The 576,716-nt window shown below is 46.0% G+C and overlaps 2 protein-coding genes and 1 pseudogene across 8 annotated transcripts; 1 reads left to right on the top strand and 2 right to left on the bottom strand.

Moving 5' to 3' along the window:
* Positions 1 to 187,610: 187,610 nt before the first annotated feature.
* KCTD7 (potassium channel tetramerization domain containing 7) lies at positions 187,611 to 241,660 on the bottom strand. Of its 2 annotated transcripts, none has more exons than XM_063957156.1 (4): positions 241,211 to 241,660; positions 224,327 to 224,496; positions 204,626 to 204,804; positions 187,611 to 188,578 (listed from the first exon to the last, which is right to left on the bottom strand). In XM_063957156.1, the coding sequence occupies exons 1-4, from the start codon at positions 241,358 to 241,360 to the stop codon at positions 188,202 to 188,204; spliced, it is 876 nt and encodes a 291-aa protein (XP_063813226.1). In that variant the 5' UTR covers positions 241,361 to 241,660; the 3' UTR covers positions 187,611 to 188,201. The 2 variants fall into 2 exon arrangements, with proteins under 2 accessions (XP_063813226.1, XP_063813227.1); XM_063957157.1 differs by lacking the exon at positions 241,211 to 241,660 and adding an exon at positions 232,075 to 232,183.
* A 69,717-nt stretch (positions 241,661 to 311,377) lies between these two features.
* Positions 311,378 to 560,299, bottom strand: TPST1 (tyrosylprotein sulfotransferase 1). 6 transcript variants are annotated; one of them, XM_063953851.1, is made up of 7 exons: positions 560,126 to 560,294; positions 474,337 to 475,281; positions 394,785 to 394,983; positions 325,957 to 326,007; positions 324,936 to 324,966; positions 316,679 to 316,718; positions 311,378 to 312,602 (listed from the first exon to the last, which is right to left on the bottom strand). In XM_063953851.1, exons 2-5 carry the CDS (start codon positions 475,173 to 475,175, stop codon positions 324,937 to 324,939), a joined length of 1,119 nt encoding a protein of 372 aa, XP_063809921.1. In that variant the 5' UTR covers positions 475,176 to 475,281; positions 560,126 to 560,294; the 3' UTR covers positions 311,378 to 312,602; positions 316,679 to 316,718; position 324,936. The 6 variants fall into 6 exon arrangements, with proteins under 6 accessions (XP_063809921.1, XP_063809927.1, XP_063809918.1 ...); XM_063953857.1 differs by lacking the exon at positions 324,936 to 324,966; XM_063953848.1 differs by lacking the exons at positions 311,378 to 312,602; positions 324,936 to 324,966 and adding an exon at positions 327,798 to 327,873 and having other exon boundaries at positions 560,126 to 560,299.
* On the top strand, positions 494,635 to 494,753 carry LOC135051359 (5S ribosomal RNA; annotated as a pseudogene).
* Positions 560,300 to 576,716: the final 16,417 nt, after the last annotated feature.

Below are 576,716 nucleotides of genomic sequence, written 5' to 3'. Positions count from 1 at the left end.
TTTTAAGTATTGCGTCTCTCATTGTAGGATAGCTTTGTAGAAAAAGTGGAAATCATTCCTTTGAGAGAATTAACCCACTCCGGGTCAGCCCCGCTAGCTTGTGAACTCTGAGTACCCAGTAGTGAGCCCCTGGTGAAGAGGAACACTCCGCTGTACAAGAAACACACTCTTTGCCTGACATAATGCAAATGTGACAGCACATAAACACAGGAAAATGTTAAGCACAATTAACCCACAAAGAGCCCTTCAGGGAGACACAGAGTTGTTTGGAGCCAGCCCCCACAGACTAAGTACCCTGATAGGGGACTTAGTACACTAATAGTCGCTCACCCCCTGCTATGACCCCCTGGTACCGCTGAGGGAATCTGGAGTCACACCGGAGGAGCTGCACGTCCCTGTCCTGTCTGTGTCTGTGTCCACTGCAGAGGAAAAATGGCGCTGGTAAGCTGCTGGATCCTCTCATAGTGAAGCTTCGCCCCTTCAATGGCACGCAGTCTTCCCGCTTTTTTTATACTGGCTGAGGAATCTGGTGCTTAAAATAGAAAGAAACCGTTTTAAGGTTGCGTTGCCATTCTGGGTACTGTGGGCCTAATTCTGAGTTGATCGCAGCAGCAAATTTGTTAGCAGTTGGGCAAAACCATGTGCACTGCAGGGGGGACAGATATAACATGTGCTGAGAGAATTAAATTTGGGTGGGGTGTATTCAAACTGAAATCTAAATTGCAGTGTAAAAATAAAGCAGCCAGTATTTACCCCGCACAGAAACAAAATAACCTACCCAAATCTAACTCTCTCTGCAAATGTTATATCTGCCCCCCCTGCAGTGCACATGGTTTGGCCCATTTGCTAACAAACTTGCTGCTGCGATCAACTCAGAATTACCCCCTGTGTACAGTGTACTGAGACGCAGTTGTGTACTGTCTGGAGACGCATTCTGCCCCATTTAGAAGCCATGCGTCTCCATACCCTCATGCCGCCATAATGGCCGGCGCCCCGGTAACCGGGATGACGGCTCAGTACTCACCACTCTTCATTCTTCTCGCTCTGTTAGGGGTGGCGGCATGCTGCGGGAATGTACGCTCGCCGTGGTGTCAGCAGGGAACGGGACCATTAACCCTTCAAGAGGTTGGGCCGTTCTCCCCCCAAGTCCCATGAAGCAGGCAGGCTGGTGCCAACCAGCCCTGCCTGAAAATAAAGATAGAAAATAAATGCAGAAAACTCTTCAGGAGCTTTCTTAAATGTGACTGGCTCCTCTGAGCACATTTTCTAAACTGAGTCTGGTAGGAGTGGCATAGAGGGAGGAGCCAGCCCACACTATCAAATTCTTAAAGTGCCCATGGCTTCTAGTGGACCCGTCTATACCCCCATGGTACTAAATGGACCCCAGTATCCACTATGACATAAGAGAAAATAGGATTTATCGAACTCTGCAGAATAGGCTTCAGTTTCAGAGATGATCTCCTCGTTCAATGCGAATCTCTTTCCGCCGAGCCATTTTTTCATGTTTGGAAACAGGAAGAAGTCGCAGGGGGCCAAATCTGGAGAATACACTGGATGCGGCAGCAATTCGTAGCCCAATTCCACCAATTTTGCTGTGGCGATGTAGGGCGAGTGTGCCAGCGCATTGTCATGATGGAACAGCATTTTTTTTCATCGCCAAGTGGGGCTGTTTTCTCTTCCATGCGTCGTCGAATCTGCCCAATAATTGAGTATAATACTGCCCTGTGATCTTCTTCCCTTTTCCAAATAGTCGATGAAGATTATGCCTTTCGAATCCCAGAAAACGGTGGCCAAGACCTTTCCGACCGTTGGAACTGTCTTTGCCTTCTTTGGAGCATGTTCGCCGGGTAAAGTCCACTGTATTGACTGTTCCTTAATTTCTGGTGTGTAGTGATGGATCCTTGTTTTATCAACAGTCAAGAAATGGTGCAGAAACTCCTTCGGATTGTGCTTAAACAGGTCCAAACACTGCTTCGAAGTGGTCATTCGATTCCACTTGTTGTCCACAGTGAGCTTTGTCATACCCAAGTGTTCATGTAGGATATTCTGCACATGTTGAAATTAGATGCTTATGATCTCAACAATCTCTCTGATCTTCACTCGCCGGTCTGCCAATACAATGTAATGGATTTTGTTGATCATTTCATCCGTAGTCACCTCAATTGGGCGACCTGGACGCTCTTCATCGAGGACGGATGTACGACCATGCTTGAATTCATTGAACCAATATCTGATGGTTGTCATCGAAGGTGAAAGGTCTCCATAAATGTCTTCTCATTCTATGCAATAGATAGCACCTTTCCTTGTGTACACATGCCTATTTCCCTATAGATTGTAAGCTTGCGAGCAGGGCCTTCCTACCTCTATGACTGTTTGTTATCACCCAGTTTGTTATTGTTATTTCAAATTGTAAAGCGCAACGGAATTTGCTGCGCTATATAAGAAACTGTTAATAAATAAATAAATAAATGGCTTCCAACTTTTTTTTTATTTCCTCACATGTCTTCCCATCCAAAAACAAGAATCTAATCACCGATTGGTACTGCACTTTCTCCATAGTTAGATAAAACTCAAACTTGGTCACTTCCAACAACTACCAAAACAAAAGCACATGAATTTATCTGAAATTCTGACACTCGTTGTTTGACAGATGACACTAAACGTTGATATACAGGTTTGACGTCAGTGGCGCCATCTGTCTTCAAACACGGGTAGGTACATATATATATATATATATATATATACACTGCTCAAAAAACTAAAGGGAACACTAAAATAACACATACTAGATCTGAATGAATGAAATATTCTTATTAAATGCTTTGTTCTTTACATAGTTGAATGTGCTGGCAACAAAATCACACAAAAATTATCAATGGAAATCAAATTTATTAACCCATAGAGGTCTGGATTTGGAGTCACCCTCAAAATTAAAGTGGAAAAACACACTACAGGCTGATCCAACTTTGATGTAATGTCCTTAAAACAAGTCAAAATGAGGCTCAGTAGTGTGTGTGGCCGCCACGTGCCTGTATGACCTCCCTACAACACCTGGGCATGCTCCTGATGAGGTGGCGGATGGTCTCCTGAGGGATCTCCTCACAGACCTGGACTAAAGCATCCGCCAACTCCTAGACAGTCTGTGGTGCAACGTGGCATTGGTGGATGGAGCGAGACATGATGTCCCAGATGTGCTCAATTGGATTCAGGTCTGGGGAATGGGCAGGCCAGTCCATAGCATCAATGCCTTTGTCTTGCAGGGACTGCTGACACATTCCAGCCACATGAGGTCTAGCATTGTCTTGCATTAGGAGGAACCCAGGGCCAACTGCACCAGCATATGGTCTCAAAAGGGGTCTGAGGATCTCATCTCGGTACCTAATGGCAGTCAGGCTACCTCTGGCGAGCACATGGAGGGCTGTGCGGCCCCCCAAAGAAATGCCACCCCACACCATTACTGACCCACTGCCAAACCGGTCATGCTGGAGGATGTTGCAGGCAGCAGAACGTTCTCCTTGGCGTCTCCAGACTCTGTCACATCTGTCACATGTGCTCAGTGAGAAACTGCTTTCATCTGTGAAGAGCACAGGGTGCCAGTGGCTAATTTGCCAATCTTGGTGTTCTCTGGCAAATGCCAAACGTCCTGCACGGGGTTGGGCTGTAAGCACAACCCCCACCTGTGGGCGTCGGGCCCTTATACCACCCTCATGGAGTCTGTTTCTGATCGTTTGAGTAGACACATGCACATTTGTGGCTTGCTGGAGGTCATTTTGCAGGGCTCTGGCAGTGCTTCTCCTGTTCCTCCTTGCACAAAGGCGGAGGTAGCGGTCCTGATGCTGGGTTGTTGCCCTCCTACAGCCTCCTCCACGTCTCCTGATGTACTGGCCTGTCTCCTGGTAGCGCCTCCATGCTCTGGACACTACGCTGACAGACACAGCAAACCTTCTTGCCACAGCTCGCATTGATGTGCCATCCTGGATGAGCTGCACTACCTGAGCCACTTGTGTGGGTTGTAGGGAGGTCATACAGGGACGTGGAGGCCACACACACTACTGAGCCTCATTTTGACTTGCTTTAAGGACATTACATCAAAGTTGGATCAGCCTGTAGTGTGTTTTTCCACTTTAATTTTGAGGGTGACTCCAAATCCAGACCTCCATGGGTTAATAAATTTGATTTCCATTGATAATTTTTGTGTGATTTGGTTATCAGCACATTCAACTATGTAAAGAACAAAGTATTTAATAAGAATATTTCATTCATTCAGATCTAGGATGTGTTATTTTAGTGTTCCCTTTATTTTTTTGAGCAGTGTATATATATATATATATATATATATATATATATATATATATATATATAAGTACCCGTGTTTGAAGACAGATGGCGCCACTGACGTCAAACCTGTATATCAACGTTTAGTGTCATCTGTCAAACAACGAGTGTATACACACATATATAAGTTTCAAAAAAGGAATGGCACTCTGAGACAAGCAAAAATGCAAATAGCTGGAACTTTGTGATTATACAGTATGATTTTCTTTTTATGAAACATATGCTGTGTGTATATTACTGGTGGTCTGAAGGATGTCTGGAGTATTCTCTCTCTCCCCTCTTCCATCTCTTTCCTCTCTCCCATTTCTCTCACCTCTCTCTCCTTTCTTACCCTCCCTCTGTCTCTCCCCCTCTCATCCCTGTGGGGGGTACTACTGTGCAGCGTAATGAGAATAAGCTTGCACCACTGTGTGGCGTAGTTTGAATTATATTTATTTATTGTTATTTTTTATGTATTTATTTTTGTGGGGGTGGGGGTGCTAAATTACTGCCTTGCCTCGGGTGCCAGAAATCCTAGTGCCTGGTGACACGCTAAAAAAATTCTCCCTAGAGGAAAAGACAAATGGAATAGGCAATAGGAAACTGTGCTAATACAGTAGTATTGGGTTTTATATGGCTAACTAACCAAACAAGACACAAAGATAGCAAATATATACAATTTTAATAGATTATAAAAAAAATATATAAACACATCAAATTGTAATCAATATATTGGTATATATACTTTAGTTGTGCATAACTGTCTAAATTCAAAAATTAAAATAATAACTGTAACAGTTTTTGAGGATGAAAAAAGACAATTTGTCCATCGAGTTCAACCTATTTGTGGACTCCTACGCTGTATTATTTTTAGGACTAAAGTTATTTGTTGTGAATGTCGGCCATTGTGTTTAATCCTCTTTTGTTAACTATAGTGCGTGATCTACCCACCATAACCCTGTTTATTCTTATCCATTAGGAATTTATCTAGCCCATTACTACTCTCTCAGGCCGGGAATTCCAATCACGTATTTAGTGTTCACTCTAGAATCCGGGCCGGGCAGGTCGCCGGTTCCAGAGGGGCACTAGCGTGCGGCTTCGCCGCGCGCATGCCGAAAAGGGGGGGTGGACATACAAAATAGGGGGTGGGGTCATCACGGGTATTAAAAGGGGGCGTGGGCGGCCAGCGGTGTCACTGTTGGGGGCGTGCCCAGCACCTATGGAGGTGCTGGGCTTCCCCCAAGCGCTCTCTCAGCGTGAATGGATTACATGCTGTGAGGGCAGGAAGCAGGCGGCAGTTTTAGCAGGGCGCCGCAGAAAGGGCAGGGCGGGTTTTGCCCTTAAAAAAATCGGGCAGGGCGCGGCGCCCTGCTAAGACTGCCTAGCGTGAACACTACGTATTGTCCTTACTGTGAAGAAACTTTTTCGCCTCTGTGTGCGAAATCTCCTCTTCTCTAACCTAAGCGTGTGTCCATGTGTCCTCTGTGTTGATCTAATCAAAAACAGATCCTCTGCAAGCTCTGTATATTGTCCCCTTATATATTTGTAAATATTAATCATATCCCCTCTTAATCTCTTTTCCAAAGTAAACATGCCTAGCCTAGCAAGCTTTTCCTCGTATTCCAGCCTATCCATCCCCTTAACCAATTTGGTCGCTCGCTTCTGAACCTTTCCTAGCTCCAGGGTATCATTTTTATAGTATGGTGCCCAAAATTGTGCACAGTATTCAAGATGTGGCCTCATGAGGGATTTATATAGGGATTTATATAATGGGAGTATAATAGGCCCTACACACTGGCCGATTTGTTTGAAAGATATGAACGATCTCGTTCATAAATGAACGAGAACTCGTTCATATCTTTCAGTGTGGAGGCTCCAGCGATGAACGATGCGCGGCCCCGCGCTCGTTCATCGCTGGTCCCCCGTCGGCTGTGCATGCAGGCCAATATGGACGATCTCGTCCATATTTGCCTGCACTTCAATGGAGCCGCGTGACGGGGGGAGTGAAGAATCTTCACTCCCCCCGTCACTGCCCCCCCGCCGCCGGGTCGCTCGTCGGTCGTATCCGCCGTCGGGCAGCTCGGCGGCAGATCGGCCAGTGTGTAGGGCCCTTAACACTCTCATCCCTTGCATCAATTCCTCTCTTTATGCATGCTAATACCTTATTTGGCTTTTTTGCTGCAATCTTACTTTGGGCTGCTAAGTTTGTTATCTATGTGAACTCCTAAGTCCTTTTCCAATACAAAATCCCCTAATTTTACCCCATTAAGTGTGTAGGTGGTATTTTTATCCTTGCTACCAAAGTGCATTACCTTACACTTGTCTGTGTTAAACCTCATTCTCCATTTTGCTGCCCATGCTTTCAGTTTAACTAAATTGTTCTGAAGAGACTCAGCATTCCCCACCGAATTTATAACCTTACACAATGGGGGTCATTCCGAGTTGTTCGCTCTGTAATTTTTTTCGCATCGCAGCGATTTTCCGCTTATTGCGCATGCGCAATGTTCGCGCTGCGACTGCGCCAAGTAAATTATGCAGTTAGGAATTTTACTCACGGCATTACAAGGTTTTTTCTTCGTTCTGGTGATCGTAATGTGATTGACAGGAAGTGGGTGTTTCTGGGCGGAAACTGGCCGTTTTATGGGAGTGTGTGAAAAAACGCTCCGTTTCTGGGAAAAACGCGGGAGTGGCTGGAGAAACGGAGGATTGTCTGGGCGAACACTGGGTTTGTTTGTTACGTCAAACCAGGAACGACAAGCACTGAACTGATCGCACTGGAAGAGTAAGTCCCGAGCTACTCAGAAACTGCAAAGAAATTTCTATTCGCAATTTTGAGAACCTTTTGTTCGCAATTTTGATAAGCTAAGATTCACTCCCAGTAGGCGGCGGCTTAGCGTGTGCAATGCTGCTAAAAGCAGCTTGCGAGCGAACAACTCGGAATGAGGGCCAATGTGGTATAATCTACAAAAATTTATAACATGCTCTCTAGACCTACTGCTTGATCATTTATGAAAATGTTGAACAATAGTGGTCCAAGTATAGACCCTTGAGGTACACCACTAAGTACTTCAGTCCAATTTCCAAAATGTCCAAAAGTTCCATTTACCACAACTTGCTGCTCCCTTTTATCTAACTAATTTCTAACCCAAGTGCATATTGTGCTACCTAGCCCCAGTTCTTGTAACTTATAGATAAGTCTTATGTGCGGTACGGTGTTGAAAACTTTTGTAAAGTCTAAAAAGATTACATCTACCTTCTTACCCTGACCTAGGTTCGAGCTTACTGTTTCATAAAAGCCTAGTAAGTTTATTTGACATGACCTATCCTTCAGAAATCAATGTTGGTTTCTATTAATAACCTTATTGGCTTCAAGGAACTTCAGTATACTATCCCTTAAAATATCTTCCAGTACTTTCCCCACTATAGATTTAAGACTAACTGGTCTATAGTTACCTGGTTCAGATTTACTTCCCTTCTTGAATAACGGCACTACTTCTGCCATACGCCAATCTTTGGAAACCATGCCTGATGTACTGTAAGTCAATGGAAAGCAAATATAGGGGTCTTGCTAATTCGGAGTGTAGCTCCATGAGAACCCTTGGGTGAATTCCGTCGGGACCAGGTGATTTGTTAATCTCAATTTTTTTTAATCGGTCACTGACTACTTCCTCACTTAAATAAGCACTTATTAGTGGGACATTATCGTTGCTGAGGTTATGTGATGATCCCGCCATCTGGTCTTCTATTGTAAATACTGATGAGAAAAACTAATTTAGTTTTTCCGCTATGTCATTATCGTCTTTTATTAAGACGCCCACCTTGTCCTTTAAAGGGCCTATACTCTCCTTCTTTAATCTTTTGCTGTTGATGTATTTAAATTTTTGGGGGGGTTTGATTTACTTTCCTTTGCTACTAGCTTTTCAGTTTCTATTTTAGCTGCTCTTATTTCTTTTTTGCTTATTTTGTTACAATCCTTATAGTACTGAAATGACTCTGCTTTCCCGACTGATTTATATTTTTTGATTGCTCGCCTCTTTTTGCCCATTAGTTCCTTAATCTTTTTTGTTAAGCCACATTGGTTTGGAATTGTTACTCCTTTTTTTGCTGTCCAAGGGAATATATTTACGAGTATAATTATCGAGCAGTGTTTTTAATACCTCCCATTTCTCTAGTATTTTTATCTTGAAACAATATTTCCCATTCAGTGTCCCTTAAAGCTTCCTTCATCATATCAAAGTTGGCTTTGGTAAAGTTTACAGTCCTAGTTGAGCCTATATAGGACTGTTTATAAAAATTTATATTGAATATGACCATATTGTGGTCGCTGTTTCCCATGGGCTCCCCTACTATAATATTTGAAACCAATTCCCCATTGTTTAATACCAGGTCTACGATTGCATTGTACCTAGTAGGTCCCTCGATTAGTTGATGTAAGTTATCGTTTAGCATGTTTAAAAACCTATTACCCCTAGCCGTATCACATGAATCATTTGTCTAATTAATCTCCAGATAGTTAAAATCATCCATCACTATTACTTCATCTAATACTGACGCTTTTTCAATTTGCTTCAGTAACAATTCCTCATCAAACATATTAATACTAGGCGGCTTGTAGCATAGTCCTAATACTATCTTTTTTTGTTCCCTTGCCCCAGCATGCACTTTCTACCCATAACGTCTCAACAGTATTTACAGTCCCCTCATGAATATCTTCCCGTATATCAGGTTTTAAATACGGCTTTATATAAAGACATACCCCTCCACCCCGTTTATTTAGTCTGTCTCTCCTGAACAGCGTATAACCCTCCAGACTGACAGTCCAATCATGAGATTAGTCCCACCAAGTTTCAGTAATGCCTATGATATCATACTGTTTGCTTGCTGCAAGGACTTCTTAGTTCCCCCTTTTTCCATGTAAGGCGTCTAGCATTTACATACATACAATTACGATAAGAATTCCTCCTTGTGCTAGGGACATAATTTTCTATATGCAGTACTGATGACCCATAATCGTCATTAGTTAGTGTTTTGCCAACACCCTTGGTAATACCATCGTTAGTACCCTTGCCGGCTGCTCTTTCCCTCCCCTCTTCTCCACCCCCATTTAGTTTACTGCCTCAATCCTTTTCTCACTGCATGAATTGTAGTTTCTAGCTAAACACCCCCCCCAGACATCTAGTTTAAAATCTCCAACAACCTTCTAACCATCCTTCCCCCCAGCACTGCTGCCCCCTCCTCATTCAGGTGCAGTCATTTGCAACAAAAAAGATGGCACCTGACTGAGAAGTCCGCCCAGTGTTCCAGGAACACAAACCCCTCTTTCCTACACAAGTCTCTAAGCCACACATTTTCCTCCCTAATCTCCCTCTGCCTCCTTAGGCTAGCGCGTGGCACAGGTAATATTTCTGAGAATATCACCTTAGATATCCTTGCCTTTAGATTCTGGCCTAAGTCCTTATAATCTTTCTTAAGGACATCCCACCTACCACTAACTTTGTCGTTGGTGCCAACATGCACCAAGACCGCCGGGTTGTTCCCAACCCCTCCCAACAATCCTTTTACCTGGTCCGCGATGTGCCATGCCTGAGCATCTGGGAGACAACAGACTGTATGGCGATCACGGTCCCAGTAGCAGATTGCCCTATCTGTCTTCCTGATAATAGAATCCCCTACCACCACAATCTGAGTGGGTACTTCACTTTCTTTTGTCCCATCAGTGCCGGACGGACCGCTCCTTTGGTTGCTAGAGGGAACAGTCTCCTCCAGCTCCGTCATTTCTTCACTACCATCCACCGAATCTTCATCTAATCGGGCGAATTTGTTGGGGTTTGGTAGTTCAGAGATGTCGTGCCTACCCCTCTTTTTCTTCCTGCTGTGACCAAGCTGGCTACATGGTTGTCCTCGTCTACCGGTGTTACCCCCTGCAACTTCTCCACCATTCTATCTAAACTTTGCTCGAGATTGTGAATATCCCTCAGTCGAGGTATGGTTTGCTGGGCTTCCAGGGCAACCGTTTGCACACACCTTGTGCAGATGTATTCACACTGGGATGGTTGCTCCAGGTGCGCATACATCATGCACGGAATGCATTCAGTGAGATTCTCAATCACGGCACCACCCATTTCGATTATAAAGTCTTACTCCCTGTTACCTTTAGATAAACATTACATCTACGCAATACAATATGGTACTAGCCTAGCTGTGGAGAGAAACAATATTTAATAACAGAACAGAAATTTAAATTACAATCAAAAGAATGTGTAAAAGTGGAGAGAAACAATGTTCACAACAGAACAATAATTGGTAATACAATCAGTACAATCAAAGGAATGTGTAATGGTGTATAACAGTGGAATGTGTTGAATGTGCAACAGTGAGATACTTGTGTGTCCGGAGAGTGCCTGGTCCCCATGCAGCAGCACCCACTCACAGGTCACATCTACCAGCTCCTTTCTCCAGCTCCTGGCACCGTTCCTGGCAATGCACCTGCACTTGCTCACACTGCACTTGCTCACTCATTCAGCTCCGGCACCTTGCACCCTGCTCTCAGGGTTACGCACCCTGCTCCGGCACCTTGCGCCCGCTCCCTGTCTCCTTGTTACCAGCCTCGGCTTCCGCTCGTATGTCCGCATGTGCCGTGTGCACGATCCCGAATCACTTCCGCTATGCTTCACTTCCACTCTCCAATGCTCACGTTAAATACATTTTAATTTTAATTATAGAGGTGAATAAAGAAGCATGCAGCTATTCAGGCATAGCTAGCTGCTGTTTCAGTCGAATAGCTGATTTATATGTCTAATATAATAGTTCTTATATGTCTGCAGACACTTGTAGAAACACCAAAACCTATCCAAAGTAAATTACCAGTTAATTATCTGAAGTTGCTCTCACACTCCTCAGGTAAGTGTAGTGTTAGTGCAGACTGTATGCGTCTCTTTTAGGTGCTATAACATCCATACTTTGCTTAGTGAGTGTACCACCATGAGGTCAATTCAGTTAGCCACTTGGGGGGGGGGGCAACTTGCCGCTGTAGTGGCACGGAAGTGCTGCCAGTGGCACCTCATCTCCCGAACTCATGGATTTTTGCATGTCCTATGGGGCTGTAAACATAAATCTGAGATTCTGGAGGTTCAGCCAATGCTGCATATAGCCGCACTTACTCGCACCAAGAGAGGACTCACGGTTAATTGAATTGACCCATACATATACACAGGTATTCATATTACCAAAGGATCTATTCAAGAGCAACAAACTCACATAGCTCTCTCATATGGTTGGTGTTTAAATATTGGACTGTGCTGCAGCCCCATATCTGTAGGCGCCACTGATTTTTAGATAAGTCACAAAACCATTAGTCATAGTCCTCTTTTGTAGAAAATGCATTGCCAATATAGAGGGTGAGCAAGCCATGGCACAACTGGAGGCATACCAGGTCACCAGAGCCATCTGCTGCATCAGTATTTTTAGACTTCATGGCCAAATATTGCAATCGGGTGATCCCCTGCTGAGCTGCTGTGGCCTCCATCATGTCCTCTAATTTTACTTGTATTATTAAATCCCTAGGTTATAGTTAGGTAATAGAATAATTTTTTTTGTGTTATAAACCCTGACCACTATTACTCCCCCCCCCACACACACACACACACACACACATACATCTGCAGAATACTGTAATTTAAGGTTAAAAATGAGATTTATGGTAAGAACTTACCGTTGTTAAATCTCTTTCTGCGAGGTACACTGGGCTCCACAGGGAATGACATTGGGGTGTAGAGTAGGATCTTGATCTGAGGCACCAACAGGCTTAAAGCTTTGACCTTCTTCCCAGAATGCCTAGTGCCGCCTCCTCTATAACCCCGCCTCCGTACACAGAAGCTCAGTTTTTGTTAACCAGTCCAATGCAGTAGCAGGCAAAAGAGACGACAACTGTTAGTAGCCACATATACCACACACTCACCACAGGAGAAAGTGTCAGTGGCTAATGCCATACCAATCCAAAGAAGCTAAGTGAGTCAGGGTGGGTGCCCTGTGGAGCCCAGTGTACCTCGCAGAAAGAGATTTAGCAATGGTAAGTTCTTACCACAAATCTCGTTTTCTGCTGTGGGGTACACTGGGCTCCACAGGGAATGACATTGGGGATGTCCTAAAGTAGTTCCCTATGGGAGGGGACACACTGTTGCGGGAACAAGAACCTGGCGTCCAAAGGAAGCATCCTGGGAGGCGGAAGTATCAAAGGCATAGAACCTTATGAACGTGTTCACTGAGGACCACATAGCCGCCTTGCACAATTGTTCAAGGGTCGCACCACGGCGGGTTGCACAAGAAGTTCCGACAGACCGAGTAGAATGGGCCTTGATGGTAGCAGGAGCTGGAAGGCCAGCCTGTACATAAGCATGTGCAATCACCATTCTAATCCATCTGGCTAGGGTCTGCTTGTGAGCAGGCCAGCTACGTTTGTGAAAACCAATCAGAACAAAGAGAGAATCCAACTTCCTAATGGAGGCAGTTCTCTTCACATAGATACAAAGAGCCCGTACCACATCCAAAGACCGCTCTTTGGAAGACAATTCAGGAGAGGCAAAGGCCGGAACCACAATCTCCTGATTAAGGTGGAAAGAAGACACCATCTTAGGTAAATACCCGACGTGTTCTAAGAACCGCCCGATCACGGTGAAAAATCAGATATGGTGACCTACAAGATAAGGCACCCAAATCCGACACCCGTCTAGCAGAGGCAATAGCCAACAGAAACAAAACCTTAAGAGAAAGCCACTTAAGGTCTGCAGATTCAAGGGGCTCAAACAGAGACTCTGGTAACGCCTCTAGAACCACCGACAAGCCCCAAGGAGCCACAGGTGGGACATAAGGAGGTTGAATCCGCAACACACCCTGAGTGAACATATGTACATCAGGTAAAGTCGCAATTTTTGTCTGGAACCAAACCGACAAGGCAGGAACCTTGATGCAGGCCAGACGAAGGCCCAAGTCCAGGCCCTGGACTTGAAAGGCCAAAAGTTTGGCCGTACTAAACTTGTAAGCATCATGATTGTTAGATGCACACCAAGCAAAGTAAGAATTCCAGACCCCATGGTAAATCCGAGCAGAAGCCGGTTTCCGGGCCTTCAACATGGTTTGAATGACCTCCTCAGAAAATCTTTTGGCCCTCAAGACGGAAGCTTCAAGAGCCATGCCGTCAAAGCCAACCGGGCTAAATCCTGATATACACAGGGGCCCTGAACAAGGAGATCTGGGTGCTGTGGAAGTAGAAGGGGACGCTTTATCGAGAGACCCTGAAGGTCTGAGAACCAATGCTGTCTTGGCCACGCGGGAGCGATCAGAAGCAGGAGTCCTCCTTCTTGCTTGAACATCCTTATTACTCTGGGCAGGAGTGACACCGGAGGGAACACGTATGGCAGCTGAAAGTTCCATGGAATTGCCAGTGTGTCCATGAACGCTGCTAGAGGATCCGTTGTGATTGTGTCGAGACGCCATCAGGTCCACATCTGGAAGGTCCCACCTGTCCACGCAGAGTTGAAACACTTCTGGATGGAGGCTCCACTCTCCGGCGTGTACGTTCTGACGATTGAGAAAGTCCGCTTCCCAACTTAGGACCCCCGGAATGAATACTGCCGATATGGCTGGCAGACGGCGTTCTGCCCACTGAAGAATCCTTGATACTTCCCTCATTGCCATGCGGCTTTGAGATGCGGCCTTTATGATTGATGTATGCCACTGTGGTGGCGTTGTCCGACTGTACTTGAACAGGTCTGTTCTGTATTAAATGCTGGGCCAAGTTCAGAGCATTGAACACTGCCCGCAGTTCCAGAATGTTTATCGGGAGGAGAGACTCCTCTTTGGTCCACCGACCCTGAAGGGAGTGTTGCTCCAACACTGTGCCCCAACCTCTCAGACTGGCATCCGTCATCATAAGGACCCAGTTGGAGATCCAGAAGGGACGACCCCTGCTCAATTGTTGGTCCTGAAGCCACCAACTCAGTGACAGACGGACCTCCGGAGACAAGGTGATCATTTAAGACCTGATCCGGTGAGGCAGGCTGTCCCATTTGGCAAGAATCAACTTCTGCAGAGGGCGGGAATGGAATTGAGCGTACTGTACCATGTCGAAAGCAGACACTACGAGACCTAGCACTTGCATTGCCGAATGAATCAACACTTGCGGGCGAGATAGGAAGAATCCTGTCCTGAAGGTTCAGGACTTTCTCCTGAGACAAGAACAACCGCTGGTTGTGAGTATCCAACAACACCCCCAGGTGCACCATGCTCTGAGCAGGTACCAGGGAATATTTCTTCCAGTTGATGAGCCACCCGTGGGCTTGCAGAAACTGGATAGTCAGATCCAGATGGTGTCGGAGAATTTCTGGGGAATTTGCCAGGATCAACAAGTCGTCCAGGTATGGTAGGATCCTGACCCCTTGACGGCGGAGTACAGCCGTCATTACCACCATGACCTTGGTGAAGACTTTCGGAGCCGTGGTCAAACCAAAAGGTAATGCCCGAAATTGGTAATGGAGGTATCCAACCGCAAACCTCAGGTACTGCTGATGCGACACTGCGATGGGAATATGCAGATAAGCATCCTGTATGTCCAGGGAGACCATATAATCCCCAGGTTCCAAGGCCAGAACAATAGAGCGAAGAGTTTCCATATGAAACTTGGAGACCCTCACAAATTTGTTCAAGGACTTGAGGTTGAGAATGGGTCGGTAGGACCCATTCGGTTTCGGGACTAGGAACAGCAATGTATAGAACTGCTTGCCTCTCTGAGCCAGAGGCACCTGTACTACCACTCCTGTGGACACTGTACCACCGAATGAAGAGTTTTTGCCTTCACCTGATCCAAAGGGACGTCTCTCAGGCAAAATCGATGAAGGGGACGATTCTTGAAGGATACATCGTAACCTCGAGTGACGACTTCCCGTACCCAGGCATCGGAAGTGGTCCTCAACCATTCCTGGGTATATCCTAGAAGTCGGCCCCCGACCCTGGGATCTCCCAGAGGGAGGCCCGCCCCATCATGCGGCAGGCTTGTCAGTTTTGGAAGCAGGCTGACGGGCAGCCCAGGCCCTTTTGGGTTTGTGCTTACTGGGTTTGGAAGTGCGAACCTGTTTCAGGTACGCCTGACCTTTTGCTTTCCCTGAAGGACGAAAGGAGCAAAATGTAGTACTTTTAGCCTTCGGCACCGAAGGAGCAGTACTAGGTAGACATGCTGTTTCAGCAGAGGCTAAGTCAGCCACTATCTTGTTGAGGTCTTCTCCAAAAAGAATGTCGCCCTTAAAAGTCTTAAAAGGAATGTCTCCCTCCAGGGTTTTCTTAGAGTCCAGATCCACAGACCAGGACCGTAACCAGAGAATCCGGCGAGCCAAAATGGACGTAGTAGAAGCCTTGGCCCCCAGAATACCGGCATCAGAAGCCGCCTCCTTAATGTAATGAAAAGCTGTGACAATATAAGACAGACACTGTCTAGCATGATCAGAAGCATTGGAAGGCAACTCTGCCTCCAGCTCCTGAGCCCACACTTCAACAGTCTCTGCAGCCCATGTTGCTGCAATGGTGGGCCTATGCGCAGCACCTGCTAGGGTGTAAATCGCCTTTAAACAACCCTCCACCCGCTTATTTGTCGGTTCTTTCAGAGATGTGACGGTAGTTACCGGCAGAGCTGAGGATACCACCAGCCGCGCCACCTGCGAATCCACTGGCGAGGGTGTCTCCCAATTTTTACTTAGCGCCGCATCGAGGGGGTAACGACCCAGCATCTTCTTGTGAGGCGTGAATTTCTTTCCTGGATTGTCCCAGGACTCCTGACGTATGTCAACCAAATGGTCAGAATGAGGTAAAACTTGTTTAACCACTTTCTGACGTTTAAACCTGTCCAGTTTCTTAGGGGCAGCATGAGGCTACGGGTCATCAATAATTTGAAGAATGAGCCTGATAGCCTCCAACAAATTAGGAACATCCACCTGTGAAACAGATTCCCCATCAGAAGCGTCGGGATCAGAATCTGTGGAGTCAGTATAAACGCCATCCTCATCAGATGAGGTGTCTGGGACGTTGGTGGATTGTGAGGAAGTAATGGCTCGCTTAGAGGACCCCTTGGTCTTAGGCGGGCGAGGGTTAGACTTCTGAGTTGTCAGTGATTGGTTCAATTGCTGTAACTGAGTGGACAGTTGATCTGCCCATGGCGGGTTAACCGCATGGACCATAAGTGGTTGCATCGGCACAGGCGGTCCGTATAGGGGGCATTAGTCTAGTTACCAGAGTATTCAATAGCGTGGAGAAGGTAGCCCAATGTGGGTTATTATGAACCCCCGTTGCTGCAGTCCCACTTGGGGGTAAGGATCCCCCAGAACCTGAACCCTCAGCTGCTATGTTTTCCCCAAATGTGTCTGCAGCATCACCACCACGCAATGTGGGATCAGCTCCAGCACCATTGCCCTTTGTAGCTGACATATTCAAAAGCTCAATGCAGGGCAACCCAGTACAATATCAGCAGCACGATACCTGACTAGAACCCCCTATGCAGTGTAAAATGCACAGCGCTGACATGCAGGCGGCTTTACAGAGGAGGATTTGCCGAAACAGTCCCAGGATGAGCTCTGCTTGTCGTAATGGCGCCCAAACGCTGACAGAGAGTGAGGGAGACAGAGAGATGCAGCTCCAGGGTGGGAACATTTACTCTAAATGGCCCCCCTGGGGCTGGGGGAGGGGCTACAGGTCAAAGCCTTATCCCCCTGCTTGACCTCACCACCGGGTACTGTGTGCTTATATAAACGGTTTATGAAAGAAAACCGACCCATGCCCTTGCCCTGGTGGTCTAGTGGGGTCCCTGTACTACTACAGTGTCCACGCCAGCACGCGTGGCCCGCCTCCCACCGGCCGTGCGGGATCGCGATTTACAGCGGGTCCCACTTACCTCCTCCCTGAGTGCTGCCACGCGATCTAGGAGAACAGCGGTCATATGTGTGACTAACTGGATGAAAACCAGAGCCTCTGCTGTAGGTTCCCGGCAACCAGGGCACGGGAGTGTACAGCGCCGCTGGGGGAGGTGATGGAGCTGCAGCAGGAGATGTCTGACTGACATCTAACACAGTCAGTGTCTCTGCTGCAGCCCTTGAAGTCTTCATTTTTCTTTTAAAAGCTTCTCAGGGCTGCTGGAGCAGCCCCCGTTATGTGCCTGCTGTCACGATCCGGGTATCTGGACGCCATTACTTGCCTTTTTGATGCCTTCTGAGGCTGGCTCAGCGTTCCAGGGCTGGATCTCATCTGTGTTACTGATGTCCACATTCTGCATATCCCTCCTGTCACTCTGAGACGCTGTCACAGCGGCGCCATGTTTGAATCTAGCATGGCGTCTCCCGTCCTCCGCGGCCTCCGCCGCCGCTCCTGTGTTCCAGTATGCAGGTTGTCAGAGTGGTGCCCCATGCCTGCCGCGGCCTCCGCTGTCATCCATGTGTCTCAGTATGCAGTTGTCAGTTTGGCGTCTCCTGCCCTCCGCGGCCGGCGCCGCCATTGCTGCTGTGTTTTCACATGGTTTTCCAAACCAACTTTCCCTCCAAGTACTAACATGGGCGCAGCCATGTTTGTTCCAGTCACATGTTCAGTCTCCACCAATCCGCTGCACTGTGAACCTGCATGATTGGCCAGCCAATGCCTGCCCTGCAGCAGGTATAAGTATCCTGTGCCTGAACCAGGAAATGGTCAGTGCTTTGAACGTCAAACCTTGTTCCAGTCTCTCTCTCCTGTGGTTGTTTCTCCAGGTTCCAGCTCCTGTCTCCAGCATCCACTACGAGACCCGCACCTGCCTACCATCCTGCGGTGCAGCCTGACTCTGCAGCCCTCCGTGGCTATTCCAGCTTCCAGCTATTAACCCATCTGCTTCCAGCGGTCAGCTTCCAGCAGTATCCAGTTTCTTTAAAGTGCCGGTGTTATTCCAGCGGATCCCTACTTACCAGCAGTATCCACTACCACCGGTAACCTCTTTTCAACTCTTCTGTTTCCACGCTCCCTAGCATCTTACAGTATACTCCGTGTCTTCATCACCTGTCTGGTTCCATCCAGCATCCACTCCGTGTCTTCATCACCTGTCTGGTTCCATCCAGCATCCACTCCGTGTCTTCATCACCTGTCTGGTTCCATCCAGCATCCACTCCGTGTCTTCATCACCTGGCTGATTCCATTCAGCATCCACTCCGTGTCTCTACCACCTGGCTGGTTCCATCCAGTATCTACAACAGTCTGTTCAAGTTACCAACTACATCTATACTTCTACTGGCGTGTTCCTCGGCTATCTTCACTACTACAGCCAGGCCTGGTAAGGTTAATCCATCAAAGGACTTTAACATCCATTCCTCAACCTACCAGTGCTCTGTGATACCTCCCATGGTTATAGTGATCCAGGAACTGTATTATTTGCCATTTGCTTTTATCAACTGTGAATACTGTTGTTTATACACGGAGTCTGTTAATAAAACCTTTTATTGACTTTTAACCTGGTTGTCATGGTCACACCTTCGGGTAATCCTTCTACACTTACATGTCCAGGGGTCTGATTAAACCTTCCAAGTTTAATTTCATTTCAGCCCCTACAACTGAGGCTTCCTCCTGTCAGCCTAAACCCTCAGTTGTGACAGTAAGCACTGACCATACGAATCCAGTCGGAGACCAGGATCAAGCGGCCAGGCCGATGCAAGAACTGGGAGCCAGACTCGAACATCAGGAGGCTGCACAAGGCCACATCATCCACTGTCTCCAGGATCTCTCTACCCGACTTGATGGGATTCAAACGACCCTCTGTGGACCTGGCACGTCCGGTGCGTCCACAACAGTGACACCAGCTGTAACCCCACCCACCTTACCCATTTCTACTCCACGTCTTCATCTTCCAACGCCAGCGAAATTTGACGGATCTCCAAGATTCTGCAGGGGATTTCTCAACCAATGTGAAATCCATTTTGAGCTACAACCTGGCAATTTCCCCAGTGACCGTACTAAAATTGCCTATATTATTTCTCTTCTCAGTGGCTCAGCCCTTGACTGGGCATCACCTTTATGGGAGAAGTCTGATACCCTGTTGTCTTCCTATACTGATTTTATAGCTACATTCAAGCGCATCTTCGACGAGCCAGGCCGGGTAACCTCTGCTTCATCTGAGATTCTCCGTTTACGCCAGGGAACACGTGCTGTGGGACAGTATCTCATACAGTTCAAAATCCTGGCATCCGAACTGGCATGGAACGACGAGGCCCTGTATGCTGCATTCTGGCATGGCTTATCAGAACGCATCAAGGATGAATTAGCTACCAGAGACTTGCCTTCTAAGTTGGATGAGCTAATTTCACTATGCACAAAGGTTGATCTTCGTTTTAGAGAAAGAGCAATTGAGCGAGGAAGATCATCTATTCCAAAGTCTTCTGCTCCTCCTCCTCGTCAACCGTCTCCATCCAAAGATGAGCCCATGCAAACTGGCCGTTCCCGTCTATCTCCCGCTGAGCGCCGAAGAGTCTCTCTGTCTCTACTGTGCAGCTCCGTCTCACGCTATCAATGCCTGTCCCAAACGTCCGGGAAACTCCAAATCCTAGCTCGCCAAGGAGAGGGCCAGCTAGGAGTAATGATCTCCTCTCCATCTCCTCATGATTGTAATCTCCCAGTCTCGCTTCAAATTGCTCAACGTTATAGGAACGTCATTGCCCTCCTTGATTCCGGAGCATCTGGGAATTTCATAACCGAAGCTTATGTTAAACGGTGGTCCCTACCCACCGAGAGACTTCCTACGTCTATTTCCTTGACTGCCGTGGATGGCAGTAAGATTTTTGACGCAGTTATTTCTTTAAGGACTCTACCAGTTCGTCTAAGAGTAGGAGTTCTTCATTCAGAATTTATTTCCTTTCTAGTGATTCCAAGAGCCACACATCCAGTGGTTTTGGGCCTTCCATGGCTCCGTCTTCACAACCCATCGATTGACTGGACGACTACGCAGATACTAGCATGGGGTCCCTCCTGTGCTGAGACCTGTTTGTCCAAAGTGCTTCCTGTTTGTTCTTCATCCCCCAGGTCGTCTGATGTTCCACCTCCTCCATATCAAAACTACACAGATGTGTTCAGTAAAGCCTCCGCTGATATCCTTCCTCCTCATAGAGAATGGGACTGTCCAATTGATCTCATCCCAGGGAAGGTTCCACCTCGAGGCCGAACTTATCCGTTGTCCCTTCCAGAGACGCATTCCATGGAGGAGTACATCAAAGAGAACCTGGCGAAGGGTTTTATTCGACCTTCCTCTTCTCCAGCTGGCGCAGGCTTCTTTTTCGTTAAAAAGAAGGACGGTGGCCTGCGGCCGTGCATTGACTACAGAGGTTTGAACGACATTACCGTTAAGAACCGTTATCCTTTACCCTTGATTACAGAGCTCTTCGATAGAGTTAGCGGAGCAACCATCTTTACAAAGTTGGATTTGAGGGGTGCCTACAATCTCATCCGGATCCGTGAGGGTGACGAGTGGAAGACCGCCTTTAACACCCGGGATGGACACTATGAGTACCTCGTCATGCCCTTCGGATTGAGCAACGCTCCAGCTGTTTTCCAGCATTTCGTAAATGAAATCTTCAGAGACATCCTGTACCGCCATGTTGTGGTTTATCTAGATGATATCCTTATCTTTGCCAATAATCTACAGGAACATCGCTTCTGGGTAAAGGAGGTTCTGTCCCGTCTCCGTGTCAATCATCTCTATTGCAAATTAGAGAAATGTGTTTTTGAAGTCAAATCCATTCCGTTTCTAGGTTACATTGTGTCCGGTTCCGGACTAGAGATGGATCCTGAGAAACTACAAGCAATCCAGAATTGGCCGATTCCCCTAACCCTCAAAGGGGTCCAGAGGTTCTTAGGGTTCGCCAATTACTACAGAAAGTTTATACGAGACTTTTCCACCATTGTGGCGCCTATCACTGCTTTTACCAAGAAGGAACTTTGTGGTCAGCGGTTGACCGAAAGTAACCTCACCGCTGACCACAAAGTTCCCACCATTGGTTACAATGGAGCGCATAGGCGCTACATTGTAACATTGCCGTGTGCTGCCTGTCATACAGTACAGGAGCACATAGCCAATCAGGAGGGTGCCACAATGTGGCGCTCCCTGATTGGCTGATGGAACCCTCTTAGACATAAGTCAGAGGGGGTTTCTGGCATTCGGGGAAAGGGGTCCCATGTGAAAACATGGGGCCCCTTTCAGTGCGAGGTCGGGTATCCGTTTTTTGTTTTTTTTGCCAAGTACCTGGATTACAAATGGATTACAAGAAGAGCCTTCTACACTGGATTTTGTGAGTATAATTTTTTCCACAGGTACACCATGGATTCTACATGGAGAAGAGTACCGACCCTCATGTGAACATAGGTAAGTATGTGTATATGGAGGTGTGGATGTATGCATTAAAGTTTTACTTTCACGGTGTGTGTCTTATGTTTTTATTGGGGTATTTTTTTAGTAGTAGTACTACAGGTACCAGCGGGCCCGGTTTTCCACTGCATGCTGGTACTTGTGGTTCTCCAAGTACCAGCTTGCGGGGGAGGCTTGCTGGGACTTGTAGTACTGCTACTAAAAACCATATTCATTTTTTTACAAAACGGCTATCAGCCTCCCATCCGCAGCCCTTGGATGGGGGGGACAGCCTCGGGCTTCACCCCTGGTCCTTGGGTGGCTGGAGGGGGGGGACCCCTTGATTGAAGGGGTCCCCACTCCTCCAGGGTACCCTGGCCAGGGGTGACTAGTTGGTTATGTAATGCCAGGGCCGCCGGGACCTATATAAAAGTGTCCCCCGGCTGTGGCATTATGTATCTGGCTAGTGGAGCCCGGTGCTGGTTTCAGAAATACGGGGGACCCCTACGCTTTTTGTCCCCCGTATTTTTGGAACCAGGACCAGGCGCAGAGCCCGGTGCTGGTTGTTTAAATATGGGGGAACCCCTGACATTTTTTTTCCCATATTTTTGCAACCAGGACCGGCTCAAAGCCTGAGGCTGGTTTTGCTTAGGAGGGGGGACCCCACGCATTTTTTTTTTCAAAAAAATAACACTTTCCCATCCCCTTCCTACTGATAAACATGCACGGATCTCATGGATCCGTGCATGCCTATCCAAACACGGGATAAAAAAGCAGGTCTGTTTTTTTTTAGCACTTTTTCACGAATTGTATTTCAGCACGGCAGTGTTTGGCTATTGTCGGCAGTGTTTGTGATTTGCACTTTTTAGTAAATTACCGATTTCTACCAAATTGCAGGCGTATTTGACCGATGGAGTATTGATTCGTAATTTTTTCCTAGGACTTCCAAAATATTATGAATGCCCTCATCACTGCCGAGATTTTTGCTTAGTAAATTCCCGACATGACACTTTGAAGAAAAAACGTCATCTCGGTCAAAATCGGGACCTTAGTAAATATACCCCATAGTGTCAAGTGTTCTTCACATATATCTCCACAGTGTATGTAAGTGGATCATCTCTCACTTATAGTGTCAGATGTACCAAGTGATAATTAGAGCAACAAGTCACCTCTCAGGTGTCCTTAATATGTATTTCCTCAGTACGTATTAATGAATCATCTCTCACCTATAGTGTCAGATGTGCAGTACTTCTACCTCTCACATATAGTATCAGATATTGCTGGATTGGTGGGTATTTTAATATATGATAGTGTCACCAATAAATGTTATTAATTTGCTAGCCTCAAATTCTTTTACATAATCTGAGACTGATATTTCCCTTATATATTTGATCTAATTATTTTAGGTCTCTCACTCATCTGTGTCAGACCTCAATATATATCATAATATAGGAGGGAATTATTGTGTGATCTTCCCTTTCACCTTCAAAAATATCCTCCTACTGTTATAGGTAGTAATTCTATCTTCTAATAGATATTATATGGCTTGCTCATCCCCTCCATCCGGAAAATATGTTGTATATAATGGAGCCTCCCTATTTGAACCTTATATCTCGACAGGAGTTATTTGACAATAATAAGTTAAATGTGCATCCAGTTGTAAACATTAAAAGTGCCAGATAATCAAATTGTGCTCTCTGAGGTACGTCATGCTCGTGTCATGCATAGTGTGATCGCCTTTATTAGACAGGCATATGTATGTCTGTGTACTATCTTAATTCAATGGAAATTCTAATATATATATATATATATATAGAAAAAATGTATAGACTCGTGCGCTTCTTTAGGGATCGACAGTACAAAGAATTATTTGTCTGAACAATATAATAAATTTGCTAATGGAGTAGCCACAACTGGCTGATATCGCGGTTTTGTAGGCTTCAATAAGTCTTTGTCAGCACCTTCCACTCTTCAGGGTGGCAGCTCAGTTCCTCAGTGTACCAAAGGTATATGGCATAAATTCTGTAGCAAAAGAGGATGGAGAAGAACAAGCGCCTATGGTGCAGTAAGTTCTTTAAAGTGTTATAATGACACTTGAGAAAATATAAATGCGTACCAGATGAAATCTTTAAACCACGCCTAATAGTAAGATGCCAGTCAGGATATTTCTCACCAACAACACCATCTATAAATCAGAGAAGACGGAATCGCCGCATAGCGTAATACTTCTGGATTAACAATAATATCCCCACAAACACCCAGTTGAGCGTACCGGATTAAGATGAAAAGTCAGCATAGACATTTAGGGGTCTTGTATCCAGAAATCTCTCATCAATAAATTCTGTAGCAAAAAAGGATGGAGAAGAACAAGCGCCTATGGTGCAGTAAGTTCTTTAAAGTGTTATAATGACACTTGAGAAAATATAAATGCGTACCAGATGAAATCTTTAAACCACGCCTAATAGTAAGATGCCAGTCAGGATATTTCTCACCAACAACACCATCTATAAATCAGAGAAGACGGAATCGCCGCATAGCGTAATACTTCTGGATTAACAATGATATCCCCACAAACACCCAGTTGAGCGTACCAGATTATGATGAAAAGTCAGCATAGACATTTAGGGGTCTTGTATCCAGAAATCTCTCATCAATAAATTCATCAGCTTCTGGTTACCAGAGTGTTTAGCAGTAACACCGTGACTATAGTAACAGATGTAATATGTGTGAGAAATACTGAGCGGTTACATCGGAGACAATGTGGCGATGAAGCTGATGAATTTATTGATGAGAGATTTCTGGATACAAGACCCCTAAATGTCTATGCTGACTTTTCATCTTAATCTGGTACGCTCAACTGGGTGTTTGTGGGGATATCATTGTTAATCCAGAAGTATTACGCTATGCGGCGATTCCGTCTTCTCTGATTTATAGATGGTGTTGTTGGTGAGAAATATCCTGACTGGCATCTTACTATTAGGCGTGGTTTAAAGATTTCATCTGGTACGCATTTATATTTTCTCAAGTGTCATTATAACACTTTAAAGAACTTACTGCACCATAGGCGCTTGTTCTTCTCCATCCTCTTTTGCTACAGAATTTATTGATGAGAGATTTCTGGATACAAGACCCCTAAATGTCTATGCTGACTTTTCATCTTAATCCGGTACGCTCAACTGGGTGTTTGTGGGGATATTATTGTTAATCCAGAAGTATTACGCTATGCGGCGATTCCGTCTTCTCTGATTTATAGATGGTGTTGTTGGTGAGAAATATCCTGACTGGCATCTTACTATTAGGCGTGGTTTAAAGATTTCATCTGGTACGCATTTATATTTTCTCAAGTGTCATTATAACACTTTAAAGAACTTACTGCACCATAGGCGCTTGTTCTTCTCCATCCTCTTTTGATATATATATATATATATATATATATATATATATATATCATGCATGGTAAATGAAACAAAATACCCTATGTTCTATTTAATTAAATTTAACATGTAGATGACCATATATATGTCTACCCTTTTAACATGACATTCCACTAAACATCAATCGTGATCTGAGGGCAGCCCCTATAAGTGTAACCTCTGAGGGGTAGCTAGATGTTACATATGCTGTTAGATACAAGGTGGGGATACAGTTTGAGTATTATCCAATTTATTGTGTAAGTGTGGTATATACATCCATTCAAGTGGATTAACGTCTGATCTATAGTCCCCTCTTATATTTGTATAGGCAGACACGGAAGGTATTTAATATGAAAGCACGTACATAATCCAATTGTGCACATACTATGCATAAGATATAGTCTGAACCTAATATCAATCTTTATAGTGAACGAAACATTATCCCCGGGCACTGTATATTCGTACAGCTCCCGATATGTCAGGTAAACACTAATATGTATTTGCAGGCTCAGAGAGCTGATAGCCAGTTTTTATAATGATCAACACATTATCCACGGGCACTGTATATTCGTACAACTCCTGCTATGACAGATAAACAGTTACATATATAAGCAGGCTCTAAGAGCTAATTAGTCTATTTCTACAGTGATCGGCACACTATCCGCGGGCACTATATATTAGTACAGCTCCCGTTATATCAGGTAACCGCTTATATATATTTGCAGGCACAGAGAGCTGATAGTCAGTTTTTATGGTGATCGGCACGCTATCCACGGGCACTATATAGTTGTACAGCTCACGCTATGTCAAGTAAACATTTATAGTTAATTGCAGGCTCAGACAGCTGATGGTGAGACAAATCACTTATTTCTAATCTCAAATCTACTGTCAAGACAGCTATGCACAGTCTTAAATCTTAAATAGTGTGGAGGGTACAGGGCTGCCCCTGTGTTGGCCGCGATGGCCCTTATTCATCTGAATTCCACTGTGCCGCACAGTTATAGTGTATTACTGGAAGGCTACACAATCTCTACTAATGAAAGAATATGATTCATTCGGTGTGTACAGTATAAAAGGGCATGAGAGACAGATACGTAGGACGCTCAGGTCCTACGTACGTTTCGCATTCACTTCGTCAGGGTAATCTGAGCCTTCTGAGGCAGGGGTGAGGTAACCTTTTATTCTGTCCGCTTCCAATCAATTGACGGCGCGGGTCTTTCAAATCTAGTGACGTATTCAAATCAGTTGGGGCTGCTCGTATCTCTACATCATCACTTGCAGACCCGCGTATCTCCATATCTTTGAAGTATATCACCTGCATTTTTAGGTTGATCAATGAGCAATCAATTATATTGCCGCATTGGCAATCTGCTATTGTAATGGTTATTTCCCATTATACATAAATACGCTTTTTTGAGACCAAATTATGTTATATTTTATTTTGTGTTGTATAGTATTTTATTATTGATGTATGAAGTTATTAAAATACAGTTATGCAATATTCTCTCATTTGTCATTTATTGTAAATTCAGCATGATAAATACAGTAACTTTAAGGGTGTAAGTAGTGGGGATGTCCTACATAATTCCATACCATGAACATAAGAGAGATTATGTTAATGAGGAGTTGTTAAGTATTATATATTATTCAATGCCTTATACCAAGTGTATCTAATTTGAAAGCTATAATAATATATATTTTTTTATATTATTCAACTATGATTCTGTATGATTAAATAGTAAAGGTTGTCCCATTTTCATCTGAGAACTATGGTTGTAAATAACAGTGTTTGTTTAGTTCAATATTATTTCTAATATTAATAATTTCATATCATAGCATAATATTGATATATGTGTTCATATCATACCATCGTGTTGGGAATATGTGTATAAAATATAAAAATTAAAGTAAAAAGGGATTAATAACATGTATGATACCATGAAGAATGTGTAAATAATAAATGTAAATAATATCTATACAGTGTTATATAAATATGATAATTAAATATATTAAAATAAAAGTGGAGATGTGTATAAAAATAAAGGTGAGAAATAATAGTGAGAAATAAAAAAGAAAATAAATATGAAAATAAAAAATATATAGGAAGCATTCGTATGTGTAAATATAGTAATTTACCTTATACTAAATTATGTGTACCCTAACTGCTTGCATAGGATGATTGTGTCTTTGTGCATGTAATGAATTTATGAATTCTATTAAACTATACAGTGGCAGGGTGATTGAATACAATATTTGACAATACTCTACTAAGTTGTGAATAACAAATCGTGTAAACAATCATCCAAAACATACTATTTGAGTGATAGTGAGATATGGTGACAAAAAGAAATAGAAAGCAGAATATTTGTTACAGTGTATATACATATATATATATATATATATATATGGATGATAATCATACTTCTTTACACCTGTATAGTATGTAACATCCTTTCAGCTCTAAAAACTGTAAAGGATTACAATTTTAAAATGATAATTGTGTTACAGTCCATTACTACTTAAATTCTTATCCAAGTCCATAAATGGGTTATATAGTCCTATAGTACAGTGCTAACAGTCTACATTGTGCTTACTATTCCTCTGTTGGTAATAATCTCAATTTGTCTTTATGGACTCAGTATATATAAATTGTTAGTTCTTATCAATAGTGACTGAAGAACATTTGTATAGCCTAATTGTCCATGTATAGAGTCCTCATGGATGGATAAATTATGACGTAGAGGTAAGTATTTGGTCTGTTTGATTTTTTATTTTTTATTATTTTTTATGTTTTTTATTATTTATCTTTTTTATTTTTTATTTTTTTGTATATTGTTGGTATAGTCAACTGCTTTAGTTCACTATCTACTGATTATGCATGTAGTCAGACTGGGTAATAAACAATAAAATATATTCAAAAGAGGTGAGTGTTACATTCTTTTACCCCTCGGCTTAATCTGACAGATATTTTTATTTTCATTATGATCTGTTATCTTGTAGGCTACGTATACCAATGATTATATGAGATTATAGTTTATCCCAAAGAGGTAAGTAGAGATTTTAACATACATTAAATAATGACACGTCTCAAAAAATAACAGAAGATGAATATCTCACGGCTACTAGTGCGAGGAGCTGCAGGAGAACTATTTCTACATAAATTTATAAGCTCATGACTATATATCGTCTCAGTTGTATCTTCGAATCGGAGGAGGTTCTAACACTGAGGATTACAATAAATTATGGTTGTTCCACCAATATGAGAAAGAAAAGGAGTCCTCAATACATGATAAATAGTGACATCTACTGGGTAAAAAGGACTGGATGTCTAATGTGTGTCTAAGAATGTTACTGCTCTAAGAAGTATGAAAGAAGTATATTTTTACAAGATACACTAAGAGCACAGTGATATCTTGTTAGATCTTAAAGCCTAAAGAAGATGTTCACAGAAAAGGTTGGTAACTATTATTTTCATTAATTCCTTTTGGTGTCATACTATCTAGAAGGAAAATCCATCTAGTTTCTTTCTTTAGCAGTTAACTATCTAGGTCTCCTCCCCTTATGCTCAGAGTAACTTTCTCTAAGGCAAATGCTTTGAGACCTTTGGGGGAGCCATCATGAAATCTCAAGAAATGCTTAGCGACAGGTGTCAGTATTTTAAAGTTTGCTTGATCTTTCTTGGCATTCCTTACCGACCCCACGTGTTCCAAGATCCTTTGTTTAAGAGGTCTGATGGTTTTGCCTATATATCCTTTGCCACAAGGGCATTCAAGTCGATATATGACTCCCGAAGTTCGACAATCCACATAATTCTTAATGTAGCAGGTCTTTTTGAATTTATCCTGAAATGATTTGTTTTCCACCATATACTGGCAGGCCTTGCAGTTTTTGCATTTGTAAGAACCTTCTGAATTGTATAGGCTTTTAGTAATAGGTGGTAGATGACTTCTAACTAGTGATGTTCACCGGACATTTTTCGGGTTTTGTGTTTTGGTTTTGGAATCGGTTCCGCGGCCGTGTTTTGGATTCGGACGCGTTTTGGCAAAACCTCACCGAAAATTTTTTGTCGGATTCGGGTGTGTTTTGGATTCGGGTGTTTTTTACAAAAAAACCTAAAAAACAGCTTAAATCATAGAATTTGGGGGTCATTTTGATCCCATAGTTTTATTAACCTCAATAACCATAATTTCCAATCATTTCCAGTCTATTCTGAACACTTCACACCTCACAATATTATTTTTAGTCCTAAAATTTGCACCGAGGTCGCTGAATGGCTAAGGTAAGCGACACAAGTGGCCGACACAAACACCTGGCCCATCTAGGAGTGGCACTGCAGTGTCAGGCAGGATGGCACTTCAAAAAAATAGTCCCCAAACAGCACATGATGCAAAGAAAAAAAGAGGTGCACCAAGGTCGCTGTGTGACTAAGCTAAGCGACACAAGTGGCCGACACAAACACCTGGCCCATCTAGGAGTGGCACTGCAGTGTCAGGCAGGATGGCACTTCAAAAAAATTGTCCCCAAACAGCACATGATGCAAAGAAAAAAGAGGCGCACCAAGGTCGCTGTGTGACTAAGCTAAGCGACACAAGTGGCCGACACAAACACCTGGCCCATCTAGGAGTGGCACTGCAGTGTCAGGCAGGATGGCACTTCAAAAAAATTGTCCCCAACAGCACATGATGCAAAGAAAAATTAAAGAAAAAAGAGGTGCAAGATGGAATTGTCCTTGGGCCCTTCCACCCACCCTTATGTTGTATAAACAGGACATGCACACTTTAACCAACCCATCATTTCAGCGACAGGGTCTGCCACACGACTGTGACTGAAATGACTGGTTGGTTTGGGCCCCCACCAAAAAAAGAAGCAATCAATCTCTCCTTGCACAAACTGGCTCTACAGAGGCAAGATGTCCACCTCATCATCATCCTCCGATTCCTCACCCCTTTCACTGTGTACATCCCCCTCCTCACAGATTATTAATTCGTCCCCACTGGAATCCACCATCTCAGGTCCCTGTGTACTTTGTGGAGGCAATTACTGCTGGTGAATGTCTCCATGGAGGAATTGATTATAATTAATTTTGATGAACATCTTCTCCACATTTTCTGGAAGTAACCTCGTACGCCGATTGCTGACAAGGTGAGCAGCTGCACTAAACACTCTTTCGGAGTACACACTGGAGGGAGGGCAACTTAGGTAGAATAAAGCCAGTTTGTGCAAGGGCCTCCAAATTGCCTCTTTTTCCTGCCAGTATACGTACGGACTGTCTGACGTGCCTACTTGGATGCGGTCACTCATATAATCCTCCACCATTCTTTCAATGGTGAGAGAATCATATGAAGTGACAGTAGACGACATGTCAGTAATCGTTGGCAGGTCCTTCAGTCCGGACCAGATGTCAGCACTCACTCCAGACTGCCCTGCATCACCGCCAGCGGGTGGGCTCGGAATTCTTAGCCTTTTCCACGCACCCCCAGTTGCGGGAGAATGTGAAGGAGGAGATGTTGACGGGTCACGTTCCGCTTGACTTGACAATTTTCTCACCAGCAGGTCTTTGAACCTCTGCAGACTTGTGTCTGCCGGAAAGAGAGATACAACGTAGGTTTTAAATCTAGGATCGAGCACGGTGGCCAAAATGTAGTGCTCTGATTTCAACAGATTGACCACCCGTGAATCCTGGTTAAGCGAATTAAGGGCTCCATCCACAAGTCCCACATGCCTAGCGGAATCGTTTTTTTTTTTGTTTCTCCTTCAATGTCTCCAGCTTCTTCTGCAAAAGCCTGATGAGGGGAATGACCTGACTCAGGCTGGCAGTGTCTGAACTGACTTCACGTGTGGCAAGTTCAAAGGGTTGCAGAACCTTGCACAACGTTGAAATCATTCTCCACTGCGCTTGAGTCAGGTGCATTCCCCCTCCTTTGCCTATGTCGTGGGCAGATGTATAGGCTTGAATGGCCTTTTGCTGCTCCTCCATCCTCTGAAGCATATAGAGGGTTGAATTCCACCTCGTTACCACCTCTTGCCTCAGGTGATGGCAGGGCAGGTTCAGGAATGTTTGGTGGTGCTCCAGTCTTCTGTACGCGGTGGCTGAATGCCGAAAGTGGCCCGCAATTCTTCGGGCCACCGACAGCATCTCTTGCACGCCCCTGTCGTTTTTTAAATAATTCTGCACCACCAAATTCAATGTATGTGCAAAACATGGGACGTGCTGGAATTTGCCCACATGTAATGCACGCACAATATTGCTGGCGTTGTCCGATGTCACAAATCCCCAGGAAAGTCCAGTTGGGGTGAGCCATTCTGCGATGATCTTCCTCAGTTTCCGTAAGAGGTTGTCAGCTGTGTGCCTCTTCTGGAAAGCGGTGATACAAAGCGTAGCCTGCCTAGGAATGAGTTGGCGTTTGCGAGATGCTGCTACTGGTGCCGCCACTGCTGTTCTTGCTGCGGGAGGCAATACATCTACCCAGTGGGCTGTCACAGTCATATAGTCCTGAGTCTGCCCTGCTCCACTTGTCCACATGTCCGTTGTTAAGTGGACATTGGGTTCAACTGCATTTTTTAGGACACTGGTGAGTCTTTTTCTGAGGTCTGTGTACATTTTCGGTATTGCCTGCCTAGAGAAATGGAACCTAGATGGTATTTGGTACCGGAAACACAGTACCTCAATCAAGTCTCTAGTTGCCTCTGAATTAACGATGGATACCGGAACCACGTTTCTCACCGCCCAGGCTGCCAAGGCCTGAGTTATCTGCTTTGCAGCAGGATGACTGCTGTGATATTTAATCTTCCTCGCAAAGGACTGTTGGACAGTCAATTGCTTACTGGAAGTAGTACAAGTGGTCTTCCGACTTCCCCTCTGGGATGACGATCGACTCCCAGCAGCTACAACAGCAGCGCCAGCAGCAGTAGGCGTTACACTCAAGGATGCATTGGAGGAATCCCAGGCAGGAGAGGACTCGTCAGACTTGCCAGTGACATGGCCTGCAGGACTATTGGCTTTCCTGGGTAAGGAGGAAATTGACACTGAGGGAGTTGGTGCTGTGGTTTGCAGAAGCTTGGTTACAAGAGGAAGGGATTTAGTGGTCAGTGGACTGCTTCCGCTGTCACCCAAAGTTTTTGAACTTGTCACTGACTTATGATGAATGCGCTGCAGGTGACGTATAAGGGAGGATGTTCCGAGGTGGTTAACGTCCTTACCCCTACTTATTACAGCTTGACAAAGGCAACACACGGCTTGACACCTGTTGTCCGCATTTGTGTTGAAATAATTCCACACCGAAGAGCTGATTTTTTTTTTGTATTTTGACCAGGCATGTCAATGGCCATATTCGTCCCACGGACAACAGGTGTCTCCCCGGGTGCCTGACTTAAACAAACCACCTCACCATCAGAATCCTCCTTGTCAATTTCCTCCCCAGCGCCAGCAACACCCATATCCTCATCCTGATGTACTTCAACAGTGACATCTTCAATTTGACTATCAGGAACTGGACTGCGGGTGCTCCTTCCAGCACTTGCAGGGGGCGTGCAAATGGTGGAAGGCGCAAGCTCTTCCCGTCCAGTGTTGGGAAGGTCAGGCATCGCAACCGACACAATTGGACTCTCCTTGGGTATTTGGGATTTAGAAGAACGCACAGTTCTTTGCTGTGCTTTTGCCAGCTTAAGTCTTTTCATTTTTCTAGCGAGAGGATGAGTGCTTCCATCCTCATATGAAGCTGAACCACTAGCCATGAACATAGGCCAGGGCCTCAGCCGTTCCTTGCCACTCCGTGTCGTAAATGGCATATTGGCAAGTTTACGCTTCTCCTCAGACGCTTTTAATTTTGATTTTTGGGTCATTTTACTGAACTTTTGTTTTTTGGATTTTACATGCTCTCTACTATGACATTGGGCATCGGCCTTGGCAGATGACGTTGATGGCATTTCATCGTCTCGGCCATGACTAGTGGCAGCAGCTTCAGCACGAGGTGGAAGTGGATCTTGATCTTTCCCTATTTTAACCTCCACATTTTTGTTCTCCATTTTTTAATGTGTGGATTTATATGCCAGTAACTTCAACAGTGACATCTTCAATTTGACTATCAGGAACTGGACTGCGGGTGCTCCTTCCAGCACTTGCAGGGGGTGTGCAAATGGTGGAAGGCGCAAGCTCTTCCCGTCCAGTGTTGGGAAGGTCAGGCATCGCAACCGACACAATTGGACTCTCCTTGGGTATTTGTGATTTAGAAGAACGCACAGTTCTTTGCTGTGCTTTTGCCAGCTTAAGTCTTTTCATTTTTCTAGCGAGAGGATGAGTGCTTCCATCCTCATGTGAAGCTGAACCACTAGCCATGAACATAGGCCAGGGCCTCAGCCGTTCCTTGCCACTCCGTGTTGTAAATGGCATATTGGCAAGTTTACGCTTCTCCTCAGACGCTTTTAATTTTGATTCTTGGGTCATTTTACTGAACTTTTGTTTTTTGGATTTTACATGCTCTCTACTATGACATTGAGCATCGGCCTTGGCAGATGACGTTGATGGCATTTCATCGTCTCGGCCATGACTAGTGGCAGCAGCTACAGCACGAGGTGGAAGTGGATCTTGATCTTTCCCTATTTTAACCTCCACATTTTTGTTCTCCATTTTTTAATGTGTGGAATTATATGCCAGTAACTATCAATAGCAATGGCCTACTACTATATATACTGCGCACAACTGAAATGCACCACAGGTATGGATGGATAGTATACTTGACGACACAGAGGTAGGTAGAGCAGTGGCCTTCCGTACCGTACTGCTATATATACTGGTGGTCACTGTCAGCAATCTGCAAAATTAAAATGCACCACAGGTATAGAATGTAGATGGATAGTATACTTAATGACGACACAGAGGTAGGTACAGCAGTGGCCTTCCGTACCGTACTGCTATATATAGTATACTGGTGGTCACTGTGTCAGCAAACTGCAAAACTAAAATGCACCACAGGTATAGAATGTAGATGAATAGTATACTTAATGACGACACAGAGGTAGGTACAGCAGTGGCCTTCCGTACCGTACTGCTATATATAGTATACTGGTGGTCACTGTGTCAGCAAACTGCAAAACTAAAATGCACCACAGGTATGGAATGTAGATGGATAGTATACTTAATGATGACACAGAGGTAGGTAGAGCAGTGGCCTTCCGTACCGTACTGCTATATATAGTATACTGGTGGTCACTGTATCAGCAAACTGCAAAACTAAAATGCACCACAGGTATAGAATGTAGATGGATAGTATACTTAATGACGACACAGAGGTAGGTACAGCAGTGGCCTTCCGTACCGTACTGCTATATATAGTATACTGGTGGTCACTGTGTCAGCAAACTGCAAAACTAAAATGCACCACAGGTAAAGAATGTAGATGGATAGTATACTTAATGACGACACAGAGGTAGGTACAGCAGTGGCCTTCCGTACTGCTATATATAGTATACTGGTGGTCACTGTGTCAGCAAACTGCAAAACTAAAATGCACCACAGGTATAGAATGTAGATGGATAGTATACTTAATGACGACACAGAGGTAGGTACAGCAGTGGCCTTCCGTACCGTACTGCTATATATAGTATACTGGTGGTCACTGTGTCAGCAAACTGCAAAACTAAAATGCACCACAGTTATAGAATGTAGATGGATAGTATACTTAATGACGACACAGAGGTAGGCACAGCAGTGGCCTTCCGTACCGTACTGCTATATATAGTATACTGGTGGTCACTGTGTCAGCAAACTGCAAAACTAAAATGCACCACAGGTATAGAATGTAGATGGATAGTATACTTAATGACGACACAGAGGTAGGTACAGCAGTGGCCTTCCGTACCGTACTGCTATATATATACTGGTGGTCACTGTGTCAGCAAACTGCACAACTGAAATGCACCACAGGTATAGAATCTAGATGGATAGTATACTTAATGACGACACAGAGCTAGGTACAGCAGTGGCCTACTGTACCGTAATGCTATATATTATATACTGGTGGTCACTGGTCAGCAAAACTCTGCACTGTACTCCTCCTATATAATATTATACTGGTGGTCCCCAGTCCCTACAATAAAGCAGCACACTGAGCACAGATATGGAGTGTTTTTCAGGCAGACAACGTATACTGGTGGTCACTGTCAGCAAAACTCTGCACTGTACTCCTGCTATATAATACAGCTGCTCCCCAGTCCCCACAATTAAGCAGTGTGAGCACAGATATATGCAGCACACTGAGCACAGATATGGAGCGTTTTTTTTCAGGCAGAGAACGGATAACTGGTGGTCACTGATCAGCAAAACTCTGCACTGTACTCCTCCTATATTATACAGCTGCTCCCCAGCCCTCCCCACAATTAAGCAATAGTGCACAATCAAGTTCAACAATAACGGAGAGGACGCCAGCCACGTCCTCTCCCTAACATTTCCAATGCACGAGTGAAAATGGCGGCGACGCGCGGCTGCTTATATAGAATCCGAATCTTGCGAGAATCCGACAGCGGGATGATGACGTTCGGGCGCGCTCGGGTTAACCGAGCCATACGGGAGAATCCGAGTATGGCTTGGACCCGTGTAAAAAGGGTGAAGTTCGGGGGGGTTCGGTTTCTGAGAAACCGAACCCGCTCATCACTACTTCTAACCAGAGTGTCCTTAAGACTTATATATAAATCTCTGATAAACTAGAGACAAACATAAGGAGCGCTGGTTTAAAATTCAATTCATAAATTTAATATCAATTTAAACACACATAGTATAGTAAAAACTCAATTGAGTATCTATATAAGCTGACGCTTCAATAAGCTCATAAAAGTGCACATAACTGTATTTAAAAGTTCAAAGATAGATTCCAATCATGATCTACAGCAACAGAAATCAGCTGGTAATTGTCGGTCAAAGCTTAATTAGCAATCCAGGGTTCCTTTTATCTGCCTTTCAGTTGTAATTATGTCCTCCAAGTGCGCAGATGATTAGAGAGCATAGAATGGTTTTATGATAATTCAGATTAGACCTCTATAGCAGTTCAATTATCCGTTTAGTATAATCACACAGACAATGCAGAAGATGGAATTACCAGACCAGGCTGTCACGGAAATTTCTCCACCAAATTGCTAGTATTTTTCAAGCTGACACTGCATGGATACTTAACGGTGTTGGACCCAGCGGTCAGGATGTCCCGGGAGGGCTTGCCGGATATGGCGGTCACGGCGTTCGGTCCTCACAACTGGTAGACGCACTGAAAGGTTTGCACACGGAGGAAACGAGTGGCAGGGAACCAGGCTGACTGTAGCATACACGGTGCCCAATGGAGCGTCCTCTACGCGTTTCTCCGCTCTAGTGGTAAGCGGTTTCCTCAGGAGAAATTTCCGTGACAGCCTGGTCTGGTAATTCCATCTTCTGCATTGTCTGTGTGATTATACTAAACGGATAATTGAACTGCTATAGAGGTCTAATCTGAATTATCATAAAACCATTCTATGCTCTCTAATCATCTGCGCACTTGGAGGACATAATTACAACTGAAAGGCAGATAAAAGGAACCCTGGATTGCTAATTAAGCTTTGACCGACAATTACCAGCTGATTTCTGTTGCTGTAGATCATGATTGGAATCTATCTTTGAACTTTTAAATACAGTTATGTGCACTTTTATGAGCTTATTGAAGCGTCAGCTTATATAGATACTCAATTGAGTTTTTACTATACTATGTGTGTTTAAATTGATATTAAATTTATGAATTGAATTTTAAACCAGCGCTCCTTATGTTTGTCTCTAGTTTATCAGAGATTTATATATTTATCTTATCTTGACATCCAGTTGTCCCATAGGAGCTGCTATTGGAAGCTATTTATTATATGTATTGACAAAAGATAAAACCTTTTTTCCGTGTGTATACAGGTAGATATATTTGCTTTTGTGCGCCCGATCAAATATTCATATACACTCAAGTAACGTTGAGTGTATATTGAAAATTATATTTGTCCTTAAGACTTATTGATCTCCTCCAGCTGGCTTGGACCTTTTGAGGTAATATTTCACGGAGATCTGTGTCCGTCATTAGAACAGGCCAATGCCTTTGTAGACTTTGTAGAATAAGTCTCCATTCTGTGTTAAATGTACCTATAAATCTAAGGCACTCATTGTCCTGTTTTGATGTTCTATCCGAGTTGGGAACAAATAAGGAGTCTCTCGTTCTTTTATGTGTCTCCTTTTTAGCAGTTCGTATGATTTCCCTACTATACCCTCTGGTTTTGAATCTGCTAGCCAGTTCATGAGATCTTTTCTTGTAAGTCTGAGGGTTGGAGCAATTCCTTTTAGTCCTCAGGAATTCCCCTTTAGGTACCCCTCTGATGGTAGCAAGTAAGTGTGAGCTGCTTGCATGCAAGATGCTATTTGTAGCAGTCTCCTTACGGTAAAGGTCCGTAGATAGAGTACCATCTAACTCCATTCTGTTTCTTAAATCCAAGAAGTGTATTTCTTCCTGGCTTATTTCAGTAGATAATTTCAGGTTCAATGAGTTGTTATTAAGTTTAGCGATAAATTCCAGAAGGATGTTCTTACATCCTTCCCACATGACCAGGATATCGTCTATGTAACGGAGCAGATGATAATGTGCTCCGTGTACATATCGTTATCTTCTGTGAATACGCATTCTTTCTCCCACCATCCCAGGTAGATGATTGCATAAGTGGGGTGCACACATGGTCCCCATTGCAATACTTCGTACCTGGAGATAGTAGGCCTCATTGCAGACAAAATAATTTTTGGTAAGGACAAATTGTAGAAGAGTCAGGATAAAGTTATTCAGATCATGCTCTGCATTTGTGTTAAGAAAATATATTGATGCCTGTATCCCTGCCTCATGGTATATGCTGGTATATAGACTCTCGACATCACAACTAACCAGCCAAGCGTTGGCTAGTAGTGTGATATCCTGTATCTTCATGAGTACGTCTAAGGTGTCTCTAACATATGAGGGCAGGGATACCACGTTTTCTGAGATGATGGTCCACAAATATGCTGGCCTTTTCTGTCAGACCTCCTATTCCCGACACTATTGGCCTACCAGGAGGCTTGTGTTGATTTTTGTGTATCTTCGGGAGTAATTAAAACGTAGGGGTCTTTGGATTGTCTACTCTGAGAAATTCTTTATCTTGGTTTGTTATGGTCCCACTTTTATGGGCGTCCATTATGATGTTGTCATAGAGGTTTTTATAGTTGCTGGTGGGATTAAATATCAGGTGTTTATAGCATTGTTGATCTTGTAATTGTCTTAATACCTCTGTCATGTACATCTCGCGAGGCCATAACACAATATTCCCCCCCTTATCCGAGGGTTTTATGATTATGTCTTGCCATTGCTCCATTTCCTTCAGAGCATGTCTTTCTACTTCAGTGAGATTGTCATTATAATTGTCTGAAATTCCTGATTCTTTCAAATTATCCAGGTCTTTGAAAACAAGATCTAGGAAGACCTTGACCAGGGGGGCATATTGAGAAGTCTGGGAAGAATGAGGATTTCTTCTTGAGTTTCGAGGTTGTTATAGTCTCTGTTATTTCTGGATTTGATGTCTCTTCCAATTGTAGTTCTTCTAATATAGAAAATTGCTAGTTGTTCATCTTCAGAAAGGCCCAAATCCATTTGATTACCTACAAGGGGCTTGATGTTATTACTTACTTTTTGTTTGTTATTTTTTTCAAAGAATTACTTTAGAAGTATTTTGCATGTGAAAAGATGGAGGTCCTTTTCGCATTCAAAATGATCAAACTTTCTATGAGGTGAAAAGGATAGACCTTTACTGAGGAGCCTAATTTGGCCAGGGGTGAGAGTCCTTGTAGATAAATTTACTATCCTCAAGGAATCAGTGGTGCATGTTTCTATTTCCTATAGTGTATCCTCTCTCGTGGCTCTTCCCTCCAGTCCCATTCCTACCTTTTTCTTCTTGTTCCCCTTCCCCCTCCTTGTCCTCTTGTATTGGAATTGAACCTGGAGTGCCTGGGTGTTTGCCCTAAAAAAAGCCCTCTCTTTTTGAAAGCTAGTGGTACTTGTTCCTTCCCCTTCTGATGAGTCCATGTCAGATGTTGTGTAGTTCAATTGTCAGATTCTGGTTTGGATGGTCTTAGTCTCCATTTAAAAACTCTATTGTTAGAGTAATCATTCTTGTCCCTCTGCATTTTGTTCCTTTTTCTGTCCATGATAATTTTTTCATATTGGTCAATTTCTTTTTTATACTTCTCATAGACCTGTTGGAACTTATCCAAACTCTCATGCTTTTTCAGTTTATCTCCTAAAGTTGAGATCTCATGATTATATTTTATTAATGTTAATTCATCATGTTTCACAAAAATCCCAATCAAATCCAAGGAGCATTGTGTCAGGACTTTTTCCCAAGCTTCTTTTAATGTGTCATTTGCTAGCTCATATGAGGGAAAAATTCTAGGTCTTAAGCCCCTTGGAATAATATTCAGTTTTAAATAGTTCTCAAAGGTGGCCTTGTTCCACCATGTTCTTGTTTGTTTCATGAGAGTTTGCTTCAAAGTATAAAGATAATTCTGCCAATCCTAAACATTAGACACCACGACCCTCTGTTGACACAACTTTTGTATTGCATCCTTTATCACCTCTCTTTCGGGAAGAGAAGTTGGCAAGGCCGACACAAAAAAATGGTTGGGGGGCATCTCATGAAACTCCAGTCTGTACCCTTGGGACACTATGTCTAAGACCCAAGGATCCAGAGCCGAACGAACCCAGACCTGACTGAAGAATCGGAGATGGCCCCCCACCGGTAGGGACTCCCCAGGGGAGCCCCAGCATTATGCGGTGGACTTGGTAGAGGCAGGGGAGGACTTTTGTTCCTGGGTGCCTGACACTGCAGGCGACTTCCGTCCCCTACCTCTACCCTTTGAAGCGAGGAAGGATGAGCCCTTACCTCTTTTGTATTTATTAGGCCGAAAGGACTGCATCTGCTGATGGGATGCCTTCTTCTGTTGTGTGGGAATAGGGAAGAAAAGATGACTTACCCGCCGTAGCGGTCGACACCAGGTCAGCCAGGCCGTCACCGAACAAGACACTACCTTTAAAGGGAGAGCTTCCATATTCTTCTTGGAGTCGGCATCAGCATTCCATTGGTGAACCCACAGCGCCCTCCTGGCCGAAATCGCCATGGCATTGGCTCTCGATCCCAAGAGGCCAACATCCCTCGCCGCATCCTTTAGGTAATCTGCAACGTCCTTGATATAACCAAGAGTCAAAAGAATATTATCTTTATCAAGAGCATCCATATCAGAAGCCAAATTTTCAGCCCACTTTGCAATAGCACTACTCACCCATACCGACGCCACAGCAGGTCTGAACAATGCACCAGTATTGACGAAAATGGACCTCAATGTCGTCTCCAGCTTGCGACCCGCCGGATCCTTGAGAGCAGCCGTGTCAGGAGACGGAAGCGCCACCTTCTTGGACAATCGCGAGAGAGCTTTGTCCACATTTGGAGACGACTCCCATTTTTTCCTATCGTCAGAGGGAAAAGGATATGCCATCAAAATTCGCTTGGGAATCTGCCACCGTTTTTCAGCAACTCCCAAGCCTTTTCACAAAGCTCATTCATTTCATGAGAGGGGGGAAATTTTACTTCAGGTCTTTTCCCTTTAAATAAACAAACTGTTGTGTCAGGAACGGCAGGTTCCTCAGATATACGTAAAACATCTTTAATGGCTATAATCATGTACTGAATACTTTTGACAACCTGTGGATGCAAAGAAGCCTCATTCAAATCGACATCGGAGTCAGAGTCCATGTCGGTACCTGTATCTGCCATCTGGTTAAAAGTAGTGATGAGCGGGTTCGGTTTCCGAGAAACCGAACCCCCCCGAGCTTTACCTTTTTTACACGGGTCCGAGCAGACTCGGATCCTCCCGCCTTGCTCGGTTAACCCGAGCGTGCCCGAACGTCATCATCCCGCTGTCGGATTCTCGCGAGATTCGGATTCTATAAGCAGCCGCGCGTCACCGCCATTTTCACACGTGCATTGGAGATGATAGGGAGAGGACGTGGCTGGCGTCCTCTCCGTTTAGTAGAAGACAGTTGATTTGATTGCTTGTGCTTGTTTATTACTATAATTGTGGGGAGGTTTGGGGAGCAGCTGTTAGGAGGAGTACAGTGCAGAGTTTAGTTTTTATCCGTCCTCTGCCTGAAAAAAATGCTCCATACCATATCTGTGCTCAGTGTGCTGCATGATATATCTGTGCTGAGTGCTCACACTGCTTAATTGTGGGGACTGGGGAGCAGCTATAGCAGGAGTACATTGCAGAGTTTTGCTGACAGTGACCACCAGTATACGTTTGTCTGCCTGAAAAACACTCCATATCTGTGCTCACAGTGTGCTGCTTTATTGTGGGGACTGGGGACCACCAGTATAATTAATATTATATAGGAGGAGTACAGTGCAGAGTGCACTGCTGTACCTACCTCTGTGTCGTCATCCATTAAGTATACTATCCATCTACATTCCTATACCTGTGGTGCATTTTAGTTTAGCAGTTTGCTGACAGTGTCCACCAGGTCCAGTATACTATATACAGCAGTACGGTAGGCCACTGCTGTACCTACTTCTGTGTCGTCACTCGTCATCCATTAAGTATACTATCCATCCATCTACATTGTATACCTGTGGTGCCTTTTTTTTAGACTAGTTTAGCAGTTTGCTGACACTGTCCACCAGGTCCAGTATGCTGTATATAGCAGTACGGTAGGCCACTGCTGTGTACCTACCTCTGTGTCGTCACTCGTCATCCATTAAGTATACTATCCATCCATCTACATTGTATACCTGTGGTGCCTTTTTTTTAGACTAGTTTAGCAGTTTGCTGACAGTGTCCACCAGGTCCAGTATACTGTATATAGCAGTACGGTAGGCCACTGCTGTGTACCTACCTCTGTGTTGTCACTCGTCATCCATTAAGTATACTATCCATCCATCTACATTGTATACCTGTGGTGCCTTTTTTTTAGACTAGTTTAGCAGTTTGCTGACACTGTCCACCTGGTCCAGTATACTGTATATAGCAGTACGGTAGGCCACTGCTGTGTACCTACCTCTGTGTCGTCACTCGTCATCCATTAAGTATACTATCCATCCATCTACATTGTATACCTGTGGTGCCTTTTTTTTAGACTAGTTTAGCAGTTTGCTGACAGTGTCCACCAGGTCCAGTATACTGTATATAGCAGTACGGTAGGCCACTGCTGTGTACCTACCTCTGTGTCGTTACTCGTCATCCATTAAGTATACTAGCCATCCATCTACATTGTATACCTGTGGTGCCTTTTTTTTAGACTAGTTTAGCAGTTTGCTGACAGTGTCCACCAGGTCCAGTATACTGTATATAGCAGTACGGTAGGCCACTGCTGTGTACCTACCTCTGTGTCGTCACTCGTCATCCATTAAGTATACTATCCATCCATCTACATTGTATACCTGTGGTGCCTTTTTTTTAGACTAGTTTAGCAGTTTGCTGACAGTGTCCACCAGGTCCAGTATACTGTATATAGCAGTACGGTAGGCCACTGCTGTGTACCTACCTCTGTGTCGTCACTCATCATCCATTAAGTATACTATCCATCCATCTACATTGTATACCTGTGGTGCCTTTTTTTTAGACTAGTTTAGCAGTTTGCTGACAGTGTCCACCAGGTCCAGTATACTGTATATAGCAGTACGGTAGGCCACTGCTGTGTACCTACCTCTGTGTCGTCACTCGTCATCCATTAAGTATACTATCCATCCATCTACATTGTATACCCGTGGTGCCTTTTTTTTAGACTAGTTTAGCAGTTTGCCGACACTGTCCACCAGGTCCAGTATACTGTATATAGCAGTACGGTAGGCCACTGCTGTGTACCTACCTCTGTGTCGTCACTCGTCATCCATTAAGTATACTATCCATCCATCTACATTGTATACCTGTGGTGCCTTTTTTTTAGACTAGTTTAGCAGTTTGCTGACAGTGTCCACCTGGTCCAGTATACTGTATATAGCAGTACGGTAGGCCACTGCTGTGTACCTACCTCTGTGCTGTCACTCATCATCCATTAAGTATACTATCCATCCATCTACATTGTATACCTGTGGTGCCTTTTAGTTGTGCGCAGTAAATATAGTAGTAGGCCATTGCTATTGATACTGGCATATAATTCCACACATTAAAAAATGGAGAACAAAAATGTGGAGGTTAAAGGGAAAGATCAAGATCCACTTCCACCTCGTGCTGAAGCTGCTACCACTAGTCATGGCCGAGATGATGAAATGCCATCAACGTCGTCTGCCAAGGCCGATGCCCAATGTCATAGTAGAGAGCATGTAAAATCCAAAACACAAAAGTTCAGTAAAATGACCCAAAAATCAAAATTAAAAGCGTCTGAGGAGAAGCGTAAACTTGCCAATATGCCATTTACGACACGGAGTGGCAAGGAACGGCTGAGGCCCTGGCCTATGTTCATGGCTAGTAGTTCAGCTTCAAATGAGGATGGAAGCACTCATCCTCTCGCTAGAAAAAAGAAAAGACTTAAGCTGGCAAAAGCACAGCAAAGAACTGTGCGTTCTTCAAAATCACAAATCTCCAAAGAGAGTCCAATTGTGTCGGTTGCGATGCCTGACCTTCCCAACACTGGACGGGAAGGGCTTGCGCCTTCCACCATTTGCACGCCCCCTGCAAGTGCTGGAAGGAGCACCCGCAGTCCAGTTCCTGATAGTCAAATTGAAGATGTCACTGTTGAAGTACACCAGGATGAGGATATGGGTGTTGCTGGCGCTAGGGAGGAAATTGACAAGGAGGATTCTGATGGTGAGGTGGTTTGTTTAAGTCAGGCACCCGGGGAGACACCTGTTGTCCGTGGGAGGAATATGGCCATTGACATGCCTGGTCAAAATGCAAAAAAAATCAGCTCTTCGGTGTGGAATTATTTCAACACAAATTAACAGGTGTCAAGCCGTGTGTTGCCTTTGTCAAGCTGTAATAAGTAGGGGTAAGGACGTTAACCACCTCGGAACATCCTCCCTTATACGTCACCTGCAGCGCATTCATCATAAGTCAGTGACAAGTTCAAAAACTTTGGGTGACAGCGGAAGCAGTCCACTGACCACTAAATCCCTTCCTCTTGTAACCAAGCTCCTGCAAACCACACCACCAACTCCCTCAGTGTCAATTTCCTCCTTACCCAGGAAAGCCAATAGTCCTGCAGGCCATGTCACTGGCAAGTCTGACGAGTCCTCTCCTGCCTGGGATTCCTCCGATGCATCCTTGAGTGTAACACCTACTGCTGCTGGCGCTGCTGTTGTTGCTGCTGGGAGTCGATCGCCATCCCAGAGGGGAAGTCGGAAGACCACTTGTACTACTTCCAGTAAGCAATTGACTGTCCAACAGTCCTTTGCGAGGAAGATGAAATATCACAGCAGTCATCCTGCTGCAAAGCGGATAACTGAGGCCTTGGCAGCCTGGGCGGTGAGAAACGTGGTTCCGGTATCCATCGTTAATTCAGAGCCAACTAGAGACTTGATTGAGGTACTGTGTCCCCGGTACCAAATACCATCTAGGTTCCATTTCTCTAGGCAGGCGATACCGAAAATGTACACAGACCTCAGAAAAAGACTCACCAGTGTCCTAAAAAATGCAGTTGTACCCAATGTCCACTTAATCACGGACATGTGGACAAGTGGAGCAGGGCAGACTCAGGACTATATGACTGTGACAGCCCACTGGGTAGATGTATTGCCTCCCGCAGCAAGAACAGCAGCGGCGGCACCAGTAGCAGCATCTCGCAAATGCCAACTCGTTAATAGGCAGGCTACGCTTTGTATCACCGCTTTCCAGAATAGCCACACAGCTGAAAACCTCTTACGGCAACTGAGGAAGATCATCGCAGAATGGCTTACCCCAATTGGACTCTCCTGGGGATTTGTGACATCGGACAACGCCAGCAATATTGTGCGTGCATTACATCTGGGCAAATTCCATCACGTCCCATGTTTTGCACATACCTTGAATTTGGTGGTGCAGAATTATTTAAAAAACGACAGGGGCGTGCAAGAGATGCTGTCGGTGGCCCGAAGAATTGCGGGCCACTTTCGGCGTTCAGCCACCGCGTACCGAAGACTGGAGCACCACCAAACATTCCTGAACCTGCCCTGCCATCATCTGAAGCAAGAGGTGGTAGCGAGGTGGAATTCAACCCTCTATATGCTTCAGAGGATGGAGGAGCAGCAAAAGGCCATTCAAGCCTATACATCTGCCCACGATATAGGCAAAGGAGGTGGAATGCACCTGACTCAAGCGCAGTGGAGAATGATTTCAACGTTGTGCAAGGTTCTGCAACCCTTTGAACTTGCCACACGTGAAGTCAGTTCAGACACTGCCAGCCTGAGTCAGGTCATTCCCCTCATCAGGCTTTTGCAGAAGAAGCTGGAGACATTGAAGGAGGAGCTAAAACAGAGCGATTCCGCTAGGCATGTGGGACTTGTGGATGGAGCCCTTAATTCGCTTAACCAGGATTCACGGGTGGTCAATCTGTTGAAATCAGAGCACTACATTTTGGCCACCGTGCTCGATCCTAGATTTAAAACCTACGTTGTATCTCTCTTTCCGGCAGACACAAGTCTGCAGAGGTTCAAAGACCTGCTGGTGAGAAAATTGTCAAGTCAAGCGGAACGTGACCCGTCACCATCTCCTCCTTCACATTCTCCCGCAACTGGGGGTGCGAGGAAAAGGCTAAGAATTCCGAGCCCACCCGCTGGCGGTGATGCAGGGCAGTCTGGAGCGAGTGCTGACATCTGGTCCGGACTGAAGGACCTGCCAACGATTACTGACATGTCGTCTACTGTCACTGCATATGATTCTCTCACCATTGAAAGAATGGTGGAGGATTATATGAGTGACCGCATCCAAGTAGGCACGTCAGACAGTCCGTACGTATACTGGCAGGAAAAAGAGGCAATTTGGAGGCCCTTGCACAAACTGGTTTTATTCTACCTAAGTTACCCTCCCTCCAGTGTGTACTCCGAAAGAGTGTTTAGTGCAGCCGCTCACCTTGTCAGCAATCGGCGTATGAGGTTACTTCCAGAAAATGTGGAGAAGATGATGTTCATTAAAATGAATTATAATCAATTCCTCCGTGGAGACATTCACCAGCAGCAATTGCCTCCAGAAAGTACACGGGGACCTGAGATGGTGGATTCCAGTGGGGACGAATTAATAATCTGTGAGGAGGGGGATGTACACAGTGAAAGGGGTGAGGAATCGGAGGATGATGATGAGGTGGACATCTTGCCTCTGTAGAGCCAGTTTGTGCAAGGAGAGATTGATTGCTTCTTTTTTGGTGGGGGCCCAAACCAACCAGTCATTTTAGTCACAGTCGTGTGGCAGACCCTGTCGCTGAAATGATGGGTTCGTTAAAGTGTGCATGTCCTGTTTATACAACATAAGGGTGGGTGGAAGGGCCCAAGGACAATTCCATCTTGCACCTCTTTTTTCTTTCATTTTTCTTTGCATCATGTGCTGTTTGGGGACAATTTTTTGGAAGGGCCATCCTGTCTTGATTGACACTGCAGTGCCACTCCTAGATGGGCCAGGTGTTTGTGTCGGCCACTTGGGTCGCTTAGCTTAGTCACACAGCGACCTTGGTGCGCCTCTTTTTTTCTTTGCATCATGTGCTGTTTGGGGACTATTTTTTTGAAGTGCCATCCTGTCTGACACTGCAGTGCCACTCCTAGATGGGCCAGGTGTTTGTGTCGGCCACTTGGGTCGCTTAGCTTAGTCACACAGCTACCTCATTGCGCCTCTTTTTTTTCTTTGCATCATGTGCTGTTTGGGGACTATTTTTTTGAAGTGCCATCCTGTCTGACACTGCAGTGCCACTCCTAGATGGGCCAGGTGTTTGTGTCGGCCTCTTGGGTCGCTTAGCTTAGTCACACAGCGACCTTGGTGCGCCTCTTTTTTTTCTTTGCATCATGTGCTGTTTAGGGAGTATTTTTTGGAAGGGCCATCCTATCTTGATTGACACTGCAGTGCCACTCCTAGATGGGCCAGGTGTTTGTGTCGGCCACTTGGGTTGCTTAGCTTAGCCATCCAGCGACCTCGGGGCAAATTTTAGGACTAAAAATAATAGTGTGAGGTGTTCCGAATAGACTGAAAATGAGTGGAAATTATGGTTATTGAGGTTAATAATACTATGGGATCAAAATGACCCCCAAATTCTATGATTTAAGCTGTTTTTGAGGGTTTTTTGAAAAAAACACCCGAATCCAAAACACACCCGAATCCGACTAAAAATTTTCGGTAAGGTTTTGCCAAAACGCGTCCGAATCCAAAACACGGCCGCGGAACCGAACCCAAAACCAAAACACAAAACCCGAAAAATTTCCGGTTCACATCACTAGTTAAAAGCACGCTTCTGTGACCCTGAGACTGTCTGTACCTGAGACAAAGCGTCCTCCACTTACTGTCTCCATGTTTGTGTCTGAGAATCAGATTTATCCAGTCTCTTAGACAATAAAGCCACATTCGCATTCAGTGTACTCAGCATAGTCATCCAATCAGCAGTCGGCTGTGCCGACAGAGACATACCTAAATCCTTTTCTGCAGCCCCCATAACTTCCACCGTGGAGGAACACCCAGGCTCAGACATGTCGACACCTTGTGCCGACACACCCACACTCACACAGTCCACAAGCCCGGGGACAGACCCACAGAGAAGCCCTTAGGGAGAAACACAGAGGGAGTATGCCAGCTCACACCCCAGCGCCCATACACTAAAAAAAACCTAGTAATATGATCAGCGCTGGTAACATAAATGAAAACACCAAATTTATGGGGGCCTCCTCGTTTTTCCTCCCTGTGTACTTGCGGGAGCGTGGAGGTCCGGGCCAGCGTCTCTGCAGCACTGTAGAGATACGAGAAAATGGCGCTGGTGAGCAATGTGCGGCTAAGCCCCGCCCCCTTCCCGACGCGCTGTAGCCTGCTAAAATTCGAATCTGCACGCTGGCGGAGGTAAGCTATACCGTGTCTGGACACCGTATATTCCTTTTATTGCCAGCCATAAACCCCAGTAACTGCTGCCCAGGGCGCTCCCCCCTAGCGCCCTGCACCCTGCGCGTGCCGTTGGTGATGTGAGTGGGAGCATGGAGTGCAGCGCTACTGCTGCGCTGTACCTCATTACTGAAGTCCTCTGCCGTCACTGAAGTCTTCGGTTCTTCTAATACTCACCCGGCTTCTTTCTTCTGGCTTCTGTGAGGGGGGTGACGGCGCGGCTCCGGGAACAAGCAGCTAGGCGAACCAAGTGATCGAACCCTCTGGAGCTAATGGTGTCCAGTAGCCTAAGAAGCAGAGCCTTTGAACTCTTAAGAAGTAGGTCTGCTTCTCTCCCCTCACTCCCACGATGCAGGGAGCCTGTAGCCAGCAGGTCTCCCTGAAAATAAAAAACCTAACAAAAGTCTTTCTAGAGAAACTCTGTAGAGCTCCCCTAGTGTGTGTCCAGTCACTCCTGGGCACAAAGTCTAACTGAGGTCTGGAGGAGGGGCATAGAGGGAGGAGCCAGTTCACACCCAGTCAAAGTCTTTTTAGTGTGCCCAAGCTCCTGCGGATCCCATCTATAACCCATGGTCCTTTTGGAGTCCCCAGCATCCTCTAGGACGTAAGAGAAATATATATATATATAGTGACTATAAATCACAAAGAAAAATACACAGCAAGTATATCTTGTGAAATACCTATATTAGTCAGAAAACCTGGAACACTTAGCCCCCTCAGCTTACAGAATATAGGAGTAGCACACTGAGTGAAATACCTGAGATGGCAGCCACGCAGCAGCTACATGCACACACACATATATAGTCACAAGCGTACCATGCTGGAATTATACAACCATAAAACTGCACTGGACTAGCAATACAAAGTAATACTCAGTATAGCTATATATGTAAACAGCAGATATAACAAAACACAGTAGATACTGGATGTATATCACAGGGCGTTTGTACCACACAGCCATGAATGTATGCACTCTTTCTTAACTAACACTGTCCCTTGACAGGTAGAATACTTAAGTGTCCTGTAAAATGCACAGCGCTGGCGAGAAGGCGGCTTTACAGAGGAGGATTTGCCCCAGCAGTCCCAGTAACAGCGCAGCTCTGTGTGATGGCGGCTGACAGGGAGTGAGGGAAAGATATTCAGCTCCAGGATGGGAACATTTACCCAAATGGTGCCCTGGGGCTGGGGGAGAGGCAACAGGTCAGGCCTTATCCCCCTGCTGGATTCCCAACCGGGCGCTGCGGGCTGTTAAAAACTAGAGATGAGCGCCTGAAATTTTTCGGGTTTTGTGTTTTGGTTTTGGGTTCGGTTCCGCGGCCGTGTTTTGGGTTCGAACGCGTTTTGGCAAAACCTCACCGAATTTTTTTTGTCGGATTCGGGTGTGTTTTGGATTCGGGTGTTTTTTTCCAAAAACACTAAAAAACAGCTTAAATCATAGAATTTGGGGGTCATTTTGATCCCAAAGTATTATTAACCTCAAAAACCATAATTTACACTCATTTTCAGTCTATTCTGAATACCTCACACCTCACAATATTATTTTTAGTCCTAAAATTTGCACCGAGGTCGCTGTGTGAGTAAGATAAGCGACCCTAGTGGCCGACACAAACACCGGGCCCATCTAGGAGTGGCACTGCAGTGTCACGCAGGATGTCCCTTCCAAAAAACCCTCCCCAAACAGCACATGACGCAAAGAAAAAAAGAGGCGCAATGAGGTAGCTGTGTGAGTAAGATTAGCGACCCTAGTGGCCGACACAAACACCGGGCCCATCTAGGAGTGGCATTTTTGTTCTCCATATTTTAATAGGCACAACTAAAAGGCACCTCAGGTAAACAATGGAGATGGATGGATTGGATACTAGTATACAATTATGGACGGGCTGCCGAGTGCCGACACAGAGGTAGCCACAGCCGTGAACTACCGCACTGTACTGTGTCTGCTGCTAATATATAGACTGGTTGATAAAGAGATAGTATACTCGTAACTAGTATGTATGTATAAAGAAAGAAAAAAAAAACACGGTTAGGTGGTATATACAATTATGGACGGGCTGCCGAGTGCCGACACAGAGGTAGCCACAGCCGTGAACTACCGCACTGTACTGTGTCTGCTGCTAATATATAGACTGGTTGATAAAGAGATAGTATACTCGTAACTAGTATGTATTGTGACAAGAACACTGGGATAGTGTTTGAGGGCAGGTATATTTGTCCCAGGTTCTTGTCTTACATGTTTTAGAAAATGTTAACTTCTAGGAAAAATGCTTTTTGTTTTGTCTGAACCTTTTCAGTTTGCTGTAAAAGCTGGGTAAAGGCTCTGAGAGAGAGATAAGGCGAGTTCTAGACATTGGGCCCAGTTCGGGTCTTTGGCCTCACAGAGGGCTAATCAGGGTTTCAGCTGTGTAAGAGTGTTATAGTGCTTCTAACCTGATTAGTATGGGCAGACTGCCTGGGAAGGCTGGAGGATCTGTGTGTGAGAGACACGCTTTCTGATGCAAGTAAGCTATACAGTATGTACTGAAGAACTCTGTGTTTTGTTTAGTGACAGTTAGGAATATCTTATGTTTAGTTAGTGCCGGACAGGCAAGGTATTTTTATTTTTGGGTTTTGTTTTATTTTCTGTTTCAATAAAACTGGCCGGGGTCAGTTGTACCAGAAACTGGACTTGTGTTGTTCCTCAGCTGCTGCGTGCGGCCATATTCCCCAGGAAAAGGCGCCTTGCACCCCTACAGTGTTACAACTTGGTGGAGAATGCGAGCACACCGTTCTGCGCATAAGTGAAAGCAGCAGCTTTGTGAGGCCTGCAGAAAACGGTGGTTTATGCAGATACAGCCCAGTGTGAAGTTACTGAGACTCACCCCTGAGGGTTTGATATGTCCTGGGTGAAAGCAGCTACAAAGCCGCCTGAAAAATCTGTCGACATGGAGGATCTGCTTAAAGCCTTGCTGCAAGCTACAGCGGCTCAGCAGGAGGCCAACCGACAGCAGCAGGTGGCAATGGAAGAAAATTGGAGACTACAGCAGGAGGCCAACAGACAGCAGCAGGTGGCAATGGAGGAAAATATAAGACAGCAGCAGGTGGCAATGGAGGAAAATAAGAGACAACAGCAGGCAGTTGTTGATGAACTTTACAGGCAACAGCGTCAGGATAGACAGGCCTTAACAGAAGTGGTGCAGAGCCTTGCAGCCCGGATTGGAGATGTGGCCGTCAGTGCTCCGACCAGCTCTAGTTCTATACGGGCCAGTCACTTCCTGCAGAAAATGACAGAGGCTGATGATGTGGAGGCCTACTTGACCACGTTTGAAAGGACTGCAGAGCGTGAGAACTGGCCAAAAGCACAGTGGGCCAGTCTGCTGGCACCTTTCCTGTCAGGTGAGCCCCAAAAAGCTTACTTTGATTTAAGCCCTGCTGAGGCTCGGGACTATGATAAACTAAAGACTGAGATCCTGACCCGCCTGGGAGTCACGCTGTCAGTACGAGCACAACGGGTGCACCGTTGGCTGTACGCCATGGAGAAGCCTCCGCGCTCCCAGATGCACGACCTTATTCAGCTAACAAAAAAATGGCTACAGCCAGAGACATTAACTGGTCCCCAGATGGTGGAAAGAGTCGTCATGGACCGCTACTTGAGATCTTTGCCCATGGTCCTGCGCAAGTGGGTGAGCCATGGAAACCCGGGTACTGCTGACCAATTAGTGGACATGGTAGAGAGGTATTTGGCAGCAGAGGAACTACTGATGACCACCCAGCAACCCATAGATCCTCGACAGCGCCCTTCAGTAAAGACTGGTAAGACTGTTCTGTGGGAAAACGTTGCTGGGCGGTTAAGAGAACGCAGGGCTGGAGAGACTGTAAACACTGGCCCTGGAGACAGGCCAATGGGGCTAGAACGGTCTATGCTGCCCAAACGGGTTGATAATCGTGTGGTTAAATGTTTTAGGTGTGGTATGCCAGGTCATGTTATTGCCAATTGCCCAGTCACGCAAGAACCCATGCAATGTGATGCTGCCTTTGAATGTCGCAGAATGTCTTTCTTTGCTAGGTTAGCCTGTACTGTGGTACCTTCACCTGAGCTGGAAAAACAAATGTGTGATGTGTTCTTAGAGGGTAACCGGGTAGAGGCCTTGCTAGATTCAGGAAGTTTAGTTACCCTCGTGAAAGCTGGGTTAGTGAACCCCTTAAAGGTCCAACAAATACCTATTGGGGTAACTTGCATACATGGGGATACCCAACATTATGCCACTGCTGAGGTGAATATAGAAACTTGTTGTGGGTCAGCAATGGTTAAAGTGGGACTGGTCCCTACCTTGGTGCATGAGGCCATAATAGGGAGGGATTTTCCTCATTTTTGGAAACTGTGGGAATCACGGTTATCAACAGATGTGAGAAGTAAAAAGCCAGTTGATAATACCGGTGATTTTATGGATGTACGTGGGTCTTCGGAACTTTCTGGCCCTTTGCCTTTTGCTAGTTTGGCTGGGGAAGTGACAGATGGGGAGTCCAGTGAGGACCCTCTTGCCGGGAACAGAGACATAGTAGTTAGAACTGAAAGCGTGCCTGACCTGGAGGTAAAGAAGGATCTGTTTGCGTCTGAACAGTTAAAGGATCCTACCTTAATAAAGGCTAGAGAGAATGTTAAGATTGTTAATGGGGAACCTGTGGTACCAGGTGACAGGGTTACGTATCCCCACATGGCCATCTGTAATGAGCTCTTGTACCACATTGTCAAAAGGGGTGAGGATGTGGTGGAACAGCTGGTAGTTCCCCAGCCTTATCGGAGAACGGTACTAGATTTAGCTCATAGTCACGTTACCGCAGGACATTTAGGGGCAGAAAAAACCACTGAAAGAGTTTTACAAAGGTTCTTTTGGCCAGGGGTTTATAAAGAAGTGTCTGAATATTGTTCTTCCTGTCCTGAATGCCAGTATCATGCCCCTAGACCCCATTTCAGGAGCCCACTAGTTCCCATGCCTATTATAGAGGTCCCGTTTGACAGAATAGCCATGGATCTCGTGGGGCCCTTGTTAAAGTCTGCTCGGGGCCATCAGTATATCCTGGTAATTATGGACTATGCCACTCGATATCCTGAGGCTGTCCCTTTACGCACTATCACAACCAAGGCGATAGCTAGGGAGCTGGTGTAGGTATTTAGTAGAGTGGGAATACCAAAAGAAATTTTGACTGACCAAGGTACTCCATTTATGTCAAGGATCATGAAAGAGTTGTGCAAGTTATTTAAGGTCACTCACCTCAGGACGTCCATCTACCATCCCCAAACTGACGGGTTGGTGGAAAGGTTTAATAAAACATTAAAAAGTATGTTAAAAAAGGTTGTTGAGAGAGATGGGAAAAACTGGGATTGTTTGTTGCCCTACTTGTTAATGGCCATCAGAGAAGTTCCTCAGTCCTCTACGGGGTTTTCTCCATTTGATTTGTTGTATGGTAGACACCCCAGAGGGCTGTTGGATATTGCCAAAGAGACGTGGGAAGGACAGCCCACTCCTTATAGAAGCGTTATTGAGCATGTAACACAAATGCAGGATAGGATTGCAGCCGTGGTACCTGTTGTCAGAGAGCACATGGAACAGGCCCAAAGTGCTCAACAGAGGGTCTATAACCGGAGTGCCAAGATACGGGAATTTGCTCCTGGTGATAGAGTTCTTGTTTTGGTACCCACTGTGGAAAGCAAATTCCTAGCTAAATGGCAGGGTCCATTTGAGATTAGGGAAAAAGTGAATGAGGTTAATTACAAAGTATACCAGCCGGGAAAGAGAAAACCCGAACAGATCTACCATGTTAACTTAATCAAACCCTGGAAAGATAGGTTGTCTCTGTCAGCGGAGCCTTGCCCTTCGGTGTCTTCACCCCGGTTGCTTCCCGCAGTGAAGGTGTCAGAGACATTATCAGCTGATCAGAACAATCAGGTTAAAGAATTTCTCATCCAAAATAGGGAGGTATTTTCAGAGCTGCCTGGCCGAACGACCATAATAAAACATGACATTGTCACAGAACCAGGGGTCAGGGTTCATTTAAAGCCATATAGGATTCCTGAAGCTCAGCGAGAAGCTATTTCTAAGGAAGTTAAAACCATGTTAGAACTGGGAGTCATAGAGGAGTCTAACAGTGAGTGGTCCAGTCCCATAGTGCTCATCCCGAAGCCCGACGGTAGCATACGCTTCTGTAATGACTTTCGGAAGTTAAATGAGGTGTCCAAGTTTGACGCATACCCCATGCCCCGTGTGGATGAGCTTGTAGAAAGGCTGGGAACAGCCAGGTTTCTCACCACATTGGACCTGACCAAAGGTTACTGGCAAATACCTTTATCTGATAGCGCCAAAGAAAAAACAGCCTTTTCGGTTCCGGAGGGGCTGTACCAGTATAAGATGTTACCCTTTGGGTTGCATGGGGCTCCAGCAACCTTTCAACGGGCGATGGATAAAATTTTGAGGCCCCATAGAAAATATGCAGCTGCCTATTTGGATGATGTGGTAATTCACAGTACAGACTGGGGGTCCCATTTGGTTAAAGTACAAGCAGTACTGGACTCAATCAGAGAGGCAGGGTTAACTGCTAACCCAAAGAAGTGCTGCCTCGCAATGGAGGAGGTCAAATACTTGGGCTTCACCATAGGCAGAGGTCTGATTAGGCCCCAATTGAATAAAGTTGATGCTATTCAAAACTGGCCTCGTCCAGTGAATAAAAAACAGGTAAGGGCTTTTTTGGGAATTACTGGGTACTATAGACGGTTTATTCCTAATTTTGCGACCACAGCGGTGCCGTTGTCAGACCTTACCAAAGGGAAGCAGTCAAATGTGGTGAAATGGAACCCTGATGCAGAAAAGGCGTTCCAAGCGTTAAAAGTGGCTTTGTGTTCACAACCGGTGTTGATAACACCAGATTTTTCAAAAGAATTTGTGGTACAGACAGATGCCTCAGAGGTAGGGATAGGTGCTGTGCTGTCCCAAACCAGAGATGGGGACGAACACCCTATCATTTATTTGAGTAGGAAACTCAATGAGCATGAAAAAAGGTATGCCATTGTGGAAAAGGAGGCTTTGGCCATTAAGTGGGCACTAGATACCTTGAGGTATTACCTCTTGGGTAGACAATTCAGACTAGTGACAGACCATGCCCCTTTAAAATGGATGTATGTAAATAGAGGCAAGAATGCTCGTGTAACTAGATGGTTTCTAGCGTTGCAGGACTTTAAGTTTACTGTCGAACATAGACCGGGAACACAATTGGCCAACGCAGATGCATTGTCTCGCATCTTCTGTTTGGGGGCTACAAGTGTTCCGGCCCCTAGGTCGAAACAGGGGAGGGGGATATGTGACAAGAACACTGGGATAGTGTTTGAGGGCAGGTATATTTGTCCCAGGTTCTTGTCTTACATGTTTTAGAAAATGTTAACTTCTAGGAAAAATGCTTTTTGTTTTGTCTGAACCTTTTCAGTTTGCTGTAAAAGCTGGGTAAAGGCTCTGAGAGAGAGATAAGGCGAGTTCTAGACATTGGGCCCAGTTCGGGTCTTTGGCCTCACAGAGGGCTAATCAGGGTTTCAGCTGTGTAAGAGTGTTATAGTGCTTCTAACCTGATTAGTATGGGCAGACTGCCTGGGAAGGCTGGAGGATCTGTGTGTGAGAGACACGCTTTCTGATGCAAGTAAGCTATACAGTATGTACTGAAGAACTCTGTGTTTTGTTTAGTGACAGTTAGGAATATCTTATGTTTAGTTAGTGCCGGACAGGCAAGGTATTTTTATTTTTGGGTTTTGTTTTATTTTCTGTTTCAATAAAACTGGCCGGGGTCAGTTGTACCAGAAACTGGACTTGTGTTGTTCCTCAGCTGCTGCGTGCGGCCATATTCCCCAGGAAAAGGCGCCTTGCACCCCTACAGTGTTACAGTATGTATAAAGAAAGAAAAAAAAACCACGGTTAGGTGGTATATACAATTATGGACGGGCTGTCGAGTGCCGACACAGAGGTAGCCACAGCCGTGAACTACCGCACTGTACTGTGTCTGCTGCTAATATATAGACTGGTTGATAAAGAGATAGTATACTCGTAACTAGTATGTATGTATAAAGAAAGAAAAAAAAACCACGGTTAGGTGGTATATACAATTATGGACGGGCTGCCGAGTGCCGACACAGAGGTAGCCACAGCCGTGAACTACCGCACTGTACTGTGTCTGCTGCTAATATATAGACTGGTTGATAAAGAGATAGTATACTCGTAACTAGTATGTATGTATAAAGAAAGAAAAAAAAACCACGGTTAGGTCACTGGTATATACAATTATGGACGGGCTGCCGAGTGCCGACACAGAGGTAGCCACAGCCGTGAACTACCGCACTGTACTGTGTCTGCTGCTAATATAGACTGGTTGATAAAGAGATAGTATACTACTAATATTATATACTGGTGGTCAGGTCACTGGTCACTAGTCACACTGGCAGTGGCACTCCTGCAGCAAAAGTGTGCACTGTTTAATTTTAATATAATATTATGTACTCCTGGCTCCTGCTATAACCTATAACTGGCACTGCAGTAGTGCTCCCCAGTCTCCCCCACAATTATAAGCTGTGTGAGCTGAGCAGTCAGACAGATATATAATATATATAGATGATGCAGCACACTGGCCTGAGCCTGAGCAGTGCACACAGATATGGTATGTGACTGAGTCACTGTGTGCTGTGTATCGCTTTTTTCAGGCAGAGAACGGATTATAAATAAAAGTGGTGGTCACTGGTCACTATCAGCAAAACTCTGCACTGTACACTACTGAGTACTCCTAATGCTCCCCAAAATTAGTAAATCAAGTGTCTAAACGGAGAGGACGCCAGCCACGTCCTCTCCCTATCAATCTCAATGCACGTGTGAAAATGGCGGCGACGCGCGGCTCCTTATATAGAATCCGAGTCTCGCGATAGAATCCGAGCCTCGCGAGAATCCGACAGCGTCATGATGACGTTCGGGCGCGCTCGGGTTAACCGAGCAAGGCGGGAAGATCCGAGTCGCTCGGACCCGTGAAAAAAAACATGAAGTTCTGGCGGGTTCGGATTCAGAGAAACCGAACCCGCTCATCTCTATTAAAAACGGGTTTTTATAAGAGAAAAACCCCCACCTGTGCCCTTGGTCCCGGTGACTAGTGGAGTAGCTGCCCTTTACAGTGTCCACACCAGCGCGCGCGGCCCGCCTCCCACGGCCGTGCTGGATCGCGGTAATAGCGGGCCAAAGAGACCCCTTACCTCCCCTTGTACCTGCGGCCACACAATCCTGTAGGTCACCGGCGAGTGTGTGTGACTAACAGAAGAACACCGGAGCCACCGCTCTAGCTACCCGGCAACCAGGGCGCGGGAGTATACTCATTATACAGAGACTTGGCTGTCAGCACTGCTCTACTGGAGGGTCTACCACGTGTTCTAAATTGGTTAGACATTATACCCATTTGAATTGCCTTCACTCCTGAGTCTCTGAGTGTCAGGTTCAAGCTGCTGACCGACGAGGTTCCTTATGCTTGTGAACCAGTTAGATTCTATACACATATGAATCTTCCCCATATTCGAATATCTGAATGTCAGACTCAAGCTGATGATATATGAGGTATGGTCCTTGCTGTATCAATCAAGTCCCATTGAAATATTGAAACGTTGTTCATACATCTTTGAATGACCTTTTATGTGCTGACAATATGTTCTGAAATGAAGAGATTTTACCCCTGATGAAGTCTTGGAACAAGACGAAAAGCGTTGGGTTATTTATCTATCTATTATCTGATGTTACCTCCGAATCTACAATAAGGAGAAGGAGGAAATTGTAGTGATATATCTACGCTTTTTCCTCATCACTACAAACTGATTGTTAAAATTGTGCGACAAATGTAAATGTATCAACTCTGTATACTTATGAACATTTGTGTCGGGTTTATATGTTGTTTTAATACATTTTTATGTTAGTATTTGTTATCTGATGTAATTTATCCGGAGAGTACTGTAAGGGTACGTTTTTAGGTAGGGCGTTGATATAACTCCCTTGGCGCCATCTCCTCTATTTCGTTTCATATTTTCACACATTTAGTTCCTCCTAACAGGGAACTTAGAGGATACAGGCAGCCATATAATTAATTAATTTTAGTGTTTTATTTGAAATAGCGCAGTGGGAGAGTAATTCTTGTCATATATATATATATATATATATATATATATATATATATATATTTATTTTTATTTTTTTAATATATATATACGAAACGGGGGGATAGGGGTACCGGCAACAAGTGTGGCTAAAAACACTGTTTTTATATGCTTTAAAAACGCCAAAAGATGTTATAAAATTATAAATGTAAGTTTTTAATATATACGAGAGTAAAAACAGTTTCAAAAAATTATTTTTAAAATACAAGAATAAATTCTTCCCAAATAAAACTACCGAGAAATAAAAGGATAGGAATTCAAACTTAACTTGAGAACAGTGGGTGGTCAGTATACCTCTCCAAATAAAGGCACTCAGGAGACTTCATATATGAATAAAGCAGCTTGTATTGGCAGAAAGTGGTCAAACGTTTTCGGGGTCACAGCCCCTTCCTCAGGACAACACGAACATACACAGTAACCTTTACTACACACTTATATACCCCCCAGGTGATCATACTCACCCGTAAAAGCTGAGGCCAGTACACTCCCTGTTTGAACAGCGGCGCCCAGCGCTACTTCCGGCAGACGGAGCCGATCACCATGGAAACGGCTATGCGTTCCACATGGCTCAGCTTCCGCGTTCCACCCGGAGCAGTGCTCGCCGCAGCGACATAGAAGACGTCAGGACTAGCTGTACGGGGAGAACATTATCCACTGCACCAAAACATACAAATCAGAATATACAAATAAACACGGAAATTATGTCACACGCTTCAATCCGTTGAGACAGCCTTTTCAACAGCACCTGAGGGTAACTATACATGCAACCAACTGTTGCATATTAAATAGCCCCCCTTTTGTGTACACATTACTCAGGACCTAGCCATCAAACAGGTAAAGCGGGTGGCATAAAATAAAATATCACAAAAACACAATAATAATACTTCCATTATAGAGACAAAATAAGCAACAATGATAAACAACATACTGTAAGTCAACCATAATTAGAGAATACATTGAAATACAGGAAGACTTGCAATATTATAGCGTATTCCAGTTAATTTTCTCATTTAAACCATTAGGAAAAATGGTTCCCAATCTCATAATCCATCTGGATTCTTTTATGAGTAACATTTTAGCTCTGTCTCCACCCATAACAGGGGGAGGGACATGATCGATCATAAAGTGTTTGAAAGAAGACAGTGGGTGATTACATTTTTTTAAATGCTTTGCTACAGGTTGATTAATATCATGACCTAAAAGGGTCAAATGGATGGCAGATCTATGTGCTGCCATCCTTTCACTAAATTTACGAGTGGTCTGCCCTACATAGTATAACCCACAAGGGCAGACCACTACGTTAACCACAAACGAGGAACTGCATGATAATACAAATCGTATATCATATGTCCTATCTACATGGGGGTGTCGGAAAGATTTACAAGGGATCATATGACTGCAAGTAGTGCATTGGGTGCACTTATAGCAACCAGGTGCCTTAACATAAACATTACTCAATTTGGGCATATTTCTACCCGTGATGTCAGTCCTAACCAGTCTGTCAGTAAATTACGTCCCCTCCGGAAAGCAGTAACTGGTTTCAACTCCCTAAAACACTGTAGCTCCGGGTCAGATTTCATAATGGGCCAAAAAGCCCTAGTGGCTCTTTTAACGATAGGGCTAGCAGTTGAAAAGTCGGACGCCCAAGGTAAAATCTTATCATTACTTCTTACAGACGGTTGTAAGAGACTATGTCTAGGCAGACTTAATACCTCCTCCTTCTGTTTCCTAAGAGTATTCAAGTCATAGCCTCTAACTACAAACTTCTCAATGAGGCTATCTAAAAGAGGTGATAATTTCACTGGATCACTCATGATACGAGCATACCGCATCATCTGTGATCTCGGGAAACCTTTCTTAAGGGCTTTAGGATGATGGCTAGAAGCCATGAGTAAGGTATTTCTGTCTGTTGGTTTATGATGGACAGTAGTTTCAAATACGCCATTCAAAAATGAGATATTAACATCCAAAAATACTGCTTCAAATGAATCACACCTGTAAGTGAACTTAATGGGGGAGTCAAGAGCATTGACCTCCTCCATCAAGCTCACAAATCTATCCTTCTCTCCAGTCCAAAGCAAAAAAATGTCATCTATATATCTGGTATACCAGAATATATAGTCACTGGCATTAGCATTATGCAAAAACATACATTCTTCCTGTTGAAACATAAATATATTTGCATACGAGGGGGCTATGGAAGACCCCATTGCACACCCCCGTAGCTGTAAAAAGAACTGACCATCAAACAGGAAGAAATTGCTGTTCAATGTCAATTCCAACAAATGCAAAAACAACTCATGATCAAAAGAGGAGCACAGGAGGAATTGCAACAAAAATTCCTTCATGGCCATCAACCGTCCTTCGTGAGGAATAGACGTGTATAAACTTACTACGTCTAGACAACACAGAAAGGTATCTGGAGGGACATCTTTTAAATCCGTTAATTGGTTCAAAAAAGAAGTTGTATCTTTCAGAAACGACTTCTTGCACAACAAAGGTTGAACAATACAATTAAGTAACTGTGACACAGGCTGAAATAAAGAATTGCGTGCAGAGATGATAGGTCGACCCGGAGGGCACAGAGGGTTCTTATGTAATTTCGGCAATGTATATAATATCGGTGTCACCAGATGCGTGACCATAAGTGCATCATATACTTTATTGGGGATTAACCCCTTCTCAACAGCTGATTTCAGAATACCCTGCAATTCTCTCTGGTATTTAACTGTAGGGACACCATCTAGTTTTTTATAGACCTCTGTGTCCCCCAATTGCGAAATAATGTCTGCAAGATACATATCTATATCTTGAATTACAATTGCCCCGCTTTTATCGGCCGGACGAATTATAATATCCTCATATGAAGATAGGTTTTTTAATGCATTGGTTTCTGCTCTAGATAAATTATACTTAATCTTGCCTGGCGCAGCAGTAAACCTATGGACAGAATCATCCAATAGCCTATTAAATGTTCTAAGAGATGCATTACCCGATGTTGGGTCAAACCTAGACCTTGAGGCAGACTTAATAAATGAATCAAAGACATTAGACATAACATTCACTTGTTGTTTATCCTGAAAATATTCCTTCAACCGCAATTTTCTAGCAAAATTATGAGTCACGTGTCCAATTATAGACATCAAAGCAATTCGTAGGCACAAAGCTTAACCCTTTATTGAGAATCACTAATTCAAGAGGCTCCAACCCCCTTTTTGATAAATTAAATACTAAGTCTTGTTTTTGTTCACCACTTTTCGGCTTCCTCTGGTTTTGGCCCCCCTGCGGGTGGGAGTTCTGCGGAAGCTGCAGTAACGGCCATCAGTGCTTGATAGCCATTTGTATACACGGTTATCCTCATAATCATTGTCCACAGTATACTTCTTTCCTTTCTTCAACTTTACCAAATTACGTTTGTACTGTTCACATTGTGTCTCAATTTTGTTAAACCAGTCCTGGCTATTCTCTTCTTCTAACGTTTTCAAATGATCTCTTTCAAATGTTGCAATTTTTTGTCTCACAAGGGATAATTCACGGTTAGATTCTTCAATCACCGCAATCATAAGATCAAATGCACATTTATTTAAAATGGCTATCCATCTAGTTACAAATTTAGGGTTATTACGCCCAATAGTTGGTGCATTCTGTACTCAAACCACGTGTGATTTTTCGTTCCCTAAAATACTCTGACAACGATACTCCATGTAAATAAATAATAGTCTATCTCACGGCGCTTCAATTTCATTAATTGAAAGTACAGATCTTCAGAATTCAACAGAGGATCAGCCACAGACAACACATCAGAGACCAGTATGCTTTCAATTTGCCCTGCAGTATAACTAAAGATCTCACCAGGTTTTGGCATTGTAATGTTTCTATAGCCAGCAGCATCATGCACGGTGGACTCCATCCTAGACTACTAACAAACAACCACCTCCAATACTATCAACACTTTTCAAAGGTGGTACTTGTCGCTTAAAATTGTAGTCCAAAGTAACACAGCAGGTTAAACGACCAGCATACACAGTCTCACAAGAATGGTGTAGATAATAAGTGGTAAAAGTCCTTGAATTAGACACAACTCCACTAAGAATTTTAGGTGCCCTACAACAGGTAAAGCAATACCTCATATATAAAGTCCAAGGCAGTCGGCACTCTAATAAACAGGCAGCGGCTCCGGGTGCACTTCCTCTATAACAGATACCTCTCCAAATAAACGCACTCAGGAGACTTTATAAATGAATAAAGCAGCTTGTATTGGCAGAAAGTGGTCAAACATTTTCGGGGTCACAGCCCCTTCCTCAGGACAACACCAACATACACAGTAACCTTTACTACACACTTATATATCCCCCAGGTGATCATACTCACCCGTAACAGCTGAGGCCAGTTAGTGATGAGCGGGTTCGGATCCTCGGGATCCGAACCCCCCCGAACTTCACCCATTTTACACGGGTCCGAGGCAGACTCGGATCCTCCCGCCTAACTCGGTTAACCCGAGCACGCCCGAACGTCATCATCCCGCGGTCAGATTCTCGCGAGATTCGTATTCTATATAAGGAGCAGCGCGTCGCCGCCATTTTTCACTCGTGCATTGGAGATGATCGTGAGAGGACGTGGCTGGCGTCCTCTCAGTTTCTATGTTCAGTGGGCTGCAAATTGTGCTGCAAATATCTGTGCTCAGTGTGCTGCAAATATCTGTGCTCAGTGTGCTGCAAGTGCAAATATCTACGTTCTCTGCCTGAAAAACGCTCCATATCTGACTGTGCTCAGTGTGCTGCAAATATCTGTGCTCAGTGTGCTAATTGCTTTATTGTGGGGACCAGCAGTATTATTTAGTAGGAGGACAGTGCAGAGTTTTGCTGACCAGTGACCAGTGACCACCAGTATTATACGTTCTCTGCCTGAAAAACGCTCCATATCTGTGCTGCATTGTAGTATATAGTAGGAGGACAGTGCAGAATTTTGCTGACCACCAGTATAACTATATATATAGCAGTACGGTACAGTAGTCCACTGCTCTACCTACCTCTGTGTCGTCAAGTATACTATCCATCCATACCTGTGGTGCATTTCAGTTTTGCAGTTTGCTGACCACCAGTATATAATATATAGCAGTACGGTACAGTAGGCCACTGCTCTACCTACCTCTGTGTCGTCAAGTATACTATCCATCCATACCTGTGGTGCATTTCAGTTTTGCACAGTTTGCTGACCACCAGTATATAATATATAGCAGTACGGTACAGTAGGCCACTGCTCTACCTACCTCTGTGTCGTCAAGTATACTATCCATCCATACCTGTGGTGCATTTCAGTTTTGCACAGTTTGCTGACCACCAGTATATAATATATAGCAGTACGGTACAGTAGGCCACTGCTCTACCTACCTCTGTGTCGTCAAGTAAACTATCCATCCATACCTGTGGTGCATTTCAGTTGTGAGCAGTATATATAGTAGTAGGCCATTGCTATTGATATATTACTGGCATATAATTCCACACATTAAAAAATGGAGAACAAAAATGTGGAGGGTAAAATAGGGAAAGATCAAGATCCACTTCCACCTCGTGCTGAATCTGCTGCCACTAGTCATGGCCGAGACGATGAAATGCCATCAACGTCGTCAAGGCCGATGCCCAGTGTCATAGTAGAAAGCATGTAAAATCCAAAAAAATAAAGCTCAGTAAAATGACCCAAAAATCTAAATCAAAATCGTCTGAGGAGAAGCGTAAACTTGCCAATGTGCCATTTACGACACGGAGTGGCAAGGAACGGCTGAGGGCCTGGCCTATGTTCAAGGCTAGTGGTTCAGCTTCACATGAGGATGGAAGCACTCATCCTCCTGCTAGAAAACTTAAAAGAGTTAAGATGGCAAAAGCACAGCAAAGAACTGTGCGTTCTTCTAAATCACAAATCCCCAAGGAGAGTCCAATTGTGTCGGTTGCGATGCCTGCACCTCTTTTTTCTTTCATTTTTCTTTGCATCATGTGCTGTTTGGGGACTATTTTTGGAAGTGCCATCCTGTCTGACACTGCAGTGCCACTCCTAGATGGGCCAGGTGTTTGTGTCGGCCACTTGTGTCGCTTAGCTTAGTCACACAGCTACCTCATTGCGCCTCTTTTTTCTTTGCATCATGTGCTGTTTGTGGACTATTTTTTTGAAGTTCCATCCTGTCTGACACTGCAGTGCCACTCCTAGATGTGCCAGGTGTTTGTGTCGGCAACTTGGGTCGCTTAGCTTAGTCACACAGCTACCTCATTGCGCCTCTTTTTTTCTTTGCATCATGTGCTGTTTGGGGACTATTTTTTGGAAGTGCCATCCTGTCTGACACTGCAGTGCCACTCTTAGATGGGCCAGGTGTTTGTGTCGGCCACTTGTGTCGCTTAGCTTAGTCACACAGCTTCCATCTTGCACCTCTTTTTTTCTTTGCATCATGTGCTGTTTGGGGACTATTTTTTTAATCTGCCATCCTGTCTGACACTGCAGTGCCACTCCTAGATGGGCCAGGTGTTTGTGTCGGCCACTTGGGTCGCTTAGCTTAGTCACACAGCTACCTCATTGCGCCTCTTTTTTTCTTTGCATCATGTGCTGTTTGGGGACTATTTTTTGGAAGTGCCATCCTGTCTGACACTGCAGTGCCACTCTTAGATGGGCCAGGTGTTTGTGTCGGCCACTTGTGTCGCTTAGCTTAGTCACACAGCTTCCATCTTGCACCTCTTTTTTTCTTTGCATCATGTGCTGTTTGGGGACTATTTTTTTAATCTGCCATCCTGTCTGACACTGCAGTGCCACTCCTAGATGGGCCAGGTGTTTGTGTTGGCCACTTGGGTCGCTTAGTTTAGCCATTCAGCGACCTTGGTGCACCTCTTTTTTTCTTTGCATCATGTGCTGTTTGGGGACTATTTTTTAAATCTGCCATCCTGTCTGACACTGCAGTGCCACTCCTAGATGGGCCAGGTGTTTGTGTCGGCCACTTGGGTCGCTTAGTTTAGCCATCCAGCGACCTTGGTGCACCTCTTTTTTTCTTTGCATCATGTGCTGTTTGGGGACTATTTTTTAAATCTGCCATCCTGTCTGACACTGCAGTGCCACTCCTAGATGGGCCAGGTGTTTGTGTCGACCACTTGGGTCGCTTAGCTTAGTCACACAGCTACCTCATTGCGCCTCTTTTTTTCTTTGCTTCATGTGCTGTTTGGGGACTATTTTTTAAATCTGCCATCCTGTCTGACACTGCAGTGCCACTCCTAGATGGGCCAGGTGTTTGTGTCGGCCACTTGGGTCGCTTAGCTTAGTCACACAGCTACCTCATTGCGCCTCTTTTTTTCTTTGCATCATGTGCTGTTTGGGGACTATTTTTTTGAAGTGCCATCCTGTCTGACACTGCAGTGTCACTCCTAGATGGGCCAGGTGTTTGTGTCGGCCACTTGGGTCGCTTAGCTAAGTCATCCAGCGACCTCGGTGCAAATTTTAGGACTAAAAATAATATTGTGAGGTGTGAGGAGTTCAGAATAGACTGAAAATGAGTGGAAATTATGGTTATTGAAGTTAATAATACTATGGGATCAAAATGACCCCCAAATTCTATGATTTAAGCTGTTTTTGAGGGTTTTTTGTAAAAAAACACTCGAATCCAAAACACACCCGAATCCGACAAAAAATTTTCAGGGAGGTTTTGCCAAAACGCGTCCGAATCCAAAACACGGCCGCGGAACCAAAACCAAAACACAAAACCCGAAAAATTTCCGGTGCACATCACTAAGGCCAGTACACTCCCTGTTCGAACAGTGGCGCCCAGCGCTACTTCCGGTGGACGGAGCCGATCACCATGGAAACGGCTATGCGTTCCACATGGCTCAGCTTCCGCGTTCCACCCGGAGCAGCGCTCGCCGCAGCGACATGGGAGACGTCAGGACTAGCTGTACGGGGAGAACATTATCCACTGCACCAAAACATACAAAACAGAATATACAAATAAACACGTAAATTATGTCACACGCTTCAATCTGTCGAGACAGCCTTTTCAACAGCACCTGAGGGTAACTATACATGCAACCAACTGTTGAATATTAAATAGCCCCCCTTTTGTGTGCACATTACTCAGGACCTAGCCATAAAACAGGTAAAGCGGCTGGCATAAAATAAAATATCACAAAAACACAATAATAATACTTCCATTATAGAGATAAAATAAGCAACAATGATAAACAACATAAGTCAACCATAATTAGAGAATACATTGAAATACAGGAAGACTTGCAATATTATAGCGTATTCCAGTTGATTTTCTCATTTAAACCATTAGGAAAAATGGTTCCCAATCTCATAATCCATCTGGATTCTTTTATGAGTAACATTTTAGCTCTGTCTCCACCCCTAACAGGTGGAGGGACATGATCGATCATAAAGTGTTTGAAAGAAGACAGTGGGTGATTACATTTATTTAAAATGCTCGCGGTCACCATGGATACCGGAGGACGTCACTTCCTGGTAACCGGAGGACGTCACTTCCTGGTATCCACAACCATGGACTTCCGGGAGCCCGGCCCCACGCCAGCGCCCGCTGTCCGACGCTGCGGTCTTACAGGTGTGTGTACACATAAAGGTAAGGTGTTTTACACTGTGGTTTTGTTCTTTGCACAGCATACAGCCTTGACAAAAGCGTCCTGCGCGGCGCTGAAACCGTTGGCAAAGCTATGCCACTTTGAGATGTGATTTCTTCACTAAACTTGGATACTTTTTTGCATTAAGTCCCCTGATTGCCGCCTGGTTCTTTTTCGGTTTGGGGGAGTGCCATCTCTCCCTAGGAACCACAGTGATTATATGATTTATATAGGAGGGCACCGGGGCAGTTGACTTTGATAACACGGAGTGCCGACCTATCGGAATTTTTATATATATATATATATATATATATATATAAAAAGTTGGTTGAGGGCACTTGAATAATTATTATAGAGAAATCAATTTTACTAGCATCACCTAGCTTCATTAATCCTATTTGTATTCATCATATGGCAAGCATATTAAGGGCCTAATTCAGTAAGGATTGCAAATTCTGCTACTGTAATTAGCAGAATTTGCAATCCTTTTCCTAGCATGCTGACCACCGCCTCCCCCCTTTATGAAGCAAAAATTGCGTTCGCCTCGCAATTTCTGCTTCATTGTAGAAATTAGTGAAGCCTCCTGCCGGCGCAGCCGCCGTGATCATGTCCCTGACATGCCCCCGTTTGTCCGCTCCGCACCCCCGTTCACACCGCCCCCGCACGGCTCTGTCTCCTCCCTGGAAACTAAATTTTAGGGCCCCCCTGTCTAATGTACTCCAGGGCCCCCGAAGCCTTAATCCAGCTCTGTGGCAGGGGGGTGCCCCCTTTGGGATCCCGGCGTCTGTATTGTGACCACCACGAACCCGACGATCGGTATGCTGACCGCATACCATATTTTATATATATATATATATATATATATATCCCATTTGTGTGTGCACACACATACAGAGCCTAGGGAGATATGAAAGGGACAGAGAGGGAGAGAGGAATGGAGAGAGAAGGGGGGCTTGGGGAAGGAGAAAGTGGGGGAGCACGGGGAGAGAAGAGAGGAAGAGGACTGTAAGGAGGAGAGAGAGAGGCATGGAGAGATAGAGGGTCATGGGGAGAAACAGAAGGGGGAAATAATGAGAGAGGGGGAACATGGGCAAGGAGAGGGGATTTGGGAAGAGAGAGGGTGGGACTTTGAGAGAGATGTCAGAGAAAGATACGGGTGAGAGGGGGCATTGGGAGACAGAGAGAGGGCCATGGGAAGAAAGAGGCATGGGGAAAGAGGGGCATGGGAAGAGGCATGAGGGAGGGAGAGAGGGACGAAGGGGCTTGGGGGGAGAGAGATTTCAGCAGCAGCCAGCAGCACAATGATAAGAGGTGCCCGTGGAGCAGTTACATTTTACCTGCAGGTCGGGAGGAAGCCCCATGGTCCCACAAGCTGGTCCCCCGGGATGTGCAGTGTTCTGGAGGGCTACCAGTCTCCGCAGCCCGGCAACATTTAGGTGGCTGTGGAAGGATATCAGATAAGCGGGAGAGGCAGAGATGTGGGACAGGCAGAGGCACGGAAGGAGAGGAGGAGGAGACGTGGGAGGCAAGAGGAGGAGACGCGGGATGAGGAGGAGTATAGGCAGAGATGCCGCAGCCGCTGCTGGTGTGAGCTAGGAGGAGCACACTTGCGTTTGTACTGCTCAATTCCCTAACCCATTTATTCTGAGGTTGCTGCATTACAAGCACAGCCTGCTTTAGATCCGCTGTCTAAATAAATGATCAATCAGCTGTGCCGATTGATTGGCTGGCAGGGGGGGTTTCCAGGTACTCGGAAACCCCCCCTGCGTGCGCGTATGCAGCCTCATGAAATTGGGGCATCTCAGTCATTACTGTTTGGTACACTAGATGAGTGACATTTATACCAGTCAATATTTCTGGTCATTGAAACAATCACTTTGAAATCTGTTTTATTGGCAGTATCTAGTTAAAGCTAGAGATGAGCGCCTGAAATTTTTCGGGTTTTGTGTTTTGGTTTTGGGTTCGGTTCCGCGGCCGTGTTTTGGGTTCGAACGCGTTTTGGCAAAACCTCACCGAATTATTTTTGTCGGATTCGGGTGTGTTTTGGATTCGGGTGTTTTTTTCAAAAAACACTAAAAAACAGCTTAAATCATAGAATTTGGGGGTCATTTTGATCCCAAAGTATTATTAACCTCAAAAACCATAATTTACACTCATTTTCAGTCTATTCTGAATACCTCACACCTCACAATATTATTTTTAGTCCTAAAATTTGCACCGAGGTCGCTGTGTGAGTAAGATAAGCGACCCTAGTGGCCGACACAAACACCGGGCCCATCTAGGAGTGGCACTGCAGTGTCACGCAGGATGTCCCTTCCAAAAAACCCTCCCCAAACAGCACATGACGCAAAGAAAAAAAGAGGCGCAATGAGGTAGCTGTGTGAGTAAGATTAGCGACCCTAGTGGCCGACACAAACACCGGGCCCATCTAGGAGTGGCACTGCAGTGTCACGCAGGATGGCCCTTCCAAAAAACCCTCCCCAAACAGCACATGACGCAAAGAAAAAAAGAGGCGCAATGAGGTAGCTGTGTGAGTAAGATTAGCGACCCTAGTGGCCGACACAAACATCGGGCCCATCTAGGAGTGGCACTGCAGTGTCACGCAGGATGTCCCTTCCAAAAAACCCTCCCCAAACAGCACATGACGCAAAGAAAAAAAGAGGCGCAATGAGGTAGCTGTGTGAGTAAGATTAGCGACCCTAGTGGCCGACACAAACACTGGGCCCATCTAGGAGTGGCACTGCAGTGTCACGCAGGATGTCCCTTCCAAAAAACCCTCCCCAAACAGCACATGACGCAAAGAAAAAAAGAGGCGCAATGAGGTAGCTGTGTGAGTAAGATTAGCGACCCTAGTGGCCGACACAAACACCGGGCCCATCTAGGAGTGGCACTGCAGTGTCACGCAGGATGTCCCTTCCAAAAAACCCTCCCCAAACAGCACATGACGCAAAGAAAAAAAGAGGCGCAATGAGGTAGCTGACTGTGTGAGTAAGATTAGCGACCCTAGTGGCCGACACAAACACCGGGCCCATCTAGGAGTGGCACTGCAGTGTCACGCAGGATGTCCCTTCCAAAAAACCCTCCCCAATCAGCACATGATGCAAAGAAAAAGAAAAGAAAAAAGAGGTGCAAGATGGAATTGTCCTTGGGCCCTCCCACCCACCCTTATGTTGTATAAACAAAACAGGACATGCACACTTTAACCAACCCATCATTTCAGTGACAGGGTCTGCCACACGACTGTGACTGATATGACGGGTTGGTTTGGACCCCCCCCCCAAAAAAGAAGCAATTAATCTCTCCTTGCACAAACTGGCTCTACAGAGGCAAGATGTCCACCTCATCTTCACCCTCCGATATATCACCGTGTACATCCCCCTCCTCACAGATTATCAATTCGTCCCCACTGGAATCCACCATCTCAGCTCCCTGTGTACTTTGTGGAGGCAATTGCTGCTGGTCAATGTCTCCGCGGAGGAATTGATTATAATTCATTTTAATGAACATCATCTTCTCCACATTTTCTGGATGTAACCTCGTACGCCGATTGCTGACAAGGTGAGCGGCGGCACTAAACACTCTTTCGGAGTACACACTTGTGGGAGGGCAACTTGGGTAGAATAAAGCCAGTTTGTGCAAGGGCCTCCAAATTGCCTCTTTTTCCTGCCAGTATAAGTACGGACTGTGTGACGTGCCTACTTGGATGCGGTCACTCATATAATCCTCCACCATTCTATCAATGTTGAGAGAATCATATGCAGTGACAGTAGACGACATGTCCGTAATCGTTGTCAGGTCCTTCAGTCCGGACCAGATGTCAGCATCAGCAGTCGCTCCAGACTGCCCTGCATCACCGCCAGCGGGTGGGCTCGGAATTCTGAGCCTTTTCCTCGCACCCCCAGTTGCGGGAGAATGTGAAGGAGGAGATGTTGACAGGTCGCGTTCCGCTTGACTTGACAATTTTGTCACCAGCAGGTCTTTCAACCCCAGCAGACCTGTGTCTGCCGGAAAGAGAGATCCAAGGTAGGCTTTAAATCTAGGATCGAGCACGGTGGCCAAAATGTAGTGCTCTGATTTCAACAGATTGACCACCCGTGAATCCTTGTTAAGCGAATTAAGGGCTGCATCCACAAGTCCCACATGCCTAGCGGAATCGCTCCGTGTTAGCTCCTCCTTCAATGCCTCCAGCTTCTTCTGCAAAAGCCTGATGAGGGGAATGACCTGACTCAGGCTGGCAGTGTCTGAACTGACTTCACGTGTGGCAAGTTCAAAGGGCATCAGAACCTTGCACAACGTTGAAATCATTCTCCACTGCACTTGAGACAGGTGCATTCCACCTACTATATCGTGCTCAATTGTATAGGCTTGAATGGCCTTTTGCTGCTCCTCCAACCTCTGAAGCATATAGAGGGTTGAATTCCACCTCGTTACCACTTCTTGCTTCAGATGATGGCAGGGCAGGTTCAGTAGTTTTTGGTGGTGCTCCAGTTTTCTGTACGTGGTGCCTGTACGCCGAAAGTGTCCCGCAATTCTTCTGGCCACCGACAGCATCTCTTGCACGCCCCTGTCGTTTTTTAAAAAATTCTGCACCACCAAATTCAAGGTATGTGCAAAACATGGGACGTGCTGGAATTGGCCCAGATTTAATGCACACACAATATTGCTGGCGTTGTCCGATGCCACAAATCCACAGGAGAGTCCAATTGGGGTAAGCCATTCCGCGATGATCTTCCTCAGTTGCCGTAAGAGGTTTTCAGCTGTGTGCGTATTCTGGAAAGCGGTGATACAAAGCGTAGCCTGCCTAGGAAAGAGTTGGCGTTTGCGAGATGCTGCTACTGGTGCCGCCGCTGCTGTTCTTGCGGCGGGAGTCCATACATCTACCCAGTGGGCTGTCACAGTCATATAGTCCTGACCCTGCCCTGCTCCACTTGTCCACATGTCCGTGGTTAAGTGGACATTGGGTACAGCTGCATTTTTTAGGACACTGGTGACTCTTTTTCTGAGGTCTGTGTACATTTTCGGTATCGCCTGCCTAGAGAAATGGAACCTAGATGGTATTTGGTACCGGGGACACAGTACCTCCAACAAGTGTCTAGTTGGCTCTGCAGTAATGATGGATACCGGAACCACGTTTCTCACCACCCAGGATGCCAAGGCCTCAGTTATCCGCTTTGCAGTAGGATGACTGCTGTGATATTTCATCTTCCTCGCAAAGGACTGTTGAACAGTCAATTGCTTACTGGAAGTAGTACAAGTGGGCTTACGACTTCCCCTCTGGGATGACCATCGACTCCCAGCGGCAACAACAGCAGCGCCAGCAGCAGTAGGCGTTACACGCAAGGATGCATCGGAGGAATCCCAGGCAGGAGAGGACTCGTCAGACTTGCCAGTGACATGGCCTGCAGGACTATTGGCATTCCTGGGGAAGGAGGAAATTGACACTGAGGGAGTTGGTGGGGTGGTTTGCGTGAGCTTGGTTACAAGAGGAAGGGATTTACTGGTCAGTGGACTGCTTCCGCTGTCACCCAAAGTTTTTGAACTTGTCACTGACTTATTATGAATGCGCTGCAGGTGACGTATAAGGGAGGATGTTCCGAGGTGGTTAACGTCCTTACCCCTACTTATTACAGCTTGACAAAGGGAACACACGGCTTGACACCTGTTGTCCGCATTTCTGGTGAAATACCTCCACACCGAAGAGCTGATTTTTTTGGTATTTTCACCTGGCATGTCAACGGCCATATTCCTCCCACGGACAACAGGTGTCTCCCCGGGTGCCTGACTTAAACAAACCACCTCACCATCAGAATCCTCCTGGTCAATTTCCTCCCCAGCGCCAGCAACACCCATATCCTCCTCATCCTGGTGTACTTCAACACTGACATCTTCAATCTGACTATCAGGAACTGGACTGCGGGTGCTCCTTCCAGCACTTGCAGGGGGCGTGCAAATGGTGGAAGGCGCATGCTCTTCACGTCCAGTGTTGGGAAGGTCAGGCATCGCAACCGACACAATTGGACTCTCCTTGTGGATTTGGGATTTCAAAGAACGCACAGTTCTTTGCGGTGCTTTTGCCAGCTTGAGTCTTTTCAGTTTTCTAGCGAGAGGCTGAGTGCTTCCATCCTCATGTGAAGCTGAACCACTAGCCATGAACATAGGCCAGGGCCTCAGTCGTTCCTTGCCACTCCGTGTGGTAAATGGCATATTGGCAAGTTTACGCTTCTCCTCCGACAATTTTATTTTAGGTTTTGGAGTCCTTTTTTTACTGATATTTGGTGTTTTGGTTTTGACATGCTCTGTACTATGCCATTGGGCATCGGCCTTGGCAGACGACGTTGCTGGCATTTCATCGTCTCGGCCATGACTAGTGGCAGCAGCTTCAGCACGAGGTGGAAGTGGATCTTGATCTTTCCCTAATTTTGGAACCTCAACATTTTTGTTCTCCATATTTTAATAGGCACAACTAAAAGGCACCTCAGGTAAACAATGGAGATGGATGGATTGGATACTAGTATACAATTATGGACGGGCTGCCGAGTGCCGACACAGAGGTAGCCACAGCCGTGAACTACCGCACTGTACTGTGTCTGCTGCTAATATATAGACTGGTTGATAAAGAGATAGTATACTCGTAACTAGTATGCATGTATAAAGAAAGAAAAAAAAACCACGGTTAGGTGGTATATACAATTATGGACGGGCTGCCGAGTGCCGACACAGAGGTAGCCACAGCCGTGAACTACCGCACTGTACTGTGTCTGCTGCTAATATATAGACTGGTTGATAAAGAGATAGTATACTCGTAACTAGTATGTATGTATAAAGAAAGAAAAAAAAACCACGGTTAGGTGGTATATACAATTATGGACGGGCTGCCGAGTGCCGACACAGAGGTAGCCACAGCCGTGAACTACCGCACTGTACTGTGTCTGCTGCTAATATATAGACTGGTTGATAAAGAGATAGTATACTCGTAACTAGTATGTATGTATAAAGAAAGAAAAAAAAACCACGGTTAGGTGGTATATACAATTATGGACGGGCTGCCGAGTGCCGACACAGAGGTAGCCACAGCCGTGAACTACCGCACTGTACTGTGTCTGCTGCTAATATATAGACTGGTTGATAAAGAGATAGTATACTCGTAACTAGTATGTATGTATAAAGAAAGAAAAAAAAACCACGGTTAGGTGGTATATACAATTATGGACGGGCTGCCGAGTGCCGACACAGAGGTAGCCACAGCCGTGAACTACCGCACTGTACTGTGTCTGCTGCTAATATATAGACTGGTTGATAAAGAGATAGTATACTCGTAACTAGTATGTATGTATAAAGAAAGAAAAAAAAACCACGGTTAGGTGGTATATACAATTATGGACGGGCTGCCGAGTGCCGACACAGAGGTAGCCACAGCCGTGAACTACCGCACTGTACTGTGTCTGCTGCTAATATATAGACTGGTTGATAAAGAGATAGTATACTCGTAACTAGTATGTATGTATAAAGAAAGAAAAAAAAACCACGGTTAGGTGGTATATACAATTATGGACGGGCTGCCGAGTGCCGACACAGAGGTAGCCACAGCCGTGAACTACCGCACTGTACTGTGTCTGCTGCTAATATATAGACTGGTTGATAAAGAGATAGTATACTCGTAACTAGTATGTATGTATGTATAAAGAAAGAAAAAAAAACCACGGTTAGGTGGTATATACAATTATGGACGGGCTGCCGAGTGCCGACACAGAGGTAGCCACAGCCGTGAACTACCGCACTGTACTGTGTCTGCTGCTAATATATAGACTGGTTGATAAAGAGATAGTATACTCGTAACTAGTATGTATGTATAAAGAAAGAAAAAAAAGCCACGGTTAGGTGGTATATACAATTATGGACGGGCTGCCGAGTGCCGACACAGAGGTAGCCACAGCCGTGAACTACCGCACTGTACTGTGTCTGCTGCTAATATATAGACTGGTTGATAAAGAGATAGTATACTCGTAACTAGTATGTATGTATAAAGAAAGAAAAAAAAACCACGGTTAGGTCACTGGTATATACAATTATGGACGGGCTGCCGAGTGCCGACACAGAGGTAGCCACAGCCGTGAACTACCGCACTGTACTGTGTCTGCTGCTAATATAGACTGGTTGATAAAGAGATAGTATACTACTAATATTATATACTGGTGGTCAGGTCACTGGTCACTAGTCACACTGGCAGTGGCACTCCTGCAGCAAAAGTGTGCACTGTTTAATTTTAATATAATATTATGTACTCCTGGCTCCTGCTATAACCTATAACTGGCACTGCAGTAGTGCTCCCCAGTCTCCCCCACAATTATAAGCTGTGTGAGCTGAGCAGTCAGACAGATATATAATATATATAGATGATGCAGCACACTGGCCTGAGCCTGAGCAGTGCACACAGATATGGTATGTATGTGACTGAGTCACTGTGTGCTGTGTATCGCTTTTTTCAGGCAGAGAACGGATTATAAATAAAAGTGGTGGTCACTGGTCACTATCAGCAAAACTCTGCACTGTACACTACTGAGTACTCCTAATGCTCCCCAAAATTAGTAAATCAAGTGTCTAAACGGAGAGGACGCCAGCCACGTCCTCTCCCTATCAATCTCAATGCACGTGTGAAAATGGCGGCGACGCGCGGCTCCTTATATAGAATCCGAGTCTCGCGATAGAATCCGAGCCTCGCGAGAATCCGACAGCGTCATGATGACGTTCGGGCGCGCTCGGGTTAACCGAGCAAGGCGGGAAGATCCGAGTCGCTCGGACCCGTGAAAAAAAACATGAAGTTCTGGCGGGTTCGGATTCAGAGAAACCGAACCCGCTCATCTCTAGTTAAAGCCATAGCCAAAGTGCATAGATGTGCTTTGTCAGACAGCTCTGTAGAACTTCACTAAGGAAGTTATACACAATTACTTGCATTCTGTTATATGACTGGACCGTTTACCTGTAAGAGTTGTGCTACTGAAACTTGTTAGAATTTACAGATACTACAAGGTTGTAATCTTAGGCTTGGTAGTTGGAGATCTGATGAATATAAGTCTAGGATTTCTTTTTGCCATACAGGAATGGGTCACTACCTAGCCTCTACTTTTCGATTTGTAGTTCTGTTATCCAACAAATGTTTAGATTGAGACTATTCTCTGTACAGATGGAGACTGCATATAGCCACTGCATGTTTATTAAATAGTCTGTCAGTTTATAGCATAGAATAAGTTACGCATTATTTATCTCTTGGAATCAGCAAATCACTTCCTTGCATGCTTTGATTGCACATTTTGTAACTTTGCCAGTAGATGCCACCGCCTTGTCTACAGCTTTAATGACACCAACAGCCATCGCCTGGCGCATGTCACAGACTGCAAAACTGCCTACAAATGGAATATAGCAGTAAATGTCAGTTGTCAGAAAGAAACCTTTACACAGCGAGTATTGCAATTACTCATTGCTTTAGTACTGTTAGTGACATTGGGGGTCATTCCGAGTTGTTCGCTCGTTGCCGATTTTCGCTATGCTGCGATTTGTTGCAAATTGCGCATGCGCAAGGCACGCAGGGCGCATGCGCTTAGTTATTTAACACAAAATTTAGCAGTTTTGCTGTGGCTTCTGCAGCGCTTTTCAGTCGCACTGCCGATCGGTATATGATTGACAGGAAAGGGGCGTTTCTGGGCGGCAACTCAGCATTTTCCAGGCGTTTGCAAAAAAACACAGGCGTGTCAGGGAAAAACGCGGGAGTGTCTGTAGAAACGGGGGAGTGGCTGACCGAACGCAGGGCGTGTTTGTGACGTCAAACCGGGAACTAAACGGACCGAGCTGATCGCAATCTAGGAGTAGGTCTGGAGCTACTCAGAAACTGCAAAGAATTATTTAGTAGCAATTCTGCTAATCTTTCGTTCGCTATTCTGCTAAACTAAGATACACTCCCAGAGGGCGGCGGCCTAGCGTGTGCAATGCTGCTAAAAGCAGCTAGCGAGCGAACAACTCGGAATGACCCCCATTGTTACTTATGTTCATGCAGTATGACTGAGGGTGGGATGTATTAAAATACATTGCTGCCCCTCGCCACCTACCGCAGCGATGTTGATCGCATATGTACTAACATATGCGATCAACATCGCAATGCGGTGACGGAGGCCCCCGATACCTGTGAGGTGGTGTGCGGGGGGTCTCCGTCACCTCCCAGGGGTCTCCACACTGCCCGCATGCCGGGAAGCAGCAGGCAGGCTGCCCCCGGTGCCGCCTCCTCCCTCCTGCACCCGGAAGGACCTCCGGCTGCGTTGCCAGGAGGAGGAGGAAATTACCTTCCGGGACCAGGGCTGCCTGGAGGAAGGTATGCCGGGGGAGGGGGGGGGGGACGTCTGCGGTGGGGGCAGTGCAGGCGGTGGGTTGCAGCGGCCGGCGATAAGAAGCCCATAGGCTTCTATAGGGTATCGCCATCCAGAGATGGCGATACCCTGGGTGGCGAAAAACCGGCGGTGAGGTCTTAGTACATTTGAAAATGCGGTAAAACCCCTGAAAATGGGGGCTTTACCGGATTTTTCCATTAATACATCCAGCCCCCGTTCATGGACTTAGCTTGACCAGCAATTCAAGGTCAGAAGGTCTACAAACTGACCAACATCAGAGGTTCTCAAACGTGGCCCTCAATGTACCCCAAAGGTCAAGATTTTTCGTTTATCCATGCTGGGCCACAAGTAACTTAATTAGCACCTCAGTTAACATAATTTAACCATATGTTCTGAGTCAAGGATATACCTAAAACCTGGACCATTGGGGTGCCTTGAGGATTGCGTTTGAGAACCTCTGACCAACATGCTAGTTTCAACAAAGAACTTCACCAACACTATGCAATATTAAACATGAGAAAGCCTTTAACTTTGCAAGTCAGTGTTGGTCTCCGGTATATAAAGGACATTGGGGGTAATTCCAAGTTGATCGCAGCAGGAAATTTTTTAGCAGTTGGGCAAAACCATGTGCACTGCAGGGGAGGCAGATATAACATTTGCAGATAGAGTTAGATTTGGGTGGGTTATTTTGTTTCTGTGCAGGGTAAATACTGGCTGCTTTATTTTTACACTGCAATTTAGATTGCAGATTGAACACACCACACCCAAATCTAACTCTCTCTGCACATGTTACATCTTCCTCCCCTGCAGTGCACATGGTTTTGCCCAACTGCTAAAAAAATTCCTCCTGCGATCAACTCAGAATTACCCCCACTGTCAGTAACTAGCTCAGTAAGGTATGCAATATTTAACACAACAGGGGGACACTTACGTGACCATTCCCTGTTGAAATTTATACCAAGACTCCCAACATAGCATGACATCTTTTAGTAGCCACTAGCCATAGCAGTTTTGTTTCTGTAGTGATAGTTGCTAACTACTACAGCCTCACATTTGACTGCACATGAAGTAACTAACTAACTAGTCTGGCCACCACAGCAACAACAGCATAAGATTAAAGTTAGCTACAGTTTGCCAAGAGACAAAGCTTGCCGTTTTAGCCTGACATTGATGCTGTAGCCACACCTTACAGGAGAGTCAGATTTTACTGTAGCATGAAGTAGAGTATTCCCATGCATAGTTTGCATTGTCATATTAGGGAATCACTGATATGGTGTAGAACAGTGTATTTGAGAATGTCAGATCAGTGGAAGCTTGTATTACTGTGTGTAACTAAACAAGTGTTTACAGGCCCTTTATGTGCAAGTATTGCATTGTTATACAGGCCCTGTTACTCCATGTCTCATGGGCTGATAATAATGATAGATCCTCATCCAGCCACTTACCTAGGGGAGGGTAACTGGAGAATGGGCCTAATTCAGACCTGGTCGCAAGCAGGCGTTTTTTGCACTGCTGCGACCAGGTAGTTACCGCCTACAGGGGGAGGGGGTAATCGCTGTGCAGGGGTGCAAATGCATGTGCAGAGAGCTGCACAAACAAAAGTTTGTGCAGTCTCTGCACAGCTCAGGACTTACTCAGTCGCTGCGATGATCCGGCCTGGAGCTGACATCAGGAACCCTCCCTTAAAACGGCTGGACACGCCTGCGCTTCTTTGGACACTCCCTGGAAACGTTCAGTTGACACCCACAAACGGCTCCTTCTGTCAATCTTCTTGCGATCGTCGATGCGATTGCTTTCTTCGGTAAGTCCATCGCTCTATGACGATCCCAGTCGCCAGGGGGCAATGCACCTGCGCATTGCGGAGCATACGCATGCGCAGTTCTTACCTGATTGCAGCACTGCTAAAAAACGTAGTGTGCAATCAGGTCTCCACAATGGCAGTATCACCAGATTTTTGGGATGGTTTTACAGCATTTTGCCAGATCTACGGGCAATTTTCTCTTTCAATCCTGCAAATTTACAGGCTACGTGAGCAGTTTCACAGTCCAGCACTGGAATGTAGCCATCATTAATCTGTCCTGTGTGATAAAGGATTATTACCTGCAGGGTATACAGTTGACTATATTGAATATTTATACCTCCAGATGTTAGATACATAGTTATGCGTATTGAGCTGTGTAGCTAATTAATGTTTCCAACACACTGCAGAAGGAGTTACCTGTGCTGTGACACTGCCAGTCTCCATTGGTGGGTCACTCTTGCCATCTCTAGCCACATTGACTCTCTTCATATCTTTTACAGATATGTATGGCTAAAGCACAAACCCCAAGGGTTACCACCAGCAGCAGCAAAAGCAACTGCCGCGTAGTAGTCTTAGCACCTACTGAACTGGGAGCCCCAGCTAACTAGTTGCTAGACTGGAGCACTCTGTCAACATGGAGAGAATGTTGACATATTAAATGTCAACATTGTGACAATGTCAATGTTAGCATTAGGGTTATGTTTAGGGGTTAGGATTAAGGGGTAGCCATCGGAGTTAGGGTCACCGTTAGAGGTAATATTATGATTAGGCTTAGGGTAAAGCATACATTAAACATTGTCAACATTCAGAACATGTTGACATTTCATCAGTATCAGCATAATATACCAAATCCACATTAATTATACACATCAAAACGTATAATTGTGTGTTATTAGTTTAAGCAGGCTGTTTGTCCATTCTTGTGACTCAGATGAAAATGATAAAACATTATGACCAATCTATGCAGAAATCCAGGTTTTGCAATTCAAAAGGGATCCAGGGCCACTAGTTACATCTTTTACAAATTGTCCGTAGATGCCTTTAAATTCATACCAGCAAATGTATTGAGAATAATAGTATACATGTAATATATATCCTAATCAGGAAAGAAATTAAATGATGTAGTTAGGAAAAGCCCATTTTAGTACATATGCATAATAATAACAATATCAGTTTACTTTACGCTACTCTTGTACTGTACACCTCATAGGCACCTGATAGAAACAAGGTTTGCGTAGTAAAAGGTTGGTATTAGAAATAAGAGTAAATTAATAAGTAAAAATGTAATCCTGGTACAGAGGAACATAAATTCAGTCTGACACTTCCCACACTATCTTTAGTGAATTCCCCAAGATTAATGTATAAATAAAGTTCCATCTTCACACTAGAAAATATGGTCAAATTTGAAACTTTGAAATTACAAGATCTTATCATTAGTTTTCCTTCCTGAATCTTATCTTTAAAATTACATGTTGGTTTTAGCAAAAGTCAGACTGATGAGTCACAGGAAGACATCTATTAATAACAAACCATTTATAGATGTGTTCATAATATATTTTTTCGTGGTAATAATCATCTTTTGCTTCACACTCATTTTCAAAGATCTGTTTTGTATTTACCCCTCCCTGTAATTTGAGCTTCAGGGGCTGTTCCGTACCTATCAAAATATAGATGCGGAGACATAGATGGGTAGACGCATCGTTGCTCATACACAAATGGCATCTTTATGTTCTGTAGTATATTATACCAGACCATTAAGATTTTGGGTGTTACACAGTTAAAGTTGCACATTTAGGATGTACTACCATTAACATACAAGTTTTTAGGAATATGCTCCACTAACCAGATGAAACGAGGCTGCTTCATGCAGCATCAGCACCCCCACACCCCAAATCCCTACACACAACATATATATGGTGCTTCTTTCATACATGTCTAAACTCCTGACTATATGCAGTTATAAACTTAGAATGTAATGCTGTTTTACAGTTATACTATTAGAGTTACCCCCTGTCCCAGTGTATCCTATGCAACTGCCTAATTGATTGCCCCCATATGCCCAAGCTGTATTCTATAGACCGGTTACCGCGCTATTCATTTTCGAATTGTCCCTCCACCAAATTAGCTGGAGTTCCCCTTAGTGACTGGAATATTACTTGCACCAGATGTATGAAACTCTATGTCAGGCATGTCCAACTGCGGCCTTCCAGCTGTTGAGAAACTACACATCCCAGCATGCCCTGACACAGCTTTAGCATTCCCTGACAGCAAAACTGTGTCAGGGCATGCTGGGATATGTAGTTTCACAACAGCTGGAAGGCCGCAGTTTGGACATGTCTTCTCTATGTAGTGTAATAACAATTAGATGATTTAACAAATATAGAGATAAGGTGAAAATAATACATAAATGAATTAAATGAGCTGGATAAGAAGATAATACAATACTAAAGACTGGGGGTTCTAGACCAGGAGATCAGGGTGCAGTATTCATGTCATGTTATTTACATAGTCGAGTCACAATATTATGACCACCTCCTACATTTGACGTCAGTAGTGCATAGCCCATGATGTATGTCACGTGTCGTGCACTGGCTTGGTGGGTATAAAAGGTCTGTTGTAGGTCGTCTGCACACATATCACTCATTGTGCTCATGGGTAAAAGGGGCAATTTATCTGAGTTGCAAAAAAGGGATGATTATTGGCTTTCGGGCCTAGGGTGGCAGTATTTCTGAAACAGCGCAGTTTGTGCCAATCTACCAGCACTTTATTGAGTCACTCCCAGCCCGTCTAGCTGCTGTCCATGCTGCACAGGGCAGTTACTCTGGCTATTAGCTGGTGGTCATAATAATGTGACTCAACTGTGTGTATATGTATATAATTTATCATTTACACAATGAGCTTAGTGTCTATATTTAGGCGTATGGGGATTTATGGTGAGATGCCAGTGAATTGGGCAGTATTGGACCTGAGTAGCTGTGTGCAGTGGCATCACTTGGGTGGGTGTCACCCAGTTTGCCTTACTTACCCTGGCGCCTCCATCTCTGGATCCACACAGGTGCCATAGAGAGAGTGGCCTTAAGTCCACAAAGCCACGCCCCCTGATCCATGACATTTTACAGGCATGGCTGTATGTCACACCCCCTTTTCTCGTAATGCAGGGGGATTTCCCAGTTCTCCAGTCATATTAATGAGTGATCATTTTCACTGTGAGTGATAAATTGCACCAGCCAATTAGCTCCTAACTGTCATTTTTCAAACACAGACTGTGACATGGCAGTTAGGAGCTGATTGGCTGGTGCAATTTATCACTCACAGTGAAATTTATCACTCATTGATAAAAAAAATGGCATAGATTTACTAATGTGCCTCTCCCTATAATTGTTGCTTCAGGGGCTGTCCTGTGCCGTTCAAAATATACTGTAGCTCAAACGCCCAATAATCATCTAGTGTACAGTATACCCAGCCTAAGGTGCCTGACTGCAATGAGGAGGAAACTACAAGTGAAACTGATTAAAACAGACAATTGACAGCACCACCAGACTAGCGGCAGCGGCGGAACTTGTAGAACCAACCTAGTTACATATATTTGTGTATGTGCAATCTCTGATTTTCTTTTCACATTTTAAGGTTTATATTGGTTTATATTGGTAAATATGACCCAATAGTCACATAATCAAGACTGGTTCATAGCTCTGCCATTGCTGTCTTAACAGCAGTGTAGGCCCCTGAGAAAAGCAATGCACTGGGGCCCCTAACCACCCTGCAGAGGTAGGGGTGGGAGGTACTATCAGCGGCAGCTTTGATGTTCCGGGGATGGTAGGGGGTGTTCTATCTTCTGCTCAGCATGTAGGACCTGGAGCAGTAATTTCTGCTAATTACTCTTTTACTGCACAGATGATGGGAGATGGGGTGGGAGATGGGGTGGGAGGGAGAACGCTGTAGAAGGGGCATTGGGCTGAATGAAGGGGCCCCGGTACATGACTTACAGGGTGCTAAGGCAGGGTTTAATACACAGGGCAGGGGTGGATAATGGAGTGGGCTTAATATTCATCATTTTTTGGTGGGAGGGCAGCCTGCTTGATTACAGATATCTCCAGTTCCTGGAAATAGATTTCTTAGCTTTTATGGGGTAAAACACTAGAGAGTCCCACATTTCAGGAGATACTGGAGACTTGGGGATCAGAGTTCAAAAGCCAGAGCGATCCATCAACAAAAAAATAAAACTGCATACCAGGCATGTGGAGATGGAGCAGGGACCAGCTGCTGGAAGGCTGATATCTCTGGTTCCGGGCATAGTAGAGACAAGCTGCCAGTGTCCACCGAAAGGGGAGAGTCCCAGCTTTTAGAGTATGGCCTCACAAAAACTCTAAGTAAGACAGAACCCAAGATATCTGGCTGGGAAGAGCAATTAACAGGCTCAAAGGGGGCCACTGCTTTAATGTCAGATATCTCTAGTTCCCCAGGTCCGATTTTTAAATATCTGGTACCCCTGGAAAAAAGGGTCGCTCAGCTATCAGCCTAGGGCCCTTAGACTCCTGGGGCCCTTGGGCAAGTGCCCATTGAGCCCATATGAAAAGACAGCCCTGAGCTCTGCCCCTCTCAGCTTTAGTACCCCATGATCAGGCCATCTCATGCATCCCTTCTTTTACCATGGCCTACAATACCAGGCTAGTCAATATGAACAGATGCCTGCTACACAATTAGAAGGGCATGGTCTTTTGCATGAATTGAATAAAAATCCAAAATGATCCAACCGTTGACACCCTTCCATCTTCTGTGCCTCCCTAGAACATGATTGCTAATTGCATTAATGCTCATTTACACACATACTTCCCTGTTACCTGTGTGAAGAGGAAGAAACTCACAATTATGAGACTAAGAAGTAGATTTACTAAATCTTCTACAAATTAAAAGAGGTGGTGTTGCCCATAGCAACCAATCACATTCTAGCTTTCATTTATCTATTGTATCTTAGAAAATTATCTTAGAAATAATCTGATTGGTTGCTATGGGCAACATAACCTAATCTGATTGGTTGCTATGCGCAACATCACCAACATTTATTTTTAGAAGTATTAGTAAATCTACCTCTAATAGCTACTTAGTGTAGTCAGGCAGTAAATCATCTTATTCACTACGATTTTCTAACCTCCATGTGACAGGATGTGCCGGTGGCTGATGTGCAAAGTGGGACAGGAAAACTGAACAGACATCCTACTCTCGTATTTCTACCTCATAGCCCCAGGCCACTAAAAATCTATCCTTTCCCCAAATGACTATGGGGGTTATTCAGTTAGGTCCGTTATTTTGCCTAGGCGAAAAAAAGTGACTTTTTGCTATTTTTAGGGCGAATGGGGATTCGCCCTATTCAGTAGCAGGACCTTTTTTTCGTCTAGGTGAAAAATTCAGCAGGAGCGGAAAAACATGTGGATCGGCAAATCACCTATTCCAGCCAAAATAAGTGCCGTTTTTGCAGATTTTGAGGCATTTTTCACCAATACCTTTTCACAAAAGAAAGGGTGAAAAGCACTGGCGATCATGTCTTAAAAATGGGCAAAAACGGCCCACAATTGAATAGGCAGGGGGACGAATTCAACAACTCTGAGATTACCAGAGATAATTGAATACCCCTATAGCTTATGTGTGGCAAAATTCAGGAGATGGTGAAGTATCTTTTTTAGATCCCCTCTACTGTTGCTCATGACTGTGATTAAAGGTGCATATCTGCAAATATGAAAACTCACCACAAGGAACTGGCCAGATTCCATAGGGCTAACAATATGGTGTGGCGAGTACATGCACCAGAGGCCTTGTTTATACCTCCCTGGTATGGTCACATGACCAAACAATCCTAATTGGCACAATCATTAATTCAGGGGGGGGGGAAACATGTATCTAATACATAAACCTTCTGTTCTACGAGGACATCATGAATATGGGTTACAATCTTAAACATTGCACACACTGAAATCACATTAAAAACTTATTGCAGTGATGATGTCATCAAGGGCAGTACTTATATTCCAAAAACTATGTTCATAACATACAATCACATTCTCAGCACCCTTTTCAACATAATAATATCCTTTTCATATTTCCATGGCAGTGAACTGTCCTTGTTGTAAAAAGGCATAAATAGGCCACTAAGTCTTAACAATATATTGTTTGCCACAAGAGAAATCTAATAGGTAAATACAATTTCTGCTGTGACATCTAATAAAATCATTGATTTTGTGGCCTGGCTGGCATCGAGAGAGGTCGGGTTCCTGCAGAGCTCCGGCCAGCAGTACATTAAAACAAATCCCTGAGCTGATTTTGGGGGCCCACCTGCAAGGAAACAGTCCCCTAAGCCCTGCTACATCACCCTGCACCCGGAGGTCGAGGCTGCGGAATCGGGGGGCCCTGCGTTGCCCCCTGCGGATTGCGGCCTAGCTCCGCCCCAGAAGCCGGGGCCTCAATTTTGGAGAGGAGCCGTTGATCCGTTGGACCCGGTGCAGCGACTCTGTGGACTCCCTCCCCCACCTGAGCGGCGCTCCCTGGCACCTGAGAACTCACCCATCAGACACTGGCCCTCACGGGAGACCGGTGACCGGACGATCTGCGGGAGGTGGAGGCCGGGACGCGTGTGACTGGTGACCGGCAGCCATCTTGTGGTTGGCGCCGCCCGGACTTTAGGTTCTGCTTTGCCGATCCCCGGCCTCTCCGGGCGCCTGCCCCCCGACCCCCGCCTCACACATCCTCGCATGAAAGATCTCCCTCACTGGCGGGGATTAACGACCGGGGGACCTCCGGAGGATCCGTGTCTCACTGACAGGCGGCGGCCATCTTATGACTGGCACAACACTCTTCTCACTCCATGGCTAGAAATGGCTGTAACTCTAGCTCCCTCTTGTGGCGACTTCTAGATTAGACAACTCACAGCCACTATACATATATTCCTATAATTCTGCCTATTCTCATGTCTCCTGTTTGGCGGCCGGAGGGGAGTCATTATATCACGCCTTGAAACAACAGGTGCGAACTTTAACAGCCCTGCCGCCATCTGCTGAGCCTGGAAGCTACGGACTCGTCGCTGTGGATGCCTGGCTCCCGCTACCTCACCCCGAGCCTTTTGACATATACATCACGCTGCTGTGGCGTTCTGGAGTGTCACACTGTGACACCTCTAACACGTTGTTTCTGGCAAATCTGACCCGCAACGTCCTGACACGCCTGCTATCTTCATAGCAATGTAACTTTCCAATACCCTCCCGACGCTGATGTGACCCTCATTAAACTACTCACTGCGCCCTACATGGCTTCTACTCTACATATCTATTTCTAGCGACCTCATATGGAGAAATTCCTGGTATCCACTCCAATGTCCTCGACTGGTCCTATTTCAGGCGCACGCGAGGACACGTCCCACAGAAATTCTTCTGACTCCGATTGCTCCACCACCCGATCTCGATCCCAAAGAAAACATACTAACGCTACAACTACTAAACCGCCTAAAATGAAACCCACCGACATTGCTGCGGTTCTTGGACCTCTCTTAGACGAAAAACTGGCGGGCATTAAAGAAGCTATTGATTCCACCTTAGCCCAGCTGACTCAACACAGTAGCCGTTTGGATGAAGTCGAGCAGAGGGTTTCAACATTGGAGGATGATCTACAAGCAGCACAGTCTACTATAAAGACCCAGACCACAGAAATCAAAGGCCTCACGGAAAAACTCGACGACTTGGAGAATCGGAGCCGTCGAAACAACCTGAGGGTGGTGGGCATCCCGGAGTCGGTGAGGGGCCACGCGCTGCTAGACCTTCTATCCAACTGGCTGCCCGACAAATTAGGTATGGACCTTCAGGGCTCACCTTTGGCCATTGAAAGGGCACACAGGATTGGCCCTGAACGCAGAGAATCCGCGGGACGCCCTAGACCTGTTATCCTACGGATTCTAAACTACGCGGGTAAAGCCAGGCTCTTAGACCACTACCGAAAGTCAGAGAACCTCCTCTATAAGGGAGAAAGGCTGCTCATTTTCCAGGACTTCTCCACTCATGTCGCCAACAAGCGCAGAGAGTTCGCTCCGATATGCAAGCGACTGTTTGAAGACAACGTCAAGTTCTCACTGTTATACCCTGCCCGTCTTCGGGTCTTTGTCAATGGAAAACCATGCTTCTTTGATGATCCGATGGCGGCAAAGACCCATTTTGCACACCCTGACACTTGACTGTCCACCCTCACTTAAAGCTTGCATATCTTTACAACTGCTTTAATCAATAGGTCACACAATGTTCGGGATATGCCTTAGGCATGCTATTTGCGCATGCTGGAGGCTCTGCCTCCCATTGTTTCATGTCTGTTAGTTTGATATTCTTATCTGTTTGTTTGTCTGTTTGTTCTGCATGCTGGGATAATGTGTCTCGATCCTCCATAGGTTGGCCCCTCCTTGCTCATTGGGATGGGGGGGGGGGCACCGCTTCACCTATATGATTTTGATATTCTATTTTCCATCTACGGGGGTAGGATAGCATGGCTGACCATGCTGTTTCTCAGACCTCAACCCCGGTGACAACCCCACTTTTAGATTTTAATATAGTTTCTTGGAATGTGGAGGGTCTCAATAGCCCCATTAAACGCAAGAAGGTAGCTGCTCATCTCTCTCGCTTATCCCCTCAAGTTGTGCTTCTACAAGAGACACACTGGGTGCATAATTCTCCTATGTCATTGAGAGCCCCTTGGATTGGGGAATGCGTATCTGCCCCTTACACCAATAAAACCAGAGGTGTTGCCATCCTCTTTCATAAGAATCTCCAATTCTCCATCCTTAAAAAATATATCGACCCTGAGGGCAGATTTATCTTTCTAGATGTCTCTATTGACAATGTGATATACACCTTTCTGAATTTATATGCACCTACTGGTTCTAACAATCTCTTTTTTGCAGATATCCTTCAGAGAGTTTTGTCCTGGGGCGGCCAGAACTTAATCCTAGGGGGAGATTTTAACACGGTCGTTGATCCATCCATGGATAGGTCGGGGGTAAGTACCATAAGACCCGGGCCCTCCTCTACTCTGCTTTCCTCTCTTTGTTCTCAACTTACCCTATTAGACCCTTGGCGTATACATAATCCCCTTCAGCGAGATTATTCTTTCTATTCACACCCACACTCTAGTCACTCCCGCATTGACTATCTATTTTTATCCAAACACCTCTTTTTTAAAGTTACCCACACCTCAATTAAGGACATCATTATTTCGGACCACGCCCCCATTATCTTGTCTCTACATTTATCCCTGCCCCAGAACATATCTAAATATTGGAGATTCCCAGCATATCTCACACACTCGGAAGATTTCTTATTACATCTTAAACACACCTGGCATAATTATACTACTGACAACCTGGACCAAGAATCTAACACTCCACTTTTTTTGGGGGCCTCTAAGGCAGTCCTGCGTGGCCATATTATTTCCTATGTCAATTCTAAGCGCAAGAAGTTTAACACAAAATTGCAGGAACTCAGTGCGGCTCTCACACTTGCATATCGCACATACAAACAAAGCGATAGCCCTACTCATAAAGAGACGTACCTCATGGCAAAACAAATTTATGATACCTTTCTCACTGAACAGGCCCAGATCAGTTACGATTACGGCAGGAACAGATTTCACAGGTGGGGGAATAAGTCCGGTAAGCTCCTGGCCAACTTGGTTAGGGGGCCCCGAAACAAAACATGGGTTGACTCGTTGCACAGCTCTGGAGGTGTTCTTTCTGATCCCACTGACATCTGCTTGGCTTTTATGCGTTTCTATAAGTCCCTATATACTGCCGACAGTGATAACGCAACTGATGGTCAATTATTCCTTGATGAGGCGCAGTTACCGAAGCTGGAGTCAGAAGAGAGTGACTCGTTGGATGCTCCCATAACTGATGAGGAGGTGTGGGCCACCATTAAGTCCCTCCCCAATGGCAAGAGCCCTGGCCCTGACGGCTTTAGCGCTGAATTTTATAAGGTGCTAGATACCGATATTCTCCCCATATTAACACGTTTATATAACCATATCCTAACAACAGGGGAGACTCCCCTCCGTTTTAACGAAGCCAAGCTTATAGTACTAGCAAAACCTGGTAAAGATCCTACCCAGGTGGGGTCATACCGCCCCATTTCACTCCTCAATCAAGACTTTAAAATCTTGACTAAAATCATAGCTAATAGGTTGCAAGCAAACTTACCCCATCTTATCTCACCCGCACAGATGGGATTTGTCAAGGGTAGACAATCCACACAGGGAGTGCGGGCGGCCCTAACTGCGATATCTTACACCCGCTTTAGCCAGGCTAAAAATAACATCATTATAAATTTAGACGCAGAGAAGGCATTTGATAAAATTGCCTGGCCTCACCTATCTCGAGTGCTCGCCCATCAGGGGTTTGGCACAGCGTTTTGCAACTTGGTACAGACCTTATATACCAACCCAGTGGCGCAGGTCTTAGTCAACAATGTGACATCTCCATCCTTTGCGTTGGAAAGAGGCACTAGGCAAGGATGCCCCTTATCTCCCCTCCTTTTTGATTTGGCACTGGAACCCCTTATACGCCATATTCTGTTACACAAGAACTATAAGGGCATTGCTGTGGGAACACAGGAATTAAAGGTAGTGGCATTCGCAGACGACCTCCTCCTTTTTATGTCAGATCCTCACCGTACAATCCCGCAGCTAATTGCCGTGACTGATCGTTTCTCCTCTTTCGCAGGGTTTACCATTAATTATAGTAAGTCGGAGGCGTTGGCCATATATGGACAGGCAAGACTGGGTTGGGGGACCACCTTTCCCTTTAAATGGGCGAATACACATATTACCTTTCTAGGCGTTGCACTCCCTGCTCATCCCTGCCACCTATATAGGCTTAATATCACTCCGGTCCTACATAAGATTAGAACTGAACTTGGCCTCTGGCAATCCCTCCCCCTTAATATACTAGGGAGATGTAACCTATTTAAGATGGCCAGCTTCCCAAAGCTCCTCTATGTTTTACAGATGACCCCCCTATTATTATCTAAGTCGGACTTATCTTCTCTGAATACCTCTATCTCCAAATACATCTGGGCTGGTAAACGCCCAAGGATTAGCATGAAAAAATTATCCCAGACGGTACCTAGAGGGGGAATCAATCTACCTGATATTAAGCAATACAATCTTGCGTGCCTCTTACGCATTGCTATGGATTGGCTTGGAAACAATAATTATTACACAGATTCCAGCCTAGATTCTCAACTATGTGCTCCCTTATCTCTCAGTTATCTTCTCCATGCCAAGCCCTCCAAATTGGCCTTACATATTACCACTAATTTATTACTACTCCCCATAATACAGGCGTGGAAAATGGCGAGGAAATCGCTCAAACTTCAATATTTATACTCACTTTCACTGCCCCTTATCGGCAACCTAGAGTTTCAGGAGGGGGGGGCTCTACAGCCTTTCACTACCTGGCACTCTCTTGGCATCCGCAACCTACGCAACCTGCTTAACTCCTCTCGCGCCCCGCTGTCTTTCACGGAGGCGTGAGAGAAATACGGCCTGCCTCCTCACCACGAGTTTGCCTATTTCCAGGCAATACACTATCTTAAAACTGTACTATCTAAATTGACAGGGATCGACTTTCTTAGCTCTCTAGACACACTACTCCAATCAACCTGCTACTCTATATCAACCATTTATACACGTATCCGTCTTGAACTTATCCCAGACGTGGACCTTCCGGAGCTGTCCCAATGGTCCTCCCACATCCCAACGGTCACCCCTGAATCCCTCTTAAATCACTTTCAACTGACCTTGAAGCTTATTCCTGCAAGCTCCTACCAAGAAATGGCCTATAAAATGCTCCATAGGGCATACATCTCACCTAAACGCCGATCTTTGATGGGCATCTCAGAAGACAGTAAATGCACCAAATGCCTAATGGAGGGGGCCGACCTCTTCCATTGCTTCTGGGATTGCGCTCTGGTGTCACAGTTTTGGCATGAGGTGCATCACTATGGAACTACGTCCTTAGGCATATCCTTTAGTTGCACTACCTCCTGGGCACTGTTCGGATGTTTGACTGACCAGCCTGACATCCCCAGATCTAACAAAAAACTGCTTATGATACTATCAGCAGCTGGCAGGAAGGCAATCTTACAACAGTGGATCCACAACATACCTCCTAATATATCGATGGTGACCTCTAGACTATTTTTTTTATTCACCATGGACTGGCTGGAGACCTCTATCCATAAGGAGAGGCTCACCCCTGCCTTGTTCCAATGTTGGAACACTTACATTTTGACACTCCCCTTACATACTAAACAGGCCATTGACAAATGCTTTCAATCTACCTCATGGTACCTCCTCCACGCTATAGACCACCCTAACCCCTTGAACATCTAACTTACCCTTTCTCTTCTTCTCTGGACCCCTCTCCACTCCCTTCTATATTCAATTGTGTACCGGGTTGATTGGAAATATAGACCCCCGATTTGGGAAGATTGTACTGTGGATGGATCGACGGCTCGTGTCCCATAGTAGGCATTACATGTTAGTTTATTTTCTTATGTTTTAGGTATTTTATATAAGTTTAGGGATTTTTGGGATAATTTGTCTTTACTAATGGAGAATCGATAATTGATCCATCCCTTTTCATTTATAATCTACTCCGCTTTGGTAATTAAAACACACTATAAATTCCCTGATATCACTAGTTATACACATGTTCCCTTTCTTGGAAGGGTATAAAAGTTTTTATATGAGGAAAAGTTTGAAAATATGTTTTGATCTCTACCTGGTATTATATGAGACTGAATAATGTGTAACTCCCTGTCTCCTGTTAGGAGGATTTTGTATAATGTATATTATATTGTACAATGTTAACTATATACTTTATTTCATGTCTCGAAATGCTGCTTACTTATTCTGTACGATGTGAGATTGTAATAAAAATAGTCTGAAAAAAAAAAAATCATTGATTTTACTTGTCTGATTTACAGTCAACAATTTTGGTAGTGGTGTTCTTAGACACTTTATACTACAAGTGCCACACTGATAAAAAAAAAAAAACCTTTGAGGTAATCGTTTTAAATGGTTCAGATCGCGGAACACACTTAACCAGACTATTCTTCATATTTTTTGCTGTATAAATAAAACATGGTTGATCTTTAATATTTCCTTTTAAAATGGGGGCCATTAGTAAGCACATTCCAATGGTTTTTTTAATCCCTTTTACCTGTTTATATTGGCTGTTGTATCCAATAATGAGGGAAATACTAAGAGGCCCATTTATCACCATTGCGGATGTGGTGTGATAAAATTAGCCCGAATCCGTACTGCGATAATTGATTACACCGTACGGATGTATCAATTATCGCATGCAGGGACAGAGCTTTTTAGAAAAAATAAATACCCCGATGTCCTGCTGCATGCGCCCCCCCACACACACACACCACCATGACTACCCCCCGCACACCGCGGATCTCCCCCCCCCCCCCCCCCCCCCCGTTACGTACTTGTCCAGGGAGTCGGTGATCGCTGCTCCTGCAGGACTGCCGGGCGCCAGATCCTGTGCGCTGCTGTGATCCCCGGTGCTATAAAGTGAGCTGTCATTTTGCAGCGTCACTTTACTGCACCGGGGTTCACAGCATAGCACATGTAAGACCCGCCAGCCAGCACCTGAGCACCGATCACCAGCTCCTAGGTCTGGTAAGTATGTTTTTGGGTTGTTTTACTTTTTTCTTTGTTTTAAACAGTCATCAGCTTGTGTGTCATAGCTGATCACAGGAGCCCAGTCCCCGCACAGCTTTCTCTGCCAGGGGGCAGAGAACGCTGGGCAAAGGCTGCATATCGGAGTGCAAAATTATCACAGGGCACACTGCAACTATTTTTTTACATTATTCAGTTTTCCAAATGCACTTTAATAAATTGGAGTGATACTAAAATAATGTGCAAACGGTGTGAAAACACCCTTTTTCAAATTATTTTAGAAAAAAAATGTGTGATGCCGGTCACAATACCTCCCCCTACATCCCACTCCCTTAGAATCCCGACAGTCGGGATGCTGACTAGCAGCAGGGCCGAAACTAGGATTTTTGTCACCCGGGGCAAGGTGGTCATTTGACACCCCCCCCCCCCCCCCCCCCGCAAAAAAAAAAAAAATATTTGACAATAAATAAATAAAAATAATAAAATAAAATAAAAAAAATAAAAAATAAATGAATAAAAATATTATATATATATATATATATATATATATATCTCTTTCAGAACTTTTTTACCTGAGAAACTGCCTTTTCTAACATAAATTTCATATCCAGGAAAAAGTGTAGTGTCCCCATTTTATACAGTACGACAGGCAAGTGTCCCCATTCCCCATTTTACACATTGCGGCAGACAGGTGTCCCCATTTTACACATTGCGGCAGGAAAAAGTGTCCCCATTTTACACATTGCGGCAGGAAAAAGTGTCCCCATTTTACACAGTACGCTGGCAAGTGTCCCCATTTTACACATAGCGGCAGGCACAGGTCCCCATTTTACACAGTACGCTGGCAAGTGTCCCCATTTTACACATTGCGGCAGGCACAGGTCCCCATTTTACACATTGCGGCAGGCACAGGTCCCCATTTTACACAGTACGCTGGCAAGTGTCCCCATTTTACACATAGCGGCAGGCACAGGTCCCCATTTTACACAGTACGCTGGCAAGTGTCCCCATTTTACACATAGCGGCAGGCACAGGTCCCCATTTTACACAGTACGCTGGCAAGTGTCCCCATTTTACACATTGCGGCAGGCACAGGTCCCCATTTTACACAGTACGCTGGCAAGTGTCCCCATTTTACACATAGCGGCAGGCACAGGTCCCCATTTTACACAGTACGCTGGCAAGTGTCCCCATTTTACACATTGCGGCAGGCACAGGTCCCCATTTTACACAGTACGCTGGCAAGTGTCCCCATTTTACACATAGCGGCAGGCACAGGTCCCCATTTTACACAGTACGCTGGCAAGTGTCCCCATTTTACACATTGCGGCAGGCACAGGTCCCCATTTTACACATTGCGGCAGGCACAGGTCCCCATTTTACACAGTACGCTGGCAATTGTCCCCATTTTACACATAGCGGCAGGCACAGGTCCCCATTTTACACAGTACGCTGGCAAGTGTCCCCATTTTACACATTGCGGCAGGCACAGGTCCCCATTTTACACAGTACGCTGGCAAGTGTCCCCATTTTACACATAGCGGCAGGCACAGGTCCCCATTTTACACAGTACGCTGGCAAGTGTCCCCATTTTACACATTGCGGCAGGCACAGGTCCCCATTTTACACAGTACGCTGGCAAGTGTCCCCATTTTACACATAGCGGCAGGCACAGGTCCCCATTTTACACAGTACGCTGGCAAGTGTCCCCATTTTACACATTGCGGCAGGCACAGGTCCCCATTTTACACATTGCGGCAGGCACAGGTCCCCATTTTACACAGTACGCTGGCAAGTGTCCCCATTTTACACATAGCGGCAGGCACAGGTCCCCATTTTACACATTGCGGCAGGCACAGGTCCCCATTTTACACATTGCGGCAGGCACAGATCCCCATTTTACACAGTACGCTGGCAAGTGTCCCCATTTTACACATAGCGGCAGGCACAGGTCCCCATTTTACACAGTACGCTGGCAAGTGTCCCCATTTTACACATAGCGGCAGGCACAGGTCCCCATTTTACACATAGCGGCAGGCACAGGTCCCCATTTTACACATAGCGGCAGGCACAGGTCCCCATTGTACACATTGCGGCAGGTGGTGGAGGGAGAGAGAGAGAGAGGAAGGGAGAGGGGCTGACTTACATTTGAAGCGGTTCTCGACGCTCTTCAGCCACCTCTCCCTCCTCGTCTGCGCGGCTCCGGGCTCCCCCTTCTCCCTCCTCCGGCGGGGTTACGTGGAATGACGCGTTTGCGCCGTGACGTCACGACGCAATCGCGTCATTCCGCGAAACCCCGCCCCCCGAGCTGGGCACTCGGGAGAAGGGGGTTTAAAAGTAAGTGCCGCGGCGGGTGTTAGGGGGTCTCGGCGCCCCCTCCAATCTGGCGCCCAGGTCGCTTGCCCCCCTAGCCCCCCCCTAGTTTCGGCCCTGCTTAGTGAGACACCTTTTATAGGCCGTCAGTTCGAACTGAACCAGATTACTGTATATTAATTTGCACTGACACATACTAACTTGATTTATGGACCTCTATGGTTTGATTTCTTTGCATGTGTGGATTGCATGGGTTGTTGCTGACATTTGGTGAAAATGTCATCACAATAGCCTCATTACAAATATATTTACTGAGAAAAATGTTGATGTGTTCAATACTTATTTTACCTACTGTGGGGTATATTCAATAAGAGTCGGAAACTGCCGCCTTGTCGGAAAGACGGCAGTTTCCGACTGATTTAGGTCGGAAGAGGTCCCAACCTATTCAATAGGGGCAGTTTTTTCCACCAAGTCGGGAATGTCCGACTTGTCGGAAAACACGTGGATCGGCAGAATAACCGCCGATCCGCGTGCTTCTGTCGGAAACGGGGCCAAATCTGACAGGTTTTGTCCCTATTTCCGACCATCTCAATCCGACTTTAAAAAAAGTTGGATTGAGGTGAGGGAGCTGAGAGGAGAAGACGGGGGAGAGCAGTGGGGAGACGTGTTAGAGCATCGGGGAGACGGGGGAGAGCAGTGGCTACAGCAGCATAGCAGGAGGATTTGGCCATTCATGGAATAGCCCTTGTCGGATCCATTCTGATAAATGCATGGCGGAATGGATCCGGCTTTAATTGCATATACCCCCAAATCTTCATCTAAAGGGTATATTCAATTACAGTCGGATCCTCTCCGACGGTGAGGATCCATCACGTAAGTATTCAATAGCGTGCCGTTTCTGCACGTTTCCCCTCCCATTCTCACCATTCGTATCCTCCTTCTCTTATGGGCTAAAATTAATGGTCAAAAATGGGCCGTTTTCGACAGCGTCGAGGCCGAAAACACATGGATTCGCTCATCGATGTGTTTTTCGACTTGTCGGACTCTCCGACATGGATTCAAGTGTTGGAAAGGTCCGATTATCCGCGGAAAGTGCCGTCTTTCCGTCCTGTCGGAACTTCCGACTATAATTGAATATACCCCTATATAACCTTATAACTCTAATATAAATATATTTGTCTGAACTTTAAAACAATGTAGTTCCTATGTTATATGTTAGTTATTTTATAGTTATGTTATTCGTTAGGGCAGATACCATGGGCATATCTTTAATGGGTGTCTATCATATATTATCACTGTATTATGGCAGTCTGTACAGTTACTGTGTATCCTGTAATATTTTCTATTTATCCTGTAATATTTTTAATATGGGAACAATTAACCTTTCTGACTTAAGTAACCAACATTTTACATATTTCCTCTTGTATCCACTTGTTGGCCCTATTTCCTATGCATCATACATTTAACCTATAACACTACCTACATATGGGAATTCCACAGTTAAATATAGTTGACTTGGAAGCTTCCTCACACCCTCCTCCAGTATGCAGTAGGGGTATAATTGTTTCCTTATATATGTGTCACATGTTTTACACACATCCCCCAGCTTTAGGAAAAGTATAAAATCTGAGGTAAAGATTACCAAAGAATCCATTGCCTTCCCGGTCATTGCAATATTCATCATGAGAGCTGCGTGTCTGATTATCCTTATGGCACTAGAGATGGAGGTTCTGTGCAAATCTATATGTAAGTGTCTCTCTATAGTAACCATGTATAATGCTATTACGGACCAGTAGTGTATTTGGGTGCACACACAACTGTAAGGCGCTACAGAGTATGCTGGTGCTATATAAATAAATTATAATAATAATGTCTGTCATAGTGTTGGGATTTTTAAATATATATTTGGTATGTGATGCATTTTCATGTAGGATAAATATATTATCATACATACATTTTTATGGCTATTTTAGTAACACTTACAGTATATATTGGTGTCACATGGATTAATGTATACCTTTTCAGCCTGCCAAAGCAAATTTTATTCCTGGTGTCTGGCAAAGATAGGGCTTCCAATTGGAAGAACATTGTAACAACATTATTTTCTAAAATAGCCAAAAATATGAAAAAAAAAAACCCCACCTTCCCATGACTCTCACTTAGGGCGGGATGTATTAAGATACATCGCCGCCCATCGCCGCTTACCGCAGCGATGTTGATCGCATATGTACTAACATATGCGATCAATATCGCAATGCGGTGACGGAGGCCCCCCGCTATACCTGTTAGGTGGTCTGCGGGGGGTCTCTCCGTCACATCCCCGGGATCTTTACACTGGCTAAACGCCGGGAAGCAGCAGCAGGCGGGTTGCGGCAGTTGGCGATAAGAAGCCCATATGCTTCTATAGGGTATCGCCATCCAAAGATGGTGATACCCTGGACGGCGAAAAAGCGGCGGTAGGGTCTTAGTAAATTTGAAAATGCGGTAAAACCCCCATTTTCGGTGGTTTTACCGCATTTTTCCTTTAGTACATCCCGCCCTGAATATACTGGTAGGTCATTGGCGCAAACTACTGTACCTAACACTCTTGAGAATACAGATAACGTAGATGTGTATTTGTACAAGGTCTGTTGGGTTGGAAAACAGCAGACACAAATTAAGGAGTCTTTTTTTGTAGGTTTGGTACTGTCTGCATTCTGCATGACATTGATACTTTAGTGTCACAGAGAACATTTGGCGGTTGGAAAAGGGGAAGCAGGAAACATGTTTTTTGTTTACTTGCTCTCACCTTCCATTTACATATCTGTCCTCGGACAGTTTGCATGCCAACACAGAAGAAGAACTGTTTCCTGCAGTGAGATATAGGGGGAGATGTACTAAGGGGATGCGGTCAATATCCCGCCGGACGGTATCCCGGCGATCGGAATACCGACACCGGGATCCCGACCGGCACAATCCCGACATATTCTTCCTCTGTGGGTGTCCACGACACTCATAGAGGGAGAATAAATTAATGTGCCGAGCGTAGTGAGGCACCGTGCCTGCAGCGTTGTGAGCGCAGTGAGCCCGCAAGGGGCTGCGTTGCGCTCGCCCCCCTGTTGGGATTGTGCCTGCCGGGATCCCGGTGTCGGTATTCCGACCGCCGGGATCCTGTCCAGCGGGATCTCGTCCTGATTCCGTACTAAGCCTTGGATGGAAATAAAGTATCAGCCAGTTGGCTCCTAACTGTCCTTTTTCAAACACATCCTGTGACATGGCAGTTAGGAGCTGATTGGCTGGTACCTTATCTCCGTCCACTTTATCTCCATCCAAGGCTTAGTAAATAGAACCCATAGTGTTGTAAGCACTATGTACCCATTGATTGGGTGCTCATGACTCAAATCAATCATTTATACATGGCACAGGAGGTTATTCAGCATTGCTAGCAAACCAAAAAAGTTATCAATTGGGCAAAACCATGTTGGCATAGTTTTCACTGCAGATGGGGCAGATGTAATATGCGCAGAGAGATTAGATTTGTGTGGGTTATATTGTTTCTGTGCAGGGTAAATACTGGCTGCTTTATTTTTACACTGCAATTTAGATTTCAGTTTAAACACATCTCACCTAAATCTAACTCTCTCTGCACATGTTATATCTGCCTCCCCTGCAGTGCAACATGGTTTTGCCCAATTGTTACCTTTTTTGGTTTGCTAACAAATTAGAATAACCCCCACAGTACGATGACCATCTTGCCAGGGACAACAATTTTGTCTCCAAAATGATATAATCTATCATTGTGGAATTTATATGAGCCAGTACATACTGTATTACCTATTTACTGTTTCCATATACATAAGTTGATGCAGAGATTGAACCATTAGCAAGCTCCACAGCCAAGCCGAATAAATATGCAGCTTTCTCACATGTACTGTTTTATAATATGTCCACAGGTGATGCTCTATGCCAGTACTGTATGTTCAGCAGTGTTGCTCGTATGACACCATACATTGGCTGTCCTGTACCTATTCTTATTGGTCTCTTCTTCCATGCATACAGGGAGGTGATATATTATACATACATACAATATTTACATAAATATATTAGAACATTGCTGTCCAATTGCATTCTTGTAAATGGATAAATGCCCATACTGTATTTATGTTATAATGATTATGTTATGTACAGTACTTGTGTGCTTACTGCTGTGAAAAGAAAAAAAAATGAAGTAAAGAAAAAAATAAAGTAATGCAGTCTACACAATCTGTTGGGGAAGGAGGGAAGGCAGCAGCCACAAACAGTCTTGGAGGTTCATGAAGTGGGTGCAGTGATGATCACTGTACTATAATTTTGTGCCGCTCTTAGTGAATGACACCGCTAATGTTGCCGTTACTATATTTTAATGACATAATATAGTACAGTGAGACAATTAATATTGACATACAGTAACTAAACTTGGCTGATCTGCCCCTGTGGTTAACCTTCAGTATAGAATGATAATTAAATTATTATTTTAAAAAAGTGCCTCAAAAAGTGAAAAGGCAAATAATAATTCGGATACTCACTTTTCAGTTCTTCATTCTAACAAACCAAAAACAAACTAAAAATAATGCATGTTAAACCTAACTTCCTGTTGTGTTCTGTTTGTCAGAAAGAACCAATAAATACGCATTGCTTACTGTAGCATATTTTTCTGAACACACTTATTTATATAACATTTCAGCTGCAACAACATGCAGTACATAGATATATAATAAAGCAAGATATTTAGTTTCACATTCAGATAACTATGCAGTAATGATCCTTAGTACTAGGTTACTTTCCAAACAAAAACTATTTAAAACTATTCTTGCTTCTGCATGCAGTAGGATCTACTTGTCTATCTGGCCACAATGTAAAATGCATAAGAAAAAATTCCAATAAAGACTATAAATGATGTATAGAGATGGTGCTACAGGTAAGAATGCCGGGAAGCCATGCACAATCCGTATGTGTCAAGGAAGTACCACGCTTGAAATAGAAACATTTTTTTAAATTAATTTATCCTATTGTATTTTTTTTTATTTCAGTTGCAAAAAATGATTTAAGACACTGTTGTACACCAAATGTGTCTTGTTTGAAAAGCAAAAACATTGTCAGCTATGAAAACAGTTCTGAAATATGTCCTCACAAGGCCTATGTGTAAGTATTACCTTACATTACTTCTCAGCTTCCATGATTCATTTTTCTGCATAGACCTTTTTCCTACAGCAGTATTTTGGTCACGGTGCTTCTACTAACCAAGGTCCATAACAATCTCAGTCTCAGGGGGAAATGATCAAAGATTGGAGAAAGTGCAGAGACATAAAGTATAAATCAGTCAGCTTCTAAATGTAATTTTACAGACTGTGCTTCAGTGTTTGATATATGACAGTAGCTGATTGGTTGGTACTTTATCTCTCTCCACTCTATCTCCAAGCTTTGCTAAATTCCCCCCCACTCCACCCACCAAGCAGGGCAGTATAGAGTCTGGCTGGGCCCAGGTACTTTTCAGGGATGGTGGCCCAATCACAGGAGGCGTGGTTATATATACACCCTTAGAAGAAAAACAGCATTTTTTTAAATTTATTTTTAAGTGCCTCCATGGCCACATTGCAGCCCAGCATTAAGCAGCATGTGCTGGGATGAAAAGAAGAGCTGCAGCTGCTGCTGCCAGGTAATGGGGAGGGGGTCCGGGACCCCACTGGGCACCTCCATTAGAACTGGGCCCGATAATTTATACCCCACCTCCCTCTCTCGACACCACTGCCCCCTAGTACCCAAGTACATCTAGAAAGGGCATCTGATTTCTACACTCCTCCAATCAAGAACCAGCTTTCTTTTCCAGCTATATGTAGGCAGAGATTATTACAGGGGAGAAGGTCACTACAATACCAGTGTGTAGAAAGTGTGGGATAAAAAAAATTCTTAAATATCATCCCAATCTTTGTATTTCACATGATTTATATATGCAGCACAGATCTTCCTATGGCACCACATACTGTATTCATCATACCATTTACATTTAAGCCCACCAGCACCTCACTGCCATTTTAATGGAAATAAGAGGGGATATAGTGCAGGACATGGATCAGGACCACTAATAAAGGTCAAACCCACTTGGGACCCCATTTTTTCCCAGGTTACTAAAGGGCTACAGCCCTGGACTTACTGTATGTGAACACAATGTTTTAGTTGACATGACACTGCTTGACTGCTATCTTGGGTGTGTGCATCTGCTTAAAATATAAATGTAAAAGCACTTCATTAGAATCAACTTACAGAAACCATAGCAGAATATAAGCCTTTCCCTCCAGATCTAATAGAGTCCAGCATGGCAGGGGGACACTAGAGAAGGCAGGACAGACAGGTCTATTCATGAAGCAGTGAAAAGTGTGGAGAAGTGAGCCAATGGAGAAGTTGCCCATGGCAACCAATCAGTGCTTAGATAATATTTAGAAAGTGCCTTCTATAAAGTTTTACGGAGCAGCTGATTGGTTCCCATGGGCAACTTCTCCTCTGGCTCACTTCTCCACACTTTTCACTGCTTCATAAATAGACCCCATAGCATCTGGGAAATGCCCTAGTGATTAGTGCACCCAATACTCTTCCTTAGCTGAGAGTCTAGTCCACACTGGGAGTACAATGGGAAATGTTTGAAAGCACTGGCCCAGAAGACACAGAGAGACTTTTTCAAGGGATCCTTGCTCTGCATTGTGATTCTCATCAAGCCAGGATCTGTAGTGCTAGTGAGAGCCCCTGGTAAGCATAGTGGTGTTCAGTGAGAGGATACGTTTATCAGAGCATGCCAGCCAAACACAGGGAGTCTTTGGTACTTAATCACTGCCAATGTTTGGAGTCTTGTATCACTAAAACTGCAATCCTTTAATGTTACTCTATGTTTTTCATTTGAATCAGTTAGTTCAGGACTGTGTGGTTGGCAATTATGCAAAAAAAAAAAAAAACTTGTGTACAGTAATTATGTGATTAGTACCTGCAACTACTATATATACCCAAGTGCCCTATTTCATATTCCTAAGGAAGCGGTCTGGCCTGGGTGCACTATTCAGTTGCACACAGACATGTATATCCACATAGGGAGAACTAAGGACAATACTTTTACTTGGGTGTTGATACAGGATGGGTATATTACACTTCATTCTTGCAAGCCAATTATTATTATTATTGTTAACCTTTATTTATATGGCGCCACAAGGGATCCGCAGCAGCCAGTTACAGAGTACGTGAATAAAATAAGCAAAACAAGAAAACAGCGACGTACAGTTCAAGACCATAATGGACAAGTACAGGGTATATAACTAACCATAGCTGCATCAGCAGATGTCACTCAAATAAGTATCAGGGTGGCAGAGAATTGAGGGATTAGGTGCAGTCGAAGGGAGTATGGAGTAGAAGATAGTTTAGGTAAGAGAAGGAAAAGCACATGCAGGAAGAGGGCCCTGCTCGTGAGAGCTTACATTCTAAAGGATTCTAAAGCCAATAGCACTTAACAAGTCCCTAGATCATGCCTGCAGTTTAAAAGAAATGTACTTCATTTGTATCAAAGTTTATGTATTAATTGGGAAAGTTTTAAGTACCTTTATATGAGAAAGTTTTGAAGTTGTGTGTACACAGCCCCTCTCAGCCCCTCTGAGAGTCGGTACCGCTGCTGTCTCTCTGCATCCTCCTGGCCCGGGCACCACTAGAACGGTGTTGTGGGCTTCCAGCCCCCCAGTGTGGAGCGTGAGTGCCTCAGGGAGACGTGCCTGGGCTTCCACTGAGTGATGTGAGCCTCTACTGCAGAGGGGAAGAAAACAGCAGCTAGAGGTTAGAAAGCAGTTAACTTGATGCCAGGGTCCAGGGTTCAAACCCAGGTTTAAAATATGTATATTTTATTTTAAAAAAAAATTATATTTCTAGACATATTTTATTTTTTTATAGTTTAAACTTAATAAAATAAATATTACTTTTGGAGGCATATTAAATTAAGTGTAGAATTTTTGCAAACCTCACGTCTAAGTTATAATTACCCGCATTCATTGAAAAAAAGTGGTCACAAAGTTTTTGGAGGAAAGGATTTTTTTTTTTTTTTAATAATCAGCCCGCAGGCTGCCGATGCTGTGTGTGGGGAGGTAGTGCAGGGTTAGGGGTAGTGTATTGTAGTGTGAGCAGGAAGTGGGTATAGGGTTAGGGGTAGTGTAGTGTAATGTAGTGTAATGTAGTGTAGTGTGTGGGTGTAGGTGAGTAGTGCAGTGTAGTGCAAGGTAAAGCCCTGTTATCTGAGATGCTGGAGAAAATACGTTTTAGAAAGCGGAGGAGGAGGAGAACAGTGCTGCAGAAGTAGTACTTACGAACTAATTGGAAACTTCCACTTGCCTAATTAGTCATTAGGGGGGTGTCCAAAGGGATTTTTTTTTTAAATATGTTCCCAATTGAATATGCTCCTTGATGTCAGAGCTGGAGATGGAGGAGGAGCAGGCTGTGGCAAGCCATCACTGCTGGGCTGCCCATTTCAGCCTGGAATCCCTGGTAGCGGAGCGGCAGGAGGATCATTGCTGGTGCCGGAGCAGATCTGCTGCTGCATTCAATCTCTCTCTCTCGTACCCAGCCTCATCGTGCAGCTGCTGGCAGAGAGCCCACACCGATCACTCCCCCATTTACCTGCACCTTGCCAACTCCTGCACTTACCTGATGCAGCTTGGGTAGCACAGGCCCCAGTTACTTAAGTGACCGTCACAATGTTGACATTTTAACTTAAAACTTAAAATGTGATGGTAAAGTATTATATTTAAAATTATAATATCAACACGGTTAAAATGCTTTAAATAACATTACTACCATGGGGAAGATTCAGAGATGGGCGCAGCTGCATGTCTATATACAGCGGCCGTGTCCATCTGGTCTGAGCATGCGCACTGGCTGCAGTGCATGTGCCCGACTATTCTCCTTGGGATGCGGCCGCAAGGTGATTGACAGCAGTGGGCATTTGGGGGGTGACGTTTTGGCATTGCAGAGGTGCGGCGGGCCAAACAGGGGCATTTCATGGTGTTTCCAGGGCGGCTGCGTGGCGTCACATGCAGATGCTCTGATAAAAAAATGTAATTGGACCGTCTGCCAGCACAGGGGTCAACCTTAAATCAATGCGTCCGCAATTTATTTGTGGACGCAGCATGAGGTGGCGTCATACATGCTTGGCGGTCTTGCCCTGTGTTGGACGGCCCCCAGCATGTGAGGCGATGGACGCAGGAAGTAAGATCTGCGTCCATCTCTGAAGAACCCACCATGTCAGCATTTTCTTGTCGACATTATATTCTGACAGTGGGGACACATCATGTCAAAGCCCTTATAAATACATGTCCTCATTTAATGTTAAACTTTCAGAACATGTTACTTACCGCACAAAAATAAATGACATCTTGCTTTCTTTTAGTGTGACAACAAAAGGGAACAAATGTTGTGCTAATGCTACAGCTGTGGATGTAAGAAATGCTATCCAGTGTTTTGATGAAAAGAAAAACGGCAAGCTGTCAAATATGTGCAAAAGTGAACCCATAAGAAGATGCCCAACAACAACAAATAAAGACAAAAAAAAAACAAGCAAAAAATCTTAATTGTCAAAGTACTTTAGTTACTGAATATGTTGTTTTGTTTTCCCACGCTTGTGTAACATTGCTCCAGTCATTTCATTAAATATGATTTGAGAACATAAGAAACGTGTACAAACAATCAAGTGTACTGTTACAGAATACAATATGTTGTTTTATTAATACGTAATAAAAATAATAATAGAAAGATAAATATGGTTTGCAACAATTTATTTTTGTAAACTTATACTTTTTGCCATATGGCAATATTATTCCTATCAGAAATACCAAATGTTGACTTGATATTAAAATTTTCTCCACTTTTATTATTTTGTGTACTCATATGAATTTTCAGTTTTTCTTATAAGGTTCTGATAAATATTGGCAAATATATAGATATATATATAAACAGGAGTAGCGTCCGGCACTCTCACCAATACTGCATGACAACTGGCCTGAGTGCCCCTCTAGATGCAATGGTAGAAGAAATGTGATAGATGGCACTCCAGGACTGAATGAAATAAATGCAGGCAAAAGACCAGCGGTGTAATATAAATATAATTTTTTATTTATTTAAAAAAAAAAATAATTGTGGATTTATTATCAATACTGTTATTAAATGGCCAGATACGAACACTTAAAGCTATATACTCCTGGGTAAGATGCAAAATCACCTAAATGAAATCAATTCAATCCGTATACCTAAGGAGGATATATTATATACAGTACAGTTACTGCTGGGGATCAATCTGGGACATCTCCATTGTAGTTTGTTGGAAAAAAAAGGGGAAAAGAATCTACCGAAAGAGCTAATAGTGTAGTATTTTAAACCATCAAATAGAAAAATTTGTAAGTAACACTGCAAACTTTAGTGTCATCTACAATAGGCCTTGATTCTACAATAGGCCTTGAGTGCAAGTTTCTACAGATACGGAAAACAAAAAGGCTGAGTGGAAGCCAGGCCCGCCATCAGGGGGGTGCTGCGGGCAAAGCTGCCCCGGACCGCCCTCTCTAACAGAGAGGGGAGGGCCTGGGCCGCTCCAGCATCCGTCCCCATCTGCCCGCAGGCTCTTTCGAAAATATCCCTCTCAAGATGGGCACCGCCTCAGAAGAGACAGTAGTATCTTTTAATAGTTTTTTTACTTGAAGTGGCGGAATAGTCCGCTGCATCTGTAGTGGCAGCAGGGAGGTGGGGGGGAGGAATACACTGACAATTAGCAGAACCCATGACATCGAGCAGGTACTGCATATTATGGTGACAAGGGCATTAATGTGGGCATTACTGTGTGGGGCATAATAGGGTGATAGTGATATTACTGTGGAGGCATAGGAATTTTATTTTATATATATATATATATATATATATATATATATATATATAGTTATATTGTTATATTTTTTTGGGGGAAAGGGGCTGCCTATTTTGAGCCGCTGATGGCAGCCCTGGTGGAAGCACATGTAGAGTGTAAAGCAACACTTATTTGCGCCAACTTCACTCTGTCCATTCCACAGCCCATGTGGAATGAGAATTCCTTACTATATGTCTTCTTTGTCAATTCCTGTCTTAATATTTGGTCTCAGATTTGTGTCTTGTTTGTTTCTTTATTCTCCTAGTTATGTAAATTACAAAGAGTGAGTCTCTGTTAATTAGAACATACCTCCCAACTGACCCGCATTCAGCAGGACAGTCCCGTTTTTCTGGGGCTGTCCCATTGTCCCACCCACAGCAGGCAGCATCCCACAGCATGGGGGAAATGCAGGAGATCAGGAGAATAGATGCCGTGCGCATGCACGTGGCATCTATTCACAGTGCCAGGGGGAGCATTGGTGCAGCCCAGCATCGCAGAGAGTGCTGGGCATGCCCCCACAGTGGCCCGATCGGGGGACCTTGCGAGGCACCACCCCTTTTTATAAACCCTGTCCCTTTTTATATAGCTCGGACCCTTTTGGGAGGGTCCCGCTTAGCCGAGTCAATAGTTAAAAAAGGTATGTAGTAGAGGGAAATGTATCAAGTCTTTGAGAGAAAGTGGAGAGAGATAAAACAATCAGCCTCTGTCAACAATTAGAAGCTGATTGGTTGGTACTTTATCTCTCCCCACTTTATCTCTCTGAGGCTTGATACATCTCCCCGTTTATGAGAAAACAGTTTGTACATTCCCGCAATTTGTAGATTTCAAATGACTTTGTGTAAGGATTGCACATAGTGATCATCTGTAAAAATATGACATTGCATTGAGTGAAGATTTGGGCAACTCTGACTTGCACAGTGCATTTTCTCTTTTACAGTCAAATGAGAAATTGTGTGTAATATATGCAGGGCCGGCAACAGCGGGGGGTCCAAGGGACACCTGTACCAGGCCCCAAATATCAGAGGGGCCCCAAGGATAAGCCACTTAGTCCCCGGCAGGGATGTGAGCTGTCTTGTCCAAATAGGGCAGCAAGCTATAGGTGGTGTGGGCGCAGACTCAGAGTGACAGGCGCCTGCCACACACAGTGACTGGAGCCGCACAGTGTGCACTCGCTCATCTGGGTCCAGCTCTGTTGCATGGCAGAAGCTCTGCTGGACAGGATTCCCGTTCCGTGCACCGGCCTCTTCTGATGGGGTGTGAGGGCCACATGGTAGGGTGCAGCGGTGCAAGTGGGCGAGTACGGGTGGGTATGGCGTACCCTTAAGAATTTAGCCGTGGGTACGCCGTACCCACCGCAGACGAGCCGCCGCTCCCTCCCTCACTCCGCTGCTGCTCACCGCCGCTGCTGCGAAGGGAGGAGAGCACAGCATGCGCTTCTCCTGCACCTCAGTGTCTACCTTCAATTCAGCGCCTGCCCATGAGCCAATCAGAGCTTGTGGACCGGCAGCCAAAGCTCCTTATTGGCTGCCGGACCACGAGCTTTGATTGGCTCACGGATCAGCACTGAATTGAAGGTAGACACCCGCACCGCCGCCGGAGACTGAGGGCAGTAGAGGCGCACGCTGCGCTCTCCTCCCATCACAAACAGGAACAGGACAGCAGCAGCGGTGAGCAGCAGGGGAAGGGGGGGGGGCTTGTGTACCTTGCACTGGGGGCATATCTGGCCTGTGGGGGCATTTCTGTATCTGGCACTGGGGGCATATCTGGCACTGGGGGGACATGTGTATCTGGCACTGGGGGCATATCTGGCACTGTGGGGGCATTTCTGTATCTGGCACTGGGGGCATATCTGGCACTGTGGGTGCATTTCTGTATCTGGCACTGGACTCATATCTGGCACTGCGGGGACATGTGTATCTGGCACTGGGGGCATATCTGGCACTGCGGGACATGTGTAACTGGCACTGGGGGCATATCTGGCACTGTGGGGGCATTTCTGTATCTGGCACTGCGGGGAGCATATCTGGCACTGTGGGGGCATTTCTGTATCTAGCACTGGGGGCATATCTGGCACTGGGGGGACATGTGTATCTGGCACTGGGGGCATTTCTGTATCTGGCACTGGGGGCATATCTGGCACTGTGGGGGCATTTCTGTATTTGGCACTATGGGGCAATATGTATCTGGCACTGTGAGGCAATGTATATCTGGCACTCGGGGCATTTGTGTATCTGGCACTATGGGGCAATATGTATCTGGCACTGTGAGGCAATGTATATCTGGCACAGTGAGGCAATGTGTATCTGGCACTGTGGGGCAATGTATATCTGGCACTGTGGGGCAACGTGTATCTGGCACTATTGGGGTCATATGTGTATCTGCCCCTCCCACATACGTATATCACGCCCCCATTTCCATTGTCCATGCCGTATGTGGCATTTGGTCACACCTATTTTTTTGGCGCATGTACGCAGTACCTGTCAGACATTTTTTCTAGTTGCACCACTGGTGGGGTGTGAGGGCCACATGGTACCTGCTGTGCATTGTTCGGGAGTGCAGCGGATTTGTGAGGGGACACATGGCTTTGGGATGGTGTCCGGGTGCTAGGAATGCAGCATGCAGTAATTGGGTAGAGACAGACTGTGGGGTGTGTGGGAGGAAGGAAAGATATACATAATTATATATGTGCATAGATAAATGAATATATATATTTCTCTTACGTCCTAGAGGATGCTGGGGACTCTGTAAGGACCATGGGGAATAGACGGGCTCCGCAGGAGACATGGGCACTAAAAAGAACTTTAGTTATGGGTGTACACTGGCTCCTCCCTCTATGCCCCTCCTCCAGACCTCAGTTTGATACTGTGCCCAGAGGAGACTGGGTGCACTACAGGGAGCTCTCCTGAGTTTCCTGAAAGAAAGAATTTTGTTAGGTTTTTTTTTATTTTCAGGGAGCCTGCTGGCAACAGGAGAGAGACTGAGGAGAGAGAAGCAGACCTACTTAAATGCTAGGCTCTGCTTCTTAGGCTACTGGACACCATTAGCTCCAGAGGGAGTCGGAACGCAGGTCTCTCCTCGCTGTTCGTCCCGGAGCCGCGCCGCCATCCTCCTAACAGAGCCGGAAGATAGAAGCCGGGTGAGTATAAGAAGATAAGAAGACTTCAGAGGCGGCAGAAGACATCAGATCTTCACTGAGGTAACGCGCAGCGGTAACGCTGCGCGCCATTGCTCCCACACAGAACACACACGGCAGGCACTGATGGGTGCAGGGCACAGGGGGGGGGGGGGGGGGGCACACTGGGCAGCAATTTACACCTCTAGGACTGGTAAAAATAGATATATTGGCTCTGTGGGCTGTATATGGGTATCCCCTGCCAGTTTTTGAATGGATTCGAGCGGGACCGAAGCCCGCCGCTGAGGGGGCGGAGCTTGTTCTCTCAGCACTAACCAGCGCCATTTTGTCCACAGCACACGCTGAGAAGCTGGCTCCCCGGACTCTCCCCTGCTGAACATGGTGACAGAGGGTTTTAAAGAAGGGGGGGGGCACATAATTTGGCGCAATCAATATATATATATATATATATATATATATATATATAAAGCGCTATATCTATCTGGGAATTTTTTTCAAAGTCATTGGCGCTGGGTGTGTGCTGGCATACTCTCTCTCTGTCTCTCCTAAGGGCCTTGTGGGGGAACTGTCTCCAGGTTAGAGATTTACCTGAGTGTGTGGGGTGTCGGTACGCGTGTGTCGGCATGTCTGAAGCGGAAGGCTCTTCTAGTGAGGAGGTAGAGCAAATGAGTGTGGTGTCTCCGTTGTCAACGCCGACACCTGACTGGTTGGATATGTGGAATGTTTTAAATGCAAATGTGAATTTATTACACAAAAGGTTGGAGAGTCCAGGGAATGTACAGGGAGACGAGCCCTGCCTTTCACTATGTCGCAGGGACCTTCTGGGTCTCAAAAGCGCCCACTATCCCAAGTAGAAGACACGGATACCGACACGGATTCTGACTCCAGTGTCGACTATGATGATGCGAAGTTGCAGCCAAAATTGGCTAAAAGTATTAATTATATGATTATTGCAATAAAAGATGTGTTGCATATCACAGATGACCCCTCTGTACCTGACACGAGGGTCCACATGTTTAAAGAAAAGAAGCCTGAGGTTACTTTTCCCACTTCACATGAGCTAAATGAGTTTTTTGAAAAGGCTTGGGAAACTCCAGACAAGAAACTGCAGATTTCCAAAAGGATTCTTATGGCGTATCCTTTCCCGGCTAAGGACAGGATACGGTGGGAATCCTCCCCAAGGGTGGACAAAGCGTTGACACGCTTATCCAAAAAGGTAGCGCTGCCATCTCAAGATACCGCAACCCTCAAGGATCCTGCTGATCGCAGGCAGGAGACGACCTTGAAGTCAATTTACACACATACTGGTACATTACTCAGACTGGCGATAGCGTCGGCTTGGGTTTGTAGCGCTGTAGCAGCGTGGACAGATACCTTATCTGCTGATATAGATACGCTGGATAAGGAAACCATTTTATTGACCCTGGGTCATATTAAGGATGCTGTCCTATATATGAGAGATGCTCAGAGAGACGTTGGCCTACTGGGTTCCAGAGCCAACGCTATGGCGATTTCTGTTAGACGAGCCCTATGGACCCGACAATGGACGGGTGATGCCGACTCGAAGAGGCATATGGAGGTTTTGCCTTACAAGGGTGAGGAATTGTTTGGGGAAGGTCTCACGGACCTAGTTTCCACAGCTACTGCAGGTAAATCAACTTTTTTGCCTTATGTTTCCTCACAGCCTAAGAAAACGCCAAATTATCAGATGCAGTCTTTTCGGTCGCATAAATCCAAGAGAGTACGGGGATCTTCTTTTCTTACCAGAGGTAAGGGCAGGGGGAAAAAGCTGCCAACTACAGCTAGTTCCCAGGAGCAGAAGTCCTCCCCGGCTTCTACAAAATCCACCGCATGACGCTGGGGCTCCGCTGAGGGAGTCCGCCCCAGTGGGGGCATGTCTTCGACTTTTCAGCCACGTCTGGGTTCACTCACAGGCGGATCTCTGGGCAATAGGCATTGTTTCCCAGGGTTACAAGCTGGAATTCGAAGAGGTGCCTCCTCGCCGGTTTTTCAAATCGGCCCTACCGGCTTCTTCCCCAGAGAGGGAGATAGTTTTAAATGCAATTCAAAAATTGTGTCTTCAACAAGTGGTGGTCAAAGTTCCCCTGCTTCAGCAGGGGATGGGGTATTACTCAACCCTGTTTGTGGTCCCGAAACCGTACGGTTCGGTCAGAACCATTTTAAATTTAAAATCCTTAAACCTATACTTAAAAAGGTTCAAGTTCAAGATGGAATCGCTCAGAGCGGTCATCGCCAGCCTGGAAGGGGGGGATTATATGGTGTCCCTGGACATAAAGGATGCATACCTTCATGTCCCCATATATCCGCCTCATCAGGCGTTCCTGAGATTTGCTGTACAGGATTGTCATTACCAATTTCAGACGTTGCCGTTTGGGCTTTCCACGGCCCCGAGGATTTTCACCAAGGTAATGGCGGAAATGATAGTGCTCCTGCGCAAGCAGGGTGTCACAATTATCCCGTACTTGGACGATCTAATAAAAGCGAGATCAAGAGAGCAGTTGTTGAACAGCGTATCACTTTCCCTGAGGGTGTTGCAGCAGCACGGCTGGGTTCTCAATATCCCGAAGTCACAGTTGGTTCCGACGACCCGTTTGCATTTCTTAGGCATGATTCTGGATACAGACCAGAAAAGGGTTTATCTCCCGATGGAAAAGGCCCAAGAACTCATGAATTTGGTCAGGGACCTCTTGAAGCCAAAAAGGGTGTCGGTGCATCACTGCACTCGAGTTCTGGGAAAGATGGTGGCGTCTTACGAGGCCATTCCATTTGGCAGGTTCCATGCAAGGACTTTTCAGTGGGACCTTCTGGACAAGTGGTCCGGGTCACATCTACAGATTCATCAGATGATCAGCCTGTCCCCCAGGGTCAAGGTATCTCTCCTGTGGTGGCTGCAGAGTGCTCACCTTCTAGAGGGTCGCAGGTTCGGCATTCAGGACTGGGTTCTGGCAACCACGGACGCGTGCCTCCGTGATTGGGGAGCAGTCACACAGGGAAGAAACTTCCAAGGTCTCTGGTCAAGCCAGGAGGCTTGTCTACACATCAACGTACTGGAATTAAGGGCCATATACAATGGCCTTCGTCAAGCGGAGAATTTGCTTCGCGACCTACCGGTTCTGATTCAGTCAGACAACATCACCGCAGTGGCTCATGTAAACCGTCAAGGCAGAACAAAGAGCAGAGTGGCAATGGCAGAAGCCACCAGGATTCTTCGTTGGGCGGAAATTCATGTAAGCGCTCTGACAGCAGTCTTCATTCCGGGAGTGGATAACTGGGAAGCGGACTTCCTCAGCAGACACAATCTACATTCAGGACAGTGGGGACTTCATCAGGAAGTCTTCGCAGAGATTGCAAGTCAGTGGGGACTGCCTCAGATAGACATGATGGCGTCACGCCTCAACAAGAAACTACCGAGGTATTGCGCCAGGTCAAGGGACCCTCAGGCGGTAGCAGTGGACGCCCTGGTGACACCGTGGGTGTTCCAGTCGGTCTATGTGTTTCCTCCTCTTCCTCTCATCTCCAAGATATTGAGAATCATAAGACGAAGAGGAGTACAGACAATTCTCATTGTTCCAGATTGGCCTCGAAGGGCCTGGTATCCGGATCTGCAGGAAATGCTCACAGAAGATCCGTGGCCTCTTCCTCTCAGAGAGGACCTGTTGCAACAGGGGCCCTGTCTGTTCCAACACTTACCGCGGTTGCGTTTGATGGCATGGCAGTTGAACGCCAGATCCCAGCGGAAAAGGGCATTCTGGATGAGGTCATTCCTACTCTGATAAAGGCTAGTAAGGACGTGACAGCAAAACATTATCACCGTATATGGAGGAAGTATGTATCTTGGTGTGAGTCCAGGAATGCTCCTCCGGAAGAATGCCATCTGGGCCGTTTCCTTCACTTCCTACAGACTGGAGTGAATTTGGGCCTAAAATTAGGCTCCATTAAGGTTCAGATTTCGGCCCTATCCATTTTCTTTCAGAAGGAATTGGCTTCTCTCCCAGAAGTACAGACTTTTGTGAAGGGAGTGCTGCATATCCAACCTCCTTTTGTGCCTCCAGTGGCACCCTGGGACCTTAACGTGGTGTTACGGTTCCTTAAGTCTCACTGGTTTGAGCCTCTTCAAACGGTGGAATTAAAGTATCTCATCGGCAAGGCGAGTGTCGGAGTTGGCAGCTTTATCTCACAAAAGCCCCTATCTGATTTTCCATGTGGATAGAGCGGAGTTGCGGACTCGTCCTCAATTTTTGCCTAAAGTGGTTTCATCTTTTCATATGAACCAACCTATTGTGGTGCATGTGGCTACGCGGGACTTGGAGGATTCCGAGTCCCTTGATGTGGTCAGGGCATTGAAAATTTATGTGGCCAGAACGGCTCGGGTTAGGAAAACAAAGGCACTGTTTGTCCTGTATGCAGCCGACAAGGTTGGCGCTCCTGCTTCTAAGCAGACTATTGCTCGCTGGATCTGTAACACGTTGCAGGCTCATTCTACGGCTGGATTGCCGTTACCAAATTCTGTAAAGGCCCATTCCACTAGGAAGGTGGGCTCTTCTTGGGCGGCTGCCCGAGGTGTCTCGGCATTACAGCTTTGCCGAGCAGCTACTTGGTCGGGTTCAAACACCTTTGCAAAGTTCTACAAGTTTGATACCCTGGCTGATGAGGACCTCATGTTTGCTCAATCGGTGCTGCAGAGTCATCAGCACTCTTCCGCCCGTTTTGGAGCTTTGGTATAATCCCCATGGTCCTTACGGAGTCCCCAGCATCCTCTAGGACGTAAGAGAACGTCCTAGAGGATGCTGAGAGGACGTAAGAGAAAATAAGATTTTAAACCTACCGGTAAATCTTTTTCTCCTAGTTCGTAGAGGATGCTGGGCGCCCGTCCCAGTGCGGACTAAATTCTGCAAGACTTGTATATAGTTTTTGCTTACATAAGGGTTATGTTACAGTTTTAATCAGTCTAGGGCTGATGCTGTTTTCTTTCATGCTGTTAACTGGTTCGTATATTCCATGTTATACGGTGTGGATGGTGTGGGCTGGTATGAATCTTGCCCTTAGATTAACAAAAATCCTTTCCTCGTACTGTCCGTCTCCTCTGGGCACAGTTTCTCTAACTGAGGTCTGGAGGAGGGGCATAGAGGGAGGAGCCAGTGCACACCCATATCTAAAGTTCTTTTTAGTGCCCATGTCTCCTGCGGAGCCCGTCTATTCTCCATGGTCCTTACGGAGTCCCCAGCATCCTTTACGGACTAGGAGAAAAAGATTTACCGGTAGGTTTAAAATCTTATATATATATATATATATATATATATATAGTATATCCAATTGTCCGGCACTCCCTTACGGATAGTTCATATACTTGCTGCGGTGCCATCTTAAGCTCAGTCAAGCTATTTGTAATGGATGCAAGTAAGCGGCACTCACCAGGCTTCATATATAAAGTAAAACGGTCCTTTATTAGATCCTACATTTCGGGGACGGACCCCCTCGTCAGGGACAGCATAAACATATACCAAGTGTGCAAAGACATACATATATACCCAACCCCAATCACAATCAAGCAGCCTTACCTGTCCCATCTGGAGGATGCCAGCCGCCCGTAGCACAGACCTTCCCGCCGGTCACGAATCGTCACTCAGCCGGACGGAGCCCATGACGTCATCCGGCGGCGCCTTCCGGCGCATACAGCGCGCTCTGCGTGGTTGCTAAGCAACATATAAACAATGAATTAAAAAACACGTTAACGCAGCAAATTACACTTTTCAATATAGACTATTTCTGTTAACCATATTTTACATGCTGACAACAATCTTGTATATAGTATCCTAATTAACCACCACACGAGTACCCACTAAATGCAAGATAGAAGTTAATACTGGATTTAGAGAAAGCACTGTAAGCCAAGGGTCTCATTTAACCCCCGAGGTGCAATGGTATCTAAAACAAAAATCCACCTACATTCCTTCTGAAGTAAAACCTTCGCTCTGTCCCCCCCCCCCCCCCTGCATTTTAAGAGGGACATGGTCTATGAAAATAGCTCTCATACTAGCTATACTGTGTCTAGCTTCAACACAGTGTCTGGTAACGGGCTGATCACTACTACCTGATTCCAAGGCATGTCTAATGGCTGTCCTGTGTTGCGCCATACGCTCCTTGAATTGGCGCTGCGTTTTGCCAATATATGCCAACCCACACAGGCAGGTCAGCATATTAATGACAAACGTGGTACTGCATGTAACAGGAAATTTTATGGAAAATCTCTTCCCTGTGTGGGGATGACCAAACGTGTTACCTGCTAATAAGGCTCCGCAGGTTACACACCCCAAACATTTATAGCAGCCATTTCTCCTACTAAGAAAATGTTGAGGGTTCTTTTTATCCATGCCTGTGATGTTGAGTTTAACCAAACGGTCCTTTAAATTCCTACCCCTAGTATAACTGGGGTGTAATCTAGCTTGCTGCAATGAGGGCAAATCTGTATCGCTATTCACCATGGACCACCACTTTTTGGCCTGCTTGGTCAGAGAAGGACTTTTATCTGTGTATTGACTCACCCAAGGGACTATTTCTTTGGCCCTATGTTGTTGACTATAAGCTTGATACTTAAGGGTGTCTGCCAGTGGGATGTTCAAGACCCTATTCTTAGTACTCTCTAGGAGTTTCCTATCATAGCCTCTTTCTAAGAATTTATCCACCATTTTATCCAAAGTGGAATCAATCATAGTTGAATCTGATGTAATACGTCTAGCCCTCAACATTTGCGAATAAGGGAGACTGTTGCGGAGAGGAAGTGGGTGGAAACTATCATTCCTTAATATGGTTTTTCTATCAGTACTCTTTACAAACAGTGAAGTGCACAACTCATGTTCACCCACCGAGATATTGACATCCAAATAATGTACTGCCTCTGTGCTAATATCATATGACAGTTTCACCACACTATCAGATAAATAGTGTTCGTCCAATATATTACGTAGATGTGTTACAGTACCCGACCAGACTATCAGCAAGTCATCTATATATCTGACATATAGATCAATGTTGGGAAATAATATGCCATTACTCCAAAACAATTTTTGTTCAATGGCATACATATATGCATTCACGTATGATGGGGCCACTGAGGACCCCATTGCACAGCCTGCCTTCTGTAAGTAAAACCTGCCGTCATGTATAAAGTAATTTCGGGTCAAAACCATATGTAACATCAGAAAAAATTCCACAGGTGGTCCTACATAAACTGGATTATCAACTATGAGAGCCACGGAAGAGGGGACAGCAGCAACAGCCAGCAAGAGTGGGGTCAGAGGCTGAATTAAGAGAGGAGGGTCCTGGAGTACTTAACCCCTGTGCCCCCCTATTAATCTGGCTCTGGGTGGGGCAAATCTGGAAAAAGTAGCACAGAGCTGGTGTCTGACTGGCCGATGTCCGGCACCGCACTACAGTTAAGCAGCTCTACCATAAATCTGGCCCCTTGCTACCGTTAGAGCTGGGGGCCACTTTGCAAGGAATTTTATATTATTTTATTTTTTATACTTTTTTTTTTTATGTAAAAACGTGTCCAATGCTCTGAGTTGCCTGTTTAGTGCTCTCAGTGGCATGTTGGGGAATGTTAGAGCATAAGTGTGGTGTTTAAGTACTTGTGGGAGTACTGGCAGCAGTTATACTGTATCATGGCTCTGTAGTGCAAAAAATGATTAATATTGTGTTGGTGGTAGAGGTAAATGGTAGAAGAAGATGAGGGGTACACAGCCACAGAAAAGGGAGTTACAGAGACAGATAGAAGACATATGGGCACATACAAATTTAGAGACAAACACAAAGAAAGAAAAAGAAAGGCCAAGACACGTACATGTACCCACCAGAGCCGTAACTAGATATTTTGGTGCCCTGTGCCAGAAAGATAATTGGTGCCTCCTCACATTAAAAGTAGGGACAGTGCTAAACATATAGGCGTGTGGCTTCATGGCAAAGGGCATGGCCACAGAATAGTAGCAGTTTACTTTACACCACACAGTAGCGTCCGTTAGTCACATTACCCCGCACAGTAGTACGTATTATACACGTTACGCCAAATAGTAGAGCCCCTTATACACATTACGCCACAAAGTATATTATTTTAGAAACATAGAAACACCGAATTTGACAGCAGGTAAGAACCATAATATTATTAATAATAATAATAATAATAATAATAATAATGTGTTTCCAAAAAAAAACAATATGCAGACATATAAGAAATCTACACGAGAAAAATAGATATGAATAACTCATAAGAAAAGGAACACTTATATACCTAAACATTCAGCTTGATTAAAAAAAAAATACTTGCTAAAAAAAAAAAATCAGCTTCAGATAATAACAGCTTTATAATGCTGGCTACAAAGGGGAAAGTAAGTCCACACCTGTATTAATATTCTCATTATTAAGCTACTCAAAAAAGCCCCATTACACTGACAGCAGCACTGTCAGTAGGACACAACCCATCACCTACCTGGCAGCCACCAACTCCCTGTGACACTAGTGATACCCCACAGCCAGCTGGCAGCTCCCCCCTACATGTACCACACACTGCCTCTGTTCTTACCCACACTGACAGGAGACATGCACTATTCCCAGGCACACACTGTTACACCATCACAAATGTACACAGCTATGACAGTATCCCGGGGTCCACTCCCGCGGAGGCTCTTCTCAACTTCTACCCGGCTCCTCTGTCTGTGTGTGACAAGACAAGTCAAGCACATAGGCAGCACAATCCAGTGGACAGCAGGAGGGGAGGACACAGCGGCACGGTGGCACCCAGCAATTGTCCATGAGCAGCGGTGCATCTGGCATTACAACGGGGATGGGGAGCCCAGCAGGGCGCATACATAGGCGGGTGAATGTGGACGGTGCGCTGAACACCGTCTGCCCACCCCTACTTACTGCCCTGGTACCCACAGAGAGGGATGACTAGCCCTGCAGGTGACAACAACTGTTACTGAAGCTGGTGAGTGTCCGGTGGCACAGCGACGCCCTACAGTGAAGAAACTAAGTAAACTACAGCTCCCAGCAGCCCTTACTGCTAGGAGCTCCCGGCAGTAAGGGCTGCTGGGAGCTGTAGTTTATTTAGCGTTTCTTCACTATAGTGCGGGCTGTGCCGCCGGACTTCAGTAACAGTTGTTGTCGCATGCAGGGCTAGTCTCAGGACCAAAAGGGCACACAGGTACTGCTTGTATTATCTCATTCTACCCTCTGGCCGCGGATGACACTGCTAGGAGGCGCCCCTCCTCTGCTGGCGCCCCTGGCGAGTGCCATCCTGGCCAAAGGATAGATACGCCCCTGCTTACCCTTAAAGTCTTACACTTTTTTTTACCATATTTGTACCTCAAACCTTATCTGATCCTTATTTCTTTGTAAGGATATCCTTATGTCTATCCCATGCATGTTTATATTGCTCTACTGTCTTAGCCTCTACCACCTCTGATGGGAGGCTATTCCACTTGTCCACTACCCTTTCTGTGAAGTCATTTTTCCTCAAATTTCGCCTTAATCTACCTCCCCCCAGTCTCAGTGTATGTCCTTGTGTCCTATTGCTTCTCTTCATTTGAAGAATGATACCCTCCTAAACTTTGTTAAAACACTTGATCTATTTGAAAGTTTCTATCACGTTCCCCCCCCCCCCCCCCCTTTCCCTTCTCTGCTCCAAACTATACATATTGAGATTTTTTAGTCTTTCCGGGTAAGTTCTGTGATGTAGGCCATGTACCATTTTAATTGCCCTTCTTTGTACAGTATCTAATTTATTAATATTCTTTTTTTATTAATGTATTTAATGCCACTTTACTTTTTATACGTTACTCCACATACTATTGCCTCTTATACACACTTTACATCACACTGAATTGCTCCTTATTCACATTACACCAGACCATATTGCTCTTTATTCACATTAGACCACACAGTAGTTCCCTTTTTATACGTTACGCCACACAAAAGGGCACCTTATACGCATAATGCCACACTTTAGTAATGCATACACATAATACCACACAATAATGCCCCTTACACATATGACACACTTTATCAATGTCCTTATAAACATAATGTCCCTTACACATATGACGCACATTATTAATGCCCTTATATACATAATGTCCCTTACACATATGCCGCACATTATTAATGCCCTTATACACATAATGACACACATAATGGGGGTCATTCCGAGTTGTTCGCTCATTGCCGATTTTCGCTATACTGCGATTAGTCGCTTACTGCGCATGCGCAAGGTACGCAGAGCGCATGCGCTTAGTTATTTTACACAAAAGTTAGGTATTTTACTCACGGCATAACGAAGCTTTTCCATCGCTGTGCTGATCGTAGTGTGATTGACAGGAAGTGGGTGTTACTGGTCGGAAACTGGACGTTTTATGGGAGTGTGCAGAAAAACGCAGGCGTGGTAGTTGAAAACGCAGGAGTGTCTGGAGAAACGGGGGAGTGGCTGGGCGAACGCTTGGTGTGTTTGTGACGTCAAACCAGGAATGAAAAGGACTGAGCTGGTCGCAATGGCAGAGTAAGTCTGGAGCTACTCAGAAACTGCGGGGTAATCGTTACGAGAAAATTAGCGAAGCTTTCGTTAGCAATTCTGCTATGCTAAGATACACTCCCAGTAGGCGGCGGCTTAGCGTGTGCAATGCTGCTAAAAGCAGCTAGCGAGTGAACAACTCGGAATCACCCCCAATGTCCCTTACACATTTGCCGCACATTATTAATGCATTTATACACATGACACACATAGTGCCCCTTACACATATGCCGAACACTATTGCATAACCAACCCACCTGCACACAGCACTCACACAGCCACAAATACTGTGACATCTGCCTCTGTTTGGATACAGAGGTGTCCTCATACATCTTGCCTCACTACGCCATACAACAGGAGATGCATTTTTTGCAGAAAAGTCGGGTGCCTTTTTTGTCAAAAATGAATCTTATTTGCTATGCTATATGGCTAGAATGCACAAGCAGCTTCTGCTGATTAAAATGATAAGCAGCAGCCTATGTGTGCGACTGTGGCTCTATCTGCATACGAAATGCTACGTTACAGTGATTTCCAGGAATACACTATAACCTAGCATTTCATATGCAGATACAGTCACAGTCACACATAGAAAATAGGCATGCCAGATATCATTTTAATCAGCAGAAGCTGCTTGTGCCCGTAGGCATTCCAAATGCCATAGGCATTTGCCTATGCCTGGGGCCAACTCTGCACACCAGCTTCATTGCAGCCAGTTTACACAGGTAAAGGCTGTGGGCTCACTGCAAGTGCCTCGATTGTGAGCCACACCCCTGTTTTTGTCACTATGGAGGCATAGCCACCGCTCAGTGAGCTGCCAGCCATGCTCCCTGTCCCCCTCTGTCAGGGAATAGATGCTGTGTGCATGCGCACAGCATCTATTCACCACTGCTCTACTCAGCGCAGCAAGTAACAAGGGGGAATCTTCCAACTGCCCCTCACCGCCACCATGGGACACTGTGACCCGCGGGTGGGACAGCAGGACAGGCCGTGAAAAATGGGACTGTCCCACCAAAATCGTGACAGTAGGGAGGTATGCACACAGGCAGGGTCAGACTGGCCCACAGCGGTACAGGGGAACCCCCTGGTTGCCCCATTGATTGGGGGGGGGGCTCCCACAGTGCCCCCTCATCTAAGCATCAGGTTCCAGATTGTGCACTTGAATTATACATTATGCATAATATGTTACATTAAACAGCACAGGTGTATTTTCTACAGTGCATAACTGTTATTAATCTAGCACATTATCATGTATGCACTAGCACTGTTTACTATACTGTATAAATGTATCCAGGGACCTAGACCATGCACTAATGGTCTACCACTGCATTTCCCCAGTGGGTGCTTCATGCCCCAGTCCGACACTGCACACAGACCATTAGCTGTCACTTTCTGACTGCAATTAACAACCCATTTGCTGTGGCCCTAATTTAATTTTATTGGATAATTAGCAAACATTGAGGCTGTTTTGGTCATATTATTAGATTTGCTGAATATCACCTAAAGTGAGTGAATTATTCAAATAACTTTCACTTTTCTCATGTCTGGCTTATTTCAGTTTCCTTCATTCATGTTATTTTCATTCATTCATTTACTTCTTGTGTGATGCATAACTGCACTCACCCACACAAGCTGAACACCATTCCATATAAAGGCACAGCTATATCAAATGAAGAGACATTAAATAAATTAATAAGATGTCAAAAGCACATCTGCAATTTCCATTGTGGTATCCAGAGGCGGATTTAGACCTCACAGGGCCCTAACCAAGACACCAATTTGGGACCTCCCTTCCTCAAACAATCAATAGCACTATATTTTTGTTCCTGATTTATGCCCCTTACATTATTTGTTGTTATTTCTCGGGGGGGTGTAATAAAATAGTGCAATTCTAAAGTGCAATAGAATATGCTGGCACTGTAAAAGTAATGGGACATAGGACCTGCTAATAGAGGATGGGGAACAGTTTAAAAATGTTTTAATGAATTAAGGTTTAAACTTTTTTTTTTTTTTTTTTCAAATACAATTTTATTCAATAAAAGCTGGAGACATGGAAAGGGAACAGAGTCATATGGTAGAGTGCAATCAGGGTGATTAAAAACACAACTTGTGAATACCGAAGAGGTAATGTACGTCCAGTGTAGAAACATTTTTACATCTTAATTGAATCCGTTGAATAATGTGACATTAGACTAATAAAGAATTATAAGAAAAGACATTTGATATGTCTACTTCTGCTTGATAAAAGGTCTACTAACGTACACAGACAACCCAGTAGCCGTAACCACAACAATGTCTGTTCCGAATAAACATCCTCTGTCATTATAGAGAAATAAAAGATATGTAGTATCATCTCATGAAATGACTCATTGGTAATTATAAAGAAAAATATCAAAATACAATAGAAGTAAAAAGGGGGGGGGGGGGGAATGGAGGAGTGAAGGGGGGGGAGTGGACACTAAAACAAGATCTAAAACACACAGACAGAACAAGTGTTAGGTCAAGAGGTGCCATAGAGACGACACAAAGGTATAATGGAGAAGAAATTGTCACATAAAGCTTTAGCTGGCAATTTGTCATAAAAGGAACCACGTTGTGGTTTAAAAAATCTATTGCACTCTAGACTTGGTCGCCTCGTCTAGACTGGATATAAAAAAGTTAAATTTTTTATAAAATGTTGGGCCTCCCTTCTCCACATCAGGTAACGTGGCTCGTCTTTCTAAGAATAATGTTTTCAATAACAAATTTTCAACTCAATTATTGTAAGGGAGTGTCTATAAATCCAAAGATATAAGCTTCTTATAATAGTGGTATGACCAATCTTTTTTGTGGACCTAAGTCCCAAACCTGAAAAAATAGAAATAGACACGTAGCTGGATGTTTCTTCAGTCATAGGGAGAATAAAGAATTGATATAATTAAGCAATCTATCCCAGTGGACACGGATTTTACCACACTCAGAAATTATGGTAGAAACTTGCATTGAACACTGTACATTTGGGACATGGGGGGGGTCATTCCGAGTTGTTCGCTCGCTAGCTGATTGTAGCAGCATTGAACACGCTAGGCCGCCGCCCTCTGGGAGTGAATCTTAGCTTAGCAGAATTGCGAACGAAAGATTAGCAGAATTGGGAATAGAAAATTCTTAGCAGTTTCTGAGTAGCTTGAGACTTACTCCTACACTGCGATCAGCTCAGGCCGTTTCGTTCCTGGTTTGACGTCACAAACACGCCCTGCTTTCGGCCTGCCACTCCCCCGTTTCTCCAGACACTCCTCGCATTTTTCCCTGACACGCCTGCGTTTTTTAGCCAATGCCGGGAAAACGCTGAGTTACCACCCAGAAACGCCCCTTTCCTGTCAATCATTTACCGAACACCAGTGCGATTGAAAAGCGCCGCAGAAGCCACAGCAAAACAGCTAAGTTTTTAGTAAAATAACTAAGCGCATGCGCTCTGCGTACCATGCGCATGCGCAGTAAGCGACTAATCGCAGTATAGCGAAAATCGGCAACGAGAGAACAACTCAGAATGACCCCCATTGACCAGTGTCAAGGCATTTGACTTAGCCACATGGGATCACCTATTTGAAACTATGGGGCGATTTGGCCTTCCTGAGGAGTTCACTCATGTAATCAAAATTTTATACCTAGATTACTCATCACATATACTATCTAATAGTTTCCTTTCCTCTTCAGTACAAATTTACAGAGGCACAAGGCAGGGCTGCCCCATCTACTGTTTGCCCTAGCCTTAGAACCCTTAGCGATTTCACAACGCACTTCGTCCCTCTAGACAGGTATTAGTATTTGTTCATATGAAACAAAACTTAGCTTATTTGCTACGACATGCTCTTATTTATTTTTAACCCTGTCTCATCAATACCAGTAATTAGTTACTCAGGTAATTGATAATTTTGGGTCCTTCTCAGATTTTAAAGTGAATTATGACAAGTCCCGTATTCTCCCGTTATTTACCACTTTAGATTATTTCACAAATTCTCCTACCTTGTCGCGATTCACTCTCAGTAAAACCCCTCTTAAATATTTTAGGATTATGATCCCAACAAACTTAAATGATTTATATTCTGTAAATTTCTCTCCTATTTATGTGTCTGTAGAGAAGTAATTACTTGGCTGGCTTTAATAAGTTTGATAACAGTTTACTGGAGTGATTACCAAATTTATGGAAGCGGGATTGCGACATAAGGGTTACTTAGGATTCAATTTGGGAAATTAGGAAATCAAAAAGTATATTTTGCTTATTATAGGAGACCCTTATCTCCAAAGAGGGGTGTTGGTTAAAGGTCTGATATGCTTCTGTTAGTTTAGATTGGGTGTCTAGACATAAAGTTTGGTCATCCTTACGATGTTTGGAGGTATAGGATATGATAGAGCCTCTTAAAACAGGTTTTGAGGCTTGCCAAAACAGTAATCGGGAGTCATCCTCAGTAAGTAGAGTATTATGTTTGTAATCCATCCAAGTGAACTCGAGCATGTTCCACAGAATTAGAAAGATGCGACGGAAAATGCCACTGCTGATTGGGCACTTTACCTGTAAAAGTAGCAAGAGTGGCCCAGCAGACCGCGTGGCTTGACAAAGAAATTGGTTCAATGCTGGAGGCATGTATCCGACCAAATAGTGATGTTAACATTAGATATAATCGATCCGTGACAGGGTGCCATGGGCAGGTATAATCACGTTCAATCGGGTGACAATCTCCAGACATTGACCAAATGTACTTGGGTTAACAAATAAGGAATGCCATATTTCAGGGTGGTGTGCCTTGAAGACACACTAGTGTTTCTATCAAGGATACAAGAAACAGTGGCATTAAAATCTCCCACCAGGATGATATTCTCATGTGAGTGTGGATATAATTTAGTCATGATATTGCGAAAAAATTATTGTGGGTTTGTATTAGGGGCATAAATATTGCATAGAAAGAAGCGCATGTTCCTAATTGTGACATCAATCAGTAAAAATCTACCCTAAGGGTCTATTTGAGAAGAATGAATCTCAACAATAATCTGCTTTCTACTTAGAATAATTACTCCCCGTGCTTCACTGTTATACGGGGCAGCGGACAGTACGGCCCACCCTAATGTACTGAGCTTCAGTATTTCCGAGGGGACAAGATGGGATTCCTGTAAAAGGACTAAGTCAATGTCTAGCCATGACAGGTAGATCAGAATTTTTTTACGTTTCGCAGGTGTATGGAAGCCACCCACATTATAAGTGCTAATTTTTAAACTAGACATAACAAGTATTTTAAGTGGTTATACTCACAAATATGAAATTTTAGCCAGAACATAATGTGGTCTCACACACAAAAGACAAGACACATGATGGAAAAAACAAGAGAAGAGGAAAGGGTAGAAAACATGTGCAGTATGTTCAGCAAAAGAACATAATCTGCACAGTATAATAACTAAATGAAACTTTCAGTACATATATGGTAATACAGTAATTCTCCTAAGAATTCGGTGAGAGTTCCAGGCTTGCCCCAGCCTTGGATATAAATCACTTGAATAAACATGGAAAAAATGACCATGAACAATAATAAACTCTGCAATTGAATAAGGCAATGTTGCCGTAAATACTAGGTAAATAGTCAATTAGAAAACCGAGGGGAATCCCAGCTAGGAATGATCCCCCATGTAATTGAACCATAAAGTATGAACCATACACTTAATGCAATCCAAAACAATAAACAGTGGCATGGTATCATGTATGAAGCATAGCAATATTATGTAAAGACCCTAAAGGTATATTCAAAAATGTCAAGGCACAGCATCTTGGGTAAACATCAGCTGCGAGGATTACTCCTCATCTCTCTGTCAGAGAGGATTCCGCATCAGAAGGAGTAGAAAAGTCCTTAAAGGATGACCCAGAAAACACCCATAGGCAAGCAGGGTACATAAGGGCAACTTTGTTTCCAGACTTCGCTAAGCAAGAGCAGATAGGGGTGTATTATTTCCGCACTCTCACCACCTCAGCTGAATAATCCTGAAAAATGTAAAGTTTAATGACATTTCAGGGTCTCTGCTGTGTCTGGACGCTGACCATATGGTGACTTTATGAATATAATTAAGTGAGCGAAAGATGACAGCCCGTGGTCTGCCAGCAGAGGAATCTCTCAAGGGGCCAATTCTATGTGCTCTATCTACAACCATCCCATCACACAATTCTTGAATATCAAGCAGGTCAGGAAGAGTAGACTGTATCAATGTATAAAGAACAGGGCCCTTTAAAGATTTAGGTAGTCCCACTATCCTGAGGTTATTTTGCCTCAAGCGATTCTCTAGGTTGTCAAGCTTGTTATTATTCTTATTATTATTATTATCATCCTTTATTTATATGTTTAAAACCTGTAAATGTGCTTTTTGCACTGTGGCAAGGATATCATGGCCATTTTAGTGAGGCCACACCCCCTTTCCGGAAAAGCGTGCAATTAAAAAAATATTATATCTAGGATGGGGGCGTTTGTTTTTTTTCCGTGCAGCAGCCGATCAGATCTGAACCGATGGCTGTGTTAGACCTGTGATCGCCTCTGCCTGATTGATGACATGAACTGGCAGACCAGGCTTCTCGGCATGAACAGGAGCTAGGACTAAGACACCAGGCAATGCAGATAGTTCAGGAAGGAAAATAGTATAATATCACCAACGTGGGAGAACTCAGCTAGCTGGTTTATAACAGCCACACTAACCAATGAACAAAGCAAGGATGGGAGTGTTAACTCTAATTACAAACCCTGTGCACCTACAGAGCTGCATGTACACAGAGCCTAAGGCACAGAAAACACTGATGTCAGCTGACACCAGGTGAATACTGAATAATTAGTCAGCTGACTCCAGGTGCATTCAGAACAGAGGTAATACATGCACCAACAGAATCATAACAACACCACACCATGAGGCTAATTCAGACCTGATCACTGCTGTGCGTGTTTGCACAGCAGCGATCAGGTCTGAAGTGAGCATACACCGACGCAACAGTGCACCAGTGCATGGCAGACAGCTGATGGCTGTCTTAGCCCTGCAATCGCCTCTGCCTGATTGACAGGCAGAGGCAGTCGCTGGGTGGGAGGGGGCGAGCCGGTGGCATTTGGCCGCTGTTTATAGGGAGCGGTCCAGGCAATGCAGGCATACCCAGACTGTTGAGGGGGCAGGCCACAGTGGCTGCATGATGTCACACGCAGCCGCTGCGACCCGGGCAGCGCAGAGTAGCTCCCTGCCAGCGCGCAGGACCTGCGCTGGCTGGGAGCTACTCCTACAGTACAAAAGCATCACCGCTGTGCAATGCTTTTGTACTTGTACAACGGGGTAGGTACTGACATGCGGAGCGGACTATCCCTGTGCTGGGCGTCCCCCCGCATTTCAGGGAAGCTGATCGTAGATGTGCTAAATTTAGCACATCTTCGATCAGGTCTGAGTCACCCCCATATTGTTCTTTATTCACATTAGACCACACAGTAGTTCCCTTTCTGTACATTACGCAACACAATAGAGCACCTTATACGCATAAAGCCACGCATTAGTAATGCATTTATAGACATAATACCACACAATAATGCCCCTTACACATATGCCGCACATTATTAATGCCCTTATACACATAATGACACACATAATGTCTCTTACACATTTGCTGCACATTATTAATGCATTTATACACATGGCAAACATAGTGGCCCTTACACATATGCAGAATACTATTGCACCACAGGGTGGTCTTCAGTATGCCGCCTGTCGGGATCCCGACACACAGTATACCGATGCGGGAATCCCAACAGCCGGCATACCGGCAGTTATTCTTCATCGTGGGGAGTCCACGACCCCCCCTGGAGGGACAATAAAATAACGTGGTGCGCGTAGTGCGCCACCGTGCCCGCAGCGTGGCGAGCGCAGCGAGCCCACAAGGGGCTCATTTGCACTCGCCACACTGTCGTAAGCCGGCGGTCGGGCTCCCGGCGCCGGTATGCTGGTCGCCGGGAGCCCGACCGCCGGCAGACCGTACCACACCCGCACCACCAACCCACCTGCAATCAGCACTCACACAGCCTCTAATAATGTGACATCTGCCTCTGTTTGGATACAGAGGTTTCCTCATACATCTTACCTCACTACGCCATGCAGCAGGAGATGCCTTTTTTGCAGAAAAGTCGGTGCCGTTTTTGTAAAAAATTAATCTTATTTGCTTTGCTATATGGCTAGAATGCACAAGCAGCTTCTGCTGATTAAAATAATATGCAGCATGCCTATATTCTGTGTGCAACTGTGGCTCGATCTGCATACAAAATGCTACGTTACAGTGATTTCCAGAATACACTATAACATAGCATTTCATATGCAGATACAGTCACAGTTACACACAGAATATAGGCATGAAACATATACTTTTAATCAGCAGAAGCTGCTTGTGCCCCTAGGCATTCCAAATGCCCTAGGATTTGCATATGCCTAGAGCCGACTCTGCACAACAGGTTCATTGCAGCCAGTTTATGCAGGCAAGATGAACACACACGCAGCATACCGCCCAACTCATGTGTTTGGTGAAGATGGCAAGTAACGCCTGAAATTGGTGGCGCGGCCTCACAGCAAGGGACGTGACCTCAAGGTAAGAGGCATGGCCTCAAGGTATGGGGCGTGGGCTCGTTGCAAGTACCGCTATTGCGGAGCACGCCTCTGATTTTGTCACTATGGAGGCATAGCCAGCTCTCAGTGAGCTGCCAGCCATGCTCCCTGTCCCTCTCTGTCGGGGAATAGAAGCTGTGCATCTATTCACCACTGCTCTGCTTAGCGAGTGACAAAGGGGATCTTCCAACTGCCCTCCACCCCACCGTGGGACACTATGACCCGCGGGTGGTACAGCAGGACAGACTGAGAAAAACAGGACTGTCCCACCAAAATCGTGACAGTTGGGAGGTATGCACACATGCAGGGTCAAACTGGCCCACAGCGGTACAGGGGAACCCCCAGGTGGCCCCATTGATTATAGGGGAGCGCACTGACAGCTGGATCAGGTTCCAGATTGTGCACTTGAATTATACATTATGCATAATATGTACATTAAACTGCACAGGTGTATTTTCTACAGTGCATAACTGTTATTAATCTAGCACATTATCATGTATGCACTAGCACTGTTTACTATACTGTATAAATATATCCAGGGACCTAGACCATGCACTAATGGTCTACAACTGCATTTCCCCAGTGGGTGCTTCATGCCCCAGTCCGACACTGCACACATACCATTAGCTGTCACTTTCTGACTGCAATTAACAACCTGTTTGCTGTGGTCCTAATTTAATTTTATTGGATAATTAGCAAACATTGAGGCTGTTTTGGAATCTATAGGTGGCCATATTATTAGATTTGCTGAATATCACCTACAGTGAGTGAATTCTTCAAATAACATTCACTTTTCTCATGTCTGGCTTATTTCAGTTTCCTTCATTCATGTTATTTTCATTCATTCATTCATTTACTTCTGTTAGGTTCCTGGTGCTCAGAACATGGGAGATGTTATGAAGTGAGTCCAGAGCACCAGGACGTAATGCTGGGAAAGGGGGAATGGAAAGGGAATAGCCCCATGCGCCCTATCTCCGTTGTCTCGCCCGTGCTGTCAGTACACTCTTGCGAGACTATGGTTGCTTGAGCCCATGGCAGCCGCGTTTGAAGGGCGGATTACGTCTGCCCAACTTCGATGCCCCCTCAGGTCTTAATGAGAGACAAAGAGTGTACCGAGATAGGGTGATAACAAGGGGCCTTCTACCTGAAACAACCAAAGCCAGGGGCTACTAACTAGCCTAAAACTAAATGTATGTGCGGCTTGAAGCCAAAGGAAAAGAACAACAAAGGAAATGCTGACCACACGCCGACACAATACTCTTGTGTTCCGGCGGTGACAGCATAAGCAGAACCCTCTGCAAAACACCAGTGACAGAAATAATAACAGAATACAGCGGCCTAGGCCGACGGACGCGGCAGAGCCGCTACTCACGGAACCGGTACGAATACTGGCAAATGGACAGGAACCCTTCACGGCAGGACACGGGATCAGACACAGGAATCGACACAGGGACTGACACAGGAATCGACACAGGAAGCAGTTCGACAGACACTGCTACACAGGAGCTCAGGAATTGGCAGGAACAAGCTCAGAACTCAAGCAGACTGGAAACCAAGAAATATCACCAGCGTCTGTGAATTGCACTGAGCCAGCATATAACAGAGAGGCCTAATTAATAATATCATGCAGCTGCCCTGTTGCATGACTCCAAACTGACAAGATGCAATTAGCAGCCAGGTGAGGATGAACACATGGGAACAAGCTGCAATTACACAGACTAACCAGCGGCAGCAACCAAGAGTATTCTTAAACAGAGCAACGGGAAATCCTGGCCTGCAAGACTACTAATAAACATAAAATAGGAATGAACCACTACCTGTGGTTCATAACAGTATCCCCTCCTTAAGGGTGAGCTCCGAGCACCCCATGACACCCACGGGGAACATGAACAGAAGAATAACATAAAACACTTAACTGACATGCAAAACAGGAATGAGCCACAGCCGTGGCTCATAACAACTTCTTGTGTGATGCATAACTGCACTCACCCACACAAGTTGAACACCATTCCATATAAAGGCACAGCTATATCAAATGAAGAGACATTAAATAAATTAATAAGATGTCAAAAGCACATCTGCAATTTCCATTGTGGTATCCAGAGGCGGATTTAGACCTCATAGGGCCCTAATCAAGACACCAATTTGGGACCTCCCTTCCTCAAACAATCAATAGCACTATATTTTTGTTCCTGATTTATGCCCCTTACATTATTTGTTGTTATTTCTCAGGGGTGTGTAATAAAATAGTGCAATTCTAAAGTGCAATAGAATATGCTGGCACTGTAAAAGTAATGGGACATAGGACCTGCTAATAGAGGATGGGGAACAGTTTAAAAATGTTTTAATGAATTAAGGTTTAAACTTTTTTTTTTTTTTTTTTTTCAAATACAATTTTAATCAATAAAATCTGGAGACATGGAAAGGGAACAGAGTCATATGGTACAGTGCAATCAGGGTGATTAAAAACACAACTTCTGAATACCGAAGAGGTAATGTACGTCCAGTGTAGAAACATTTTTACATCTTAATTGAATCCGTTGAATAATGTGACATTAGACTAATAAAGAATTATATGAAAAGACATTTGATATGTCTACTTCTGCTTGATAAAAGGTCTACTAACGTACACAGACAACCCAGTAGCCGTAACCACAACAATGTCTGTTCCGAATAAACATCCTCTGTCATTATAGAGAAATAAAAGATATGTAGTATCATCTCATGAAATGACTCATTGGTAATTATAAAGAAAAATATCAAAATACAATAGAAGTAAAAAGGGGGGGGGAATGGGGGAGTGAAGGGGGGGGAGTGGACACTAAAACAAGATCTAAAACACACAGACAGAACAAGTGTTAGGTCAAGAGGTGCCATAGAGACGACACAAAGGTATAATGGAGAAGAAATTGTCACATAAAGCTTTAGCTGGCAATTTGTCATAAAAGGAACCACGTTGTGGTTTAAAAAATCTATTGCACTCTAGACTTGGTCGCCTCGTCTAGACTGGATATGAAAAAGTTAAATTTTTTATAAAATTTTGGGCCTCCCTTCTCCACATCAGGTAACGTGGCTCGTCTTTCTAAGAATAATGTTTTCAATAACAAATTTTCAACTCAATTATTGTAAGGGAGTGTCTATAAATCCAAAGAGTCAATATAAGCTTCTTATAATAGTGGTATGACCAATCTTTTTTGTGGACCTAAGTCCCAAACCTGAAAAAATAGAAATAGACACGTAGCTGGATGTTTCTTCAGTCATAGGGAGAATAAAGAATTGATATAATTAAGCAATCTATCCCAGTAGACACGGATTTTACCACACTCAGAAATTATGGAAGAAACTTGCATTGAACACTGTACATTTGGGACATGGGGGGGGGGGTCATTCCGAGTTGTTCGCTCGCTAGCTGATTTTAGCAGCATTGAACACGCTAGGCCGCCGCCCTCTGGGAGTGAATCTTAGCTTAGCAGAATTGCGAACGAAAGATTAGCAGAATTGGGAATAGAAAATTCTTAGCAGTTTCTGAGTAGCTTGAGACTTACTCCTACACTGCGATCAGCTCAGGCCGTTTCGTTCCTGGATTGACGTCACAAACACGCCCTGCTTCCGGCCAGCCACTCTCCCGTTTCTCCAGACACTCCCGCGTTTTTCCCTGACACGCCTGCATTTTTTAGCCAACGCCGGGAAAACGCTGAGTTACCACCCAGAAACGCCCCTTTCCTGTCAATCATTTACCGAACACCAGTGCGATTGAAAAGCGCCGCAGAAGCCACAGCAAAACAGCTAAGTTTTTAGTAAAATAACTAAGCGCATGCGCTCTGCGTACCATGCGCATGCGCAGTAAGCGACTAATCGCAGTATAGCGAAAATCGGCAACGAGAGAACAACTCAGAATGACCCCCATTGACCAGTGTCAAGGCATTTGACTTAGCCACATGGGATCACCTATTTGAAACTATGGGGCGATTTGGCCTTCCTGATGAGTTCACTCGTGTAATCAAAACTTTATACCTAGATTACTCATCACATATACTATCTAATAGTTTCCTTTCCTCTTCAGTACAAATTTACAGAGGCACAAGGCAGGGCTGCCCCATCTACTGTTTGCCCTAGCCTTAGAACCCTTAGCGATTTCACGACGCACTTCGTCCCTCTACACAGGTATTAGTATTTGTTCATATGAAACAAAACTTAGCTTATTTGCTACGACATGCTCTTACTTATTTTTAACCCTGTCTCATCAATACCAGTAATTACTCAGATAATTGATAATTTTGGGTCCTTCTCAGATTTTAAAGTGAATTATGACAAGTCCCGTATTCTCCCGTTATTTACCACTTTAGATTATTTCACAAATTCTCCTACCTTGTCGCGATTCACTCTCAGTAAAACCCCTCTTAAATATTTTAGGATTATGATCCCAACAAACTTAAATTATTTATATTCTGTAAATTTCTCTCCTATTTATGTGTCTGTAGAGAAGTTATTACTTGGCTGGCTTTAATAAATTTGATAACAGTTTACTGGAGTGATTACCAAATTTATGGAAGCGGGATTGCGACATAAGGGTTACTTAGGATTCAATTTGGGAAATGAGGAAATCAAAAAGTATATTTTGCTTATTATAGGAGACCCTTGTCTCCAAAGAGGGGTGTTGGTTAAAGGTCTGATATGCTTCTGTTAGTTTAGATTCGGCGTCTAGACATAACGTTTGGTCATCCTTACGATGTTTGGAGGTATAGGATATGATAGAGCCTCTTAAAACAGGTTTTGAGGCTTGCCAAAACAGTAATCGGGAGTCATCCTCAGTAAGTAGAGTATTATGTTTGTAATCCATCCAAGTGAACTCGAGCATGTTCCACAGAATTAGAAAGATGTGACGTAAAATGCCACTGCTGATTGGGCACTTTACCTGTAAAAAGTAGCAAGAGTGGCCCAGCAGACCGCGTGGCTTGACAAAGAAATTGGTTCAATGCTGGAGGCATGTATCCGACCAAATAGTGATGTTAACATTAGATATAATCGATCTGTGACAGGGTGCCATGGGCAGGTAGAATCACGTTCAATCGGGTGACATCCTCCAGACATTGACCAAATATAATTGGGTTAACAAATAAGGAATGCCATATTTCAGGGTGGTGTGCCTTGAAGACACACTAGTGTTTCTATCAAGGATACAAGAAGCAGTGGCATTAAAATCTCCCACCAGGATGATATTCTCATGTGAGTGTGGATATAATTTAGTCATGATATTGAGAAAAAATTATTGTGGGTTTGTATTAGGGGCATAAATATTGCATAGAAAGAAGCGCGTGTTCCTAATTGTGACATCGATCAGTAAAAATCTACCCTAAGGGTCTATTTGAGAAGAATGAATCTCAACAATAATCTGCTTTCTACTTAGAATAATTACTCCCCGTGCTTTACTGTTATACGGGGCAGCGGACAGTACGGCCCACCCTAATGTACTGAGCTTCAGTATTTCCGAGGGGACAAGATGGGATTCCTGTAAAAGGACTAAGTCAATGTCTAGCCATGACAGGTAGATCAGAATTTTTTTACGTTTCGCAGGTGTAAGAAAGCCACCCACATTATAAGTGCTAATTTTTAAACTAGACATAACAAGTATTTAAAGTGGTTATACTCACAAATATGAAATTTTAGCCAGAACATAATGTTGTCTCGCACACAAAAGACAAGACACATGATGGAAAAAACAAGAGAAGAGGAAAGGGTAGAAAACATGTGCAGTATGTTCAGCAAAAGAACATAATCTGCACAGTACAATAACTAAATGAAACTTTCAGTACATATATGGTAATACAGTAATTCTCCTAAGAATTCGGTGAGAGTTCCAGGCTTGCCCCAGCCTTGGATATAAATCACTTGAATAAACATGGAAAAAATGACCATGAACAATAATAAACTCTGCAATTGAATAAGGCAATGTTGCCGTAAATACTAGGTAAATAGTCAATTAGAAAACCGAGGGGAATCCCAGCTAGGAATGATCCTCCATGTAATTAAACCATAAAGTATGAACCATACACTTAATGCAATCCAAAACAATAAACAGTGGCATGGTATCATGTATGAAGCATAGCAATACTATGTAAAGACCCTAAAGGTATATTCAAAAATGTCAAGGCACAGCATCTTGGGTAAACATCAGCTGCGAGGATTACTCCTCATCTCTCTGTCAGATAGGATTCCGCATCAGAGGGAGTAGAAAAGTCCTTAAAGGATGACCCAGAAAACACCCATAGGCAAGCAGGGTACATAAGGGCAACTTTGTTTCCAGACTTCGCTAGGCAAGAGCAGATAGGGGTGTATTATTTCCGCACTCTCACCACCTCAGCTGAATAATCCTGAAAAATGTAAAGTTTAATGCCATTCCAGTGTCTCTGCTGTGTCTGGACGCTGACCATATGGTGACTTTATGAATATAATTAAGTGAGCGAAAGATGACAGCCCGTGGTCTGCCAGCAGAGGAATCTCTCAAGGGGCCAATTCTATGTGCTCTATCTACAACCATCCCATCACACAATTCTTGAATATCAAGCAGGTCAGGAAGAGTAGACTGTATCAATGTATAAAGAACAGGGCCCTTTAAAGATTCAGGTAGTCCCACTATCCTGAGGTTATTTCGCCTCAAGCGATTCTCTAGGTTGTCAAGCTTGTTATTATTATTATTATTATTATTATTATTATTATTATCATCCTTTATTTATATGTTTAAAACCTGTAAATGTGCTTTTTGCACTGTGGCAAGGATATCATGGCCATTTTAGTGAGGCCACACACCCTTTCCGGAAAAGCGTGCAAATAAAAAAATATTATATCTAGGATGGGGGCGTTTGTTTTTTTTCTGTGCAGCAGCCGATCAGATCTGAACTGATGGCTGTCTTAGACCTGTGATCGCCTCTGCCTGATTGATGACATGAACTGGCAGACCAGGCTTCTCGGCATGAACAGGAGCTAGGACTAAGACACCAGGCAATGCAGATAATTCAGGAAGGAAAATAGTATAATATCACCAACGTGGGAGAACTCAGCTAGCTGGTTTATAACAGCCACACTAACCAATGAACAAAGCAAGGATGGGAGTGTTAACTCTAATTACTAACCCTGTGCACCTACAGAGCTGCATGTACACAGAGCCTAAGGCACAGAAAACACTGATGTCAGCTGACACCAGGTGAATACTGAATAATTAGTCAGCTGACTCCAGGTGCATTCAGAACAGAGGTAATACATGCACCAACAGAATCATAACAACACCACACCATGAGGCTAATTCAGACCTGATCACTGCTGTGCGTGTTTGCACAGCAGCGATCAGGTCTGAAGTGAGCATACACCGACGCAACAGTGCACCAGTGCATGGCAGACAGCTGATGGCTGTCTTAGCCCTGCAATCGCCTCTGCCTGATTGACAGGCAGAGGCAGTCGCTGGGTGGGAGGGGGCGAGCCGGTGGCGTTTAGCCGCTGTTTATAGGGAGCGGTCCAGGCAATGCAGGCATACCCAGACTGTTGAGGGGGCAGGCCACAGTGGCTGCATGATGTCACACGCAGCTGCTGCGACCCGGGCAGCGCCGAGTAGCTCCCTGCCAGCGCGCAGGACCTGCGCTGGCTGGGAGCTACTCCTACAGTACAAAAGCATCGCCGCTGTGCAATGCTTTTGTACTTGTACAACGGGGTAGGTACTGACATGCGGAGCGGACTATCCCTGTGCTGGGCGTCCCCCCGCATGTCAGGGAAGCTGATCGAAGATGTGCTAAATTTAGCACATCTACGATCAGGCCTGAGTCACCCCCCATATTGTTCTTTATTCACATTAGACCACACAGTAGTTCCCTTTCTGTACATTACGCCACACAATAGAGCACCTTACACATATGCCGCACATTATTAATGCCCTTATACACATAATGACACACATAATGTCTCTTACACATTTGCCGCACATTATTAATGCATTTATACACATGGCACACATAGTGGCCCTTATACATATGCAGAACACTATTGCACCACAGGGTGGTCTTCAATATGCCGCCTGTCGGGATCCCGATGCACAGTATACCGGTGCGGGAATCCCAACAGCCGGCATACCGGCAGTTATTCTTCCTCGTGGGGAGTCCATGACCCCCCTGGAGGGAGAATAAAATAGCGTAGCGCGCATAGCGCACATAGCGCGCCACCGTGCCCGCAGCGTGGCGAGCGCAGCGAGCCCACAAGGTGCTCATTTGCGCTCGCCACACTGTCGTAAGCCGGCGGTCGGGCTCCCGGCGCCGGTATGCTGGTCGCCGGGAGCCCGACCGCCGGCAGACCGTACCACACCCGCACCACCAACCCACCTGCAATCAGCACTCACACAGCCTCTAATAATGTGACATCTGCCTCTGTTTGGATACAGAGGTTTCCTCATACATCTTACCTCACTACGCCATGTAGCAGGAGATGCCTTTTTTGCAGAAAAGTCAGTGCCGTTTTTGTAAAACATTAATCTTATTTGCTTTGCTATATGGCTAGAATGCACAAGCAGCTTCTGCTGATTAAAATAATATGCAGCATGCCTATATTCTGTGTGCAACTGTGGCTCGATCTGCATACAAAATGCTACGTTACAGTGATTTCCAGAATACACTATAACATAGCATTTCATATGCAGATACAGTCACAGTTACACACAGAATATAGGCATGAAACATATACTTTTAATCAGCAGAAGCTGCTTGTGCCCCTAGGCATTCCAAATGCCCTAGGATTTGCATATGCCTAGAGCCGACTCTGCACAACAGGTTCATTGCAGCCAGTTTATGCAGGCAAGATGAACACACACGCAGCATACCGCCCAACTTATGTGTTTGGTGAAGACGGCAAGTAACGCCTGAAATTGGCGGCGCGGCCTCACAGCAAGGGACGTGACCTCAAGGTAAGAGGCGTGGCCTCAAGGTATGGGGCGTGGGCTCGTTGCAAGTACCGCTATTGCGGAGCACGCCTCTGATTTTGTCACTATGGAAGCATAGCCAGCTCTCAGTGAGCTGCCAGCCATGCTCCTTGTCCCTCTCTGTCGGGGAATAGAAGCTGTGCATCTATTCACCACTGCTCTGCTTAGCGAGTGACAAATGGGATCTTCCAACTGCCCTCCACCCCACCGTGGGACTCTGTGACCCGCGGGTGGTACAGCAGGACAGACTGAGAAAAACAGGACTGTCCCACCAAAATCGTGATAGTTGGGAGGTATGCACACATGCAGGGTCAAACTGGCCCACAGCGGTACAGGGGAACCCCCAGGTGGCCCCATTGATTATAGGGGAGCGCACTGACAGCTGGATCAGGTTCCAGATTGTGCACTTGAATTATACATTATGCATAATAAGTACATTAAACTGCACAGGTGTATTTTCTACAGTGCATAACTGTTATTAATCTAGCACATTATCATGTATGCACTAGCACTGTTTACTTTACTGTATAAATGTATCCAGGGACCTAGACCATGCACTAATGGTCTACCACTGCATTTCCCCAGTGGGTGCTTCATGCCCCAGTCCGACACTGCACACAGACCATTAGCTGTCACTTTCTGACTGCAATTAACAACCTGTTTGCTGTGGTCCTAATTTAATTTTATTGGATAATTAGCAAACATTGAGGCTGTTTTGGAATCTATAGGTGGCCATATTATTAGATTTGCTGAATATCACCTACAGTGAGTGAATTCTTCAAATAACATTCACTTTTCTCATGTCTGGCTTATTTCAGTTTCCTTCATTCATGTTATTTTCATTCATTCATTCATTTACTTCTTGTGTGATGCATAACTGCACTCACCCACACAAGCTGAACACCATTCCATATAAAGGCACAGCTATATCAAATGAAGAGACATTAAATAAATTAATAAGATGTCAAAAGCACATCTGCAATTTCCATTGTGGTATCCAGAGGCGGATTTAGACCTCATAGGGCCCTAACCAAGACACCAATTTGGGACCCCCCTTCCTCAAACAATCAATAGCACTATATTTTTGTTCCTTATTTATGCCCCTTACATTATTGGTTGTTATTTCTCAGGGGTGTGTAATAAAATAGTGCAATTCTAAAGTGCAATAGAATATGCTGGCACTGTAGAAGTAATGGGACATGGGACCTGCTAATAGAGGATGGGGAACAGTTTAAAAATGTTTTAATGAATTAAGGTTTAAACTTTTTTTTTTTTTTTCAAATACAATTTTATTCAATAAAAGCTGGAGACATGGAAAGGGAACAGAGTCATATGGTAGAGTGCAATGGTTCCGGTATGAATGGTCGACTATGTTATGGTCGACAGTCATAAGGTCGACCACTATTGGTCGACATTGACATGGTCGACATGGACACATGGTCGACACGTGAGAATGGTCGACACGTGAAAGGTCGACACATGAAAAGGTCGACGTGAGTTTTTTCACTTTTTTTGGTGTTGTTTTTTGCGTAAAGTGACTGGGAACCCCAATTAGTGCACCGCGTACGCTCGCCATGCTTCGGGCATGGTGCCTTCGCTCCGCTGCCGCTTCGCTCGGCACAGAGTACCGTTCCAATCGTAGTCCACGTGGATCGTAAAGTATGGAAAAGTTCCCCAAAAGAAAAAAAAGAAAAAAAACCTCATGTCGACCTTTTCATGTGTCGACCTTTCATGTGTCGACCATGTGTCCATGTCGACCATGTCAATGTCGACCAATAGTGGTCGACCTAATGACTGTCGACCATAACATGGTCGACCATGTGAACGGATACCGAGTGCAATCAGGCTGATTAAAAACACAACTTGTGAATACCGAAGATGTAATGTACGTCCAGTGTAGAAAAATTGTTTAGATCTTAATTGAATCCGTTGAATAATGTGACATTAGAATAATAAAGAATTATATGAAAAGACATTTGATATGTCTACTTCTGCTTGATAAAAGGTCTACTAACGTACACAGACAACCCAGTAGCCGTAACCACAACAATGTCTGTTCCGAATAAACATCCTCTGTCATTATAGAGAAATAAAAGACATGTAGGATCATCTCATAAAATGACTAATCTCTAATTATAAAGAATCACATAAAAATACAATAGAAGTAAAAATAGGATTTTGGTTACCTACCGGTAAATCCTTTTCTCGTAGTCCGTAGAGGATGCTGGGGTCCACATTAGTACGATGGGGTATAGACGGGTCCACCAGGAGCCATTGGCACTTTAAGAGTTTAAGAGTGTGGGCTGGCTCCTCCCTCTATGCCCCTCCTACCAGACTCAGTCTAGGAAGCTGTGCCCGAGGTGACGACATACTTCGAGAAGGACTTAACACAGATAGTGGTGAGATTCATACCAGCTCACACAAACAAGTCACGTCAAGAAAACTAGCTTGAACTATTCAGCAACGGCTGAAACATTACTTACCAAGTAACAATGCAGTACTCCACTAAACAAAGTGGTACTGAACCAAATAACAACAGAAGGAAACAAAGCGCTGGGCGGGCGCCCAGCATCCTCTACGGACTACAAGAAAAGGATTTACAAACAAAATCTTATTTTCTCTTACGTCCTAGAGGATGCTGGGGTCCACATTAGTACCATGGGTATGTACCAAAGCTCCCAGAACGGGAGGGAGAGCACGGAGGCTCCTGCAGAACTGATTGACTGAACTTCAGATCATCAGAGGCCAAAGTATCGAACTTATAGAACTTTGCAAACGTGTTCGACCCCGACCAAGTTGCCACTCGGCAAAGTTGTAGTGCCGAGACACCCCGGGCAGCCATCCAGGAAGACCCCACCTTCCAAGTAGAGTGGGTCTTAACAGATTTTGGACACGGCAGTCCTGCCGTAGAATTGGCGTGCTGGATAGTGAACCTAATCCAGCAAGAAATAGACTGCTTAGTAGCAGGACACCCAATTTTCTTTGGATCGTATAGGACAAACAGAGAGTCCGACTTTCTGTGACGAGATGTTCTCTTCAGACAAATCTTCAGAGCCCTCACGACATCCAAGGACTTTGAAGTAATCGAGGAGTCAGTAGCCCCTGGCACCACGATAGGTTGGTTGATATGAAATGCCGACACAACCTTTGGAAGGAACTGCTGATGAGTCCGGAGCTCAGCGCTATCCTCATGGAAGATCAAGTAAGGGCTTTTGCATGACAAAGCCCTCAGCTTGGAGACACGCCTAGCAGAAACTAAGGACAACAAAGTAACCGCCTTCCATGTAAAAAATTTGAGCTCCACCTCCTGTAGAGGCTCAAACCAATCCGACTGGAGAAACTACAACACCACATTAAGGTCCCATGGCGCTGCAGGTGGTACAAAGGGAGGGCAGCTAATTGCTTCTGAAAGAAAATGGACAGGACTGAAATCTGGACCTTCTCAGAACCCAACCTTAGCCCCATATCCACTCCTGCCTGCAGGAAGAGGAGGAAATGTCCCAGTTGAAATTCCACCGCAGGAAACTTCTCAGACTCATACCAAGAAACATATTTCTTCCAAATATGATGGTTGTTTTGACGTTACCCCTTTCCTAGCCTGTATGAGGGTAGGAATCACTTCTTTCGGAATACCCTTCCGAGCAAGAATCAGGCGCTCAACTACCATGCCGTCAAACGTAGCCACGGTAATCCTTGATAGGCGAACGGCCCCTGCTACAACAGGTCCTCCCGAAGAGGAAGAGGCCTTGGCTTTTCTTGCAGTAGATTCAGACTGTCCATGTACCAAGCCCTTCTTGGCCAGTCTGGGGCAATGAGAATCGCTTGAACCCTTGTTCTCCTTATGAGCTTTAGGATTCTTGGGAACAGTGGGAGAGGTGGAAACACGTACACTGACTGGAACACCCACGGAGACACCAGGGCATCCACCGCCACTGCCTGTGGGTCTCTCGACCCAAAACAATAACACCGAAGCTACTTGTTGAGACGAGAGGCCATCATGTCTATTTGGGGTAGCCCCCAAAGATCTGTTACCTCCTTGAACACCTCCGGATGGAGACTCCACTCTCCTGGATGGAGATTGTGTCTGCTGAGGAAGTCTGCTTCACAGTTGTCTACTCCCGAAATGAAGATGGCTGACAACGCGTGCTTTTCCATCCAGAGGAGCATTCTTGTGACCTCTGACATTGCTGCTCTGCTCTTCGTTCTGCCCTGTCGGTTTATGTAAGCCACTGTTGTTACGTTGTCTGACTGTACTTGAATGGCCCTGTTTCTTAGAAGAGGGGCCGCCTGAAGACGGCTCTTAGTTCCAGAATATTGATGGGCAGGCCGGCTTCCAGGCTTGACCATCGTCCTTGGAAGGTCACCCCTTAAGTGACTGCTCCCCAGCCCCGGAGGCTCGCATCCGTTGTTAGCAGGACCCAGTCCTGAATTCCGAACCTGCGGCCTTCCAGGAGGTGAGGCAATTGGAGCCACCAGAGGAGTGAAATCCTTGCCCTTGGTGACAGACAAATTCTCTGATGCATGTGGAGGTGAGATCCCGACCACTTGTCCAGTTGTCCAGTTGGAAGGTCCGAGCATGAAACCTCCCATACTGGAGAGCCTCGTAGAAGGCCACCATCCTTCCCAATAGGCGAATGCATTGATGGACCGACACCCGGGGTGGCTTCAAGACATCCCGGACCATGGATTGGATCACCAACTCCTTGTCCCGTGGAAGAAACACCCGCTGCACTTCTGTATCCAGGATCATTCCCAGAAATGACAATCTCTGGGTTGGTTCCAAATGTGACTTTGGAAAATTCAGAATCCACCGGTGACTCTGAAGCAGCCGTGTTGTGAGAACAATGGACTGCAACAGCTTCTCCCTGGATGATGCCTTTATCAGAAGATCGTCCAGATAAGGAATGATGTTCACACCCTGCTTGCGGAGTAGCATCATCATTTCCGCCATCACCTTGGTAAACACCCTCTGTGCTGTTGAGAGGCCGAATGGCAGGGCCTGGAACTGAAAATGACAATCCAGCAATGCGAAGCGGAGATAAGCCTGATGCGGCAGCCAGATCGGAATGTGAAGGTATGCATCCTTGATATACAGGGATACCAGGAATTCCCCCTGTTCAAGACCTGATATCGCCGCCCTGAGAGACTCCATCTTGAACTTGAACTCCTTTACAAAGTTGTTCAATGATTTTAATTTCAGGATGGGCCTGACCGAACCATCCGGTTGCGGTACCACGAAAAGGTTCGAATAGTAACCCTTTGTCAGCATGTGCGGTGGTACCGGCACAATGACTTGTGCCTCCACCAGCTTTTGGAAGGCGTCTTGAAGCACTGTGCTGTCCTCCAACAGAGTTGGTAAGCCCGACTTGAAAAAAACGATGAGGAAGGAGACTTTAAAATTCCAGCCTGTATCCCTGAAATACAATATCTACCATCCAGGGATCCAGGCCGGACGAGATCCAGACATGACTGAAATGTCTGAGTCTCGCTCTTACAGGTCCCACCTCCGGTCCTTCCTGTCCACCGTCATGCGGAGGACTTTGGGGTACTCGAAGCAGTCTTTTGTTCTTGGGAACCTGCAGCGGCAGGTTTCTTGGACTTAACCTTACCTCTCCTGAAGAAGGTATTGGATGATCTGGCCTTTCTGGTCTTGTTAGGCCGAAAGGACTGCTGCGCAGCTGAGGAGAAGGATTTCTTCAGAGCAGGTGCTGCTGAGGGAAGATACGGAGACTTACCTGCTGTAGCGGTAGATGTCCACGCGTCCAGAGCTTCCCCATAGAGAGCCTGACCAGTATAGGGTAGCAACTCCACACTTCTTCTGGATTCCGCGTCGGCCGACCACTGGCGGAGCCACAGGCCCCGACGAGCTGAAACAGACATGGAAGAAATTCCTGCAGCCATGGAACCCAGGTCTTTCATGGATTCTACCATAAAACCTGCAGAATCATGAATGTTGCGCAAATACAATGCAACGTCATCCCTATCCATCGTATCCAAATCCTCCATTAAGGCAGCCGACCACTTCACTATAGCCTTTGCAATCCATGCACTAGCAATAGTGGGACGTAATATGGCCCCCGAAGAAGTGTACATTGATTTCAGAGTATTATCAATTTTCCTATCTGCCGGCTCCTTTAAGGCGGTAGATCCCGGTACAGGTAAAACCACCTTTTTTGAGAGTCTGGATACAGATGCATCAACAATCAGCTGGTTTTCCCACTTTTTCCTATCTTCCTCAGGAAAAGGAAAAGCTACCAGAATCTTCTTTGGGATCTGAAACTTCTTTTCAGGGTACACCCATGCCTTTTCAAATATAGCATTCAGCTCTTTTGATGCAGGGAAGGTTAGCGAGGCTTTCTTGTTTTCAGTAAAAAAAAGCCTCCTCAACCTGCTCAGGTGTGGTATCATTTACATTTAACACATCCCTGAGAGCAGGGCCCTCTTCCCTCATGTGCTTATCCTTTCTTACTTTAATAATCTTCAACTGCATCAACTCCAGCAGTCTTCTGCCACCTGATACTTATTCCAGTGTCATCTGCTGATGTAACTATGTTTATTTACCCTGTACTTGTCCTATACTGTCATCAACTGTAAGTTGCTCTTTTCCTGTTTGATTATTCATGTACTCTGTAATTGGGCGCTGCGGAACCCTTGTGGCGCCATATAAATAAAGGATAATAATAATAAATAATAACAGCCTCTATCAACAATTGCACCCCCCTTGCAAGAGATGCGTACCCCCGCAATACATCCCCATCACCATCTGTAGTGTTAGAATCGGTATCCATGTCATCTTACCTGCACAAGCACACGTTTGTGGGGGTATATAGTGTGACCCGAGGTACCTGACAAGGGCCATACAGCCATAGAGGACTGCAATACCTGGGTTGCAGATTCATTACTGACAACCCTATCAGAAATTTGAGAAATCCAAGTCTTGATACAGGAAAACCACTCTGGTTCCCTTGCTGGAATCTGTGCTAAACCAGTGCTAACCTGATTACTTGGAATGGGATCATCCTGGGAGGATAAATCCTCTGCAGCATATGACACCACACAGGTTGGGGTAAGACAGAGTTTCCCCCCCCAACAATGGCAAGAGAGAGACAGAGATTTGAGCCAACCCACACCAGCGCATTTTTTACAGGGAGAAACCCCTTATCTGCGCTGACTTGTGCTCCTTAATAGGACACACAGTCAATATATATGCCTCCCCTCCCTTCTACAACCTCCTGGTACCGTTATACAGTAATCTGGAGCTGCTGTGGCGGGACCAGACTCTTCCTTCAGCTACTGCATGCAGGAAAATGGCGGTGGAACACTGCAGGGTCCGCTCTGAGGAAGCTCTGCCCCTTTCATGGCGCTGTCTTCACGCTCTTCTGAAGTTTAAACTGAGCAAGAAAAAAGGAATTGGATTCCCCAGCACCCTGGATGATAACAGTAACCAGATATAAATCCCACATGATAATAGAATTCAGAGATCTTCGTTACACATATTTGCGCAAATGTGTGGTTAAGCCCCAAAGCCGCATCAAGGCCTCTCTGTATATTTGGGGTCCCTAGCGCTATATCTAGGTGCAGGGTGTGGCACCCCAAAACACCAGAATGAGCCAGAAAGCCCAGCGTGGCATACCAGTGTAAAAAACTATAGTGTTAATAAATTAGTATTCTGGTGTTTTGGGGTGCCACACCCTGCACCTAGATATAGCGCTAGGGACCCCAAATATACAGAGAGGCCTTGATGCGGCTTTGGGGCTTAACCACACATTTGCGCAAATATGTGTAACCAAGATCTCTGAATTCTATTATCATGTGGGATTTATATCTGGTTACTGTTATCATCCAGGGTGCTGGGGAATCCAATTCCTTTTTTCTTGCTCAGAAATACCCCTTCCTTTCGAGCACCTGAATGATATCACTAAGCTAATTGAGCATTTACCAATCTATATGTCTGTTGTGAGAGGCAGAGAGGTCCTGCATTAGGAGGAGGTGCAGGCCCTGACATGCCACATGGAGCATTATGGGGTTGCTCCAAGGTAGGTAGCTCTTAGCTTAGACATATTTTAGTAAGGAGCCATTACCATGTGGCTCCTTGCTGGTTAATATTAGACCCAGAATGGGGTAATTGAGGTGTGAGGTGTGGTACCTCTGGACTGGCTGAGCTGGATGGCTTTAGTGTGGCATACCTTTACATTCTATTAACACTTTTCACTTATTAATTTTCTAACACTATTTCTCTATTTTAATTACATTTCATGTTTGTATCACTCTCTCTATAGCTTCGGCTTCCTAAATACTAATTTATTAACACTATAGTTTTTTACACTGGTATGCCACGCTGGGCTTTCTGGCTCATTCTGGTGTTTTGGGGGTGCCACACCCTGCACCTAGATATAGCGCTAGGGACCCCAAATATACAGAGAGGCCTTGATGCGGCTTTGGGGCTTAACCACACATTTGCGCAAATATGTGTAACGAAGATCTCTGAATTCTATTATCATGTGGGATTTATATCTGGTTACTGTTATCATCCAGGGTGCTGGGGAATCCAATTCCTTTTTTCTTGCTCAGAAATACCCCTTCCTTTCGAGCACCTGAATGATATCACTAAGCTAATTGAGCATTTACCAATCTATATGTCTGTTGTGAGAGGCAGAGAGGTCCTGCATTAGGAGGAGGTGCAGGCCCTGACATGCCACATGGAGCATTATGGGGTTGCTCCAAGGTAGGTAGCTCTTAGCTTAGACATATTTTAGTAAGGAGCCATTATCATGTGGCTCCTTGCTGGTTAATATTAGACCCAGAATGGGGTAATTGAGGTGTGAGGTGTGGTACCTCTGGACTGGCTGAGCTGGATGGCTTTAGTGTGGCATACCTTTACATTCTATTAACACTTTTCACTTATTAATTTTCTAACACTATTTCTCTATTTTAATTACATTTCATGTTTGTATCACTCTCTCTATAGCTTCGGCTTCCTAAATACTAATTTATTAACACTATAGTTTTTTACACTGGTATGCCACGCTGGGCTTTCTGGCTCATTCTGGTGTTTTGGGGGTGCCACACCCTGCACCTAGATATAGCGCTAGGGACCCCAAATATACAGAGAGGCCTTGATGCGGCTTTGGGGCTTAACCACACATTTGCGCAAATATGTGTAACGAAGATCTCTGAATTCTATTATCATGTGGGATTTATATCTGGTTACTGTTATCATCCAGGGTGCTGGGGAATCCAATTCCTTTTTTCTTGCTCAGAAATACCCCTTCCTTTCGAGCACCTGAATGATATCACTAAGCTAATTGAGCATTTACCAATCTATATGTCTGAAGTTTAAACTGGCCAGAGGAATTGTGCTGGCTGAGATCCCTGGACCCCGACAGGCTTGCTGAACAGTGTGAGGGGTAAGCGCTGGCCAAGGGCGCCCCTCACAGCGCCGCACAGTGTGCCTCTGGTACCGTCCAGGAGCGCGGTTAATACTGCACTCCATCCCCTGTAGCCGCCATCTTCACACTGGCCCCCCGCTTGCTAGGGGGGGTCGGTGACTAACTCACCACTTGCTTCAGCTCTGTAAGGGGTCGGTGGCATGCTGCTGGGTCGAGCGGTTCCCCTGTGGTGGAGACCGATCAGACCCCTCTGGAGCTCAGTGTCCAGGCAGCGGAGTCAGTGGCTCAGACCCGCAGGGCGGACACTGCTCCCCCCCTTAGTCCCACGCTGCTGGGAGGCTGTTGTCAGCAGCCTCCCTGTAAAATAATTGAAAAGGGAAAGGGGATATTGTTGCACAGGAGACTAAATTTAAGTAGATTCTACTATTAGTTGCAAGTATTGATTGTTTATCAGAAAAAAACCCTAATGTCAATTTATATAGTATACAAATACATTGATAGGGGGTGCTACCACAGATCATTTAATAACTGTAAGAGGAGAAGAAGAGAAAGAAAAGGATCTGTTTCCGGTGCACCGGAAACAGATCCTTTTCTTTCTCTTCTTCTCCTCTCCCTGTAAAATAATAAACTCTAATCTAAACTTTTTTTAGGAAAGCTCAGGAGAGCTCCCCTAGCTGTGACCGGCTCCTCCGGGCACATTTTCTAAACTAAGTCTGGTAGGAGGGGCATAGAGGGAGGAGCCAGCCCACACTCTTAAAGTGCCAATGGCTCCTGGTGGACCCGTCTATAGTTACCCCATGGTACTAATGTGGACCCCAGCATCCTCTAGGACGTAAGAGAAAGGGGAGGGGGATGGAGGAGTGAAGAGGGGGGGGAGAGTGGACACTAAAACAAGATCTCAAATACAAAGAACAAGTGTTAGGTCAAGAGATGGCATATAGACACAAAGTTATGAAACTGGTTACTCCCATTAATGAAGTATCATGCAATAGATTCCCATGAATAATGGTGAAGAAAATGTCACATAAAGCTTTAGCTGGCAATTTGATGTAAAAGGAACCATGTTGTGGTTTCGATAATCTTTTGCACTCTAGACTGGGTTGCCTCGTCTAGACTGGATTTATTTTTTATAAATTTTGGTCTTCCCTTCTCCACATCAGGTAACGTGGCTAGTCTTTCTAAGAATAATGTTTTCAATAACAAATTATTCAACTTCATTATTGTAGGGGAGTGTCTATAAATCCAATGAGTCAATATAAGCTTCTTTGCTATTACTAAAATAAGGGATAACAGTGGTATGACCAATCTTTTTTGTGGACCTCAGTCCCAAACCTGAAAAATAAGATTTTAAACCTACCGGTAAATCTTTTTCTCCTAGTCCGTAGAGGATGCTGGGGACTCCGCAAGGACCATGGGGTATAGACGGGCTCCGCAGGAGACATGGGCACTCTAAAGACTTTAGAATGGGTGTGCACTGGCTCCTCCCTCTATGCCCCTCCTCCAGACCTCAGTTAGAGAAACTGTGCCCAGAGGAGACGGACAGTACGAGGAAAGGATTTTTGTTAATCTAAGGGCAAGATTCATACCAGCCCACACCATCCACACCGTATAACCTGGAATATACGCAACCAGTTAACAGCATGAACAAAACCGCATCAGCGAAAGACTGATCTTAACTGTAACATAACCCTTATGTAAGCAACAACTATATACAAGTCTTGCAGAAATATGTCCGCACTGGGACGGGCACCCAGCATCCTCTACGGACTAGGAGAAAAAGATTTACCGGTAGGTTTAAAATCTTATTTTCTCTTACGTCCTAGAGGATGCTGGGGATTCCGTAAGGACCATGGGGATTATACCAAAGCTCCAAACCGGGCGGGAGAGTGCGGAAGACTCTGCAGCACCGATTGAGCAAACATGAGGTCCTCATCAGCCAGGGTATAAAACTTGTAGAATAATACAAAGGTGTTTGAACCCGACCAAGTAGCTGCTCGGCAAAGCTGTAAAGCCAAGACGCCTCGGGCAGTCACCCAAGAAGAGCCCACCTTCCTAGTGGAATGGGCCTTTACAGAATTTGGTAACGGCAATCCAGCCGTAGAATGAGCCTGCTGAATCGTGTTACAGATCCAGCGAGCAATAGTCTGCCTAGAAGCAGGAGCGCCAACCTTGTTGGCTGCATACAGGACAAACAGTTTTCCTAACCCGAGCCGTCCTGGCTACGTAAATATTGAAGGCCCTGACTACATCCAGGGACTTGGAACCCTCCAAGTCTCCCGTAGCCACCGGCATCACCATAGGTTGGTTCATATGAAACGATGAAACCACCTTAGGCAAAAATTGAGGACGAGTCCTCAACTCTGCTCTATCCACATGGAAAATCAGATAGGGACTTATGTGAGACCAAGTCGCCAATTCGGACACCCGCCTTGCAGATGCCAAGGCCAACAACATGACCACCTTCCAAGTGAGAAATTTTAATTCAACTGTTTGAAGAGGCTCAAACCAGTGAGATTTTAGGAACTGTAACACCACGTTAAAGTCCCATGGTGCCACAGGGGCACAAAAAGAGGCTAGATGTGCAGCACTCTCTTTACAAAAGTCTGGACTTCTGGGAGAGAAGCCAATTCCTTCTGAAAGAATATAGATAGGGCCGAAATCTGTGCCTTAATGGAGCCTAACTTCAGGCCCATATCCACTCCTGTCTGTAGAAAGTGGAGAAAACGTCCCAAGTGGAAATCCTCCGTAGGAGCATTCTTGGCTTCACACCAAGATACATACTTCCTCCAGATACGGTGATAATGTTTCGCCGTCACCTCCTTCCTAGCCTTTATCAGAGTAGGGATGACTTCCTCCGGAATACCTTTCCCAGCTAGGATTCGGTGTTCAACCGCCATGCCGTCAAACGTAACCGCTGTAAGTCTTGGAACACGCAGGGCCCCTGCTGCAACAGGACCTCCCTGAGAGGAAGAGGCCATGGATCTTCTGTGAGCATCTCCTGAAGATCTGAATACCAGGCCCTTCGAGGCCGATCTGGAACAATGAGTATTGTCTGCACTCTGTTTTGTCTTATGATTCTCAATATTTTTGAGATGAGAGGAAGAGGAGGGAACACATAGACCGACTGAAAACACCCATGGTGTCACCAGGGCGACTACCGCTACTGCCTGAGGGTCCCTTGACCTGGCAAATACCTCCGAAGCTTCTTGTTGAGGCGTGACGCCATCATGTCTATTTGAGGAAGTCCCCAAAGACTTGTTATCTCTGCAAAAACTTCTTGATGAAGTCCACACTCTCCTGGATGGAGATCGTGTCTGCTGAGGAAGTCTGCTTCCCAGTTGTCCACTCCCGGAATGAAGACTGCTGGCAAAGCGCTTACGTGATTTTCCGCCCAGCGAAGAATCCTGGTGGCTTCCGCCATTGCCACTCTGCTCTTTGTCCCGCCTTGGCGGTTTACATGAGCCACGGCTGTGACGTTGTCTGATTGAATCAGAACCGGTAGGTCGCGAAGAAGATTCCCCGTTTGTCGTAGGCCGTTGTATATGGCCCTTAATTCTAGAATGTGGATGTGTAGACAAGCCTCCTGGCTTGACCATAGTCCCTGAAAATTTCTTCCTTGTGTGACTGCTCCCCATCCTCGGAGGCTCGCGTCCGTGGTTACCAGAACCCAGTCTTGAATGCCGAACCTGTGACCCTCTAGAAGGTGAGCACTCTGCAGCCACCACAGGAGAGACACCCTGGCCCTGGGGGACAGGCTTATTTTCTGATGAATTTGAAGATGGGACCCGGACCACCTGTCCAGAAGGCCCCCGCTGAAATGTCCTCGCATGAAATCTGCATAAGGGATGGCCTCGAAGGTCGTCATCATTTTTTTTTTTTCCAGTACTCGAGTGCATTGATGGACTGACACTCATTTAGGCTTTAACAGTTCTTTGATCATGTTCTGGAGTTCCTGGGCTCTTTACTACCCCTCTGTTTTTCTGTATCAAGAATCATGCCTCCAAAAAAATACAACCAAGTTGTCGGAACCCACTGCGACTTTGGCAGATTTAGAATCCAGCTGTGCTGTTGTAGAACTCTCAGGGAGAGAGATACTGTTTTTAATAACTGCTCCCCTAAACTCGCTTTTATCAGGAAATCGTCCAAGTATGCGATACTTGTGACCCCTTGTTTGCGCAGGAGAACCATTATTTCCGCCATTACCTTGGTGAAAATCTCGGGCCCGTAGAAAGCGCAAACGGCAACGTCTGAAACTGGTAATGACAAACCTGTACAGCGAACCTTAGGTACGCCCGATGAGGAGGATATATGGGGACCTGAAGGTATGCATCCTTTATGTCTAGTGACACCCTAAAATCCCCCCCTTTCCAGGCTGGATATCCTTGCCTTGAGAGATTCCATCTTGAATCTGAACCTCTTTAAATGTAGGTTTAGGAATTTTAGATTCAGAATCGGTCTGACCGAGCCATCCGGCTCTGGGACCACAAATAGGGCTGAATAAGACCCTTTTCCCTGTTGCTCTAGGGGAACCATGGTAAACACTTGCTGTTGACCCAGCTTTAGTATGGCAGCCAAAATTATTTTCCTCTCCGGGGAAGTAGCTGGCAAGGCCGATTCAAAAATTGGTGTGGAAGCACCTCTTTGATGGATGTGGTAGAGGCCGGGGAGGACACTTTTCCTGTGAACTGGACATAGCCGGTGATCTTTTCCCTCTACATCTACCTCAGGCGAGGAAATAAAGCCATGCCCTTTCCGAACTTACGCGACCACAAGGACTGCATCTGTTATTAAGGTGTTTCCTTTTGCTGCGGGGGAACATAAGGCAAAAAGACAACTTACCCGCGGTAGCTGTGAAAACCAGGTCCGCGAGGCCCTCCCCAAATAAAACTTCACCCTTGCAAGGTAAATCTTCCATATGACTCTCCGAGTCAGCATCACCTGTCCACTGACGGGTCCGCAGGGACCTACTAGCAAAACCTGCTATGGCCTTAGCCCCTTAACCCAAACACCCAATATCTCTCGCAGCCTCTCTCATATATAGTGCTGCGTCCTTGATGTGACCTAAGGTCAACACCATACTATCTTTGTCTAGGGTGTCAATGTTAGACGACAAGTTATCAGCCCAAGCCGTAATTGCGCTACCTACCCATGCCGACGCTACTGCAGGTCGAAATAGGGCTCTGGCAGTCGCATAAAATTTATTTTAAGGTAGATTCCTGCCTACTTTCTGCAGGATCCTATAGGGCCGCCGTATCATGGGACGGTAATGCTACCTTCTTGGACCAGGGCGTTAAGGCCTTGTCCAGCGCGGGCGAGAATTCCCACCGTAACCTGTCCTTTGAGGGGAAAGGATACGCCATAATAATACTCTTGGGAACTTGCAGTCTAATGTCAGGAGTCTCCCAAGCTTTTTTAAATAAAACGGTCAGCTCATGAGATCTGCTCTGCAACCTCCCAAGACAAACCTTCCGCTTCAGACATGTTGACACACACGTACTGACACCCCACACACACACTGGGATAAATAAATATGGGGACTGACCCACAATAAGGCCCTTTGGAGAGACAGAGAGAGAGAATGCCAGCACACACCCAGCGCCACAATATGCTGAAACCACGGTCCCAGCCTAAATAGTGCTTTATATATAAATATATGTACAAACTGCACCAAATAAATGTGCCCCCTCTCGTTTTTGTCCCCTGTTATTGTTCAGCAGGGGAGAGTCAGGGAGCACTTCTCTGCAACATGCTGTGTAGAAAAATGGCGCTGGTTAGTGCTGAAGGATCAAGCCCCGCCCCCTCAATGGCAGGCTTCGGTCCCGCTCAATTTCTTTATACTGGCGGGGGTTTTATATTATATTGCCTCAGCAGTATCTAATATCGATGCCAGTGCTGTTTATGAGGTAAAAATTGCTGCCCAGGGCGCCTTCCCTGTGCCCTGCACCCGTACAGTGCCGTGTGTGTGTGTGTGTGTGTGTGTGTGTGTGTGTGTGTGTGTGTGTGTGTGTTGGGAGCAATGGCGTGCAGCGTTACCGCTGCGCTGTACCTCAGTGAAGATCTGAAGTCTTCTGCCACCTTTGAAGTCTTCTTTCTTCTCATACTCACCCGGCTTCTATCTTCTGGCTCTGTGAGGGGGACGAATGACGAGGATGAGACCTGTGTTCCGACCCTCTGGAGCTAATGGTGTCCAGTAGCCTAAGAAGAAGGGCCTATCAGTTAAGTAGGTCTGCTTCTCTCCCCTCAGTCCCACAATGCAGGGAGCCTGTTGCCAGCAGTGCTCCCTGAAAATAAAAAACCTAACAAAAAGTATTTTTCAGAGAAACTCAGGAGAGCTCCCCTGCAATGCACCCAGTCTCCTCTGGGCACAGGATCTAACTGAGGTCTGGAGGAGGGGCATAGAGGGAGGAGCCAGTGCACACCCATTCTAAAGTCTTTAGAGTGCCCATGTCTCCTGCAGAGCCCGTCTATACCCCATGGTCCTTATGGAGTCCCCAGGATCCTCTAGGATGTAAGAGAAAATAGAAATAGACATGTAGCTGGATGTTTCTTCGGTCGTAGGGAGAACAAAGAATTGATTTATTAAGCAATCTATCCCAGAAGACCCGGATTTTACCACACTATCAGAAATTATGGTAGAAACTTGCATTGGAGACTGTACATTTGGGACATTGGTGGTCATTCCGAGTTGATCGCTTGCTGCCAATTTTCGCAATGCAGCGATCAAGTGAAAAAACGGCAAAAATGCGCATGCGCATGGTACGCAGCGTGCATACGCTAAGTACTTTCACTCAAAACTTTGTAGATTTACACAAGCTCGAGCGACGTTTTTTCATCGCTCGAGTGGTTATAGTGTGATTGACAGGAAGTGGGTGTTTCTGAGCGGAAACTGCCCGTTTTCAGGGAGTTTGCTAAAAAACGCAGACGTGCCAGGTAAAAACGCAGGAGTGGCTGGAGAAACGGGGGAGTGGCTGGCCGAACGCAGGGCGTGTTTGTTAGAGATGAGCGGGTTCGGTTCCTCGGAATCCGAACCCGCCCGAACTTCATGTTTTTTTTCACGGGTCCGAGCGACTCGGATCTTCCCGCCTTGCTCGGTTAACCCGAGCGCGCCCGAACGTCATCATGACGCTGTCGGATTCTCGCGAGACTCGGATTCTATATAAGGAGCCGCGCGTCGCCGCCATTTTCACACGTGCATTGAGATTGATAGGGAGAGGACGTGGCTGGCGTCCTCTCCATTTAGATTAGAAGAGAGAGAGTGAGATTGATTTGAGACAGAGACACTTGATTTACTGGAGCTTAGGAGTACTGTAGAGAGTGCAGAGTTTAGTAGTGACTGACCACAGTGACCACCAGACAGTGCAGTTTTATTTAATATAATCCGTTCTCTGCCTGAAAAAAACGATACACAGTGACTCAGTCACATACCATATCTGTGTGCACTGCTCAGCCCAGTGTGCTGCATCATCTATGTATATATCTGACTGTGCTCACACAGCTTATAATTGTGGGGGAGACTGGGGAGCAGTGCCAGTTATAGGTTATAGCAGGAGCCAGGAGTACATATTATTAAAATTAAACAGTGCACACTTTTGCTGCAGGAGTGCCACTGCCAGTGTGACTGACCAGTGACCTGACCACACTGACCACCAGTATAGTTAGTAGTATACTATATTGTGATTGCCTGAAAAAGTTAAACACTCGTCGTGTGACTTGTGTGGTGTTTTTTTTTTTATTCTATAAAAAACTCATTCTGCTGACAGACAGTGTCCAGCAGGTCCGTCATTATATAATATATACCTGTCCGGCTGCAGTAGTGATATATATATATTTTTTATATCATTATTTATCATCCAGTCGCAGCAGACACAGTACGGTAGTTCACAGCTGTAGCTACCTCTGTGTCGGCACTCGGCAGTCCATCCATAATTGTATACCACCTACCCGTGGTTTTTTTTTCTTTCTTCTTTATACATACATACTACATCTCTTTATCAACCAGTCTATATTAGCAGCAGACACAGTACAGTACGGTAGTCCACGGCTGTAGCTACCTCTGTGTCGGCACTCGGCAGTCCGTCCATAATTGTATACCACCTACCCGTGGTTTTTTTTTTCTTTCTTCTTTATACATACATACTACATCTCTTTATCAACCAGTCTATATTAGCAGCAGACACAGTACAGTAGTCCACGGCTGTAGCTACCTCTGTGTCGGCACTCGGCAGTCCATCCATAATTGTATACCACCTACCCGTGGTTTTTTTTCTTTCTTCTTTATACATACATACTACATCTCTTTATCAACCAGTCTATATTAGCAGCAGACACAGTACAGTACGGTAGTCCACGGCTGTAGCTACCTCTGTGTCGGCACTCGGCAGTCCGTCCATAATTGTATACCACCTACCCGTGGTTTTTTTTTTCTTTCTTCTTTATACATACATACTACATCTCTTTATCAACCAGTCTATATTAGCAGCAGACACAGTACAGTAGTCCACGGCTGTAGCTACCTCTGTGTCGGCACTCGGCAGTCCATCCATAATTGTGTACCACCTACCCGTGGTTTTTTTTTCTTTCTTCTTTATACATACATACTACATCTCTTTATCAACCAGTCTATATTAGCAGCAGACACAGTACAGTACGGTAGTCCACGGCTGTAGCTACCTCTGTGTCGGCACTCGGCAGTTCGTCCATAATTGTATACCACCTACCCGTGGTTTTTTTTTCTTTCTTCTTTATACATACATACTACATCTCTTTATCAACCAGTCTATATTAGCAGCAGACACAGTACAGTAGTCCACGGCTGTAGCTACCTCTGTGTCGGCACTCGGCAGTCCATCCATAATTGTATACCACCTACCCGTGTTTTTTTTTTCTTTCTTTCTTCTTTATACATACTACATCTCATTATCAACCAGTCTATATTAGCAGCAGACACAGTACGGTAGTCCACGGCTGTAGCTACCTCTGTGTCGGCACTCGGCAGTCCGTCCATAATTGTATACCACCTACCCGTGTTTTTTTTTTCTTTCTTCTTTATACATACTACATCTCATTATCAACCAGTCTATATTAGCAGCAGACACAGTACGGTAGTCCACGGCTGTAGCTACCTCTGTGTCGGCACTCGGCAGTCCATCCATAATTGTATACCACCTACCCGTGGTTTTTTTTCTTTCTTCTTTATACATACTACATCTCATTATCATCCAGTCTATATTAGCAGCAGACACAGTACAGTACGGTAGTCCATGGCTGTAGCTACCTCTGTGTCGGCACTCGGCAGTCCGTCCATAATTGTATACCACCTACCCGTGGTTTTTTTTTTCTTTCTTCTTTATACATACTACATCTCATTATCAACCAGTCTATATTAGCAGCAGACACAGTACGGTAGTCCACGGCTGTAGCTACCTCTGTGTCGGCACTCGGCAGTCCATCCATAATTGTATACCACCTACCCGTGGTTTTTTTTTCTTTCTTCTTTATACATACATACTACATCTCTTTATCAACCAGTCTATATTAGCAGCAGACACAGTACAGTAGTCCACGGCTGTAGCTACCTCTGTGTCGGCACTCGGCAGTCCATCCATAATTGTATACCACCTACCCGTGGTTTTTTTTTCTTTCTTCTTTATACATACATACTACATCTCATTATCATCCAGTCTATATTAGCAGCAGACACAGTACAGTACAATAGTCCACGGCTGTAGCTACCTCTGTGTCGGCACTCGGCAGTCCATCCATAATTGTATACTAGTATCCATCCATCTCCATTGTTTACCTGAGGTGCCTTTTAATTGTGCCTATTAAAATATGGAGAACAAAAATGTTGAGGTTCCAAAATTAGGGAAAGATCAAGATCCACTTCCACCTCGTGCTGAAGCTGCTGCCACTAGTCATGGCCGAGACGATGAAATGCCAGCAACGTCGTCTGCCAAGGCCGATGCCCAATGTCATAGTACAGAGCATGTCAAATCCAAAACACCAAATATCAGTAAAAAAAGGACTCCAAAACCTAAAATAAAATTGTCGGAGGAGAAGCGTAAACTTGCCAATATGCCATTTACCACACGGAGTGGCAAGGAACGGCTGAGGCCCTGGCCTATGTTCATGGCTAGTGGTTCAGCTTCACATGAGGATGGAAGCACTCAGCCTCTCGCTAGAAAACTGAAAAGACTCAAGCTGGCAAAAGCACCGCAAAGAACTGTGCGTTCTTCGAAATCCCAAATCCACAAGGAGAGTCCAATTGTGTCGGTTGCGATGCCTGACCTTCCCAACACTGGACGTGAAGAGCATGCGCCTTCCACCATTTGCACGCCCCCTGCAAGTGCTGGAAGGAGCACCCGCAGTCCAGTTCCTGATAGTCAGATTGAAGATGTCAGTGTTGAAGTACACCAGGATGAGGAGGATATGGGTGTTGCTGGCGCTGGGGAGGAAATTGACCAGGAGGATTCTGATGGTGAGGTGGTTTGTTTAAGTCAGGCACCCGGGGAGACACCTGTTGTCCGTGGGAGGAATAGGGCCGTTGACATGCCTGGTGAAAATACCAAAAAAATCAGCTCTTCGGTGTGGAAGTATTTCACCAGAAATGCGGACAACATTTGTCAAGCCGTGTGTTCCCTTTGTCAAGCTGTAATAAGTAGGGGTAAGGACGTTAACCACCTCGGAACATCCTCCCTTATACGTCACCTGCAGCGCATTCATAATAAGTCAGTGACAAGTTCAAAAACTTTGGGCGACAGCGGAAGCAGTCCACTGACCAGTAAATCCCTTCCTCTTGTAACCAAGCTCACGCAAACCACCCCACCAACTCCCTCAGTGTCAATTTCCTCCTTCCCCAGGAATGCCAATAGTCCTGCAGGCCATGTCACTGGCAATTCTGACGAGTCCTCTCCTGCCTGGGATTCCTCCGATGCATCCTTGCGTGTAACGCCTACTGCTGCTGGCGCTGCTGTTGTTGCTGCTGGGAGTCGATGGTCATCCCAGAGGGGAAGTCGTAAGCCCACTTGTACTACTTCCAGTAAGCAATTGACTGTCCAACAGTCCTTTGCGAGGAAGATGAAATATCACAGCAGTCATCCTGCTGCAAAGCGGATAACTGAGGCCTTGACAACTATGTTGGTGTTAGACGTGCGTCCGGTATCCGCCGTTAGTTCACAGGGAACTAGACAATTTATTGAGGCAGTGTGCCCCCGTTACCAAATACCATCTAGGTTCCACTTCTGTAGGCAGGCGATACCGAGAATGTACACGGACGTCAGAAAAAGACTCACCAGTGTCCTAAAAAATGCAGTTGTACCCAATGTCCACTTAACCACGGACATGTGGACAAGTGGAGCAGGGCAGGGTCAGGACTATATGACTGTGACAGCCCACTGGGTAGATGTATGGACTCCCGCCGCAAGAACAGCAGCGGCGGCACCAGTAGCAGCATCTCGCAAACGCCAACTCTTTCCTAGGCAGGCTACGCTTTGTATCACCGCTTTCCAGAATACGCACACAGCTAAAAACCTCTTACGGCAACTGAGGAAGATCATCGCAGAATGGCTTACCCCAATTGGACTCTCCTGTGGATTTGTGGCATCGGACAACGCCAGCAATATTGTGTGTGCATTAAATATGGGCAAATTCCAGCACGTCCCATGTTTTGCACATACCTTGAATTTGGTGGTGCAGAATTTTTTAAAAAACGACAGGGGCGTGCAAGAGATGCTGTCGGTGGCCAGAAGAATTGCGGGACACTTTCGGCGTACAGGCACCACGTACAGAAGACTGGAGCACCACCAAAAACTACTGAACCTGCCCTGCCATCATCTGAAGCAAGAAGTGGTAACGAGGTGGAATTCAACCCTCTATATGCTTCAGAGGTTGGAGGAGCAGCAAAAGGCCATTCAAGCCTATACAATTGAGCACGATATAGGAGGTGGAATGCACCTGTCTCAAGTGCAGTGGAGAATGATTTCAACGTTGTGCAAGGTTCTGATGCCCTTTGAACTTGCCACACGTGAAGTCAGTTCAGACACTGCCAGCCTGAGTCAGGTCATTCCCCTCATCAGGCTTTTGCAGAAGAAGCTGGAGACATTGAAGGAGGAGCTAACACGGAGCGATTCCGCTAGGCATGTGGGACTTGTGGATGGAGCCCTTAATTCGCTTAACAAGGATTCACGGGTGGTCAATCTGTTGAAATCAGAGCACTACATTTTGGCCACCGTGCTCGATCCTAGATTTAAAACCTACCTTGGATCTCTCTTTCCGGCATACACAAGTCTGCTGGGGTTGAAAGACCTGCTGGTGAGAAAATTGTCAAGTCAAGCGGAACGCGACCTGTCAACATCTCCTCCTTCACATTCTCCCGCAACTGGGGGTGCGAGGAAAAGGCTCAGAATTCCGAGCCAACCCGCTGGCGGTGATGCAGGGCAGTCTGGAGCGACTGCTGATGCTGACATCTGGTCCGGACTGAAGGACCTGACAACGATTACGGACATGTCGTCTACTGTCACTGCATATGATTCTCTCAACATTGAAAGAATGGTGGAGGATTATATGAGTGACCGCATCCAAGTAGGCACGTCACACAGTCCGTACTTATACTGGCAGGAAAAAGAGGCAATTTGGAGGCCCTTGCACAAACTGGCTTTATTCTACCTAAGTTGCCCTCCCACAAGTGTGTACTCCGAAAGAGTGTTTAGTGCCGCCGCTCACCTTGTCAGCAATCGGCGTACGAGGTTACATCCAGAAAATGTGGAGAAGATGATGTTCATTAAAATGAATTATAATCAATTCCTCCGCGGAGACATTGACCAGCAGCAATTGCCTCCACAAAGTACACAGGGAGCTGAGATGGTGGATTCCAGTGGGGACGAATTGATAATCTGTGAGGAGGGGGATGTACACGGTGATATATCGGAGGATGATGATGAGGTGGACATCTTGCCTCTGTAGAGCCAGTTTGTGCAAGGAGAGATTAATTGCTTCTTTTTTGTCATATCAGTCACAGTCGTGTGGCAGACCCTGTCACTGAAATGATGGGTTGGTTAAAGTGTGCATGTCCTGTTTATACAACATAAGGGTGGGTGGGAGGGCCCAAGGACAATTCCATCTTGCACCTCTTTTTTCTTTTATTTTTCTATGCGTCATGTGCTGTTTGGGGAGGTTTTTTTGGAAGGGCCATCCTGCGTGACACTGCAGTGCCACTCCTAGATGGGCCCGGTGTTTGTGTCGGCCACTAGGGTCGCTTATCTTACTCACACAGTCAGCTACCTCATTGCGCCTCTTTTTTTCTTTGCGTCATGTGCTGTTTGGGGAGGGTTTTTTGGAAGGGCCATCCTGCGTGACACTGCAGTGCCACTCCTAGATGGGTCCGGTGTTTGTGTCGGCCACTAGGGTCGCTTATCTTACTCACACAGTCAGCTACCTCATTGCGCCTCTTTTTTTCTTTGCGTCATGTGCTGCTTGGGGAGGGTTTTTTGGAAGGGCCATCCTGCGTGACACTGCAGTGCCACTCCTAGATGGGCCCGGTGTTTGTGTCGGCCACTAGGGTCGCTTATCTTACTCACACAGTCAGTTACCTCATTGCGCCTCTTTTTTTCTTTGCGTCATGTGCTGTTTGGGGAGGGTTTTTTGGAAGGGACATCCTGCGTGACACTGCAGTGCCACTCCTAGATGGGCCCGGTGTTTGTGTCGGCCACTAGGGTCGCTTATCTTACTCACACAGCTACCTCATTGCGCCTCTTTTTTTCTTTGCGTCATGTGCTGTTTGGGGAGGGTTTTTTGGAAGGGACATCCTGCGTGACACTGCAGTGCCACTCCTAGATGGGCCCGGTGTTTGTGTCGGCCACTAGGGTCGCTTATCTTACTCACACAGCGACCTCGGTGCAAATTTTAGGACTAAAATTAATATTGTGAGGTGTGAGGTATTCAGAATAGACTGAAAATGAGTGTAAATTATGGTTTTTGAGGTTAATAATACTTTGGGATCAAAATGACCCCCAAATTCTATGATTTAAGCTGTTTTTTAGGGTTTTTTGAAAAAAACACCCGAATCCAAAACACACCCGAATCCGACAAAAAAAATTCGGTGAGGTTTTGCCAAAACGCGGTCGAACCCAAAACACGGCCGCGGAACCGAACCCAAAACCAAAACACAAAACCCGAAAAATTTCCGGCGCTCATCTCTAGTGTTTGTAACGTCAGACCAGGAACTAAACGGACTGAGTTGATCGCAATCTAGGAGTAGGTCTGGAGCTACTCAGAAACTGCAGGGAATTATTTAGTAGCAGTTCTGCTACAGAGGGCGGCGGCCTAGCGTTTGCAATGCTGCTAAAAGCATCTAGCGAGCGAACAACTCAGAATGAGGGCCATTGACCAGTGTCATCTGTTACAAAATGGGACAGTTGTTGTGGAGAAACATATGCTCTGTTTATAAACTTCAAATGGGTCTCCTGTAAAGCAGACGATTGAAAGTATTTCACGGTATAAAATAGATTTTGTAGTAATGTGGGTAGGGAGAGGTGATCAGGAATATCAACCATTTAGCACAGAAATCTCATCTAACAATGGGGGTAATTCTGAGTTGATTGCAGCAGCAATTTTGTTAGCAATTGGGCAAAACCATGTGCACTGCAGGGGGGGGGGCAGATATAACATTTGCAGAGAGAGTTAGATTTGGGTGGGTTATTTTGTTTCTGTGCAGGGTAAATACTGGCTGCTTTATTTTTACACTGCAATTTAGATTTCAGTTTGAACTCACCACACCCAAATCTAACTCTCTTTGCACATGTTATATCTGCCTCCCCTGCAGTGCACATGGTTTTGCCCAACTGCTAAAAAATTTCCTGCTGCGATCAACTTGGAATTACCCCCAATGTCTATTCCTGACTTGACTAGGGAAGCATATTTAAGTATTTAATATGATAACCAATACCAAAATCGAAAGAGAACAGTGCTATAATAGGATCAGGCCTGTCAGGGCTAGACACCATTGATGATGAAGACTGCGCGTAATGACGCACTTGTAAATACATGAAAAATAGTCTATTGGGCAGAGAATGTTTGCTGGCTAAATTTGAAAAAGAGCAGATCGTGCCCCTGGGGTCAAAAATATCTATAATAGATGAGATACCGTTATCCTTCCATTCAAGAAATCTTGAATTCACTAGACAAGGGGGAAATTGAGGATTACCCCAGAATGTGTTGAATGGGGAATCAGTATGTTTCCAGTTAAACTTTTTGTTAATTTATATCCAGGCTTTATACGTGTCAGTAAAAATAATATTCTTGATAGTTCCCATAGGGAGTAAGCGGTTTGTGTAATAAAGCCGCTGGGGAGATGGGGTGAAATAAGTGTTCCTCCGAAATAGCACTTGTGTAAAATGAATGATGTGTGAACCAGTCGGTAATATACCTAAATAGAGCAGCCTGAGAAAAAGAATCAATGTCCGGCATGCCAAAACCTCCATTAACTTTAGCCAGTTTCAGTCTGTTGAAAGAGATTCTCGGCCTATCCCCTTCCCAAGCAAATTTGGAAAATAATGTTCTAAAATGTTTCACAACATGGTTTTTTTTTTACTAATATTCGTGTTTTGGCCGTTTTGAAGGGTGTTTGAACTCGAATGGTATCGGGTGCATTTTACTGCAACTTTTTGAATCCTGATATGATCATTCACTAAGCTGCCAAGTTTTGCACAATCGTTTTTTCCGATGTCGATGTGATTCGTAATATCAGGCAGTGTTTTACGGGAGTGATGAGTAAAACACTGCCTGAAAAAACACAAGGAATCCCGGCCGGATCTGTGTACCTTAAAAAGTTGTTTAAAGTCTTAAAAAATCTGGAAAAAATTGCGTGGGGTCCCCCCTCCTAAGCACAACCAGCCTCGGGCTCTTTGAGCCGGTCCTGGTTGAAAAAATATGGAGAAAAAAATGACAGGGGTTCCCCCATATTTAATCAACCAGCACCGGGCTCTGCGCCTGGTCCTGGTTCCAAAAATATGGGGGACAAAAAGCGTAGGGGTCCCCCGTATTTTTAAAACCAGCACCGGGCTCCACTAGCCAGGTACATAATGCCACAGCCGGGGGACACTTTTATACTGGTCCCTGTGGCCCTGGCATTACATACCCAACTAGTCATCCCTGGCCGGGGTACCCTGGAGGAGTGGGGACCCCTTCAATCAAGGGGTCCCCCCCCTCCAGCCACCCAAGGGCCAGGGGTGAAGCCCGAGGCTGTCCCCCCCATCCAAGGGCGGCGGATGGGGGGCTGATAGCCTTGTGAAAAATTGTGAATATTGTTTTTAGTAGCAGTACTACAAGTCCCAGCAAGCCTCCCCCGCAAGCTGGCACTTGGAGAACCACAAGTACCAGCATGCGGTGGAAAACCGGGCCCGCTGGTACCTGTAGTACTACTACTAAAAAAAATACCCCAATAAAAACAGGACACACACACCATGACAGTATTACATACATGCACACCAACATACACACATACTTACCTATGTTCCCACGAGGCTCGGTCCTCTTCTCCATATAGAATCCTTGGGGTACCTGTGAAAAAAATTATACTCACATAATCCAGTGAAGAATCCGACCTTTGAATAATCCACGTACTTGGCAAAAAAATAAAACGGAAACCCGACCACGCACTGAAAGGGGTCCCATGTTTACACATGGGACCCCTTTCCCCGACTGCCAGGACCCCCCGTGACTCCTGTCAAAGAGGTTCCCTTCAGCCAATCAGAGAGCGCCACGTCGTGGCACCCTCCTGATTGGCTGTGTGCTCCTGTAATGTCTGTCAGGCAGCACACAGCAGTGATACAATGTAGCGCCTATGCGCTCCATTGTAGCCAATGGTGGGAACTTTGCGGTCAGCGGTTGACCGAAAGTAACCTCACCGCTGACCGCAAAGTTCCCACCATTGGCTACAATGGAGCGCATAGGCGCTACATTGTTTCACTGCCGTGTGCTGCCTGACAGACACTACAGGAGCACACAGCCAATCAGGAGGGTGCCACGACGTGGCGCTGCCGTGTGCTGCCTGACAGACACTACAGGAGTACACAGCCAATCAGGATGGTGCCACGACATGGCGCTCCCTGATTGGCTGAAGGGACCCTCTTTGACAGGAGTCAGGGGGGGGGTCCTGGCAGTCGGGGAAAGGGGTCCCATGTGTAAACATGGGACCCCTTTCAGTGCGTGGTCGGGTTTCCGTTTTATTTTTTTGCAAAGTACGTGGATTATTCAAAGGTCGGATTCTTCACTGGATTATGTGAGTATAATTTTTTTCACAGGTACCCCAAGGATTCTACATGAAGAAGAGGACCGAGCCTCGTGGGAACATAGGTAAGTATGTGTGTATGTTGGTGTGCATGTATGTAATAAAGTTGTACTGTCACGGTGTGTGTGTCCTGTTTTTATTGGGGTATTTTTTTAGTAGTAGTACTACAGGTACCAGCGGGCCCGGATTTCCACCGCATGCTGGTACTTGTGGTTCTCCAAGTACCAGCTTGTGGGGGAGGCTTGCTGGGACTTGTAGTACTGCTACTAAAAACAATTTTCACAATTTCTCACAAGGCTATTAGCCCTCCATCCGCCGCCTTTGGATGGGGGGGACAGCCTCGGGCTTCACCCCTGGCCCTTGGGTGGCTGGAGGGGGGGGGACCCCTTGATTGAAGGGGTCCCCACTCCTCCAGGGTACCCCGGCCAGGGGTGACTAGTTGGGTATGTAATACCAGGGCCGCAGGGACCAGTTTAAAAGTGTCCCCCGGCTGTGGCATTATGTACCTGGCTAGTGGAGCCTGGTGCTGGTTTTAAAAATACGGGGGACCCCTACGCTTTTTGTCCCCCGTATTTTTGGAACCAGGACCAGGCGCAGAGCCCGGTGCTGGTTGATTAAATATGGGGGAACCCCTGTCATTTTTTCCCCCATATTTTTTCAACCAGGACCGCCTCAAAGAGCCCGAGGCTGGTTATGCTTAGGAGGGCGGACCCCACGCAATTTTTTTTTCTATTTTACAGTAAACAGACCCTTTCCCATAGATAACCATGCACAGATCTCACTGATCCATGCATGGTTATCCAAACTCGACTGGAAAAAGCAGGTCTATTTTTTTGCTGCTTTTTTTAACTAATCGAAAAAAACAGACCCGCACTTGAGCACTCAGAAACTAACACCCAAATACGAATGAATAGTGGATGCCCGTATTCTATGAAATAACAGCCGCATTTGACCGATGGTCTATTCATTCGTATTTCGGAACGTTGTCATTCAAACCATTACGAATAGACCAGACACTGCCGAGATTGGTGCTTAGTGAATTCCCGGATTGGGACTTAGAAAAAAAAATAAAAAATCGGCCAAACTCGGATACTGGCCCATGTTTGGTAAGTTGCAATGGCAACATCTGGAGTACATATGAAAGTTTACGGAATACAATGTTTTTAATTACAGCAATGCGACTGGCAAGGGACAGAGGCAGAGACAGAGGCAGCCAAGTAATAACTTCTCTACAACCTCATAAATAGGAGAGAAATTTACAGAATATAAATCATTTAAGTTTGGTGGGATCATAATCCCTAAATATTTAAGAGGGGTTTTACTGAGGGTGAATTGCGATAAGGTGGGAGAATTTGTGAAATAATCTAAATTGGTATATAACGGGAGAATACGGGACTTGTCATAATTCACTTTAAAACCTGAGAAGGACCCAAAATGATCCCTGTGAGGAAGAGATTATAAACCGAACATAGTGGTTTAACTATTTTAGGGGCTAGTTCTTATAGTATTCATTTGATAGGCCATCAGGGCCAGGTGCATTTCCCGATTCAAGGTGTTTTATAGCTTTAAGCAAGTCTTCTTCAGTAATTGGTGACATCAATGTTTGGGAGACCTCAATAGGTAATTTAGGTAGAGAAATCGTAGACCAGAACGTAATATTCTGAGAAGTATCAATCTGGGGTTGTTATATAAGTCAGAGTAAAACTGATGTAGTATTTCTGAGATGTGGCTACCCACAATTGCCATTGTTCCATCAGGCTTTCTCAAAGCTTGGATAACTGACGGAGGTCTCTGATCCTTCAATAAATTCGACAACAGTTTACTGGAGCGATTACCAAATTTATGGAAGCGGGATTGTGACATAAAGGTTACTTTGGATTCCATTTGGGAGATGAGGGAATCAAAAGTATATTTTGCTTATTGTAGGAGACCCTTGTCTCCAAAGAGGGGCGTTGTTTAAAGGTCTGATATGCTTCTGTTAGTTTAGCTTGGGCGTCTAGACATAAAGTTTGGTCATCCTTACAATGTTTGGAGGTATAGGATATGATGGAGCTTCTTAAAACAGGTTTTGAGGCTTGCCAAAACAGTAATGGGGATTCATCCTCAGTAAGTAGAGTATTATGTTTGTAATCCATCCAAGTGTACTCGAGCATGTTCCTAAATTTAAGAGAATTAGAAAGATGCGACGGAAAATGCCACTGCCGATTGAGTAGCAAGAGTGGCCCAGCAGACCGCGTGGTCTGACAAAGAAAATGGTTCAATGCTGGAGGCATGTATCCGACCAAATAGTGATGTTGACATTAAGATACAATCGATCAGTGACAGGGTGCCATGAGCAGCAGATAGGCAGGTATCCCATTCAATCGGGTGACACATTCTCCAGACATCAACCAAATGTAATTGGGTTAACAAATAAGGAATGCCATATTTCAGGGTGGTGCACCTTGAAGACACACTAGTGTTTCTATCAAGAAAGGAGAAGCAGTGGCATTAAAATCTCATGAGGGCAAATTTGTTTCCAGACTTCGCTAGGCGAGAGCAGATAGGGGTGAATTCTTTCCGCACTCTCCCCATCTCGGCTGAATCCTGAAAAATATAAAGTTTATTGCCATTCCAGTGTGTCTCTCTTGAGTCTGGACACCGACCATTTCACTCTATGAGCTCCAAATAGGAGTGAAACGCATCACAGAAGTTGCCCTTTGGGTACCCAGTGGATTCTACCTGTTGCTGCATACCATTGTGAAAATGTGTGCACCGCTGCTGTGAGGCTGACGATCGCGAGACAGAGAACACTATATGCGGCGGCTGGAAGACGAGAGCTCATTTGGCTAAAGGCACCTGCAGTGTGCCGAGCCCCAGTGCCGGACTTAACCCTCCAGGGTCGGAAGGACACCTCTACTATATCCTTAGGATCAACCATTTTTGCTGGGAGCACACGGAAATCACATATGTTGGTAAAAATACAACAATTCTTATCCGTACTTCATTCATTTATGGGACAATTCTTATTTAAACATACGGGACTGTCCTATTTAGGGATTGGACAATAATTCACAAATACAGCTAACAGTGAAGCCCACTGTGGATAATTTTTACATTTTAGATATTTGATCCACATCTTATGCTTATATTTTATACATATATATTGGGGGTTTTATATGTGTATTTTTATTTTGATGTATTTTTTTTATGTGATCGATCATACAGAGATTAAAACTCATTATAAACTGATTGATGTATTAAGTACATTTATGTCCTCTTGCCTCAATTTGATTAAATTAGCGCGAGGGGAAAAAATCCTTTTTAACAAATAAGGAATGCCATATTTCAGGGTGGTGCACTTTGAAGACACACTAGTGTTTCTATCAAGAAAGGAGAAGCAGTGGCATTAAAATCTCATGAGGGCAAATTTGTTTCCAGACTTCGCTAGGCGAGAGCAGATAGGGGTGAATTCTTTCCGCACTCTCCCCATCTCGGCTGAATCCTGAAAAATGTAAAGTTTTAAGCCATTCCAGTGTGTCGCTCTTGAGTCTGGACACTGACCATACAGATGTAGCCACCTTTATCTTGACCGATTTTCCGCCTAGATGGACGTTTAGTCACGCTAAGGCGATAGCTTAGCTTGCTGAGTTTAATCACAGGCAGGCGCGTTGAGGCGATTCTAGATACTCAGCATGCATTACACATCTCCACCACTGGGTGGCTAATGCTCCACTAATCCAGTACTTTCGATCGTATAGCGGCGGATTGATCTACAGCTCTGGCAAATGGTCAGTGATGACTGTAATGTTAATAGATGGTGACCAATGGTCAGACGGTGAGAGTTCTCAATATAAATAAATCGTTTATACAGACACAAACGAACATGTTAAAACACTTGTGTATGCAGACGCAAGATTGTGTATGGAGACGCAACTAATTGTGTAAAAGGAAGTATGTACAATGCATAAACACCGTGCTTTTGAAATACATGTACAGTATCAGCTTCCGAGTTCCCGTGACATTCACTTTATTATCATTTTTTTTCTTTGTTATACGTTCAATGGAAGGGTGCACACAGGTTTCACATAAATCTTGTCTTGTAACCTGATCGGAACTCCCTAACTGTCTACTGCATGAACTGTGCAGGCTCCCAGGGGGGATGGGGAAAGTGGAATGTGGGTAGGGTGAGGCAGTGGAAAATACTGTGTTCAAAGAACGGGCCAATGCTGAAGGAGCGTCAGAATCCCCTAGCTAAAATACACAGGGTTGATAGGGATAAGCGAGGTCTATGCACATAACGATACACCAGACCCCATCGCATCACAAAGTGACAAAATGTCCGAGGCACATGAACCGCCTCCTTGTAGCATTATGTGCATAGACCTCACTTAACCCTATCACCCCTTTGTATTTTAGCTAGGGGATTCTGACGCTCCTTCAGCACTGCCCCGAAGCCTGCAAAACCTATGTCATCACTCGCTCCATAGCTGAGTGCTGACACAAAGTGGATGTTCATGTGCCTTGGACATTTTGTCACTTTGTGATGCAATGGGGTCTGGGGTATCGTTAAGTGCATAGACCTCGCTTATCCCTATCGACCCTGTGTATTTTAGCTAGGGGATTCTGACGCTCCTTCAGCATTGCCCCGCGACCTACAAAATCTGTGCTGTTACTTGCTCCATAGCCGAGGGTCTCCATGGGGCAAGGAGTCACAGGCGGTAGCCATTTCAATTGAGTCTGCCCTGCTACAGAATTGTATGTGTACCGTATGGTGCATAGAACCTTAACAGTACAACCGCTCCTGCAGCTTTGCCCTGGTTTATGTGAATAACTTCCTCCCTGTCTACTGCATGACCTGTGCAGGCTCCCAAGGGGGAAGGGCGATGGGCTAGCGGGAGGCAGTGGAAAATACCATGCTTTTGAAATGCAAGTACTGTATGAGTCCGAGTCCCCAGTATGTTCTTCTAGTGTACTAATTAGTACGGACAGCTTGTACATACAGTGGCAAGTTTAATCTTTCTATGTATAATGGAGAGATAAAAGCTTCTCCCTAAGTTCCTAGATGCTAAATCACCGTCCTTAGTATCTCTGTACAGTATGTTCTACTAGTGTACTAATTAGCATGAACAGCTTTTAACTGGATGCCAAATCACCGTACTTAGTATCTCTGTACAGTATGTTATATTAGGGTACTAATTAGCATGAACAGCTTGTAACGTACAGTGGCAAGTTTAATCTTTCTATGTATAATGGAGAGAGATAAAAGCACCTCAGTAAGTTCCTGGATGCCAAATCACTGTACTTAGTATCTCTGTACAGTATGTTCTATTAGGGTACTAATTAGCTGTTCGTGCTAATTAGTACCCTAATAAAAAATACTATACAGAGATACTAAGGACGGTGATTTGACAACCAGGAACTTAGAGAGGAGCTTTTATCTCTCTATATTATACATAGAAAGATTAAACTTGCCACTGTACGTTACAAGCTGTTTGTGCTAATTAGTACACTAGTAGAACATAGAGTACAGAGATACTAAGGACGGTAATTTGGCACCCAGGAATTTAGGGAGGAGCTTTTATCTCTCTCCATTATACTTAGAAAGATTACAGTGGAGAGAGATTAAAGCTCCTCCCTAAATTCGTGGATGCCAAATCACTGTACTTAGTATCTCTGTACAGTATGTTCTACTAGTGTACTAATTAGCACGAACAGCTTGTAACGTACAGTGGCAAGTGTAATTTTTCTAAGTATAATGGAGATAAAAACTCCTCCCTATGTTCCTGGATGTCAAATTACCATGCTTAGCATTTCTGTACAGTATTTCCTATCTAGCCAGAAACCCTGCATCCTGTGCAAGCTAGGCGGACAACTGGAGGGGACCCGATACACGGTTGCTTCCCGTTTCCCTTTCCAGTGTCACATAAACTAGTGGTTGGTCTGCCCCAAAAGCCAAGAGTCTCCTCTTTTGTATTATACCAGTCCTGAGTCTCTGGGACACCCAGAACCAGAGATATCAGTACGCAAAGTGGACCCATTTTCCCATAGACTATAATGGGCCCGTTAATTCAGACCCATCATGGATTCCGACGCTTGCCATGAGCCTTGTAGGGGGTCACAGAAACTTGGGGTTGGTACCCTCCGGTAGCTAATTGTCTCCCCTTCCAAACCAACCTAGCGATGAAGGCTCCCACCTCCCACGCTGAGAGTCCCAGGTTTGAGTCCCAAAGTGCCAACCTTTTTTTTTTATATGTTCCAGTGACATTCAATTTATTATTTTTTCTTTGTTATACATTCAATAAAAGGGTACACACAGGTTTCACATAAATCAAAGTAAATCTGCAGCAGTGATTCAATCCGCTATATACAAATACACAGCGGTAATGAGTATAAATTAGTGTATTCTGACGCAACTAACTGAGCAACACAGTACTGTAGATTGTCGGCATTTGTGTATTGTACCTGACCTGAACTCCCTCCCTGTCCACTGCATGACCTGTGCAGACTCCCAGGGGGGAAGGGCGATGGGGGTAGGGAGAGGCGGTGGAAAATACAGTGTTTTTGAAATACAAGTATTAGCGTCCGAGTCCCCTAAGGCATAAACCAACACCAATGGGAAGGAAGTGCCAACCTTTTTTTTAATGTGTTCCTGTAACATTCACTTTATTATTATTTTTTTTCTTTGTTATACATTCAATGGAGGGGTGCACAAAGGTTTCACATAAATCAGAGTGGGCGGGGGATTTTCCTACATACAGTAGTATACTGTTGCACATGTCTTGTAACCTAATCGGAACTCCCTGTCTACTGCATGTACTTTGCAGGCTCCCAGGGGGGAAGGGGAAAGTGGGATGGGGGTAGTGCGAGGCAATGGAAAGTACCGTGTTCAAAGAAAAGGCATAATCAAAACCATCGGGAACTTTGCGGTGTATCGTTAAGTGCATAGACCTCGCATATCCCTATCACCCCTGTGTATTTTAGCTAGGGGATTCTGACACTCCTTCAGCATTGCCCCGTGACCTACAAAATCTGTGCTGTTACTTGCTCCATAGCGGAGGGCCTCCATGGGGCAAGGAGTCACAGGCGGTAGCCATTTCAATTGAGTCTGCCCTGCTACAGAATTGTATGTGTACCGTATGGTGCATAGAACCTTAACAGTACAACCGCTCCTGCAGCTTTGCCCTGGTTTATGTGAATAACTCCCTCCCTGTCTACTGCATGACCTGTGCAGGCTCCCAGGGGGGGAGTGCGATGGGCTAGCAGGAGGCGGTGGAAAATACCGTGCTTTTGAAATGCAAGTACTGTATGAGTCCGAGTCCCCAGTATGTTCTTCTAGTGTACTAATTAGCACGGACAGCTTGTAACGTACAGTGGCAAGTTTAATCTTTCTATGTATAATGGAGAGATAAAAGCTCCTCCCTAAGTTCCTAGATGCCAAATCACCGTCCTTAGTATCTCTGTACAGTATGTTCTACTAGTGTACTAATTAGCACAAACAGCTTTTAACTGGATGCCAAATCACCGTACTTAGTATCTCTATACAGTATGTTCTATTAGGGTACTAATTAGCACGAACAGCTTGTAACGTACAGCGGCAAGTTTAATCTTTCTATGTATAATGGAGAGAGATAAAAGCACCTCAGTAAGTTCCTGGATGCCAAATCACTGTACTTAGTATCTCTGTACAGTATGTTCTATTAGGGTACTAATTAGCTGTTCGTGCTAATTAGTACCCTAATAAAAAATACTATACAGAGATACTAAGGATGGTGATTTGGCAACCAGGAACTTAGGGAGGAGCTTTTATCTCTCTATATTATACATAGAAAGATTAAACTTGCCACTGTACGTTACAAGCTGTTTGTGCTAATTAGTACACTAGTAGAACATACTGTACAGAGATACTAAGTACAGTGATTTGGCATCCAGGAAGTTAGGGAGAAGCTTTTATCTCTCTCCATTGTAATCTAAGTATAATGGAGAGAGGTAAAAGTTCCTCCCTAAGATCCTAGATACCAAATACCTGTACGTATTATCTCTGTACAGTATGTTTTACTAGTGTACTAATTAGCACGAGCAGCTTGTAACATACAGTGGCAGGTTTAATCTTTCTATGTATAATGGAGAGAGATAAAAGCTCCTCAGTAAGTTCCTGGATGCCAAATCACTGTACTTAGTATCTCTGTACAGTTTGTTCTATAAGTGTACTAATTAGCTGTTTGTGCTAATTAGTACCCTAATAGAAAATACTATACAGTGATACTAAGGACGGTGATTTGGCAAGCATGAACTTAGGGAGGAGCTTTTATCTCTCTATGTTATACATAGAAAGATTAAACTTGCCACTGTACGTTACAAGCTGTTCGTGCTAATTAGTACACTAGTAGAACATACTGTACAGAGATACTAAGTACAGTGATTTGGCATCCAGGAACTTAGGGAGAAGATTTTATCTCTCTCCATTGTAATCTTTCTAAGTATAATGGAAAGCGATAAAAGCTCCTCCCTAAGTTCCAGGATGCCAAATCAGTGTCGGTAGTATCTCTGTACAGTGTGTTCTACTAGTGTACTAATTAGCATGAGCAGCTTGTAACGTACAGTGGCAGGTTTGATCTTTCTATGTATAATGTAGAGAGATAAAAGCTCCTCCCTAAGTTCCTGGTTGCCAAATCACCGTCCTTAGTATCTCTGTACAGTATTTTCTATTAGGGTACTAATTAGCACGAAGAGCTAATTAGTACCCTAATAGAACATACAGTACAGAGATACTAAGTATGGTGATTTGGCATCCAGGAACTTACTGAGGAGCTTTTATCTCTCTCCATTATACATAGAAAGATTAAAGTTGCCACTGTATGTTACAAGCTGTTCGTGCTAATTAGTACACTAATAGAACATACTGTACAGAGATACTACAGACAGTGATTTGGCATCCAGGAACTTAGGGAGATTTTATCTCTCTCCATTTTAATCTTTCTAAGTATAATGGAGAGATATAAAAGCTCCTCCCTAAGTTCCTGGATGCCAAATCACTGTCCATAGTATCTCTGTACAGTATGTTCTACTAGTGTACTAATTAGCACGAGCAGCTTGTAACATACAGTGGCAAGTTTAATCTTTCTATGTATAATATAGAGAGATAAAAGCTCCTCCCTAAGTTCCTGGTTGACAAATCACCGTCCTTAGTATCTCTGTATAGTATTTTCTATTAGGGTACTAATTAGCACGAACAGCTAATTAGTACCCTAATAGAACATACTGTACAGAGATATTAAGTACAGTGATTTGGCATCCAAGAACTTACTGAGGAGCTTTTATCTCTCTCCATTATACATAGAAAGATTAAACTTGCCACTGTACGTTACAAGCTGTTCGTGCTAATTAGTACCCTAATAGAACATACTGTACAGAGATACTAAGTATGGTGATTTGGCATCCAGTTAAAAGCTGTTCATGCTAATTAGTACACTAGTAGAACATACTGTACAGAGATACTAAGGATGGTGATTTGCCATCTAGGAGCTTAGGGAGGAGCTTTTATCTCTCCATTATACATAGAAAGATTAAACTTGCCACTGTACGTTACAAGCTGTTCGTGCTAATTAGTACACTAGTAGAACATAGAGTACAGAGATACTAAGGACGGTAATTTGGCACCCAGGAACTTAGGGAGGAGCTTTTTTCTCTCTCCATTATACTTAGAAAGATTTCAATGGAGAGAGATTAAAGCTCCTCCCTAAGTTCGTGGATGCCAAATCACTGTACTTAGTATCTCTGTACAGAATGTTCTACTAGTGTACTAATTAGCACGAACAACTTGTAACGTACAGTGACAAGTGTAATTTTTCTAAGTATAATGGAGATAGATAAAAGCTCCTCCCTATGTTCCTGGATGTCAAATTACCATGCTTAGCATTTCTGTACAGTGGCCCTCATTCCGAGTTGTTCGCTCGGTAAAAATCTTCGCATCGCAGCGATTTTCCGCTTAATGCGCATGCGCAATGTCCGCACTGCGACTGCGCCAAGTAAATTTGCTATGCACTTAGTAATTTTACTCACGGCTTTTTCATCGGTATGGCGATCGTAATGTGATTGACAGGAAATGGGTGTTACTGGGCGGAAACAGGCCGTTTTATGGGCGTGTGGGAAAAAACGCTACCGTTTCCGGGAAAAACGCAGGAGTGGCCGGAGAAACGGAGGAGTGTCTGGGCGAACGCTGGGTGTGTTTGTGACGTCAAACCAGGGACGACAAGCACTGAACTGATCGCAGATGCCGAGTAAGTCTGAAGCTACTCAGAAACTGCTACGAGGTGTGTAATCGCAATATTGCGATTACTTCGTTCGCAATTTTAAGATGCTAAGATTCACTCCCAGTAGGCGGCGGCTTAGCGTGAGCAATTCTGCTAAAATCGCCTTGCGAGCGAACAACTCGGAATGACCTCCAGTATTTCCTATCTAGCCAGAAACCCTGCATCCTGTGCAAGCTAGGCGTTCAACTGGAGGGGACTCGATACACAGTTGCTTCCCGTTTCACTTTCCAGTGTCACATAAACTAGTGGTTGGTCTGCCCTGAAAGCCAAGAGTCTCCTCTTTTGTATGGTACCAGACCTGAGTCTCTGGGACACCCAAAACCAGAGATATCAGTACGCAAAGTGGACCCATTTTCCCATAGACTATAATGGGCCGTTAATTCAGACCCACCATGGGTTCCAACGCTTGCCATGAGCCTTGTGGGGGTCACAGAAACTTGGGGTTGGTACCCTCCGGTAGCTAATTGTCTCCCCTTCAATACCAACCTAGCAATGAAGGCTCCCACCTCCCACGCTGAGAGTCCCAGGTTTGAGTCCCAAAGTCCAACCTTTTTTTTTTAAATATGTTCACGTGACATTCACTTTATTATTATTTTTTCTTTGTTATACATTCAATGGAAGGGTGCACACAGGTTTCACATAAATCAGAGTGGGTGGGGGATTTTCCTACATACAGTAGTATACTGTTGCACGTGTCTTGTAACCTGATCGGAACTCCCTCCCTGTCTACTGCATGTACTTTGCAGGCTCCCAGGGGGGAAGGGGAAAGTGGGATGGAGGTAGGGCGAGGCGGTGGAAAATACCGTGTTCAAATAAAACGCATAATCAAAACCATGGGTAACTTTGCGGTGTATCGTTATGTGCATAGACCTCGCTTATCCCTATCACCCCTGTGTATGTTAGCTAGGGGATTCTGATGCTCCTTCAGCATTACCCCGTAGCCTGCAAAACCTATGCCATTGCTCGCTCCATGGCTGAGTGCTGCCACAAGGCAGGGGTTCATGTGCCTCAGACATTTTGTCACTTTGCGATGCGATGGGGTCCGGTCTATCATTATGTACATAGACCTTGCTTATCCCTATCGCCCCTGTGTATTTTAGCTAGGGGATTCTGACGCTCCTTCAGCATTGCCCCGTAGCCTGCAAAATCTGTGCTGTTACTTGCTCCATAGCCGAGTGCCTCCATGGAGCTAGGAGTCACAGGCGGTAGCCATTTCAATTGAGTCTGCCCTGCTATAGAATTGTATGTGTACCATATGGTGCATAGAACCTTGACAGTAGAAACTCTCCTGCAGCTTTGCCCTGCTTTATGTAAAACTTGTGTTTTGTCAGTTTGCTATGCGATCGAGCCCGGTGTAATGTAATGTGCATAGACCTCGCTTATCTCTATCACCCCTGTGAATTTTGGCTAGAGGATTGTGACGCTACTTCAGCATTGCCCTGAAGCCTGCAAAACTTATGCCATCTCTCACTCCATATCCGAGCGTTGCCTGCCATGTGGTGGGGGTTCAGGGGCGGCGGCCATTTTGCCAGTGTGCTATGCGAATGAGTCCGGTGTACCGTAATGTGCATAGACCTCGCTTATTCCTATCGCCCCTGTGTATTTTAGCTAGGGGATTGTGACGCTCCTTCAGCATTGCCCCATAGCCTGCAAAATCTGGACTGTTACTTGCTCCATAGCCTAGGACCTCCGTGGGGCAAGGAGTCATAGGTGGTAGCCGTTTTTATTGAGTCTGGCCTGCTACAGAATTGTATGTGTACTGTACGGTGTATAGAACCTTAACAGTAGAACCGCTCCTGCAGCTTTGCCCTGGTTTATGTGAATAAAAATAATAATAAAGTGTCTGGAAAAAACTAACATGCATTCGTACTTTAGGAATCGAACTCGGGACTCTGAGTATAGGAAGCGGAACACTTCACCACTTCGCCGCAGACAGATTAATAAATCCATTGGTTTTGATTATGCTGTAATGGCTACGGGATTAGGAAGCTAACATACTGTACAAAATTCCTAATCTCAAGAGGAAATAGTGAACTTCTAACACGTCCATTTGCGACAGTGTACACTACTGGTTTTATGTTGTTTTGTCTGCGGGACTTGGACGCTCACATATTCATAAAGTACTGTAGATGGATCATATACTGTATGATGTTCTATTTGCGTCTGTACCATATATACTGTATTAAATAATGCAGCATAATGAGTATTTACTGTATTAAATAATGCAGCGTAATGAGTATTTACTGTATGCAGTGTAATGAGACGCCTTAGTAAAGTAGTCCTTATTATATATTTCAGTATTGTATTTTACGGGAGACCACACACATTCGCAGTGGTGATTGTAAAAAGCGACAGCTGGTGGATGATCGCAGGATTTACATGTAAAGGTAACGCCAAACGCTCTGTCTGCCTCCATGCGATTAGGTGTGACTAGGCGCACCTCCCTACGCCCCGGTACGCTGCGTATGCTCGATCGGGACAAACGCCTCAGCCAGTCAAGATAAAGGTGGTTACATCTGTATGGCGTCTTTATGAATATAATTAAGTGAGCGAAAGATGACAGCCTGTGGTCTGCCAGCAGAGGTATCTCTCAAGGGGCCAATTCTATGTGCTCTATCTACAACCATCCCATCGCACAATTCTTGAATATCGAGCAGGTCAGGAAGAGTAGACTGTATCAATGTATAAAGAGTAGGGCCCTTTAAGGATTCAGGTAGTCCCACTATATGAAGTTATTTCGCTTCACGCGGTTCTCAAAGTCGTCAAGCTTGTTTAAACCTGTAAATGTGCTTTTTTCATTGTGACATCTTGGAAAACTTCCCCAAGGTGGTGTTCATTTGTCTGAACCCTTTTAGAGAGCTGAATAATTTGTGACTTTATGTCCTGAACATACTTAGCAGCATGGGACTCCATAATGGGACTAACTGTGCTGTATAGCCTTTACCATAGTGGAATAGGTTATAGGGCTTTCTGTTGGTTGTGTCAGTGTGTGTGAAGACAGGGCTGCAGGGATCATAGGAGCAGCAGTGCTGATATCTGTCCCGTGTGGGAGGGAGAGCAGTCTCCCTCAGAACTTGCATACTGCGTTTGCTGGAGTAGCTGAGACGGAGGCTGTGTCGCAGCGGCCATCTTGGATTCTTTCCGCTATTTTGGTGGATGCTGCTGTGGCGGCTTTGTGAGGTCCGGAGCAGCCAGGAAGCGATCCATCTGGCGACTGCAGGCTACCCACAGGGTCTGGGGTCACTGTGCAGAGCGTGCAGGTATCGGCGGTGGCTGGGGCTGCCACAGAGCTCACTCTGCTGCTGCAGAGCTCATCAGCGCCGAAACCGGAAGTCTAAAATTATTTTCTAATGAATTTATTTTTATTTGTTTTTACCTTTTCCACATTGGTGTAACTGAATGCCCAAATCTGTGTTACACATGTGTACATCTGCAAAAACTAGTCAAAGTGGGAAGTTATCCCTTTCTGTTTCACTGGTGCAGCTGAATAGCACAGCACAGAGAGGTATTTTAATATATCTTAAAATTGCAGGACATGCAGGAGACTGTATTATAAATTAAATGTGCTACCTATATTAATTTTTTGCACTTTGTGACATGCGGTGTTGGAATCTTGCAGGGGTGGGCTGTTATCTCACTAGAACAGGCTGTATCTTTTGTAATCAGCCCGGTGCAGCCCCAGCTGACTCTTAAAGTGATGACAACCTTCTATCCCACCCCCATTGTAGCTAACAGGTAGGCAGGCCCCTGCCCAGTCAGTGTATGCAACCCCCACCACCTCTCACACTTTCCCACTCACCCATCACTGTCACACATTCTCACTCACTGTAACACATACCCTCTCACCCTTCACTGTCGCACATTCCTACTCACCCCGCACGTTACACATACCCACTCACCTATTACTGTCACACATATCCACTCACTGTAACACATTCCCATACCTCCCAACTTTTGATTTTGATAAAGAGGGACAGCCGCGCGCGCTCCCAAAAAGGGGACGTGGCCTAAGAAAATGAGGCATGGCTTCACGGGAGGACCCACGTTCGCAAGCCATGCCCCCATTTTAGTCACTGAGGGGGCATGCCCAGCGCTCTGTGAGCCGCTGGCATGCCCCCTCTCCCTCTGACTCCAGTGAATAGATCCCTCTCACCGTGCAGCAGCTGGACAGTGTGGCACCTTCTCCTGCACCCTGCTTCCAGACACAGTGAGCGCAGTCTCAGCCCCATCAATGTCACAGCAGTGGTGTTTGCACTGAGTCCCGGCTGGCTTTTTTCTATGTGTGTGTGACATCATGCACACGTGTTATGACATCACACGCAAATGACGGAAGGAAGGTAGGAGGAAGACACAGTGATGGGTGAGCGCTGGAGGAGCCGACACCCGGCAGCTGTCTAATCATTCACAGCCTGCCGGGGCCATTAAAAGCCCAGCGCTCATCAATTTTCTGATTCAGCCCTCTGTGACCTGCAGGCCCTTGGCATCTGCTTTGGATGCAATGCGGTAAATTTGCCACTGGTGGTCTCTAAACCTACATCCATAACAGACAAAAATGTGATCACATCAAAGTACAATGCCTCTAAGATGCATTTTAGTAAATTCACGTGAAGATATTAATTTTCACTTTGCAAAAGTACGTGAAAAATATTTATCACGTCCACAATCAAAATGTGTAGTTGTGATAAATATGCCACTTACTCTGTTTCTATTTACTTATTTGGGGTTGAAAATTGCCTGCAATATGCAGCCTTGCACAATTTCTTTCACATCTGCCTCTAAGGCTTATTTATGAAAGTGCAAACCTCCCAGCACAGAAGCTTTTCTGTAACGTACATCACCTACTTTGGGTGCATTTCCCAGCATCATGATACAGAGAAGGACACAATGTCAATATTGTACGCAGTGAAGCAATATTTTATCACTGCACCTGCATGCAAGTCACACTGTACATATGCCAAGATAGACTTGGGGTGGCGGTCGCAGTGATGATTCGTGTGCAAAGCAGCTGACAGTCAGGGAGCGTTTGTGGGAGGTAACATGAGAATGGCAACTCAAATGCAGGTGTGCCACAACCAATTCTAGGACGTGTCACAGTTTGTGCCAGTTATAGTGGCTCCGGCATCTTACTTCAGACAGTCATGCTGCGTGATTGCATCTTAATACACAAGAGGCGGAACTCAGATACCTCCAGTGGGTATCTCAATACAAATCCCAACAGCTGTGGCATTAGCATATTTTTGCCCAGCTGCTGAGTACCGAGTCATAGCTGCGGCAGCATTTGCTACTGTACACCTCTATATCAGGCCTAGTGTTGAAATACAGTTCAAGTTGGTTTAGTTTGTGTAGTATAAATGTTTGCACAGTTCGAACAGAGGAGTTTGGGGACTTTCCAGCAAGGCTGGTGCTAGGGTGTTTGGTGCCCCCCTGCAAACTATACATTTCTGCCCTTCCTCCCATATTTAATAAAGGGACAGTGCACGCCGTAGTGCCCGATTCACATTACACCACACAGTAGTGTCCCTTATTCACGTTGTCACACAATAATTATACACAAAGCCCACAGTAGTGCCCCTTATACACAATGCAGACAGTAGTATCGCCCCTTATACACATAATGCCCACAGTAGTAGTGACACAAGGTGTGAAGAGAGCAGAAGAGGAATAAGAAAGGGGAGGCAGGAGAAGGAGAAAGGTAAGAGGAACAGTGAGCTGGGAGGGGAACAAGGGAAAAGTGTGTGTTCTTGGAAATTGGTGGAAGGATGGAGCATAGATATGATAGAGGGGTACAAGGAGACAAAGAGAGGAGAGAGACAGCCAGATGCTGGTCAGAGAGAGGGTGGGAGACAGATGCCATACTCTCCAACTGTACCTTTTTAACAGGCACCTTTTTTTATGGTCTGTACCGATTTTTGGCTCTCCAAACTTCCATTGAAAGTATAGGAAAAGGGGTGTGGCCACATCCCCTTTACCCGTTGCCATGCCTCCTTTTCTAATTTGTACCGATTTTTATGTATAAAATGTTGGAGGGTATGAGATGCTGGGTAGAGAAAGAGTGGACAGCCAGATGCTGTGCAGAAAAATGGAAAAGCAACCACATTCTGGGCAGAGAGGTTGGTGGCAGCCACATGCTGGGCAGAAAGAGGGGGGAGACAGATGCTGAGCAGAGGGGGGTAGGGGGTGACAGCCACATGTTGGACAGATAGCAGGGGGCAGAGGGTCAGTACCCTGGACCCTCTGTCTTCTTATGGGGCTCCCCAGCCGGAACTCTGCACCACTCTGGTGCTGCTGTCTCCAGCATCTGCTGCCAGCAGCAGCACTCCCTGCATCAGCGGAGGCTGGAGATTGCATGGGTCAGTTCCCGAAAGGAGGAAGCTGCATGCAGTGTGAGACAGAGGAGGCAGGCTGAATGCTCACAGACAAGGCCATGAAGTGAGACCTTCAGTGTTCCAGGGGTCAGAGGAGCATGTGCCAGTGCTTCTGCCTGTCATACAGTTTGACAGGCGCAGCTGCAGCCAGCAACACTGCACGTCAGTGCAGACAGCAGCAGGGTAGCAAAGTAGGGAGAGCGCCTCTCCAGCCTGGCATTTCCCTGCTTTGCAGATTCTGCTAAGCGGGTTATGCCAGCCCTGCTTTCTGGGTTCAGTACGGATTAGGGGTGTGAACGCACCCACATGCCAATGAATAGACTTTTTAGCAGATTATTTTCATGATTTTGTTTCAGGGGTGCGAAGGTGCATTTGGAGCAGAGTTCCCTACTTACAAGGCACACAGACTTTCCTTTCCCTGCAAAGTACATTGCTTTTCCCTTCCTAGTGATGCTTCACTCTAGCCACCATGCACATGCTAAGGTATACCTTCAAAGCTAGGAACTGATTGATTTTCCAAAGACCAGGATTGCACCTGGCACTGTTAGTAACAGACATGTAGACACGTGGGACTTAGCACATAAAATATGTGGGCAGACTTAGCACAAAAAGTAGTGTATTGTAGCTCTAGACTGTTTGCATCACAGACATGAGTCTCAGGTGGATGCTGCTGCGTTTGCTGCCGGAGTGGCAGCAGCAGCAATAATAGGAGTTTAATACCTGCCGGTAAATCCTTTTCTCTTAGTCCGTAGAGGATGCTGGGGACACTTCAAGAACCATGGGGTATAGACGGGATCCACAGGAGACATGGGCACTTTAAGACTTGCAAAGGGGTGTGAACTGGCTCCTCCCTCTATGCTCCTCCTCCAGATTCCAGTTATAGGAACTGTGCCCAGGGAGACGGACATTTCGAGGAAAAGGATTTATTGTTAAACTAAGGTGAGATACATACCAGCTCACACGTCAATCACGCCGTACAACATGGCATTCAACAACGCAAGTCAACGGCATGAACAACATCAGCAACAGGCTGACCATAAACGTAACACAACGTGTGTAACCAGAACTAATAACTGCAGATACAGTACGCACTGGGACGGGCGCCCAGCATCCTCTATGGACTAAGAGTAAAGGATTTACCGGTAGGTAATAAAATCCTATTTTCTCATACGTCCTAGAGGATGCTGGGGACACTTCAAGAACCATGGGGTTTATAATAAAGCTCTAGAATGGGCGGGAGAGTGCGGACGACTCTGCAGCACCGATTGACCAAACATGAGGTCCTCATCAGCCAGGGTATCAAACTTGTAGAACTTCGCAAAGGTGTTTGAATCCGACCAAGTAGCCGCTCGGCAAAGTTGTAAAGCCGAGACCCCTCGGGCAGCCGCCCAGGATGAGCCCACCTTTCTGATAGAATGGGCCTTCACCGATTTTGGTAACGGCACTCCAGCCGTAGAATGAGCCTGCTGAATTGTATGACAGATCCAACGCGCAATAGTCTGCTTGGAAGCAGAAGCCCCAATTTTATTGTGAGCATACAGGACAAACAGACCCTCTGTTTTCCTAAACTGATCCGTTCTGGCGACATAAATTTTCAAAGCTCTTACTACATTGAGAAGCTTCGATTCCAGCAAGGTGTCAGTAGCCACTGGCACCACAATAGGCTGGTTCAAGTGGAACGATGAAACCACTTTCGGCAGAAACTGCTGACGAGTCCTCAATTCTGCTCTATCTTCATGGAAGATCAAATAAGGGCTCTTGTGAGACAAGGCCGCCAATTCAGACACCCGCCTTGCGGATGCTAAGGCCAACAGCATGACCACTTTCCAAGTAAGGAATTTCAACTCTACCTCCTGTAAAGGTTCAAACCAATGAGATTGAAGGAACTGCAACACCCCGTTAAGATCCCATGGTGCCACAGGGGGCACAAAGGGAGGTTGGATGTGCAATACACCTTTCATGAAGGTCTGAACTTCTGGAAAGGAGGCCAATTGTTTTTGGAAGAAAACCGATAAAGCCGAAATTTGAACTTTAATTGAGCCCAACTTTAGTCCCGCATCCACACCAACTTGTAGAAAATGGAGAAAACATCCTAACTGAAATTCTTCCGTAAGAACTTTCTGGGATTCACACCAAGACACGTATTTTCTCCAAATACAGTGGTAATGTTTAGACGTCACTCCTTTCCTGGCCTGAATAAGAGTGGGGATGACTTCCTTGGGAATACCATTTCGGGCTAGGATCCGGCGTCCAACCTCCAAGCCATCAAACGAAGTTGCGGTAAGTCTTGGAACACGCACGGCCCCTGCCGTAATAGATCCTCCCTCAGAGGAAGAGGCCAGGGATCTCCTCTGAGTAATTCCTGAAGATCTGGATACCAAGCCCTCCTTGGCCAATCTGGAACAATGAGGATCGCTTGAACCTTTGTTCTTCTTATGATCTTTATCACTTTTGGAATGAGTGGAAGCGGAGGAAACACGTACACCGACCGAAACACCCACGGTGTCACTAGGGCGTCCACTACTATTACTTGAGGGTCTCTCGACCTGGAACAATATCTCTGAAGTTTCTTGTTGAGGCGAGACGCCATCATGTCTATTTGAGAAATTCCCCAAAGACTTGTCACTTCTGCAAAGACCTCTTGATGAAGACCCCACTCTCCTGGATGGAGATCGTGTCTGCTGAGGAAGTCTGCTTCCCAGTTGTCCACTCCTGGAATGAAGATCGCTGACAGAGCGCTTGTATGTCTTTCCGCCCAACGGAGCACCTTTGTGGCCTCTGCCATTGACCCCCTGCTCCTTGTTCCGCCCTGGCGGTTTATGTACGCCACTGCTATGTTGTCCGACTGAATCAAGACGGGCCGATTGCAAAGATGTACCGCTTGCAGAAGGCCGTTGTGAATGGCCCTTAACTCCAGAACGTTTATGTGTAGACACATTTCCTGGCTTGACCATTTTCCCTGGAAGCTTTCCCCCTGCGTGACTGCTCCCCAGCCTCAGAGACTCGCATCCTTGGTCACTACGATCCAGTCCTGGATCCCGAACTTGCGTCCCTCTAGGAGGTGAGAGCTGTGCAGCCACCACAGGAGTGAGATTCTGGTCTTGGAGGACAGGGTTATCCTTCGGTGCATGTGCAGATGGGACCCGGACCACTTGTCCAATAGGTCCCACTGAAACACTCTGGCATGGAATCTGCCAAACTGAATGGCCTCGTAGGCCGCAACCATCTTCCCCAGCAACCGAGTGCATTGATGGATCAATACTCTTGCTGGTTTCAGAATTTGTTTGACCAGGTTCTGAATTTCCAGAGCCTTCTCCACTGGAAGAATAACTCTCTGTAATTCTGTGTCCAGAATCATTCCCAAAAACGACAGCCATCTCGTCGGAACCAACTGCGATTTTGGCAAGTTTAGGAGCTAACCATGTTGCTGCAGAATTATCAGAGAGAGAATAATGTTCTGTAGTAATTGGTCCCTGGATCTCGCCTTTATCAGAAGATCGTCCAAGTACAGGATAATTGTGACTCCTTGTTTGCGCAGGAGAACCATCATTTCGGCCATTACTTTGGTGAAAACCCTCGGAGCCGTGGACAGACCAAACGGCAACGTCTGAAATTGGTAATGACAATCCTGAACAGCAAACCTCAGGTAAGCCTGATGTGGAGGATAAATGGGAACATGTAAGTAGGCATCCTTTATGTCTACCGACACCATAAAATCCCCCTCCTCCAGACTGGAGATCACTGCCCGGAGAGATTCCAATCTTGAATTTGAATTTTCTCAGGTAGAAATTGAGGGATTTGAGGTTCAGGATTGGTCTGACTGAGCCGTCCGGCTTCGGGACCACGAACAGGCTCAAATCAAAGCCTTCTCCCTGTTGCGACGGGGGAACCCTGACAATGACTTGATTGTGACACAATTTTTGTATTGCAGCATACCATTTCCCTGTCTGGAAGAGAAGCTGGTAAGGCCGATTTGAAAAATCGGTGAGGGGGGAAGTCTTGAAACTCCAGTTTGTACCCTTGGGACACTATTTCTAAAACCCATGGGTCCAGGCCCGAACGAGCCTAGAACTGACTGAAGAGCCTGAGACGTGCCCCCACCGGTGCGGATTCTAGCAGAGGAGCCCCAGCGTCATGCAGTGGACTTGGCAGAAGCCGGGGAGGACTTCTGCTCTTGGGAACCGGCCACGGCTGGTGATCGCTTAACCTTTCCCTTTCCTCTAGTAGAAAGGAAGGAAGACCCCCGGCCTTTTCTGTATTTATAGGGCCGAAAGGACTGCATCTGATATTGGTGTGCTTTCTTTTGCGGTGCAGGCACATAAGGTAAAAATGATGACTTACCCGCGGTAGCCGTAGATACCAACTCAGCGAGGCCATCACCAAACAATACACCACCTTTATACGGTAGAGACTCCATAGCTTTCTTGAAGTCAGCATCGGCATTCCATTGATGAATCCACAATGCTCTCCTAGCTGAGACCGCCATGGCATTGGCCCGTGAATCTAAGAGGCCAATATCTCTTGCAGCTTCCTTAGCTGGTCTGAGTAGAGTACCCGTGGAGATATAAATGGATTTCAATGTATTTTCCTGCCTACGATCCGCAGGATCCTTTAGGGCTGCCGTGTCAGGGGACAGAAGAGCCACCTTTTTGGACAGCCGTGATAAAGCTTTGTCCACAATGGGGGGTGACTCCCATTTTTCCCTATCACCAGAGCGAAACGTATACACCACTACAATCCTTTTGGGAATCTGAAACTTTTTGTCAGGATTTTTTCAAACCCTTTCACAAGGTGTCAAGGTGTGCGTGTCCTGTTTTTATTTGGGTATTTTTTTTGCAGAAGAACTACAGGTACCAGCGGGCCCGTTTCCCCCCGCATGCTGGTACTTGTGGTTCTCCAAGTACCAACTTGCGGGGGAGGCTTGATGGGACTTGTAGTTCTTCTGCAAAAAACAATATTCTTTCATTTTACTCAAGGCTATCAGCCCCCCATCCGCAGCCCTTGGATGGGGGACAGCCTCGGGCTTCACCCCTGGCCCTTGGGTGGCTGGAGGGGGTACCCCTTGATTTAAGGGGTCCCCACTCCTCCAGGGTACCCTGGCCAGGGGTGACTAGTTGGGTATTTAATGCCATGGCCGCAGGGACCGGTATAAAAGTGTCCCCCGGCTGTGGCATTATCTCCCCAGCTAGTGGAGCCCGGTGCTGGTACAAAAAATACGGGGGACCCCTACGCTTTTTGTCCCCCGTATTTTTTGCCCCAGGACCGGACGCAGAGCCCGGTGCTGGTTCTAAAAATACGGGGGATCCCTGTCCGTTTCCCCCCCGTATTTTTACAACCAGGACCGGCTCGAAGAGCCCGAGGCTGGTTATGCTTTGGAGGGGGGACCCCACGCAATTTTTTTCTGTGTTTTTTAACCATTTTTGCGCCGTCGGAAAAGTCGAATCCAGGACGCACACTATCTGTTAATTGGTCCGTTTTTCGACAGCGGGACTGTCAAATCCGTTTTTTATTGAATATGTAGAATTCCGGCACCCGCCGGCCGAAATTTGACGGTCAAATTGTGTCGAATTAAAAAACGGGCGAAAAATAGCCGCAATTCGCCCGGAATTGCATATACCCCTAAGTCTCCTGGGCACATTTCTAAAACTAAAGTCTGGAGGAGGGGCATAGAGGGAGTAGCCAGTTCACACCCCTTTGAAAGTCTTAAAGTGCCCATGTCTCCTGTGGATCCCATCTATACCCCATGGTTCTTGAAGTGCCCCCAGCATCCGCTAGGACGTATAAGAAATTTAAATACTAGTTTCAGCTATTCCCTGTTTTACAAGAGTGCGCCTGCATGTGCAAGGAGCCCACTTTCAGCATCTGTGAACACTGTATCACCATCAGTGATGCATGACAAGCCACAATCAGCGCAGTATGGACACTTGCCCTATGGCAGGGACAGTTTCTCCGTCTGAGTGTGGGCTCGGTGGCAGTGTTTGGGGACGCAACTGGTACATGCCCACGGTAGAGACATTTTCTGTGTTCACTGCAGTCTTCCTCCCAGTCACTCTCCATCAATTTATCGTTCCATTTCTGATATCGTCTGACCGGACGGTAGCAGCACCTCTGTGCATACACGCTGAGCAACGCAGAACTAGTAGGGGTTTTATGGATTTTTTTGGCGCATGCAGTTGCAAATAATCCCTCACCTACATGAACATTGGCATTATGTGTGACTCAGGCCTTGAATGTCGGTATACTCTCCTGCATGGTTTGTTACCTGTCACTATCTCTCTCCTTTCAGCCACTTGTCCTCCCCTTACACTTGCACACGCACTATGGTAACTTTGTGATCACGCTCGCACTGACAGTTTATACGCACAGTGATTAACAAGAAGATACCGTTTGGGGGAGTTAATGTGGAAGTGGCAGCAAAAACGAGGTGCGTCATGGCCGTATTCAGGGGTGTGTATTTGCCTTCAGCTGCGATCATTTACTCAGAGAAACATGGCGCCTGCATGGATACTGCCGCGGCCAGTCTGCGTAGCCATAGGTCAACCCTAGGATTAGCCTTCCCCCTATAGAGATAATAATAATTACCTACCCATGTTTAGTTAATTTATATGCTTTGCGTAACATATAATGTCAGACAATAATAACCATAATATAAACATATACACTCTCAATTAACAAAAAAAACATTTAAATCTGCTGCAAGAGCTAGATGCATCATCGCTTGGAAAGTGATAAAATGGAGTGAAAAAGTGACAGCCAATCAGCTCCTAACTGTCATTTTTCAAACACAGCCTGTGACATGGCAGTTAGGAGCTGATTGGCTAGCACTTTTTCACTCTCCATTTTATCACTTTCCAAGCGATAATGCATCTAGACCATAGTCATTATTTTAAAAAAAATCTACATAAATGCATAGTAAATAATGGAGGGAGAAGACATCAGTTTATACAATCCTAAATTCTATTTCAATGTGTTTACATGTTTTATATCTATTTGGGTTATAGTGTACTTCTTCTTTATTATTCTTAGCAGTAGTAATAGTATACCATTAAATATGTCATTACATAGTGCACCACATGTTGATTGGCCTAAAACTGATAGAAGAGAATTGACCCAATTTTCTGTTTTTGAAGTATAATAAATGTGGATAACTCATCCAACACCCAGTTATACCACAGTATATGTGGTATGTTGGTTTTAGTCACCAATATTAATAAAAATAGTTACTTGACTACCAAACCAAGCATCCAAATGTCAGGGTGTACCTGGTGTAAGTGCAGCAAAGTTTCTCCAAGCTTAGTAACTTTGGATAAACCTTGTTCTTATGCCATGAATTAACATTGTCGCCTCTAGCTTCAAAAGTTTTTTGGTCTTAAAACATTCCAATAATATTCATTTGGTCCTGTTCCTTGATTGTCAGTGTCAGCAGCATTTCACCACCAAGTGATTTTGAATTCATAAATAGGGCGCTTGCAATAGTAGTGATTAACAAGATGCTTGTCACACACCCCGATGCACTGGTGCTCCACAGTGATGCCTCTCTCTGAGAGATCAGTTACTATACAGTGCAGCAGGTCGTACACGTCAGCCACTGCTTCCCAGGGTCCAAAAGACACGTCCACCTCACAGTGGTGCTCAAAGTGCTTCGACTCATTCTCGCTCCTCTCAAAACGTAGTGTGTTGAATAGTGGGCACTCATAAGGAGTTATGGGCATCTCTTCCTTGAAGACACAGACCTTCAACTTGGCAAATCGTGCCTTCCTCTGAATAGCTCGTAGTTTCCCAATCTCAATAATGCGCTCCAAGTGGTCTTTAAAAGACAGTTATAAGAGCCATGTTAGAGAAAAATTAGCTGACATTTGCATTTTGTATCATTTTAAGCTCATTATCTAAGCATATTTTTAAAGTGTGCCTGTCACACAAGTCTGAGAGAGAGAGGAGGGGACTCGTGCAGACTTCTCTCTGTGGGCCCCTCCTCTCTGTGGCGTTGTAGACTTTGCGCATGTCTCCGGAAGCATGACGTCTGCCGTGTTCTCTGAGACTAATCTCTAGTGTGCATGCATAAGTCTCTGAAAACATAATGCCCACCATGTTACTGGAGACAATTGTGTACTGCACATACCCAAATCATGGTGAAATTGTCCGCAGTGCCATTTTCCAAGTGATTTCTCTGGCATCAGTAACGCCAACGTGTGCAATACCGTACCACTAATATGCTAATGCTGCAGGAGGCATCTGCAGGAAAAAATGCCTCCTGCATGCATCTGTAATCCAAGTGCTACATCCGAAGATGCAGCATCGGATCACTATGACACTTGGATGTTCACAGCCCTCAGCCATCTGAGTAAGCATCGATGATAATTTTGCCAACCTCGGCAGAGAACCTATGGTTCTCTGAAATCAATGTTTTTTTCCTCCCTGGTGCCGGGACACACAGCCTAGTCCTGCCACCCAAAGCAGCCTGTGAATATCTGACAGAACAGGGATTACCACTGGTGCATTAAACAATCGATGGTTCCCCATACCATTGTGGTTAATCACCAATAGTACCATTGAGAATGACCATTGATAATTAACCTACCGATGGTCACCCCTACTATGATCTCAATATTTTGGATAGGAGTCACTAAGATTGTTACACACACACAATTTTATAATTCAATTTAATTGAATAAATAGCTCATCAATCTTTGTTAGAAACTTTATTACATATAAAATACAATCTTCTTTCTTAATACATACAATGTGTGAGGCTGTCCCTTGATGCATCTGCAATTAGACTGCGGAGGCATCGGATCTAAGATTGACCCATGGCTGCGCAAGGCGGTCAGCGGGCATTTTTTTTCCGGAGCGGCTGCGTGTGACATCAATCAGCCGCTCCAAAAATGATCCCATCCCGGTTTTCCCGGTGCCGACCCCACAATGTCATAACTCTGCCCCTGCAACGCCTTAACTCCGCCCCCACCTGTCAATCACATTGCAGGATGCGACCACAATGGGTAAGGGTGTTCACGCGCATAACGCCTGGTGCGTGTACGCAGACCATCTGGATATGGCCGCTGCAAGTGACCACGTGGCTGCGTCCAGGTCTGAATGAGACCGTATGACCATGAATAAACAGGGCTCCCATTTTTACCCCACTTTGGCCTCTTGGCTGGGGGTAAAACGGTGTCCTGAGAACCAAGACTTTCATCATTTTGCTGCAGTCATTTGTTGTGTTCAGAGTTTGCCTTTTCTTTTCAATTTGGACTACATCGTAGCAAGAAAGTAGAAAAGCTTATAAAAATGTTATTTTATATTTAATTACGTGGTGAACAAGGGTTTTGGGGAATTTTTATTCAAATAAGAAATCTAACTGAGGCTTGGAGGAGGGTCATAGGGGGAGGAGCCAGTGCACACCAGATAGTCCTAATTCTTTCTTTAGATGTGCCCAGTCTCCTGCGGAGCCGTCTATTCCCCATGGTCCTTACGGAGTGCCCAGCATCCACTAGGACATCAGAGAAAATAAGAATTTACTTACCGATAATTCTATTTCTCGTAGTCCGTAGTGGATGCTGGGGACTCCGTCAGGACCATGGGGATTAGCGGCTCCGCAGGAGACAGGGCACAAAAGTAAAAGCTTTAGGATCAGGTGGTGTGCACTGGCTCCTCTCCCTATGACCCTCCTCCAAGCCTCAGTTAGGATACTGTGCCCGGACGAGCGTACACAATAAGGAAGGATTTTGAATCCCGGGTAAGACTCATACCAGCCACACCAATCACACTGTACAACCTGTGATCTGAACCCAGTTAACAGCATGATAACAGCGGAGCATCTGAAAAGATGGCTCACAACAATAATAACCCGATTTTTGTAACAATAACTATGTACAAGTATTGCAGACAATCCGCACTTGGGATGGGCGCCCAGCATCCACTACGGACTACGAGAAATAGAATTATCGGTAAGTAAATTCTTATTTTCTCTGACGTCCTAAGTGGATGCTGGGGACTCCGTCAGGACCATGGGGATTATACCAAAGCTCCCAAACGGGCGGGAGAGTGCGGATGACTCTGCAGCACCGAATGAGAGAACTCCAGGTCCTCCTCAGTCAGGGTGTGCCCCTGACCAAGTATCAGCTCGGCAAAGTTGTAAAGCCGAGACCCCTCGGGCAGCCGCCCAAGATGAGCCCACCTTCCTTGTGGAATGGGCTTTTACAGATTTTGGCTGTGGCAGGCCTGCCACAGAATGTGCAAGCTGAATTGTACTACACATCCAACTAGCAATCGTCTGCTTAGAAGCAAGAGCACCCAGTTTGTTGGGTGCATACAGGATAACATCAAGTCAGTTTTCCTGACTCCAGCCGTCCTGGAAACTATATTTTCAGGGCCCTGACAACATCTAGCAACTTGGAGTCCTCCAAGTCCCTAGTAGCCGCAGGTACCACAATAAGCTGGTTCGGGTGAAACACTGACACCACCTTAGGGAGAAACTGGGGATGAGTCCGCAGCTCTGCCCTGTCCGAATGGACAATCAGATATGGGCTTTTTTGAGACAAACGCCGCCAATTCTGACACTCGCCTGGCCGAGGCCAGGGCCAACAGCATGGTCACTTTCCCTGTGAGATATTTCAAATCCACAGATTTGAGCGGTTTAAACCAATGTGATTTTAGGAATCCCAGAACTACGTTGAGATCCCACAGTGCCACTGGAGGCACAAAAGGGGGTTGTATATGCAGTACTCCCTTGACAAACTTCAGGACTTCAGGAACTGAAGCCAATTCTTTCTGGAAGAAAATCGACAGGGCCGAAATTTGAACCTTAATGGACCCCAATTTGAGGCCCATAGACACTCCTGTTTGCAGGAAATGCAGGAAACGACCGAGTTGAAATTTCTTCATGGGGCCTTCCTGGCCTCACACCACGCAACATATTTTCGCCACATGTGGTGATAATGTTGTGCGGTCACCTCCTTCCTGGCTTTGACCAGGGTAGGAATGACCTCTTCCGGAATGCCTTTTTCCCTTAGGATCCGGCGTTCAACCGCCATGCCGTCAAACGCAGCTGCGGTAAGTCTTGGAACAGACATGGTACTTGCTGAAGCAAGTCCCTTCTTAGCGGCAGAGGCCATGAGTCCTCTGTGAGCATCTCTTGAAGTTCCGGGTACCAAGTCCTTCTTGGCCAATCCGGAGCCACGAGTATAGTTCTTACTCCTCTACGTCTTATAATTCTCAATACCTTGGGTATGAGAAGCAGAGGAGGGAAGACATACACCGACTGGTACACCCACGGTGTTACCAGAACGTCCACAGCTATTGCCTGAGGGTCTTTTGACCTGGCGCAATACTTGTCCAGTTTTTTGTTCAGGCGGGACGCCATCATGTCCACCTTTGGTCTTTTCCAACGGTTCACAATCATGTGGAAGACTTCCCGATGAAGTCCCCACTCTCCCGGGTGGAGGTTGTGCCTGCTGAGGAAGTCTGCTTCCCAGTTGTCCACTCCCGGAATGAACACTGCTGACAGTGCTATCACATGATTTTCCGCCCAGCGAAAAATCCTTGCAGTTTCTGCCATTGCCCTCCTGCTTCTTGTGCCGCCCTGTCTGTTTACGTGGGCGACTGCCGTGATGTTGTCCCACTGGATCAATACCGGCTGACCTTGAAGCAGAGGTCTTGCTAAGCTTAGAGCATTGTAAATTGCCCTTAGCTCCAGTATATTTATGTGGAGAAAAATCTCCAGACTTGATCACACTCCCTGGAAATTTTTTCCCTGTGTGACTGCTCCCCAGCCTCTCAGGCTGGCCTCCGTGGTCACCAGCATCCAATCCTGAATGCCGAATCTGCGGCCCTCTAGAAGATGAGCACTCTGTAACCACCACAGGAGAGACACCCCTGTCCCTGGAGACAGGGTTATCCGCTGATGCATCTGAAAATGCGATCCGGACCATTTGTCCAGCAGATCCCACTGAAAAGTGCGTGGAATCTGCCGAATGGAATCGCTTCGTAATAAGCCACCATTTTTCCCAGGACTCTTGTGCAATGATGCACTGACACTTTTCCTGGTTTTAGGAGGTTCCTGACTAGCTCGGATAACTCCCTGGCTTTCTCCTCCGGGAGAAACACCTTTTTCTGGACTGTGTCCAGAACCATCCCTAGGAACAGCAGACGTGTCGTCGGAAACGGCTGCGATTTTGGATATTTAGAATCCACCCGTGCTGTCGTAGAACTACTTGAGATAGTGCTACTCCGACTTCCAACTGTTCTCTGAACCTTGCCCTTATCAGGAGATCGTCCAAGTAAGGGATAATTAAGACGCCTTTTCTTTGAAGAAGAATCATCATTTCGGCCATTACTTTGGTAAAGACCCGGGGTGCCGTGGACAATCCAAACGGCAGCGTCTGAAACTGATAGTGACAGTTCCGTACCACGAACCTGAGGTACCCTTGGTGAGAAGGGCAATTTGGGACATATAGTCCCCTTCTTCCTGGTTCGCTATCACTGCTCTGAGTGACTCCATCTTGATTTGAACCTTTGTATGTAAGTGTTCAAAGATTTCCCATTTAGAATAGGTCTCACCGAGCCGTCTGGCTTCAGTACCACAATATAGTGTGGAATAATACCCCTTTCCTTGTTGTAGGAGGGGTACTTTGATTATCACCTGCTGGGAATACAGCTTGTGAATTGTTTCCAATACTGCCTCTCTGTCGGAGGAAGACGTTGGTAAAGCAGACATCAGGAGCCTGCGAGGGGGAGACGTCTCGGATCTCCAGTCTGTACCCCTGGGATACTACTTGTAGGATCCAGGGGTCCACTTGCGAGTGAGCCCACTACGCGCTGAAACTCTTGAGACGACCCCCCACCGCACTTCAGTCCGCTTGTACGGCCCCAGCGTCATGCTGAGGACTTGGCAGAAGCTGTGGAGGGCTTCTGTTCCTGGGAATGGGCTGCCTGCTGCAGTCTTCTTCCCTTTCCTCTATCCCTGGGCAGATATGACTGGCCTTTTGCCCGCTTGCCCTTATGGGGACGAAAGGACTGAGGCTGAAAAGACGGTGTCTTTTTCTGCTGAGATGTGATTTGGGGTAAAAAAGGTGGATTTTCCAGCTGTTGCCGAGGCCACCAGGTCCGATGGACCGACCCCAAATAACTCCTCCCCTTTATACGGCAATACTTCCATGTGCCGTTTGGAATCTGCATCACCTGACCACTGTCGTGTCCATAAACATCTTCTGGCAGATATGGACATCGCACTTACTCTTGATGCCAGAGTGCAAATATCCCTCTGTGCATCTCGCATATATAGAAATGCATCCTTTAAATGCTCTATAGTCAATAAAATACTGTCCCTGTCAAGGGTATCAATATTTTCAGTCAGGGAATCCGACCAAGCCACCCCAGCGCTGCACATCCAGGCTGAGGCGATCGCTGGTCGCAGTATAACACCAGTATGTGCGTATATACCTTTTTAGGATATTTTCCAGCCTCTCAGCTGGCTCCTTGAGGGCGGCCCTATCTGGAGACGGTACCGCCACTTGTTTTGATAAGCGTGTGAGCGCCTTATCCACCCTAAAGGGTGTTTCCCAACGCGCCCTAACTTCTGGCGGGAAAGGGTATACCGCCAATAATTTTCTATCGGGGGAAACCCACGCATCATCACACACTTCATTTAATTTATCTGATTCAGGAAAAACTACAGGTAGTTTTTTCACACCCCACATAATACCCTTCTTGTGGTACTTGTAGTATCAGAAATATGTAACACCTCCTTCATTGCCCTTAACATGTAACGTGTGGCCCTAAAGGAAAATACGTTTGTTTCTTCACCGTCGACACTGGAGTCAGTGTCCGTGTCTGTGTCGACCGACTGAGGTAAATGAGCGTTTTACAGCCCCTGACGGTGTTTGAGACGCCTGGACAGGTACTAATTTGTTTGCCGGCCGTCTCATGTCGTCAACCGACCTTGCAGCGTGTTGACATTATCACGTAATTCCTTAAATAAGCCATCCATTCCGGTGTCGACTCCCTAGAGAGTGACATCACCATTTCAGGCAATTGCTCCGCCTCCTCACCAACATCGTCCTCATACATGTCGACACACACGTACCGACACACAGCACACACACAGGGAATGCTCTGATAGAGGACAGGACCCCACTAGCCCTTTGGGGAGACAGAGGGAGAGTTTGCCAGCACACACCAAAAACGCTATAATTATACAGGGACAACCTTTATATAAGTGTTTTTCCCTTATAGCATTTTAATATATATATACATATCGCCAAATAAGTGCCCCCCCCTCTCTGTTTTAACCCTGTTTCTGTAGTGCAGTGCAGGGGAGAGCCTGGGAGCCTTCCCACCAGCATTTCTGTGAGGGAAAATGGCGCTGTGTGCTGAGGAGAATAGGCCCCGCCCCCTTTTCGGCGGGCTTCTTCTCCCGTTTTTTTGAGACCTGGCAGGGGTTAAATACATCCATATAGCCCCCAGGGGCTATATGTGATGTATTTTTAGCCAGAATAAGGTACTATCATTGCTGCCCAGGGCGCCCCCCCCCAGCGCCCTGCACCCTCAGTGACCGCTGCTATGAAGTGTGCTGACAACAATGGCGCACAGCTGCAGTGCTGTGCGCTACCTTATGAAGACTGAAGAGTCTTCTGCCGCCGTTTCTGGACCTTCACTTTTCGGCATCTGCAAGGGGGGTCGGCGGCGCGGCTCCGGGACGAACCCCAGGGTGAGACCTGTGTTCCGACTCCCTCTGGAGCTAATGGTGTCCAGTAGCCTAAGAAGCCAATCCATCCTGCACGCAGGTGAGTTCACTTCTCTCCCCTAAGTCCCTCGTAGCAGTGAGCCTGTTGCCAGCAGGACTCACTGAAAATAAAAAACCTAACAAACTTTTACTCTAAGCAGCTCTTTAGGAGAGCCACCTAGATTGCACCCTTCTCCGCCGGGCACAAAAATCTAACTGAGGCTTGGAGGAGGGTCATAGGGGGAGGAGCCAGTGCACACCACCTGATCCTAAAGCTTTTACTTTTGTGCCCTGTCTCCTGCGGAGCCGCTAATCCCCATGGTCCTGACGGAGTCCCCAGCATCCACTTAGGACGTCAGAGAAATAACGTTTTTATTCATTTGGTGTAATGACCAAGAGACTGTGAGGCCCATTTAGTTTTAGCTATTTATTACTAGTTGCATATAATAAATGGTGGTCCAGTCAATCAGCTCCCAACTGACATTTTTCAAACACAAGACAGTTAGGAGCTGATTGGGTGGAGTACCATTTATGATACGCTACAAGTTTCCAATAGCTAAAACTCACTGATCAATGGGCCCCCTTGTTCCAATAGACCACTGTGGTGGCAAAGGTGCCACTTCAGGGTTTGCATTCTTGTTAAGTGCCCTAGGATCCACAGCGCTTTCAGAGTGAGGCTAATATTTCTGTCTAGCCCTGGGGCTGGCTATCACTCAAGCAACCAGCCCAGGTTGTCCAGCTTCAGTGTGGTTCAGTATTTGGGCAGGGGGTAATATGCTGGCTGATATTTTTTTCTTTGTTTGTTTTTTTATTACACAATGGCACAAAAAAATCAGTAAGTATGCAAAGTTCAAGTGACAGTGTGCCCCTCAGCACAGCAAGGCATGCCCCTGATAATGTGCCCTGTCAGCCCTTTATCTCACTGCGATAATCTTAAAATAACAAAGTGCAATGGTGACAGTCTTTTGCTTATTTTAAATAAGACTCTGGACTCTCGGCCTCCCAGTTATAGTGGTACTGCTGATGGATTAATGTAAAATGGGAAGTGAACATAGTAATTTGAGTCACAATCCAATTATGCATGTGCTGCATACTTTTCATTCATATGACATAGAATAGGTCTGCAAAGGTGCCACCTGGTGGAAAAAAAACATATTGCAGGAAATGTCAATAATAAACTTGGGGTATAGGGCCTGATTTCAGTTTGGACTAGAGATGTGTGTGAATTTACTCTTAATTTACTCTGGATTAACTCTGTTTTACCCGTAAACCAAAAATGGCATCTTATTGGCTATTGGCTTTCACATGTTTTGGATAGCCAATAAGATAAATTAGGATAAATACAAACTTGTGCTAGTTTGGCAAAAACGAGTTTTATGGTAAGAACTTACCTTTGTTAAAACTCTTTCTGCGAGGTACACTGGGCTCCACTAGTCTGCAAAAGTGGGGTATAGAGTAGGATCTTGATCCGAGGCACCAACAGACTCAAAGCTTTGACTGTTCCCAGAATGCCTAGCACTGCCTCCTCTATAACCCCGCCTCCCAGCACAGGAGCTCAGTTTTAGTTAACCAGTCCAATGCAGTAGCAGGAAAAGAGACGACAACGGTTAGAAGCCACATACACCACACTCTCACGACAAGAGAAGTGTCAGCGGCTAATGCCATATCAACCCAAAGAAGCTAAGTGCGTCAGGGTGGGCGCCTTGTGGAGCCCAGTGTACCTGGCAGAAAGAGTTTTAACAAAGGTAAGTTCTTACCATAAAACTCGTTTTCTGCTGCGGGGTACACTGGGCTCCACAAGTCTGGACAATGGGGATGTCCTAAAGCAGTTCCTTATGGGAGGGGACGCACTGTAGCGGGCACAAGAACCCAGCGTCCAAAGGAAGCATCCTGGGAAGCGGCAGTATCGAAGGCATAGAACCTTATAAACGTGTTCCCGGAGGACCACGTAGCAGCCTTGCACAATTGATCAAGGGTCGCACCACGGTGGGCCGCCCAAAAAGGTCCAAAAGACCGAGTAGAATGGGCCGTAATGTGAGCAGGAGCTGACAGACCAGCCTTCACATAAGCATGTACAATCACCATTCTAATCCATCTGGCCAGGGTCTGCTTGTGAGCAGGCCAGCCACGTTTGTGAAATCCAAACAAAACAAAGAGAGTATCCGATTTTAGAATAGAAGCAGTTCTCTTCACATAGATACGGAGAGCCCGTACCACATCCAAAGACCGCTCTTTGGGAGACAAATCAGGAGATATAAAGGCCGGAACCGCAATCTCCAGATTAAGGTGGAACGAAGAAACCACCTTAGGTAATTATCCGGGACGAGTCCTAAGAACCGCCCGGTCATGGTGAAAAATCAGATATGGGGAACTACAAGACAAGGCACCCAGAACCGACACTCTTCTAGCAGAGGCAATAGCCAGCAAGAACACCACCTTAAGGGAAAGCCAATTAAGGTCAGATGAACCAAGAGGTTCAAATGGAGGCTCCTGCAACGCCTCCAAAACAACCAACAAGTCCCAAGGAGCCACAGGCGGGACATAGGGAGGTTGGATACGCAACACACACTGAGTGAAAGTATGAACATCAGGCAAAGTCGCAATCTTTCTCTGAAACCACACCGACAAGGCCGAAATATGAACCTTGAGGGAGGCCAGACGCAGGCCTAAATCTAGGCCCTGCTGCAGAAAAGCCAAAAGTTTGGCTGTACTAAACTTGGAAGCGTCATAATTGTTAGATGCGCACCAAAGTATGAATGCCAGACCCTATGGTAAATCCGAGCAGAAGCCGGTTTCCGGGCCGGCAACATAGTTTTAATGACCTCTTCCGAAAAACAGTTAGCCCTCAAGACGGAAGCTTCAAGAGCCACGCCGTCACAGATAGCAGGGCTAGGTCCTGGTAGACACAAGGGCCCTGAACGAGGAGGTCTGGGCGTTGTGGAAGTAGAAGTGGACGCTCTGACAATAGGCCTTGCAGGTCTGAGAACCAGTGCCATCTGGGCCACGCCGGAGCTATGAGAAGCAGATTTCCTTTTTCTTGCTTGAACTTCCGAATTACCCTGGGCAGGATTGACACCGGAGGGAACACGTACGGCAGCCAAAACCTCCACGGCACCGCCAGCGCATCCACGAATGCTGCTTGAGGATCCCTTGCTCCGAAGACCGGAACCTTGTGATTGTGTCGAGACGCCATCAGATCCACATCTGGGAGACCCCACCTTTCCACGAGGAGTTGAAACACTTCTGGATGGAGGCCCCACTCGCCGGCATGCACGTCCTGACGACTGAGAAAGTCCGCTTCCCAATTCAGGACTCCCGGAATGAATATTGCCGATATTGCCGGAAGATGGCGTTCTGTCCACTGTAGAATTCGTGAGGCTTCCTTCATTGCCAAACGGCTTCGAGTGCCGCCTTGATGATTTATATAAGCCACTGTGGTGGTGGTGTTGTCCGACTGTACTTGAACAGGACGGTTCTGAATTAAATACTGGGCCAGGTTCAACACATTGAAGACCGCCCGCAACTCCAGAATGTTGATCGAGAGGAGAGATTCCTCCTTGGTCCACCGACCCTGTAAGGAGTGCTGCTCCAGCACCGTGCCCCAACCTCTTAGACTGGCATCTGTCGTCAACAGGACCCAGTTGGATATCCAGAAGGGACGGCCCCTGCACAATTGTTGGTCCTGGAGCCACCAGAGCAGCGACAGACGGACCTCCGGAGTCAATGAGATCATTTGAGACCTGATCCGGTGAGGCAGGCCGTCCCACTTGGCTAGAATCAGCTTCTGGAGGGGGCGAGAATGGAATTGGGCATACTCCACCATGTCGAATGCTGACACCATGAGGCCCAGCACCTGCATCGCCGAATGTATCGACACTTGCGGACGAGAAAGGAAGCAACGAATCCTGTCCTGAAGCTTCAGGACTTTCTCCTGAGACAAGAACAACCTCTGGTTGTGAGTGTCCAACAGCGCTCCCAGGTGCACCATGCTCTGAGCAGGGACCAGGGAGGATTTCGTCCAGTTGATGAGCCACCCGTGGGCTTGTAGAAACCGGACCATCATATCCAGATGACACAGGAGAAGATATGGGGAATTTGGCAGGATTAACAAGTCGTCCAGATACGGCAGTATCCTGACCCCTTGACTGCGGAGTACCACCGTCATCACCGCCATAACTTTGGTGAATACTCGCGGTGCCGTTGTTAGACCAAAAGGTAACGCCCAAAACTGGTAATGGATGTTGCCAATAGCAAACCTCAGGTATTGTTGATGTGACACTGCTATAGGAATATGCAGGCAAGCATCCTGTATGTCCAAGGAGACCATGTAGTCCCCAGGTTCCAAGGCCAGAACTATAGAGCGAAGGGTTTCCATACGGAACTTGGAAATCTTAACAAACCTGTTCAATGTCTTGAGGTTGAGAATAAGCCGGGAGGACCCATTCGGTTTCGGGACTAGAAACAGCGGAGAATAGTACCCCCGGCCCCTCTGAGCAAGAGGCACCTGTACTACGACTCTTGTATCCAGGAGGGTCTGTACCACTGAGTGTAGAGTTTTTGCCTTTGTCCGGTCCAAAGGGACGTCTGTCTGGCAAAATCGATGAGGGGGTCGGTTTTTGAAGGCAATGGCGTAACCTTGAGTGATGACTTCCCATACCCAGGCATCTGAAGTGGTCTTCAACCATTCCTGGGTATACCCTAGAAGCCGGCCCCCCACCCTGGGATCCCCCAGGGGGAGGCCTGCCCCGTCATGCAGTAGGCTTATCAGTCTTGGCAGCTGGCTGACGGGTAGCCCAGGCTCTTTTGGGCTTCGGCTTGCCAGGTTTGGAAGTGCGGGCCTGCTTATGGTACGCCTGACCTTTTGCTTTACCTGAAGGACGAAAGGGGCGAAAGGACGTACCTTTAGCCTTTGACACAGAAGGAGCGGTATTAGGTAGACAGGCAGTTTTGGCCAAGTCAGCCACTATCTTATTTAAGTCCCCCCCAAACAGAATATCTCCCTTGAAAGGGAGTACCTTCAGGGTTTTTCTAGAGTCCAGATCCACAGACCAGGATCTCAGCCAAAATATCCGGTGAGCCAGGACTGACGTAGTAGAGGCCTTGGCTGCCAGGATACCGGCATTAGAAGCCGCCTCTTTAATATATCGAGAAGCTGTGCCAATACATGACAAGCATTGTCTAGCATGGTCAGAGGAGATTTCAGCTTCTAACTCCAAGGCCCATGCTTCAATAGCCTCAGCAGCCCACGAAGCTGCAATAGTAGGCCTTTGTGCAGCACCCATGAGGGTGTAGATCGCTTTTAGACAACCCTCCACACATTTATCCGTAGGCTCTTTCAGAGATGTGACGGTAGTGACAGGTAGAGCTGAGGAAACCACCATCCTAGCCACATGTGAGTCCACTGGAGGTGTTTCCCAATTCTTAGACAGCTCTGGCGCGAGGGGATAGCGAGCCAGCATCTTCTTTTGAGGCACAAACTTCGTACCCGGGTTTTCCCAGGGTTCCTGACGTATATCCACTAGGTGATCAGAGTGAGGTAAAACCTGTTTAACCACCTTCTGACGCTTGAACCTATCTGGTTTCTTAGGAGATCGGATGGCTCGGGATCATCCGTAATCTGCAGAATTAACTTAATAGCCTCCACAAAGTCAGGAACATCCACATGTGAACTACCCTCCCCATCAGCCGTATCTGAGTCAGAACCTGTGGGGTCAGTGTAAGTGCCGTCCTCATCAGACGAGGTGTCAGTGACAGCAGTGGATTGTGAGGAGACGAGCGCTCGCTTAGAGGACCTCTTGGACTTAGGCGAGCGTTGGTCAGACTTTTTAATAGTCAAGGACTGGTTCAACTTCTTTAATTGAGCAGATAAATCGTCCGCCCACGGCGGGTTAGCTGCAGGGCCCACATACGGTTGTACCGGCATTGGGGGTCCCATAGGGGGTGTAAGTTTATGAACTAGCGTATGTAGAAGCGTGGAAAAAGCGGCCCACGGTGGGTCAGTATGTGCCTCCGTTGCCACAGTCCCACTGGAGGGCAAGGAGCCCCCAGAACCAGAGCCCACAGCAGCTATATTCTCCTCATATGTGCCTGTGGCTTCAGCAACACCAGCAGTGTGTTCCGCCCCAGAACCGTTACCCTCAGAAGCAGATATGATATAACTTGCAGTATGAGGTAGCACCGTACAATTATCAGCAGCACAATATCCCAAACCCCTGCGCAGTGTAGTCAGCACTAGCAGAGATAAAGGAGAGATATGGTGACCAAATCACAGAGAAAAATACATAATACAGTATATCTTTGTGAAAATCCTATTTTAGATAACACCTGACGCACCAAGCCCCCTCAGGTTATAGAATATAGGGATAGCAAGTTGAGTGAAAGACACGAAATGCACACCACTCAGCTATCAAATGCACACACAGAAGGTCACAGTTTGTACAATGCAGAGGTTATTACAGACAATAATACTGCACTGGACTAGCTTACACAGCTATATAACAGTAGATATAACAGTACACAGTAAGAACTGGATGTATATCACAGGGTAATTGTACTATAAAACCCTGACTAAATGCACTCTTTCTTAACTATCACTGTCTAAGAAGGCAGGTAGAATACTTAAGTGTCATGTAAAGGCACAGCGCTGACAACCAGGCGGCTTTACATAGGAGGATTTGCCCAAGCAGTCCCAGGAACAGTGAGCTGAGGGATAGTGGCACCGCAGACACTGACTGGGAGTGAGGAAAAGACAGATATGCAGCTCCAGGGCGGGAACATTTGCGGGAAATGGCGCCCTGGGACTGGGGGAGGGGCTTTAGGTCTAAGCCTTATCCCCCTTGCTGGCAAAACCACCGGGTACTGTGGGCGATATATGAAGTGGTTTAGAGAGAAAACCCGACCTGCGCCCATGCCCTGGTGATCTAGTGGGATCGCCTGTACTGCCACAGTGTCCACCGCCAGCGCACGCGGCCCGCCTCCCACTGACCGCGCCGGATCGCGATAAAGACCGGGTCCCGCGAGCGGGAACCACTTACCACCTCCCGAAGCGCAGCCACGCGATGCTGGAGAGCCCCAGCCGTGTGTGTCTAACATGAAGAAAACCGGAGCCTCCGCTGCAGGTACCCGGCAACCAGGGCTCAGGAGTGTACAGCGCCGGTGGGGAGAGCTGGAGCTGCAGCAGTGAATGTCACAAGACATTTACCACCGCTGCTGCCCTTGAAGTCTTCACTTTTTACCTCATAAAAAGCTTTTCTCAGAGCTGCTTGGAGCAGCCCCTCTGTTAAGTGCCTGCTTACTGCAGCACCAACTGACAAACTGAGCTCCTGTGCTGGGAGGCAGGGTGATATAGGAGGCGGCGCTGTGCATCTTAGGAAGAAGGTCAAAGCTTTGAGCCTGTTGGTGCCTCGGATCAAGATCCTACTCTACACCCCATTGTCCAGACTTGTGGAGCCCAGTGTACCCCGCAGCAGAAAAGTAAATCCGAACTCACTCATCTCTAGTTTGGACACACCTTTTTCAAATCTAAGGGGTCTATTCATGAAGCAGTGAAAAGTGTGTTTGAAGTGAGCAAGTGGAGAAGTTGCCCATGGCAACCAATCAGCTGCTACATATAATTTTATAGAAATCACTTTATAAATGTTACCTCAGCACTGATTGGTTGCAATGGGCAGCTCAGGGCCGAAACTAGGGTATCTGTCACCCGAGGCAAGGCAGTCATTGCACTGGATTACACTGCACTGCTCCAGCAGACACACACTGGGTTACACACACACACGGTTACACTGCACTGCTCCAACACACATACACACAGGGTTACACTGCACTGCTACCACACACACACACACACACACACACACACACTGGGTTGCACTACACTGCACACACACATATTGTATGTATATAGCTCTCTGCCTGTCCCTACCTTTCCAGACTACTAGTGCTGATCCTCTCAGTTTCTGAAGCGTCACACACACAGCAGAGGATAGCATGTGGGTGAAGTGGCGCCTCTACGTACATGTGTTCCCGGTTTTTAGTCAGCGGAATTCCGGAGCTTTCCGGCGGAGCGGGGACGGCGCCTCTCAACCCTGCACCGTCCTGCACTACAAGCTCCCGCTTACAGCCGGCGCCCTGTCTCAATCCGCACCCAGGTCGCTTGCCCCCTTTGCTCCCCTCTAGTTGCGGATGTGGGCAACTTCTCCACTGCCTCACTTCTCCACTGTTTTCACTGCTTCAGGAAGACTCCCAAAGCTCTGCACATTTGAAATCTGCCTCACCTGCAGTGCAACATGACTTTGCCAAGGTGCAGTCTCAGTACATCCTCTTTATTGCTTTACTCTCACCTCAGAATCAGGCCCATGGCACAGTTGCTGAAATTCTGGCTGCCCCCTCTGGGAGGGTACAGTTTGTTCGGCACAGAAGGGGGTGTGACTTGCTAAAGGGGCCATTGCGGCCATGTGATGCTGAAAAAGGGGCAGTTCGGGAGGGCGTGATTGCACAGTGGCATCATCAAGGCCTAGCTCACCGCTATACAATGCAGATATTATGGCCTTTGTACAGCAGGGGGCATGGCTTCAGTGACACAATTCAGCATGAATTGCATCATCAGCTGCCCCAGTTCGCCCACTTTACTCAGTAAGTGGGCATCTGGGTGGCAGTAGAGGCCGGCTCCGGGAGACTTGTCCACTCTTGAGCCTTTCGATCACTCCAGGAGAGTAGGCAGGTATGGCCCATGGTTAAATCAGTGGTATATATATTATGGGTGCAGGGTGTGCGCCATATATTATACTCACCTGTCCAGGGTCTCCAGTCAGCACTGCATATATCAAGAGGAAAAATGGCCCAGCGCCCATTTTCCCAGAGATTTGTGTATGCACTGTAGAGACGTCACTGAGAGCATTGTACAGCGCCATATTCCCCCTATTGCTAACTTTTTCACTACATTTTATTTTCTGCAGAATTCTTCTTTGTCCTAATTAGTCTCTCTACCACATTTGTTGACTTTCTGGTTGGAAGATCAAGCTGCAGACATCTCTGACATGTGAAAGTTTCATGATGGCCACCCCGTACATCAGAGAAGAAATTTTTGCAATAAGATCCGGAAATGCAATATTGCCTGTGAGAGTCTACCCCTTTCCTTACCTTTGTAGTAAGGCATTAAGTCCAGAAAAGCTTGCCTCACTTTCTCTCCAGTAAGAGGCTGCATTTTGTCTAAAATGTCAAGCAGAGGCCCAATTGAGTAGTACTGAGCCTCTTTGTACACCATTTTCACACGGTCTCGTGAAGGAAGTTCACCACAACGCAAAAAGTTTAGAATGTCCCTGAAAAATACAAACATTCATTAATATTAATGAAAACAAACACTGTACATTTATGACCAAACATTGTTATGTAAAATGAATGAGAAACACCTGTCCTAATATTTACTTGACCTTCTGATTAAAGGGGAAGCTCACCACAAGATCAGCAAGCAGTGGATAATCTTCAGATAACGTGTCTCAGAGAGAGGTTTGTACGCTATGCCAGTGCTTTTGCAATAAAGTGATTATTGGTGAACTGTGCATGTGTCACTACTGCAACGTGCACGTGCAGCGACTGATTTGCGATTACGCTGACAGTGAGGATTCTTTACCAACTAATTGACAAGGAGGCGGCTGTTTTGTGAGTGGTAACGGGGAGTGGTGGCCAAAACGCAGACGTGTCGGGAACATTTTTATGGTGCGTCAGCCGCCAACTGTCATCTTGTGCGCAGGAATCACATCTCAGGTGTCCCATTTGCGGCGTTTGTTCTGAGTGACCATAGACTTACTTGTTTTCTGGATGCTGTGAATGTGTATGCAGTTGTGGGAATCTACGAAGACTCTGGTGGGCATCTTTATAGAAATTTCAGAGGCTGTTAAATTATTTGCATATTTTTGCACATACTCTGAGTCAAAAGCCACATCTGCAGCAGCATTAACGTACAACTACTGTATATATCAGGCGTAATATTAACTATTTCACAAAAGCACTTTTAGTGAATTTGTATTCATTTGTTCATTATGTATATTTATATGGACATTAGTTAAGAAAACAGCAGACAATAGCCCATATTTTGTTCTGCAACCATTAGCACTTGGATGCACAAATGTAGATAATCTCTAATGCTCATAAATGTGCATTAAGGTTTACCAGTCATCTAGACAAGCTAAATAGATATTATACATATTAATTTACCTCACCAATGTAGTGATGATCTTTTTTATGTCCCTTTAGCATCATTACTACACTATGGACCTTGGCCCTCATTCCGAGTTGTTCGCTCGCAAGCTGCTTTTAGCAGCATTGCACACGCTAAGCCGCCGCCTACTGGGAGTGAATCTTAGCTTATCAAAATTGCGAATGAAAGATTCGCAATATTGCGAAAAGATTTCTCTGTGCAGTTTCTGAGTAGCTCGAGACTTACTCTTCCAGTGCGATCAGTTCAGTGCTTGTCGTTCCTGGTTTGACGTCACAAACACACCCAGCGTTCGCCCAGACACTCCCCCGTTTCTTCAGCCACTCCCGCGTTTTTCCCAGAAACGGCAGCGTTTTTTCACACACTCCCATAAAACGGCCAGTTTCCGCCCAGAAACACCCACTTCCTGTCAATCACACTACGATCACCAGAACGAAGTAAAAACCTCGCAATGCCGTGAGTAAAATACCAAACTTCTTAGCAAATTTACTTGGCGCAGTCGCAGTGCGAACATTGCGCATGCGCAATTAGCGGAAAATCGCTGCGATGCGAAGAAAATTACAGAGCGAACAACTCGGAATGAGGGCCCTTATTCAGTAGGGACTGCAAAATTTGTGAATTGCAATCTGGCTGATTATCAAACGAATGAGCACGTGGAGTGTTCGCATTGCAAGCGCATGAGTATAAATAGACACAGCGAATGCGTGCACATGAATACAGCTGCTGTTTGACTGACGGGAATCCAGAGTTCCTGGGTGGAAACCTGCCGTTATCTGGGTGTGTCTGAAAAAACACAGGCGTGCCCAGGCATTTTAAAGGTGGGCCTTTGACGTCAGTAATGACCACTTCCAGCTTCTGGTGTCGCAAGAATTGTGGATGACCTTGCCTGGCACAGATAGGAAAAATCTTAGATGTTCCGGTAATTATGTCTGGTTTTTGTGATCAGACCGCATATTGCAATGCATTCGCAATTTCTGCAATGGGTGTTTTTTTCTCTGTTTCTGGGCAGCAACTATTTGATCGCAGCAACTGCTTTTCTCTTACGTCCTAGAGGATGCTGAGGTTCCATTTAGAGCCATGGGGTATAGACGGGTCCTTTGGGAGCCACTGGCACTTTAAGAGTTTAACAGTGTGGACTGGCTCATCCCTCTATGCCCATCCTACCAGACTCCGTTTCAAAAATGTGCCCGGAGGCGGCGGTCACAGCTAGGGGAGCTCCTAGGAGTTTTCTTAGTTTTATTGTTTTCTAGAGTTCGTTATTTTACAGGCAGACTGCTGGCAACAGCCTCCCTGCTTCGTGGGACTTAGGGGGGGAGTAGTGTCCAACCCAGAGTGGTTAATAGCCACTATCTCTGCTGACAAGACACTGAGCTCAGAAAGGGTGAAGGAAAGGGATCAGTTTCTCTGGGTGCACTCGCTCCTAGGAACAACAAGAATTCCTGATATTGAATCTGTGTCTTTATACTTTTTTTTTATATATATGTATTAACACTTAATTCTTAGTACCTACCAATACCCATATGGAATGTGTCAACTTTATTAGTATCCCATATGAAGTATTAAGACCCTTAATTGGGCCGTAAACAGTGAAATATAAAATTTATAAAAGATAGTATAGACGTGGATCAGAAAAATGGACAAAACAGAAAAAAGAAGAGGATTTGTTTTGTCCTGGTGCCAAATAATAAAGAAAATTAAAAACTAAGCCGCGTGCCGCCTATTATTAATTAGTATTTTATGTACAGATCGTATTCCACTGCTGTATTCCTCAGAAGAATATAATTGGGATATATATGTATATTCTTTATAATAGGTATAACAATCCCTAATTAATAAATATAATTCTTCATAAACCTGTCACAACCTTATTCCAATTGTTTAGTAGGGACAAGAGTTCCCAACATGGGCATTACTTCTGTGTTTCTGTCCTGCCAAAAATAACAGTTGCTTCTAGGTGATACATTAAATATCATTTAATACACAGCAGAATGTTGTAACCGATACAATTGTTACTTTATTAAACAGAATGTCTTGCTGTGTTGTAACTCTACCACCATATCATTCAGAGCCGGCCATAGGCATAGGCAAACTAGGCAATTGCCTAGGGCATTTGATATGCCAAGGGGCATCAGCAGCTTCTGCTGATTAAAATGATATGCGACATGCCTATATTCTGTATGTAGCATTTCATATGCATTGCAGATACAGCCACAGTCTCACACAGTATATAGGCATGCTGCATATCAGTTTAATCAGCAGAAGCTGCTTGTGCATCCTAGCCACATAGCAATGCAAATAAGATGCATTTTCATAAAAAAAAGGTGCCCGTTGTTAGCATTGAGGCAAGATTTATGAGGACACATCTGTATCCAAGCAGAGGTCAGTGTTAGTGGCAGTGTGAGTGCTGTGTGCATGTGAGTGGGTTGGTTGTGCAGTAGTGTTTGGAATATGTGTAAGGGGCACTATGTGTGTCATTATGTGTATAAGGGCATTAATAATGTGCGGCATATGTGTAACGGTACTACTGTATGTGTGTCATTATGTGTATAGGGGCACTAATAATGTGCAGCAAATGTGTAAGGGACATTATGTGTAAAAGTGCATTAATAAAGGTGGTCATGATGTGTAAGGCGCATTGTGTTTATAAGAACATTAATAATGTGTGTCATATGTGTAAGGGGCATTACTGTGTGGTATTATCTGCATAAAGGCATTAATAATGTGTGGCATTATGTGTATATGGTGCTCTACTATGTGGCATTGCTTATAGAAAGGGCACTACTGTGTCGTCTAATGTGAATAAAGAGCAATAGGGTGTGGTGTAATGTGAATAAGGAGCAATTCAGTGTGATGTATTGTGAATAAGGGGCTCTACTGTGAGGAGTAACGTTTATAAGGTAAAGTGATACTACTGTGGGATGTAATATGAATTATAGACACTATCGCATGATCAAATGTGAATAAAGTTGCAGTACTGTGTGGCGTAATTGGAATTGGGGCTACTATTGTGTGGCCATGCCCCTTGCCAGCAAAAACACACCCCTTTTTGGGCTGTGCGCCAAATGTGCGAACTGTTCCTATTTAAAATATAGAGGGTACAAATACCAAAATAAGGACTGCTATGGGTGAGGGGTGATGGTGCTGGGAAAGAAGTTCAAGGTCAGAGGCGGAACCAGCGGTGGTGCTAGGGGGCACCAGACAAAATCTTGCCTAGGGCATCATATTGGTTAGGGCCGGCTCTGATATCATTGGAGGTCTGCAGTACCTCCTCATACAACCTTTTAAACCGTTAACCAAATTTGCACATTAATCATACCTAAACCATTCAAAAAGGGATTGGATCACATTCCCTTATTTGATTTATTAGGTGTTTATGTATTATATGCCCCTCAAGAGAGGTAATATATCTGTGCTTGGCTGATATCAAATTATGGCCCTCATTCCGAGTTGTTCGCTCGCAAGCTGCTTTTAGCAGCTTTGCACACGCTAAGCCGCCGCCTACTGGGAGTGAATCTTAGCTTATCAAAATTGCGAACGAAAGATTAGCAGAATTGCGAATAGACACTTCTTAGCAGTTTCTGAGTAGCTCCACACTTACTCGGCATCTGCGATCAGTTCAGTGCTTGTCGTTCCTGGTTTGACGTCACAAACACACCCAGCGTTCGCCCAGACACTCCTCCGTTTCTCCAGCCACTCCCGCGTTTTCCCCAGAAACGGTTGCGTTTTTTCGCACACACCCATAAAACGGCCAGTTTCCGCCCAGAAACACCCACTTCCTGTCAATCACATTACGATCACCAGAACGAAGAGAAAACCTTGTAATGCAGTGAGTAAAATACCTAACTGCATAGCAAATTTACTTGGCGCAGTCGCACTGCGGGCATTGCGCATGCGCATTAGCGACTAATCGCTCCGTTGCGAGAAAAAAATAACGAGCGAACAACTCGGAATGACCCCCTATATCTGTAATGAGCTCATACCAATATTACATTTCACATCCCTCATATCTATATAGATTATGGGGCAGTTCAAGAGCTGTTACATAGATGCAATGACAGCATAGAGTGAAATGCGCATAGGGGAATAGCCGTGTGCCGCTAGAAAAGAATGAAATGTGATTAGTTAGAAATAATATTCCATTGTGTTACCTGCCAACCGTAGTTCATGTTAATGTTACACTTATGCACGTTTAGACATTAGTTAGTGCAGTGCGGTGCTGTAATATACGGCAGCCCGCAATACAAACAGCACTATTTTTCTGACATATGTCCGTGGCGTCCAGCAATAGAGATTAGGATCATACCAGCCGTGTACTAAATCATGGGATACCAAATACGAGTACTGTCAGTATAGAGGAACATATAATTGTTCAACGTTATTATTATACTCGTGTAACAGCTCTTGAATTGCCCTACAATTTATATAGACATGAGGGATGTGGAATTTAATAATAGTAGGAGCATATTACAGATATAATTTGACATCAGCCAAGCACAGATATATTACCTCTCTTGAGGGGCATATAATACATAAACACCTAATAAATCAAATAAGGGAATGTGATCCAATCCCTTTTTGAATGGTTTAGGTATGATTAATGTGCAAATTTGGTTAACGGTTTAAAAGGTTGTATGAGGAGGTACTGCAGACCCAGGGCCGTAACTACGTGTGTGCCAGGTGGGCCTGGCACACAGCGCAGTTGCCCTGAGGGCGCAACGGCCAGCGGCATGTAATGAGTCAAATTGACTCATTACATGCCGCCTCTGGAGAGGAGAGAGTAGCGCCGGGCCAGTGTTCACCAATACGTGCTATAACGAGTAATTGTAATTGCCGATGGGGACTCAGAAATAAAAACCCGCTGGGTCCCTCAGGACGCGCTCTGACCAATCAGCAGCGCTGTCCTGTGCCGTCAATCAGTTCTGCTCTCCAACTGCAGAGGAAGGGGAGGAGACCATGGAGCATGTGATCTCCCTCCCTTCTCTTCCCTCTCCCTCCGCACGGGACCCGGCCGGATTTACTTGGGGGCTGTGGCGCCAGCCGTCTATACTTATACAGGGACTGCGCTGGTCATAACATAAACTGAGGTAACCCCCGACTCCTCGGGCACATGTCTTCTGGCGCGCTGCCGTTGCCGTGACAGCGTCCTAGCAGCCGCCGGGAGAGGAAGGAGCCCGGTCCTCATGGTGTAACTGCTCTCCCGGGCCTGGCGGATTACCTGATCAGCGGGGGCACCTGCTGTGTAGTAGATGATCGTCTTTCAGCGCAGCAGCTCATCTGGGCCGGAGATGAACTCACTAGCAAGTAAGTGACCCTGAGCCCTCTGCTCAATGAGGGGACGCTCCTGTCTGTCTGCTAAGACTGTTCCACTAGGGGGTGTGAGGGGACCAAAAGTCCCAGCATGACATGTGAGGGGACCAAAAGTCCCAGCATGACGTGCTAGGGGGTGTGAGGGAACCAAAAGTCCCAGCATGATGTCCCAACAGGGGTGATTGGACCATAAGTCCCATCACAACGTACCATGGGACCATAAGTCCCAGCATTATATGCAGGCCTCGTGATGATACAATAAATGTCAGCCTCTGGAACTTTTAGGTTCAGATGTGAAGTCATTGGTTGTCTACTAATGGGTATATGCCAATCTTCTCCCAATATAAGCCGTGTAACTCCATTATCAACTGTAATTCTGTCTTCTGTAGTGGGGTCAGGTGAAAGGGCTAGAAATAAAGGAAAACTTTTTTTTGCTTAATCTCTTATCAGCGTATTCCTACATGTGTATGTGTATAAGTGCTCTACCTGGTGTAGTGGCGCTAGTGTGCAGCGTAATTTGAATAATGGAGACTACTGTGCACCGTAGTATGAATTGATATTATTTTGTGGCCACTCCCCTTCCCCATGAAGCCACGCCCCTATATATTTTTCGCGCGCCTACGGCGAGCACTGCTCCTATCTTGCATATGGGTGGGGGGCACCAATGCCGTTTCTTGCACACAGCGCTAAAATGCCTAGTTACGGCACTGTGCAGACCTCCAATGATATGGTGGTAGAGTTACAACACAGCAAGACATTCTGTTTAATAAAGTAACAATTGTATCGGTTACAACATTCTGCTGTGTATTAAATGATATTTAATGTATCACCTAGAAGCAACTGTTATTTTTGGCAGGACAGAAACACAGAAGTAATGCCCATGTTGGGAACTCTTGTCCCTACTAAACAATTGGAATAAGGTTGTTGCAGGTTTATGAAGAATTATATTTATTAATTAGGGATTGTTATACCTATTATAAAGAATATACATATATATCCCAATTATATTCTTCTGAGGAATACAGCAGTGGAATACGATCTGTACATAAAATACTAATTAATAATAGGCGGCACACGGCTTAGTTTTTAATTTTCTTTATTATTTGGCACCAGGACAAAACAAATCCTCTTCTTTTTTCTGTTTTGTCCATTTTTCTGATCCACGTCTATACTATCTTTTATAAATTTTATATTTCACTGTTTACGGCCCAATTAAGGGTCTTAATACTTCATATGGGAAACTAATAAAGTTGACACATTCCATATGGGTATTGGTAGGTACTAAGAATTAAGTGTTAATACATATATATAAAAAAAAAGTATAAAGACACAGATTCAATATCAGGAATTCTTGTTGGTCCTAGGAGTGAGTGCACCCAGAGAAACTGATCCCTTTCCTTCACCCTTTCTGTACATGTTTTAGGATCAGTGGGTAGCACCAGTCTATAATTTTATATCTGTATCGTATACAGTTATTGAGAGACGATATTCCTATAAATATTATTTATTATCAAATTAAGCTGGTGCGGGATTTCTTTGTTTTTTCAAGACACTGAGCTCCTAAGGGTGATGATCGTTAGCTGCCTGAGGCGACCGTTCACTCCTGCAGCATACCGCCACCCCGTAACAGAGCCAGAAGAAAGAAGAGTGGTGAATCTGATGCCGGAGTCCCAGTAAGCGGGTCCCCGGCGAGAATGGCGGCACAAGGGTGGGAGCGCAGCTCTGACAGGCTGCGCTCTTGAAGGCTCAGTGGCACACTGTGTACGGTGCTGTGAGGGGCGTCCTGGGCCAGCGTGATACCCTACACTGGTCAAACATAGCTTTCAAGGTCTAACCCACTGTTTGCTGCAAAAATTACCTCAGGCCAGTATAATCTCTAAGTGCGGGAAGACGCGCCATTACAGGGGGCAGAGCTTCTCCTCAGAGCGGATCCAGCACTAACCAGCTCCATTTTCTCCCTGCAGACACAGTTGACAGGGAACGCTGTCCTCCACATAACTACACTGAGGTAAAAGGTGTTATAAACAAGGGGGGAGTGATATTATGTACTAGCTACCCTGTTAAGGTTACGCTAGTCAGCGGGTTTTTTATCTTTATAAAAGCCTATAAGGATGCGCCGTGTCTGGCTTCTTGTGCTCTGTGACTCTCTGAAGATATTCTGGGGGGGTGGGGGGGAAACTGTGTTGACATTTTCCTGTGTATGTGTAATCCACTTTACCATGTTTAAGGGACTTTGGGGGTCATTCCGAGTTGATCGTAGCTGTGCTAAATTTGGTGGTCAAACTGTTGGCATTGGCATCTGCTCGACGGGTGTCAAAATTGGGGGCATTGTCCTGCAAGAGCCCCTACTTAGTTTTCCATGAAGAGGGAGCTGAGCTCAGAACGTGTCAGCAATTTCTTCCAAAGGTTGTGTCGGTTTTTCACATCACCAACCTAGTGTGGTGCCAGTGGCTACTGACTCCTCAATTACCTCACAGTCCTTGGATGTTGTGAGGGATTTGAAAGTTTCTGTGAAGAGGACTTTTCATCACAGGTAGTCGGACGCTCTGTTTGTCCTTTATGATCTCAACACGGTTGGGTGTCCTGCTTCTAAGCAGACATATGCTCGCTGGATCGGGTTTACTATCCAGCATGCTTATTCTATGGCAGGCCTGCCGTGTCCAAGATCTGTTAAGGCCCACTCTACTCGTACAGTGGGGTGTCTCGGCTTTACAGCTTTGCCAACCAGCTGCTTGGTCGGAGTCGAACGCGTTTGCTGAAGTTCTACAAGTTCGATACTTTGGCATCTGAGGACCTAAAGTTTGGTCACTTCGTTCTGCAGGATCCTCAGCACTCTTCCTCCCATACTGGGAGCTTCGGTACATCCCCATGGTACTAAACGGAACCCCAGCATCCTCTAGGACATAAGAGAAAATAGGATTTTAATTACCTACCGGTAAATCCTTTTCTCGTAGTCCGTAGAGGATGCTGGGCACCCGCCCAGTGCTTTGTTTTCCTGCGTTGCTACTTAGTTAAGTATTGGTTCAGCTGCTTCTGTTCCTCTTTCATGCATGGTTAGCATGGTTTCTTCAGGTTACATGCTGATTGGCATGGTTGATTCCTGTTTCATGCTAGATAACATGTTTTCTTCGTGTTGCATGATGGTTGGCATCATTTCTTCAAGTTTCATCCTGGTTGGCATGATTTCTTCATGATGCCTGCTGGTTAGCATGGTTTCTTCATGTTACCTGCTGGTTGACATGGTTTCTTCATGTTTCATGAGGTTTTGCATGATTTCTTCATGGTGCATGCTGGTTAGCATGGTTTCTCCATGTTGCATGCTGGTAAACATGTTTTTTTTCGATTCGGTGTGAGCTGGTGTGAATCTCACCACTATCTGTATTTCCTTCTCTCAAAGTATGTCCGTCTCCTCGGTCACAGTTTCTAGACTGAGTCTGGTAGGAGGGGCATAGAGGGAGGAGCCAGCCCACACTGTTAAACTCTTAAAGTGCCAGTGGCTCCCAAAGGACCCATCTATATCCCATAGTACTAAATGGTACCCCAGCATCCTCTATGGACTACGAGGAAAGGATTTACCGGTAGGTAATTAAAATCCTATTTTTAGCAGAAATTTTGTTCCTTACTGAATAAGATTCTTTGTTTCTCTTTCATTTTTTAAATGCTTATGGGATTTATTCAGGTTTGTTAGCAAACCAAAAAAGTTAGCAAAACCATGTTAAGGGCCCTACATACTTGCTGATGTGTGCACAATCTCGTTCAGTAATGAACGAGAAATTGTTCATATCTTTCAGTGTGTAGGTAGCAGCGATGAACGATGTGCGGCCCCGCGGTCGTTCATCGTTGGTGCCGGCTCGTTTATGCCTGCAAACCAATATGGACAATCTTGTCTGCATATTAGCATACAGGGCTATGAGCGGGTGACGTCAGGAAGTGAAGAAACTTCACTCCCCCCGTCAGCCCCCGCCGCCAGGTCGTCCGTCACCTCGGTGGCAAATGTGTAGGGGGCATTAGATTTAGGGGGATATATTGCTTCTGTGTTAAATACTGTCTGCTTAATTTCTACACTGCAGTTTGATTTTAGTATGAACACATCCCACCCAGATCTAACTCTGCATATGTTAAATTTTTCTCGAGTTTTCTGCATACTCATATATCACAGCCACATGGAATAGTCCGATAATCTGCTGTGGACCATTTTAATAGATTAAATGCAATTTAAAAAAAAATTTTTAATTGATATATCCCATCCATATTGAGGCCACCCAATCACTTAACACATTTGACATTCCAAATTGCAACACTTTTAATCACGGTGATTAGAGTATGGTCTGAGAGGCAACAGGGATGCAAAAATAAGATTTTACTCACCGGTAAATCTATTTCTCGTAGTCCGTAGTGGATGCTGGGAACTCCGTAAGGACCATGGGGAATAGCGGCTCCGCAGGAGACTGGGCACAACTAAGAAAGATTTAGGACTACCTGGTGTGCACTGGCTCCTCCCTCTATGCCCCTCCTCCAGACCTCAGTTAGGAAACTGTGCCCGGAAGAGCTGACACAATAAGGAGGATTTGAAATCCCGGGTAAGACTCATACCAGCCACACCAATCAGACCGTACAACTCGTGATACAATACCCAGTTAACAGTATGAAAAACAACTGAGCCTCACGAACAGAAGGCTCATAACAATAACCCTTTAGTTAGGCAATAACTATATACAAGTATTGCAGACAATCCGCACTTGGGATGGGCGCCCAGCATCCACTACGGACTACGAGAAATAGATTTACCGGTGAGTAAAATCTTATTTTCTCTGACGTCCTAGTGGATGCTGGGAACTCCGTAAGGACCATGGGGATTATACCAAAGCTCCCAAACGGGTAGGAGAGTGCGGATGACTCTGCAGCACCGAATGAGCAAACTCAAGGTCCTCCTCAGCCATGGTATCAAACTTGTAGAATCTTGCAAAAGTGTTTGAACCCGACCAAGTAGCAGCTCGGCAAAATTGTAAAGCCGAGATCCCTCGGGCAGCCGCCCAAGAAGAGCCCACTTTCCTCGTGGAATGGGCTTTTACCGATTTAGGATGCGGCAGTCGAGCCACAGAATGTGCAAGTTGAATCGTGCTACAGATCCAGCGAGCAATAGTCTGCTTAGAAGCAGGAGCACCCAGCTTGTTGGGTGCATACAGGATAAACAGCGAGTCAGTTTTCCTGACTCCAGCCGTCCTGGAAACATATATTTTCAGGGCCCTGACTACGTCCAGTAACTTGGAGTCCTCCAAGTCCCGAGTAGCCGCAGGCACCACAATAGGTTGGTTCACATGAAACGCTGATACCACCTTAGGAAGGAATTGGGAACGAGTCCTCAATTCCGCCCTATCCGTATGAAAAATCAGATAAGGGCTTTTACATGACAAAGCCGCCAATTCTGATACACGCCTGGCCGACGCCAGGGCCAACAGCATGACCACTTTCCACGTGAGGTATTTTAGCTCCACGGTCTTAAGTGGCTCAAACCAATGCGACTTTAGGAAATCCAACACCACGTTGAGATCCCACGGTGCCACTGGAGGCACAAACGGGGGCTGAATATGCAGCACTCCTTTAACAAAAGTCTGAACTTCAGGCAGTGAAGCCAGTTCTTTTTGGAAGAAAATGGACAGAGCCGAAATCTGGACCTTAATCGAGCCCAATTTTAGGCCCATAGTCACTCCTGACTGCAGGAAGTGCAGAAAACGACCCAGTTGAAATTCCTCCATTGGGGCCTTCCTGGCCTCACACCACGCAACATATTTCCGCCATATGCGGTGATTATGGTTTGCGGTCACCTCTTTCCTAGCTTTAATCAGTGTAGGAATAACTTCCTCCGGAATGCTTTTTTCTTTTAGGATCCGGTGTTCAACCGCCATGCCGTCAAACGCAGTCGCGGTAAGTCTTGGAACAGACAGGGCCCCTGCAGCAGCAGGTCCTGTCTGAGCGGCAGAGGCCATGGGTCCTCTGATAACATCTCTTGAAGTTCCGTGTACCAGGCTCTTCTTGGCCAATCCGGAACCACTAGTATAGTTCTTACTCCTCTTCTTCGTATTATTCTCAGTACCTTGGGTATGAGAGGTAGAGGAGGGAACACATAAACCGACTGGTACACCCACGGTGTCACTAGAGCGTCCACAGCTATCGCCTGAGGGTCCCTTGTCCTGGCGCAATATCTTTTCAACTTTTTGTTGAGGCGGGACGCCATCATGTTCACCTGTGGTCTTTCCCAACGGTTTACCAGCATTTTGAAGACTTCTGGATGAAGTCCCCACTCTCCCGGTTGGAGGTCGTGTCTGCTGAGGAAGTCTGCTTCCCAGTTGTCCACTCCCGGAATGAACACTGCTGACAGTGCTAACACGGGATTTTCCGCCCATCGGAGAATCCTTGTGGCTTCTGCCATCGCCATCCTGCTTCTTGTGCCGCCCTGTCGGTTTACATGGGCGACCACCGTGATGTTGTCTGACTGGATCAGCACCGGCTGGTGTTGAAGCAGGGGTCTTGCCTGACTTAGGGCATTGTAAATGGCCCTTAGTTCCAGAATGTTTATGTGTAGGGAAGTCTCCTGACTTGACCATTGTCCTTGGAAGTTTCTTCCCTGCGTGACTGCCCCCCAACCTCGAAGGCTGGCATCCGTGGTCACCACGACCCAGTCCTGTATGCCGAATCTGCGGCCCTCTAGAAGATGAGCACTCTGTAGCCACCACAGCAGCGACACCCTGGCCCTTGGAGACAGGGTTATCAGCCGATGCATTTGAAGATGCGATCCGGACCACTTGTCCAACAGATCCCACTGAAAGATCCTTGCATGGAACCTTCCGAATGGAAATGCTTCGTAAGAAGCCACCATTTTTCCCAGGACTCGCGTGCAGTGGTGCACCGACACCTGTTTTGGTTTTAGGAGGTCTCTGACTAGAGATGACAACTCCTTGGCCTTCTCCTCCGGGAGAAACACTTTTTTCTGTTCTGTGTCGAGAACCATCCCCAGGAACAGTAGACGCGTTGTAGGAACCAGCTGCGACTTCGGAATGTTCAGGATCCAGCCGTGCTGTTGTAGCACTGCCCGAGCCAGTGCTACTCCGATCAACAACTGTTCCCTGGACCTCGCCTTTATAAGGAGATCGTCCAAGTACGGGATAATTATAACTCCCTTTTTTCAAAGGAGTATCATCATCTCTGCCATTACCTTGGTAAATACCCTCGGTGCCGTGGACAGACCAAACGGCAACGTCTGGAATTGGTAATGACAGTCCTGTACCACAAACCTGAGGTACTCCTGGTGAGGGGGGTAAATGGGGACATGCAGGTAAGCATCCTTGATGTCCAGTGATACCATGTAATCCCTTTCGTCCAGGCTTGCAATAACCGCCATGAGCGATTCCATTTTGAACTTGAACCTTCGTATATAAGTGTTCAAGAATTTCAAATTTAGGATGGGTCTCACCGAACCGTCCGGTTTCGGTATCACAAACATTGTGGAATAGTAACCCCGTCCTTGTTGAAGGAGGGGTACCCTGACTATCACCTGCTGCGAATACAGCTTGTGAATTGCCTCCAGCACTGCCTCCCTGTCCGAGGGAGCTGTCGGCAAGGCAGATTTGAGGAAACGGCGAGGGGGAGACGTCTCGAACTCCAGCTTGTACCCCTGAGATACTACCTGTAGAATCCAGGGATCCACCCGTGAGCGAGCCCACTGGTCGCTGAAGTACTTGAGACGGGCCCCCACCGTACCTGACTCCGCCTGTGGAGCCCCAGCGTCATGCAGTGGACTTAGAGGAAGCGGGGGAGGACTTTTGTTCCTGGGAACTGGCTGTATGCTGCAGCTTTTTCCCTCTACCTCTGCCTCTGGGCAGAAAGGACGCGCCTTTAACCCGCTTGCCTTTCTGGGACCGAAAGGACTGTACCTGATAATACAGTGCTTTCTTCGGCTGTGAGGGAACATGGGATAAAAATGTTGATTTCCCAGCTGTAGCTGTGGAAACGAGGTCCGAGAGACCATCCCCAAACAACTCCTCACCCTTGTAAGGCAAAACTTCCATGTGCCTTTTAGAATCAGCATCACCTGTCCACTGCCGAGTCCACAATCCTCTCCTGGCAGAAATGGACATTGCGTTTATTTTAGATGCCAGCCGGCAAATATCCCTCTGTGCATCTCTCATGTATAAGACTGCGTCTTTAATATGCTCTATGGTTAGCAATATAGTGTCCCTGTCCAAGGTATCAATGTTATCTGACAGGGAATCTGACCACGCAGCTGCAGCACTGCACATCCATGCTGAAGCAATAGCTGGTCTCAGTATAATACCTGAGTGTGTATATACAGACTTCAGGATAGCCTCCTGCTTTCTATCAGCAGGCTCCTTTAGGGCGGCCGTGTCCGGAGACGGTAGTGCCACCTTTTTTGACAGACGTGTGAGCGCTTTATCCACCCTAGGGGATGTCTCCCAACGTGACCTATCCTCTGGCGGGAAAGGGTACGCCATTAGTAACCTTTTAGAAATTACCAGTTTCTTATCGGGGGAAACCCACGCTTCTTCACACACTTCATTTAATTCATCAGATGGGGGAAAAACCACTGGAAGCTTTTTCTCCCCAAACATAATACCCTTTTTTGTGGTACCTGGGGTAATGTCTGAAATGTGCAACACATTTTTCATTGCCGTAATCATGTAACGGGTGGCTCTATTGGAATGTACACTAGTCTCATCGTCGTCGACACTGGAGTCAGTATCCGTGTCGACATCTGTGTCTGCCATCTGCGGTAGTGGGCGTTTTAGGGCCCCTGATGGCTTTTGAGACGCCTGGGCAGGCACGGGCAGAGAAGCCGGCTGTCCCACATCTGCTATGTTGTCAAACCTTTTATGTAAGGAGTTGACACTGTCGCGTAATTGCTTCCACATGTCCATCCACTCAGGTGTCGACCCCGCAGGGGGTGACATCACATTTATCGGCATCTGCTCCGCCTCCACATAAGCCTCCTCATCAAACATGTCGACACAGCCGTACCGACACACCGCACACACACAGGGAATGCTCTGACTGAGGACAGGACCCCACAAAGTCCTTTGGGGAGACAGAGAGAGAGTATGCCAGCACACACCAGAGCGCTATATATACAGGGATTCACACTACCCACAGTGATTTTTCCCCTATAGCTGCTGATATTACACAGATTGCGCCTAAATTTAGTGGCCCCCCCCTCTCTTTTTTACCCTATGTAGTCTGGAAACTGCAGGGGAGAGCCTGGGGAGCGTCCTTCCAGCGGAGCTGTGAGGGAAAATGGCGCCAGTGTGCTGAGGGAGATAGCCCCGCCCCTTTTCCGGCGGACTTCTCCCGCTTTTTTATATGTATATCTGGGAGGGGATTTTACACATATATAGTCTTAATGACTATATTATGTGTTTATTTTGCCAGCAAGGTACTATTATTGCAGCCCAGGGCGCCCCCCCCCCCCAGCGCCCTGCACCCATCAGTGACCGGAGTGTGTGGTGTGCATGGGGAGCAATGGCGCACAGCTGCAGTGCTGTGCGCTACCTTGATGAAGACCGAAGTCTTCTGCCGCCGATTTCCAGGAACGTCTTCTTGCTTCTGGCTCTGTAAGGGGGACGGCGGCGCGGCTCCGGGACCGGACGACCGAGGCTGGGCCTGTGTTCGATCCCTCTGGAGCTAATGGTGTCCAGTAGCCTAGAAGCCCAAGCTAGCTGCAAGCAGGTAGGTTCGCTTCTCTCCCCTTAGTCCCTCGTAGCAGTGAGTCTGTTGCCAGCAGATCTCACTGAAAATAAAAAACCTAAATTATACTTTCTTTTCTAGGAGCTCAGGAGAGCCCCTAGTGTGCATCCAGCTCGGCCGGGCACAAAATTCTAACTGAGGTCTGGAGGAGGGGCATAGAGGGAGGAGCCAGTGCACACCAGGTAGTCCTAAATCTTTCTTAGTTGTGCCCAGTCTCCTGCGGAGCCGCTATTCCCCATGGTCCTTACGGAGTTCCCAGCATCCACTAGGACGTCAGAGAAAGTTAAACCCCGTACACACGGTGCGATTTGTCCTTATATATAGTCAAAATTGCGATGCACGCGTATGTACGCACCATTACTACTAAAGCCCGTTCCCTCTCCCTAGTCTGTCTTATCTCTGTCCCTCTCCGTTTCTCATTTCTGTTCCTCCTACCTCCTGTCTCACTCATCTCTTCCCTTCTCCTGTTAGCCCCTCTTTCTTATCCCAGTCCCCTCTCCCCATCAATCCCCCTCCCACACACACACACAATCTACCCAATTGCCTCTCTCTCATCTCTGAGATGGGAGTGCTGGCTCCAGGCACCATGACTCCAAGGGGGTGTAGTATGGTATGGAGGCGGCCGGGCTCCCGGCGACCAGCATACCGGCGCCAGGAGCCCGACCGCCGGCATACCGACAGCGTGGCGAACGCAAATGAGCCCCTTGCGGGCTCGCTGCGCGCCACGCTATTTTATTCTCCCTCCAGGGGGGTCGTGGACCCCCATGAGGGAGAAAAAGTGTCGGTATGTCGGCTGTCGGAATTCCGGCGCCGGTATACTATGCGCTGGGATCCCGACAGTCGGCATACTGAAGACCACCCCTCCGAGGGGCTATGTCAGTGTGTCACAGCCAGTGAGAGGTGTTAGGGGAGACCTGCATCCATCGTCACAGCCAGTGAGAGGTGTTAGAGGAGGCCTGCATCCATTCAACTTTCACTGCTCAGTTCTTCAGTCCTTCAGTGTGGGAAGGGGTCACTCCACCTCGTCCTGAGCAGCTACTGAGAGCTACAACTGCAACAAACATGATGAGGCATGAGAGTGTAAGTTAGGCCATGTAGAAGACTTTGCATGTTTTGTTTGTATTGAGCGTATATGTCATAACTGCAGATCATAGCTACTCTCCCATAACGTATGGGAGACTCCAGAATTTTCGGTGATTCCCTCAGATTTCAGGAAGAGTAAGGATGCATACACACTACAATGATCCAGGATTGTGTCTGAGAGCACGGCCGACGGGATGAGATGTCGGTCGGCCGTACACACTCAACGATATTGCGCACGATTGTGTACTATATCGTTCATGGCCACATTCAGCTGTATGCTGTCGGTCGCTAGGTTGTCCCATCGGCTGTGCAGCACAGCAGATGGGGCAACCCTAATGTCAACCGTTGGGAGTGCATGGTAGTGTGTACACACTACCCAATATGTTGGCCTGAACCAATGGATTGGACAACATATATTCAAGTGTGCCTAATTCCTAGTGAAATGGGCTGTACAGGAAGCAAGATGGCCTATGAGGTGTAAATATCACACTCTTTAATGAGCGTAATATTGCTGGGTCCTAATGAACCGCCAGCCCTGCCCCCATTAGCGATCAGTTGCAACTCCTTTCTGGGCTTCTCCAGGAGGGGCAGTAACAAATATTGGCAAATATGACGTAGATGGGCAATGTATGTGTGTGCCTTCCCTCGGATAGTCAATTTAACTTTCAACATCACCAGACGTTCAAATGCCTACTGTACAGGCTCCAGAGATTACAAACATCTGCAAGTCCTGACAGGTCTGTTTATTACTGTCATTATGTAACAATTACACTGGCCTGAGAGAATTACATACAAACGAAACACTTTAGAAGAAACAATTTAAAAACAAAACACAAAATTTGTTCTTTGAAGCAACAAGAAAGATTGTAAGCATTATATTAGTATTCTAGTGTCTGAACATACTTACTGTATATATGTATACACATTGTTGTGCAAAAGTATTCAACCCCCCAAAAGTCATCAGAATTGTCTGGATTACAAATAACACTTGCACAGACTGTTCTAGATAGTATTTTTATTGTGAAACAGTAAGCTTTTAAAGTACATTTTCAGATGCATAATGTATTATTCGTCTGCAGATTTTTTTTAAAAAAAGCAAAATGCTTTTTCTATCAACATTCAACCACTGTACTGGGAAAGCTCCAAGTCTACACAAATGACCACATATTGCCATAACAATTGGCTAGAATTTTTATTACAGAAAATCTGTTGACCTTTTAGAGAGGGTGAATACTTTCACAAGCCACTGCATACAGTTGTGTCCTGTTCTGTCTTTGCAGCATTCACATAAGTGCAAGGTATCATGGGGGGTAATTCTAAGTTGATCGCAGCAGGACATTTTTTAGCAGTTGGGCAAAACCATGTGCACTGCAGGGGGGGGCAGATATAACATTTGCAGAGAGAGTTAGATTTGGGTGGGGTGTATTCAAACTGAAATCTAAATTGCAGTGCAAAAATAAAGCAGCCAGTATTTACCCTGCACAGAAACAAAATAACCCACCCAAATCTAACTCTCTCTGCAAATGTTATATCTGCCTCCCCTGCAGTGCACATGGTTTTGCCCAATTGCTAACAAACTTGCTGCTGCGATCAACTCAGAATTACCCCCCATGTGACTTACAAAGAGCATGCTGCTACGTTTTTGTACACATCGGCTGTGCGATAATATGCTAATGCAGGCGGCTTGACTGATCTGTTTCTTCGCACCAGGACACAACATCGGACCGTCTGCATCAGTCATCGGAGTGACCCTCAGATTACTCAGGGTGACTGGAGGATTCACGCTGCTGACACCAGTGATGCTGTGTGCAAAGACGCAGTCACTGGCTGTGGTACGCCCAGAAGACAGGGATGACATGTCCCCGTTTTCTAGGATGCTGCCTGTTGCCACCCCCAAACGACTGCATCTTGTCAATCAGAGGCTGCGGCATCCAAGGCACTGCAAGCTATCTTGCAGAACGAGATCTACACATGAGCAGTGTGGCAGCTCTCACACCATCGAAGATGTATGGAAGCCATTGGATTTCTGTCCACCTCTGAATTAGGCCCACTGTTAATAACAATATTTTATCCATGCAGCATGAAATCTGAGTTCAGGCAGTATTCCTCCAGGCTTGGATTTTGCTGTCTTAGGGTCCAATTCAGTAAGGTTTACAAATTCTGCTATGCAGCAGAATTTGCAATCCTTCCTGAATAACCCCCTAAGTTCCCTAACACACAAGCACTTACACACATGGGTTCACTTTATTCAGTAGTCAGCTAACGTACCAGTATATTTATCCAGAGAACAGCAATTTCTCCAACCTAGTTCTGGAGGTGGTGAACCTGCTTTCAGCGCAAACTCCCCTGTGTAAATTACTGCATGCACAAACTATGCAATGGCTGACAAGGGAGTAACCATAAGTGCACATTGCTGGGATGTGCAGAAGATCAGAGGAGACCACAAGTGGCACCCTGCATATTGGGCCACTTGGACTTACCCAAAGTATGTTCCATCTCTGTCAATGAAGTATCTGCCCTCGACATCTGTTGGAATGTGATGACGTCCACTAAACATGGCAGCCAACATGGTGTCCTCATATCGCTGAAGTGTTGACAGTCTGGTGGTGAAGCACATCCCTCCCACATTCAGGGGAATTACCTCAGGCAGCTGCAGAAACAAAACCAGTGCATTTCTTCAGCCAACAAAGGAATTTCGACTGGGGTTTATTTTTATGAAGATGTGCATAGTATCTAAACAGAAATAAAATAATTATGAAGCACTGGAATGGTACAGATAAACAAATATATCTATCTGCTTTACATTTCAAAGGCCTCCATACTTTCAGCTGCAGTTTTACAAAAACAAAGGGATTTTCAATTTCTGAAACATAGGCAGCCAACTGTGTGGGTACATTCAGGATTGATGATAATTATCAACTAAATCCACAATGGTGAAAACTACAAAGTTTAAAAGAAAACTTATACTTAATAACCTGTACATTTAATCCATGTCAGAGATACAGAATGTATAAATAGGAGCCCAATCTAATATTAAATATATCCCATACTTTATCCCAATGGCCTCACTGATAAAGCCTTTCAGATACTACATGGCCCTTAATGGTCTCCCATTGTCTTTGTACAGTCTTCTCCGTAAGTGCATACTGTTAGTCACTGTTGTTGTGGATGTGTGACAGTAACGGTCATTTTGTGTCTGTCAGTTTGAGTCTGTGGGGCCAATTCAATAGTTTTAATTGTGGCCACTAAATGGTGCCCGATGTAACAATCAACTCAACTAAACGGTGCCCGATGACAATCAACTCAATTGTCCTGCCGTTTGGGCGCTCAGCAGCCACGGAGGTCACATTTTTTATTGTAGCCTCCGGAGGTGCGAGAAAAAATGTGTGCAAAGCAGGACTTTAGACGGATTTAGCCATTTTAGGTGGCTAAGTCCGTTCTGTTTGGGCGCGACATGCATGTGTGCCCAAACAATAATTGAATTGTGACAATTGTTTGGGTATCTAAACAGTCCTGTACAGACAGGAAAACAATTTTGGGCATCTAAAGCAGTTTAGACTCCCAAAACAATTTAATCCCCCCCCCACCCCCCCGTGTGTGTGTCAGTCTCTTTGTGTGTCAGTCTCTGTGAGCTTGTGCATCAGTTTGTCACTGTGAAGTGAACCAGAAAGCATATGTGAGTTTTGTATTACAAGGGTGATTTTCTGTGTGATGCAGGGTACATTTACATACATTCAAGTACGTGAACTGAGTCTATTGGGCCCTACACGCTGGCAGATAATACTGAAAGATATGAACGATCTCATTCATTAATGAACGAGATACCATTCATATCTTTCAGTGTGGAGGCTCCAGCGATGAATGATGCGCGGCCCCGTCGCTTGTGCAAGCAGGCCAATATGGATGACCTCATCCATATTTGCCTGCACTGCTATAGAGCCAGGTGACGGGGGGAATGAATAAACTTCTCTCCCCCCGTCACTGCCCCCCTGTCGCCGGGTCGCCCGTTTCCGCCGTCGGGCAGCTCGGCCGCGGATCGCGCAGTGTGTAGGGCCCTTATATCACAATTTTTGTTTTCTGGTGTCCAAGTCATAAATACTTAGTTGATAGAAATAGAAAATATACATCAGAAACAAATTGACTACAGTAACCTGTTCCTTTTGGAATTAATAAAAACTCTGCGTGATGCACAGGACTCAGACAGTCACACAGAGTTTTTATACATTCCAGAAGGAATACTTTACTATAGTGATTTTTTTTCCTTTAATTTATATTTTATACCAACAAAGTATTCAAGACTTGGACACCAAAAATATTTGTGGTATTGGGACCCTACTCCTAGCTTAGGACACTGTAACCACCCATTTTGTGTCATCTCTTCTAGTCATGACCTATTCTACCCAGGGAAATTCTATGTAGTGCACTCAAGATGGCTGCCTCACTTGGTACCTTGCGTAGGTGGAATATATATCCCGTGGAAGTTGTACCCAAAATATCTGCACCAACCCTGCATTTATGCTTATTGTTCTTATTGACAGTGGTTAAAGTTGACAGGTACAAAAAGTCAGCATGACCATGGTCAACTTAAAAATGGTCGACACCTTTTTTTTATCCAAATCGTGTATATTTCATCTTCTGTGCCCACCATCAGTACAAACGTGTACCCCTGCGGCCTTGCTTCACTCGCCACAAATTACTATTCCCAGTAGATGTCCATGTGGATAGTAAATCAAGCAAATGGTGGGAAAACATGTGAAAAACCATTGTGTTAACCATTGTCATGTCAATCTTTTGAACCTGTCGACGTGTACCTGTCGACCTTAATCAGGGTCACCCTTACATATGTCGACCTTCTGTACCTGGTGACCTTACATTTGTCGACCTTTTGTACTAGTCGATCTTTCATCTGTCGACCTTCTGTACCTGTTGACCTATTGCATGATGATGATATGGTGTCGACCTACTAATCTATAATCCGGATACCACTTGAATGTATGTAAATGTCCCGTGCGTCACACAGAGAATCACCCATAAGAAGTAATGAAACACCTACTGAAAGTTATTAAGATACTAGAGTTCATCATGAAGCTCCAAGTCTTGTATACTTATATGCTTCATATGGACACGGAACTCCTGAGTGACATTTTATATAATGAACAGCAGTGGGTATCCTAAAAATAACAAACAGATAATCTGTTGAACATACTGTACCAACCTCCTTCATTCTCTTCACTGCTTTCCTTTACTATCCTTTTACCTCTAATCTTCTGGATTATAACATTTTTGTTGATTTTCTTAAAATGTATAGTTAAAACGTAGCTTTAAAATCAAACAACTTTACAACATTGTATGCTTAAATCCTCAGGTTAACCTGCCCTAATAATAAAAACCATTTAACTAGTTTGCTGTGGAGTAAATACACTGGAGATCAATAGTGAAAGAGGAGGAAAAAGCCCAATGTGTTTTTTTTATGCACTGAAAATTTACATTGAATATAACATTTAAATTGAAAAGCTAGCAGTTCAATTAACATTACAGGTTGAGTATCCCATATCCAAATATTCCGAAATACGGAATATTCCGAAATACGGACTTTTTTGAGTGAGGGTGAGATAGTGAAACCTTTGTTTTTTGATGACTCAATGTACACAAACTTTGTTTAATACACAAAGTTATTAAAAATATTTTTTTAAATGACCTTCAGGCTATGTGTATAAAGGTGTGTACACACGGTAAGATATTTTCTTCCGATTCTGACTATATAGTCAGAATCGGAAGAAAATATAGTGCAGATCGCAAGGTGACAGTCACCTTGCGATCCCGATCCGATGCCGATGCGCGGCCCCGCGCGGTCGGCATCGGAAGAAAAAATAGGCTGTGCAGGCAAGTCAATCCTGACTATCTCTATAGAAGAGATAGTCAGGATTGAAATCGCACATAGCCAGCATCGCAAGCACAGTTATTATGTGCTTGCGATACTGGCTAAGTGCCGACCCGGCCCCCTGTCGCACGGTGAGAATCGGATAAGTCCGAATCTCACCGTGTGTATGCACCTTAAGGTGTATATGAAACATAAATGAATTGTGTGAATGTAGACACACTTTGTTTAATGTACAAAGTTATAAAAAAAATTGGCTAAAATGACCTTCAGGCTGTGTGTATAAGGTGTATATGAAACATAAATGCATTCTGTGCTTAGATATAGGTCCCATCACCATGATATCTCATTATGGTATGCAATTATTCCAAAATACGGAAAAATCCCATATCCAAAATACCTCTGGTCCCAAGCATTTTGGATAAGGGAGACTCAACCTGTATATCCTCATGGGCTTGTTGTCAAGACAATATTAAATATGGAATGGAAAGAGTCACCTACTCAGTTGTATTGTCCCTAGTAAAAACCTAAATGTTGGTTACTACAGAGTACTCCAAAGGATGCAAACAGAAATGAGAGGAAACTGCTGCCTTGGGGCTGCTCGCTAGCTGCACGCTGGTCTGAAGTTGGATAGCTCCGGACACTATGGGGTATATGCAATTGTGGTCGAATTCCCGAAATTGTCGAATTTCGGGTCATTTTCGACCAAAAAAAAAAATTCCCCTATGCAATCCAGTGCTTTCCGACCAAAAAACGGACTTTCAAAATTCGACTTTTTGAAATTCGAATTTTTGCAAATTCGACTTTTCTGCAATGATACAAGTGCTGCAATTCGACCAAAGCATATTCAATTCAAGTTTTGAAATTCGACAGCAGTGCTTTTAGACAGCAAATTCGTCATTTTCAATCCGCCACACTTTGGAGGGTGAAAACAAATAAAAAAATTTTAAACATGTTTTTTTTGGTGTTTTTTTTGGGGGGGAATAGCAGATCTATTTATATTAGAAGGGATTAGGTACTTTTTTTTTTTTTTTGGGAGGCACAAATATTATTTATATATTTTTTAAAATATTTTTTTTTTTTTTTTATGCTGGAAGGGTAAAATCATAAAAAAAAATGGCGTGGGGTCCCCCCTCCAAAGCATAACCAGCCTCGGGCTCATTGAGCTGGTCCTGGTTCTAAAAATGCGGGGAAAAAATTGACAGGGGATCCCCCGTATTTTTAAAACCAGCACCGGGCTCTGCGCCTGGTGCTGGTGCCAAAAATACGGGGGACAAAAAGAGTAGGGGTCCCCCGTATTTTTAACACCAGCATCGGGCTCCACTAGCTGGACAGATAATGCCACAGCCGGGGGTCACTTTTATGTCGTGCCCTGCGGCCGTGGCATCAAATATCCAACTAGTCACCCCTGGCCGGGGTACCCTGGGGGAGTGGGGACCCCTTCAATCAAGGGGTCCCCCCCCCCCAGCCACCCAAGGGCCAGGGGTGAAGCCCGAGGCTGTCCCCCCCCATCCAATGGGCTGCGGATGGGGGGGCTGATAGCCTTTGTGATAATAAAAAGATATTGTTTTTTCCAATAGTACTACAAGTCCCAGCAAGCCTCCCCCGCAAGCTGGTACTTGGAGAACCACAAGTACCAGCATGCGGGAGAAAAACGGGCCCGCTGGTACCTGTAGTACTACTGGGAAAAAAATACCCAAATAAAAACAGGACACACACACCGTCGACAGTAAAACTTTATTTCATACGTCGACACACACATACTTACCTATGTTCACACGCCGACATCGGTCCTCTTCTCCATGTAGAATCCACGGATACCTGTAAAGAAAAGTTCAAAATACTCACCTCAACCATGGTCCAGAGATAAATCCACGGACTTGGCAAAATAAGAAAACGCAAATACCCGCACCAAAAACGGACTGAAAGGGGTCCCATGCTGACACATGGGACACCTTTCCACGAATGAGACCTGTCAGTGACAGCTGTCACTGACAGGTCTCTAAGCCAATCAGGAAGCGCAACTTCGTTGCGCTCACCTGATTGGCTGAGCGCTGTCTGCACTGTGACAGCGCATCGCACAGCTCCCTCCATTATATTCAATGGTGGGAACTTAGCGGCTAGCGGTGAGGTCACCCGCCGGTCAGCGGCTGACCGGCGGGTGACCCCACCGCTACCCGCAAAGTTCCCACCATTGAAAGTAATGGAGCGGCTTTGCGATGCGCTGTCACAGTACAGACAGCGGACAGCCAATCAGGTGAGCGCCACGGAAGTAGCGCTTCCTGATTGGCTGAAGGGACGTCAGTGACAGGAGTCACGTGATGTCCCGGCATTCGGGAGAAAGGGGTCTGATGTGAAAACATTGGACCCCTTTCTAGTCCGGTATGGATCGGTGTTCGGTTTGTTTTTTTGCCAAGAACGTGGATTTACCTCTGGACGTGGATGTACCTCTGGACGCTGGAAGGTGAGTATAATTTTTTCACAGGTACCCTCGGATCGTCGGCGACCGTGGCAGTCGGCGTGTCAACATAGGTAAGTATGTGTGTGTCGGCAGTATGTAATAAAGTTGTACAAGTCACGGTGTCTGTGTCCTGTTTTTATTTGGGTATTTTTTTTCCAGTAGTACTACAGGTACCAGCGGGCCCGTTTTTCTCCCGCATGCTGGTACTTGTGGTTCTCCAAGTACCAGCTTGCGGGGGAGGCTTGCTGGGACTTGTAGTACTATTGGAAAAAACAATATCTTTTTATTATCACAAAGGCTATCAGCCCCCCCATCCGCAGCCCATTGGATGGGGGGGGACAGCCTCGGGCTTCACCCCTGGCCCTTGGGTGGCTGGGGGGGGGACCCCTTGATTGAAGGGGTCCCCACTCCCCCAGGGTACCCCGGCCAGGGGTGACTAGTTGGATATTTGATGCCACGGCCGCAGGGCACGGCATAAAAGTGACCCCCGGCTGTGGCATTATCTGTCCAGCTAGTGGAGCCCGATGCTCGTGTTAAAAATACGGGGGACCCCTACTCTTTTTGTCCCCCGTATTTTTGGCACCAGCATCAGGCGCAGAGCCCGGTGCTGGTTTTAAAAATACGGGGGATCCCTGGCCAATTTTTCCCCTGCATTTTTAGAACCAGGACCAGCTCAAAGAGCCCGAGGCTGGTTATGCTTTGGAGGGGGGACCCCACGCCATTTTTTTTCTGGGTTTTTCACGTTTTTTTCCCGTTTTTTAAAATCGCGGCAAAATCCGCCAAATCGGCCGATTTTCGCCCGCGATTCTGGCGAATCCGTTTTTCATTGAATATGGTGAATCCCGGCAGGCACCTGCCGGGATTCACCTGGCGAATTTGGTCGAATTAAAAAACGGCGATAATTGCCGCGAATTCGACCGCAATTGCATATACCCCTATACCTGTGGGAACAGACCAGACGACTCAACCCACAGCCAACTGAATTTTCCCCTTAGCATGCTTCGTACTCATACTACCTTTGCACCCTTTCCTTCAGGTACATGTTCATTGGTGCGAGAACCAGTAGCAGGTGTGTGTGGTACCTGTTCAGTACTACTCTGCTATTTAGAAGTGAAAGGAAGATACCTCCCAACTTTCCAGGATTTGTCTGTGGGTGGTACAGCACCCTCAAATCGGCACATTTCGTTTTATACTAGCATTTCACAAACATGTTAATTCTATAGACTTTCGTTCTTTTTAAGGCTTTAAAATGTTCTGTTTGCTACGTACAGTACAGTGGGCCTGATTCATTACCAATTGCAAATGTGAGATTGCACACAGTGAGCGATTATTGGCAGACTGCACATGCATTCCACGTACGTATAGGGCAAAATGCGACTGCCTTGTGCATGCAGCCTAATTGTAAAAAGTACTCATTTTGATTGACAGGAAGTTATGGTTCGTGGGTGGTAACATGGCGTTTGTGGGGAGTGGTTGCGAAAACACAGGTGTGTTATGGCCATTTTCGGGGGGTGTATCTGACGTCATCTGCGAACGCTGCGTTCAAAAACATGGTGTCTGTTGCGATAGCATTCTAATTAATTTGAGTATGCTGGTGTCAGCCGCAAATGTCTATGGTGCTCATTTTTGGTGGCATGTATTGCGATTCTGCTAATGCATACGCAGATTTGACAATGCATCAGTGGGCATCTTTTATCCTTTCTGGGCGGCTCGTCACATGCCAATTTTAGCAATAGCAGATTTGTGACATTGCTATCTCAGTCTCAGTAGCGATCCATAATGAATCAGTACCCGTGTACGGAAAAGCTTGTTGAATTTGAAGGTACAGTTACAAATGTATTACTGACATTTACAGGACAATAACTACATTGTTGCATTTCTAATGTCACCTTCAGCATTTTCCATTTTAAATGTAGTATCTCTTCATCCGGTGAAGACCGATACCTAGCAGCGCATCTTTCATCAGGCAGGAAGGTGTCCTGGAATTGTGGCTCTACGAAAGAGGTTATCAGCTAAAAGCCAGGAATATTGTTCCAGGCTGTTTTCATTGGAATGAATTCCACAGGCTGAGTTTCCAGGACATCCTGAGCATATGTGTGGGAGAGGGGTGGGAGATGTGTGGTGGGTGATAAATAGTTAGTAGAATGAGAGACACTAAGCAGAGAAATATATTACAATTCCTATACAGTATATTTATACATATTCCATTAAAATGACAATATTGATCTATTGCCATTTATAGCGTTAAAAATAACTGCAGAATATCTTGATTATATATATATTAAATAGGATTTCACTGAGCAGCTTTCATCCTTGCTTTCTGCAAAGATCACATTACATTGTTACACTTCTACAGAGACTCACTGATACAATCAGTAGAAAGTTTCCATTGAAACCTCATGCCTACTAACACTAGGCACTGTAAGCAGGTTATATGAGCAGACGGGTGGTATTCAGTATGCTGGCTGCTGGGATCCCGGCACTCAGTATACTGGCGCCAGAATCCCGACACCCGGCATACCGACAACTGTTCTCCCTCTTGAGGGTCCACGACACCCATGGAGGGAGAATAAATAGCGTGTAGCGCGCCACCATGCCCGCAAGGGACTCATTTGCACTCGCCCAGCTGTCGGTATGCCAGTGGTCAGGATCCCAGCCACCGGCATACCATACTACACCCAAGCAGACAAATAAACCTTGATTGTTCTTACACGCATACCATACATAGTAAGCCATTATCAGCACAGTTAAACTTCTCCTCTTAGCCCTGCCCTTAATTACATCTGCTCCATACACTATGAAATCTGTTTTCTTCAGAAGTCACATCATTAATTGAATGGCCCACCTGATTACAATAAAGGGATTGTAATTGTTTTCAAATGTAATACCTCTTTAGCCAACCATTCACCAATCAGAGTATTAGACGGTGTTTTTAGACTGATTGGTGGATGACAGGAGGTACCCACCAATCAGATTGCAGGAAGCTGTAAGAGCGCGGAGAGACAACGAGGAACTACAGGAGGGGTAAGTAATTTGATTGAGTCTCACGGAGCGATCGCTGCTTAAAATCTAAGCAATCTGACTAGATTGCTTAGATTTTAAGTCTGATCGCTCCATGTGTAGCCCCTACAGCGATAGCGATGCGCAGCCCCGCGCATCGCTATCGCTGGTGCTAGATTGGCCTGCCGTGCAGGCCAATCTAGCGGGTCGCTCATTTCACCCGCTGGGTGAAATGAGCAGCCCCCCCGTCTCACCCCGCACGTTCAGCACAGATCGCACTGTGCTGAGCGGCGGGAGAGAGGTTCGCTCAGCACACATCTCTCCCGCATCGGCCAGTGAGTACTGGCCTTTAAGGGGGGTACACACAAAGAGATCCGTGCTTAAATTCTAAGCAATCTGACTAGATTGCTTAAAAATTAAGCACGGATCTCTCCGTGTGTATGCCCATAGTGATAGCGATGCGCGGCCCTGCGCGGCGTTATTGCTGACTCTAGATTTGGCATGCATTTATTAGATCGCTTACTTCACAGCTGTGTGAAGTGAGCACTACCCCCTCGCTCAGCACACATCACACTGTGTGCTGAGCGGGGGTAGAGATGTGTGCTGAGCGGGGGGAGAGATGTGTGCTGAGCGGGGGTAGAGATGTGTGCTGAGCAGGGGGGAGAGATGTGTGCTGAGCAGGGGGGAGAGATGTGTGCTGAGCGGGGGGAGAGATGTGTGCTGAGCGGGGGTAGAGATGTGTGCTGAGCGGGGGGAGAGATGTGTGCTGAGCGGGGGTAGAGATGTGTGCTGAGCAGGGGGGAGAGATGTGTGCTGAGCGGGGAAAGAGATGTGTGCTGAGCGGGGGAGAGATGTGTGCTGAGCGGGGGGAGAGATGTGTGCTGAGCGGGGGAGAGATGTGTGCTGAGCGGGGGGGGGGAGATGTGTGCTGAGCGGGGGAGGAGAGGTGTGTGCTGAGCGGGGGGAGAGATGTGTGCTGAGCGGGGGGAGAGATGTGTGCTGAGCGGGGGGAGAGATGTGTGCTGAGCGGGGGGAGAGATGTGTGCTGAGCGGGGGGAGAGATGTGTGCTGAGCGGGGGTAGAGATGTGTGCTGAGCGGGGGGAGAGATGTGTGCTGAGCGGGGGGAGAGATGTGTGCTGAGCGGGGGGAGAGATGTGTGCTGAGCGGGGGGGAGAGATGTGTGCTGAGCGGGGGGAGAGATGTGTGCTGAGCGGGGGGAGAGATGTGTGCTGAGCGGGGGGAGAGATGTGTGCTGGGCGGGGGGAGGGATGTGTGCTGAGCGGGGGGAGAGATGTGTGCTGAGCGGGGGGAGAGATGTGTGCTGAGCGGGGGGAGAGATGTGTGCTGAGAGGGGGAGAGACGTGTGCTGAGCAGAGGGAGAGACGTGTGCTGAGTGGGGGGAGAGATGTGTGCTGAGCGGGGGGAGAGATGTGTGCTGAGCGGGGGGAGAGATGTGTGCTGAGCGGGGGGAGAGATGTGTGCTGAGCGGGGGGGGAGAGATGTGTGCTGAGCGGGGGGAGAGATGTGTGCTGAGCGGGGGGAGAGATGTGTGCTGAGCGGGGGGAGAGATGTGTGCTGAGCAGGGGGAGAGATGTGTGCTGAGCGGGGGGAGAGATGTGTGCTGAGCAGGGAGAGAGATGTGTGCTGAGCGGGGGGAGAGATGTGTGCTGAGTGGGGGGGGGGAGATGTGTGCTGAGCGGGGGGAGAGATGTGTGCTGAGCGGGGGGGGGGAGATGTGTGCTGAGCGGGGGAAGAGATGTGTGCTGAGCGGGGGAAGAGATGTGTGCTGAGCGGGGGGAGAGTTGTGTGCTGAGCAGGGGGAGAGTTGTGTGCTGAGCAGGGGGAGAGATGTGTGCTGAGCAGGGGGAGAGATGTGTGCTGAGCGGGGGGAGAGATGTGTGCTGAGCAGGGGTAGAGATGTGTGCTGAGCGGGGGGAGAGATGTGTGCTGAGCGGGGGGAGAGATGTGTGCAGAGCGGGGGGAGAGATGTGTGCTGAGCGGGGGGAGAGATGTGTGCTGAGCGGGGGTAGAGATGTGTGCTGAGCGGGGGGAGAGATGTGTGCTGAGTGGGGGGGGGAGATGTGTGCTGAGCGGGGGGAGAGATGTGTGCTGAGCGGGGGTAGAGATGTGTGCTGAGCGGGGGTAGAGATGTGTGCTGAGTGGGGGGGGGAGATGTGTGCTGAGCGGGGGGAGAGATGTGTGCTGAGCAGGGGGAGAGATGTGTGCTGAGCGGGGGGAGAGATGTGTGCTGAGTGGGGGGGGGGGGAGATGTGTGCTGAGCGGGGGGAGAGATGTGTGCTGAGCGGGGGGAGAGATGTGTGCTGAGCAGGGGGAGAGATGTGTGCTGAGCGGGGGGAGAGATGTGTGCTGAGCGGGGGGAGAGATGTGTGCTGAGCAGGGGGAGAGATGTGTGCTGAGCGGGGGGAGAGATGTGTGCTGAGCAGGGAGAGAGATGTGTGCTGAGCGGGGGGAGAGATGTGTGCTGAGTGGGGGGGGGGGATGTGTGCTGAGCGGGGGGAGAGATGTGTGCTGAGCGGGGGGGGGGGAGATGTGTGCTGAGCGGGGGAAGAGATGTGTGCTGAGCGGGGGAAGAGATGTGTGCTGAGCGGGGGGAGAGTTGTGTGCTGAGCAGGGGGAGAGTTGTGTGCTGAGCAGGGGGAGAGATGTGTGCTGAGCAGGGGAAGAGATGTGTGCTGAGCGGGGGAAGAGATGTGTGCTGAGCGGGGGGAGAGATGTGTGCTGAGCAGGGGGAGAGATGTGTGCTGAGCGGGGGGAGAGATGTGTGCTGAGCAGGGGTAGAGATGTGTGCTGAGCGGGGGGAGAGATGTGTGCTGAGCGGGGGGAGAGATGTGTGCAGAGCGGGGGGAGAGATGTGTGCTGAGCGGGGGGAGAGATGTGTGCTGAGCGGGGGTAGAGATGTGTGCTGAGCGGGGGGAGAGATGTGTGCTGAGTGGGGGGGGGAGATGTGTGCTGAGCGGGGGGAGAGATGTGTGCTGAGCGGGGGTAGAGATGTGTGCTGAGCGGGGGGAGAGATGTGTGCTGAGCGGGGGGAGAGATGTGTGCTGAGCGGGGGGAGAGATGTGTGCTGAGCGGGGGTAGAGATGTGTGCTGAGCGGGGGGAGAGATGTGTGCTGAGTGGGGGGAGATGTGTGCTGAGCGGGGGGAGAGATGTGTGCTGAGCGGGGGGAGAGATGTGTGCTGAGCGGGGGTAGAGATGTGTGCTGAGCGGGGGGAGAGATATGTGCTGAGTGGGGGGGGGGAGATGTGTGCTGAGCGGGGGGAGAGATGTGTGCTGAGCGGGGGTAGAGATGTGTGCTGAGCGGGGGGAGAGATGTGTGCTGAGCGGGGGGAGAGATGTGTGCTGAGCGGGGGGAGAGATGTGTGCTGAGCGGGGGTAGAGATGTGTGCTGAGCGGGGGGGGAGAGATGTGTGCTGAGCGGGGGGGGAGATGTGTGCTGAGCGGGGGGAGAGATGTGTGCTGAGCGGGGGTAGAGATGTGTGCTGAGCGGGGGGAGAGATGTGTGCTGAGCGGGGGGAGAGATGTGTGCTGAGCGGGGGGAGAGATGTGTGCTGAGCGGGGGTAGAGATGTGTGTGCTGAGCGGGGGGGGAGAGATGTGTGCTGAGCGGGGGGGGAGAGATGTGTGCTGAGCGGGGGGGGAGAGATGTGTGCTGAGCGGGGGTAGAGATGTGTGCTGAGCGGGGGGAGAGATGTGTGCTGAGCGGGGGGAGAGATGTGTGCTGAGCGGGGGGAGAGATGTGTGCTGATCGGGGGGAGAGATCCCTTAGCACACATCTCTCCCTGTGAGCACGGGGCTTAAGGTCTGATTTTTAAAAGCTTTTAACTCCTTCTTGCACATATTTAGGATAAGGATGTAAAAGTACATTTTGTTTAATAATCCCCTCATCCACTCTAATTAATATTTTTGCCTTGCTTTGATTTAGAAGGGGAGGTTATTTTCCAGTTTTTTTTTTATTTACCTTAGGAGAATGTTACATTTTAACATGTTATCTGGTTTCACTTTCAGTTCTTCTTAAGCACGCAAAGGGGATCCGGTCTGAAGATCGACAGTGTCTAGGTCGACAATGTTTAGGTCGACAGTCACTAGGTCGACGTTGATGGTAGGTCGACAGGGTTTCTAGGTCGACAGGTCTAAAGGTCGACATGAGTTTTTCACATTTTTTTTATTTTTTTGAATTTTTTCATACTTAACGATCCACGTGGACTACGATTGGAACGGTAAAGTGTGCCGAGCGAAGCGAAGGCACCATGCCCGAAGCATGGCGAGCGAAGCGAGCCATGCGAGAGGACGCGGTGCACTAATTTGGGATCCCGGTCACTTTACGAAGAAAACGACACCAAAAAAAAAAAAATCCTCATGTCGACCTTTAGACCTGTCGGCCTAGCACATGTCGACCTAGAAACCCTGTCGACCTTCCATCCATGTCGATCTAGTGACTGTCGACCTATAGTGGTCGACCTAAACATTGTCGACCTAGACACTGTCGATTTGATGAACCACACCCCACGCAAAGTGGGGTAATTTGTTTTTAGCACTTTAACTGCTCGATCTATATCATACTTACCTACATTTCTTTTCTCCTCTCCGGGTGATACCTGGAGAGGAGTAGCAGGTGGGCGGCAACGGGGGCGGGACTGAGCCAATGGCATCATTAGGCTCCGCCCATTGCACGAGACAATACCGCAATTGGTCAGTATTTGCATAGGGGCAGAGCTTCAATGACACGATTTGCATATGATTGCGACGTTAAACCACGCCCCCTCCACCAGGCCCCAATTTTGCCCTATTTAGCTACCCATTCTGCCCACTTCCCTCAGAAGTGGGCAGAATGCGAGAGGGGTGCCCACTCTTCCGGGGCTGTGGAAACCGGGTGTCTCCCACAGAATCCGGGAGAGTAGGTAAGTATCAAGGTGCATTTCACCCTATGAGGTTTTTTTTTTGTTGGTTTTTTTGTTTCTTTGCCATCTAACTTAACTGCTCATATATACTTCACCCATTTTGCCCTACTGAGAAAACTTTTTTCATGGAAATGTTTTTTCCTGCAGGCCATGAATTATCAGATATGATCTTTGGGGAAATTGTATCACTGAAAGACGTAACTGAAGGCAAAAGCAAAGCTTACAGTGTTGAATTGGAATCTTTTACATTCATAGGGGAACATTTACTAAGCAGTGATAAAAGTGGAGAAGTGAGCCAGTGGAGAAGTTGCCCATGACAACCAATCAGCTGCTCTGTATATTTTTTAAGTATGCAAATTATGAATGTTACGTCAATGCTGAGTGATTGCCATGGGCAACTTCTCCACTGGCTCACTTCTCCACTGTTATCACTGCTTAATACATGTCTCCCATAATACCATACTGTATATACTGTATTTTACATTTAAATTGGCCAGATCTGGGGTATGACTTTTAACAGGTTTGGGGATAATTCTAACATGGGCTATGATTAGGGTCTGCTTTGGCAGATGGGGCTGGTAAGCGTTGTCCTGGTTTGTAGATCTTTGTGATAACCATTGCTTTTTGGTGGTGGTACTTAGGAGTACGAATTATCCACACCTTTTTTTTCTTTTATTGGTCTAATTTTTTATTCTTTTAATTAGTTCCAGAAACAGGAAGACATCGGTAAAATAATTCCAGAAATTAATAAATTAACCATCTGAACACTTGGGAATTTGACTTAATAGATTGGGATATATATGAAAATGATGTGAGCAAGACATATTTGTATGCATAACTAGAACACAAGCAGTACAGAGTTTTTCCTATTCATTTCAATAGCCAGTGTGTGGAAACAACAGTGAAATTAAATTAATAAACTATCGAAAGTAATGAGAGAAGTTCCATAGATAATTAAAAAAGGACAGAGTAGCCCACATACTCCTAAAGCCTTCAATGAGTCCCAGCCCTAGACAGCCTGGACTAGTTTTGATTAAAACCAGAGAACTAGAATTTGGGGTTCCCCGGCTAGAATGGAAACCAGCCTCAGATTAGAAGAGAAACCTATAAATAGACATGAACGCCACTCATGAACAGGAACAATACAGCACAATGCTGTTGTAACAGCTTTTGGTAAGTACATATTAATACACTCCCATAAAGACAAATGTATTTTTTACATTGCTGATATGGCACTACTGTAACACATAAATGTTGAGAGGGGAGCGCATACTGTACTGCTCTGCCTCTCCATCTATTACTGCCTAGCCCAGCACTCCTTTCTTTACAGATGGAGATGCGCTGATTTCAGTGTGACCTCTGTCCCTGACTAAATCACTACTGTGCAGCTTGTCAACCAGTCTTCTCCATTCTCTATAGCAATAGCAGAGGACATGCCCCTGGGTGTCTCCTACACTGAGACTGTGGGGTCTGAGTAAGTTACCTGCTCGTTGCCAGGGGTTTCATGCTCTGGGTTCCATGCTCGTTGCCAGGGGTTTCATGCTCTAGGTTCCATGCTCATTGCAAGGGGAACCATGCTCTGGGTGTCATGCTCGTAGCCAAGGGTGTAATGCTCATTGGAGCCTGCACTGCTATTACCTGCTCCCCCTCCTCCCGCCCATAGTACACCGCTTGCTGGGTGGAGTTTCCCGAAATGACGTTGCGTCGGGATGTCGCAACGCAACAGTGTCATTTTGCGAAACTCCACCCACTAAGCGGAGTACTATGGGCAGGAGGAGGTAATAGCAACCAGCAGGTGTCGCGGCAGTCAACCAATGCGATCGTACAGCTCACCCGCCGGTAGAAACGGCGCTCCCTCCACCATCCCATCCTCTGTCCAGCCTCCATTCTCTGTCTGACCTCTATCCCACTTTATTCCCGGAGACATGACACTGTTTCAATTACTATGTATGTTCACACGTGTGTATGATTAGTTTGTGGGGAAGACTTTAGGGCCCCCCCTGTTGTAAATGCCCCAGGCCCCCCAAAGCCTTAATCCGGCTCTGGATCAAGTACCAGCCAACCAGCTCCTGTCATTTTTTCAAACCTAGCCTGTGACATGGCAGTTAGGAGCTCACTGGCTGGTACTTTATCTCCATCCACTTTAATTCTCTCCAAGGCTTAGTACATAGACCCCTGTGGAGACAGTGCCAATACCACGGTGTCACCACTGCTGAATGGCCACTGCCACTAGTAACAGTGGATACAGGTGTGTGCTACACCAAGCCGCACATCACCTGCGTTAACCCCATACTATATGTTACTACTGGATCTGTTCTCTCTGCGTTGTGTATTTCCTGCATCTGGATGTTTTTTGGACGCATTTTCCTGTAAGTATATCCCCTATAAAATGATAGGCACTGATTGGTTGGTACTTTTGGGTCTATTCATGAAGCACTGAAAAGAGTGAAGAGAGCCAGTGGAGAAGTTGCCCAAGGCAACCAAACAGCTTTTAAGTAACATTTATCAAGTGCCATGGGCAACCTCTCCACTGGCTCTCTTCATGAATAGACCTCTCTCTCTCTCGCTCTCTCTCTCTCCCCCCGGTTTATCACTCTCCAAGCATAGATAAATCTCCCATGTTTGTATGAAATGGCGAGTTCACATAAAAAACAGTAATCGTACTTTTAAATATAGTACAAAAAATGTCCACTCCATCAACAATGTTTAGTAGGTTGACACACACCATGCTAATAAATGTATGTGTAGTCCCCTGTACAATACATACTGTATGTGCTAACTGTGTAAACAATAGTGCATTACACCGATAACCATAGGGTAACAAGTGGCAGTGTGGCACATCATCATCACTCTGTGTACAGTGCCCTTCAGGAGTCAGCGGTTAGATGATGGGCAGATCGAGGGGCCAATCCCTGTATGTGGGCACAGTGTACAACCAATGAGTGCAGCAGCAGTAGGAGGGGAGGAGGCTGCAGTGGTGAGGGAGACTTGGAATTTGGCTTTCTTCTCCCCATGCCTGCTACAGTACCTACCGGACCAGTTTGGTAGCACACACATAGACACTGGGCACATCACACCCGCTGCGCAGCAGCAGCAGGGACCTACCTGCGGCGGGTGCAGATTGCAGTGCAGGGAGAAGGCGGCGCTGCCCGGAGTGGGCGTGGAAGGCTCAATCAGCTCATCTTCAGCATCAGAGCTCGACATGGCATCATTCGCGTTCCCTGTGTCTTCCAGCAGCCCCGACACTACCACCATACCGCTGCTGCCTGTCTCTGCCAGTCGGGGGCTCACTAGTCACAGATGGGGAGGGTCGTGCAGTGCCCCGGGCACAGCTACCAAACACACATGGTGCGTGCGCTGTGCTGCTGCTGGGAATGAGTGCAGGAAGAGGACGGACTTGTATGGCGGAGTGTCAGGATAAATAATTGCTATATATATATACACACACTTTGGTTGCAGGCAGGTTACTTCTTTGTGCTGATATTATCTAATTGCCTCTGGCATATGATCACCCCCAGAGGTTCCCAGCCAGTACTCTGACATCACATGGGTGGGATCTCAGTCTCCCCTGCAAATCACGTGGTGTCTCTTACTTATCTGCCATTGTCACTGTGTCTGGCCACTGTCACTGCAGCCATCTCATTCTCTGCTCTTCTTTTCCTAACATCATTACAGAATCTAGAAGTGTTGCACCGATGCTCTGTTCCCCAAATGTGCACCTACTGTATTACATCCAGTATTACATCCATTTCTGGGTAATGGATTTGTTTCTCATCCCCTTTGCTCATTTGTGTTATATACAATGTAAGGTATTAGGCTTCATGCTTGGATGAAGTTAGGTCTTGCTGTAGTGCAGACTCCAGATTCTGGAAGTGGGCTAATGGCAGGACTTTGTGAGCATAATGACAGAAGGGCTAACCTCTGTAAAATCACATGGAAACAGGACATTTTGCATGATTTAAATATAGCTGCTATTTAAGAAATGGCTAACGCGGGGATATCATATACAGTGCATCCGGAAAGTATTCACAGCGCTTCACTTTTTCCACATTTTGTTATGTTATAGCAGTGGTTCCCAAACTGTGTGCCGTGGCACCCTGGGGTGCCTCGGGACACTTGCAGGGGTGCCTTGGATTGGTGGTCCAGGACCAACCAAAATTATTTCTGGTCAATGCAATAGGCAAAACCAGTGCTGGTGGCTGCCGATCATAAAATATGTGGACAAACAGAAGCAGATCTTGTTCCTCACCACATAATGGAACCTAAAGATGACATATAAACAAAATTTTTGATTTAATATTTATTTCAAAAATTCTCACTAAGAAATTTTTGGCCTAGGGGTGCCGTGAATAAAATTCTGATACTCTAGGTTGCCACGATTCCAAAAAGTTTGGGAACCACTGTGTTATAGCCTTATTCCAAAATTTAATAAATTTAATTTTTTTCCCCTCAAAATTCTACACACAATACCCCATAATGACCATGTGAAAAAAGTTTTTTTTTTTTTTTAGATTTTTGCAAATTTATTAAAAATAAAAAACTATGAAATCACATGTACATAAGTATTCACAGCCTTTGCCAAGAAGCTCAAAATTGAGCTCAGGTGCATCCTGTTTCAACTGATCATCCTTGAGACGTTCCTACAGCTTAATTGGAGTCCACCTATGGTAAATTCAGTTGATTGGACATGATTTGGAAAGGCACACACCTGTCTTTATAAGGTCCCACACTTGACAGTACATGTGTGAGTATGAAGTCAAAGGAATTGTCTGTAGACCTCCGTGACAGGATTGTCTCAAGGCACAAATCTGGGGAAGGGTACAGAAAAATATCTTCTGCTTTGAAGGTCCCAGTGAGCACATTGGCCCCTATCATCTGTAAATGGAAGAAGTTCCGAACCACCGGGACTCTTCCTAAAGCTGTCCGGCCGTCTAAACTGAGAGAATGGGGGAGTAGGGTCCTAGTCAGGGAGGTGACCAAGAAGCCGATGGTCACTCTGTCAGAGCTACAGCATTCCTATGTGGAGAGAGGAGAACCTTCCAGAAGGACAACCATCTCTGCAGCAATCCACCAATCAGGCCTGTATGGTAGAGTGGCCATACGGAAGCGTCTCCTTAGTAAAAAGCACATGGCAGCCCATCTGGAGTTTGCCAAAATGCACCTGAATTGACTCATACCATAAGAAACAAAATTCTCTGGTCTGTTGAGACAAAGATTGAAGTATTTGGCATTAATGCCAGGCATCATGTTTGGAGGAAACCAGGCACCGCTCATCACCAGGCCAATACCATCCCTAGAGTGAAGCATGGTGGTGGCAGCAACATGCTGTGGGGATGTTTTTCAGCGACAGGAACTGGGAGACTAGTCAGGATAGAGGGAAAGATAAATGCAGCAATGTACAGAGACATCCTGGATAAAAACATGCTCCAGAGCGCTCTTGACCTCAGACTTGGGCAACGGTTTATCTCTCAGCAGGACAATGACCCTAAGCACACAGCCAAGATATCAAAGGATTGGCTTCAGGACAACTCTGTGAATGTCCTTGAGTGGCCCAGCCAGAGCCCAGACTTGAATCTGATTGAACATCTCTGGAGAAATCTGAAAATAGCTGTGCACAGACGCTTCCCATCCAACCTGATGGAGCATGAGAGGTGCTGCAAAGAGGAATGGGCGAAACTGCCCAAAGATAGGTATGGCAAGCTTGTGGCATCATATTCAAAAAGACTTGATGCTGTAATTGCTGCCAAAGGTGCATCAACAAAGTACTGAGCAAAGGCTGTGAATACTTTTGTACATGTGATTTCTTAGCTTTTTTTATTTTTAATAAATTTGCAAAAATCTCCAAAACACTTTTTTCACGTTGTCATTGTGGGGTATTGTGTGTAGAATTTTGAGGGGGAAAAATGAATTTATTCCAGTTTGGAATAAGGCTGTAACAAAACAAAATGTGGAAAAAGTGAAGCGCTGTGAAAACTTTCCAAATGCACTGTATCTGCTGAGTTAACCTTCTAGCAAAGCATGCCACCATCCACATTGTTTGCAGTGAGGACTGTGGTCTGGGACACTTAGATTTTAGGAGCTTGGCATGCTAATGCCAACCGCAAAACTTCTCTGGGCCTCACTGCCACCATGGCTAAAAAGTTCCAACATAAAAGCAGAACTACATGCAGAAATTTGCTGCCAATCCTAATATTTCAGTCTGTAATTAGTAGAGTCCCATTCGTTAGGCGCCCTGTGATCACTTTTTGCTATGGCAGGTCAGTCTGGAGAATCTAGAATACAAACTGTAGTAGAGAAACCAGAGCTATACTGTATGTGGTTTGCTGACTCGGTACCCCAGAAACATCTGCTCAGCGAAATTTGTACAGAATATTTTCCATGCTGCCATAACCAGATAATTGCCAATTTGAGAGAAATCTTGCATGCACAAGGTTTTTCCTATTCAATTGGCTGTGAGAATTTTAGCAGTGGTACTTTCAATAGAATTTACTGCGGCTTTTTTCTTGCATGTAACCCCTTTTAATATTCTAGTTATTACGTCTCATACTGACTTGGGGGGTCCTGCGCCCCGAACTTAAACTTTTAGTAACTTTAGTTTTAGGTACCCACCAGATGAGGTAACCTTGTCGCTACTGGTAGGGCCCATATATTTTTGGCCAAAAAAATGATGCTAAGCACCTCTATGTTAGATTGCAGAGTGTATTATATTTATTCTGATTAGCAGTGCTTAGTTCTAAAGAGTGTGAGTCTGTATTTTCTTTTCTCTTACGTCCTAGAGGATGTTGGGGTCCATTTTAGTACCATGGGGTATAGACGGTTCCGCAGGAGCCTTTGGCACTTTAAGACTTTTCAACAGTGTGAACTGGCTCCTCCCTCTATGCCCCTCCTCCAGACCTCAGTTTAGAAAATGTGCCCAGGAGACTAGATGCACACTAGTGGAGCTCTACAGACCTTTGCTGGAAAAAGACTTTCTTAGGTTTGTTATTTTACAGGGAAGCTGCTGGCAACAGTTTCCCTGCTTCGTGGGACTTAGGGGGGGAAGTAGGAACCAACTTCTCAATTAGTTAATGGTTCTGCTTCCGCTGACAGGACACCATTAGCTCCTGAAGGGTACTGAACACAGCCCAAGCCTGGCGAGCGTTCACTCCCACAGCACTGCCGCCAGCCCCTAACAGAGCCAGAAGTTAGAAGGCTGGTGAGTATTTTACCGGAGTCCTGCAGAGAGGGGATCCTCCGGTCATCGTTGGCGGCATACATGTACACGCGCAGCGCGTGCCATGTCTCTCAGCACAAGGGTGCAGAGCGCTGGGGGGGCGTGCTCTGAGGGCATGTTTTAAAACCTTACTCTCACTGGCAAAAAGGGTACATACATGTACAGCCGCTGATGTGCCATCCCAGGCAAGTATAAATATTACATATCATCCACTCGGGTCCCATCCAGTTCCCAGAAAAGGTCTCTGGCCCAGATAATGCAAGGGGACACAGACATAGATTCCGACTCTGACGTCGACACTGGGGATTTGAGAGGATCAGACCCCAAATTAGCCAAAAGCATACAATGTATGATAGTTGCTATAAAGGAAGTGTTGGAGTTTCCTGAAACAACACTGGTCCCAGAGGAAAATGATTATTTTAAATTAAATAAAAAGCAGGTTGTGACTTATCCTCCTTCAAAGGATTTTAATTCGTTCTTTGAAGAATCCTGGACTAACCCTGAGAAGAAATTTACCTTTCCCAGAAGGATACGTGTAGCATACCCTTTTTCCTGAGGAAGACAGGCACAAATGGGAGACACCCCCAATGACAGACACCTCAGTTTCTCGGCTGTCTAAGAAAATAGTTTTGCCTGCCCCTGGTTCAGCCTCTTAAAAAGATCCAGCTGACCGTAAAGTAGAAACAACCCTAAAATCCATATATACGGCTAACGGAACGGTGCTCAGGCCCACCATTGCTTGTGCGTGGGTAGGTAACGCTGTGGAAAAATGGTCTGACAACTTGCTTGTTAACATAGACACAGTTGACAGGGATGAAATAGTTCTAACTCTCGGCCATATCAAAGATGCTGCAGGTTACTTAGTTGAAGCTATGAAGGATATTGGGTTGCTGAGTTCAAGATCCTCCGCTATGGCGATTTCAGACCGCAGGGCGCTGTGGATCCGCCAATGGAATGCTGATGCGGAATCAAAAAAGAATATAGAGGCGCTTCCTTACAATGGAGAAGCCCTCTTTGGAGACAAGCTGGATGCCATGATTTCAACAACTACATCAGGCAAGTCAGCATTTCTGCCTTCCGCAGCTGCTCCACCTAGGAAAGGATTTCATTCTCATACGATGAAATCCGTTAGGCCCAACAAGTCCAAAAAGGCAAAGAGTACCCCCTTCTTCGCAGGAAGAGGTCGAGGAAGAGGTACAAAAATCTACAACACCATCAGGCTTGCAGGAGCAGAAGTCAACAGCTACTTCTGCTAAAACCTCAGCATGACGCTGGGGCTCCCCTGCGGGAGTATGATCGGGTGGGGGCACGTCTACTGTCTTTCAGCCAGGTCTGGGTTCACTCAGATCTGGATCCTTGGGTATTGCAGATAGTATCCCAAGGGTACAAATTGGAATTTCAGGACCTTCCCCATGCCGATTTTTCAAATCAGCCTTACCAGCTTCTGTTCAGGACAGAGCAAAAGTGCTGAACGCAATACAGAAATTATGTCAAGACAACGTAATTTCCTTAGTTCCTGTGTCACAACAGGAAAAAGGGTTTTATTCAAGCCTGTTTGTAGTGCCGAAACCGGATGGCTCGGTCAGACCGATTTTAAACCTAAAGACTCTGAACCTTTATTTGAAAAGGTTCAAATTCAAGATGGAATCCCTGAGAGCGGTGATCTCCAGCTTGGAGGAAAACGAATTTCTGGTATCGATGGACATCAAAGATACATGTTCCCATCTACCCGCCGCATCAGGCATACCTGAGGTTTGCGGTGCAGGACTGCCACTACCAGTTCCAAACATTGCCTTTCGGGCTCTCCACGGCTCCGAGAATATTCACCAAGGTGATGGCGGAGATGATGGTTCTTCTTCGCAAGAAAGGAGTCAAAGTCATCCGATACTTGGACAATCTCCTCATAAAAGCAAGTTCCAGGGAGAAACTAGTGCAGAACATTGCACTTTCCCTGAAGGTGCTTCAACAGCACGGTTGGATCATAAACCTTCCAAAATCACAATTGGAACCCACAATGAGGTTATCATTTCTGGGAATGATATTGGATACGGAAGCACAGAAAGTATTCCTACCGGTGGAAAAGGCTCTGGAGATCCAGAGGAGGGTCAAACAAGTTTTAAAACCAGCATGCGTATCGATTCATCAGTGCATCCGCCTGCTGGGGAAGATGGTAGCGGCCTACAAGGCTCTACAATTTGGCGGATTCCATGCCAGGGTGTTCCAATGGGACCTACTGGACAAGTGGTCCGGATCGCACCTACACATGCACCGGAGGATAATCCTGTCAACAAAAGCCAGTTTTTCACTCTTGTGGTGGCTTCAAAGTTCTCACCTCCTGGAGGGACGCAGGTTCGGGATTCAGACTTGGATCCTGGTGACCACAGATGCAAGCCTCCGAGGTTGGGGAGCAGTCACGCAAGGGGAAAGCTTCCAATGACGATGGTCAAGTCAAGAAGTACTCCTTCACATAATCATTCTGGAATTGAGAGCTGTGTACAACAGCCTTCATCAAGCGGCACACCTTCTTCAAGGTCGTCCCATTCAGATCCATCAGACAATGCAACGGCAGTAGCTTACATAAACCGCCAGGGTGGAACAAAAAGCAGAGCGGCAATGGCAGAGGTGACAAAGATACTCCTCTGGGCAGAAAGACATGCAAAAGCTCTGTCGGCAATTTTCGTTCCGGGAGTGGACAACTGGGAAGCAGACTTCCTCAGCAGACACGATCTCCATCCAGGAGAATGGGGCCTCTACCCAGAAGTCTTTGCAGAGGTAGCAGATCGTTGGGGCGTTCCTCAAGTAGATATGATGGCATCACGTCTCAACAAGAAGCTTCAGAAATATTGTTCCAGGTCAAGAGACCCACAAGCAATAGCAGTGGATGCACTGGTGACCCAGTGGGTGTTTCAGTCGGTGTATCTGTTCCCTCCATTTCCACTAATACCAAAAGTTCTCAAGATCATCAGAAGAACAAGGGTTCGAGCAATTCTCATTGCTCCAGACTGGCCAAGGAGGGCTTGGTATCCAGATCTTCAGGAGTTATTACTGGAAGTTCCTCAGCCTCTTCCTCTTCGCGAGGACCTGCTTCAGCAGGGGCCGTTTGTTTATCAAGACTTACCGCGGCTGCGTTTGACGGCATGGCTGTTGAGCGCCAGATCCTAGCCCGTAAGGGTATTCCCAATGAAGTCATTCCCACACTTATTCTGGCCAGGAAAGGGGTAACGTCCAAACATTACCATCGTATTTGGAGAAAATATGTATCTTGGTGTGAATTCAAGAAGTCTCCTGCGGTGGAGTTTAAATTAGGACGTCTTCTCCTATTTCTACAGGCGGTATCTAGGTCCAAATTTCAGCTTTGTCCATTTTCTTTCAGAAACAGTTGGCTTCCCTTCCTGAGGTCCAGACGTTCGTGAAGGGGGTTCTGCGCATCCAACCTCCATTTGTGCCTCCTGCTGTGCCATGGGATCTTAATGTGGTGTTGCAGTTCCTTAAATCGGACTGGTTTGAGCCTCTACAAGAGGTAGAGTTGAAGTTTCTCACTTGGAAAGTGGTCATGCTGTTGGCCTTGGCCTCAGGCAGACGAGTTTCTGAATTAGGGGCTCTGTCACACAAGAGTCCTTATTTGATTTTTCATGAAGATAGAGCTGAACTGCAGACGCGTCAGCATTTTCTTCCAAAGGTTGTATCTTACTTCCATTTCAACCAACCTGTGGTGGTGCCAGTGGCTTCTGACACCTCAGCCGTTTCAAAGTCCTTGGATGTCGTCAAAGCGTTGAGGACTTATGTTGCAAGAACGGCTCGTATTAGGAAAACAGAATCTTTGTTTGTCCTCTATGACCCCAACAAGATTGGGGTCCTGCTCTAAGCAGACGATTGCGTGCTGGATCAGAGGTACCATTCAGCACGCTTATTCTACGGCAGGATTGCCGTTACAGAGTTCAGTAAAGGCCCACTCTACAAGGAAAGAGGGTTCTTCCTGGGCGGCTGCCCGGGGTGTCTCGGCCAAATTTGCCGAGCAGCTACTTGGTCAGATGCAAACACGTTTGCTAAGTTTTACAGGTTTGACACCTTGGCTGCTGACGACCTTCAGTTTGGTCAGTCAGTTCTGCAGGAACATTAGCACTTTCCTGCCCGTACTGGGAGCTTTGGTACATCCCCATGGTACTAAAATGGACCCCAGCATCCTCTAGGACGTAAGATAAAATAAGATTTGAATTACCTACCGGTAAATCCTTTTCTCGTAGTCCATAGAGGATGCTGGGCGCCCGCCCAGTGCTCATTTTTCCTGCAGAATTACATTTTATCTTTTTACACAGGTTCTCATGTGTTAAGATGTTCACAGCTGTTACCGTTGCGTTATGCATGCACGTTAGCATGGGTTATGTTGAAAGCCATGTTAGGCGGCATGATTTGTATGTTGTGTGCTGGTTTGAATCTCGCCACTAGTTTAATGTAAATTCTTCTCTCGAAGTTGTCTGTCTCCTTGGGCACAGTTCCTATACTGAGGTCTGGAGGAGGGGCATAGAGGGAGGAGCCAGTTCACACTGTTGAAAAGTCTTAAAGTGCCGAAGGCTCCTGTGGAACCGTCTATACCCCATGGTACTAAAATGGACCCCAGCATCCTCTATGGACTACGAGAAAAGGATTTACCGGTAGGTAATTAAAATCCTATTTTTTTCTGTGTGGGTATGAGACTTCAAGTTTCAGCATGATAGCACCTCTTATTATGTTTGGAATTAGGGTGTGCTATCCAAGGTGTCCCCCCCCATACAGATGTGTCCTTATACATCTTGCCTCAATACGCCACACAGTGGGAGATGCCTGGCGTGAGTGAGCTGACTGGTCCCATGCAACTCCGTTAGCAACAAGAGTATGTCCATAGCAGGTGCAACGTGGGGGAAATAAAATCGTAATTTTAAGTTAAAAATGTAGGCACACTCTGGAAACTCCTGGGATACTAAGTTAATGCTTAATTAGCCATTAATTCATTTTTAATTAGCCTAATTTGGACAATAATTGTCATTTTTTGTGGGTGATATTCTGTAAAGTGCAGTAAATGGGTTAAATGCTGCAGGACGGGTATATGTGGGTGTTGTATGGATGGGACAGGTGTTTTTAAGGTTGCGAGTGGGAGTAACTGGTGTTTTTTTAAAACATTTTTTAAAGGTATTTATTATAACACAATCATAACAGGCATTTTTATGTGCTAATAAAAAAACTCATTCTTTTTCCAACTGAATTCGCTTCTTAATCTGCTAAAAATTATTGTTTTTCTAAACTGTATGACAGGTACATTTTAAGGTTGAGGTTAGTACTTTTTTCCCAAGTCTTTTTTTTTTTTCAACCTTGAAAAGAGGGGCTCTCCTCTTTTGTCTCCTGTTTACCAGTAGTTTCAGACAAATGTTCTGTAAAGTCTCTTGTATGCTGGTCACTTTATAGACAATCTACTGGTGCTCCCCTTCCTGGAACCAGACCAAATGCTATTTTAATAAATGACCCCTGATTATAAGGAACATGAGGTTTTGATTGTTGTTCTTAAAGGATGTGTTTAGCATCCCTGTGTCGGGATGCCAGCGGTAATGAGACTGACGCCGAAATCCCGACACCACACCGGTGCCGGAACACCGACAGCCGACACCCCAAAGGTAAGTATTGGGGTTCGTGTTAGGATCTGGGGGGGTGGTTTAGTAACAAGGGAGGCTAGGGTTAGGCACGGGAGGGGTTAGCCCTAGCCGCCTCCTCCAGAGGGGTAGGGTAGGGTGAAACTACTTACCCCTTCTGATGTCAGGATCTTTAATGTCTGGATGCGGCATCCTGACCACCGGTATTTCATGCCGAATCCATTATTTCTATAGGAGGTCACCTTAGTGCTTCAGTGGGTATAAAACATCTTGTCACCCATATTGAATTCACTAGTTTTCTATCTGTACTTGTAATTTCGTGTTTACACTATTTTGTGACATTGGCTCCAATCATTATAGCTGATGAGCATGCAGGCATTTAATTCATTGCTACTTCCATACAACTGACTTTTACTGAGGCTCACGGCACTTGAACATTGTTTGGGGCTACTCCAGCAGACCAACTGCAAGTTCCTAAACTAGTTGAATGTCATCCCATAGTAAAACATATGAATCATGAATTGTATATCCTCTTGCATGACAGCATTTGTATGACTTTTAACAGATCACATCATACTGTATCCCTCATTTTTGCTCAGGAACATTAGGTAAGAAGTTATTGACTGTTGATTTTGTGGTTAAGCACACAATTACAGTGGGGCAAAAAAGTATTTGGACAGCCACCGATTGTGCAAGTTGACCCACTTAAAAAGACGAGAGAGGTCTGTAATTTCCATCATAGGTACACTTCAACTGTGTGACAGAATCTGAAAAAAAAAACTAGGAAATCACATTTGTATGATTTTTAAACAATTTATTTGTATATTCTTGCGGAAAATTAATATTTGGACAATCAAAAAGTTTAACTCAATACTTTGAAATACAACCTCGGTTGGCAATTACAGAGGTTAAATGTTTCCTGTAGTTCCTGACCAGGTTTGCACACACTGTAGCAGGTATTTTGGCCCATTCTTCCATGCAAATCTTCTCTAGATCTGTCATGTTTTGGGGCTGTCGCCAGGCAACACGGACTTTCAACTCCCTCCACAGATTTTCTATTGGGTTGAGGTCTGGAGACTGGCTAGGCCACTCCAGGACCTCGAAATGCTTCTTATGGAGCCACTCCTTAGTTGCCCGGGCGGTGTGTTTGGGATCATTGTCATGCTGGAAGACCCAGCCACGTTCCATCTTTAATGCTCTTACTGAGGGAAGGAGGTTTTTGCCTAAAATCTCATGATACATGGCCCCATTCATCCTCTCCTTAATATGGATCAGTCGTCCTGTCCCCTTTGCAGAAAAGCAGCCCCAAAGCATGATGTTTCCACCCCCATGCTTCACAGTGGGTATGGTGTTCTTGGGATGCCATGCATAATTCTTCTTCCTCCAAACACGGTGAGTGGAGTTTATACCAAAAAGTTCGATTTTGCTCTGACCACATTACATTATCCCAATCCTCCTCTGGATCATCCAGATGGTCACTGGCAAACTTTAGACGGGCCTGGACATGTGATGCAGGGGGACCTTTCGGGCGCTGCAGGATTTCAATCCATGACGATGTAGTTGGTTACTAATGGTAACCTTTGTGACTGTAGTCCTAGCACTCTTGAGGTCATTGACCAGGTCCCCCCATGTAGTTCTGGGCTGATTCCTCACCGTTCTCAAGATCATTGATACCCCACAAAGTGAGATCTTGCATGGAGCCCCAGGTTTAGGGAGATTGTCAGTGATCTTGTATTTCTTCCATTTTTTAATAATTGCGCCAACAGTTGATCTCTTCTCACCAAGCTGCTTGCCTGTTGTCGAGTAGCTCATCCCAGCCTTCTGCAGCTCTACAATTTTGTCCCTGGTGTCCTGAGACAGCTCTCTGGTCTTGGCCATGGTGGAGAGGTAGCAGTCTGACTGTTTGAGGGTGTGGACAGGTGTCTTTTATACAGATAACCAGTTCAAACAGGTGCCATTAATACAGGTAACGAGTGTAGGATAGAAGAGCTTCTTAAAGAAGAAGTAACAGGTCTGTGAGAGCCGGAAATCTTGCTGCTTGGTAGGTGTCCAAATATTTATTTTCCACAAGAATATACAAGTAAATTGTTTAAAAATCATACAATGTGATTTCCTGGTTTTTTTTGTTTTTATTTTTCAGATTCTGTCTCTCACAGTTGAAGTGTACCTATGATGGAAATTACAGACCTCTCTCATCTTTTTAAGTGGGTCAACTTGTACAATCGATGGCTGTCCAAATACTTTTTTGCCCAACTGTATATGTATTTCAGCTTCTGATTGACTAGGTGGAAAAACCTGAGACTATTGCTAATAAATATAAACAAGAGGATGTCTCAAAATATAGACAGTGAAAACATAGACAAAAAGTTGACATGAAAATGTTGACTGTCATAATGTCAACATACAAAAAGTCAACATTGTCTTAAGGTCTGACAGGGTCATTAGGTCGACAGTTAAGATGCAAACACAGTCAACATGTCAACACTGAAAAAATAAATGTGGACACTCAAAGTAGGTAATTTCAATTAGGTGCTAATTTGGAAAAGTATGTTTCATGAAACTCACATACATATGTGTGCATCCAAGAAATGCAAGGTTTAATTAGAAATGTAAATTTGCGGTACCCACGGTTAGGTTGCTCAACTTATTTACAAACAGCGAACTGGGAAAAGTGCATGAAAAAGTAGGGAATCGTCACTGACCACAAAAACTTGGCATCTGAGATAGCAGGGCTAAACAGAAGGCTGTTGGTAGCCATAAGGAAACAACTGGAGGTTATGAAAAAGTGTCATGGTTGATATTTGCACATGTTATTAATGGTGGAAAAATGAAAGCCAGCAAGCATTTTTTTTTAATCAAATTTAAGTCTTTCCAGCATTTTGGGGTATAGAAAAATGTAATGTGATTTTTCAGTGTTTTAATACCGCTTTTTTAAAAGTTGGAATAAACACTTTTAGCTTTCAAAACCTTCTCTTTCATCACTACTCCTCTATGGGGGTCATTCAGACCCGAGTGCACGCTGCATTTTTTTGCAGCCGTGTGATCGGGTCTGGACTGCGCATGCGTGTGACCCCCAATGCGCAAGCGCATCGGCTGACAACGACGAATCTAACGAAGAAAGTTATCGCAAGAAGATTGACAGGCAGAAGGCATTTGTGTGCGGCAACTCACCATTTTCTGGGAGTGTCCGGAAAAACGCAGTCGTGCCCAGCCGTTCCGGAGGAGGATTCCTGACGTCGCCACCTGTCCGGAACGTCGCAGCGGCTGAGTAAGTCCTCGGCTGTGCAGAAACTGCACAAACTTTTGTTTGTGCAGTGCACTGCACGGTCGGTTGCACCCCTGCAAAGCGTTTACCCCCTCCCCCTGTAGGCGGCGATTACCTGGTCGCAGCAGTGCAAAAAACAGCCTGCGTGCGACCAGGTCTGAATTAGGCCCTATGTACAGTACCTACCCCACATCATTTAACTCATTATTGATCTTTTTAGAGAAATTTACCTGAAAACTGACATGACTTTATTGGCAAAATTATGCTATTTAAACCCTTTCAAGTGCATGATTATTCATTGGGAGGGGGGCAACAGAGATTCTACACTATTTCCTGACATTTTGTACCTCAAAATGAAGATTTTCCCTACTTTGTCACCTGCTCAGGGGGGTGCGCACAATTTTTTTTTAATTTCCTCAGAAAAAGCAATGCGAGTTTGGAACTGAATTGCAAATAAAATTTGCATTGCGAGTTCACCATGACCCAACTTGCACCTAATTGATTGACTTCAAAATGTAGACACAGTTAAAATGTAGATAGTCACAATGTAGACATAGATAAAATAATAAATAATGGTGACCAGTCATAATGGACAAATGTACAAGATAGTGACCAACTGAGAAAAGTGCACTGCACTGACAGCCACATTGTCTGAAGGGGTTTAGTATGAAATGCCGAATAACAGTATCCCGGCAGTAATAATACCGACGCAGGGATCACGATGATTGAAAGACTGACAGGGGTGAGTGTGAGCTGTTTTCCCTATCCCTCTGTTCCTGCAGCCTAAACCTAACCACCCCCCTTAGTGCCTGACTCTAACCACCCCTTAAAGGTGCCTAAACCTAACCCTCCCTCCCCCAGAGTCTGATCCTAACCACCCCTTGGGGTGCCTAACCGTCCCTCCACACAGCCTAACCTACCCCCCCCCCCAGCCTAAACGTAACCCCCGCCTCCCTTAAACCTAACCCTCCGGCTATACTTACGGTCAGGATGCAGGCTGTCGGTATTCCGGCATCGGTTTCCTGTCCCTTTCGGAGTTCCAGCGCCAGGATTCTCAAGAGTGTTGGGATTCCGGTGTCGGTATTTTGACTGCCAGGATCCCGACAGCTGGCATTCTGAGTGCATCCCGTCTGATGAAGTGCCTAATTGTCATATCAATAACAAGCTACCACTCGTGGCATGCCAGGGCCTGCGAGACTCTGATAGTGTTGGGCATCTTTTTTGCATCTACTTGCTGAAAGTGTGTCTTAGACACAACGCAATGCCACTGGGACGCACCAGGAGACTGCGTATTAATTTGATATATGACACTTGTATATTTTATGCATCGGAATCTCTGAATTTGCTTTCGAAATGCTACAATGCAGTGGCTGTGGCTTTTTTTCCAAATTCTGTTGTGCTTCATATACAGATTCAGGCACACACAGATATGCAAGTGTCAAATATCAAATGAATCAGCAAAGTCTCCTGCTGCTTTCTAGTCACACTGTGTTGCATCGGAGAAACATTTCCGGCAAGAAAAGATGTCTGACGCTAGTGGAGTTGCATGGAACTTATCAGCTCACTCCCGCCAGGCATTCCCCACTGTGTGGTGTATTCAGGCTAGATGTATGAGGACACACCTGTATGACCTATGGCTCTCCAGCTGCATGTGCATCCCGCAGCTGTGTGAGAAGCTAAGTGAAAGTTCTCTTTCACTATACCTTCTCAACAAAGGTAGGAGGCTTGCTCACCCACCAGCTGTTACTAGGTGGCATTCCTGTTCCCCAGATCATAGAGAGTTTGCAGATCATAGATTCATAAAAAAAAGACGGGGTGGGTGGGGGGGGGGGGGGGTGTTTGTCTGGACTGTACACCCTATGTCCAAACATGTTAAGAGGTGCTACCATGCTACGCTTCTAGTACTTCTAGAACATAGATTCCTGCAGACTAGTGTTTTGTACTGCCAAAACCTAGAGCTCGAAGTAGACGCATGAAACCCTTGGTGTCAACTTGCCATCAAATTAATTTCTCATCAAAGGCACACACATTGTTTGAAATGCAGCCTCATTTGAGCAATATCTTGCAAACAGTACTCTGACTAGAACAAAAATGTTTGCAAACCCATTTTTGAATAGCTGCACAGTCACAACTTCCATATTAAACAAAAAAAAAATGAATTCCAATGTGTCATTCAGACTAGTATTAAATGTAGGAGTGCTAAACAGCTTTTCAAAACCCAAAGTATTCTGTATGAAGTGGTGCGAGCACAAAGAGTCCCCTTGCGGGCTCGCTGCGCTAGCCAAGCCGTGGGCTCGGTGACTCACCACAGGATCTATTCCCACTCTGTGGGTGTCGTGGACACCCACGAATGGGAATAGTTCTGCTGGCGGTACTGTGCATCGGTATCCTGACCGCCAGGATCCCGACAGCCAGTAAATTAAATGAATCCCGTTAAAACAGTTCTCGAGAATGCTTTCTTTCCCATCTCCATGGAGGGGGGGATCAATTGTAAACAAGGTTTCACTTACCTCGTGCCCAATTTTGTATTACCACTGCAATGTGCGCTCACCATACTTACGGAATCCAATTAAAATAAAATGTTGCAGGGTTTCAGCACTGAAAACCCAGCAGCGCGTAAAAATCATAAAATAAAAAAATTATACCTGTCTGGTGCTCTCCGCGGCTCCCAATGGTTTCCCGTCCATCTTTTCACTGGGGAAGGGGCTGCTGGGAGGCTTTGTGGGTTTTGGGAGGCACAAGCTGCTGGAAGATTTTGTTTTCCAACAGCTGGCTCCTAGGGAGTTTATACTTACACCAGAGGTCACGGACACTCTTGCACACATTACACACCCTTACAAACACTGCATACTCGTTGTTGCTGCAGAAGACCTGGTTTCCAACATTGGAAGGAGGAGACTCCAGTGAGTAAATATAGCCTAATTGATCGATATGGAAAACTTGCAATTATTTAATTAGTCCACAGGGCGGGTTTAGTGCTGCCGTAGTCCTATGGGACCTAAAAATAGCGATTTTAGGAACAATCATAATTTCGCTGGAGGTATGAGAAAAAAAGACACTGTGATTTCTATAGAAATCACTGCGTCCTATTTTTAGTCCCACAATTGAATGGCAAAGCACCGCGCTGTAGGGTTTTTTAAACTTCCCGCCTCCAGCTGGATTCCCCCCCATATATCCTATGTGCATCCCATGCGCACAGCGTCTATTCACGGGAGACAGAGGGGCTGGCAGTATGGGCAGCAGCTCAAAAAGCACTGGACATTTCAACACAATGACAAAAATGAGAGACATGACTCACGATTGTGGCATTCCCGCAAAGCCATTCCTACTTTTGCTTTGGCCACACACCCTCTTCATCCTCAGGAGTCCCAACTTGGCCGCTTGCATTGTTGGGTGGTATGTAATCATACCTGATCATTTGTAATTAAATTGTTGGCGTATCATACAATCAGGGTTATATAATTTTTAGATTGTAAGCTTGCAAGAGCAGGGACTTCTTTCCTCATGTGTCTTTCCTTTTCTTACTTACACAATCTTATACTCCATACTCCCTTTGATGGCACATAACCCCGGGTTTTCTATACCTGTCCTATTTTGTCCTGTACTGTAAGTGCTGTTTTCTTGTTTGCTCATTTTATTATGTACTGTGTAATGGGTGCTGCGGATCTCTTGTGACGCCATATAAATAATAATAAAAGGATAATAATAATAATAAAAATAATAATAACATAGCAACCAACCAATGGTTGGCGGTTGGCTTTAGTTGGCCTGGTGAAGTTGGGATTGAAACAAATGTCTGACTAGCTGGAATGTTATATTGAAATGGTTTATTATTTTCATTGCATTGGAACAGTTTGCCAATGTACTGATCTTTGCTACCAGTAGATGGCACTACAATCAAATTTAACATCTGTGGAGCACAGTAAATTGCGTATTCAGTGAAACATTAAAATCTTATAATGTTTAATCAGGAAGACAAAACTAAACATACCTTGAAAAACGTGATATAAGTGACATATGGTCCACCACTGTTCTCAAGCCCTTCCACCTCTCTATTAGCTGCTGATGCTGGTATCTTATTCTCATTTGCTGTTTGGCTGGTTCCTGGAATGTTATAGCTCTGTCTGGAAAAGTGATAAGTAGTTTCCACATAATTTATAGCAATCTATGTAATTAACTACCACACATACTGTATTAAAGAGACCTCACGTTACATTAATAGGTCTAATCAAACAGCTATCTCACTGCAACTTTGGAGGATTTTGCTACATTACTCAAAAGTACATGTCTCAGAGCTACTAGTGTATTCATATCTCAGGTCAAATGCACAGTCTCTTCTAACCCCTTTGCTGCAGAGGACGAGTGGGGTAATACCTATTGTCTGGCGATCATGTATGATCACCGAACAATGTTACGTGGTGCTACGGAAAACATGTTTTCTGTATCTTGTGGGGAGGATTCTGTGTGCCCCCTCACCCCCATTACTACACCACCACCTTTGTGGGAACCCATATTTGAAAGGCGGAAACCCACACTTTCAAATTATGTGGCCTACTAGTAGCTATTGTCTGGTGATCACTAAACATTGTTAGCTCCACTACAGAAAATAAATGTTTTCTGTATATAGTTGGGAGGGTACTACATGCTTTGCAATGCCCATAATTACACCTGTAACTGTGGGATCACTCATATATGAAAGACAGGTCTCCATTTTTCAATTGATGTGGCTCCCTTAGCAGCTATTGTCTAAACACATGACAATATTGTCCAGAATTACAATATTGCCCAGAACCAGAGGCGTAACTAGCACGGGTCAAGCAGGGTACGTGTCCTGGGCGCCGTGGCAGCCCCAGCAGAGGGGAGCGCCACCGGCACGGCCCGCTCGCCCCTTGTGATAGGATTTCAGCGCCGGCGCTGCGGTCAGGCAGTAAGGGACGGGTATGCCCCTAATCAATATGGTCGCTGCTCCAGGAGGATGCTGCTGCGCATGCACGGATGCAGCAGCTCCTCCTCACACTACCCAGCCCACCCTCTCTTCCTTCCCACCTGCCCTGCGCTCAGTGCCGGATTAAGGGGGGGGACCCCCGGGCCCCGCAATTACAGGGGCCCCCCGGACGGACTTACAGTGTCGATTCTACTTTTCTCCATGCTTCACTGCCAGCAACAGACTCCCAGCAGCAGCGGAAGCTGCTGGTATAGCTGCTGCTGGCTGCGGAGAAAAGTAGAATCCTTCCAATGCCTGCACCTCACCTGTGCTGTACCCGCGGCGGGAGGCAACGGTCACCTACTAGCTACTATTCCTGCAGCGCCGGTGAATACTAGAAGACGCCGGCGCTGTGCGACTGATGGTGCTGCGGCAAGGAGGAGCGGGAGCACGGGGAAGCTGTCTGACTGGACTGCACTCCTATCAATCAGCAGAGGTCAGTCTTTAGTGATAGGAGGGGGGAAGGGGGGGGCTTGTCGTTAGATATATTTTATAAGTGAAAGTGAAGTAAGTTAAATATATTTCTCTATCGTCCTAAGTGGATGCTGGGGTTCCTGAAAGGACCATGGGGAATAGCGGCTCCGCAGGAGACAGGGCACAAAAGTAAAGCTTTTACAGGTCAGGTGGTGTGTACTGGCTCCTCCCCCCATGACCCTCCTCCAGACTCCAGTTAGATTTTTGTGCCCGGCCGAGAAGGGTGCAATTCTAGGTGGCTCTCATAAAGAGCTGCTTAGAGAGTTTAGCTTAGGTTTTTTATTTTACAGTGATTCCTGCTGGCAACAGGATCACTGCAACGAGGGACAGAGGGGAGAAGAAGTGAACTCACCTGCGTGCAGGATGGATTGGCTTCTTGGCTACTGGACATGAAGCTCCAGAGGGACGATCACAGGTACAGCCTGGATGGTCACCGGAGCCACGCCGCCGGCCCCCTCACAGATGCTGAAGCAAGAAGAGGTCCAGAATCGGCGGCTGAAGACTCCTGCAGTCTTCTTAAGGTAGCGCACAGCACTGCAGCTGTGCGCCATTTTCCTCTCAGCACACTTCACACGGCAGTCACTGAGGGTGCAGGGCGCTGGGGGGGGGCGCCCTGGGAGGCAAATGAAAACCTTTAAAAAGGCTAAAAATACCTCACATATAGCCCCAGAGGCTATATGGAGATATTTACCCCTGCCTAAATGTACTAAATAGCGGGAGACGAGCCCGCCGAAAAAGGGGCGGGGCCTATCTCCTCAGCACACGGCGCCATTTTCTGTCACAGCTCCGCTGGTCAGGAAGGCTCCCAGGTCTCTCCCCTGCACTGCACTACAGAAACAGGGTATAACAGAGAGGGGGGGCAGAATAAATGGCAATATATTAATATAAAAGCAGCTATAAGGGAGCACTTAATCATAAGCCTATCCCTGTCATATATAGCGCTTTTTGGTGTGTGCTGGCAGACTCTCCCTCTGTCTCCCCAAAGGGCTAGTGGGTCCTGTCTTCGTATAGAGCATTCCCTGTGTGTCTGCTGTGTGTCGGTACGTGTGTGTCGACATGTATGAGGACGTTATTGGTGTGGAGGCGGAGCAATTGCCAAATATGAGGATGTCACCTCCTAGGGGGTCGACACCAGAATGGATGCCTTTATTTGTGGAATTACGGGATAGCGTCAACTCGCTTAAGCAGTCGTTTGCCGACATGAGGCGGCCGGACACTCAATTAGTGTCTGTCCAGGCGCCTCAAACACCGTCAGGGGCTGTAAAACGTCCCTTGCCTCAGTCGGTCGACACAGACCCAGACACAGGCACTGATTCCGGTGGTGAAGGTGACGAATCAACCGTATTTTCCAGTAGGGCCACACGTTATATGATTTTGGCAATAAAGGAGATGTTACATTTAGCTGATACTACAGGTACCACTAAACAGGGTATTATGTGGGGTGTGAAAAAACTACCAGTAGTTTTTACCGAATCAGAAGAATTAAATGACGTGTGTGATGAAGCGTGGGGTGCCCCGATAAAAAACTGCTAATTTCAAAGAAGTTATTGGCTTTATACCCTTTCCCGCCAGAGGTTAGGGAGCGCTGGGAAACACCTCCTAGGGTGGACAAAGCGCTAACACGCTTATCAAAACAAGTGGCGTTACCCTCTCCTGAGACGGGCGCACTTAAAGATCCATCAGATAGGAGGATGGAAAATATCCAAAAAGGTATATACACACATGCAGGTGTTATACTACGACCAGCTATTGCGACTGCCTGGATGTGCAGTGCTGGGGTAGTTTGGTCAGAGTCCCTGATCGAAAATATTGATACCCTGGACAGGGACAATATTTTACTGTCGTTAGAACAAATAAAGGATGCATTTCTTTATATGCGTGATGCACAGAGAGATATCTGCACACTGGCATCACGGGTAAGTGCTATGTCCATTTCGGCCAGAAGAGCTTTATGGACACGACAGTGGACAGGCGATGCGTAGAGGAGTTATTTGAGGTCGGTCTATCGGATTTGGTGGCCACGGCTACGGCCGGGAAATCCACCTTTCTACCTCAAGTCACTCCCCAACAGAAAAAGGCACCGACCTTTCAACCGCAGCCCTTTCGTTCCTTTAAAAATAAGAGAGCAAAGGGCTATTCATATCTGCCACGAGGCAGAGGACGAGGGAAGAGACAGCAACAGGCAGCTCCTTCCCAGGAACAGAAGCCCTCCCCGGCTTCTACAAAAGCCTCAGCATGACGCTGGGGCTTCGCAAGCGGACTCGGGGGCGGTAGGCGGTCGTCTCAAAAATTACAGCGCGCAGTGGGCTCACTCGCAGGTAAATCCCTGGATCCTGCAGATAATATCTCAGGGGTACAGGTTGAAATTAGAGACAGAGCCACCTCGCCGTTTCCTGAAGTCTGCTTTACCAACGTCCCCCTCAGAAAGGGAGACGGTTTTGGAAGCCATTCACAAGCTGTATTCTCAGCAGGTGATAGTCAAGGTACCTCTTCTACAACAAGGGAAGGGGTATTATTCCACTCTATTTGTGGTACCGAAGCCGGATGGCTCGGTAAGGCCTATTCTAAATCTGAAGTCCTTGAACCTATACATAAAGAAGTTCAAGTTCAAGATGGAGTCACTCAGAGCAGTGATAGCGAACCTGGAAGAAGGGGACTTTATGGTATCCTTGGACATCAAGGATGCGTATCTCCACGTTCCAATTACCCCTCACACCAGGGGTACCTCAGGTTCGTTGTACAAAACTGTCACTATCAGTTTCAGACGCTGCCGTTTGGTTTGTCCACGGCACCTCGGGTCTTTACAAAGGTAATGGCCGAGATAATATTTCTTCTTCGAAGAAAAGGCGTATTAATTATCCCATACTTGGACGATCTCCTAATAAGGGCAAGGTCCAGAGAACAGCTAGAGATGGGTTTAGCACTATCTCAAGAGGTGCTAAAGCAGCACGGATGGATTCTGAATATTCCAAAATCCCAATTAATGCCGACAACTCGTCTGCTGTTCCTGGGGATGATTCTGGACACAGTTCAGAAAAAGGTTTTTCTTCCCGAAGAAAAAGCCAAGGAGTTATCTGACCTGGTCAGGAACCTCCTAAAACCAGGAAAGGTGTCTGTACATCAATGCACAAGAGTCCTGGGAAAAAATGGTAGCTTCTTACGAAGCAATCCCTTTCGGCAGATTCCATGCAAAGGGATCTGTTGGACAAATGGTCAGGGTCGCATCTTCAGATGCACCTGCGGATAACCCTGTCGCCGAGGACAAGGGTATCCCTTCTGTGGTGGTTGCAGGAGGCTCATCTATTGGAGGGCCGCAGATTCGGCATACAGGATTGGATCCTGGTGACCACGGATGCCAGCCTGAGAGGCTGGGGAGCAGTCACACAGGGAAGAAATTTCCAGGGAGTGTGGTCGAGCCTGAAAAAGTCTCTTCACATAAGCATTCTGGAACTAAGAGCAATCTACAATGCTCTAAGCCAGGCGGAACCTCTGCTTCAAGGAAGACCGGTGTTGATCCAGTCGGACAACATCACGGCAGTCGCCCATGTAAACAGACAGGGCGGCACAAGAAGCAGGAGGGCAATGGCAGAAGCTGCCAGGATCCTTCGCTGGGCGGAGAATCACGTGATAGCACTGTCAGCAGTATTCATCCCGGGCGTGGACAACTGGGAAGCAGACTTCCTCAGCAGACACGACCTTCACCCGGGAGAGTGGGGACTTCATCCAGAAGTTTTCCACATGCTATTAAACCGTTGGGTAAAACCAATGGTGGACATGATGGCGTCTCGCCTCAACAAAACACTGGACAGGTATTGCGCCAGGTCAAGAGATCCGCAGGCAATAGCTGTGGACGCGCTGGTAACACCTTGGGTGTACCAGTCGGTATATGTGTTTCCTCCTCTGCCTCTCATACCAAAGGTATTGAGGATTATACGGCAAAGAGGAGTAAGACTAGTGGCTCCGGATTGGCCAAGAAGGACTTGGTACCCGGAACTTCAAGAGATGGTCACGGACGATCCGTGGCCTCTACTTCTGAGAAGGGACCTGCTTCAGCAGGGTCCTTGTCTTTTTCAAGACTTACCGCGGCTGCGTTTGACGGCATGGCGTTGAATGCCAGATCCTAAAAGGAAAAGGCATTCCAGAAGAAGTCATTCCTACCTTGATAAAGGCAAGGAAGGAAGTCACCGCGAAGCATTATCGCCGTATTTGGCGAAAATATGTTGCGTGGTGCGAGCAGCGGAGTGCTCCGATGGAGGAATTTCAACTGGGTCGTTTTCCTACATTTCCTGCAATCAGGATTGTCTATGGGTCTCAAATTGGGATCTATTAAGGTTCAAATTTCGGCCCTATCAATATTCTTCCACAAAGAATTGGCCTCAGTCCCTGAGGTCCAGATTTTTATCAAAGGAGTACTGCATATACAGCCTCCTGTGGTGCCTAAGGTGGCACCGTGGGATCTAAATGTAGTTTTAGATTTCCTCAAATCCAATTGGTTTGAACCACTAAAGAATGTGGATTTGAAATATCTCACATGGAAAGTGACTATGTTACTGGCCCTGGCTTCGGCCGGGAGAGTATCTGAACTGGCGGCTTTGTTTTATAAAAGCCCTTATTTAATTTTCCATTCGACATAGGGCAGAGCTGCGGACGCGTCCGCATTTTCTCCCTAAGGTGGTATCAGCGTTTCACCTGAACCAGCCTATTGTAGTGCCTGCGGCTACAGACGACTTGAAGGACTCCAAGTTGTTGGACGTTGTCAGAGCCTTAAAAATATACATTTAAAGGACGGCTGGAGTCAGAAAATCTGACTCGCTGTTTATACTGTATGCACCCAACAAGTTGGGTGCACCTGCTTCTAAGCAGTCGATTGCTCGTTGGATTTGTAATAAAATTCAACTTGCACATTCTGTGGCAGGCCTGCCACAGCCTAAATCTGTTAAGGCCCATTCCGCAAGGAAGGTGGGCTCATCTTGGGCGGCTGCCCGAGGGGTCTCGGCATTACAACTCTGCCGAGCAGCTACGTGGTCAGGGGAGAACACGTTTGTAAAAATTTACAAATTTGATACCCTGGCAAAGGAGGACCTGGAGTTCTCTCATTCGGTGCTGCAGAGTCATCCGCACTCTCCCGCCCGTTTGGGAGCTTTGGTATAATCCCCATGGTCCTTTCAGGAACCCCAGCATCCACTTAGGACGATAGAGAAAATAAGAATTTACTTACCGATAATTCTATTTCTCGGAGTCCGTAGTGGATGCTGGGCGCCCATCCCAAGTGCGGATTATCTGCAATACTTGTACATAGTTATTGTTAACTAATTCGGGTTATTGTTTAGGAAGCCATCTTTCAGAGGCTCCTCTGTTATCATACTGTTAACTGGGTTTAGATCACAAGTTGTACGGTGTGATTGGTGTGGCTGGTATGAGTCTTACCCGGGATTCAAAATCCTCCCTTATTGTGTACGCTCGTCCGGGCACAGTACCTAACTGGAGTCTGGAGGAGGGTCATGGGGGGAGGAGCCAGTACACACCACCTGACCTGTAAAAGCTTTACTTTTGTGCCCTGTCTCCTGCGGAGCCGCTATTCCCCATGGTCCTTTCAGGAACCCCAGCATCCACTACGGACTCCGAGAAATAGAATTATCGGTAAGTAAATTCTTATTACAAGAGGGGTGGGGGGTTGGTGAGAGGGTTCATTAAATATTCCTTAAATATCAAATGGTGGAGCCACAGTGGGCACAGCCAAGGGTCGGTGCTGACATAAGGGAGCGGGTACCCCTGTCTTAAATGCCCCAGGCCACCGAAGGCTTAATCCGGCCCTGCCGGCCTGCCACTGTTCAGGAATGGGACCGCAGGAGGAGGACACAGTAGTGGTGAGTGACAGTGTGTGTGTTTGTGCCAGGGAGGAGCTGCCTGCGCCTGTCACCGGAGCAACCAGAGATGTCCCCGCTGAGTGGAGAAGACGCCGCAGAAGAGGAGGAGTCCAGCCAGCTGCAGGACCGGGGAAGGACATCCAACCTTCCGGGACCTTGCAGCAAGGGAGGAGATTGACCAGCGATGAGAGCACCAGAATCGCAGAGGACACCCGCTTACCGAAGCAAGGACCCGCAGAAGACCCCGGCTGGCTTAAAGAAGACGACACGGAACAGTGGGGAGGACGGCGCAAATCGGGATTCTGCAGCAGGAGAGAAGATCCCCCTTCGGAGCGCAGAAGCCCATACTGAAAAGGGTGCATCCCCGGTGCGGTGCTCTGCATCCCGGGTGGCGCCGAAGACGTGGAGTGTCGGAGGGGGCAGATGCACTGCAGCATGGGGTGAGAAACCGCTGCAACCCTTCTGCTGCTAAACTCTGCAATTAGTCAATTAAGGGGGTAGGCTCCCCTCACCACAGTTCCCCGAAGGATTAGTTCATTAAGGGGGTAGGCTCCGCTCACCACAGTGCCCCACAGGCCTTGTTAATTAAGGGGGTAGGATCCCCTCACTCTATAATGTGAATTTTGGCTCATACCATGTGCTATATTGTGAATTTCGGCTCATACCGTGTGCTATAATGTGAATTTTGGCTCATACTGTGTGCTATAATGTGAAAGGGGCACCAGTACTAGATAGTATAAGGGGTTTTACTACACTGAAGGACACGCCCCTTTTGAGTGACCACCCCCGGTGGGGGTGGGGGGTGGGTGGGATGGCGCCATTATTGATCTTGCCCTGGGCTTCAAAAACCCTAGTTACGCCTCTGCCCAGAACTAAGGAAAAAAATAGTTTTCTATAGATAAAGTGCATATTGTGCACTATCTCCACCATACTGTCCCTCATAGACACATGGGGGCACCCTGGCTTGAAATAAGGGAGTCTTATCTTTCAATCAATGTGCCCCCTTAGTAGTTAATGTCTGGTGATCACCAGACAATAAAGGAATCAGTCCACAAAAAACAATTTCCAATAACCGGTGGATCTTAAGGCCTTATCTCCCCAATTATGTTCCAAGCAGTGGCGCAACTAGCGAGCAGTGGGCCCAGGTGCGACAAAATGCTTTGGGCCCCCCCTTCCCATCCAAGTCCACCCCTTCACCCCTGGAGAGGATCTGGTGAGGGGGACCTGCTCAGGGCCAGAGAAATGGATACCTAGCAGCAGTACCATAACTAGACATTTTAGTGCTGTGTGCAAGAAACGGCATCAGAGCACCCCTCCTCTATGTAAAAAGGGGCAGTGCGTGCCGTAGGCGCACGCAAAAAATATAAGGGCGTGGCTTCGCGGAGAAGGGGTTTGGCCACAAAATAATACCAATTCATATAACAGTAGTTTCCATTATTCCAATTACGCTGCACAGTAGCACCACTACACCAGGCAGAGCCCCTTTTACACCTTACGGCGGACAGATTCCCCTTTTTACACATTACGGCAGACAGGGTCCCCTTTTTTACACATTACGGCAGACAGTGTACCTTTTTTACACATTACGGCAGACAGCATCCCCTTTTTTATACATTACAGCAGACAGCGTCCCCCTTTTTACAAATTACGGCAGACAGCGTCCCCCTTTTTACACATTACGGCAGGCAGCGTCCCCCTTTTTACACATTATGGCAGACAGCGCCCCCTTTTTACACATAACGGCAGACAGCATCCCCTTTTTACACATTACGGCAGACAGCGTCCCCTTTTTACACAGGGAAAGAAAAGAATAGATTATACTTACTGTCTCCGCTGGCAGTCAGGCTCCTCGGTGCAGCAGCTTCTGGCAGATCCCGGGACGGGGGGAAGAAGGAGGAGGTAGGGGGAGGAGGGAGCCGCATCAGCGCTGTGTAATTGATGCATTTCCTAGCATTCACAGCGGTGGAGGACAGCCTATGGTGAAGGAGAGGGACAGCTGCAGCAGCACCTCCACCAATTACACAGCGCTGCTGCGGCTCCCTCTTCCCCCTCCCTCCTCCTTCCCCCCGTGGCCGCTGCGCTCCTCTCCTCAGCGGGTGACGGTGGCCCGCAGCACACAGCGGCATGTAATGAGTCAGTTTGACTCATTACATGCCGCTGGCTTTGGGCCCTTTGACAGTGCAAGGCACAGCTTGCCCTGGTGGTAGTTCTGCCACTGGTGCCAAGTAAATAAAAGTGATCGCTCATTCAATGCAGTAGACTGTCTAATTTGTAAAAAGGGAGTCCAGATTGGTCTATCACAGTGGTTCTCAAACTAGGTCCTCAGGACCCCACACGGTGCATGTTTTGCAGGTAACCCAGCAGGTGCACAGGTGTATTAATTACTCACTGACACATTTTAAAAGGTCCACAGGTGGAGTTAATTATTTCACTTGCAATTCTGTGAGGAGACCTGCAAAACATGCACTGTGTGGGGTCCTGAGGACCGAGTTTGAGAACCTGTGGTCTATCATATTCTTCCTACACATAGGATGCCTTTAAAACGAGACAGGGAAAATTTGAAAAAAAATGCATTTTCATTACAAGTGCAGATTTGTCAAAAGCTACACACAATACTACTTAGGAAAAATGTATTAATGGCAAAACAAGAAATATTTCTTTGTGGTGCATATAAGCCACACAAAAAAAAATCATGTTTCCTTTTAATTCTCTTTATTGAAGCTTGAACAAAGAAACACTTGTCCATTTCGGTTTAAACTTTGTTTACTTGTTAGATTGAGTAAAAAGATTAATGGTATTAGTAGATTTTGAAGAATTAAGGTTCAAAAAGGGTTGAGATTGCCTAAAGCATGGGTTCTCAAACTTGGTCCTCAGGACCCCACACAGTGCATGTTTTGCAGGTAACCCAGCAGGTGCACAGGTGTATTAATTACTCACTGACACATTTTAAAAGGTCCACAGGTGGAGCTAATTATTTCACTTGTGATTCTGTGAGGAGACCTGCAAAACATGCACTGTGTGGGCCCCCGAGGACCGAGTTTGAGAACCTGTGGCCTAAAGGATAAAAAAAAAAAGGGGTAGACTAGATGGGCCAAGTGGTTCTTATCTGCCGTCAAATTCTATGTTTCTATGTTAATTTCTAAAAATACAGAGTCTTCTAAAGAAAACAAGGTAGAATATGTGTAGGTAGTACCACTTAAAATATTGATGCTGGAATGTGACGAGTGTTAATATCAGAACATGGCCTCAGGACAGGTGTGAGAAACCCCTCAGCATTGAGTGGGTTAAAGCAGTCTGATTTTACCACCTGGCTTCATCTACATATCCCACATAAGTACAGCCAATTCACTGTTAACAGTTGGGAGCTAAGCTTTAATATCCATCAGTAATAACCAAACCCAACTACTACCTACCTCTTAAACTTACTACAAATTTGAGGATGTCAAACCTATCTACTGATATTTGATGTGTGTCAATATAAACAACTAAATCAATATATTGAAGCTGCAATACCCTTAATTATTACCTAAATAATGCTTTCTTGATATTAGAATTCTAAATATAGGAAATTGTACATTTGTACTTTACTATTATAATAGAAATAATTTGTCCTCACCAGTTATTAATCGCACCTCATCCCTGCTATTTATGACACCCATTATCATACCTGACATGTTTTCCATTACCCATTTTCATTATCCCATACTATTCTTTTCCATTTCCCCACTTCATTATTTCCCAACCCTTTATATATCTTACTTATACACCAGAAGAGGCAGATAAAATGGACACACTCAGAAAACGGTCAGTTGCCACCCACAAACGCCCTCTTCCTGTCAATCTCCTTGCGATCGGCTGTGCAAATGGATTCTTCATTAAATCCATCGCCCAGCTATGATCCGCTTTGTACCCGGTGCATACGCATGCGCAGTAGTAACCTGATCGCTACGCTGCAAAAAACAGCAGCGAGTGATCAACTCAGAATGACCCCCACTGTGCTTGATAGTTGACAGGAGTTTCTAATGATGGCTTCCCTAAATATTGCATTCTGCATAAACACCAAATTGGCTTTTATCTAGTGGGTCTAGAGAACACTGTTTCCTGAAGTCTTCAGTTTAGTTCACAAACAGCTTTGCAAACCTAAGCTGTACTACGATCATGAATGTTAACATTGACTGTTGCCACAGGGATGTAGTTAAATTGCCGGCAGTCGGGATTATTATTATTATTACATTTTATTTATAAGGCGCCACAAGTGTTTCGCAGCGCCGTACAAAGGACAGTACAGGGAGACAAAACTTAGCATTACAGTAAATAAATAACAGAAATAGAGTACAGGTAACAGAGCACCACACATTCTCAAGACATAATGCAGCTAAGATGTAAGTAGTGAGGGAGTGATCATCGTACTACTAGGGGTAAAGGAGGTAAAGATGGTCACTGAGTAGGAGAGAGCTGCGAGTGAAATGTGTCGAGACGAGGGATTAGATAACAAGAGGAAAGAGGGCCCTGCTCTGAAGAGCTAACAATCTAGTGGGAAGGGTCGACAGACAGATGACATGAGGTGCAAGCAAGCGGGAGGTAGCCTGATGGCAGTATGTAAGCAAAGCTGAGATGTTGAAGGCATGAGGCAGGGGGATGGAGGAGCAGCCTCAGGACTAGGTTATGCATCGGAAGGGTACGCTTTGATAAATAGGTGGGTTTTTAGTGCCCGTTTGAAGCTGTGCAAGGTCGGGGAGAGTCTAATGGAATGGGGGAGTGCATTCCACTGAAGGGGTGCAGGAAGGGCAAAATCTTGAACTTGAGCATGGGAAGCAGTGACCAGGGCGGTGGAGAGGCGACGGTCATTGGCCGACCGTAGGGGGCGGGAGGGAGTATTAACGGAGAGGAGGTAGATGTAGGGAGCAGCGGAATCCCAGGATCCAGGCGGTCAGGATACAGCCGCCGGAATCTCGGGTAACAGGAGCTATTCCCACTTGAGGGTGTCCACAACACCCATATAGTGGGAATAAAACCTGTGGTGAGCGCAGCGAGACACCAAGCCCGCAAGGGGACTCGCTGAGCTTGCCCCGCTGCCGGCATACTGACGGCCATCATCCTGACCGTCGGTAATTCATACTGATCCCTTGCCACATGCCTGTAGATCCCTAGCTGTTGGGTTTATGGCAAATTCTCAAAAGCTAGTGAGGCACCTTCTGCTGGCAACTGTCTTCAATATTCTCCATTTGCAAATAATATTCTCGTTAGAATGATGAATGTCTGAGGGAAGGCTATGGACCACTAGGGGGCTGATTTTGAGGGAGCAAAGCACAAAAAGTAACTTTGCATTTGGAACAATTTAGCAATGTCAGGGGTGCAAATACATTTCTCCTTACGTTCTAGAGGATGCTGGGGACACTTCAAGAACCATGGGGTATAGACGGGATCCGCAGGAGACATGGGCACTTTAAGACTTTAAATGGGGTGTGAACTGGCTCCTCCCTCTATGCCCCTCCTCCAGACTCCAGTTTAGAATCTGTGCCCAGTGAGACTGGATGCACACTGAGGAGCTCTCCTGAGATTCTCAGAAAAAAGACTTTTGTTAGGTTTATTATTTTCAGGGAGACCTGCTGGCAACGGGCTCCCTGCATCGTGGGGAGAGAAGCAGACCTACTTCTGTGAGTTTCAAGGCTCTGCTTCTTAGGCTACAGGACACCATTAGCTCCTGAGGGTCTGAACGCTAGGTACGCCTAGATGCTCGTTCCCGGAGCCCGCCGTCACCCCCCTTACAGAGCCAGAAGTCAGAAGACAGGTGAGTAGAAGATCAGAAGACTTCAGTGACGGCTTTGAGGTAACGCACAGCGGCCGCGCTGCGCACCATGCTCCCACACACAGAGCGGCACTACAGGGTGCAGGGCGCGCACGCGCGGGGGGGGGGGGGGGGGGGCGCACCCTGGGCAGCATAGAATCCTCATTTTGAGACAGGCTATGTGGTATTTAAGTGCCTAAACACTAAATCCGAACCCCCGCCAGTATAAATAATTAAAAAAATAGCGGGGCTGAAGCGCGCCATTAAGGGGGCGTGGCTTAGCCCTCACAGCTCTCATCAGCGCCATTGTCTCTTCACAGAGCTGCAGAGACGCTGGTCCTTCCTCAACACTGCTGTATGAAGTAACAGGGTGCAAAACAGGGGGGGGGGGGGGGGGCACAGTTAATTTGGTGCTGGATTAATGATATAAAAGCGCTAACAGGTCTAAGGCATTATATAAAAAGTTTCAGAACCGGGAGAGGGGTTCCGGCTGACTCGCCGACATGAAGAATACAGACAGCGAAAAGACCGACAACAGAAGACAGAAAGACACCAGTTAGACAATAGTGAGAGACCGACAGTTAAAAGTCAGACAAAGTTAAAATAAAGACAAAGGAAAGCCCGACAAGACCAACAGTCCGACAGAACAAAGACCGACAGTTCATAAGTCAGACAACAGTCACATCGAACACCTCTAAACCGACATCGCATAAATCGACAACACAACAGACCGACAAGTCCTTCATCAGACAAGATTTATACCGAAACACAACAGACCGACAGTATATATGCAGACACACAAAAGACCGACAAAACACAAGTCAGACGTGCATTTGACCGACATGACAAAAACCCGACAGTGCATACATAGACAGTAAAAAAGACCGACAATTAATCAAACAGACCTCGATAATATCGACAAGTAAAAGACAGACAGTGTATGCATAGACATGCAAATGATCGACAAATCATAAAACAGACAGCAATAATACCAACACATAAAAGACCGACATCATATACCTAGACAATACATACATATAAAAAGAATAAAATAATACCGGCACGCAAAACACAGACAGATTATTAGGACAGGGGCCAATATATCGATATCATAGACTTCTGAGACTTTCATTTCCCCAAGACTACCCTCCTACATACATGTCGCCGCGTACACACCTGTACCCTCAGCTCCAAATAGGTTAGGCGGGTGGACGGTGGTCACCCCAACAGCCCACGGCGCTACCCTCATCCGTGGAACTACAGGTCCCAGCCACACCTGTCAGCCTTACAGCTACCAAGCCCAAACCATACAGGCCAAAGTCATGAGTGCAAGGCCAAACCCCACACACCCCCACCCATCCCCTCAGTCACCCCTCTTCCGTCCGCCCCCCCCTGCGATGTCTGGGCGCCCTGTCCTGGACGCCTCCATCGTCACCCCAGCAACGGCACCATGCCGTCTAACCTCAGACGCGCCTACGCTAACAGCGTTACCCCCGGCGCTACCCTCATCCGTGGAACTACAGGTCCCAGCCACACCTGTCAGCCTTACAGCTACCAAGCCCAAACCATACAGACCAAAGTCATGAGTGCAAGGCCAAACCCCACACACCCCCACCCTTCCCCGCAAAGCACCCCATCCCCTCAGTCACCCCTCTTCCGTCCCCCCCCCCCTTCCCCGCGATGTCTGGGCGCCCTGTCCTGGATGCCTCCATCGTCACCCCAGCAACGGCACCATGCCCCCCCCCCCCACACACACACACACACCCCTCAGTAGCTATTGCTGGCGACGGGGGGCCGTCCAAGACGAGACGCTATGAGTCCCGTCCACCCGCAATAGCTATTGAGAGCGTTGCGTCCAGGTATGGTGGCGACGCCATGACTGAGTGTACAGGGGTGGTTAGGAGAACTACAAGTCTCAGTTATGTGTAATATTATTTTTTGATAATGAATGTTTGTCGGTCTTGAGCTTATCTGACTTATGTCCTGTCGGACTTTAAAATGTCTACATATGTTTTGTCGGTCTTTTGTTTGTCGGTTCTTGAGCTTATCGGACTTATGTCCTGTCGGACTTTAAAATGTCTACATATATTTTGTCGGTCTTTTGTTTGTCGGTCTTGAGCTTATCTGACTTATGTCCTGTCGGACTTTAAAATGTCTATATATGCTTTGTCGGTCTTCAACAGTGTCTGTGTAATACGTATCTAATTGATAATTGTCTGGCTTTTTTAATGTCTGCATACACGTGGTCGATCTTCGAGAGGTCTGTTTACTTTCATTGTCTAAGTTATCTATGTCGAGGTATGATTAATGTCGAACCATAGTTTGACAGTAAAATTAAATTGTCTGACAATCACTGTCGGACTAATCTTTGTCGGGAAAAATTGATTCGAACCGCTATACCACACCCCCGGGAGAGGCGCTGGGTTGTGAGCTGGCACACTCCCTCTGTTTCTCTGACAGATTTTACTGTGGGTCTTTCCCCTATATGCCCAGTGTGTTTGTGGTGTCGGTACACGTGTGTCGGCATGTCTGAGGCTGAGTGCTCTTCCCAGGAGGAGACTGGATTAGGGAAAGAAATGACCGTGGGAGTGACCCTGTCGGCACCGCCAACACCTGATTGGGTAAATGTTTTGAGTGCTTTGAATGCGAATGTGGCTCTATTAAATAAGAGATTGGATAATTCTGAGTCTCAGACCCAGGCATGGAAAAAATCCGTGGAGGATGTGTTGTCACAAGTTCAGACCCCATCGGGGTCACAAAAGCGTTCTTTTACCCAGATAGCAGATACAGATACCGACACGGACTGTGACTCCAGTGTCGACTATAGTGATGCCAGATTAAATCCAAAACTGGCTAAAAGCATTCAGTACATGATTGTGGTGATAAAAGATGTGTTACATATCACGGAGGACCCTGCTGTTCCTGATACAAGGGTCTGTATGTTTAAAGGAAAGAAACCTGAGGTAACGTTTCCTCCCTCTCATGAACTGAACGCTCTTTTTGAAAAGGTTTGGGAAAATTCTGACAAGAAGTTTCAGATTCCCAAGAGAATTCCAGTGGCATATCCGTTCCCCTCTGGGGATAGGGAAAAGTGGGAGTCACCCCCCACTGTGGACAAAACTTTGTCACGGCTGTCCAAAAACGTGGCGCTTCCGTCTCCTGACACGGCAGCCCTAAAGGAACCTGCGGATCGTAAGCAATAAAATACATTGAAATCAATTTATGTCACTACGGGTATGCTACTCAGACCTGCCGTTGCTTCGGCGTGGGTGAGTAGCGCTATTGAAAAGTGGGCAGATAACTTGTCATCTGAGTTAGATACCCTGGATACGGATAACATTCTTTTGACTCTGGGTCATATCAGGGATGCTGCAGCCTACCTTAAGGAAGCTGCGAGGGACATTGGCCTTTTGGGATCAAGAGCCAATGCTATGGCAGTCTCAGCTAGGAGAGCATTGTGGATTCATTAATGGAATGCTGATGCTGACTCTAAGAAGGCTATGGAGTCTCTGCCGTATAAAGGTGGTGTCTTGTTTGGTGACGGCCTCGCTAACCTGGTATCTACGGCTACCGCGGGTAAGTCATTCTTTTTACCTTATGTTCCTGCACAACAAAAGAAAACGCACCACTATCAGATGCAGTCCTTTCGGCCCAATAAATACAAAAGAGGACGAGGGTCTTCCTTCCTTGCTTCTAGAAGAAGAGGAAAGGGAAAAAGGTCACCGGCTGTGGCAGGTTCCCAAGAGCAGAAGTCGTCTCCGGCTTCTACCAAATCCACTGCATGACGCTGGGACTCCTCTGCGGGAGTCCGCACCAGTGGGGGCACCTCTCCGACTCTTCAGTCATTTCTGGGTTCGTTCGGCCCTAGACCCATGGGTATTAGAAATAGTGTCCCAAGGGTACAAGCTGGAACTTCAAGACGTGCCCACTCGACGATTTTTCAAATCAGCCTTACCAGTTTCTCTTCCGGACAGGGAGGTGGTATGCTGTGCTATACAAAAGCTATACAAAAGCTTGGTCAGACCTATTCTGAACTTAAAATCCCTCAATTTCTATCTAAGAAAAATTCAAATTCAAGATGGAGTCTCTCCGAGCAGTGAACTCCAGTCTGGAGGAAGGGGATTTTATGGTGTCGGTCGACATAAAGGATGCCTACTTACACGTCCCCATATATCCTCCACATCAGGCTTACCTGAGGTTTGCCGTTCAGGATTGTCATTACCAATTTCAGACGTTGCCGTTTGGTCTGTCCACGGCTCCGAGGGTTTTCACCAAAGTTATGGCGGAAATTATGGTTCTCCTGCGCAAGCAAGGAGTCACAATTATCCCGTACTTGGACGATCTCCTGATAAAAGCGAGGTCCAAGGAACAATTACTGCAGAGCATGACGCTCTCCCTGACAATTCTGCAACAACATGGTTGGCTCCTAAACTTGCCAAAATCACAGTTGGTTCCGACGACAAGGATGTCGTTCTTGGGTATGATTCTGGACACGGAATTACAGAGAGTTTTTCTTCCAGTGGAAAAGGCTCTGGAAATTCAGAACCTGGTCAAACAGATTCTGAAGCCAGCAAGACTGTCGATTCATGAATGCACTCGGTTCCTAGGGAAGATGGTGGCGGCCTACGAGGCCATTCAGTTTGGCAGATTCCATGCCGGAGTGTTTCAGTGGGACCTGTTGGACAAATGGTCCGGATCCCATCTGCACATGCACCAACAGATAATCCTGTCTTCCAAATCCAGAATCGCACTCCTGTGGTGGCTGCACAGCTCTCACCTCCTAGAGGGACGCAGATTCGGGATCCAGGACTGGATCCTGGTGACCACGGATGCGAGTCTCTGAGGCTGGGGTGCAGTCACACAGGGGGAAAATTTCCAGGGATAATGGTCAAGCCAGGAATCTTGTCTACACATAAACATACTGGAGTTAAGGGCCATTTACAACGGCCTTCTACAAGCGGAACATCTTCTTCGCGATCTGCCCATCTTGATTCAGTCGGACAACATAACAGCAGTGGCGTACGTACCATGGGTGTTTCAGTCGGTATATGTGTTCCCTCCAATTACACTCATTCCAAAAGTGATAAAGATCATAAGAAGAACAAGGGTTCATGCAATCCTCATTGTTCCAGACTGGCCAAGGAGGGCCTGGTATCCAGATCTTCAGGAATTGCTCATAGGAGATCCCTGGCCTCTTCCTCTATGAGAGGATCTGTTACAGCAGGGGCCGTGCGTGTACCAAGACTTACCGCGGCTTCATTTGACGGCTTGGAGGTTGAGTGCAGGATCCTAGCCCGAAAGGGTATTCCCGGTGAAGTAATTCCCACACTGCTTCAGGCTAGAAAAGAGGTAACGGCGAAACATTATCACTGTATTTGGAGAAAATATGTGTCTTGGTGTGAATCCAAGGAGGCTCCTACGGAAGAATTTTAGCTGGGCCGTTTTCTCAATTTTCTGCAAGCAGGGGTGGATGCGGGCCTAAAGTTAGGCTTAATTAAAGTACAAATTTCGGCCTTGTCAACTTTCTTTCAAAAAGAATTGGCTTCCCTTCCGGAAGTTCAGACTTTCATGAAAGGCGTGCTGCACATCAAATCTCCCTTTGTGCCCCCGGTGGCACCATGGGATCTTAACGTGGTGTTGCAGTTCCTGCAATCTCATTGGTTTGAGCCTTTACGTAAGGTGTAGAGTTGAAATTCGTCACTTGGAAAGTGATCATGCTGTTGGGCTTGGCCTCTGCAAGGCGGGTGTCTGAATTGGCGGCTATGTCTCACAAGAGCCCCTATTTGATCTTCCATAAAGATAGAGCGGAGTTGAGAACTCGTCAGCAATTTCTGCCTAAAGTGGTGTCATCGTTTCACATGAACCAACCTATTGTGGTGCCAGTGGCTACTGACGCCTTTGAGGAATCGAAGTCTCTAGATGTGGTCAGAGCTTTGAAAATTTATGTAATCAGAACGGCTCAGATTAGGAAAACGGAGGCTGTTTGTCCTGTATGATCCCAACAAGATTGGGGCTCCTGCTACCAAGCAGACTATTGCACGCTGGATCTGTAATACGATTCGGCAAGCTCATTCTATGTCTGTATTGCCGTTACTGAAATCGGTGAAGGCCTATTCTACCAGAAAGGTGGGCCCATCCTGGGCGGCTGCCCGGGGGGTCTCGGCATTACGGCGCTGCCGAGCAGCTACTTGGTCGGGTTCAAATACTTTTGCAAAGTTTTACAAGTTTGATACCCTGGCTAAGGAAGACCTCTTGTTTGGTCAATCGGTGCTGCAGAGTCATCCGCACTCTCCCGCCCGTTCTTGAGCTTTGGTGTAAACCCCATGGTTCTTGAAATGTCCCCAGCATCCTCTAGGATGTAAGGAGAAAATAGGATTTTAATACCTACCGGTAAATACTTTTCTCTTAGTCCATAGAGGATGCTGGGCGCCCGTCTAAGTGCGTACTGTATCTGCAGTTATTGGTTATGGTTACACACGTGTTGTGTTGCGGTTATAGTCAGCCTGTTGCTGTCATTGTTCATGCCGTTGCATGCATTGGGTTGAATGCCATGTTGTACGGCATGTTTGAGGTGTGAGCTGGTATGTATCTCACCTTAGTTTAAATCAAAATAAATCCTTTTTCCTTGAAATGTCCGTCTCCCTGGGCACAGTTCCTATAACTGGAGTCTGGAGGAGGGGCATAGAGGGAGGAGCCAGTTCACACCCCTTTTAAAGTCTTAAAGTGCCCATGTCTCCTGCGGATCCCATCTATACCCCATGGTTCTTGAAGTGTCCCCAGCATCCTCTACAGACTAAGAGAAAAGGATTTACCGGTAGGTATTAAAATCCTATTTATTTTTTTCCAAGCAGGTTCAATACTTTATGCTTGTAGCCCTAAAATACTGGGCAGCTTTAATTTTACAGGGCAATATAGATTTGAGCCTCCCAAATCTCTCTGCACTTTTTAAAATATCTCCACTGCTGTACAGCATGTTTTTGCCAAGGTGAACAATAACTTGCTTATTTTTGCTCTGCTCCAACTCAGAATCAGACAGAGAAGGTGAAAACTCAATGATTTCAAGATGGCGCCCATGTTCGGTTCATACCCTAAAAGATAGCCCACCTCACCCATACCTTACTGGAGTATTCCGTTTTCCCATTTCCTGCACAGTTTTTGAAACAAAAGTGTGTACTGCAACTTTTGAATCACCCTGCAGAGAAACTGTGCGAGTCCCTTATTTCACTTTGACTTCCTCATCGATTTGTGCAGTGGCTGACCTGGCATGAATAGGTTTCAGATGGTGAGGATGCGCTGACACTAAATCAGTCATATGCCTGATTCTCTGCCATTTAAATGAAATGTGACTGCATATTCCTAAACTGCTTTTTTTTTCACTGTATGTGACTTTTCTATGCTAAGGGGGAATTCAATTGCAGACGAAAAATGTAAAAAAAACAAACCTGTGGCCCTGGGTTTTTCCAGCAGCCGCAGGGTTTTGGTTTCAATTAGAGAACAGAAAATGGGACATATTTCTATAGAATCACAGCGTCTTTTTTCTCGCACCTCCAGAGCAAGTCTCTTTTTTTTTTTTTTTTGGGCAAAATCACTGGGACTTGCTCTGGGACTCCAGCGGCACTGCCCATGGGCTAATTTCCAATTAGCTTAATTAGTCAGTAACTGGTCACCTTCTGAAATCGGGGTCTTCTTTTTCCAGCATCGGGAGCCGGTCCTCTGTAGCAGCTGTAACTATGCAGTGTGTGTGTGCTTGCAAGTGTGTTTAAATGTGCATGACTGGGACTGTGTGTGTTAGTGACTCTCCCATGCAGTGTAATCCCACCTGGAGTCGGCTGCTGGGAGAACTACACCTCAGAGGAGTGACAAGGAGTATGTATGTATTTTTTTCACCCGCCACAGGGTTTTCACCACTGAAAACCCTGCAACCAGGGTTTTAAATACCCGCTGTTACCCAAAATTGGGCGCAAGGTAAGCAGGATTTTTTACTTTGCTAAACCTCGCTCCCAACTGAATTCACCCCAAGTCTTTTGTTCATTATGCTATGTTGCATTATTCTTCATTTTACCTGGGTACTGTATGATTTGGCTTCACGTGACGACTCCTTCCATTTTCCCCATTTATATATACAATTCATACACAAAAAAATGCAATTGTTGTGGCTGTCACGATGCCCATCCATTGCACAGGGTAAAAGTAGCTGTTGTTGGAAAGGGGCAGAAGCCTGGAGTTCCTCAAATAATGGCAGAAATCACTTACCTGGAGCCTGCAAAAGCAACTTGTTAAAGGGGAGGCAGTTACGTGACAGGCAGTCAGAAGACCGCCGGTCACAATACTGACGCCGGAATCCCACCCCCTTCGTGGATGTCCACGACACCCACAGAGCCCGCCAGGAGCTTCGTTCCGCTCAACCCCCCATGCTGGGCATCTACAAGCCGGGATTACACCATCTGTATGGTGACCGTTAAAGGGGCAGAGTCCCCATGTGTGAGAAACCAAAAGCAGAAGTGAGTGGCTAGTGCAGAGAAACAGTTACAGAGGGGCTGGCTACTGGGTGTAAGAATGCACCCCTGTATTCCTGATTGCTGGGAAGGCTGCATAGCTGGGGACCCCAGTCTCAGATATTACCCACACCCTGGAGAGCTAACCTCAGCAGCGTGATATGGAAGACCACACATGCACCTTGCACCACTCTGCACAGTGAGAGGGGGGTTACATATAATTAGGGGTAACCGGTGGAATTACACATCCCAGCATGCTACAACTGTGGAAGGGCATGTTAGTTCCCCAGCAGCTGGAGCACCAGAAGTTGCCCACCCCTGACATGTATAGTATGACAAGACATTCTTTGCCAGCACAACTCAGTTCAATATTCAAGTCCATTTAAAAAAGAGAAACGGGCTGGAGTAATTCCTCTCTTAAACCTAATCCGTTATCTAGATTATGTTGACAGCAAATCTCTAATTCTTTCAGGAGACTATTATATAAAGCTTTCACCACCTGTAAGTTATCTTCTGGCTGCCCTTACACAAATATGTTAAAGGAAATTTCACGTCAAAAAACAGATGTAAGTTGCTGATGAACTTGTTTTTATCTTAAAGTAGATTTACATCTGACGCATGGCCTCTATTGCTAAGTCCAGTGTTCATGTACATTAAAACTAAATATACTATACATCTTCCTAGGTCCTATAAGAGCCAAAAGGGACATCTGCTAGCATTATGGACTTCTACCAGTTTTATATTCCCATGTGTTGTTGAATGAATGTATGGTGATCCAATTGTAATATTACCTACCAAATATATTCCAGCTACAGTATATACCTCACAAATACACACATAGGAGTTACACTGTAGAAAGACATCTATTTAATGACCCTACAGGAAGTTTCTCTAAGTCTCCCCCAATGACTGGTAGTGTGAGCCGGTTTCCTGTTTTCTTTAGCAGTCATCCAACACTAAACACTTTCAGGGCAAAAAGTGTATGTTCAGGATGCTGTATTGAATATGCATGATGATGCTACTAAGAGACCAGTGACAGACACAGGAGCTAATGGTTCTATCGTTAAGCCTGTTGGGTAGCTATGGACATTCTCAGGGACACTCATCATATATTATACTTCCAGGCAGTAATATTATTTGAAACACTTAAGCAGAAGTTAATTATAACTGTATATAACTAAAACTTTAACAATATCCAGTAAACAGTGTATTATACCAAATCCAAAGATGTGTACACACTGGAGCGATGTTGGGCCGATTTAGTGTTGCATAAGCAAATCACCTACATCGCTCAGTGTGTACGGGTGACCGTGCGCTAGGTTTGATGTGCTGCACACCAAACATAGCGAAATCACTAGTGACCTTGTTTAAGATTATGAAGGATGGAACAGGATCGTTTCGACCTTCACTAAAGTCGTTACAGTGTGTACACTCAAGTTGGGCTCAAACTGTGTGTGTACCCAGCTATAGGTTTTTGGAGTTGGTGGTTAAGGTAATGCTATTTTGTGTAGGCGCCAAGGGTGTATACTGTACTTGCCCCCTTTCTGTGTGAATAGTGTATTTCATTACCTCTAACTCTTTTTCAGCACAAGCTCTGGAGAAAAGCAAGGTTGTTGATATAGCAACAGCTGCATGCTTTGCTTTTATTATCATGCTGATGGCGTTACTGGGACACAGTGTTCATAGAAATCATGATCAAAATCACTGAGCGGAAGCCTGCTGCTTTCCTTACCCCTGGAGTGCTGTTAATAATGCAGGGATCTTGGTAAACAACTGCATAGAAAGAGCCTGGAACAAATAAACATGCAGGTGCTGTAGATCAGAGCTCTTAGACAGTAACACCTGCAACAGTATTAGCCTGGGATATTCCATTTTCATGTCCAGGGTTTGTTTTTATTACAACAACATATGGATATTATACAGATATTCTAAGTCTTCCTGTTGCATGGTCCAGCCTTTTATTCCCTCAGAAAGACTATTATATGTGTTAGTAAAGTGCTTGTGATCAAAATGTCCATTTGTTTTGTGTCAATTATGTTTCAGTAGATTATCTATAAATGTAGATTTACCCAAGGTTAAAAATAATGGCAATTAGAGCAAAACAAATCAAAAGTTCCATCTGCAGTTTTAGAAACAGTCTATCAAGCCTAGGAAAAAGGCACATTTATTTGTTTTTTATTATACAGTTTTGACATTTACAATTTCTTAAGCAGGGTATATGACCTGTCAGACCAAAAAATGGTAGTTACTTATTAGGAAGACTTAATTGTTGGGGCGGGTTGGGTCTGGGTGACCGGTGTTTGGGATCCCGGCGGTCACCACACCAATGCCGGGATCCTGGGGTTTAGAATGCCGGCAGGGGAGGGGAGATTTGGCAAGTGCAACAAAACCCCTTACGGGCTCGCTGCGCTCGCAATGCAGGTTCTATTCCCACTCTATAGGTGTTGTGGACACCCAGGGGTGGGAAAAGTCCCTGTTAGTCAGAATGCCGACTGATGGGATTTTGAAGGGTCGGGTTGCAGGCGTCCATATTGTACCCGGTGGTCTCCTGACTACCGGTCACATAACTACATCCTGTAGGGGCAGTATTATTATTATTATGAAGGCTATATTCATTTATTGTGGGCAATAGTTAATTTCTGTAGCAATGTTATTTGATTTATGACAGAGCACACTTATGTCATGATGGGTCTCCATGTAATGCACACTTGCGCCAACATGCACTTTGACAAGAGTGGCCCTGATGTGATAAATGTTATTGCCCAATTACTAAATTAACCTATTAAAAATTTATATTTTCAAAATATATATTAATAAACTTACTCAAACATACTAAATATGAATATGCCAATATTTTTACAAATCAAGCCCCAGTTACAAAACTGTCAAGTGTCCTATGTATAGGACATTGGGTCTACATGTATACAAATGAATAGTATTTTGTTGTGCACAAATGTATGTCATATTACTAGGACAATAGGTCTTGACAGGTTAAATAGTAGTGCCCCAGTGTTAAGTCCTAATCTTGTGATACAAAATAAAAATAAGAAAAATGTGTCCCTCTGTATTAAGTAAAGAATGGTATTTTTCCAAATAAATAATGGTGCCCCAGTATACAAAAAGATGAATAGTAGTGATCCCAGATTTTTCTCTCTCCAAATATTAGTATCCCTTGTATAAAATAATAAAATACTGTCGCTTCACAAAGAAAAAAAACCTATTTGTATCCACCACAATAAATATCTAAAACCTTCTGTTCTTTCTCCCAACATAATGCAATAGGGTTCTTAGTGTCCTAGAGGAGCAAAACATAGAAGAAAAAATAGAGACAGTGACCACATGGAGCATGAGGGATACACTGTGGTTTGATTAAACTGCAAGCAAGTACCTCTCTATTGAGTTTCAACTGTTCTCCGTTATATCCTGTTGAGTGGACCAAACAAAGCCAGATGGTTGAAAGCTACGGCCACTCTTGGATATTGTATAGTATTTCGGTCTGGCTATCAGGCAAAATGTGCTTCCTTGATTTATAATCTTGTGTGTGTCACTGGTTTGACATTGTTAACATGAAATACTAATTCTGATCATATGTAGGTTTTATTTTTGTCTGATGCACATCTTGCAATCTGAACTGGAGACATACTAAAGTATGTAATAACCTTTTCTTGTGGAATCTAATGCTGTATTTTATTTTCATTGTGTTGTCTACAAAAGGACAAATAATCTGCATGGAATGGGCTACTACATATAGAATGACTTTATGTACTTTGATCTTAATATTGGAAGGGAGTCAGCAGTTTACTGGCTAAGTTTGTAAGATCTTTATTGAAGCCATTAGTATTAATCGTGTCTGCCTGCTCAGAGGCTGGGGACCTCAGCAATATTAAGTCACAATGTCCCTTCTGACCACACATCTGGATGTGAGACCTCCAAAGCTTACTCTATCTATATGTCACCACTCTGGGAGGAGTGTATCATAGATGCACAGGATTAAAAATCAAAAAGTCGTAGTTTCAGGGCCTGATTGCACACAATAAGCATAGGGTTTATGTGTAATCTATATGCATGCTCAGTGTTCTCACTGTGATAGAATTAGAACAATCCAATATTGCACTGTACCATGTGCACAAAATATGAATTATTACACTTTATGTTTATGCGGTTACAGTATATAGGGTATAGACATTCAAGTTAAGTAATTCATTGGGCCCATCTTTCGGGGGAGTGGGAGGTAGTTTTTCAATTGAAACAACTGTCCTTTCTCTGTGTAGTTGACTTTCATTTGTATGTGTCATGGTATAACAGTGTAAGTGTACTTCTCAACCTCAACTGTCAAAGTCAAAAATATTACACACACACACACACACACACACACACACACACACACACACACACACACACACACGTATAAACTCCAAACAGAGTGGCCTCTGTTAGTACGTGTTACCGCCATGCATGCGCATACACGCAGTGTGCACAGGATATACGGTAGCATTCGCACAGAGAAGCCACAAAGACATATTCAACACATATTCATACAACACATAGACAAAACATGTTTAGCACCAAACTTGTATTAAATTGTTTTTATATAATAGTGTAACATCAGATATATATGTATTATTGGGACGGAACGAGTTAATTATATCATGCTTACTGTCAAAATGATCAGGAGGATGTGTGGATTAATTTGATAGCTATGGGTAAATTGTAGCACATTGCAACGATTAGTTATGATTACATGTATGAAATCTAAAGTCACTCTTATGGGAACAATGGACTTCCTGAAGAAAGCATGTGTGCAGAAAACCAGTAGCTAACCCCTATAACTGCATCTTGAAACTGGACATTGCTTGCATATGAACTGACCAATAACACACAATGAATGAGAGACCTCCCTCCCCTGGACCAATAGCAGAAGACTCAGCACCAGGCACGTACCTTCTCCAATACACAGTATATAAGTATTTCCCCTCACCCAGGAAGCTCTGTTGGTGCCGATTCTAAAATGGAGAGGACTGTCCACTGAGCAAAGGGTAAAGTATGCTGGCTGTAACTGATTCTTATGTAACTGTAACCCTATCTTATATTTATATATGTTATACTGAATGATATACTGTACATATGATATGTTGTATGCAAAGCTTTTAATATCAAATATATATATCTCTGAGCGTTGGACCTCAGAATACAATGTGTGCGACTGCTTGCTTTCTCTTAAGGGACATAGTGCTGCGACGTTCAGGGCACTTTTATCGTATATGGTAATAAGATTCGCTTTGCGTCCGCAGTATATATTTAACGCTGGCATTGAAATGTTTATTTAAAATAATGGGAATTCACACAACACAGTACTTGCAAAGGTTTCAGATGATCTATTAAGGGCCGTCTTTTCGTATGGGCTCAATGGGCACTTGCCCAAGGGCCCCAGGAGTATAAGGGCCCTAAGCTGATAGCTGAGGGTCCCCTCTTTCCAGGGGTACCAGATTTTAAAAAATCGGCCCTAGGGAACCGGAGATATCCAACTTCAAAGCAGTGGTCCCCATCCGAGCCTTTTTCTGAGGGTATACTCCAAAAGCTGGGGCTCTCCACTTTCGGTGGACACTGGCATCTTGCCTCTACTATGCTCAGAACCAGAGATATCAGCCTTCAAGCAACCGGTCCCTGCTCCAGCTCCACATGCCTAATATGCAGTTTTATATATTCGTTGTTGGATTGCTCTGGCTCCTGAACTCTGATCCCCAAGTCCCTCCTGAAAGGTAAGACTCTCTAATTTTTTTTTATCCCATTCAAAGCTAAGAAATCTTTTTCCAGGAACTTGATATATCTTCATTCAAGCAAGCTGCCCTCTCACCAGAAAATTATGAATATTAAACCCACTCCACTATTGACCCCTCCCTTACGTATTACACATTCCTTACCACCCTGGAAGTCATGTATCGGGGGCCCCTTCATTCACCCCAATGCCCCCTACTACAGTTTAGTGTTCTCCCTCCCGCCCCATTTGTGCAGTAAAGGAATAATTAGCAGAAATTACTGCTCCAGGTCCTACATGCTGAGTGGAAGATAGAGCACCCCCTACCGCCCGCGGGACATTAAAGCCGATAGCACCCCTACCGCTGGAGAATTAGTAGGGGACCCAGTGCATTGCTGTGCCCAGGGGCCCACACTGCTGTTAAGACGGCCCTGATTATTCATGATTTTGGATCAGGGACCAAAATGATTATGTCATCTCTAATTTCTTTCACACCAAATAAAAATGGAGAACCAGAATTTCATTGGAATCAAAGAACGCTTAGACAAAATAATGCCTCACCTTATATTTGCAGTTAAAAGTGACAATCATTTACATGGCAAAATCAACATGGTTATGTCACGTAAATGATTACCACTTTAAAAAAAAACCACACAAAATAGGAGCTCTCTCACAAATTCTCTTACCCTATTACATCCCCGCCAGCATGCTGCATTTAGAGATAACTTTTCTGCTCACATATCTCCTTTTAACCCATCAGCAGCTACTCCATCTAACTGGGGATAGAAAGCTGTTCTTGCCATGATTGTGGTGAGGGGTGTTTAGTAAATATCAGAAAGCCCCAGTCCTCTGTAAATGGTAGCTCTCTGTGTGGTGAGCTAATCCACAACTCCATCTGTTTACGGGTTTCAGGTTTGTGGAGCAGTTGGCTGCTGTGGCTCCTTCATCGCCACAAAGAGATGTGAAATGTAGCAAAACAGCGACTGTTCTTAGCCTTCTTACATTATTAGCAGTGGTTGTAAAAAAGTTTGAAGGATAAAATAGGATTTTAGTACATACCGGTAAATCCTTTTCTCTTAGTCCATAGAGGATGCTGGGGACTCCAAAAGGACCATGGGGGTATAGACGGATCCGCAGGAGCTTGGGCACACTATAAAGACTTAAACTGGGTGTGAACTGGCTCCTCCCTCTATGCCCCTCCTCCAGACCTCAGTTAGAAAACTGTGCCCAGGAGAGATGGACAATTTCGAGGAAAGAATTTATTGTTATAAACACAGTGAGTGTCATACCAGCTCACACCTCAAACACACCGTAGAACGTGGCATTCAGTAGAATACCAGCCAACGGCATGAACAAAACACAGCCACATGCTGAGAGAATATGTAACACAACCCGTGTGTCCACAGAAGCAAAAATAAGACCCTGCATGCCCTGTCATGAACAACGGTAGCAACCGCCAGACAGAGAAGACACACCCCCAGGGTGTAACCAAAAGCAATAACTGCAGACACCGTACGCACTGGGACGGGCGCCCAGCATCCTCTACGGACTAAGAGAAAAGGATTTACCGGTAGGTACTAAAATCCTATTTTCTCATACGTCCTAGAGGATGCTGGGGACTCCAAAAGGACCATGGGGTTTATACCAAAGCTCCAAAACGGGCGGGAGAGTGCGGACGACTCTGCAGCACCAAATGAGCAAACATAAGGTCCCCAAAAATCAGGGTATCAAACTTGTAGAGCATAGCAAAAACGTTTGATCCCGACCAAGAATCCGCTCGGCAAAGTTGAACCGCCAAGACTCCTCGGGCATCCGCCCAAGAAAAACCCATCTTCCCAAAAGAAGGAACCTCCACCGACTTCGGTGATGGCAAATCAGCCGTAGAACGAACATGCCAAACCGCATCACAGATTCAGCATGTAACAGACTGCATAACGCAGTCTCCCAAACCAAGCTGGGAACATACCAGACAAACAGGGCCTCTGTTTCTCCAAACTGAGCCAAATTGACGACCTACATACTCAAATCCCTGGCTAGATCAAGGGAATTTGAACCAGCTAAAGCCTAAGCAACCACCGGCATCAAAATAGGCCGACTTCTGCGAAACCCAGAAACCACTCTTGGTAGAAAATTTCCAACCGAGTACTCACTTCCTCTCTATCCACCTGAAAGATCAAACAAGGCTCTTGTGAGACAAAACCACCACTTCCGACACCCGCCTTGCGGACGTCAAAGTCAATAGCCTGATCACTTTCCAAGAGAGAAATTTTGTAAATCAACTTATTAGGCTTGCCTCCACACCGGCTTGTAAAGCATGGATAAGCACAACCTAGCTGAAAGTCCTCCATAGGAGCCTTCCTGGATACACACCGAGACACATAATTACTCCAACAATGGTGGTAACGCTGTGCCGTTAGTTCTTTCCTAGCCTGAAGAATTGAGGAAACGACTTCACTGGGAACTCCCGATCGGCTTAGGATATGGCATTCAACCACCCCGCCGTCAGACGCAGCCGCGGTAAGTCCTGATACACGCCCTGATCTTGTTGTAACCTTACCTCACGTAAAGGAAGAGGGCAGTAATTGTCTATGAGTAAACCATGAAAAACTGGATAGCCAAACCTCGCTGGCTAGACCGGATTTAAGAGGATCACCGGAACCATTGATCATCTTATGCTTACCACTGTCAGAAAAGTGAAAGCGGAGAGGCCACATAGACCGACTAAAACATCCACGGTGTCACGAGGATTTCCACTGCTATATCTTGAGTGTCCCTTGACCTGGAGCAATCTCCTTGAGGCCTCTCGTTCAGGCGAGACGCCAACATGTCCAATTGCGACACTCCTCAAAGACTTGTCACGTCTGGGAAAGCTTCTCGATGATGACTGAATTTTTCCCGGCAGGATATCGTGTTAGCAGAGGCAATCTATTTCTCCGTCGTTTACTTCCGGAACGAAGACTGCTAATATAGCGTTTACCAGACTTCCCACACAACTGCAAACTGTGCCTCTTCTGCCATTGCCGCATTGCTCCTTGTTCCGCCATAGCGGCTTACTTACGCCATTGCTGACAAGTCGTCTGGCAGATTTAACACGGGCAGAACACGAAAAATACGTTAGTCTAAAATAGCTCTTAATTCAAGAAAGCTTACAGCAGACAAGTTTCCCAACTTGACCTCATCCTCTGGAAATACGTCCCTTGAAAAGGACTGCTCCACAGCTTCGAAAATCTGTATGCACGGACACCCGGATCTAAACCTGGATCCCTAACCTTCATTCCTCTAGAAGGAAAGAACCGAGCAGACACCACAGGAGCGATGTCCTGGCCGCCCAGGGCGCCCCCCCCCGCGCCCCGCACCCACGGAAACCATTGGTGTGTGGGAGCGATGGAGCGCAGCACGCACGCTGCGGTGCCCTGGCGGAGTGAAGACACCCGGAGTCCGGGTATGTTCCCCCACCCGGGAAGATTCAAGAAATGCTGCCCAGGACGCTCACCCCCAGCGCCCTGCACCCATGTGCGCTACAACACGCTGGCGGGGTCCGGGACCCGGAGCCCCGGCACCGCCAGCTTAACTCTGCACAAACAGTTGTACTATGCTGCCCAGGGCGCTCCCCCCCAGTGCCCTGCACCCGTGAGAGCCGGCGGCGGGGAAGAAATGGCGCCTAGTGCGCTACACATACTGGCGGGTGTCCGGGACACGGAGCCCCTGCCCCACCAGTCACCCAGAGACCTCTAAAACGTCTGCCCAGGGCGCTCCCCCCCCAGCGCCCTGCACCCGTGGAAGCCGGCGGCGGGGAAGTAATGGCGCGCAGCGCGCAGTCTATGCTGGCGGGGGTATGAAACACGGTGCTCAGGCACCCAAATGCTTTTCTGCCAGCCACAAAAAGAAATCAGCAACCTGCTGCCCAGGGCGCTCCCCCCCCAGCGCCCTGCAGGTGAGTGCGTTGGTGTGTGGGAGCATGGAGCGCAGCGCGACCGCTGTACCTCCGTTACTGAAGTCTTCTGCCGTCACTGAAGTCTTCTGTTTTTCACATACTCACCAGGCTTCTTTCTTCTGGCTTCTCTGAGGGGATTGACGGCGTGGCTCCGGGAACAAGCAGCTAGGCGCACCAAGTGATCAAACCCTCTGGAGCTAATGGTGTCCAGTAGCCGAGAAGCAGAGCCTTGAAACTCACAGAAGTAGGTCTGCTTCTCTCCCCTCACTCCCATGCTGCAGGGAGCCTGTAGCCAGCAGGTCTTCCTGAAAATAAAAAACCTAACATAAAGTCTTTTAGAGAAACTCAGTAGAGCTCCCCTAGTGTGTGACCCATCACTCCTGGGCACAAAGTCTAACTGAGGTCTGGAGGAGGGGCATAGAGGGAGGAGCCAGTTCACACCCAGTTTAAGTCTTTATAGTGTGCCCAAGCTCCTGCTGATCCGTCTATACCCCCATGGTCCTTTTGGAGTCCCCAGCATCCTCTAGGACGTATGAGAAAATGGTTTGGCAGGTCAGATGGAGGCTTAACAAATATTGTGCCTGCGATGAAACTTCCCCAGAGATACGAACCAAGGAACTGCGTCTGTTCTATAATATTATACACAAATCAACTGATGTCACTACTCAGAGACAATCAGTAAAAACCTACACGCATAATTACATGACCTTGATATGGCTGCATTTAGGGACAAATAGCTTTTCATAAGCCGGGCAGGCAGAACAAAATCCAAGAGAAGCGCCGAAAACGCACAGGTTTCAGTGAACCTGTGTGTAAGTATTTTTTTTTTTTTTTTTACAGGAGATCTAATTGTATACGCCCAATGTTTCATCGCACCTAATTGGATACCCCCATCCACTTTTACATCTGAATTCAGTAGTACATCTCAGGAATGCAAATAACAACTCTTCAAGAGATGGCACAGGATCAGTCAGCATCAGAGCCGGCCCTAACCAATATGATGCCCTAGGCAAGATTTTGGCTGGTGCCCCCTAGCACCACTGCTGGTTCTGCCTCTGACCTTGCACCTCTTTCCCTGCACCATCACCCCTCACCCATAGCAGTCCTTGTACCCCCTATATTTTAAATAGGAACAGTTCACACATTTGACGCACTGCCCAAAAAGGGGCATCTACTTGCTGGGAAGGGGAATGGCCACACAATAGTAACCCCAATTCCAATTACGCCACACAGTACTGCAACTTTATTCACATTTTATCTTGCGATAGTGTCCATAATTCATATTACATCCCACAGTAGTATCACTTTACCGTATAAACGTTACTCCTCACAGTAGAGCCCCTTATTCACATTACATCACACTGAATTGCTCCTAATTCACATTACACCACACCTTATTGCTCTTTATTCACATTAGATGACACAGTAGTGCCCTTTCTATATGCAACGCCACATAGTAGAGCACCTTATACACATAATGCCACACATTAGTAATGCATTTATACACAATTCCACACAGTAATGCCCCTTACACATGAGACACATTAATGTCCTTATAAACATAATGTACCTTACACATTATGACAACCTTTATTAATGCCCTTATACACATAATGACACACATAGTGCCCCCTATACATTTGCTGCACATTATTAGTGCACCTATACACATAATGACACACATACAGTAGTACCCTGTTACACATATGCCGCACATTATTAATGCAATTATACACATAACAACACACATAGTGGCCCTTTACACATATGTTGCATATTATTAATGCATTTTTACATGACACACATAATGCTCCTTACACATATTCTGAACACGACTGCACAACCAACCCACTCACGTGCACATAGCACTCACACTTCCACTAACACTGTGACCTCTGCCTCTGCTTGGATACAGATGTGTCCTCACAAATCTTGCATCAATGCTAATGTCAGGCACCTTTTTTAATGAAAATGCATCTTATTTGCATTGCTATGGGGCTAGGATGCACAAGCAGCTTCTGCTGATTAAACTGATATGCAGCATGCCTATATACTGTGTGAGACTGTGGCTGTATCTGCATATGAAATGCTACATACAGAATATAGGCATGCTGCATATCATTTTAATCAGCAGAAGCTGATGATGCCCCTAGGCATATCAAATGCCCTAGGCAATTGCCTAGTTTGCCTATGCCTATGGCCGGCTCTGGTCAGCATGAAGGAACCACCACACATGTGGTGGTAAAAGTGTATTGGGATTCAAAGCTTTTGGATGGACATCCCCAAGCCACCATAAAGCACTTTTAAAAATAGATAATTTTGCTCCATGTAACTTCCCTGTTACATCTTGGAATTTATGTATGGAAATATTATCACATACAGTACCATGTGGAGAAATTTTCCTGCACATCAAGTTGGCCACATTTGTAATACTTGGACAAATTTAAGTACGCCCAGTCAAACGACGGTACAGTCACCGTTTGATCTATTTATTTAGACTTATAGTTCTGTTTGGACTGTACTCTTAAGTTTGTCTATTGTGATATTTCACTTTGGGGTCAGGGATCTTTAATTATCATTCTCAACAGACCCACAATTTTGGAATCACACAAGCGGCCAGCACAATAATCACTTGCAGCTGGCTAATGATCAGGAGCACTAGTTTTATACAGACTGTCATCTGGATTATCTCACTGGTCAAACAGTCTTATTTCCAAGTGACCCAGATTCTAAGTTGGGTACCAAGCCTGCTGGTGAGAGCACCTTAGATCCTAAGGAATTCCCATTCTTTCCTAGATATTTGTCCGTTTCTTCATAGCATTGGTTACAAGACTTTCTAGCTTGACATTTATCTGTCATTTGTTACAAGAACAGATTTTTCCTCCCAAAACATTGCCTACATCCATGGCTCCATTTATTGATCATTATTGAATTTAATACTAAAGCAAGATACATTTCTGATTCTACCAACAGTACGCTTTCTTATACTGCTCAGTCTTGGGACTATGCACTATCCCATTGGAAGTATTTATCAATTGTGAATGAATCACTCAATTTGCATGTTTTGAGAAGTAATGATTCACAGTTACCCCTGTTTGAATTTCTTACTGTGTGTGTGTGTGTCTTTGGCAGTTTATACATTTTTCTAATAAATTGAAAAGGTATTTTCAACTAATTACTGTTTTAGAGTATGTTGTTCTTTTCCTGTCTGCAGTGCTGTAATTATTTTTTTTTCCTTTCAGCGTATCAAAAGGTTTGCTACTTTATTACTGCTGCTTAAGTCAGAATTACATCCAACACATTTTTGTTTGTATAGATGTTTGTAATATTTATATTTCGCGTCAGTGCCCCTCCCCATGTCTGAACTCTACCTCCTCAATGTCCCTCCTCCCTTAATTTGCCTCCTGCCACTGCCCTCCCAGCCCTGTAACTACTTTTCAGAGATGCCAATCTCTGGCCATGCTTCCTCTAAAATACAGGAGGGTAGATAAGACATAAAATAAACTATTGGAAGAACATACTATGGGGGACATGTACTAAGCAAGGATAAAAGTGGAGAGGTGAACCAGTGGAGAAATTGCCCATTGCAACCAATCAGCTGCTCTGTATACTTTTGTAGTATGTAAATTACAAATGTCACATCAATGCTGATCGATTGCCATGTGCAACTTCTCCACTGGCTCACTTCTCTACTTTTATCACTGCTTAGTACATGTCCACCTAAAACCGAATCCTTATGAAAGCATTCCCCCCCACCTCACATAAGCAAGTTTTCTGCAGCGAGCAATCAACTCGGAATGACCCCCAAGGTTGTTCAGAGAATTAGAAACTTTGCTTCCTCTGTGTAAGAAAGCAGCAATGTTTTCTGATAGAACCAGTGAATGGTCAGCCAGTCTGAAGTGCTTAGGGGACAGCATTAGGGAGAATGTATTAAGTCTGTGTCAACTCCGATTAGTTCATGCACGGACGTAAGCTATACCTCATCCAAACATAACTCGGGGAACATAAAATACATTGGACCACACAATAAAAAGGGAGATTTATGGTAAGAACTTACCTTTGTTAAATCTCTTTCTACAAGGTACACTGGGTTCCACAGGGATAACATTAGGTGTAGAGTTGGATCTTGACCCGAGGCACCAACAGGGTAAAAGCTTCAACTGTTCCCAAGATGCACAGCGCCGCCTCCTCTATAACCCCACCTCCATGCACAGGAGCTCAGTTTTGTTAACCAGTAAGCAGTAAGTAGCAGGTAAAAGAGACGACAACCGTTAGTAGCCACATACACCACATTCTCATGACAGGAGAAGGTATCAGCGGCTAATGCCATACAAACCCAAAGAAGCTAAGTGTGTCAGGGTGGGCGCCCTGTGGAACCCAGTGTACCTCGCAGAGATTTAACAAAGGTAAGTTTTTACCATAAATCTCCTTTTCTGCAGCGGGGTACACTAGGGTTCCACAGGGATAACATTGGGGATGTCCTAAAGCAGTTCCTCATGGGAGGGGATGCACTGTAGCGGGCACAAGAACCTGGCGTCCAAAGGAGGCATCCTGGGAGGCGGAAGTATCGAAGGCATAGAACCTTATGAACATGTTCACTGAGAACCACGTAGCTGCCTTGCACAATTGTTCAATGGTCGCACCACGGCGGGCCACCCAAGAAGGTCCAACAGACCGAGTAGAATGGGCTTTGATGGTAGCAGTAGCTGGAAGTCCAGCCTGTACATAAGCATGTGCAATCACCATTCTAATCCATCTGGCCAAGGTCTGCTTGTTAGCAGGCCAGCCACATTTGTGAAAACCAAAAAGGACAAAGAGAGAATCAGATCTCCGAAGAGAAGCTGTCTTCTTCACATAAATACGGAGAGCCCGTACCACATCAAAAGACCGCTCTTTGGAGGAGAAACCTGGAGAGGTAAGGGCCGGAACCACAATCTCTTGGTTAAGTTGGAAAGATGACACCACCTTAGGCAGATAACCAGGGCGAGTTCTAAGAACAGCACGGTCACAGTGAAAAATCAGAAAGTGTGACAGACAGGACAAGGCACCCAAGTCTGAAACCCATCTAGCAGAGGCAATAGCCAGCAGAAACAAGACCTTAAGAGTAAACCATTTAAGGTCTACAGACTCAAGAGGCTCAAACGGAGACTCTTGTAAAGTATCCAGAACATCCCAAGGAGCCACAGGCGGGACATAGGGCGGTTGAATCCGTAAAACACCCTGAGTGAAGGTATGAACATCAGGCTGAGTCGCAATTTTTCTCTGAAACCATATCGACAAGGCAGAAATATGAACCTTGAGGGAGGCCAGACGAAGGCCTAAGTCCAGTCCCTGTTGCAGAAAAGCAAAGAGTTTGGCAGTACTAAACTTATATGCATCATAATTGTTAGTTGCACACCAAGCAAAATAAGAATTCCAGACCCTATGATATATCCGAGCAGAAGCCGGCTTACGGGCCTTCAACATCGTTTGAATGACCTTCTCAGAAAAACCTTTGGCCCTTAGTATGGAATATTCAAGAGCCACACCTTCAAAGCCAGCCGGGCCAAATCCTGGTAGACACAAGGGCCCTGAACGAGGAGATCTGGGCGCAGCGGAAGCAGAAGAGGATGCTCTATCGATAAACCCTGCAACTCTGAGAACCAATGTCGTCTGGGCCGCGCCGGAGCGATTAGAAGTAGTATTCCTCCTTCTTGCTTGAACTTGCTTGAAGTGACACCGGAGGGAACACGTATGGCAGCCAAAAGTTCCATGGAATTGCCAGTGCGTCCATGAACGCTGCTGGAGGATCCCTTGTCCTTGCTCCAAAGACCGGAACCTTGTGATTGTGTTGAGACGCCATCAGGTCGACCCTACTGTTCCATGAGGAGTTGAAAGACCTCCGGATGAAGGCTCCACTCTCCGGCGTGTACGTCCGGACGACTGAAGAAGTCCGCTTCCCAGTTACCGCGGAATGAACACTGCCGATATGGCTGGCAGATGGCGCTCCGCTCAACGAAGAATCATTGACACTTCCATCAGTGCTTTGCGGCTTAGAGTGCAGCCTTGATGATTTATGTACGCCACCGTGGTGGCGTTATCTGACTGTACCTGAAAAGGCCTGTTCTGTACTAGAGGCAGGGCTAGTGTCAACACATTGAACACTGCCCGCAATTCCAGAATGTTTATCGGGAGGAGAGATCCTCCCTGGTCCACTGACCCTGAAGAGAGTGTTGCTCCAACACCGCGCCCCAACCCCGCAGACTGGCATCCGTTGTCAGAAGGACCCAGTTGGAGATCCAGAATGGACGACCCCTGCTCAGTTGATGGGCCTGCAGCCACCAAGTCAGTGACAGACAGACTTCCGGAGTCAAGGATATCATGCGAGACCTGATCCGGTGAGGCAGGCCATCCCACTCGGAGAGAATTCAACTCTGCAAAGGGCGGGAATGAAATTGAGCATACTCCACCATGTCGAAAGCAGACACCATGAGGCCTAGTACTTGCATCGTCGAGTGAATTAACACACGTGGGCGAGAGAGGAAGCATCTTATCTTGTCCTGAAGCTTCAAGACCTTCTCCGGAGACAAAAACAACCGCTGGTTGTGGGTGTCCAGTAGTGCGCCCAGGTGCACCATGCTCTGAGCAGGAACCAGGGAAGACTTCTTCCAGTTGATGAGCCACCCGTGGGCTTGCAGGAATTGGACAGTCAGTTCCAGGTGATGAAGGAGAACCTCTGGGGAGTTCACCAGGATCAACAAGTCGTCGAGATACGGCAGGATCCTGATACCATGACGGTGGAGTAGGGCCGCCATGACCTTGGTGAAAACTCGAGGAGCCGAGGTCAGACTAAAGGGCAAGGCCTGGAATTGAAAATGTAGGTTACCAATAGCAAACCGCAGGTATTTCTGATGCAACACTGCAATAGGTATATGCAGGTAAGCATCCTGTATATCCAGGGATACCATGTAGTCCTTGGGCTCCAGGGCCAGAACAATAGAGCGAAGAGATTCCATACGGAATTTGGAAACTTTCACAAATTTGTTCAGAGACTTGAGGTTGAGAATTGTCCAAGAAGATCCATTCGGTTTCGGGACTAGAACAGCGTTGAATAGTACCCCCTGCCTCTCTGAGCCAGAGGCACCGGCACTACCACTCCCATATCCAGGAGGGATTGTACCACCAGATGGAGAGTCCTTGCTTTTACCAGATCCGAAGGGATGTTTGTTGAGCAAAACTGGCGAGGGGGACGATTCTTGAAAGAGATGGCGTATCCGTGACGACTTCCCTTACCCAGGCGACCAAAGTGGTCTGTAGCCATAACTGAGCAAACCGTAGAAGTCGGCCTCCCACCCTGGGATCCCCCAGAGGGATGCCCTCCTCATCATGCAGCAGGCTTGCTTGTTTTGGCAGCAGACTGACGGGCAGCCCAGGCACGTTTAGGTTTGGGCTTAGTGGATTTGGAAGTGCGAGCCTGTTTCGGGTACACCTGACCCTTTGCTTTACCTGGAGGTCGAAAGGAACGAAAGGAAGTACTCTTAGCCTTCGGGGCCGAAGGAGTAGTCAGAATAGGGGGTAAAGGGGGGAAGAGAATTCTGTTGCACTGGAAAAAATAGTGCCTTACCGAAAAAGGTGGTATTAGAAAACCCCTATTATTGATTGATACAAAATTGCTAAATTCAACAGTGGGGGTGCAACCACAGATCATATTTGGTATAAGCACAAACAAAGAGAAAAAGCGATCTGTTCAGTGGTGCACTTAAATTAAAATATAACGTTTATTGATATCCTAAAAGGTGAATATATCACACTAGATAAAGAGAACATTTATGCGAAATATTGCTAAAAAAACCCCATATAGAGTTGTGCAAAGCAGTGGTTCCCAAACTGTGTGCCGTGGCACCCTGGGGTGCCTCGGACAGTTGCAGGGGTGCCTTGGATTTGTGGTCCAGGACCAATTAAAATTATTTATTGTCAATGTAATAGGCAAAACTAGTGCAGGTGGCTGGCAAACATAAAACATGTGGACAAACAGAAGCAAATCTTTCCCCTCAACATACAGTTGAACCTAAGGATGACATATAAACACAATTTACTTGGGCGTGGCCACGGCGGCATCCGGGTAAGCGGCAGAGTTTGGGAGCTCCCCGGCTATTAAATCCTGAAATCCCTCCTGACCCCTATTCCGGAGCCCGTGCCGCACATACTGGCTGCTAAGCGCTCGGGGCAGCGGCGGACGTCCTCCGGCTGTCTTCAGTGAGCGCTCTCTGGCTGCGCCGGCTGCCGCTCACATATCCGGCCTGGGCCGCAGGAGCATCCCCGGCCTCGAGTTTGGCGGCGCACGGCCGCGCTAGCACGCAGGTGCGTCCCCGCGGCGAATAACTCCAGCACTACACGCTGCCTGGAGCCCGCGGCACCCCCCAACACCCGGTAAACACTGCCTATACTCCACTGTTCCCTGCCTGGGTATTTTGAGTTGCTGAGGGAGAAGGGAAGCAGCTTCCTCCCCTCTGTTCCATATCACACTGCACTGAGACTGAGGGACTGATTATAGTGCCTGTGGGTGCGCTGCCTGGCTCCCTATTATCCTGCCTTCATACACTGCCTCGGTCCGCTGTCCTTCTTGTACCCCTGGGACCTCCTGGCTCACCTCTCCTAGTTACCACTGGCTGTTCTTGGGGCACATTTGATACTGAAGAAAGGTTGGTTGAGTCTGCACAGGATCACTTGGTCAAATTAATATAATAAGTGCTATAGCTTTAAACAAATCCAATCAAAACCAACATCTGGCCATGTCATGAATTAAATAATTAATATTTGGCACTTGGTTGGTGGTGCTCCCAGAAATAGTTCAGTAAACTATTTGGAAAAGTAGAGAATGGTTCCCGTATAGTACCGGAGCCAAAGAGAAAAAAGAAAGACTATGTGTCTCTTCTGGGGCACACTTTTGTTGAAAATTATGAAAAATTGTAAGATTTAAAATGTATCCAAACCAAGGACACAGGACCTAGAATTAAGCAATACATTCCATATTCAATTAGCGTTTTTGTGGAGCCCAGCATATATCTTATTTCACGTTTTCTCTTTCTTCCTGTGATATTGTTATCTGAGATTATATTGTTCCATATTCAGGAGAAGAGATCATTTATTTATTTGCCAGTATTGGAGACACATATATATTTTCGCTCACCGAGCTATCATGCCAGAGTTGTAACAATCACATCAATTGATGTTTATACTGGTGGATTTATAAAATAATTTACTTAGTTGTTATTTCTCTTTTTGCTTTATAGCCATTATTTTAAGAGGGTATATAATAAAAGTTACATTTTAAATCTTACAATTTTTCATAATTTTCAACAAAAGTGTGCCCCAGAAGAGACACATAGTCTTTCTTTTTTCTCTTTGGCTCCGGTACTATACGGGAACCATTATCTACTTTTGCACATTTGATACTACATAGCCCGCTCTCTGTTGGGCCCTCCGACACTGACTACCTGGGACCTGCGAGCCGGCTGAGCCCGATTGGATCCGTGTTGTGCCCGGTTGGTGGTCTCAGCGCGCTAACATGGTGAAAGGCGGTCAAAGCGCGGCCGCGGCCAAGCTGGAGAAATTTGCCCGCCAATCCGCCACCCAGCCGGTGCAGCCATCTCCTAAATCATCCTCTCCCACTCGCCCTGATCCCCCGGCTGGGGCTGACTCGGGCGTGGCTGCGCAGCCCCCCGCTCCATCCATTCAGCAGGTGCTGGAAGCGATAGCGGGCAGCGAACAAAGCTTGTCAGACAAAATGGAGAAGGTGCAGTGCGATCTTTCTTTACTACGCCAGGATGTCCAGAGAATCCGGGAGAGAGTGGGTGAGGCAGAGACGCGGGTTTCCAATCTGGAGGATCTCTGTGGCCCCCTAAAGCAATCCGTGTCAGCGGTCTCTCAACAAGTTTCCACAATACAAACCAAGCTTCTGGATATGGAGGGGCGCCTCCGTAGAAACAATGTGCGGTTTGTGGGCCTGCCTGAAAAGGAAGAGGGGGCGCACCCTGAAGATTTCTTGGAATCCTGGCTCAAAGAGGCGTATGGTACGGAATCCTTCACCCCCCAGTTTGCGGTGGAGCGGGCCCACAGGGTTCCTTTACGGCCTTTACCTCCGGGAGCCCCACCACAAACTTTCATAGCCAAATTTCTACATTATAAAGACCGGGACTCTGTGTTGTGCCAGGGTCGCACGAAGGGCCCCCTGCTTCGGAATGGTGTTCGGGTGTCGGCGTTCCCAGATTTTGCAGCTGACGTCCAGAAAGACCGGGCCCAGTTTCTGCCTATTAAACGGCATCTGCGAGATCTGAATCTTCCCTACTCAATGTTGTTCCCCTCCAGATTGCGGGTGGTGGCAGACGGGGAAACCAAGTTCTTCAGTTCTCCACGGGAGGCGGCGGCCTGGCTGGACAGATACGCTCCAGGAAACCGTCAACTTGCTCCGGACTGATATCCTGATCTTCCTCCTACTTGGGCCTTCTACATGCAAGTATATGTCCGGGGAGCACTCCCTTGTTACGGTGGTTCTGGACTTTGTTGCGTTGTGTTACATTCCTCTAGGGTTTCTTTTTATATTGGGACTCTAGGTCTTTATGCTACGTATTAGTTTGCCGTAGGCACTTGGATCTCCAGGGTTGGGTTTGTTAGGCTTATGTGTATGCCGCTGTTTGGGAAGGTATACGGGGAGGGGGGTTGGTATCTGGGTATTGTTGGTTTTTATGCGGGTTCTGTTTTTTTTTCTTCAGTTTGTTTTCTATATTTTTGTTTTTTTCTCTATGTGAGGTATTGATGTGCTGTTTAGGCCGAATGGGCTTGTGGCCCGGGGTCTTCGGGCGACACTGTCTTCGGGATACGGTATGGCGTAGGCGGGTGGGGGTGCAGGCGTTTTTGATTGCGAGGTCCCTTACCCACCCTGCGCGGTGTTTCTGTGATGTGTCCCGGATGACCACTTGGATACCATGCCTGCCTTAAAATTTTTGGCGTGGAATGTCCGTGGTATCAATAATAAAGTAAAGAGATCCCTGGTACTCAAAATAGTTAAGAAATATGACCCGGACATTGTTTGTCTGAGCGAGACTCATTTAGAGGGTAATAGACTGCTGTCGCTCCGCAGGCCTTGGGTGGGATGGGCGTATCATTCCTCTCACTCCTCCTTCTCCCGAGGGGTGTCAGTCATGATTAAAAGATCTGTCCGGTTTGAATTGCTTACGGTAAATACTGACCCTTATGGCAGGTTTGTGTTCCTGGAATGTAAATTGAATTCTCGTAATTTTTTCCTGCTGTCAGTTTATGTCCCTCCTCCTTTCTCATATGATGTTTTGCAGAAAGCCACCTCATTTATTGCCTACTCCCCCCATACCCCCGTTATTTGTTTGGGGGACTTTAATAACGTGCTGGATGTCTCCCTGGATAGGTGGAGGTACCCCTTTGGCTCCTGGGGTGGGGGGCACCCCGTCTAAATTTGCAGACTTTCTGAGCAACATGCAGTGGGTGGACGCTTTGGAGGGTACGACATCCCGCACTTAGACAGTTCTCGTGCTTTTCCGGCACACATGGCTCATTCTCCAGAATCGATCTGGCCCTGGTTTCCCCTGAGCTTCTGCCCAGAATCTTAGATGTTCACTATGAGGCGAGGGGGGTTTCTGACCATTCGCCCTTGCTGTTATCTTTAGAGGGAGTGCCAGAGGGGACAGTCGTATTGGAAGTTACATCCATCGTGGTTAGCTCAACTGGGCGACTGCTCGGACTTGGCATCAAAGTGGGAGGGTTTTTTCGCGGATAATGTGGGCTCAGCCCCGGCTCCTGTCATATGGGACTCATTTAAAGCCTATCTGCGCGGTACACTGATCGGTAAAATCGCTGCACATAAATTGTCATGTAGGGAGAAGGAGAGGACACTTGAATCAGAGTTTAGAGACCTCGAGATCCATTATCTGGCAGAGGGCACCTCTACACTTGAGGCACAGTGGCTGACGGCTCAGGCGGCATGGCTGGCCCATCTCTCAGATAAAAATGCGCGCTCCCTGTTGTTTCGGGCCACTAACTTGTACATACAGGCGGATAGACCGGGAAGCTTGTTAGCCCACTTGGTACATCACGACCGGCCTGGGTCTACGGTTGCGCAGATGTCTGGTCCTGATGGCTCCATTGCAGACAACACCCCAGATATTGCGCAATTGTTCCTTTCGTACTACAGGGATCTGTATGAATCTCGCCTGACGTTCTCTGCGGCAGACTTGGACGTATATTTGAATAGTATACCTCTCTCGAGACTCTCCCCCGAGGCTTGCAATTTCCTGGAGGCGCCTTTGACTTTGGAGGAGGTGACCGTGGCAGTGGGCATGTCCCCCAGTGGCAAATCTCCGGGCTGTGATGGCATCCCCACTGAACTGTACAAAACACATATAGAGTTCTTTGGCCCCAAGCTGCTTACTATGTTTACGGACACATTTACTGCTAATCGACTTCCTTCCTCAATGTCCGAGGCTGTTATCATAGTGCTGCCGAAGCCCGGCAAGGACCCCAGACTCTTGGAGTCCTATAGGCCAATCTCCCTCATTCCTACTGATGCTAAGATCCTGGCAAAAATATTGGCAGTTCGGCTCAACTCGGTTATTAAGTCCATAATACATCAGGATCAATCTGGCTTTATGCCGGGTATGTCCACGTCTATCAACTTGCGCAGGCTGTATACCATTCTGCAAGCCCCACATACCTTCCCCTCGGACTCGGTCGTGGTCTCTTTGGACACGGCTAAGGCGTTCGATAGCACTGAATGGTCCTACCTGTGGGGAGTTATGAAAAGTATGGGCTTCGGCCCTAACTACATACAATGGATCAGACTGCTGTATCAAAATCCGTGTGCCAGGATCTTGGTAAATGGTTATATTTCGTCCTCCTTTACCCTGTCTCGGGGTACTAGACAAGGGTGCCCCCTCTCCCCTGCCCTATTTGCTATTGCCATAGAGCCTTTGGCCTGCCTGATTAGGACTCACCCGGACATTGAGGGAATCACCACGGGGCCTAGTGTAGACAAAATTGCCCTTTATGCGGATGACCTGCTGTTATTCCTACATGATTATGCTGTTGGTATGCCTATTTTGCTGCAGGTCATTGAGGAATTCGGCGGTTTTTCTGGTCTCCGTATCAACTGGCCCAAGTCATTCATTATGCCCGTTATTGGCCCCCCGCCCTTGGTCCCGAAGCTCCCCTTGCCGCTATGCTGGACAGATCAGTTTAAATATCTTGGAATTCAAGTCACGAATAACCCTTCTGATTTTATACCCCTGAATTTAGACCCATTGACGCAACTGATCATACGCAAGTCGAGAGCTTGGTGCAAGCTTCCGCTGACAGTGACTGGCAGGGTTAGTCTAATTAAAATGATAATTCTACCCAAATTATTATACATTCTCTTGCAATCCCCGGTATATGTCTTTCCGTCCTTTTTTAGGAAACTGAATGGTATATTATCATCCTTAATCTGGGCCAACAAAAGGCCCCGGATAAAGCTGAATACTCTCACTAGGCTGAAAGCTGATGGTGGTTTAGCCCTGCCCAACTTTCAATTGTACTACTTTGCGTCCCAGATGTCTCACCTTAGTGCCTGGATACAGGGCGGGGATGCCTGCACTTTACAACGGGCATTCCTCCGATGCTACTATCCGGGCCTCTCTCCGGTGCAGGTTTTGCTGAGTGGGCGGGTTTCTCGATACTCTCCCCCTGTTGTCTTCCAGGCCATGTTGATCTGGCTCGCTCTGGGAAAACTGCTTGGGTTTGATGGCTTGGACCCGGATACTCCCCTCTGGCACTCTACTTCACTACCCGAGTTGGGGGCTCTAGAGGGCGGGGTGGTGTGGGTCCCATACTCCATTGTCTCCATATCCCAATTGTACAATGATGGTACGTTGAAATCGTTTCAGCAGTTAAAGGAGGAATTTGGTCTACCTAATTCTTATTTTTTTAGATACCTACAACTCCGACACGCCTTACAATCACAATTTCGGGACTCACCCCCGGCGCTCCTTCATTTTCCCCATAAAGACCTTTTTAAGCTCACTGGGACGGGTTAGGGTGATTTCTTTTACCTACTCGTATTTATTGGGGATACTTCACGCAGACCGTCTCTCGGGACTCCGTGAGCGCTGGGAGGGTAATTTGGGCCACATAGACGAGGAGGACTGGGAGCTTGCCCTGGAGTATCCGGGTATGGTGACTAAGTCACTCCGATTTCAACAAATACAGCTTTTTATTTTGCACAGATCCTATATGACACCGGCTCGGTTGGCCAGGTTTGGGGCCGGCACTACAGCTGCTTGCCCTAAATGTGGGGCCGATGGGGGGTCCTTTTGGCACCTTGTGTGGGAGTGTCCGTCCATTCAGGTGTTCTGGTCTGGGGTCAGGTCGATTCTGGAGCACACGGGGATGCCTGGGAGTATGTTGACCTCGAGATTCTGTATATTGGGAATGGGGGGCCCTGCTTTGGGGTCCAGATGGGAGGGCCTTTATGCTCGTAGTATTTGCGCCCTAGCTAAAGTGTGCATCGCACGGTCATGGATGGCCCCGCGCTGCCCTTCTGTATCGGCCTTTAAGGCTCTGGTTAATGACACTCTCCTTAAAGACCGCTATGTATACATGAAAAACAATGCCATTTCCAAATATGAGAAAATATGGTCCCCTTGGATTACTTCTGTATACTCCTCCCCTGCTCTTGCGTTATGAGAAGTACTGCGCCCCGGGGGCGGAGGGGGTCCTAGGTACATTTAAGGCCAGGTTGTGATATCTCTTATTGCTCAATACTTCATATACCTCACTAATTGTATTGTAATACTGCTCCTTGATGTTTTTTCTTTCTCGCTCTCCCCCCCCCCCCCTTTTTTTTTTCTATGCGTTTATATGCTTTAGAAATTTTTGTAGGCTATGTTATGGCCTACTAGTTGGAGTTGTACTTAGTATATAATTGGGGAGAAAATTAAAATGTATAATATGAGAGTTATGACCGGTTTACAGACACAAGAATGTTGTTTTTGAATGGGAGGAATTGTACAGGTGATGTAATATACCTTATTTTTTTTTTGAGATCATGTATGTTATAACCTGTCGCTTTGCCTGTACTGTATTATCCGATTTCCCTTGACAAATGGCATGTCTGTACTTGTGATCCTTTCTTGAATAAACAAACTCTATTTAAAAAAAAACAAAAAAACACAATTTGCTTATTTTAATATTTCTTTCCAAATTTCTCTATAAGAAACTTTTGGCCTAGGGGTGCCGGGAAAATAATTATTATACGCTAGGGCGCCGTGATTCAAAAAAGTTTGGAAACCACTGGTGTAAAGACAATGTGAAACTGTGAAGAAAAGAATCAATAAAGAGATAGAGTTAAAACAGCCTTGGTGTCTTTATTGTGTCTATTTATTGTATCCCTAGATGAATCATTTATTGGTAACTTAAATATTGATATAATCTGTGATGCTCAGTATGTAGAGGAATTGGCAACTAATGTTGCTATTAGAGCTCAGCTATGATTTTTGGCAATCAGCCTAGTTAAGTGTTGAAAAAATACTTAATGCAGCAAACAGTGTGATAAAGTAGAGAGGAGAGTATACAGCAATAATTTTCCGCACTATGATTTTTTTAGAAATTCACAGCCTCTCATGAATTGTAAGTGCTGTTGAGGAGTACTAAATGGCTATAGATATCTCTAAAACATTAAAGTGTTAGTTTCAGTAATACTAATTTATGTGAGCTAGCGATATCTTATAGAATCATAAATCATTCACTCAATGTGAATGAATTCTGTATTATACTATTGGGTAGTCCTCTTCTGCTCTCTAGTATAGTGTAGTGTAGCTTAGAATTTTCCCATTAAACAGGAGGTATTAACTAATACTACTGACATTCTGTAGCAGGTGTGGGGATATTAGCAATACTAATCCCCTATCCACGCTTCTATATCGATAGTAAGAATAATTGGTGTATAGATTTATATTGTGCTATAGTTAATTACAGTGCAGGTTCACCTGTACTGGATGTGTAGATAATTCAATGTCTGTTCATATTTACGCGTTCAGTTGGCTCCATATGTAGCTACATATCACTCACATGTATCACAGATGAGATGATAATTATAGGGAACACTATAATATGAGCCCGTGTTGTCGAATATACTTTATATTTGTAATATGCAGTTCTCAATAATGGAAGGTTCCGTGCCTGTGCCCGGAATTTGAATAGATCAGGCAAAGAAGGCACTGACAAGATGTGTACCCGTAACCACAATATCTAACATGTGGTGCATGCATCTATAGAGGTTCACGGCAAACATATATTACTAGAATGATAATTGGGAGGTAGTGTTTTAATACACTGGCTCTGCAAGTTTATTATCTCCCACTGTGGTGCCCTTTAAATCAAACATAGAAATTTGATTTGTATTACGCTGTAATTATTTACAGTACGGGTTCATCTATGCTGGATGCGTAAGTCATTAAATGTATGTTTGTACCACGCATTCAGTTAGCTATAATGTGCCGCTGCATATCATTCCCATGCACCATGGATAAAGTGGTAATTATAGGGAACACTATAATATGAACTTGTGTTGTCGGATATACTTTATATTTGTAATGTGCAGCTCTAAGTATTGAAAGGTTCCGTGCCTATGCCCGTAATTTAAATAGATCCGGCAGAGAAAACACTGACAAGATGTATCCCCGTAACCACAGTATCTACCGTGTGGTGCATTCATCTATCGAAGTTCGAGGCAGACGTAAGTTGCTAATCTAATAATTAGGAAATATTATTTTAATACACTGGCATTGCAAATTTATTGTTTCTCAATGTGGTGCTCTCTAAAGCAGATAGAGGGATCCACTCTATTAAGTATAAGGTAGTACAATCGCGTTCATAACAGCACAGTATATTAATCCTATAAGCAAGGGTTATCTCCCTTCACACGGGAATCATAATGTGGCTTCCACTCAACATCACTATACATTTTTTTCTGGCTGCAAATTAATAGACTTTCGACAGGATTGATATACTGTAATAGTATATTTTATCCTGCCTGTTATTAGTATATGTAGCTGAGCTTCTAAGAGATAATAAAATTAACAGTAACACATTTTTTCTAGACAGGTAGGACACCAGGCTGAGGTCCTACGTACGTTTCGCATATAAGCTTTATCGAGGTAACCATCTTGTTCAGATCTTCCCCAAAAAGGATGTCTCCCTTAAAGGGGATAGCCTCCAAGGTCTTTTTCGAGTCCAGATCTACCGACCAGGACCGCAATCAGAGGAGCCGGTGAGCCAGAATAGACGTGATAGATGCTTTGGCCGCTAGGATACCTGCATCCGATGCCGCCTCTTGAATATAATGAGAAGCTGTAACAATGTATGAAAGACACTGTTTTGCATTATCAGACGGTAGTTTCGCTTCTACTTCCTGAACCCAGACCTCTACAGCTGTAGCTGCCCAAGAGGCCGCAATAGTAAGCCAATGCACAGCCCAGAGTGTAAACGGACTTCTAATCAACCATCCACATGCTTATCCGTCGGTTCCTTCAGAGAGGTGGTGTTAGGGACAGGCAGAGCAGGTGATACCACCAGACGTGCGACCTGTGAGTCCACCGACGGCGGTGTTTCCCAATTTTTGCTCAACTCTGCAGCGAGGGGATAACGAGCCAGCATCTTCTTAGAGAGAATTTCTTACCTGGATATTCCCAGGATTCCTGACGTATGTCAACTAAATGGTCAGAATATGGTAAAACTAATTTAGTAACCGCCTGACGCTTGAACTTATCTGGTTTCTTAGAGGGAGCCGATGGTTCTTCGTCATCATCATCATTGAGAGAATCAGCTTTATAGCCTCTAAGAGGTCAGGAACATCCACTTGGGTCAGGGATTCTCCATCAGAAACTTCTGCATCAGTGTCTGAGGGATCAGTATATGCACCATCTTCATCAGATGAAGTATCTAACATGAGTGGATTGTGAGGACGTAAGGGCCCACTTAGATGACCCTTTGGTCCTAGGCGGGCAAGGGTTAGGATTTTGCTTGGCCAAAGACTGATTTAATTGCTGTAACTGAGAGGACAGAGTATCTGCCCATGGCGGATTAACAGCAGGGCCGATATGTGGCTGTAATGGCACAGGAGATCCCATAGGGGGCGCAAGTCTAGTTACCAGCGTAGTCAGTAAATTAGAAAATGTAGCCCACGGTGGGTCAGTAGTTGCCCCCCATTGTAGTAGACTGACTGAGGGGTACAAAGCTCCCAGCACCTGAACCCTCAGCTGCAATATTTTCCTCAGAGACATCCATGGCATGAGCACTGCAGGATGCAGGGTCAGCCACAGAACCCTCACCCTGATGAGCTGACATTATAAGAAAGCTTTACCTCTGGGTGGAATAGTGCAATATAAGCAGACAGAATACCTAACAAAAATCCCCCCGGATAGTGTGACTACAGGCAGAGCACACGGAGGATTTAAGAGGTATATGATGACTGTAACACACAGAGAAAATACCAACAGAGTATATCCTGTGATAAACACTATATTATATGAACACCCTGACGCACATAGCCCCCCTCAGGATACAGAATATAGGGATAGCAGTATATGCGAGATACACGGAAATTGAAATCACACAGCAGCTATTGGCACACACACAGTCACATGAACAATGCACAAATTATCACAAATAACAATGCAACTGCACTGGACTGGCAATCTTCTATATAATAGCCCAGATCTGTCACTCTGTGACTGTGTGGATAACGCTGGGAGTGGCTAGGAGCTCTCATTGGGTTAGCAGCAGGTCTATAACACCCAGTCCACAGCTGATTGGGCGAGAAATGCCCTCCCACACAGGTTACACACAATGGGAGGCTCTGCCTTTTGGCTGCTGTGTGTTCCTAAAGCAGGATTAACAATGGGGCTGATGGAGCTACAGCTCCAGCTCCACACCCCAAAATAGGCCCACTGAATCTGCAGCAACAAACCCTCCAACAATTTACACATAAAAATCTGGACAAATTCGAAAAGGGGGCGTGGCCGCGCCCCTTATACTGTACTTTCAATGGAAGTTTGGAGAGCCAAAAATCAGTACAGACCATAAAAAAAAGGTACTGTACCTGCCACAAAGGTACACTTGGAGGGTATGCCACTGCATCTGCAGTGCGCCGGCGCATTGGTGACAACCGACGGCTGTCGCTGCCTAGCGATTGCCTCTGCCTGATTGACAGGCAGAGGCGGTCGCTGGGCGGGAGGGAACGGCCCGGCGGCATTTGCCCGCCATTTTGTGGGCACGGTCCAGCCAAAGCAGCCACTGCAACCAGGGCAGCGACGAGTAACTCCCGGCCAGCCGCACGAGCTGCGGTGGCTGGGAGTTACCCTTCAAGTACAAAAGCTTTTGTACTTGTGCGGGGGGGAAAGGGGGCGTCCTGACACGCGGGACAGACTAGCCCTGTGCTGGGCGTCCCCCCCCCCCCCCACGTCAGTTTAAGTGATGGTAGCCGTGCTAAATTTAGCACAGCTATGATCAGGTCGGAATGACCCCCTATGTCCTGCTGCCAATCCATCTGCCCCCTCCGGCATCAACAATGCCCACTCCCTAGCCATGGCGCAGGTGGAACAAAAGTTGCTGCAGCCACCAGCATAGATGTGTATGAAAGCGACGCAGCAGAAGGCTTTCATAGCCCTCCCTGCGCCGCATACTCTCTGAGCCCCCGAGCCTCCTCTGCACATGATGTCACAGAACTGCCTCCCCGCCACAGCCGCGCCCAGATCCACAGAGGCCCTGACTCCGCAACACAGCACTTGGGCTGCTGGCCTGGAAGCCCCGAGATGGCTAATTTAACGGATAGAATGGGTGATATCGCGGACGCTGAATCAATGTAAAAGGTGACAGTGCTGTGCAGTGCCACTGACACTGCACAGCACTCTAACCTTTTACATTGATTTAGTGAGTCAGTCAGTTCTGCCAGCCAGTCACTATTGTTAGCGCCGGTGTCCCAACGCGCCGCATTACAGGGAAGTAGATGCACTAAATAAACTGCAGCTCCGAGCAGCCCTTAGCGTTGAAGCATTCCGGCGCTAAGGCCTGCTGGAAGCTGTAATTTACTGAGTGCATCTTCTTCACTCTAATGCGGCGCGTTGGGACACCGGCGCTAACAATAGTGATTGGCTGCTGTGCGAGTCTTCGGGAGAGCAACTGTCAAAGAGAGGACAGCAGCCTAGCTGCTTCCAGGAGGAGAAGATTTACTCACCCCTCCCCCACTCGCAGTACCTCCGGGCCCCATCCGTGGCACCCACACACCCCCCTCCACCACCCACGGTGGCTCTGGACCCCCTCCACCACCCACAGCACCCCCCAACCCGCCACACCTGCCCCTCCCCCACCCACGGCACCCCCGCACCGGCTACGGACACCCACCCGCGGCACCCGCCCCTCCCACACCACCCCCTCCCCCACCTGCGCCACTCCCGCAACTACCCCTCCCCCACCTGCGGCACCCCCAGACCCCCTCCCCCACACCCGCCACTCCCCCAACCACAGCACCTACTAGGTGATTCATTAGGCTCTGCGTGCGCTGTTCACGCCGCTGCAAGGGGCTACGACCCCTTAACCATCGCACGCCCTTTGTCCGGAACATTAGCAGTAAATGGCGCCCTGGGGGAGGGGCTACAGGTCAGAGCCAGATCCCCTTGCTGGACTTCACCACCGGGTACTGCGGGCCTTATGGAAACGGATTAATGCTACAATCCGACCTGTACCCTTGCCCTGGTGGTCTAGTGGGGTCCCTGCACGGCCACAGTGTCCACAAGCACAGCCTGCCTCCCATAGACCGCGCCGGATCGCTGTTTGCAGCGGGTCCTGCCTGGGGAACCCTCTTACCTCCTCCTTGCAGCGCCCAAGCGATCCCGGAAAGCAGCGGCGGTGTGTGTGCGCCCTATGTAAGAACCAGAGCCCTCCACTGTAATTACCTGGCAACCAGGGAGCAGGAGTGTAGAGCGCCGCTGGGAGGTGAGGGAGCCGCAGCACGATGTGTCAGAATGACACATAGCACTTTTAAATGCCTATTCTGCGGCTCTTGAAGTCTTATTTCTTCAAATGAAAGCTCTTTTCAGGGCTGCCCAGCGAAGCCCTCCCTGTTGTCAGCCTGCACTGCAGGCACCAACTTACAAACTGAGGTCCTGTGCACGGAGGCGGGGTTATAGAGGAGGCGGCGCTGTGCATCTTGGGAACAGTCAAAGCTTTTAGCCTGTTGGAGCCTCGGATCAAGATCCAACTCTACACCCTGATGTTATCCCTGTGGAACCCCAGTGTACCCCGCTGCAGAAATAACATTTATATCTTTGTCCAGATTTCTGTTTAACATGAAGGTGACCAGTACACTTAAAAAACTGAATGTATGATTGAAGGTGTGAGGGGGGATAAAATATGTAAAGTACTGTAACCAATAATAAAGAATACTAGGCTAAACAGTAATATACCATAAATATTAGTGATGAGCGGATTCGGTTTTACTCGATTTTACTCGGTTCTCAAAACCGAATCTTATTGGCTCACTGATGTCACGTGTTTTGGATAGCCAATAAGATTCGGTTTTGAGAACCGAGTAAAACCGAGTAAAACCGAATCCGCTCATCACTAATAAATATGTCGCAATATTGAATAGAAATTAATTTCTCTGTACGGTTTCATAGCTAAAATATTATCCCTTTAGTCATCCTTGACTCCCAGTTAATCTGGCTTAAACACAATGGAAAAGGCTCAAAAACATTCCCACATACAAGGTTAGGTGCCCAGATAGTTACTGCACCACACTTAGTAAATAAATACACTTAAAATATCCTCCAGAAGCAATCACATTTAAAGCTTTTATTTTGAAAAATAAAATACAAAAAAGTTAAAATTGTAAATGTGCATGTTTTTTTCAAACCCAACTTCTTTGGAAGTTTTTATTAAATAATTAAAAAGTTTTTTTTATTTTTTTTATTTCTCCACAAAGAGAAATAATGGGCGAAGGTGGAATATTTAGGAAGGTCTATCGGCCAGACATCTGTAATTATAATACCATGAATTTCTGATTTTATATTTAAAACATGTCCAAGTTTAGTGACAAAAGTTATTAAGATGCCCATGACATTGTTAGAGAACACCGCACAGCAGTGGCAGGAATGCTTTGGTCTCTTCCAATTGTGACTACTGGAAGGGTGTCTACCAATTTGAATAACCACAGTGTTTAGTTTAAAACTAAACAGAGTAATGTACGTAATTAGTCAATGACACGTACAGTAAAAGAAGGTGCCATCTAGACTTCAGAACACGTGGCGCACAGCACATGGCGTGATGATGTGCCTCTGAGTACAATATATTCAGATGTAACATCATGTTACAGAGTAATTCAATATTTGTTATTCCTCAGATCACTATTGACGTTAATGTATAGTGTCACTTTATACATTCCAATTCTAGGTTGCCAAAACACTACGGTTACAATTGATGCTTGTAAGAAAATAGGTATTAACAAGTGGCCACGGTTTAAAATCTACTATGTGTATGAACATTTATATGTTGTGCGTGAGCTTATATTGTGGTAAGAGAACATTTACCACTGTCATACACATGATTACATTGCTGGTGAAACGCTACTGTAAGCAGGGTATATACATTTAATATATACTTTGCTGAAATGTAATGCAACCTATATTGCTTATCCACCCCCCTCCCAAAAAAAGAGTAACAAACATTAAAAAAACACATTGATGTCACAGCATTGCAATGTTGAGAGGCCACATAAGATATTCAGGATGTAGAACCGTTTACGTCCTTTTCTTCCCATTTCTCTTTTACTTGAAAACAGATACAGCTGGTAAATACAGTACTACACCACTGCTAGAAGGTAGATGTCTCCTGCCACAAAAGTGCCTTTACTCCTATCGGTGAGCATGTGCCGTTGTGGAGATATGTGCTAACCAGTACAGACAATGAGACAGGTCAGGATGCAGCCAACAGATACACATCACAGTCTGTTAGCAGCGTCAGAATAATCATCACAGGTCCGTTCCACAGACAGAAAAGACAACACCTATACAGAGAATAGAGGAAACAGGTGGTAAACAAGATTATCACAATACATATGTAGGCCAATAACATTCTATCTAGCAATGATAAATATAGGGCTTATTTGATAACCGTACAATGGAGGTAATTCCAAGTTGATCGCAGCAGGAAATTTTTTAGCAGTTGGGCAAAACCATGTGCACTGCAGGGGGAGCAGATATAACATGTGCAGAGAGAGTTAGATTTGGGTGGGTTATTTTGTTTCTGTGCAGGGTAAATACTGGCTGCTTTATTTTTACACTGCAGTTTAGATTGCAGATTGAACACACCACACCCAAATCTAACTTTATCTGCACATGTTACATCTGCCTCCCCTGCAGTGCACGTGGTTTTGCCCAACTGCTAACAAAGTTCCTGCTGCGATCAACTCAGAATTACCCCCAATGTGCAAAGTAACCGTTCAGATTCAAGTTGTGTAATAGAGGTGCATACACACAGTGAGATGTTGACTATCTCCAATTGTAACTTTGCGATTTCCCCTGAACTCCCCGGAGCCCTGAACCACTGATATTGACTATCTTTACTTGAGATTTTGACTATGTGAGATTTTGACTAAGTGCCAATTTTGACTATACTATGTACTAAATTGTAGACAATATAGTCAAGATTGACTTGCCTGCACAGTCTATCTTTTCTTGCCATACAGACCCCACGGGAGCGCGCATCGGTATTGCAAGCTATGTACACATGGGTGGTCATTCCGAGTTGATCGCTAGCTGCTTTCTTTGCAGCGATCAGGCAAAAAAACGGCAGTTCTGCGTATGCGGCGCAATGTGCACGCGTGTCGTACTATTACAACGAACAATGTAGTTTCACACAAGGTCTAGCGAAGCTTTTCAGTCGCACAGCTGACCGCAGAGTGATTGACAGGAAGTAGGTGTGTCGGGAGTGAGTGAAAAAACGCAGGCGTGGCTGGTGAAAAGTAGGCGTGGCTGGCCGAACGCAGGGTGTGTTCAGGACGTCAAAACAGGAACTAAATAGTCTGCAGTGATCGCAAGCTAGGAGTAGGTCTGGAGCTACTCTGAAGCTGCACAAAATGATTTTGTAGCCGCTGTGCGATCCTTTTGTTCGCACTTCTGCTAAGCTACGATACACTCCCAGAGGGCGACGGCTTAGCGTTTGCACGGCTGCTAAAAGCAGCTAGCGAGCAACTCGGAATGAGGGCCATGGTGCAATTTGCACTAACTTTCCTTATACCTTGAGTCTAGCACAAGTTAGAAAATGAATGTTGACAATTGCTTTAACAGTACACATAAAATACCTGCAGTGTCTATAACTAAGTAAATATGTCCATAACATGCTCTCTCAATCCTCTGCAGCAGTTTGCCATGTTAGGAGGGAGCATTTTGACCAAAGCAGTGAGAGCTCGGCTGATTGCAGTAGAGAAAATCACTGTATGGATTGGTGGCAGGGAAAGTGATACCACAGTAACTCATATTACTGCAAACTCATCTTTTTGACCTGTATCAGATTCCTTAAGAATTGCAAGGTGATAGCAACTTGTTGCTGAACTCATACACAGAGAGAAGACTACTCAGGGATAAGTGACAGACTTTGTACCCCCTTACTATACTTGCTATGCTACATATTTATGTTCTCTCCAGTGATTAGTGTAATTGTACATACGGATGCATCCTGGTGCTAAAAACACGTTGTTTCCCGCATACACCCACAAGTTCAACAGATGTGACAACTAGGTCTTGTTCAAAAGACATATAGGCGCTACAATTGTTTTTGCACACCTGCATTTCAATAAAACAAGGTAGTGGGCGGAACCCGGCAGGGTGCCCTGTTCTCCAGGGGGGTCTTCCCATATATATTCCAGATGAATAGGTATGTATGGACTGAGCACAGAACTGGGTATGCACTATTGCCATGCATGAATATACTGTTTTGAGACATACAAGAATAAGAGGGGTGGGGAAGACTTACGTTACATGCATCACTAACTGAAATTTTGAACTAATAATTCATGTGTTCAGTTTCATTTGAGGAAAGTTAGTCTCGTCTCTAATTCAGTTATTACTCCTGAACTCTTTTCAGTCACTAATTGATAGGACACACTGGGGGTCATTCCCAGTTGATCGCTAGTTGGCGTTGTTTGCAGCGGTAGCGATCAGGCTAAAAATCGGTATTTCTGCGCATGCACCGCAATGTGCACGCGCGACGTACGGGTACAAAGTCCTTTGTGGTTTTGCACAGGTTCTAGCAAAGCTTTCAGTCGCACGGCAAAACGCAAGAAGATTGACAGGAAGGGGGCGTTTCTGGGTGTCAAATGACCGTTTTCAGGGAGTGTTTGGAAAAACACAGGTGTGGCTGGGCGAACGCTGGGCGGGTGTGTGACGTCAAAAGCCAACCCTCCAATGTTAGAATCAACGCACACGAAGAGTAAGTCCAGGGCTGGTCTTGTTCTGCACAAAATGTTTTTGCAGGCGCTCTGATGCACAGGCGTTCGCACTTCTGCAAAGCGAAAATACACTCCCCCGTGGGCAGCGACAATGCGTTTGCACGGCTAAAAACTGCTAGCGAGCAAACAACTCGGAATGACCACCATTATTCTGAGGTGAATTCATTGCAATGAAGAAAAAAAAGACAGAGTCTGTAGGCAGTATATGCAGAGAGAGTGGATGAAGCTAAGCATTGGGGAGATAGGACAGCTTAAAAGTGAAGCACAACGTGGGAAAGGGAAGAACACAGAAATATGTGGGGCAACTAGCAGAACATAACAAAACAAAACAGCACACTGTTTAAATGAGGCTTACAAAGATAGAGCAAACACACCGTCTGTTACCCTTTATGGCGTGTGCACATGATGAGGCACATGATATTTTGTGATATACACAGGTGCAGGTCTCAAAACTACAAAATGAATATATACAGACGTGTGCTCATACAACTAGTCTCAATACTCCATGTGACACGAGACGCATGTGAGCTGCTAGGTCCAGTTGCAACCCCGATAGTGCCTGGTGTCTTTTTCATGTCTTTTAACTGAAAAATGCTTCTTAGTTGCGATGCCACTTTGATATATGACACTTGTATATCTGTGTGCGACTGAGTCACGGATCAGATTAACTTAAGACACATTTTTGGGTAAAAGGAGAGTTGCAGTGGACCTTGCGCTTCGAGAGGGGCAGTTTGGCACAACTGCAGCAATAATGTATGAGGACACATCTGTACAACACCATGCAAAAACATACAACCTACTATCAAGCAAAGTTAACCTAAATCTACAAGGACACTGAGCCACTCCAAGCATACTATCTACACATAAAGACACTTTGTGGCAGCATGATGTCTCCTTCATCAAAAACAACTGAATCACCCTATAGGTCTCATCAAAGACTCCTCCTGTATGTTTTCCTTTCCTCACGCTGCCCCCTCATTGTTACCTTGTGTAGCAAAGTGCCTGACCGTGGGCCTGATTCATAGCTGCATGCTATTTCAATATTCTCGCACTTGATCAATTGTCATGGTCTGTGCATACATCCCAGTCGCAATGTGTGCGCTCACTGATTGAATTGCTATCATGAACACATTTGAGAATTCAGTCGCAAGACAATGACGGGAAGAGACAGTTTTATGGGTGGCAAAAGGGAGTGAAGACAAAACCACATGCGTGGTCAGGCCTTTTTCGGGGTGTGTCTCCAGCAGCATCTGCTGCAATCACATGCTCACATATGTCTCCAGCATCTCAGTTACGGCGCCCATACGAGCGTACACTCACACAAGGAACTGATGCTGTGTATGTGTGCACAGCTGCGGGCAGCTGCAACGGCTCTGGAGGGCATCTCAATAAAAGTTGTAGTTGCTGTTGAAACAGCATATTTTCACGCATACACAACAAGAAAAATTGCAGCTGCGGCATTAATAGCGTGCAAGTATGAATCAGGCCCCATGACCATATTTATTATGTTTGCCTTAAAGCCATACTTGTGTTGCATTTTTGGTGAAAAAAATGTAAAAAAAAAAGTCAGCTGGATTGGGGTTTAATGTGAAATGATGACTTACACAATAGTTTATCCATAATGGAATTATTACCTTGACTGATAAGGAGGCTTTGCTATTTCACTGCTTCAGTCTGTGAAAAAAAGAAATAAAGAATGTTCACATTTATAAGCAGATAACATGTTGATTGTTACATACAAACATATGGAATTTAGAGGGAAAAAACACGCAGACAGAACAGCTAGCAAAATAATAAAACATTAATTTGGAGGGAGCAAATACATTTTTGTTCTGTCTTTATTACCTGGTAACATAACAGACATTCCGTAGCTAATAAAAACATATTTCTACTGCTCTGTTCTGGAGAGTTCCACATATAAAGGGTTTGACAGTGAAACGTATGCGCAACAAATAGCATGTTCAGCTGCTGTAATTAAAGCTACGTACACACTGAGCGATATATCATCCACTCGAGAGAACGGACGATATATATCTCGGGTGGCTGTGTATACCCAGGATGTCTGTGAACGATCTAGTTTACAGACATATTGTGTCGGCCCTGCAGCACAGCCAATGGCCGATAAAACTGCGGAGGTATTGGTGCATCTGGTTGCGTGTGTCAGCAGTCCGCAGGGTGGGCAAATTCAAATGCACTTCCAGCTGTGATGTGAGGACAGATATATTAAGTGTATATGTAAGCATATATGCTTACCTGAATCTGATGTTCTGTAGTCAGGGGACATGTCGCTGTGGTGTGTACCCAGCTTAAAAAATAGTTATGGTTCTCTGTACTGTACATTACTTAGCCATCACACTTGTAAAGCAGCTGTACTTACGGAACCAAAGGGTTGGAGTTGTGTTACCGACGCCGGGATCCCGGCCGCAGAATGCCAGGAGGGAGTAGGGGGAGGCGAGCGCAATGAAGCCCCTTACGGTGATATAGGGGTCGGTATTGTGACCGGCGGGGTCACATAGCTACATTACGAACCAAAAGCACTTATTCTTGTCTTGCTTTATCTTGCCTATTAAAGGACTGATAAAATGACACACAGAAGGCGAATCATAATTACTAGTTTTCGCAGATCCATCATTTGCCAGGACTGAAGCACTAAAAATGTGATGTGCATGGGTACCTCTAACTGAATTAAGATTACATAAGCATTTGGTAAAGACCAATATTGTTTCTAGGTAGGGCAACGATGTGGATCCACTTCCATTTGTTGCCTTAAAGGCTTTCTTTAACATAGAAGGTTTCACACGATTGTATAAATCTCTGTTTAGTGACTGACTGACTGGCTGGCTGACTGGCTGACTGGCTGGCTGATGCAGACACATGTATTGATAGAATGCATTTGATTGGAGAAGCAGAACTCTGCTGTAGCATTGGAGAGCAGGCATTGGATGATATTTTATCACTATGAATAACAGGAGTTTCAGTGCACGTCACAGACACACAGTTTTGTACAATTAAATACAGATTCACATTATTTGGAAATTATTTGAATTTAAGGATTATATTGATAGCAAACTGTTCAATTACCATGGTATTATTATATAGAGACTATCAAAGAAGATGCTATATACCAATATTCTGCAACCCTTATTAAAAACTCATCATCAGGCAAAAAATAAGATTTTACTTACCGGTAAATCTATTTCTCGTAGTCCGTAGTGGATGCTGGGGACTCCGTAAGGACCATGGGAATAGACGGGCTCCGCAGGAGACAGGGCACTTTAAGAAAGAATTTGGATTCTGGTGTGTTCTGGCTCCTCCCTCTATGTCCCTCCTCCAGACCTCAGTTAGAGAAACTGTGCCCGGAAGAGCTGACAGTACAAGGAAAGGATTTTGGAATCCAGGGCAAGACTCATACCAGTCACACCAATCACACCGTATAACTTGTGATAACATACCCAGTTAACAGTATGAACAACAACGGAGCATCAGATCAACCCTGATGCAACCATAACATAACCCTTATTTAAGCAATAACTATATACAAGTATTGCAGAAGAAGTCCGCACTTGGGACGGGCGCCCAGCATCCACTACGGACTACGAGAAATAGATTTACCGGTAAGTAAAATCTTATTTTCTCTAACGTCCTAGTGGATGCTGGGGACTCCGTAAGGACCATGGGGATTATACCAAAGCTCCCAAACGGGCGGGAGAGTGCGGATGACTCTGCAGCACCGAATGAGCAAACACAAGGTCCTCCTCAGCCAGGGTATCAAACTTGTAGAACTTTGCAAAAGTGTTCGAACCTGACCAAGTAGCTGCTCGGCAAAGCTGTAATACCGAGACCCCTCGGGCAGCTGCCCAAGAAGAGCCCACCTTCCTTGTGGAGTGGGCATTTACTGATTTTGGCAGCCGCAGAATGAGCCTGCTGAATCGTGTTACAGATCCAGCGAGCAATAGTTTGCTTTGAAGCAGGAGCACCCAGCTTGTTGGATGCATACAGGATAAACAGCGACTCAGTTTTCCTAACTCTAGCTGTTCTTGCTACATAAACCTTCAAAGCCCTGACCACATCTAGTAACTCGGAATCCTCCAAGTCACGAGTAGCCACAGGCACCACAATAGGTTGGTTCATATGAAAAGATGACACCACTTTTGGCAGAAATTGTGGACGGTCCGCAATTCTGCCCTGTCCATATGGAAAACCAGATAGGGGCTTTTATGTGACAAAGCCGCTAATTCTGACACACGCCTAATAGCATGACCACCTTCCACGTGAGAAATTTTAACTCCACGGTTTTAAGTGGCTCAAACCAGTGTGACTTCAGGAAACTCAACACCACGTTAAGATCCCAAGGTGCCACTGGAGGCACAAAAGGGGGCCGAATATGCAGCACTTCCTTCACAAACGTCTGAACTTCAGGCAGAGAAGCCAGTTCTTTTTGAAAGAAAATAGACAGGGCCGAAATCTGGACCTTAATGGAACCCAATTTTAGGCCCAAAGTCACTCCCGCCTGTAGGAAGTGAAGGAAACGGCCCAGCTGGAATTCCTCCATGGGGGCATTCCTGGCCTCACACCAAGCAACATATTTTCGCCATATACGGTGATAATGTTTAGCAGTCACGTCCTTCCTAGCCTTTATCAGCGTAGGAATGACCTCATCCGGAATGCCTTTTTCTGCTAGGATCCGGCATTCAACCGCCATGCCGTCAAACGCAGCAGCGGTAAGTCTTGGAACAGACAGGGCCCCTGTTGCAACAAGACCTGTCTTAGAGGCAGAGGCCACGGTTCCTCTGTGAGCATTTCTTGCAGATCTGGATACCAAGTCCTTCTTGGCCAATCCGGAACAATGAGTATTGTTCTCACTCCTCTTTTTCTTATGATTCTCAGCACCTTGGGATTGAGAGGAAGAGGAGGAAATACATAGACCGACGGGAACACCCACGGTGTCACCAGTGCGTCCACAGCTATCGCCTGAGGGTCTCTTGACCTGGCGCAATTTCTCTGCAGCTTTTTGTTGAGGCGGGATGCCATTATGTCCACCTGTGGCAGTTCCCACCGACTTCAAATCTGCGTGAAGACTTCTTGATGAAGTCCCCACTCTCCCGGGTGGAGGTCGTGCCTGCTGAGGAAGTCTGCTTCCCAGTTGTCCACTCCCGGAATGAACACTGCTGACAGAGCGCTTACGTGATTCTCCGCCCAGCGAAGAATTCTGGTGGCTTCTACCATCGCCACCCTGCTCCTTGTGCCGCCTTGGCGGTTTACATAGCCACTGCAGTGATGTTGTCTGACTGAATCAGAACCGGTTGGTCGCGAAGCAGGGACTCCGCTTGACGTAGGGCGTTGTATATGGCCCTTAGTTCCAGGATGTTGATGTGAAGGCAAGTCTCCTGACTTGACCACAGCCCTTGGAAATTTCTTCCCTGTGTGACTGCCCCCCACCCTCGGAGGCTTGCATCCGTGGTCACCAGGACCCAGTCCTGAATGCCGAATCTGCGACCTTCGAGAAGGTGAGCACTCTGCAGCCACCACAGGAGAGACACCCTGGCCCTGGGGGATAGGGTGATTAACCGATGCATCTGAAGATGTGATCTGGACCACTTGTCCAGTAAGTCCCACTGGAAGGTCCTCGCATGGAACCTGCCGAAGGGAATGGCCTCGTATGATGCCACCATCCTTCCCAGGACTCGAGTGCAGTGATGCACTGACACCTGTTTTGGTTTTAATAGATTCCTGACCAGTGTCACGAGCTCCTGAGCTCTCTCTATCGGGAGATAAACCCTTTTCTGGTCTGTGTCTAGGATCATGCCTAGGAGAGGCAGATGAGCTGTAGGAACCAACTGCGACTTTGGAATATATGGAATCCAGCCGTGTTGCCTTTACACTTCCAGAGAAAGTGATAAGCTGTTCAGCAACTGCTCTCTTGATCTCGCTTTTATGAGGAGATCGTCCAAGTACGTGATAATAGTGACACCTTGCTTCCGCAGGAGCACCATCATTTCCGCCATTACCTTGGTGAATATTCTCGGGGCCGTGGAGAGACCAAACGGCAACGTCTGAAATTGGTAATGACAATCCCGTACCACAATTCTGAGGTACGCCTGATGAGGTGGATAAATGGGGACATGAAGGTATGCATCCTTTACGTCCAGAGTCACCTTTAAATTCAATATGGGTCTGACCGAACCGTCTGGTTTCGGGACTACAACATGGTCGAATAATAACCCCCTCCTTGTTGAAGGAGGGGAACCTTGACCACCACCTGTTGAAGATACAATTTGTGAATTGCAGTTAACACTGTTTCCCTCTCGTGGGGGGAAGCCGGCAGGGCCGTCGGTGAGGGGGCATCTCCTCAAAGTCCAGCTTGTATCCCTGAGACACAATATCTATTGCCCAGGGATCTAACAGGGAGTGAACCCACTTGTGGCTGAACTTATGAAGGCGTGCCCCCACCGGGCCTAGCTCCGCCTGTGGAGCCCCAGCGACATGCGGTGGATTTTGTAGAGGCCGGGGAGGACTTCTGTTCCTGGGAACTAGCTGTGTTGTGCAGCTTCTTTCCTCTGCACCCGCCTCTGGCAAGAAAGGACGCACCTCGGACTTTCTTGTTTCTTTGTTCGAAAGGCTGCATTTGATAATGTCGTGCTTTCCTAGGCTGTGCAGGAATATAAGGCAAAATATCAGAATTACCAGCTATAACTGTGGAGACCAGGTCCGAGAACCTTTCTGCACACAATCCTCAGTCTTCCATATGCCTCTAAAGTCGGCATCATCTGTCCATTGCATATTCTACAGGACACGTCAAGCAGAAATCGACATAGCTTTGACTCTAGGACCCAGTAGACTCATGTCTCTTTGGGCATGTTTTATATATATATATATATATATATATATATATATATATATATATATATATCTCTTAAGACAGCATCTTTAATATATATATATATCTCTATATATACATTCTAGGGTCTCAATCTCTGCTGATAAGGTACCTGTCCACGCTACCACAGCGCTATAAACCCATGCCGACACAATCGCCGGTCTGAGTAGTGTACCAGAATGTGCACGCTATCTGCAGGATCCCTGAGAATAGCTGTTACGTCAGGGCTACCTTTTGGGCAAACGTGACACCCTAGGGGAAGATTCCCATCGTATCCTGGCCCTAGTGGGGAAAGAATACTCCCTGAGAATTCTTTGTGGGAAACTGCAGTCTCTTGTCTGGAGATTCCCGCTCTTTTTCCTCATGAGAGGAGGGAAATTTACCTCAGCTTTCTTCCCCTTAAACATGTGTACCATTGTGTCAGGGACAGATGAGTCATCAGTGATATGCAAATCATCTTTTATTACAATAATCATATATTGAATACTCCGTGTCGATATCAGTGTCTATTATTTTGGATATTGATCATTGAGAGACTCTGAAGGTCTCTGCGACATAGGGACAGACATGGGTAGATTTCCTGTCTGTTCTCTAATCTTTTGTGCAATAAATTTACCTTAGCACTTAATTACACATATCCAAACAGGTGTCGGCGTTGTCGACGGAGACACCCTCTCACACACATATTTGCTCCATCTCCTCCTTAGGGGAGCCTTTTACCTCAGACATGTCGACACACACGTACCGACACACCACACACTCAGGGAATGCTCATCTGAAGACAATTCCCCCATAAGGCCATTTGGAGAGACAGAGAGAGAGTATGCCAGCACACACCCCAGCGCTATTAACCCAGGAATAACACAGTAACTTAATGTTAACCCAGTAGCTGCTGTTTATATTGATTTTTGCGCCTAATTATGTGCCCCCCCCTCTCTTTTTACCCTCTTCTACCGTGTATCTGCAGGGGAGAGGCTGGGGAGCTTCCTCTCAGCGGAGCTGTGGAGAAAAAACATGGCGCTGGTGAGTGCTGAGGAAGAAGCCCCGCCCCCTCAGCGGCGGGCTTCTGTCCCGCGTTTCTGTACAATATAATGGCGGGGGCTCATGCATATATACAGTGCCCAACTGTATATATGCCCACTTTTGCAAAGAGGTCCTAATTGCTGCGCAGGGCGCAGAACACACCAGAATCCAAATTCTTTCTTAAAGTGCCCTGTCTCCTGCGGAGCCCGTCTATTCCCCATGGTCCTTACGGAGTCCCCAGGATCCACTAGGACGTTAGAGAAATGTATGTTACAAAACCAGTATAAAACTTATTCTTATAAATAATTCTTATTTATGAAGAGCATAAATCCAAACTAATACTCCTTTCAGACCGAGAAAAGGATCCAGGAATTTGCCAGGGCAACCAGGGTCAACCCGGTTATGTGTGAAAGGGTCCACCCGGGTTGAAATTGGGGTTTGATCCTGATCGAGGCCAGGGTGAAGCCCCAGCATTTCTGACCCGAGTGAACCCTTCACACAGGGAAAGGACTCGGGTTAAGCCCAAATGCTTAACCTGGCATTTTTATATCTTGTGTGAAAGGGGGTACGGAGCTGGGACTGGGATCCAACCCGTGTTCCAAAAGACAGAAAAAAACAGGGTCCCAGTCCCAGCTTCTGTCTGAAAGGGGTATTAGTTAAGAGTCACTCCCGCCGCCATGTGTAGTATACTGGGGGAGCCTGGCGGAACAGCAGCCGCTGATTGGGGCCTCCAGCGCACAGCCACCTGTCCCCTCTGCACTCTTTCCATGTAGTCTGTCTGACTACCCGTCCCCCAGAGTGCCACCCCGCCACAGACTGCAGCTGACGGTGCATAGCTAGGCATGATATAAGGGGTTATTTCTGTGAAGATAAAAAAGAAAAAACCTATATCTAGAGACAGGGAAAAAAAAAAAAAGACAGGCGAGTAGGAGGGGCTAGCTTACGTACACCAGGTGGGAGGTCCCTGAGGAAAAAACTAGGGAAATGAAGGACTAACCCACTGTAAGGGCTGTAATGGAGACTGAAAAATTATATTTTTCATTAAAAAATAAATAAATAAATTATCAGTTTTCAAATTTTTTACTGCAGTAAATTTACATCTTTATTGCTAATATGTAGAGTTTGTAATGTCTTCCTTCATTTACACGTAATAGTATAATTTCATCAAATTCAAGTGACCTGAGATAATGGAATTGGTGCCCTACAATGACTGCATGCACAGAATGATGTATTCAGTGCAGGCAGGCTGAGGGATGTTTGCAAATTTACATTGTCTACCAGTTAAAATCTTAATTATCAAGGATTCTTTGAAGGTATTTACAGCGTAATTTGTACATGACTGCCTACATTAAGTGCCATTTTAAACTATTTTTAGTATTGTTTGAACTGTTGAATTTATCAGCCATAAACTAGTCTGGTATTAGCAGATACAGAGTTTGAGTCATACATTAACACAGGATACTGGTCCTACTCTTTCCTGTATTCAGACAGCTACCATAGTAACTCTGTTATACAGCCCACATAAGTCTTCACAGAGAAGTGTGCACAAATAGCTGTCTGCCATAGATTATGGTTGAAGTGCTATGTAAGATCAGGCGTTAACTGAAAAATGGGGACATGCCAGAGCATAATTGAATATCATCTGGGTGTAATCTACCGTTATTTTTCTTTTTTACACTTTTAGCCGAGCACTTAAATACAGTTTGCCCCTTGGGCACCAGCAAGCAGCAGTGTGGAGATACAATACTAAAATTCTCCTCTGCCCATGTTCCATGGCCCTTGATCCATAGTTTGAACTACCTAAATACAGAATGATAGCGGCAATGTGGCAGATTCTCCCTAGTCGGACAATAGAATAAAGAAGACATGCAGACCACCAGAAGTCAGTTTGTTATGTCGACTATAACAATAAAACATGACTTTCCAAAATTTACGTATATTACAGCCCCAAAGCTAATTAACTGCAATAGTCCATGCAGATATCATCTTGCCTCATGAATTTTCTTCCCGTGTCTTCTTTGGCTAGAACACAAAAAAAATCATATTGGCTCTTAATATTTTAAGAATTGTGGGAAAATTCCAGTAAGAGACATATCTTCATGAACACTTACAGATAAATATGGAAATGTATTAAGGGCAAATGGCACAAGAGATCAGAAGACAGCTGCTGCAGCATCTGGTACCCTGCTATCAAGAACAAGATTTCCATTTCACATTTAGGTGCGCGTTACATTTGCCTTAGAGGAGCTGCTTTGATACAGTGTTATGGCCATCTCCTGCTAGTTATAAAGTAGGAATAGTGCATGACATAGAATATATGGCAATGAATCCCCCCAGCAGATCATTTAAAGAACAACCTTAAATTTGTGCGCTACTTTACTCTTCAAATGATTACATATTACATGTAGAGGAATCATCATTTCCAGTATTGAAGCCACAAATTTATAGTATAATGAATTTATTTTTTATTGCAAATATAAAACATTACATACACAGTGATCACTTTAACAGATGCACCTTTCTGGTACTGGGTAGGATGGGGTGTTTGCTCCAGAATGGCATGGATTCAACAAAGTGTTGCACCTGCCTCCAGCTTGAGTGGTGCCTGGAAGAGCAGCCTGCTGTCTCCAGAGGTACCAGTGTCCTACACCCAGGACTGCACACCCTAAACATAATAGGAGATGCTACCATGCTGAGACTTGTAGTGCCATACAGAATTATAGTGAACTTGCAGGTGCACACTCTAAGCACTAAGAACACTAGTAGTAATCAAAACAATTATAATAAACTTTGCAATTTAACAGGGAGTAAAACTGAGGTTATCAGCATAATTTTGGCCAAAAAATATGGGCCCACCGACACAGAATTAAATTTCAGAATAAAAATACAATAGCACTAATTTTCACATTATGCTATTACTTCTAGGGAATAAATGTAATATTGCCAAGTTATTCCTAGACACTAGTAACACAGTGTCTTCTCACAATACAACACATTGAACAATATATCTACCTGAGGCATATCCTTCAGAAAATCCGGAAGCTGAAATTCCCCTTTATAGACCTAAAAGGCAAAAAAGACAAATGTATGTATATACAATTGCTGAGTCTTTTAAGAGTTTAAAATCTGAATAAGGTAAACAATTACACATACAACTGTAATGAGCAATCATTGCTGCTGTGCCGCTGGCTACACATTAGACGACATGCAAATGATACAATGTCACTTATAATTTCCTTTCAACTCCCGGACAAACGATAGTGTGCGTACAAAGTGAGCAATTTTAAAAACGACCAAACGAAATACAGGAGTCGTCTGATACTATGAAATTGTTGGGTTTCAGCCTAATTTAACATTGTTCATTGTTACTAGCATACACACTATACAATTTGCTCATAGTCATTAGCGACATTTTCAAAATTGAGTCGCATGTACAGACGACGTCTCTAGAGATCCCCGGGAGCGCGCATCATTATCGATATAGTGCGTACACACTGATCAGTTTCAAGGATTTGTCATACAAATGGTCGTTATCTGCAAATTTGTTTAAAATGTTGTGTGTACCCAGCTTAACTGAGCAGTGGCAAGTATAGAGCACGACTTTTCAGCAATGTGGCTTAGGAGCTAAGGATTAGTTAAATGAACAAAACATAACTATTCAAGTTATATTTTATGTGCCCTGGCAAAAAAAACAAACAAACATAACAAAACACTACACAAAAATCCAGTCTACAATTTAAGGTTTTCTTTTCATAATATATGTATACATATAATATAAATGATTCTTCAGAAGGTCAGACTTAAATGATAACGATTATGTGTATGTGATGTCCCCCTAATGGTCATACAACACATAATTGGGAAAAAACAGGTATACCCATATTCTTACAAAGGAGTGGAATAGGTGCTAATGTGATAATTATGAAGCAGACTCTTATGGGTATGGGTCATTAGGTCGACCACACTTAGGTTTAGGTCGACCACTATTGGTCGAAATGGTCACTAGGTCGACATGAACAAGGTCGACATGGGAAAAGGTCAACATGGTTTTTTTTTACTTTTTTTGGTGTTGTTTTCTTCGTAAAGTGACAGGGAATACCAATTAATGCACCATGCCCCCTCCCTGTATTGCTCGCCATGCTTCGGTCAGGTTACTATTGCCAATTGTAGTCCACGTGGAACGTAAAGTATGAAAAAGTCCAAAAAATTAAAACAAAATGTGAAAAACGCATGTTGACCTTTTTCCATGTCGACCTAATGCATGTCGACCAATAGTGGTCAACCTAATGACTGTTGACCTAAGTATGGTCGACCTAATGACCGTATCCCGACTCTTATATACAAAATATTAGATATATATATATATTTATTACACACACACACACACACACACACACACTCAAACAAACAGTGTCAATTGACTGTGCTAGAGGAGCGAGCAGATATCCGACTAAACTAGTGCCGCAATACTGTTTTCTGCCTTCAGCATGGCACAAACAGCATTGCAGCAGGCAGTAAGTCGTAGAATGCTTGTTACCACGAGAAAACACCCAGTTTAAGGTGCGGTAATTAGTATTTCCCGAAAAGTGCAAGACGCAAAGGAGACCACTGAATGGCTTCAGGACCTCCGTCCTGGCACTATTCATATCACTTTGAATTGAAGCAAACACAAGGACTTAACAATATCAGCAGTTAAAAGGACATTAACAACTTTCCTCCAATGTTTCGGTTTATTTTCAAAACAGTCTTTAGGGCTAAAAATAAAAAAGTGAACAATGCACAACTAATAACCCATCATCCTCAAATGCTGCCAGGTGTAAAAAATTAGTGCTTGCCATGTGTACCACACTGACCTGAACCAGAAAGGAGCCGCTGGATTGCAATTTGTCTAGACAAAGTCTCATAGCAGATCGAAATGCCATCACCTACCTGCGAAATGTTTGTATGAGTGAATTAACTCCATTATTATTTGATATCCTAAATATGATATATAGACAATATATATATATATATATATATATATATATATATATATATATATACACACAGGTTGAGTATCCCTTATCCAAAATGCTTGGGACCAGAGGTATTTTGGATATCGGATTTTTCCGTATTTTGGAATAATTGAATACCATAATGAGATATGATGGCGATGGGACCTAAATTCAAGCATAGAATGCATTTATGTTACATATACACCTTATACACACAGCCTGGTCATTTTAGCCAATATTTTTTATAACTTTGTGCATTAAACAAAGTGTGTCTACATTCACACAATTCATTTATGTTTCATATACACCTTATACACACAGCCTGAAGGTCATTTAATACAATATGTATAATAACTGTGTATTAAACAAAGTTTGTGTACATAGAGCCATCAAAAAGCAAAAGGTTTCACTATCTCACTCTCACTCAAAAAAGTCCGTATTTCGGAATATTTGGATATGGGATACTCAACCTGTATATATATATATATGTATGAGAGAGAGAGAGAGAGAGAGAGAGAGAGAGAGAGAGAGAGAGAGAGAGAGAGAGAGAGAGAGAGAGAAAGCTAACAGGTGCTCTGCACTCACTATAATAATGCATGGGGACTTATTAGGGTTTGTTATTAAACAAAAAAGTAAGCAATATGGCAAAACCATGTTGCACTGCAGGTTGGGCAGATGTAACATGTGCAGAGAGCATTAGATTTGGTTGGGGTTTGTTCAAGCTGAAAACTAATTGCAGTGTAGAAATTAAGCAGCCAGTATTTACCATGTACAGAAAGAATATAACCCACCCAAATCTAACTCTCTCTGCACATGTTACATCTGACCCCTCTTTAGTGCAACATGATTTTGCCCAATTGCTTCCTTTTTTGGTTTCCTAACAAACCTGAATAACCCCCTTACAGTAGCTCATATTTTCACCAAAACATTTAAACGTGCAGCCCCCGTCAAGAGACACCATTTTTCTGCAGGTCCTACTCTATCACTCAGTATATAGATATGGCAATTCCTATCACAAAAGAATCAAACTTAAGATATGTTTACCGTTTTAATGCTCACCTGCACACTGGCTTTTAAAAGGTGAAAAAGTCACAGAACATATCTGGCATCTCTCATTATTTCACCTACCTAAGTGTTAGCTCATGTATACCCCTTTCACACCGCACAAATAACCCAGTATCGACCCAGCATATTGCCGGGTCAGCGTGCGATGTGAAAGCGCCATAGCCGAAATCCCGGGTTGCCTGACCCGGCAATTCAACCCAGGAATAAAGCAGTGTTATTCCCGGGTTGAATACCGGGTCAATGGCAGTGTAAACTGGCTCCGACACGTTCTCTGCATAGGGAGAGACGGTGAGGAGATGAGCTCATCTCCCAGCGCCGCCTCCGCTGCCGGCTCTGCCCCCTGCCGCTATGTCAACCCGCCCGGCATATTGCCGGGTCAGGGAAGCCAGCGGTAGTGTCTAATGCCGGATCCCACCCGGGAAGGACCAGTTTCCAATTCCCGGGTGGGATCCGGCATTGGGGTAATATTCCAACTTGTGTCAGGGGTAATATTCCAACTTGTGTCAGGTGCATTCCTGGGTGTTTTATCGCAGAGATATAGTGAATATATCTTAACTTTGCTGGTTGTTATGGTTGAGATATAGTGATACAGAGATTATAATATTATATATATATATATATACACATACACACACACACACACACACACACACACACACACTGCTCAAAAAAATAAAGGGAACATTAAAGTAACACATCCTAGATCTGAATGAATGAAATATTCTTATTAAATACTTTGTTCTTTACATAGATGAATGTGCTGCCAACACAATCACACAAAAATTAATCAATGTAAATCAAATTTATTAACCCATGGAGGTCTGGATTTGGAGTCATCCTCATAATTAAAGTGGAAAAACACACTACAGGCTGATCCAACTTTGATGTAATGTCCTTAAAACAAGTCAAAATGAGGCTCAGTAGTGTGTGTGGCCTCCACGTGCCTGTATGACCTCCCTACAACCCACACAAGTGGCTCAGGTAGTGCAGCTCATCCAGGATGGCACATCAATGCGAGCTGTGGCAAGAAGGTTTGCTGTGTCTGTCAGCGTAGTGTCCAGAGCATGGAGGCGCTACCAGGAGATAGGCCAGTACATCAGGAGACGTGGAGGAGGCCGTAGGAGGGCAACAACCCAGCAGCAGGACCGCTACCTCCGCCTTTGTGCAAGGAGGAACAGGAGGAGCACTGCCAGAGCCCTGGAAAATGACCTCCGGCAAGCCACAAATGTGCATGTGTCTACTCAAACGATCAGAAACAGACTTCATGAGGGTGGTATGAGGGCCCGACGTCCACAGGTGGGGGTTGTGCTTACAGCCCAACACCGTGCAGGACGTTTGGCATTTGCCAGAGTACACCAAGATTGGCAAATTCGCCACTGTCACCCTGTGCTCTTCACAGATGAAAGCAGGTTCTCACTGAGCACATGTGACAGACGTGACAGAGTCTGGAGACGCCAAGGAGAACGTTCTGCTGCCTGCAACATCCTCCAGCATGACCGGTTTGGCAGTGGGTCAGTAATGGTGTGGGGTGGCATTTCTTTGGGGGGGCCGCACAGCCCTTCATGTGCTCGCCAGAAGTAGCCTGACTGCCATTAGGTACAGAGATGAGATCCTCAGACCCCTTGTGAGACCATATGCTGGTGCGGTTGGCCCTGGGTTCCTCCTAATGCAAGACAATGCTAGACCTTATGTGGCTGGAGTGTGTCAGCAGTTCTTGCAACATGAAGGCATTGATGCTATGGACTGGCCAACCCGTTCCCCAGACCTGAACCCAATTGAGCACATCTGGGACATCATGTCTCGCTCCATCCACCAACGCTACGTTGCACCACAGACTGTCCAGGCGTTGGCAGATGCTTTAGTCCAGGTCTGGGAGGAGATCCCTCAGGAGACCATCCGCCACCTCATCAGGAGCATGCCCAGGTGTTGTAGGGAGGTCATACAGGCACTTGGAGGCCACACACACTACTGAGCCTCATTTTGACTTGTTTTAAAGGACATTACATCAAAGTTGGATCAGCCTGTAGTGTGTTTTTCCACTTTAATTTTGAGGGTGACTCCAAATCCAGACCTCCATGGGTTAATAAATTTGATTTCCATTGATAATTTTTGTGTGATTTTGTTGTCAGCACATTCAACTATGTAAAGAACAAAGTATTTAATAAGAATATTTAATTCATTCAGATCTAGGATGTGTTATTTTAGTGTTCCCTTTATTTTTTTGAGCAGTGTATACACACACACACACACACACACACACACACACACACATATATGTACACACACATACATATACACACAGTTGTGCTCATAAGTTTACATACCCTAGCAGAATTTGTGATTTTCTGGCCATTTGTCAGAGGATATGAATGATAACTCACAAACTTTTCTTTCACTCATGGTTAGTGGTTGGGTGAAGCCATTTATTGTCAAACATCTGTGTTTACTCTATTTAAATCATAATGACAACAGAAACTACCCAAATAACCCTGATCAAAAGTTTACATACCACAGCTCTTAATACCGTGTATTGCCCCCTTTAACATTAATAACAGCTTGAAGTCTTTTGTGGTAGTTGTGGATGAGGCTCTTTATTTTCTCAGATGGTAAAGCTGCCCATTCTTCTTGGCAAAAAGCCTCCAGTTCCTGTAAATTCTTGGGCTGTCTTGCATGAACTGCACGTTTGAGATCTCCCCAGAGTGGCTCAATGATATTGAGGTCAGGAGACTGAGATGGCCACTCCAGAACCTTCACTTTATTCTGCTGTAGCCAATGACAGGTTGACTTGGCCTTGTGTTTTGGATCATTGTCATGTTGGAACGTCCAAGTACGTCCCATGCGCAGCTTCCGGGCTGATGAGTGCAAATTTTCCTCCAGTATTTTCTGATAACATGCTGCATTCATCTTGCCATCAATTTTGACCAAGTTTCCAGTGCCTTTGTAGCTCACACATCCCCAAAACATCAGCGATCCACCTCCGTGTTTCACAGTAGGAATGGTGTACCTTTCATCATAGGCCATGTTGACTCCTCTCCAAATGTAACGTTTATGGTTGTGGCCAAAAAGTTCAATTTTGGTCTCATCTCTCCAAATGACTTTGTTCCAGAAGTTTTGAGGCTTGTCACTGTGCTGTTTGGAGTATTGTAAGCGGGATGCTTTGTGGCATTTGCGTAGTAATGGCTTTCTTCTGGCGACTCGACCATGCAGCCCATTTTTCTTCAAATGCCTCCTTATTGTGCATCTTCAAACAATCACACCACTTTTTTTCAGAGAGTCCTGTATTTCAGCTGAAGTTATTTGTGGATTTTTCTTTGCATCCCGAACAATTTTCCTGGCAGTTGTGGCTGAAATTTTTGTTGGTCTACCTGACTGTGATTTGGTTTCCACAGAATCCCTCATTTTCCACTTCTTAATTAGAGTTTAAACACTGCTGATTGGCATTCTCAATTGCTTGGATATCTTTTATTAGTGATGAGCGAGGTTCGGTTTTACTCGGTTTTACTCGGTTCTCAAAACGGCATCTTATTGGCTATCCAAAACACGTGACATCCGTGAGCCAATAAGATGCCGTTTTGAGAACTGAGTAAAACCGAGTAAAACCGAATCCGCTCATCACTACTTTTTATATCCCTTTCCTGTTTTACACAGTTCAATTACCTTTTCCCGCAGATCCTTTGACAATTCTTTTGCTTTCCGCATGACTCAGAATCCAGACACGTCAGTGCAGCACTGGATGAAAGATGCAAGGGTCTTTCAGGAGTCCAGAAACTCACTGACCTTTTATACACACACACTGATTACAGGCAAACAGATCACAGGTGAGGATGGTTACCTTTAGTAGCCATTCAAACCCGTTTGTGTCAACTTGTGCGCATGTTATCAGGCCAAAATCTCCAGGGTATGTAAACTTTTGATCAGGGTCATTTGGGTAGTTTCTGTTGTCATTATGATTTAAAAAGAGTAAACACAGTTGTTTGACAATAAATGGCTTCACCCAACCACTAACCATGAGTGAAAGAAAAGTTTGTGAGTTATCATTCATAATCTCTGACAAATAGCCAGAAAATCACAAATTCTGCTAGGGTATGTAAACTTATGAGCACTACAGTATATATATATATATATATATATATATATACATATACACACACACACATACATGTAGAATATACAGAGTGAGTGAAATATAGATATATACAGGTACATACCTATAAACAAACACACATATATACAATTTGTATTTTATTTTGGCATGTCCTTAACCAAGGCATCCACTATTACCAGCACATATAGATTCAGAGTAATCCGTACCTGAAAGCTGCTGGGTAAATAAAATGTACCTGTTAGTGCAGAAACGGAAGGAAGAACTACCTTGTCATGGGGAAATCCAAGATGATGTAAAAATTTACTGTGATTACTTGGAGCATCATCAATAGAGCTTGTGGTCAGGATATTTAAGTAATAGTTCCTTGCCAATTCCCTATCCTTAACAGCTGGGGCTGCACTCTGAAGTACACAGATGCTATACAGTATCACATGGATTTCAGTTTCAGTTCACTCAAAGGCCAACACATATATGGTAATGAAATTAACAGATTTGTAACATCACTGACGTACTCCTACGGGTATATTTACTAAAGTGAGAGTTTTCAGAATTGGAGATGTTGCCTATAGCAACCAATCAGATTCTAGCTATCTTCTTCTAGAACAGGGGTGGCCAACCAGTCAGAGACAAAGAGTCAAAAATTCTTGTTAGGTACGTCAAAGAGCCCACATCAAGCCGAAGGCGCGTGTGCAAAAATGGGGTGTGACCTTGTGCCTGCTAGGCCACACTCCAGGTATAAAAGACAATGAAAATGCCAGATCCACATAAAATACATTTTAAAGCCAGAATCAACATAAAATACATTGAAAAAGACACTTCCACATAAAATAATTTAAAAATCCAGATCCACATAAAATAAGAATTTACTTACCGATAATTCTATTTCTCGTAGTCCGTAGTGGATGCTGGGAACTCCGTAAGGACCATGGGAATAGCGGCTCCGCAGGAGACTGGGCACAAAAGTAAAAGCTTTAGGACTACCTGGTGTGCACTGGCTCCTCCCCCTATGACCCTCCTCCAAGCCTCAGTTAGGATACTGTGCCCGGACGAGCGTACACAATAAGGAAGGATTTTGAATCCCGGGTAAGACTCATACCAGCCACACCAATCACACCGTACAACCTGTGATCTGAACCCAGTTAACAGCATGATAACAGAGGAGCCTCTGAAAAGATGGCTCACAACAATAATAACCCGATTTTTGTAACAATAACTATGTACAAGTATTGCAGACAATCCGCACTTGGGATGGGCGCCCAGCATCCACTACGGACTACGAGAAATAGAATTATCGGTAAGTAAATTCTTATTTTCTCTGACGTCCTAGTGGATGCTGGGAACTCCGTAAGGACCATGGGGATTATACCAAAGCTCCCAAACGGGCGGGAGAGTGCGGATGACTCTGCAGCACCGAATGAGAGAACTCCAGGTCCTCCTCAGCCAGGGTATCAAATTTGTAGAATTTAGCAAACGTGTTTGCCCCTGACCAAGTAGCTGCTCGGCAAAGTTGTAAAGCCGAGACCCCTCGGCAGCCGCCCAAGATGAGCCCACTTTCCTTGTGGAATGGGCTTTTACAGATTTTGGCTGTGGCAGGCCTGCCACAGAATGTGCAAGCTGAATTGTACTACAAATCCAACGAGCAATAGTCTGCTTAGAAGCAGGAGCACCCAGCTTGTTGGGTGCATACAGGATAAACAGCGAGTCAGATTTTCTGACTCCAGCCGTCCTGGAAACATATTTTCAGGGCCCTGACTACGTCCAGCAACTTGGAGTCCTCCAAGTCCCTAGTAGCCGCAGGTACCACAATAGGCTGGTTCAAGTGAAACGCTGAAACCACCTTAGGGAGAAATTGAGGACGAGTCCTCAATTCTGCCCTGTCCGTATGAAAAATTAGGTAAGGGCTTTTATAGGATAAAGACGCCAATTCTGAGACACGCCTGGCTGAAGCCAGGGCCAACAGCATTACCACTTTCCATGTGAGATATTTTAAGTCCACAGTGGTGAGTGGTTCAAACCAATGTGATTTTAGGAACCCCAAAACTACATTGAGATCCCAAGGTGCCACTGGAGGCACAAAAGGAGGCTGTATATGCAGTACCCCCTTGACAAACGTCTGAACTTCAGGAACTGAAGCCAGTTCTTTCTGGAAGAAAATCGACAGGGCCGAAATTTGAACCTTAATGGACCCTAATTTTAGGCCCATAGACAGTCCTGTTTGCAGGAAATGCAGGAAACGACCCAGTTGAAATTCCTCTGTAGGGGCCTTCCTGGCCTCACACCACGCAACATATTTACGCCAAATACGGTGATAATGTTGCACGGTTACATCCTTCCTGGCTTTGATCAGGGTAGGGATGACTTCATCCGGAATGCCTTTTTCCTTCAGGATCCGGCGTTCAACCGCCATGCCGTCAAACGCAGCCGCGGTAAGTCTTGGAACAGACAGGGTCCCTGCTGGAGCAGGTCCTTTCTTAGAGGTAGAGGCCACGGGTCCTCCGTGAGCATCTCTTGAAGTTCCGGGTACCAAGTCCTTCTTGGCCAATCCGGAGCCACGAGTATAGTCCTTACTCCTCTCCTTCTTATGATTCTCAGTACCTTGGGTATGAGAGGCAGAGGAGGGAACACATACACTGACTGGTACACCCACGGTGTTACCAGAGCGTCCACAGCTATTGCCTGAGGGTCCCTTGACCTGGCGCAATATCTGTCTAGTTTTTTGTTGAGGTGGGACGCCATCATGTCCACCTTTGGTTTTTCCCAACGGTTCACAATCATGTGGAAGACTTCTGGGTGAAGTCCCCACTCCCCCGGGTGGAGGTCGTGTCTGCTGAGGAAGTCTGCTTCCCAGTTGTCCACTCCCGGAATGAACACTGCTGACAGTGCTATCACATGATTTTCCGCCCAGCGAAGAATCCTTGCAACTTCTGCCATTGCCCTCCTGCTTCTTGTGCTGCCCTGTCTGTTTACGTGGGCGACTGCCGTGATGTTGTCCGACTGGATCAACACCGGCTGACCCTGAAGCAGAGGCCTTGCTTGACTTAGGGCATTGTAAATGGCCCTTAGTTCCAGGATATTTATGTGAAATGACGTTTCCATGCTTGACCACAAGCCCTGGAAATTTTTTCCCTGTGTGACTGCTCCCCAGCCTCTCAGGCTGGCATCCGTGGTCACCAGGACCCAGTCCTGAATGCCGAATCTGCGGCCCTCTAGAAGATGAGCACTCTGCAACCACCACAGGAGAGACACCCTTGTCCTTGGAGACAGGGTTATCCGCTGATGCATCTGAAGATGCGATCCGGACCATTTGTCCAGCAGATCCCACTGAAAAGTTCTTGCGTGGAATCTGCCGAATGGAATCGCTTCGTAAGAAGCCACCATTTTTCCCAGGACCCTTGTGCATTGATGCACTGACACTTGGCCTGGTTTTAGGAGGTTCCTGACTAGCTCGGATAACTCCCTGGCTTTCTCCTCCGGGAGAAACACCTTTTTCTGGACTGTGTCCAGAATCATCCCTAGGAACAGCAGACGTGTCGTCGGAATCAGCTGCGATTTTGGAATATTTAGAATCCACCCGTGCTGTCGTAGTACTACTTGAGATAGTGCTACTCCGACCTCTAACTGTTCCCTGGACCTTGCCCTTATCAGGAGATCGTCCAAGTAAGGGATAATTAAGACGCCTTTTCTTCGAAGAAGAATCATCATTTCGGCCATTACCTTGGTAAAGACCCGGGGTGCCGTGGACAATCCAAACGGCAGCGTCTGAAACTGATAGTGACAGTTCTGTACCACAAACCTGAGGTACCCTTGGTGAGAAGGGCAAATTGGGACATGGAGGTAAGCATCCTTGATGTCCAGAGACACCATATAGTCCCCTTCTTCCAGGTTCGCTATCACTGCTCTGAGTGACTCCATCTTGAATTTGAACCTTTGTATGTAAGTGTTCAATGATTTCAGATTTAAAATAGGTCTCACCGAGCCGTCCGGCTTCGGTACCACAAACAGCGTGGAATAATACCCCTTTCCCTGTTGTAGGAGGGGTACCTTGATTATCACCTGCTGGGAATACAGCTTGTGAATGGCTTCCAATACCGCCTCCCTGTCGGAGGGAGACGTTGGTAAAGCAGACTTCAGGAACCGGCGAGGGGGAGACGTCTCGAGTTCCAATTTGTACCCCTGAGATACTACCTGCAGGATCCAGGGGTCCACTTGCGAGTGAGCCCACTGCGCGCTGAAATTCTTGAGACGACCCCCCACCGTACCTAAGTCCGCTTGTAAGGCCCCAGCGTCATGCTGAGGACTTGGCAGAAGCGGGGGAGGGCTTCTGTTCCTGGGATGAGGCTGCCTGCTGCAGTCTTTTTCCCCTTCCTCTGCCCCGGGGCAGATATGAGTGGCCTTTTGCCCGCTTGCCCTTATGGGGACGAAAGGACTGAGCCTGAAAAGACGGTGTCTTTTTCTGCTGAGAGGTGACCTGGGGTAAAAAGGTGGATTTCCCAGCCGTTGCCGTGGCCACCCGGTCCGATAGACCGACCCCAAATAACTCCTCCCCTTTATACGGCAATACTTCCATATGCCGTTTGGAATCCGCATCACCTGACCACTGTCGCGTCCATAACCCTCCTTTGGCAGAAATGGACAGCGCACTTACTCTTGATGCCAGAGTGCAAATATCCCTCTGTGCATCTCGCATATATAGAAATGCATCCTTTAAATGCTCTATAGTCAATAATATACTGTCCCTGTCCAGGGTATCAATATTTTCAGTCAGGGAATCCGACCAAGCCACCCCAGCACTGCACATCCAGGCTGAGGCGATTGCTGGTCTCAGTATAACACCAGTATGTGTGTATATACTTTTTAGGATATTTTCCAGCTTCCTATCAGCTGGCTCCTTGAGGGCGGCCGTATCCGGAGACGGTAACGCCACTTGTTTTGATAAGCGTGTGAGCGCCTTATCTACCCTAGGGGGTGTTTCCCAACGCGCCCTAACCTCTGGCGGGAAAGGGCATAATGCCAATAATTTTTTAGAAATTAGCAGTTTTTTATCGGGGGAAACCCACGCTTCATCACACACCTCATTTAATTCATCTGATTCAGGAAAAAATAAGAATTTACTTACCGATAATTCTATTTCTCGGAGTCCGTAGTGGATGCTGGGGTTCCTGAAAGGACCATGGGGAATAGCGGCTCCGCAGGAGACAGGGCACAAAAAAGTAAAGCTTTACTAGGTCAGGTGGTGTGCACTGGCTCCTCCCCCTATGACCCTCCTCCAGACTCCAGTTAGGTACTGTGCCCGGACGAGCATACACAATAAGGGAGGCATTTTGAATCCCGGGTAAGACTCATACCAGCCACACCAATCACACCGTACAACTTGTGATCTAAACCCAGTTAACAGTATGACAACAGAAAGGGCCTCTTAAAGATGGCTCCTTAACAATAACCCGAATTAGTTAACAATAACTATGTACAAGTATTGCAGATAATCCGCACTTGGGATGGGCGCCCAGCATCCACTACGGACTCCGAGAAATAGAATTATCGGTAAGTAAATTCTTATTTTCTCTATCGTCCTAAGTGGATGCTGGGGTTCCTGAAAGGACCATGGGGATTATACCAAAGCTCCCAAACGGGCGGGAGAGTGCGGATGACTCTGCAGCACCGAATGAGAGAACTCCAGGTCCTCCTTTGCCAGGGTATCAAATTTGTAAAATTTTACAAACGTGTTCTCCCCCGACCACGTAGCTGCTCGGCAGAGTTGTAATGCCGAGACCCCTCGGGCAGCCGCCCAAGATGAGCCCACCTTCCTTGTGGAGTGGGCTTTTACAGTTTTAGGCTGTGGCAGGCCTGCCACAGAATGTGCAAGTTGAATTGTGTTACAAATCCAACGAGCAATCGACTGCTTAGAAGCAGGTGCGCCCAACTTGTTGGGTGCATACAATATAAACAGCGAGTCAGATTTTCTGACTCCAGCCGTCCTTGCAATGTATATTTTTAAGGCTCTGACAACGTCCAACAACTTGGAGTCCTCCAAGTCGCTAGTGGCCGCAGGCACCACAATAGGTTGGTTCAGATGAAATGTTGATACCACTTTAAGGAGAAAATGCGGACGAGTCCGCAGTTCTGCCCTATCCGAATGGAAGATTAGATAAGGACTTTTATAAGATAAAGCCGCCAATTCAGATACTCTCCTGGCAGAGGCCAGGGCTAGTAACATAGTCACTTTCAATGTGAGATATTTCAAATCCACCTTTTTCAATGGTTCAAACCAATGGGATTTGAGGAAATCTAAAACTACATTTAGATCCCACGGTGCCACCGGAGGCACCACAGGAGGCTGTATATGCAGTACTCCCTTGACAAAAGTCTGGACCTCAGGGACAGAGGCCAATTCTTTTTGGAAGAATATTGACAGGGCCGAAATTTGAACCTTAATGGATCCCAATTTGAGACCCATAGATAATCCTGATTGCAGGAAATGTAGGAAACGACCCAGTTGGAATTCCTCCGTCGGAACCCTCCGATCCTCGCACCACGCTACATATTTTCGCCAAATGCGGTGATAATGTTTCACGGTGACTTCCTTCCGTGCCTTAATCAAGGTAGGAATGACTTCTTCTGGAATGCCTTTCCCTTTTAGGATCTGGCGTTCAACCGCCATGCCGTCAAACGCAGCCGCGGTAAGTCTTGAAAAAGACAGGGACCCTGCTGTAGCAGGTCCCTTCTCAGAGGTAGAGGCCACGGTTCGTCCGTGAGCATCTCTTGAAGTTCCGGATACCAAGTCCTTCTCGGCCAATCCGGAACCACTAGTATTGTTCTTACTCTTCTTTGCCGTATGATCTTCAATACCTTTGGTATGAGCGGCAGAGGAGGAAACACATACACTGACTGGTACACCCAAGGAGTTACCAGTGCGTCCACAGCTATTGCCTGTGGATCTCTTGACCTGGCGCAATATTTGTCCAGTTTCTTGTTGAGGCGAGACGCCATCATGTCTACAATTGGTCTTTCCCAACGGTCTATTAACATGTTGAAGACTTCTGGATGTAGACCCCACTCTCCCGGATGAAGATCGTGTCTGCTGAGGAAGTCTGCTTCCCAGTTGTCCACGCCCGGGATGAACACTGCTGACAGTGCTATCACGTGATTCTCCGCCCAGCGAAGAATCTTGGCAGCTTCTGCCATTGCACTCCTGCTTCTTGTGCCGCCCTGCCTGTTTACATGGGCGACCGCCGTGATGTTGTCCGACTGAATCAACACCGGCTTTCCTTGCAGGAGAAGTTCCGCCTGGCTTAGAGCATTGTAGATTGCTCTTAGTTCCAGAATGTTTATGTGAAGAGACTTTTCCAGACTCGTCCATACTCCCTGGAAGTTTCTTCCTTGTGTGACTGCTCCCCAGCCTCTCAGGCTGGCGTCCGTGGTCACCAGGATCCAATCCTGAATGCCGAATCTGCGGCCTTCTAATAGGTGAGCCTTCTGCAACCACCACAGAAGTGACACCCTTGTCTTTGGTGACAGGGTTATTCGCAGGTGCATCTGCAGATGCGACCCTGACCATTTGTCCAACAGAACCCTTTGGAATATTCTTGCATGGAATCTGCCGAATGGAATTGCTTCGTAAGAAGCCACCATTTTTCCCAGGACTCTTGTGCATTGATGTACTGACACTTTTCCTGGTTTTAGGAGGTTCCTGACCAGATCGGATAACTCCTTGGCTTTTTCCTCTGGAAGGAAAACCTTTTTCTGAACCGTGTCCAGAATCATTCCTAGGAACAGCAGACGAGTTGTCGGGATTAAATGGGATTTTGGAATATTCAGAATCCACCCGTGTTGTCTTAGCACCTCTTGAGATAGTGCTAAAGCTGTCTCCAGCTGTTCTCTGGACCTTGCCCTTATTAGGAGATCGTCCAAGTATGGGATAACTAATACGCCTTTTCTTCGAAGAAGAATCATCATCTCGGCCATTACCTTGGTAAAGACCCGAGGCGCCGTGGACAATCCGAACGGCAGCGTCTGAAACTGATAGTGACAGTTTTGAACAATGAACCTGAGGTACCCCTGGTGTGCGGGGTAAATCGGAACGTGTAGATACGCATCCTTGATGTCCAAGGATACCATAAAGTCCCCTTCTTCCAGGTTCGCTATCACTGCTCTGAGTGACTCCATCTTGAACTTGAACTTTTTTATGTAGAGGTTCAAGGACTTCAGATTTAGAATAGGCCTTACCGAGCCATCCGGCTTCGGTACCACAAATAGAGTGGAATAATACCCCTTTCCTTGTTGTAATAGGGGTACTTTGACTATCACCTGCTGAGCGTACAGCTTGTGAATGGCTTCCAACACCCTCTCCCTTTCGGAAGAGACGGTTGGTAAGGCAGACTTCAGGAAACGATGAGGAGGATCCGTCTCTAATTCCAACCTGTACCCCTGAGATATTATCTGCAGGATCCAGGGGTCTACCTGCGAGTGAGCCCACTGCGCGCTGTAATTTTTGAGACGGCCCCCCACTGTCCCCGAGTCCGCTTGAGAGGCCCCAGCGTCATGCTGAGGTTTTTGCAGGAGCCGGGGAGGGCTTCTGTTCCTGGGAAGGAGCTGCCTGTTGGTGTCTCTTCCCTCTTCCTCTGCCTCGTGGCAGGTACGACAAGCCCTTTGCTCTCTTATTTTTGTAGGAGCGAAAAGGCTGCGGTTGAAAGGTCGGTGCCTTTCTCTGTTGGGGAGTGACTTGAGGTAAAAAAGTGGATTTCCCGGCAGTAGCCGTGGCCACCAAGTCTGATAGACCAACTCCAAATAACTCCTCCCCTTTATACGGCAAAACCTCCATGTGACGTTTTGAATCCGCATCGCCTGTCCACTGTCGTGTCCATAAGGCTCTTCTGGCTGAAATGGACATAGCACTCATCCGAGATGCCAGTGTGCAAATATCCCTCTGTGCATCACGCATATAGATAAATGCATCCTTTATTTGTTCTAACGACAGTAAAACATTGTCCCTATCTAGGGTATCAATATTTTCAATCAGGGATTCTGACCAAACTACTCCAGCACTGCACATCCAGGCAGTTGCTATAGCTGGTCGTAGTATAACACCTGCATGTGTGTATATATTCTTTTGAATAACTTCCATCTTTCTATCTGATGGATCCTTAAGTGCGGCCGTCTCAGGAGAGGGTAACGCCACTTGTTTGGATAAGCGTGTGAGCGCCTTGTCCACCTTAGGGGGTGTTTCCCAGCGCGCCCTAACCTCTGGCGGGAAAGGGTATAATGCCAATAACTTTTTTGAAATTATCAACTTTTTATCAGGAGCAACCCACGCTTCATCACACACGTCATTTAATTCTTCTGATTCAGGAAAAACTGTTTGTAGTTTTTTCACACCATACATAATACCCTGTTTTACGGTATCTGTAGTATCAGCTAAATGTAACGTCTCCTTCATTGCCAAAATCATATAACGTGTGGCCCTACTGGAAAATACGTTTGAATTTCTACCGTCGTCACTGGAATCAGTGCCCGTGTCTGGGTCTGTGTCGACCGACTGAGGCAAAGGGCGTTTTACAGCCCCTGACGGTGTTTGAGGCGCCTGGACAGGCATTAATTGATTGTCCGGCCGCCTCATGTCCTCAACTGACTGTTTAAGGGAAGATAAACCATCACGTAATTCCACAAATAAAGGCATCCATTCTGGTGTCGACCCCCTGGGGGGTGACATCTGCATATTTGGCAATTGCTCCGCCTCCACACCAATATCGTCCTCATACATGTCGACACCACGTACCGACACACACCGCAAACTCACAGGGAATGCTCTAATGAAGACAGGACCCACTAGCCCTTTTGGGGAGACAGAGGGAGAGTCTGCCAGCACACACCACAAAGCGCTATATATACAAGGGATATCCTTATATTAAGTGCTCCCTTATAGCTGCTTTAATATATATATATATAGCCATTAATGTGCCCCCCCTCTCTGTTTTACCCTGTTTCTGTAGTGCAGTGCAGGGGAGAGACCTGGGAGCCGTTCTGACCAGCGGAGCGGTGACAGAAAATGGCGCCGTGTGCTGAGGAGATAGGCCCCGCCCCTTTTTCGGCGGGTTCTTCTCCCGCTATTTTTCCAGTCAGGCAGGGGTTAAATATCTCCATATAGCCCCTATGGGCTATATGTGAGGTATTTTTAGCCTTGTATAAGGTTTATATTTGCCTCTCAGAGCGCCCCCCCCCAGCGCTCTGCACCCTCAGTGACTGCCCAGTGAAGTGTGCTGAGAGGAAAATGGCGCACAGCTGCAGTGCTGTGCGCTACCTTATGAAGACTGAGGAGTCTTCAGCCGCCGGTTTCCGGACCTCTTCACGCTTCAGCATCTGCAAGGGGGTCGGCGGCGCGGCTCCGGGACCGGACTCCACGGCTGGGCCTGTGTTCGATCCCTCTGGAGCTAATGGTGTCCAGTAGCCAAGCAGCAAATCCACTCTGCATGCAGGTGAGTTTACTACTTTCCCCCTAAGTCCCACGTTGCAGTGATCCTGTTGCCAGCAGGACTCACTGTAAAGAAAAAAACCTAAACTAAACTTTCTCTAAGCAGCTCTTTAGGAGAGCCACCTAGATTGCACCCTTCTCGTTCGGGCACAAAATCTAACTGGAGTCTGGAGGAGGGTCATAGGGGGAGGAGCCAGTGCACACCACCTGACCTAGTAAAGCTTTACTTTTTTGTGCCCTGTCTCCTGCGGAGCCGCTATTCCCCATGGTCCTTTCAGGAACCCCAGCATCCACTTAGGACGATAGAGAAACTACGGGTAGTTTTTTCACACCCCACATAATACCCTTTTTTGTGGTACTTGTAGTATCAGAAATGTTCAAAACCTCCTTCATTGCCGTGATCATGTAACGTGTGGCCCTACTGGAAAACACGGTTGTTTCCTCACCGTCGACACTGGAGTCAGTGTCCGTGTCTGGGTCTGTGTCAACCATCTGAGGTAACGGGCGCTTTAGAGCCCCTGACGGTGTTTGAGACGCCTGGACAGGTATTAACTGTTTTTCCGGCTGTCTCGTCGTCAACAGTCTTTTGTAAAGTGCTGACGCTATCACGTAATTCCTTCCATAAGACCATCCAGTCAGGTGTCGACTCCCTAGGGGGTGACATCACTATTACAGGCAATTGCTTCGCCTCCATACCATTTTCCTCCTCATACATGTCGACACAATCGACACAACGTACCGACACACAGCACACACACAGGGAATGCTCTGATAGAGGACAGGACCCCACTAGCCCTTTGGGGAGACAGAGGGAGAGTTTGCCAGCACACACCAGAGCGCTATATATATACAGGGATAACCTTATATAAGTGTTTTTCCCTTATATAGCTGCTGTATTTATTAATCTGCCAAATTAGTGCCCCCCCTCTCTTGTTTTACCCTGTTTCTGTAGTGCAGGACTGCAGGGGAGAGTCAGGGAGACGTCCTTCCAGCGGAGCTGTGAGGGAAAATGGCGCTTGTGTGCTGAGGAGATAGGCTCCGCCCCCTTCTCGGCGGCCTTTCTCCCGCTTTTTTAAGGAAAAACTGGCAGGGGTTAAATGCATCCATATAGCCCAGGAGCTATATGTGATGTATTTTTAGCCATCTAAGGTGTTTTTATTGCGTCTCAGGGCGCCCCCCCCAGTGCCCTACACCCTCAGTGACCGGAGTGTGAAGTGTGCTGAGAGCAATGGCGCACAGCTGCGGTGCTGTGCGCTACCTTATTGAAGACAGGACGTCTTCTGCCGCCGATTTCCCGGACCTCTTCTGTCTTCTGGCTCTGTAAGGGGGCCGGCGGCGCGGCTCTGGGACCCATCCATGGCTGGGCCTGTGATCGTCCCTCTGGAGCTAATGTCCAGTAGCCTAAGAAGCCCAATCCACTCTGCACGCAGGTGAGTTCGCTTCTTCTCCCCTTAGTCCCTCGGTGCAGTGAGCCTGTTGCCAGCAGGACTCACTGAAAATAAAAAACCTAATTTAAACTTTTACTCTAAGCAGCTCAGGAGAGCCACCTAGTATGCACCCTTCTCGTTCGGGCACAAAAATCTAACTGAGGCTTGGAGGAGGGTCATAGGGGGAGGAGCCAGTGCACACCAGGTAGTCCTAAAGCTTTTACTTTTGTGCCCAGTCTCCTGCGGAGCCGCTATTCCCATGGTCCTTACGGAGTTCCCAGCATCCACTAGGACGTCAGAGAAAATATATTGAAAAAGCCATATTCACATAATACACTTCAGGTTCTCAATGTGTCACTCCAGCTAGCACCCTCCTGTGTCACTCCAGCCAGCTCCCCCATGTGTCAATGTGTCACTCCAGCCAGCACCCTCCTGTCCGCTCCCCATTGTGTCTCTCCTGCCAGGATTCTCCTTTGTCACTCCAGCCAGCTCCCCATTGTGTCACTCCAGACCACCCTCATATGTCACTACAGCCCAGTATCTGGCTCCCTCAGTTTTCAGTCAGCGTAGTGTTGCTGTGTGTCTGGTTGGAGTGCACCAGTTTCCAGGATCTGTTGTGGTCAGGTGACTGAGTGTCAGGAGCCACATTTGAATAAAGAAAAAGCCGCATGTGGCTCAAGAGCCACAGGTTGGCCACGGCTGTTCTAGAAGATGCTAGATAAACGTTAAGTAGTAATAATAATAATTTTTATTTATATAGCACCCTTTCTCCAATAGGACTCAAGGCGCTTAAGTAGAATCTGATTGGTTGCTATGGGCAACATCTCCACTTCTAAAAATCCTGACATTAGTAAATATACCCCAAGGGTGGTATCCAATTAGCCACAGTATATTACCGCGGCTAATTGTCCCGCCGTGGGCTATCCAATTAGCCCCAAATGAGCCATCGTAAGGCGCAGTTTATCAGAGATTTTGTTTCATCTGCCTGTTTCTCATGAAAGTACACAGGTTTCACTGAACTTGTGTGTTTTCAGAAAGAAAGCATTTTTTTTTTTTTATTACGGACGATCCTAGTTGGATAGAATGTAAAATAACATTCGTGAAACATCGGAAAAAGTGCGAAAAATTGATGATGTTTTTGATCGATTGTCATTATCGCGGTATCCAATTAGAGGCGGTTTGATCAGCCGAAAATGGATCCACGATTTTGCGATAACACATGGGATCCAAGATAAGCTCCCAACCCCATGTGTTACCACAGCTCCAGCAGGCCACGTATCACTGTTTATAAAAATAATCCCTGCTAACTGCCAGCATCGGGGGGAGGAGCACGCTGCATCAGGGATAACTGGATAGCCCCATGCGATACAATTACCCATGGTCATTGACCGCGGGTAACTGGATACCCCCCTATGCGGTTTTCAATCTTTTGTTTACTTGTACTTTAGGCCAATGTAATTTTCTGGATCCGGTCTCTAGGTAGACAGTAACTAGGTCAACACTATCTAGATCAGGCTTGTCCAACCCGCGGCCCGCGGGCCGCATGCGGCCCAGGTCGGCTAGTAATGCGGCCCAGTGCAATTTTTTATTTTTTAAGAAATTCTATTCTAAAGTTTTCTAAAGTTTCAAGTTTGGGGAGCCAGCAGCACTAGACGCGGCTCTCTGTGCTTCCGGGATGCGGGCGCAGGCACATCGCGCGTGTGACGTCATGACGTCGCACGTGCATGTGACGTCACACGCGTGCACCCGGCTAGAGAGAGCACGGAGCTGGAGGCGGGAGTCTCTGGCGCCGGCGGCCGCGGCTAAACTAGCAAATCCTGGCTAAAAAAAGTAGGTGCGTGCTGCGGGCGGCTACCGGTACATGGTGTCCTTGCCAAACCCTCTTCCTTTCACTCCATACAAGACTGGGCAACACTTCAGGCTCTACGAGAGGACTTCCCCCTTCTGAAATAAAAGCATTCAGGCCATCAGCTGCAAGGCACAATTCTCTGTAAGGGAGTCAGGGCAGGAGGGGCAGACCGGGGCTTACATTTCAAATGTAGTTTTTTTCTCTTTACAATAAGCACAAATCAGGACAAATCTTTATTGAATGTTTAAGAGTTTTTCTTATGTTAATGAACAAAAGACTCAGCTGGTTTCATTTCTATAAAGTAAACTTGTTACATTCATTGAGAAAATAGCAGTGGTCTACCCTAGTGAAACAGTATATGTTGAAGGGAGAGAGGAAAACAAACAAACAAAATAGCAGTCCCGACTGGAATATAAATGTGTGTCCTCTTTTGCCCTTTCCAATCCCCTACTGCAGACTCTCCTGTTGTTTCTCTGTGGTTTGTCCTATAAATAATGTGATTTTATTTGTTTTCAGCCTTTAACTGCGCATCTTCCTGCACAACCTGTCCCGTAAGGCCTGCCACCTACAGAATTGTATTTTAAAAGCCTCAAACATCACTGTATATTAAGTAGTGATGTGCACCGGAAATTTTTCGGGTTTTGTTTTGGTTTTGGATTCGGTTCCGGTGGCTGAGAAACAATGTCAAACATCTCACTAACTTCATTTCCAAGTAAGTTTAATATGTTAACTATGTTTTATATGTTTTTTTTGGATGATCAGGTATCGTTACTGTTATTTTATTTTATGTGCGGCCCAAACCAAATTTTCATCTTCTAATGTGGCCCAGGGAAGGTGAAAGGTTGGACACCCCTGATCTAGATCAACCACTATTGGTAACTAAGTCGACAGGTCAAAAGCTCGACTTGCATTTTTCACAATTTTTTTTCTTTTTTTGAACTTTTTCATACTTCACAATCCACGCAGACTACGATTGGGAATAGTAACCTGTGCAGAGCGAGTCACCTTGCCCGAAGCATGGCGAGTGGACACTGTGCACTAATTGGGGTTCCCGGTCACTGTACAGAGAAAATGACACCAAAAAAACATAAAAAACTCGTGTCTATCTTTTGACCTAGACCCTGTCGACCAATAGTGGTTGACCTAGACATTGTCGACCATCCATACCACACCCATAATTTTAAAACTGCCACAAGTCAGGACAGATCCGTATGATCGCACGGTCGCCGCCCACTTAAAACCCAGAAACGCCAAATTTCACAAAAGCTATATCCAGCCAAGTTCCGTTCGACTCAGTTGTGCAAGTATTTCTGGAAACATTGAAATACTCTAAAAACCTTTAAGATAAAGAGTTGAAAGTAGTATTTTCACTACTCATTAAGAGTTGCACACAAATCAGCAGCAACTGTACTCGCACTCATTCACAGAATTACATTTGGATGTTCATCCATATGCAGAGTTGCAGGAATCTATGTGGCTGCACATTACACAAACAAAAGGATTTAATGGCAGATAAAAACCACTTGGCCCATCTAATCTGCCCTTGTACACGCACACACTAGCACATTATGGTAAATTTTTTGGGAGCCAATTCACCTACCAGAACGTGGAGAATATAGTACGTGGAGAATATACAAACTCCATACAGTTAGGGCTGGTGGGAATCAAACCCATGTCCTCAGTGCTGTGAGGCAGTAATGCTAACCACTACACCATACTTATCAATCTACTTGTGGAAGTAGCTATCCTTATTATGAGTGTGCACATGCACCAGCCCGACCCACAACACACCCTCATGCAATTTAGCTTACTTGCAAACACAACCTATCATCACCCAATAACGCCCCTCCAGCCACAAATGGAGATGTGACTGAGTTGCGTATGACTACTCATGCAATAAAAACCAACTAAAAATAATAATACTGTTTTTATATATATATGTGTGTGTATGTGCCCACAAAATGCATTTGCAATTCTACTTCAGACCCTAGATGCACATGAAGCACTACAGCAAAGTGATAACATGCCCATTCTTTGAAAAGAATCTAGGAATGCCAGCAGACAATGTGGCAATTCATCAGCAACGCAACTCATCTCCGTTTTCAAGCACTGGATAACTGCCATCAAGATATCATTTTACTCCGCTAAATAATTTGGTTTGTGTCATTAACATTCTGGATCAATTTACGAACAGGTTTATTTTGATCTCTGTTACAGTCATACTGATGCTCTTTGTTTTGAAAACACATAGAAACTTTGCTTCATTTTCTATTTTCTGAAAACACTCATGATCAAAGCAGATGTCTTTTTTGGCATAATTATCCCTAGGCACAATAGTTTAAGCCACAGGTTCTCAAACTCAGTCCTCAGGACCCCGTACGGTGCATGTTTTGCACGTCTCCTCACAGAATCACAAGCGACATAATTAGCTCCACCTGTGGCCCTTTTAAAATGTGTCCGTGAGTAATTAATACACCTGTGCACCTGCTGGGTTACCTGCAAAATATGCACTGTGTGGGGTCCTGAGGACCGAGTTTGAGAACCACTGGTTTAAGCTATGGTAAAATGTGTGGGATGGTATTTATAGGACTTAAAGCAGCACATCAGCACTTGGATGCCTCGAGACGTGCTGCCCACATGCAGGTGATCATTCTTCCCTAGCAGCGGTGATGGCATTCTAAAGTACACAAGGGACCTGGGTGGCACATGGTGTGGAAAATAGAACTGGGAAGTTGCATGAGAGACCGAATTGCTCATCTGTAATGATTTATGGAAGCTCAGTACTCTGCAGTGGATGTGAATAATACACAGGAGTAAGTAAAGCAAAACAGAGTAAAGTTGGAAGATTGCCTCTACCACAAATTTGGGGCATTCCAGACAAAATGAAAACTTAGCATTGTCCAACTTTGTATGCTCTGAGTGCTGCTACAATAGGCACCAGAGGCTACCCTTTAGCCATCTCTTCAATGATGCCACACAATTACTGCAATGCAAAGGGAAAATATCACTGTCTACCACTGGGTATTCCCAGTTTCATGCTCTGAACATCTTTTTGTGCATCTCAGCAAACATTCCAACAGATATTGTATCTCGCACATCTTAGACGGACTTCACCAACAACAGTATACATTCGATTCTAAACTAGAACTTCTTCTGATTTAAAGACAATTATTATATACAATGACAGGGCAAGGCCAGAAGTAGATATGCAGCACAAAGAATGATAGCCACTCCCAAATATCCCAGATGGTACCAACCCCTTCAAACATATCCTCCCATCTTCACCACTACAAGCACTTACTTCCACCATAAAGATTTAGGCACAAGGGATAATGGTACTTCTTTGTAGTGACAATACAATATAAGTGAGGCAGAGACAATTGTCCCTAGACAATACAGTGGTGCTGGACTATATAGTTACTCTTATACATTTGAAATCATAATATGCGGAGAAAAGTGAGTTTTCTTTCCCCTAACATTCCATACAAAAATATAAAAAAAAAGAAAAAAACAAAACAAAAATAAAAATTTTTGCAAAACTGAATTCCTGTACCACAATTTAATTTCTCCACGATCATGATAATCATTCTTACTCTACCCTGTTTGAACCTTTCCCTTCGCTAGCCCACCTTACTCTGTCCTCTCTCTATGCAGAGAGCCACTCTGCTACCCATACCCCCTTCCCCACTGTACCAAAATGGGTCAATAGTGACCTTCATTACATACATACTTCTGAATAACTAAGCTTACTGACATTACCAGTGTTATTTTTCATGTACTGCAAAGTTATCTGCTTTTGTATGCATTTGATAATATATTCCAATCTTTAAAAAAAAAAAAAAAAAAAAAGATACTTCCCTGTAAAAACAGGAACATTGCAAAAGTGTGAAAAGCAGTACAGACATGAAGTATTTAACCCTGCAGAAACACAAGAAAACACTTTTTTACATCAGCATGACGTGACAGCAACTTCCAATAAACTAGCTGCTGGAAAGTTCAAATAAGATCAACCATACATCTAATTGACAAGAGCCCGTGGGGTAAACAAGTAGTATGATAAATTATGGTAAAATGCTTGGCCAGCAAAGTGGCCCTTTAATGTCAAAACTATTTTGTTCTAAAATAATGCTAGAGAATTTAATATGTATTTTTGTAGCAGCACAAGAGAAACTATAAAATAGGTAATTATGATAAGTACCCATAAGGGAAGTAGATAATATTTCAGACAGCTGGACAGATTAATAAAAGGAGAAATACTGCAGACTAGCTGCAAAAGAAGAAGATCCTTTAAAAGATAAAGAAAATTACAAAACGAAGCCAAATGATGCAAAAGACCACTGAAAAGGGTTGGGTATGGGATCCCGGCTGTCACAATACGGATGTCGGGATCCCGACCGCCAGAATACCGGCAGGGGGGCGAGTGCAACTAAGCCCCTTGCGGACTCGGTGGATGGCTGCATTCGCCACAGGTTCTATTCCCATTCCATGGGTGTAGTGGACACCCAGGAGTGGGAACAGCTGTGGCGGTGCTGCCGGCATTCTGCCTGTCAGGATCCTGGCATCGGTATTCTGACCGCCGGGATCCTAACTACATCCCCTGAAAACAATTTACTGAGATACGTAGTGGGACATTCCCTAAGCAATTCATTATTCTATGGATCCTAAAGAACAAGTACATTATTCAAAGTTTGTTCACTGTAGAGACCATCGTAAAACATTAGAAGATCTATCTGTGGACTATATTTTTAGGTCAACATACACTGAAGTGTGGGAATGGATTTGCATTAAGACACAGATGAATAAGTTGCATATCTTAGGAGACAAATGGAAAAGCAGCTGGCAACAAACCACGTTGTCCCCCTGGTGGTGATAAATGACAGAGCTACTGCAGAGTACATAATCTAAGTAACACCTGTCTCCGAGACAGCAGTAGATAAATAGAATTACCTTCAGTGTGATGAATACACGTATCAGCAGCAACCTTGCTGATGTGGCCTGGAGACATTCTGTAGAACATGGCAGGCAGAAGCACGTTTACAGAAGCATAGCAAAAAAAAAAAGAATTTACTTACCGATAATTCTATTTCTCGGAGTCCGTAGTGGATGCTGGGGTTCCTGAAAGGACCATGGGGAATAGCGGCTCCGCAGGAGACAGGGCACAAAAAGTAAAGCTTTAGGATCAGGTGGTGTGCACTGGCTCCTCCCCCTATGACCCTCCTCCAAGCCTCAGTTAGGATACTGTGCCCGGACGAGCGTACACAATAAGGAAGGATTTTGAATCCCGGGTAAGACTCATACCAGCCACACCAATCACACTGTACAACCTGTGATCTGAACCCAGTTAACAGTATGATAACAGCGGAGCCTCTGAAAAGATGGCTCACAACAATAATAACCCGATTTTTGTAACTATGTACAAGTATTGCAGATAATCCGCACTAGGGATGGGCGCCCAGCATCCACTACGGACTCCGAGAAATAGAATTATCGGTAAGTAAATTCTTATTTTCTCTATCGTCCTAGTGGATGCTGGGGTTCCTGAAAGGACCATGGGGATAATACCAAAGCTCCCAAACGGGCGGGAGAGTGCGGATGACTCTGCAGCACCGAATGAGAGAACTCCAGGTCCTCCTTAGCCAGGGTATCAAATTTGTAGGATTTTACCAACGTGTTTGCCCCTGACTAAATAGCCGCTCGGCAAAGTTGTAAAGCCGAGACCCCTCGGGCAGCCGCCCAAGATAAGCCCACCTTCCTTGTGGAATGGGCATTTACATATTTTGGCTGTGGCAGGCCTGCCACAGAATGTGCAAGCTGAATTTTATTACACATCCAACTAGCAATAGTCTGCTTAGAAGCAAGAGCACCCAGTTTGTTGGGTGCATACAGGATAACAGCAAGTCAGTTTTCCTGACTCCAGCCGTCCTGGAACCTATATTTACAGGGCCCTGACAACATCTAGCAACCTGGAGTCCTCCAAGTCCCTAGTAGGCGCAAGGCACCAAAATAAGCTGGTTCAGGTGAAACACTGACACCACCTTAGGGAGAGAACTGGGGACGAGTCCGCAGCTCTGCCCTGTCCAAATGGACAACCAGATATGGGCTTTTTTGAGAAAAAAACCACCAATTTGACACTCGCCTGGTCCAGGCCAGGGCCAAGAGCATGGTCACTTTTCATGTGAGATGCTTCAAATCCACAGATTTGACTGGTTTTAAACCAATGTGATTTGAGGAATCCCAGTACTACGTTGAGATCCCACAGTGCCACTGGAGGCACAAAAGGGGGTTGTATATGCAATACTCCCTTGACAAACTTCTGGACTTCAGGAACTGAAGCCACTTCTTTCTGGAAGAAAATCGACAGGGCCGAAATTTGAACCTTAATGGACCCCAATTTGAGGCCCATAGACACTCCTGTTTGCAGGAAATGCAGGAATCGACCGAGTTGAAATTTCTTCGTGGGGCCTTTCTGGCCTCACACCACGCAACATATTTTTGCCACATGTGGTGATAATGTTGTGCGGTCACCTCTTTTCTGGCTTTGACCAGGGTAGGAATGACCTCTTCCGGAATGCCTTTTTCCCTTAGGATCCGGCGTTCCACCGCCATGCCGTCAAACGCAGCTGCGGTAAGTCTTGGAACAGACATGGTACTTGCTGAAACAAGTCCCTTCTTAGCGGCAGAGGCCATAAGTCCTCTGTGAGCATCTCTTGAAGTTCCGGGTACCAAGTCCTTCTTGGCCAATCCGGAGCCATGAGTATAGTTCTTACTCCTCTACGTCTTATAAGTCTCAGTACCTTAGGTATGAGAAGCAGAGGATGGAACACATACACCGACTGGTACATCCATGGTGTTACCAGAACGTCCACAGCTATTGCCTGAGGGTCTCTTAACCTGGCGCAATACCTGTCCCGTTTTTTGTTCAGACGGGACGCCATCATGTCCACCTTTGGTATTTCCCAACGGTTTACAATCATGTGGAAAACTTCCCGATGAAGTTTCCATTCTGCCGGGTGGAGGTCGTGCCTGCTGAGGAAGTCTGCTTCCCAGTTTCCATTCCCGGAACGAAACACTGCTGACAGTGCTATCACATGATTTTCCGCCCAGCGAAAAGTCCTTGCAGTTTTTGCCATTGCCCTCCTGCTTCTTGTGCCGCCCTGTCTATTTACGTGGGCGACTGCCGTGATGTTTTTCCCACTGGATCAATACCGGCTGACCTTGAAGCAGAGGTCTTGCTAAGCTTAGAGTATTATAAATTAACCCTTAGCTCCAGTATATTTATGTGGAGAAAAGTCTCCAGACTTGATCACACTCCCTGGAAATTTTTTCCTTGTGTGACTGCTCCCCAGCCTCTCGGGCTGGCCTCCGTGGTCACCAGCATCCAATCCTGAATGCCGAATCTGCGGCCCTCTAGAAGATGAGCACTCTGTAACCACCACAGGAGAGACACCCTTGTCCTTGGATATAGGGTTATCCGCTGATGCATCTGAAGATGCGATCCGGACCATTTGTCCAGCAGATCCCACTGAAAAATTCTTGCGTGAAATCTGCCGAATGGAATTGCTTCGTAGGAAGTCACCATCTTTACCAGGACCCTTGTGCAATGATGCACTGATTTTAGGAGGTTCCTGACTAGCTCGGATAACTCCCTGGCTTTCTCTTCCGGAAGAAACACCTTTTTCTGGACTGTGTCCAGAATCATCCCTAGGCACAGCAGACTTGTCGTCGGGATCAGCTGCGATTTTGGAATATTTAGAATCCACCCGTGCTGTTGTAGCAGTATCCGAGATAGTGCTACTCCGACCTCCAACTGTTCCCTGGACTTTGCCCTTATCAGGAGATCGTCCAAGTAAGGGATAATTAAGACGCCTTTTCTTCGAAGAAGAATCATCATTTCGGCCATTACCTTGGTAAAGACCCGGGGTGCCGTGGACAATCCAAACGGCAGCGTCTGAAACTGATAGTGACAGTTCTGTACCACGAACCTGAGGTACCCTTAGTGAGAAGGGCAAATTTTGGACATGGAGGTAAGCATCCCTGATGTCTCGGGACACTATATAGTCCCCTTCTTCCTGGTTCGTTATCACTGCTCTGAGTGACTCCATCTTGATTTGAACCTTTGTAAGTGTTCAAATTTTTTTAGATTTAGAATAGGTCTCACCTAGCCTTCTGGCTTCAGTACCACAATATAATGTGGAATAATACCCCTTTTCTTGTTGTAGGAGGGGTAATTTGATTATCACCCGCTGGGAATACAGCTTGTGAATTGTTTCCCATACTGCCTCCTTGTCGGAGGGAGACCTTGGTAAACCAGACTTCAGGAGCCTGCGAAGGGGAAACGTCTCGACATTCCAATCTGTACCCCTGGGATACTACATGTAGGATCCAGGGGTCCTGTACGGTCCCAGCGTCATGCTGAGAGCTTGGCAGAAGCGGTGGAACGCTTCTGTTCCTGGGAATGGGCTGCCTGCTGCAGTCTTCTTCCCTTTCCTCTATCCCTGGGCAGATATGACTCTTATAGGGACGAAAGGACTCAGGCTGAAAAGACGGTGTCTTTTTCTGCAGAGATGTGACTTAGGGTAAAAACGGTGGATTTTCCAGCAGTTGCCGTGGCCACCAGGTCCGATGGACCGACCCCAAATAACTCCTCTTCCTTTATACGGCAATACACCTTTGTGCCGTTTGGAATCTGCATCACCTGACCACTGTCGTGTCCATAAACATCTTCTGGCAGATATGGACATCGCACTTACTCTTGATGCCAGAGTGCAAATATCCCTCTGTGCATCTCGCATATATAGAAAATGCATCCTTTAAATGCTCTATAGTCAATAAAATACTGTCCCTGTCAAGGGTATCAATATTTTTAGTCAGGGAATCCGACCAAGCCACCCCAGCTCTGCACATCCAGGCTGAGGCGATCGCTGGTCGCAGTATAACACCAGTATGTGTGTATATACTTTTTATGATATTTTCCAGCCTCCTGTCAGCTGGCTCCTTGAGGACGGCCCTATCTATAGACGGTACCGCCACTTGTTTTGATAAGCGTGTGAGCGCCTTATCCACCCTAAGGGGTGTTTCCCAACGCGCCCTAACTTCTGGCGGGAAAGGGTATACCGCCCATAATTTTCTATCGGGGGGAACCCACGCATCATCACACACTTCATTTAATTTATCTGATTCAGGAAAAACTACGGTAGTTTTTTCACATCCCACATAATACCCTCTTTTGTGGTACTTGTAGTATCAGAAATATGTAACACCTCCTTCATTGCCCTTAACGTGTGGCCCTAATAAGGAATACGTTTGTTTATTCACCGTCGACACTGGATTCAGTGTCCGTGTCTGTGTCGACCGACTAAAGTAAACGGGCGTTTTAAAACCCCTGACGGTGTTTCTGAGACGTCTGGACCGGTACTAATTGTTTGTCGGCCGTCTCATGTCGTCAACCGACCTTGCAGCGTGTTGACATTATCACGTAATTCCCTAAATAAGCCATCCATTCCGGTGTCGACTCCCTAGAGAGTGACATCACCATTACAGGCAATTGCTCCGCCTCCTCACCAACATCGTCCTCATACATGTCGACACACACGTACCGACACACAGCACACACACAGGGAATGCTCTGATAGAGGACAGGACCCACTAGCCCTTTGGACAGACAGAGGGAGAGTTTGCCAGCACACACCAAAAACGCTATAATTATATAGGGACAACCTTATATAAGTGTTTTCCCTTATAGCATCTTTTATATATTTCTAACGCCAAATTAGTGCCCCCCCTCTCTGTTTTAACCCTGTTTCTGTAGTGCAGTGCAGGGGAGAGCCTGGGAGCCTTCCCTCCAGTCTTTCTGTGAGGGAAAATGGCGCTGTGTGCTGAGGAGATAGGCCCCGCCCCTTTTTCGGCGGGCTCGTCTCCCGCTCTTTAATGGATTCTGGCAGGGGTTAAATATCTCCATATAGCCCCCGGAGGCTATATGTGAGGTATTTTTAGCCAAAAAAGGTTTTCATTTGCCTCCCAGGGCGCCCCCCTCCCAGCGCCCTGCACCCTCAGTGACTGCCGTGTGAAGTGTGCTGAGAGGAAATGGCGCACAGCTGCAGTGCTGTGCGCTACCTTAAGAAGACTGAGGAGTCTTCTGCCGCCGATTCTGGACCTCTTCTCGTTTCAGCATCTGCAAGGGGGCCGGCGGCGAGGCTCCGGTGACCATCCAGGCTGTACCTGTGATCGTCCCTCTGGAGCTAATGTCCAGTAGCCAAAGAAGCCAATCCATCCTGCACGCAGGTGAGTTCACTTCTTCTCCCCTAAGTCCCTCGTTGCAGTGATCCTGTTGCCAGCAGGACTCACTGTAAAATAAAAAACCTAAGCTAAACTTTTCTAAGCAGCTCTTTAGGAGAGCCACCTAGATTGCACCCTTCTCGGCCGGGCACAAAAATCTAACTGAGGCTTGGAGGAGGGTCATAGGGGGAGGAGCCAGTGCACACCACCTGATCCTAAAGCTTTACTTTTTGTGCCCTGTCTCCTGCGGAGCCGCTATTCCCCATGGTCCTTTCAGGAACCCCAGCATCCACTAGGACGATAGAGAAAAAGGAGTAAAAAAAACACAAAAAAACCACACACACGCACGATCAAGGAGGTCTAAATGTGGTGGGAATGAACTCCTATCAAGGGGCAGAACTGATTTTTGATAAACCCCTTAATGTTAGCTGCTATATCTCAAAGTGGGAGGTATTTGATATGCCGCTTGTTGGGATCCTGACTCCGGCATCCCGACAGTCGGCATTACCAACAACTATTGTCCCTCTTGGGGTGTCCATGACACCCCTGAAGGGAGATGAATACCGTGCCCGCATAGTGCGCCACTGTTCCTGCAGCGTGGCGAGTGCAGCGAGCCCGCGAGGGGCTCTTTCGCGCTCACCCCGCTGCCTGCGGTCGGGATCTCGGCTCCGGTATGCTGGGTGCCGGGATCCCAAGCGCCGGCATAACATACTACACCCCACAAAGTGAGTGTTCATGTTCTGCATATACTGCAAAGAAATGAATCAATTATGTGCGGTGGGGTGAGGCTGAGCCTTTCTTGTCATACTAATGTTTATGCCAGAGTATATGAAAAATATAAAGAATATATTAGAAATATCTTCTTTGTATTATATTATTAATTTTTATAGTCAGAATTCTGGAATAAAGAGTTATGGCAGGTGAGACACTGCCTCCCCTGCCTATCTTTTACGGAACATCTCTGATCAAATCTCACCAAACTTCCACCAGTATATACGGTTGCATCTGTGTATAATGCCCACATGAACCATTTGGCTCATATATTGTGTGCAAATCTGGCTCATTTACTAAGCAGTGATCAGAGCGGAGAAGTGAGCCAATAGAGAAGTGGCCCCATCAACCAATCAGAAGGTCTGTATCATTTTATAGTATGCAAATTATAGATGTTACTTCAGTGCTGATTGGTTGCCATGGGCAACTTCTCCACTGGCTCACTTCTCTGCTCTTATTACTGCTTAGTAAATGTCCCCCTATGTACTAGGTACCTCCAGTATCAGAGACACTGTGAAGATGGCCTGAGGGCTTAAAGTATCTTTGGAAATATATGCAACGGAGATCGCTGAATTATCTACCACCATCTAGTTTTCAAGTCCTGAGTGCTCGGGTATACCTGTTTTTTGTTTCTTGTTTAGAATAACTCCACCCTTTCATGCACCCGGATGACATTACGAATTGGATTGAGTAGTTACCAAATTTCTTATTGCAGAGAGGAGATACAGATTGGGGGGAGGATATCTTTACATAAAGAAAATAGTGTCCTTAATGAGTCTGGATTAGTGGCTATCCTGTCAGATATTATGTGGAAGAACTTCAACATCATCTTATCATGTTGTCAATATTTCTTAAATGATTTATTAAGTAACCCAACATCTGTAAATATATAAGAATGTACCATTTGGTATTTTTATGAATGTTTAAGTAAACTGGTCTTTTGTCTTACAATATCAAGATCTGAAGGAAGTAATTCTTGAATATGCCTGAGGAACCCTTTGAGGAGCAATGAAACCGTAAGTTGACAAAATGACAATGACTTATTTGGAGCATTCTGACATAATATATGCTTGCAGCACTGTATTACAGGGATGATAAAATACTAAGGATATGCTGAAAGACTGCATGTTGGTGAGAACTAGAACACGTACACCTAATTCTTCACCCCACCAACTGTACAGCAGAATCCTGAGGTGCCAGATAGCAAATGCAATACATTCTCAATTACTAACATCAGACAGTATAATAGCCAACTTGGTTGCAAATAAGATCTTAGCTATAAAACTGGTGCATGTGATATCATAAAAAAGCAATTGCACTGCAAGTTTTGCTTGGTTACAAATAAGCCTTAATGCAAATGCTGTGTACATCAACATTGCTCAGCTATCTATAATAATTGTTTGTCTGTAGGGCTCGGTTAAGGATCAACAATGTATAGGTCGACAGTCAATAGGTCGATACTATATAGTTGACAGGTATGAAAGGTCGACAGACAGAAAAGAATAACAGGAGCAAAAGGTCGATGGGAAAATGGTCGACACAAAAATGGTCAATATGTTTTTGTTGTTGTTATTTTAGCCCAAATCTAACTCTAACCGTCCCCCATTTGCCTAACCCTAACTGTACAGCCAGAGCCTGACCTTAACTGTCCCTCCGGCAGCTTAATCCTAATCATCCACCTAGTTTCTAACCCCTAAAACCTAACCATATTGAAAAATCATGTGTGGACCATTTTTGTCAAACTTTCGTATCTGTTTACCTTAAGTATAGTCAATCTTTTATCTGTCAACTTTTTGCACCTGTCAGCCATAAGGTGTTGATTATACACTGTCGAACGCTCATCCGTATACCGTAGGGTTCATGCAACACAGCTATTACGGAACAAAAGGGAAGGTCTAAATCCGCACTGACCTGATCCAATTAGGATCAAAACGACATATAGTATTAAAGAACCAACATATAGGGTATAATATAGTATGGCAAAATCCTAAAACATTTATTGCTTTTTATATCTCTATTTGGGTTCTACATCACAGAATTGAACTGTTTGTATCTTCTCACATCTAATAATATACTGTGTAACAAGTTTCATAACCCACTGTAGTGTGTCCTTTGAAATCTGTATCTTTAATGGACAGAGACTCTAAAGTAGAGAAAGTGAATGTTCTAACCCTCTTTTTAATGCATATTAACAAAAACAAATTATTTAATGAAACAATAACATTTCAATCAAAAGAGCACCCTAACAAAAAGAGTCTTCTTTCTTTCTTATTTGGGTTAAAACAAAGCTATTATGACAGACACTCAGGAAACACAATGTATAAACTGAAACGAGTGTAATGAATGAGCCATTCAGAAAGCTATATGGCTTTTGGACCATTTCTAGTACCACAAGATGCAGTTTATTGCACCCACTTCTGTACAGCTGTAGAAGTAATTCCACTGATCATCTGTCAATGTGGTGAACTATATATACATGCTTTGATGTTTTTAGGAATTTGTGGGTATTAATTTAAAGGTAAAATGTTTAAGTCAAAATCGTTTTGCTTGTTCTTCTTAGAAAGAGGTCTTTCAAAAGAATTTTCCAGTTTGGAACAAGTCGTAGGAAAAGTCCTCAGAAAACCGTGATAGTCCTTGCGGCAGTTACTATACAGCTGCATGTATTGTGCCAGGAGATTTCCTCAGTCTGGAAGTGCTAAGCCCCAGGAAGTGGAGTGTTTACATCATTAGATAAACTGCGGTTCTACTGTTATAGTACTAGGTGTGTTTTAGCAAACCGCTCGTTTCTGACTGATCCATTTGTCCATTATAAGCTATTCAATTGACAGCCCTGTATATTTGTCACTTGACCCATTCTGTGATTGTTCCACAATAGAATGCACAACACTAAAGACATCACAAAAAAGTAATTGTATGCCTTTGTCTATTATTATACAGTCTTGGTAGTTGGTCAGGGTTTAATGGTTCAGTTTTGCCATTGGTAAAATTCAGAATCCAGATTATTATATAATGTCTGATCTTGCTCCCAATAGTAGCAAGTTCATAATTTGCAACAACAAGCAATGATGGTGGATGTTATTACTATGGGGGTAATTCAGACCTTATCGCTGCTGTGAGTTTTCGCACAGTGGGTGATCAGGCACAAACTGCGCATGCGTATGCACCGCAATGCGCAGGCATGTCGCACGGGTAAAAGCAGATCGGCGCTCAGCGATGGGTTTGTGCGACGGATCTGTCTGCACAGGCGGACGCAAGGAGATTGTCAGGAAGAAGGTGTTTGTGGGTGTCAACGGACCGTTTTCAGGGAGTGTCTGGAAAAACGCAGACATGTCCATGCGTTAGCAGGGAAGGTTCCGGACGTCAATTCCGGTCCTAGACAGGCTGATGTGATCGCAGCGGCTGAGTAAGTCCTGGCCTATGCAGAGACCGCACAAAATCTGTTTGTGCAGCTCTGCTACACATGCGTTCACACACTTGCACAGCTAAAATACACTCCCCCTGTAGGCGGTGACTATCTGATCGCAGCAGTGCAAAAATCGCTTGCTAGCGATCAGGTCTGAAGTACCCCTATATTATGATACCTGTTAGCTATGACATTTTTTTTTTAATTACCCATTTCTTCATGTGACCAGACAAATTGCATGCATGTGAATCCCAAGTTTTCTTAGTAATAACATCCCCAGTGCCGATTCTGCTGGGAATATTAAAGTTAATACTTTTCAAAGTGCAATTTTAAAGGCTGAAAGCACCCTGGCTAGCAGTGCTTCTCCATCTGTCTTTACTCTTGATCTGGTTCAAAGTGGTTGTTTTCTATTAAAATGACACACTTTCTTTGATTGACTCCCAAGACTGATCCCTTATTTCAATATATTCTCTAAATATATCATGGTTGTAGTATATCAATGTAGTACATTTTAACCTTTACTTTGCCAGAAGATATCAGCATAATCAACATTGGTCCACGAGCCATATAGAGAACACAGATTCGGTTAATGGGAAGAACAGAATAAATGCAACTTTACCCTTTTGACAGAACTTGCTGGGGTTAGGAGGAGGTCTCTAAACTTTTGCTTCTCTCTCTAGCAGAAGTGACCTCTAAGTAACTTAACAGGAGTTTTGTTAGAGATGGTATACATATAGAGTGCTCCCACCCAGGAAGCACAAAATATGTTGGATACCCACGAAGACCAATGTATACTTCGCAATACCTCGAAGCTTATTTAGAACATATACGGCACGATGATACATGCCCCTCAGACATGGATTCATACATGCATGCTTTTTACTATCCCACTAGGTCATACATTAACCACCTACAACTCCGATCATCAAAGCTTCTGTAGATATTGCATAGATATTTTTCTGTTTAGTGATTAGATAGTGGCAGTTATTGGTGACTGCCAAAGGGTGGACTGTCAAAGTTGAAAAATATTGCAGTACACACATCACGTACAAACTACACACAGATGCCCTCCTTGCGCGCACTTGTTCTGTCGTGCGTGCGCATATCCGCAATTTGCGTATGGTCGGTCCCGCGGTCCTGCGCATTAGCGCGTGGTATGAGTATTTATGGTAGAGTTTGTGAACGCACGGAAGGCTATCAAAACACATTACATATTTAATCCAAATAGTGCACAATGTACACATAGTATCCCTGCACCACATCAGAAAGTAACAACAGTTTAAATGGTAACAGAACAAAGGGATTCACCTTTACAGAATAGGAGGGGACAGAACAAAGTCATAAGGTGGTGTTTGGTATCCAGCTGAAGGGAATTTTAAGGGTAACATTCCGGTGTTGGTTTGAGAAAGATTGCTTGTTCCTGCGGATAGTTATTTGCAGGAGCAGAATATAGATATAAACTATATTTACTGTACATTATGTATGCGGCGGGAATCCAGAGGAGACCACCCACAAGAGCAGTTGGGAAAGACATCGCCTACCTATTCAAACCAACCTATGACCTCTCCTGTACTGTAAATGTGCATTCCTGTGTCCAATGGACAAAGATTACAGTATCTATTGTATTGCTTTTTGGAAGAATTGTATAAAGAGAGCTGCTGCAGGCCTGGTCTGACACAAGACTCACAAAGTTATCTATCAGATGACTGAGGACCGGGCCGGGAAGCGCAAGCGAATCTACTCACGTAGGTACCATTGAATGTAGCCATTTACTCTGTTATATTATATTGTATTGTATTGTTTGTATTGTAACCCCTTTTCAGCAATAATCCACTGTGGTGTCGGAACCCAGCGGTAAAATCACAATTGGTGTCGTGTCTTCATTGCCCTGCTAAGTTTTAAAGCGTATTTTCATTGCATTGCATAACTGTTCAGGGTTTGTGGTGTATCTCTGGGTGTTTACGCGCTGTGAGTACTTTGTACAGTCAGCGCGGCGTTTGTACGCGAAGTCCGTACGCAGTACGGGACTTTGTACGCTAATAGCGTACAAAGTGCGCAGAGTGTGTGTTAAGTACAGCGGCCGCAGCGGCTCCATGGTAAAGTGTATTTAAGGTGTGTTTAAGTTATAGCTTTCTTTCCTAAGGATATTTCAGCATTATCAATACTTTTGTCGAAAAGCCGCATTTTGACCATTGCAGACATGTTGAATTTTGAAAATGTCGATTTGAAAAAAGTCGAATCTGAAACGGCAGGTATTTTGACGAAAAGTACTTTATTGCATTGTCGAATCCAATTCGACAGGTTTTTTTTGTCGAAAATGCCCCGTTTTTCGACTTTTGCGGCAATTCGACCGCAATTGCACATACCCCTTAAGCTCCCCACCTCAGCAGGCTGCAAGCTAAAATGTGTAGTCGTCCCCCCCCAGCTGCATGCGCACCCGAACAGAGCAACTATTGGATTGCTCTGCCGAACGCCATTTAGTGGCAGCCGGGGGATAAAACAACTGAAGTCCCCCCCCCCCCCCCCCCCCCCCCAAGGGGTTATGGCCTTGAAGGGGACTTTGTAAAATAATTTGTTCAAGTTTCCAGATTAGGTAAATTGTGATGCACAATTCTGTACATGTCTAATTCAGTGGACGCACACCTGGCAAGCCTCTCCCCACCTACCTCAACATTACATACTAAAAGGGCTAGGAAGCGAACAAATTCAGAGGTGACACCTGATGTCACGGTAGTGGTGGACTATTCCTTATAATACAACCATTTAATAATATTGTAAAAAATGCATACAAATGGGAACAAATACAGTGATAGAATTTAGCAGACTAAGGGGGCAATCCTATTCCTCATGAAAGGTGCAAGTTGCCATTGCAGCGGCATGTAAATGCCAGCAATGGCACCATAACTCGCACCCTCCCGGCTCCTTATAATGTCAGACTCGCACATTCTGTTCCCTATCAGCAGTTTTTTCAATGCCAAGCAGCGTTGAGCGTCCTCAGGAGGCTCAGACGTTGCCCAGCTCCCTCCTCCCGGCTACCCCTAGCTGGCACACTGTGCAGCGTGACGTGAAGTCAGAGGTCACGCTGCGCAGCCTTACGCCAGCCACCCATGCTGCCTAGATCGCACTTCATCGCCCACCGCCTGTAGCAAGTAAACCTGCTCGCACTCCCAGAGGATGGTGTGTAGATCTTTGGGCTGGGCGGGTACGGGAAGGAGGTGGGGACAATGAAGATTTTAATTTTAAAATCTTCAACCCAATCCCAGGTATCCCGGGATAGATCATTTTTCAATCCCAATACCCGGGATTGAAAAAAAGGCCCGGGATTGGCCTCCCTAGTGTAAGTGTATATAAAAATGATCAAATGCATGATTTTAACCTTGTATTTTAATTACTATTTTTTTTTTTAAATTATGAACTTAATAAGCATTACTATTCAATCCAATTTTACATGGCCTGCTTGTTAAACTCAAGGATGTGTAAGTCTTTGCTTTGTCTTACAACACTATTCAATCTATTACAAAAGACAGGTATGCAGCAAGTTATCTTCCTAGGGAAGCTAGTACCTGGTAGTGAGCCAGTACATCTCAATCATAAAGAGCATGGTGCAAGGAGGGTTCATCTACAAAGTATAAGAAGATGCAAATGCGTGCCAGACATAATCTTGTCAAGGACATAACCAACCATTTATAATGTATTTGTTGCAGCATGTTAAGAAACAAAAAGAACAAAAATTAAGTAGCGGGAATGATAAAAAATAAGAACAGTAATGAGGGTGCACAAGACACATTAAACCAAAACAATTCCGTTAAATGGCAGTTAGGATGAAATTGTTTAGTAACATGCAGCATTACACAAAGAACATTTTCAGAAGGTTACCCCTAGAAATATACAGCCCTTTAGCAGGGAGTCTTCATTTAGCCTATGAAGCTTGCAATGGCAACAGAGCTGAATATTTGTATTTACACTAGAAAGAAACATTTAATACTCAAGATCAGTGGACACCAAATATCGCAGTGTGCACAGATACATCTGCAGGAAATGTTTTATCCTAGCATTACTCATTTCCGGTCTTTTTAAATTATATCCAAACCTGGCAATGATATCTGTGTAATTTAGCTAGTAATGCTCCTTAACTACTTGCCTGGCATAATCGAATGTGATACGACCGCAGCCAAGACTGCATCACCTGGCTTGGTCGTATCACATATGACGGTGCCGCCCCGCTCTGTATGCAGGAAATCCATTCTGCACAAAATGCCCCCTGGGAGTGACGCAGCAGTCGTTTCCTAATGACATCAATCCTGAGATCATTCCCCTGAGTGCTTTGCGAGTGGCATTCCGGGCGCATGCGCCGGAAAAAAACATTGGCGGCGAGGGCAGGGGCTGTGGCCCAGCTATCTGTTACCAGTATGGAGTGGTGGTGATAATGCTGGGGATTATTTTGCCACTGGGGATGGGGGAGGGTCTATTTGTACATGGAGGAGGGAAGTATTCTACAATGGGGGCCTATGGACACGGGGGTATGTATTTTTTATTTTATTTAATATTTTTTAAAATACATTTTAAACTTTATTAAAGGAAGAAAAAAAAAGACCATTTCTGACCGCTTTTTTGGGGGGGAAAATTGTCAGTTAAGTGGTTAATAAACTCTTCTCAAACCAGAGTTTCCCCTCCCCTGGTACCAGTTTCTCTTATTATACTACTGCTGCTTGAGCTGTGGCAGATGCTGCCATCTGAACGTGCTACGAAAGCAATAGATTCATGGATACTTATCTATCAATGGTTTGAGCCAAACTTATCCTGAACAAGGAGTATGTGACAATTAGTACAAGCTAGTGAGTTGTATGATTGGGAAAAACAGCAAGTGGTCTAGAATGCTCATCTTGCCCCTCTATATTGGTTTCCTCCCTGACAGTCACTGAAAATCCCTGCTTTCATTTCTAAGATAACAAAAAGTAGAATTTTACAACTCAGTACTGTCACTCAAATGTAATTCTCAACATTTACTGTATGGAGGAGTAAGTGAGCAATGCAAAAGGGCCATTCATCATTATGCTAAACAGACGTAATTCAAGAAGCAAACGTTCAGCATCCCGATGGATGGGATGCCGATGGTCATGTGACTGACACAGGAATACTGACACCACTTGGGAGACCAGCCCCGGAAGACCAGCCGCCAACATCCAAAAGGTAACGATCAGGGAGTCTTTTAGGGTTAGGGCCTGGGGGGTGTGGGGTTAGGCACCGGGGAGGGTGTTAGCCGTAGCCACTACCCCCCCGAGGGTTAGCCCTAGCCGCCACACCAGTGGGTCAGGGTGAGTGCAGGGTAAAAATACATACCCCCTCCGTCATTGGGATCTTCAATGTCGGGATGCCGGTGTCGTTCATGTGTCCGCCGGCATTCCGATGACCGGGATAACATACCAAACCTATTCATGAGCAGATGACCGACCAAGAACACACAATACACTACTCTGAATAATGTTCTTCTTCTGTTCCTTACAGAACTTGCGTACGTATCATTCTTTTGGAGGCAATTATGAAGTGAATTATCCAACAGCAGCACGCGTAGTAAACTGAAGATTGTCAGTCTATGGGGGTATTCAACTAGTGCAGAATTTTCAAATAGTCAGAAAGACAGCACTTTTCACCCGTTTGTAGGTCACATTTACATACGACCAATTCACTCAAAGTGCAGATTTTTAGACTGTCTAAAAACCCGGCACTGCTGGTAAACACGTGTACACATGGATCGGCAAATTATTCGCCGATCCACGTGTTTTTGTCGAAAAAATGTGGCTGCTTTGGACTATTTTCCGCAGATGCAGATTCGACTTAAGTTGAATCCGTGTTGTTGTAAAAGTGGACGAAAACGGGCAAGACTGAATAGCTATGTCCGGAATGGGTGGTCTTCTGTATGCCGACTGACGGGATCCCGGCGCACAGTATACCGGCGCTGGGATCCCGACAGCCGGCATACCGACACTTATTCTCCCTTGTGGGGGTCCACGCCCCCCCTAGAGAGAGAATAAAATAGTGTGGCGCGCGTAGCGTGGCGAGCCCGCAAGGGGCTCATTTGCGCTCGCCACACTGTCGGTAAGCCGGCGGTCGGGCTCCCGGCGCCGGTATGCTGGTCGCCGGGAGCCCGACCGCCGGCATATCGTAGTGAACCCGTCCGGAATGTATACCCGACAGTGGATGAAGCCCGGCTAGAGAAACTAGACATACAATATGAGTGCATGTACTATGACCTTGCCTACATTATGTGCCAGTAAGTATAATTTTGCACCTTGATAAAACCATGCAAAACATGGTTTGTCCAGTAGCAAATTTTCATCCCTTACTTGGATTTGCTCCTAACTGTAAATGTGCAATTAGAAAAGCAGTTAGATACCAGAAAGCAACATTTACTAGACCTTTGGACTGGGCAGTGACTAGGTCATTTGTTAGTATAGTGAGGGAGGTCACAGTAGAATGATGTGGATAGAAACTAGACTGCAAATAACTGAAGTAGGTAATTTTAAATGAGGTAAAGGGTCCATTGCAAGGCATACTGAGAGCTTTAAGAAGTGAGAAATGAGTTTCAGGTTCCCAAGTCATGCGGGTGGGATTTATTCCATACCTGCACCTCAGGGTATAGCAGGGACCTGAGGTGCAAGCACAGAATCCATGCACATGCCCGAAAGGACATGTACAGCCGGGGAGTGGGGCGCGACCCCGTTGGCGTCATTCTTGGGGGCGTGCCCAGCACATAGGCGTATGCTGGGCTACCCCCATTCTTTCCCCTCACTGTGAATAGATGCCGTGCATGCACTCACATTTATTCACCAGTGGTAATCACTATACCGCAACTTTTCCCACCTGTGCGTGGGGACAGAAGGGGGCAGGGTGTTCCAGCGGGGCGCCGGCAGGGTTCATTTTGCAGTTTTATAATAAGGCAGAGCGCAGTGTCCTGCTGAATCAGCCTAGCGTGAACACTATTGGGAGTTTTTTATATAAAAAGGGGATGAAGACATAGGGTGGAATTCAATTGTTATCGTGGGTCCCCGCACTTGCTGGCAGTTATTCAAATGTTTCTGCCGACAGGCACGAAAACTTAATTTCAGCTCGCTACCACCAAAGGGTGGTGAGCTGAAATGGACGAAAAGTGAACCATTTGGGCACGATAAGGGGGCTCAATTGAATATCGTCTGCATTCTCCCATCACTTTACATGGGAGATTGGGTGCGAGAAAACAATTAAATGACCCCTCCAAAGGGTTTAAGGGAAGAGGCACACACTAGTTGGGATATTTATCAAAGCTTGGCAAGAGATCAAGTACTTACCAATCAGCATCTGTCATTTAACAAGCTGTGTTTGAAAAATGTCAGTTAGGCGCTGATTGGATGTAACTTTATCTTTCTCCAAGCATTATTAGTATTATCATCATCATCCTTTAAAGGGCGCCAGAAGGGTTCTGCAGTGGCTAACATACATAAACAATATGCAGAATAAGAAAAGAGTGATATATTGTACAAGACAATGCAGGACAATACATGGGTTATAAACATTGTTGCATCAGCGGTCCTAACAGGGTGGTAAAAACCAAGGGTTAAGTACTGTTGCAAGGAGTATAGAGTAGATGATGGTAAAAGTAAGGGAAGGTAAGCGAATAGAGACCTGCTTGTAAGGCAGGGGCCACATAAAGCGGCCAAGCAGGTTCTGTTCAGCCTATTGCAGGCGCCCATACATGTGCGGCAGTCCCGCAGCAGCATGCTGCGGTTGGGCCGGACGGCAGGACAACGGGATTTCGGTGTGAACACATACATTTCAAGGTATGTGTTCACACAGTACGGCTGTGCTGCACTGTGTCTATGAAATCCTGTGTGTCACTGGCCGAATCCTGTTCTGCAGCATCCTGTAGTAGGATCCGTGTGCACACAAAACCCCCCTCCCGGCTAAGCGGCCGCTTTGGGTGGTCCAAGCCTAAGGACTTACAGTCTAAAGGGGAGTGTCAGACAAACAGGGGTGGCACAGATGGAGTGGACAGGGAGCATGGAACAGAGGGTTAGGATGAGAGATGGATGGGTTTGATAAAAAAGTTGGTCTTGAGAGCTCGTTTAAAATTTTGAGGTAGAGAGTCTGATAGGGAGAAAATTACAGAGGTAGGGAGCACCACAGGCAAAACACTGGAGGTGGGAGCAGGAGGAAGTAATCAGCTTTAATATATAGCCCACTTAAGGGCCAGATAGAGTTGTTTTTCTGTGTATGATTAAAACCACAGTTGAAGTCAGCCAGCCACAGAACCTGTGCAATTCATAATCAAAGCAATATGACAGCAAGCCTAATGCCAGAGTAAGTGGGAAGGTTAAATAGCGTTTACATTTTTATTGCAGAAAAATGTATACAAGTGTTTAAAAGACATGTAGATAAGAATAAGAAGTTCGAGGTGATGAAGTAAGAGAAGTATGAGGATATGAAGTTTAAATGCAGACAAGAAAAGAGATGGAGGGCCGTATTTATAAGTGAGCTTACAATCTAACTGAGAAATGGCACGGCTGCAACAAGAGGAGTGAGTGTGGTGAATAGAGGCTGTATCAGTGTAATTAGTGTATGGCTGGGAATAGGATTAGCTCTAATAAAAAACAAGTTTTCAGAGAGCTACTCTACTCTGGTGTCCAAAACTGAATTACCAAATATTGTTATGATAACACACAAGTTACAATGTTCATTTTAATTTGTTTCACACAGAAATACGGATTTTTCACTTAGCAGGTATTGGCTAGTAATTTATACAATATAAATAGACACATAAGTAGGCATAATACGCAGTTAGTATGGTACAATCAGCGGAAGGTATTCAGTATAACCTAGATTAATATAGCTGCACAGAACTCTTTAAAGTAATGGCTGAATGACGTCATATGGCTCCTGCAGAAGAAATAAAATATTGTTGCTATGGAGAATACCAGCTGCAGGGTTTGTAACAATATAAAACATTTTAGCTAATCAGAATATATTTTTAGTTCCAAATGTCAAAGTCAGAAAAATGTCTCAATGCACGTTGCCATATTTGCACCGCACACTGGTCCGCGCTGCGCGTGCATGCGCTCTCCCGTGGATGCGCATACCCGCAATAACGTGCACTCGCAGGCGCGGTATGCGTATTTACGGTAGAGCTTATGTAGTCGTAGCGTGCGACTCATTCGTTACAAATGTTCACAATTAATGTAGTTTATAGATCATGGTCCCTTTGATAGATTCTGAAAGTTTGGTTAAAATACAATGTCCCAGAGCTGAGGAATCCCTCTTTATATCGTACAAAGGGTCTAACAGGAATCATACAGCAGTGTTTGGTACCCATCGGAAGAGTATTTAATTAGCAATATTCCGGTGTTGGTTTGGAGCGTATTAATCGCTCGTGCGAATAGTTATGGACATAAGAAGTTTATGTCCATTTCTATTATTTACACATACTCAGGTATGCGGCGGGAAACCCAGTTTCCCACCCACCTGAGCTGTTGGAAATCGTCACAGCCCACCTGTATGAATCACCCTATGACCTTTTGTTATGATACAGGGCCGAATTCCTTCGGCCAATGGACAATGGGATTGTAGGACCAGGAGATTGCATTGTGTGTGGGGCATAAATAGGCAGGCCGACCACATCCAGCTCTCACTCTCTCATCAACGGTTATCTGCTGATAGCCGGGAGCTGGATATCGAGGCGCAGGCGATCATACCCTTTGTGCGTAAGTTTCTCTCCGTAATCATTGTCTTTCTGTGAGCCAATTTCTCTCATCTCATCTCTCTCTCTCTCTCTCTCTCTCTCTCTCTCTCTCTCTCTCTCTCTCTCTGTTCTGTTCTCTCATATCTCCCCTAGACTAGGCTAGTATTGTATTGTATTAGATAGTATTGTATTGTATTTCTTTTAGGTCAGAGTAGTATTGTCCTTTTGTATTTATTGTTTAGTTCTGTGGTTAGGAAGTCTCTGTTATATTGTAGTGTATCATTTGTACTGTTATCCCCTTTTACAAGTATATTAGATATAATACAGTTAATAGGCCTTGGAACCTAAACCAGTATCTGTGTATTTCCTATAGTGTTAAGTGTTCACTTGAGCGTCGGTGACGCTCAAGCAGCTTTGTAGTTAGTCAGGTTACACAAGGTTGCACTTACACCCTGTACTCACATTAAGGTATTCAGTGTATTTCATTGGTATAAGGTTTTATCATAAAGGTATAGCGTTGTGAGCGTCTGCGCCGCTGGTGATCTCCTCGTGGTCTCGAGCGTCCGCTACGCCATAGCGAATCATTACTCTAGTCATAGCCAATAACGTGTCCTGTGATCACTGGGCCGTGAGCGAACGTGACGCTTGAGCGTCTCGCCTACGGCTGAGCGATCGCTACGCCAATAGCGTACCATTACGGTACTTCTTAAGCAAACAGCGTACAGTGTTCTTAGCTTCAAAAAGGGTTGTTATACGACAAAGGAATTTAGCATTGTCAATTGCGGGCTCGTCCTATCCTTCTCATATCTGCACTAGGTAGATCAGCAGACACTATCCCTCCAGCAAAGGGTGGGAGGTTGTCTCACAGTGCTGACGGGATAAGCGTCTGCTTCGCTTAGATAAAGAATGCTGAAGGAATCCGGGAACCGGAAGTAAGAACAAAACGCTTGTGTCTTTTTAAAACTGTTTATTTTTCTTTTGTCTTGCGTACGCATACATACCTGCATTTCTTTTCACTTGTGTATTTCATTTTTCGTATATCACTATTCCTGTTTGCCAAATTTTATAGTTGATAGAAAGTGCTAAAAGGAGATTTGCTGTTATTTAATAGTAGAGGTAATAATTAAAGTATAGAACAACACACGGTTTGTCTGAAGATACAAGGCAGTCAGTGTGGATTGCGGTAGATGATCAGGGATCATTTACATTGATAAAAATATATTGTGTTACGGTGGATCCTTTGCATTGCGTACACGTGTCGCTAACAAAGACTAGCGTACGCAATCCAAAAGGCAGACGCACGCAGCGTTCATTACGCAACGTAGCGTCCGGTTACGCTCACGTAGCTCAAGTCACGAAAAAGTTGAATTAGCGCAAAGCGATAATTAGCGCAAGGCGATAATTAACGCACAGCGGTAGATAACGCGAAGCGGTAAATAACGCAAATCTATTTTTGGAAAATCTGAAATTTAGTTTAACAGATCCTGCTCCTAATTGGTAACACTTTTGGCCTAAAGACAATTTCTGCGCAGAAATAGATATAGAAACAAAAGTGTACATGTGTTGAGTGAGTGTGTTTTGTATACAAAAGTTTATATAACTTTAAGGTGGAACCAAAAGGAAAGCCGGGTACTCGTCAAGGGACATACGTGTAAGTGACATATACGGTGGCCAGGGAGGCATCCCTGGTTAAATAATATTTGAGCATTAGAGTATAGCGGATCATAAGGTTAACAAGACCAGGAGGTCATAAGGAACAAGACCAGGAGGTCGTAAGGTAAAAGGTCCGCTATAAAAGTCCAGTGGCACAACGCCTGGGGTGTTGGTGCAGAACCCATATAGGCCATAAGCTCTTGCTGAAGGAATCGCGGCCGGAAACATCGATTCCATTGATCTTTCAGTACATGACAAGTAGTGCTCGTGTACTGAACGATTGGACCACACGTAATTGTGTGCAGTAGTTAGTAATCTGACCTAATACCATTAGAGTAAAGTGGTCACAAACGCTATCTGTACATTCTGACGTGATTTGTGTAATTTTTTATTTTTGGAAGGGAAGTTCGCTGGTCACTCAGGAACTATCTAACAACCCCACCTTTACTGGAAAGAGTAAGTGTCCTGCGGGTAACCCTCATATGTTCCAGTAAACTGAAGGTTCCATAGGGGCCCTGTATCGAGTACGCCAGCACCACGTCGGTGTGATCAGGTCGTATTGGTCGAGGTGGGCGAGTGAGTGGGGTACTCGGTAAACCGCCACTGCCGGCCTACTGTGGAGTAATTTGGTTGTCTGTAAAGGCTTGCTGAAAACCTTGATACAGAGATCCAAGGAGGACTAAGCAACACCTGCAGACTATGGGGGCCAGTTGCTCAGGTAGGGGGCGATCAACCCTGGTTCAGGTTGATTCTGTGAACCGACCAGTTGGGTCGGCACGATATGTAATGTGTGAAAAATATGGAATTCACACCGAATCTTTATGTGATGAATGGGAGAGAATGACTGTACAAGACAGGGACAAATTCCCAAGAATAGGTAGCTTTAGTCCAGAAGTGTTACAAAATTTAAGGAGGAGGATATGTCTCGTAAAATCAGCAAAGAGACGAATTCAACATCATGATTGTTTACAGTTATGGCACCAGGAAGGTGAGATACAGAGAGGTTTGGCTCTGGCGGCAGGATCTGGGGCAGTCAGGAAGTTGATTGCCACAGCTCCTCCTCCACCATACATTGCAGGAGAGAAGTTGATTGCGGAGAGAAACGCACTGGGTTGTAAAACACAAACTCTTAGTAACCCTGTAAATGTTAATAATGTTAACCAAATAACTCATGCAAGTATTAACCCGTGCAAGATGTACCCTGTTTTGAACCTTCCTCAGGAGTGTGATCAAGAAGACGATTCAGCAACAATTTCAGCTCTCTCTCTTGCAGCCACCATAGCAGAGACCACAGTAGGCACAGCGACACCCACGAGATTAGTGAAAGCCCCTAGCGGAGGGATAGGTGAGGTCGTGTCAACGGGTAAGTACGGCACCATGCACTACACTGAAACAATTGTACCACAACAAGCTGTAGAATCTACACAGGAAGAGGCTGTTAGAATTGCTCCTGTAAGGGTAATAGCAGTTCCCAATGGAAAAACAGATGTGTCTGGAGCCACTCCCATAAGGAACATAGCCATGTACACTCCATTTTCCAGAATGGAATTAAGAACAATAGTGTCCGAATTTCCTGACCCCAGGAAGGATTTAGTTGCTAGCCAAAAATACATCAGGGATCTAGGTAACACTGTAGAACCCAACAACAAGGATTGGCAGATACTGCTAAGAGCTTGTTTACCTTCCAATGTTGATGCAACTCAGTTTTTAGCTGATTGTGCATTGGATAAAGATGTACCGCTTACAGACGTGTACAACAAGGATAATGTAAAAAGGATAAATTTACAGCTAAAGGAGTATTTCCCAGCCGTTGTTAAATGGAATAAAATATTTTCCATTAAGCAAAAGGAGTCCGAAACGGCAACAGAATATTTTCACCGGGCACTATTAGAAATGGCAAAGTACACTGGTATAGAAGACATTAAGACCAACCCAAACCATCGAGAAGTAGCAGTATCTGTACTGATGGATGGTTTAAAGGAAACATTAAAGACTAGGGTTCAGACCACGCAACCATGCTGGCGAGGTCTGTCAGTGTCCGGCTTGAGAGAGGCTGCTATTGATCACGACAGAAACATCACTAGGCACAGGGAATCGCAAAGTGATAAGTTGATGTCCGTAAGTATACAGGCGCTGACCACAAGGCAGCCTGCGTATGTACCACCGAATCCTGTGGGTAAGGCAAGTGTAATAACATGTTTTTCTTGTAACAGACCGGGACACTTTGCACGAGAATGTAGAACAAAGAATGTACAAAGGTCTTTTCAACCCCCTAGACAACAACACAACACACGACATTGGGAGCAGGGTCCACAGAGGCGGAGTTTTGAGCCACATACAGGGGAAACAAAAAGATATCCCCCAAACAGAGACTGGCATGCCTCTGGTAGTTCCCAGCTAACTCCCTCACAAGTAGTTGCTGCCAGCGGGATTCAGGGAGGTCAGCATACCCAATAGGGGTGTGGCCATACCTGTAATCTGCAGCCAGTTAAGTTGATTGCCAGTCTTGGAAGCGAACCAGAGATTGCAATCAATGTGGCTGGTAAAACTTTAAACTTTCTTGTAGACACAGGGGCGGCCAAGTCAGTGATAAATTCGACAGTGGGCATGAGAACCACTGGTAGGACAATTCCAGCCATGGGAGTAACAGGAGTAGTCCAGCACTACCCTGTTAGCAAACCAGCCGAGATTACAATAGGGCCTTTGCATACCAAGCATTCCTTTTTGCTGGCTGCATCTGCACCAACTAATCTCCTGGGGAGAGACTTACTATGTAAAATGGGTTGCGTCATTTATTGTACTCCTGAAGGTGTATTCTTGGACATTCCTGAGAATCACGCTCAGGAAGTACGAGACATGTTAGACTCCCCATCAAAATTAATGTCACATTCCATTATGACAAATAGGAATCCATCCCAAGTAGAAGAGATGATATCTCAGATACCAGAGTCACTTTGGACAAAAGATGGACAGGACACTGGATTAATGGCAAACGTAGCTCCAGTAGTTGTACAAGTAAAAGATGGTAGGATAGCTCCAAAAATCCCACAGTATCCTCTGAAGCCAGAGGTGGAGCTAGGAGTTTTTCCCGTAATAGAGCGCTTGCTACAACAGGGCATTCTAGTAAGAACGTCCAGCACCGCAAATAGTCCCATCTTCCCTGTTAAAAAGAGTGGGGGGAGGGGTTACAGGCTAGTGCAGGATCTAAGGGGGATTAACAAAATAGTTGAGAGTCAGTTCCCCGTAGTGCCAAATCCAGCTGTCATCCTAATGCAAATTCCTCCCACTGCCAAATTTTTCACTGTTATTGACCTCTGCTCCGCTTTCTTTTCGGTACCTCTGCACCCTGACAGCCAATATTTGTTTGCATTCACATACAGAGGAGTCCAATACACGTGGACTCGGTTACCCCAAGGTTTCATAGATAGTCCAAGTATATTTTCTCAGGCTTTGCATGATTGTTTACAGTCTTTCCAACCAGACAGTGGATCAGTATTGATACAGTATGTGGACGATTTATTACTGTGTTCAGATTCACTGGAAACATCTCTGAAGGATACGAAACAGCTCCTGTTTCATCTTTCAGACACAGGTCACAAGGTCTCCAAAGACAAGTTGCAATTATGCCAAGCTAAGGTAAAATATTTGGGACACTGTCTAACACAAGGACTGAGACACCTGACCGCTGATAGAATCCAAGCCATTAGAGACATGACACTGCCACAAACCCAGCAACAGATCAGGACGTTTTTAGGAATGTGTGGGTATTGCCGTAATTGGATCCCAGGGTTTTCCATATTGGCGCTACCTTTGCAGGAAATGGTCTCTTCAAACAAACCTGATCGGATTTCGCATACAGACGAATCTGAAACAGCATTTGAGAGACTCAAACAGTGCCTAACGCAGGCACCAGCACTAGGTATGCCAGACTATGGGAAACCCTTTGAACTATACGGAACAGAAAGTGCTGGGTGCGCAGCAGGTGTACTAACACAAAAACACGGTGATGCCAGCAGGCCAATTGCATACTACAGCGCCCAGCTAGATACGGTAGCGCGATCCCTCCCCACATGCTTGCGTAGCGTTGCGGCAATAGCATTGCTAGTAACAAAAAGCGAAGATGTCGTGCTAGGCCACAACCTCACAATCCATACACCGCATGCGGTATCTGCCTTATTGAATTCTGCCCAAACCAGACACGTCTCATCTGCAAGGTTTACAAGATGGGAATTGGCATTAATGGCCCCAGTAAACATCACCATAAGGAGATGCAGCGCATTAAATCCTGCAACATTTCTCCCAGGTGTGCCTGGTCAGACACAAAGGGTGGAAGGTGAGAGTGATGGGGAAGGAGGATTTAATGCAAAGGGAGATACACATGATTGTATGGAATATTTGACCCAAAATTTTACCGCAAGGCCTGACATCAGTGACAATCCACTGGAAGATGCAGAACTCACGTTCTACACGGATGGTAGTTGTCACAGACAGTCAGACTCGGGAGACTTGTGTACTGGATACGCAGTCGTAGATGACCAAGACACCATAGAAGCGGAACCGCTAGGCCCACCTCACTCAGCCCAGGTTGCTGAACTGGTCGCCCTAACCAGAGCATGTGAATTGGCTAAGGGTAAGTCAGCCAATATCTACACCGATTCCAGATACGCGTTCGGGGTAGTCCATGATTTCGGAGCCCTATGGCGGCTCAGAAATTTCATGACGGCAGCTGGTACACCGATAGCGCATGCAGCTCACATAAAAAGGCTTCTAACAGCGATACAGGAACCCGACAGAGTGGCTGTTATCAAATGTAAAGCACATACATATAGCCAAGACCCAGTATCCCTTGGTAACAGCCGAGCAGACGAAGCCGCAAAAGCTTGCAGCTGCTACCCCCACACGGACAGACACCACACAGTTGATGGTATTTAATACCATCAACACACAGAAGTTGTGTGAGATGCAGAATCTGTGTTCCACACAGGAAAGAGCAGTCTGGAGGGCAAAGGGATATGGCCAGGAGTCCTCAGGGCTCTGGACGGATGGACATGGTAAACCAGTGGCCCCCAGGGCATACCTTCCATGTCTGGCTGAAGCAGCTCACGGGCTGACTCATCTAGGCAAGGAGGGGATGTGCAAATTGGTAAGAGCATACTGGTGCGCCCCAGGATTCTCCTCTCATGCGAGTAAAAGAGCAATGTCATGCCTTACCTGTCTGAGAAAGAATATTGGAAAAGCAATACCTACAGAACCATCCCATATCCCACCTGCCGGCGGCCCTTTCCAGGTAATACAAATTGACTTCATTCAATTACCCCCATGTAGAAATTTGAAATATGTACTTGTCTGTATAGATGTTTTCTCGAATTGGGTCGAAGCTTTTCCAGCAGCTACAAATACCGCTATGTTTACAGCTAAGAAAATTGTGCAGGAATTTGTATGTAGATATGGTATCCCTAGAATCATTGAAAGTGATAGGGGTACCCATTTTACAGGTGATGTCTTTCAAGGAATGTGTAAATTGATGGGTATTGATAGCAAGCTGCACACTCCGTACCGTCCACAGGCGAGTGCGAAGGTCGAAAGAGTGAACAGCACTATTAAAAATAAATTGAGTAAAGTAATGGCAGAGACAGGATTGACGTGGCCAGAAGCTTTACCCATTGTTTTGTATAGCATCAGAACCACTCCCAGGTCCCCTCTTAATCTGTCCCCTTTTGAAATCTTGTTTGGTCGACAACCGCATGTCATGATTAACCCTCAGGATGATTTGAAATGTAACAATGAAGTAACTGTAAAGTACTTGATTAACATGAGTAAACAGTTGAGGAATCAAAATGATAATCTGAAGTTGGTGATTCCTGATTTACCAGATAGTAATTGTCATGACATTGAACCTGGGGATTATGTAATGATACGAAATTTTCTACGCTCAGGTTGTCTTATTGATAGATGGGAAGGACCATACCAGGTCTTATTGACTAGCACCACAGCATTGAAGGTTGCTGAGAGAGAGACTTGGGTCCATTCATCCCACTGCAAAAAGGTTGCGGATCCAGAGAAGTCCCGCGATAAGGAACAGACGGTAGAGGTTGTATCACTGGAGTGTCTGTTCCAGGAGGATTGAGGCGGCACCTGAGCCTTGAAGACCGAAAGCAGTTGTCGACTCCCTTCTCCCTTTTATTGTTTTTCTCCACTTCCCAGCCCCTCTCCCTTAAAATTTCTTTTTCCCCCTCCTCATTCGTCTCTATTTCCTCCTCAAAGATGGACTTGCCCCAAGAGACTGTGATCCGGATTTTGATGTTAACCATGATGTTGACCAGAGCAGTCTGTTCCGGCGAGAGTACCATAGAGGTCGAAAGAGGTTCTGGAATGGATTCCGATTATGATGATGGAGGCGTAGTTTTCCAAGATCAACCAAACCAACAAGCAAAGGCGAGTATCAGAAAACGATCCGATAGAAGAAATTGTGATGGATTGTTAGCTGAAGAAAATTGTATCTGTAGGCTCTGTGATAATCTGGTTGAAGATGGATGCATAAAGAAGTGCCAATCTAGTTTTAATATCCATATAGACCGGCATCCATTGAGTGACTATCACTCCTTAGTGGGTAACGTGTTAAACCAAACAGATTGTTGGGTATGCTCTCAAGTACCTCAGGGTCACAGCAAATCAGGGCTAGTACCATTTCCTTTAACGTTAGGGGAGGTACTTGAGCTAAGTGGTGGGAGACCGGTGGACCGGAGGTTTAATATCTCCAGCCCTCCTAGTTTGAAGCTCCACCAATACCATGTGGATAGGTCCCTCTTATGTTTTAACATCTCCAATCCCAGAAAACCGGGAAATTGGGAAGTGTCGTGGAGCAACCTTACCATGACCTTTTCACACAGAGCAGATAGAATGCCTACAGATACAGAGCTCGTACGCCATATAGCCAGTAGAGGAAAATCTTTCCGGTATCGATATACCTTAGGAAATAGGATTACTAGAGTTGGAGAGGTATCACCAGGATACTGTGCACATATCGTACAAACCGATACGTGCATTAAGCAGATGGAAGAATTAGGGTCAGGAGATTTCACCTGGAAGGTTTGTAACATGGTCATGTCCTTCTCCGTCCCATATGTTCTCCCCGATGATGCATATTTCATATGCGGGAGAAAGGCGTACAAGTGGTTTGCCCCAAACTCTGAAGGATTGTGTTATATTGGAAAAGTATTGCCCGAAGTGATGACTGTTACACATGACAAAATGAAGGACATACACCGTGGTGCCCAAGCTCCTTATACTCACACTCATTACGAACACCGAGTTAAAAGACAACTGTCAGAAAGGTTAGAGCATCCGGCCTCTGATCTTATCCATGAATCCACCGGGATTCAGGTTCTGGTAGCGTTAGATTTCACTCGTACCGCTCGAGGAGTGATGAATTATAGATACATTTCCGCACTCGCCAATTTGTTAGATAATATCACTGAAATGTATGATGACACGTTTAGATACACTGGAAGAGAACTTCAAGCTTATAAAACAGAACTAGTTCAGCATAGGATGGTTCTTAATTATCTTACAGCAGTAACAGGCGGATATTGTGTTACATTGGCAACACAGTACGGCATAAAGTGTTGCACGTATATCACAAATAGCACCGAGGATCCGGTAGAGGTCATAGACCAAAAGATGGACGATATTCTCCAACTAAAGTGGGAATTTCGTCGAAAACACAATCTCACCCTTGCTGCTGTAGGTAATGAGCTGACTGGTTGGGTGTCATGGTTGAACCCGCGAAATTGGTTCTCCGGTTTAGGAGATTGGGCTCAAGGAGTCATAATGGATGTTGGAAAGTTTCTACTATGTATCTTGGGTGTCGTTATATCGATTGGATTGATATTTAGATGCGGGCAGGCTTTAATGAGGTGCAAACAAAGTACAAAAGTGATGAGCTTGAGGAGTGAGGAAACCGTAATTAACCTGGATTTGATTTATGACCCAATGATAGAAACCAGGATGTGATGAAAATGCGATTATACGGTCCGTTTCTTTCACCTGTTTTTCTGCTTTTCTCCAAGATACAAAGACCCCCTTGGACGAGGAAGCTGACGAGACAAGATGTATACAGACAACGGATTGGCCAAAGAAGAAGATTTGACAACTTTAAATATGGACACTTGATGAACTTTGCCATGGATCCCCAGTTTCCCTAGTATTTTTAAACTCACGCTAGCCCACCATTTTTGTAAATCTGATGGCACTGACAAAGCTTGTTGCTCATGCCTAAGGAGCAAAACAGCGCAAAGAAGACGACTCTCAACAGATACCGAAAACAACTTCGACGACAGATGTACATTTCCCTGACATAGAATATCATTGCATTTTTCGTAAGTGTTCTTTATCTTCATCTCTACAACCCTCAGGTAACGACACACATAGACGATAGGGAATACAGGCACAGATATCAGCAACCACATACCTCCCCCATTCATGTATCATCAACTAAAATGTGCATCCCCATTTTGTTACAACCACAGCCGAAATGAGCTCGGTAGAGTTTGACAGCCCATCCACAGACCTGTACCACAGGATAAGAAGGAATTCAAATGTATACTTCGCAATACCTCGAAGCTTGATTTACAACACGTACGGCACGATGATACATGACCCCCCAAACATGGATTCATACACACATGCTTCTGCTTTCTCACTAGGTCATACCCTCTTCACACCTTCTCCTCTCTCCTCCCCTACCCAACCATGGAAATCAATTAACCCCTGACTTACATTTTTCTCCTTAAATGTTTTGTGGCAGTTATTATTGACTGCCAAAGGGTGGACTGTCAAAGTCAGAAAAATGTCTCAATGCACGTTGCCATATTTGCACCGCACACTGGTCCGCGCTGCGCGTGCATGCGCTCTCCCGTGGATGCGCATACCCGCAATAACGTGCACTCGCAGGCGCGGTATGCGTATTTACGGTAGAGCTTATGTAGTCGTAGCGTGCGACTCATTCGTTACAAATGTTCACAATTAATGTAGTTTATAGATCATGGTCCCTTTGATAGATTCTGAAAGTTTGGTTAAAATACAATGTCCCAGAGCTGAGGAATCCCTCTTTATATCGTACAAAGGGTCTAACAGGAATCATACAGCAGTGTTTGGTACCCATCGGAAGAGTATTTAATTAGCAATATTCCGGTGTTGGTTTGGAGCGTATTAATCGCTCGTGCGAATAGTTATGGACATAAGAAGTTTATGTCCATTTCTATTATTTACACATACTCAGGTATGCGGCGGGAAACCCAGTTTCCCACCCACCTGAGCTGTTGGAAATCGTCACAGCCCACCTGTATGAATCACCCTATGACCTTTTGTTATGATACAGGGCCGAATTCCTTCGGCCAATGGACAATGGGATTGTAGGACCAGGAGATTGCATTGTGTGTGGGGCATAAATAGGCAGGCCGACCACATCCAGCTCTCACTCTCTCATCAACGGTTATCTGCTGATAGCCGGGAGCTGGATATCGAGGCGCAGGCGATCATACCCTTTGTGCGTAAGTTTCTCTCCGTAATCATTGTCTTTCTGTGAGCCAATTTCTCTCATCTCATCTCTCTCTCTCTCTCTCTCTCTCTCTCTCTCTCTCTCTGTTCTGTTCTCTCATATCTCCCCTAGACTAGGCTAGTATTGTATTGTATTAGATAGTATTGTATTGTATTTCTTTTAGGTCAGAGTAGTATTGTCCTTTTGTATTTATTGTTTAGTTCTGTGGTTAGGAAGTCTCTGTTATATTGTAGTGTATCATTTGTACTGTTATCCCCTTTTACAAGTATATTAGATATAATACAGTTAATAGGCCTTGGAACCTAAACCAGTATCTGTGTATTTCCTATAGTGTTAAGTGTTCACTTGAGCGTCGGTGACGCTCAAGCAGCTTTGTAGTTAGTCAGGTTACACAAGGTTGCACTTACACCCTGTACTCACATTAAGGTATTCAGTGTATTTCATTGGTATAAGGTTTTATCATAAAGGTATAGCGTTGTGAGCGTCTGCGCCGCTGGTGATCTCCTCGTGGTCTCGAGCGTCCGCTACGCCATAGCGAATCATTACTCTAGTCATAGCCAATAACGTGTCCTGTGATCACTGGGCCGTGAGCGAACGTGACGCTTGAGCGTCTCGCCTACGGCTGAGCGATCGCTACGCCAATAGCGTACCATTACGGTACTTCTTAAGCAAACAGCGTACAGTGTTCTTAGCTTCAAAAAGGGTTGTTATACGACAAAGGAATTTAGCATTGTCACAAAGCTATAGAGATACTACAGCAACAGAGGCAACCCACTACTAGCTGGACATGTGTGATGGCTATAACTAAGGGGCATGAAATAAACCTTCATCCACAATGAAAGCTTTCCAGAATGTATCTGCTCTTGTCGTTGTGTCTCAAGTGGTGAATACAATCCAGGATGTAGCAAGGGTGGCTCCGATGAAGCGCGAACTCCGGGCACCAGAAAAGCTGGCCCGCCACCCCCCCCCCCCCTTCCTGCGGGCTACTGTACTGGCAGTCGCAGAGCAGGAGGAGGAGAAGACGCAGAGGGGGCGCACACGGACTCTGACTCAATGACTAGGTGGCCAGAGGCGACAGCAGGAGACACTGACAGGCGGCACATGCCAGAGCTCTGCCTGCTCTCTTTATATGTGTCACTGTCTACTTGTAGCTGTGCAGCAGGGTTACTTCTGTCCTGCAGCACCACTCTCTGACCCCACTGCTGCAGCACCTCTCTTTCCTGGAAGCTGCTGCACGTCTCTACTTCAGCTCTCTCTGCCCTAGCTGCTGCAGCACCTCTTTCTACCTCATCTTATGCAGAACTGCTCTCTGCCCCAGCTGCTGCAGCAGCACCCATCTCTGCCCTAGCTACTGCAGCACTTCTCTCTGCAATAGAAGCACCGTACTCTGTCTCTCAGGTTGCTGCAGCACCTCCCTTTGGCCCTCAGGCTGCTGCAATGTACCTCTCTCTGCCCCAAGGCTGCTGCGGCGCATCTCTCTCTGCCCCCTTCCCCCCCAGGCTGTTGTGATGCACCTCTCCCTGCCCCCCAGGTTGCTGAGGCGCAGCTCTCGCTCTCTGCCCCTCAGGAAATTCTTGGACAATATTTTCATTGAAGCATAGTGGGATTATCAGGTCTGGTGTGACAGGTCTGTGGGTAAGGGGGGGGGAAGAGGGTCACATTTGGGGCATTATTTTCATTGAGACATTGGGAGATTATCAGATGTGTGTGGTGGGGTCAGTTTGGGGCATTATTGTCATTGAGGAATTGGGGGGTTGTGAGCTCAGGTCAGTCAGGATATATTTAGTGTTTTTTAATTTATTTAAATTAAACAAGTAAATAGATAAGTATAGCTACTTCCATTGCCGCTCTACTATGGTGTAATGTGTATAAGGTGCTCAACCATAGTGTAATGTGTATAAGGGGCTCTACTATGTGGCATAACATGTATAAGGGGTACTACTGTGTGGTGTAATGTGAATTGGTACTATTCTGTGGCCACGTACCTTCCCAATGAAGCCATGCCCCTATATTATCGTTGCAAGCCTTTAGCACGCACTGACCGTGTTGCCTGTGATAATTCGCCATAGGTTTAACTGAGCAGGTGAAAAGTTGTGGAAAATCCCCATTTAAAGGAAAAATGTTGGGACTTGGGGCCTAATTCAGACTGGATTGCTGCAGCGTCCACAATCTGAAGCCCTTTGGGGAGTGTACACGTGCACCCCGGGTGGCCCAGTGAGATGCTAAATGCATCTCAGGGCTGCGATTGCCTCTGCCACGCTCGCGGGGAGGGAGGGGGCGTGCCAACGGCTTTAGAACGTCATTGGAAGGCTGCGGTCCAGACAACGCAGGCATGTCCGGACAGTTGCGGGGGTGGGCTGCAGCGATGCGACACAAGATTCGTCAGGCAGCCACCTGCCAGCCCAGCTAGGCTGCGCAGTCAGGGAGCTACTCGGCCCTGTGCTGGCCGTCCCCACGCATGTCTGAGTAACTGATCGTAGATGTGATCTGAATCACCCCCTTGGTTCAGAATCCCTGGGACATCCCCTAATGACTCATTATACAAAATTATGGAAACTGGGGAACCCAGGTATATTGGGGTGCTTTATGAGTGGAATAAGTGTTTTTAGGCTTGTATGTGGGAGTAATTTGGGACTTTTTATTTTTAAACTGGCTTAAAATTACACAAAAACTGTATATACTTACATACATCTTTATGAACCCCTAATTTAATTTGAGCACTTATTTTGCTGAAAAACACTTGCTTTCTATAATTTTTTCACTTTTTTGAAAAATGCATGTAACAGCCATTTAGGGGGGTATTCAATTAGCCCTGACGCATTTTCAGCCAATAAGAACGTCCATATATCGCGATTTATGACCGATGGTCCTTTTTTAGGGTGTCCAATTAGAGGTTGTTTTCAACGGCCGAAAATGGACCTGCAAACGCACGAAAGTACAAGGGATGGTGTATAAATTCCCGATCCTATTTGTTATCGCGGCTCCGGTGGCTGCTTTATCGGGGATTATGATTCGATGAGGCACCCAAAGCATAATACCCGATAAGTGCCGGTATTGGGGGATGTTGGGGACGTTGGCATTGGGCTTTATAGGATATCTCCCTTAACCCAATTTAAGTACCCCAAATACTTTTATTATGACTACTTATACACTTCTATGCTGTTATATTATTGTGGCTTGTTTCGGGGTACAGGCAGATTTCCCCATTTTCACCTACACTTTTGTCTGGTTTTGCTGGCAAGAATTATCACGTAAATCATATTTCTGCACATTTGCAATTGAATAAGTCGAAAAATGGGAGTGCAAATACTGGCAAAAAGTCATTTTCACGCAACATGTGCGCAAAGTTAATCCGTGATAAATTACCATGGGTCAATTGAATTCCCCACTCAAACTTCTCTTGTATGGCAAGATTTCATGTAAAATGTATCTAGTCATATATGCATTCATCGTCCACTGTGTGAAAGCACGTCTTATTTGACCCCCTTAAAGATGAGGGTGTTGTCAGTCCTGTGCTTATCCCATTTTTCAACATTTGTCCTAGTCATATCCCAACATCAACAGCACAGATTTTTTTTCATGCAGTGCCTACACAAACTATACCTCGCTTGTCTTTGTATTTTTTTGCTCCATCTAATAACTCAAATAAAAATTTACCAAAATGGCTAAGAGAGTGCTTCTTATTGAAACTTCAATTACGTGAACTAAAAGAAAACTTTCTTGGAAATAAGAAAGTCATGGGGTAAATCTTGTACTCTTAATGAGGTCCTCACATACAAGGTTATTATCTACCACTCTTACCAAAAGTTTATTAACACTGACAAACATAATTCCAATCTCTCATCTCTTCTAAAGCTTCCTAAATAAAATGCATTTTTAATTACATTAAAATCACTTCTCATCCCCCTCATACCAAACCCTTAAGGATCTTGCTTTGTACAGTACTTCAAAGTTAAGATTGATAAAACTGAAGCCAGCAACCTGCTTGATTCCTTACCGGAAGCCTCATGCACTTTTTTCTTCAAATGAAAGTCCCGGACACAGGGAGAGATGTGTGCCGAGTGATCTAGCACAGACCGCTCAGCATACATCTCTCCCCTGCTCAGCACACAGCGCAATGTGTACTGAGCAAGGGTCGGGGGGACGGGGGGGGGGGGGGGGGCGGCCTGCTAGATTGTGGCCGATCTAGCACCGGCGATAGCGACGGGGTCACGCATCGCTATCGCTGTGGGGCATACACACGGAGAGATCCACCTTAAAGGCTGGGATACACGGGAGAGATGTGTGCTGAGCGAACCGCTCAGCACACATCTCTCCCGCCGCTCACCACAGCGCGATGTGTGCTGAGCGATTCGAGGGAGGACGGGGGGCTGCTCATTTCACCCAGATTAGATTTTAAGCATAGATCTCTCCGTGAGTACCCCCCTTAACTCTACAGCCTCACAAATTAGTTGAGCTCTGCCGACTGTACTCATCCCCTTATCTAAAATCTGTAATCTCTGTTATCTTTCCATCATTACTGAAGCATGCTTTCCTGCAAACAAGATTTGTCTTCTAGCCTCCAAACTTTCTCTGAAAGCTCCCCTCTCCAGGCCTCCGCTTTACACAGTCCACAATCAAATTATATACAGGTTGAGTATCCCATATCCAAATATTCCGAAATACGGAATATTCCGAAATACGGACTTTTTTGAGTGAGAGTAAGATAGTGAAACCTTTGTTTTTTGATGACTCAATGTACACAAACTTTGTTTAATACACAGTTATTAAAAATATTGTGTTAAATGACCTTCAGGCTGTGTTTATAAGGTGTATATGAAACATAAATGAATTGTGTGAATGTAGACACACTTTGTTTAATGTACAAAGTTATAAAAAATATTGGCTAAAATGACCTTCAGGCTGTGTGTATAAGGTGTATATTAAACATAATGCATTCTGTGCTTAGATTTAGGTCCCATCACCATGATATCTCATTATGGTATGCAATTATTCCAAAATACGGAAAAATCCGATATCCAAAATACCTCTGGTCCCAAGCATTTTGGATAAGGGAGACTTAACCTGTATATATATTTATTTATTTTCATTTTCTACACTCAAACTTCCAACTGACCTCAGAACCTTTGTAAGCTGACTGGACCAACTGTTCCCTGTGTATCAAATTCCAATTTCCCTATAGACTGAAAGCTTGCGAGCAAAGCCATCTTACCCCCCAGTCTGGTTTCATTACTCTTTTGCCGCAATCGTAAAGAGCAACAAAATATGTTTGCGCTATGTAAAATGTTAATAAGAAAAAAAAGAAAAAGTGGGAATATAGTCTGAATGAGGTGATTCCCCTCTTATAAATGACAGAAGAACTAAGGAGCCCATTAATTGAAGGCCTAGACTGGATTTTTCTGCAGTGCACACTAATCACTAGGCAGCATATATGGCCTTTCGTACTGTTGCTTCAGTGGCACCAAATAGCCCCTTCTCCGTTTGCCAGATCGAACGAGAAATTGGCGCGCCGAGCACCTTCTTACCTCAAAATGTGCATTTTATTCACAGAATTAAAACAAACAGAAACAGCAAAATATATTTTTAATACTAGATTGTCTCAGATGCACTTGGCGTCTCGCACCGTATGGTGTACAGACACCCAATAAGTGAGGACGCGTCTGCAACTTCTATGATGCATGGTTTGAAAGAATAGTCTATTCCAGAGGTTCTCAAACTCGGTCCTCGGGGGCCCACACAGTGCATGTTTTGCAGGTCTCCTCACAGAATCGCAAGTGAAATAATTAGCTCCACCTGTGGACCTTTTAAAATGCGTCAGTGAGTAATTAATACACCTGTGCACCTGCTGGGTTACCTGCAAAACATGCACTGTGTGTTAGGCGCCGAGGGTCCGCCCGTCAGTGCGGCCCGGCGCCTAGCAACTAGGGACGCCGCATGCGGACAGCCGCCGGCTCCCTAGCAACGCTAGACGCCGGGCGCACGGAGCCGCTCAGACCCTAGCAACGGGGACGCCACTGTCGGACCGCGTTCCCCGTTGCTGGGTCTAGATTAATCACCTCATTGGTATCCTGGCCGTGCAGCATGCAGCTGCACGGCATGATTGTTAATTACCCTGTCTGGCTCCTGATTGGAGAGCTCCCAATTAAAAGCACTCTCAGGACTTCTCACAGACGCCGGTAATAGCTTCCTGTTTGCTGTGTCTGTTGCAGAGAGTTTTCCAGTCCTGTCTATCCGATCGTTCCTGTCCTCAGTGGTCCTATACTCGGAAGTTGTCATCCTTTCCTGGAGTCCAGACCGAGCACCTTTAACATCCAGTGGTGTTCGTGAGTCGCGGCGTAGCCGTGTGTTGCGGCTTGACCGCTTACTATTTATTATTTGGTTATATTGTGTTTCGGAGCTTTTGCGGAGGATTCCGCTCCCACAAATCCACTCTGGTATCCAGCGGTGCTGGATAGGAGTAACGGATTCGTGGATTTTTGGTTGTCCTTTTCCCTGGCGGTTTGTCCGCACATACTTCTGGTTTAAGTTAGTTAGCTTGTAGCCCCTGGCCTGGTTGCTTAGTCAGAGGGCCCCTTGTTATCACCCTGTCTCGGATTTCCCTTTGTCTCCCATTAAGACCTGAGGGGGCATCGGAGTTGGGCAGACATAATCCGCCCTTCAAACGCGGCTGCCATGGGCTCAAGCAACCATAGTCTCGCAGGGGATTTCTGATAACACGGGCGAGACAACGGAGTTAGGGCGCCAGGGGTTACTAGGCTTTCCTGCTCCCGTAACCAGCATTCCCTTCCAGTACTCTGACCTCCGTCATAAGATCTCCTCTGGTCAGACGTACTGGTATCATAACATTATTACCGGCCAGACTAAAATTTAAAATTAAAACGGGATTTGATTTTTTCCCTTATTCAGTTTGGAAGATTTGTCGGCCTCATGAATCCCACTGGTGTAGGGCCAAATTCTGGCCAGCTTCTAGTCAGTCAGATTCAAGAACTTACTCAGATGGTTCAGGATCTATCCCTTCGGGTGAGGTCACAGGAAGATCTGTTACGGACTTCCCCGAGGGTCGTTCCTGAACCGAAAATGCATTTGCCTGACCGTTTTTCTGGGGATAGAAAGCAGTTTTTTAATTTTAAAGAGTCTTGTAAACTTTATTTTCGTTTAAGACCAGTCTCCTCAGGTACGGAATCTCAGCGGGTCGGAATTATTATTTCTTTACTTCAGGGGGATCCTTAGACCTGGGCTTTTGGTTTAAGAACAGACGATCCGGCATTGTTGTCTGTAGACGCCTTTCTAGGGTCTTTAGGGCTACTATATGATGACCCTGATAGAGAGGCATCCGCCGAGAGTCATTTGCGTGCTCTCAGACAGGGTAAGAATCCCGCAGAGATTTATTGTACGGAGTTTCGCCGTTGGTCGAACGACTGTGGATGGAATGACCCAGCCCTGCGCAGTCAGTTTCGCCTCGGCTTATCTGAGTCTATAAAAGACAGTCTCCTTCAGTATCCCGCTCCTGAGACTCTTGATAAACTCATGGAGCTTTCTATTAAGATTGATCGTCGTCTCAGAGAGCGGAGGGCTGAAAAAGGAGCACCTGTCGGGTCTACTCCTTGTGTTTTTTCCATTCCTGTGGACATAGAGGAGCCCATGCAGATAGGTCTCTCCAAGCTGTCTCCTGAAGAAAGAACCAGAAGGCAAAATTCTGGTCTTTGTTTGTACTGTGGGAGTAAGGGACATTTTGCCCGTAATTGTCCGAACAAGTCGGGAAACGCCTCGACCAAGTGAGTTGTGAGGGGGTTCACTTTGGTCTGCAGCTTATCTCCTCAAATAATTCACTGTTAGTCCCAGCTAAAGTTTCCTTTGGCAGCCTCTGTTCCTCGGTGTCGGCTTTTGTTGACAGTGGAGCTGCAGGGAACTTTATGGACTTAACGTGGGCCAAGGCCTTAGGTATTCCTCAGTTAGCCTTGGGTAGGTGTATCACCATGCATGGTTTAGATGGGAGTCCCTTGTCCAATGGGGTTATTTCTCTCTGTACACCCCCTGTACTACTTTCGGTAGGAGCTCTTCATTCCGAAAAAATTGAATTTTTCCTTACCCATTGCCCAGCAGTTCCAGTGGTTCTGGGTCACCCTTGGCTGGCCTTTCATAATCCCATCATTGATTGGCAGTCAGGGGAGATCTCACAATGGGGTACCATCTGTAATAAGGAATGTATTACGCTTCCCATCAGAATAGCTGCTGTCATTCCCGCACCCATTCCTGTGGAATACCAGGATTTTGTTGATGTATTTTCCAAGGGCAATGCGGACATTCTGCCTCCCCATCGGCCTTATGATTGTGCTATTGAGCTAATTCCTGGTGCCACTTTGCCTAAGGGAAGGTTATATGCATTATCCGGTCCAGAAACTGTGGCCATGAATGAGTATGTTAAAGAAAGCCTAGAGAAAGGATTTATCAGGCCATCTAAATCCCCTTTAAGTGCAGGCTTCTTCTTTGTGGAGAAGAAGGATGGATCACTCAGACCTTGCATTGACTTTAGAGCCTTGAATAAAATCTCAGTAAAAAATACTTACCCTTTGCCGCTGATTTCTGTCCTCTTTGATCAGCTACGTTCGGCTGTGATTTTTTCTAAGATTGACCTAAGAGGAGCATATAACCTCATCCGAATCAAGTCAGGGGATGAGTGGAAAACGGCATTCAGTACTCAGTCGGGTCACTATGAGTATCTGGTTATGCCATTCGGCCTGTCTAACGCTCCGGCAGTTTTCCAGGATCTCATTAACGATGTGCTCCGTGATTTTCTTGGAAGATTCGTAGTAGTCTACTTAGACGATATATTGATATATTCTGACTCTATTGAACAACACGTTACCCAGGTGCGTCAGGTTCTAAAAAAATTACGTGAAAATCACCTATATGCCAAGCTGGAGAAGTGTGAATTTCATGTCACGGAGGTATCCTTTTTGGGGTACATTATTTCCCCTCGGGGATTCTGTATGGAACCGAAGAAGCTCCAAGCCATCCTTAGTTGGGCGCAACCCACCAACTTAAAAGCAATTCAGCGCTTTTTAGGGTTTGCGAATTATTATAGAAGATTTATTCACTCTTTCTCCGACCTAGTTGCTCCCATTGTGGCACTGACTAAGAAGGGAGCGGATCCAACCAACTGGTCACGTGAAGCTGAATTATCTTTTCAGGCCTTGAAACAAGCCTTTATCTCAGCCCCAGTCCTCAGACATCCCAACCCAGAATTGCCTTTCATTGTTGAGGTTGATGCCTCGGAGGTTGGAGTAGGGGCTATCCTATCTCAGAAGGATCCGGATTCTCTAGAATTACATCCTTGTGCCTTTATGTCCAGGAAATTCTCATCTGCTGAATCCAACTACGATGTTGGTAACCGGGAATTACTGGCTATTAAATGGGCTTTCGAGGAGTGGAGGCATTGGCTTGAGGGAGCAACACATACCATTTCAGTTTTGACTGATCACAAAAATCTTCAGTACATTGAATCAGCTAAACGGCTGAATGCCCGGCAAGCTCGTTGGGCTTTATTTTTTACTCGTTTCAATTTTTTTTATCACCTTCAGGCCAGGTTCCAAGAATACCAAGGCGGATGCCCTATCACGCAGTTTTCTTCCAGTTCATGATAACATTCCTGTTACTCCCATACTTCCGTCTTCAGTCATTCGGGCAGGCCTCACACAAGATTTAATTTACCCAGTTAAAGCAGCTTCAACATCAAGCTCCTGGAAATACTCCTGCTGGTCGTCTTTATGTCCCTGAGTTTTTGAGAGCAACTGTTTTGACGGAGTTTCATGATAGCAAAGTTGCCGGGCATCCGGGGATCGCTAAGACTTTGGAATTAGTCTCCCGCTCAGTATGGTGGCCTGGTCTTTCCAAAGACATTAAGGAGTTTGTTTTTTCGTGTCAGGTCTGTGCACAGCATAAAGTTCCCCGTTCCTTGCCTATCGGTCAACTTATGCCCTTGAATGTTCCTCTCAGGCCATGGTCTCATATTTCCATGGATTTTGTGGTGGACCTCCCTCTGTCAGCTGGATGCCGAGTCATATGGGTGGTAGTTGACCGTTTTAGCAAGATGGCCCATTTCATTGCTCTTCCCCGATTGCCATCTGCCCAGGGATTGGCAGTTTTGTTCCTCCGCCATGTTTTCAGACTCCATGGGTTACCCACTGATATTGTTTCTGATCGGGGTCCACAATTCATTGCACAATTTTGGAAGTCTTTTTGTGCCTCTTTAAAGATGAAATTGTCTTTAACGTCTGGCTACCATCCCCAATCCAACGGGCAGACTGAGCGAGTTAATCAATCATTAAAACAATATTTGCGTTTGTACTCGGCCAAACTCCAAAATGACTGGTCCGAGTTTCTTCCGTTGGCGGAGTTTGCTTACAACAATGCCTGTCATTCCTCCACCAATGTGTCTCCATTTTTTACAGTTTTCGGTTTTCACCCCAGAGCTAATTCCTTTTTTCAACATTCCTCTGTCTCCTCACTGACCTTGACCGCTCATCTCAGACTCATTTGGAGAAAAGTGCACCTTGCTCTCAGAAAAGCGGCATTTCGGGAGAAAAATTTTTCTGACAGGCTCCGGCGGCCGTGCACTTTTAAAGTTGGAGATAGGGTATGGTTGTCGACTCGCAACATTAAACTTCGACAAACCTCAGCCAGATTGGGCCCTAAATTTATTGGACCATTTCATATTATTAAAAAAATCAATCCAGTTGCTTTCCGGTTACGTTTACCAAGAACTCTCCGGATCGGAAATACCTTCCATTGCTCCTTGTTGAAACCATACGTTTCTTCCAGTAGATTTCCTCGGAAGATCTCTCAGGGGAAATCACCAATAGATGTACAGGGTCAGCAGGAGTTCTTGGTGGAGAAGGTTCTCGATTCCAAGTTGTCCCGGGGTCGGCTTTATTTTTTGGTACATTGGAGAGGTTATGGTCCAGAAGAAAGGTCTTGGGTCCTGGATGAGGATCTCCATGCCCCGAGGCTCAAAAAGGCATTTTTTCGAGAATTTCCTCAGAAACCTGGCCTTAGGGGTTCCTTGACCCCTCCTCAAGGGGGGGGGTACTGTTAGGCGCCGAGGGTCCGCCCGTCAGTGCGGCCCGGCGCCTAGCAACTAGGGACGCCGCATGCGGACAGCCGCCGGCTCCCTAGCAACGCTAGACGCCGGGCGCACGGAGCCGCTCAGACCCTAGCAACGGGGACGCCACTGTCGGACCGCGTTCCCCGTTGCTGGGTCTAGATTAATCACCTCATTGGTATCCTGGCCGTGCAGCATGCAGCTGCACGGCATGATTGTTAATTACCCTGTCTGGCTCCTGATTGGAGAGCTCCCAATTAAAAGCACTCTCAGGACTTCTCACAGACGCCGGTAATAGCTTCCTGTTTGCTGTGTCTGTTGCAGAGAGTTTTCCAGTCCTGTCTATCCGATCGTTCCTGTCCTCAGTGGTCCTATACTCGGAAGTTGTCATCCTTTCCTGGAGTCCAGACCGAGCACCTTTAACATCCAGTGGTGTTCGTGAGTCGCGGCGTAGCCGTGTGTTGCGGCTTGACCGCTTACTATTTATTATTTGGTTATATTGTGTTTCGGAGCTTTTGCGGAGGATTCCGCTCCCACAAATCCACTCTGGTATCCAGCGGTGCTGGATAGGAGTAACGGATTCGTGGATTTTTGGTTGTCCTTTTCCCTGGCGGTTTGTCCGCACATACTTCTGGTTTAAGTTAGTTAGCTTGTAGCCCCTGGCCTGGTTGCTTAGTCAGAGGGCCCCTTGTTATCACCCTGTCTCGGATTTCCCTTTGTCTCCCATTAAGACCTGAGGGGGCATCGGAGTTGGGCAGACATAATCCGCCCTTCAAACGCGGCTGCCATGGGCTCAAGCAACCATAGTCTCGCAGGGGATTTCTGATAACACGGGCGAGACAACGGAGTTAGGGCGCCAGGGGTTACTAGGCTTTCCTGCTCCCGTAACCAGCATTCCCTTCCAGTACTCTGACCTCCGTCATAAGATCTCCTCTGGTCAGACGTACTGGTATCATAACACTGTGTTGGGTAATGAGGACCGAGTTTGAGAACCTCTGGTCTATTCTCTTTCAAAAGAAGGTGCCCCATTTTCCCATGTTATACGATGGGTGAGATACTGGACTTCATTTCAATTCCCCACCATTTTCATTAATTATTATTATTATTTTTTTAAGTGATTAACACATGAATCTTTTAACATCACTTCCTGATCACATGTATCTTCCATGACAAAGATTAAAAAATGTATTGCTAAAGTCAATTAGCACCTAGGTAACCAAGTAATTATTTAATATGTTAAACCTGCCAATAGACTCTATTGCTCTTTATTTTGGGAGTATTTTCGTAATTTAAATTTAAAACTACTAAAGCTGAAAAACCAGTGATCTGATAAAGAATTAAATTATGGTAATGAATAATGGAAGCCTATTTGAACCCTTTATTCTTATTCTAATCACAGCCTATATGACCAAATAATCTAAAATATAACAGAAGTTCAGAAAGTAGACATGGATGAACACTCACCCGTCTTGTATTGTCAATGACCTTCTGATCTGGCTTCCCATAATTCGGTGGGTTGGCGTAGGGATCATAACCTAGTTTGGCCAACATTGGTGCAATGGCAGCCATGTCTCTGGAAACATCTGCTGGTATTTTCCCAACCCATTTTGACAAGGCATCTACATTCACTGGCTTGATGACTTGATCTGTGGATCGTTCAACTCTGAAAAAGAACAAATCAAATCGGTTACAGGAGGCGATTTTCAGGTCAAAGAGGGATTTACTTTCAGTTTGCATTACTTTAATATGGATGGTAATACACAATTAGGTTTGGCATGCATACGGAACATATTAATGATAGATGGTTTAGATAATCAAAAACCACAGAGTCTTCTTCCTCAAGAAAGAAGCATCCAAGAAATATAACTGCAGTACTGTTTGGAACAGAGCAGGAGGCCTGTTTCAGAGATGTAGAGAAATGCATGCACAGCTGCAAATTTTTAAGCAGAATCTAAGCAAAATGCAGCTGCTGCCTGGATTTGAATTTAGACGTCCACTGGCAGCTTTGTAAATCCCAGTGGCTGTTTACAAAGATGCAGCATCCGTCGTAGATCAGTCGATTATCGAAGATCTGGATAGCCCTATGATTGTGCAGCATGGTCGTAGGAAGTAAGATGTCTGAGACATTGCAGCTGTGTAAGAGATCACACTCTCAAAACGCTCCAATAAAATGGTGTAACACACCTGGTTTTTGCTCTCAGTTACCTCCTCCAAACAGTCCCTGACTGTCAAACACTTTGTAGGTTCCCAGAAATGTGTGCCAAAGCAGAATATGTGGAGTGCCTCTTCCTCAGAAATGGGGTGTCACCATACCCCAGAGAAGAACTGTACAAAATGTGGTATGAGGAAATGGCACAATCATGGGCGCAGAAACACTGATCTACGGTGAAAACCAAAGCAACCCAGATAGGAGTAAAAAGCCTACTATTCCAGTGAGTGTGGTATGCATGCCTTTCACTAATCCACATTAAATGAAAGGTACCTTGATGTGTATATCTTCACTATAATTTATGTGAATCATGGCACTCTATCAATTGTGAAAATCTTCGGTGAAGGGTATATCATCACATAAAAGAAACCTTTATATGCACGGAGCCACTCCCTTTATTGTGAGTGTGGTACGCTTTGTCCTCTAGTACATTGATGCATTTGCCATAGTGTTAATTATTTACAAAGACAATACTACACATTGTTTTTCTACTATTCTTTCACATGATATATGGACACTTGAAACAAGTGAAAAGAGCAACACAAGAAGTACACAGCAAACGAAGATTGACATCAAAGGAACGTATTTTTTTTTCTACACATTTTCATTCTTAATTTATTCACTTATGGTATATATGTGTTAAGTGTTTCAGCGCCCATGATTGTGCCATTTCCTCATACCACATTTCGTGCAGTCCCTGACTGTCAATCACTCTCTGCGACTCTGTCGCAAGACTATCATGGCACATGCGCAGTGCAATTTAAGGGCCCTACACACTCGACCCCCCGCCGAGCTGCCGATACGGCTCCATAGCCATGCATGCTAATATCGACGAGATTGTACATACTGGCCTGCAGGTATGAACGAGCCGGCACCAAAGATGAACGAGCATCGTTCATCGTTGGTGCCTACACACTGAACGATATGAATGAGTTCTTGTTCATTATCGGTCAGTAAAATCTTTAAGTGTGTAGGGCCCATCAGATGCATACACAGACTGACGATAATCACTCAACTGCCAGAAAATAAGAATTTACTTACCGATAATTCTATTTCTCGTAGTCCGTAGTGGATGCTGGGGACTCCGTCAGGACCATGGGGATTAGCGGCTCCGCAGGAGACAGGGCACAAAAGTAAAAGCTTTAGGATCAGGTGGTGTGCACTGGCTCCTCCCCCTATGACCCTCCTCCAAGCCTCAGTTAGGATACTGTGCCCGGACGAGCGTACACAATAAGGAAGGATTTTGAATCCCGGGTAAGACTCATACCAGCCACACCAATCACACTGTACAACCTGTGATCTGAACCCAGTTAACAGCATGATAACAGCGGAGCCTCTGAAAAGATGGCTCACAACAATAATAACCCGATTTTTGTAACAATAACTATGTACAAGTATTGCAGACAATCCGCACTTGGGATGGGCGCCCAGCATCCACTACGGACTACGAGAAATAGAATTATCGGTAAGTAAATTCTTATTTTCTCTGACGTCCTAAGTGGATGCTGGGGACTCCGTCAGGACCATGGGGATTATACCAAAGCTCCCAAACGGGCGGGAGAGTGCGGATGACTCTGCAGCACCGAATGAGAGAACTCCAGGTCCTCCTCAGTCAGGGTGTGCCCCTGACCAAGTAGCTGCTCGGCAAAGTTGTAAAGCCGAGACCCCTCGGGCAGCCGCCCAAGACGAGCCCACCTTCCTTGTGGAATGGGCATTTACATATTTTGGCTGTGGCAGGCCTGACACAGCATGTGCAAGCTGAATTGTACTACACATCCAACTAGCAATCGTCTGCTTAGAAGCAAGAGCACCCAGTTTATTGGGTGCATACAGGATAACAGCAAGTCAGTTTTCCTGACTCCAGCCGTCCTGGAAACCTATATTTTCAGGGCCCTGACAACATCTAGCAACTTGGAGTCCTCCAAGTCCCTAGTAGCCGCAGGTACCACAATAAGCTGGTTCAGGTGAAACACTGACACCACCTTAGGGAGAAACTGGGGACGAGTCCGCAGCTCTGCCCTGTCCGAATGGACAATCAGATATGGGCTTTTGTGAGACAAAGCCGCCAATTCTGACACTCGCCTGGCCGAGGCCAGGGCCAACAGCATGGTCACTTTCCCTGTGAGATATTTCAAATCCACAGATTTGAGCGGTTTAAACCAATGTGATTTGAGGAATCCCAGAACTACGTTGAGATCCCACAGTGCCACTGGAGGCACAAAAGGGGGTTGTATATGCAGTACTCCCTTGACAAACTTCTGGACTTCAGGAACTGAAGCCAATTTTTTCTGGAAGAAAATCGACAGGGCCGAAATTTGAACCTTAATGGACCCCAATTTGAGGCCCATAGACACTCCTGTTTGCAGGAAATGCAGGAATCGACCGAGTTGAAATTTCTTCGTGGGGCCTTCCTGGCCTCACACCACGCAACATATTTTCGCCGCATGTGGTGATAATGTTGTGCGGTCACCTCCTTCCTGGCTTTGACCAGGGTAGGAATGACCTCTTCCGGAATGCCTTTTTCCCTTAGGATCCGGCGTTCAACCGCCATGCCGTCAAACGCAGCCGCGGTAAGTCTTGGAACAGACATGGTACTTGCTGAAGCAAGTCCCTTCTTAGCGGCAGAGGCCATGAGTCCTCTGTGAGCATCTCTTGAAGTTCCAGGTACCAAGTCCTTCTTGGCCAATCCGGAGCCACGAGTATAGTTCTTACTCCTCTACGTCTTATAATTCTCAGTACCTTGGGTATGAGAAACAGAGGAGGGAACACATACACTGACTGGTACACCCACGGTGTTACCAGAGCGTCCACAGCTATTGCCTGAGGGTCTCTTGACCTGGCGCAATACCTGTCCAGTTTTTTTGTTCAGGCGGGACGCCATCATGTCCACCTTTGGTCTTTCCCAATGGTTCACAATCATGTGGAAGACTTCCCGATGAAATCCCCACTCTCCCGGGCGTCGGAATGAACACTGCTGACAGTGCTATCACCTGATTTTCCGCCCAGCGAAGAATCCTTGCAGTTTCTGCTATTGCCCTTCTGCTTCTTGTGCCGCCCTGTCTGTTTACGTGGGCGACTGCCGTGATGTTGTCCCACTGGATCAATACCGGCTGACCTTGAAGCAGAGGTCTTGCTAAGCTTAGAGCATTGTAACTTGCCCTTAGCTCCAGTATATTTATGTGGAGAGAATTCTCCAGACTTGATCACACTCCCTGGAAATTTTTTCCCTGTGTGACTGCTCCCCAGCCTCTCAGGCTGGCATCCCTGGTCACCAGGACCCTTCCTGAATGCCGAATCTGCGGCCCATTAGTAGATGAGTACTTTGCAGCCACCGCAGAAGAAACACCCTTGTCCTTGGAGACAGGGTTATCCGCTGATGCATCTGAAGATGCGATCCGGACCATTTTTCCAGCAGATCCCACTGAAAAGTTCTTGCGTGAAAACTGCCGAATGGAATCGCTTCGTAAGAAGCCACCATTTTTCCCAGGACCCTTGTGCAATGATGCACTGACACTTTTCCTGGTTTTAGGAGGTTCCTGACTAGCTCGGATAACTCCCTGGCTTTCTTCTCCGGGAGAAACACCCTTTTCTGGACTGTGTCCAGAATCATCCCTAGGAACAGCCGATGTGTCGTCGGAAACAACTGCGGTTTTGGAATATTTAGAATCCACCCGTGCTGTCGTAGAACTACTTGAGATAGTGCTACTCCGACCTCCAACTGTTCTCTGGACCTTGCTCTTATCAGGAGGTCGTCCATTTTCTTTGAAGAAGAATCATCATTTCGGCCATTACCTTGGTAAAGACCCGGGGTGCCGTGGACAATCCAAACGGCAGCGTCTGAAACTGATAGTGACAGTTCTGTACCACAAACCTGAGGTACCCTTGGTGAGAAGGGCAAATTGGGACATGGAGGTAAGTATCCCTGATGTCCCGGGACACCCTATAGTCCCCTTCTTCCTGGTTCGCTATCACTGCTCTGAGTGACTCCATCTTGATTTGAACCTTTGTAAGTGTTCAAATATTTCAGATTTAGAATAGGTCTCACCGAGCCTTCTGGCTTCAGTACCACAACATAGTGTGGAATAATACCCCTTTCCTTGTTGTAGGAGGGGTACTTTGATTATCACCTGCTGGGAATACAGCTTGTGAATTGTTTCCAATACTGCCTCCCTGTCGGAGGGAGACGTTGGTAAAGCAGACTTCAGGAACCTGCGAGGGGGAAACGTCTCGACTTTCCAATCTGTACCCCTGGGATCCTACTTGTAGGATCCAGGGGTCCTGTACGGCCCCAGCGTCATGCTGAGAAACTTGGCAGAAGCGGTGGAGGCTTCTGTTCCTGGGAATGGGCTGCCTGCTGCAGTCTTCTTCCCTTTCCTCTATCCCTGGGCAGATATGACTCTTATGGGGACGAAAGGACTGAGGCTGAAAAGACGGTGTCTTTTTCTGCAGAGATGTGACTTAGGGTAAAAACGGTGGATTTTCCAGCAGTTGCCGTGGCCACCAGGTCCGATGGACCGACCCCAAATAACTCCTCCCCTTTATACGGCAATACTTCTTTGTGCCGTTTGGAATCTGCATCACCTGACCACTGTCGTGTCCATAAACATCTTCTGGCAGATATGGACATCGCACTTACTCTTGATGCCAGAGTGCAAATATCCCTCTGTGCATCTCGTATATATAGAAATGCATCCTTTAAATGCTCTATAGTCAATAAAATACTGTCCCTGTCAAGGGTATCAATATTTTTAGTCAGGGAATCCGACCAAGCCACCCCAGCTCTGCACATCCAGGCTGAGGCGTTCGCTGGTCGCAGTATAACACCAGTATGTGTGTATATACTTCTTAGGATATTTTCCAGCCTCCTATCAGTTGGCTCCTTGAGGACGGCCCTATCTGGAAACGATACCGCCACTTGTTTTGATAAGCGTGTGAGCGCCTTATCCACCCTAAGGGGTGTTTCCCAACGCGCCCTAACTTCTGGCGGGAAAGGGTATACCGCCAATAATTTTCTATCGGGGGAAACCCACGCATCATCACACACTTCATTTAATTTATCTGATTCAGGAAAAACTACAGGTAGTTTTTTCACACCCCACATAATACCCTTTTTTGTGGTACTTGTAGTATCAGAAATATGTAACACCTCTTTCATTGCCCTTAACAAGTAACGTGTGGCCCTAAAGGAAAATACGTTTGTTTCTTCACCGTCGACACTGAAATCAGTGTCCGTGTCTGTGTCGACCGACTGAGGTAAATGGGCGTTTTAAAGCCCCTGACGGTGTTTGAGACGCCTGGACAGGTACTATTTTGTTTGACGGCCGTCTCTGTTGACATTATCACGTAATTCCTTGAATAAGCTGCTATATCCGTGGACAGAGAGCGGGGGAACTAGTGCGAGAGACCATCTATCCAGACGGGGGGATGACAGCCGCGGTTGCCGTGGAGTTTATACACACATGCTTGTAGAACTGCCGCGAGACAGTTCTTTCCTACCGCTGGTAATTACGCACTTGGGACTCCTTACCTTTCATTACACACTGTTGTGTATATGTTTTTTAATGTTAAGTGTCATGTGTTTGTACATTAAATTTTAAATGTGTTTAAACTGTACATCACTATATGCACTTTTCTTTCCATGTTACATGACATTGAAATCTGTTTGAGGAAGGACTTTGTAAAATACACCACAGTCCCTGCAGGGGCGCTTGTATGTATTATCACCACCCTATTTCTGCAGTTTCCTTGAATAAGCCATCCATTCCGGTGTCGACTCCCTAGAGAGTGACATCACCATTACAGGCAATTGCTCCGCCTCCTCACCAACATCGTCCTCATACATGTCGACACACACGTACCGACACACAGCACACACACAGGGAATGCTCTGATAGAGGACAGGACCCCACTAGCCCTTTGGGGAGACAGAGGGAGAGTTTGCCAGCACACACCAAAAACGCTATAATTATACAGGGACAACCTTTATATAAGTGTTTTTCCCTTATAGCATTTTAATATATATATAGTCATATCGCCAAATAAGTGCCCCCCCCTCTCTGTTTTAACCCTGTTTCTGTAGTGCAGTGCAGGGGAGAGCCTGGGAGCCTTCCCACCAGCATTTCTGTGAGGGAAAATGGCGCTGTGTGCTGAGGAGAATAGGCCCCGCCCCCTTTTCGGCGGGCTTCTTCTCCCGTTTTTCTGAGACCTGGCAGGGGTTAAATACATCCATATAGCCCCCAGGGACTATATGTGATGTATTTTTAGCCAGAATAAGGTACTATTATTGCTGCCCAGGGCGCCCCCCCCCAGCGCCCTGCACCCTCAGTGACCGCTGCTATGAAGTGTGCTGACAACAATGGCGCACAGCTGCAGTGCTGTGCGCTACCTTATGAAGACTGAAAAGTCTTCTGCCGCCGGTTTCTGAACCTCTTCACTTTTCGGCATCTGCAAGGGGGTCAGCGGCGCGGCTCCGGGACGAACCCCAGGGTGAGACCTGTGTTCCGACTCCCTCTGGAGCTAATGGTGTCCAGTAGCCTAAGAAGCCAATCCATCCTGCACGCAGGTGAGTTCACTTCTCTCCCCTAAGTCCCTCGATGCAGTGAGCCTGTTGCCAGCAGGACTCACTGAAAATAAAAAACCTAACAAAACTTTTACTCTAAGCAGCTCTTTAGGAGAGCCACCTAGATTGCACCCTTCTCGGCCGGGCACAAAAATCTAACTGAGGCTTGGAGGAGGGTCATAGGGGGAGGAGCCAGTGCACACCACCTGATCCTAAAGCTTTTACTTTTGTGCCCTGTCTCCTGCGGAGCCGCTAATCCCCATGGTCCTGACGGAGTCCCCAGCATCCACTTAGGACGTCAGAGAAATAAAAATACGTACATCTCTGAATCAGGCCCAGGGTGCACAAAAACAATGGGATCCATTTTCAATGCAGACAAAAATATATGATTCAATACGGTAGGACCAGTCTGGCTGTTTGGCAATCAGAGCTACACACCACACGATAACCATAAAAACAGGCAAAGTAAAGATGCTACAGGCAGTGGCGTAACTACTGCCCCCGCAGCCCTCGCGGTGGCTTGGGGGCTAGGGGCTGCGGGGGCGCCGCCACTGATTTAGAGCAGATTGACATGCGGACGAGCGTCCGCATGTCAGTCTGCTGTCTCCTCTCCCTCCCTGCTGTAACGGGACACGGAGGGCACAGCGCGCCGCGCGCGCCTCTCCAGTGTCCATCCTGTGTCTCCGTACGTCTGGTCTAATAATGGAAGTGCCGTTCGTGAGCTCTGATTGGCTCACGAACCGGCACTTCCTTTGTTAGACCAGAGAGACGGAGATGCAGGAGGGACATGAGAGAGGCGCGCGCTGTGCCCTCCTTGTCCCTCCTTCACAGCAGCGAGAGGGAGGGGGGGGGGGGACACTGAGGGGGCATATATGGCACAGGGGACACTGAGGGGGCATGTATGGCACTGAGGGGGCATGTATGGCACAGGGGGCATATATGGCACTGAGAGGGCATGTATGGCACAGGGGGCATATATGGCACTGAGGGGGCATGTATGGCACAGGGGGCACTGAGGGGGCATATATGGCACTGAGGGGGCATGTATTTCACGGGGCACTGAGGGGGCATATATGGCTCTGGGGGGGCACTGAGGGGGTATATATATGGCACTGGGGGGGAAGTGTGGGGGCATATATGGCACTGAGGGGGCATATATGGCACTGGTGGGGGGGTACTGAGAGGGATATATGGCACTGCATGTGTACCTGGCACATGGGGGGGGGGGGGGGGTTATATTTGGCACTGGGGGCACGTGAGCACCTGGCACTGTGGGGGAATATCTGGCACTGGGGGCATATGTGGCACTGGGGGCATGTGAGTACCTGGCACCGTGGGGGAATATGTGGCACTGGGAGCACAGCCCTAGCAACAAGCACTACCCTCTAGCAACGAGCATGACACCCAGTGCATGAAACTCCTGGCAATGAGCATGACACCCAGTGCATGAAACACCTGGCAACGAGCATGACACCCTGAGCATGAAAACCCCTGGCACCGTGCATGGAACCAAGAGCATGAAACCCCTGGCAACGAGCATGACACCCAGTGCATGAAACCCCTGGCAACGAGCAGGTAATTTAAAAGTAATTAGAAGCCTTACTGTAGGACTTAATGTGTAATGGGCATTACGGTGTGTGGCATAATGTATCACGGACATTGCGGTGTGTGTCATAATGTGTCACAGGCATTACGGTGTGTGGCATACTAGATCACGTGCATTGTGGTGTGTGGTATAATGTCTCAGGGGCATTTCAGTGTGGCATAATGTATAACGGGCATTGCGGTATGTGTCACAGGTATTATGGTGTATGGTATACTATATTACGGGCATTGTGATATGTGGTATAATGTCTCAGGGTCATTGCAGTGTGTGGCATAATGTATCACGGACTTTGCGGTATGTGTCATAATGTGTCGGGCATTACTGTGTGTTGTATACTATATCACGGGCATTGTGGTATGTGGTATAATGTCTCAGGGTCATTGCAGTGTGTGTCATAATGTGTCACAGGCATTGTATGTGCTATAATCTATCAGGGGCATTGCAGTGTGTAGCATAATGTATAACGGGCATTGCGATTCCTGTCGTCATGTGTCACAGGCATTACGGAGTGTGGCATAATGTGTCACAGGCATTACGGTGTGGGGCATAATGTGTCACAGGCATTACGGTGTGTGGCATAATGTGTCACAGACATTGTATGTGCTATAATGTATCAGGGGCATTGCAGTGTGTAGCATAATGTATAACGGGCATTGCGATTCCTGTCGTCATGTGTCACAGGCATTACGGTGTGTGGCATAATGTGTCACAGGCATTACGGTGTGGGGCATAATGTGTCACAGGCATTACGGTGTGGGGCATAATGTGTCGGGGGCATTATGGTGTGTGCATATTGTGTCATGTGCATTATTGTGCGTGGAATAATGTCTAAGGGCCATTGCAGTACGTGGCATAATGTATACTGAGCATTACTATAAGGAGGAAAAATGACAAATAATGTAAGGGGCATGAATCAGGATTATTTTTCTTTCCAATGGTGGCTAACGTCTGGGCGTGCAGGTTGCAAAACTGGGGTATAAGGAAGTCTTTTCCTGCAATACCATGCCCCTTTATGCAAAGCCACGCCCATTCCAACGAAGCCACACACCCTTTTTGGCAGCGCGCGCATGTTTGTCCCTTTCATAGTGCCAATTATGGGGGATGGGGGATTGGGGGGGGGGGGGCGCCGAAGAATTTTTTGGCTTGGGGGAGAAAAACTTCTAGTTAACGCCACTGGCTACAGGCATTGTATACATACTATGCAAAAACCCCTTAATTTACATTGCAGCTTGCTCACTCACTATTACCACCTTCTAAAGATGTATTTATAACCTCTGGCAAGTGCACGTCAAACTTATATGGTAGCTCTAGCAGTAATAATTTTAAAAAGTTAAGTTTGCGCCAACATTTTTCTAAGCTTTTGAACCTTTGTTGTGTTATATATATGATATTATTTACTAAGCCTTGGGTGGAGTTAAAGTCACTGGAGATAAAGCATCAGCCAATCAGCTCCTAACTGTCATGCCACACGCTGTGTTTGAAAAATTACATTTAGGAGCAGATTGGCTGGTACTTTATCTCCAGCGACTTTATCTCCATCCAAGGCTTTGTAAATAGACCCCTAAGCTCCTTATGAGTCCGTATGTAGGTTCAGGACCGCAGCAGGGGACCTGGAACAGGGTTTACTATTAGATATGGGACGGAAAATAAGATTTTAAACCTACAGGTAAATCTTTTCTCGTAGTCCGTAGAGGATGCTGGGACTCCGTAAGGACCATGGGGATAGATGGGCTCCGCAGGAGACATGGGCACTTTAAGAAAGACTTTGGATCTGGGTGTGCACTGGCTCCTCCCTCTATGCCCCTCCTCCAGACCTCAGTTAGAGAAACTGTGCCCAGAGGAGACGGACAGTACGAGGAAAGGATTTTTGTTAATCTAAGGGCAAGATTCATACCAGCCACACCAATCACACCGTATAACCTGTGATATACAATCTAGTTAACAGTATGAACAACAACATATCATCGGTCCATAACAGACGAAATTATAACATAACCCTTATGAAAGCAACAACTATATACAAGTCTTGCAGAAATAGTCCGCACTTGGGACGGGCGCCCAGCATCCTCTACGGACTATGAGAAAAAGATTTACCGGTAGGTTTAAAATCTTATTTTCTCTAACGTCCTAGAGGATGCTGGGACTCCGTAAGGACCATGGAGATTATACCAAAGCTCCCAAACGGGCGGGAGAGTGCGGATGACTCTGCAGCACCGATTGAGCAAACAGGAGGTCCTCCTCAGCCAGGGTATCAAACTTATAGAACTTTGCAAAGGTGTTTGACCCCGACCAAGTAGCAGCTCGGCACAGCTGTAGTGCCGAAACCCCTCGGGCAGCCGCCCAAGACGAGCCCACCTTCCTAGTGGAATGGGCCTTAACCGATTTTGGTAACGGCAATCCTGCCGTAGAATGCGCCTGCTGAATCGTGTTACAGATCCAGCGAGCAATAGTCTGCTTTGAAGCAGGGCCGCCAACCTTGTTGGCTGCATACAGGACAAACAGTGCTTCTGTTTTTCTGATCCTAGCCGTTCTGGTTACGTAAATCTTCAAAGCCCTGACCACATCAAGGGACTCGGAATCCTCCAAGTCCCGTGTAGCCACAGGCACGACAATAGGTTGGTTCATATGAAAGGGTGAGACCACCTTAGGTAGGAATTGAGGACGGGTCCGCAATTCAGCTCTATCCATATGGAAAACCAGATAGGGGCTTTTATGTGATAAAGCCGCCAATTACGAAACTCGCCTAGCCGAAGCCAAGGCTAACAACATGACCACCTTCCAAGTGAGATATTTCAACTCCACTGTTTGAAGTGGTTCAAACCAATGTGACTTAAGAAAACTTAACACCACGTTAAGGTCCCAAGGCGCCACCGGAGGCACAAAAGGAGGCTGAAATATGCAGTACTCCCTTCACAAAAGTCTGTACTTCAGGCAGAGAGGCCAATTCCTTTTGAAAGAAAATGGATAAGGCCGAAATCTGAACTTTAATGGAGCCTAACTTTAGGCCCAAATTCACTCCAGTCTGTAGGAAGTGAAGAAAATGGCCTAGATGGAATTCTTCCGTAGGAGCATTCCTGGACTCGCACCAAGAAACATATTTTCGCCATATCCGGTGATAATGTTTAGATGTCACGCCCTTCCTAGCCTGTATTAGCGTAGGGATGACCTCATCTGGAATACCTTTTTCCGCTAGGATCCGGCATTCAACCGCCATGCCGTCAAACGCAGCCGCGGTAAGTCTTGGAACAAACAGGGACCCTGTTGCAACAGGTCCTGTCTTAGAGGAAGAGGCCACGGATCTTCTGTGAGCATTTCCTGCAGATCCGGATACCAGGTCCTTTGTGTCCAATCCGGAACAATGAGTATTGTTCTCACTCCTCTTTTTCTTATGATTCTCAACACCTTGGGTATGAGAGGAAGAGGAGGAAATACATAGACCGACTGGAACACCCACGGTGTCACTAGGGCGTCCACAGCTACCGCCTGAGGATCTCTTGACCTGGCGCAATACCTCTGTAGCTTTTTGTTGAGACAGGACGCCATCATGTCTATTTGGGGCAATCCCCACCGACTTGCAATCTGTGCGAAGACTTCCTGATGAAGTCCCCACTCTCCTGGATGCAGGTTGTGTCGGCTGAGGAAGTCTACTTCCCAGTTGTCCACTCCCGGAATGAACACTGCTGACAGTGCACTTACATGATTCTCCGCCCAGCGAAGAATTCTGGTGGCTTCCGCCATCGCCACTCTGCTCCTTGTGCCGCCTTGGCGGTTTACATGAGCTACTGCGGTGACGTTGTCCGACTGAATCAGCACCGGTCGGTCGCGAAGTAAGGTCTCCGCTTGACGTAGGGCATTGAATATGGCCCTCAGTTCCAGGATGTTGATGTGAAGATAAGTCTCTTAACTTGACCAAAGGCCTTGGAAATTTCTTCCCGGTGTGACTGCTCCCCAACCGCGGAGGCTCGCGTCCGTGGTCACCAGGATCCAATCCTGAATGCCGAACCTGCGGCCCTCTAGAAGGTGAGCACTCTGCAGCCACCACAGGAGAGAAACCCTGGCCCTGGGGGACAGGGTGATCCGCTGATGCATGTGCAGATGTGACCCGGACCATTTGTCCAACAGGTCCCACTGGAAAGTCCTTGCATGGAACCTGCCGAAGGGAATGGCTTCGTATGTCGCCACCATTTTTCCCAGGACTTGAATGCAATGATGCACTGACACTTGTTTCGGCTTCAACAGGTTCTCGACTAGAGTCATGAGTTCCTGCGCTTTTTCTTCCGGAAGAAAAACCCTTTTCTGGTCTGTGTCCAGAATCATGCCCAAGAAGGACAGGCGCGTCGTAGGATCCAGCTGCGACTTTGGAATATTGAGAATCCAGCCGTGTCGCTGTAACACCTTCAGTGAAAGGGGTACGCTGTTCTGCAACTTCTCCCGTGATCTCGCTTTTATGAGGAGATCGTCCAAGTACGGGATAATTGTGACACCCTGCTTTCGCAGGAGTACCATAATTTCCGCCATTACCTTGGTGACAATTCTCGGGGCCGTGGAAAGCCCAAACGGCAACGTCTGAAATTGGTAAAGACAATCCTGTATCGCAAATCTCAGGTACGCCTGATGAGGATATATGGGAACATGCAGGTAAGCATCCTTTATGTCCAGTGATACCATAAAATCCCACCCTTCCAGGCTGGCGATGACCGCTCTGAGCGATTCCATCTTGAACTTGAACCGTTTTAAGTAAAGGTTCAGGGATTTTAAATTCAAAATGGGTCTGACCGAACAGTCCGGTTTCGGGACCACAAACAGGATTGAGTAGTACCCCTTGCCCCTCTGAAGCAGGGGAACCTCGGCCACCACTTGTTGAAGACACAATTTTTGAATCGCCTGTAACACTATCTCCCTTTCCAGGGGAGAAGTTGGTAGCGCCGATTTGAAAAACCGGCGAGGAGGCACCTCTTCGAATTCCAGCCTGTATCCCTGGGAAACAATTTCCATTGCCCAGGGATCCACCTGTGATTGAACCCAGATGTGGCTGAAAAGTCGAAGACGTGCCACCACTGGAGCGGACTCCCTCAGGTGAGCCCCAGCGTCATGCGGTGGATTTTGCAGAGGCCGGGGAGGACTTCTGTTCCTGGGAACTAGCTGTGTTGTGCAGCTTTTTTCCTCTGCCCTTACCCCTGGCAAGAAAGGACGATCCACGTACTCTTTTGCTTTTATTTGAACAAAAGGACTGCATTTGATAATGAGGCGCTTTCTTAGATTGTGAGGGAACATAAGGCAAAAAATTCGATTTACCTGCCGTAGTTGTGGAGACGAGGTCCGAGAGGCCCTCTCCAAACAATTCCTCACCCTTGTACGGCAAAAACTTCATATGCCTCTTTGAGTCGGCAACCCCCCGTCCACTGTCGGGTCCATAAGACTTGCCTAGCAGAAATGGACATAGCGTTTATTCTGGAACCCAGTAAACTAATGTCTCTTTGAGCATCCCTCATATATAAGACCGCATCTTTTATATGCCCTAGGGTCATTAAAATGGTATCCTTATCAAGGGTCTCAATATCCGCTGATAAAGAATCTGTCCATGCTGCTACAGCACTACAAACCCAGGCCGACGCAATTGCCGGCCTGAGCAACGTACCAGAATGAGTGTAAATGGCCTTCAAGGTAACCTCCTGCTTGCGGTCAGCAGTATCCTTGAGGGTAGCCGTATCTTGGGACGGTAGCGCTATCTATTTTGAGAAGCGCGTCAAAGCTTTGTCTACCCTAGGGGAGGATTCACACCGTATTCTGCCCTGTGACGGGAAAGGATACGCTGTTAGAATCCTTTTGGGAATCTGCAGTTTTTTTTGTCTGGAGTTTCCCACGCTTTTTCGCAGAATTCGTTCAGCTCATGTGAGGAGGGAAAGGTGACCTCAGGTTTCTTTCCCTTATACATGTGTACCCTCGTGTCAGGGACAGGGGGTTCCTCAGTAATATGCAAAACATCTTTAATTGCGATAATCATATATCGAATACATTTAGCCACCCTTGGCTGCAATTTTGCATCATCGTAGTCGACACTGGAGTCTGAATCCGTGTCGGTATCTGTGTCAACTATTTGGGATAGTGGGCGCTTCTGGGACCCCGAAGGTCCCGGCGACCTAGGGACAGACATGGGTTGACTCCCTGACTGTACCCTAGCTTCAGCTTTGTCTAATCTTTTGTGCACTAAATTAACATTAGCACTTAAAACATTCCACATATCCATCCAGTCAGGTGTCGGCGCTGCCGACGGAGACCTAATATTCATACACTCCCCCTCCTCCTTAGGTGAGCCTTCAACCTCAGACATGTCGACACACGCGTACCGACACACCACGCACACACAGTGAAGCTCTTTTCTGAAGACAGGTTCCCCACCAGGCCCTTTGGAGAGACAGAGAGAGAGTATGCCAGCACACACCCCAGCACTATATGACCCAGGAAAAAACACAATGTTTACCCAGTGGCGCTTATGTATAATGTATATGCGCCAATTATGTGCCCCCCCTCTACTTTAAAACCCTCTTTCACCGTGTGTCAAGCAGGGGAGAGTCCGGGGAGCATCCTCTCAGCGGTGCTGTGAAGAAAAATTGGCGCTGGTGAGTGCTGAGGGAGAAGCCCCGCCCCCTCATCGGCGGGCTTGTGTCCCGCTCAAATTTACTAATAACATGGCGGGGGCTCTTTTTATACATGTACAGTGCCCAGCTGTACATGTATATATGTGTATTTGCCACCTGAGGTGTTTACTGCTGCCCAGGGCGCCCCCCCCCTGCGCCCTTACAGTGACCGAAGTGTGTGAGGTGAATGGGAGGAATGGCGCACCGCTTCACTGCTGTGCGTTACCTCTCATGAAGATCATGTCTTCTGCCGCCTCTGAAGTCTTTTCCTCACATACTCACCCAGCTTCTTTCTTCCGGCTCTGCGTGGACGACGGCGGCGCGGCTCTGGGACGGACGGCGAGGGTGAGACCTGCGTACCGATCCCTCTGGAGCTAACGGTGTCCAGTAGCCTAAGAAACAGAGCCCTGAAACTCAGAGAAGTGGGTCTGTTTCTCTCTCCTCGGTCCCTCGATGCAGGGAGTCTGTTGCCAGCAGGCTCCCTGAAAATAAAAAACCTAACTAAAATACTTTCTTTTACAGGAAACTCAGGAGAGCTCCCTGAAAGCACCCAGTCTCCAATGGGCACAGTATCAAACTGAGGTCTGGAGGAGGGGCATAGAGGGAGGAGCCAGTGCACACCCAGATCCAAAGTCTTTCTTAAAGTGACCATGTCTCCTGCGGAGCCCGTCTATCCCCATGGTCCTTACGGAGTCCCAGCATCCTCTAGGACGTTAGAGAAATAATGAAACTGATGAGACTAGTGTGGGCTGTGAAGAGTTAACAGAGTGAACAGAAGGAGAATGTATAATATGAGACCCAGAAGTCAGAGGAGGTGAGCAAAGTATAACCATTGTAGCAAAAGAACAAGTCAGCTCATCTCTCCACCTTTAAGAGAAACCATGCCAGATAACGGAGAAGTGAATGTATGATTTGTTGTGATTTTTTTCCCATTGTAATATATTCTGATTGTTAATATTTAAAAAGAAAATAAACATGAAAAAACAAACAATGAGGGAAATAATAAAAGGTGCTGTTTACGCAATAAAAGAAAAATAAAGGTGAAAGTTTGGATATGATTTAATGTTAAACAAAGAGTGGATTTTTAAAATAATAACTATAGTTTGTGTTGCGGTTAAGGGAAGGGGGCTTACAGGAGTCCCTGGAGGAGGTGAGATCGGATGGATATTTCATTGGAATCCTGTGATTGGCTAAAACTTGATGGTATCTCAGCCCTTTGATAGGTTAGGTATCAAAATGCCAGTAGATGGGCACAGTTAATGTGGCCTATGGATTACAGTATATGGCATGGCAGACAAAGTGTTGCCATGGTACACCTTTCACTTTAATGGTTTAATACCAGAAATGTTTAATTAAGACTGAGCAGTAGATAGAATTCTAGTTGAAAATCAGGTCAGCGGCTTACCGCGGGTAACCTCACCGCTGACCGCAAAGTTCCCACCATTGAAGATAATGGAGAGACTGTGCGATGCGCTGTCTGACAGCTCAGACGCGCATAGCCAATCAGGAGAGTGCCACGACGTGGCGCTCCCTGATTGGCTGAAGGGACCCTCTGTGACAGGAGTCACGGGGGGTCTCAGCATTCGGGGAAAGGGGTCCCATGTGTAAACATGGGACCCCTTTCAGTGCGTGGTCCGGGGAAATGCGGTTTGTTTTTTTGCCAAGTACGTGGATTACAAAAAAAAAAAAAAAAAGAAGAACAGGACACACTGGATTTAAGGTGAGTATAATTTTATTTCCAGGTACCCCGGATTCTACTTGGAGACGTGGCCAGAGTCGGCGTGTGAACATAGGTAAGCATGTGTGTGTTGGCATGTGTGTAATAAAGTTGTACTTTCACGATGTGCGTGTCCTGTTTTTATTTGGGTATTTTTTTTTGCAGAAGAACTACAGGTACCAGCGGGCCCGTTTCCCCCCCGCATGCTGGTACTTGTGGTTCTCCAAGTACCAGCATACGGGGGAGGCTTGCTGGGACTTGTAGTTCTTCTTAACAAAACAATATTCTTTCATTTTACACAAGGTTATCAGCCCCCCATCCGCAGCCCTTGGATGGGGGGGGGGGGCAGCCTCGGGCTTCACCCCTGGCCCTTGGGTGGCTGGAGGGGGGGACCCCTTGATTTAAGGGGTCCCCACTCCTCCAGGGTACCCCGGCCAGGGATGACTAGTTGGAGATTTAATGCCACGGGTGCAGGGACCGGTATAAAAGGGTCCCCAAGCTGTGGCATTATCTCTCCAGCTAGTGGAGCCCGCTGTTGGTGTAAAAAATACGGGGGACCCCTACGCTTTTTGTCCCCCGTATTTTTTGCACCAGGACCGGACGCAGAGCCCGGTGCTGGTTCTAAAAATACGGGGGATCCCCAGTCAATATTTCCTCCGTATTTTTACAACCAGGACCGTCTCAAAGAGCCCGAGGTTGGTTATGCTTAGGAGGGGGGACCCCACGCAATTTTTTTCAGGGTTTTTAACCAATTTTGTGCCGTCCAAAAAGTCGAATCCAGGACGCACACATCGTCAATTGGTCCGTTTTTCGACAGCGGGACTGTCGAATCCGTTTTTTATTGAATATGTCGAATTCCGGCACCCCCCGGCCGGAATTCGTCGGTCGAATTGTGTCGAATTTAAAAACGGGCGAAAAAAAGCCGCAATTCGCCCGGAATATAAGTTTTCAAATTACTTTTACCACCAACGTAAAGGTTTTCAGTTTTAGCAGAATAATCTGTTGCCAAGTATCAGCTATAAAACCATGCATATATAAATGTAAATGAATACTTGGAGATATTTTGTGCATACAATTAAAAATGGCTAATTATTTAATGCATATGTAAAGGACACTAATCTACCAATGGAAGTGTATTTTCCTTATAGCCCCATTATGACTTTAAATGTTTGGATAGGAGTATTTTTATTTGGACTTTAGCTAGTAGGGCTAAAGAATGTAACAACACATGCATGATTCACCAACAGGATGTCATTTTCTGTTTCTGCCTGCCCTTCATTATGTGATTCATATTATTGTAATTATACATACATACATACAGTACTGTGCGTACATAGAAGTTAAAAGAAACAGTGCTTACAATTAACAAGTGTAGTATTTAAAGGTTAATTCAATTTAATAATAAAAGTGCCAAATATGTGTACCAAACTGAAAGAAAAGAAAAGAAAATCAAAAGCTTATCTAAAAAGTGGTTCCCTGGTAAGGACGTGGTGTTTCTCTCTTTTAGGTAGGGAATCTGCAGGTCTGAGGAAGAGAGCGGTGGTGGACAGGCAAATGCTGCTGTACATTTTACCAGAAAACAACCCAATGAAATACACACACACACACACACACACACACACACACTCATTTGTGCTTAATTCCCCCCATGTAAAAGTGAAAATAGTTTTGTTGTTCAGTTTTATACAATCTGCTCTCAGTCCTACAGTTACTTCATTTTAGCAAAGTAAGCAGCACAGTCTATATGCAGATGTACTCCGGAACTATAGAATATAACGCTGCCTACTCCCAGAGACCATGCAACACAACTTTAGCTTTTCATTAAACTTGCATACAAAATAAAATCCATTATACATCTTCTGCAATCACCATCATAGTATTATTCAAAACATTCCTACAGCATAAGGTACTAAAGGGGTGTATCTATTAAACACATTTTTGGGAAATCCCATGAAACCTGACCTTTTTGGGGATACCTGCAAAATTAAAGGATCCCCTTATATCTGCTGCACTCCCCCCGATTCTGATAATAGTAGCAGCTCCCAGTAGTTAAGCCACTGTAGCCTACATGCTACATATTGCAGATGTTACCGGGAGAGTGATGCATATATAATGCCACGCACGTGTGGTCTGATGACTGCGCATGCACAGTAAGCCACAATGGGATCCTGCGCAGTCATCACTTTACATATCGCATGGGCAACCTCTTATCAGACCCCCTGTCCCCTGATGTCACTTTGTATACATCATTGTTGTACACAATTTCTTACTGCCGCAACATAGCGGCCATAACAAATTCTAATTATCGTGTCTAAAACTCAATACTTAATAAATGGTCCCCGAAGAATTGAACACTAACACTTGCAGACTCTTGTTGTAAATAGTATAAACTGTGTGTACAGGTTCATCCATGTATATTATTTTTTATTACTATTAAACCCTTCACTGAAAAGGGTTGTCCCGGCAAATGACCCGCTGGAGCACACAGTAGTAAGTACACAATAGACGATGTGCAAAATATGTCGGCAGGGCAGTAGAGAGCCTGGCTGGGAACATGGTACTTTTAAGAGAGTGTGGCCTATTCACAGGAGGCATGGCTAGGCACCCTTAGGAAAAAAATACAGGGGAAAATAAAAATAGTACTTTAAGTGCCTCCATGGCCACAGAAAAGCTGCATCTGCTGCTACCAGTTAAGGAGGGTACGGGTCTTTGGGTCGACTCAACTTAGGTCGACAGTCATTAGGTCGACCACTGAAGGTCGACATGCATTAGGTCAACATGCACTAGGTCGACATGTACTAGGTCGTCAGGTCAAAAGGTCAACATGAGTTTTTGGACTTTTTTGGTGTAGTTTTCTTCGTAAAGTGACGGGGAACCCCAATTAGTGCACCGCTTCGCTCACCATGCTTCGGGCACTTTTTTTAAAGTGAAGAAATCATGGCGACCTAATGACCACGTCGACCTAATGCATGTCGACCTAACAACCCTATCCCAGTTAAGGGAGGGGGGACCCTGGGCCCCCACATCAGACCTGGGCCCGGGTAATTAGTACCCCCCCGCCCTCTCGGCGCCACTGTTTGTCGATCCGATCTACTGGATCAGACAACATATCGCCAAGTGTGTAACCCAGTTTAAAAGTTCTCTCCTGCCATCCTGGCACACACAGGCTCAGAGGTATCCTTGCAACTTTGAGACGTTCTTTTCTGATGATGTGTGATCGGCAGACATAGATGGGGGGTGCTTTTTTCCCCCCCTGGATATCCCCCAGCATACTAAAATTACCTGTAACCATACCTGAATCTATCTGGTAATAGAAATTCACAGAACTGGTCACACATGTGTGCAAACGCATGTTTAGCTGCTGAGCTAATGAGAGATCCTGGCGGTGGCTCCTGGGTAAGTTAGCTCTCTGTCTGGATGTGTTTTAGTAATAGCCTTTATCATGAGGCCTTACTGTAGACAAATTACATGGCCCTATGTGGGCACTGCTATTATGTAGTGTTAGGACTGCTGATATCAGAGAAGCCGTGAAGTGGCTCAGCAGCTAAACATGCGTTTGCAAACATGTGTGACCAATTCTCTGAATTTCTATTACCAGATTCATGTATGGTTACAAGTAATTTTAGTGTGCTGGGGGGATATCCAGGGGGAAAAGCACCCCCCCCCCCTCTCTGTCTGCTGTTTGTTTGTGATCCCTCCCCCTTTCTAGCAATTATCTCCAGGAATGACCGAGCAACTGCCATTGTTTGTCTGATAATGTGTGATCACCAGAAAACATAATAAACTAAAGTATAAACTCAGGGGCTCCCTTATTTTAAAAAGTGTCCCCTCTTTCAAATGATACGGCTATTATCTGATGATCGTCATATCAATCCTTTCTGCAAAAATACTTTAGCAAGTAGATGAGGGAGGGGGCTCCTATGCATATTTCCCATATACTAGCACCTACACACTTGGTGACAACCTCATTTGAAAGAGGGGCGTACATTCCAAAGCGTAAGCTTAGCGGTGAGTAAAAAGCGTAAGCTTAGCTGTGAGTAAAACCTTAAACTCACATTTTAGGACATGCTCTCCCCCTAGTGTTATTGTGTGTGGAGATACTTTCTGGGTCCTGTTACACTTGAAGATGATGTCACCACAGTTTCCAGAGGAACCAGACAGGAGCACTGAGTACAGCTTACGCAGAAGGAGCCCTAACAGCTGGAAACAGCATGACGCACAAGGTTCATGGCAGTCAGAGACTATCTGTAGAGGTAGTGCATCACCTGGATTTACACAAGGTTAAACAGTGCTGGACAGATAACAGGAGTCAGGATGCAACATCTCCTATAAAAAACTAAATCTGGTGCCTAATGCACCAGATCCCAATTCAATAAAGCAATCTTTTTTTTTTTTTTTTTTTTTTTAAGGCTGAGCTCATGACTAGATACACTAAAGGGGGGGGGAGTAGTTCAACTGTTTCTCCCACCAGCCACCATTAGATGGCACCCAACAGAGCAATTGAATTGTTGCTCTGTTCGGGCGCGCTGAGACACATTTCATCTTGCAGTCCCTGAAGCTAGCAAGTTGACATGTGTGAAAAGTGACGTGAAAATGGCACTTTTCGCGTCACAACTAGCACTTTAGTTGGGTTTAGCTGTTTTACGCGGATAAATCCGGCCTGTCTGGTCTCGTCCCTTTAGGCGGGAGATTGGGCGCACAGAACAGTTAATCGCCCACTAAATGTATAACCATAAAGCATTTATATAGTACCATCTACTTAATAAATGTATTAACCACCTTCTTCCAATAGTGTGAGCCCTAGGCCTGATCCATGCAGTTGTTTTTCCAGTGGCAGCTACAGATCTGTATTAGAAAAGCAGCAAATTAACGTTTTGTTTGTCACGGTAAGTGGCGGAAGAAGAGCGATGTGAACGGGAGCACCAATCACATGCCGCAATAGCCATATACTAGTAGTGTCACAAAAAAGGCGTCCTATTTTTTTCCTAACGGAATCAAAAGTGCGTCCAGAAGGCCATGCATACAAGGCCTTACTCAGAGCGGCCCTAGGCATAGGCTAACTAGGCAATTGCCTAGGGCATTTGATATGCCTAGGGGAATCAGCAGCTTCTGCTGATTAAAATGATATGCGGCATGCCTATATTCTGTGTGTAGCATTTCATATGCAGATACAGCCACAGTCTCACACAGTATATAGGCAAGCTGCATATCAGTTTAATCAGCAGAAGCTGCTTGTGCATCCTAGCCACATACCAATGCAAATAAGATGCATTTTCATAAAAAAAGGTGCCCAACGTTAGCATTGAGGCAAGATTTATGAGGACACATCTGCTTCCAAGCAGAGGCAGAGGTCACAGTGTTAGTGGCAGTATGAGTGATGTGTGCATGTGAGTGGGTTGGTTGTGCAGTAGTGTTCGGAATATGTGTAAGGAGCATTATGTGTGTCATGTAGAAATGCATTAATAATGTGCAACATATGTGTAAGGGGCACTATGTGTATCATTATGTGTATAAAGGCATTAATAATGTGCGGCATATGTGTAACAGGGTACTACTGTATGTGTCTCATTATGTGTATAGAGGCACTAATAATGTGCAGCAAGTGTGTAGGGGGCACTGTGTGTGTCATAAAGTGTATAAGGGCATTAATAAGGTGCGGCTTATGTGTAAGGGACATTATGTGTAAAAGGGCATTAATAAAGGTTGTCATAATGTGTAAGGCGCATTATGTTTATAAGGACATTAATAAGGTGTCTCATATGTGTAAGGGGCATTACTGTGTGGAATTTATGTGTATAAATGCATTACTAATGTGTGGCATTATGTGTATAAGGTGCTCTACTATGAGGCGTTGCGTATAGAAAGGGCACTACTGTGTCGTCTAATGTGAATAAAGAGTGATAGGGTGTGGTGTTATGTGAATAAGGAGCAATTCAGTGTGATGTAATGTGAATAAGGGGCTCTACTGTGAGGAGTAACGTTTATAAGGTAAAGTGATACTACTGTGGGATGGAATATAAATTATGGACACTATTGTATGATAAAATGTGTATAAAGTTGTAGTACTGTGTGGCGTAATTGGAATTGGGGTTACTATTGTGCGGCCATGCCCCTTGCCAGCAAAAACACACTCCTTTTTGGGCTGTGTGCCAAATGTGCGAACTGTTCCTATTTAAAATATAGGGGGTACAAACCCCAAAATAAGGACTGCTATGGGTGAGGGGTGATGGTGCTGGGAAAGAGGTGCAAGGTCAGAGGCGGAACCAGCGATGGTGCTAGGGAGCACCAGACAAAATCTTGCCTAGGGCATCATATTGGTTAGGGCCGACTCTGGCCTTACTCACACCTTGGTGCATTTCCTTGTCATGTGGGCATTTCAGTTCTCTTTTGTGGAAATGTCAATGAATTACAATAGACACATTTTTCTGACCTTGGCCGCCCACGCAGATTCAAATGCAGAATGATACTGTACAAAAGAGAATTAATTAGCTATGATGAGCGCGCTAAATGGAATTTTCATATTATGCCAAGGAGTGAGCAATCCGATAAAGGATTGCTTCTTCAATAATGAAACAGCCAAGTATTAATGCTAACCTTCACAACAAGCCATCAGGTTACAGAGGTTAGTATGAATTATAAAGCACAACGTAATACGCTGGAGCTACATAAGTAATGTCAATTATAAAATAACCAAAACAGGACTGAACTTTGTGTTGGGCAATGTTACGTGGCGTCTTCTATTACAAAACCTGTTAATAATGTCCATTTCCTTTAACCAACATAATGTGCAAAACTCATTCAACTTGCACACTAATTTTCACAGACAGGCCAGAATGGGGGGAAATACGGTCGTTAGGTCGACAGTCATTAGGTCGACCACTGAAGGTCGACATGAGGACTAGGTCGACAGGTCAAAAAGGGTCGACATGAGTTTTTCACAATTTTTTTTTGCTTTTAATTTTTTGGATTTTTCATACTTGACAATCCACGTGGACTACGATTGGAACGGTAACCTGTACCGAGCAAAGCAGTAGTGGAGCGAGGCACCTTGCCCGAAGCTCGCTCGCCATGCAAGGGGACACTGAGCACTAATTGGGGTTCCCCGTCGCTTTACGAAGAAAACGATACCAAAAAAAAGTTTACAAAACTCATGTCGAACTTTTCACCTGTCGACCTAATGCTCATGTCGACCTAAGTTGAGTCGACCCATACCTGAATCGGGATGATATACCAAGCTGACAGGAAGCAGACTGAGTATACCGACAGCAGCATCCCATCTGCCAGTATACTAGCATCGAGGCAGCAAGTCCCATCACAGCCTCGCCGCACTTGCCACGATTTGGGCCCACAAGTTCTATTCACACTCTGTTGGTGGCGTGGACCCACCAACCGAGGAGGAATTAGGGGCGGGCGTCAGCATGTCGGTAATATGTCGCTGTCGGGATTAAGGCATCTGGTTCCTTGAACGCCGGGACCCCGACAGCCGGCATTATAACGGCATTCCCTTTATTTTTGTTTAGTATAAATAACATTCCATGCTATCTCAAGAACAGCACAGGTGGACTTCATGCTGTTTAGGTCATATATAGGGCACAGAGATCTCGAAAATGATAAGGTCACATTAATACATAAAAGAGGATCAAAAGAACAGTATTTTGAGACTCCATTAAGGGCAAATCATTTGCACAAAATATCGGCCTAAAAAATAACAAGGCTGTACTCTAATGTATACACATATAATGGAAAAATAAGAGCAGTCTCTCCAATTTTTCCTTTCATAAATGATCCTTATTGTGAGTTTGGGTGTGATACATTATGCCGACAATCAGAATGCCGATAGGGAATAAGGTAATTATTTTACTCTTTCCCTTCCCCCTACCTTAACCTGCCTGGGGTGGCGGCTAGGGCCAAGATTCGGGGCATGACGGCTAGGGCTAAGACTCTGGAGGTGGTGGTTAAGACTAACACCCCCCAATATTACATGCTGTTTTTTTTTTTTAATTCCAGTTTCTGCGTACATTTATGAGACGTAGGAGGTGATTCAATTGTTTCCCACGGCGGCTGTCACTAGTGGACACTCGATGGAGCAATTCAATGGTTGCTCCATTCAGGCGCAAGTGCAGAGGGAGGACACCTTTCTGTTTGCAGCTTCCTGATGTGGTGAGCAGAAATGTGCGAAAACGCGGTGGTTTGGCCGCCCCAACTAGGAGTTTAGGCGGCTTTGGCCTCTATATGCAGCTAAACCCCGTCTACTTGAGAGCAATAATTAATCGGTGCACGGAAAAATGAATTGTTCCATTGGATGCCCATTAACGCTGCCCATAAAACAACTGAATTCCCCCCATTGTGTTTTGATTGTACAAGCAATTTAAAATACAGTATCCTGACCAATAGCAGAATTTAAGCTACACTTTAAACAGTAACTGAAAGGTCTGATCTAACCATGATGTAATAACTACAAGTAGCATGCTAGTACTTATCACAGAATGACAGCTCTAAAGCTCTTCAGATAGCCTCATTAGTTTCAGATGATCTAACAGCTTTGAAATAAAAAGTGATAGCTAGAAGGTTAATGAGATCTCTGCAGCTTGTGATGCACTATGTGGATCAGTAAACAAATGTACAACAGATAAGCAGCATCCAAAAGCAAGCATAGCAAAGTATGCCTCACCTAACAGATGGTACTGCCTATTAACATGTAATAACAACTCTTTCTGCCATCATGTCTGATGTCTGTGCTTCATATGAATTTACTGGCAAGTATAGGGGTACATTTGCATAAAGTAGGTAATATCAGCAATATCAGAGGCAATATCAGCAATAAAATACTTTTTTCTTTCAAGGTATAATCCCTACAGAGAATATCCATTTAGGTTAGGGTGAGTGAAAAAGAACTGAGACAATTACAGCTACAGCCTTCTTAAAGCAGAACTATTCACATTTGACTGCTAGAAACTAGCATTGCCTCACTAAAAACAAAAAAGGAGATTTATGGTAAAAACTTACCTTTGTTAAATCTCTTTCTGCGAGGTACACTGGGTTTCACAGGGAATAACATCGGGGTGTAGAGTTGGATCTTGATCCGAGGCACCAACAGGCAAAAAGCTTTGACTGTTCCCAGGATGCATAGCGCTGCCTCCTCTATATCCCCGCCTCCAGGCACTGGAGCTCAGTTTTGTTAACCAGTCCAATGCAGTAGCAGGTAAAAGATGACAATCGTTCGTAGCCATATATACCACATTCTCACGACAGGAGAAGGTACAGCGGCTAATGCCATACAAACCCAAAGAAGCTAAGTGCGTCAGGGTGGGCGCCCTGTGGAACCCAGTGTACAGTACCTCGCAGAAAGAGATTTAACAAAAGGTAGACAGCGGGGTAAACTGGGGTTCCACAGGGAATAACATCGGGGATGCCGTAAAGCAGTTCCTCATGGGAGGGGACGCACTGTAGCAGGCACAAGAACCAAGCGTCCACAGGAGGCATCCTGGGAGGCGGAAGTATCGAAGGCATAGAACCTTATGAACGTTTTCACTGGGGACCACGTAGCCGCCTTGCACAATTGTTCAAGGGTCGCACCACGTCGGGCCGCCCAAGAAGGTCCAACACACAGAGTAGAATGGGCTTTGATGGTGGCGTTGTCCGACTGTACTTGAACAGTCCCGTTCTGTACTAGAGGCAGGGCTAGTGTCAACACATTTAACATTGGCCGCAATTCCAGAATGTTTACCGGGAGGAGAGATTCCTCCCTGGTCCACCGACCCTGAAAAGAGTGCGCCCCAGCCCCGCAGACTGGCATCCGTCGTCAGAAGGACCCAGTTGGTGATCCAGAAGGGACGACCCCTGCTCAGTTGCTGGTCCTGTAGCCACCAGCTCAGTGACAAGCGGATCTCCGGAGTCAAGGAGATCATGTGGGTCCTGATCTGGTAGGCAGGCAGTCCCACTTGGTGTGTATCAACCTCTGCAGGGGGCGGGAATGAAATTGAGCGCACTCTACAATGTCGAAAGCCGACACCATGGGGCCTAGTACTTGCATCGCCGAGTATCAACACACGTGGGCGAGAGAGGAAGCATCTTATCTTGTCCTGAAGTTTCAGGATCTTTTCCGGAGACAAAAACCAACTGCTGGTCGTGTGTATCCAATACTGTTCCCAGGTGCACCATGCTCTGAGCAGGGACCAGGGAAGATTTCTTCCAGTTGATGAGCCACCCGTGGGCCTGCAGGAATTGGACCGTCCGTTCCAGATGACAGAGGAGAACCTCTGGAGCGTTCGCTAGGATCAACAAGTCATCCAGATACGGCAGGATGCTGTAACCCTGACAGTGGAGTAGAGCCATCATGACCACCATGACCGTGGTGAAAATTCTTGGAGCCGTAGTCAGACTGAAAGTTAAGGCCTGAAATTGAAAATGTAGGTTGCCAAAAGCAAACCGCAGGTATTGCTGATGCGACACTGCAATAGGAATATGCAGGTAAGCATCCTGTAAGTGGAGGGATACCATATAGTCCTTGGGCTCCAAAGCTATAACAATAGAACATAGCGTTTCCATACGGAAATTGGAAACGTTCACATATTTGTTCAAAGACTTGAGGTTGAGAATAGGCCAAGAGGACCCATTCGATGTTGGGACTAGGAACAGCGTGGAATAGTACTCCCTGCCTCTCTGATCCAGAGGCATCGGTATTATCTCTCCTGTATTCACAGGAGATTGTACCACCAAATGGAGAGTTTTTGCTTTTACTTGATCCAAAGGGATGTTTGTTGAGCAAAACGGACGAGGGGGACGTTTCTTGAAAGAGATGGCATATCCGTGAGTGACGACTTCCCTTACCCAGGCGTCCAAAGTGGTCTGTAACCACGTCTGAGCAAACCGTACAAGTCGGCCTCCCACCCTGGGATCCCCCAGGGGAAGACGCGCACCGTCATGCAGCAGAGGCTTGTCTATTTTGGAAGCAGGCTGATGGGCAGCCCAGGCACGTTTAGGTTTGGGCTTAGAGGTTTTGGAAGTGCAAGCCTGTTTTGTTTTCTGTTCAATAAAACTGGTCGTGGCCAGTTACACCACACACTGGACTTGTGTGATTCCTCAGCTGCTGCATAGCTGCCATTTACCCCACGAAACGGCACCTTGTTCCCTTACAGTGTTACAACTTGGAGAATGCGAGCATTCCATTCTGCGCATAAGTGAAAGCAGCAGCTTTATGAGGCCTGCAGAAAATGGGGGTTTATGCAGATACAGACCAGTGTGAAGTTGCTGAGATTCACCCCTGAGGATTTGATATATGTCCTGGGTGAAAGCAGCTACAAAGCCACCTGAAAAATTTGTCGACAAGGAGGAACTGCTTAAAGCCTTGCTGCAAGCTACAGCGGCTCAGCAGGAGGCCAACAGACAGCAGCAGGTGGCAATGGAGGAAAATAGGAGACAGCAGCAGGTGGCAATAAAGGAAAATTGGAGACTACAGCAGGAGGCCAACAGACAGCAGCAGGTGGCAATGGAGGAAAATAGGAGACAGCAGCAGGTGGCTATTGACGAACTTTACAGGCACCAGCGTCAGGATAGAGAGGCATTAACAGCAGTGGTGCAGAGCCTTGCAGCCCGGATTGGAGATGTGGCCGTCAGTGCTCCGACCAGCTCTAGTTCTATACGGGCCAGTCACTTCCTGCAGAAAATGACAGAGGCTGATGATGTGGAGGCCTACCTGACCACGTTTGAAAGGACTGCCGAGCGTGAGAACTGGCCGAAAGCACAGTGGGCCAGTCTGCTGGCACCATTTCTGTCAGGTGAGCCCCAAAAACCGTACTTTGATTTAAGCCCCGCTGAGGCTCGGGACTATGATAAACTAAAGACTGAGATCCTGACCCGCCAGGGAGTCACGCTGTCAGTACGAGCACAACGGGTGCACCGTTGGGTGTACGCCATGGAGAAGCCTCCTGGCTCCCAGATGCACGACCTTATTCAGCTAACAAAAAAATGGTTACAGCCAGAGACATTAACTGGTCCCCAGATGGTTGAAAGAGTCGTCATGGACCGCTACTTGAGATCTTTGCCCATGGTCCTGCGCAAGTGGGTGAGCCATGGAAACCCGGGTACTGCTGACCATTTAGTGGACATAGTAGAGAGGTATATGGCAGCAGAGGAATTACTGATAACCACCCAGCAACCCATAGATCCTCGACAGCGCCCTTCAGTAAAGACTGGTAAGACTGTTCCGTGGGAAAACGTTGCTGGGCGGTTAAGAGAATGCAAGGCTGGAGAGACTGTAAACACTGGCCCTGGAGACAGGCCAATGGGGCTAGAACGGTCTATGCTGCCCAAACGGGTTGATAATCGTGTGGTTAAATGTTTTAGGTGTGGTATGCCAGGTCATGTTATTGCCAATTGCCCAGTCATGCAAGAACCCATACAATGTGATGCTGCCTTTGAATGTCGCAGAATGTCTTTCTTTGCTAGGTTAGCCTGTACTGTGGTACCTTCACCTGAGTTGGAAAAACAAATGTGTGACGTGTTCTTAGAGGGTAACCGGGTAGAGGCCTTGCTAGATTCAAGAAGTTTAGTTACCCTCGTGAAAGCTGGGTTAGTGAACCCCTTAAAGGTACAGCAAATACCTATTGGGGTAACTTGCATACATGGGGATACCCAACATTATGTCACTGCTGAAGTGAATATAGAAACTTGTTGTGGGTCAGCAATGGTTAAAGTAGGACTGGTCCCCACCTTGGTGCATGAGGCCATAATAGGGAGGGATTTTCCTCATTTTTGGAAACTGTGGGAATCACGTTTATCAACAGATGTGAGAAGTAAAGAGCCAGTTGATAATACCGGTGATTTTATGGATGTACGTGTGTCTTCGGAACTTTCTGACCCTTTGCCTTTTGCTAGTTTGGCTGGGGAAGTGACAGATGGGGAGTCCAGTGAGGACCCTCTTGCTGGGAACAGAGACATAGTAGTTAGAACTGAAAGCGTGCCTGACCTGGAGGTAAAGAAGGATCTGTTTGCATCTGAACAGTTAAAGGATCCTACCTTGATAAAGGCTAGAGAGAATGTTAAGATTGTTAATGGGGAACCTGTGGTACCAGGTGACAAGGTTACGTATCCCCACATGGCCATCTGTAATGAGCTCTTGTACCACATTGTCAAAAAGGGTGAGGATGTGGTGGAACAGCTGGTAGTTCCCCAGCCTTATCGGAGAACGGTACTAGATTTAGCTCATAGTCACGTTACCGCAGGACATTTCGGGGCAGAAAAAAACACTGAAAGAGTTCTACAAAGGTTCTTTTGGCCAGGGGTTTATAAAGAAGTGTCTGAATATTATTCTTCCTGTCCTGAATGCCAGTATCATGCCCCTAGACCCCATTTCAGGAGCCCACTAGTTCCCATGCCTATTATAGAGGTCCCGTTTGATAGAATAGCCATGGATCTCGTGGGACCCTTGTTAAAGTCCGCTCGGGGCCATCAGTATATCCTGGTAATAATGGACTATGCCACTCGATATCCTGAGGCTGTCCCTTTACGCACTATCACAACCAAGGCGATAGCTAGGGAGCTGGTGCAGGTTTTTAGTAGAGTGCGAATACCAAAAGAAATATTGACTGACCAAGGTACTCCATTTATGTCAAGGATCATGAAAGAATTGTGCAAATTATTTAAGGTCACTCACAACAGGACGTCCATTTACCATCCCCAAACTGATGGGTTGGTGGAAAGGTTTAATAAAACATTAAAAAGTATGTTAAAAAAGGTTGTTGATAAGGATGGGAAAAAATAAGATTTTACTTACCGATAAATCTATTTCTCGGAGTCCGTAGTGGATGCTGGGGTTCCTGAAAGGACCATGGGGAATAGCGGCTCCGCAGGAGACAGGGCACAAAAAGTAAAGCTTTTCCAGATCAGGTGGTGTGCACTGGCTCCTCCCCCTATGACCCTCCTCCAGACTCCAGTTAGGTACTGTGCCCGGACGAGCGTACACAATAAGGGAGGATTTTGAATCCCGGGTAAGACTCATACCAGCCACACCAATCACACCGTACAACTTGTGATCTAAACCCAGTTAACAGTATGATAACAGCGGAGCCTCTGAAAGATGGCTTCCTTCAACAATAACCCGAATTTGTTAACAATAACTATGTACAATTATTGCAGATAATCCGCACTTGGGATGGGCGCCCAGCATCCACTACGGACTCCGAGAAATAGATTTATCGGTAAGTAAAATCTTATTTTCTCTATCGTCCTAGTGGATGCTGGGGTTCCTGAAAGGACCATGGGGATTATACCAAAGCTCCCAAACGTGCGGGAGAGTGCGGATGACTCTGCAGCACCGAATGAGAGAACTCCAGGTCCTCCTTAGCCAGAGTATCAAATTTGTAAAATTTTACAAACGTGTTCTCCCCTGACCACGTAGCTGCTCGGCAAAGTTGTAATGCCGAGACCCCTCGGGCAGCCGCCCAAGATGAGCCCACCTTCCTTGTGGAGTGGGCCTTTACAGATTTAGGCTGTGGCAGGCCTGCCACAGAATGTGCAAGTTGGATTGTGCTACAGATCCAACGAGCAATCGTCTGCTTAGACGCAGGAGCACCCATCTTGTTGGGTGCATACAATATAAACAACGAGTCAGATTTTCTGACTCCAGCTGTCCTTGCAATATATATTTTTAATGCTCTGACAACGTCCAGTAACTTGGAGTCCTCCAAGTCACTTGTAGCCGCAGGCACTACAATAGGCTGGTTCAGATGAAATGCTGACACCACCTTAGGGAGAAAATGCGGACGAGTCCGCAGTTCTGCCCTGTCCGAATGGAAAATCAGATATGGGCTTTTGTAAGATAAAGCTGCCAGTTCTGACACTCTCCTGGCCGAAGCCAGGGCTAGAAGCATGGTCACTTTCCATGTGAGATATTTCAAATCCACCTTTTTTAGTGGTTCAAACCAATGAGATTTTAGAAAGTCCAAAACCACATTGAGATCCCACGGTGCCACTGGAGGCACCACAGGAGGCTGTATATGCAGCACTCCCTTAACAAAGGTCTGGACTTCAGGGACTGAAGCCAATTCTTTTTGAAAGAAAATCGACAGGGCCGAAATTTGAACCTTAATAGATCCCAATTTGAGACCCATAGACAATCCTGATTGCAGGAAATGTAGGAATCGACCCAGTTGAAATTCCTCCGTCGGAGCACTCCGATCTTCGCACCACGCAACATATTTTCGCCAAATTCGGTGATAATGTTGCACGGTTACTTCCTTCCTTGCTTTAATCAAAGTAGGAATGACTTCTTCCGGCATGCCTTTTTCCTTTAGGATCCGGCGTTCAACCGCCATGCCGTCAAACGCAGCCGCGGTAAGTCTTGAAACAGACAGGGACCCTGCTGAAGCAAGTCCCTCCTTAGAGGTAGAGGCCATGGATCTTCCGTGATCATCTCTTGAAGTTCCGGGTACCAAGTCCTTCTTGGCCAATCCGGAACCACTAGTATCGTTCTTACGCCTCTTTGCCGTATAATTCTCAATACTTTTGGTATGAGAGGCAGAGGAGGAAACACATACACCGACTGGTACACCCAAGGCGTTACCAGCGCGTCCACAGCTATTGCCTGCGGATCTCTTGACCTGGCGCAATACCTGTCCAGTTTTTTGTTGAGACGAGACGCCATCATGTCCACCATTGGTCTTTCCCAACGGGTTACCAGCATGTGGAAGACTTCTGGATGAAGTCCCCACTCTCCCGGGTGAAGATCGTGTCTGCTGAGGAAGTCTGCTTCCCAGTTGTCCACTCCCGGGATGAACACTGCTGACAGTGCTATCACATGATTCTCTGCCCAGCGAAGAATCCTTGCAGCTTCTGCCATTGCACTCCTGCTTCTTGTGCCGCCCTGTCTGTTCACATGGGCGACTGCCGTGATGTTGTCCGACTGGATCAACACCGGTTTTCCCTGAAGCAGAGGTTCTGCCTGGCTTAGAGCATTGTAGATTGCTCTTAGTTCCAGAATGTTTATGTGAAGAGACGTTTCCAGGCTCGTCCATACTCCCTGGAAGTTTCTTCCTTGTGTGACTGCTCCCCAGCCTCTCAGGCTGGCGTCCGTGGTCACCAGGATCCAATCCTGTATGCCGAATCTGCGGCCCTCCAATAGATGAGCACTCTGCAACCACCACAGAAGAGACACCCTTGTCCTTGGAGACAGGGTTATCCGCAGGTGCATCTGAAGATGCGACCCTGACCATTTGTCCAACAGATCCCTTTGGAAAATTCTTGCGTGGAATCTGCCGAATGGAATTGCTTCGTAAGAAGCCACCATTTTTCCCAGGACTCTTGTGCATTGATGTACAGACACCTTTCCTGGTTTTAGGAGGTTCCTGACAAGCTCGGATAACTCCTTGGCTTTTTCCTCCGGGAGAAAAACCTTTTTCTGAACCGTGTCCAGAATCATCCCTAGGAACAGCAGACGAGTTGTCGGCATTAACTGGGATTTTGGAATATTCAGAATCCACCCGTGCTGTTTTAGCACTTCTTGAGACAGTGCTAATCCCATCTCTAGCTGTTCTCTGGACCTTGCTCTTATCAGGAGATCGTCCAAGTATGGGATAATTAATATGCCTTTTCTTCGAAGAAGAATCATCATCTCGGCCATTACCTTTGTAAAGACCCGAGGTGCCGTGGACAATCCGAACGGCAGCGTCTGAAACTGATAGTGACAGTTTTGTACAACGAACCTGAGGTACCCCTGGTGTGAGGGGTAAATTGGAACGTGGAGATACGCATCCTTGATGTCCAAGGATACCATAAAATCCCCCTCTTCCAGGTTCGCTATCACTGCTCTGAGTGACTCCATTTTGAACTTGAACTTCTTTATGTACAGGTTCAAGGACTTCAGATTTAGAATAGGCCTTACCGAGCCATCCGGCTTCGGTACCACAAAAAGAGTGGAATAATACCCCTTCCCTTGTTGTAGAAGAGGTACCTTGACTATCACCTGCTGAGAGTACAGCTTGTGAATGGCTTCCAAAACCGTCTCCCTTTCGGAGGGGGACGTTGGTAAAGCAGACTTCAGGAAACGGCGAGGTGGATCTGTCTCTAATTCCAACCTGTACCCCTGAGATATTATCTGCAGGATCCAGGGATCTACTTGCGAGTGAGCCCACTGCGCGCTGTAATTTTTGAGACGACCGCCCACCGTCCCCGAGTCCGCTTGAGAAGCCCCAGCGTCATGCTGAGGCTTTTGTAGAAGCCGGGGAGGGCTTCTGTTCCTGGGAAGGAGCTGCCTGTTGCTGTCTCTTCCCTCGACCTCTGCCTCGTGGCAGATATGAATAGCCCTTTGCTCTCTTATTTTTAAAGGAACGAAAGGGCTGCGGTTGAAAAGTCGGTGCCTTTTTCTGTTGGGGAGTGACTTGAGGTAGAAAGGTGGATTTCCCGGCTGTAGCCGTGGCCACCAAATCTGATAGACCGACTCCAAATAACTCCTCCCCTTTATACGGCAAAACTTCCATATGCCGTTTTGAATCCGCATCGCCTGTCCACTGTCGCGTCCATAAAGCTCTTCTGGCCGAAATGGACATAGCACTTACCCGTGATGCCAGTGTGCAGATATCCCTCTGTGCATCACGCATATAAAGAAATGCATCCTTTATTTGTTCTAACGACAGTAAAATATTGTCCCTGTCCAGGGTATCAATATTTTCAATCAGGGACTCTGACCAAACTACCCCAGCACTGCACATCCAGGCAGTCGCTATAGTTGGTCGTAGTATAACACCTGCATGTGTGTATATACTTTTTTGGATATTTTCCATCCTCCTATCTGATGGATCTTTAAGTGCGGCCGTCTCAGGAGAGGGTAACGCCACTTGTTTAGATAAGCGTGTTAGCGCCTTGTCCACCCTAGGAGATGTTTCCCAGCGCTCCCTAACCTCTGGCGGGAAAGGGTATAATGCCAATAATTTCTTTGAAATTATCAGCTTTTTATCAGGAGCAACCCACGCTTCATTACACACGTCATTTAATTCTTCTGATTCAGGAAAAACTATAGGTAGTTTTTTCACACCCCACATAATACCCTGTTTAGTGGTACCTGTAGTATCAGCTAAATGTAACGCCTCCTTCATTGCCAAAATCATATAACGTGTGGCCCTACTGGAAAATACGGTTGATTCGTCACCGTCACCACTGGAGTCAGTGCCTGTGTCTGGGTCTGTGTCGACCGACTGAGGCAAAGGGCGTTTTACAGCCCCTGACGGTGTTTGAGTCGCCTGGACAGGCACTAATTGATTGTCCGGCCGTCTCATGTCGTCAAACGACTGCTTTAGCGTGTTGACACTATCCCGTAGTTCCATAAATAAAGGCATCCATTCTGGTGTCGACTCCCTAGGGGGTGACATCCTCATATTTGGCAATTGCTCCGCCTCCACACCAATATCGTCCTCATACATGTCGACACACACGTACCGACACACAGCAGACACACAGGGAATGCTCCTAACGAAGACAGGACCCACTAGCCCTTTGGGGAGACAGAGGGAGAGTTTGCCAGCACACACCAAAAGCGCTATATATAACAGGGATAGCCTTATAATAAGTGCTCCCTTATAGCTGCTTTATATATATAAAAATATCGCCATAAATTTGCCCCCCCTCTCTGTTTTACCCTGTTTCTGTAGTGCAGTGCAGGGGAGAGACCTGGGAGCGTCCTGACCAGCGGAGCTGTGAGAGGAAATGGCGCCGTGTGCTGAGGAGATAGGCCCCGCCCCTTTTTTGGCGGGCTCGTCTCCCGCTATTTAGTGAATCCAGGCAGGGGTTAAATATCTCCATATAGCCTCTGGGGGCTATATGTGAGGTATTTTTAGCCTTTATATAGGTTACATTTGCCTCCCAGGGCGCCCCCCCCCAGCGCCCTGCACCCTCAGTGACTGCGTGTGAAGTGTGCTGAGAGGAAAATGGCGCACAGCTGCAGTGCTGTGCGCTACCTTTAGAAGACTGCAGGAGTCTTCAGCCGCCGATTTTGGACCTCTTCTGACTTCAGCATCTGCAAGGGGGCCGGCGGCGCGGCTCCGGTGACCATCCAGGCTGTACCTGTGATCGTCCCTCTGGAGCTGATGTCCAGTAGCCAAGAAGCCAATCCATCCTGCACGCAGGTGAGTTCACTTCTTCTCCCCTCAGTCCCTCGTTGCAGTGATCCTGTTGCCAGCAGGACTCACTGTAAAATAAAAAAACCTAAGCTAAACTTTTTCTAAGCAGCTCTTTAGGAGAGCCACCTAGATTGCACCCTTCTCGGCCGGGCACAAAAATCTAACTGGAGTCTGGAGGAGGGTCATAGGGGGAGGAGCCAGTGCACACCACCTGATCTGGAAAAGCTTTACTTTTTGTGCCCTGTCTCCTGCGGAGCCGCTATTCCCCATGGTCCTTTCAGGAACCCCAGCATCCACTAGGACGATAGAGAAACTGGGATTGTTTGTTGCCCTACTTGTTAATGGCCATCAGAGAAGTTCCTCAGTCCTCTACGAGGTTTTCTCCATTTGATTTGTTGTATGGTAGACACCCCAGAGGGCTGTTGGACATTGCCAAAGAAACGTGGGAAAGACAGCCCACTCCTTATAGAAGCATTGTTGAACATGTAACACAAATGCAGGATAGGATTGCAGCCGTGGTACCTATTGTCAGAGAGCACATGGAACAGGTCCATAGTGCTCAACAGAGGGTATATAACCGGAGTGCCAAGATACGGGAATATGCTCCTGGAGATAGAGTTCTTGTTTTGGTACCCAGTGTGGAAAGCAAGTTCTTAGCTAAATGGCAGGGTCCATTTGAGATTAGGGAAAAAGTGAATGAGGTTAATTACAAAGTATACCAACCGGGAAAGAGAAAACCCGAACAAATCTACCATGTTAACTTAATCAAACCCTGGAAATATAGGTTGTCTCTGTCAGCGGAGCCTTGTCCTTCGGTGTCTTCACCTCGGTTGCTTCACGCAGTAAAGGTGTCAGAGACATTATCAGCTGATCAGAACAATCAGATTAAAGAATTTCTCATCCAAAATAGGGAGATATTTTCAGAGCTGCCTGGCCGAACGACCATAATAAAACATGATATTGTCACAGAACCAGGGGTCAGGGTCCATTTAAAGCCATATAGGATTCCTGAAGCTCAGCGAGAAGCTGTTTCTAAAGAAGTTAAAACCATGTTAGAACTTGGAGTCATAGAGGAATCTAACAGTGAGTGGTCCAGTCCCATAGTTCTCATCCCGAAGCCAGACGGTAGCATACGCTTCTGTAATGACTTTCGTAAGTTAAATGAGGTGTCCAAGTTTGACGCATACCCCATGCCCCGTGTGGATGAGCTTATAGAAAGGCTGGGAACAGCAAGGTTTCTCACCACGTTGGACCTGACCAAAGGTTACTGGCAAATACCTTTATCTGATAGCGCAAAAGGAAAAAAAAAAGCCTTTTCGGTTCCGGAGGGGCTGTACAAGTATAAGATGTTACCCTTTGGGTTGCATGGGGCTCCAGCAACCTTTCAACGGGCGATGGATAAAATTTGAGGCCCCATAGAAAATATGCAGCTGCCTATTTGGATGATGTGGTAATTCACAGTACAGACTGGGGGTCCCATTTGGTTAAAGTACAAGCAGTACTGGACTCAATCAGAGAGACAGGGTTAACTGCTAACCCAAAGAAGTGCTGCCTCGCAATGGAGGAAGTCAAATACTTGGGCTTCACCATAGGTAGAGGTCTGATTAGGCCCCAATTGAATAAAATTGATGCTATTCAAAACTGGCCTCGTCCAGTGAATAAAAATAAGATTTTACACTTACCGGTAAATCTATTTCTCGTAGTCCGTAGAGGATGCTGGGACTCCGTAAGGACCATGGGGAATAGACGGGCTCCGCAGGAGACATGGGCACTTTAAGAAAGACTTTAGACTCTGGGTGTGCACTGGCTCCTCCCTCTATGCCCCTCCTCCAGATCTCAGTTAGAGAAACTGTGCCCAGAGGAGATGGACAGTACGAGGAAAGGATTTTTGTTAATCGAAGGGCAAGATTCATACCAGCCACACCAATCACACCGTATAACTTGTGATAAACTACCCAGTTAACAGTATGAACAAACAACATAGTCTCGGTCCAAACCGATGAACTATAATATAACCCTTATGTAAGCAATAACTATATACAAGTCTTGCAGAAGAAGTCCGCACTTGGGACGGGCGCCCAGCATTCTCTACGGACTACGAGAAAAAGATTTCCCGGTAAGTGTAAAATCTTATTTTCTCTAACGTCCTAGAGGATGCTGGGACTCCGTAAGGACCATGGGGATTATACCAAAGCTCCCAAACGGGCGGGAGAGTGCAGATGACTCTGCAGCACCGATTGAGCAAACAGGAGGTCCTCCTCAGCCAGGGTATCAAACTTATAGAACTTTGGAAAAGTGTTTGACCCCGACCAAGTAGCAGCTCGGCACAGCTGTAGTGCTGAGACCCCTCGGGCAGCCGCCCAAGACGAGCCCACCTTCCTAGTGGAATGGGAATTAACAGATTTCGGTAACGGCCATCCTGCCATAGAATGCGCCTGCTGAATCGTGCTACAGATCCAGCGAGCAATAGTCTGCTTTGAAGCAGGGCCGCCAACCTTGTTGGCTGCATACAGGACAAACAGTGCTTCGGTTTTTCTGATCCTAGCCGTTCTGTCCACGTAAATTTTCAAAGCCCTGACCACATCAAGGGACTCGGAATCCTCCAAGTCACATGTAGCCACAGGCACGACAATAGGTTGGTTCATATGAAAGGATGACACCACCTTAGGTAGGAATTAAGGACGGGTCCGCAACTCCGCTCTATCCACATGGAAAACCAGATAGGGGCTTTTATGTGATAAAGCCGCAAATTCCGAAACTCACCTAGCCGAAGCCAAGGCTAACAACATGACCATCTTCCAAGTGAGATATTTCAACTCCACTGTTTTAAGTGGTTCAAACCAATGTGACTTAAGGAAACTTAACACCACGTTAAGGTCCCAAGGCGCCACCGGAGGTATAAAAAGGAGGCTGAATATGCAGTACTCCCTTCACAAAAGTCTGTACTTCAGGTAGAGGCCAATTCCTTTTGAAAGAAAATGGATAAGGCCGAAATCTGAACTTTAATGGAGCCTAATTTTAGGCCCAAATTCACTCCAGTTTGTAGGAAGTGAAGAAAACGGCCTAGATGGAATTCCTCCGTAGGAGCATTCCTGGCCTCACACCAAGAAACATATTTTCGCCATATTCGGTGATAATGTTTAGACGTCACGTCCCTCCTAGCCTTTATTAGCGTAGGAATGACCTCATCCGGAATATCTTTTTTCCGCTAGGATCCGGCGTTCAACCACCATGCCGTCAAACGCAGCCGCAGTAAGTCTTGGAACAGACAGGGACCTTGTTGTAACAGGTCCTGCCTTAGAGGAAGAGGCCACGGATCTTCTGTGGGCATTTCTTGCAGATCCGGATACCAGGTCCTTCGTGGCCAATCTGGAACAATGAGAATTGTTCTTACTCCTCTTTTTCTTATTATCCTCAACACCTTGGGTATGAGAGGAAGAGGAGGAAACACATATACCGACTGGAACACCCACGGTGTCACTAGGGCGTCCACAGCTACCGCCTGAGGGTCTCTTGACCTGGCGCAATACCTTTGTAGCTTTTTGTTGAGACGGGATGCCATCATGTCTATTTGGGGTAGTCCCCACCGACTTGCAATGTGCGCAAAGACTTCCTGATAAAAGTCCCCACTCTCCCGGATGCAGATCGTGTCTGCTGAGGAAGTCTGCTTCCCAGTTGTCCACTCCCGGAATGAACATTGCTGACAGAGCGCTTACATGATTCTCCGCCCAGCAAAGAATTCTGGAGGCTTCCGCCATTGCCACTCTGCTCCTTGTGCCGCCTTGGCGGTTTACAAGAGATACTGCAGTGATGTTGTCCGACTGGATCAGAACTGGTCGATTGCGAAGTAAGATCTCCGCTTAACGAAGGGCGTTGTATATGGCCCTTAGTTCCAGGATGTTGATGTGAAGACAAGTCTCTTGACTTGACCAAAGTCCTTGGAAATTTCTTCCCTGTGTGACTGCTCTCCAACCTCGGAGGCTGTGGTCACCAGAATCCAGTCCTGAATGCCGAACCTGCGGCCTTCCAGGAGGTGAGCACTGTGCAGCCACCACAGGAGAGATATCCTGGCTCTGGGAGACAGGGTGATCCTTTGATGCATTTGTAAATGAGAGTCGGACCATTTGTCCAGTAGGTCCCATTGAACAGTCCTCGCATGGAACCTGCCGAAGGGGATGGCCTCGTACGATGCCACCATCTTCCCCAGGATACGGGTGCAGTGAAGCACTGAAACCTTTTTTGGCTTTAATAGGTTCCTGACCAGAGCTATGAGCTCCTGAGCCTTTTCCATCGGAAGAAAAACCTTTTTCTGTTCTGTGTCCAGAATCAGGCCCAAAAAGGTCAGACGCGTTGTAGGAACCAGCAGGGACTTCGGAATATTGAGAATCCAGCCGTGCTGTTGCAACGTCCTCACTGACAGTGACACGCTGTCCAGTAACTTCTCTCGAGATCTCGCCTTTATGAGGAGATCGTCCAAGTATGAGGTAATTGTGACACCCTGCTTGCGCAGGAGCACCATCATTTCCGCCATTACCTTCGTTTCTTCCGGCTCTGTGAGGAGAACGGCGGCGCGGCTCTGGGATGAACGCCTAGGACGAACCTGTGTTCCACTCCCTCTGGAGATAATGGTGTCCAGTAGCCGAGAAGCAGAGCCTATCATTTAAGTAGGTCTGCTCCTCTCTCCTCAGTCCCTCGATGCAGGGAGTCTGTTGCCAGCAGAGCTCCCTGAAAATAAGAAAAAAAACCTAACAAAATGCTTTCTTAGCAGGAAACTCAGGAGAGCTCCCTACAGTGCACCCATCTTCCTATGGGCACAGTCTAAAACTGAGGTCTGGAGGAGGAGCATAGAGGGAGGAGCCAGTGCACACCCAGAGTCTAAAGTCTTTCTTAAAGTGCCCATGTCTCCTGCGGAGCCCGTCTATTCCCCATGGTCCTTACGGAGTCCCAGCATCCTCTAGGACGTTAGAGAAAAACAGGTAATGGCTTTTTTGGGAATAACTGGGTACTATAGACGGTTTATTCCCAATTTTGCGACCACAGCAGTGCCGTTGTCAGACCTTACCAAAGGGAAGCAGTCAAATATGGTGAAATGGAACCCTGATGCAGAAAAAGCGTTCCAAGCGTTAAAAGTGGCTTTGTGTTCACAACCTGTATTGATAACACCAGATTTTTCAAAAGAATTTGTGGTACAGACAGATGCCTCAGAGGTAGGGATAGGGGCTGTGCTGTCCCAAACCAGAGATGGGGACGAACACCCTATCATTTATTTGAGTAGGAAACTCAATGAGCATGAAAAAAGGTATGCCATTGTGGAAAAGGAGGCTTTGGCCATTAAGTGGGCACTAGATACCTTGAGATATTACCTCTTAGGTAGACAATTCAGACTAGTGACAGATCATGCCCCTTTAAAATGGATGTATGTAAATAGAGGCAAGAATGCTCGTGTAACTAGATGGTTTCTAGCATTGCAGGATTTTAAGTTTACTGTCGAACATAGACCGGGTACACAATTGGCCAACGCAGATGCATTGTACCGCATCTTCTGTTTCGGGGCTACAAGTGTTCCGGCCCCTAGGTCGAAATAGGGGAGGGGGATATGTGACAAGAACACTGGAATAGTGTTTGAGGGCAGGTATGTTTGTCCCAGGATCTTGTCTTACATGTATTAGAAAAATGAAAACTTCTAGGAAAATTTTTTGTTTTGTCAGAACCTTTTCAGTGTATTGGAAAAGCTGGATAAGGGCCCTGAAAGAGAGATAGGGGCAAGTTCCAGACATTGGGCCCAGTTCGGATTTTTTGCCTCACAGAGGGCTAATCAAGGCTTTCAGCTGTGCAAGAGCCTTTTAGGGCTGCTAGCCTGATTAGTGTGGGGAGATTGCCTGGGGAGAGACTGCAGAATCTCTGTGAGAGAAGCTTCCTTATACAAGTGAGCTATACAGTGTTTACTGGAGAACTCTGTGTTTTTGTTTAGTGATAGTTAGGAACGTCTTATGTTTAGTTAGTGCCGGACAGGCAAGGTATTTTCTTTTGATGTTTGTTTTGTTTTCTGTTCAATAAAACTGGTCGTGGCCAGTTACACCACACACTGGACTTGTGTGATTCCTCAGCTGCTGCATAGCTGCCATTTACCCCACGAAACGGCACCTTGTTCCCTTACAGTGTTACAATATATATATATATATACACACTTACATACATACACACTGAAAAATATTTTTTGTTATGATTAAGTTACGTATAGGGGCATTTATATATAGCCCTGACTGTTGTATTTATAAATCTAGTCAGTAGAGATTTTTTTTAAGACCCATTTAACCATCCTTAAATCAGCCATCTCATTAAGTATTATGGGCCCTCATTCCGAGTTGATCGCTGGCTGCCTTTATTCGCTGCGTATCGGTCAGTTAAAAAAACGGCAAAACTGCACATCCACCATATAAATCGGATGTAAGAATGTATGTAAATATGTTCCAGCATAACTCTGGAATGCTTGGAGCAATTTACACCAAACTTGGTACACATATGACTTACAATCTGGAAAAAAACACTTTGGGGGTAAGACACCCCTAGCACTCCTAGGGGTGTGGGTGGGAAGGGGTGGCATGTAAAAATCCATAGTTTTCGGCATAACCCTGGAATGCCTGCAGCAATTTAGAGAGAGGCACACACGGGTAAGGGCAGAGGCACCCACGGGTAAGGGCAGAGGCACCCACGGGTAAGGGCAGAGGCATACTTTATTGTCAAAGCTAAGCAAGGAGACCTAGGGCCCTTTGACACAGAGTCAGCTTGCAAACCTAACATTTAACATACTGCGAGCAGAGCTTGGCCTGTCATCCCAGCATTTACAGCACTGAACAGGGCCGCATCCGAGGCGGGACAGGGCAGAGAGGGAGGCAGATTACTCTCCTCAGCACCAGCATTTTGACAGCATCAAACCGGGGAAGGCCAGAGGTGCGGCCTGACAAAGATTGGCATTATTCTTTAAATTCAGCAGTGAAACACGGTTATTCAGCATACACACTATAATATATATATATATATATATATATATATATATATATATATACACACACACACACACAAATAGAGAATTCAGCACTCACCATAGCAAGCTCACTTGTCCTCACAACATCAAATAAATAAATTATGGGGGTTTAGTTAGTGAATTGGCCAATGCACGGAAGCCTGCATACCGCTCCACGGTACCCCACCTACATGCAGGTCCTACACTATCACAAAGCCTTAAGAATTAAAACCTGGCAACTGTATCACATAATATAACTGCAAATATGCCCACTAAGTTTAATGTATGCTTGTCCTTGTCCTTGTTTATGTTTGTGAGGTTCCCATGCACAATACAATAAAACTTTGTTTCAAGTATCGTGCGATCGCGTACTGGTGTTACGACGTCTACTTTCGCATACAGTCAAACCACACTGGCACGCCCAATCTTGGAAGGTAAGCAGTGTTTTGGGCCCGACCAGTACCAGAGAGGGAGACTGTCTGGAAAGATCGGGTACTGTAAGGACTGACAAATGACGTCAAGCCAATCAGTGACCGGTCTGTTGATACACACTAGGTCCACAATATTCACATGTCACTTTAATAATAATTTTAATAGATTAAAAACTATATATGGAGGATACACTCTATTTATACCTCCCTTATTTAACATTTATAAATATATTTATATTTTCTCTATCGTCCTAAGTGGATGCTGGGGTTCCTGAAAGGACCATGGGGAATAGCGGCTCCGCAGGAGACAGGGCACAAAAAAAGTAAAGCTTTACTAGGTCAGGTGGTGTGCACTGGCTCCTCCCCCCATGACCCTCCTCCAGACTCCAGTTAGATTTTGTGCCCGAACGAGAAGGGTGCAATCTAGGTGGCTCTCCTAAAGAGCTGCTTAGAGAAAGTTTAGTTTAGGTTTTTTTTTTTCTTTACAGTGAGTCCTGCTGGCAACAGGATCACTGCAACGTGGGACTTAGGGGGAAAGTAGTAAACTCACCTGCATGCAGAGTGGATTTGCTGCTTGGCTACTGGACACCATTAGCTCCAGAGGGATCGAACACAGGCCCAGCCGTGGAGTCCGGTCCCGGAGCCGCGCCGCCGACCCCCTTGCAGATGCTGAAGCGTGAAGAGGTCCGGAAACCGGCGGCTGAAGACTCCTCAGTCTTCATAAGGTAGCGCACAGCACTGCAGCTGTGCGCCATTTTCCTCTCAGCACACTTCACTGGGCAGTCACTGAGGGTGCAGAGCGCTGGGGGGGGGCGCTCTGAGAGGCAAATATAAACCTTATACAAGGCTAAAAATACCTCACATATAGCCCATAGGGGCTATATGGAGATATTTAACCCCTGCCTGACTGGAAAAATAGCGGGAGAAGAACCCGCCGAAAAAGGGGCGGGGCCTATCTCCTCAGCACACGGCGCCATTTTCTGTCACAGCTCCGCTGGTCAGAACGGCTCCCAGGTCTCTCCCCTGCACTGCACTACAGAAACAGGGTAAAACAGAGAGGGGGGGCACATTAATGGCTATATATATATATATTAAAGCAGCTATAAGGGAGCACTTAATATAAGGATATCCCTTGTATATATAGCGCTTTGTGGTGTGTGCTGGCAGACTCTCCCTCTGTCTCCCCAAAAGGGCTAGTGGGTCCTGTCTTCATTAGAGCATTCCCTGTGAGTTTGCGGTGTGTGTCGGTACGTGGTGTCGACATGTATGAGGACGATATTGGTGTGGAGGCGGAGCAATTGCCAAATATGCAGATGTCACCCCCCAGGGGGTCGACACCAGAATGGATGCCTTTATTTGTGGAATTACGTGATGGTTTATCTTCCCTTAAACAGTCAGTTGAGGACATGAGGCGGCCGGACAATCAATTAATGCCTGTCCAGGCGCCTCAAACACCGTCAGGGGCTGTAAAACGCCTTTTGCCTCAGTCGGTCGACACAGACCCAGACACGGGCACTGATTCCAGTGACGACGGTAGAAATTCAAACGTATTTTCCAGTAGGGCCACACGTTATATGATTTTGGCAATGAAGGAGACGTTACATTTAGCTGATACTACAGATACCGTAAAACAGGGTATTATGTATGGTGTGAAAAAACTACAAACAGTTTTTCCTGAATCAGAAGAATTAAATGACGTGTGTGATGAAGCGTGGGTTGCTCCTGATAAAAAGTTGATAATTTCAAAAAAGTTATTGGCATTATACCCTTTCCCGCCAGAGGTTAGGGCGCGCTGGGAAACACCCCCTAAGGTGGACAAGGCGCTCACACGCTTATCCAAACAAGTGGCGTTACCCTCTCCTGAGACGGCCGCACTTAAGGATCCATCAGATAGAAAGATGGAAGTTATTCAAAAGAATATATACACACATGCAGGTGTTATACTACGACCAGCTATAGCAACTGCCTGGATGTGCAGTGCTGGAGTAGTTTGGTCAGAATCCCTGATTGAAAATATTGATACCCTAGATAGGGACAATGTTTTACTGTCGTTAGAACAAATAAAGGATGCATTTATCTATATGCGTGATGCACAGAGGGATATTTGCACACTGGCATCTCGGGTGAGTGCTATGTCCATTTCAGCCAGAAGAGCCTTATGGACACGACAGTGGACAGGCGATGCGGATTCAAAACGTCACATGGAGGTTTTGCCGTATAAAGGGGAGGAGTTATTTGGAGTTGGTCTATCAGACTTGGTGGCCACGGCTACTGCCGGGAAATCCACTTTTTTACCTCAAGTCACTCCCCAACAGAGAAAGGCACCGACCTTTCAACCGCAGCCTTTTCGCTCCTACAAAAATAAGAGAGCAAAGGGCTTGTCGTACCTGCCACGAGGCAGAGGAAGAGGGAAGAGACACCAACAGGCAGCTCCTTCCCAGGAACAGAAGCCCTCCCCGGCTCCTGCAAAAACCTCAGCATGACGCTGGGGCCTCTCAAGCGGACTCGGGGACAGTGGGGGGCCGTCTCAAAAATTACAGCGCGCAGTGGGCTCACTCGCAGGTAGACCCCTGGATCCTGCAGATAATATCTCAGGGGTACAGGTTGGAATTAGAGACGGATCCTCCTCATCGTTTCCTGAAGTCTGCCTTACCAACCGTCTCTTCCGAAAGGGAGAGGGTGTTGGAAGCCATTCACAAGCTGTACGCTCAGCAGGTGATAGTCAAAGTACCCCTATTACAACAAGGAAAGGGGTATTATTCCACTCTATTTGTGGTACCGAAGCCGGATGGCTCGGTAAGGCCTATTCTAAATCTGAAGTCCTTGAACCTCTACATAAAAAAGTTCAAGTTCAAGATGGAGTCACTCAGAGCAGTGATAGCGAACCTGGAAGAAGGGGACTTTATGGTATCCTTGGACATCAAGGATGCGTATCTACACGTTCCGATTTACCCCGCACACCAGGGGTACCTCAGGTTCATTGTTCAAAACTGTCACTATCAGTTTCAGACGCTGCCGTTCGGATTGTCCACGGCGCCTCGGGTCTTTACCAAGGTAATGGCCGAGATGATGATTCTTCTTCGAAGAAAAGGCGTATTAGTTATCCCATACTTGGACGATCTCCTAATAAGGGCAAGGTCCAGAGAACAGCTGGAGACAGCTTTAGCACTATCTCAAGAGGTGCTAAGACAACACGGGTGGATTCTGAATATTCCAAAATCCCATTTAATCCCGACAACTCGTCTGCTGTTCCTAGGAATGATTCTGGACACGGTTCAGAAAAAGGTTTTCCTTCCAGAGGAAAAAGCCAAGGAGTTATCCGATCTGGTCAGGAACCTCCTAAAACCAGGAAAAGTGTCAGTACATCAATGCACAAGAGTCCTGGGAAAAATGGTGGCTTCTTACGAAGCAATTCCATTCGGCAGATTCCATGCAAGAATATTCCAAAGGGATCTGTTGGACAAATGGTCAGGGTCGCATCTGCAGATGCACCTGCGAATAACCCTGTCACCAAAGACAAGGGTGTCACTTCTGTGGTGGTTGCAGAAGGCTCACCTATTAGAAGGCCGCAGATTCGGCATTCAGGATTGGATCCTGGTGACCACGGACGCCAGCCTGAGAGGCTGGGGAGCAGTCACACAAGGAAGAAACTTCCAGGGAGTATGGACGAGTCTGGAAAAGTCTCTTCACATAAACATTCTGGAACTAAGAGCAATCTACAATGCTCTAAGCCAGGCGGAACTTCTCCTGCAAGGAAAGCCGGTGTTGATTCAGTCGGACAACATCACGGCGGTCGCCCATGTAAACAGGCAGGGCGGCACAAGAAGCAGGAGTGCAATGGCAGAAGCTGCCAAGATTCTTCGCTGGGCGGAGAATCACGTGATAGCACTGTCAGCAGTGTTCATCCCGGGCGTGGACAACTGGGAAGCAGACTTCCTCAGCAGACACGATCTTCATCCGGGAGAGTGGGGTCTACATCCAGAAGTCTTCAACATGTTAATAGACCGTTGGGAAAGACCAATTGTAGACATGATGGCGTCTCGCCTCAACAAGAAACTGGACAAATATTGCGCCAGGTCAAGAGATCCACAGGCAATAGCTGTGGACGCACTGGTAACTCCTTGGGTGTACCAGTCAGTGTATGTGTTTCCTCCTCTGCCGCTCATACCAAAGGTATTGAAGATCATACGGCAAAGAAGAGTAAGAACAATACTAGTGGTTCCGGATTGGCCGAGAAGGACTTGGTATCCGGAACTTCAAGAGATGCTCACGGACGAACCGTGGCCTCTACCTCTGAGAAGGGACCTGCTACAGCAGGGTCCCTGTCTTTTTCAAGACTTACCGCGGCTGCGTTTGACGGCATGGCGGTTGAACGCCAGATCCTAAAAGGGAAAGGCATTCCAGAAGAAGTCATTCCTACCTTGATTAAGGCACGGAAGGAAGTCACCGTGAAACATTATCACCGCATTTGGCGAAAATATGTAGCGTGGTGCGAGGATCGGAGGGTTCCGACGGAGGAATTCCAACTGGGTCGTTTCCTACATTTCCTGCAATCAGGATTATCTATGGGTCTCAAATTGGGATCCATTAAGGTTCAAATTTCGGCCCTGTCAATATTCTTCCAAAAAGAATTGGCCTCTGTCCCTGAGGTCCAGACTTTTGTCAAGGGAGTACTGCATATACAGCCTCCTGTGGTGCCTCCGGTGGCACCGTGGGATCTAAATGTAGTTTTAGATTTCCTCAAATCCCATTGGTTTGAACCATTGAAAAAGGTGGATTTGAAATATCTCACATTGAAAGTGACTATGTTACTAGCCCTGGCCTCTGCCAGGAGAGTATCTGAATTGGCGGCTTTATCTTATAAAAGTCCTTATCTAATCTTCCATTCGGATAGGGCAGAACTGCGGACTCGTCCGCATTTTCTCCCAAAAGTGGTATCAGCATTTCATCTGAACCAACCTATTGTGGTGCCTGCGGCCACTAGCGACTTGGAGGACTCCAAGTTGTTGGACGTTGTCAGAGCCTTAAAAATATACATTGCAAGGACGGCTGGAGTCAGAAAATCTGACTCGCTGTTTATATTGTATGCACCCAACAAGTTGGGCGCACCTGCTTCTAAGCAGTCGATTGCTCGTTGGATTTGTAACACAATTCAACTTGCACATTCTGTGGCAGGCCTGCCACAGCCTAAAACTGTAAAAGCCCACTCCACAAGGAAGGTGGGCTCATCTTGGGCGGCTGCCCGAGGGGTCTCGGCATTACAACTCTGCCGAGCAGCTACGTGGTCGGGGGAGAACACGTTTGTAAAATTTTACAAATTTGATACCCTGGCAAAGGAGGACCTGGAGTTCTCTCATTCGGTGCTGCAGAGTCATCCGCACTCTCCCGCCCGTTTGGGAGCTTTGGTATAATCCCCATGGTCCTTTCAGGAACCCCAGCATCCACTTAGGACGATAGAGAAAATAAGAATTTACTTACCGATAATTCTATTTCTCGGAGTCCGTAGTGGATGCTGGGCGCCCATCCCAAGTGCGGATTATCTGCAATACTTGTACATAGTTATTGTTAACTAATTCGGGTTATTGTTAAGGAGCCATCTTTAAGAGGCCCTTTCTGTTGTCATACTGTTAACTGGGTTTAGATCACAAGTTGTACGGTGTGATTGGTGTGGCTGGTATGAGTCTTACCCGGGATTCAAAATGCCTCCCTTATTGTGTATGCTCGTCCGGGCACAGTACCTAACTGGAGTCTGGAGGAGGGTCATGGGGGGAGGAGCCAGTGCACACCACCTGACCTAGTAAAGCTTTACTTTTTTTGTGCCCTGTCTCCTGCGGAGCCGCTATTCCCCATGGTCCTTTCAGGAACCCCAGCATCCACTACGGACTCCGAGAAATAGAATTATCGGTAAGTAAATTCTTATTATCTTATATTATCTCATTCTGCACCTGGTTCCTTCTCCACACTAAATTATAATCTCCTAAATTATAATCTCCTTTCTGTACCTGGGCCAATTCTCCATACTAAATAATCTCCTCACTTTTAGCTTCATCATATAGCATGTCACTAAACACTGAATTCACTAATGTCATGGACAAATATTGCAGAATGTGTGCACTTCTTATTCAGTAATGGGCCATTTAGCTATCCCCACCTCCGCATGCAATAATTCCCAGCATCTGTGAAAGACCATTACACAGACTTCACCATGTTTCTCTGTTTGTTTTATTTACATGGGATCGTTACCATGGATACCGCAAAGTCATATTGGTTTTGAAGTCTCCTCAGACTCCGGAAAGATGGCCGCCGCAATTCCTGTATTTCTTATGGAGTTTCGCCCCAACAAAATGGCCGCTACAGCACCTGATATGATGGACACACAGCTCACTGAGACCAGATCTATGTCTGCTGCTATCCTGAGCAGACCCGCGGGCACATGCGCAGTGAATCGGGGAGCGCCGCCAGCGCATGCGCACAAGAAAACCGGAAGTGGGGCGGAAGTACCCGGAGTCACGTGACGCGCTACCTCCGTCACCGGAAGTGCCGCAATTTACTATCTCCCAGCATTTATGAACAGTTTAAATATGATTACAATACTTTGAACACTCGTTTTTCACTAAGAACATGTTACTGTGACCCCTATTACCTTGGGCCATGTTTGGATTAAGTGTCCTGTTTGTTTTTATGTTAAATACTTTTAATTGATCACATGATGTATTATGACATCACATACCCAGAGCAAGTATTGCTAGGGCTATAAATAGGCATGTAATCTCACTCTGTCCCTACCCCTTGAAGAAGTCTGGTGTGACAAAACGCGTTGGGTGCCCTGCAGTGACCCCCTTGCCTATTTTAAAAGCTAAGTCCTTACCTTTTTATCTGATCTTGGATTTTTATTATCATTTTTATTGTTTTGGGGGAAAAATTTTTTATGTATCTTATATTTTTTATGTGCTAATAAAACTGTCAATTTTATATTCTTTGGCTTATAAATCTTAAATTTTAGTATTAGTATTTGCACTTTCACACAACAGAAGTCGCCGGTACCCTTATCCCCCCACTATATATATATATATATATATATATATATATATATATATGTAGTGGAGAAAATAAGCGCTTGGGAGTGCAATAACGAGTTTTTAAAAGAAAGGGGAAACAAAATCAGGTGGGTATAGTTAAAACCAAGAGCACTTATCTGGTTTTACAAGAATTTCCAACGATTGTTGATCATTTGAGATTCACATGTAAAGAAAAAACATAGCAAAGCATAGTGTGTACTGTTTTCACAAATAAATGTCAGGGCAATGAATTAGGGAACGTGCTTATTCCCAATTATATCAATTTGATAGCCCAGACATTTTTAAAGGTAAACAAAATGACAATTTAATATAAGAGACATACAAATGGCTACACTAAAAACGTACAAGATAAAAAAAGTATATTGAGGCTTATCTGTCCATCTAAAAAGGACTCAGCAGCGTTTCGTCCGTTCAAAAGCCTGGACTTCTTCCCCTTGAAGAAGTCCAGGCTTTTGAACGGATGAAACGCGTTGGAACTACTCTGCTGCTGAAACTCCTCTAATGGACATATAAGCGATTGAACTTTTAAACTCCTGTACGCATGTATTCTGGCTATTTTATATGTATCGGGGCAGTCTGCTGCTGAGTCCTTTTTAGATGGACAGATAAGCCTCAATATACTTTTTTATCTTGTACGTTTTTAGTGTAGCCATTTGTATGTCTTTTATATTAAATTGTCATTTTGTTTACCTTTAAAAATGTCTGGGCTATCAAATTGATATAATTGGGAATAAGCACGTTCCCTAATTCATTGCCCTTTACTGCTAAATGACATTTATTTGTGAAAACAGTACACACTATGCTTTGCTATGTTTTTTCTTTACATGTGAATCTCAAATGATCAACAATCGTTGGAAATTCTTGTAAAACCAGATAAGTGCTCTTGGTTTTAACTATACCCACCTGATTTTGTTTCCCCTTTTAAAAACTCGTTATTGCACTCCCAAGCGCTTATTTTCTCCACTACTTAGCTTTGTTTAAGTGTACACCTTACATTTATTCTGTATTATGAGCAGCTACTCTTAAAAGAGCTAAGACTCACAACAATTTAACACTGCACATCTGTACTGAAGCGCCTAGGTTTCTGCTATTCTATATATATATATATATATATATAGATATATATATCTATAGATATATAGATATATATATATATATCTATAGATATATAAAATATATATATATATATATATATATATATATGTATATATATATATAAAAATATAAAAAAAAATATATATATAGCTCTATATCTATCTATATATATCAACCAAATATAGAAAACCACAGCACTCGCCACCCCAGAAGCGGGGTGCAATGTCTGCACTCACCACTCATAGGGTGGGGTGCATGTAGCCCGTGGCCACCTACCCAAATATATACAAACAGAGTTCAGCACTCACCATAGCAAGCTCACTTATCCTCACAACATCAATAAATAAATGATGGGGGTTTAGTTGGTGAATTGGCCAATGCACGGAAGCCTGCAAACCGCTCGCCAAATTAATTAATCAATCTTTGGTTAACTCTTATTAAATGTGGTCACAGGCCTTTTCATGCACACCTGTGTAATCTCATTTGTTCTAAACCTGTGTCAGCTGCTCCTTAGTAATTTATTAGCCAGTGTCAGGTGACTAGTGTACCTTTAAAAGCCATAAGATGTTTGGCAAATACACATTAAACCTAGTGGGCATGTGTGCAGTATATTATGTGTGGTACAGTTGCCAGGTTTGAATTTTTGAGACTTTGTGATAGTGTAGGACCTGCAAGAAGGTGGGGTACCTTGGCGAGCGGTTTGCAGGCTTCCGTGCATTGGCCAATTCACCAACTAAACCCCCATCATTTATTTATTGATGTTGTGAGGATAAGTGAGCTTGCTATGGTGAGTGCTGAACTCTCTGTTTGTATATCTATCTATATCTATACACACGCACATATATATATATATATATATATATATACACATATACACACATACATACACACACACATTATATATATATATATATATATATATATATATATATATATATATATATATATAAAAAACGCACCAACCTCTTATTGGTACATAGTTACGTAGTCAGTGAGGTTGTAAAGAGGCAAAATGCCCATCGGGTTCAACCTGTATTCTGCATTAATCTGTTTATTTTATAATGTGCATGCTGAAGTAATGGTTTAGTACCAATTTACAGCAATGATTCCTACCACTCCCAGATAATTTTAATGTCAATATGCTAAATGCTAAAGCCCTTGATACGTTTTCCTGTTAGATATTTGTCCAATCCGTTTTTAAATGCATTTATAGAGTCTACCATTACTACTTCCTCCGGCAGTGAGTTCCAAATCTTTATTCCCCTTACAGAGAAGAACCCTTTCCTACGTTGCGTACGGAATTTTCTCTCTTCTAGCCTCGGTGAGTGCCCACGCGTCCTATACAGAGTTCTTTTAATAAACAAATCAGTTGCTAGCTCCGTGTAATGCCCCTTTACATATTTGAAGATATTAATGTCTCCTCTTAGTCTCCTCTTTTCTAGTGAATACATATTTAATTTAGTAAGCCTCTCCTCATATTCCAGTGTCTCTAAACCTTTAATCAATTTAGTAGCTCGTCTTTGAACTCTTTCTAGTTCCGCAATGTCCTTTTTGTAATATGGGGCCCAAAACTGAACGCAATATTCCATTATTATTGTGTTAATAATAAAAATAAACAGCAATGTGTATACAGAGAACCAGATATTTAACCACATATACTGTAGCAGGGGATCTAAGCTGACAAAAACATAAATATGCTACAGTTGTAGTAACAGTTACCTAGAATGTTAAAATGGTGCAATTAGCAGATTCACAAGCAAGTGAAAAGCCCCAGTAACATGACCTTGCTATACAAGAACTTGCAAGTTAAATAAACAGGATAGGACTTTGCCATCTAGGTGGCAAATGTTGGCAAAACGCACAATTTACAGTAACATACTGTAGAATGGAATTAAATTGTGTTCTCAAACTACCAGCAGTTTTACCAGTACAATAAACTGTTCATTCAGGATTCTCTCCATTACTAAAATTCCACTGATCCGAATAACCTAATCTCACCTCATTCAAGCAGACTAACTCATATTCCCAAATCCTCCAGCAGTCCAACCACAACTATGCAAATATAATTTTCGCTCAGTGCTAGCTCCTTTCAGTTAACAATTTAAGTCATGTTTCTAATAAATTATTTTTATTGGTCCTAGAGTTAGAAAAAATAGATTTTTTTTAAAATTAATATAATAAATGAAACATACTATGAAAAGCAAATTGTGACTGTAAATAAACATAGTAAAATGATTATATTACTATGGGTTAGCATACAGTTCACTATACAGCCAAGCCACTATTTTGTGGCCATGCTAGTTCACTCAGGAATGTCTTCTACTTTTAAAAAGGTTTCTTTCATGAACACCACATTTCCTATTTTTATCTCCACTTATTTGATATGACAATTATATCACAAATGCACATATAGGGGGAGATTCAAATGTTTGAAAAGTCGGCTGGGTGTCTGTTTTTTCCTGTCTATTAGATAGGAAAAACCAGACTCCCAACTGACTTTTCAAACATTTGACTCTTCCCCATATTGTACAGGTGAAACTCAGAAAATTAGAATATTGTGCAAAAGTTTATTTATTTCAGTAATTCTACTTAAAAGGCTAAACTAATATATTATATAGACTCATTACATGGAAAGTGATTGTCCAATCCTTTATTTGTTATAATTTTGATGATTGTGGTTTACAGCTGTCGAAGTCAAAAATATTACATATACACCACATAAAAACTCCACACTGATGAATCGCTGTGCGTGCGAATACACGCAGCGAGCACAGCGATATATGGTAGCATACGCATTCACACAGACAAGCCACAAAGATATATTCAACACATATTTAATAAAACACATAAATTAAACATGTCAAGCACCAGACATTATAATGTATTTATATAATAGAGTGTAAAACAAGATCTATATGTATTATTGGGATGGAACAAGTTCATTATATCATGCTTAGTGTCAAAATGGTCAGGAGAATGTGTGGATTCATTTTATAGCTGTGGTTAGATTGTAGCACATTGCAACGATTAGTAATGATTAAATGTATGAAATCAAAAGTCATTCTTATTAGAACAAAGAAAGCATGTGGGCAGGAAACCAGTGGCCAACCCCTATGATGTCTTCATCAAGGCTGGATGTTGCTTGCATATGAACTGACCAATGACACATTATGAATGAGAGACCTCTCTCTCCTGTACCAATGGAAGGAGCCTGAAACCAACAACCTGTTAACTCCCACTGTTTTGATATAAGCAGTTTCTAGTACTTAGAGGGTTAGTTGCGGTTGCTTGCTGAGAGGGAGAGATGGAGGAAATGTTCTATGGGAAAGGGTAATGTATGTATGCTGGCTGTAATGGATTCTTTTGTAACTATCTGGTTCTTGTGTAATTGTAACATTATAACTAAATGATATATACTGTACATGTGATATATTGTATACATATCCTTTTAATATCAAATATATACATCTCTGAGCGTTGGAACTCATACATTGTGCGCGAGTACTTGTTTTCTCTTAAGGGATGTAGTGTGTGCGACATACAGCGCACTTTTATCGTATATGGTAATCAGCATATATTAACGCTGGCATTTTAAATATTTATTAGAAATAATCTGAACTTCTCACATCTTAAGAAAACCCAAAATCTCAGAAAATTAGAATATTACATGAAATAAACAAAAAAAGGATTTTATAAACAGAAATGTCGGCACTCTGAAAAGTATAATCATGCATATGTACTCAGGACTTGGTTTGGGCCCCTTTTGCATGAATTACTTCCTCAATGCAGCGTGGCATGGATTCTATCAGCCTGTGGCAATGCTGAGGTGTTATAGAAGACCAGGATGCTTCAATAGCGGCCTTCAGCTCTTCTGCATTGCCCCATAGATTCGCTTTTTTCTTTAGCCCAGGTAAGACGCTTCTGACATTGTTTGTTGTTCAGGAGCGGGTTGACAAGAGGAATACGACATTTGAAGCCCATGTCGAGGAGCCGTCTGTGTGTGGTGGCTCTTGATGCACTAACTCCAGCCTCAGTCCACTCCTTGTGAAGCTCCCCCACACTTTTGAATGGCCTTTTCCTAACAAGAAAAAAAGAACTTGTCTGTTGCTCAGTGGTCCAAAGTCCTCTTTTCTGATGAGAGCAAATTTTGCATCTCATTTGAAAACCAAGGTCCCAGAGTATGAAGGAAGAATGGAGAGGCACACAATCCAAGATGCCTAAAGTCCAGTGTGAAGTTTCCACAGTCTGTGTTGATTTGGTGGGGAGCCATGCCATCTGCTGGTGTTGGTCCACTGTGCTTTATTAAGTCCAGAGTCAATGCAGCAGTCTATCAGGACATTTTTAGAGCACTTCATGCTTTCTTCAGCAGACAAGCTTTATGGACATGCTGACTTCATTTTTCAGCATGACATGGCACCTGCCCACACTGCCAAAAGTACCAAAACCTGGTTCAATGACCGTGGGATTACTGTGCTGGATTGGCCAGCAAACTCGCCTGACCTGAACCCCATAGAGAATCTATGGGGCATTGCCAAGAGAAAGATGAGAGACATGAAACTGAACAATGCAGAAGAGCTGAATGCCGCTATTGAAGCATCCTGGTCTTCCATAACACCTCAGCAGTGTTAAAGGCTTATACAATCCATGCCACACTGCATTGAGGCAGTAATTTATGCAAAAGGGGCCCAAACCAAGTACTGAGTACATATGCAGGATTATACTTTTCAGAGGGCCGACATTTTTTTATTGAAAATCCTTTTTTTTAATTGATGTTATGTAATATTCAAATTTTCTGAGATTATGGATTTGGGGTTATTATAACAAATAAAGGCTTCAAATATCTCACTTTGCATATAATGAGTCTATATAATATATTAGTTTCACCTTTTAAGTTAAATTATTGAAATAAATGAACTTTTGCTAGATATTCAAATTTTTTGAGTTTCAGCTGTATAATTCACTTAGCTCACCCAAGACATGCATAGTGCACCCTAAGCTCACAGCTCCCACTGTTTATAGTAAAGCCGCTGCTCCAATCAAACGCCATCCCAGAGGAGCATACAGGCCTTAAAAGAGCTCCCAATTTGGCTGTGACTGCTGCCTGCACCTCCAGCCTTGCTGTGAAGACCCCTTAGTGCTATATGTTCCCCCTATGCTGAAAAAGTATCCAATTATGCCATTTATTACAGTAAAGAAAATGAAAGCTAAAATTTGATCGGTTGCGATGATAACACCTACGGTTTTCTATTAGGTAAATGTACTCTGTGTTTTGCAAAATGTCTCTCATAGTATACTGCACATTAAAGGTCCATACACACTTAACGATAAAATGAGCGACGTCGCTCATTTTCCCCCTCCTTGAGCGACGTCGCTCATTTTATCATCAAGTGTATATGCCGCCAGTGACGACCGATACGCGGCCCCGCGGGTCGGCAACGATTGTCGCTGCTTGTAGGGCATGCATGAAGGATGTGGACTGTTGTCCACGACCTTCATGCAGGGCTGGCGGGTGCGTGACGTCACTGAGCGATATGAGCGGTCATATCGCTCAGTGCGTACAGGCGGCCGCCGACCGGCCGGCCCGGGAGGGGGAAACGTTAGACGATGTCGCTTACAGAGCGACATCGTCTAATGTGTATGGGCCTTAACAGTGAACAGTCTATCTTTATAAAAAGTAAATAAAAAAATAAGATTTTAAACCTACCGGTAAATCTTTTTCTCCTAGTCCGTAGAGGATGCTGGGGACTGCTTAAGGACCATGGGGTATAGACGGGCTCCGCAGGAGACATGAGCACCTAAAAGAACTTTCTAGTATGGTGTGCACTGGCTACTCCCTCTATGCCCCTCCTCCAGACCTCAGTTAGAGAACTGTGCCCAGAGGAGATGGACAATACGAGGGAAGGATTTTGTTAATCTAAGGGCAAGATTCATACCAGCCCACACCAATCATACCATATAATCTGGAATACACCTAACCAGTTAACAGTATGAACAAACAACAGTATCGATCCAAGACCGATTCTAACTGTAACATAACCCTTATGTAAGCAATAACTATATACAAGTCTTGCAGATTTTCCGCACTGGGACGGGCGCCCAGCATCCTCTACGAACTAGGAGAAAAAGATTTACCGGTAGGTTTAAAATCTTATTTTCTCTTACGTCCTAGAGGATGCTGGGGACTCCGTAAGGACCATGGGGTTTATACCAAAGCTCCCAATCGGGCGGGAGAGTGCGGATGAGTCTGCAGTACCGACTGAGCAAATGCTAGGTTCTCATCAGCCAGGGTATCAAACTTGTAGAATTTAGCAAAAGTGTTTGACCCCGACCAAGTTGCTGCTCGGCAAAGCTGTAATGCCGAGACGCCCCGGGCAGCCACCCAAGAAGAGCCCACCTTCCTAGTGGAATGGGCCTTTACTGAATGCGGTAACGGCAATCCAGCCGTAACATAAGCCTGCTGAATCGTGTTACAGATCCAGCGAGCAATAGTCTGCTTCGAAGCAGGCGCGCCAATCTTGTTGGCAGCATACAGGAAAAACAATGCATCTGTTTTCCTAATTCTAGCCGTCCTGGCTACATACATTTTTAAGGCCCTGACTACATCCAGGGACATGGAATCCTCCAAGTCACTCATAGCCACAGGCACCACTATAGGTTGGTTCATATGAAATGAAGACACCACCTTGGGTAAAAATTGAGGACGAGTCCTCAATTCCGCTCTATCCACATGAAAAATCAAGTAAGGGCTCTTGTAAGACAAGGCCGCCAATTCTGACACACGCCTCGCAGATGCCAAGGCTAACAACATGACCAACTTCCAGGTGAGAAATTTTAACTCCACCGTTTTAAGGGGTTCAAACCAGTGTGATTTAAGGAACTGCAACACCACATTCAGGTCCCATGGTGCCACTGGGGGCACAAAAGGAGGCTGGATATGCAGTACTCCTTTTATAAAAGTCTGGACTTCTGGAAGAAAAGCCAATTCCTTCTGAAAGAATATTGAGAAAGCCGAAATCTGTACTTTAACAGAGCCTAACTTTAGGCCCATATCCACTCCTGTCTGTAGGAAGTGGAGAAAACGACCCAGATGGAAATCTTCCGTAGGAGCATTCTTGGTTTCACACCAAGAGACATATTTCCGGAAGATACGGTGATAATGTTTTGACGTCACCTCCTTCCTAGCCTTTATTAGAGTAGGTATGACCTCCTCCGGAATACCCTTCTCCGCTAGGATCCGGCGTTCAACCGCCATGCCGTCAAACGTAACCGCGGTAAGTCTTGGAACAGACAGGGCCCCTGCTGTAACAGGTCCTCTCTTAGAGGAAGAGGCCAAGGATCTTCTGTGAGCATCTCCTGAAGATCGGAGTACCAGGCCCTTCGAGGCCAGTCTGGAACAATGAGTACTCTTTTTCGTCTTATGATCCTCAACACTTTTGTGATGAGAGGAAGCGGAGGAAACACATAGACCGACTGGAACACCCATGGCGTTACCAGAGCGTCTACTGCTATTGCCTGAGGGTCCCGGGACCTGGCACAATACCTCCAAAGCTTTTTGTTGAGACGTGACGCCATCATGTCTATTTGAGGAACTCCCCAGAGACCCGTTATCTCTGCAAAGACTTCTTGATGAAGTCCCCACTCTCCTGGATGGAGATTGTGTCTGCTGAGGAAGTCTGCTTCCCAGTTGTCCACTCCCGGAATGAAGACAGCTGACAGAGCGCTTACGTGATTTTCTGCCCAGCGAAGAATCCTGGTGGCTTCCGCCATCGCGACTCTGCTTCTTGTCCCGCCTTGGCGGTTCACATGAACTACTGCTGTGATATTGTCTGATTGAATCAGAACCGGTAGGTTGCGAAGAAGATTCTCCGCTTGTCGAAGGCCGTTGTAAATGGCCCTTAGCTCCAACACGTTGATGTGTAGACAGGACTTCTGGTCTGACCATAGTCCCTGAAAATTCCTTCCTTGGGTGACTGCTCCCCATCCTCGGAGGCTCGCGTCCGTGGTTACCAGGATCCAGTCCTGAATGCCGAACCTGCGACCCTCTAGAAGGTGAGCACTTTGTAGCCACCATAGAAGAGACACCCTGGCCCTGGGGGACAGTGTTATTTTTTGATGTAATTGTAGATGGGACCCGGACCATTTGTCCAGAAGATCCCATTGAAACGTCCTTGCATGGAACCTGCCGAAGGGAATGGCTTCGTAAGTTGCCACCATATTCCCCAGAACCCGAGTGCATTGATGAGCTGACACTCTTTTCGGCTTTAGTAGTTCTCGGACCATGTTCTGGAGGTCCTGGACTTTTTCAAACGGGAGGAAAACTTTCTTTTGTTCCGTGTCCAGTATCATGCCTAGGAACGGTAGTCGAGTTGTCGGAACCAACTGTGACTTTGGTAGATTGAGAATCCACCCATGTTGTTGAAGCACTCTCTGAGAGAGTGACACGTTCTCCAGTAATTGCTCTCTTGATCTCGCTTTTATCAGGAGATCGTCCAAGTATGGGATAATTGTGACTCCTCGCTTGCGCAGGATCACCATCATTTCCGCCATTCTCTTGGTGAAAATCCTCGGGCCGTGGACAGCCCAAACGGCAACGTCTGAAACTGATAATGACAATACTGTACCGCGAATCTCAGGTACTCCTGATGAGAGGGATATATGGAGACATGAAGGTAAGCATCCTTTATGTCCAGTGACACCATAAAATCCCCCCCCCCTTCCAGGCAGGCTATCACTGCTCGGAGCGATTCCATCTTGAATTTGAATCTTTTCAGGTACAGGTTCAGGGATTTTAGGTTTAAAATGGGCCTTACCGAACCATCCGGCTTCGGAACCACAAATAGAGTTGAATAATACCCTTTTCCCTGTTGGCTCAGGGGAACCCTGATAATCACTCGCTGCTGACACAGCATTTGAATTGCAGCTAGCACTACTTCCCGCTCTGGGGTAGAAGCTGGTAAGGCCGACTTAAAAAATCGGCGTGGGGGCACCTCTTCGAATTCCAGCTTGTAGCCCTGGGAGACTATTTCTATCACCCAAGGGTCCACGTCTGACTGAACCCAGACTTAGCTGAATAGTCAAAGGCGTGCCCCCACCTGTGCGGACTCCCGCAGGGGAGCCCCAGCGTCATGCGGTAGACTTAGCGGAAGCCGGGGAGGACTTCTGCTCTTGGGAACCAGCCGCAGCAGGTGTCCTCTTGCCTCTACCCTTACCTCTGGCGAGGAAAGAGGAGCCCCGACCTCTTCTGGATCTATGCGACCGAAAGGACTAGATCTGATATTGTGGGGGTTTCTTTTGCTGTTGGGGAACAAAAGGTAAAAAGGTCGACTTACCCGCGGTAGCTGTAAAGGCCGTCCCCAAACAATACATCACCTTTGTAAGGTAAAACCTCCATATGCCTTTTTGAGACTGCATCCCCCGTCGATTGGCGGATCCATAAGGCTCTTCTTGCCGAAATAGCCATAGCATTGGCTCTTGAACCCAGTAAACCAATGTCTCTTTGAGCGTCCCTCATATACAAGACTGTGCCCTTAATATGAGCTAATGTTAACAAAATTGTATCCCTATCTAGGGTATCAAGGTAAGCTGACAGTGTATCCGTCCAAGCTGCTACTGCACTACATACCCATGCCGAAGCAATTGCCGGTCTAGGCAAAGTACCAGTATGAGTGTAGATAGACTTTAGTGTAGTCTCTTGCAGGATCCTTGAGGGCCGCTGTGTCAGGGGACGGTAGCGCCACCTTCTTGGAAAGGCGTGTTAAGGCTTTGTCCACTGTGGGAGAGGATTCCCAACGTACCCTGTCCTGTGTAGGGAAAGGGTACGCCATAAGAACCCTTTTGGGAATCTGCAGTTTCCCATGCTTTTTCACATAACTCATTAATTTCATGGGAAGGAGGAAAGTTTATAACTTGTTTCTTTCCCTTAAACATGTGTATCCTCGTTTTGGGCACCGAGGGCTCATCAGTGATATGTAACATCTTTTATTGCAATAATCATGCACTGAATACTTTTTGGCACCCTGGGGTGCAATCTTGCTTTATCATAGTCGACACTGGAATCAGAGTCCGTGTTGGTATCTGTGTCCCTTATTTGTGAGAAGGGACGTTTCTGAGACCCCGACGGGTCCTGCGAGTCGGTATAATCCGTAGATTGATTAACTGCCGACGCACTGGACTCTGCTTTGTCCAGTCTTTTATGCAGTGAAGCTACACTAGCATTTAACATATGCCACATATCCATCCAATCCTGAGTCGGCACCGACGACTGAGACACACCACTCATCTGTTCCACCTCCTCTTTGGATAAGCCTTCCGTTTCAGACATGCAGACACACGTACCGACACCCCACACACACTGGGATATAACTATAAGGGGACAATTCCCTAAAGAAGACCCTTTGGAGAGACAGAGAGAGAGGTATGCCAGCACACACCAGCGCCAACTGACCCAGGGGGAAAAAAAACCCAGATAGCGCATATATATATATATATATATATATATATATATATATATATATATATATATATATATATATATATATATATATATATATATATATATATGTATATAGATTTCCCCACTCACTGCGCCTTAATTATGTGCCCCCCTCTCTTTTTTTCAGCCCTCTGATGCTCAGCAGGGGAGAGTCCGGGGAGCCAGCGTTCTCTGCAGCCTCTGTGGAGAAAATGGCGCTGGTTAGTGCTGAGGGATCAAGCTCCGCCCCCTCACGAGGCGGGCTTCAGTCCCGCTCGTGAATTTGAAAAAAAATGGCGGGGATCCGTAGTTTACTGCCTCCGCAGCCTAACTACATACTTTTTTTTGCCTAAAACGAGGTTTATTGCTGCCCAGGGCGCCCCCCCTGCGCCATGCACCCATCAGTGCCATGTGTGTGTGTTTAAGTGTGGGAGCAATGGCTTACCTCATGAAGATCTGAAGTCTTCTGCCGCCTGATGTCTTCTTATGTCTGACATACTCACCCGGCTTCTTTTTTCCGGCATCTGTGAGGAGGATGGCGGCGCGGCTCCGGGACAAACCCCAGGGTGAGACCTGTGTTCCGACTCCCTCTGGTGTCCAGTAGCCTAAGAAGCAGAGCCCTTAACTCTTAAGAAGTGTGTCTGCTTCTCTCCCCTCAGTCCCACGATGCAGGGAGTCTGTTGCCAGCAGTGCTCCCTGAAAATAAAAAACCTAACAAAATTATTTTTACAGAAAACTCAGGAGAGCTCCCCTGTAATGCACCCTATCTCCTCTGGGCACAAGATCTAACTGAGGTCTGGAGGAGGGGCATAGAGGGAGGAGCCAGTGCACACCATACTAGAAAGTTCTTTTAGGTGCCCATGTCTCCTGCGGAGCCCGTCTATACCCCATGGTCCTTACGGAGTCCCCAGCATCCTCTAGGACTTAAGAGAAATAAAAAAATAAAATAAAAACACTGTCAGATACTTTATATTTGGCATTTGGGGGGTGTCAGGGGGAGTGCAATATTTTAAAACTTGTAAATCACCGCCATAGCTTTAACGGCCCACACCATTGAGTTGTTTATTTAAAATGTTTCTCCTACTACTAATCTGTGTGATAATCTTTAATCGTATTATACAAATCTCATTTTAATTCTACAGGGCTTGGCCGTGAGTTCACTTTTGTCCATGAAACATGCTGGAGGTGTAAAGCTGAAAGACTCATGTTGGAAGCTTTTTTCAGAGACATTTTAATTTGTGATTAGATATAGCCAAGAGAAACAGCATACAATTTGACTAGCAATCATGAAACAGTAAGGATGTTGCTGCACAAACTGCTTAGTAATATATCACGTCTAGACACAGGTAATAAGGATTTTTCAGGAAGGGAATAAACTAAAAAAATGAGCGTAGTCCCAGTTCGACACTAAAGTTTATCAGACCTGCTCTCTTGTCAGGCACTGCATGCTGCAAGCTTTCCATGGGCTCCTGCAGTGCGACACGTGTATCTTGTGTATGACCACGAGGACCAATCACTGGCTAAAATCAAGCAAGCTTGGTGCTTCCTATTGGCCTGTGGGGTCACACAACCATTATGTGGCTTGTTAACAATTCTAACCAGCTGCATGAACTGCAACTTTTTTCACAGAAACACAGGCTCAACAACTTCAGTGTGCACTTCCCAAGGCTTCTCTCATTTACGCTGTAACTGCGAGTGGTCCTTTTCTTGGGAAAAAGTATGATTAAGTGTATTTTTATTGGTACTTGTACTGAAACTTTAGCGTATACTGCTGTTAACACTGGATTTGATAACATTGTGCCATCTAAGGGGTCAATTAAAATCAGCACGAATGAATAGCGCCAGGAATTAACTCCCAGTGCTATTCAATTCAGCGCAATGTGAAGCCCGACAAGAAGAATTCTTCTTGCACCACTCTGAGGGTACAAGCAGAAGTCCAATAAAAGTGCTGGTGTCACGCTGTTTTCTGCCCTTAGCGCAGCGGGAACAGCATTGCGCTGGGCACTTAAGTCGGAGAATGGCGATTCTCGCGGACACCCTGTTTAATTCGCAAGAACCAACCTTCTCCGACATAACAGCGCACTGAATTGAATAGTACCGGAAGCCAATTCATGGCGCTTTTTAATCCGCGCAGAATTTAATTGACTCCCAATTGTTCTGGAAATTTTCTAGTTAAAAAATGACGTAGCAGGAAAAAATTTAAAAAGCAGTCATATATACATAGAAAGCAAAAAATAAAAATATGTAAAAAAAATAAAAATCTAAATCCATCCCACTAATGCTCTTTATTAATGTTAGGTGCAACTACTTTTCCAGTTAAGCACAAATATTTGCATAAGGTGCAAAAATCTATACTCGCACATAGGAGGGGAGCAGAATGCATGCAGATTAGGCACTCCTTGTTAGATTTCATTTAACAAGAACAGATTATTTAAACATGATCAGAGGTGAACAGGAGCTTTACACTGGTATACTCTGCTTTGCAAGATGACACAGCCTTTTCCTCCCCACAAATGGGTCTAAATTTAAAGTACGTCTAATGGGACGATTCAATAGTTTTTAGGCTTCGGCACTAGATGACGCCTGACTGCAATTCAATTGTTCTGCTGTTTGGGCGCGATCACCACCGATGAAGACAATTGTGCTTGCAGCATCCTGAGATGGCGAGCAGAAATGTACAAAAGTTGTCCTGTTTGGGTGCCCAAATTAGACTTTTCAAGTTGAGGACACTATTTTAGTCAGGCATAGACGATTTGTGAGACTAAACCCGATGATTTTGGGGGGCTTAAAAAGTATTGAGCACCCCCATTCGAAGCAACAATTGAATTGCTCTCTAACAGACTAGGACGTTTATTTACATCATTCCCTCTGAAGAAACGGCTCTTTGCAGTTGGCTTTGATCCAAGTGTCCCGGGACCGAATTATACCATTACACAGCCATTAGAAACTCCAGCATTGCCTACTATACGGTGGCTTCTGCCTTCTTCAATGCCTTGCCACGTCTACCACTGGTCGTCCACATGGTCTCACGGTCACCAGTGACATATAGCGATATGGCCACCAATAATTCCTTCTGTGTCACGTCGACAGCAGTTTCATCTCACAGTAATACAACACGGCATCCACCATCGGGTGCTCCTATAGCACCACATGACTGCACTGCAAATAGGTCATATGCACCGCAGTACAAGACCCTAGCGTCATATTGGTAAAAGAGCCGCACCCACAACAGGAACATCCGTATGGCTGGATACATGGCAGTGCAAGCTACAAACCTACATTAAAAAAAGACTGCTTGTGACATCATTTGCAGCAATAACAGTTCTTAAGGTTATCTGGTGTCGGCTTAAATACATGCAGGCAGTAGGTACTGATCCAATTCTGTGTGCACCAGTGGTCGAGTATCTGTAAAATGGTAACAAAGTATATTTCACTACGAAGTATCTGGAGCAGCCGTGTCACATTTGGTACCAGTTAATCCAATTCATTTATATTGATCATCTGTCCTGGATAATTTTGGAGAGACATTCAATGTGTTTTCATTGTAGGTGTTTAATATATTGGTTTCCTGGGGACATATCTATAAGTGTTTTATTTAATTTATCCAATGAACAGATTGTTTGATTATTGATGTATGTGTTCATTTAATAAATATGAATAATTTTAGGTATACAACTCCTTTTCTCTTACGTCCTAGAGGATGCTGGGGACTCCGTAAGGACCATGGGGGTATAGACGGGCTCCGCAGGAGACATGGGCACTATAAAGAACTTTTAGTATGGGTGTGCACTGGCTCCTCCCTCTATGCCCCTCCTCCAGACCCCAGTTAGATCTTGTGCCCAGAGGAGATTGGGTGCATTACAGGGGAGCTCTCCTGAGTTTCTCTGATAAAGAATTTTGTTAGGTTTTTTATTTTCAGGGAGCACTGCTGGCAACAGGCTCCCTGCATCGTGGGACTGAGGAGAGAGAAGCAGACCTACTTAAGTGATAGGCTCTGCTTCTTAGGCTACTGGACACCATTAGCTCCAGAGGGAGTCGGAACGCAGGTCTCACCCTGCCGTTCGTCCCAGAGCCGCGCCGCCGTCCTCCTCGCAGAGCCGGAAGATAGAAGCCGGGGGTGAGTATAAGAAGAAAAGAAGACTTCAAGGCAGCAGAAGACTTCAGATCTTCACTGAGGTAAGGTTAGCTTGGTCCCTTAGCACGGAAAGAGACATTTTCTCCACAGCATGGAGCTGGCTCCCCGAACTCTTCCCTGCTGAAGACAAAGGGCAAAACAGAGGGGGGGGAGGGGGGGGCACTTATTAGCAGCAGTGAGTGTATATAATGTGATTATATATATAATTATATAAAAGCGCTGTTTTATCTGGGAATTCTATTTCCGGTGTCAGTGGCGCTGGGTGTGTGCTGGCATACTCTCTCTCTGTCTCTCCAAAGGGCCTTATTGGGGATCTGTCTCCATATAAATATCCCTGTGTGTGTGGGGTTGTGTCGGTACGTGTGTGTCGGCATGTCTGAAACGGAAGGCTCATCTAAGGAGGAGGTGGAGCAGATGATTGTGGTGTCTCCGTCGGCAACGCCGACACCTGATTGATTGGACAGGTGGAATGTTTTAAATGCAAATGTTAATTTATTACATAAGAGATTGAACAAAGCAGGGTCCAAGGATTTGACTCTGTCACAGGGTCCTTCAGGGTTTCAAAAACGTCCCCTGTCCCAAATAGTAGACACTGATACCGACACGTATTCTGACTTCAGTGTCGACTATGATGATGCAAGGTTACACCCAAGGGTGGCAAAAAGTATTCATTATTTGATTATTGCAATAAAAGATGTTTTGCATATCACAGATGACTCCTCTGTCCCTGACACGAGGGTACACAGGTTTAAGGTAAAGAAACCTGAGGTAACGTTTCCCCCATCTTATGAGCTGAACGCATTATTTGAAAAAGCTTGGGAAACTCCAGACAAAAAAACTGCAGATTCCCAAAAGAATTATTAGGGCGTATCCTTTCCCCTCAAAGGACATGTTACGGTGGGAATCATCACCCACGGTCGACAAGGCCTTAACACGCTTGTCCAAAAAAGTGGCCCTACCGTCCCCGGACACGGCGACACTAAAAGGTCCTGCGGATCGCAGGCATGAAACTACCTTAAAATCAATTTATACACATATGGGGGCTTTGCTCAGACCGGCAATAGCATCGGCTTGGGTTTGTAGTGCGGTAGCAGCTTGGACAGATACCTTGTCAGCTGATATTGATACCCTAGATAGGGATGCCGACTCAAAGAGGCATATGGAAATTTTGCCTTACAAAGGGTGAGCTTTTAATTGGGGAAGGTCTTGCGTACCTGGTTTCAACAGCTACCGCAGGTAAATCTACCTTATTTTGCCTTATGTTCCCCCACAGCAAAAGAAAACGCTGCAGTATCAGATGCAGTCCTCTCTGTCGCATAAGTCCAGAAGAGGTCGGGGCTCTTCCTTCCTCGCCAGAGGTAAGGGTAGAGGGAAAAAGAATGCCTGCTACGGCCAGTTCCCAGGAACAGAAGTCCTCCCCGGCTTCTACTAAATCCACCGCATGACGCTGGGGCTCCACCGAGGGAGTCCGCTCCGGTGGGGGCATGTCTTCGACTCTTCAGCCACGTCTGGGTTCAGTCGGATGTGGATCCTTGGGCGATGGTAATTGTGTCCCAAGGTTACAAGCTGGAATTCAAAGACGTGCCTCCCCGTCGATTCTTCAAATCGGCTTTACCAGCGTATCCCCCAGAGAGGGAGATAGTGTGGGCTGCAATTCGAAAGCTGTGTCTACAGCAAGTGATTATTAGGGTTCCCTTAATGCAACAGGGATAAGGGTACTATTCAACCCTATTTGGGGCAACCGAAACCGGATGGCTCGGTCAGACCCATTCTCAACTTAAAATCCCTGAACCTGTACTTAAAAAGGTTCAAGTTCAAGATGGAATAGCTCAGGGCAGTGATCTACAGCCTGGAAGGGGGGGGATTTTATGGTGTCACTAGACATAAAGGATGCATACCTTCATGTCCCCATTATCCCCTTCATCAAGCGTACCTGAGATTCGCTGTACAGGCCTGTCATTTCCAATTTCAGATGTTGCCGTTTGGGCTTTCCACGGCCCCAAGGGTTTTCACCAAGGTAATGGCGGAAGTGATGGTACTCCTGCGCAGGCAAGGAGTCACAATTATACCGTACTTGGACGATCTCCTGATAAAAGCAAGATCAAAGGAACAGAGTGCTGCAGCAACATGGCTGGATTCTAAATCTACCAAAGTCACAGTTGGTTTCAACAACTCGGCTGTCTTTCTTAGGCATGATTCTGGACACAGAACAGAAGAGGATTTTTCTCCCAATGGAAAAAGCCCAGGAACTCCAGAACAGGGTCAGAGACCTGTTAAAACAAAAAAGAGTGTCAGTCCATCAATGCACTCGAGTACTGGAGAAAATGGTGGCGACCTACGAGGTCATCCCCTTCGGCAGGTTTCAGGCGAGGACTTTTCAGTGGGACCTTCTGGACAAGTGGTCCGGGTCTCACCTTCCAATACATCAGAAGATAACCCTGTCCCCCAGGGCCAGGGTGTCTCTCCTGTGGTGGCTGCAGAGTGCTCATCTTCTAGAAGGTCGCAGGTTCGGCATTCAGGACTGGGTCCTGGTGATCACGGACGCGAGCCTCCGAGGATGGGGAGCAGTCACACAAGGAAGGAATTTTCAGGGACGGTGGTCAAGCCAGGAGGCTTGCCTACACATCTACATACTGGAATTAAGGGCCGTTTACAACGGCCTACGACAAGCGGAGAATCTTCTTTGCGACCTACCGGTTCTGATTCAATCAGACAACGTCACAGCTGTGGCTCATGTAAACCGCCAAGGCGGTACAAAGAGCAGAGTGGCAATGGCGGAAGCCACCAGGATTCTGCGGTGGGCAGAAAATCACGTAAGCGCTCTGTCAGCGATATTCATTCCGGGAGTGGACAACTGGGAAGCAGTCTTCCTCAGCAGACACTATCTCCATCCAGGAGAGTGGGGACTTCATCAAGAAGTCTTTGCAGAGATAACAAGTCGTTGGGAGCTTCCTCAAATAGACATGATGGCATCACGCCTCAACAAGAAGCTTTGGAGGTATTGCGCCAGGTCAAGGGACCCTCAGGCAGTAGCGGTGGACGCCCTGGTGACACCATGGGTGTTTCAGTCGGTCTATGTGTTCCCTCATCAGCCTCTCATCTCAAAAATATTGAGAATCATAAGACTAACAAGAGTGCAGACTATACTCATTGTTCCAGATTGGCCTCGAAGGGCCTGGTATTCAGATCTTCAGGGGATGCCCACAGAAGATCCGTGGCCTCTTCCTCTCAGAGAGGACCTGTTGCAGCAGGGGCCCTGCGTGTTCCAAGACTTACCGTGGTTACGTTTGATGGCATGGCGGTTGAACACCGAATCCAAGCGGAGAAGGGTATTCCGGAAGAAGTCATCCCTACTCTGATAAAGGCTAGGAAGGAAGTGATGGCGAAACATTATCACCGTATCTGGAGAAAGTTTGTATCTTGGTGTGAAGCCAGGAATGCTCCTACGGAAGGTTTCCACTTGGGCCGTTTTCTCCACTTTCTACAGACAGGAGTGGATATGGGCCTAAAGTTAGGCTACATTAAGGTACAGATTTCGGCCCTGTCTATATTCTTCCAGAAGGAATTGGCTTCTCTCCCAGAAGTCCAAACTTTTGTAAGGGGAGTGCTACACATCCAGCCTCCTTTTGTGCCCCCGTTGGCACCATGGGACCTTAACGTAGTGTTACAGTTCCTTAAATCGCAATGGTTTGAGCCTTTTCAAACAGCTGAATTGAAATTTCTCACTTGGAAAGTGGTCATGTTATTGGCCTTGGCATCTGCAAGGCGGGTGTCCGAATTGGCGGCTTTGTCTCACAAGAGCCCCTATCTGATTTTCCAGGTGGATAGAGCGGAATAGAGTACTCGTCCTCAATTTCTACCTAGGGTGGTTTCGTCTTGTCGCATGAACCAACCTATTGTGGTGCCTGTGGCTACGGGGGACTTGGAGGATTCCAAGTCCCTGGATGTAGTCAGGGCCTTAAATATTTATGTAGCCAGGACGGCTAGGGTTAGGAAAACAGAGGCGCTGTTTGTCCTGTATGCAGCCAACAAGGTTGGCGCTCCTGCTTCTAAGCAGACTATTGCTCGCTGGATCTGTAACTCAATTCAGCAGGTTCATTCTACGGCTGGATTGCCGTTACCAAATTCGGTAAAGGCCCATTCCACTAGGAAGGTGGGCTCTTGTTGGGCGGCCGCCCGAGGCGTCTCGGCATTACAGCTTTGCCGAGCAGCTACTTCATGGGTCTTCAACCTGCGACCCTCCAGCTGCTGTGGAACTACACATCCCAGCATGCCCTGCCTCAGTTTTAGCATACCTTAATAGCAAAACTGTGGCAGGGCATGCTGGGATGTGTAGTTTCACAGCAGCTGGAGGGCCACAGGATGAAGACCCATGAGCTACTTGGTCGGGTTCAAACACTTTTGCAAAATTCTACAAGTTTGATACCCTGGCTGATGAGGACCTTGCGTTTGCTCAGTCGGTGCTGCAGAGTCATCCGCACTCTCCCGCCCGGTTTTGAGCTTTGGTATAAACCCCATGGTCCTTAGGGAGTCCCCAGCATCCTCTATGACGTAAGAGAAAATAAGATTTTAAACCTACCGGTAAATCTTTTTCTCCTAGTCCGTAGAGGATGCTGGGCGCCCGTCCCAGTGCGGACTAAATCTGCAAGACTTGTATATAGTTGTTGCTTACATAAGGGTTATGTTACAGTTGGAATCGGTCTTTGACTGATACTGTTTTTTGTTCATACTGTTAACTGGTTGCGTATATTCCAGGTTATATGGTATGATTGGTGTGGGCTGGTATGAATCTTGCCCTTAGATTAACAAAATCCTTTCCTTATATTGTCCATCTCCTCTGGGCACAGTTCTCTAACTGAGGTCTGGAGGAGGGGCATAGAGGGAGGAGCCAGTGCACACCCATACTAAAAGTTCTTTATAGTGCCCATGTCTCCTGCGGAGCCCGTCTATACCCCCATGGTCCTTACGGAGTCCCCGGCATCCTCTACAGACTAGTAGAAAAAGATTTACCGGTAGGTTTAAAATCTTATTTTTGCGCCATCACTCCTCTCCCCGTTTTTCTTGTACCTGCACATGGTTACCCAGGCTTAGCAACCCTGTTTGGAGTGGGGCAGCAATCTGGGCTGTATTGCCAGGAAGCGCCCAGTTTGTTCTTTTTTTACATTTGTTTACAAATCGCCTGGCTCTAAAACCTGGCACTTCTGATTGTGTTTAAGCCTGATATTTAAAAGGGCAATGCTTTTACTGGCAAGAAATGGCTAGTAAAAGGATTACCCTTTTAAATATCTGGCATAAACACGATCAGATGCACAGGGGTTTACAACTAGATGGCATTAAAGCAAGTTCATATACTGAACAATTATCGTTCAGATCCAGAAGATACACAACATCGTTTAATGCTGAAAACAGCAGTAAAACGTTCATTTGATTTGATCAAACAAGTTTGATTGTTCTGACTGGCTTTCTGCCGATTTTATGCAGTAAACTCTGCATCATGCCCATCCATCATTCAGTGTATGAAAGCAAGGCTTTTATCACTGCAGTGCTCAGACTCTCATTACGATAGGTGAGATCTTCTTGCAAACTGTGCATTGTATTGCCAAGCTTTACAGAAGGATGCGATCTCACCAGGTACACTTCTGCAGGGATGCACTGCCAAGTACACTTTAATAAATGTAATAAAAAGTTTCAAATATACATACAATAACAACAATTCTATTACTATTTTAAGTCATAAAAGAGAAGTATTTTAGAAGAGAACAGTTTGCATAATAAGGAGTGTGATCCAAAAGTGTCTAGGTTATGGTGGGATGTATATACAACTTCCACATTGTGTGTTTTCCAAAGAGTTCCTCAAACCACAAAACAATGCTCTGGTTACAGGGATGCTTCTGATAGCCTGTGAAATAGGTGTGAGCCCTGAAATGTGCTTGGCAGACAAACAGACGTACTTCGCAGACCAAGCAGCTTTGCAGGTCCGGATATTTTACAGCTTGTAAATGGCTCTTGATGAGTATATATACTGTAGAATCTCAACACAGAATAAATAAACTTTAAACACTTGCTCACCATCAAAGGAAACTCGCTGTTTGGTTGTCTTTTTTACTTTAGAAAACATCATCTCTTCTGATAATATCTTTGTTTTGTTTTTTGTTTTTGTTTTTTAAATGTGTATGTATGTTATCTGAAGACTTTATAATCAAAGTCAGCAGAGGATCCAGGAAAGATAGCCACATTTCATACCCGCACAGACCATAGGCAGTCACCAGCAGGGCATCCCACCGTCTTGGTTCTCACCAGCAAGGTGACACTTTAACAGGACTGTTGCACTGCGGGAAGAAAGAGTAAAAGAAAACCTGGTTCTACAGTACGGTGCCTAAGCAATATACTCCAGGAATTGTCTCAAATAGACCAGATTGTGAGGTTATACAATCCATCATGATTTTGCCTGAGTGAAAATACCCATTGCCCAATGTATTGGGGTGGGAGGTGGTCTGGCACTAGCATAGTAATAGAGTTGTTGCCAGTTAACTTTCGGTAGGCTCCCTGACAGTTAACATGGGTAGATAGCCTATACATGCCCATGTGGCAATGACTTATAAATTAGTACAGTAAATACAAATATTGTGTTTTGGGGTTTTTTTTGCATGCAGAGTAAATACTGGCTGCTTTTGCATGTAGCCAACAAATGCTGGAAAGCTTTATATTAAACAACTCTCCGATCTCTAAATCTCTCTGTACGTTTTACATCTGCATGATACCAAGTCAGTACAGTCCCAGTGTTTCAGATTTAAAAAACGATCAGTCACTCACCTGGTCGCTAGCTATGGTGTCCAGATTTTGTTTCCTTTCTTTCCCCCTCTTCCCTTCTCTTATCCAGTCTCTCTCTTGCTCTCTAACCCTCTATCGCAATCTCTCTCTCTCTCTCTCCAACCATCTCCCTAAACTACTGGTAGATACATTTAACGCTTCTATTAGAGTAAAGGTGGGTACACACTGGCCGATATATCGGGCGTTCTCTTGAACGGCCGATATATCGTGGGTCCGTCGACCAGTGTGTACGCCCGATATGTCTGTGAACTCAGTCATTCACAGACATATCGTGTCGGACCCGCAGCACAGCCGATATATTGGCGCGTTGCTGTGTGGGTACGGGTGGTCGGCCGACCGCCCGTACACATGCTGCGGCAGCCGGCGGTGACTGACAGCTGAACTGGATGGGCGTGTGTACACTAGAAAGAAGTGGAGTTTGGTGAAAATCCCTGCGCTCTAGGTGCAGCTATAGTTAGTGTGGACAGGAGTATATCACCAAATACACTCCAAAGGTTACACGTACAAATAGAATTTTGGTACACACTCACAGTAGCGCGCCGTATAGTAACAATACAATAAATGATATAAATAATAAGTTCTCCTGTGATTCTAGAGAGGCTTCACTTCTCAAGAGGTCTAGTGTTGATGAGGTATTTTCCAGCCGTCTCCGTCAGTTCAATTCGTGGGAGAAAAGAAGGGGGGGACAAGAAAGAAAAGAACCTCAGTTCCTATATCATACACATTTGGATGTGAAAATATAAAAGGATGAATCCTCAATCTTCCTCCTTATGGGTGGTGTATGTTTCTTAAAGTTCTTATGGGGTCACCCTTGTGACAAAACAGTCAATTGTGTGCTCACAATGTTCTTACACAGAGCATAGGAGAAAATTCTTATAAAGGTTTCTTTTCCCGTCACAGTTAACCGTACAGAAAATGGGGGAATGCTCACATGTGTGCTTACATCAGATGGAGTATGGATAAACACATCAAGGTTTCTTTTATCGATCCTCCCTGATTCCTTCAGATAATTCCTCGTGACTTCCCCAGTGGGGCCACAGAAAGTAAAACAGAAGGAAGTGGTTAATAAAAGGATTTTAAATATATCAGCTGGGGCTAATTAGAAACCACATTACAAGGTTAGTAATACTTAATACTTCCGGTTCCGGCGGACTTCCATCCTATATCCGCCGGAAGTGCGTGCGTTCCACGGCCCGTGGAACGCAAAATTACGTACTACAATCATTACAAAGTGGTATACTGTAATTAGTTTTATATTCTTGCTGATAAGGGAGGCACTATTTTAAAGCTATCAATCTGTATACATTATTTCTAGTTATATCTATACATGCTTATTAGAATAGTAATTACTAACTCCACCCACACAGGAAATGACCTAATGGACTTAGGGTATTTAAGGAAGCCTTTTTAGTCTCCTCCTCATACACCTTGAAAAAGACCACACATCAGGTCGAAACGCGTTGGTGAGGAGCTAAAAGGATACCAGGATTGACCTTTGGGACTGATACCCTGCTGACCAGTAGTGGTGAGAAACCCGGGAACTTTTTTTCTCCCCTTTGGCCAGCAATTCCATCTGGCATCTAAACCCAGAGGTCCTTCGTACTTTTATTGTGTTATTTGTACTTTTTATTTTTTCTGGAATAAATGTAAAGAACTGTTTTTATCACGTGGATTCCAGAACATTTTTTATGGTACTATCTGAACCCATCTGGTACTGGGAAAAGAAACCTTTATGAGCTTGAACCATCTCCGTTGATGTAAGCGGTTAAAGTGAGCATTTCAGATTATCCCATGTGAGATTTGAACCTTTAAAGAAAGATACCTTTATGTGTGATTCAATATTTGTTTACATGTAAGCCCCCATGTAAGCTGCCTTTTTCTATCCGATGTCACTATATGGGTGGTCCCATACATACCTACCTTTGCATCACCACCCTGTTAACTAAGGGTACCCTTAACAGGTGAATACCTTTTTAAGAAATCCTTTTATTAACCACTTCCTTCTGTTTTACTTTCTGTGGCCCCACTGGGGAAGTCACGAGGAATTATCTGAAGGAATCAGGGAGGATCGATAAAAGAAACCTTGATGTGTTTATCCATACTCCATCTGATGTAAGCACACATGTGAGCATTCCCCCATTTTCTGTACGGTTAACTGTGACGGGAAAAGAAACCTTTATAAGAATTTTCTCCTATGCTCTGTGTAAGAACATTGTGAGCACACAATTGACTGTTTTGTCACAAGGGTGACCCCATAAGAACTTTAAGAAACATACACCACCCATAAGGAGGAAGATTGAGGATTCATCCTTTTATATTTTCACATCCAAATGTGTATGATATAGGAACTGAGGTTCTTTTCTTTCTTGTCCCCCCCTTCTTTTCTCCCACGAATTGAACTGACGGAGACGGCTGGAAAATACCTCATCAACACTAGACCTCTTGAGAAGTGAAGCCTCTCTAGAATCACAGGAGAACTTATTATTTATATCATTTATTGTATTGTTACTATACGGCGCGCTACTGTGAGTGTGTACCAAAATTCTATTTGGGCGTGTGTACACACCCGCCCAGTTCATGACGTGAGTCCCCGACGGATCGGGCAGTGTGTATGCTCAACACACTGCCCGAACCGTCCATAAATATATCTGCCGAACAATTGATCGGCAGATATATCTATCAGTGTGTACCCACCTTAAGAATAACCTTGCTTATAAAGAATGCAAGCTTGTTATTTACTACAGTATATTCTGTGGTGGAGGGACAAAGATTTATAAATGCACTATAAAAAAAAAAAAAAAAAAGTATTTCCTATAAAGGAAAATAATATAATAACCTATGTACCTCTTCAGAAGTCTAGATGCCACCATAGGTGGTTGAATATTTAGAATGTGTGTAAATGGCCAGTGCAGAGACCAACTGCACAGTACTGCTGGGTTACATGTGCTACTCAGCATGGGGAAAGGGGTTCAAACGGGTGTAGTATGGTATGCCGGCGGCCGGGATCCCCGAGACCAGCATACCGGCGCTAGCATCCCGACCGAATGCAAATGAGCCCCTTGCGGGCTTGCTGCGCTTGCCACACTGCGGGCACAGTGACGCGCCACGCTATTTATTCTCCTTCCGGGGGGGGCTTGTGGACCCCCAAGAGGGAGAATAGTTGTCGGTATGCCGGGTGTCGGGATTCCGGCGCAGGCATACTGAATACCACCCGTTTCAAACAGCTCTGTGTAGGGTCGCCTGGTGCAGTACTGAGCTACTTAGTATTGTTTGTAGCCAGTTGGAGGTTCAATGCAAGTGTGGAGATGCTATGAGAAGCAGTTTTCAAGTTTCAGCTGCCCCAGCTTAAAGGCTGCTATTTCAGTGTTCGTAGTTTGTGGTATTGCATGAGGTGTTCCTACATTTTTACTTCTGCAGCACGGCTACTGTGATTCTTGTCGCTGTGAGTCACAGAATGTTTGCGCCCACTCTCTCCTCTGAGTGTGATTGCACACACTGTAGGAGGTGACGGGACATGGTAGAGGCTAAGGGGTATATGCAATTGAAGTCGAAAGCTGCCGTCTGTCAAAAAGACGGCAGTTTTCGACTTTTTAAGGGAGAGACGGGGGACAGCCGCGGGCAGACAGGAGAGAGAAGCGCTACAGTACAGCGCTGCAGCAGGATGTCTCAAAGCCGCGCCGCTCACGGCAGCGTCCACCCGGCTCCAGCAAGTGAGGTCTCCCCGCAGCTCCCCCCCCCCCCAACTTTTTAAAAGTCGAATTGAGAGGAGATTGAATAGGGGTTGTCGGATCATTCCGACAAATGTATGTCGGAATGGATCTGACCGTAATTGAATATACCACTAAGACTGTAGAGCAATTTAAACATGCTTAGGATAGGCATATGAGTATCCTTACAAAGAATTAAGGTTCAAAAAGGGTTGAGATTGCCTAAAAAAAAAAAAAAAAAAGGGGCAGACTAGATGGGCCAAGTGGTTTTTATCTGCCGTCAAATACTATGTTTCTATGTATCTCTGGGGTCGATTCTATTCGGCAACTTAAGAATAGCGCCGGGAATTAGCTCCGGACGCTATTCAATTCAGCTCCAGTTAAGTCGGCGATGTCCCGATCTCGCCGACTTAACAGGTAGTTTTGTCGGGAGAACGGGCATTCTCCGACTTAACTACCCGCGGCAATGCTGATTCCCGACAGAATCAGCCTCGCGCCGGCCGCGAGGCAGCACTTTTGTCGGGTTTCTTCTCTCATCCCCCGGGGATGAGAGAAGAATTCCCGACAATTGCGGGTCACTAGCAGCTGAATTGAATAGCGTCGGGAGCTAATTCCCGGCGCTATTCTTAAGTTGCCGAATAGAATCGACCCCTCTGTGGCAAAAAAAAAAAAAATTGGACATTTTGCTTGCCGTTTTTTCCAGTCATGCTTGTTTGGGTGGGTTAAGCTGGGTACACACTTAAGCCCAGATTACCCATACACACTGGAACGATGTGAATGAGGGATGGAACAATTATGTTAACATACTACTGAAGGCTAGCGATATCGTCAGGTTTGATGTGCAGTACAACAAACCAGACGTTATTAGCAACCACGGGCACCCACGCTGTCCAATATGCGCCGTTGTCAGCGATATGTCGGTCCAATCTGCCGGATCAGACAACATATCGCTCAGTGTCTATCCAGTTTAAGTATGTGTGGTCAAGGTAGATGGGAGAGTGGACTGGCCAGGGGTAGTGACGGCATGTCACCCATAATTGGTGGCAGTGGCAGCTGTGAGCAGAGGAAACACAAATACCATTGGCCAGCACTCACTGCACATGGCACAAAGGGAAAAGGTAAAGAAAATGACAAAATAGATCCCCAAGTTCCAAACCTTCTGAATAACAGGGGGGTTTTAAGAGAGGAGGGTGCAGACTCCGGGTGGGCCCCCCTTCTCTCCACGGCATTGTGCCGGAGTCTATTGCGTATGCACAGGTCCGCCATGGGTGTGATTTTTGCTGCAGCATCCATCGTGGGACTCCGGAAAGGTAAGTATCCCCCCCCCCCCCCCTCCTGGACCAAGGGGCCCGTGTGCACCATACACATTACACCAATGATAGAAACGCCAATGCCTGGGAACAACCACATGATTTCAATGTATAACAACTATGAAGTATTGTCCACTAGTCTTATTTCTTTACACAACCCTAGATGATGGGCCAAAATATAATCGTTCACAGTGAGCTTAGATTCTGGGACCATTCTTGCCAATACTCCGCTCAATAAGATTATTTAGTGGGGGACTAGTTAACACAAGGTGGTCAGTACTCTACAGTAAATAACTTCCTGCACCTACTCTATTACATGGAATTAACAAATGAATCATCTTCCACCATTTTAAATGCACAAATAGGCTATACAAGCTAATGATAATGATATGAAAAAGGGTATAAAGCATCATAATTCTCTACAATAAAGGGAAGCAGCAGGGTAGTTTGATTGGAGTTTTTAGTTTGATATGGTAATATGTGGGTAAAAGTACTGCCTTAGTCTATTACATGGGTTCTTAAGCTCAGTCCTCAGGACCCTAAACAGTGCATGTTTTCCAGATCCCCTCATGGAATCACAGGTGAAAGAAATAACTACACCTGTGGATCTTTAAAAATGTTTCAGTGAGTAATGAATACATCTGAGAACGTGCTAAGTGACCTGGAAAACATGACTTGTTTGGGGTCCTGAGGATAGAGTTTAATTACCACTGGTCTGTTACAACCTCTGTCCTCAAGGCACCCTAGCAGTCCAGGTTTTAAGAATATCCATACTTTGAACCATCTGTGCTAATCAAATTGACTGAAGTGCTAGTTAAGCTACCTACACTTTAAAGTGTATAGCCTTAAAACCTGGACTGTTAGGGTGCCTTGAGGATTGAGTTCGGGACCACTGGGGTTTTATTTGGCAAATCTAATCCCTATCTTATCCGTAGGGGTTTGCTATACAAACATTCTATAAGCGTTTACACATTTGGTAGGAAATACTAATTCTGCCTGAGTTTAAAAATAAAAACCCATAACATAAATGCTAATATTTGTAACTAGTCTCAGCTGTTAATCAAAACCTATACATTTTCTAGAGATAATGCTTACTTTGACAAGGATACACCTCCAGCTTTACCGATCATCTCTTCATGGTGCAATACAGCATCATTCCAAGGAATCTGGAGGAATTTCAACAATGTTTTCATCCAGCGTTCTGGATGTAAAACTAGCTGTTCGTAATGTACCAACATACACGTATCAAAGCCCACTTCTATGCACTGGTTATACATGGTTTCGATGGCACGATTCCACTTTGTTAAGCAATCTCTATAGCTGTTCAGATCAAAGCCAGCAATTGTAACTTTTCTAGAAATCATTGAGTGCACCGAAGCACGTCCATCTCTCACCATCAGTACAAATTTGGCATTTGGAAATATTTTGGCTAAGTATGACAAGGATTTTAAAGCAAATGGATCTTTGTTACACAGGTAAGGCGCAGGCTCTCCATGCTTTACTATTATTTCCAGTAGAAAAGCCTGCATGGCCGAGTCTAGCACTTCATCAGTCACACCAGCTTCATCTAGACGAATTTTTTCCTTGCTCGATCGTGCCCACATTTGTTTAACAGCCAAAATCCGAGGTATCACCCTGGTTTCTTCTCCACATCGAATATCTGGGTGGGCATCAAGCATAGCACGCATGAGTGTAGTTCCACTCCGTGGAACTCCTCCAATAAATATTAACGGCATGTCCTTGTTATATGTATAGCTAGCATTCGCATTATGCTCAGTTCTTAATGTCGCTTTGGGAATTTCCATTTTGACAGGCTGACTGCGTTCTTCTATTCGATGATGGCACTCCATTGCATGATGTCCCAAGTAGAATACAGTTACTGAGCTTATTACAAGACAGGCCAATAGCAAGTTTTGCTTTAGTTTCCCAATCATTTTGACAAAGAGAGTCTGGCTGAGACCGACGGGAACTTTGCAGCTTTCCTTACAGTGTCATGCCAAAAATATTTTACTCCATACAGCTGATGGCCATCTGCCTCATCTGCAGAAAAAAAAAAGAAAAAAAAAAGTTAATTACAGACAAAAATCTGAAAAGAGCTTAAAAAAAAATCTCAGACCAGCAGTTTTGTAGGGCATGATGCAGTCAAACTTTTATTAGAGAACCACAAAAACAACAGTGCGACTGGCATCTGAAATAGAAAAAAATAGTATGATAACTATATGAAAAACAATCTTACGGAAAAATAATGTAAAAACATTTACAAAAATAAATGCAATGAGTAAAAACATGGCATTTGATGATTAAAAGATGTTCAATAAATACAAAAATGCCATTCATGTTAACTAGTTAGTTTTTCCTGTAACAAAAAAAAAAAAAAAACTACCTCAAAGCAGTAAGAGAAGGGACAGCAGAGTCTGACACGCTGACCTAATTAGGCAAACCTTAAACTGTATACAAAACACAGAAACAGGACACAGCAGTACCGTAATGATAGCCAACAATCTGGAAATACAGCTCTATAGAAACAAAATACTGTTGATTATTAAAAGCATTTCTTACCGATAGATTTTGTTACCATACATTAAATTTCAAAAGTTTTTTGTTTGTTTTTCTGACAAAAATGAAGTTTCTTTGTTAATATGTAGCCAGTGCTTCCAAGACTGACCAGTTCCTTTCAGCAGCTGGAATATGACAGAGGATTTAACAGTATCTGACAGGCAGAGCGAACAGTGAGTCAGCGCTCGCAGTGCATTGGCTCACCAACTAAAGATGTATTAATGTTACAAAGCAAAGACAGCAAACATTGCTGCTGAACACAATTCTATTATCATGTGCTGACGCACATTCTCGCTGTATTTATAGATTCTTCCACTGCGTGGATAAGGTCAGCATGAAATGACAGAAACAAATTATTGCTTAAAAGTAGGCTTTTTAATTGACAGATAACATTTCTAGGTAACGACTTCGTTGTGAGAAACAGACGCCTTATAATTTCATTAGTAATATGCAGTAAATATTTTTAAATACACCACACACACACACAACATGGCTACCATTTATTCAGTGATAAACAGAAGGATTATTTGTGTCCAGTGCTCACAATATGGGAAGATGGCAGAGTGAATGTGAATGTCCATTTATTTATTGGACAATCCATGAGACATAGTGCTCCAGATAATCTGGGGAAAAAAATTGTGTATTCCGGACTGCTGCCAGGTAGGTTGTAGGTGAGGTGGCTCCTTTAGGGTGTTTCTTTCTGTCCATTATAACACTATAGTGTAACAACCTGGGTGATGTAGCAGTGTGTGCCTCTCCTTACATCAATGGTGCAGCCACTAGATATAAATGTGGGAGCTATACCCAATTCGCTACAGCTCCCACTATTTCAAAGTAACAAATCTACTTCCTAATATGCTCACATTATGGACAGCAAAATATATGTTGTGTCAATTCAGGGAGCATAGCTGCGTGCAATGAATATAACTGCACACTAAACAGGTTGATAAAGCAGAACGCACATTACAGCAGCACAAACTACCAATGAGCTGTAACAAAGGAAAAAGCATAAAAGTTACCAACACAGTATGAAATAGCAGTGAATATGCCCCTCTATTTTATAGGAAATCAATCATCATGAGATCCTAATCACTAAGGCATCGGTAGAGGAGTACTTCTTCCAAACTCATACGAAATAAAAAAGACATCTATAAAATTTGAATGCCTCCAAAAATGTACCATTGTCACAGCTATTTAACTGACTAGGGAACTGACCACATTATTGTATTCAATGTTCATCAGACAACTGTAATGAGTATATGATATTTAAATTTTAGTCAAATGTTGCAATTATTTTTATTAAATAAGTTGTAAAAATATGTAGCCATCTATAAATTCTTGTCATAATTCAGAAAATCTAACAAATTGATCGACTAGACACTTAAACACATATCTGTATATAAATAATATAACAAAGTGCTATACTGTATCAAGGAGGGAATTTATTGTTTTATGGGCGCCCCAGGCTCCTATCTAAAGGGAGATTTCTGCAGAGCGCCCAATACGTTGCATGAGTTTGGCTGCTTTACACATCTAAACTCGCTACATTTGGTGCAACAAGCATGATAAGTAATGGGCGCCTGGAGCGCTCGTGCCCATCTACAGAACAATTGAATACTAACCGTTGTGCACCCATTATTTACACATGTCAAAATGAATAACACTTTAGGGATATGAATCTAGTAGGCAGTTGAAGGAGTTAAATATGTGTAATTCAAGAGTTGGGGATCAAAAATATACGTTATGGTAAGAACTTACCGTTGATAATGGTATTTCTCCTAAGTCCACAGGTTCCACAGGATAACATTGGGATATGATGAAGCGACAGCGGATTTGCACCAATCGGTCAATGCTTTTCGGCCTCCCAGCATGCAACGGGCCCGTCCATATATCCATGCCCCCTGGCTCAGGCAAATCAGTTGTATTCCAAAGCTCAAGGCAGGAGCATCATAGATAGCCCTAATCAGGCGAGAAGAACACATACACATCCTTCCGTACAAGAAGGAAGAGGTTAGTGAGTAAAAGGTTCCCCAAATCATGTGCGTCAGGGTGGGATCCCTGTGGACTTAGGAGAAATACCGTTATCAACGGTAAGTTCTTACCATAACGTATATTTCTCCGGCAGGGTCCACAGGTTATCCACAGTATAACATTGGGATTTCCCAAAGCAATTTAGTGGTGGGGACGCTCCTAATCGGACAGGAGAATCCTTCGCCTGAATTCAGCATCATGAGATGCAAAGGTATCCATGGCATAATGTCTAATGAATATATTAATGGAAGACCATGTGGCTACCTTACATATCTGTTCTGCTGAAGCACCACGTTGTGCTGCCCATGATGGGCCTACCTTACGAACAGAGTGAGCAGAAACATTAGCCGGAACAGGGAGATCAGCTTGAGACTATGCTTCTGAAATCGTCATCCGAAGCCACCTTGCCAGTGTCTGCTTATCAGCAGGCCATCCTCTCTTCTGAAATCCGTAGAGAATGAAGAGAGAATCTGTCTTTCTAATGGCACTGGTACAATCCACGTAGATCCTTAATGCACGGACCACGTCCAGCGATGCATCTCCCGCAGAAAGGCCGGTACTTGGAAAGCCGGTACTACAATTTCTTCATTAAGGTAGAATTTAGACACCACCTTAGGAAGATACCCAGATCTAGTTCCAAGAACTGCTTTATCTGGATAAAAAAAAAAAAAAATCAGAAATGGGCAACGACATGACAATGCCCCTAAATCTGACACTCTTCTAAGCTGACGCCATGGCAGTAGAAAGAGAACTTTAGCTGTCAACCATTTTAAGATCCACTTTATTAAGTGGTTCAGATGGGGCAACTTGAAGGGCCTTTAGGACTAAATTTAAGTCCCAAGGCACTGTAGGAGGAACAATAGGAGGTTGAACGCGCAGCATTCCCTGGAAAAAAGTACACATCTCCTGTAAAAAGCTGCAATTTTCTTTTGGAACCATACAGTCAATGCTGACACTTGCACTCTCAAGGAAGCCACCTTCAAACCTTATCCATTCCTGACTAAAGGAATGCCAAGACCCTGGAAACTCTGAAAGACCTAGGGTCCATTTTCCGCTCACTGCACCAATGAATATTAGTTTGCCATATTCGGTGATAAATTCGAACGGAGGAAAGTTTCCTTGCTCTGAGCATTGTTTGAATTACCTGTTGTGAGAATCCTCTTGACTTCAGGATAGAGGTTTCAAGAGCCACGGCGTCAAAGACGGTCGATCCAGATGTCTGTGATAACAAGGACCCTGCATCAGTAGATCTGGACGTTCAGGGAGCAGGAGTGGGGCATCCATCGACATTCAGATCTGTGAACCAATGCCTCACGACACCCTTTCCTTGCTTTATCTTTCTCACCACCTTTGGTAATAGGGTGATTGAAGGAAACACATAAGCCAGATGAAAGTCCCATCTCACCGACAGTGCATCCACAAAGATCGCTCTGGGATCCTTTGTTCTTGACCTGTATGTGAGAACTTTGTTGTTCTGACGGAACGCCATGAGATCTCTCTCTGGCAACCCCCATTTGTCTACTTGGGTCTGGAACACCTCCAGGTGTAGAGCCCATTCACTTTGCCTGAATGGCGTGTCGACTGAGAAAATCCGCTTCCCGGTTTAGGACCCCAGAACGAACACTGCGGACAAGGCTGGATGATGAAGTTCTGCTTTTAGTATGTGACTTACCTCCTTCATCGCTTTTCAGCTGCGAGTTCCTCCCTGATGGTTGAGGTACGCCACTGCAGTCGCATTTTCCGAGCAGATCTGAACTGGTTTTCCCCCGAAGAATGTCCTTTGCCTGAATCAGTGCCATGTATATGGCCCGAAGTTCCAATATATTTATTGGCAGGCAACCTTCTTCCTTGGTCCATTTCCCCTGGAAACACAACCTTCCTGACACTGCTCCCCAGCCCTGGAGACTGGCATCTGTTGTCAGAATTTCCCAATCTGATATCCAAAAGGATCTCCCCTTGTCCGGATGGGATGTCTGTAGCCACCAGGCTAATTACCTTCTTACTTCTATCGTAAGAACCATAGTCTGCGTTTTTATCATCGGATGCAACCCATGCCATTTGGCAAGAATCAGATGCTGCAGAGGCCTCGAGTGGAAATGTGCATACTCCACCATCAATCCCATCACATGCATTTCTGCGTGAATGGATACCTTTGGACTGTGTAGCAAGTCCTGAATCCTTGACTGAACCTTGGATATCTTGTTCCGAGGTAAAATGACTCTCTGAAGACTTGAATCCAGTACAGCCCCCAAGTGAGTCATCCGTTGTGACGGAACCAGAGACGATTTTGCCCAGTTTATGAGCTACCCATGCCTTTGCAGACACGTTATTGTCTGTTGCAGATGACAGAAGAGCAATTCCTGCGACTGTGCCAGGATTAAGAGATCGTCGAGGTATGTAAAAATTCTTATCCCCTGCTGGCATAGATAAGCTGCCATTACCACCATAATCTTGGTAAATACTCTGGGGGCTGTGGCTAACCCAAAAGGTAGGGCCTGGAACTGAAAATGCTGTTGGAGGATAGCGAACCTGAGAAAGCACCGATGTTACAGTGCTATAGGAACATGTAGGTAAGCATCCTGTATAGCCAGGGATACCATATAATCCCCTGGATCCCTGACCATATGATGGAACGTAAGTCTCCATATGAAACAGAGGTACCCAAATGTACTTGTTCACACTTTGAGATTGAGAATGGGCTGAAATGACCCATTTGGTTTCTGAACTAGAAACAGGTTGAAGTAAAAACCCTGTCCTCGTTGCGCAGGAGGAACTGGAATGATTACTCCTCACTGAAGCAATTTCGGAACTGCCTCTTGCAAAGCTCTGGCCTTCGTCTTTTCTTGAAGGCAAAAGCATAACCTAGAGATACCGCTTCCTGCACCCAGGCATCTGTTGTAGACTACTGCCATGTCTGTGCAAACTGAAGAAGTCAGCCCCCCAACCCTGGGATCCCCCAGGTGGAGGCCCGCACCATCAGGCTGATGGCTTATCTGTTTTACCACCTGGTACTCTGGTAGCCCAATGCCTTTTAGTCTTACCAGACTTGTTGTATTGGGACTGCCTGCCATCGCTTTTTCCTTTAGCTTTTCCTTGAGACTGAAAGGGCCGAAAAGCCAGAACTTTAGGTTTGAAATTGTATGTGGAAAGAAACTTTATCATCTTCTTGGAGTCTGCTTCTGACTCCAAAATAGGTCAATTCTTTACCAAAAAGAATATCTCCAGAAAAAGGCAAAGATTCCAAAACCTTCATAGATTCTGAATCAGCCTTCCACGTACGTAGCCAAACCGCTCTGCGAGCAGCGATTGTTGAAGTAGATGCCCTGGAGGCAATAGTACCCATATCCAATGCTGCTTCTTCCAAGAACATTGCAGCCTGTTTTATATGTACTATATGGGATTTTTGCTCTCCAGATGCTATTGAAAAATCCCCCTCCAATGCATCAGCCCAGGCAGCCACTGCCTTTGCCATCCAAGCTGAAGCCATGGCTGGCCTTATGACTGCCCCAGACAGGGAAAAAATGGTTTTTAAAAAACCATCCACTCTCCTATCTGTGACATCATTTAATGATGTTGAAGGCAAAGGTAATATAGATTTTCACTTAACTGTTTTGGGATGTTTAAACACAGGTGCCTTGGTTTTTAACACAGGCTCTGCTGAATCCTCTAAGAATAGAATGGCTTTCATTGCTTTAATTAACTCAGCTGTATCCACTGAGCTGAGACCTTCCTCCTCCTCTTCGTATGCCGAAGCAGAGTTTATTGAGCTTTCATCCTCCGATGAATCCTCATCTGAAACATGTGTAGCCCGTGAGGATGAAGATTTAACTTACCACTGGCTTATCAGCCGGTTTCTTTTGAGAGGCTGCTGCTGGAAGAGATAAACCGCAAGTGGGAAGCTGCATGTAAGGGTTAATCGTGTAATCTATCCCTGGTACAGGAGTTGGAGGAATTATCCGTTCAGCTATACAAGATAATGTCTGTGCAAACATAGCCCAAGGTGGATCAACCTGCACCTGAATCTGCCTTATATTTTTCAAGAGACCCTGGTGAAAGCTAAAAACAATTTGCACACAAACCATTCTGAACCAGATCCTGAGAGGTTAACACAGCTTTGCAAAACAAACATGATATGAGTGTTGGTGTTGCTGTGAGCGCATCTTCCTCACCTTTGCAGCTCTTAGACATGATAAATAATCAACACTTCCACAGTGTACCACACAATTTCTGACTGTAATTACTTTAAGCTTTTAAAGTGACCCACAATCTGACCCTACCCATGCACCAGCATTGAGGATCGGAACAGAAAAAAACCCTGACATTATATATATATATATATATATTCAGCAATCCCACTAGCAGTCACATGATAAACATTAGTATAATAAGCAATATGAGCACATCACCTACAACTACATTTCAAGTATGTAGGAGAACAAATTACTGAATCATGTTTAAACAGATCTACCGTATTCAGACGCATAGTGAAAGAAACAACAGTAATAGTATACAGACTCATATGCAATAATCACTTATCTAACTAGTCGTACTCAACAAGGTAGATAGAGACTTAGTGCTGTATTACCCGTACTCAGTAGAGTGGGATACAGGGAGATTCACCCTGCTTCCAGGACCGATCAATACGTTAGCGAACGCTGAGTGAATCCAGACGCTACTAGTGTACACTGGCGCTCCATGAACCTATAGTGAACACAGACGCACCCGTCACACAGCCGCCTATGCTGCGACTGGGTCCCCTTCGTGTACAGCGTCTGTGACGTTAGCGGGAAACAATTCATGGCGGGAGACTCTGAGAAAACTGGTCATGAACTGGGGGGAGGAGCGACCAGGAGAGCGTCTGACTCCCCACTGCTAATATCAACCCTAGGGATCACGGCCTCATACTATTCCTAGAGCCTCTGATCCCTAAGCCCTAGCGCTGATGCACCAGAGGTGGCAGCCGCGTCAGCGACTGTTTGGTAGTCTTCTCCCAAAACAGTGCTGGCTGTGACCATATTCCACTTCTAAGCGGCACTGTACTCGTGGGTAAGCGTTGTCGCGACCCGGCAGAGAGTTGTTGGAGCGACTCTTTCTAAGGTACGTATAAGACGCTTTATAGAAAGATCACTTAAGAAAAAAATAGTAAGACTATAAAAATAAAATAAGAAGGCTAAAAACCAGCAGCCCTCTGACCATGGTCTGGCTCCTGCCGATCCAAACAAAAAACGGATTTACCTCAGCCAGGAGGCGGGGATATATGGACGGGCCCATTGCATGCTGGGAGGCCAAAAAGCTTTGACCAATTGGTGCAAATCCGCTGTCGCTTCATCATATCCCAATGTTATCCTGTGGATAACCTGCGGACCCTGCCAGGGAAAGTCCCACTTATCATCCATAGGTGTTGGTAGCTACATAACCTGCTGTATAAAAAAAAAAAAAAATCCTTTCAGTGTGATTTTATCAGTGGTATAAAAAAGAAACGTCAGGAAAGGAAATTTCCACTCTTGGCATTGTGATTAAGCCATCAAACATGCTCTGGCCTTGGTGAGTGCATTGATCAGGACAAGCAACTAGTGATAGTACCAATCTAATTACACACCCCGTGGATATTTCACTATTACTATCATCAACTTTGACATGGAGTTATTTATTGTATTTCATCTGCAGTGCACATGGTTTGGCCATTAGAGAACAAATTTGCTGCTACGATCAGATCTGAGTTAGGCCCACTATTCATTACACTGTCGTACACCTTGCTATCATACACACTATATAGAATATTGTTGATTTTGTACTGTGAATATTCCCTCTCCATTTCAGGATAGACTTTCATTAGGAAGCTGCAGTAGCTCACCTAAAAGGAGTGACAGTCGCAAGTTTATTTACTAAGTGCTTCCGATAGGGTTTATGTATGATATTTAAAAGGGCAGCGCTTTTATTAGCTCTGTCTTGCAAAAAAAAAAAAAAAAATCACTGCGATCACAAACGAGAGTTTGGATGCCCAAAGCAGGGAGTTTAGACGGGTTTAGCAATTTAGATGGGAGTTTTAGACGCCCAAAACTATTTAGTACCCACAAACTATCCTTTATGATTGAAATATCTGCTCATATATTACTGGCAGCACTTGCTTTTACTGCTTAAATTGCAAACATCTGCCCTTACTATGCACTTTATTGTATTTTTTATGCAGACCAATTTGGGGAATTTTGCTATATGTATTTCACTGAAAGGATACATTTGAATTAATGAATAATATGTCCATTTACTTCCTCTGATAATCTGTTAATTGCAAACACCTGTTATCTATTTACTGTGCTATGTTTGTACATTTTTATTAGGGAGACCAATTCCACTTAATGGAGTATGAAAATTAATGTGTTCCACACAAACATTATTATAATATTAACGCATAAGGTAGTGTTGTAATGTTGTAGAATGGTTTCTCTCATAAGATCCACTATTATCATCACATATATATTCCACTGAGATATCCATTTTGATATCACCTCCTCAATATTTCACCACTAGCAGCTGTTACAATTACTATCTTTAGAGACTACATCCCAAATATTTTATTGTAGGCATATTTCTAGTGTAATTGACACAATTTTTAACTTCACAGACTGATATGAACGTTCTCGTTTATATCGTTCTGTGTGGAGGCACCAGCGATGAACGATGCGTGGCCCCGCGCTCGTTCATCGCTGGTGCCCCGTCGCTTGTGCATGCAGGCCAACATGGACGAGATCATCCATACGAGGGAGTGAAGAAACTTCACACACACCCCCCGTCACTGCTCCCCCCCCCCATCCCCGCCACCGGGTCGCGAGTCGGACGTATCCGCCATCGGGCAGCTCGGCGGCGGATCGGTATGTGTATAGGGCCCATTAAGCTGGGCATACAGTCGGATAAAAAGCCTGACTTTTTATCCGACAGCCTGACAGAGTGTATGTCCACACAATATCTTAATCCTCCTCTGGATAGGATACTTTTCCCATTCCTCCACTGTGATGAAACAGTAAATGTCAGTCGGTTACGGTAGGACATATAATGCCAGATACGGCAGACTTGCAATTTAAAAATATCCCATGGGACAGATATGCTGGCCAGCATATACGACCGATCAATAGTTTCAGATCAGTTGTGCACATACCCAGCACAATTATCTGGGTGATCTGCTGATATCAGGTGGACTGCCCAGATATTTGTATAACGTATGCCCAGCATTACAAATGAATGCATCACATCTGTTACAGTGTGACTAGTAATAAAAAAACAGATTAAAGTAGTATATATTTTGTAACCAGCAATGTATAAAACTCACAGTACGTAGACTGTACAGAATGAACTAGACTGTGCTCAAAAAGCTGTAATTAGGGTGCTGGTCACAACACATTCTATAATGACAGACTTAATTTAAGGGTGTGTGTCTAAATTTTGGTATTTGATGAAGAGGTTACCATTTATAAAAGGCACTTTAAATTTGGTATCACTGGCAGTAATTTTCCTTTGAAGGTTTGCAATTGCAAAGGAAATTAAAAAAGTAAAATATGTATTTTGTATAAAAAGAAGAGTCACAGCAACCAGTCTTTTCCTTCTGGACACTGAAAGAAAAACTATCTTGCATATCAACTGGGTTAAGTAATGCAGTACTTCTTGTATAATACAGTAAAGATTTTCTGAAACGTCCATTGTACCCAGTTTTCATTATCAGCTTTTAAGACCAATAATGTTTCATAACCCTAATCACATTGTGAATCCACTATGAGGTATATATTCAATTGAAGTCGGAAACTGCCGTCTTGTCAGAAAGACGTCAGTTTCAGACTATTTTAGGTTGCAAGGGGTTCCGACCTATTCAATGGAGCCCTAATTTTTCTGACAAGTCGGGATTTCCAAGTTGGAAAGCTCGTGGATCGGCGGAATAGCCACTGATCCACGTGCTTCTGTCGGAAACGCCCACAAATTCGACAGTTTTTGGCCTCGTTTACGACAATGTCACTCAGACTTTAAAAACTGTTGGAATGACATTGTCGAGAATGGTGCTTTGTCGGATCCTTTCCGACAATGCATGTCGGAAAGGATCAGACTTCAATTGAATATACCCGTATATATGAAATGTACCAACACGGTCATGTGTAAAACAAGCCATAGGTATTCCAAGAGCAGCATTTCTCAAAAAGTTTCTGTAAATGTTTACCAGGCACATTACATTACAGACATGGGGTATATTCAATTAAAGTCTGATCCATCCCGAGATCCATTTGTCGTAATTAATCAGACAGGACCTATTCAATGAACGGCCAAATCAGACAGGATTTGGCCATTCCTGACAATCTCAATCCGACTTTAAAAAAAGTCAGATTGAGGAGATGAGGGAGCTGAGAGGAGGAGATGAGGGAGCTGAGAGGAGGAGACGGGGGAGAGCAGCGGGGAGACGGGGGAGAGCAGGTTTGGCCTGGTCACAGTGTCAATCCGACTTTTTTAAAAATCAGATTGAGATTGTCGGAACCTGGGAGAAAACCGGATTTGGCTCCGTTTCTGACAGAAGCACGCGGATCGGCGGCTATTTCGCCGATCCACGTGCTTTCCCACAACTCGAAATTACCGACTTGTTGGAAAATTCTGGGGTCTACTGAATAGGTCAGAACCCATTCCAACCTTAAAAATAAGAATTTACTTACCGATAATTCTATTTCTCGGAGTCCGTAGTGGATGCTGGGGTTCCTGAAAGGACCATGGGGAATAGCGGCTCCGCAGGAGACAGGGCACAAAAAGTAAAGCTTTCCGATCAGGTGGTGTGCACTGGCTCCTCCCCCTATGACCCTCCTCCAAGCCTCAGTTAGGTACTGTGCCCGGACGAGCGTACACAATAAGGGAGGAATTTTGAATCCCGGGTAAGACTCATACCAGCCACACCAATCACACCGTACAACTTGTGATCTAAACCCAGTTAACAGTATGATAACAGAGGAGCCTCTGAAAGATGGCTCCCTACAACAATAACCCGAATTAGTTAACAATAACTATGTACAATTATTGCAGATAATCCGCACTTGGGATGGGCGCCCAGCATCCACTACGGACTCCGAGAAATAGAATTATCGGTAAGTAAATTCTTATTTTCTCTATCGTCCTAGTGGATGCTGGGGTTCCTGAAAGGACCATGGGGATTATACCAAAGCTCCCAAACGGGCGGTAGAGTGCGGATGACTCTGCAGCACCGAATGAGAGAACTCCAGGTCCTCCTTAGCCAGAGTATCAAATTTGTAAAATTTTACAAACGTGTTTTCCCCTGACCACGTAGCTGCTCGGCAAAGTTGTAATGCCGAGACCCCTCGGGCAGCCGCCCAAGATGAGCCCACCTTCCTTGTGGAGTGGGCCTTTACAGATTTAGGCTGTGGCAGGCCTGCCACAGAATGTGCAAGTTGGATTGTGCTACAGATCCAACGAGCAATCGTCTGCTTAGACGCAGGAGCACCCATCTTGTTGGGTGCATACAATATAAACAACGAGTCAGATTTTCTGACTCCAGCTGTCCTTGCAATATATATTTTCAATGCTCTGACAACGTCCAGTAACTTGGAGTCCTCCAAGTCACTTGTAGCCGCAGGCACTACAATAGGCTGGTTCAGATGAAATGCTGACACCACCTTAGGGAGAAAATGCGGACGAGTCCGCAGTTCCGCCCTGTCCGAATGGAAAATCAGATATGGGCTTTTGTAAGATAAAGCTGCCAGTTCTGACACTCTCCTGGCCGAAGCCAGGGCTAGTAGCATGGTCACTTTCCATGTGAGATATTTCAAATCCACATTTTTTAGTGGTTCAAACCAATGAGATTTTAGAAAGTCCAAAACCACATTGAGATCCCACGGTGCCACTGGAGGCACCACAGGAGGCTGTATATGCAGCACTCCCTTAACAAAAGTCTGGACTTCAGGGACTGAAGCCAATTCTTTCTGGAAGAAAATCGACAGGGCCGAAATTTGAACCTTAATAGATCCCAATTTGAGACCCATAGACAATCCTGATTGCAGGAAATGTAGGAATCGACCCAGATGAAATTCCTCCGTCGGAGCACTCCGATCCTCGCACCACGCAACATATTTTCGCCAAATGCGGTGATAATGTTGCACGGTTACTTCCTTCCTTGCTTTAATCAAAGTAGGAATGACTTCTTCCGGCATGCCTTTTTCCTTTAGGATCCGGCGTTCAACCGCCATGCCGTCAAACGCAGCCGCGGTAAGTCTTGAAACAGACAGGGACCCTGCTGAAGCAAGTCCCTCCTTAGAGGTAGAGGCCACGGATCTTCCGTGATCATCTCTTGAAGTTCCGGGTACCAAGTCCTTCTTGGCCAATCCGGAACCACTAGTATCGTTCTTACGCCTCTTTGCCGTATAATTCTCAATACTTTTGGTATGAGAGGCAGAGGAGGAAACACATACACCGACTGGTACACCCAAGGCGTTACCAGCGCGTCCACAGCTATTGCCTGCGGATCTCTTGACCTGGCGCAATACCTGTCCAGTTTTTTGTTGAGGCGAGACGCCATCATGTCCACCATTGGTCTTTCCCAACGGGTTACCAGCATGTGGAAGACTTCTGGATGAAGTCCCCACTCTCCCGGGTGAAGGTCGTGTCTGCTGAGGAAGTCTGCTTCCCAGTTGTCCACTCCCGGGATGAACACTGCTGACAGTGCTATCACATGATTCTCTGCCCAGCGAAGAATCCTTGCAGCTTCTGCCATTGCACTCCTGCTTCTTGTGCCGCCCTGTCTGTTCACATGGGCGACTGCCGTGATGTTGTCCGACTGGATCAACACCGGTTTTCCCTGAAGCAGAGGTTCTGCCTGGCTTAGAGCATTGTAGATTGCTCTTAGTTCCAGAATGTTTATGTGAAGAGACGTTTCCAGGCTCGTCCACACTCCCTGGAAGTTTCTTCCTTGTGTGACTGCTCCCCAGCCTCTCAGGCTGGCGTCCGTGGTCACCAGGATCCAATCCTGTATGCCGAATCTGCGGCCCTCCAATAGATGAGCACTCTGCAACCACCACAGAAGAGATACCCTTGTCCTTGGAGACAGGGTTATCCGCTGGTGCATCTGAAGATGCGACCCTGACCATTTGTCCAACAGATCCCTCTGGAAAATTCTTGCGTGGAATCTGCCGAATGGAATTGCTTCGTAAGAAGCCACCATTTTTCCCAGGACTCTTGTGCATTGATGTACAGACACCTTTCCTGGTTTTAGGAGGTTCCTGACAAGCTCGGATAACTCCTTGGCTTTTTCCTCCGGGAGAAAAACCTTTTTCTGAACCGTGTCCAGAATCATCCCTAGGAACAGCAGACGAGTTGTTGGCATTAACTGGGATTTTGGAATATTCAGAATCCACCCGTGCTGTTTTAGCACTTCTTGAGACAGTGCTAATCCCATCTCTAGCTGTTCTCTGGACCTTGCCCTTATCAGGAGATCGTCCAAGTATGGGATAATTAATACGCCTTTTCTTCGAAGAAGAATCATCATCTCGGCCATTACCTTTGTAAAGACCCGAGGTGCCGTGGACAATCCGAACGGCAGCGTCTGAAACTGATAGTGACAGTTTTGTACGACGAACCTGAGGTACCCCTGGTGTGAGGGGTAAATTGGAACGTGGAGGTACGCATCCTTGATGTCCAAGGATACCATAAAGTCCCCTTCTTCCAGGTTCGCTATCACTGCTCTGAGTGACTCCATCTTGAACTTGAACTTCTTTATGTACAGGTTCAATGACTTCAGATTTAGAATAGGTCTTACCGAGCCATCCGGCTTCGGTACCACAAATAGAGTGGAATAATACCCCTTTCCTTGTTGTAGAAGAGGTACCTTGACTATCACCTGCTGAGAGTACAGCTTGTGAATGGCTTCCAAGACCGTCTCCCTTTCGGAGGGGGACGTTGGTAAAGCAGACTTCAGGAAACGGCGAGGTGGATCTGTCTCTAGTTCCAACCTGTATCCCTGAGATATTATCTGCAGGATCCAGGGATCTACCTGCGAGTGAGCCCACTGCGCGCTGAAATTCTTGAGACGACCGCCCACCGCCCCCGAGTCCGCTTGAGAAGCCCCAGCATCATGCTGAGGCTTTTGTAGAAGCGGGGGAGGGCTTCTGTTCCTGGGAAGGAGCTGCCTGTTGCTGTCTCTTCCCCCTTCCTCTGCCTCGTGGCAGATATGAATATCCCTTTGCTCTCTTGTTTTTAAAGGAACGAAAGGGCTGCGGTTGAAAAGTCGGTGTCTTTTTCTGTTGGGGAGTAACTTGAGGTAAAAAGGTGGATTTCCCGGCTGTAGCCGTGGCCACCAAATCTGATAGACCGACTCCAAATAACTCCTCCCCTTTATACGGCAAAACTTCCATATGCCGTTTTGAGTCCGCATCGCCTGACCACTGTCGCGTCCATAAACTTCTTCTGGCCGAAATGGACATAGCACTTACCCGTGATGCCAGTGTGCAGATATCCCTCTGTGCATCACGCATATAAAGAAATGCATCCTTTATTTGCTCTAAAGACAGTAAAACATTGTCCCTATCCAGGGTATCAATATTTTCAATCAGGGACTCTGACCAAGCTACTCCAGCACTGCACATCCAGGCTGTCGCTATAGCTGGTCGTAGTATAACACCTGTATGTGTATATACTTTTTTGGATATTTTCCATCCTCCTATCTACTGGATCTTTAAGTGCGGCCGTCTCAGGAGAGGGTAACGCCACTTGTTTAGATAAGCGTGTGAGCGCCTTGTCCACCCTAGGAGGTGTTTCCCAGCGCGCCCTAACCTCTGGCGGGAAAGGGTATAAAGCCAATAACTTCTTTGAAATTAGCATCTTTTTATCGGGGGCAACCCACGCTTCATCACACACCTCATTTAGTTCTTCTGATTCAGGAAAAACTATAGGTAGTTTTTTCACACCCCACATAATACCCTGTTTAGTGGTACCTGTAGTATCAGCTAAATGTAACGCCTCCTTCATTGCCAAAATCATATAACGTGTGGCCCTACTGGAAAATACGGTTGATTCGTCACCGTCACCACTGGAATCAGTGCCCGTGTCTGGGTCTGTGTCGACCGACTGAGGCAAAGGGCGTTTTACAGCCCCTGACGGTGTTTGAGGCGCCTGGACAGGCACTAATTGATTGTCCGGCCGTCTCATGTCGTCAAACGACTGCTTTAGCGTGTTGACACTATCCCGTAATTCCATAAATAAAGGCATCCATTCTGGTGTCGACCCCCTAGGAGGTGACATCCCCATATTTGGCAATTGCTCCGCCTCCACACCAATATCGTCCTCATACATGTCGACACACACGTACCGACACACAGCAGACACACAGGGAATGCTCTTAACGAAGACAGGACCCGACTAGCCCTTTGGGGAGACAGAGGGAGAGTCTGCCAGCACACACCAAAGCGCTATATATGACAGGGATAGCCTTATAATAAGTGCTCCCTGTATAGCTGCTTTTATAATATAATTTTTGCCACTATTTTGCCCCCCCTCTCTTGTTTTACCCTGTTTCTGTAGTGCAGTGCAGGGGAGAGACCTGGGAGCCGTCCTGACCAGCGGAGCTGTGTAAGGAAAATGGCGCTGTGTGCTGAGGAGATAGGCCCCGCCCCTTTTCCGGCGGGCTCGTCTCCCGCTCTTTAGTGGATTCTGGCAGGGGTTAAATATCTCCATATAGCCCCCGGAGGCTATATGTGAGGTATTTTTTAGCCAAATAGGTTTTCATTTGCCTCCCAGGGCGCTCCCCTCCCAGCGCCCTGCACCCTCAGTGACTGCCGTGTGAAGTGTGCTGAGAGGAAAATGGCGCACAGCTGCAGTGCTGTGCGCTACCTTTAGAAGACTGAGGAGTCTTCTGCCGCCGATTCTGGACCTCTTCTTGTTTCAGCATCTGCAAGGGGGCCGGCGGCGAGGCTCCGGTGACCATCCAGGCTGTACCTGTGATCGTCCCTCTGGAGCTGATGTCCAGTAGCCAAGAAGCCAATCCATCCTGCACGCAGGTGAGTTCACTTCTTCTCCCCTAAGTCCCTCGTTGCAGTGATCCTGTTGCCAGCAGGACTCACTGTAAAATAAAAAACCTAAGCTAAACTTTTCTAAGCAGCTCTTTAGGAGAGCCACCTAGATTGCACCCTTCTCGGCCGGGCACAAAAATCTAACTGAGGCTTGGAGGAGGGTCATAGGGGGAGGAGCCAGTGCACACCACCTGATCGGAAAGCTTTACTTTTTGTGCCCTGTCTCCTGCGGAGCCGCTATTCCCCATGGTCCTTTCAGGAACCCCAGCATCCACTAGGACGATAGAGAAAAGTCGGTAACCGACGTCTTTCTGACAGACGGCAGCTTTCGACTGCAATTGAATATACCCCATACACTCTACCATACCAGTGCTGCCAAATGTCAATGTCCTATGACTTTTTTGGTTCTAAGGATAAAAGTTTAGTTTTTCTATCACATTTGTGAGTTAATCATTTAAAAATAATTACATTCGAATGTGTTAAATATTTTTTTTAAATTAACATATAGCACACCAATAATGAATGGTGTACACATGTATATATGTTAATAGGGTAGGTTAACAATTTCTGAAAAGATCACATATTTGATGAATTTGTGTTCGGAACCTTTAGGAAGATAGTCTGTATAATGATACAGACCTCATGTATCAAATTACCTAATTCAAGATGGAACGGTTTAATTTAATTAAATTACTTAATACTAGAATGATAATGTTCAACTAGCTGGTTAGAATGAAAAAATGTTAGCATTAGGGCTGGTAATTACTTGAAGGGGAGCCCCACAGGTTTTGGTTTTGTTTTTTGGAGAAGGAGGAGAAGGGGGAGAGCAGGCCCCACTTCCTACGGAAAGCCATCCTTGGGGTCAACTGACCTGTGTCTTCTGAATACCAAAAATCTCGCACCTGTGGGAAAGGTCCCGTATGTGCAAGATTTTTTGTAAATTCACACCTAACTGAATAAACCCTTATGTCTACTCTAAGGGGACAGCAGAAAGGAGGTTTAAAAAAAAATAAAAAAATAAAAAGACTGCTTACAATTTATAATCTAGAGGAGGACTAAGGAGGGAACGTTTGGGGGGAAAGGGAGTGAGTAGAGAGGTTGCTTCATTATGTCCTTGTTTGATTATAAGTCTATGATTAGGTCGTGTATGTAAATGTTTTGGTTTGGTTTATTTCTTTGTTCAGAACTACATATGAAATATGTTGTTACAATTTCAAATAAATAATAAGGGTATGTGGTTGCAATTATTAAATAAATAAATAAAAATTCCCTATATCTAACTTTAAGGTGGCGATTCAATTGTGCCACACACTCCCTGCTGGGTGTCTTCACTAATGGGGGTCTATCAGAGCTATTAATTGTTCCTCCGACCAGATGCCCAGTAGTTAATGCACCTGACCGCTCCAGATTTAGCTGTGCAAAGAGTCTAAACCTGACTAAAGATGATTGGGTATCTAAAGTCTTGGGTTTGGGCGCCCAAACTGCAGACTTCTCACACATTTTTTCTCGAACGCTGAGGCTAATGGGCATCTGATGGAAGCAACAATTGAATAGCTCCAATAGACGCCCAGCAGTGGGCGCGCAGCACAACTGAATCGTCCCCCAAGTCCTGAGGCATAAAACCTGTAGTAAAAAACAAGCCGATTGCGAAACGTACGTTGGGTACGTGATTAAGGGTCACGGAGAGCGCACTCACGTGACCGGCCTCAGACCAGCGACAGAGGAGAGGAGATCGGGCGAGACGCCCAGTCTACATACCACACGGACTTAGGCGGTTCAGCGGCACTTGACGGGACGGGAAGGCGCACAGCTAAATAAGTATCCCTCCCCCCTTCCCCATTTTTGATTGTCCTTACCCTCTAATCATACAGCCAAACGTTTATTTGGGCTATTTACTATGCTGGTTGTGAGCAGCAAGTATATGTTAAAATTATTCACCGTAGGTGCTTTGTATGATTAACTGCACTATTATCCGTGGCACTCAGCCGCCAACTTTGGCTTCTAAATTATTTAGGCGGTTTTGCATGTTTTAAATATGTAAATTGAGAACATACCTATAATATATTGCAGGGCATTTGTAGCTGCAGCGCTGTGTGTTTCTTTTTAAAACTGCATTTGGCTTCTAAGTATCAGTCTATGCTAAATCTATGGCAACAATTGTATCTGTTGTATCAGCTGCTGGTATGCGACTGTTTATTATTGCAGCAATCAGTCTATGCTAAATCTATGGCAACAATTGTATCTGATGTATCGGCTGGTATGTGACTGTTTATTATTGCAGCAAGTATTCTTTGAAGCACACTCAATTATTTATCTTTTTGTTATTGTAGTTAGTCTCCCCTTTTTTTGTTTTTCCCTCTGATACAAACTAAACACCATACCCGATATTCAGTATGGACAATTTCTTTATTAATGTTGATGTATCAGAAAATATTATCCAATCAATGTTTTTCTGACAGGTAGATATAGTCTGCAATAACAGACATTTCTTCATCGGATTTTGTGTTTGTTTGTTATACATGCCTTAAATCATAATAGGCTATTTTCCTCGTTCTGCCTCACGCTATGCACAGGAAAAACAGAGGCTCATTGTCATCAACCCCTGTTGACCATATGATTTAACCTCCGCATACCCATGTGTTTGGGCTGCCAATCGGTGCAATGATGGTCAACAAAATATTCTAAATAGGGGTAATGTATTTAGCTAAACTGGCACAATAACACACATCCCTCACATAACAGCTGCACTCGCTGCTCTTTTCCATACGTCACCTACTACCATACCACACTGGATATGCCCAACCCCGTCTGATCTTGGAGGCAATACAGTGTTGGGCCTGGTCAGTACTTCAGTGGGAGACCACTTAGGAATACCAGGTGTTGTAGGTTTCTAGTGGAACTCAATTGGTTATTGCACTGACTCCACGGAAGGATGGGCATATGCTTGCCAGATACTGAATTACCACAGTAGTAATCCATCAACATGTTTGCAGACTTAACCTTATGTGTGGCTTAGAAAGTTTAAAGCCATTCAATTATTAATTGGGTATCTTTTGTTTTTCTACTTTTCTTGTAATTTCAATTTGTGTACCTAGCTTTTTATATATATATAGACTATTAAAAGTTACGTTTTAATTATCCCATTGTTACATCACTACCCATATAGACATCAATAATTGCAAGCTACTCTCCGGGAGTGAGTGCTCCCAAACAAGGTCACTTTTTTCTTGTCTTTCTTTCTAGTAAAAAACTATTTGTCAGGGCTTTCTAGCTGGTATTAGTGTATGTCAACATTGAATCAAGTTACACAGCTTGGCTGAAGTGGCAAGAAATGATCCAGTAAATATTACTTATTAAAGTTAATTACTGTACCTCTCACAGTAAACATACCACATGTGCCATCCTGCTGTATACCCTAGGGTGCTGAAGGTCGGGGGACGGACGGGACACAACTATGCCAGTAACAGGATATTTCCCAGGCTACCGAGATACATGGTCATACAGGAAAGAGACACAGTATACACAGCACATAAAAAATAATTGTCTAAAATCCATTTTTAAGCTATTGACTAATCCTCAGGATTGCTGCATGTTCACTGGAGGCTTCTAAAAAGTTGTTTGTTCTGCTACATCTGATGGCTGTTTGTTCCAAGCATCTACTATGCCTTCAGTAAAAGAATATTTCCTAACAGTACCTTTAAATATTATAACATCCACTTGTTTTGGTATTCATGTTATTACACCAAATACTTCACTCCTAAAATCAGACCTTCCCCCATTCTCCTTTTGTTAACTGGAACACTACACGAAAAGGGGTCACCTCATTGGGGGCATGCCACATCTCTAGGTAGCATGTTTAGTGCTTCTCAAGCACTAGGCTGAGGAGGCAGGCTGGGCATGGGAGCAGGGTGGCATGTGCCACCCAGGCAGTTACACTTTAAAGGATTTAGGACCACGGCTTGGAAGTAGGCCTGGCAGAGGATTATCCCCAACGCACAATGAGCAGCATTCTCTGCTATCAGTTACCTCAGGATCCCAGCCGCAGCACCAGTCTGGACTCTCAGAGTGACACAACCACAAGCATCACGCACGCAGCCTGTGCCAGCTCACACTTCACGGACTGCAGGCTGCCAGCATTATAGATTGGAGGAAGTATCTAAATGCTGATTGGCGGATGGCTGGAGCTATTCACCCATCAGCAGAAACTGTAGTCAAAGTGGAAGCTCAGACTCAGGGAGAGAGAGCTAGAGACAGAAGAGCACACAGCACAAGCCATAAGAAGGCCAGTACACCTTTTTATTCCATAGAGGTCAGTTGCAGTTGGAGCAGTTATCAGGTCTGGGGAAGGGGGGGGAGGGGGGGCAATACTGGCAGAGGACATCCATTGAGGGAGGGGGTTTGTTAGGTCTGGGGGGTCAGTTCCGGGATACTGGGCCTAATTCAGACCTGTTTGCTCGCTAGGGTTTTTTTGCAGTCCTGCAGTCGCCGCCCATAGGGGAGTGTATTTTCGCTTTGCAAGTGTGCGTATGCATGTGTAGCAGAGCTGTACAAACAGATTTTGTGCAGTGTCTGAGTAGCCCAGGACTTACTCAGCCGCTGCAAACACTTCAGCCTGCCCGGGGCTGGAATTGACGTCAGACACCCGCTCTGCAAACGCTTGGACACGCCTGCGTTTTTCCAACCACTCCCAGAAAACGGTCAGCTGCCACCCACAAACGCCCTTTTCCTTATTTTTTCTACACCGGTTACATCAGCCCTACCTGCAGTGCATCATTGCATATCAGCCTCTTGTATAGCAGCCTAACATCTCTTCAGGCATAAGTGGAGATGGACTTGAAATGCGTACATGAATCTGAATCAGTTGTACTGTCGTACGTTTGATTCATGACCCTTTTTCGGTAGCCGTGCGCTTGTTGAAAGCCAGGGCCACTTGCTTGCATTTGCCCCCCAGGCTAAAAGTTGCCAGATCCTGCTATCCATCCATTTGTCATTTACCGATTTTGTTTCATCAGTAAATGATGTCAATTATTTTTTCACCATTTTAAAAATAAGCTTTCCTATTTATTTATTTATTTTTGGGTAGTGAGAGGTTATTGTCCTGTTCCCATAGTTACTTTATTTGGTGCAATGGAATACATTGGAATTATGTAAATGAAATTAAAAAATATCTGTTCACATTTTTAATTAACCATATATTGATCTGTCTAGCTGAAAAATAAAAAAGGTTAGCATGTTTGCAATACTCCTCTATTAATTTTTAACATATGTGCTAATGTCCGATTGTTGAGCAGCTAAACAAACTAATTTGGCTGGCTGTGTTGGGGGAAAAAAAAAAAAACATACAGGAAACCCATCTTCTTCAATATCCCACAAATGTTGAATGACAGTTATTCACAACCAAGTGGTTAAATTGTTCCTTTTTATCGCGCCTATTGTGCCTATTAGTCGGGATTAGGCACGCAAGCATCTAAACCCGACTAAACTAATGAGTGCCGGCCTGCAAATTTCAGTTTGGGCATCCAAATGGGTCTCATTACGCACATTTCAGCTCGCCACCCCTGGGGGTAGCAAGCTGAAATTATGTTCTTGCACCCGTTGGAAGAAACAGTTGAATAGCTGCTGGCGGCCGTCAACAGGTGCGGGAGGGGGGAAAACATTTGAATCTCGCTCAATATATCTGAACTATGCAAAGTGAAATCAGTCTCTTCCAGAATACAAAATTTCATGACTTTTTAAAGTGAACCTTTTCCATATTGGCTGAGGTTTCATCAGGTGATATTTAAAAATGTAGTAAGGGAACAATGAAAGGATAGCACTACACAATTAACTCAATGGAGTGCTAAATTCTGTGTACAAGTTTTCACATACAAAAAGTGCTTTTAATATTAACAGCTTAATGGCAGAATTCAATCACCACTAATAATTAAACGGGAGTAGCCTCTAGCTTTTTCACAATTTTTACCTTCAGGATATTCAATTACAGTCCATTTTTTCACCGGTAAAATTAACAGTTTTCGGGTATTAGCACATAGAATCCAGGATAAGCTCCCGGACCTATGCGGTAACACTGCTGCGGCTCGCAAAAACAGGCTATTTAATAAGGGGTTGTTTTTTTTTAATCAAGCCTGCTCAGGTTTCTAAAAAAAATGTCCCCATTAAGTGTAGCCTACGGGGACAATTGAATAGCCCTGGGAGATCAATTAGTCTGCAGTAAATTACCATGGCTAAATGCTACACAGCGAACTGGAAGTTATCGAATGTGACCAGGTGAAGTTTAATGAAGGACGGAACAAGCTCTTTATTAAATTGTCCAGTGTGTACAGGCAATTGGGGATGGTCCAGGGCGAAGGGAAATCACTCCGACCATCGGCCCAATTGCCCGTCTTCCTAGTGTGTACCCAGCCTAAGTTATACACCGATACAGTGAAGGAGAAAAAAAGCTCTAATCACCAGGAAGAACAGAAGAGACTCACTAGCAAGTGTCTCGTAAGAATCACATTCTAACCCACACAAATGTCACTATAATTAAAGCAGTGCATGGGATCATAGCCCGAATTATGTGTAGCTAATGAAGACAGTTTTAAAAGGGCTCTTGGTCAATAAGTGACTTATCTTAAACCAACTTAGAAAAACTGTTCAATGTGGAAATAAGCCAAACCAGAACTGGCACATCCAACTTTTCTTCTGTTAGCAATTAATCATGAGGGATTTGAAAGCACTATAATTTGCCAAAATGTGTTGCCAATAAGTTCTCTGGGGAATACATGCATGGCCAAGTTGCAATCATTCGAGAAGACAGCTTTTTGCAATCATCCTGCAAGAACATGTGTATTGCAAACTCACTTTAGCCCTTGTCAAGTTATTTTTGGAGTATTAAGTAGTGATTTCACTTGCGTGCTTTGATAAACTCAGGGAGAAGATAATTATGAACTAAACTTCTGATTTTGTAGAATCAAAGATGTACATACTACAAGTCAGTGACGTGCGGTGAGGTAAATGGCTGGGGAGGCACTGGCCAGTATCAGAGCCAGATTTACACACACATATATGAACCTGAGAGAGGAGCATGTCAGGGAGGGCTGCATTAGTGGGGTCATTCCGAGTTGGATTGCTCGCTAGCTACTTTTAGCAGCCGTGCAAACACATAGTCGCCGCCCATGGGGGAGTGTATTTTCGCTTTGCAAGAGTGCGAACGCCTGTGCAGCCGAGTGGTTTCAAACACATTTTGTACAGAACAAGACCAGCGGCGCCCCCACCCCCCTCATGTAAAATAGGGGCAGTGGCGTCGTAGGCGCGTGACAAAAATATAGGGGTATCTCTTCATGGGGAAGGGATGTTGCCACAAAATAAAACCAATTCATATTACAGTGCACAGTACTCTCCATTATTCAAATTACACCATAAAGTAGCGCCACTACACCAGGCAAAGACCCCTTTTTACACATTACGGCAGACAGTCCACCTTTTTACACATTACGGCAGACAGCATCCCCTTTTTACACATTACGGCAGACAGCGTCCCCATTTTTACACATTACGGCAGACAGCGTCCCCATTTTTACACATTACGGCAGAGTCCCCTTATTACATATTACGGCAGACAGCGTCCCCTTATTACACATTGCGGCAGACAGCGTCCCCTTTTTTACACATTGCGGCAGATAGAGTCCCCTTTTTTACACATAACGGCAGACAGCGTCCCGTTATTACATTTTACCGCAGACAGCGTCCCCTTATTACACATAATGGCACACACCATCCCCATTTTTACACATTACGGCAGACAGCGTCCCCATTTTTACACATTACGGCAGACAGTCCCCTGTTTTCCACATTGTGGCAGAGACCCCTTTTTTACACATAAAAAAAAAATCCTGAGATCATATGCTGTTAGCAGAGATAACAACTTGATCTCAGACACTGAAGCCTCAGCCTTCCCAGTTCACTCGATCAGTGTGGAGATCAGGCAGCAGGGAGAGGAAGATCTTACCCTGGCCACGTTCCTGCAGTAGAGTTGTACTCCTCTCCAGCCCAAGCCAGTGGGAGTGCTTGTGACTAGCACCAGTCAGGGAAGGAGGCGGTTGCATTGCATCATGGGGGAAAGGGGCGTGCCTTGAGACCCTCTCAAACCACGCATGTCAGAGCTGCCTCTTCTGGCATTGTTTGCAATGCAGAGTTACAGCCTGGCGTGTGGCTCCGCCCCCTAGCTCCAAGCAGTTTCTGGTTACCAGAGGGAGGCAGATCTATTGCTGCCTCTCTTCTGTCCCTATGAACGAGCAGTGAGTGCAGCAATTTCATACTGCAATGGAAGCAGCTGATATTTACACTGATCTGTATTATAACACAGATCAGTGGAAAAATCAGCTGTTTTCATTGCAGTTTGACAGGTGAGGCTCTGCCTCCCCTGACTGCACGTCCCTGCTACAAGTTGTTACCAGTTCAATGTAATGACAGTGACATTTCTACAGTGAAATTGGTGGCAGGAGCGCTCCCTTTTAGGGCTGCTTGGGTTCTGACACTTAGAATATCCAAGTAGTTTCTTTTTATTTTAGTCTCTCAAAATTTTAGTTGTCAGATTCCTGGGTGCTCTAGGTCAGTAGAATCACAGACAGATATGGAAAATGAAGCAAAAAATTTATTTTTAAAAATATCAAAGGTTAAATACACTTCAGATAAATATACTCCAAATGGAACTATAGTTCAGTTAAAAATACACAGATTAGATACAATGAGGCAAATAAATATAGTCTTTTGGATATGGCGATCCCTTGATACGTGGTCAGGGCCGGTGTTAGGGTGTTCGGCGCCCCCCTGCAAACTATAAATTTGCGCCCACCTATGCTTTACAAAGGGACAGCGCACATAATGCTAATACACATAATGCTCCCTGTAGTAGTGCCGCTTTGCACACGTAACGCCCCCTGTGGTAGTGCCGCTTATACACAACGCCCCCTGTAGTAGTGGCACTTACACACGTAATGCCCCCTGTACCAATGATGCTTACACACGCAACGTCCCCTGTACCAGTGACGCTTTCACACACAACGCCCCCTGTACCAGTTACGCTTGCACGCGTAACGCCCCCTGTACCAGTTACGCTTACACGCGTAACACCCCCTGCAAAAGTTACGCTTACACAAGTAACGCCCCCTGTAGCAGTGATGCTTATACAAGATGCAAAGCCCCCTGTAGCAGTGACGCTTACACACATTATGCTGCACAGTCACACATACACACACATACTGTACATACATTACACATACAGTACAGTCACACATACATACATACATATACTGTATACATACACACACAGATACTGTATACATATACACTCACACACTTTCACTCACTCTTTCCAGCCACTTACATAAAGAAGTCTGGCAACTCGTCCTCCTGTGTTGCAGGCTGCAGCCTAGTCCCATGTAGCTTCGCCCCTTATTCCAGTGTAGCTCCGCCCCCTTTTAGATCCACCCAGCACACTGCGCTGTGAGCCTGAGGGGAGTCTGACAGGGGAGGGGAGAGGTGGCTTCATGATGCCGGTGCCGCTGCCTGTCAGAGTGTGACAGGCGGAACTCAGCAGTGGGGATGCAGTGCAGGGAAAGCGCCTCTCTAGCCCTGGCGCCTACCTGCACTGCATCCCTTTGCTGAGCAGTAAGCGCCAGGCCTGTACGTGGTAACCAGCGACACTGAGTCATGTGTTAAGCAGTCATATATGCTGAAAAGTTAATCCTTGATTCATTAATGCGTGGAACCGCAGGAGGTATAAAGCAAGTGGAGTTCCGTATACCCACCCTGCAGGGCTCCAAGACTTGTTACCGGGTAACGGTTACTTAATACTGGAAAGGTTCCTCCATGCACACAAGTACTCTGATACGTTTCGAACAGCAAGCTCTTTACCAAGGAAAGCCTTGGAGCCCTGCAATAATAAGCAATAATATTTGAATATTATTTATCAACACGAGAAAGTTGAGGTATGACTTTCTCATGGAATAAAGAGAAATAGTCACATTTCCAATGACAAGAAAAAATGCTGCAATACTTGGCTGAAGCATCTCTCTCTCAGACATCCTCAGTGCCTTGTTTGTTTAATTCAGCAAAATATAGCCTACAATGCACATATAACAAAGAATTACCTATAATCGATATGTAAACTAGTAAATGAGTGCTGCATTGCGTTGTAGAAAGAAAACCCTTGATCAAATTGCACCTATCATTCGGTTTTAAAAGAGATTACCTTCATAAAGTCTTGGCTGGAAATTATACCACGTCTGCCAAATCTACACTTTACACGCCCATTTCTTAAGATGTCACTCCACCTTTCTCATTCTGACTCCAATGAAGATCTGTATAGTATAGTTGGCAGGTATGTTACAAGCTCCAGCATGACTGGTCACCATCTGCCTGTCTTTGTTTATCTTTATATAGAGCAGGGTTTCTCAAACTCTGTCCTTAAGGATATCCATGCTTGGGTACAGTTGGTATAAACAAACTGACTGAGGCAACAATTATGTTACCTGTGCTTAAGGATATCCTTAAAACCTGGACTGTTAGGGTGCCTTGAGGACTGGGTTTGGGAACCAAAAGTGTAGTCTAACAACTGGAGTTCTAGAGCCTAAGGGGTATATTCAATTCCTCTCGGAATGCCTGACAGTTCGAAAAAAAAAAAGAATTTTTCGTAGTTTTTAAAAGTCTTATAACATTTTATACCCTTCTAATACTGTACATTACATACTTCCTATTGACCAATGTTAACATGTAAAATAAGAAAGGGATGTTGGACCTCATTCAGCTTGGATCGCTATTGAGACAGAAATAGAGATTTTCTCAATCCTGCTTCTGCTAAAAATCGCAAGTGAAAAGCCACCTAGAAAAGGTAAAAGGGGCCGACCAATGCAATCACAATATTGCGTATGCATCAGCAGAAGTCGAATACCATTTACAGTTGCGGATAACAAAGGGCTACTTAAAATAATGAGAATGCAGTCGCACCGGCGCCATGTTTTTATTTGCAATCCACTGAAACTGACGTCAGATACGCGCCCCGAAAACGCTTATAATCCGCCAGCGTTTTTCCAACCACTCCCTACAACCCATGAACACGGTCTCAAATTGCGATCTCATTTCACTAAAGCTGCGATCACATTTTGACCTTCACACATGCGTAATGTCAGCGCGTGCGCAGTCTGACTATAATCGCCCAATTTGCAATTTTGTGACTGAAGCTGAATAAGGCCCCTTATAAGCACTTCACGATTAATAAAGTAGCAATCCAATTCAGCACTTTATTCTATACCACCAACCATAAAACACTACAAATAGATGAATACTACAACAACAAATATACACAGACATTTGGGATTGCAAGAGGGGTGATACTGCCTGAGTTTTTACAAGAATTAGTCATGAATGCCGCAGCTTCTTTTCTTTCAAGGAGTATCTGAGAGGTGTAATACTAGGAGAGCATGACTGTACTGCCTTGCTCTTTTTATGAATGGTCAGTATTCTCCAGCAAATAGATAATTAGCACTAGCACCCAAGAAATATGGAAAGCATTCTGGTATCATGAATGCAACATTAGACTTCAGGATGGAATTTTGTTGCTATATTTTTAATGCTTCACATTAAAATATATTAAAAAAGTGTTCATGCATCACAAATAACCTCTAATAGTTCGGTTACAAAAATATATATATCCTATGCTTCAATACAGCCACCTGTAATTTATTTACCATTACTTGAATATGAACAGCTAATGGATTAAAATAATAATAAAAAATCTTATATAATAAAAGGCTAATTGCTACTCCTCACCTCTATGGGGGGGGGGATTCAAGTGCTTTGCTCAGCAGTGCCCACTACATGGCGCCCAACTGAGCAATTTATGAGTTGCTCCGTCAGGCGCTAACATTACGGTTATGTTGTTACGTAATTTTGACAGGCTGGTTACTAGTAATAAATATATAAAATCCATTAAAAAAAATAAAAATAGGATTTTAATACCTACCGGTAAATCCTTTTCTCTTAGTCCGTAGAGGATGCTGGGGACTCCAAAAAGGACCATGGGGTATAGACAGGATCCGCAGGAGACATGGGCACTTTAAGACTTTAATGGGCGTGAACTTGCTCCTCCCTCTATGCCCCTCCTCCAGACCTCAGTTATAGGAACTGTGCCCAGAGGAGACGGACATTACGAGGAAAAGGATTTTGTTAAACTAAGGGTGAGATACATACCAGCTCACACCACAACACACCGTACAACATGGTATACAACTAAAACCAGTTAACAGCGTGAACCAAAGAGATCAGCAACAGGCTGACCTTTACCAAAACACAACCCTTGTGCAACATAAGCAATAACTATTTACAATTACTGCAGATAGAGTCCGCACTGGAAGGGGCGCCCAGCATCCTCTACGGACTAAGAGAAAAGGATTTACCGTTAGGTATTAAAATCCTTTTTTCTCCTTCGTCCTAGAGGATGCTGGGGACTCCAAAAGGACCATGGGGTTTATACCAAAGCTCCAGACCGGGCGGGAGAGTGCGGATGACTCTGCAGCACCGATTGAGCAAACATGAGGTCCTCATCAGCCAGGGTATCAAACTTGTAGAATTTTGCAAAAGTGTTTGAACCCGACCAAGTAGCTGCTCGGCAAAGCTGTAATGCCGAGACGCCTCGGGCAGCCGCCCAAGACGAGCCCACCTTCCTAGTGGAATGGGCTTTCACCGATTTCGGTACCGGCAATCCAGCCGTAGAATGAGCCTGCTGAATCGTATTACAGATCCAGCGTGCAATAGTCTGCTTAGAAGCAGGAGCGCCAACTTTGTTGGCCGCATACAGGACAAACAGCGACTCTGTTTTCCTAACACGAGCCGTTCTGGCTACATTAATTTTCAAAGCTCTGACCACGTCGAGAGACTTAGAATCAGTCAAGGCTTCAGTAGCCACACGTACGACAATAGGTTGGTTCATGTGAAACGAAGAAACCACCTTTGGCAAAAATTGTTGACGAGTTCTCAACTCCGCTCTATCCTCGTGGAAAATCAAATAAGGGCTTTTGTGAGACAAAGCCGCCAATTCGGATACCCGCCTTGCAGATGCCAAGGCCAATAAGCATGACTACTTTCCAAGTGAGAAATTTCAACTCAACCTTTTGTAAAGGTTCAAACCAGTGTGACGTAAGGAACTGTAACACCACGTTAAGGTCCCATGGTGCCACTGTGGGCACAAAGGGAGGTTGGATGTGCAGCGCACCCTTCACAAAAGTCTGAACTTCTGGAAGCGAGGCCAATTCCTTTTGAAAGAAAATTGACAAGGCCGAAACCTGCACTTTAATGGAGCCTAACTTCAGTCCCGCATCCACACCTGCTTGCAAAAGTGGAGAAAACGACCCAGCTGAAATTCTTCCATAGGAGCCTTCCTGGATTCACACCAAGACACATATTTCCTCCAAATACGGTGATAATGCTTCGCCGTTACCTCCCTTCTAGCTTTAAGTAGAGTGGGGATGACTTCCCCGGGAATACCCTTTCTGGCTAGGATTTGGCGTTCAACCGCCACGCCGTCAAACGCAACCGCGGTTAGTCCTGGAACACGCCCGGACCATGTTGTAACAGGTCCTCTCTTAGAGGAAGAGGCCAGGGAACTCCTGTGAGCAATTCCTGAAGATCCGGAAACCAGGCCCTCTGTGGCCAATCTGGAACAACGAGTATCGCCTGTACCCTTGTTCTTCTTATGATCCTTATCACTTTTGGGATGAGTGGAAGTGTTGGGAACACATAGACCGACTGAAACACCCACGGTGTCACCAGTGCGTCCACTGCTATTGCTTGAGGGTCCCTCAACCTGGAACAATATATCTGAAGCTTCTTGTTGAGGCGAGACGCCATCATGTCTATTGAGGAAGTCCCCCAACGACTTGTCACTTCTGCAAAGACCTCTGGATGGAGATAGTGTCTGCTGAGGAAGTCTGCTTCCCAGTTGTCCACTCCTGGAATGAAGACTGCTGACAGAGCGCTTGCATGTTTTTCCGCCCAGCGAAGAATCTTGGCGGCCTCCGCCATTGCCGCTCTGCTCCTTGTTCCACCCTGGCGGTTTACGTGCGCCACGGCTGTAATGTTGTCCGACTGAATCATGACGGGCAGGTCGCGAAGAAGATGTTCCGCTTGCCGAAGGCCGTTGTAGATGGCCCTTAACTCCAGCACGTTTATGTGCAGACAAGCTTCCTGGCTCAACCATTTTCCCTGGAAATTTTGTCCGTGTGTGACTGCTCCCCAACCTCGGAGACTCGCATCCGTGGTCACCAGAATCCAATCCTGGATCCCGAACCTGCGACCCTCTAGAAGGTGAGAACTCTGGAGCCACCACAGGAGAGAAACCCTGGCCCTGGGGGACAGGCTTATCTTCCGGTGTATGTGCAGATGGGACCCGGACCACTTGTCCAGCAGGTCCCACTGAAAAGTTCTTGCATGGAATCTGCCGAACGGAATGGCCTCGTAGGCCGCCACCATTTTCCCCAGAACACGAGTGCAGTGATGAATCGACACTCTTGGCGGTTTTAGAAGTTCTTTGACCATGTTCTGGAGTTCCTGAGCCTTTTCCAACGGGAGAAAGATCCTCTGCCGTTCCGTGTCCAGAATCATGCCCAAAAACGACAGCCGAGTTGTCGGAATCAACTGTGGACTTTGGTAAATTTAGGAGCCAACCATGTTGTTGCAGCACCTTCAGGGAGAGTGCAACGCTTTTTAGTATCTGCTCCCTTGACCTCGCCTTTATCAGGAGATCATCCAAGTATGGGATAATTGTGACCCCTTGCTTGCGCAGGAGTACCATCATTTCCACCATTACTTTGGTGAAAATCCTCGGGGCCGTGGAAAGACCAAACGGCAACGTCTGAAACTGGTAGTGACAATCCTGAACAGCGAAACTCAGGAACGCTTGATGAGGAAGATATATGGGGACATGTAGGTATGCATCCTTTATGTCGACTGACACCATAAAATCCCCCCCCCCCCCCACTCTCCAGACTGGAGATCACAGCTCGGAGAGATTCCATCTTGAATTTGAATCTTTTTAAATACAGGTTGAGGGATTTTAAGTTCAGAATCGGTCTGACCGAGCCATCCGGCTTCGGGACCACGAACAGGGTCGAATAAAACCCTTTCCCCTGTTGTAACGGAGGAACCATGAGAATGACTTGCTGTTGACACAGCGTTTGTATTGCCGCACACACTACCTCTCTCTCTGGGTGAGAAACTGGTAAGGCCGATTTGAAAAATCGGTGTGGAGGCACGTCTTGGAACTCCAGTTTGTACCCTTGGGTCACAATTTCCAGGACCCAAGGATCCAGGCCTGAGCGAACCCAGACCTGACCGAAGAGCTGAAGACGTGACCCCACCGGTGTGGAGGAGGAGCCCCAGCGTCATGCGGTGTATTTGGCAGAAGCCGGGGAGGACTGCTGCTCCTGGGAGCTTGTCACAGCCAGCGATCTTTTTCCTCTTCCCTTACCTCTGGCCGCGAGGAAGGAAGATCCACGTCCTTTCCTGAATTTATGAGACCGAAAGGACTACATCTGGTACTGAGGCGTTTTCTTTTGCTGCGGAGGGACAAAAGGCAAAGACAAAGACTTACCCGCGGTAGCCGTAGAAACCAGGTCCGCGAGGCCTTCACCAAACAACGCTTCACCTTTGAAGGGCATGGCCTCCATAGCCTTTTTAGAGTCAGCATCACCATTCCACTGATGAGTCCACAACGCCCTCCTAGCCGAGAATGCCATGGCATTGGCCCTTGATCCCAAGAGGCCAATATCTCTCGCCGCTTCCCTTAGATATATTGCTGCGTCCCTGATATGACCCAGCGTCAAAAGCACGTTATCCCTATCCAGGGTGTCTATGTCAGATGACAAGTTATCTGCCCACCTTTCAATAGCGCTACTCACCCATGCCGACGCCACGGCCGGCCTGAGCAGCGTACCCGTAGTAACAAATAGATTTTAAGGTAGTTTCCTGCTTACGATCCGCAGGATCCTTTAGGGCCGCCGTGTCAGGGGACGGTAGCGCCACCTTCTTGGACAAACGCGCCAGAGCTTTGTCCACCGTGGGTGAGGATTCCCACCGTAACCTATCCTGCGAGGGAAAAGGATACGCCATAGCAATCCTCCTGGGAATCTGCAGTCTCTTGTCAGGGGATTCCCATCTTTAATTGCCACAATCATGTACTGAATACTCTTGGCCACCTTAGGATGTAACTTGGCATCATCATAATCGATACTGGAGTCGGAATCCGTGTCGGTATCAGTGTCTGCCATCTGGGTAAATGAACGTTTCTGCGACCCTGAGGGGGCCTGAGAATGTGAGAAAACATCCCCCATGGATTGTCTCCATGCCTGGTTTTATATCAATAATCAACACCAAATTTTTTGTGCCCCCCCCCCCTTCTTTCTTGTGCACCCTGTTACTTGTGTACAGCAGTGAAGGGCCAGGAGCAGCGTATCTGCAGCAAGCTGTGGAGAAAATGGCGTTGGTTAGAGCTGAAGGATGAAGCCCCGCCCCCTACCCGGCGCGCTTCGTTCCCGCTTTTATTTATACTGGCGGGGGTCCGTATACACTGCCTACGCAATGTATACCTTCATGCGAGTCCCAAAAAGAGGATTTATTGCTGCCCAGGGCACCCCCCCTGCGCCCTGCACCCATATAGAGCCGCCTGTGTGTGGGAGCAATGGCGCAGCACATCAGAAGGATCTGAAGTCTTCTGCCGTCTTTGAAGTCTTCTTGCTTCTACTACTCACCCGGCTTCTCTCTTCAGGCTCTGCGAGGGGGACGGCAGCGCGGCTCCGGGAACGAGCAGCTAGGCGCACCAAGTGATCAGACCCTCTAGAGCTAATGGTGTCCAGTAGCCTAAGAAGCAGAGCCTTTGAACTCACAGAAGTAGGTCTGCTTCTCTCCCCTCAGTCCCTCGAAGCAGGGAGCCTGTTGCCAGCAGTGCTCCCTAAGAATAATAATACCTAACAAGTCTTTTTTTAGAGAAACTCAGTAGAGCTCCCCTAGAGTGCACCCAGTCTCCTCTGGGCACAGAATCTTACTGAGGTCTGGAGGAGGGGCATAGAGAGAGGAGCCAGTTCACGCCCATTAAAGTCTTAAAGTGCCCCTGTCTCCTGCGGATCCAGTCTATACCCCATGGTCCTTTTGGAGTCCCCAGCATTCTCTAGGACGAAGGAGAAATATATTTTTTAAAAGTTACTTCATTATGCGAGATCAATGCAAATAAACCCAAAGAACTGAATCAGAATGAAAGAGATTTCAAACACAAGCTTATTGTGGCAAATACTGTTCCACAGGCAACGGTGTAGTAAAGGTGATGCCTAACAACCAGCTTATATGTTGAGCGCATCCGTATGCCACAAAAAAAAAACATATCCGCTGTGTTTCTGTACTGGAATAGCGCACACACAAATGCGGGTGAGGCAGAGTCGCACATATGTCAATCGCACCCATTATTTGTAACCAGCCTAATCATCACCCTGATTCAGATCTCTACTTTGTGCCTGCGAACAGTACATTCCACATGTGTATTACCTGCATAGTAATCAAACCAACAGTGCAACTTTGGCCAGCTACCATAACTAGCAGAGACCTCTCCTCTGCCTGTAATATTAGCACTCATCTCAGGGGCACAACTTACTCCGTTTCCCGGAATGTAATCGTCATTAAAGACTGCACAGCACAGAAAACTCCTGGAAGCAGAGCAGACAAATGATGAAGACTGTGTGGCAGCTATTCTAGAATATACAAGAACTGTCCTCACAGCAATAATATCATTTTGTTTAAACATTCTTTTGAATCTAAACTGTAGTTGATCAAGTGCAGCTGTCCCCCATTAAAAGAAATATACATGGCAATGTATCACTTATTTTGCTACAGAAAAGAAATACAATGTAAAAGAAGAGCTACAGAAAAGCCCAAGTACATCCGATCATACATCTTTGCTTCAGTCGCAGTGGCGCACCCAGGGGGGGGTTCTGAGTACCCAGAAACCCCCCCTGATGGACCAAATCAATTTTATGGCTAATTGTGGCTTACGAGTGTAGCTCCGCCCACTCGCGGCATTAGGATCCGCCCACTCGCGGCATTTTGCCGCGATTCGCGGACCCTCCGGGTAGAGCTACACACACTGACCTCTCTCAGCCAGTAATGGTCACAACAAGTCTTGAGGCTGCCTACGCTGAATGTGACTACCACACAGACTGATCACTTCCTAGCTGACCTCGGTAAGGAACCTCTCCCAGTATACAGTACCAACATTTTTGTACATGTGCACTGATTTTTTTAGCTTAATGCATTATATATATATATATATATATATATATATATACACACACATACACACACACACACATACATACACACACACATACATACACACACATACACATATACACACACACACACACACACATTTTTCAAGCCAAATTAACAAATTTAATAGCACCAGGAAAAGCTAATGGGAACATAACTAATTGAATAAATTTTTTAAATAAATAGAGTAAATAATAATATAAAAATTATCTATATGTAAAATTACTGTAGGCTACTTTATTGAGGGGGTAATTCAGACCTGATCGCTCGCAAGTGTTTTTTTGCTGTCCTGTGTTTAGATACTTTGCCGCCTACAGGGGAGTGTATTTTCGCTGTGCAAGTGTGTGATCGCATGTGTAGCTGAGCTGCACTAACTGATTTTGTGCAGTCTCTGAGTAGCCCAGGACTTACTCAGCCGCTGCGATCGCTTCAACCTGTCCGGGACCGGAATTGACGTCAGACACCCACCCTGCAAATGCTCAGACACGCCTGCGTTTTCCCTGACACTCCCAGAAAACGGTCAATTGCCACCCACAAACGCCCACTTCCTGTCAATCTCCTTGCGATCGCCTATGCAATCGCTTTTTTTGCACCATCCCGTCGCTATGCACCAATGCCTGGTGCAGTCATCCGACGAGCCTGCGCATTGTGGTGCATATGCATGCACAGTTCAGACCTGATCGCAGGCTGTGAGAAAACGCAGCCTAGCAATCAGGTCTGAATTACTCCCTGAGATATAAATATATTAATAGCACCTGAATTCTAAAATCATAGTGAAGTGAGGTGTAGATAGGAGTTCGATATTTATTACTGACAGCGGCTTCCTCCATCCTCCAGAATGCCGGTAGCGGGGCGAGCGATAAGAGTCCCCTTGCGGGATTGCTGCACTCGCCACTCTGTGGGCATCCAGGAGTGGAATAGCCCTGTTGCGCTGGGATTCCGGCTGGCGGCATTGTTGGTTGTTAGGATTCCGGAGTCGGTATCCTGACCGCCGGGATCTCACCAGCCGGCAAATTAAACGTATCCCATAGAAAGTGGGGAAATTTGTCTGATGGAAACCCCCCTTTACAAATCCTGCGTTTGCCCCTGAGTCGTGCCAAACAGCCCCTCTTGGCATGATAAGATCCAGTGAGACTCTGCTAGCGCTGGGTGTCTTACTTTGCAAAAAATGTGTTCTAGACCCAACGCATTGTGACTATTACACATCAGGAGACTGACAATTAAATTGAAATGTGAAACTTGTATATCTGTGAGCAACTAATGCTGGCCAAACATCAGGTCTATATTGTGTACAAATACACGATACCGACGCATCGATTGACACATTGCGTGCACATAGTGCATGTTTTATGCACGATAACGATGTCCAGCTCCGCGGGTCGCACGTCACATCAAATGATCATACGTGCAGCCCATATAATCCGTCGTAATCGTATGCACATCATACCACGTTTGATGTACATACGATTGAGCGGCATTTCCCTGTTGTTTTTTTAATGATTATAATTTTATTTTATTTTTTCTGGTGAGCCACACCATCGATTATTTAACTACCAGTCGTGTGTCCAGAGCTGCCAGGGCAATTGAAGGGACATTGTGCCTGGAATCAGATCAGATGATGGTCGTCCTGGTGTATGGCCAGCATAAGTCTCTAAGGCAGCGATTTTCAACCGCTGTGCCGCGACACACACTAGTGTGCCGTGAGCGATACCTAGGTGTGCCGCCGCCAGTCAGAGATGCTCCCCGCCGCTGCCCGCCAGACAGATCCGTTGCCGCCTGCCAACCAGAGAGCCGCCGCCTGCCGCAATCAATAGCCGGCTCGGGCAACGCTGTGCTGTGTGCACTTCCGCGTGCGTGACCTATGAGTCATGCACGCGGAAGTGCACACTGCACAGCGCTGCCCGAGCCGGCTATTGATTGCGGCGGGCGGCAGCTCTCTGGTTGGCCACGTCTCATTCCTGCCTGCAGTGCCTGCTCGCCCGTTCACTGGCCTCTCCACGTCACATTCCTGCCTGGAGTGCCCGTCCGTCCACTGGCCACTGCAGCTTCTCCATCCATGCTGCCATCACAGCATTACAGCTGCAGATTTTAAATTTAAAATAAAAAATTATTTATTTATGTAAGCAATGTTTGGAATCACTGGGGGGGAGGGAGGGATGTGAACAGCAGGGATTATTGGGGGCAGTGAGCGGAATTACTGGCGGGACAGTGTGTGGTAGAATCACTGGGGGAACAGTGTGTGGCATTATCAAGGAATAGATATGTTTTACTGACAAACGGGATGTTGGCTGTCAGTATACCGACAGCGGCATCCCATCTGTTTAATTACTGTGGGGGCCAATGTGTTTTTTTTTCCCCTGGCGCACTGATAGTGTGCCTTGGCAATTTAAAAATCTTATAAGTGCGCCGCGAGTTAAAAAAGGTTGAAAATCACTGCTCTAAGGGGTACATTTACTAAGCAGTGATAAGAGCAGTGAGAAGAGCAGTCACAAGAGAAGTGAGCCAGTGGAGAAGTTGGAGAAGTGGAGAAGTTGCCCATGGCAACCAATCAGCACTGAAGTAACATCTATAATTTGCATACTATAAAATGATATAGAGCTGCTGACTGGTTGATGGGGAATTTCTCCACTGGCTCACTTCTCCGCACTTATCACTGCTTAGTAAATGTTCCCCTTAATCTGTACAGGAAATTCTATGATGAAGTGGCCGTGACTTTTTTCCATGTGAAGTTCCTTTGTGCATCATGTACAGACTCAGTCAAACACAGATATACAAGTTTTGAATATCAAATTAATTAAGCTCAGTCTCCTGATACATACTAGTCACATCACTGTGATTAAGTCGCATTTTTATCAAGAAAAGGCACCAGACACTAGTGGGGTTGCGCAGGACCGGTCAGCTCACTCCCGATAGGCATCTTCCCTTGTGTGGCATATTAAGGCTAGATGTAGGAGGACACATCTGTACCTTATAATGATAAAGGTATTTAAGTGATCAAACTAAAGAATTTACACCAATACTTACAGTAACTATGTGTACTTCTCTAAATTGATCCTTTATGTCCCATCTCCTCCCTGACAGGTATTTAAGTAAGTTATGGATAAAGAAGAATACTGATAGGCTAATTAAAAAATAGTTTGCACTTACTAGAATCCCCTCATTCGAAAAAATACAGATCACACCAAGCACAGAGCGGCTGCATAGCTACAAGTACATTTCCCCTGAATGCGGAACCCTGGGTGGTCTTCAGTATGCCGAATGTCGGGATCCCGGCGCACAGTATACCGGCGCCGGGATCCCGACACCCGGCATACCAACAGCTATTCTCCCTCGTGGGGGTCCACGACCCCCCTGGAGGGAGAATAAATAGCGTGGCGAGTGCAGCGAGCCCGCAAGGGTCTCCTTTGCGCTCGCCACACTGTCGGTATGCCGGCGGTCGATATGCCAGCGGTCGGGCTCCTGACGCCGGGAGACCGGCCGCCGGCATACCATACTACACCCCTGATAAACAACATGGTTTTAGAGAGCCAGTCCCACATTCAGTAAAAATATGTTTAGGGACATAGAAAAGCAATGTTTAATTTTAATAGTGCTTTAAATGTCTGAACTACAAACATTTAGGAGGGAATTCAATTATTTCTGGGTGCTCTGTGGCCGACTGTGCAATTCAATTGTTGCTCAATTTGGATGTGAATACTGCAGGCAGGTTTAGTTGCTTTACTCTGCTAAACAGCGCAAAAAGTATTGTGCATCTGTTTACTGGCGCCCGCCGGCAACATACCATGAACATAACCCTGTCTATAGAGACAGATGATCAGGTGCAGAAACAACTGAATTGCCCCCTCAAACTTATCGCAGACTATTATCACCTGTAGAAATACAGAATACACACATAGCAATCAAACTCATTGAACTTTTAATTTTAGCGCAATGGGGGTGGGGGGCGGGGGAGGAACTGAATTGTTTTCCTGCGTCTGCACACTAGATGGCACCCGGCAGAGCAATTCCAATGGACACCGGCTGGAACAATTCAATTGCCAATTAATTACAGAGACATCCAAAGCAAACTAATTGCTCTGATAAGACGCGCATTCACATAGATGCAAAGCAGCATGTGCACAGCATATTTGACTTGCCCACTAATGAGATTTACGCTTTTTATTCTGTCATTTGAATTACTGCCAATTTTTTGAAGAAAAAAAAAATATATATATATCTTTTTTTAAACTGTAAAAAATAAGATTTTATACCTACCGGTAAATCTTTTTCTCCTAGTCCGTAGAGGATGCTGGGGACTCCGTAAGGTCCATGGGGTATAGACGGGCTCCGCAGGAGACATGGGCACTATAAAGAACTTTAGAATGGGTGTGCACTGGCTCCTCCCTCTATGCCCCTCCTCCAGACCTCAGTTAGACCCCAGAGGAGACTGACAGTACGAGGAAAGGATTTTGTTAATCTAAGGGCAAGATTCATACCAGCCCACACCAACCACACCGTATAACATGGAATATACTAACCTGTTAACAGTATGAAACAAAACAACATCAGCCCGAGACTGATCAAAACTGTAACATAACCCTTATGTAAGCAAAAACAATATACAAGTCTTGCAGAATTTAGTACGCACTGGGACGGGCGCCCAGCATCCTCTACGGACTAGGAGAAAAAGATTTACCGGAAGGTATAACATTTTATTTTCTCTTACGTCCTAGAGGATGCTGGGGACTCCGTAAGGACCATGAGGATTATACCAAAGCTCCAGACCGGGCGGGAGAGTGCGGATGACTCTGCAGCACCGATTGAGCAAACATGAGGTCCTCATTAGCCAGGGTATCAAACTTGTAGAATTTTGCAAAAGTGTTTGAACCCGACCAAGTCGCCGCTCGGCAAAGCTGTAATGCCGAGACGCCACGGGCAGCCGCCCAAGAAGAACCCACCTTCCTAGTGGAATGGGCCTTTACCGAATTTGGTAACGGCAATCCAGCCGTAGAATGAGCATGCTGAATCGTGTTACAGATCCAGCGAGCAATAGTCTGCTTAGAAGCAGGAGCGCCAATCCTGTTGGCTGCATACAGGACAAACAGAGCCTCTGTTTTCCTAACCCTAGCCGTCCTGGCTACATAAATTTTTAAGGCCCTGACTACATCAAGGGACGTGGAATCCTCCAAGTCCACCGTAGCCACAGGCACCACAATAGGCTGGTGCATATGAAAAGATGAAACCACCTTTGGCAAAAATTGAGGACGAGTCCTCAATTCTGCTCTATCCACATGGAAAATCAGATAGGGGCTTTTGTGAGACAAAGCCGCCAATTCGGATACCCTCCTTGCAGACGCCAAGGCCAACAACATGACCACCTTCCAAGTGAGAAATTTTAATTCCACTGTTTGAAGAGGTTCAAACCAGTGAGACTTTAGGAACTGGAACACCACGTTAAGGTCCCATGGCGCCACTGGAGGCACAAAAGGAGGCTGTATGTGCAGCACTCCCTTTACGAAAGTCTGGACTTCTGGGAGAGAAGCCAATTCCTTCTGAAAGAAAATTGATAGGGCCAAAATCTGTACCTTAATGAAGCCTAATTTCAGGCCCATATCCACTCCTGTCTGCAGAAAGTGGAGAAGACGGCCAGATGGAAATCTTCCGTAGGAGCATTCTTGGCCTCACACCAAGATACATACTTTCTCCAGATACGGTGATAATGCTTTCCCGTCACCTCCTTCCTAGCCCTCATCAGAGTAGGAATGACTTCTTCCGGAATGCCTTTTCCAGCTAGGATTCGGCGTTCAACCGCCATGCCGTCAAACGTAACCGCGGTAAGTCTTGGAACACGCAGGGCCCCTGTTGCAACAGGTCCTCTCTGAGAGGAAGAGGCCACGGATCTCCTGTGAGCATTTCCTGAAGAACTGAATACCAGGCCATTCGAGGCCAATCCGGAACAATGAGTATTGTCCGCACTCTTTTTCGTCTTATGATTCTCAATATCTTTGAGATGAGTGGAAGAGGAGGAAACACAAAGACCGACCGAAACACCCACGGTGTCACCAGGGCGTCTACCGCTACTGCCTGAGGGTCCCTTGACCTGGCACAATACCTCCAAAGCTTCTTGTTAAGGCGTGACGCCATCATGTCTATTTGAGGAAGTCCCCAATGACTTGTTATTTCTGCAAAAACTTCTTGATGAAGTCCCCACTCTCCTGGATAGAGATCGTGTCTGCGCAGGAAGTCTGCTTCCCAGTTGTCCACTCCCGGAATGAAGACTGCAGTCAAAGCGCTTACATGATTTTCCGCCCAGCGAAGAATCCTGGCGGCTTCCGCCATTGCCACTCTGCTCCTTGTTCCGCCCTGTCGGTTTACATGAGCCACGGCTGTGACGTTGTCTGACTGAATTAGAACCGGTAGGTCGTGAAGAAGATTCTCCGCTTGACGCAGGCCGTTGTATATGTGAAGACAAGCCTCCTAGCTTGACCATAGTCCTTGAAAGTTTCTTCCTTGTGTGACTGCTCCCCATCCTCGGAGGCTCGCGTCCGTGGTCACCAGAACCCAGTCCTGAATGCCGAACCTGCGACCCTCTAGAACAGGCATTCCCAACCACGGTCCTCAAGGCACACCAACAGTGCAGGTTTTAGTGATATCCAGGCTGCAGCACAGGTGGTTAAATCAAAATAACTGAGCTATTAATTAAGTCACCTGTGCTGAAGCCTGGATATCACTAAAACCTGCACTGTTGGTGTGCCTTGAGGACCGTGGTTGGGAATGCCTGCTCTAGAAGGTGAGACTCTGCAGCCACCACAGGAGACACACCCTGGCCCTGGGGGACAGGCTGATTTTCTGATGAATATGAAGATGGGATCCGGACCACTTGTCCAGAAGATCCCACTGAAAAGTCCTCACATGAAACCTGCCGAAGGGGATGGCCTCGTAGGACGCCACCATTTTCCCCAGCACTCGAGTGCATTGATGGACTGACACCCTTTTCGGTTTCAACAGGTCTCTGACCAAGTTCTGGAGTTCCTGAGCTTTTTCCATTGGGAGAAAAACCCTCTATTGTTCAGTGTCCAGAATCATGCCTAAGAACGATAGCCGAGTTGTTGGCACAAACTGTGACTTTGGTAGATTCAGAATCCAGCCGTGTTGCTGCAGCACTCTCAGGGAGAGCGCCACGCTTTTCAACAACTGACCTCTTGATCTCGCCTTTATCAGGAGATCGTCCAAGTACGGGATAATTGTGACTCCCTGCCTGCGCAGGAGTACCATCATTTCCGCCATTACCTTGGTGAAAATCCTCGGGGCCGTGGAAAGCCCAAACGGCAACGTCTGAAACTGGTTATGGCAGTCCTGTACAGCGAATCTCAAGTACGCCTAATGAGGGGGATATATGGTGACATGAAGGTACGCGTCCTTTATGTCCAGTGACACCATAAAATCCCCCCCTCCAGGCTGGAAATAACTGCCCGGAGCGAGTCCATCTTGAATGTGAAATTTTTCAAGTACAGGTTTAGGGATTTCAAATTTAGAATGGGTCTGACCGAGCCATTCGGTTTCCGGACCACAAATAGGGTTGAATAGTATCTCTTCCCCTGTTGACCTAGGGGAACCTCGACCACCACTTGTTGTTGACATAGTTTTAGCTGCGATTTAAAAACTATCTCCCTCTCTGGGGGAGAAGCCGGTAGAGCCGATTTGAAAAACCGGCGAGGAGGCATGTCTTCGAATTCTAGCTTGTAGCCTTGGGATACAATTTCCATTGCCCAAGGATCCACGTCCGACTGAACCCAGACCTGGCTGAAGAGTCGAAGACGTGCCCCCACCGGCGCAGACTCCCTCAGTGGAGCCCCAGCGTCATGCGGTGGATTTGGCAGAAGCCGGGGAGGACTTCTGCTCCTGGGAACTAGCCGTAGCAGGCTGCTTTTTCCCTCTTCCCTTACCTCTGGCGAGGAAGGAAGAGCCCCGACCTCTTCTGGACTTGTGCAACCGAAAGGACTGCATCTGATAGTGCGCTGTTTTCTTTCGCTGTGGGGAAACATAAGGTAAAAAAGGTAGATTTGCCCGCGGTAGCTGTGGAAACCATGTCCGCGAGACCTTCCCCAAATAAATCCTCACCTTTGTAAGGCAAAACTTCCATATGCTTCGAGTCGGCATTACCCGACCATTGACGGGTCCACAGGGCTTGCCTAGCAGAAATCACCATGGCGTTGGCTCTCGAACCTAGCAGACCAACGTCTCTCTGAGCGTCTCTCATATATAAGACTGCGTCTTTAATGTGACCTAAGGTCAATAAAATGGTATCCCTATCCAGGGTATCAATGTCAGCTGACAAGGTATCCGTCCAAGCCGCAACAGCGCTACAAACCCAAGCCGACACTATTGCCGGTCTGAGCAAGGTCCCCGTATGTGTATAAATAGATTTTAAAGGTAGTTTCCTGTCTGCGATCAGCAGGATCCTTGAGGGCGGCCATGTCTGGAGATGGCAGTGCCACCTTTTTGGACAAGCGCGTTAACGCCTTGTCCACCCTGGGTGAGGATTCTCACCGTAACCTGTCCTGTGTCGTGAAAGGATACGCCAAAAGAATTCTCTTGGGAATCTGCAGTTTCTTGTCTGGAGTTTCCCAAGCCTTTTCAAATAACGCGTTCAGCTCATGAGATGGGGGAAAGGTTACCTCAGGTTTCTTTTCCTTAAACATGTGTACCCTCTTGTCAGGGACAGAGGGGTCATCAGTGATATGTAAAACATCCTTTATTGCAATAATCATATAATGAATACTTTTGGCCACCCTTGGGTGTAACCTCGCATCATCGTAGTCGACACTGGAATCAGAATCCGTGTCGGTATCAGTGTCTGCTACTTGGGACAGGGGACGTTTCTGAGACCCTGAAGGGCCCTGTGACACAGCCAAAGCCATGGTTTGACTCCCTGTTCTATCCCTGGACTCAGCTTTGTCCAACCTCTGATGTAATAAAGACACATTTGCATTTAAAACATTCAGCACATCCATCCAATCATGTGTCGGCGTCGCCGACGGAGACACCACAATCATCTGCTCCACCTCCTCCTTAGAAGAGCCTTCCGCTTCAGACATGCCGATACACGCGTACCGACACCCCCACACACTCAGGGATATATCTATATGGAGACAATTCCCCAATAAGGCCCTTTGGAGAGACAGAGAGAGAGTATGCCAGCACACACCCAGCGCCAACTGACACTGGAAACCAATTCCCAGACAAAACAGTGCTTTTATATAAATATACACTCACTGCACCAATAAAAAGTGCCCCCCCCCCCCCCCCTCTTTTTGCCCTCTGTCACCGTGTTCAGCAGGGGAGAGTCCGGGGAGCCAGCTTCTCTGCAGTGTGCTGTGGAGAAAATGGCGCTGGTTAGTGCTGGAGGACCAAGCTCCGCCCCCTCAGCGGCGGGCTTCGGCGGGGGATTCTACAATATAGTGCCAACGCAGCCTCTATATTATTATTAGCCAGTCACAAGAGGTTTATAATTGCTGCCCAGGGCGCTCCCCCCGCGCCCTGCACCCTTCAGTGTTCGCTGTGTGTGTTGTGTGTGGGAGCAATGGCGCGCAGCGTTACCTCAGAGAAGATCTGAAGTCTTCAGCCGCCTTTGAAGTCTTCTTTCTTCTTATACTCACTCGGCTTCTATCTTCCGGCTCTGTGAGGAGGACGGCGGCGCGGCTCCGGGACGAACGGCGAGGGTGAGACCTGCGTTCCGACCCTCTGGAGCTAATGGTGTCCAGTAGCCTAAGAAGCAGAGCCTATCATTTAAGTAGGTCTGATTCTCTCCCCTCAGTCCCACGATGCAGGGAGCCTGTTGCCAGCAGTGCTCCCTGAAAATAAAAAAACCTAACAAAATTCTTTTTTCAGAGAAACTCAGGAGAGCTCCCCTGTAGTGCACCCAGTCTCCTCTGGGCACAGGATCTAACTGAGGTCTGGAGGAGGGGCATAGAGGGAGGAGCCAGTGCACACCCGTTCTAAAGTTCTTTATAGTGCCCATGTCTCCTGCGGAACCCGTCTATACCCCATGGTCCTTACGGAGTCCCCAGCATCCTCTAGGACGTAAGAGGAAAAAAATAAGAATTTACTTACCGATAATTCTATTTCTCATAGTCCGTAGTGGATGCTGGGAACTTCGTAAGGACCATGGGGAATAGCGGCTCCGCAGGAGACTGGGCACAAAAAGTAAAAGCTTTAGACTAGCTGGTGTGCACTGGCTCCTCCCCCTATGACCCTCCTCCAAGCCTCAGTTAAGATACTGTGCCCGGACGAGCATACATAATAAGGAAGGATCTTGAATCCCGGGTAAGACTCATACCAGCCACACCAATCACACCGTACAACTCGTGATCTGAACCCAGTTAACAGTATGATAACCGTAGGAGCCTCTGAAAAGATGGCTTCCAACAATAAACAACCCGATTTGTTTGTAACAATAACTATATACAAGTATTGCAGACAATCCGCACTTGGGATGGGCGCCCAGCATCCACTACGGACTATGAGAAATAGAATTATCGGTAAGTAAATTCTTATTTTCTCCGACGTCCTAGTGGATGCTGGGAACTCCGTAAGGACCATGGGGATTATACCAAAACTCCCAAACGGGCGGGAGAGTGCGGATGACTCTGCAGCACCGAATGAGAGAACTCCAGGTCCTCCTCAGCCAGGGTATCAAATTTGTAGAATTTAGCAAACGTGTTTGCCCCTGACCAAGTAGCTGCTCGGCAAAGTTGTAAAGCCGAGACCCCTCGGGCAGCCGCCCAAGATGAGCCCACCTTCCTTGTGGAATGGGCTTTTACAGATTTTGGCTGTGGCAGGCCTGCCACAGAATGTGCAAGTTGAATTGTACTACAAATCCAACGAGCAATAGTCTGCTTAGAAGCAGGAGCACCCAGCTTGTTGGGTGCATACAGTATAAACAGCGAGTCAGATTTTCTGACTCCAGCCGTCCTGGAAACATGTATTTTTAGGGCCCTGACTACGTCCAGCAACTTGGAGTCCTCCAAGTCCCTAGTAGCCACAGGTACCACAATAGGTTGATTCATGTGAAACGCTGAAACCACCTTAGGGAGAAATTGAGGACGAGTCCTCAATTCCGCCCTATCCGAATGAAATATCAGGTAAGGGCTTTTATAGGATAAAGCCGCCAATTCTGATACGCGCCTGGCTGAAGCCAGGGCCAAAAACATTACCACTTTCCATGTGAGATATTTCAAATCCACTGTGGCAAGTGGTTCAAACCAATGTGATTTTAGGAACCCTAAAACTACATTGAGATCCCAAGGTGCCACTGGAGGCACAAAAGGAGGCTGTATATGCAGTACCCCTTTGACAAACGTCTGAACTTCAGGCACTGAAGCCAGTTCTTTCTGGAAAAAGATCGACAGGGCCGAAATTTGAACCTTAATGGATCCTAATTTTAGGCCCATAGACAATCCTGCTTGCAGGAAATGTAGGAAACGACCCAGTTGAAATTCCTCCGTAGGGGCCTTCTTGGCCTCACACCACGCAACATATTTTCGCCAAATGCGATGATAATGTTTTGCAGTTACATCCTTCCTGGCCTTGATCAGGGTAGGGATGACTTCATCTGGAATGCCTTTTTCCTTCAGGATCCGGCGTTCAACCGCCATGCCGTCAAACGCAGCCGCGGTAAGTCTTGGAACAGACAGGGTCCCTGCTGGAGCAGGTCCTTCCTTAGAGGTAGAGGCCACGGGTCCTCCGTGAGCATCTCTTGCAGCTCCGGGTACCAAGTTCTTCTTGGCCAATCCGGAGCCACGAGTATCGTTCTTACTCCTCTCCTTCTTATGATTCTCAGTACTTTTGGTATGAGAGGAAGAGGAGGGAACACATATACCGACTGGAACACCCACGGAGTTACCAGAGCGTCCACCGCTATTGCCTGAGGGTCCCTTGACCTGGCGCAATATCTGTCCAGTTTCTTGTTGAGACGGGACGCCATCATGTCCACCTTTGGTTTTTCCCAACGGTTTACAGTCACTTGGAAGACTTCTGGATGAAGTCCCCACTCCCCCGGGTGGAGGTCGTGTCTGCTGAGGAAGTCTGCTTCCCAGTTGTCCACTCCCGGAATGAACACTGCTGACAGTGCTATCACATGATTTTCCGCCCAGCGGAGAATCCTTGCAGCTTCTGCCATTGCCCTCCTGCTTCTTGTGCCGCCCTGTCTGTTTACGTGGGCGACCGCCGTGATGTTGTCCGACTGGATCAATACCGATTGACCCTGAAGCAGAGGCCTTGCTTGACTTAGGGCATTGTAAATGGCCCTTAGCTCTAGGATATTTATGTGAAGAGACGTTTCCATGCTTGACCACAAGCCCTGGAAATTTCTTCCCTGTGTGACTGCTCCCCAGCCTCTCAGGCTGGCATCCGTGGTTACCAGCATCCAATCCTGAATGCCGAATCTGCGGCCCTCTAAAAGATGAGCCTTCTGTAACCACCACAGGAGAGATACCCTTGTCCTTGGAGATAGGGTTATCCGCTGATGCATCTGAAGATGCGATCCGGACCATTTGTCCAGCAGATCCCACTGAAAGGTTCTTGCATGGAATCTTCCGAATGGAATCGCTTCGTAAGAAGCCACCATTTTTCCCAGGACTCTCGTGCACTGATGCACTGACACTTGTCCTGGTTTTAGGAGGTTCCCGACTAGCTCGGATAACTCCCTGGCCTTCTCCTCCGGGAGAAACACCTTTTTCTGGACTGTGTCCAGAATCATCCCTAGGAACAGTAGACGTGTTGTTGGAATCAGCTGTGATTTTGGGATATTTAGAATCCACCCGTGCTGACGTAGCACTACCTGAGATAGTGCTACTCCGACCTCTAACTGTTCCCTGGACCTTGCCCTTATCAGGAGATCGTCCAAGTAAGGGATAATTAATACGCCTTTTCTTCGAAGAAGAATCATCATTTCGGCCATTACCTTGGTAAAGACCCGTGGTGCCGTGGACAATCCAAACGGCAGCGTCTGAAACTGATAATGACAGTTTTGTATCACAAACCTGAGGTACCCTTGGTGAGAAGGGTAGATTGGGACATGGAGATAAGCATCCTTGATGTCTAGAGATACCATATAGTCCCCTTCTTCCAGGTTCGCTATCACTGCTCTGAGTGACTCCATCTTGAATTTGAACCTTTTTATGTAAGTGTTCAAAGATTTTAGATTTAAAATTGGTCTCACCGAGCCGTCCGGCTTCGGTACCACAAACAGCGTGGAATAATACCCCTTTTCCTGTTGTAGGAGGGGTACCTTGATTATCACGTGCTGGGAATACAGCTTGTGAATAGCTTCCAATATTGCCTCCCTGTCGGAGGGAGACGTTGGTAGAGCAGACTTCAGGAACCGGCGAGGGGGAGACGTCTCGAATTCCAATTTGTACCCCTGTGATACTACCTGCAGGATCCAGGGGTCCACTTGCGAGTGAGCCCACTGCGCGCTGAAATTCTTGAGACGGCCCCCCACCGTGCCCGAGACTGCTTGCAGAGCCCCAGCGTCATGCTGAGGACTTGGCAGAAGCGGGGGAGGGCTTCTGCTCTTGGGAAGAGGCTGCATGGTGCAGTCTTTTTCCCCTTCCTCTGCCCCGGGGCAGGAACGAGCGGCCTTTTTCCCTCTTGCCCTTATAGGGACGAAAGGACTGGGTTTGAAAAGACGGTGTCTTTTTCTGCTGAGAGGTGACCTGGGGTAAAAAGGTGGATTTTCCATCCGTTGCCGTGGCCACCAGGTCCGATAGACCGACCCCAAATAACTCCTCCCCTTTATACGGCAATACTTCCATATGTCGTTTGGAATCCGCATCACCTGACCACTGTCGCGTCCATAACGTTCTTCTGGCAGAAATGGACATCGCACTTACTCTAGATGCCAGGGTGCAAATATCCCTCTGTGCATCTCGCATATATAGTAATGCATCCTTTAAATGCTCTATAGTTAATAATATACTGTCCCTATCCAGGGTATCAATATTTTCAGTCAGGGAATCCGACCAAGCCACTCCAGCGCTGCACATCCAGGCTGAGGCGATCGCTGGTCGCAGTATAACACCGGTATGTGTGTATATACCTTTTAAGATATTTTCCAGCCTTCTATCAGCTGGTTCCTTGAGAGCGGCCGTATCAGGAGACGGTAACGCCACTTGTTTTGATAAGCGTGTGAGCGCCTTATCTACCCTAGGGGGTGTTTCCCAACGTGCCCTAACCTCTGGCGGGAAAGGGTATAGTGCCAATAATTTATTAGAAATCAGCAGTTTTTTTATCGGGGGAAACCCACGCTTTATCACACACCTCATTTAATTCATCTGACTCAGGAAAAACCACTGGTAGTTTTTTCACACCCCACATAATACCCTTTTTTGTGGTACTTGTAGTGTCAGAAATGTTCAATGCCTCCTTCATTGCCGTGATCATGTAACGTGTGGCCCTACTGGACATTACGTTTGTCTAGTCACCGTCGACACTGGATTCAGTATCCGTGTCAGGGTCTGTGTCGACCATCTGAGGTAACGGGCGTTTTAGCGCCCCTGACGGTGTCTGAGACGCCTGAACAGGCACTAATTGATTTGTCGGCTGTCTCATGTCGTCAACAGTTTTTTTGCAAAGTGCTGACATTGTCACGTAATTCTTTAATTACTACCATCCAGTCAGGTGTCGACTCCCTAGGGGGTGACATCACTAACACAGGCAATTGCTCTGCTTCCACATCATTTTCCTCCTCATACATGTCGACACAATCGTACCGACACCCAGCACACACACAGGGAATGCTCTGATAGAGGACAGGACCCAACTAGCCCTTTGGGGAGACAGAGGGAGAGTTTGCCAGCACACACCAGAGCGCTATATATATACAGGGATAACCTTATATAAGTGTTACTCCCTGTTATAGCTGCTGTATTTATATATTAGCTGCCAATAGTGCCCCCCTCTCTGTTTTACCCTGTTTCTGTAGTGCAGGACTGCAGGGGAGAGTCAGGGAGCCGTCCTTCCAGCGGAGCTGTGAAAGAAAATGGCGCTTGTGTGCTGAGGAGAAAGGCTCCGCCCTCTTCACGGCGGCCTTTTCTCCCGCTTTTTTTAGGAAACTGGCAGGGGATAAATGCATCCATATAGCCCAGGAGCTATATGTGATGCATTTTTTTTAGCCATATAAGGTTTTTATATCGTTTTTATTGCCTCTCAGGGCGCTCCCCCCCAGCGCCCTGCACCCTCAGTGACCGGAGTGTGAAGTGTGCTGAGAGCAATGGCGCACAGCTGCAGTGCTGTGCGCTACCTTATTTGAAGACAGGAACGTCTTCTGCCGCCGCTTTCTCCGGACCTCTTCGCTCTTCTGGCTCTGTAAGGCGGCCGGCGGCGCGGCTCCGGGACCCATCCAGGCTGAACCTGTGATCGTCCCTCTGGAGCTAATGTCCAGTAGCCAAGAAGCCCAATCCACTCTGCAGTCAGGTGAGTTCGCTTCTTCTCCCCTTAGTCCCACGATGCAGTGAGCCTGTTGCCAGCAGGACTCACTGAAAATAAAAAACCTATTTAAACTTTTACTTCTAAGCAGCTCAGGAGAGCCACCTAGCTTGCACCCTTCTCGTTCGGGCACAAAAATCAAACTGAGGCTTGGAGGAGGGTCATAGGGGGAGGAGCCAGTGCACACCAGCTAGTCTAAAGCTTTTACTTTTTGTGCCCAGTCTCCTGCGGAGCCGCTATTCCCCATGGTCCTTACGGAGTTCCCAGCATCCACTAGGACGTCAGAGAGAAAAAATACTTTGACAATACTAAAAATGCAGACTAGTTAACAATGGACATGCCACCAGAATATATTTTGTGTGTGTTGACATTGGACATGCCACCAAAATGCTATGGACAGTTCAGGTAGTAAGCCTCCGTAGTGTAATAGCACACACATTACGTAATATGACCTCTGGTGGAGAATCCAGTTTCATGATTACTATTGCAAAATAGATCATTTTCACAGCAATAAGTTGACATGTTGCAGAGAAGGGAAACTGTTCTGCCTACATGTAAGAACAGCTCTTTATCTAGTGAGGAAAACATTCTAAAGTTACCACTTAGCTAAGTAGAACTCATAAATATCTTGATAGTTTGTTCCTCATACTAGGTCATTGTTAACACCCATTAAGTATTAGGTTTCAGATAAAATACCAAAAACATATTTAAAGCAGATATGTGAATGGGGCCTCAATGAGGTCACTAGTGTCTAATGACTTTATGTCTGCAGTGTAACTAATGATCACAGTGCTACAAATGAGCTACTTGAACTTGGGGGTGTTCAGATAGTCGCCACCCCTAGGGCGGAGTGTAAATTCACCATGCGAGTGTGCGATACCATGCGTATGCCGAGCTGCTAAAATCCAGTGTGTGCAGTCTCTGCGCAACCCAGGACTTACGCCTACAGTGCAATGAGAAGAGGCTGATCGGGGCCGGAGCTAATGTCAGACACCCTCCCTGAAAACGCCTGCGTTTTTCCGGACACTCCCATTAAACGTTCAGTTACCACCCATAAATGGCCTCCTCCTGTCAATCACCTTGCGCACGCCTGTATGACTGGATTTTTTGCACTATCCAGTCGCTGACCGGCGATGCCCTTTGTTGTTGTCCTACACGCATGCGCACTGCGGTGCATACACATGCGCAGTTAATACCTGATCACCCGCTGTGCGAAAACACACAGCAGTAATCAGGTATGAATCAGGCCCTTGGATAGAAAGTCTACAGCAGAATAAATGAAGACCCAGGCAGTAACTCTAGAGGCATTGGGTATACATTGCCGGCGGCCGAATAACCTGAATAACTCCCATTGGTTCTATGCGACATATACAGCAGGAGCAATGAGATCTGAACCAGGCCCCCTGTGTGGTTATGCATTTAATATACCACCCATCGGGATCCCGGCAGTCGCAATACCAATGCCATAACCAGACAGGGGTACAATCCCGCCGCCATAATAACGGCTATGTAGGTGATTCTCTCTCTGTGGGTGTCCACGATACCCCTAGAGGGAGAACAGAGCCTGTGGCGAGCAAAGCCAGCGACCGTGCCTGCAACGTGGCAAGCGCAGCGAGCCCACAAGGGACCTCCATGCGCTCGACACACTGTTGGCATTCTGGCGGCCAGGATGCCGCTGTCGTTATAGTGACAGCCGGCATCCCGTACACTGGGCACCCCTACCGATCCCCTTGTGTGCTGTGGTAAGAGCAGCCCCCTTTGCAGAGATAAAATCAATGACCTGCACAAAATGTGGATGAGGAGGACATACTGTACTTGGTCCATGCATGTGGTGCTCAATACTTTGTAAATTTATACAGCAAGCAAAAATATATTCTCTCGGTACTTCTCTTCCTCTCACTCTTTTCCTGGCTCACATTTCCATCTTCCAGCTAGTGGACAGAAAGTGAAGTCAACTTGTAGATACTTTTTTGATTAAAACACAAAAGTAATCCAGCCCTACTATCTATGGAGGGCTTACAAATGCAGAGGACATAAAAAAATACAGATTACCATGAAATCTTACAGATATAGTAGATAAGAAGATTTATGGTAGACTTACCATAGTTAAATCTCTTTCTGCGAGGTCCACTGTATTCCACATGGAATAACATTGGGGTGTAGAGTTGGATCTTGAGCCGAGGCACCAACAGGCTAAAGCTTTGACTGTTCCCAGGATGCATTGCACCGCCTCCTCTATAGTCCCGCCTCCAGGCACTGGAGCTCAGTTTCGTTAACCAGTCCAATGCAGAAGCAGGTAAAAGAGACAGCAGACGTTAGTCACATAGACCCACATTCTCACGACAGGAGAAGGGACCAGCGGCTAATGTCATACAAACCCAAAAAAGCTAAGTGCGTCAGGGTGGGCGCCATGTGGAATCCAGTGTACCTCACAGAAAGTCTACCATAAATCTCCTTTTCTGCGGCGGGGTACACTGGTATTCCACAGGGAATAACATCGGGGATGTCCTAAAGCAGTTCCTCATGGGAGGGGACGCACTGTAGCTGGTACAAGAACCCGACGTCCAAAGGAAGCATCCTGGGAGGCAGAAGTATCAAAAGGCATAGAGCCTAATGAACGTGTTCACTGAAGACCACGTAGCCGCCTTGCACAATTGTTCAGCGGACGCGCCTCGGCGGGCCGCCCAAGAAGGTCCAACTGACCGAGTGGAATGGGCTTTGATAGCAGCAGGAGCTGGGAGACCAGCCTGCGCATAGGCTTGTGCAATCACCATTCTAATCCATCTGGCCAAGGTCTGCTTATTCGCAGGCCAGCCACGATTGTAAAAACCAAAAAGTACAAAAGGGTATCTGACCTCCTGAGGGAGGCAGTCCTCTCTAGGTAAATACGGAGAGCCCGTACCACATCCAAATACCGCTCTTTGGACGACAAACCAGAAGAGATAAAGGCCGGAACCACAATCTCTTGGTTAAGATAAAAAGATGACATCACCTTAGGTAGATAACCAGGGCGAGTTCGAAGAACTGCCCGGACACGGTGAAAAATCAGAAAGGGTGGATGACAGGACAAAGCGCCTAAGTCTGACACCCTCCTTGCAGAGGCAATAGCCAATAAAAACACGACCTTAAGTGTAAGACATTCTCAGTCTTGCAGGGCATTTAAGACAACAGACAGATCCCATGACACCACAGGAGGGACATAGGGAGGCTGAATCCTTAAAAACACCCTGAGTGAAAGTATGAACGTCAGGAAGAGACGCAATTTTCCTCTGAAACCACACCAACAAGACACATATATGAACCTTGAGGGAGGCCAGACGAAGGCCTAAATCTAGGCCTTGTTGCAGAAAAGCCAAAAGTCTAAAAGTTCTGAATGAATAGGCATCATACTTCGAAGCAGCACACCAGTGAAATAAGAATTCCAGACCCTGTAATAAATCCATGCAGAAGCCGGTTAGCGGGCCTTCAACATAGTTTGAATAACCGCCTCAGAGAATACCTTGGGCCTCAGGAGTGAAACTTCAAGAGCCCCGCTGTCAAAGCCAGTCTGGCCAGGTCCGGATAGACACAAGGGCCCTGAAAGAGGCAGTCTGGGCGTTGAGGAAGTAGAAGAGGACGCTCTATCGAGAGACCCTGCAGGTCTGAGAACCAATGCCGTCTGGGCCACACCGGAGCGACTAGAATTAGTATTCCTCTTTCTTGCTTGAACTTCCGTAGTACCCTGGGCAGGAGTGACACTGGAGGGAACACGTATGGCGGCCAAAAGTTCCATGGAATTGCCAGTGCATCCACAAACGCTGTTTGAGGATCTCTTGTCCTTGATCCGAAGACCGGAACCTTGTGATTGTGTCGAGACGCCATCAGGTCTACGTCTGGTAGGCCCCACTTGTCCACTAGGAATTGAAAGACTTCGGGATGAAGACTCCACTCTACAGCGTGAACGTCCTGATGAGGAAATTCGCTTCCCAGTTGAGGACTCCCGGAATGAACACTGCCGATATCACTGGAGATGGCGTTCCACCCAACAGAGGATTTTTGATACTTCCAGCATTGTCATGCGGCTTTGAGTGCCGCCTTGACGATATATATACACGCCACCGTGGTGGCGTTGTCCGATTGCACTTGAACAGGCCTGTTTTGTACTAGAGGCAGGGCCAGTGTCAACACATTGAACACCGCCCACAATTCCAGAATGTTTATCGGGAGGAGAGACTCCTCCCTGGTCCACCGACCCTGGAGAGAGTTTTGCTCCAACACCGCCCCCCAAACCCACAGACTGGCATCCATTGTCAGGAGGACCCGGTTGGAGATCCAGAAGGGACAGCCCCTGCTCAACTGTTGGTTCTGTAGCCATCAGCTCAGTGACAGACGAACCTCCGGAGTCAAGGAGATCATTTGAGACCTGATCCGATGAGGCAGGCCATCCCACTTGGAAAGAATTAACCTCTGCAGAGGGCGGGAATGAAATTGAGTGTACTCTACCATGTCGAAAGCAGACACCATGAGGCCTAGTACTTGCATCGCTGAGTGTATCGACACTCTTGGGCGAGAGAGGAAATATCAGATCCTGTCGTGCAGTTTCAGGATTTTCTTTGGAGACAAAAACAATCATTAGTTGTGTGTGTCCAGTAGTGCCCCCAGGTGTACCATGCTCCGAGCAGGGACTTGCGAAGACCTTTTCCAGTTGATGAGTCACACATGGGCTTGTAGGAATTGGACCGTCCGTTCCAGATGACTGAGAAAAACCTCTTCGGAGTTTGCCAGGATCAGCAAGTCGTCCAGATACAGCAGGATCCTGATACCCTGACGGCGGAGAAGATTCGTCATCACGGCCACGACCTTGGTGAATATCCGAGGGGCCGTGGCCAATCCAAAAGGCAGTGCCTGGAATTGATCATTTAGGTTGCCAATAGCAAACCACAGATATTGCTGATGTGACTTGGCAATAAGTATGTGCAGGTAAGCATCCTGTATGTCCAGGGATACCATATAGTCTTCGGGCTCCATGGCCAGCACTATAGAGTGCAGAGTTTCCATACGGAATTTGGATACTCTCACAAACTTGTTCAATGATTTGAGGTTGAGTATAGGCCGGAAGGACCCATTTGGCTTTGGAACTAGAAACAGGGTTGAATAGTAACCCCTGCCTCTCTGAGACAGAGGTACCGGCACTACCACTCCTACATCCAGGAGGGATTGTACAACCAAGTGTAGAGCTTGCACCTTTAACGGACACGCAGGGATAACCGCTGTGCAAAACTGGTGAGGGGGACGTCTTTTGTAAGAGATTGCGTACCAGTGAAAGACAACTTCCCACACCCAAGCATCCGAAGTGGTCTTTAACCAGGCCTGGGTGAACTTCAGAAGTCAGCCTCCAACCCTGGGGCCCCAGGATTGTTTAGATTTAGGCTTAGTGGTTTTGGAAGCACGAGACTGTCGCGGATACGCCTGACCCTTTGCTTTTCCTGGAGGTCGAAAGGAACCAAAGGTGGTACTCTTAGCCTTCGGAACCGAAGGATTAGTATTTGGGAGACGCAGTCTTGGCAGTAGCCAAGTCAGTTACAATCTTGTTCAGATCCTCCCAAAATAGGATGGCTTCCTTAAAAGAGAGCACCTCCAAGGTCTTTTTGGAGTCCAGGTCCACCTTCCAGGACCTCAACCACATAATTAGACGAGCCAGGATAGACGTAGTAGATGTCTTGCCCGCCATTACACCTGCATCAGAAGCCGCCTCCTGAATATAGTGGGAGGCTGTGGTAATATAAGACAGATATTGTCTAAAATCCTGAGGCAGATCATACTCAATTGCCTGAACCCATGCTTCAATACCTTTCGCAGCCCAGGAGGCTGCCATAGTGGGTTTATGTACAGCGCCAGTAAGGGAGTAAATAGACTTCAGGCATCCCTCCACACGCTTATCTGTCTGTTCCTTCAGTGAGGTGACAGTGGTGACAGGCAGAGTAGATGACACCCCAAGACGGGCGACATGAGAGTCCACCGGCGGTGGTTTCCCACTCGTTACTCAACTCCGCAGGGATAGGATAACGAGCAAGCATCTTTTAGACAGGGAAAATTTATTTCCTGGAGACGACCAGGATTCCTGACGTATGTCAATTAAATGGTCAGAATGTGGTAAGACTACTTTAACAACCTTCTGACGTTTGAACTTATCAGGATTCTTAGACACAGTAGTAGGCTCAATGTCATCATCTAGTGTTCCTTCTAGGCTGTTTCAGCAGGGTGTTGCACCCTGCCCATTTTTGAAATGTGAAAAAGCACCCTGCAAGATCATAAATCGACCCCTTGTATACAGAATGCAACAGTCAGAGTGCATGTTACAATGTTGTCGTCTACTCCTTGCCTACCTCTGAAATTGGAACACAATTTCTATCCTTAGCCAACTGGATGGCAGAGGAGGCACTGTAAACAACACAGCACTCTGATAAAGAGGGAAAGAACAGGGTAAGCAGTGAGCATGTACTGCTTACAGTATTTCCCTAGTAGAACAGACTTATTTTTTTCCTATATATTTTAACCCATTGTTTAACTTTTCTGTTTTATAAACACATATGGATCATAACTACTTCAGCACTGGAAAAGACATTTATAATTATCTACTCATGTATATGCTACAACCGATCTTTCAAGAGGACTGGACATATACAGTATGTTTCTCAGTATAGATGTTAGGTGTCTTTTATGTATGCATGGGTATATGATTTACTAAGGGCAAAATGTACAAAAACTATAAACATATGCACTATGCTTTGTGCGCAAAGCATCTCATCAAAAATGTGCCCTTCAAAATAAAAATGTGCCCTCTTCAATGCTCAGCACCCTGCTCTAAAAAACAATCCTAGAGTGAACACTAATCATCTATTTGAAGAATTAGCTTAATAGCCTCCACTAGGTCAGGATCAACAACCTGGGTTGTAGATTCCTCATCAGAAGCAACTGTATCAGTGCCTGACGGATCAGTATATTCCCCATCCTCATCGGAAGAATTATCCAAAATATTAGTGGATTGTGTGGAAGAAATGGCCCTTTTAGATGACCCCTTGGTCCCAGAGGAGCGTGGGATAGACTTTTGTCTAACCAAAGACTGATTTAATTGTTGTTATTGGGTAGACAGAGTATCCGCCTAGGGCGGATTAACTACAGGGACAATATGTGGCTGCAATGGCACAGGAGGTCCCACAGGGGGCGTAAGACGTGTCACAAGTGTAGTCAGCAGATTTGAGAACGCTGCCCAGGGTGGGTCCTCATTGGCCACAGGTGCTGCAGGTTGACTGGGTGCATGGCACTCAGCGCCTGAACCAGCAGCTAAAACTTCCCCCTCAGGTAAATCCGTGGTGCCAGTACTGCAGGATACAGAAGCGTCCGCAGATTTCCCGCCCTGTGTAGCAGACATTATACAGAATGTGGCCTTAGGGCATAACAGTACAATAAAGCCAGACAAACACAATACCTGAAAATAACCCCCTATATTATGTGACAGTAAACACAGTACACAAAACAGAGGTATGAGGTAACTGAAACAAACAGTAAAAATGCCCAATCGTATAGTGTGTGTGTGTGTGTGTGTGTGTGTGTGTGTGTGTGTGTGTGTGTGTGTGTGTGTTTTATCTATCTATATGGGACCCAGATGCACTCAGCCCCTCAGGTTATAGACGATAGTGATAGTAATATGTGATATAGGAGAATGTAATCCCACACAACAGCTAAAGCCACACTCAGTCACATGTACAATGCAGAAGTTATTACATATAAACAATAAAACTGCACTGGACTAGTAATTTACATATAAATATGTATGAGTATAGATATAACAATGCAGAGTAGATACTGGATGTATATCACAGAATGCTTGTACTAAATATTCAGATAGCAGTACACCTGTTCTTAACACTGTCTAAAATGACATGTAGAATACTTAAGTGTCTGTAAATGCAAGGCGCTGATGAAACAGGCGGCTTTACAGAGGAGACAGAGCCCTGCAGTCCCGGAGATCAGCCCAGATAGTAGTGAAGATGGCATCAAAATCTCTGTCAGGGAGTGAGGGAGAGAGAATTGCAGCTCCAGGGTGGGAACACCAGCAGTAGATGGAGCCCGGAGCTGGGGGAGGGGCTACAGGTCAGAGCCTTATGCCCTATGCTGGGCCTCACCACCGGGTACTACGGAGCCTATATTAAACGGATTTCATTAAATGCGACCTGTGCTCCCTGCCCTGGTGGATATAGTGGGGTCCCTGTGCAGTACAGTGTCCACACCAGCGGCGCTGTCCATCTCCTGTGACCGGACGGCGATTTTTGGCGGATCCCACCTGGGGGACACTCTTACCTCCTCCCTAATGTGCTGCCACGCGATCCAGGAGAGCGTCAGCGGTATGTGCCTGAAGTCCGGTGCACCTCCGCTACAAGTACCTGGGGACCAGGCCGCGGGAGTATGCAGCGCTGCTGGGGGAGGTGATGGAGCTGCAGCACAGCATGTCAGAATGACATAGAAAGTACTGCGGCCCTTGAAGTCTTCTTAAAAAGCTCATTTCAGGGCTGCCTAGCGCAGCCCCACCTGTTAGTGACCTGCACTGCAGACACCAACTTACAAACTGAGCTCCAGTGCCTGGAGGCGGGGCTATAGAGGAGGCGGTGCAATGCATCCTGGGAACAGTCAAAGCTTTAGCCTGTTGGTGCCTCGGATAAAGATCCAACTCTACACCCCGATGTTATTCCCTGTGGAATATCAGTGTACCCCGCAGCTGAAATATTAATTGTAGGTATGAGGCTGTATGTGTGTGTCATTCATGGCACAGCCACAACAAAAAAAACATCAAATGTTCCATAAGACAGTCTACATACACATACTGCTGAGGCAGGAAAGTTTTTGGTTTTTTAGCCTTTGGCAATTTTACAGTCTTCGGTTTGCTGGTTTAAATTTCACAGTGATATATCTTTCATATTGTATTTCATTTTTTAATCCACTGTGTAATATGTGAAACCTGTTCCAAGAAATAATTTTAAAAAAAATTTTGTTTAACGGTCCTTAAATTTGTGAAACAGCTATCTGGTGCGTCATGCCAGAGATGCACAATTAATCCTGTGACACTGTGCAATTACAGCCCTATCTCATACTGTACACTGGGTAAGAAAAGCAGAGACTTTACAGTCACTTGTACGCAGGTCATTTGCCAGAGCTGCTGTTACCACTGGCACATTTTACAACCCACTGAGAGCAGCAAATTACATTTAACAACTCTCTTGCTATAATCTCGCCAAAACAGTGTCCAGTGATATGGTGCTTACATTGCTGTGGCTTTACTAGTCATTGTGTGCTCCATGAGTACACCACACAGGGATCCTCTGAAATATAAACTACGCAGAATTATTAATTGTAAAAACAGAATCTGAAAAAAAAAAATCATAATATTTTGCTCATTAATTTATTTTTCTCACTGGGAAACTTAATCCTTCCAAAACAAAATGGCAGACCACGGTACCGTGTGTGTGCTTCAAAATGACAGACTAGCCATATTCTGCAGCTACCCCCATTTATGGAAATAATCACCGTGTACTCAGACGAGTCATTCTCAAGTGAACATTTGTGAAATATTTTGTAGCTTGCAGGTGGGACATTTTCCTTGCTGTATATGGAGGCAACTAGCAAATGGGAAATGGTTTTATTGACAAAAATTGCATAATCCATTTACTGGAAGACAATAATCTGCTAAAAATCACATTGTGGAGGTGTAAGAATAATTGCAATTATGCTTTTTATATATAGTAAAATACAATCTGTAAAGTGTTCTTGTTTTTAACCTAATACAACATACTGTATATTCAAATCAAATTTGTATTACACAGCCCTTTATTGGCAACATGTCAAAAGGATCAAACTTTAACGACAATTTACGTCTGTGATGTGCAAAGAAAGATCCCGAATAGGATAGGTTTAACATGAATGCTGCGCCTGCAACATTATCCTAATGAATATGAAAGAGAGCCCCTAGGAAGAGGTAATCTAGCAACAGATCAGTCCAGCAGAAAACCATTTCAGCAGTTTTCTCCGCAATCCAGAGGTCATTGGGGGCTATTCATAGTTCTTAGCAAACTAACAAAAATTGCAATTAGGCAAAATCATGCTGCACTGCAGGTGGGGCAGATGTAACGTGCAGACAGATTTAGGGGAACATTTACTAAGCAGTGATAAGAGCGGAGAAGTGAGCCAGTGGAGAAATTTCCCCATCAAACAATCAGCAACTCCGTATCATTTTATAGTATAGATATATAGTATAGTATAGTATAGATATATAGTATAGTATAGTATAGTATAGATGTTACTTCAGTGCTGATTGGTTGCCATGGGCAACTTCTCCACTGGCTCACTTCTCCGCTCTTATCACTGCTTAGTAAATGTACCCCTTAGATTTGGGTGGGTTATATTGTTTCTATTCATGGTAAATACTATTTTTACACTGCAATTTAGATTTCAGTTTGAACACAGCCCACCCAAATGTAACTCTCTCTGCACATGTTATATCTGCCCCACCTGCAGTGCAACATGGTTTTGCCCAGTTACTTGCTTTTTTAGTTTGCTAAAAACTCTGAATAACTACCCTTGTTCAACAGAGTGAACTAATATTATTTAACATTACAGAAAGGAAACAAATCAAGTGGGGGGGAAAAAAAAAAAAGAAGACACGGTTGAGTTTATTCTCTTGACCATAGTGTTACCCCATTCACACCGCACACTTAAGGTGCATACACACTAGGCAATATCGTAAACAATACCGCTCATTTTTAACCTTCCGAGCGATATCGTTGACAATATCGACGAGTGTGTATGCTACGAGCGATGCCCACTCCCGGATGACGCGAACGACCCCCGCAGTCGGCTGTACATGCAGCTCAATTTGCCAATATGGTCAGAAGCTGCATGTTCGGGCCAGCCGCAGCATGACGTCACTGTGCGATGTTGCTGGCGATATCGTACAGTGTGTATGCACTATGTCGGTGGCCTGGGAGAAGAAACACTATGCAATCTCACTCATGGAGTGTATCGCCTAGTGTGTACCCACCTTAACCAAGGTTATTGCCAGGTTAACCAGGATCACGGCTCAGTGTGAAAGGATCCCCATAAAAAAAATAACGCGGGATAAGGGGCAGTGTAAATGGGTGACCAAGGTCATCCGACACGGGTACCGCTAACACCCCTTGGACAGCCGGCTTACCAGCACTTGGTGAAGATGTCGTCTCCAAGCACCAGCAGAGAATCCATGGCAATAACCCATGTCCAGCCTACGGTATAAACAGGTTTCTAGCAGCTGGGAAACCCCTTGAAACCCGGTTCAGTGACCCGGGCTGGACCCGGGATTTCGGTGTTTAAAAGGTACTATTCATTCTACATGCCCTGACATCCAATACCAGGATGCAGGTACTTTCCCAATAACAATTTCCCAACCATCAAACAAAAAGTAATGGAAAATATCTAAGATTCTATTATGCCATTTGACAATCTCTTTACTTGGGATGTAATCAATATTGCAGCGGAAGGGATCCTGGCGTTCAGGATACCGATGCCGGGACCCTGACCGCCCAGAATGCCGGCAGCGGCGCCAGGGAAATTCCTACTCATGGGTGTCCACGACACCTATAGAGTAGGAATAGTACCTGTAGGAAGCGCTGAGAGCCACTGAGCCCACAGCAAGGCGTGCGCAGCGAGCCCGCGCAGGGCTTTCCAGAGCTCGCCCCACTGACGGCATTCTGGTGGCCGGGATCCCAGTGTCTGTATTCAGATCTCAGGGATCCCGGCAGCCGGGATTCCATCCCCAACCCCTTTACTTTGTATGCATTAGAATAGATAAACGGCACACTCCCCACTAATCCATCTATTACAACGCAGAGAGCTCACCTATACCCCTATCAGACATACGACCTATGAATTTCCCTGCTCAGACACGGGTTTCTCTTTTTCTTGAGACCCCCTTTCACACTATATCCGAGCACTGGGAAATTCTTGGGTCGACCCCTTTCAGACATAAGCACGGTCTGCCCTGGCATTTTACAAGCCAAGGCAGACCAGGCTACTCACGTCATATACACACACTCATACATGTCTTACACACACGTCACACTCAAACACACACATACTGTACATGTCATACACACACGCGCCAAACTCTCACACACACACACGTGTCACACATCAGCCACCAGACCTCACCACAACAGGCCGCCTTCTCTGTTGCTTGGCTGCTTCTACTACCCACTGTAGCACGGACTGCAGCAGCCGACGCACGCCACCTCCATGCACTTCCGCCCCCTCCAGGCAGACCAAACGCCAATCAGAGGCATCTAGGTGTGACCCTGGAGTAAATTCCCAGGTCGCTCCATTCAGACCTAAACTGGGTTGTCTACCCAGGACGTAAGTCCCGGGAAAAACCCTGGTCAATTGCCTTTCAGACATACCAAAATCCTGGGTTGATGCGCGTTCATGTGCAAAAACACGGGATTTTGGAGAATGTCTGAAAGGGGTATTACTGGTGTTACACAGGAGCGTTTAGAGATTCCCTTTATCTAGCCAGAAACTCAGCATTGTGAACAGTGGTCCACTCTGACACAAACATTAATAGGGAATGTTGCTCCTGTTATATGCACCATGCATTCTAGTTGCAGGATCTCCAGGTTCCACATGATCTTATAATTAGAGTGGCCAATCCTGGGCCATTTTTTCAAACCCGGGTATTGGGATTGAAAAATGGTCAATCCCGGGATTCCCATGATTGACTTTTCCCTATAAGTCTGCCCCACACACATAACTCACCATATGACGGGGGTGGGAGACCTCCTTCTGACTCGGTGGCGGGTTACGGTGGACGGCTAACTGCCCAGAGTGACCCGTTACTGCACATCACGCTGAACAGGGGGAGACGGGCAGTGTCTGAGCGTCCTGAGAATGCTCAAAGCTGCCCGGCTTTAAAAAACAAAAACAAAGGGGCCGCATGATCCCTGAATCCCCGTGATTGGAGAGTCTAATCCCGGGATTGAATCCCAGCCAGTTTTTGGCCTAAATCCTGGGATCCCGCTGATCTCGATCCCGGGATTGGCCACCCTACTTACAATTAAGATGGAGATGATTGATAATGCAGCCCATGATAAATCCAACCAAAATTGATTTTTAGCTAGCACCTTTACACCATAAGGTTTATTTTAATGAGATTTAGCCCTCCTCATTTAATTTCAAAGCTACAGCTGCCCCTTGCATCGAACAACAGCAGCTATTTGTTGCAGATAAGAAATCCGGCAACAGCATACAGGAACTGTATGAATGGTTTCCACGGACAACCAGGAGAAACAGTGTTTATTCAATCAACATTACTCAGACTAAAAGGCTGCTGTATCTTTGATAACAAAAGCCCAAAGAAAATAATGCAAAAAAACTAAATATATAATCCTTACAAACTAAGGGAAAATATATAATCCTTACAACTAAAGGCCCATAGACGGGCCGATGCGGGAGAGATATGTGCTGAGCGAACCGCTGGGCACACATCTCTCCCACCGCTCAGCACAGTGCGATCTGTGCTGAGCGTGCGGCCAATCTAGCACCAGCGATAGCGATGCGCGGGGCTGCGCATCGCTATCGCTGTAGGGGGTACACACGGAGCGATAATGCTCAAATTCTAAGCAATCTAGTCAGATTGCTTAGAATATCGCTCCGTGAGTACCCCCCTTAAGGATGGCAGCTAAAATAAGTTTAAAGCGGACTTGCCTTTTAACATGGACTACTAAACCAACTCCCCTATAATATAGCTCAATATTATATATGGTCTCACAGGTATTACTAAATCTGTCTCTCTACTGTAGAGGTCACAAAGTCTAATGCTGGGTACACATGCACTAAACGATCATTACAGTATAATAAAATATAATATGTCACAAGAGGTTGTTGGTATATCGTTGGCCAATGATATCGGCCTGCTCACCAATCGTCCAGGTCACCAACACTATGGGGCCAACATCTGGAACGCAGGGAACCCCGAAGCATGATCCAGCAAAGGACACCCCAGGGCATCACACTAAAGAATATTAATATAAAGTAATATAATGTGTAGGTATGTGAAGGTCCCCACTATGAGTTCAAAGAGAGAGTATGTGAAAAAAAACGTGCATCCATAAATAATAGACAACTATGATATAAAAAGTGACTGTGTATTGAAATGGTGATGCCCTGAGACGGGTTCACTACGGCTGGCCGGCGGTCGGGCTCCCGGCGACCAGCATCCCGGCGCCGGGAGCCCGACCGCCGGCTTACCGACAGCTTGGCGAGCGCAAATGAGCCCCTTGCGGGCTCGCCGCGCTACGCGCGCCACACTATTTTATTCTCCCTCTATGGGGGTCGTGGACCCCCACGAGGGAAAATAAGTGTCGGTATGCCGGCTGTCGGGCTCCCGGCGCCGGTATACTGAGCGCCGGGAGGCCGACCGCCGGCAAACAGAAGACCACCCCCTGAGACAGCCCAGCATGCCAGAAAAGCATGGGGGACCCCACGTCCAAATGCCAAACCCAAATTTTCTGACACTATATACAAATAAATAGGACTTACTTATAGGCCCTACACACTGGCCGATTTTCTGAAAGATATGAACGATCTCGTTCATAAATGAACGAGAACTCGTTCATATCTTTCAGTGTGGAGACTCCAGCGATGAACGATGCGCGTCCCCGCGCTCGTTCATCGCTGGTCTCCCGTCGGCTGTGCATGCAGGCCAATATGGACGATCTCGTCCATATTTGCCTGCACTTCAATGCAGCCGCGTGACGGGGGGAGTGAAGAAACTTCACTTCCCCCGTCACTGCCCCCCCGCCGCCGGGTCGCTCGTCGGCCGTATCGGCCGTCGGGCACCTCGGCGGCGCATCGAGATGTGTAGGGCCCCTTAGACTGATGCCTGTGTCACAGTGCAGTCCATGCTGGTTTTCCTGCTTAAAAACAGAGTGTGGTGGGGGGAGGGTGCCAATCTAGATTTGAGGCAATCTACACATATACATAGTAGGGGAAATGGTTCTAAATTGCACACCCTCCAGTAATGAAAGGTGCTATGCTGCTGAGAATAAAGTAGTATACACAGACAAAGGGGATGCAGATGCACTAAACTATGTTTTTAAGCAGGGAACCAGCATGGACTGCACAGTGACACAGGCATAATTCTAAGTAAGTCCTACTTATTTGTATATAATGTCAGAAAATTTGGGGTTGGCATTTGGACATGGGGTCCCCCGTGCTGTTCTGGCTGGGCTGGCTTGGGGCATCACCATTTAAATACACAGTCACTTTTTATATCATATTTGTCTATTATTTATGTATGCACATTTTTTTCACATACTCTCTACATTTGAACTCATAGTGGGGACCTTCACATACCTACACATTATATTACTTTACTATCACTATTCTTTAGTGTGATGCCCTGGGGGGCTCCTTAGCTGGATCATGTTTCAGGGTTCCCTGCATTCCAGATGTTGGCCCCATAGTGTTAGGGACCTGCTTGACAAGAGGTGACCTGGACGATTGGTGGGCAGGCTCATATCATTGGCCAACGATATACCAACAACCTCTTATGACATTATATTTTATTACATTGTAATGATCGTTTAGTGCATCTGCATCCCCTTTGTCTGTATATACTACTTTATTCTCAGCAGCATAGCACCTTTCATTACTGGAGGGTGTGAAATTTAGAACCATTTCCCCTATAATGCTGCGTACACACTGGACGATATATCATCTGTTCTATCAAACAGACGATATATTGTTTGGGGATTGTTCACAAGCATATTGCAGCACAGTCTATGCCGAATATATCTGCAGCTATAGCAAATTCAAATGTCCACCCAGTTGTGATGTCAGCGCAGGCACACTGAGCAGCCGATCAGTAAATGTGTATGCTTACTAGAATCGTCAGCTCAGTCAGGTGTGACGACAGATATATCTGCCAGGTGTGTACCCAGCCTGAGAGATGACAAACTACACACAGAGGTGCACTTCAATTGTTTCAGGCATCCGCGGTTTCCACCTAAAGATATGAGAGCTTTCAAAATTTTGAGGGACGAGCAGTGTGCCGATGCCTTTATCAGAATCGACTTTAGTGGCCATGTATACTAGGAATGGTTTGCAGTTTACAATGCTTTGCCAAATAACATAAAAGGAAAAAGGCATAACAAAACACACATACATACAGACATAAGTATATTATGTATATTAAGTATATCTAATAAATATTAGACATTAGTATAAAAATAAGAATTTACTTACCGATAATTCTATTTCTCATAGTCCGTAGTGGATGCTGGGGACTCCGAAAGGACCATGGGGAATAGCGGCTCCGCAGGAGACTGGGCACAAAAGTAAAAGCTTTAGGACTACCTGGTGTGCACTGGCTCCTCCCCCCATGACCCTCCTCCAAGCCTCAGTTAGGATACTGTGCCCGGACGAGCGTACACAATAAGGAAGGATTTTGAATCCCGGGTAAGACTCATACCAGCCACACCAATCACACCGTACAACTTGTGATCTGAACCCAGTTAACAGCATGATAACAGAGGAGCCTCTGAAAGATGGCTCACAACAATAATAACCCGATTTTTGTAACAATAACTATGTACAAGTATTGCAGACAATCCGCACTTGGGATGGGCGCCCAGCATCCACTACGGACTATGAGAAATAGAATTATCGGTAAGTAAATTCTTATTTTCTCTAACGTCCTAAGTGGATGCTGGGGACTCCGAAAGGACCATGGGGATTATACCAAAGCTCCCAAACGGGCGGGAGAGTGCGGATGACTCTGCAGCACCGAATGAGAGAACTCCAGGTCCTCCTCAGCCAGGGTATCAAATTTGTAGAATTTAGCAAACGTGTTTGCCCCTGACCAAGTAGCTGCTCGGCAAAGTTGTAAAGCCGAGACCCCTCGGGCAGCCGCCCAAGATGAGCCCACCTTCCTTGTGGAATGGGCTTTTACAGATTTTGGCTGTGGCAGGCCTGCCACAGAATTTGCAAGCTGAATTGTACTACAAATCCAACGAGCAATAGTCTGCTTAGAAGCAGGAGCACCCAGCTTGTTGGGTGCATACAGGATAAACAGCGAGTCAGATTTTCTGACTCCAGCCGTCCTGGAAACATATATTTTCAGGGCCCTGACTACGTCCAGCAACTTGGAATCCTCCAAGTCCCTAGTAGCCGCAGGTACCACAATAGGCTGGTTTAAGTGAAACGCTGAAACCACCTTAGGGAGAAATGGAGGACGAGTCCTCAATTCTGCCCTGTCCGTATGAAAAATTAGGTAAGGGCTTTAATAGGATAAAGCCGCCAATTCTGAGACACGCCTGGCTGAAGCCAGGGCTAACAGCATTACCACTTTCCATGTGAGATATTTTAAGTCCACAGTGGTGAGTGGTTCAAACCAATGTGATTTTAGGAACCCCAAAACTACATTGAGATCCCAAGGTGCCACTGGAGGCACAAAAGGAGGCTGTATATGCAGTACCCCCTTGACAAACGTCTGAACTTCAGGAACTGAAGCTAGTTCTTTCTGGAAGAATATCGACAGGGCCGAAATTTGAACCTTAATGGACCCTAATTTTAGGCCCATAGACAGTCCTGTTTGCAGGAAATGCAGGAAACGACCCAGTTGAAATTCCTCTGTAGGGGCCTTCCTGGCCTCACACCACGCAACATATTTACGCCAAATACGGTGATAATGTTGCACAGTTACATCCTTCCTGGCTTTGATCAGGGTAGGGATGACTTCATCCGGAATGCCTTTTTCCTTCAGGATCCGGCGTTCAACCGCCATGCCGTCAAACGCAGCCGCGGTAAGTCTTGGAACAGACAGGGTCCCTGCTGGAGCAGGTCCTTTCTTAGAGGTAGAGGCCACGGGTCCTCCGTGAGCGTCTCTTGAAGTTCCGGGTACCAAGTCCTTCTTGGCCAATCCGGAGCTACGAGTATAGTCCTTACTCCTCTCCTTCTTATGATTCTCAGTACCTTGGGTATGAGAGGCAGAGGGGGGAACACATACACTGACTGGTACACCCACGGTGTTACCAGAGCGTCCACAGCTATTGCCTGAGGGTCCCTTGACCTGGCGCAATATCTGTCCAGTTTTTTGTTGAGGCGGGACGCCATCATGTCCACCTTTGGTTTTTCCCAACGGTTCACAATCATGTGGAAGACTTCTGGGTGAAGTCCCCACTCCCCCGGGTGGAGGTCGTGTCTGCTGAGGAAGTCTGCTTCCCAGTTGTCCACTCCCGGAATGAACACTGCTGACAGTGCTATCACATGATTTTCCGCCCAGCGAAGAATCCTTGCAACTTCCGTCATTGCCCTCCTGCTTCTTGTGCCGCCCTGTCTGTTTACGTGGGCGACTGCCGTGATGTTGTCCGACTGGATCAACACCGGCTGACCCTGAAGCAGAGGCCTTGCCTGACTTAGAGCATTGTAAATGGCCCTTAGTTCCAGGATATTTATGTGAAGTGACGTTTCCATGCTTGACCACAAGCCCTGGAAATTTCTTCCCTGTGTGACTGCTCCCCAGCCTCTCAGGCTGGCATCCGTGGTCACCAGGACCCAGTCCTGAATGCCGAATCTGCGGCCCTCTAGAAGATGAGCACTCTGCAACCACCACAGGAGAGACACCCTTGTCCTTGGAGACAGGGTTATCCGCTGATGCATTTGAAGATGCGATCCGGACCATTTGTCCAGCAGATCCCACTGAAAAGTTCTTGCGTGGAATCTGCCGAATGGAATCGCTTCGTAAGAAGCCACCATTTTTCCCAGGACCCTTGTGCATTGATGCACTGACACTTGGCCTGGTTTTAGGACGTTCCTGACTAGGTCGGATAACTCCCTGGCTTTCTCCTCCGGGAGAAACACCTTTTTCTGGACTGTGTCCAGAATCATCCCTAGGAACAGCAGACGTGTCGTCGGAATCAGCTGCGATTTTGGAATATTTAGAATCCACCCGTGCTGTCGTAGTACTACTTGAAATAGTGCTACTCCGACCTCTAACTGTTCTCTGGACCTTGCCCTTATCAGGAGATCGTCCAAATAAGGGATAATTAAGACGCCTTTCCTTCGAAGAAGAATCATCATTTCGGCCATTACCTTGGTAAAGACCCGGGGTGCCGTGGACAATCCAAACGGCAGCGTCTGAAACTGATAGTGACAGTTCTGTACCACAAACCTGAGGTACCCTTGGTGAGAAGGGCAAATTGGGACATGGAGGTAAGCATCCTTGATGTCCAGAGACACCATATAGTCCCCTTCTTCCAGGTTCGCTATCACTGCTCTGAGTGACTCCATCTTGAATTTGAACCTTTGTATGTAAGTGTTCAAGGATTTCAGATTTAAAATAGGTCTCACCGAGCCGTCCGGCTTCGGTACCACAAACAGCGTGGAATAATACCCCTTTCCCTGTTGTAGGAGGGGTACCTTGAGTATCACCTGCTGGGAATACAGCTTGTGAATGGCTTCCAATACCGCCTCCCTGTCGGAGGGAGACGTTGGTAAAGCAGACTTCAGGAACCGGCGAGGGGGAGACGTCTCGAATTCCAATTTGTACCCCTGAGATACTACCTGCAGGATCCAGGGGTCCACTTGCGAGTGAGCCCACTGCGCGCTGAAATTCTTGAGACGGGCCCCCACCGTGCCTGAGTCCGCTTGTAAGGCCCCAGCGTCATGCTGAGGACTTGGCAGAAGCGGGGGAGGGCTTCTGTTCCTGGGAAGAGGCTGCCTGCTGCAGTCTTTTTCCCCTTCCTCTGCCCCGGGGCAGATATGAGTGGCCTTTTGCCCGCTTGCCCTTATGGGGACGAAAGGACTGAGCCTGAAAAGACGGTGTCTTTTTCTGCTGAGAGGTGCCCTGGGGTAAAAAGGTGGATTTCCCAGCCGTTGCCACCAGGTCCGATAGACCGACCCCAAATAACTCCTCCCCTTTATACGGCAATACTTCCATATGCCGTTTAGAATCCGCATCACCTGACCACTGTCGCGTCCATAACCCTCTTCTGGCAGAAATGGACAGCGCACTTACTCTTGATGCCAGAGTGCAAATATCCCTCTGTGCATCTCGCATATATAGAAATGTCTATAGTCAATAATATATTGTCCCTGTCCAGGGTATCAATATTTTCAGTCACGGAATCCGACCAAGCCACCCCAGCACTGCACATCCAGGCTGAGGCGATTGCTGGTCGCATTATAATACCAGTATGTGTGTATATACTTTTTAGGATATTTTCCAGCTTCCTATCAGCTGGTTCCTTGAGGGCGGCCGTATCAGGAGACGGCAACGCCACTTGTTTTGATAAGCGTGTGAGCGCCTTATCTACCCTAGGGGGTGTTTCCCAACGCGCCCTAACCTCTGGCGGGAAAGGGTATAATGCCAATAATTTTTTAGAAATTAGCAGTTTTTTATCGGGGGAAACCCACGCTTCATCACACACCTCATTTAATTCATCTGATTCAGGAAAAACTACAGGTAGTTTTTTCACACCCCACATAATACCCTTTTTTGTGGTACTTGTAGTATCAGAAATGTTCAAAACCTCCTTCATTGCCGTGATCATGTAACGTGTGGCCCTACTGGAAAATACGTTTGTTTCCTCACCGTCGACACTGGAGTCAGTGTCCGTGTCTGGGTCTGTGTCGACCATCTGAGGTAACGGGCGCTTTAGAGCCCCTGACGGTGTTTGAGACGCCTGTACAGGTAATAACCGATTTGCCGGCTGTCTCAGGTCGTCAACAGTCTTTTGTAAAGTGCTGACACTATCACGTAATTCCTTCCATAAGACCATCCAGTCAGGTGTCGACTCCCTAGGGGGTGACATCACTATTACAGGCAATTGCTCCGCCTCCATACCATTTTCCTCCTCATACATGTCGACACAACGTACCGACACACAGCACACACACAGGGAATGCTCTGATAGAGGACAGGACCCCACTAGCCCTTTGGGGAGACAGAGGGAGAGTTTGCCAGCACACACCAGAGCGCTATATATATATATATATATATATATAAAGGGATAACCTTATAGAAGTGTTTTTCCCTTATATAGCTGCTGTATAGATTTATCTGCCAAATTAGTGCCCCCCCTCTCTTGTTTTACCCTGTTTCTGTAGTGCAGGACTGCAGGGGAGAGTCAGGAAGCTTCCCTCCAACGGAGCTGTGAGGGAAAATGGCGCCAGTGTGCTGAGGAGATAGGCTCCGCCCCCTTCTCGGCGGCCTTTCTCCCGCTTTTTTAAGGAAAAATTGGCAGGGGTTAAATGCATCCATATAGCCCAGGAGCTATATGTGATGTATTTTTTGCCATCTAAGGTGTTTTTATTGCGTCTCAGGGCGCCCCCCCCCAGCGCCCTGCACCCTCAGTGACCGGAGTGTGAAGTGTGCTGAGAGCAATGGCGCACAGCTGCGGTGCTGTGCGCTACCTTATTGAAGACAGGACGTCTTCTGCCGCCGATTTTCCGGACCTCTTCAGTCTTCTGGCTCTGTAAGGGGGCCGGCGGCGCGGCTCTGGGACCCATCCATGGCAGGGCCTGTGATCGTCCCTCTGGAGCTAATGTCCAGTAGCCTAAGAAGCCCAATCCACTCTGCACGCAGGTGAGTTCGCTTCTTCTCCCCTTAGTCCCTCGGTGCAGTGAACCTGTTGCCAGCAGGATTCACTGAAAATAAAAAACCTATACTTAAACTTTTCACTAAGCAGCTCAGGAGAGCCACCTAGTGTGCACCCTTCTCGTTCGGGCACAAAAATATAACTGAGGCTTGGAGGAGGGTCATGGGGGGAGGAGCCAGTGCACACCAGGTAGTCCTAAAGCTTTTACTTTTGTGCCCAGTCTCCTGCGGAGCCGCTATTCCCCATGGTCCTTTCGGAGTCCCCAGCATCCACTTAGGACGTTAGAGAAACACTGTTTACAATTACATAGCAGTTCATTGCACCAGACTTGTTAGGAATAATTTAGTAAGTGGACAGCTAGTGGAAAGAAGCTTTTTTTTGGTTCTGGTCAACTTGGTAAGAATGGACCTATAACGCCTGCCTGATGGAAGTGTTTCAAACAGGACGTGACCAGGGTGCAGCTTGTCTGCCACAATTTTCCCTGCACGCTTCTTGACTCTAGACAGGTAGAGGTCCTGAACAGAGGGAAGAACGGCTCCCAACGATCTTTTCTGCGGTCCTCACCACCCTCTGTAGTGTCCGTATGTCAGACTCATTGGCAGCTCCATACCAGACTGTGACTGAAGAGCATAAAACAGACTCCACAATGGCTGTATAGAAGATAATCAGCAGTTTCTGTGAAATATTGAATTTCCCGAGTTGCCTCAGGAAGAACAACCGCTGTTGTGCCTTCTTGACAATGAAGCCTAAATTTGGCCCCCATTTAAGGTCATGGGAAATTGTGGACCCCAGAAATTTGAAGGAGTCAACCCACGACACCACGCTATCGGCTATCACAAGTGAGTGCATGGCAGCAGGTTTCCTTCTAAAATCTACCATCATCTCAACCGTTTTAAGGGGATTTAGGTCGAGGTTGTTCCTGCCGCACCACTGTGACAGCCGATCCACCTCGCTTCTGTAAGCAGCCTCATCTCCGTCTTTGATTAATCCAATGATGGTAGTATCGTCTGCAAATTTTATGATTTTTACCGATTGTTCAACAGAAATACAGTCATTGGTGTATAAAGAGAAAAGCAGGGGAGAGAGAACACATTCTTGGGGGGCCCCTGTGCTGATCGAACGCACACTGGATGAACACTTCCCTACTTTCACCACCTATGTCCTTGCTGTCAAAAAATCTGCAATCCAGGAGCATTTTGATACAGGAACACCTAGGGAGAGAAATTTGGTTGTGACTGCATTAAGTAGCGTCTCCCGAGCTAAGTGTCTGACATGGTGCAGTTAAGGAGCCTGTGTAAGCTCTACTTCTGGCGGGTAAGATACCCAGAAGCCCTGCTGTCCACAATAAGTGATAATCGCCCAATACAATTGAATATGATCCAAAAGATATCTAAAGTTATATTCACTGCAGATAAAAATAAAAAAAATAAAAAACAGCATTTAAACTACACTGAAGCTGCTTCAATGTGGTATAGCACACTTGTAAGGTCATACAATATACTGTATACAGCAGATTAACTTTTGCCACTTATATTGTGTTAATGAGCACAATCCAACATGAGGTTCAAGTAACGAATCAAAATGAATATAACAGAAATATGAGCAAATGAGGGTAAATAAATTGAATCACATGTGCATTTTTGCAGTCATGGTTCATCAAAAGACAAAACATCCAGAATTCCTACGCCGAGCCGATCTCCCCCAACTGTCTGCCACAGACTCTGTAGACCTGAATAGAGACATCACGGAGGAGGAAATATCGGCCGTCCTGAGAAACCTTAAATCTTCTAAGGCCCCTGGCCCTGATGGCTTCTCGGCCTCATACTACAAAAAATTTGCACCCCTGTTGGTCCCCCATCTTCGAGTACTGTTTAACGCAGTCCTACATGGCGCCCCATTTCCAAGTACTATGCTGGAGGCCAGAGTAATAGTCATACATAAAGAGGGCAGAGACCCACGAAATTGTGCTAATTATCGCCCCATATCCTTATTGAATCTTGATATTAAAATCTATGCAAAGATCTTGGCCACCCGCCTTAATGGTGTGCTATCTGAACTGATACACTACGACCAGGTGGGATTTATCCCAGGACGCCAGGCCAGAGACAACACTAGGAAAGCAATTGACATTATCCACCTGTTGAATAATAGGCAAACCCCATCTATTATTCTATCACTCGATGCAGAGAAGGCGTTCGACCGTATCTCATGGCCGTTCTTACTGCAGACTCTCCAGGCATTCGGGATATCGGCGGAATTTTTGACGGGGGTCTCTGCACTCTATTCCTCCCCAATAGCAAAAGTCCTCACCAACGGGATATTGTCCCCTTCCTTCCCATTGGCTAATGGAACTAGACAGGGATGCCCTCTCTCCCCCCTGGTGTTTGCCATGGTCATTGAACCATTGGCAGCCATGATAAGGAAGTCCAGTAATGTTCGAGGAGTGCAGATGGGCTCAAAGGAGTCTAAGATTTCGCTCTTCGCTGATGATGTCTTATTATCCCTAACCCAGCCGCAGTCATCCCTCCCCGCCCTATACGAAATAATAGAGGAATATGGTTCCCTCTCAGGATATAAAATAAACTATTCTAAATCCGAAGCCATGTTGCTCCACGTCCCTGGAGACCTCAGGCGCTCCCTGCAGTCCTCCTATGACTTACGATGGCAGACCAATAAGATTAAGTACCTAGGTGTCTATATCACCTCCCATTATAACTCCCTATATTCTGAAAATTTTCCGCGAATACTGAGCAAGATTAAATCAGATTTGACAAGGTGGAGGACACACATCATATCCTGGCTGGGTAGGATAATTGCCCTCAAAATGACAATCATGCCACAACTTCTATATCTATTCCAAACCCTACCTGTGAGGGTGCCAGAGAAGGTCCTCAGGGATGCCCAGGCCTCATTTGTGAGGTTTGTATGGAACGACAAACCCCCACGGATTGCCTTTAATACACTTCGGCTCCCTCGCTCTGCGGGTGGCCGAGGGCTCCCCGATATCAAATTCTATTATCTGGCCAGCCATCTTAGCCAAATGGTGGCCTCATATGCGCCCCGTGGCAGTATTGCCTGGGTTGATCTTACCGCACTTTCTATGGGAATCCGTTCGATGGCTTCGCTGTGGGGCCTGGGCAAACCACATCTGCTGGCTCACAGGGACATCCCTCCCTCCCTTAAGTTTCACCTGTCTACCTGGCACAAGGCTATTACGAAATACAGCTTATCTTCCCCACACTCCCCCCTTACACCCATCTGGGACAACCCGGCTTTCCCTGCCGGGGTCCCTCCTCGTAAATTTACGGCTTGGTTTAATGCCCGGATCCTTGTGGTCCACGACTTATCCCTACAAGGCCAATGGATGTCATTAGACGATATCAAATCTAAATTCCCCTCACTCTCTCCTCCCTTCTTTGAATATTTCCAACTTCGTCACTTCCTCCTATCCCTGCCGCAGACTGATGCCCAGCGGGACCTCACACCCTATGAGTCGTTATGTCTTGCAAAGCCCGTAAGCGGAGGGCTAATATCGCAAATATATACCCTGTTGGTTGGGATTTTCTCTGGGCTGCAGACCCGCCACGAGCGGGAGTGGGAGAGGGACTTGGGTCCCCCCCCCGACGAATCCTGTTGGGAGGAGGTACGAGAGGGCATCGCCAAGAGCTCGATCTCTACCCGACTCAAGGAGACATCCTATAAATTGTATTACCGGTGGTACTATACACCAGATAAACTATCCCGGATGTTCCCCTCTGCCACCCCGGTATGTTGGCGGGGATGCGGCCTACGGGGCACTCTCCTCCATATTTGGTGGACATGCCCACGTATCGCTACCTACTGGAAAAAAGTACTGGACATATTGAACTCAATAACTGGGCTTAAACTTACACTAGACCCATGGATGTTCTTGTTGGCCCGTCCGATCCCGGACCTTGACCCCCTACTGAATAAATTAATTTCCCATATATTAGTAGCGGCTAAGTCTTTGATTGCCAAAAACTGGAAATCCCCCGCCCCGCCCACGATCCCCGCCCTGAACAACCATATCTGGTTCGTAGCAAATATGGAAAAAATCACCTATTACCTGCATGACTGTCCCCACAAATTTGAATTAGTTTGGGGTCCCTGGATAGCCGCGCGGTCTTCCTTAAACGGGACTCAGGCCTGTCCTCTGACCCCACCCCATTAACCCCCGAATGGGATCCACTCGGGCCCTCCCTCTGGACACCGCCAAGCAAGCAAGCACTCTCGAATCCGCTGTGACTGTGCACAGATACATGCCCTGCAGGTACGCTTATCCTATGTGATTTGTAGTGCATGTGTGGTTTATGGATACCCCAGCTGTTGTGCCCCCATTGGAGCATAGAACAGCTCTGAAGCCCCCTTTTTCCCCTTCTTATTTCTTTTTTGTTCCCCTTTCCCCCCTCCCCTTTTCCTCTACCCGCTGTTGTTCCCAGTTACCCCACCTATACGCTCCCCTCTCGAGGAGAAATGTTACTACATGTTTAACTATATACAAAAAATTGGAAAACTGACGCCTTGAAGACTGTTGAGTGCTCTTTATTATGACATTGTTTTTGTACCATGTGATGTTGATTTTGCAGTCTCTCTTGGTGTAAATAAAGAAAATCGTTAAAAAAAAAAAAAAAAAAAGACAAAACATCATTTACAAATGTGGGACAATGCACACAACTGCTGAGGGTGGCACAGAAGTCTCAGTGAAACAAATCATCAGCCAGGACAAGAGCCATTTTGGAGTGATGAGAAAGACAGCATTTTCCACCATCATTAGCAAAACATCAGCAGATGGAAATCCTTGTGGAAAAATGGTTTCATATCCCTACAATATAGTTCCAGACACTTGTAAACTATATGCCAAGAAGCACTGAACCTACTATGTATAGTTTACCACATATACTGCAGACTATAAAAAGCAAATATGAACAAACAGGAAAAGTTAAATAACTGTAGACAAACGGGTTGGTATTGGGATCCCAGCGGTTGGAATGCTGGCTGTTTAAATACCAACAGAGGCATCCAGGTAATTAAAATACTGACAGACTAATTGAGGAAGTTAACCCTGATCCCTAACCTTAACCCACTTTTCCCACAGCCTAAACCAAGATATAGATTGCTTAGAATTTAAGCACATCTCTCCGTGTGTATGCCCATCAGCGATAGCGATGCGTGGCTCTGCGCGTCGCTATCGCCAGTTCTAGACTGACCTGTCACAATCTAGTACACCGCTCATTTCACCACTGGGTGAAGTGAGCAACGTTAAACCGCCACCCCCGCCACTTGATTATCACACATCGCGCTGTGTACTGAGCGGGGGGAGAGATGTGTTTGCTGAGCGGTCTGTGCTAAATCGCTCAGCACACATCTAAACATGCGTGTACCCCCCTCAAGACAGCAGTGCGGTTTATTTACTAAGCTGAAGTTTTACAGACCGCTAATTATCAGCATTTTTTGGGGGGCCTTTTTTTGCTGCAAGATTTAAAGCAGCATTTTTATTTATTTTTAGGCAGTTAGTGCTGTGTCCCACCAAACAAGCATTATTTAATAGTTCTGATAAATCCAATCTAAACAATGCAAAATGATTTGTAATTTATTGGGGAAAACCCTCTAATAATAAAAGAGCCCTTAAATGTTCTTTATCTATACAAGTACTATCCATCATTGATAGGGTTATAGATCACTTATGATTTCTAGATCTGCAGACAAATCATATTTAAAAATGTAATGTACAATAGTTTTACAGCGCAAAAGAGAAAACAAATATGTAATCAAAACTACATATATACAAAAATATAAATACCTATGGATGAAATAACATAGGACGGCATGCAATTCTTAAATCGAGCCCGATCTCCCTTCTAAAGTGACAGGAGATTGCGGGGCAATATTCAATTATTCTTTTTATTGGGCCGATAAGTGTCGGGTCGCGCGCTAAACCTGACCAAACTAATGGTCATGACGTAAAAAGTCCCGTTTGAGCGCTCAACTGGGTCACTTTGCGTTCATTTCAGTTCACCAACCTTGGGGATAGCGAGCTGAAAATAAGAATTTACTTACCGATAATTCTATTTCTCGGAGTCCGTAGTGGATGCTGGGGTTCCTGAAAGGACCATGGGGAATAGCGGCTCCGCAGGAGACAGGGCACAAAAAGTAAAGCTTTAGGATCAGGTGGTGTGCACTGGCTCCTCCCCCTATGACCCTCCTCCAAGCCAGTTAGGTACTGTGCCCGGACGAGCGTACACAATAAGGGAGGAATTTTGAATCCCGGGTAAGACTCATACCAGCCACACCAATCACACCGTACAACTTGTGATCTAAACCCAGTTAACAGTATGATAACAGCGGAGCCTCTGAAAAGATGGCTCACAACAATAATAACCCGATTTTTGTAACTATGTACAAGTATTGCAGATAATCCGCACTTGGGATGGGCGCCCAGCATCCACTACGGACTCCGAGAAATAGAATTATCGGTAAGTAAATTCTTATTTTCTCTATCGTCCTAGTGGATGCTGGGGTTCCTGAAAGGACCATGGGGATTATACCAAAGCTCCCAAACGGGCGGGAGAGTGCGGATGACTCTGCAGCACCGAATGAGAGAACTCCAGGTCCTCTTTTGCCAGGATATCAAATTTGTAGAATTTTACAAACGTGTTCTCCCCTGACCACGTAGCTGCTCGGCAGAGTTGTAATGCCGAGACCTCTCGGGCAGCCGCCCAAGATGAGCCCACCTTCCTTGTGGAATGGGCCTTAACCGATTTAGACTGTGGCAGGCCTGCCTCAGAATGTGCAAGTTGAATTGTGTTACAAATCCAACGAGCAATCGCCTGCTTAGAAGCAGGCGCACCCAACTTGTTGGGTGCATACAGTATAAACAGCGAGTCAGATTTTCTGACTCCAGCTGTCCTGGAACATATTTTCAGGGCCCTGACAACTCCTAGCAACTTGGAGTCCTCCAAGTCCCTAGTAGGTGCAAGGCACCACAATAAGCTGGTTCAGGTGAAACACTGACACCACCTTAGGGAGAGAACTGGGGACGAGTCCGCAGCTCTGCCCTGTCCGAATGGACAAACAGATATGGGCTTTTTTGAGAAAAAAACACCAATTTGACACTCGCCTGGTCCAGGCCAGGGCCAAGAGCATGGTCACTTTTTATGTGAGATGCTTCAAATCCACATATTTGACTGGTTTTAAACCAATGTGATTTGAGGAATCCCAGAACTACGTTGAGATCCCACAGTGCCACTGGAGGCACAAAAAAGGGGTTTGTATATGCAATACTCCCTTGACAAACTTCTGGACTTCAGGAACTGAAGCCAATTCTTTCTGGAAGAAAATTTACAGGGCCGAATTTGAACCTTAATGGACCCCAATTTGAGGCCCATAGACACTCCTGTTTGCAGGAAATGCAGGAAACGACCGAGTTGAAATTTCTTTGTGGGGCCTTCCTGGCCTCACACCACGCAACATATTTTCGCCACACGTGGTGATAATGTTGTGCGGTCACCTCCTTTCTGGCTTTGACCAGGGTAGGAATGACCTCTTCCGGAATGCCTTTTTTCCCTTAGGATCCGGCTTTCCATCGCCATGCCGACAAACGCAGCTGCGGTAAGTCTTGGAACAGACATGGTACTTGCTGAAGCAAGTCCCCTCTTAGCGGCAGAGGCCATAAGACCTCTGTAAGCATCTCTTGAAGTTCCGGGTACCAAGTCCTTCTTGGCCAATCCGGAGCCATGAGTATAGTTCTTACTCCTCTACGTCTTATAATTCTCAGCACCTTAGGTATGAGAAGCAGAGGAGGGAACACATACACCGACTGGTACACCCACGGTGTTACCAGAACGTCCACATCTATTGCCTGAGGGTCTCTTGACCTGGCGCAATACCTGTCCCGTTTTTTGTTCAGACGGGACGCCATCATGTCCACCTTTGGTATTTCCCAACGGTTTACAATCATGTGGAAAAAACTTCTCAATGAAGTTTCCACTCTCCCGGGTGGAGGTCGTGCTGAGGAAGTCTGCTTCCCAGTTTCCATTCCCGGGATGAAAAACTGCTGACAGTGTTATCACATGATTTTCCGCCCAGCGAAAAGTCCTTGCAGTTTCTGCCATTGCCCTCCTGCTTCTTGTGTCGCCCTGTCTGTTTACGTGGGCGACTGCCGTGATGTTTTTCCCACTGGATCAATACCGGCTGACCTTGAAGCAGAGGTCTTGCTAAGCTTAGAGCATTATAAATTTACCCTTAGCTCCAGTATATTTATGTGGAGAAAAGTCTCCATACTTGATCACACTCCCTGGAAATTTTTTCCTTGTGTGACTGCTCCCCAGCCTCTCAGGCTGGGCTCCGTGGTTACCAGCATCCAATTCCGAATGCCGAATCTGCTGCCCTCTAGAAGATGAGCACTCTATAACCACCACAGGAGAGACGTCCTTGGATATTGGGTTATCCGCTGATGCATCTGAAGATGCGATCCGGACCATTTGTCTAGCAGATCCCACTGAAAAGTTCTTACGTGAAATCTGCCGAATGGAATTGCTTCGTAGGAAGCCACCATTTTTACCAGGACCCTTGTGCAATGATGCACTGTTTTTAGGAGGTTCCTGACTTGCTCGGATAACTCCCTGGCTTTCTCTTCCGGGAGAAACACCTTTTTCTGGACTGTGTCCAGAATCATCCCTAGGCACAGCAGACGTGTCGTCGGGATCAGCTGCGATTTTGGAATATTTAGAATCCACCCGTGCTGATTGTAGCAGTATCCGAGATAGTGCTACTCCGACCTCCAACTGTTCCCTGGACTATGCCCCTATCAGGAGATCGTCCAAGTAAGGGATAATTAAGACGCCTTTTCTTCGAAGAAGAATCATCAATTCGGCCATTACCTTGGTAAAGACCCCAGGGTGCCGTGGACAATCCAAACGGCAGCGTCTGAAACTGATAGTGACAGTTCTGCACCACGAACCTGAGGTACCCTTAGTGAGAAGGGCAAATTTGGGACATAGAGGTAAGCATCCCTGATGTCCCGGGACACTATATAGTCCCCTTATTCCTGGTTCGTTATCACTGCTCTGAGTGACTTCATCTTAATTTGAACCTTTGTAAGTGTTCAAAAAAAAATTTTTAGAATAAGTCTCACCTAGCCTTCTGGCTTCAGTACCACAATATAGTGTGGAATAATACCCCTTTTCTGTAGTAGGAGGGGTAATTTAATTATCACCTGCTGGGAATACAGCTTGTGAATTTTTTCCCATACTACCTCCTTGTCGGAGGGAGACTTGGTAAAGCAGACTTCAGGAGCCTGCGAAGGGGAAACGTCTCGACATTCCCATCTGTACCCCCGGGATACTACTTGTAGGATCCAGGGGTCCTGTACGGTCTCAGCGCCATGCTGAGAACTTGTCAGACGCGGTGGAACGCTTCTGTTCCTGGGAATGGGCTGCCTGCTGCAGTCTTCTTCCCTTTCCTCTATCCCTGGGCAGATATGATTTTATAGGGACGAGAGGACTGAGGCTGAAAAGACGGTGTCTTTTTCTGCAGAGATGTGACTTAGGGTAAAAAACGGTGGATTTTCCAGCAGTTGCCGTGACCACCAGGTCCGATGGACCGACCCCAAACAAGTCCTCTTCCTGTATACGGCCATACTGTGCCGTTTGGAATCTGCATCACCTGACCACTGTCGTGTCCATAACATCTTCTGGCAGTTATGGACATCGCGTTTATTCATGATGCCAGAGTGCAAATATCCCTCTGTGCATCTCGCATATATAGAAATGCTCTATAGTCAATAAAATACTGTCCCTGTCAAGGGTATCAATATTTTTAGTCAGGGAATCCGACCAAGCCACCCTAGCTCTGCACATCCAGGCTGAGGCGATCGCTGGCCGCAGTATAACACCAGTATGTGTGTATATACTTTTTATTATATTTTCCAGCCTTGTCAGCTGGTCCTTGAGGACGGCCCTATCTATAGACGGTACCGCCACTTGTTTTGATAAGCGTGTGAGCGCCTTATCCACCTTAAAGGGTGTTTCCCAACGCGCCCTAACTTCTGGCGGGAAAGGGTATACCGCCCATAATTTTCTATCGGGGGGAACCCACGTATCATCACACACTTTATTTAATTTATCTGATTCAGGAAAAACTATGGTAGTTTTTTCACATCCCACATAATACCCTCTTTTGTGGTACTTGTAGTATCAGAAATACGTAACACCTCCTTCATTGCCTTTAACGTGTGGCCCTAATAAGGAATACGTTTGTTTATTCACCGTCGACACTGGATTCAGTGTCCCTGTCTGTGTCTGTGTCGACCGACTAAAGTAAACGGGCGTTTTAAAACCCTTGACGGTGTTTTTGAGACGTCTGGACCGTACTAATTGTTTGTCGGCCGTCTCATGTCGTCAACCGACCTTGCAGCGTGTTGACATTATCACGTAATTTCCTAAATAAGCCATCCATTCCGGTGTCGACTCCCTAGAGAGTGACATCACCATTACAGGCAATTGCTCCGCCTCCTCACCAACATCGTCCTCCTACCTGTCGACACACACGTACCGACACACAGCACACACACAGGGAATGCTCTGATAGAGGACAGGACCCACTAGCCCTTTGGAGAGACAGAGGGAGAGTTTGCCAGCACACACCAAAAACGCTATAATTATATAGGGACAACCTTATATAAGTGTTTTCCCTTATAGCATCTTAATATATATATAAGCATATCGCCAAATTAGTGCCCCCCCTCTCTGTTTTAACCCTGTTTCTGTAGTGCAGTGCAGGGGAGAGCCTGGGAGCCTTCCCTCCAGCCTTTCTGTGAGGGAAAATGGCGCTGTGTGCTGAGGAGATAGGCCCCGCCCCTTTTTCGGCGGCCTCGTCTCCCGCTCTTAACGGATTCTGGCAGGGGTTAAATATCTCCATATAGCCTCCGGAGGCTATATGTGAGGTATTTTTAGCCAAAATAGGTATTCATTTGCCTCCCAGGGCGCCCCCCTCCCAGCGCCCTGCACCCTCAGTGACTGCCGTGTGAAGTGTGCTGAGAGGAAAATGGCGCACAGCTGCAGTGCTGTGCGCTACCTTTAGAAGACTGAGGAGTCTTCTGCCGCCGATTCTGGACCTCTTCTTACTTCAGCATCTGCAAGGGGGCCGGCGGCAAGGCTCCGGTGACCATCCAGGCTGTACCTGTGATCGTCCCTCTGGAGCTGATGTCCAGTAGCCAAGAAGCCAATCCATCCTGCACGCAGGTGAGTTCACTTCTTCTCCCCTAAGTCCCTCGTTGCAGTGATCCTGTTGCCAGCAGGACTCACTGTAAAATAAAAAACCTAAGCTAAACTTTCCTAAGCAGCTCTTTAGGAGAGCCACCTAGATTGCACCCTTCTCGGCCGGGCACAAAAATCTAACTGGCTTGGAGGAGGGTCATAGGGGGAGGAGCCAGTGCACACCACCTGATCCTAAAGCTTTACTTTTTGTGCCCTGTCTCCTGCGGAGCCGCTATTCCCCATGGTCCTTTCAGGAACCCCAGCATCCACTAGGACGATAGAGAAATTATGTTAGTGCGCCCATCGGCAGAAACAACTAAATAGCTGCCGTCGGGCAGCCAAGGGTGTGGAGGAGGAGGGGGGGGGGGGGGGGGGGGGGAACAATTGAATACCGCCCGTAGAATGCTGACATAAAACACACATAATTAATAATAAAAATGTATGCTTAACATTTCATTAAAGTTTATTTATACACTTCCAAAACACTGCAAACATTAAAAAAAAAAAAAGTGGCTTGTGTTCCAAATAATCAGCATGAAAGTTACTGAAGTTGGACATTTGACCTACTTTCCCAGTCATGCATATTAGGCAATGGAGGATAGCAGGGATCAGACATACACAGTGTGGCCCATGAAGACACAGCAATTCCCAGCAATACTAGTGGAGTTTACCGCTTTGCCAGCCAATCCATCATGTGTGAGCTGGCTTTGCACCCCAGACTGGAAGCTCATGCTTAAGGTTCCAGTTCCACTTTCAAGATAAATAACAAAGTTTATTTTTTTTATATATAGCAAGTTATTAAGCAAGCTGTCAGTTGTTTCAGAAATACATGATTTTAGTGTTTTCTACCATCCTGAGAAATCGCTAGTAGTAACACAAGTGTAGCATCCAATACCGACCATTCATACCTAGACTCCTGTCAGACTCTAGCTGTGGAGGGGTCCAGCTGGCACAAGATTGTATTTGGCAGGGTACATCGGGCAACTCTACAGAGATAGCTAACAAACATACATGTCACAGCAGAATGAAAACGGCACAAAACAGTGATAAGGACAGAAAACACTGTGCCCGTGTAACACCCATCAGTGGCACCTACAGTCCCCGCTGCCACACACACACATGCCAACCTGCTGCCCCCATGGCCCGGGGAACACATGACAGTGAGTTGGGGCAAAGCGTCACCGTGCAGGGCATACACATCTGGCCCCGGAACAGCAAGCAGCGCCCTGCCAACGTTAGTCACAGCCTGTGCCCCGGTGCCCATCAGTGGGCAACTAAGTAGCTCCGCTACTGGCCACCTCCGGCCCGGCAGCAGGCGCCCGATGTTAAGCACTTACTTGCCCCAGCCGGATATACAGCAGCACCAGTGTCCCCAGCCGCATAGTACTGACCTGTGACCGGCTACACAGCGCCGAGTACTCACACACACACTGTAATCATGCAGGAAGGTGCCTGACAGCTATCGTTCAGCGAGCGACGGTAATAAACTGCTAGATGTGCCGCTCACCTGTGCCCGGTCTCGGGGTAGCAGTAGCCCCCGTCAGCTCCGATCCCCCCTCCCCCCAGCATCATGTATCTCCGCCGCCGCTCACTGCTGCCTTTCTCTCTCTCCGTCACCGTGCACGCGCAGCGCGCGCACAGCCGGAGCCGCCGGGCAAAGGGGGGGATGTCAGAGTCGCGCTCATTGGCCTGTGTGAGTGGGGGGCTGCAGTGTGTTCCAGCCTGTGATTGGCAGAGTGGCCAGTAGGCGGTGATAATGAGGCGCCGCTGACTGAGGCTGCAGTGCTAGGCTGCCAGCCCAGTGGAGTGAGCGCATATCGCAGACTGTTGTATGTGTCTGTGGCGGCCGCTCCGCGCTGTGTGCGCTGCTGCTGCTCCTATATAGCGCGCAGGGTACCGGGTTCAGGTGCTCGCTGTGTCTGCGGGGTGCACGGCGGTACGCCGGTGTACACTTTCTGCACTTTTCATCCGTAAGTAAGCTAACACCCCACCTAAGCGAATGGTCCGATTATCAGTGTCACCCATTACACTGCAGCACGCCAGCATTAAATGCAGTCATACTGCACATTCATGTAGTGATGCATGTAAAACCATTGTGAGAGGAATACATTTTGAAAATGCAAAATGCAGGTACTATAGTATGTAGATGTCTATATAAATCACGGAATACTTGTTTTTGTTTTTAGTGACAGCGCACACACAGGAAAAGATTAAAAGCACAATTAACCCAGAAAGAGCCCTTCAAGAGAGACACAGAGAGAGTATGGAACCAGCACACGGCGCCCTTATCGCTAATGCCAAGCTTAGCCGGGTTGCAGTCTAAGTACCTAGATTAGGGACTTAGGGGGTCATTCCGAGTTGATCGCTAGCTGCCGTTGTTCGCAGCGCAGCGATCAGGCTAAAAATCAGCATTTCTGCACATGCGTATGCACCGCAATGCGCAGGTGCGTCGTACCGGTACAATGAGCGTCGTGGGTTTGCACAGAGTCTAACGAACATTCCTGTCGCACGGCCAAATGCAGGAAGATTGACATGAAGTGGGCATTTCTTGGTGGCAACTGACCGTTTTCAGGGAGTGTTTACAAAAACGCAGGCGTGGCTGGGCGTTCGCTGGGCTGGTGTATGACGTCAAAAGTCATCCCTCCGTCATTAGAATCAACGCACACGAAGAGTAACTACAGGACTGGTCTTGTTTTGCACAAAAAGATTTTGCAGGCGCTCTGCTGCACAAGCATTCGCACTTCTCCCTCTTGGGGGTCCACGACCCCCCTGGAGGGAGAATACGCGCGCCACCGTGCCAGCAGCGTGGCGAGCCCGCAAGGGGATCATTAGCGCTCGCCCAGCTGTCGGTAAGCCGGTGGTCGGGATTCCGGCCGCCGGCCACTCACACTACACCCCCTGGTACCACTGAGGTAAACTGGAGGCTTTCCGGAGGAGCTGCGCGTCCCTGTCAGTCTGTGTCAGTTGCAGTAGAGAAAATGGTGCTTGTGAACTGCTGGGTCCGCTCATAGTGAAGCCCCGCCCCTTCAATGGCACGCTGTCTTCCCGCTCTTCTTTATACTGGCTTATATGTCTTGGTGCATAAAATGGAGACAGACTCCTTTTATGGCTGTGTTGCCAGTCTGGGTACTGTACACAATAGTGTACTTAGGAGACTCAGTCCGCCCCACGTAGAAGCCGTGCGTCTCCGTACCCTCATGCCACCATAATGGCCGGCAACCCGCTAACCGGGATGCCGGCTTAGTACTCACCACTCTTCGTTCTTCTGGCTCTGTTAGGGGTGGCGGCATGCTAATGGAATGTACACTTGCCGTGGTGGGGCTTGCAAATTGTTACCTCAGGAGCTAGCGTCCTGTCAGCGGTGAACGGGACCATTAACCCTTAGTGGGGTTGGGCCGTTTTTCCCCCTAAGTCCCACGAAGCAGGTAGGCTGGTGCCATCCAGTCCTGCCTGAAAATAACAAACTCAGAAAATAAATGCAGAAAACTCTTCAGTAGCTTCCAGAGATGTGACCGGCTCCTTCGGGCACATTTTTTAAACTGAGTCTGGTAGGAGGGGCATAGAGGGAGGAGCCAGCACACACAAACTTCTATAGTGCCATGGCTCCTAGTGAACCCGTCTATACCCCATGGTACTAAATGGATTCCCAGTATCCCCTACGGACTACAAGAAAAGTATTTACCGTAGGTAATTAAAATCCTATTATTACAGTTCTGTCTAGTGTAAATGGCGGTAGTATCGCTTAGAGCAGAATTCACTCCAATAATGTACCAGCTGTGACAAGGGGTGATAGCGTCGGGCCATAACGCCCGAGTTGTTCAATCAGAGCCCCTTTTTCTTGCCCTGTAAATGATCTGTTAATGGGCATTAACACATAGAATCTGTGATAAGTTGCCAGACCTTTGGGTTAATGCGGCGCAGCAGCCGTAAATGGGCCAGTTTCTTGCCTCGGACAGATGATGTATAGTCATCTTCCTAAATACTATACATTCTTGGCCTTATTGAATCATTTGGCCTGGGGCAAAGAAAATTGAATGAGACACGTATCTGCTTGCTAACCTGCCTAGAGCATGTATGTGTCTCAATCTTTAGTGGTAATGGACTGCATTGTAATAAGGGCCTAATTCAGACCTGATCGCTAGGCTGCGTTTTCGTACAGCGGCCGATCATGTCTAAACTGCGTATGCACCGCAAAGCGCAGGCACTTCGCATGGGTACAAAGCGGTTCGCCGCTCAGCGATGGGTTTGTGTGACGGATCCATTCGCACAGGCGTTTGCAAGGAAATTGACAGGGAGAGGGCGCTTGTGGGTGTCAACTGACCGTTTTTTGGGAGTGTTTGGAAAAACGCAGGCGTGTCCAAGCGTTTGCAGGGAGGGTTGCTGACGTCATTTCCGGTCCCGGACAGGCTGAAGTGAACGCTGCTGCTGAGTAAGTCCTGGGCTACTCAGAGACTGCACAAAATCTGTTTGTAAAGCTGTGAAAAACAGCAGCGTGCGAATGGGTCGGACTGACCCCAGTATTTCCACTTGCAGCCGAGTCAAAACCTGGCCCATAGCTTGCATTGTGCACAGCACACAAGGCAAAGTGAGACAGTAGCAGTGATGCACAGAGATGCTTAAAGTTTCCCATGTGTGCCAGTGCCCTTTTCTCCGTTACAGTCTGTCCCACTGCTCCATTACCATTCATGCCTATGCCCCCACACCTCTCGATGCCTCTACCCCATCCCCATATCTGTGCCTCTGTCCCCTTTCTATATACAGTATAGGCCTCTCCCCCTTCTTCTGTGTCTCTTCTCTTTACTATCTGTACCTTTGCCTCCTCCCTATATTTGTTTCTGTCCACTCCACATATCTGTGCCTATGTCCCCTTCACCCATGTGTACTTCTACCACATTCACCACCCCATAAGTGACTCTGCACCCTCACCCCATGTGTGCCTCTGCCCACTCACGCCATGTGTGCCTCTGCCTGCTCACCCCATGTGTGCTTCTGTACCCTCACCCCTTTCGCACCTGTGCCCACATATGTGCTTTTACCCTCTTGTGGTTGCTGATCAAAAGTGGCATAAATGATTGGAGGACCAACTACCACATTAATGAACCTAAGCATGCCAGGTAAGGCCAGTTTCCTGTTACTGAGGGTCTAATTCAGAGGTGGATGGAGTAGTGGCTGCAACTTTTGTTTACTGAGTCTGTATGGTAATGCCATGACCAATAAGCATCCTATTGAAACAAATACGCACCATCAATTGGACAACGGCCACACTAGAACATTAGAACAACCCTAAGGTTGCTCAGAATGTCCAGTGGTATATGGGTGCAAGTGCCAGTGGAACTGTATCTTTCAATGCAGTCCGTGACACCAACATGCCACTGACGTGCCTGCTGCCGATAGACGCCCCCCAGTCACCCCCCTGTAACACCCTTCAAAATTGTATGGATTTTCATGCAATTATGATCTGCGTCCCCTAGCAGTTACCATTGAGATGCATGCACAATTTTTTAGGGATTTTTTGTGTTTTTATGACTTTTGCTGCATTTACTATCCATGTCACAAACTATTACCTTTAGTAACTTTGTGGTGAGCGCAGTGGAGCAAGCCATCGAGCCCGAAGTGTGGCGATCCAAGCGAGCCTGCAAGGGGATGCAGTTCAACAAATTTATTATCCATGTCACAAACTATTACTGTACCTTTCGTAACCTTATGGCCGACAAAGCAGAGTTGAGCAATCCACGAGATCGAAGCGTGGCGCGCAAAGCATTTCAACAAATTTGGGTAAAAAAATGTTTAAAAACACAAAATAACACCCCAAAACAAACTCTTTTTTGTATTGACCATTTGACCTTGTCATCCTTTTGACTTGCCCTTTTGACTGTCAACCTTTTGACTGTTGACCCTATGGTGTAGACCTAATGACTGCTTGTGTTTTTATTGTCTATCATCTGTATCACACCCAAACGTATATGGGGCTTGATTCAGATGCCTTCCCAGCTGCGGTTTAGTGCACAGCAGTTGTGCAAAATATGCATATGTCGCATCCACTAGGATTTATATTAAAGACACCCAATGAGGGAGTCTAAAATACGCCGCTTGTGTATGAAGCCACAACCATTGGATGTACATCGGTCAATAACTGACCTGAGTTACCCTATGGTTGCGCAGCATCGCCATTGGAAGTAAGACACTGATGCCATTTAAACTCTGTAAGGGATAGCAGTTGCAAGCTGTGACATGCCCTCCAAACGGTCGTAGCAGGTTGCAGCACCTCTTACAGCCCACAAAATCCCTCTGCCTGTCACTCACTTTGCATATAAACTCTCAAAGGGACCATTGCAGCACATGCACAGTGCAACATATCACATGCGCAGTACCAAAGATCGCTCCAATGCATACAACACTGACATTACGTAATCTCTGAATCAGGCCCATAGTACAGATTGCTACACATGTGATAAGAGTATTGGTTTGGAATACAACAAATCTTAATATGCGGTTGTGTATTTAATGAGGCCGACATGACAAAAAGGTAGACAGGATCAAAAGGTCGACATGACAAAAGGTTGACATGACAAAAGGTTGGCACAAAAAAGGTAGACACAACATTTGTAAGTTTTTTTTGTGTTTTCTAAGTAAAAGCACGTGGAACCACAATTAGTGTACTGCGTCCCCTCACAAGCTTCGGGCAAGGTGCCTCTCTCCACTACCGCTGCGCACAGCACAGTTTACTATTCCCAATCGTAGTCCACCTGGATGGTAAAGTATGAAAAAGTTGATAAAATGCGGGGGGGAAAGCTGTGTCGACCATATGTGTGTCGACCATTTTCATATGTAGACCTTTTGACCATGTCAACCTAATGCATGTCGACCATTAATGGTCGATCTAATGAATGTCAACCTTTTTGTGGTTGACCTATAGCTCGGATACCAAATATAAGGAAGGCTTTTGCAGGACCATATGTATGTAATGCTGGGTACACACTAGAGCGATGTCGGCATGAAATGCCATTTCGTAACGACATTCTGTCTACATCACTCAGTGTGTACGAGCCGCTATCGATGGACGCTTAGTTCTATGTGCGCACATAAAACCAAGCGTTGTCGCTAGCGTCCTGTATTATGCTAATATTCCGACCTTAATTAGCATCGCCTCAGTGTATACACACGATCTAGGGCTGACGGGGATTCGTTCTGATGTCGGAGCGAATCTCCGTTGCTCTAATCTGTAGCATAATTAGATCATAGCCTGTACCAGGTTGGTAGGCAATCCAGGCAAAGTCTGCACCCATTATACCTTTGGAATTTTCTGTCCTGCCTCCCAAGATAAGAAAGATCATTGTTGTTTGTTCATGTGTTGGTAGTGGCTGGGGATCAGGTTTCTGACTTTTATTGCCCATTCATAAATTGTAACCGCTAGTGGAAATACACTTATATGAAATACAACATTAAGTAATGATATGGCAGAACAAATTCACGACACATCAAAATAATCAGATATAGAAAATATCTTTATATAAAAACACATAAAATTTGTAACACAATAGTTGAGCACGTAGAAATGAATAGCAATTCAGATTAGCTTGGTCTGATGTACTGCCTCAGGCTGTCAGAATACCAACGCTGGGATCCCAACACTATTTCGAATGCCGACACTGGCATCCCGAATAGGGTATCCAGCACGGCATTTGGAATCTCGACATACCGGGTACCAAACGCTCATCCACCACCACGCTGGAGAGGTAAGCTGCGAGAAGGGGGGGAGATTAGGTTTAGACTGCAACAGGGGTGGGGGGGTTGTTAGGGATAGGCTGTGCCCTGAGAGGGGTTAGGTTTAGGCACCCCCCAGCAAGGGATAGGCTGTTGGGGGAGGAGGGGTTGGGGGGGTTGGGTTTAGGCAGGCACCACTGGGGGAGGATTAGAGTTGGGTAAAATGCTAAGAAGAAGAAAATAAAAAATACATAGGGGGGGGGGATGTATCAAAAGTGGTGCACTCAATTATGAAATGTAACTTGTATTAGTACATAGTTTAAGAAGTGAGTTAAAAGGCAAAAATAAGGTTAACAATGTTGAAGTGAGATAGCCAAGAGTGGAAAGTGTTTAAAAGAAGATGCACGGTGTGCCTTGTGGCTCCACTATTTTGCATAAGTAAGGATGTCACAGAGGGATAACTGTATACATAGTATAATGTATTACCTATTCTTGTCACCTTCTGATCTATATCTTTTAATAAACCTCTTATGTGTTGCCAATTATTATTATTATCCTTTATTTATATGGCGCCACAAGGGTTCTGCAGCGCCCAATTACAGAGTACATATGCACATAATCAAAACAGGAAAACAGTGACTTACAGTTGAAGACAATATAGGACAAGTACATGGTAACTAAGCATAACTACACCAGTAAACGACATAGATATAAGTTCCAAGGTGGCCAAAAAACTGTGGGATTTGGGCAGTTGAGGATTATTAAAGTAAGAAAAGGATAAGCACATGAGGGAAGAGGGACCTACTCGTGAGAGCTTACAATCTAAGGGGAGGGGTAGACAGACAGGGGTGACACAAATGGAGTACATAGAGAACGTGGAACAGAGGGTTAGGATGAGATTTGGCTGGGTTTGGTAAATAAGTGTGTCTTAAGAGCCCGTTTGAAGTTTTGTAGAGGGGTGGAGAGTCTCAGGGGGAGAGGTAAAGAATTCCAGAGATAGGGAGCAGCACGTGAAAAATCTTTGAGATAGGAGTGGGAGGAAGTAATCAGAAGACAGGAGAGCATGCAGAGCGAAGAGGACGGGTGGGAGCGTAAAGGGAGATAAGGTCAGAGATGTAAATGTGAGAGGAGTGGGTGAGTGCTTTGTAAGTGAGTGTGAGAAGTTTGAATTGGATTCTGAAAGGGAAGGGAAGCCAGTGAAGGGCTTGTAGGAGAGGGGAGGTGGCTGTAGTGTGTTTGGTGAGGAAGATGAGCTAGGCAGCAGCATTGATGATAGATTGGAGTGGAGAGAGGTAATTGTCAGGGAGGCCAGTTAGGAGGAGATTACAATAAGAGTTTATTGTTATATTGTCTCACTTTAATGTCATTCCTAAAGTTTACACAAATTACTAATGAGCAAAGATATATTTCAATAAAGATTTTATATTATCTAAACACCTGCCTCATATCTATGAGTGTGTACCTAATCCTAAATTGTGTTATTCCATTTCAACAACCATCCTTCTATAAGGACATGGATGAATTATTCTTCATACATTCACATCTGCTTTTACACATTATCACTAGTGATGTGCACCGGACATTTTTCGGGTTTTGTGTTTTGGTTTTGGATTCGGTTCCGCGGCCGTGTTTTGGATTCGGACGCGTTTTGGCAAAACCTCCCTGAAAATTTTTTGTCGGATTCGGGTGTGTTTTGGATTCGGTTTTTTTTTTTTTTTTAAACCCTCAAAAACAGCTTAAATCATAGAATTTGGGGGTCATTTTGATCCCATAGTATTATTAACCTCAATAACCATAATTTCCACTCATTTTCAGTCTATTCTGAACACCTCACAATATTATTTTTAGTCCTAAAATTTGCACAGAGGTCGCTGGATGGCTAAGCTAAGCGACCCAAGTGGCCGACACAAACACCTGGCCCATCTAGGAGTGGCATTGCAGTGTCAGGCAGGATGGCACTTCAAAAAAATTGTCCCCAAACAGCACATGATGCACAGAAAAAAAGAGGCGCACCAAGGTCGCTGTGTGACTAAGCTAAGCGACCCAAGTGGCCGACACAAACACCTGGCCCATCTAGGAGTGGCACTGCAGTGTCAGGCAGGATGGCACTTCAAAAAAATTGTCTCCAAACAGCACATGATGCAAAGAAAAATGAAAGAAAAAAGAGGTGCAAGATGGAATTGTCCTTGGGCCCTCCCACCCACCCTTATGTTGTATAAATAGGACATGCACACTTTAACAAACCCATCATTTCAGCGACAGGGTCTGCCACACGACTGTGACTGAAATGACTGGTTGGTTTGGGCCCCCACCAAAAAAAGAAGCAATCAATCTCTCCTTGCACAAACTGGCTCTACAGAGGCAAGATGTCCACCTCATCATCATCCTCCGATTCCTCACCCCTTTCACTGTGTACATCCCCCTCCTCACAGATTATTAATTCGTCCCCACTGGAATCCACCATCTCAGGTCCCTGTGTACTTTCTGGAGGCAATTGCTGCTGGTGAATGTCTCCACGGAGGAATTGATTATAATTCATTTTGATGAACATCATCTTCTCCACATTTTCTGGAAGTAACCTCGTACACCGATTGCTGACAAGGTGAGCGGCTGCACTAAACACTCTTTCGGAATACACACTGGAGGGAGGGCAACTTAGGTAGAATAAAGCCAGTTTGTGCAAGGGCCTCCAAATTGCCTCTTTTTCCTGCCAGTATACGTACGTACGGACTGTCTGACGTGCCTACTTGGATGCGCTCACTCATATAATCCTCCACCATTCTTTCAATGGTGAGAGAATCATATGCAGTGAAAGTAGACGACATGTCAGTAATCGTTGGCAGGTCCTTCAGTCCGGACCAGATGTCAGCACTCGCTCCAGACTGCCCTGCATCACCGCCAGCGGGTGGGCTCGGAATTCTTAGTCTTTTCCTCGCACCCCCAGTTGCGGGAGAATGTGAAGGAGGAGATGTTGACGGGTCACGTTCCGCTTGACTTGACAATTTTCTCACCAGCAGGTCTTTGAACCTCTGCAGACTTGTGTCTGCCGGAAAGAGAGATGCAACGTAGGTATTAAATCTAGGATCGAGCACGGTGGCCAAAATGTAGTGCTCTGATTTCAACAGATTGACCACCTGGTTAAGCAAATTAAGGGCTCCATCCACAAGTCCCACATGCCTAGCGGAATCGCTCTGTTTTAGCTCCTCCTTCAATGTCTCCAGCTTCTTCTGCAAAAGCCTGATGAGGGGAATGATCTGACTCAGGCTGGCAGTATCTGAACTGACTTCACGTGTGGCAAGTTCAAATGGTTGCAGAAACTTGTACAACGTTGAAATCATTCTCCACTGCGCTTGAGTCAGGTGCATTCCCCCTCCTTTGCCTATATCGTGGGCAGATGTATAGGCTTGATTGGCCTTTTGCTGCTCCTCCGTCCTCTGAAGCATATAGAGGGTTGAATTCCACCTCGTTACCACCTCTTGTTTCAGTTGATGGCAGGGCAGGTTCAGGACTGTTTGCTGGTGCTCCAGTCTTCGGCACGCGGTGGCTGAATGACGAAAGTGGCCCGCAATTCTTCGGGCCACTGACAGCATCTCTTGCACGCCCCTGTCATTTTTTAAATAATTCTGCACCACCAAATTCAATGTATGTGCAAAACATGGGACGTGCTGGAATTTGCCCAGATGTAATGCACGCACAATATTGCTGGCGTTGTCCGATGTCACAAATCCCCAGGAGAATCCAATTGGGGTAAGCCATTCTGCGATGATCTTCCTCAGTTTCCGTAAGAGGTTGTCAGCTGTGTGCCTCTTATGGAAAGCGGTGATACAAAGCGTAACCTGCCTAGGAACGAGTTGGCGTTTGCGAGATGCTGCTACTTGTGCCGCCGCTGCTGTTCTTGCTGCGGGAGGCAAAACATCTACCCAGTGGGCTGTCACAGTCATATAGTCCTGAGTCTGCCCTGCTCCACTTGTCCACATGTCCGTGGTTAAGTGGACATTGGGTACAACTGCATTTTTTAGGACACTGGTGACTCTTTTTCTGACGTCTGTGTACATTTTCGGTATCGCCTGCCTAGAGAAATGGAACCTAGATGGTATTTGGTACCGGGAACACAGTACCTCAATCAAGTCTCTAGTTGCCTCTGAATTAATGGTGGATACCGGAACCACGTTTCTCACCGCCCAGGCTGCCAAGGCCTGAGTTATCCGCTTTGCAGCAGGATGACTGCTGTGATATTTCATCTTCCTCGCAAAGGACTGTTGGACAGTCAATTGCTTACTGGAAGTAGTACAAGTGGTCTTCCGACTTCCCCTCTGGGATGACGATCGACTCCCAGCAGCAACAACAGCAGCGCCAGCAGCAGTAGGTGTTACACTCAATGATGCATTGGAGGAATCCCAGGCAGGAGAGGACTCGTCATACTTGCCAGTGACATGGCCTGCAGGTCTATTGGCTTTCCTGTGTAAGGTGGAAATTGACACTGAGGGAGTTGGTGGTGTGGTTTGCAGGAGCTTGGTTACAAGAGGAAGGGATTTAGTGGTCAGTGGACTGCTTCCGCTGTCATCCAAAGTTTTTGAACTTGTCACTGACTTATGATGAATGCGCTGCAGGTGACGTATAAGGGAGGATGTTCCGAGGTGGTTAACGTCCTTACCCCTACTTATTACAGCTTGACAAAGGCAACACACGGCTTGACACCTGTTGTCCGCATTTGTGTTGAAATAATTCCACACCGAAGAGGTGATTTTTTTTGTATTTTGACCAGGCATGTCAATGGCCATATTCGTCCCACGGACAACAGGTGTCTCCCCGGGTGCCTGACTTAAACAAACCACCTCACCATCAGAATCCTCCTTGTCAATTTCCTCCCCAGCATCAGCAACACCCATATCCTCATCCTGGTGTACTTCAACAGTGACATATTCAATTTGACTATCAGGAACTGGACTGCGGGTGCTCCTTCCAGCACTTGTAGGGGGCATGCAAATGGTGGAAGGCGCAAGCTCTTCCCGTCCAGTGTTGGGAAGGTCAGGCATCGCAACCGACACAATTGGACTCTCCTTGGGGATTTGTGATTTAGAAGAACGCACAGTTCTTTGCTGTGCTTTTGCCAGCTTAAGTCTTTTCATTTTTCTAGCGAGAGGATGAGTGCTTCCATCCTCATGTGAAGCTGAACCACTAGCCATGAACATAGGCCAGGGCCTCAGCCGTTCCTTGCCACTCCGTGTCGTAAATGGCATATTGGCAAGTTTACGCTTCTCCTCAGATGCTTTCAATTTAGATTTTTGGGTCATTTTACTGAGCTTTTGTTTTTTGGATTTTACATGCTCTCTACTATGACATTGGGCATCGGCCTTGGCAGACGACGTTGATGGCATTTCATCGTCTCGGCCATGACTAGTGGCAGCAGCTTCAGCACGAGGTGGAAGTGGATCTTGAACTTTCCATATTTTAACCTCCACATTTTTGTTCTCCATTTTTTAATATGTGGAATTATATGCCAGTATCAATAGCAATGGCCTACTACTATATATACTGCGCACAACTGAAATGCACCACAGGTATGGATGGATAGTATACTTGACGACACAGAGGTAGGTTCAGCAGTGGCCTACTGTACCGTACTGCTATATATATTATATACTGGTGGTCAGCAAACTTTGCAAAGCTGAAATGCACCACAGGTATGGATGGATAGTTTACTTGACGACACAGGAGGTAGGTACAGCAGTGGCCTACTGTACCGTACTGCTATATATATTATATACTGGTGGTCAGCAAACTGTGCAAAACTGAAATGCACCACAGGTATGGATGGATAGTATACGTGACGACACAGAGGTAGGTACAGCAGTGGCCTTCTGTACCGTACTCCTATATATTATATACTGGTGGTCAGCAAAATTATGCACTGTACTCCTACTATATACTACAATGCAGCACAGATATGGAGTGTTTTTCAGGCAGACAACGTATACTCGTGGTCACTGGTCAGCAAAACTCTGCACTGTACTCCTCCTATATAATATACTGGTGGTCCCCAGTGCCCACAATAAAGCAGTGTGAGCACAGACATATGCAGCACACTGAGCACAGATATGGAGTGTTTTTCAGGCAGACAACGTATACTGGTGGTCACTGTCAGCAAAACTCTGCACTGTACTCCTCCTATATAATACAGCTGCTCCCCAGTCCCCACAATTAAGCAGTGTGAGCACAGATATATGCAGCACACTGAGCACAGATAAGGAGCGTTTTTTTCAGGCAGACAACGTATATACTGGTGGTCACTGTCAGCAAAACTCTGCACTGTACTCCTCCTATATAATACTGCTGGTCCCCAGTCCCCACAATTAAGCAGTGTGAGCACAGATATATGCAGCACACTGAGCACAGATAAGGAGCGTTTTTTTCAGGCAGAGAACGGATAAAACTGGTGGTCACTGATCAGCAAAACTCTGCACTGTACTCCTCCTATATTATACAGCTGCTCCCCAGTCCTCCCCACAATTAAGCAATAAAGCACAATCAAGTTCAACAATAAACGGAGAGGACGCCAGCCACGTCCTCTCCCTAACATTTCCAATGCACGAGTGAAAATGGCGGCGACGCGCGGCTGCTTATATAGAATCCGAATCTCGCGAGAATCCGACAGCAGGATGATGACGTTCGGGCGCGCTTGGGTTAACCGAGCCATACGGGAGAATCCGAGTATGCCTCGGACCCGTGTAAAAAGGGTGAAGTTCGGGGGGGTTCGGTTTCCGAGGAACCGAACCCGCTCATCACTAATTGTCACTATATTAATGGGGAGATCCCTGTTCTGGTTATATCTGTAGACTCAGGGAGACTGATCACGTAATCCTTTTCCTTTATTGTAAGGAGGACCAGTTATACTCATATGGCTCAATTGCTGAGTGTCTTTAATTGTTCAATATTACAATTGCTGGGAGGGGAGGGCTAGGTTTAGGCTGTGGGGTGGGCAGGTTAGGGGGCCAGGGAGAAGGTAAGTATACTTACCTTCCCCTTCAGGATTCCGATCATCAGAATGCCGCTGTCAGAGCCGGATTAAGGGGGGTGCCCCGGGGATACGTACCCCGGGCCCCCCTTTCCAAAAGGGCCCCCCCCCCCGCCGCTATCCCACAGATCGGATCTGTGTTCTGATCCGATCTGTGTTTCTGAGCTGTGGCCGTCATTGCAGCGGAGGTGTCCTGGTCAGCTGCGCTCAGCTGTTTTTCATGTGGTGGGTCTGCAGGGTGCGCGCAGGCTGGTTCATCGATTGCTGATTGCCGAGTCGTTGCCTAGCTGCCGGGGACAGACGTGCAGGAGGGTTGATCGCGGCAGAGTCTGTAGCGGCTGGTAAGTAACACACACACACACACCTCTCTCTCTCATAGGGGCCACACTGTCTTACGTGCCCCGGGCCCCCCATGGTCGTAATCCGGCCCTGGCCGCTGTCAGTATTCTGACAGCCAGCAAATCAATCCCAAACCGGCTTAGGCAGGCATGTCTACTTGAACTGTCATATCATTATAGTTTATTTTATTTCCTTGGTTATCTTGTTGCTAATTGTTTTGTGAGTGCATATACACTCACATTTGGAGTGTGCAGCCAGGGCCGGTGCTAGGGTGTTCGGCGCCCCCCCTGCAAACTATAAAATTGCGCCCTCCCATATTCCGTTGGCGTGCGCCGGGAAAAGGGGTGTGGTCTCACAACTAAGGGGCATGGCCACACAATAGTACCCCCATTTAAAATTACGCCACAATGTAGCACAATCTTATTAATCTTATACGTAATGCCCCACCCGTAGTAGTAGCGTCCTTATATGTAATGCACCCCAGTAGTAGTAGCACCCTTATACATAATGCACTCACAGTAGTAGTAGCATCCTTATACATAATGCCCCCCAGTAGTAGTAGCATCCTTATACGTAGTGCCCCCCCAGTAGTAGTAGCATCCTTATACATAATGCACCCAGAGTAGTAGTAGCATCCTTATACGTAGTGCACCCCCAGTAGTAGATGCGTCCTTATATACGTAATGCCCCCCCCCCAGTAGTAGAAGCGTCCTTATACGTAGTGCACCCCAGTAGTAGAAGCGTCCTTGTACGTAATTCCCCCCTAGTAGTAGTAGCGTCCTTATACGTAATGCCCCCCCCCCCCACAGTACTAGTAGCGTCCTTATACGTAATGGCCCCCCCAGTAGTAGCATCTTTACATGTAATGCCCCCCCCCCCCCTGTAGTAGTAGCGTCCTTATGCATAATGCCCCCCCAGTAGTAGCATCCTTATACGTAATGCCCCTCTAGTAGTGGTAGCATTGTTATATGTAATGCCCCCCGAGTAATAGTAGCGTCCTTATATATAATGCCCCCAAGTAGTAGTAGCGTTCTTATACGTAATGCCCCCTCCCAGCAGTAGTAGCGTCCTTATACGTAGTGCACCCCCAGTAGTAAAAGCGTCCTTATACGTAATTCCCCATAATAGTAGTATCGTCCATATACGTAATGCCCCACAGTAGTAGTAGCGTCCTTATACATAATGCACCCCCAGTAGAAGCCTCCTTATATGTAATTCCCCCGTAGTACTAGTAGCGTCCTTATAAGTAATGCCCCCCCCCAGCAGTAGTAGCGTTGTTATGCGTAATGCCCCCCCTGTAGTAGCGTCCTTATACGTAATGCACCCTCCCAGTAGTAGTAGCGTTGTTACGCGTAAAACCCCCCCTGTAGTAGTAGCATCCTTATACATAGTGCACCCACAGTAGTAGTAACATCCTTATACGTAATTCCCCCCTAGTAGTAGTATCGTCCTTATAAATAATGGCCACCCCAGTAGTAGCGTAGTTTCACGTAATGCCCCCCTGTAGTAGTAGCGTCCTTATACGTAATGCCCCCCCAGTAGTAGTAGTAGCGTCCTTGCATGTAATGGCCTCCCCCAGTAGTAGCGTCATTATACGTAATGCCCCCCCCAGTACTAGCATCCATAAAGTGCGCGTACGCAGACATACCTCACACACACAATTCACACATATATACACACACATACACACCCACCCACCATATGCACACACACACACCACTTACCTAAGCCAGTCTCCCTCTGTACTGCAGTGCAGCCTGGTCAGTGTAGCTCCGCCCCTTCTGGCCCGTTTAGCCCCGCCCCCTTTCTGCCCGTTAAGCTCTGCCCCCGTCTGTCCCGTACTCAGCCGCTGTCACACGGGGAGGGGAGGCAGGGCCGCAGGAGGTTTTTGATTCTGCAGACGCTGCTGCCAGTGACTGTCATACAGTGACAGACACAGCAGCAGCAGGGGGGACAGGACGGCGCAGCAGTGAAGGGATTCAGAGCAGGGAAAGCGCCTCTCTGTCCCAGCGCCTCCCTGCACTGCATCCCTTCGCTGAGCGGGTAGCGCCGGGCCTGTGTGCAGCTATAGTAAGTATAACAAGTTTATTCCTTCAATATTATTTTTTCTGCTGCGGGCTACACTGCGCTCCACAAGGACAGACATAGGGGTGTAGAGTAGGATCTTGATCCGAAGCACCAACAGGCTCAAAAGCTTTGATCTTCTTCCCAAGATGCATAGCGCCGCCTCCTATATCACCCCGCCACCGTGCACAGGAGCTCAGTTTGAAGTTGGTGCTTGCAGTGCAAGCATGTAACAGGAAGAGCTGCTCACAGCAGCTCTAGAAAAAGCTTTTTCTGAGGAAAAAAGAAGACTACAAGGGCTGCAGCAGAGGCACAGATTGTGCTGGATGTCAGTAGACATTGCCTGCTGCAGCTCCATCTCTCCCCCAGCGGCGCTGTACACTCCCTTGCCCTGGTTGCCGGGTACCTACAGCAGGAGGCTCTGGTTTTCTTCCAAGTTAGTCACACATGGCTGGGGCTCTCCGGGATCGTTTGGCCGCACTTCGGGAGGAGGTAAGTGGGTCCCGCTCACGGGACCCGCGCTTTATCGCAATCCGGCGCAGCCGGTTGGAGGCGGGCCGCGCGCGCTGGCGGTGGACACTGGGGCAGTACAGGCGATCCCACTAGATCACCAGGGCATGGGTGCAGGTCAGGTTCTCTCTCTAAACCTTTTTTTACAAGTAGCCCGCAGTACCTGGTGGTTTTGCCAGCAGAGGGGATAAGGCTTAGACCTGGAGCCCCTCCCCCAGCCCCAGGGCGCCATTTCCCGCAAATGTTCCCGTCCTGGAGCTGCATATCTGTCTCTCCCTCACTCCCTGGCAGTGTCTGCGGCGCCATTATCCCTCAGCTCACTGTTCCTGGGAATGCTTGGGCAAATCCTCCTATGTAAAGCCGCCTGGTTGTCAGTGCTGTGACTTTACAAGACACTTAAGTATTCTTCCTGCCTTTTTTAGTCAGTGTTAGTTAAGAAAGAGTACACTTAGTCAGGGTTTACTAG

The sequence above is a fragment of the Pseudophryne corroboree genome, chromosome 2, assembly GCF_028390025.1.
Source record: "Pseudophryne corroboree isolate aPseCor3 chromosome 2, aPseCor3.hap2, whole genome shotgun sequence".
NCBI classification, from domain to species: Eukaryota; Metazoa; Chordata; class Amphibia; order Anura; family Myobatrachidae; genus Pseudophryne; species Pseudophryne corroboree.
This window is presented reverse-complemented; position numbering and strand designations above follow the sequence as displayed.

What these genes read in the sequence shown, in the direction of transcription:
- KCTD7 (XM_063957156.1), bottom strand. Translation starts at nt 241,360, where the DNA reads ATGGTGGTAGTGTCGGGGCTGCTGGAAGACACAGGGAACGCGAATGAT. An exon ending in AGAGATGGAACATACTTTGG is followed by an intron (nt 204,805 to 224,326) that starts GTAAGTCCAAGT and finishes TGTATTTTTCAG; the next exon opens with GGACATTCTAAACTTTTTGC. An exon ending in CTTAATGCCTTACTACAAAG is followed by an intron (nt 188,579 to 204,625) that starts GTAAGGAAAGGG and finishes TGTCTTTTAAAG; the next exon opens with ACCACTTGGAGCGCATTATT.
- TPST1 (XM_063953848.1), bottom strand. Translation starts at nt 475,175, where the DNA reads ATGATTGGGAAACTAAAGCAAAACTTGCTATTGGCCTGTCTTGTAATA. An exon ending in GGAGGTGTATCCTTGTCAAA is followed by an intron (nt 394,984 to 474,336) that starts GTAAGCATTATC and finishes GTTCTTTTTCAG; the next exon opens with AGTTGAACGATCCACAGATC. An exon ending in TCATTGACAATACAAGACGG is followed by an intron (nt 327,874 to 394,784) that starts GTGAGTGTTCAT and finishes AACATTTCGCAG; the next exon opens with GTAGGTGATGGCATTTCGAT.